The 576,716-nt window shown below is 42.9% G+C and overlaps 11 protein-coding genes and 5 long non-coding RNA genes across 33 annotated transcripts; 14 read left to right on the top strand and 2 right to left on the bottom strand.

Annotated features, from left to right (window-relative positions):
- Positions 1 to 3,479: 3,479 nt before the first annotated feature.
- LOC114910575 (uncharacterized) lies at positions 3,480 to 10,867 on the top strand. Its single transcript, XR_003797705.1, has 3 exons — positions 3,480 to 3,516; positions 10,590 to 10,690; positions 10,858 to 10,867. It is a non-coding gene; the product is annotated as an uncharacterized LOC114910575 (long non-coding RNA).
- A 36-nt stretch (positions 10,868 to 10,903) lies between these two features.
- Positions 10,904 to 73,976, top strand: LOC108942572 (coiled-coil domain-containing protein 91-like; the record flags this gene model as incomplete). The annotated part of the gene is made up of 9 exons (XM_018765993.2): positions 10,904 to 10,999; positions 11,733 to 11,837; positions 24,745 to 24,822; positions 39,994 to 40,101; positions 44,178 to 44,270; positions 45,153 to 45,221; positions 46,042 to 46,218; positions 53,775 to 53,888; positions 73,190 to 73,976. Coding segments are annotated over 9 exons (987 nt in total), but the record flags the coding sequence as incomplete, so codon positions are not given.
- Positions 73,977 to 103,739: 29,763 nt separating this feature from the next.
- On the top strand, positions 103,740 to 107,855 carry LOC114910571 (uncharacterized protein C11orf98 homolog). The gene is made up of 4 exons (XM_029252250.1): positions 103,740 to 103,801; positions 104,421 to 104,545; positions 104,957 to 105,054; positions 107,724 to 107,855. The coding sequence occupies exons 1-4, from the start codon at positions 103,766 to 103,768 to the stop codon at positions 107,828 to 107,830; spliced, it is 366 nt and encodes a 121-aa protein (XP_029108083.1). The 5' UTR covers positions 103,740 to 103,765; the 3' UTR covers positions 107,831 to 107,855.
- Positions 107,856 to 117,158: 9,303 nt separating this feature from the next.
- LOC114910567 (low-density lipoprotein receptor-related protein 6-like) lies at positions 117,159 to 157,050 on the top strand. The gene is made up of 23 exons (XM_029252228.1): positions 117,159 to 117,529; positions 121,949 to 122,342; positions 133,859 to 134,056; positions 134,485 to 134,681; positions 135,275 to 135,409; positions 138,042 to 138,438; positions 139,287 to 139,458; positions 142,994 to 143,210; positions 143,333 to 143,622; positions 144,739 to 144,965; positions 145,574 to 145,758; positions 146,229 to 146,555; positions 147,237 to 147,439; positions 147,650 to 147,864; positions 148,267 to 148,457; positions 151,072 to 151,281; positions 151,479 to 151,604; positions 153,429 to 153,665; positions 153,882 to 153,992; positions 154,192 to 154,422; positions 154,786 to 154,922; positions 155,346 to 155,443; positions 155,980 to 157,050. Exons 1-23 carry the CDS (start codon positions 117,451 to 117,453, stop codon positions 156,266 to 156,268), a joined length of 4,866 nt encoding a protein of 1,621 aa, XP_029108061.1. The 5' UTR covers positions 117,159 to 117,450; the 3' UTR covers positions 156,269 to 157,050.
- Positions 157,051 to 160,139: 3,089 nt separating this feature from the next.
- LOC114909061 (BLOC-1-related complex subunit 5) lies at positions 160,140 to 167,020 on the top strand. 3 transcript variants are annotated; one of them, XM_029252246.1, is made up of 6 exons: positions 160,140 to 160,150; positions 160,436 to 160,445; positions 162,861 to 162,942; positions 163,030 to 163,173; positions 164,273 to 164,430; positions 165,828 to 167,020. In XM_029252246.1, exons 3-6 carry the CDS (start codon positions 162,885 to 162,887, stop codon positions 166,053 to 166,055), a joined length of 588 nt encoding a protein of 195 aa, XP_029108079.1. In that variant the 5' UTR covers positions 160,140 to 160,150; positions 160,436 to 160,445; positions 162,861 to 162,884; the 3' UTR covers positions 166,056 to 167,020. The 3 variants fall into 3 exon arrangements, with proteins under 3 accessions (XP_029108079.1, XP_029108080.1, XP_029108078.1); XM_029252247.1 differs by lacking the exons at positions 160,140 to 160,150; positions 160,436 to 160,445 and adding an exon at positions 162,013 to 162,330 and having other exon boundaries at positions 162,861 to 162,950; XM_029252245.1 differs by lacking the exons at positions 160,140 to 160,150; positions 160,436 to 160,445 and adding an exon at positions 162,013 to 162,330.
- A 2,483-nt stretch (positions 167,021 to 169,503) lies between these two features.
- LOC108942566 (cAMP-responsive element-binding protein-like 2) lies at positions 169,504 to 171,713 on the top strand. Of its 2 annotated transcripts, none has more exons than XM_018765987.2 (3): positions 169,504 to 169,693; positions 170,504 to 170,701; positions 170,804 to 171,713. In XM_018765987.2, exons 1-3 carry the CDS (start codon positions 169,679 to 169,681, stop codon positions 170,960 to 170,962), a joined length of 372 nt encoding a protein of 123 aa, XP_018621503.1. In that variant the 5' UTR covers positions 169,504 to 169,678; the 3' UTR covers positions 170,963 to 171,713. The 2 variants fall into 2 exon arrangements, with proteins under 2 accessions (XP_018621503.1, XP_018621504.1); XM_018765988.2 differs by having other exon boundaries at positions 169,504 to 169,613.
- Positions 171,714 to 173,307: 1,594 nt separating this feature from the next.
- LOC108942565 (probable G-protein coupled receptor 19) lies at positions 173,308 to 180,428 on the bottom strand. The gene is made up of 2 exons (XM_029252244.1): positions 180,298 to 180,428; positions 173,308 to 175,877 (listed from the first exon to the last, which is right to left on the bottom strand). Exon 2 carries the CDS (start codon positions 175,853 to 175,855, stop codon positions 174,593 to 174,595), a length of 1,263 nt encoding a protein of 420 aa, XP_029108077.1. The 5' UTR covers positions 175,856 to 175,877; positions 180,298 to 180,428; the 3' UTR covers positions 173,308 to 174,592.
- Positions 180,429 to 180,511: 83 nt separating this feature from the next.
- Positions 180,512 to 181,652, top strand: LOC114910574 (uncharacterized). Its single transcript, XR_003797704.1, has 3 exons — positions 180,512 to 180,696; positions 181,051 to 181,199; positions 181,468 to 181,652. It is a non-coding gene; the product is annotated as an uncharacterized LOC114910574 (long non-coding RNA).
- Positions 181,653 to 186,748: 5,096 nt separating this feature from the next.
- Positions 186,749 to 228,973, top strand: LOC108942567 (epidermal growth factor receptor kinase substrate 8-like). Of its 12 annotated transcripts, none has more exons than XM_029252232.1 (21): positions 186,749 to 187,000; positions 210,148 to 210,241; positions 210,476 to 210,549; positions 212,540 to 212,607; positions 212,754 to 212,915; positions 213,531 to 213,680; positions 214,986 to 215,068; positions 215,886 to 216,025; positions 216,309 to 216,382; positions 216,519 to 216,645; positions 216,876 to 216,964; positions 217,287 to 217,361; positions 217,758 to 217,906; positions 218,957 to 219,098; positions 219,293 to 219,426; positions 220,665 to 220,776; positions 221,954 to 222,097; positions 223,995 to 224,232; positions 224,758 to 224,941; positions 226,341 to 226,473; positions 227,893 to 228,973. In XM_029252232.1, the coding sequence occupies exons 2-21, from the start codon at positions 210,177 to 210,179 to the stop codon at positions 228,001 to 228,003; spliced, it is 2,454 nt and encodes an 817-aa protein (XP_029108065.1). In that variant the 5' UTR covers positions 186,749 to 187,000; positions 210,148 to 210,176; the 3' UTR covers positions 228,004 to 228,973. The 12 variants fall into 12 exon arrangements, with proteins under 12 accessions (XP_029108065.1, XP_029108066.1, XP_029108064.1 ...); XM_029252233.1 differs by having other exon boundaries at positions 210,153 to 210,241; XM_029252231.1 differs by having other exon boundaries at positions 186,749 to 186,983.
- A 10,066-nt stretch (positions 228,974 to 239,039) lies between these two features.
- LOC108930430 (uncharacterized) lies at positions 239,040 to 396,934 on the top strand (the record flags this gene model as incomplete). Its single annotated transcript, XM_029251848.1, has 24 exons — positions 239,040 to 239,073; positions 239,581 to 239,592; positions 244,947 to 245,229; positions 245,377 to 245,522; positions 271,909 to 272,194; positions 272,334 to 272,479; positions 296,522 to 296,807; positions 296,955 to 297,100; positions 330,691 to 330,976; positions 331,116 to 331,261; positions 355,923 to 356,208; positions 356,356 to 356,501; positions 390,389 to 390,674; positions 390,814 to 390,959; positions 391,680 to 391,997; positions 392,592 to 392,621; positions 392,714 to 392,749; positions 392,856 to 392,981; positions 393,126 to 393,224; positions 394,338 to 394,409; positions 395,275 to 395,343; positions 395,517 to 395,579; positions 395,844 to 395,939; positions 396,615 to 396,934. Coding segments are annotated over 24 exons (3,663 nt in total), but the record flags the coding sequence as incomplete, so codon positions are not given.
- LOC114910579 (uncharacterized) lies at positions 338,638 to 339,753 on the top strand. The gene is made up of 3 exons (XR_003797709.1): positions 338,638 to 338,706; positions 338,863 to 338,972; positions 339,262 to 339,753. It is a non-coding gene; the product is annotated as an uncharacterized LOC114910579 (long non-coding RNA).
- Positions 364,412 to 366,287, top strand: LOC114910573 (uncharacterized). Its single transcript, XR_003797703.1, has 5 exons — positions 364,412 to 364,434; positions 364,733 to 364,801; positions 365,024 to 365,086; positions 365,346 to 365,429; positions 366,105 to 366,287. It is a non-coding gene; the product is annotated as an uncharacterized LOC114910573 (long non-coding RNA).
- Positions 396,935 to 408,066: 11,132 nt separating the features above from the next.
- Positions 408,067 to 412,485, top strand: LOC114910486 (deleted in malignant brain tumors 1 protein-like). Its single transcript, XM_029251849.1, has 4 exons — positions 408,067 to 408,162; positions 410,991 to 411,296; positions 412,164 to 412,291; positions 412,474 to 412,485. The coding sequence occupies exons 1-4, from the start codon at positions 408,099 to 408,101 to the stop codon at positions 412,483 to 412,485; spliced, it is 510 nt and encodes a 169-aa protein (XP_029107682.1). The 5' UTR covers positions 408,067 to 408,098.
- A 345-nt stretch (positions 412,486 to 412,830) lies between these two features.
- Positions 412,831 to 413,620, top strand: LOC114910578 (uncharacterized). Its single transcript, XR_003797708.1, has 4 exons — positions 412,831 to 413,004; positions 413,231 to 413,260; positions 413,357 to 413,392; positions 413,498 to 413,620. It is a non-coding gene; the product is annotated as an uncharacterized LOC114910578 (long non-coding RNA).
- Positions 413,621 to 430,446: 16,826 nt separating this feature from the next.
- LOC108926683 (ras association domain-containing protein 8-like) lies at positions 430,447 to 481,002 on the bottom strand. Of its 3 annotated transcripts, none has more exons than XM_018739547.2 (6): positions 480,752 to 481,002; positions 474,993 to 475,126; positions 444,809 to 444,983; positions 436,622 to 437,553; positions 434,095 to 434,221; positions 430,447 to 432,008 (listed from the first exon to the last, which is right to left on the bottom strand). In XM_018739547.2, the coding sequence occupies exons 3-6, from the start codon at positions 444,909 to 444,911 to the stop codon at positions 431,878 to 431,880; spliced, it is 1,293 nt and encodes a 430-aa protein (XP_018595063.1). In that variant the 5' UTR covers positions 444,912 to 444,983; positions 474,993 to 475,126; positions 480,752 to 481,002; the 3' UTR covers positions 430,447 to 431,877. The 3 variants fall into 3 exon arrangements, with proteins under 3 accessions (XP_018595063.1, XP_018595062.1, XP_018595064.1); XM_018739546.2 differs by having other exon boundaries at positions 480,735 to 481,002; XM_018739548.2 differs by lacking the exons at positions 474,993 to 475,126; positions 480,752 to 481,002 and adding an exon at positions 455,911 to 456,024.
- Positions 481,003 to 515,363: 34,361 nt separating this feature from the next.
- LOC108926679 (GTPase KRas) lies at positions 515,364 to 533,934 on the top strand. Of its 2 annotated transcripts, XM_018739533.2 has the most exons (6): positions 515,364 to 515,952; positions 523,187 to 523,304; positions 525,012 to 525,190; positions 525,795 to 525,954; positions 527,488 to 527,610; positions 532,019 to 533,934. In XM_018739533.2, exons 2-5 carry the CDS (start codon positions 523,194 to 523,196, stop codon positions 527,605 to 527,607), a joined length of 570 nt encoding a protein of 189 aa, XP_018595049.1. In that variant the 5' UTR covers positions 515,364 to 515,952; positions 523,187 to 523,193; the 3' UTR covers positions 527,608 to 527,610; positions 532,019 to 533,934. The 2 variants fall into 2 exon arrangements, with proteins under 2 accessions (XP_018595049.1, XP_018595051.1); XM_018739535.2 differs by lacking the exon at positions 527,488 to 527,610 and having other exon boundaries at positions 515,367 to 515,952.
- The last annotated feature ends 42,782 nt before the right edge of the window (positions 533,935 to 576,716 follow it).

Below are 576,716 nucleotides of genomic sequence, written 5' to 3' on the forward strand. Positions count from 1 at the left end.
TGATGTTCCACAACATAGCTGAAATTCCACACCCACGTATGCGGAGGAAGTATTCGCTGCAATCCATTTCCAGCATTGTGACGGTTTTCGCTTGCACCCCTGGCATTTACGTTCGTACGCGGCATCGTGGGCTGCCGTTTTAAGAACTGCGGCCGCCGTAGATAATGTTAACTCGTCTAAATACGTAGCGGTCATTTTGGTCACTCGGTCTGTTGTTCCCTTCCTTTTTGGCTCGACAAGTTCGTAATAAGTGACACGGAGCCGAACGCGTTGCTTCCCGGTGACTTTTAAAGACCGCACCGCGCATGCCATTTTATATTTACCCTGCGGAGGATCGATAAATAGAATGCGTGCCGAGTGGCCGGCCGGCCGGCCTGCCTGCCTGCCTACGGCTCGCGTGCGTCCTCTGGGACGAGTCAGCCGGAGCGGGTCGCGCAAGTGTCCCGTCGGCGGAGCGGGCTTCTGCCCACGGGGTGACGCACTGCTCTGTGCATGAGTCCTCTGGGCCCGTCCCGACTGCGGTGGTAGCTTAGACGTTTTGGCGCTTGGCCCTGCAGGGGTTTGGCTGCGGGTGGCACCGGGAGCGCCTTTAAAACCGACAAAACAAACAGAACGTATGTGCTGCTAGTGTCTTTTTTTCTTACAGTCATATAGTTTTATTCTCGGCTATTATGTGGTAACAATAATTTGCCAATACTTGGACCTTAGATTTTATTGTCACACTTTATTTTTCTGAGATACATCAGGCTCATACTTTCAAAAAACATGTTCTTCTGTTTTTGCTTACGCATCTAAAGAGAAATAGCAGAAATAGAGGGATTTAATATATTAAAAAAAAAAAAAAAAACTCCAGAACTTAAAGGAACTACTTAATCAGTGCCAGGTTTTCGTCTTTGTGTTTATAATCCTTGTTTTAATGCAGAAATACAGTGCAGTCCAGTCTAATACTTTCACAAAAACTGAGGAAAGCTGTGTTTTACCATGTTTTTCGAAGATACTGAACGGTCGGTCATTTGTGTATGATTTGTCATAACTGAAGGCAGAATAGTAAAACTTAAGGTCTCATGGGAAGGTCACTAAAATATATAGAAAAATTGAACAACACCTCAATTGGAATAATAGCCAGTGAAAATGTTGTGCATTAAGGGTTCCGTGGTGGGGTGCGGTGGCGCAGCGGGTTTGGCCGGGTCCTGCTCTCCGGTAGGTCTGGGGTTCAAGTCCCGCTCCGCGTGCCTTGTGACGGCGTCCGCTGGGTGTGTTCCCTCCAGCCTTGCGCCCTGTCTTGCTGGGTTAGGATCCGGCTCGCCGCGACCCTGCTTGGGACAAGCGGTTTCAATCAGTGTGTGTGTGGGTTCCATGGTTGCGCAACTGGTAGCGCCGGTGCCTAACAGCCCTTGTGCTGTTTCCATGTTTTGTCTGTGTTCACGTGGGTTTCCTCCTACGGTCCAAAGGCGTGTTTCAGGTGGACTGGCGACTCTAAATTGCCCACTCTGTGTGTACGTGGGAGTGAATGAGTGTGTGTGTGTGTGTGTGTGTGTGTGCGCGCGTGTGTGTGTGCGGTGTGGTGGACTGCAGCTGTCGGGGGTGTACCCTGCCTCACACCCTATGGTTTCTAGACCACTATGATCCTGCACTGGACAAATGGCTGGTAATAGTGGATGGATGGATATTTAAAAGCAGAACATCGCTAGCTTGGGGGGCGCAGTGGGCCAGTGGGTTGGACCGGGTCCTGCTCTCCAGTAGGTCTGGGGTTCGAGTCCCGCTTGGGTTGCCTTGCAACGGACTGGCGTCCCGTCCTGGGTGTGTCCCCTCCCCCTCTGGCCTTACGCCCTGTGTTGCCGGGTAGGCTCCGGTTCCCCGCGACCCCTTATGGGACATGTGGTTCAGAAAATGTGTGTGTGTGTGTGGATATTTAAAAATATTAAAATTTTAGTATATTACTAATAGGATCATTTAATGCTTGTTTATTGCCATCATACCTACTGACCACGTACTCATAATTTAAAATCACATTATTCTTTATTCATTTAACTTAGAATGTTATTTACCCAGGGGGTGCGGTGGCGCAGTGGGTTGGACCGCAGTCCTGCTCTGGTGGGTCTGGGGTTCAAGTCCCACTTGGGGTGCCTTGCGGTGGACTGGCGTCCCGTCCTGGGTGTGTCCCCTCCCCCTCCGGCCTTACGCCCTGTGTTGCCGGGTAGGCTCCGGTTCCCCGTGACCCCGTAAGGGACAAGCGGTTCTGAAAATGTGTGTGTGTGTGTGTGTGTGTGTGTGTGTGTGTGTATTTACCCATTGATACATCTGAGTAATTCTACTGGAGCTATTTCGGGTAAGTACCTTGCTCAAGGGTACTCACTTGGGTCCGAAGGAAGCAGCTCTAACTGCTACTCTACCATCTACCCCTGACTTAAAACGCTTTGTACAAAGTGAAAGGTGCTTAGAGGTTTGAATCCAAAAACATTAGGACACACACATTGTCTGAACCGCTTGTCCCACATGGGGTCGCGGGGAACCGGAGCCTACCCGGTAACACAGGGCGTAAGGCCGGAGGGGGAGGGGACACACCCAGGACAGGATGCCAGTCTGTCGCAAGGCACCCCAAGCGGGACTCGAACCCCGGACCCAATGGAAAGCAGGACCCGGTCCAACCCATTGCGCCACCGCACCGCCTTCCATTTGGACACCTGTATGTTCCTAATTATACTCCATAAAAATTTGTTGTCAACATTTCAACAAGCCTCTCAAAGATTAACTAAACGGTGTTTTGTGAGTTAGTATGCAAACCTGTGCGATACCCTAAGCGATGTGTGCATGAGGCTGAATCTCGGCATCTAGCTGTTCGTCTCGTTTCCCAGCCGCAGTTTCAGAGGGAATACGACGGTTCGGCACGTGTGCACCGATGTTTTATCATTCTTATAAGCTCAGTTTCACGATCCTTGAGCAATGTACATTCGCCTTTATCCACAAAGTGTCTACGGTACTTGGATGGCAGGGTGACCGTTAGCTGGGAGACGGGTTGGTGTAAATAATCCAGCTGTAGCTAAACAGTGCCATGTGAACAGTGCTCTGAAATAACACGGCCCGGGGCTCTTGTGGGGGGGAGGGGGGGCATTGTTGCGTTGTTGCTAAACAATTTCCTCCATACCAGAAATGCACTGTAACTCAATTGTTATAATAATCTGGGAAGAAGCAAAGCACTCTGGCTTAAATCACTACCATCAGATGTGCTTGGAGGCTCTGTAGTTTCTCTGGAACTTCAGATGGGGCTCATGTACAGGATCAGGAAGCTTTTCGGGGGCTAAAATACTGAAAAGGTAGAATGTCACTCAGGCTGGTGCAGAACTCCGTTTCCTCTTGTTGCGTGTCAGTCGTTAGTTTTCACAGTTCGCAGGCCTCGTGCACTATTGGTTGACCTCCAACCTTTGACCTTTCGCAGGCAGCCGAGACATTTGACTGCGGGAGGCAGCTGCGCAGGCCCCGTGTTCCCGGCCATCCCGTGGGTAGCCTTCTCCTCAGGTATGGGTCTACCTCAACTCTGACCTTTGACTTCTCTATGTTCTATTTGTATTGTATTTATATTGTACTGTATTGTATTATATCGTATTAAACCCAGCCGTGTAGTTGGCGACAGCGACACGCCGGTCCCAAGCCTGGATAAATGGGGAGTGGTGGAGAAATCAATGGCAAACTACTCCACTATCTTTGCCGAAATACTTTATGGATCACAACCAAACGTCTTCAATCATGGTCCTGGAAGGCACCCTCCGAGTAATTAAGACATGGTCAAAAATCGTAAAGCATGGACAATGACGATCCATAAAGTGACCGAAAGTCGGCCTCGACTGAACGGTTAAATCATCATCATCATTTCTACGCTACGTCATCAAGTTATGATCACAACAGGGACTGGAAGTCTGTAACCCGGCCCGTTCATAAATCCAATCACTGCCTTATCAACAGAAGCTTAATAATACAGACAGTTTATTCACGGGTTGGGTTCTGTAAAGAACCTCAGGCAAAGGTAGAGTTCTTTAAAAATTTCCCGGTGAGACCCTATGTATTCCATTTTTTTACCAACTGTAATATGCAGGGTGGCTGTGGTCCAGAGGCTATCTTGAAAATACAGGGTGTAAGTTAGTGAACATTGTATATGGCCACTAGTCTGTGGCCTTATTATCTTTTGGAAATTTGAAGCAACATGTGCAGCCTTCGTCACCATCTGGCCACTTTCAGCTCGCTTTATTATCTATACAATCAGTAGTGCAATAATACAGACGTAACCTTGATTTATTCTCTAGGTAGGCGCTCAGATATACCTTTAATAATTAAAAAGAGACTTTTATTTTTAAATTTTTAAAAACTTTGCTACATTACAATAAAAATTTTTAAAAGGCTGAAAATTGAAAGATTATCTCTAGAAAGTCCCATATTTATCCCATAAACATGTTCAACGTTACTCTTCTTTCTACTCATCACGGACACTCAGAAACACCAGACTGGGGCTGTAAACACTGAAAGGGGACTGAATTCTGTTTACTCCCAGTTTATTCCTATTTTACTACATGTGGCCGAGGAAATGACGTTGCATTCGCTCTAACGAGTTCTTTGAAACTAGACGACTGAAGAAAATACAATTAGCGAATAAATGCAGAAAAGTTTAAATCTGAAAATTCACGGCTTGAACGCGCGCGGCACGAGGGCGCGATACATAATATTCGTGTTTTATTTCTTCGTGACATGGGAACTCGTGATTTTGTGTCAAGTGCTTAAAAACATTTTATTTATAGGGAAAAAGGGTAACGGACACCATCGCAGACTGGTTCGCAAACACTCGGAGCCCGCAGGAGCCGGGCCCCCACATTGTTTCTGCTGGAGCCTTCACAGACTCTCTTTCACAGGCCCACGGTTTGTTATTGGGGTAATAGTTAGAGGGTAGCATCTGGTGCAGCGTGTGTCACCGGATATATATAGGGCTTGAAACACGACAATGCCGCCGAGATCAGACGTTCTCAAACTTTGCGAAATAAAATATCTGGCAGAGAACTAAACATTCCCGAGCCCACTAACTACAGATTACAATAAATAATGAATTATGGAATGATACTGCCCCCCTCCACAGAGATAAATATACAAATTTGCTCATTTACTTTCTAACAGCGAGCAAATTAGACGGGTTCCAGGGCGCTGGCTCGCGATCAGTCCGCGCAGACGATAACCCAAACACATGTGGGTGCCTCTAGACGTTTTCTCTGAGATTGTGGTTTTCCAATAGTCTAAACCCATCATGCAAATGTGTTAGCAACAACTGGCGTTTTTTCCCCTCTTACCCTGAGTTTTTATTCCCCTCGTAAAGCTGGGGCAGGAAGGAAAAGCGCGCGGTTGTTTATCGTGTGCCGTCCAGTGCCCTCGGCTGCTCTAACGCCACTTTAATGGGTTTCCGGCCGGGTTTTAGTTGTCTCCTCGCTAAAAAGTAAAGAAACCGCGTAGGAAAGTGAATCGGGTCTTAAAGTGGTGTTTTGACAGCACTAAACCTGGGGTCCATGGGCCCCTTGGGAGTCTCCGGACGAGCTTCACGAGGGCCATGTGATACGGGCTTGCTTTGAAAATACCGCACAGTAACTACATGAAAGTAAGTTGTTGCCATATTTATAACACTTTTCTCCAAAGCGACTTAGTTACTCGCACTGATTTACCGTACAGCGAGCTCATTTTCACTCCTTCGGTGCAGGGTAAGTACCTTCCTCGAGGGCACTTCGGCAGGAGTTGGCATTCAAACCGGGAAAGTGGAAGGCAGCAGTTCTGAGCACCACGCTTGCTGATCCAGAGTTAAAAATAGATAAATTTATTAGCGTGCTATTACGAACTATGACATAACCCCGCGTGAGGGTAATGCGGAATTTATGTCATTTTGCCAGGAGGGGTCCGTCCTTTCGTCCGGTGCTTAAAGGGGTCCGTGGCCCGGGCAAGGTTAAGACCCCCTGCGCTAAACCGAGGTCCCCTGGTGCGCGCACGCTGGTCGGGGGCGTTCGCCGAGCGGTGCGTGCGGGTCGAGGCCCGAGCGCGGACCCCACCCTCTACCGACTGGCCTGCGGTGCAGCTGGGTGTGGTGGGGAATTCCCGATGGCGGGTGGGGTTTTCCTCGATACGCCACGGCCGCCGTGTGTGTGTGTGTGTGTGTGTGTGTGTGTGTGTGTCTGTGTCTGGTGGTCCTCTGCTGCAGCACGTACCCCCGCGGAGCACGGCCCCGATCCGGAGGAGAGCGCTTGCCGTAGGGACACGTGGACGTCTTCTCCTCCTTCGGTCCAGAAATCCTCTTTCCTGAACACTTCCGCAGGTTGTGAAAGAGCTCGGCCGTCAGCTTTCGGAACAAATTTACTCGCGTCATTCTCGTTGTTTTTTTTTTGTCATCGCTAAAGAATTTCAAAAAAGAAACACGCTTGGTCCTCAGTTCACGAGTACAGCTGGCTCTGGAAGGCCTGTTCGCAGCTTAGTTTCTTCAGAAACCTAACTGCCGGGTCGCAGTTAATTAAAGGCTAATATTACAGACGTAACCTGAAAGATTAAGTTGATCAAAGATTTCAGATAAAGGTGTAATAAATTTTAAAAAAATTTGCTCTAAACCTTTATTAAACGCCATCCTTGGAAACACAGGGCGTGAGGCGGGAAACGCTGGATGCCAGTTTATCTAGGACTTTTGCTGCCTTTAATTAACCTGAAAAAACACGAAACTTAAGTCCTCTTTAGAATCACTGGAAATGAAAAGATATGTCATCTCTGTAAACTCCTGTTCGGTGCCGACTGTCAACCGATTCATCCCATAAACGTGCGCAGTGTGCATCCACATTTGGCCGCTGCTGTTTTACTTTATTATCCATGCAATCGACAAAAGCCTCATAATAGCAACCTAGATTTATTTACTGAGTAGGTTCCGTGTACCTCTTGCATAGGTACAGCAAATAAAGTAATACACTGTGAGGCTTCTAACATTTTTCTCGAATTCGAACGAGATTAAAATGAAAACTAATTTAAAATTGCTGCAAATAACAATACATTCTCTCCGCAAAAACCTGTTCGTTGTCGCTCGATGACTGACTCATCTCATAAATGTGTGACGTTCCTCACTGGGTTATTGATCGCCGGCACTCAGGTACGCCGGATACGAGTGACAATTTGCTTTGCGGCAAACTATTTAAAAAATAAAAAAAGGTAAGGGAAGAGACACGCGAAGCACAGCATTCTAGCTGATGCTGAAAGTAGACGAGAGGTGAAATGAGAACTTGAAAAATTAAATTTTGCTTTAAAACATTAATACACTAAAAATTAACTTAAAAAAATGCTTGTATCTCGTAACTTGACCCTTATCAACTTAAACACCCGCTATACTCCGAAGGTCATCGATATTCTTAACCTAAAGGACGCCAGTAAAAATGACCAGGTAAATACACGCACACACACATACAGAGGCTGAGCTTAACCCGGCAACACAGGGCCCAAGGCTGGAGGGAGAGGGGACGCGCCCAGGATGGGACGCGCCCAGGATGGGACGCCAGTCCATCACAAGGCACCCCAAGCGGGACTCGAACCCCAGCCCCGCCGGAGAGCAGGACCCGGCCGATCCCGCCGCACCTCCCTAAGCGAAGACAGTTTTTGAAAATTTGCTGATCATTTGTAACACCAAGGACTGCGTATAAATGTTAAACACTGGCTGTCCATCGCTATACGGACAGCAAGAGCGCATGTTCGTAAGTCAGAGCAAGCGCTGCGGGATGCCTAAATAGCGTGTCTTCTTGGCTAAAATCTGTACTCTGCTGTGCTGTAGTTTGACCATTTCCATGATGTTTTAGAATCTGCTTTTCATTTTTAGGTTATTACCATCAGTTGTATTTCTTGTGGTGCAGTTTACTTTGCTACTGTTGCAGTATTATTAGATGACAGTGTCATTCTAACAGGGTTTGGTCGAATCCACATTGCTGACTGCGGAGTTCTCTCATTGCAGTGGGAGGCACTCTCCTTTTGAGGGGAAAGTATGCTATTGAAAAAGAAATAAATATATAAAGTAAAACAAAATAAATCTGCTGCGTATCATCATTCAGTTCAGTGGAATGTTTTTTTTCCTGTGGTTATGAATTATCTCAGCCTCTTCACATTGTGTCTGATGATCCAGGAATGAAAAGTCCCACACCCACGTGTGTAGGGGGTATGTCTTTTCTTTGTTTCTTTTATGATTCAAAGTCATCCTGCACAACTGATATTTTGCCATTTTTTTTTCCAGCTTTTTAACGTCATGCTTTAAGTCTGCAGGATGTTAATACATTTGCATTTGTACAGATTGAAAGCATCTACCTCTCAGATTGCGGAGAAAATTGATGCATAGGCGTCCATGTTCAGAAACTTATTTATGCCTGATTCGGAGGCTGCTTATGTCCGCCGTGATACGTTTTCATATCTCGATGGGGTAGGCAGCCTAAGACGAGCTGCCTTTCGAGACGCTCGTGCTTTTGTGGCGAAAGCTGAAGAGTGATGTCACTGTTAAGGCTGTCACTCGGTGCTCACCCACAGCGCGTTCAGCCTTTTCTGCTGGGAAAATTTTTCCACACGGCAGTGTGACGGGAGCGTGTCCTGAGTGACAGAACACACACGTCGTAGGTGGGGTTTTCTATTGCGTTATGTGCCGACATTATATCGATATTAGGAGCGCGTGTTTTCGGCGGGGGATGAAGACCTCTGTCACCGAACGTCTCCGCGGCTACGCCTGCTGCCAGCTGCGACCCACCCCGTTCGCAGTTCGCCATCGCCGGGGCTTCGGAGGGACCCCGGGATTTATGGGCCCAGAATCCACTTCCCGTAAAATGCTGTTTTCAGCGACCGGCTCTGCCAAACCACGCCAAGCGGTGCTGTAATTAAAAAGGAATACTCCTAACAAAAATAAATGTGTTTTCCTCCCAGCCGGCTCGGTCCCGGGGATTAAAGATGGGCTGCGTTTCAGTGGGGAAAGAAAAGCACACTTTCCCTAGCCTGCTTTGCGGCCTTCCTGTTGCTCGGGGTGCCCCTGGTCCGTCGGAGAGGTCGGGGGGGGGGGACCGCCCCCCGGGTTCCGCCCACCGTGTTGTCAATCAAAATAGGCCACTCCCTCCAGTGACAGTCCCATCCATACAATAAGAACGATCCGCTGTCTTCTGGGTCACTAATACTGTTTATATCTCGTGGGCGGTTTCTCTTAAGTATCGCCGTAATCCGCTGTCGGCGGGGATTATTATTATTGTTGTTGTGGTTATTATTGTAATGGTTATTTTGCTACGCAGTTCACGCTTTTATCCAAAGCACTGTATAGTTTCTCCGATTTACACAGCTGCTTTAGTTATTCTAGTTAAGTACTTTTCACAAGGGTAGGACTTCACAAGCTCTTTATGAAAATACCCCTGGATGACCCCACCTGGAAAGCTTCAGGTGGTAGGCCCATGTTTTTCAGCGCCAAGCTTCCTGCTGCTTTTGAATCGCACTTTCTAACAGAAAGTCAAAGTAATGTTATGTATAGTGTACTTTGGGTCCTCAACTTACAAACACTGTTCAGACCAGGAAGTTTATTCATTGTTTGTGAACCCAGCCGCCCTGTCGCAGCCTCAGAAATCCTAACCGTTCAGACGTCCTTCAAGTTATTCAAGGGTCCGTTTGTGTGAAAACCTCACACGAAGCTATAATGAATTAAAAGTTAGATCGAGACGCTTTTTCTATTCTTTTTTTTAATCAACCGCTCATCCTGTGCCGGGTTCTCTGTGTTCCAGAGCCCATCCTGGACGCACTGGGTGTGAAGCAGGACATGCTGCGTATGTGACGCCAGTCCATCACAGGACTTTATTTTTTTTTATTTTTTTTTTTTACCTTTCATTCACTTGCAAACAGATGTTGCGCATATTGATGCATCTGGTTGCTCTTTTTGCTTTATTATCTATGTAGTCAATGAAAAGTAATAATACAGATGTGCCTTGATTTATTCACTGGGTTGGTTCAGTAAAAATCTATCTATAATAAATTTAAAAAAATACTGCAAAAAGTTAACATTTTATTAGCTTCAACATTACTATTAAAACATATTTAAACTATTGAAAAATATGCCTCCGCAAATTCCTACTTAATGCTCACTGTTTCTGATTTCTCGCACGAACATCTTATTGATCACCGGCACTCAGGAACACCAGATACAAGTTTTAAACACTGAGACAGCAACTTGAATGAATCAAGTCTTATATTCTGACTCTTTTGAGTACAATTTACTGCCAACTAACAAGTGGAAAAACAGACAAGTGGGGAAAAAAAAGCAATGAAAAGTAAATCCCTAAAGAGTAAAAGGTTTGTATCTGAGAATCTGAAGCTCAGATGTTTGTAACATGAGGACACTGTGTGTGTATCCAGAGCTCCAGCTTTAAGCGCTACAAGAAATGGAATCCCATACTGAAGTAGAGTAAGGGTGTGCAGGATGGTCCCACGTTCCTTATTTACTTGTGTTTAAACCAGGGATTATCAGACCTCCTGGTTAGCGGCCGCACTTGTCCTTCTGTGTGAGGTTCACTATGTCTGTGTTGCTGGTTCAGTTCCAGGTCTGAGTGCCCCCCCAGACATCCTGCTGGACCAGCGCCCTTCCAAGCAGGCTGACTGCCCCGACGCCGGACCCCCTCGCAGTCCCCCGGAGCAGGTGGGCCACCCTTCCTGCACCCTGGGCACCGAGAGAAAGAAAAACACGCTGGACCCTGGACGGCATGCTGCCTGGCTTTTGGCTTTCAAACCCCGTCCATATTTTAACTGCTCTCTTGTAAGCTTCTCCCACTTCCAGTGAGTAACCCTACTTCCCTGCGTGCACAGACCCACCACTGCGCGACGCCTCGGCCGCAGGCCAGGACTCGGGGCCGGGGGCCCAGAGGGCGGCGCCCAGCCGCCCCAGTCGCTGTCCAGCCTGATGGCCAAGTTGACGGCCAGCGAGGAGGAGAAAGCCTGCATCCAGAAGGTCAGCTTCGTTACAGCTCACAGCACTGCAGCAAGAACATAGCGCCGCATTGCGCTGATGCAGACCCTTTGTTATCGAATGAAATGTTATGAATTTTAAAAAAAAAATGCCAGATGGAATCGGTAGTGTTTTCACTGAGCAAGACTGTAGTTCCACTTTGCGGTTTTTTCATCAGGCCAGATAGAAACTTGTACAGCGTGATGATTTTTTTTTTCCGACAAGTTTTCAAACTTTATATTTCAGTTTTTTTTTTTTAAAAAAATGTCTGAACACAAAAGCGGTGGAATGTTCAGAACGGACGGCTCCTATACGTCATAATCAGCACTAATAAAACCTTACTTTAAAAAACAAAGGTAAATCAATGAGGAAAAAGAACAGGAGCGAACAAAGCTCGAATCACAAGCGCAGCCGAATTCCATACCCTCATAAAAATGACAGGTACTAATCATGCACTTGTCGAAGACCGATATAAAATTACACGGCATGCAGTGTAATTTGAAATGTAAAAGCCAAAAACTGTCGTATTTCATCAAACATAAAGCCAGAGGACTTTAAAATTGTTACGTGATGATATAATGAAATGTTTATTGTTGCTTATCCTTTCCTTCATCTGACAGTTGTGGCCGTGCCTTGCAACGCTCCGAGTGCGAGGCGTGCTGGGATGCTCGCGGTTGATGTCAACGCTGTTAGGTATTTGAGAGTGACGATGCAGGGCTCTGCTTGCCGTTGCCAGGAGCTGGAGCAGTTGATGGAGAAGCACTCGGCGTGGGAGTTGCAGCATCACGAGGAGAAGCAGGCGGACGCCGAAGTCCACAGGAAACGCTACGCGGAGCTGCAGGTACGACCGAGTGGGTGAGTGGGTTACAAAAACCCACTCTCGTGGCCAAACGATGGGTCTGCCGGTATAAGTCTTTCCTCGAGTTCAGATCTTGAACTCTAGAGCGATACGCAGCAGTGTAAATGTATGAGTTGAAAGCCGAATAAGTTGATTCGGGCTAAATTGACTTTATGAGCATGATCTGAATAATGTGATATTCTGGTAACATTCTGTAACCTGTAGCCTTCAGGTCGTTGCCCAAGGTGCACCTTCTGCGCACAACTGTCCGACGAAGGAAAAGCCACAAGCTCCCGCTGCTCTATAAGCCTTGATGTGGGCGGGCGTATGTGACATGGGAAATGATCAGCTCTCACCCCATTACTGGGGTCTTCTTTCTGCCTGCGGTGCCCCCGGCCAGTCAAGGAGCCTCAGGAGACATGGCATCATGTGAATTATGGTATTACCATTCAAGTGGAAGGCAGCAGGGGGTGTAGCGTTTAGTGCCGTTGCCTTGCATCCAAAGAACTCAGGTTTGAATCCCACCTCCTGCTGTAGTGCACTTAGTTAAGGCACTACATACTCTGAATTGATGCAGTAAACATGACCCACCGGTATAAATAGGTAAAACACCATAAGTGGCTTAATGAAAATCACTTTGGAGAAAATTATCTGCAGTATGAATAAATAATGAGAATGATTACTGTGTAGTGTTATTGCCAGTGTTGTGGCAGGTCTTTCTGCTGGTACGGGGTGCTGTGTAGAAGAAAGTACACCCAGATGACTTCCAGTCTTTGGGTCAACCGAGGTAAAGGGAAAAAAAAAATCCCCCCAAATCTGGTAACTAACTTTTTTACACAAGGGATGTTGTGTACCTTTTTAAAATGTAACCACCAGTATTTAAACAAATGTTTTCATGTTTTAAAACATGCAAGACTGACTGACACTTGTTATTTCAGATTTTGGTAATCAGCAAGGAATTTGCCTTCAATTTATTAAGTCTGACACAACTTTGGCTTCTCCTTAATGGATGTGTGGGAGCAAGGTGAAATTCCTTCTCTTCTCTGGAGCACGCCTTCTGAAGGAGTTCGAAAACATTTTACCCAAGCCTGTTTATTACAGAAATCAGTTTCTTAACTAGAAATGCAGCGTCTGACCTGAGAGTGTGTCAGGAGAAACTCAAATTGCGTGTGTGCACCTTTCACGTTCTGCCTACGTGCGGTGATTCAGAGTGTGTGGCGTGCTCATAGCTAAAGTAATTTGTTATTTTACTGAGTAGATAATCCGACGGCCTGTATTTTGAACGCCAAAAATAAACGTAGAAATCACCTTAGAAAAGCATTGCCAGTCAGTATATTTTAAAAACAATTAAAGGCATGGGTATCGTGGCCAAGGTTCGTGGGTGTGTTCTGAAAAGCTTTTGTGTTGTGATCTAAGCAATTTTACGGTTCCAAATGTAGCTGTCAGGCTATTATTTGTGTTTCCCTCACCTAAAAGCGCAAAGCAAAGTATTTAGTGCCATTGTATGTAATATTATTTTTCATCGCTTCACTGCTACGGCCAATTGGAATATCTGGTGCTATTGTAGGGTATGGTTTGCGGTTCTTTAAGCTCTTTTGATTAAGGAAAACAGAAGCCCTGTGAGCAAATGATGAAAGCAATGTTTTCTCATTCACCAAGCTCATACTAATCGCCTTGAGGAGTTTTCTAAGACAGGAATTAATGCGTCAAGGCTGCGACAACTGCATACAAATCCGGTTTAGCTACCCAAGGACTGACGTAGTAAAACTGACTGCGCTGACTTCTCATGTTGTGAATGTTCGAGTTACGAAATTTTAAAGGCAGAGGCATTTTTCGTATTTTTTTCTTTATTTTTATCAGACTTTTCTTCACATCGGCTAAAATTTCCGTCTGCGGAGGATTGAGAGTTACCTGCACTTCTTCCTCCAGCCATTAGTTGGCAGCGAAACACTCCAAAACAGTATAGTAATGTTATTTCGGCTCACTAAGTCAAAGGTATCGTTTTTTATTTATTTATTTATTTTTCCTCGTCAAAAGTGTCTCGGTCCACGGTGACGATGTTCTCCGTGTTTGTGTTGGGTTCACATGATGGGTGTGTAGACAGTCATTCTGTAACTGCAGCCTGCCCACATCAAACCTGCTGCTCTCCGTCACGCTCCTCATTCGTTAGTTCACGTCATCTGGTCGGTATGAAGGAATTTCGGTTTTCCCTGTCTTTAAACAAATCCTTGCTTCTGGAGCGTAAACACCCGTCTTCTTTGTCATTCCATGTGGTCGAGTTTCCAAATTTAGCCTTACCGTTCTCACTGAGGTCTTCATTGTCTCTCGTGCTTTTTGAGGATTAATTCACTTTCGAGGTCTTTTTGTCTATGCGTACATCACCCTTGTCCACAGCAATTGTCAAGATACACTGTGTGCTATGTGGGCCCACCATTTTTTGGAGGCAAAGAAGGTCTTAGTAGCTGTTTGTGTTTTCTGTAGTTTTTGAATGAAGGAAATTGTAAAATTGGGATTGTAAAAGCAGAATTGCACAGAAACCAAAATATAAAAATATTACAATGGAAAAGACCTAGTATTGCTTGAACGGCGCTGTGAGAACCTCTCCCTGGTGGCACCCATTCATACAGAGCCATGTGGAGGTTAGCCATCCAAGACACCCGTCTTCCAGGCAAAGCAGCGGGTGCCTCGTGTCCAATTTGCGCTCTCCCACAGAGCAATGGGCAATACTGGCCATGGCTTTTTCCACCTCTGCTTGACTAGATTTTAACAAAGCCTTTGCTTTTTTCAGCATTGAAACGTTCGAGATCATTTAAGTGCTCTCCTACTCAGGTGGGAGCGCAAGGCAACAGCCGGTTCTCCGCAGTGGCCGAAAGTACGGCCGCTGCTGGAGAGCTCCAGGGCTTTGACTTTCGTTAGGAAAGGGCAGCGAAAGGCCTTTCGATTGAAGACTGAAGCAGGTTTCTCCAGCTGGTTTTAAGGGTGGACCATCTGCACTTTGCCGAGCTGTCTGTTATCGGAGATCTAGAGCCTAACCCAGCAACACGGGGCGCAACCGCACCCAGGATAGGATGCTCGTTTGTCGCAAGGCACCCCAAACAGGACTCGAACCCCAGACCCACTAGAGAGCGGGCACAGGGCCAAACCCGCTACGCCACCAAGTTTCGAGTTTATTGTCATAGGTGCAAGTACCATGTGCAACTATCATGAAATTTTTCTTGAATGCTTCTCCACAGGCTATGAACAAAAGCAATAGATAATACTGCACAAAACAATAACAATGACAATGAGTAATGCTGATAACAATAAATAATGGTGACAATAATAACAATAAATAACAGTAGACAGCCAGGGAACTTAAGACTGAGGATGCTTAAAGTGACAGTGTAATGTTCCAGTGTGCTCTAGTTGCAAAAGGTGGTACATTGGTGAGTGTTGCACACTCTTACAACAGTGGGGTAAAAGCTGCCGTGCCCCCCATTTAATTTCCTCTTTTTTTTTTTTTTTTTTTATCTATTCACAGTAAAAGAAGACATACCTTAAACACAAAATATAATGAAATAAGTCATTCTTATTCAATTGTTGACTCAAAAGACACATAGAATGGTGGGAAAGGTTTCTTTACATCCAGACCCTGTTTGCTGCTTTAGCTCTGAGTGACTTAAAAAAAAGCTCAGTGGACAAGAAATCATTTTTTAAATTATTTTTGTGAAAGCGATCGGTGTAAACGTCCAGCTGTGTCAAAATTACGCAAACGTGAAGGGTTTCGTCAGCTGGCGGCATCGTGGTTGGAGCAGCTGCCTTTGGCTCCGAAGGTTGCTGGTTCGATCTCCGGCTGTAGTGTCCTTGAGCAAGGTGCTTGCCTTACAGTTGCTCCAGTACCTTCTCCTGGCTGTGTGACTGGGCACAGTGGTTGTAGCTCTGTGACGGATTAGGGTCCCGTCCAGCGTGTGCCCCCCGACCCCTACAGTCTTGCGCCCGGTGTTTCCGGGATAGGCTCCGGTCCGCCGCGACCCCGCTCGGGACAAGCGGTTCTTCACGTTGGTCGGTTGGTTGAAGGGTGTTCTGTTTAATTTTTAAAGGAGCTTGTTATTCCCAATGGTCTTACTGCTCCTGCACTTTGGATGGACGATGCGTTTTGTTTAAAGTTGGGGTCCCTTGAGTAGTCTCAATTTTTCCGCTGTGGGATTAGACTAGTAAACCGCTAGGAGATGCAGATGACGAACCAAAAAATAAGCAGTTTTAATGCTGATGTATCCAAAGTATGTGCAAAATATCCCTGTGCAATTAAAATTCTGCCAAGTTGAAGGACTTGGCTTGTAGCTAAAAACACCCACGAGGCATGTCTTGGGTGACATTGTGATCCTGGTTGTGTGCGTGTGTCTGCGTGTGTGTGTTTGGAGATGTGGCCGGCCTTCTGGGGAAGGGCCTTCTGTTGCATTCCAACGGCACAGAGCGCACGCAGCTTGGCAGGCGCCTAAAGCGCAGGCGCTCTTCGAAGTGCCGCCAGGAGGAAATGGCTGCAATATCAGTTTGACCGCGGCCTCTGTGTGGTCTGCCTACGCGGCTCGGTGTCAGCGGAGGACAGCGACCTGGCGCCCGGCGCACGGCACGTCGGGCCCGTGCGTCCGCTTCCCGTCTGATCCCTCCTCCGGTACGGCACCCGAGTCCGCCGAGGCCAGACATCACGCGAGGCCGAGTGCGCGCGTGCTCTCGGAGGAGATGGCCCGTGTTTGACATGGCAGCGCTCGGACGTCTCGCAGCGCCGCGCCAAGGTCTCGCGGCGGTCCGCAGCCTGGAAAGAGGGGGTCGCCGGGAAGTGTCCTGTCTACGTGTGTGGCTGTTCTGCCTTCTCTGGAGCTGTGTTTTCAGCCTGGCTGGGCTTGCCTCCAGCTGCACACACAACTCTTTGAGGGTCATCTGAAATTATGGTTCATTCGCTTTTCATTTGATTCAACTGACTCAGAATATTATAATAATAATAATAATAACAACACCAACATTGTCATTACTATTATTAGTAGTAGTATTAGTATTATTGTTATTGTTACAACAACAACAGCAACAGCCTCGCACGCAGTAAAGCGTCTCGAAGGAGCAGGACAAATGTTCCGGAAGGTTCCTGACAGTTGCTGTTGTTATGCCGTTGCTGGGAATCAATGGTGCTATTGAACCTTCTCTGCTGGGAGAGACCTGGCAGTTCACGTTTCAGCGTTTCTGTTAGTCTTCAACTTGAAGGGCAGGTTTTGGTTACGTCTCTGCGCCAAGACCGACTCCGCAGCGCAGCAGGCTCTTGGCATCATGGGAGAGGCTTGATGGAAGAGGCCGCGGTTCAGGGGCCGCTGTAAGGGCGCCCCCAGCTAAGCTCTCGGGCGGATGGCCGGAGGAATGTGGAACCTGTTAGGGTGCAGAGCAGAGGGTGGGCGAGACGAACACAAACTGAACCACCCTGGGAGGTCGCGGTCATTTCTGAGTCCGTAGCTGACGGTGACTTTGATTGGCAGCTTTCAGAACGGACCTCACCGACCTTTGTTTGTTTATTCATTCATTCATTTGTTAGATTTACTCTAAGAATCATATAACATGTAGCCCTTATAATCTGTTAGAATCTCTAGCGCTCTTAATTGGACAGTGAGGTTCCAGCGTTGGCAACCAGCCATAAACGAAGAGATTACAGTGAAAACTTTGCTCTTGTAACATAGTATATACCGTATATATCCTCAAATAATATAATTATTAAAATATCACCAGCTACACCTAATTATGTTTAGTACCTCTACTATTTCCACTTCTGTGCTCATATTACCTAGATATGCTCAGACTGCATACAGTTGCGATGTTTGTCTAGTATTTATTATACTTTCCTTAGGGTGGCACGGTAGTGCAGTGGGTTTGACCGAGTCCTGCCCTCCGGTGGGTCTGGGGGTCGAATCCCGCTTGGAGTGCCTTGCGACGGCCTGGTGTCCCGTCCTGGGTGTGTCCCCTCCCCCTCCGGCCTTACCCCCTGCGTTGCCGGGTTAGGCTCCGGCTCGCCGTGACCCCGTATGGGACAAGCGGTTTCAGATGATGTGTGTGTGTGTGTGTGTGTGTGTATATACTTTCCTTAGACTTTGTTGTGTTATTTCTACCTTGTATATTCATGCAGGAGAAAAGTGGGTTTGCCTTCCATCAGCAGGGATAATGCTTTTCACCGGAAACAGGTTTTACGGTGTTTATCAAGGACATGTAAGGTAAAATGCTGCAGGTTTGACTGAATCGTTGTCTGTGAGACATACACGTGTGGTCCAATATTTACAAACACAATCAGTAATGGACAGCATGTGGTGTGAGGCAGGACGCCAGTCCATTGTGGGAATTTAATGTGTTACTTATTAATTGAAACGTGCAGCATTTAGACACTTTGCTTTATGTTCTGTACAATAACAGTGGCCATGAATACACTTTAAGATGCATTAAAATTAAAGCGTTTTAAAATAACTGAAAATTAAAATGCATCGTCTCCTCAAATTCCCACTCGCTGCCAGTTGTTGATGCGAACCGTCTCGTTCCTGCTCGCTGACACCGAGGGACGCCGAACGTGAGATGTAAACATTGCGGTAGAGCGATGATCCGATCTGGCTCCTCGTTGCTACTCTTCTTGGTGGCTCTTTTCTTCCATTTAATGGCCGTGTGCAGACACGCGGATGACAGTCCCTCAACAACGAAGAGAAATTTTTGAAAAATAGACGAGTGAAGAAAACTAAATTAAAATAAAAGACAGTACCTTCAAAAATTAATAGCTCAAACATTTGCAACGTCGTTTCTGAGATTTTTTTCTTTATTCCATGTATTTCCATATATAGTTGTGTTTTATTCGCCTGCCGAAAATCTTTTTTCCTTTATTCAGCCACTACTCCGGCACTGTATTTGATTTTTTGTGTCTCTTATAATATTAAAAAAAAAATAATTGGTGGGAGGGTATCAGGATTTGTCCGTCCTGTCTTTTATGCACCTACTTGAACGATGAACCTCGGTGCAGCAAGTAGTAGGGAACAAACTAGGTTTACTTGAGTCACATGTCTGCAGCTATGTCTCTTTCTCTTAATGTAATGCGTACATTGTACTTTTGCTGAGACGTACATCGCTTTGGACAAAAGCGTCTGCTAAATGAATAAATGTAAATGCAGATGTAAATACTTTTTTGGATCATTTTTATTCCAGGCACCTTTTTGATCTCAAAGCCCAATACATTTCGTTTGTTCATTTGTAAACTACCTGTTTTTCTCCGGAGGGGTTAGTCCTATGGCCCTACCGTAGTGCCGTGGCCCATCCGCTACCCCCCCGGTCTATTGACAAGTGCGCGTGGAACCTCCTGGGGCCCCGTACAGCCGAATCAGATCGGCGACACGCTTCAGAAGTCACCGGTACTATTTCGCGCACAAAGGGCGGCTTTAATTTGCGGTAACTTTCTTATTACGCCCTTATCCAGAGATGGAGCGGCTGGCTGTAACCGCCGCTTTTCGCAAAAACACCGTCCAGGTAAATATGTTTACCACGAGGCTTCCTCAGTTATTCCACAGATGGCTAAATTAAGACCGTCCCTGAAAAGAAGCCAGGTCCTCCTCGGTTTTATGGCTGGGAACGTCAGACCGCAAACGCGTATTTGACGATGGATCGCGTGGATGCGAGCGTAGCCGGGCCGAGAGTGCCGGGCAGAAAGGGGCTCCTTTGATCGTTAATTCATTACTAACTGCTAAATGAAGAAAGTGGCTAAGGAAATTGAAATTTATTTCAGCGGTGAAGCTGGCTGTGTTTTTTGGAACGCGGCGCTGTTTTCTAAACAAGAATGCTGCGTGTCGGTCAGGGGAGAGCCGAACTGTGGGCTTCTGTGGCCCGACTTTGAGCTAACTGTGTTTGGCCTTGTGGTTTAGGAAAGCCTCTGGTCGGGCGCTCCGCGCATCGGCGCCGGAGATACGCACACAATGTAAAACACGTGTACGATAACAGTGTTCCGCAACGCTTGACGCAGTCGTGGCCTCGCGAATGTTTGCGCCAGATTATTCGTATATATGATAAACGTACGTCGGCAGCGCGGTGTGCAGTTTTTGCTCGGCAGCACCGTCACGCTCGGAATCGTGAATTTTGAAGAAGTGGCCAAAAATGACAGAAAACATTTGTTGCTGAATCGAGAAAGAAGTACAGACAGGTCGTAACCATATTGCAATGTTTTGTTGTATATGTTGGAGTTATTTTCCTCTAACGGCAAAATTTTAACGAATTTTTATAGCTGTTCTTCAGTGATGCTGTTGGTTCATTAATGATCCAGTGACCACATAATACATGCTTTTGCTTTTATATTAATTCATTGATCTGACACTTCTGAAACGTGAGAGCGTTAAGCTACTTACACCGATTTGTACATCAGGGTAATTTTTACTGTATCAGTACAGGGTAAGTACCTTGATCAAGGGTGCTAAAGCAGGAGGTGGAATTCAAGCCCAAGTCCTTCAAGGGGAATGTGGCAGCTCTTAACACTACGCCACTTGCTGTTTTAATGAACCTTACGTTGACTTTAGAGACACGGCATTAAAATATAGTTCATGTCAGCGAGCTGCCTAGCCGTGGTTCACAAGGGTGACCACGGTTCTCCGGAAGACAGCAGCCCCTCCTGCTGGGACGCGGAGTAGCAGACTCTGGACCTGCTGTCCTGTCCAGGCACCAAGTCAGAGCTTCAGACCAGAAGGCGTTCAGAGGCGCTAGAGGTGGCCAAGACCACCCCCTCATGGAAATTGGAAAGTTCACCCTGAGTCATAAATATTCCCCTGCTAGAACATAAAAAGAATAAAAAGACCCATGAAGGAGAAGAGATGGGATTTCAAAGTCTGCCGTCCTGTTTGAGGCTTCTACCCCAACCTTCAGGTGGCTGCAGGGATGTGTCGCTGTGTGTTTTTATGAGCGGAGTAAAGAACACGTATCCTGGCGGGTATCCTCCACCATGCGCTTCCTGGGTGCCTGTCACCCCCGGTCGCAATACTCATCCACGCGGCCCTTTCAGCGGCTCGGTTTTTCATCCCGGTGCAGTTTGATGACAGGCTCTGGCTTGCTGGGCACACAGGGAGCTCTTTAATGCAAGCCATATGGTTTCCGTGCTCGCAGAGGGGGTCATTTTGTACAGAACTCCAGTCCAGGGTCCCACATGATGAGAAGATCAAAATGAAAACTGAAGTGAGAGACATTACTTTTTTCTTCATAATTGAGAAGTGGCAGTGGAAGTAAACGTAACAACAGTCGGTATGAGCGGGATACTTCAAAGCATCTCATGCAGATCTGAAGACATCCATCTATCATTATTTGTAAGTGCTTGTCAGTGTCACAGTGGTCTGGAGCTTCACCTGGAAACCATGGGTATGAGGCAGGGTACACTTTGGATGGGGTATTGCAGTGTACCCACACATTCATTCCAGAATGCGGTTTTAAAGCCCTTCTTTTATCCATTCATCCAATTTTTATATCTGCTTGCCCTAAGCAGGGTCACTGTGAACGGGAGCCTATCCTGGAAGCTTTGGGCACAAGGCTGAAAGGGTCACACCCTGGACAGGACACCAGTCCATCACAGGGTTGCCAGACAGTAAGGGCAGTTCAGCTTCACCAGTCCATGTGAACTGCGCAAAGAAACCCACGCAGACATAGAGAGCGCACATAAACTCCACACTGTCACGCGGAACGCAGGGAGCCGGGACGGCTGAACCCAAGTGCGGCGTTGTTCGTCTGAAGTTGAGGGAAGAGGCGAGTTCTCAGAACCAGGGACAGGCGAAGGGTCGGTCGATCGGCGAACAGGACAGGAACGAGGATCCACGGACGTGGTCGGAAAACGAAGCGAGGAGTCAAAAAACGGGAATCGTGAACAGAGCGAGAGTGTGTGTGGTAACGCGAGGAAGGGCGGTTGTCCCAAACGAGATTCCGCAACGGTACGGGAGCTGAAGAGGGTCTTTGTAGGGTGAGCGGATTACTCAGAAGCTAGTGCAGAGTCAGGTGTTGTCGCTTGTGTCTTTTATTTATGATTCTATTTACTTAAGACCTAAAGAATTCTGCAAAGTGACTGTTCTGTGAGTACCGGCTAACAAATGTTAGTCTTGTTATCAGTTCTGGTCTGCAGTGTGATTCCTGGAATGACCTGTTTTCTTCAACGATGCTGGAAAAATGGGAGCATCTCCTCCTGGTTCCTTCTCATGGGATGTAAATCTTGTGTATTTCATTTCATTGTCCGAAGTATTGGCGTCCCGTCCTGGGTGTCCCCTCCCCCCCCAGCCTTACGCCCTTTGTTGGCGGGTTAGGCTCCGGCTCCCCGCAACCCCATATGGGACAAGCGGTTCAGACAATGTGTGTGTGTGTGTATGTGTGTGTGTGTGTCCTAAGTACTTATTTAGTTGATTTATTTTTCCAAAGTGACTTGCAATGTGTAAGCAAGCTACTTATTTATGAATTCATAAAATGCGATATTTACTGTATCAATTCAGGGTAAGTACAGTACTCTGATCAAGGCTGCTACAGCAGGAGGTGGGATTCAAACTGGGATCCTTCTGATTTCAGGATGACAGCCCTAACCACTGCACTCCTCACTGCCATCTTACGTACACTCATCGGCCACTTTATTAGGTACACCGGTTCAACTGCTCATTAACGCAACCATCTAATCAGCCAATCACATGGCAGCATCTCAGTGCATTTAGGCATGTAGACATGGTCAAGACGATCTGCTGAAGTTCAAACTGAGCATCAGAATCGGGAAGAAAGGTGATTTAAGTGACTTTGAACGTGACATGGTTGTTGGTGCCAGACGACCTGGTCTGAGTAGTTCAGAAACTGCTGATCTACTGGGATTTTCACGCACAACCATCTCTAGGGTTTACGGAGAACGGTCAGAAAAAGAGAAAATATTCAGTGAGCGGCAGTTCTGTGGGCGAAAATGCCTTGTTGATGCCAGAGGTCAGAGGAGAATGGCCAGACTGGTTTGAGTTGATAGAAAGGCAACAGTAGCTCAAATAACCACTCGTTACAATCAAGGTATACAGAAGAGCATCTATGAACGCACAACACATCAAACCTTGAAGCAGACGGACTACAGCAGCAGAAGACCACACCGGGTGCCACTCCTCACTCCTGTCAGCTAAGAACAGGAAACTGAGGCTAAAATTTGCACGGGCTCATCAAAATTGGACAATAGAAGATTGGAAAAACGTTGCTTGGTCTGTTGAGTCTCGATTTCTGCTGCAACATTCAGATGGTAGGGACAGAATTTGGCGTAAACAACATGAAAGCATGTATCCATCCTGCCTTGTATCAGTGGTTCAGGCTGGTGGTGGTGGTGTAATGGAGTGGGGGACATTTTCTTGGCATACTTTGGGCCCCTTAGTACCAATTGAACATCGTTTGAACGCCACAGCCTACCTGAGTATTGTTGCTACCATGTCCATCCCTTTATGACCACAGTGTACCCATCTTCTGATGGCTACTTCCAGTAGGATAACGTGCCATGTCACAAAGCTCAAATCATCTCAAACTGGTTTCTTGAACATGACAACAAGTTCACTATACTCAAATGGCCTCCACAGTCACCAGATCTCAATCCAATAGATCACCTTTGGGATGTGGTAGAACGGGAGATTCGCATCACGGATGTGCAGCCGACAAATTTGCAGCAACTGCATGTCAGTATGGACCGAACTCTCTGAGGAATGTTTCCAGCATCTTGTTGAATCTATGCTCATGGCAGTTCTGAAGGCGAAACGGGGTCCAACCTGGTACTGGCAAGGTGCACCTAATAAAATGGCTAGTGAGTGTATGTTGTACGTAGATACTGTAGACGTGTGTTTGTTGTTTTCTGTGAGCACCGCGGCACATGGAGCTGCTTGTTGTTAATAGCTGAAGGAGTTGGTGCCGGGGCCACGCTGCTGGGATCGGAAACGTGAGTCTCCGCCTTGTGCGGGTGGTCCGAACCCGAGGATAGACTGCTCAGGACCTGTGCTTCATTCTCATTTTTACTGTACTTTTATTTCAGTCTGTTTATTTGTCCGAAGCTTTTCTCCAAAGAGACTTAGATGCTTTACCTACCTATTCACCTGGGAATTTTTACTGGAGTCCTTTAGATTAAGAATATTGATGAGCTTTGGAGTACACTGGGTGTTTAAGTTGAGAAGGGTCAAGTTATAAGGTACAAGCATTTTTCTAAATTAATTTTTAGTGTATTAATGTTTTAAAGTAAAATAAAATTTTTAAAGTTCTCATTTCATCTCTTGTCTACTTTCAGCATCAGTTAGAATGCTGTGCTTACCAGTTCAGCAAATAGGAGGCGGTAAAAGGAACCCAAAGAGAAGAGCAGGGTGGGACACCCATAACTAAACTTGTTTCCTCAGTGTTTACAGCTGACGGCTGGTTATCGTAATCGTGCTCGTAAGAAGGTCTGGGCTGTTTCCATGCAGACTTCAGTAGAAATTATAAAGCAAACAGAAAGTGGCGAGAAAATTCCACATGCTGCACGTGCTTATGGGATGAGTCGATCTACAGTCGGCAATGAATAGGAGTTTCTGGAAGTAACGTAATTTTAATCAGTTCTGCCATACTTTAATATATCTGAGTTAAAAAAAAAAAAAAAAGTTTTGAGAGTGTTTTTTTTTTTTTTTTTTTTTTTTAAATGTATAGCTATGTTTGAAATTTTTGCTGAACTTAACCAGCAGAACGGACATTTGTATGAAGCTTCTATTTATCGTGACTTTTGAATTGACAACGAAACGACTTATGAATTGACTTGCTGTCTTCTGTTTCTAACGTGAGGTACCTTTGTCTTGACTTTTTAGTTGTGTGTATACCACACGCTTGCCTTTGCCCCCACTTTTTTCCTATCCTTTGCTCATTATACCATCTTTATTGCTTTCAGGAGAAGCACAACAAGGCCCTCGAGGACATGAGGAAAGCAGGACATGAATCATTAACCATAATTGTGGAGGAATTCAAGGTGAGTCTGCAGGTGGTCGAGGACAATTCCGCCGTTTTTGGACCTTCGACTTGAACCCGTTTCCTGAACGATGAGCTCACTCCGCTGCACTTATTACCATATGGCGTTTAGTAGGAACAGGGACCAGTGCCTTACTGGCCACCTCAAGGTACAGTATGAGTTAATGCCATGGGCAATAAAACATTGAAACAAGGAGCTGCAGTGCACTTACACCCCCTGCAATGACATAATTTGTCTTGCTGTAGAAAGGCAAGCGCAATAAGTGAGTGCAGACAGCTCCAAATTGCAGTTATAAATGGATGACCTCTTCTGCACCGGAAGCTATCTGTTACTCATTGAGCTGCTACATGGCCATTTTTCTAGACTTTTCCATTGGCTTGTAGTAGCTGCTGATATCTTCTGACAGTTTTATAATCAAAGCTGAGGACATATTGATTTTGGAAAAAGGCAGAGAAATGACTGTATAGACTTGCCGTTCTGACATACCCTCGTGGTCTTTATCAATACAGACAATGATTTATTACTTGGTTATGGAAAAGAACCTTACACTAATGATAATAATCATAGTTATTATGCAGAGTTCAGTTCAGGCTTTTTGACTGACAGCTTTTTCTTTTAAAAAAACATGTTAAGGAAATAAGTGATGTTGGGAAATTCCTAACCAGAGAAAATCTGAACATTTTGTGGCTTCTTTGGATATTTTATGCATATTGCCTGGGATACATATTTTCTAAATTTATTTTTACACAGGGTTTTATGTGGGCTGGAATTCCAGATTCAACCTGGATTTGTGTTCTTTTGGAGTCCATTGACTTGACACAGATGCATTTCTGGAGTGATTACTGAATAAAGGAGTTACTTGCTTAACTGAGACATCAGCTTTGTTCGTTTTAAACAGACATCTTCAGATCATTGTCCTCACCAATTCCACCGGCTCCTCCTGTTATCAACATTCGAGTTAGGAAATTTCGATGATGCAACCACTGTTCAGATTATTATTTTTAACAACATTTTTGTTCACTTATCCGTTTTCTAAAATTTCGGTCTGCCGTGGAGTGAAAGTGGTCTGTGTTACCTTATCCAGCCCATAGTAAAATAGTATAGGATTGTGAGAGCTCCTTCATTCAACTCCCTTCCATGGCATTTACAGCTCATGTCTGGTGTTCGTGAGTGTCGGTGATCAGTGACAAGATGAGGAATGTTGTTTATAGATTACCTATAGGATGAATCGGTCAACAACAGACTTTAAATAGGAGTTTCTGAGGAGTATGTACTTTGTCATACAAAAAAATACTTTATCTGAGAGTTTTGCAGAAACTAACCCATAAATAAATCAAATAAATAAAACAAATTTTAATGATTGTTGGATTGTTAATTGTTGTCGCCTTATCAGTGAATTAACTAGACATCTGTACAGCTAAACTTTTACTCATAGTGGGTTTGTGGTAAAAGTCAACAAACAAATGAAGTTACTGAAGGACTTCTGGTTGAGTTTGCGAGTTGAAGAACCCTTGTGTTGTCTCATGAGTTCACCTCAGCACTTCCTGTATGATATGTGTTTTTGGCGAAGGCTGCCATTCACACCGTGACTCTAAACTGGTACTTGATTTTTGGTAAAATCAGTGCTTGCGCAACAGAAAGTACTGTATATAGTACCGATAAACAGTGGTGTCCTAGTGCTGAGTGTTTGCGGGTTATATTAGTAAAACTGACAGACAGGTGTGTTTACCTTGATCCAAACTCACACACACACACAGAGGCTTGTCCCGACGATCCGGAGCCTAACTCGACAACACAGGGCGCAAGGCTGGAGGGGGAGGGGAGGACACCCAGGACGGGATGCCAGTCCGTCACAGGGCACCCCAGGCGGGACTCGAACCCCGGACCACCAGAGAGCGGACCCGGCCAAACCCGCTGCGCCACCGCACCCCCTCTGAGCCAAACTCTCCTTTTTTAAAATAAATTGTCCTTCAGCTGTACCTTTGTAATGTGCTGCTGTCTGCAGTCTCTTTAAAATAACAGAATAAGGTTATAGCAGCGCTGTAGTAATGGTGGAGGAGGATTTTGCCTCATTTTGTGGACTGTTATTCTTCATGCTTTTAGCTTTGATTCTCTTCGGTCTTTTAGCGGCTCTATTTTACAGGCTGAAATCAAGCAAATGGGAACTTCCTTTCACAGCTGTTTTATTTTCCTAGCCGTTGACGCTCTTGCCTGCAGGTGTGTAGTAATTTCGGGGTAACGTTGCCAGATCTGTGCATGTAATATTGCTGTTTAAGGTGTTCCCATGCTTCTCATTGAGCTTGATCCATTTAGAGTTATTCAGTTCCATGGTGTAAATGTAACCTTTAATTTGTGCTGAGAAAAAGAGTGGTACAATATTACAGTCCAATTATATTATTTATGCTTAGCTTATGGTTTTATCAAATTAAATTTACTCAGTTTACAACTGCGCACTTTAACTTATTTATACAGCTGGATATGCTTTGAAACTCTTCAGATTAAGGACATTGTCCGTTGTACAAAATCCATTTCTGTGCGGTGCAAACCTGCAGCCTTTGACTACAGATATAACTACTGTCTTTGTTGCAAATGCATCAGCTGCAAAAATAACATTCTTGTTTTCTTGCTTTTGCCGTGGCATTAAATTAGAGCTTAGAAATTCATATTTCATGAATATTAAAATATTACATTTACATTTATTCCTTTAGCACACGCTTTTGTCCAAAGCGACGTACATCTCAGCAAAAGTATATTAAATATTAAAATTGTAACATTCAGAAATACTTCATATCCCTAAATTTTCCTTCGTGTGTGTGTGTGTGTATGTGTGTGTGAGAGAGAGAGAGTGCATGAATGTGTGTTTGATTCCTCTGTGATGGACTTGTGTCTTGTCCAAAGTGAATCCTGGCCAGCGCTCTATCCTTCTGGGATAGGGTCCAGACCACCACAACCCTGCATCCGTGGATAATGGATGCATGGTTTTTTAAGTTATTATTCCAGCCCTAAATTAGGACATGAAGTTATACAATACTGGAATAATAATAATTACCACCAAGGCGAGAAACAATTGAAAATTTTATCTTGGCTCAATATTGCATCTTAATATGATGGCGTTAAGGAAATTATTTTTAAGACTGTATCCCCACATTCCTGACAGTCTGTGATAGTTTTGATCTGTCAGAGTTCGACTGAAGAGACATTTTTGGGCACCAGAAGTGGTTTTTCACTGTATTACCTGACAATTTCAATGCTTAGTAAGTCCATGTTTGCAACCTGCGCAAATCAAAATCATATTTTACTAAAAAGCCTAAGAAAACACATCTGGAAATGTTTATAGCAGAAATGATGTTGCTGCGACGCTATCTTGCGTTTTCAGGTACGATCATGACTATTTTAATTGAATTCTTTAGGGAATGGGGTTTTCAACAAATAAGTAGAGGAAACTGAGAAGCTTTAAAGGCTCTTGACCACAGGTGCTATGAAAGGGGTCTTTCTGTGTCTCCCTGCTCTCTGCAGTGCTGTGTCCTCTCCCTGGACATGCAGAGACACCACTGGACCGGTATAGACCTCCTCTGTGACCGCGCTCCAAGGGTGCACGGGGTGTGTGGGGCACCCCCCCCCCACACCCCCCTCACACCCCCACCGCCGACTCTTTGGGAAACTATTTCAGTTATGCTTTTGAACTGGTACAGGCATAGGTGGAATCGGCCTTCTGGAGCCCAGGAAGGAAGATGTGAGCAACGCACACGGTCTAATGGCCTTACCGGTGTAACGCCGGACACCCGAATTTGTGCTAGACGTTCACACCTTCTTCCCGACGCAGGTATACAGACTGTTTCCAACAAAGTTCAAAGAAAGCTGACGGACATCATAACTGCCATTCAGTTTTTTTTTCTTCCCCTCAACTGCCAGCTTTTTTCCATTCATCTTTGCTTAAGGTCTTTTGTGTGTGGTAATTGCCTTGGAATTTTTGGGAGGAACATTTCTCGTGCAAAGGTGAAAATGCATCGTTGTGTGCAGTATCTTAAGTATATTCCGACAAAAGTATGCAACAGCTAGGTAATGAATCTTCTCACTTTTTACGTTATTCCAGTCTCTTTTGTGACCGCTTGTTGTATAGGCCTCGTGTCATTTAATTTGTGATCAATAAAATCAATACATCTCTCTGGTAAAATTTCCAGCTGTATAACTGGGTAAAGTTTTAAGTCAGTAGTAATTATAATAATAGTAAAAATACTAGTAAAAAGCTGCTGTTAATAAATAATGAAATTCGAGAGATCCACAAAGAAATTGGTATCGGAAGATCTTGTGAGCGGGCCTCTGGTCAGTTATTCCAGCCATGCGCTTGCTTAGTCTTCAGTTTGATTTTACTCCCGCCAAACCTGTGCTTCCCTGTTATTCCAGTCCAGATGGTAAAATGTCGTAGCCTGGAGTTGGGAAAATGTTGTTGGATGAGCTTGGAACTGTCCCTGGGAAATGAAATCAATAAAAGCAGTTCAGCCGTTTTAGTTTGGAAAACAGACTCGAGCTGAAATAACTGAGCAGCTTCGTTCACTGCTTCAAGTATTGTGTATTGTCGTGAACTTAAATCATGACCCAGATGCATTTTGTACTGTTCAGAAATAAATCAGTCTTCATAGCTATAGATTTATGTGCTTATGTGGAAGAATTAGATGGCAAAAGGCGCTTTCTCACAGAGTATGTCTAATATGCAAATACCTTCCAGTTCAGATAATACTTTAACCTTTAATGGATATCAGGATGTCAGGCTGGCTTTGTTTTAACCTTGTGCTGTTGAATATGACAGTGCATTCATCTTAGAAATTTATACTAAAATGTTGTATCAAATTATATTATTGTGTTCTCTTTGTTGATTTATTTAATTTTACACACAGGGCCAGTTTATTAAGTACACCATGTAGTAAACAGTTGGAACCATCTTTTGCCTCCAACCTGGCCTGAATTCAGGTTCAAGGTACAACACACATTCCATAGAGTTTGTTGTCCACACTGGTCTAACAGCTTTACATGGATTCTTTCAATTTTTTTTGGCAGCGCATTCCTTCTGCTGACATCATGTTTCACATCATCGCAAAGATGCTCTGTTGGCTTAAGAGGTGAGAATTGTGTAGGCCGCTTGAGTAAAGTAAAAGTACTGTTTGAGGAACCATGCTGAGATTGTCTGTACTTTGTGAAATAGTACATTATCCTGTTGGGAGTATGTACTGGGGGAATAACCAAAAATAACACTCCCCACAGCATTACACCCACACCACCAGTCCTTACCATTGCCACCAGGAAGAATGGATCCCTGGCTTCATTGTTATTTTGCCAGTTTTTGACCTTGTCATCAGCAGGTCACAACAGAAATTGGGATTACTAGGCTAGGCGAAGATTTCCACTCTTCAGTCATCAGAATCTCTCTGGAACTACATCTTCTTCTTAGGAGTCACAGGAGACCAACCCAGCATGGCCTTCTGCTGCCTTAGCACATCTACTTCATGGTGTGAGAATTTGTGCTTTCCGAGATGCCTTTATACACACTGCTGTTGTACTAAGCAGTTATTTTTTCCATTTGTGGGCTTCCTTTAGTTTTAACAGGTCTGATTCTCTTATGACCTTCCATCAACATGGTGTTTTCACTCATAGAAGTGCTGCTTTGTGGGTTTTTTTGTTTATTAAATCATTTTCTCTAATCTTTAGACACAGGGAACTGCGTGCTACAGTTGTATGTGAAAATCTGTTTACGAGATGCTGCAACCGCCATGTCCAATGCCAATAGTAGCACTACGTTGAAAATCACCTTGCCTTTTTTAATTCCCTGTCCAGCAGTATTTGAACCCCTCAACCCTGTCTACCATAACTGGCCCCTCTCAATCCCGAGCTGCAGCCACATGAGCTAGTCTTTGGAGGAGCAGCTTGTTTTGTGTTAATGAGCTGGTATACCTGATAAACTACCCCCATGATGCTCCATGAGTGAGGTTAAAGTGCCATTCTTTTACTGTGCATGTTCACATCTTATCTCAGCTAATATTTCATCACATATAAACATATGAACCAGGATCTTGTTTCTGGGCCCTCTGCAATACAGTTTTATCACGTACACAGGACATGCTATCTTATTTATCGAGGAATCCTCAAACCTAAGGGCAGTAGCTTCTGCAGTGACAGGGTGTGAATCTGACCATTATGTTAGCACCTTGGACTAATCCGTGTATTACTTATTTGTATTTAGTCCAGCTGTTATAGAGCCATTGGGAAATAGTGTTGTTGATTTCCATCTACAGATTGTTGTCTGCTTCCTGGAGGGTTTTTTGGCTGCCCTGGCTCTGCGTTAGTTCATCCCAAATGAACTTGAGGTAGTCTGGCCAGTTGCCCATGCTCATGTGGGGAAATCGCTGCAATTATGGCTTCTGGATGACAGCAGGTCTCTTCCCCTCTAGCTAATGTCTGGAACTGTGTCTGTAAAGACAGGATCTGCACGCACTTGACTTCATTCCATGGCTAATTAACAACAGGCCTCTTATCTTTGGATTGATTTCAGGAAGCAAGAACGTTGGAAAACCTTTACTGTACTCAGATCATCGGTAATTACCAATCACCAGAACGGCAGGGATTGCTAGGGATTTCTAGTCACTTTTTTGGAAACTTCTGATTCTGTGAAAACCTCGCTAAACAAATCCTTTTGCCAGGCTTGGATGCCGTGATAGAATATAGATATCCAACTCTACACAACTATTTTTGTCTGTTTCCTTAAGACACTTGTAGCATAAATGGTAAGCTCTGTGCTTCCGGAGCAATAACTTACTGCAAAAACACTTTTTCATTTTGTGTTTACTAGCAAAATTTTTTTTAAAATTCAAATGCTACATGAAACAGTACAGATATTCTCAGTTCTGCATCGTCATTATCTCTCCTGTCAATCTTTCACTTAAATCTTACTTGCTTTCAATTACTTGCATTCAGTAGGATTGTGTGCAAAATGTAACTACTCTATTTTCCTCCTAAATCTCTTGCATGATATTCTGATTCGTTTAACGTTACAGCTGGTAGCGTAGTGGTTGGAGCGGCTGCCTTTAGACCCAGAGGTTGCAGGTTTGAGCCTCACCTCCAGCTGTAATACCCTTGAGCGAGGTACTTACCCTGAATTGCTCTAGTAAAGTTACCCAGCTGTATAAATGGGTAAATAATTGTAACCTTAACATTGTAAGTTGCTTTGGAGAAAAGCATCAGCTAAATATGTAAACGTAAAACCTTTCTGTAGACCTCTGTTGATTGATGATGTTAAAGTATGTTTAAAAAAGCCAGTCATGTTCATGTATCCATGACGTTCTTATGATGAGTAGTTAAAGCAAGGGTTCTTAACCTGGGGTTCCACAGGTAGGCTTCAGGGGGTCTATGAAGCACAGATTTGTTTTGAAAGTAACACAGTGTAACTAAAAAAAACAAATAAAACATAACTGTGGTATTAATATCTACAGCGTAATTCTCTGTGAAGGTAATTATCATTGAAACTGAGTGCAGTAATTTATTTATGGTTTTATTTTCTAGGAGGAGGGGTTTCTCACATTTTTTCTTCAGATTCTGACAGTGGTCCATGGCCAGTTAGAGCTTGTTTTCTGAGCATTCCCACATATGATGCTGGTGTTCTACTTCTGTAGGCAGTATGTTAAAATATATAATTTGTACCATAGACTCTACAGTTCAGAAGCTTATGTTAGACCTGAATTTTATGAAAAATAGCCAGTTGGCACCACCACAGCATAGTGTCATTTTATAGGTTTTGTGCTGTAAAGGATAAGTGCTGCATATGGGAAACTAAGGTTGGCTGGCTGTGCATCAGCGTCAGGGGTCAGGAAAACTTGTCTCCAGATCTTTAACTGCATTTTATCTGACACTTCTCTCCGTGCCATTTGATATAAACTTGGCTTGCATTGTGTGAAGTAGTGTAAATATTGTATTTGCTGGCATGTCTCCTTGGACATGTGGAATTGGGATTGATTTTATCATGGACCATATTTGCCAACCCCATCACCTGCTTTAACATACTGTGTACTTAGGCAAAGGTGTGGTAAACAGTGCAAGGATTCCTGTCTGCAGCTGCATACGTGGCATCTCGGTGTTACATCCAAAATGATTAAATGGATGTGCAAGAAGGGCCTGGGCAGAATCCTCCAGAATCCCCCCAGGACTGTTATGAAGCAGAGGGAATTTTTCAGTTCAGTTTCCTTCCGCTCGTTGTGGTGAGGGTGGTGGTTACAGCAGGCTGAGCAGCGGGGTCAGATCTTCCTTTCCACAGCCACAGTCTCTAGCACCTCTTGGGGGATCCCCAGGGATTTCCAGGTTAACTGAGAGATGTTATTAGTCCAGTATCTCCTAGGGCTGTCCCGAGGTCTCCTCCTAGGGCTGTCCCAAGGTCTCCTCCTAGTGGGACTTGCCTAACATAACTCCAATGGTACGCAACTATGGAATGCATTTTTACAGCATGCCCGAACCACTTCAGCAGACTCCTTTTAATCTGGAGCAGCAACTCAACTCCAAGGCTCTCATCAAGATCACCAAGCTCCTCAATCTGTCATGGAAAGTGAGGAGAGCAACAGTCAGCTGCTTGTATCCTCATTCTCATTCTTTTAGTCATTACCTAAAGTTCATGGCCGTAGTGGAGGATGGAGGTGTAAATGATTTGTAAACCAAAAGCTTTGTCCGATGACTCAGCTCCTGCTTAGCCATCACAGATCTGTAGAGGGCCCACAAAAGTGTTCAATCCTCTGTTTATGTTTTCCAGCACTTTCCAAAACACAGGTAAACTGGGTCAGCATATTTCCACGCTCTTCCATGCAAGCAGAAGAGCTTCTCCACTGTTCCGTGATCTGGACAACATTTGCATTGTTCCTCCTGAAGGTTCAGCTGTTGGGCAGAGTCATCACGTGTTTCAAATCTTATTCATCACCAAGGGCCGATCAGCTGACAGCTTCACCCGAATGTCCACAAAATACGGCCTCAAATTGGATGACATGACCACAGAGTCAATCACTGACATTCTTATTACAGAACCAGAACTTAAGATGCTGACTGGAAGAGTGAAGGAACATTAGCTGTTGACTTTCTTTTCAATACCAGACTTTCAGAGTAAGAAGGAATAATAATGCAGATCTGTGTGCCCCTTCTGTAATCCAAAAATATAGGGGTTCATCACGTGGTGCCTGGATTGGTAGATGCCAATGATACCAGGACCATTTTATCAATTTGGAAGCTTGGGGATCACTGAAAATGTATTTTTACATACTTTTACATTGAAAATGATTCCAGCTTTACGGCCTAGGCATGGACACAGAGTGGACAGGCAGTCTCCGTGTTTCTGCTCCTTCCTCATTTCTGATCTGCATGCCAAGGCCCCAGACTCTTCTGGTTGAGAGTCTACACAGACTCCAAGGTGTTCCTGCTGTGGAAAAGTGTCTTGATGACCTTATTCAAAGGGCCAGGGCTACAGCACGAAAATTTCCTTTTTTACTTGCTTCCTACTTTACAAGTGTTTTTCTGTACTTTGTAAAGTTTTATTACTTAAAGGAGATTTACATGGAATTTATTGACGTTCAGGCTGTATAAATGGACCTCTTGATGATCCAGCTGTGTGGCCTCTCCTTTGTAAGTAGGAAAACACGTTCTGGAGTTCCCCTCCAATGGTGACATGTCAAAACATTCATCACAATAGGGAAGTACATTTAATTTCTTAAATCTTTGTTTTGTTCGGCACCCTCTGATCCTTTCGGTTTTAAATAATTCTTTTAATTGAAAATGACTGTTTTGTTCAGTTTTTTTGTAACTTTGCCTTGTAATGTTGCCTTGTACTCATGCATAATAATTTTTACAAAAAATGTGAGGAAACAGGGGTGATGAGTTGGGATGCAGCTGGTCAGCAGTAGAGCGGGAGGCCATGCTGGCCGTGATGCCCGAGAGAACACCTGCACGGCTGTCAGCTGCTCCATGTGTGCGCCGTTGGCAGGTTCTCATCTGGACGTGTCCGCCGAGGGCGGCTTTCTGTTTGCTCAAACGGATCCTGTATAGTCTTCACTCTCATGCTGAATGACCATGAGAACACGTTTGGACAAATATCTTTGCGACAGACTTGGCTCTCGTTGCACGCCGATGTCTTCAGGCCGTTTGTCTTCTGATTCTTTTGAGTTTTTTTTTTTTTCCCCCCGTTGAAATGAACATTTCTGGTCATTTCTGGGTACATGACGCTGGTTTTGGACATTCTTATGGATCTAAAAGGCTCTCAGTGCTGGTCTTGATTTCCTTTCTGTGTCCTTGTTGACATGTACATTTACAGTTAAATGAAAGAAAATACTATCTACATTTATCATCATAAGGTTAAAGATTTTTCTCTATGTTTTTCTATTAAGGTTTTTTTCCAGTGGTTGTCATACCTACTTAGTGATGAATGTTTTCTGGGGGAAAAAACTTTGTTGGAATTTATAGTACTGTGGATTAATTTTTTTTTCCCTTTTGCTCTTCAAACTTCTACTTTTTTCTATTTTAATATTAAATTAATGGGCTTACTCTTTGAGGATTTTTACCTTTTCTACTGCTTGGTTTTGAAAACCTGATCATGCTTTACACCCCAACAAGAGCACTATTTTTGTCCACCTCCAGCCACTTAGTGATCCCACTCGCAAGGGGTTCAAACTCAAAAGCCTGTAGGTTTGCAGTTTTGGGTCCCTTTCTCCCTCAGAGCTACTGAATCCCTTTCAACATTGAAGAAGTGTCTCAAACCCATCTCTTTCAAAGTCACTTCTCTCCCGAGCTCCCAACTGGTTTACAAACTTGCATCACACCATCTGTCACCATCACCGTTGTATTTCCTATCAATTCTATATTCATCCATTCGTGTAACGTGTGCCAGCAAAAATTGCTATTGGACAAACTGTGCTTTTACAGTCAAACGTCTGAATCTAAAGCTCTCTGTCCGTTGTGAAATGCACTTCAGTTTACTCTGATTTGTGCATTGCTTTAAAAAAAAAAACTTGCCTGAATGAAAAAAACGATAATGTAAAACATGCTTTTGATGTTTTAAAATTTTTTGCAGTGTATTGACTCCTGTGTTTTACTATAAAAAAAAGTCAGGTACAGTAACATGATGCGACAGTGAGCTAAAAATGTGATCCTTCCTGATGTGTAACATTTGCTGTACTGATTTCAGACGCTACAGCTTGTATACGTTCTTTAGACGCTTACTGAAGCTCTGGTAATGGGGGCTGTGGTGGCACAGCGGGCTTGGCCGGGTCCTGCTCTCCGGTGGGTCTGGGCTTCAAGTCCCACTTGGGGTGCCTTGTGATGGACTGGCATCCTGCCCTGGGTGTGTCCCCTTTCCCCTCCACCCTTATGCCCTGTGTTGCCGGGATAGGCTCCGGTTTGCGATGGCCCCGCTCAGGGCAAGTGGATTCAGCAAGTGTGTGTGAAGCTCTGGTGATGACCGGCGCCCGAATGCTGGTTACGGAATGTATGGTCTTAGCCGATCCATGTCAGCTCATCACCAAGGCTCACTTGGGCTGTAAGATCCATAGGAAAAGTCTGGGACACCAGTCAGTCTCTGTGGCTTCTCAAGTCTCACCTTCTGTGATTCCCATTGATCTTCAGAACTTTTGGGTGAACCTCTGGTCTTTGTCAGCAATCAGGGAAATTGCTCATTAGTTACTGCAACCCTTGTTGTAAAAATTAAAAAATAAGATGTGTGGGTAAAATAAATATGTGAAGTTCTTTGATTACATGAGAAGCTTTTGGAAATGTACCAGCTAGCATTATTTGTAAAGTAAAAGGCTTTCTGCAATTTTTAGAGCTGGCAGGATTTTCCATTCTTTTCCTTACAAGCAAGAATTATATTTCATTTTATTTTTTGTATTCATTCATTATTGGTACAGTCTCCACTTCAAATGGGTTCTTGGCCTTAATGTAATAAAACTCCTGAGTGAGAAAAAGAAGTTCTGCCAGTTTTTTGGCAGCTATTGGGTTATATATTTTAAGAGCAGAAGGAAAAAGTTTATATATGGCCCAGCCTGCTTCTTTCTGTATTATGTACTCTGTCCCTAAAATTGTCAATGGATTTGAAGAGCACAGCGTTGGAACCTGTCCATGAATATTTGAAAAAATGACATGCATATCTTTGAGGCAAGCTAAACCATATTGAATTTTATCAGCCTATTACTGGAAACCATAAAATGAGCAGTATAGCAGTTTAACATTTTGTGTGAACTGTCCTGGGTAAAATTGACAGCAGGTCCAAATCCAACTTAAATTCTAAGTTACATCACATGAGTAATCTTGTCCAATCACTTCTGAACATGCTTTCTCCCCTCTGATGTGTCCTGCTTTGCAGCTGTTTTTCGAGAATGAAAGTTTCCATACCTCTGTCCAGAGCCACAGTCTTTGTTGCACAGCGTCCCTCATGTTCTGCCCACAAATCGCATGTATTATCCAGTCGTACAAACTACCCCTATTTTTGGTGAAAAGTCTGTTTGTACAGCTTTGTTTTTTTATGTTTTTCACCATTCTCTTTCCTGTTGTTGCTGCCAGTTCAAAACTGTCTGCAAAACGGGTTTCTGACCAACATGTTACTGAAAACTTCCTGCTCCTTCCTCTTGCTGATGGATATTTTTCGCAGTGTGGGTACGCGCGGAAGAATGAGCACTGTTTCAGCAGAAGATAGCATTTTGATACATGGATGGATGTATGGCTGAATGCACAAATAGTTACAGATGTTGATAAGTTGAAAACTAGGTATATAGGTAGATCAATGAATGGACCTGTGGATGGATACCTAAATGAAACAATGGATGATAGATCGATTGTAGGGTATCTAGAATAATTGATGGGTGGGTGGATAAATGGATGGATGGGTGAATGGATACTTGTTAGGTACATAGGTATCCGAGTATGTAGATAAGGTCAGTAGTTACATAGATGGATAGATAAAAAGACAGGTACATAGGTAGCTAAGTACATAGGTAAGTTGAGAAGTAGGAGGATAGATTGATCGATGGATGGTTGGATATGCAGAGGAACAGATGGGCTGATGGATAAAGGAATGGATACTTAGATGGATATTTACATAGGTAGCTAAGAATGTACATAAGTTGATAAGTAGGTGGATGGATGGATGGATGGATGGATAAGTATCTCTGTAGATTATGTAAATTAGTTGATGGGTAGGTATGTAGATATAGATAGCTATAGATGGAAAGTATGTAGATACAGATGTTTTATTGATCCCACAGGAAATTGCATGGGGTCACAGTATGGCACACCTGACAGGGCAATGACTGGAACAACTTTCCAGGATCCTGGAATAACACTGAAACTCCTGTAGCGCAGATGACCCCCTCATGCCGTTTCCACATTAGCAAGCAGAATGGCATGTGAAATTTGTTAAAGGAAAATGTGCGTTATGGATCTGTAGCACAGTTGTCTTCGCGTATATTGGACTGATAACTTTGTTTTGCTGAATGTTCCCCCCCGTTGCAGTTTCTGTCAGCAGGACAAGCATTTGACAGCATGCAGAGCCATGACTTGTTGCAGTGCTGGCTTTCTTAGACTAGAGCCCTCCTCCCCCAAGCACACGATTGCGCCCACCCCTCCCCTCCCCTCCCCTCCCCTCCCCTCCCCTCCCCTCCCCTCTCTCTTTCTGTCAGTGGAGAGGTGACCGACATTCCTCCCTGCCTCTTCACTTCTTCCCTCCCTGTGTGGTCCATCCCCGTGGGCCCGCTGACAGGCTCCGGGGTCCGAGCACTTTTTCATTTAGTATTACTTTTGCTCACCACCTGCAGTGTACGTTGTACAAATATCACTGACATTTTATGTCTGTTTTTATAATTACACGTATTGTAGGCCGTGCGTTTTGTGCCACCGGTTCGTGTCAGTTCCATACTGTCCAAAAGACAGTAACATACACAACTTGTGTCTCCGGTCATAGGTTCAGAGCAGTGAAATGAAATCAATGAAAATACACAATAAACAATTACGCAAGGATACTACAGCAGGAGTGGGATTTGAACCAGTGTCCTTCCAGTGCGAGGCAGCAGCAGTGTGCAGAATAAAAGCAATAAACATTAAACTAACTTTATGTCACAAACCCAATTTTGAGTCAAATTATGAAAATGTCCCTTTCCAGAGTGTTCCCTGCCTCTTGCCCTGTGTTTCCGAAAGAGAGTGTGGACCTTTGCGACGCTGCCTTGGACATCCGCTGTCAATGGATGAATGAATCAAAGTATATCATTAAAATAGACGTTATAAGTACATCACAAATAGTCACAAATATCAAATGTAGTCTTTACAGACCCACTCTCTCCAAACACTATTTCCTGGTGCACTGTCCCGGTGACCTTCCAAAAATGTATAATTACCGTGGGCACTGTCCTCAGGTGTAATATGTTCTGGTAGAGCAACATGGGGGTGGATGTGTGGAAGGTGGGCCCCACATGGTGGTCCGGGCTCCCTGAAGTGCCGCGTCCCAGCAGGGCAGTTAATTAGGAACCACACGGAAAAGGGCGGTAATGCGCCGAAGGTATGAATACATACTTTGAAAGGTGCCATAATGGGTGCAGTGATTTGTAGGAAGAGGGAGCAGAGAGAAATTTGCAGTATGCAAGCCAGGGAGGGGCCCGTATTCTCCCAAGCCTTATTATTCTGGGGATGATGTCAGCATCTTGGCCCACGGTGCAGCCTCCCGGGTGCAAGGTGACGCACAAGAACAGTGGACGCATTGATAAACAGATGTGCTGGGTTGTCGAGGGTATCGATCGCCAGCTTTTTCGCCACACTTAATTTGTATTTAAGTTGTTCTACTTGCGGTGCAGCTGATGCCTGTGAGATGAGAAAGAAATTAAAACCTGCAATAAAACTATTATCAAGTGCGTTCCTGGATAAGCCTTAGACTGACAGTGGGAATTGCTCATATTTTGCAGCAAAAATACGTTTAAAAGTTCCTCGGCAGCAGTTTTTAGGCTTCGTGGCTGTCGGGTGCTTTTCGTCGACTCTCCTGAAACCTCAGAGATGGTGTTTGGGGAGGTTAAAAGATCACAGTTCAAGGTTAGTACTAGTGTGGTGCAGCAAGCCTAGGTTTCTCTGCACTAACTGTGTGTTTGTGTTGCTCTGTTGGCCGCCCTTCCTCCACACCAGGCCCTGACCATGTCAGCAGTCCAGCAGCAGCTGGAAGTCAGGGAGAAGTGCCTCGAGGCCGCTATGGACAAACAGCGGGAGAAGTGTGAGGAACTTCTCAACACCCAGGTAACTTGGCTGAGAGCGCCTCCCTGGTGATGGCTGGAACTGCACACACTTTTTCTAATTTTATTTACATTTGTTAAGCTACCTGCTTTGTTCATTTACTTTTACGTTACATTTATTCAGTAAAGTAAGACTTTTTTCCTCCAAATGACTTAAATTTCCCTTTATTTATCTAGCAGATGCTTTTCTCCAAAGTGACTTCCAATGAACTCTGTGTAGTGTTACCAGCCCACACACTCTATTCACCGCGGCGACTTACACTGCTAGATACACTACTTACACTGGGTCAGTCATGCATACATGAGTGGATGAAACACACACACTCTCTCTGTCGTCACTCACACACTATGGGTGAACCTGAACAGCATGTCTTGGAGTGTGGGAGGAAACCAGAGCACCTGAAGGAAACCCACGCAGACAGAGGGAGAACATGCAAACTCCACACAGACTGAGTGGGGAGTGAACCCATGTCCTCTTGCACCACGCAGGTACTGTGAGGCAGCAGTGCTACTCGCTGTGCCACCATGCCACCTTGTGCTGGGTGGCATGGCAGGACAGTGAATGGCACTACTGACTTGCAGTATAATAATATAATGCAATGGGTGGGATTTGAACTTTGAAATTTGATCACATGGTGACCATCCTCACCAGTTTACTACCTGCTGCTCCTGTTTTCTCATATTAATGTAGAAAATTACAAGAACACATTGAAGGCATATGAAAAGTAAAACTATTTACATAATTTCATGTACTATAATATGTACAGTACCAACAGTAAATGGAATAAAATACAGGGGTTCCCCTACCTATGAGCTTTTTTGTCATTACAAACTCTTGAAAAGTGTTTACTATAATTTAGCATACAGTTGAAACTGCGCAGAAATTTCGTCCGATCCGCTGACGTACGGTGATTGTGGATGATAGGTGCTGCCATTTCAGTGCCCACGTTTTTCAACGCCCTGCTCTTGCTCTGGCCACAGTTCTGTATTGTGCTTTCTTATTTACAGCTGCTCATGAAAACTACTCACGGTGGACTCGGAACGCAGAGGTGTGTGCACGGGGCATCTCGCCTCACCAGAGGGAGGGGCTGTCTGCCAGCTTGGTCTCAGAAAGCTGCCTAGGGCAGGAGAGAGTCCTCTGCTTTCTTGTCCAAAATGTGGACCTGTCGTATTGCTGACATTTATATTGATATTTACATTTATTCATTTGGCAGATGCTTTTCCCCAAAGCGACGTACATCTCGTAGAGGAAACAAAAGTGTGACCAACAGACAGAGATAAAGTAACACACACACCATTGACAAAACACAGTTTGTCCAGTACAAGTTTTCCCTGGCGTGTGTTACACGAGTAGCTGCGTATCAAATTAGAATAGAACAGCCCAGAGGTATGGAAGGGGGTGCGATGGCACAGTGGTGCGGCAGGTTGGTACCGGGTTCTGCTCTCCGGTGGGTCTAGGGTTCGAGTCCCGCTTGGGGTGCCTTGCGACGGACTGGGGTCCCGTCCTGGGTGTGTCCCCTCCCCCTCCGGCCCTACGCCCTGTGTTGCCGGGTTAGGCTCCGGCTCACCGTGACCCCCCCCACATGGGACCAGCGGTTTCAGACAGTGTGTGTGTGTGTGTGAGGTATAGAAATGGAGAGGAGCCCCAGCCCACTCCACGTTGCGTTTGACTACAGAACTTTTTGAGTAAGAAACCAACTCTCAGCCCCAGTTAAGCTGACAAGTAGGGAATCCTTTGTAAGTGGAAGGGAACAACAAATACAATTCAGTACATGGAGAACATTGGTTGTTACCAGAAATTGTGCTCTTTTTCATTTTTTACCTTTTTAAATTTGACAAGCGAAACTATTCCAGATTATTTGACGTACAGTAAGACAAGAAATGAAATTACAATGACAAATCAAACTAAAACCGATCAAATAATGACAAGAAATCCGGTTTATATTTAAGTGTGCACTTGTGTATTTATTGCTTATATCCTCTACGTTTGACATGCAACAGAAGCGCAGCAGATGGTTAAAATAAACTGTAGAATTACTGAAAACTCGCAGCAAAAACACTACATATTATTGCCCATCATACGTTTTGTCCTTTGTTTCTGTAGTATTATAACAGTAAATTAACATACCCTCTTAGTTAACGATGGGTAAGGCAGTTAATGACTAATGTAGATGTGGCTTCAGTACGGCCTGGATGCTGAAAGGATTTTTCTGTCTTCCCTCAAACACTGTGGGGCAGCTAAAAACCACGTGGCCCTCATTTGCCATTACATAAAAATGGCAGTTGCTCTATTTTTCTCAAATTCTTTGCTTCCTTTGGGGAACACGCTGTGCTTTCAGTTGATTACCCAGAGATTAAATGGGATTATCCATGTCAGGTATAATACATTGGGCGTCTCGGAGCCAAGACGAAAGTACAGCGCCTTACTTGGTGAGGAATCTCTCTGCTTTGGAGGACAGTGGAACATGGCAGGGTATTCATTTGGGTAACATTTATCAACACGGAATGTGTCCAAGTAGCCCGAAAACAAAATGACGGCCGAAACATATCTTAGCACGTGTAACGGTGTTTTTTGCGCCGGGGGGTTGCGTATCTTTTGACGGAGAGCATCTTCTCTTACCGACACGTATTTTCACGGACTCAGAAGGAGCCCCCGGCACCCGTGCCTCCTGCGAGTTCAGGCTAAAATGCCGTCCAAGACCTTGTCAGTCCAGTGGACGTGGGCCAGAGGGCCAGGCTTCGGTCCACACTGCACTCACTACGCACTCCACACTGGGACTGGCTCTGGAACCCAATCGTAGGTACATAGGAACAGACCCCATTCCAGCTGCAAACACATGAAATTGCCATTGCACTCCAGCACACAGAATATCCATTGTGCTCCAAGGGCACCCCGCCTTTTGCTTCCTTCATAAACCTGAAAGGGATGATAGAAGACATGGGAAAGCAGCGGGGTGAGGGGAAAGCGGTTCCGTTTAGCGGATATCGTGAAGAGAAATAAACACGTCAGGCAAGCGGTTCAGAGGCGCGGCCCGCGTGGTGGTCCGCGGAAACACAAGCCGGGTGGGAGAGCGAACGTTGCCTTCATCGCGCGTTTTGGTCCGGTTCCCAGGTAGCCGGGGTGCTGCTCTCATGGAAGAAGGAGAAAGAAAAAGAAACAAAACAACAAACAGTGCCTTTCTTTGAGGAGCTGTCAGTCCCACACACAGTTCGCCTCCTTTTATTAGGTTCACGGCGTCTTTCGGGGAACCAGACGGCCGTTCATGTGTTTCACGTGTTGCTTTCGCTGTCTGGGCAATTAAGACAACATGTTCCTGGGTCTAAAACCAAAGGTAGTAAAGCCTGGAGTTCTTTCGCTTGCTCCACGTAGGTCGTTCCGGCATTTGGAATTACTCAGGTTGAAAAAATGCTGCAGATTTTTCAGATGATGCTTTGCGCGCGGATGACGGTCACGGCCGAGAGGCGGACCCTCGAGCGAAACGCGTGCGACGCTCGGTGATGCGAAAATAAAGGTCACGTCCACATCCATGTCTCGCTTGTGCTCATCGTGGGCTGTTGCTGAGTCTGTCCCCGAGTCTGTCCCCAGAGAACGATATGGACTCCTGTTTCCCGGTCTCTAAATCAAAGTTCGGTTTGTGGTTGAGATTTTCCTAAAGAAATCTAAGGACCATTTCAGTGATTTTGAGGTATTTGTTTTCGGGATTTCTTACGGGTAGGGTTACAGAGCGTTTCGCCGCCCGTTGACGCGACCCATCTCCGCGATGCCCGATGGCACTTGACAAGCCAAGGGAGTGTTCTCATACTGTCACACTGCCTTTGCCTGCCATCATTCATAGGCAGATATCAAAGGCATTTATTAATTGAACTGACACTTTTCTCCAAAGCAACTTACGGTGTTGAGGTTACAATTATTTACCCATTTATACAACTGTCTAATTTTACTGGAGCAATTTAGAGTAAGTACCTTGCTCAAGGGTACTAAAGCCAGAGGTGAGGCTTGAACCTGCAACCTTTGGGTCCAAGGGTAGTAGCTCTACTACTCATCACAGTGGGCTTTTTCTACATGTTCTTTCTCTCCAGCACCAAAGGCTTTTGGATATCCTAGATGCTGAGAGAGATGCCCTAGAAGAAAAACTCAAAGAAACCTTGAGCCAACAAGGACAGCATCAGAAGGTACTGCTTTCAATAACGGAAATGTTTGCATTGGCTTTGTTTAAAAAAGACTTAACGTTTAAGCCGACTCTTTCCGTCTGCCTCAGCGTCTTCGCGGGGAGCTCGCACAATCTAATTCCTAAAGCGCTGCATATGCAGACGCTGCTCAGTTCATAATACACCCGAAGTGTTTGTTCTCAAAAACTGGATCAGAGGCAGGAAGCAGGAAGAACTACTTGTGTGAAAAGAAGATCTTTCACGGCGTGTTTTGCATTACTTGTCAGGCATACGTACCAGTGCGGTGTACAGCGTGTAGAAAGTGAGTGAGACCAAGTATGTGTGTACTCAGGTGCTGGATACCTAAAAGGAAGCATCTTAACTCTGTATTGCAATTTTAAAACTGCCTGCTTGTCTTTCACACTAATATATTTAACATGATTCTTCAAATATACATTTGTGTCCTCCTAACTTCGAAAGAACATCTAAAATCACTTTTTCTTTCACTGGTAGCTTAATGGGAAGGCCTGGGGTACTGTGTTGTACCGCTGTTTGTACCATTCTTCAATGTATGGCTGTCTCAAATATTAACCTGAGTGCTCTTTTCACATATGGTAATTATTCTGGGTTCAAACCTCTGACATCTGTCTAATGAAAACTAATGAAATGAACACACGAGGCGCATCAAGTGCCAGACTTTGAGTAGTTCTCTGAGCAGTTTCACATCCTTTCTGCCAGGTGACTCCGCTCTCCATGTCAGTTCCTCTTTCCCTGTGTCATGTGTAAAAAGGCAATTTGCCACATGCGCTGAAGGTCAACGATTTGTGACGTGTTGAACGCGCGGAGAGACGCCCTTTCAGATCGATTATGCGCGCTCTTGTTCTCTCGTTTTCGTGTTGCTGTCAGGAGCTGCTGGAGAAATGTGTGGAGGAGGAGAAGCAGAGGGCCCAGGAGGCCGTCGAAGCTGCTGTCAAGGTAGGAGGAGCTCCGTCGACTCTCACGCGCTGTCTTTCGTCGCAATTTGTGCGTGCTGTGTACCGTTTATTTCTGTTTGTTTATACGCGTTTACGTCTGCCCATGTGTGTCCTGAAGGAAAAAACATTTACATTTATTCATTTAACAGACGCTTTTGTCCAAAGCAATGTACATCTCAACTAAAGTACAATTTATGCATTACATTAAGAGAAAGAGACACAGCTGCAGACATGTGACTCAAGTAAACCTAGTTTGTTACCTACCACTTGCTGCACCGAGGGTCATCGTTCAAGTAGGTGCATAAAAGACAGGATAGACAAATCCTGATTTATTTTTTTTAAATATTATAAGATACACAAGCAAGCAAAAACAATGCTGGAGTAGTGGCTGAATAAAGGCTTTATCTGGTGATGCTCATGAAATTACGGTGCATGAACATTTACACCGTACATGAGCTGGAGAGATCTTGGGCGAAATGAGTCTGGTGAGTTTTCAGACCCTTCTTGAATGTAGACAGAGTTTCCGCAGTTCTGAGTGACAGGGGAAGGCCGTTCCACCACAACGGACCGAGAACCTTTCGTGCACGGGACCACGAAGCGAGCAAAAGTAGACATGCGAAGGGGTCTATCTGGGGTGTAGCAGTTGATCAAGACTTAATTGCCTTTGCCTGAATCTAATCACTTTGGCAGTTGAGAGATATGCACTATATTCAAGTACAATACATGTTTTAAGGTGTTTAAACAAAGAACATCATCCTGTATTTTTTTCATCCCTCTGCTGCATGCGTAGTGTAGTGACCGTGGGCTTGATGTGGTTGTAGGCCCAGGAGGAACGCATGAAGGAGGCAGTGCTGGAAGCTGTGCAGGAAGAAAGGAGGCGGGCAGAGAAGCAGTGGGTGGACCAGCGATCAGAGTGGGAGGCGGAGCGTCGCAGAGACAGAGAGGAGTTGGCTAAGGCCATCCAGGAGGCACTGGTGGACCAAAGGAGAATTAGCAAGGTATGCATCTTAAATGTCTCTCCCCAGCTGTTGCATGCCACACAGAATAGGCACAGGTATAACTTTTTGGGGTAATATACTGTATTTTAGTAACCTTAGCTTACTTTGTGTTGCTTAGAGGCGGATGTAGACTTTTACAATCATGGGACAAGTCAAATAGGTCTTTTTAAAGGATTATGTGTGAATTATGTTGAATAGAAATACACTGTTATGAATACTGTACACTATGGGCCAAAGGCACAGTGGCCCTCAGTACAAACCATCTGCCCTGGAGAATCAGTGAGAATCATTCCTCATATATATAAATTGTGGTGCATCTAACACTTTGTCAGCTTAGATAGAGGTGTCACATAAATACTAGCTAATAATCATTCTGCTTTGCTTAGGAGAAAAGTGTCTGCGAAATGCATACATGTAAATGTGTATGTGGGATCCATGCTGATCTGGTTGATTATTTGGAATTATAGTCACTTCATATACATGTGAAATGAGCACCTTGGATACGTAGTCACACCTTTGACATATACTCACACTATGGATATCTACCATATATGTACTCATGATCCACACTCATGTTTACATACATATGCCTGTATTTATCTAAGTAGGGTAGTAATAAATTGTTCACATTTTTATCATTAAAAGAGAGCAACGCAAACTGGTAAAGTGTGAAGACTGTCATTATGTTATCCCACTTCTGACACCATGTTGTGGAGTTTTTCTGTGTTTGCCAGAAATAACACTCTAAATGAGGGGAATTACTATATTCAGCTGTTCGAGACTTCAGTATGTGTCGTGCAATGTAGCCATTTCACAAGTTCTCCCTATTACACACTGCCCATGCATCAACCTATATTTACATATGTAGTGTGAATCATGCATCTTTACACTGATCAGCCACAACATTAAAATCACTGACAGGTGAAGTGAATAACATTTATTATCTCGTTACAGTGGCACCTGTCAAGGGGTGGGATATAGAGGCAGCAAGTGCACAGTCAGTTCTTGAATTTTATGTGTTGGAAGCAGGAAAAATGGGCAAAGAGTAAAGATCTGAGTGATATTGACAAGGGCCGAATTGTGATGGCTAGACGACCGGGTCAGAGCATCTCCAAAACCGCAGGTCTTGCGGGGTGTTCCCGGTATGCAGCGGTTAGTACCTACCAAAAGCGGTCCAAGGAAGGACAACCGGTGATCCGGCGACAGGGTCGTGGGCGCCCAAGGCTCATTGATGCGCGTGGGGAGCGAACGCTAGCCCGTCTGGTCCGATCCCACGGAAGAGCTACAGTAGCACAAATTGCTGAAAACCTTAATGCTGGGCATGATAGAAAGGTGTCAGAACACACAGTGCATCGCAGCTTGCTGTGTAGCCGGAGACCGGTCAGAGTGCCCATGCTGACCCCTGTCCGCCGCCGAAAGCGCCTACAATGGGCACTTGAACGTCAGATCTGGACCATGGAACAATGGAAGAAGGTGACCTGGTTTGATGAAGCACGTTTTCTTTTAGATCGTGTGGACGGCCAGGTGCATGTGCCTTGTTTAACTGGGGTAGAGATGGCAGCAGGATGCACTATGGGAAGAGGGCAAGCTGGCGGGGGAAGCGTGATGCTCTGGGCAACGTTCTGCTTGGAAACCTTGGGTCCTGGCATTCATGTGGATGTTGCTTTGACACGTACCACCTACCTAAAGATTGTTGCGAACCACATACACCCCTTCATGGCAACAGTAGTCCCTGATGGCAGTGGCCTCTTTCTTCCTTGCCACACTTCAAAAATTGTTAAAAAGTTCAAGGTGTTGGCTTGGCCTCCAAACTCCCCAAATCTCAATCCAATCGAGCATCTGTGGGATGTGCTGGGAAAACAAGTCCGATCCATGGAGGCCCCACCTCCCAACTTACAGGACTTAAAGGATCTGCTGTTAACGTCTTGGTGCCAGATACCAAAAGACACCTTCAGAGGTCTTGTGGAGTCCATGCCTCGACGGGTCAGCTGTTTTGACAGTATTATTAGGACCTACATAATGTTAGGCGGGTGGTTTTAATGTTGTGGCTGATCAGTGTCTATATAACAAATAAACCATTTATTTATCTGTGCACAGAAGGGCTGGAGTACCGCCTTAAGGTTTTAGTTATGCCTACTGTTTTGCCTCAATTTTTTGCTCGCTGTTTCTAAGTAGACTTTGACTTGACTGGAGGAGCGTGTCTTCATGTGGGCCACCGCAGACCTGCAGCTTTCTGACGGGTCCCAAGGAGGGGCTCCTGTAGCGGTTAGCCGAGGCAGCTCGGACAGCGTATCCCCCCTCCCTGACAGAACAATTCTTGTCTCGGTCCGCCGCTACAGCGCTCAAGAGTCCCAGACGGCTGATGACAAGGAGTAATGTAGCTCCTGTTTCAGACACTGATTAAAAGAACATATAGCTAGCAGGTCCAGACACATTTCAGCGTGATGCTGGAATCTGAACGCCTGGCCTTGTGTCTGTCTGAAACTTGGCTCAAGAGAGCTCTGAAACGGTGGCTCCGACTTCAGGGGCCCCTTTTCTGTGGAGAATCAGAAATATAAATGGGTGCTCTTTCCATAATGTGCCTTCGGGTTAGGGTTTGCCTCTTTTCAACATCACTTCAAAGACTGGTGCAAAGGTTGGGTTTTAGAGTGTTTTGGAGTTGGGTTTGTAAGTGTTTTTCTTGTCAGTAACTTTTACTTTGCAAATACCTTCTTGCTTTGAGCTCTGAATAAATACAGGAATGTTATGATCATACCCTTGTACAGCAAACATCGGGAATCACACACACACACACACACATTGTCGGAAACCGCGGGTCTCAAACAGGGTCGCGGCGAGCCGGAGCCTAGCCCGGCAACACAGGGTGTAAGGCTGGAGGGGGAGGGGACACACCCAGGACAGGACGCCAGTCCATCACAGGGCACCCCAAGGAGGACTCAAACCCCAGACCCACTAAAGAGCAGGCACAGGCCAAACCCACTGCACCCCCACTCATACCCTTATATTGTTTTTTAAATTCTCGAATCAGCCATTCAGACTAAGTTAAGCTGAATCGGTTACTTTTTCTTTGCTTTTGTAAAACATCTATATTTTCTCTACATTATGTAATACTGAGAATGTGAATCGATACTTTGATGCCCAACTTACGGAAATTGTGGTCGAGATAAAAGGTTTCATGACAGAAGCTTTGCTGTTATCGGCCAGTGTTAATATTATTTTTAGCATCGCTAACGACATCAGCCACTTCTAATATCTAAATTATAAAGAGCAGTCAGTTTAAAGAAATCAGTGCATCAGAACTCGTTCGCAATTTTCGGCAGGGACTCGCATCTCTGGAAGCGCAGCACAACTGGAACTAGTGTCACTTGTATGTCAAGCAGAATAGCTGAGCAGAGCTGTGCGTTCATGCTTGTGGCGGTTGCTTATTTAGAGAGAGCGACTGCGGGGACTTCAGACGGAAAACATGCACACCCTTCATTATGTTGTCAAGTTTTACGAGTGGGGTAAACCAGCACTCTAGCGATAATTGCAGTGTAGGGTATTTTAACAAATTATTTTCATATTTGTTTGCACGCTGATGAAACCAGCAATGCCATTCTCTCTCCGAAATATTGTGAGGTCTGCTGCCTGCTGGACACGGACTTGGTGGGTGTCCATCTGAAATTTGCTTGCATTTCCGAAGAAATGTGTCATCTAGAGTAGTTTCAATACTTTTCATAATGTTTTTTCAAATAGTTTACTTAAAGGGGTGGCACAGTGAGTAGCGCTGCTGTCTCAGCGGCTGGGTGGTGCGAGAGGACGTGGGTTTGATCCCTGCTCAGTCTGTAGAGCTTTCACGTTCTCCCCGTGTCTGCGTGGGTTTCCTCTGGGTGCTCTGGTTTCCTCCCACAGTCCAAAGACATGCTGTTTAGGTTCCCCCATAGTGTGTGAGTGAGAGAGAGAGAGAGTGTGTGCTCGTGTGTGTGTGTTCGACTGATGTATGGATGAGTGACCCAGTGTAAGTAGTGTATCTAGCAGTGTAAGTCATCTTGGTGAATAAGGTGTGTGAGCTCATAACACTACATAGAGTTCATTGGAAGTCATTTTGGAGAAAAGTGTCTGCTAAATAGGTAAATGTAAAGATTGTGAAAGAAACAAATCTTCAGTGTTTTAGGACTCACATTTTTATAACATACATCGATGATAAATCCTTTATTGCCCATTATGCAGTGATGATTTGTAGCACGCGTACCTTGATTTGCTTTTTCATTTACACAGTCACATAAATGAAAGAATGAAAGAGGACGACGTTGCTCCCTTAACTAAGTGTCTTGTGTGTGCGATGCCTCCTCACTGTAGTGCTTCAACATCACAGTTTTAATCCTAGACAGCAGGTAGCACTAGTTCCTCCTGAGCTGTGGATTCAGCAGCGGGTTTGAATCCAGCTCAGGCTGTGTGGAGTTTCCTCCAGCAGTCGAAAGACATGCATTCTGGGTGACTTGGCAGCTCTAAATTATCCTTTGTTTGTGTGTGAGTGAAGGAGTCTGTGTGATTGCTTTGCCATGGGTTGGCTGTCCCCTGGCTGTACCCTGCTTCACACCCTGTGCTTCCAGGATAGACTCTCTTAGGGTAAGCAGATACTGATGATGGATGGATGGATGGATGGATGGACTTTTACTCTCATGGTTGCCAGTTCCACTGCAGCAAATTATCCAGCTGTATAAATAGATAAAAAAGGCACGAAACACTGAAATAATAGCAATGTATTAATACGATAGGCTTTTATTGTTCTGCAGCACTGCTCTTTTTCCTCAGGTGTTCTTGTGCTGTCCTTCGTCTCTGAAGCAGGTTGTTGATGGTGCATATTCTGCCTTTCTGTCTCACCGTACTTTCCTCCAACGCTTTGCCTTTTCAAAGCACTCTGCTCCTGGCGAAATGTGTGATTTCTCAACTCAGGCCTCCAGTCAGCCTCAAGGCCTCTTGTATTTACATACTTTGTGTGTGTGTCTGTATAGGTAAGAGGAAAATAAACTTGCAAGAGCATCTAGTGTTTCGTAACTCTCGTATCGACTCCCGCTACTGTACCTCTGTTTGCACGCTTCTTTCTTCACCTACTGTCTGTCTCGTTCGCACACACACCGTGTCTGTCAAGCGCGACCACATTTTGTGCGTCAAAGCGAACGGTAAAAGAGGCAAAGAAGCAACGGAAGCAGACACGACCAATGGTGGCACGCCGTACGTGATGCTGCCTTGGGGTGTACGCGCCTATGGACCGTCGTCACTCCCTCAGCTGTCGGAGCATCGAACACTGGGCCTCTATCTTGTCTGCGAACGCCTCCCTGGGGGGCACCAGTCTGGTCGAACCCCCCAGAATGCATTCTCACTGCGAAGGTATTAAAGCTGATACCCGCAGCAAGGCCAGTGTTTTCTTTTTGTTCTGCCACTAAATGTAGGAGATTTATCATTCAAACATCCTAGGGGTTTATGTAGGTACTTTTGGACCCGGGTGCATTGGGTTTGATGCCGGGCCAGGTACAATATCCCGACCTTGCCAAGAGTCTGCGCTGGGTTGAACGCCTGTCTCAGCACTCCAGCACATTCTCCTGCCTGCCCCATGAAGAGTCAGAGACGGCCACGGCGGCCCATAATCCCCTGCTGTCTGCCACCGGGCCCTTTCCACGTGGATGAGGAAGCAGCACAGACTGCTGAAGTCACCTCCTCTAGGGTGTAGCCCCTTCTTGCAGTCGAATGGTGGATTTTTGTAGCTTTAATAATTGGTTTGGCCAACAGGGCAAACAAGGCTGCTATTTCTAATGCTTAATGCAGTTGTATTGGAGTAAAGACAGCTGCAAATAAATTCTCCCGTACAGCTTTGGTCGTGAACACGCTGACTCTCAGTCTAAAAGCTCCCCTCCTCGTTACAGATTTGTTTTTTTGATCTGTTCCTAAATCTAGAGTTATGGATTTTCCAGGTATCCGTGGAGGAAGTAGCAGCTTTCCAAGCGCAGCAATAAAACGCCCGGTCTGCGTAAATGCGTTTCGAATCCTTGGCCTTCGTCTCCGCTCCTCGTCCTACTGCTCTTTACGTAGGTGGGAGCCAAACGCTCCGACGGGCGGCTGAGGTGGCCGAGTCCGACTCGGGTTGCGTCCTACACTGCGAAGCGCAGGCCCGCAGGCGCCTTTTTCATCCTGACCTCGTCACCATTTCCGTCACCGAAAAACACAGCCGTCTTGTGTTCTCCCCACCGCCATGCTCGCTTTAATCATTAGAGCTTTCCTATTGTGGATAGCTGATATATTTTACCTAAATAAATGTATACACATGCAATATTCTTACGGTTAACCAAAGATGTAAATTCTCTTTCTGTAAAAACCACCGAGTGTCTGAAAGAAATGAAGGGGCGGCTTTGAGCGATTCCAGAGCCCAGCTTGGATTTTTAGGGAAACAAATGAAACCTAACCATTAACATATAGAATGTATAATGGATCGTTGCTGTGAGGGAAACAGGTAATGTTGTGGTTAAGGTATAATAGTGTGGTGATTAAGACTTTTAACCTTATGGTCGCTCATAAAGTATATATACTCTCACTGTCCACTTTATTAGGAACTCATAGCCAGCACAGACTAGTGGTGGGGGTGTAATGATGTGGGAAATGTTATTTTGGAACATATTGGATTTCTTAATACCAACTGGGCATCTTTCGAGTGCCGCAAAGAACCGCAACATTATTGCTGACCAGGTGCATCCCTTCATAGCCAGTGTAGCCTTTCTCAAATGCATACTTTCCCAGCAGGATAATGTGCCGTGTTACAAAACGCACATCTTCTCAGGATGGTTCCACGAACATGACGGCGCCCTTACTTTAATCCAGTGATCCGCAGTAGAGTTTGGGATGAGGTGGAATGAGATGTTAGCAGAATGAATGTGCTGTAGGAACTGTGTCAAGCTGTCACACCGGCATGGACCAAGAAGCATGGGGTATATCTCCAGCACCGTGTTGTTGAATTCATGCTGTTGTGGATACAAACGAGACTCCCAGCAATGTCTAGCTAGCTGTATCCAATAACGTGGCCAACGGGTGTTTATTTTTAATTGCTTTGAAAGTGACTTTGGTGAAAACTGTCCATTGTACCCAAGAAATTGTCTGTCCAAAGAAGCATGATTTCATATAGATCATCAGGCATACAAACATGCTCAACTTCTGCGTATATAAATGAAACTTTTCAGCCATCTTCACTGAGCAATTTTGCAAGGCAGGGATCTGTGAGCGTCAACATTAAACCCCGGTATTTGCGATGGTGCTTAGTTCTGCTATCTGAAGTTACAGTGACACTAGATGATTCTCAGGCCTCTTCTTTCAGTATCGCCCACTGGAACGAGACAAGAAGGTGCTGCAGTGTATTCAAGATTGCACAGTTTATCTGACTCAGTGTGGGAAATAACACTAAAACAGTGCTGAGGGCCCTAGTCCAGCAGGTTTTCTAGTTCTTAAAAGGAGACAAAGAGCTCAGGATTGGAATCTGGTGGGTCCAGAAGACAGTAATTGTGTCACTTTTCTTTTCTTGTTTGAAATAGGAGTCAGTAAAGGAGGCCATAGCAGAGGAACGACAAGCTGGAGAGCGACGACTGGAAGAGGCCACATTGAAGGTTCAGAATGAACTTATGGACTTCATGAAGGAACAGAAAAGGGTGAGTTCTAATGGCAAGTCATTTAAAACCATTTTGTTACTTTGAAATATGAATATGGTTTCTTTAACATCGATAGATAAGAACTTATCAATCCCAGAAGAAATGGCACAAGACTACAGCAGTAGAGATAGAAAATTGGTGAATAAATAACATTTGTATATAAAAAGTACATAAAGTATACTTAAAGTAAATAAAAATGAATAAATAAGTGGTACCACAGACAGCTCACTGTCACTCGGACAATAAGAGGTCACCCTGACGTTGACAGGACTCATTATAGAGCCTAATGGTCATTGACAGGAATGACCTCAGGTGTCCCCTTGGATCAGCACATCTGGACCGGTGTGTTGCTGACGGTGCTCCATGGTTTAGCTGGGGTGGTGGGCAGTTGGCCAAATTGATAATTGTAAAGAAGCCTTTTTTCAAGGATTGAAACGTTCAGTTGATTTCCCTCCAGGTATGCAAACCTACAACCTTGGGTTTCTTGAGGTCTCTTCAAAGTTCCAGTTCACATTTCCTACTTAACCTACGCGCTGTACAGCTCACTCTTGGTGTTCTCCTTCGTCTGCATGAATATGAACCAGGCAGTAAGTCAGAAGGAATGATCAGGCATGCGTGATGAACTTCACTGAAGGACAAAGTTCGTAACTCTACCTTGGAGGGACGCTTTCCCAGCCATGGGGCATCTGATAAACCCTTAGTGTATTTTTACATCGTGGCAAAAGCCAAAGAAAGAGGCTTTTTTGTCAGATCAGATTGGAGAAGCACTTAAGCCCGTTTAGGTTTCTGTTATTTCAGTAAACTGGCTTTGATCCCTGGCCTTTTACACCTCTGTTGATTTTGCCCTCCACTGCTGGGTGGCTTGGGGGGGCTGAGAGAGCAGGTGCCCAGGCCAGGTAGCTGGCTCAGCGTCCCAGCATGCCGAGTATAACAGCTTCCCTTCCCATGGTGCCCCCGTGCCGACACAGCCCAGACCCCTGGAGGGCAGCGGTTTTCGTTCAAGTGGATACACACCGCTCTTTCTTTACACTGGCTTGCTGGCTTCTGTTGACCCACCACTTTGAGAAAAGTTACTTTTTTCTGTTCACTTGCAGAGATGTCATTCCGTAATTTCCCCTTTTTTTTTCTTTAATTTAAAAGGAGAGTTATTACATTTGGCTAATGAAGGCTGCTGCTCGTTAGTGTTATTACAGTTAGTTAACGAGGGGTGCTGTTCGTTAGTTTTATAACAGTTTACGAAGGATGCTGTTCGTTAGTTTTATAACAGTTTACGAAGGGTGCTGTTCGTTAGTTTTATAAGTTAGTTTACGAAGTGTGCTGTTCGTTAGTTTTATAACAGTTACGAAGTGTGCTGTTCGTTAGTTTTATAAGTTAGTTTACGAAGTGTGCTGTTCGTTAGTTTTATAACAGTTTACGAAGTGTGCTGTTCGTTAGTTTTATAACAGTTTACGAAGGGTGCCGTTCCTTACTTTTATAACAGTTAGTTTACGAAGGGTGCCGTTCGTTAGTTTTATAACAGTTAGTTTACGAAGGGTGCTGTTCGTTAGTTTTATAACAGTTAGTTTACGAAGGGTGCCGTTCCTTACTTTTGTAACAGTTAGTTTACGAAGGGTGCCGTTCGTTAGTTTTATAACAGTTTACGAAGGGTGCCGTTCGTTACTTTTATAACAGTTAATTTACGAAGGGTGCCGTTCGTTAGTTTTATTACAGTTAGTTAACAAAGGGTGCTGCTCGTTAGTTTTATAACAGTTTACGAAGGGTGCTGTTCGTTAGTTTTATAAGTTAGTTTACGAAGTGTGCTGTTCGTTAGTTTTATAACAGTTAGTTTACGAAGGGTGCTGTTCGTTAGTTTTATAACAGTTAGTTTACGAAGGGTGCCGTTCGTTAGTTTTATTACAGTTAGTTAACAAAGGGTGCTGCTCGTTAGTGTTAATACAGTTAGTTAACGAAGGCTGCTGTTCATTAGTGTTATTACAGTTAGTTAACGAAGGGTACTGTTCGTTAGTTTTATAACAGTTTACAAAGGGTGCTGTTCGTTAGTTTTACAACAGTTAGTTAACGACGGGTGCTGTTTGTTATTTTTATAACAGTTTACGAAGGGTGCTGTTCGTTAGTTTTATAACAGTTAGTTTACGAAGGGTGCTGTTCGTTAGTTTTATAACAGTTAGTTTACGAAGTGTGCTGTTTGTTAGTTTTATAACAGTTAGTTTACGAAGGGTGCCATTCGTTAGTTTTATAACAGTTAGTTTACGAAGGGTGCTGTTCGTTAGTGTTAACAGTTAGTTTACGAAGGGTGCCGTTCGTTAGTTTTATAACAGTTAGTTTACGAAGGGTGCCGTTCGTTAGTTTTATTACAGTTAGTTAACAAAGGGTGCTGCTCGTTAGTGTTAATACAGTTAGTTAACGAAGGGTACTGTTCGTTAGTTTTATAACAGTTTACAAAGGGTGCTGTTCGTTAGTTTTACAACAGTTAGTTAACGACGGGTGCTGTTTGTTATTTTTATAACAGTTTACGAAGGGTGCTGTTCCTTACTTTTGTAACAGTTTACGAAGGGTGCTGTTTGTTACTTTTATAACAGTTAATTTACGAAGGGTGCCGTTCGTTAGTTTTATTACAGTTAGTTAACAAAGGGTGCTGCTCGTTAGTTTTATAACAGTTTACGAAGGGTGCTGTTTGTTAGTTTTGTAAGTTAGTTTACGAAGTGTGCTGTTCGTTAGTTTTATAACAGTTTACGAAGTGTGCTGTTCGTTAGTTTTATAACAGTTTACGAAGGGTGCTGTTCCTTACTTTTATAACAGTTAGTTAACGAAGGGTGCCGTTCGTTAGTTTTATAACAGTTAGTTTACGAAGGGTGCTGTTCATTAGTGTTATTACAGTTAGTTTACGAAGGGTGCCGTTTGTTAGTTTTATTACAGTTAGTTAACAAAGGGTGCTGCTCGTTAGTGTTAATACAGTTAGCTACTAAAAGCTACTGTTTATTACAGTGTTATTACAGTTAGTTAACGAACGGCAGTTTGTTACATTGTTATTAGTTAATGAAGGCTGCTGTTCGTTACAGTGTTAGTGCAGTTAGCTAGTGAAGACTGCTGTTTGTTAGTGTTATTACAGTTAGCTAACAAATGCTCCTGTTTGTTACAGTGTTATTATAGTAATCTGTGGCGAGCTGCAGGTTATTATGGTGTTACTACGGTAGAAAAAAAAAGAGCTGTTCATTATGCTGTCTTTACATCACCTATAAACAGCTGTGCTCTCGAAAGGATGTCTGTCTTTTTCAGTAGTGCAGCCTTAAAATGTGCAGTTCTGCAGATGCTAAATGCAAGGTGTAAATAATGTCCAGCATTGAACTGTTAATTATTTCCGTGTAAGTGTGTAAATACGTAGGCAGTGCTCTTAGATTTAAATTGCAGCTGCAGTAACAAGTCTCAAACGAAAACTGGGCTGAGTATTAAATGCCTTGAAAACATGTAGTATTTCATGTCAGCCCTTCTAGATGGTGTATAAAGTTGGACAAAGTTATTATTTTACTACGTCTAATTTATACGTTTATTCAGTGTTACTAGTACTTTTAGTACTCAGTGTTTTTACTTAGTGTTTCTCTTATGTTTCAGCATCTGCTCCTGTGTTGCTCCCTCTGTCACTCAGGCTGAATTTGGTTAGGGCTTTATTAATAATAATCGTTTGAATCCCTTTGAATTTCAAAGGATGTCATTTTATACATTACAGGTCAGAGGTCTGGTGTGAATATTAAACGTGAACATTTAGAATACTGTTTATCATTGCAGATATACAGATAAATGTCTGATAGGTTCCATTCTATGTCCTGTGTCACTCCTCAGTTTTGGTTTTTAATTGTGCTAAAACATGCATTCATAGTATAATTTTACCATATCCTAAACTTATTACTTTCCTTTGAGCGCAGGAAGTCTATGTTGGGTTTGTGCCCACATGTTTTGCTGTTCCTTTATAGTAGGTCTCATAAATACAGGAAAGAATGTGTTCCCTCGTCTCATCTTTATTAAGCTAAATGTTTGGCTTTGAACACTCTGGTCTAAATTAATACAATTGAGTATGCCTTCAAGCTACTTAAGGGACACTTTGAACAAAATTTTAAACGCGTAAAAAATTTTAACGCGTAAACATTTCCGCACGTAAGACAAATCAAAGCTTATTAAATTACACGGAAACACATGTTTGAGAAGTTGCTGTGCATGTCTAACAGAAAACATTAAGGAAAGAACGTTGAGGTTGTGCTGTTCAGCTGAGGACTTCAAACATTTAACAAATCCTATCATGCTGGTTTACTGTTCTGCAGTTACACATTGAGTGTTGCTGATATTCCGACCACCTGAATGGATCGGCCGGTAAAGGGATCCTCACCTGCTCTACGGTCCCTACAGCTGGGATCACGGTTCCTCTAATTATAAGAGCAGAATGCGTCGGTGTGGGATGGAGAGTGTTAGCCACGGACAGAATGACGCCCTGCTGGGGACAGCGGACATGCCGTCCTCACGATGCAAGCACAGGTTTGTAAGAAAGGAAGAGACAATAGTTTTCCAGAGCGCAGTAGAAGACTAGCTCTGCCCTCCAGCTTTAGTGGTGTTGGAGACAGCTGAATCTGGAGCGCAATTCAAGTAGAAATAATTCACCGAAAAATGCGTAAAAATTTTCGGAGAAATAGAAAGTACTTCGTGTAAACTGCTCCTGGGAGAGATGTTGAATCAGAGGCCACGCTGAGCACCTGTTCTTCACTGAAGACTTCATTGAATTTCATACAAGCTAATAGTGCCTTTAAAGCAAATTTTATTCATCGGATAAACAAACACCGGTGTTATATTATGTAGCTAGCTAGTGACGGTTTCCGGAACACCGGCACAATGTTGAGTCAGGTTCTTCGCAAGGGCCTCCCACCCAACACATGCTGTAAATTAGCCCTCGCGTAGGACCCAGAGACGGGGGCCTGCGTTTCCATTCAAGGGTTATGCCCGTATCACACATTTCTGCTGAAGCTCCAGCAAAGAGTCCCTGGATTGCTCTGCGAATTCTTGGGTAAACACTGTCATTTCTGGAATAGAGTACAAGTCATATTTCAGGGTCCTGGAATTCAACCACACCGTGCGCCGGCTTTCATTCGACTAGAACATTTAAGCACTTAGTCAGTGTGATTATTTCCCCGATTTAGTGGTCGCTCTCAGTGCCCAGCTTGTTATGGATCGAGAGAGGCTGAAGATTGAGGTGTGGTGACATCGCTGGGGGCCGCTGGTCAGGGTGCCCTGCGAGTGACAACAGTGACCGCAAGGGATGTGAACGCACGAAACGCTGTGGTTGTCAGGGGGCGACAGAAGGTGGGAAGAAACAGCTGAAGCTCTGCATCCCGAACCCACTGGAACACATTTCAAAAGATTTCTTTGGAATCCGTCACAGGAAATTCCTTTTTGTTTTACAGTAAAACCTCTACGTTGCGAGTAGGCATCTGTATCATTTAACAGTTGACGGTAAAGCTTTGTGGTCCGTGATGACACACACCGTGGATGTGTATGTATAGTTGGAGCTAAATCCCAAGAATTGGACTTTACATAATAATCCAAGTCACTGGAATAATTATACTTTTCCAACCAGTTGTACTTGAAAAGCTAGGTTCTGTATTGTTGCTGACACAGTTTTTATGAGTGATGCAATTCAAATGCAGGGTATTGTTAGCATGTAACTCATCTTACAGAAGAACATGGGCATTATACGTATATGATCATTGCATCTGTTGGGGCAACACATTAAATATTTCATAAACTGCCTACGTTAATACTATTTTTTGCGGTAGGTGAAAATTTTGTCGCATGGGGATCTTATACAGGAAATAGTGAAAAGGACAATATTCACATTTTTTGCCTTCATTTGCAACACATTTTTCAGTACAGCACAGGGGCTTTTTCATTTTTTGAAATTATTCCTTTTATTTAAAAATTCTCTGCAAAAACATGAACAGTCTCTCGGAAATGAGCAGCAGCCTTAAGAAGTCGCAACGATGACTATTTATTTATTTTCAGTAGGACCCCTAAGTGTATATTTAAGGGTACATTATAGTGACCCACTCTACAGGGCTTTGCGCTTCCTCTTCTTTTTCATGCAAGTATGGTACATTACATTGTTTTCACTAATCGCTTGTCCTGACCAGGGTTGCAGTGATCAAGAGCCTATCCCGGAAGCATTTGGCATAAGACCGATGAGGGTACACCATTGAGGAGACGCTCACACACAAGCTTACTCTGTACACCCAGTCACACACCAGAGGCAGTGTAGCTCCACCAGTCCACCTGAACTGTGTGTCTTTGGACTGTGGGAGGAAACCAGAGCACCCGGAGGAAAACCACACAGACCTGGGGAAAACATGCAAACTCTGCGCAGACTGAGCGGGGATCAAACCCACATCCTCTCACGCCACCCAGGCACCGTGAGGCAGCATTGTTCCTGGTGCTGCCACACATTATTTAATTTTATTTATATTTACAAACGTAATTTTATTGCTGTTTAAAGGCATAAATACATACTAATTTAAGTGAATTAAAAACAAGCTGTTATATGCCTCGGTGAAGTTTCCACACCCCTCATCCACCCCTTACTCCTAATGAGACAGTTGGTTTTTAACACTGTAGCGCAGTTGAAGTTTTAAAGCAGCTATTTGGACTCAGTATTTACTGTCAGCTGTCCCTATGAACACACAGGCATGTGGTCGAGTTCACCTCAGTCATCTAAGTGCTGATGTGTGTGATCTCAAGGCGTTAATCGGAGCCTGACATCCTTTGTTGTCATCACCTTGGAGATAAGCAGCCCCCCCCCCCCCCCCGAACCTCCAGGCCACTTAGTGCTATGGGAGCAACAGGGGGCCAAGGTTCCCATCGCCGGCCACAATTCCACTCCCCCACCCCCTGAGTGCAGCTGACACATAACTGGGTGTCTTGTCCCAACATGCCAGTGCCCTAGATGCTCTTTGCAGCACGTTACGGTACGGTAAACACGGTAAATGGCTGTAATGTGACCAGTGAGGGAACAGAACTGGCCTTTACACAGAAGCACTGACACGGGATGGGCTACAGCCTCTTCCCTTCCTTGTCCGAATGGAGGTTTGCTCACGCGGCATGATGGGACCGGTGACATCCTTCCTTCTAGAGCATTAACTTATACTCATGCTGATTTCAGTCAGCTTAAATTTTCCATGTGGAATTCAGTGTAAATTCATGAGTATGCTTATTTGACACAGCGTTTTAACTTGTGTGGATAGAAGGAAAATTGTCAGCTCTTGTCACTCTTTGTCAAAATTCTTGCAAGCTAATCCTACATTCAGTGTGAAAAATATGGATACATATCCACTGAAAATAGCCCACGAGGGTAAGAATGGTTTTGCAGCCAGGCAAACAAGTAGGTTTTTATTAAAATACTTTAGATTAATTACTTTTGATAAAAGTGGACTTTTGATTCATGGTCCCAGTTAGTTGTTCTGAATAGTCCATTTAGAGTAGCTGTAAAAGTGTGAGCTCAGCTTAATTGAGTCGTACAATGAGCGGAGCGAGCGGCCGTGCTCCGGCGGGGCAGCGAACAAAGGCCCTACTGATGCAGCACCAGCTCAAATGGGGAACACGTCTCCGGAAATTTAGGGCCTGTTCTTCAGTTCTGCATGGCCGTCCTACGCTCCCCAGCGACTCCCCAAAAGCTTTTGGAATGAGGTACACCTTTGCAGCGAGTCACGTGTTTTGCATTAAGCATCTGGAGGGGGAGGGGCGGTTCAGTCTGGTGGCGTGTTGTGATTTCAGTGCTGCGGCTTACCGTTTCAATCGTTTCCCTCCCCCACACAGGTGAACGTGCTTTCGGCGAGAATCTGGCTATGCCTGGCCATCAGTGAGTGATTGCTGCCAACTGATGCCGTTTTACCTCTTTTTCACAGTTGTATATCATGTGGCAGTGAAATTAAGCCCCGCCCTCCCGGCATTGAATCCCCATCCTCTATCAGGAGGAGGCGTCCCCAGTAACTTCTTGACGGTGTAATGTGGGCTGTTCACATTGTTTGCATCTCCGAATGCAGAGATTTTGTTTTTCATTCATTTGTCATGTTACTTGAACTCCTGCAGTAACTGAAAACTAAACTGTCTTCGTGCTACATCTTAGAAAGACGCGCTTTCATGCATAATTGCATATATGTACGTCGCTGTATGTAATTCGCGCACACACACACACACACAAACACACACACACACACACACACACACACACACACATTTTCTGAACCGCTTGTCCCATACGGGGTCGCGGAGCCTAACCCGGCAACACAGGGCGTAAGGCCGGAGGGGGAGGGGACACACCCAGGACAGGACGCCAGTCCATCGCAAGGCACCCCAAGCAGGACTCAAACCCCAGACCCACTGGAGAGCAGGACCCGGTCAAACCCACCGTTCCACTGTGCCCCCCCCCAATATGTAATCGTATATAGTAATTAAATTTCGAAATCATATCTCCTTAAAGTGCTCAAGCTTGACAAGCTGCTGTTGGCAAAAATGCCTGACAAATGACAGTAAAAGTGGCGATCATAGTGTAAAGTCCCTTAGTATCCTTCTCTTTTAGTGTTCCTCAAAAGATTAATCCACTTTGCGAAAATTATACTTTACGGTTATTCTTCATGTTTCCGTTTCACAAGCTGCTGGTGGGGTGAAGGTACAGATGTGTTAAAATGTGACCGTGATGGGAGCAGTATATTTGTTTGGGCCATTATAGACCACTTAGTGGGTGCCGTTCGTAGTCACATGTGAGTACGAAGGAGATGAATTGGGTTCTCGTTTTAACGTGAGAGAAGCGTCCTCCGGTGAACCGTGAGTTTGCCCAGACATCCTGGGTGATCAATCACTAGCGTGGCTGTTCCTGCTCTGCGGCTGATTGCGCGAGGTATCGTTACCGCGGTTCGCAGGATGTAAAAGCACTGCGTTATGTAAAAGGCGAGTTCACCGCTAACACATGGGCCCTATTTAATTTAATGGGTTTGTGGACAAAGCAAAGCTCTAAATGTGCATTCGATTTGGGGGGGGGGAGGTCATTATGAGCGTGTCGGCGTGGGTCCCCAACGCACCTCGCTCCTACCGGTCCCGGGTTCCGCACTGCTACACCGGATCAGCGCTTCGTTGCCCGGTTGACTCATTCCCGCATTTCTAGAAACGTCGCCGCGGGAGAGTTTTCGCTTTATTAGCGAAAACGCAGAAGCCGCATCTCTGCATTCAACCAAGGCGCGAAACAGAAGACGATATCCGTGTCTGTTTTTTTTGAAAAAAGCACAATGCTGAAAAAGTGTGTGCAAAAGAATGACATCAGCCAGTTGTTAGGTTGCAGTGCAGTACAAACTCCTCACATGAAGCGTTTCCCTCCGTTTTTGTGTCCTTCGCGCTTCACGTGTCTTCGGATCGCTACCGCTAAAATCCCCTTGGTGGAAAAACTAAAGTAAATTTAAACAACATCGTTTTACTGTACTAACACCGGAGCCCTTCGGACACACGTGTGGCCGCATGACATTCCGTTGCGGGTCAGCGCGGTACGGGTCCTCGGACGCGAGGATGTCCGGCCGCGTGTCTCCGCGCCGCGGGAGACCTTCGCGGTGCCCTCTAACGGCGGGACTCTCGGCCGGGAATATTTACCCCGCTTCCTGCTGCAGGCTGTCGTTCCTCTTTTCCTGTCCAAATGCGCTTTGGGGTTGCGGCCTCCATGTAAAAAAATGGAATTTCAGAAGCGGTGTTTATATCTTCTCAGTGGTCACATTCGCTTTTGCCCAAACCCCAGGACCTGCTGAAACCGCTGTGGTGTTATTGTAGTCGGCCACACTCGCGCCCCATGCGGAGTTAATGCCTTTCGGTTACGTCCCTCCGTATTGACTCTGCGGGCCCGCACCGCGTGGGACGTCTTCATTTCTCATTAATACCTTGTTTTTCTTTATCGTCCACAGCTTTGAACTTGTACTACGCCGATGTGTCCTCCGAACTCGCTGTGTGCTTCTGCTGCATTCGCGTCCCTTTCGGAGACTTTCGTCGCGGTACGTAAATGAGGGATTAATAGCTCCATTTCTGGAGCAAGTGTGTTCGGGGGATGGGGACGCTCGTGCGGCGTGGAGCTCTCTGGCGCGGTGACGGTCAGACATCGGCGTCCCATGTCCGGCACTTCCCTCCGCGCGCGCGAAGAATTCGACGTCCGCGAGGACAGAACGAGGGCTCGGCGGGGCGTGTCGCCGGCCTGCCGGGGCCACTGCGGCGAGTAACTTGAGCGGCGCGGCTCGGCAGATGTGCCGGGAGTCCCCGCACCGCAGGAGAGCCTGTCGTCGGGGAGCTTGGAGAGAGCGCGCCGCTACGTGGAGAAGAAGGAGCGACACGTGGGGCCAGGCAACTTCAAAGATGAGCCCGTCCCCAGCAACACAGCATGCAAACCGTGCGGAGCGCCACGTGGTTCTAGGGCGCCGCCCCCGCTGGAGTCCCCCAGCCCCATTCTGCGGTCAGTTCAAAGGTCACGCTCTCAGCCTCGACCAGCGCGGTTTCTCTTGCCGTCAGTACGGCTGCTGCCCGTGCGTCAGGGTGCCGGGAGAGTGCGGGTACCACTTTCCGGTCAAGCGGGGATGCGGGTTGACCTCGCCTTATCGGACGGGAAGGACCCTGGAGCGCAGCTGGTGCTCGCGGGAGGTCGGCGCGGGCGGCCAGGTCCGCTCGGACGTGCGCGGGAGTTCGGCCGAACCGCAGGAGGCGATTAAAATAAATGAGTGATCCCAGCGGGGTGGTGTCAGCGTTGGAGTCGATGGCTCTGGAGCACCGAGCTTTAATAAATGTGTTACCCCCACACAGAGCTGTGTGTTTCCCAGCCTAGCTGGCGCCACGCTGTTCCTCTTAGGCTGGACGCTGCAAACAGAATTTAGCCAGTGGAACCACGGTGCGACGCTGCCAAATTAGCCGATTTTATACGTCCCGTTGGAAGGTTTCTTCTCGTAGAGCTCAGCGCTTCCAAAACACAGAGGCTGGGAGGTGCAGAAGTGGCTCGGTGTAAATAAGGTAAACTCATCAATTAGCGGATGAAGGACTAGGAAAACAGGTGTTGAGAATCAGGAGGGGGCTGGTGCACGCACACACGCGCACGCACACACGCACGTACGTCTCCAAACCATGAGATCCCCACAGAGCTGAAACCCCACGCTGGGCTCCGGCCTCAAGCCTAAGACTGAAATGAGAACTTACAAAGACCACACTTTTTTTGTCAGAAAGGGAAACGGATGCAGTTTTTTGCGGTAGAGAGTCCTCGCTGCAGGTTCGGAGGTCCGCCGGGAGTACGCTTGGAGGAGTCTCCTGCGGGAGGGGTCTCGGGAGCACACCGCACCACAGAGGAGCAGCCAGCGGGAGCGCCGCCACCCTCGGGGGGGAGATGTCCGTGCGGCCGCGTCACGAGACGGGAACAGGGCGATGGTCGCCGGCCTGCGGCGCTCTAGGCACCCCGGAGGATCACGGGAACGATTACCGCGGCCGGGCTGCCGACCCCCTATCCGGCTGCATCGCTTGCGTTCGGACGCGTAGCTGCACCTTCCGTGAACAACTCTGCTGACGGCTCCAGCAGCACGGAGGTGTGGTAGAAATTACCCAAGAATGAATGAGAGTTTTTGCAGTGGCAGTTGGTGAACAAACTAGTGAGTTAAAGTGCCCACTGGGCAGAAATGTCACAGACCAGGGTTCAGTAAAGAAGCCCAGTGGTTGAGTTCTTCCAGTTTTGTCTTTGAACTTTTTGTTTTCCTCTCCTCTGTCGCCTTCCGGCTACTTCCTCCTCATAAAGGACATCTTTAATGACACTCTTATGTGTTATATTTTCTGCATCATAGGTTAATTTGATTTTTAGCCTATTATTTCAGTTGTTCTTCTTACTGTATTGTGGAAGAATGTGCAAAATATGATACTGTGGCCCTGTGACAGTGCCCTGAGCGTCTGCAGCACAGCGCCCTGTCACAGAATATATCATCTACTGTAGCAGGACTACGTACAGATGCAGGAGCACTGAGCCTTTTCACCTGTTTTGGAAACTTCTCAATATTTCAGAATCGACTGTGATGTGTTTGATAGGCTTGAGAGCAGTTAGAGGAACAAAATAAAAAGAAAAAATCCCTGTCCGTGTGTGACCATTAATATGAATAATTAGTGCTGGTGAAGTACCTAACCCCAAACAAAATATATCAAATATTTATATTAATCTAATACTTTTTTTTATAAAGCAACTTAAAATTTTAAGCTGCTGACAGTGATTTATACAGTTGAATACCTTTACATTAATTTAGCAGATGCTTTTCTGCAAAGCAACTTCCAGCAAACTCTATGTAGTGTTATCAGCCCTTATTCACCATGGTGACTTACACTGCTAGATACACTGGTTACACTGGGTCACTCATCTCTACATCAGTGAAACACACTCTCTCGGTCAAACACTATGGGGGAACCTGAACAGCATGTCTTTGGACTGTGAGAGGAAACCAGAGCACCCTGAGAAAATCCACACAGACACAGGGAGAACATGCAAACTCCGCACAGACCGAGCGGGGATCGAACCCACATCCTCTCGTACCACCCAAGCGCTGCAAGACAGCAGCTGTACTCGCTGTGCCACCGTATCGTAGTTTGGTAGGTTTTACTCTATCGACTGAGAGTAAGTACTTTGATCAAAGCCACTACAACGGGAGGTCAGATTCAAACCAGTGTCTTCCCGCTGCAAGGTGGCAGCTCTAAGCACCGCACCACTCTAAAGACACAGTAAAGGCAGCTGTCCAGGACCAGGGCTGCAGCTGTGCCCTCCTGGCCCCTTCGGGGGCATTTAATCCAAGCCAGACCACGTGCAGGAAAAGGGATCTGACCGAATCCACCACGACGGGAGTCTCGTGTGTCGCCGACGGGTGGACCGAGCACCGAGACTGAAAAAAAGGCTCACGTGACACACGCCCACCGCGTGCCTCCCGGAGTGACGGTCTTAAGGCCTCGGCTCATCCAGCTGCGATCTTTCTTTATTTATACAGTATGTCTGCCTGAAGAACGGGGAGCAGCAGGTGATGCCACCGTTCAATGAACTGGACTCTATAAAGTTCCAGGTTCAAATACCGGGAGGTGAACTGGCATGCAGAAGGTACATAAACCAAACTGCCTGTACAAATAACTTAACTGTGTAAAGGAATAAAAGGTTGGAATGATAAAGCATGTAAGGAATTTGACATAAAAGTCAGATGAAGATGTAATGAATGAAATACTGATTTCATTATTATGTTGCTCAACTGCCTCTCTTGTCCAAAATATTAAAACCTTTGTACGGCTGGACGCCACCAACACGTTTCGCGTGAACCGAAGGAGCCGGGTTTGAATCCCGCCTCCTGCTGTAGTCCCTGTGATAAAGGCGCTTACCTTGAACTGACAGTACAAATGGGTAAATCGGTGTAAGCCACCTTGAATGTAAATAAAGACCACACGGCTGGCCTGGAGTTAAAACCCGACGTGAGAGTTTAATGAGGCTGCGTGGGTACAGCGGAGGGTACAGTCTATGTGCCCTTTGTGTCTGTGCCCACATTCCTCCTTCCAGATGTTTCGCAGACCGCTTGTGCTCCAGCGTGGCCTCCGGCAGCATCCCCAAGTGCGCGGAGCTCCTTGACCGCGGCGGACCGGGCCCGAATAGCAGAGGTAGCCCGGCTTAGGGCCGTGCTGCGCGGCTCCCGGGCCGCTGCGGCTGCGGTGAGCGTCGACCGATGACGTCCGTGCCCGATCGCCTCTCTCCTCTGCCCAGCCTTCCCCGTAGTCTTTATCTGCACTCCACGGCTGCCTGAGCTGCAGGTTCGAGCCTTTGCGCTTGTGACACACACCCACACACACAGGTTCTTGACGTGGCGGAGGTCACAGCTCCAGCGCGCAACCCCAGGCCAGCTGTGCTTCTCGCAGCTCCTCTTTACGAGGCCGACCATCTGCGCTGCATTCCTTCCCCGCTGTTGTTCCTCATGAGCTGTTCGGTTGCTTCGCATAGTTTGGTCTGCCGAGGCATTAGGCGTGGACGACGAAGCGGCTATTTGAGGCTCCCGTGTGCCGCTCTCGCAATGCGCCGCCCGCCACCGTTTATTTTCCTTCTTCTGGGGAAGCCCAGAGCAGCGCTCGACGCGCACGCCCGCCCCGCTTCCCCGGCGCCCATGGGAAAACGGACTATTTCGAACCACAGCAACAACGGCGTGACACCTGCGTTCTAAATTTAAATGTGCGGGCGAGCGGCGCGCTGAATGAAGTTTGTGTGTGTTTGCACGGAGCGCGGCGCACCGAGTTTTTCCGTCCGCATTCCTGGGGGCCGCTGCGGATCAGGAGGCGCGAGCGCAGCCCGCAGACTTGTTTTGCCGCCGCCGCCGTCCGGAAGGTGCGCGAGAGCCAGGGATGCGCGCCGGGCAGATGGGCCCTTGCTTATTTTCCGAAAGGCGGATTCCTTAGGGGCCTGGCCTGCGGGCGCCCGGCCCGCGACCTGCCGCTCCCCGCACGGGGTGGCCCCTCTCCTGCGATAGCTCATCAGTCAGCCCCGCGGAAGGTGTGCGACGACGGGGGGGGAATACCCATTTAAACCTCATTAATCAACCGCGCTCTAAAGTTAGCCGTCGGTGAGGTCACCTGCCGGCGCTTCCGTCCGCCGAGGGCTGGTGCAGCCGTGAATGGTGCTCATTTATGCGAACCGATGCGAAAAAAGTGGCGGGAAAAGGAGTCTTCTGTCAGTCACATGCTGCAGTCGAGCCCGTAAATGGGAAAAGAATTCAGTTCATTAGAGTTATTTTTCGATTTTTTTTCTGTTTTCCTCGCTGCTGTTGCCTGCTGGATTACTCTGTTCTCATTTATTTGAGTTATAGCTGACTTCTGGATTGTTTTCGTATCCTTCTTTAGCATGATGGTCTTGCGCAACGCTCTGTGTCACTTTGGTGAGAAGAGGGATCCATAGAATTAAATCAGTTGAATTATTAAATTGAATGGGGTAATATGGTGGCTTACAGAACAGGCGATTAATGCAGTGTGAAAAACTTACTGTCCTTTCTGCTACGTAGGAAAATTTTGAGCGAGATGTTCGTGTCGCGGTTGCTTTGTCCCGCGGTATCTAACAAACAAATTCCGCACGGTATCAGAGTTTCACGTTGAACCTTAACAAATGCGGAATCTCTCGGAAAGCATGAGGAAAATCCCTTTTTCCCAGTTTTGGACGTCCTTAAAAGGATTCCCGTAGTTGCTCCGATTCCCTCCACCTTTCTGACACCCCGAATGCGGCTCATTTACGCGAAAGAGGCCTTGCATTTTGAGCGCCTCTAAATGCGTTCATGTGTGTCTCAGACTAATTTACTTAAAATAAGGCATGTGTTTACAGTGGTCTCGGACCACCGCGTGGCTAATCTCCTCGCAGGATCTCTTGAAACCATTATGCACCGGATCGGAAAGCGGCCCCGCGGAGCTTCCGGGTAACCCCGTTTCGGGCTCGCCTCGCCTCGCCAGTTCCCCGGGTGCCGTCCTCGATCAATGGACGGAAAGTCGCCCCCCCATTATTACAGCTTCCTTTTTCTTTACATGTGTTTCTGATTTGGCCACGAAGCAAAGTGTTTTCCTTGGAAGCCCATCACGCCGGTCCCCAGCACTCCCAGTTACAGCCCTTTTTGTGTTGCCATCCATCAGCTTGACTCGTACACCTTGTCCACTCTCGTTTTATTTCCTCCTACATGTGGGATTTTTTAATATGCATTGTGACCTTTCTTTCGCCCCAGTTTCATGTACTGCACACCGAGCGTTGCTCTGTCCCACGCAGAGCACGGTACGCTACTCCGCTGTACCGTACTGTGTTTATGTCCCCTGAAACATTCAATCCGGACAGTATCTGAACCGTGTCTTAAATGTCCGTAAAAGAAATGGAAAGTTTTCAAGTTGACGTTATTTGATCGTTGTAGTAAGACATTTCAGCAAAAACGAAATTATTTCGGCTCTCTTAGCATAACGACCAGCGTTAGTGGCACACACACACACATTTTCAGAACCGCTTGTCCCATACAGGGTCGCGGAGCCTACCCAGTAACACAGGGCGTAAGGCCGGAGGGGGAGGGGACACACCCAGGACGGGATGCCAGTCCGTCACAAGGCACCCCAAGCGGGACTTGAACCCCAGACCCACCGGAGAGCAGGACCGTGGTCCAACCCACTGCGCCCCCGCGTTAGTGGCATTGAGCTGTTATTACTAGTTTTATTCATTCGCACAGTGTCTGTCTGTCCACTCTTTTATACCTGTTTAAGTCATATGTTTTAATTCCAGTGCTATCGGTCTGAAGGGTCTGAGAAGCTATATAAGTGTTATTTCAGGGTGGTATCTATCTATCTGTCTGTATACGCAGATACAAAGAGATCGATCAGTTCTTAGTTGCAGTCGTTCCAGCTAAAGGTGGCACTACGAGCTATTGACTGAGATTGCGGTTACTTTTCTCACACCTCAATCACGTCGACCTTACCTTCCACACCAAGGAAAAGACACGGAAACAATACCGGTGTAATTTTTTCTCTCTTAGGCGCACTCCCATATGCAGCGAATCTCCTGGTTGTGCATGACTGATGTGGGCGTCTGCCGACTCTCCCTTATTAGAGCTGGAGGGGTTTATAAAAGACGTGCGATTTCTCCATGCAGTAACCCCCCATCCCCAAAAACCCGCTGTGCTTTTGTGACTTTAAAGATGAATAACTGTTCTGTGCAGAGGAAGTGGATTCTGTTTCCTTGAACATGACTCATTTCTGGGGGCCTGAAGGCTAACACAGTATTAAAACTCGACAATCGTAACAGGGTAAATAGAAAACAATCAGCTCACTTCCCCGGTGCAGTTAGTGGCCGCGTTGGAACGCTCCCGAACCGTCCGCGTTTCAGACGGGTGATTGCTTTTCCATGCGCGGGAGATTAACTTCATTCGAAGTCGGGCTCCTATGAGAGTGAAGTCTTCAGCTGAGAGAGGTTTTCATTTCTCTGCTCAGGCGACCTGATCGGTATCGCTGCTACGAAAATAAATACTATACAATAATTGTCAGTTTGAGTTCCTGCGCCTGGTGGCTTGCCAGCAACAGGAGGAAGGAAAAAGTGAACGTAGGAGTAGGAATGAAAACGAAACCCTAACCGCAGCCCACCAAGGTAAGGGGTCGTGTCACCTTTAGGGTGTGGAGGGACAGGTGATGGGGGCCCTGTGAGGACTTCACTGTCTCCGCCACACTTCCATTTCCATCCACGGCCAGAGAGAAGGGAGGTCGGGAGCACAGGAAGGTGGTGCTCAAGTCAAGTTTGTAGTTCCATTTGTCTGCATGTTGAAATGGCTCTTGCTCATCGACAGCTCGCAACAAATCACTCTCACTCACTCACTCACCACTCATCCTAAGGCAGGGTTGCAGTGGTCCAGAGCTTGTCCCAGAGCTTGTCCCAGAGCTTGTCCCAGGGCCGTCCTAAGTAGGCGAGGCAGAATACACCGTGGATGGGCTGCCAGTCCATCGCAGTACTTTACGTGATCAGAAATGAACTGAGGCTGAACCTTGCAGTTTGCTTCTCGCTCATAAAAAAAGACTTAGTTTACACTTAACACACACAACTTTATTATTGCATTATATACGTAACTTTATAAAGGGACAATGAAATAGCGTACTATTGCACTATGGCTTTACCGAGTTGCCAGAGCACTGTTTTTGGGGGAATATCTCAGCTGCTAGCATTTCTGTAAAGCTAGTGATAGTAACCAGAGGCGAATGGACTGTATTTCTCTTGTTTTATTGGGCCTTTCGGTATAATTTACACTGTCTGTTGCTTTCTGTGTTTCACTGAGTTCTAACAACATACAGACACGGCACCTGACAACTGGCCCCAGCTCATCCTGTCGGACGTGCGAACGATTAACACTCAAAATGCCAACGGGGCGTCCAGCGGAAGGAAGCGCGCTGCGGACAGAGCCCCCGAGCCGGCCGAGGCAGCGCAGGGCTGACCTTTCGTGCCCTCAGTCTGTCCTTCGGTGTATTTTTTTCAGCGTGGCCGCTGGGCTGGAGGTCAGAGGTTCGAGGCACAGGACCGCTCGCGCCGGTGCGGCATGCCGAAAGAGAGCGCAAAGAGAGGAGAGCGCCTCCAGGGCCCATGCCAGAGAGCCTCACTTGTTTCAGATGCACTTGTCTGGCTGCTAAAGTGATCAGAGCAGATACTGTCCTGCGGGCTGCGAACACTTGGACAGCAGACATCGTCTAATTGCCAGAGAACATGTTCCACGTTTATTTAGAAAATGAGATCATGATTCTTCTGGGACTACTCGGTAAAAATAGACGGGAACCCAAAATAAAGTTTGTGCTCTTCCTTTTGGCGGGTGCACATACTGCGTGTGCTTTCTTACGGGGAACAGTGGGCAGCATGTTTCTAATGCAGTGCAGGCCACAGCGGGGCACCCCAGGCCTGCGAAAGGATCCAGAGCATCGCCTGCTTTTCTCGCTCTCTCTCTCTTTCTCTCTCTCTCTCGAACCTTCTGCTAAACGCAGCCACTTTTTTTCTGCTGGGAAAAGCTCACCTGTACACATGCAGTAATATAAAGAAGCATTCTGTACTTTTTGTACATAAGAACAAACTTGGTATGGGATGAATGAGATGATTTAGATTTTTTTCCAAGTTGTGTACGGTGTTACAGAAAAACGGAAGAGCGAAGTTGCTCTAAACGATTCCTGTAACAGTAGAAAAGAAGTGGTTGGTTGCGTGGAAGACATTGTCCCGACCCGGCAGGTCTCGTGTATCCTAGTTCCTCTGGGCGCCACTTGCCTGACAGCTTAAGGTTAGGGGGTCGTTGTCCGTTGTGTCCTAAGAGGCTGTGTTGAGTTCAGTCCAGTTGTGTTGAGTTCAGTCCAGTCCAGTCCAGTTGTATTGAGTTCAGTCCAGTTATGTTGAGTTCAGTCCAGTCCAGTTGTGTTGAGTTCAGTCCAGTCCAGTTGTGTTGAGTTCAGTCCAGTCCAGTCCAGTCCAGTTGTATTGAGTTCAGTCCAGTTATGTTGAGTTCAGTCCAGTCCAGTTGAGTTGAGTTGAGTTCAGTCCAGTTGAGTTGAGTTGAGTTGAGTTCAGTCCAGTTGTGTTGAGTTGAGTTCAGTCCAGTCCAGTTGTATTGAGTTCAGTCCAGTTATATTGAGTTCAGTCCAGTTGTGTTGAGTTGAGTTCAGTCCAGCTGAGTTGAGTTCAGTTGTGTTGTGTACAGCATCAGTGACCCTCTCCCCCCCTCTGTGTCCCACAGCTGGACCAAGCCCTTCGCCAGAGACACCTCTCCAGCCTGGAGCTCTTCCTGTCCTGTGCTCAGAGGCAGCTTTCGACGCTCATGGGGGACGGAGATGTGGATGCGTCCAAGAGCCTGGTCTCTGCTGCCGAGGAGCCTGCCCTCTGACCGCACGTCCCGCCGTGTGCAACGCCTAGTAAACCACTTTCTAAAGCAGCTGGGTGAGCCATTCGGCGGATCACCACCACGGACTGCGCGAGAGCAGCTCTCCGTCTTCCCGCCTCCGTGTCTTCAGTGTCTTCATGCCACCATACAGGCACCGCTTGCACATGTGTGTCCTGAGCTCCTCTATTTTTATGGTGCCCTGCGCTTTTCCCTGTTTCTGCTTTGCCTTCAACCACGTGCAGCTTTTCTTCTTGCTCCACTCGCCTTCCTGTCAGAACACTTCATCCATGGGGAAGCGAGACACCCCACGCTGGACCATTGGGATCACAGGACCAAAGGGCCGCCTCGGCTCTCTGTCAACAAACCTCTTCTTGCAGGGACTGTAGGGCTGCCTCTTCTACTGTGTTTTACCGTATTTTTGCTTGTAGTGTCTTGGGGCTGTAATGAATCTTTCTCATAAAAAACAGTTGTCTCCGGTGGTTGAGACTCAAGTGGGACTCAGTGAGGGATAGAAAGCACTTTGGTAATGCTGGTCCAGCTGACTGTTCTCCTCCCACTGCAGATCGCAACACCAGAGGTCTGTCTCGCTTTCACTGTGTGTATGGGGAACAAACACCGCAGTATGAAAACACAAATAAACTTCTGCCAGTAATGTTTTGCCCACCGTGTTTTCTGTTCAGATGTTCAAAACATTTTTCACATATGTGAGTATTCTGACGATAGATGTCGCGCATCGTTCGCCGAAAGACTTTTGTGTGCCCGTGCAGTTCATTTCCACGCTCAGGATTCCTTTATTGCAAGATGCAGGAACTGGCAAACATAAAGTGCCGAGCTCCTCACTGCAGTGTCCTGCCAGAGCGCTGTTCAAACACGGCTCTTTGCTTGAATAACGTCCTGCTTTGCTCGGAGGACCACCAGCACAGTATGTTTCTGTTCGTATCTACTGTAGCCTCCCCTAAACAGCTTTATGGTAAGTGTTTACCAGATTTTTTACACAGGCTACATGCAAATTTTGCCCATTCTTGTTGGAAAGAATCTATTGAAACTGTCTCAATTTGCTCAGAGGGGGTGCGGTGGCGCAGCGGGTTTGTCTGGGTCCTGTTCTCTGGTGGGTCTGGGGTTCGAGTCCTGCTTGGGCTGCCTTGTGATGGACTGGCGTCCCGCCCTGGGTGCGTCCCCTCCCCCTCCAGCCTTGTGCACTGTGTTCCTGGGTTAGGCTCTGACTCACCACGACCCTGCTTGTGGACTGCAGTCTTTCCACAGATTCTCAATTGAATTCAGATCAGGACTTTGTGTGTGTGCAGCACTCTTTTACCCTGCGGAGAGGCAGCACTCTGCTTTCGTCATCCAGCTTCACAGTGGGAGACACTTCCCTTGTCTCTCTCAGGACGACCGTCCACGTCACTGTCCAGACTCGCCCTTCTCTGCTTTTGAGTCCCATTGCGCATGTTATGATCGTATGTACCGAGGACACAAAATACGTGGATGATACAGACTGACAGTTATTCGACTTATACATAATAGAAACTTGAACTGAGGCTGCTCTGCTCAACCGCCCTGCTTGATTATAAGAGCGGCAGCGGACTTTAATTACCGATCCTCTTATCGTGCTCCTAAGTGTACGTTCGCTGTATTCACGTTTGTATCCTCATGTGTTTGTGCTGGTTTGAGAAACTCCACGTACAGCGTAGCTCCGTCCTACCGCATCAGCAGATACGGTTGTAAGGATGAATTATATATCCTTGGTGCCGATGAGAAATAGTGTTGTAATTAAAAGCAGCGTAAAGGGAACTCCCATGCAGCATATGTGCTTTCATCCGTTCCCCGGATTGTGGCTCATGTGCCGTTTGAATCATGTCTCCCCTGTGATTTTTCACCGCCTTCACTCTTGGCCTTCATCAGTTGCGGGCTTGGGGGGGTGGGGGTCCGCTAACGGATTCTTCCTACCGGGCCGCCGGTAACTGCCATACGATTCTGCAGGCAATTTCCCAAACCCCCCACCCCAAGCTCGGCCAGTTTGCTTTCGTGGTGAAGGAAGGGGGTGGGCGGGTGGGACATCCCGCACTTACGGAAAGTGTCGCTCTGTGTCTTGCTCTTCTCCTGGGCTGGGTCCCACTTAGCCGCCCAAGACACTCATTGTGCTTCTTCATGACATCACCACCGGAGAGCTGAAACTCCTGGATAGGGTGTGTGTGTGTGTGTGGGGGGGGGGGGGGGTGTTTTTCTTCCAACAGAAGGAGCATCCCATAATGCAGCTACAAACTGTTCTGCTACAGTTCTTCCTTCAGAGATGATGATGCTGGTGGAGAGATGATGTGGCGCAAAATCACTTCCAACCCTTGACTGACGGGCTGAAGGCTAGATGTCTGCACAGGCCTCCACGCTTTTTAGCACGGAACACAGAATTTTATTTGATTGATTGATTGATTGGTTTGTCTGTTCTGATGCTTTTCTCCAAAACAAATCACGCCAGTTCACACATTTATACAGCTGGGAAATTTGTACTCTGCCGGTTCAGGGTAAGTACGTTGGTCAAGGGTGCTGCACTGTGGGTGTGGGTCACACGTGGGTCATTGTGAATCCAAAGGCAGCAGCTCTAACCACTTTGCCACTTGCTGAGAAGTTGCGGAGGCTGCTGCTGATGCGTTACATGTCTACCGTTTACAGTGCTGCAAACACGCTTTCCTGCATGTCATTTGAACTACGGAAATACGGTTTTTCCCACCGACTCAGTCCGGTCGTTTGATGCGTTGGATGTTCCAGATCCGGAATTCGCAGGCCGAGCAGCCGCCAGCTCCGCAGCGCCGGTCCGTTTCCATGCTGGAGTGGATAGAATCCGGAATCCATACCAGATGGTTCCTCTTCCCTGATCTTCATCCAGGACCTCCAGCCTCCGGCAAGGAGCCGCGTTGTCCAGGCCAAGGAATCCGGTCACCTTTTCTCAGTTTTAATACCTCCTCGGGTCATGGGTACGGCTGCTTACCGTGGCGTTCCTGAGGAAACTCTCATACTAAGCACATTTTTTTCCAGAGCGTTTTTCTCGAAGGAATCTTCCAAACCATCTCGTGGTTCACGCTGACAAGGCTTATAATTACACTGAGTTTCAGTACAATGGGAATGACATGTTTTCCCACAACAGTGCATTTCATTGTGTCTCCGCGCGCGGGACACTCCCCGAGAAAAGTCCCCCCGAAGAAATGTTTGCAGGGACAGGATTCCAGACACTGGCTGCAGGGAACAGTTACAGCAGCAACAACAATCGGTGTTCATCAAATGACAGCAGCGCTGGATAAGATACTGAAGGTTGCCCTTTGTATCATCTGCTGTTCGACGCAATCTGTTTACTTTTGCTTGACGCTGGTCCCACGGTTGCTGTCGGCAGATGAAATTACAACGGCGCGTAATTTTTCCTAGTAAAATTAAATGCTAATTTATTCCGGCCCCCACGTGCTCAGTTACCGCAGTTAAAATAACCCGGAAGCCCTCGCTTCCGCCTCGCTGGTTTAATAAGATCTTTATGGTCAGGTGGGAACCCAGGGAGGAGGAACCGTACATCAACCTGACAGTTTCCTCCTCGCCGCCGTCAGCCTGCACGGCGCGTGCATTTGCCGACGCTCTTCTCGGAATCCGGGCAGCTGGTAGCGGAGTGGTCGGAGTTGCCGCTGCCTTTGGACCCGAAGGTTGCAGGTTTGAAGCTCACCTTCAGCTGTAGGAGCCTTGAGCAAGCCACTTACCCTAAATTGCTCCAGTAAAATTACCCAGCTGTATAAATGGGTAAATAATTATTTATAAGTTCCTTTGGGGAGTAGTCTGAGCTAAATGAATAAATGTAAACCAGAGGTTAGTATTGTGTAGATGCAGTAAGTCTGGCCCTTGTACAAATATGAGCTCCTTTGTTTATGCTTATAAGGATCATTTTTTTGTGTTGCGACGTAGTCGAAGAGAAACAGTCGTCGATTTCTACCTGCTGTTCCCGGTGAGGGTCTGGGGAAAAAAGAAAACGAATAGCAAACTACGCCCATTCCTCACATAATGGGGTTAATTCATTGCATGAAATGACCCCAATGGGCATAATTTTCGTTGTTAGGGGGTCAAATTACCATCATTGTTTTTGGAAAAAAATCAGTTCCTGGACAAAAATGTGCATTAAATTTATGTAACATATGTGCTACAGTATGATAATGAACAGGCATGTTCATACAGGACGGTAATAACCAGCAGGCATCCGACGTGTGTGGGGTTTGTGAGGTGCTTTATGAGTTTTTATTCTTTATTTCATAAATTTATTTCATATTTTTATTCTTTATTTCACAACTTTATTTCATAAACCCCAGTTTATGAGCAGTACAGGACAGGAAATACAAAAACACTGGCAGAAAGTCTCACCTGTTGTTAAAAAGCTGCTCTTTTAAAGTTTTAATTGTTTTTATTAAGTTGTCCTTTTACAAATTTGCAGACTGTTCTACTGGTTGAGATAAAGCAATACATACAACTGGCTGTCTCATTAATCATTTTTATGGTCTGCACTTTTTGTGATTGTTTCCCTCATTGAAGGCAGCCTGAATAATAAACCCATCGTATAAAAAAATGGCGTTTTCATAAGGTGTTGTGCTGGTTTTGTTTGTTTGTTTCATCGACAGGGCCCTGTTATATACCCTGTGATCGACCGGTGTCCCATCCGGCACGTACCCCACATAGCCCCGGACAAGCGGTTAAGGAAAGCTTGTGAGCAAGTGAGGGAGGACTCCATAATGTGAGTGTATATTTGAAAAAGCATCTATGAAAATGTGTCGCACAAGAAGACGCGTTGACCGACAGCTCCAGGGTCGCAGGTCAGAATCCAGCCTCGGCTCCGTGTCTATGGAGTGGCACGTTTCCTTTAAGTACCACGTTTTCCTCCCACAGTCCAAAGACGTGCTCTTGACTGCCCGGTGTCCCGTCCAGCGTGGACCTCACAGCCGCTATTACCCAGCACTGGTTACTGGTTCTGGATCAGCGTATCCCTCAGCGGGGACTGAGAGCGAGCGAAAGTCCCAAACACGTGTGTCGTTGCGGAACGCAACATGCGTTTCGCCGGAACTGTTCACGTGGGGCATTCGGTTACGAAGGGCCACCGGGAAAATATTCCCACGCAAGGAAGCGCCACGGCTTAGCCGACAGCCTGCGCGAGGAGGCGAGGAAGGAGCCGAGCCCCGGCTCTTCGGAGCCTGCCCCGCGAGCCCCTGCCCGGCATGCGCCCGGCGAGAACAGTAGCGTCCATTGATGGAGGATGAATAGCGACCGCACTCCAGCCCGTTCCAAAGCCCCGTCCTCCAGCAGGAGAAGTCCGCGGGACGGGAAGTGATTCGTCAAGTTCTTATTTCTCTGATGACAACTGTCGGGTCCGTTCTCCCAGGCTTTGAGTACGGGTCCAGAGGCAGAACTGGAACGGAGCGGCGCGTCGAGAGCAAACGAGGCGCGTTTCTGTCGAACGCGCGTCTTTCCAACGCCGTTATCGCCGCGCCGTTTAACCGACTTCCATTTCGAATATGCGCTTCGTCTAAAATTAGCTACCGTATTTTCCGAACGCGGCCACGGCGGCTTTCTTTAACGCTTAAACATTACGTTGAACTCACTTGAAAATGCCCCTTCTGCTATTTTCAGGAGTTTTGCAAATTGGGGAAAAAAAAAAAAGCGAGTGATGCGTGTGCCGTTTTTGCTACGAATTTTTGACTGGCGTATTTGTGCGTTAACGTTCGGGAACCTGAAATATCAGCGGAGTGTAAATCTGGGAACTCGCTTTGCAGAAATGTTCTGAAGCGTAGGCAGTTTTCCGTAATCACTATCATTACTAGGCCTACATAAATAACCAAGTGCCTCGGAGCTCTCGGGCCTATGAAGCGTCGGAGGCTGGACCTGAACGCGTTTGCAGATAACCGCGTGCGCGGCCAGCAACCGCAGCGTCCCACCAATATGCTCTAGTGCTCCAGGAATGTGCGCGCAGGCGTGGGCCCGCTCGGGGTGTCGTACGGCGAACGGCACGCGCTGCAACGTGTCTTCAAAGGACCGAGGGCCAGAACCGGGCGGAAAAAAGACACAATACCCCTCTGTGTCTCCGTTCATGGAACGTATTAATAAGGTGCGTGAAGACAGATTGAAAGGGTTTTTGAGGAGCTGGGCGTGTCTTCCCGTCGGAGGATGGCTGCTGGAGGTCAGCGGTTCCACGGGAGGGGGGTAGAAGGATGAGGGCAGGGAGCCCGTCTGGTCCGAGCACCTTTCTTGCTATCTGTCTCCCTACAGCATGTCTCTGCAATTCATGTGCAATAGAATAATAATAATATCACGCGCACACATTGGCTGAAGCTGCTTGCCCCATGCAGGGTTGCAGTGAACCGGAGCCTATGTGGGCAACACGGGGCGCAAGGCTGGAGGGGGAGGGGACGCACCCAGGACGGGACGCCAGTCCGTCGCAAGGCACCCCCAGCGGGGCTCGAACCCCGGCCCCACAAGAGAGCAGGATCCAGACAAACCCGCTGCGCCACCGCACCCCCCTCTATAATAAAAATAATAATAGAAATCACAATAATAATTTGTGAGCATTGTTTTCATAGGTGCACATGAAATAAATATGAAGGGTAATGCGGTGCCAGCTAAAGCATTAATATTGTTCTGCGGGTTAACCCTAACCCTAACCCTCTGTGATCCCACAAGTTTATACGACAACACAGTGGCTCTTTTGGACACTCATCACTTTCAGTCGCCTCCTGCTAATAATAACTTTGAAATACCCTCCGTCATCAGAAAAACAGATGACGTCCTTTTTCTTGATCGTTACGCAGTTATTGCTTCATATATTTATCTGATACACGTCGAGGTGCTGGAATATAAATTGCACTGTTGAAGAATTCTCTTAATAATACCTAAAACAAACCGGGCTCCAATGACGGCTCTTCTCATCAAATAATTCGTCTTTATTTGCCAAGAAAGAAGGGATGCCTGAGGAACATTTATGACACATTCCTAATTTGGACCAGTTTCAGTACACTGCTCGTCTCAGTCAATTAAACATCTGGATTTTTAGATGAACAACCGAAATTGGCAGTAAAATTGCAATTGCGTTTGATTTACTTGTAAAAGGCAGATCGCTGCGGTCTGAGCGCAGATTTTTGTAGCGCTTAACCCTTACCCTCGTGAACTGTTCCCGTCGTGAAAAATGCATGAAAACATGAATACTCAAAAATAAATGCATGGCGTACAACAGTGTGTATTTCTTTTTATGTTCATGATCAACAGGATGTAGAGCTACGCCCAGAAGTAGATAGTAAAGGGCATGAAAAGCTCCAGGTGGGGACAGTCGTCAATAAAGGAACGCTCCGAGAGAACGAGAGGGTTACGAGTTAAGAAGAAGGCTGTTCTGGGGAGCTGCTGACAATCTGTGGCGTGTCCTGAGTCTGAAACTGTGAGATTGTGGAGTTGTGTTGTCGGTTTTGCTGTTGCTTGTCTTGTGGAAGAAGGGGGAGAGAAGCAGGAAGAGCCACAGATTCTCGTGCGGTTGTTCCCACCTGGCCGCTCCCCGAACCCAGCACACGCCGGCATGGGTCGTTCTAGTAACTTTTGTTCAGTAGCATCAGTTGAGCCCTGTAGAGATTCCTGCTAAGGTGTTTTTTTTTTTTGGCCATGACACCACTGTGAAGAGAAGCCTTAAGACAGCTGTTACTGTAGGAAACACACACAACCTTAAACCCACTTGTCCCATGCAGGGTCGCAGCAAGCCGCAGCCTAACCCGGCAGCACAGGGCACAAGGCCGGAGGGGGAGGGGACACACCCAAGACAGGGCACCAGTCTGTCACAAGGCACCCCAAGCAGGATTCGAACTCCAGACCCACCGGAGAACAGGACCCGGCCAAACCCGCTGCACCACCGCGCCCTTGTAGGAAGTGGCTCTTGAATAAATCACTGGTGAGTGGAAACCAGAGCCCCCTCAATCCTGTGTCCGCGTTCAGTCACAGAGGAGCCCGGTGAAAAGGTCTCGCGCTCGACGTGCCGTGCGTAACTCAGGGGTACGGTTGCGTTTCGTTGGACGTGGGCTGTGGATGGGCCACCGAATCCCTAATGAACCGTGGTTTGAGCCTTTTAGCCAGAGGTTCCTGTATAAAGAACGTTTATGGTCCCTCCATGGCAAATGACTTTATGCTGCCATTAAAGTGTGTGTGTGACTGTGTGTGTACGTGGTAGCGGGCCTGTCTGCAGGGTGAGGGCCGCTTAACTATCTGCAGGAAGGAGCGAACTCAGAAGTCCTTGGAGGAAGAACTTCATGAAACAGACTTTGTAGTGCAGGGGCAGCCTAGAAAAATAAATTAATAATTTAGCGAGGCCACCACAAAGTGTACTCTAAGGCCCACATAGGAAGGGTAGGGTGGGGAGGCGGGGAGGCGGGGAGGTGGGAAGACAGGGGGCGAGCGGGGCAAGCTTCCAGCATGTAAAAACAGTGTGGATGTTGCTGACTGTAATTTTTTATTGCATTCGAAATACGCAGGAATATTCAAACAAAGCCGTGGTTGTCACGCTAAAGGGTCCTGCCGCTTAAGAGGTGTCGAATTATTGTACCTCAGCTGGATACATCGGTGCTGGGAGCCAAGCGGCAGGAAGAGGCCAAACCCAGATTACTTTGGCACTGGCACGCCTTCCCCCCGCTGGCACGGCCGCAGCACAGACGCACCGACCGCCCCGCTCCGCCAGGGTGGCATTACAGCACCGCCATCGCTGGAAAGCCGCTTTCGGGGTCGCCGCCCAAGCGCCGCGGGCTCGTCTCCGCCGGCCGCCGTCCCTCCTCCCAGCGCCGGCGGGTAGCGCTTCGCCGAGAACCGGGGTCCCCCGGGAGAGCGACGGACCGCGAGCGCTTGGCATTTGGCGGCTCTGCGCTAATGAAATAATAGCGGGCGAGTGTCGGGTTGCCGGCGCTCGTGCGCCCGTGGCCGAGACACCTCGAAGGGCGAGCGCGGCGCCGCGCCGCGTCTCAGGTTAGCCGTGGCATCAGATAGTCGAAGCCCCCTGCGCTGAGCGCGTTTCGTGTTCGGACAAACATCTGCTGCATGAAAAGGCCTCTGTGGCGAACGAAAGCGGGAGAGAGATAACCGGGCCTTTGCGGGATTCGTTTTTCCACTTTTCGCACTCTTCACTTTTTTGTCCCGCTCTATAAAGTACTTTTTCCCTACCTTCACTTTTTTTTTCACCAAACTTGTACTATTCAGTGTTTCCCTTTTGAAAGAGTTTATTTTTTTTCTCTCTGTCCAGCCTGAATGTAATGCTCGGGTCTTGACCGCCAAAAGAAAGTTGGAGTTAAACCCGATGTCAGACTTGACAGCATTTTTTCCCCTGAAAAGGAGTAACTAAAACTTTGAGAAGGTTTTTTTTTTTCTTTTTCAAATAAATGTAAAATGCAACCTCCTTTGGCCTGTTGAAGTACAACCCTGTCATTCTTTTCTTCTTACATATTACTATTCTTATTTATTCCAGTTGTTATTTATCCAAAGTCGCTTCCAACGTCTCGCACTGATTTACCTATTTGTAAAACTGGGCAATTTTTTTACCGTATCACTTCAGGGTAGGTGCCTTGATCAGGGGTACTACAGGAGGAGGTGGGATTTGGCCCTGGGTCCTTCGAGTACAAGACAGCAGCTCTAACTTCTGCTCTCCCGCTGACCTTCAACAGTTAAAGTGTGTCCACCCCAGACCCCTCCGTCTTCCATATCTACTTTTCAACAGTGTATAAAAATATGATCCTGCTCATCAGTGTTACACATTATAGTACTTTGGTCAAGTGCTGATGGCGAAGAAGTAGAAGGTACACACACACACACACACACTGGCTAAAGCCGCTTGTCCCAGGCGGGGTCATGGAGAGCCAGAGCCTAACCTGGCAACACAGGGCATAAGACTGGGGGGGGACAGACCCCGGGTGGGACGCCAGTCCATCACAGTGCACCCCAACCGGGACGCAAACCCCAGACCCGCCAGAGAGCAGGACCCGGCAAAATTCGCTGCGCCGCCACACCCCTCGAGTAGAAGGTGTTGAGGCTGAAACCTGACACCGTTTCAGTGAATGTTTTCTGAAACAGCTTTTCTCATACAAAACATTAATTTGTCAGCTTTAAAAATTCTTTTTAATTTATTTCCTATTATTGATTTTATGTTTGGAGGTGGTGCGGTGGCGCAGTGGGTTGGACCACAGTCCTGCTCTCCGGTGGGTCTGGGGTTCGAGTCCCGCTTGGGGTGCCTTGCGATGGACTGGCGTCCTGTCCTGGGTGTGTCCCCTCCAGCCTTACGCCCTGTGTTGCCGGGTTAGGCTCCGGTTCCCCGCGACCCCATCTGGGACAAGCGGTTCAGAAACTGTGTGTGTGTTTTCTTATAATTATTATTATTACGGATGCAGATGCATATTATGTATTACTGCATTAAGAAAGAGGATAAGGAACAGCACAAACGTAACTTTAACTGAAGCCATATTTTAAAATGTAACAGAAATAACTTTTGGAGGCATTAAACGATGACATTCCGTGTCGTCTGTATGAAACACAACTGTGCAGTTGCCACAGCAGCCTTGTTTGGGACACGACATGGTTTATAATACATGGGTTCCTTTCGCCTCTGTTATTTCAAAAATTTTAAGTCTTTTCATCCTTGAACACTTTATAAAATAACACACAGGAAAACGGTTCTTGATTATGGAAGCGGTGGCTCAGAGTGTAGATAATTTGACAGTTATCGTAGCGAATGCAAAGTCAAAAGTCCCCGAAAAACAGAAAAGAATCTTCTCTTTAGCATTTCCAGAGCTGTTGTGATAGTCTGGCATCAGCGAGGGCCGTAAGGGCGTGGACGGTCACGTTGTTTTTACGCACAAGGCTGGCTGCACATTGCTTGTACCCTGGGAATTAAAGTGTAATTGTTCCCGATTTCAGAGAAACTTGATTGACTGCGGTTACAGCTAAGTTTGCCGTTGCGACGTGAAGACAAATGGAGACGTGAACGCGGGACGCGCTAAAAGGACACGTCTCTCGTCACATTTTTGTCACCTGTAGCGCGCCTGTGCGAAAATATAAATACGGCGTTCGGAACAAGTCTCTTATTGTCAGCTGCCAGTGCTTTTTCACGTCGGTTAATTGAGAAATGGGGCGTGACCCCGGCCAAGAGCTACAGCGCGACGGTTAAGGCACCGAGGTGTTGGCGAGTCCCCCGCTCTGGCGCTCGTGCGACCGCGGCCGCTGCCGAGTTTCTGCTCGCTGTCCGCCTTGATTTATTAGGTAGGTGGGGACGAGGCGGCCCGTGGAAGAGTGACCCGTTTCCATGGAACCGGGATGAGCTCACAACCGGGCCATCCGACGGTCAGGGGTGTGCGTCCACATATCTCAAGTGTTGTTCAGAACAGAGCAAAGCTATTTCGAGGGTCTGCAAGAAGAGCCGCAGGGTGGGAAAACGGAGTAGGCCAAGTGCCAAGGAATTACTTAGTTTGAGAGTCTTTGAGGATGGGGAGGTGTTCGACGTCTGCTCTCCGTCCATGGGTGGTAGTGCCCTCATGCAGCGGCCCCGTTGTTCCCTTGGAAACCGTGCTGCTGAGCAGGTGCTGGTAAAGGTATGGAGCTCCAAGCTGAAGGTCGCTAGCTCAAGTCCTGGAGTTTATTGTACCTTTCAGGACGGTCATTATACCGAGTTGCTGAAAGCAGTAAAACAGTTCTTCGATAAAGCCTTTTGGTGAGTAATGAAATTCTGACATTTCAGTAGTCATTCAGGTCCAAACAGGCCCAACACTCACGATGTAAAAAGACCCAAATGGAATGGAATGGAATCGCTTCTTCATGCTGTGTGTATATGGAGCTGCCATCAAATTCGCCCCAACTCCTAATCGTTCTTCGTCTACGGTTTGTCTCCTCAGCGGCCCTCTATGACTGCTCGAATCACCGGGGGGGGGTCGCAACCTGCCCTGACCGTTCAGTGTGTCCACTGGCCTGGTGAGGCTTCAAAGTCACCTACAGTTACCTACCCTGTGGAAATGCTTTTCCAGTGAGAATACCTCCACATGCGAATAGGAGCCATTATTTCCCTGTGTAAAACAAGCACTCGACGGCCAGGAGAGACCCGCTGCGTGGCGTTCCGCCCATGAGCGCTCTGCCACCGACCTGTGGCTACAGGCAGCCCGAAGTTAGTGCCCATCAAGCTTGCAATCAGACGTTGAAAAATTGAACCCTGCAACAAGTGTGAATATTACAGGACTTCGTACCTTGTTGTACCTCGTTTTGAAAACTGTCTCCAGGAGATGAGTCTACTGCTCCAGACTCATCTTGATGACAGCAGGACTACAAATATGGTTGACTTAGCTAACATTTAAAGGGATGAGGGAGTTTCTCCAGGCTCGTCCCAATCTGGCCAAGAATTCAAACCGATTTCAGACAGAACTGATTAGTTTGCTTGACGTGTGCGATGCCCACTCAAACGTGGTACTTGTGACCTGAGCACTTCGGCACGAGCTTTCTTACAAGTAGCGGTGGGTTTTTGCCTGCATCTGAAAGCAGGTCCAGCAGCGGTGGTGCCAGCCGTTCTTCAAGAGTCAACAAGGCTTAAGCGGTCCTTATGGGAATACTTGCGCTGGATTCAAGCACACTAGATATACTTTCTAGGAAAATGTGAATTATGAAGTCCTGTCTGTAAGATACAGTGCTACTTGGAAAGCGCTGCCTATTAAGGCTAGAGAGGTTTTATTTATGGCGTACCTACAAAGGATTTCTGCTAATACCTGCTGAACACTCAGAGACAGAGGAGCTCTTGCACCTCACAATCCCCTCTAGAAGTACAGTGTAATGAATTTAAGTCACAGTAAAATATCTTCTTGGGTGTGTATTTTTATAACACTTATGTAGTGTTGTAACAATATACGTTACAGTGTTGACAGTGGGCTTTGCCGAACTAAAGTGCTCTTGATGGTGGAATTTTGAGGATGATGGAATTTCAAAGATCATTCTGTAATGTTTTGATTAATTTGCCACAGGTATTTCTGGCCGTTTAGCTCTTATAACAAATGCGCAGCTATGCGGACGAGGGGATATTTCCATTTTTTTCCAGGAAAAAAATAAATTTCGACCATGTCCGCCATGAATCCGTTACGAAAACATTATTTTTAAAGGACCCTAATTGAATAATTCTCTTTAATTCACAGTACAAACATACATTTTCACGCCAGTTAATAGGATGACCGATTTGCACTTAAGCGCCTGTTTATATTCCTGCAGACGCTGAGATTTCCAGCTCTGAGTCAACTTCCTTTACCATGCGGACATGTGCCAGGGTGACTGCCGCAGTCGTTAATTTACACTCATCAATAAGGGCTTGGATGCAGCTTAAACATCACAGCACAATCAAGCGGTTTGTTAACAAACCCACCGTGTTACACTATTAAATTTTGAAGCCTTTGCAGTAGAAGAGCTCAAATGGTCTCTCCTCCCACGTGCATTTTCCATTTACAGTCTTCCCTGACCTTACAAAGGTCATTTGTTCCTGAAAAACCCTTCGTGAGACAAAATATGATAAACTGAAGATTGTATTGAAATACATTTCATTTTTGTGGGAAGCATTATGTTCCCATGCCCCAAACTTGACAACCTGCTTTGGAAAAATACGACCAAATCCCGTTGAAATGGACACAATACTTCAATAGTTAACAGTAGTTATCATAATGTAACATAACAAGGCAGTTTCCCTGCTGTATATACAGTACCCTATATATAGTACGCTATAATGCTGTATGCCTGTCTATCTGCGCTCGTTCAGCTCTTTTATAGGATTTCCATAGCGTACACTTAGCAAACCTATGTACGTACTGTAACGACCCACGTTACTGTGTGTTTGGATGGGAAGATTTGTTTAATGGTAATAGTTGTATTGTGGGTAAATTGTAAATATAGGGTTCAACCACTAGGGCAATTTATGGGGAAACTAATGGGGTAACTGTGTTTGCCAATGTCTGAAGGGGAAGCATGGGGGGGGGGCTAGAAGTGCAGGTCCTTGAGAAAATAGGGTTCTTGGTCTGAGAGCATCATTTCAATTAAATGTTCAAGATGAACGCTGCCTGTGCGTCCTTCTTCGCCCCATCCAAACCCATGGCCCTGCGCGCCACAGTACTCACCGTACACACGGTACTCAGTGCTTCTGTATTAATTCAACCTTTAGTGGAAAAAAAAACCATAAAGACTAAAGAAATCAATGAAAATGAAGTCACACTCACCCAACAAGATAACCTGGTTCAGACGGAGTCCAAACAGGACATGATTACTAACATTACAGCAGGTGAAAGGGGCTCAGTCTGTAGAGTTTGCATGTTCTCCTGTGTTTGCTTGGGTTTCCATTTGGGTGCTCCTGTTTCCTCCCATAGTCCAACGATGTGGTCCAGGTGAATTTTAACTTTTAATGGCCTGTAATGTGTGTTGTGTTGTTCTGCTCTATAGATGAGTGAATGATTGCGGGGAGTTTGCTGCAGTGTGTTTCACACTGTAAGTCATCTTAGATAAAGGCAAGTATGTATCTCTAATCAAAACACGTGATACAGGGCATGGTATGTAATGAAATACCCAATTACTGCTTAATGGGCAAAAATATTGCTGAGCTGAGCCACGAGCCTGTTGTATGAACAAAGAGTTCAAAGATAAAACATTTTGGCTTATTTTTAATTGTATTTTCTTTTTTGTTGATTTTCATTTTTTTTTTTCCTGTTGCAGAGTGAACATCCCCTGTGTTTCTACATCCAGCCGTTAATGGGCTGTAAAACATACCCAAAAATAGAGTAGCAGCACAAACAATTATTTTTTATTTTCAGTTATTTGAAATTATTTTTAATTTTAATGTATCTCAAAGTTAATCATATTGAGTCTCAGTGTCCATTTATTCTTATAATAGTGACTTAAAAAACATTTATAAACTAACCAAATGATGAAATCAAGGTATGTCTGTATTATTGCACCTTAGACAGATAATATTGTAACGACCTGTGTTACCGAAGAGCGCCACATTTGAGCGGGAAAAGATGTTTATTGTAAATAGCTGTTTTAAATAATGGGAACTGTGGGGGAAAATGTAAAATAGTTATAGAACCACCGTGAGGGCTCACAGGGATTATGAGGAGGTGAGTGCCTGTTGGGAAATGCGGAAAGGCTGGCTTGAGGTGCAGGTCCTTGAGAAAAGGGGTCCTCGGACCAAGAGCATTACTCCCTTTGTTACTTGCTGGTACCTCTCACCGTGTGCCGGGGTTCTGATAAACGTTCGTGATGAGCGGAGTCTGTGCGTCCTTCTTTACCCCATCCGAACTCAGAGAGCTGAGCTACGGTATAGATGTTATGATACAGATAATACTGTTAAATAATAAAGCAATCCGAAAATGGCCAAGCGCTGATAAACGCTCTATATATGCTTATGTGATGAATAAGTCAGCGATCGGCAAATGTTTATTTTTTTGAAAGTGTAAAGTCGATTTAATTTTAATATTGTTTCAAGTTAACAAAAGATAATCGGCTGTCCAGGGTGAACTGTGCATTGAGTGTTACCTTAACAGGAAAGGCTCTGGAGCATCATCGCCCTCCAGCAGACATGTGCTGTGTAATGAATATGGAATAAATAAATAAGAATTTTTTAAAATCCACTACAGCTGGAGTTTTCATGAAACCTAACCTGTGAATAAATTATTCTGTATTACTAAGCTTTTATTGGCTGTGGTGTAGTAAAGTGACTTTGGATTTATGAACAAATCAAGTTGGGAACAGACTTCCAGTAACTGCTGTGTTCATAAGTTGAGGAGCCAGTGTATATATTTTCATAAGTCGTTGCTCTTTTTTGTTGAATGTGACCCCATTATAAGAGTGCTTTTACAAAAGTGTTGGCTTCCTATGTTAAAAGAGTTGCACAAAAGGTAAACTTTACCATATCCCTAACGTTTCCCATGCTCTTCCTTACATTTTTCTACGTGCACACTGTCAAACTTCACATGCACTCTTTAGCTCTCTCGTGCGCATGCTTCACTGTCTCACGCACTCATTTCGAACGATAAATTTTGTGACGGCATCTCTGTAGCGGAGCCATCAAACCTAGAATAGCATATGAACAATGGAAAAAAACTGCCTTCTGAAAAATGATCCGTGAGGTTCCATTGTCTCTACATCCGAACTGGGCTTCTCCTTGCAGGGTTCTCTACTGAGGCCAGAAAGTCCTGCTGCAACAAACCGCATATTACAGTATTTTAACATCTGCGTAAATCCTGTCAACCAAACAGAATGTCTAATGTAACCTCCAAATGACATTTAATGGAGGACACTGTAGAAGGAGCCCACGGAGTATTTTTTGGAGTATTTTTAGTTCCTCCCTGTGCGGTGGTGCATTGCTCATTTGCTGCCTCAACCTTCTGCTCTGAGGTCCTGCAGGTCAGTTCAGGTGGTCCAGAGTCTCCTTGGAGGTGGTGTCCTTCCTTGCTGTGCTTTTGTAACCAGAACCACTTTTTGCTGTGATAAATCAGTCACTTCTCTTGAGATGAAACCCATAGCATGCACTGTCTTGGCAGGGCTCAATGGAGCCAGGTGCCAAATTTGCGAAAGCAAGAGCGCGGTACATTGAAAGGTGACATCATTCCTGCGCTGGCAGTTGAAACGAGTCGTAATCCAACACCAGCATTTCTTCTCTTCTCTGTGCGGCGTACTGGCGTTTTGGGAGGAAAGTGATCATAACAATATGTCTTCTGCTGATGAAGCTTGAACTGCCTCGGGACTCTGGAACTACCACCCGTTGTTTTCAAACAAAGCAACAGTGTCATTTGTGTCCAGGGATATGCAAAAGCCCGATTTGCAAAGGGAAACCACATGTAGGACTTGGCCTAAAGCTTGACCCGGGAGGTCTTCGATTCCATCAGGGATAAAACTTGTCTGCAGGTCCTTCAAAAGATACTTATGGAGATTGATCACATTAATTCCTTTGAATTTCTAAGCTAGTGCTGCTTCTCTGTTTAGAATAAACGCCTAGACCCCATTCGAAAAGGACTCCTAGAGTGACTTACAAAGGCTAGTTTTTCACTCAAGTGAAGTGGGGGTCCCTCTCCCAGACTCATGGTTTAATATGATGCAGTCAATTTTGATTACCAACAGAACTGATTATTCGTTAAGTTTACGACATTTAAATTTATTACTTCAGGCCAGCATTACCTGATGAGCGTTGGACGTTTCTCCGGCGATAAATCACATAGAAGTCTGGATTGAATGAGAAATTGTAGACATTAGATTCTTCGGGGGGGGGGGGGGTCATTTTAAATCAGTTTTATTTTTAGTGTAGTTTGAAGTTAATAAAAGAAATGTGTTCCGCTGAGATGGATTTAAAACGGACTGTTATATGTCTAACGTTTAAAGGACCGTATTAAAATATTTCGTGCAACACAAACGCTGTCTGCGCTCGGAGGCTCCTGTGTCACTGCTCTCCTTCACCAGCTGCAGTGTCACTTGGGCATCGGTGGGCACAGAATTGCCCCCGACTCATTTCAGCCCTGAAGTTCATTCCCCGCTTCCCGGTGACCCTGCTCGGCACCTCGGCACTTTCTGGAGCAGGCGAGTGACGTCCTCGGTCACCGCTTTCTGAATCAAATGGACGGCCATATTTATGAGACCGGTTGTGCGGCTTCTTTTCGGAGGGAATCCCTTTTTCGGATGGGTTTCTTCCAGCCACCTGTCAGGTAGGTGCTGATCGATGATCCTTCTCATTTGCACGTGTAACGGGATCGCTGATGTGACAGGTGGGTCGCGGTTAAGAACCCAGATGTAACGGATACAGTTTTCGTTCAGGTCACAGAAGGCCCCGTTGTTGTACCCTTGAGCACTTATTCTAAATGACTTGAAAAAGTCGCCAGCTGTAAAAATTGGTCAGAAAGCGCAATCAGAAACTCTTTTAGTTGCCGTAGATATCGGTTCCTGCTGTATAGAGGTGTGAGGAGGTGCGCTGTAATGCATGCAGGTTTGTCCAGCATCACTCCATGGCTGCTCATCTAATGTGTTCAATATGGCCTGTGTACAGTACCAGTGAACAGTGTGGCTACACCTGTCTGAAACCAGAGTAGCCTGGGCCAAGAAACACAGAAACTGGAAGCTTGTGCTGTGGAAGCTGCTCTTTCGGATGGATGGAAGAGCCAAATTCCGAATTATTTTAATTCAATCCCTGCGGATTTGTAATATGCAAGGAGAGTGAGCGCATGAGTTGCGTGTGTGCACTTCGCGCCGTCCGACACGGAGGGGGCAGGATCGTGGTATAGACAGACGGACAGACGCAAACACTTCAGTTGCACACAGAAGGAATTTCACACGGTGAATACTTGTTCGGACACCTTCAACATACAGCACATTGAAAAAACAGAGCAAACACAAAGCTTGAAGAAAATACAATACGTCGTGTAGAAACAGTACAATTATTTGCAGGGATGTCTGAGTATATCTAAGAATCAGATATATGAGCGTATCTAAGTATTATGTGGAAATAACGTGATCAGAACGGCAATATATTGCAACTTTTACACCCTGAGCCCCTGCTCTATGTCTGTCAACAGATTTGCAGTTTCTTGGTGAAGTGTCTCGACCTGTATGTTGCTGTGACCCTGTGCTGTTCATAAAGTTAAAAAAAGAGGTGGAAGTGGCAGGGGGGCTAAATAGTAACACGTGTAATCAGTGACACTTCACTAAATATATTACTTTAGGATATATACTATGTTACCAGTGCAAAGTCTGGATGCTGACAGTGAATATTACTGACCATTCCAGAGATTCAGATTATGACGTGGACCTCGGAGGCTCATGAGGGACATTGCTGGAGGGAAAAGCCATTATTGTAAATTGTTGGTTCAGCCCTGATGACCATGTGTCGCTTCCCAGAACTTTTGACTAATGGTCTACCCAGGTTAGCTTCCTGCGTTTCTCCTCTTCAGCGCATGGAACGTACTGGATGAATGAGATGATGTTACACGTGAAGCTGTGAGTAGCTCTGTGTGCCTGTGTTGCCCAGGTCCTCACCAAGGAACTCAGGGTACTTTCCTGCACGCAATGTGCTGCTCATTTTGCTTGGCTTGGACCTTTGGCCCACACCGAAGTTAGTCTGAGGACTTTGCTCATTCACATTTACCTTCATCATGTACAGATCCTTTGGTAAGGAAACCCTGCAATGGCAGCATTCACAGGTGCCAGGAGACTTCCTTAACAGCAGCCAGTAAAAATGCTCAGGTGAGGCTTGTCGCTGCGGGCTCGGCCGTAACGTGCAGGCAGTCGCAGGTTCGGGGAGAGAGGTGAATTGATGCGAAATTTTCACAGAGTCAGGGAGGAAGTTCTACCCCGCATTCCTGTAGGTGTCCCGGATCGAGAGACGAGCAGATGCAGGCCAGCAGCGTTGGACAGGTGTGCCGCGATCCCACGCCAGGGTTCGTGACGAAGGCGGAGCAGCTCGGCTCTGCGGGGTCCGCGGTCCTCGTCCCGCTCGGACCTGCGGTCGCTCGACATTTTCCTAGTACTTCGCACAACGTGGAGAAAAATACCAGCAAAGCAAGTACGAGGGGCAGACACAGACCGGACGTCCATTTCTATGCTGAGGGGAGGCCGAAAGGAGAGGTCTCGAGGCCTTAGGAACACGGCGTCACGTTGAACCAGAACGAGGGGTCCGCAGAGATCTTTGTGCCGCTAAGAATAACGTCGTCAGAGGGTCTGGAGGCACTTTGGCAGGTGTGCACAAGGATAACAGCGTGGCCCCCTGTCGCCGCGGTCACTGTCACCTTGGCTGCTGTTGCCACTGCAAGGCTGGCTGGAATTACGCCTGGATCCCACTAGGAGGGTGCGTGTGCGCTTTCACGCCGACAAATTCTAGCGCAAATCGGTCGTTTATTAAAGCCCGGCTAATGAGGCTGCGGAGCAGCAGCACATCGCTGCACACATTTATAGCGTTGATTGTATCGCTCTGTCACCCTGGATGTGGCTTTGAATGACTCCACGTGGGTTCCAGAGCACATTTCAGAGTATAAATAGAAGGCGACACGTGAAAATTGACAGCAGCGCAGGTTGGAGGAGCTTTTAAGGAGCGTTACATGTGGAGTGTAAAACACACTTATGATTTCTAAATGAGGTGCACATGGAATCCCCACAGTGGCGTCCATAAATATTTTTTCACCTTTGTGTCACAGAGGGCTGGGGCAGCTTTCTCAGGACCGGCGTCTGCTCCCCACACCGCAGCTTGTGGTTTAAATGTGTTTTTTATAATGTGATATATAAAAATATCGAATAAAAATGATTCCTTCTCACTTTCATCTGCTCTGCGAGCCCTCTAGGGTTCTCCAGCATGTGACCACCAGCTGTGAGCCCCGAACTGGCTCAAAGATCCACCGCTGTGTAAGGGCCGCTCTGTATTTTTTATTGCGTTTACATGGGCGAGATGGAATCCAGTGTGCAGACGATCAAACTGTGTTGGAATTCAGAATGTAAGGAGAGCTCTTTTTTATTCCCCTTCAGTCTAGCGCACTATTAATTATACATATAGGAGGTTTCTGATTATGCGTTCTGAAAAAGTTGTTTCACATGAGCCGCATGTGCGATGTACCGTACGTAAAAATTCCCATATTAATGATACTGCTGATATTCAGCTTAAATACGGTTATCCAAACCTGAAGAGCTTTTACGTATGTGCTGTTTTAATCGTATACTTGGTATGTACCACATTTCTCAGGGGTAACGTGAGTAAAGATTAGCCAAAGCAAGAAGTTAAAGGAGAAAACTGGTTGCAATTCGAAAAGGTTCAAAACATCCTTGTCGCTGTTCTAGATTTATTTTATAAGTACACGACAGGCCAGTGTAGGATGTCTAAACTTTACCAAGATAACAAAATGAAAATATGTTAAATATCTGGTGTCTTATATAGTGGTAAAGGACACAGATTTGCAACCAGGAAGTTGTCAGTTGATCTGGCAGGAAGTCCATGAAACTGAACAATTGTTTTAAAAAACCCGGCCATGTAAACGCGGTAAAAAATTTAAACAAAGGAATAAATTGTTTGTTGATGTGTATGATTTGCGATGTGTACGAGTCTCTGGAATGTGTACTGTGCCATTGTTAAGAATTAGCTAATTCACAGGCTAGGCTAAGCTAGGCTAGGCTAGGCTAGCTCATTAAGGTACCAATGAGCTGTTATTTTATGAGCCTTTTATTTTCCTGACTCCATTGCCTGAGGTGACTTGCAATGTTAAACAATCAATGATTCCCCTAGTCACACAGCTGGGTATTCTGAGTAATTCAGGGTAAAGCCCTTGATCACACTGGCACTACAGCAGCAGTCAGATTCATCTCGGAGACCTGGACCAGTGGAACGCCGGGAAAGCATTAGCCTAACATATGTGTTGTATTTCTTACAGAATGTGGTGTTCAAACAAGGAACAAGTCATAGAAAAGTATTAATCGTAGAAATTGTTAAGCCTGGTAACTAGTAATATTTCTTTGTCATGTGTTTTAAGGCTGTGCGCTGTGTTATGAAAATGGAAAATCGCTGTTGAACAGGCTGTACCAGGCACCACGTTGAGGCGGCCTGATAGTGGTTCTGCTTGCGTACCAAGACCATGTTATCACAGGCAGATGTTCCTTTCCCTGTGAGTAAGGTCAGTTTAAGAAGAACAGGATGGTGGGGGTTGGATGTTTCTGCCTTCGGGCGAAAGGTTTCGAGAGCAAAGAAGATGGAGAATTTCTGAGACCAGAGAAGTGGACACACCTGTTGCGACGCCTACGAATGCGTTACGTATGAGCTTTGTAGAATAAAGAAGGGTGGCGGGGAACGATCGGGGGGGGGCGCCGGCGTCCAGCTTCCGGGGCTCTCCCTTCGGCCGATGTTGTTGTGAAAAATCTCTGTGCGTCCGAGTGTATTTCTTTCAAGGTCACCTACGACTGAATGGGAAAGGGAAAATTTCTTCCACCAGATTTTCATGGGGTTTTCAGGAGCTTGTGCTATTGTAACGTACCGGTGTTATGTTTGTTGTCTTCATTGCGTCCATCAAAGAAGTGCTATTATGTTGCAAAAGTGCTCAGTTTTAGCAAAATAGATCCACGTTGTGCGTTCTAATTTGACAACTGCAGTGAAACAGCTTGTATTCTTCACAACATGTAGCATGAGGTGGTTTTTCACTTTCCAGTTGTCAGTCCTTTTCTGAGATAAATTTGCAACACGCTAAATTGTATGCACTGATTTTTCCCACTGATATATCTTCTCTTACATGTCCACTCTCCAGCAGCGCCAGCGTAGCTGATAACAGAACATTTAATTCTTTCCAGTTTATTTCAGGGATATTTTTGTCTTCACAAAGGAGTGTTTGTATGACACTTGCAAGGCTGGGATAATCCCAAAATGTGATGAAGCGCTAATGAGTGTGAGGACTTGTACTGTTCCATGAGCAGCTTCCAAGGTTTGCTGATGCTCTGAAGGATCACTTGGATCATTTTCCATTGGTCTCTCTAGATTAGGAAACTATTTGCTTTTTTTCCCCTCTAAGTGTTGTTTTTTGGATGTGGCACCAGGGCAAATGTGTTGTGAAGCCAGGGGTTGGGTGGTACTTGTATTTTTTTGCTTGGAAATTTATTTTTCCCATGTTGTGCAATGGAATAAAAATATTAATTGTCTGAATTTTCAAGTGATGCAAACATTTCATGGATGCTCTGTAATGGAGAAGTGGATTGGGAGCAATGCACATTTATTTGATTTCACTTTAGTTTATTTCAGAAATGAATTATATTGAAATGAAATTATCTGGCAAAACTGTGTTTTATAGAATGGAATTACAATGTATTTTTCGTTTAGAACTGTGTCTATTTTAGTGACATTTCCTAATGGTCATTACAAATATTTTAACTTCTTCACTCTTGCCACTTTGTGTGAGGAGACACTTTAACATTTATTGATTGCTGTCTTCTAACAAATCATCATGCCTTATTGTTGTTCATTAACTTTTTTATTCCTTTTCAATTAGATTTTAATTTTGGCGTGTTTTTTAGGACAAACACATCTAAATGCTACAAAGAACTTCTTTGTTTTGGGAATGTGAACCAGCTGATTTGTGTATTTGTATTAGTTACATTTGGAGTCCACGTTTTCACCCTTCTTAACATTTATCATATGTTTTTTTTTTTTTTTGCAAGTGGAAATTGATCAGCCGACATATTTCTCTGGTTAGTAAACGTTAGTCTAAGGCTAAAGTTTTCCTCTGTTCCTTCTGTGGTTGTTGCAGTACAGATTCAGAAATTGCCCTGACTGTTTCTGCTGAGCTTTCTTTTCCAAGATCAACCTGACTGAGAAGACTGCCTTCAACGTTTTTTAATGGATCAAAAATCCCTTTCTGAAAGGATCTTGGACCGCTCCGAAATTGGACTTCACAAACATGACTACTGTATCCTGCTCCAGTCATCGCAGTCAAAGCCGAAGTTCCTGAAAACAGGAGCTTTATTTTCTGGTTTCTAGTGGGCTTTCTTGCCACGGACCCATGAACTTCTGTGGCCTTTTCTAAATGAAGTGCCGTGTAATTCATCTGGATTTTTTGCGGTGGTGCAGGAGTCAGCTGTAATGTTGGGAACCGGGAAAAGACAAGCGCGCTCAAAGTGCAATGTTTAATTTGCGAAGAGGGCTGGTTCTTTGTTCATGTCCATTTCATTTCCACATGATGTGTTGTGTCATTTGCCTTTTTAGACCTCGTCGGGTCAGGAGCAATCCGCTTATTCGGACAGAGATCCTTTCTGAAAAGAACAATAAAAGTTAATCTTGCTGATCCCTGTCAGCTGCAGTCATGTTGCCTCAACACTCTTCCTGCCTTTCGTTCGCAGGTATTTGTATTCAAGACAGGGTTCAGAACCCATAAAGAAAAACACATCAGGAGTCTCAAAACCCAAGTCTTTTGGAGCCATTTCTTTCCCGAGAGCTACATTAATGACTCCTATGAATATCTGTGTATTTGCTGTTTTACTCCCACTTTTACAGGCAGCTACTTGAGGGATGTGAACCAGCAACATGGTGGTATCAGACACACAAGCTGTGCATTGATAATCCTGTGTCTCTGTTCATGCACTTCAGTTTACCCTGATTTGTACTTCGCTTTGGAGAAAAGCCACATGAATAAATATTAGTCCCCCCCTCAGAGGACCTCTTCAGTGTCCCAGTCCTTTGGAGAATTAATGGAAAACACATCATTATATGGCTGGAATGTGTTGGTGCATAAGTGCACTGCTGTTGCCTGAAGGATCATACAGCACTGAAACTGGCTGGAGTACCATGATGATGGGGAAACACTGTGTTTTGATCTTCCTCCAGGCGTCCTGACATGCACCGACTGAATTCTCCCTCCTTTCTGTGATAATACTCTGCTGTACCTACATGGATTCCACGTCTTATATTATGCTTCTCAAGATCAGAGTTTATTTTTTGAGTACGGCACTGTGTGTATGTTTGTGTGTGAACTTTTCCCTCCAGTTTTTGCCAGATCACGGACTTCAGCCCTGTGAAGCGGAGTGCTGTAAGAGATACCAGTGGGCAGGCAGTTCAAAGGCAAAGCTTGGTTCCTCAGGAATTCATGATATCCTTCCCCGCTCTCCTCTCTGAATAATGGTTCCTCTGTGGAACCGGCCACTCTATCAGTCAGCCTTTAGGTGGGTGTTTACAGCTTGAGTGAAGCCTAACGTTGGAGATACAGGGAAGTGCTGGGTAAACACGGGTGTGGCACACACTCGATTAGAGACAGAGGAGGTCAGCGCCGTGCTCCAGGGAGTGGGTGCTGGACAGGAGCCATGTGTACATGCTGTTGCCTCCCTGTCACTGGCCTCTCGTTGGCTTCCTCTGGGAGTCTTCGGCTTCAGCCACTGTGAGATCATAATAGCATGCTGATGGATGACCTGAAAACTGGAGGTAGCCAGGGCAACAACAGCTAATATATCTGTTAAATCTCTCCTTGTTCCCCTAGGCTGTGTTCTTCAGCTTTTTCACAAGGATAAATAGTCACACTTGATCTCCAGGACCCGGTCTCAGTGATTTTTCTTCCCTGTAGTATAATGTGTTATAATTCGCTAGTGAATAGTGGCTAACTATAATGTATTACACATGCATAATAAGCAGGACGAGAAATACAAATTTCCGAAAACCTTGACCCTGAATGGCTCTGCAAAGAGATAATTTAAACAGACCATCAACTTATTCTTTCATTTCAACAGTATTGTCGTTTTCGAATTTATAAAGTCAAAATTTAATCAGCATCAAGTCTTGTACCGTCAACGGCGAAGAACATTCACCGGGGAATGGAAAGAAAATAGATTCCTCCAGTTCAAAAATGAAAAGATAAGTCAATCCATAAAATTCAAATTATAAGAAAAAATGTGAGTCAAATAACACTATGGAGATTTTTTGTGACAGTGTATCAATGTGTGTTTAGGCAGATGACTATAAGTCTCTAATATGCAGTTCCAACATTAGGTATACATTTAATCAAATAAATTAATGCACTAAAATGCATTTTTACAAATATGTTGGCAAAAACATTTGTAAGGTACACGAACAAATCACAAAAACAGAGAAACCCTACAAGAAAAGTAGAGGGAAAGTAATTTTTCGGCATTTACACCTCATACACTTCTTGAAACTTGTCCTGAACGAGAGTGCACTTTATATAATGAATAGTAAATACTCTTGCACTATATATACTACATATATTCATATCTTTGTATATATGACTGCAAAATATTGGTAATATAGTGTATTCTTAATGTTGTCTTAGGGTTAGTTCTAATCCTTCGCAATGAGAAGTCAAAAGGTTTGAATTCCACATCCTCCTGTATTACCCTTGATCAAGGTACTTACCCTGAATTGGTTCAATAAAAGTTACCTTGCTGTATAAATGGGCAAATCATTGTAAGAAGCTTTGGAGAAAAGTGTCAGATAAATAAATAACTGGAAATGATCACAAGGACCCGGACAAACGATGCCACATCCCTGGTTCAGACAAAGCGCCTTTCTGGTGTTTGGTGTCAAGCTAAACTTCCTAGATATTTTAAACCAGTCAGCTGTTTAAATGGATTAATATCTGTAACTGTAGACGGCCTTTCATACAAGCCTAATACAGTAAGTCACTTTGGAGGAAACTGCGAATTAATAAATATATAAATCTTCATAATAATTATTTGACTATTAAAACAGGATTAAATAAAATGACACAACCCAATGTTTCTAAATAAGATGTGAATTAATTTCCGTTAAACTCAAGACAAATGATGAAACAATACATAAAATTAAATTTATAAAATAATAAAACTATTTGAAATAAGATGTTTTGAAATAGGTACCAGATTAAAAAATGAAGGATATTATTTCATATTATTTAACTTCAGATTAAAGTACTTTGTACTAAAGTAAAACTGCTAAAAACTATCTTTGTCGAGCTCAACTAGCCATCCTTGTGAAGCCTATCAACTGAAATTACATAAAAAACCATATTTGTTAATTATTAAATATTTATTTCTTAAGCATATTATGTTCCGTATTTTTTTTGTCAACTTCATTAAATCATTAAAGTAATAAAGATTTTGTAATGAAACATATCAGTTTTCAGTCTTACTGTACATTGGAAAAATGAAGGTATGTTTTTAAATACATCACCACATATATTCTTCAACTAGAATATCCCTAACCACAAATATGCAATTTTAAAGAAATGCTATTTGTATGAGTTTTCTATTTATTTATAATGAACAGTAGCATCCACTCAATTTAGAAATTTGACGTAAATCATTTTCCACATGCATACAGTAATTTTCACGTTAACAGTTATTATGTTTTATATATTTTGATTTATCAAAACATCATACAATGAGCTTCTTGGTTAAAGTAAAATTGCCACACATTGAAGTTTTTGAATTATTGCTTATATCCCAGGGCTTTTGGATGTCAGTTTGAGCACCATTGTGTTCATTTTAGTCGTTATTGAAAAGGAAGTGCCTTACTCCAGAAACACTATGCCTGCTCAAAAGGCTTTTTTTCTGCAAAAGCACTTTTCTGTACGTGAGAAGTGCAGAGATACACAGGGAAGAACACCTGTAAGAACTAAAGTTATGATAGATCCGTATCAGGTGTGAAAGAGGCTGTAGGACTAACAAAACATTGATACGGGCAACTTTCCAAAGTTAGTCATTTCAGTTTTAATGGACAGGCCTAGCGCTAAACTGAAACAATTAAATTAACTCTGAGTGGTGTTTATCTGGAAATTCATAAAAAAGTAAACTCACACAATTTCCTTAATACTAGAGATTTTTCATTGTTCAGGTAGACCGCAGCAATCCTGTGGAGCTTGGAGTTAAACAACAATTAGGAGACTCAGAATGCCATCTTGTTCTAAAACATGTCTTTAATGAAAAATCTGTAATAACTATCACAATGTACAAAACTATGACACTGAACTAATATCTGGGCCAAATGAATTACATTTTACCTGCAGTTTTACTCACTGAATAGTTTTTACTTTTAGTTCATGTGTGGACATAGCGAGAGAACACTATAACAGAAGCTTCTGCTATTTAGAAGCGATATAATTTTTGCACTTTTTAACACAAGTGTTTGTATATTTTTCACTTCTAATACAAAATTCTGTGTAAAAAGAATGGTGTTCCTTGGTTTACTGTGTGTTTGATACATGGAGACGCTACTGCAAATATTTATTATATATGTACCCACAGTCCGTTCTGTTTAATGAACTCAAGGTTCTGTCCATTGTAATAAAAAAGTCGTTTTGGGGAATGCAGTTTTCCCTCATAATCCAAACACTTTAAAAAAGTAGTAATGTTTACAAATCCATCTGTTTTAAAGCCCCTGTATAAAATACATAATGGACACTTCTTTTGATTGCACTTTAGTTTTTCAAAAACCAAAATTTATTTCCTGAGAGCTTTACAATTCCTTGTACTTATCGAAAAATGTAGCCAACAAGTATCAGTTTACACCAGTTGGGAACACAGAGTTCACTCATTAGAATATATTTAACATATCTCCAGCACTTCTTATAGCCTGCCAGTTTTTTTTTTTTTTTTTTTTTTTTTATTATTTGGGCCCCATTTTTATTTCCCAAGATAAAAACATTAAACATTGTCAGACAGATACTCTTCTTTTTGAAAATGCAGTAAATCTTCTAGAATGCCATCTTTTCATAAAATTGTCCCTTCCTCTGTGCCCTCTATACAATATGTTCTTCAGCCGATCCTTCATAACTATCTCTCACGTTTATTGCACAAGAATTGTATTAATATTGCATTTTTGTTTTCTGTTGTCATATTTTAAAAATCACAGTTGCTCTGTTTCTGTCCCTCTGCAGGCTGCTTCTTTGTGCCTGCTTTGTGAATCCTTTCACTTTTTATGGATGTATGTTTACAGTTGGAGTAAAAAAAAAAAAACATTCAGCTTCACACTTACAAGGGCCCAGTTGAATTATTTTATTTAGTTATGGGTGGATATCATTAATCTGTAATATAATGTCTTATACAAAGTCTGCAGCTATTCGGAGATTGTGGCTACCAGCACACGTGCAAGTAAAATTCATAAAAACAGCGCAGTTATTTGCTTGTTTTCATTTTACATATTTTACCGGACAATACTGCCATCCCGTGAAGAAAATGTGTATTGCAGTTTGAACAAATTCAAAGGCTCCCTTATGGATGAGTCCAATTCTTTGAGCAACACTGACACCTTGTGGTCATCTTTGGAAATTGCCGTAACAGTACAATGGATCTTTTTTTAAATTGCTCAAAACAAGTTTTCCCGTTCAGGAACGTTAACTCATACATCAAGAAGCATTTCCATCTCCCGAAACAATTTGTTTTAGCTCCAAAGATACTCAGAAACATTCAAAACAGAGTACTGCATAACATTCTTAAATGTCTATAGAATACATTCTGACTTAATGAATATAACTCATATTTCAGGTACTTATAACCAAAAACAATGAATAATAGGATCACTATCACATATTCAACATAATTATAATCAGCTATGACTTTATGTTGCTCTGCTTGATAGCGTACTTCAGGGGTTAGTTTTCTTCCTTATAAATGACACTAAGCCCAGTGTTTAATTGATAATAAAGTGCTGGAATCGATCAAACATAATCATTCAATCCCTCTGATGGAATAAAAAGCAGTATGTTCGAAAGTGCAGGTTCTCCAGGACCAGTGCAATGCCTGAAAATATCAGTAAACTTTGATTGTTACTTTATGAAAACAGTAGTCCAGCTCAGGAAGATGTTTTTAATTCCAGTAAAATCTGCAGCACAGGGAATGCTATGATTAATGTTTTTTTTTCTTACAAAATGTATGCATCCAATGAGACAAAGAAAAGCAGAACGGTTGAGACTAAGGCGAAATAAAAAACATATAACTGGACTGCAAGTGGAAAATACGGAATTAAGTCTAACAATGTTGATTTGGGAACTACATTTACATTTATTCACTTAGCAGACGCTTTTCTCCAAAGCGACTTACAATGAACTCTGTGTAGTGTTACCAGCCCACACACCTCATTCACCGTGGTGACTTACACTGCTAGAGACACTACTTACAATGGGCGACTCACTCATCCATACATCAGTGAAACACACACTCTCTCAGTGTCACTCACACACTATGGGGGAAGCTGAACAGCATGTCTTTGGACTGTGGGAGGAAACCAGAGCACCTGGTGGAAAACCATGCAGACACGGGGAGAACATGCAAACTCCACACAGACTGAACGGGGATCGAACCCACGTTCTCTCATACCACCCAGGCGCTGTGAGGCAGCAGCACTATGGACGCATTATTAAAATATTGAACACAGTTCTGATTTTCAGAGTGTTTGCATACAGGTATGTACCTATGAAGAAATATAATGTTGAGTAACAAAATACTCATCGGGTTGTGAGGCAGTGTACTCTGGGAGGAAATCTGTCCTAATATTGGTAGAACATGGGGACTCCACAGAGACTAAGTAGGACTCAAATCCAAAGTCCAGACAGGACATACCAGGCCTACCTGCTGCGCCATTGTGCCGCCCAAAGTTTTGGTTGTTAAAAAATTAACTTTATTAACTGTAAAAAAATATAATGATCATTATTTTTTTAAATACTGGATTTTTCTTTCATTTTTATTTTCGTATTTGATTTTTCTATTCGGGCAAAATGGTAACGCATATGTAATTACTGATGAGTATAGTATTATACCCTCTCATGCACTTAAGTACGCCCCTCCGTCCAACACTCATATAAGTGGACGATCATTTGTGATTGGCAACCAAGACAGCCAATAGTAGTATAGGATCGCATAGCATGCTAACCACTGAAAAACAATGGATGAAAACCGGAAGAGGCGGCACGTGTAGCAAGCATGGCTCCAGGAGGCAAGATTAACAGACCGAAAACTGTAAGTTTAAAGGACTTTAAGTTAGTGTCTTCTGTATTGATGTTAATTTCAATATTGATTCTTTTAGTATGTGCCCTGAGAAATAAATTGGCGAAGTTATGATTGAATTATTTCAGTTTTTAACCGATCAGCGAGTGAGACTTTCATGATCTTCACAAATTTTCTGACATTAATTAAAAAACGTAAAGAAATTAGTCTGGCGGTTGTTTTAGGTGCATTTCCGCACATGCCTTTTGTTTTCTTATGAACTTCAATCACTACAGTGGTGCCTGCATTACCAAAGTCAGTGATATATGCGCAGCTGACTGTGCTAAATAACCCTACCTTGTATTTGACTTACAAGATTAATCAACTTTACAATGACACAACCATTTATGTAGTGGGGTATTTCTATAGTAGCAGTTCGGGGTAAGTACTTTAATCAAGTTGAATAGAGTATGGACTTCTTCTATTGCAAAGCAGCAGCAGCCCTAACCACTACACCACCTGCTGGCCGAGTACCTGCTCTGTTACCATGGGGTTTGGATAGTGCACTATTCACTCCTACTAGTCACATGAACCTGCTATTACTATCATTAATTGTGCACCTACATGTTTAATGTTTCTTTTATTCCTGTAGGAACTTGGAAAAAAACTTTTTAAACGCAGGCGAACGTTGTCAAAGGAAAAGCGGCATAAGCACAAAATTGTAGGAGCAGTAGTTGACAAAGGACTCATTACTGTTCATCACCTAAAGAAGAGAGTGTAAGTATTTCTTCCCTGGGAAACACAAAACATTACCAAACATGAGAGAACGGTGAATATCACTCAGAAACCAATAAAGGTAACGTTATACAGTTTGCAAACGGTACAGCTGAAGATATAGTTTACGTTTATGCTACTTCTTAGCCACACTACAACTTTTTCAGACCTTTTTATCTGTCATAAAGTAATGAAAAGTCAAAATATGTTGTTGACTACTGTTGGATTTAATTTAGTGCACAGAGAATTTACTAGCATTAAGGATTTTTTTTATTGTCAAAGTTCGTCATTTATCTTAAGCAATGAAACATGTGAACTATATTCTATCTACATTATTGCTGTAGGAAGTAATTATACTGTGAATATAAAAAATGCCCACATTCCATGAATCTTTAACTTTTTCTTTCCCCTTAGTTCCAGTCCGCGAGCAAATATCACTCTATCAGGAAAGAAGCGCCGCAAGCTGATCAAACAGTTACAACACATGGAGCGTGAGAAAGCATCTGTGGAAGGTGACTTGAGAGTTAGGCACATGTTGTCAAGCTCATTTTATACATATCATGAAACGTGTAAACTCGCCAAGCACTTATTAGGAACACCTGTACACCTGCTTATTCATGCAATAATTTAATCAACCAGTCATATGGCAGCAGCGCAAAGCATAAAATCATCCGGGTACAGGTCAGGAGCTTCAGTTAATGTTCACATCAAACACCAGAATGGGGGAAAAATGTGATTTGTGTGATTTTGACCGTGGCATGATTGTTGGTGCCAGACGGTCTGGTTTGAGTATTTCTCTAACTGCTGGGATCCTGGGATTTTGATGCACAACAGTCTCTAGAGTTTACTCATAATGGTGCGAGAAACAAAAACCATCCAGTGAGTGGCAGTTCTTCGTACCGAAACACCTTATTGATGGGAGAGGTCAGAGGAGAATGACCAGAATGGTTTGAGCTGACAGAAAGGCTATGGTAATTTAGATAATCACTCTTTACAACTGTGGTGAGCAGAAAAGCTTCTCAGAATACACAACATGTCGAACCTTGAAGCGGATGGGCTACAATAGCAGAGGGACGCCACACTCTATCTAAGTATTGTTGCTGACCATCCCTTTATGGCCACAATTTACCCATCTTCTAATGGCTACTTCCAGCATGATAATGCACCATGTGACAAAGCAAAAGTCATCTCAAACTGGTTTCATGAACATGACAATAAGTTCAGGGTTCTTCAGTGGCCTTGCCAGTCACCAGATGTGAGTCCAGTTGAACGCTTTGGGAAGTGGTAAAATGGGAGATTTGCTGTAAGAATGCACAGCTGACGAATCTGCAGAAATTGCATGATGCAATCATGTCAACATGGACCAGAATGCTTTCAAGGAAATGTATCCAACATCTTGTAGAATTCATTCCATGAAGAATTGAGGCTGTTCTGAGAGCAAAGGGAGGCCATACCCAGTACTGGTATCGTGCTCCCAGTAAAGTGCTCAGTGAGTGTATTTACCATGGGATTATTTCCAGTCAATGGAGCTCTTCATATCTCTCTCTGGATAGTACGCTTGCCGGCCACAATAGAACTTAGGAAATTTTTTAAAAAAAAAGAGAAGTTTATAGCTACATTTGTCACAATTTTGTTTTGAGATCTCCACTTGATGAAGTTGATCTGGTAAGCATTCTGGAAAAAGTATATTTGTAAAAACTGTGTATATTTTTTGTTTTTAAACACTTTCCACAGCTCCATAGCATGTCAGGAAAAGAGCCTACAATAGATTTCCTTGAGAAGGAAAAACGGTAATGACAGGGTGAAAAAGTATTGTCGGTGAAGTGATGGCAAAGCTGTGGGGCACCAGTTTAATAAAATCTTGATCTTGGTGGTGCGAAGAAGATGGAAAAATGTTTCACATAGAAAATTTCAGATGTAAAGGAGACTAGTCAGTAATAATTGCAGATTCTGTTCGTGTGTATGTGGTTTGGTTGTAGTACAGCTGATGAAGTGCCAAACTTCAAACTATGTTAAAATTAAATTTCAGTTGAAAATGCATGGTTATCACAAACTCCTCTTCAATCCTAATTGACTGATCTTCGCATAAGCATGTCCACCATTTGTAAACTTTTGACCACTTTCAGCTTTATCTACAAAACCATTAAGGTTTATAATACAGAGCTCCCTAGAATATTTAGAAGATGGGTTCTGTTAATACATTGTACAACTTTTACATTTTTACATGTTTTATTAACTTTGAGCTACAGTACATTAAAATTATAACTAATTTAAAGTGAAAATAGAAATGTCTCCATATGCGTTTTTTTTTTTTTTTTTTTTTATTTAAGGAACATACATTTAAGTCAATTAAAAAAATTAAAGAAATGGATAATGAGTGCTGTAAAACACATAGAAACAAGGGCCTGCTTTGCAAACTTTGCCAGAGGGGGAACTGAGTGGGTATGTGCAACGCTTCTTATGTCTGGCTGACGTATTATATGAGCTGAGATAGATCTATGTGCATATGTACATTCAGATGATTGTTTTGTGAGTTTTATTTTTAATTTTTTTTTCCATTAAGTTTTTATTTCTTTTTAATTAAGAAGTTTCCTGCTGTGTGCTGTTCCCAGAAACTGTTTTTCTGCAGATGGATTGTATCAAATTTCACTCAGCAGCAGTGAAGAAAATACATTTTGTAGTTTATTTATCTAGTTAATTAGGGGACAGTGGTTAGCGTGACTGCCTTTGGACCCAAAGGTTGTAGGTTCGAGTCTCACCTCGGGCTGTAGTACCTGGCTTGAACAAGGTACTTACCCTGAATTGCTCCAGTAAAATGACCCACCTGTATAACTGGGTAAATAATTGTAACCTTAACATTGTAAGTTGCTTTGGAAAAAAGCATCAGCTAAATTAATAAATGTAAATATCTGTGTATAGTTATTTCAGTGTTTGTCACAAAGGCAACCAGTGTACTTGTATGTATTTTACATGTAGAAATAGAAAGATAATGGATAATGGGTATCATTATGTAACGTTCTTTAAATATTACCCGTTTTAAACATGCTTTTGCTAGATCTCTTTGGCACTGCATAGGTGAATGACTTTAGTCACACAAATCGTATTATAATTTTTGTGCCTGTTATGTCGGGATTACGCGTGTCATTTAAAATAGCCCAACTTGATGTTTTTTCCATAATAGCGGAAGCGGCACCAGTGAAAAAAGCTCCTTCTTCTGCATCCAGGAAGAAAAAGAAGACCACAGCCGACCAAGATGTGGAAATGGAAGAGGTGCAAAGTGCTCAGTGAGACCTGCACTGACTCATGAGAGACACTAAACCACAAAATGGAACTGAGTACATTTAGCAGGAATTCAAGATATTCTGTACCCTGAAGCAAGAGTGGAATCCAACAATATGAAATGAAGAAGGCCTTGTTTTGAAATGACAAATCCTGTCTTTTTTCTATTTTAAATTTAAACCTGTTCTCCTCGTCCCCAATAAGACTTGTCTTGGATTTTGTGTCCTGATCCATTTGATACATCCATTGTACGTGCATGTTTGAGTATATAATGTACAGTATTTCTGTTACTGCGCACATTCACACACACAGTTTACACTGCTGTGTACAACACTCTTTCGTACGCGGTGTGTTTTCCACGCGACAGCACACGGCCCACAGACGGTGGAGCTTAACTTTACGGTTACGGTCAGCACTGTCGGAGAAACGGACTCATTCCTTGTATCCGCAGGGTCTGTTTTCACTTCATAAAACTAAAGTGCAAAAAATGAAGTGAAGGCGAAGGGCAGGTTTTGTACGGAAAAGCGGCCGCTCCTTTTCCTCCTCCTCCTCCTCCTCCGCGCGCTTCTCTTTGTTCTGCGCGGCGGGGGAACGAGCTCGGTGGCGGGAGCACGTGGCCGCGCGCCGCGCTCTCAGCCTCAGGTACCGGTCCGAACGGTGGGGTTCCGTTCGTGTCGCGCTTCGGGTGCTGGGCAGGGAGCACGTGCTCGAGGAAGGAGAGGTGGGACAGCCAGCGCGCGCGCTCGCTCACGCTCACGCTCACACACACGCGCGCGCTCCTCCGAAGCAACATCCGATCGCAGTCAAGAGTCAGTGGCCGCAGCAGCGTCTTTTTTGCCGTGTCGGTCCGTCCGTGTGCGCGCGGCGCGGCGCCCCCGCCTCGGCTGCCGGGTTATTCTTGTCGTGCTGCTGCTCGTCTTGTGTTTAGTCAGTTAGTGTCACTTTCGTGACGAGAAGAGAGAGGAGCAAAATGTGGAGAGGCTGCTGTTGCTGGAGATAAGAAGAAGATGGTGGAACCGTGGTGGGACGCGCGCTGCTGCTGTCAGTGTCACACTCCCCGACAAGGACAACAAGGTGCCCCTCCGCATTCATTTGTATATACTGTATATTCTATAATATTACATATTTTATATTACACACAGTATATCCGCTTGTATGAGTGTCAGTGAGTGTGTTAACGTCTCTGTAAGCGATTTTTTTTTGCCTCATTATAATCGTCGAGTGTGGGAAAGGGCTGTGGTACGGAATCCGTACCCTAACCGTCCCATGATTGACGTTGTTGTGTAACAGATTTATATCGTGTATAGAATATGTGTAGAGTGTAGATTTTTCTTTGTGTGCCGTGCACACATCAGCCTCGAGCCTATGTATAAATTATAATATCTGTACGTTGATACATAACACGAAGCGACCTACGATAAAGAAATCTATGGAACACAACACCATCCACGGAGATATTATTTCTGCTCCTCTTGCCAACTCGAGCCACATCTGGTATATTTTTTGATGTATATGGCTGCCTGCCTTCATCATCATCATCATGTGAAGCGTGTGCGCGCGACGAGCAACACTGCTTTGTGTTCGTACACATACTATGTAGTTATAATACAGTACATCATGAATAATGAAAAATGTTCATGTAATGACAGAAGGCCGGACAATGACAATAAGGATAATAAGCAGTAGCAAAAACTGGGTTTTTGGACCAGAAACATTAGCAATAATACTCAATGGAGTAACATATAAATGATGAAGGAACAAATTAAGCCACAATGAAGGTTGGGGGCACACCCCCCCCCCCCCCCCCCCCCAAATTGTTATGGCTTTAATAATAAGAATAACACTGTAACGATAGTGCTTATTGTCGCTGTTGTTTGTGTCGTTCTCGGCAGCGCTCTTGGTGTGTTAGCGAGGCAGGACGAAGTTTGATCCAGAGGTGTCGAGGTCAAGGTGCCGAGCTGCAGCACTGGGTGTGTGTTCATCCCAGCCCATGGAAGAGTGCTGACAAGAAGCTGCCCTTGGTGAGCGCACACACACACACACACACACACACACACACACACACACACACACACACACACACACACACACACACACACACACACACACGCTTCTCTCGCCAGCCTCCTGCCCGCAGCCATCTCTGTGGAAAGTGCTGCGACACTCTCCACCCGGTTTTTAACAGGTTAGGTTTGGTAAAATTTAAAAAAAACATCTGAAAAAGCTGTAATAGATTGAGAAAGTACTCTAACATTTCCCATCCATACATGATCGATATCCTGTTTTCCAGTGCAGGGTTGCAGTGTTCTGCTGTGTCCCAGAAGCATACGGCACGAGACGAGGTAAAACGCTACATTTGCAGTGTGACACTTTTGTTGAATTATTTTTTTATTAACTTCAGACTCAATTAAAATTAAACCTCGTTTAAAATCTCTGAAGATAACACGGAGTCATCTCCACGATGTCCAATTCCGTGCTGTCGAATCATCAATGATATAAACGCGTCTGACGTTTGTCAGCTTCTGGACGCTTTCAACTTTAATATTTACACTCACACCCTCATACTTTCATTAACCGCTTTTATTTTATTGTTGAGTCAGTAAGAACTTAATAAAACACGTCTTGATTTATTTACAGGTAAGATAATGTAAAAACCTTGTATATAACTACATTAAGACTTTTCATTTTAACATCTTTATTAACTTTAATGTACATTAACGTCCATGCATTGTCAACAACCGCTTGTCCTAAGTGGGGTCACAGCAAACCGGAGCCTAACCCAGCAACACAGGGCGCAAGGCCAATGGGGGAGGGAATACACCCAGGACGTGACGCTAGTCCATCGCAAGGCACCCCAAGCAGGGCTTGAACCCCAGACCTGCCACACAGCGGGCACTGGCTAAACCTGCCTCGCCACCACACCCCGCTCTACATTAACGTTAAAACCAATTTAAAAATGACTGAAAGTAAAAAAATAAAAACTCTCCGCATAACTCTGTCCAGTGAAGGCTGTTTATTGATCCATACCATCAATGGGTGCAGCATTCCTCATCTTGTTATTAATCACCGAAATCAGGAGCGCTCAAATAGCTACGAACACATAAAACAAGGAAACACATAGAATGAAGGTGGTCCTTTACCTTGATTTTGTTCCTATAACTTCTGAGATAATTTTGCTGCCAGCTAATGGGAAGAATGGGAAACACTGGTCACTTTTGCTGTGCATCAGACAAATGTTAGAAAATAAGACTGTGGGGAAAATGCTGTTAAAGATTATTAAACTGGACAACATTTTTATCATTGAAATGTTCATAACTCTATGTACCAGATTTTTTTTCCCCCTGATTTTTTGTATGAACTATGTTTCAGAAACTATTAAAGCAATAGAAGTATTTTTGTTTTGGAAATGCTAATGTGCACACTTTCTCAGGACCCGTCTGGATCTGCTTGCTGCTACCGCTTCCCCGCACGGCCTCTGAGAGCCGATCTTGTGGCCCTTGCTGTGTCCAGCTCCCAGGCTCGGGCGATGGCAGCGAGCCTGCTGCTCCACGCAGCTCTCCTGTGGGCCTCTGCCTCCTCCTCGGCAACCGCTGCCGAGCAGTGCTTCTCCAAAGTTCACCCTGATCTGATCGTCAATGCCAGCGCGGCCTTCCTGGCGAAGTCAACGGTGTTGGACGCGCACGCCAGTCCATCCCAGCAGGCTTGTCTCCTCGACTGCTGCTCCCAAGAAGGTGCCTGAATAGCTAAGACACATTTCACATACACAAAAACAGTTGAGTAATAGAGTCAGTGTAAGTACTAAACTATGAATACCGTAAACACTGCACACCAGTACTGTTATTTACAGGGAAGGCTTGGAAGGTGTGATGGAGTGAATTATCTACACATCCATCCAGTTCCGGTGACCACTTAAGCAGCCAAGACCATTGTGATGTGGAGTCTCTTGTAAGAAGTGAAGGGTGTGAAGCGAGTTACACCATCAGTGCAACTTAATGATTCCCTGCTAATGATTTCAACAAGGAGGACAAGGCTCAGCCAAACAAAGACCACCTACTTTAATTAATAACCTATAAATGTAAAAAAAAAAGAAAAAAAAAACAGTCCTCTCTGAGTGTCTTGATTTTCTCCAGGTTTTAAGTGCAACTGGGCTGTGTACAAACCAGACAAACCAGCTGGAAGTGAGAACTGCTATTTATTCCACTGTGAGAGACAAGACGACTGTCCTTTAATTCCGATGACTGGTGTGAACACCTATAACATTTTAAAAGGTAAAAACATTCATTTGCTTCTTGATTGGGCTACATTCACAGTCGGTTTATATTTTTCAGGCTGAATGTTGTGACACTTTTTAAAAATTTTGCTAGTATTACACAATGCTGTCGTGGTAGATTATCTGTTACAGATCTACGCTGTTGAGATGGTAAAAGATGTTGCCAGGTGACAGTTGGCAGTTTGAGTAACTATAAATATATCCAGAAAGCACAGTTGGTCCTAGAAGCCTCCTGTACTTATGCTACTCTTATTTATTTATTCAGTTTTAAATTTTTATTTAATAAAGAGCCATTATGAAATTAAACCATATGTTTGTTTGTAGGCAACATAATTTTTTGACCTTTTCCAAATGAGTCTAACTTCTGTGCTAGGATTATTGAAATATTTTACTGCGTATGCAGCTCTAAGCAGATTTTGCAATACATAGCTATAAAATGGAATATCTCTTTTTTTACCTATTGTGAAGTGCAGTGTAAATGTAAGTACTATGCAATTACAGTTAAGATTGCTGAACTGTGATACGAACATGCCTTATACAGAAATGTGGATTTTTAGATGTATTATTGTTTTTTATTGCACAATTGGTCTAAATATTAGACTGAACTTTCTGCAGTCACATTTTTTTTGTTTTTTTCTCCCTGCTTTAAGTATATCTCACTAAAGGCCAGTTTTAAGACATAAACATGTGAACATTTTGTTTATTATTTCTAATTTTTTTTTTTGCTCATTGAATGTACTGTACATGTTTTTCATTTTTCGTAGGTTTGGATTATCCATCCAAGAACCATCTAACAACTGCAACCATGACAACAACACAACCAACTACTACTATGACATCATTATCCACTAGTAACACTCAGCCAACCACTACTGTGACATCATTATCCACTACTAACATGCAACCAATCACTACTATGACATCATTATCCACTGGTAACATGCCACCAACCACTATAACATCATTATCTACTAGTAAAGTGCAGCCAACCACTATAATATCATTATCTACTAGTAAAGTGCAGCCAACCACAATGACATCATTATCTACTAGTAACACACAACCAACCACTCCTACAGTATCACTATCCACCAGTAACACTGAACAAATCACTATTATGAAATTATTACCCACTAGAAACACACAACCAACCACTACCATGACATCATTAACCCCTATTACTAAAAAACCAGCCACTACTACCACACTGCTAGCCACCATTATGATGTCATTATCCACTACAGTAAGACAAACAAGAACCACAGTGACATCATTATCCACTGCTACCTCACCACTGACCGCTACTACAACACAACCAGCCACTAATACCGCACGATCAACAAGTACTGCAGCAAGAGCTGTGACAAGTGCTACTCAACCAACTATTAGTAGTGCTATTACTGCTACTTCCATAACCACTACAACACAGCCAGGTGCGTTTGTTACCACAGCCCTGCAAACCACTATGACTACTACCCAGGCAACTAAAACTAGTACTGTTTTTAGAAAACCCTTTTCTTTGACCATAACACCATTGACGCCCACTACTTCTAGTACACAATCTACAACTACTGCTACTGCTAGGACTTTTCCTACAACTACTACTACAGCTACTCTAACCACTCTTCCTACAACAGCTACTACTAGTGAGAGAGCAACTACTATACAAGTAACCACGATTATCACAAAACCAACCAGGAGTTTCATTCCTATGCAAGTAACAAGTAAAATCATGGCATTAACTGAACATCCGGCCACCTCGACAGAAATGCAAATATTAAAAAGCGTAACAGCTAAAAAAGGTCATATTACAAACACGCAAACCTTAACAGCAGGAGCCACTTTGTCAAAATCAGGAGTACAGACAGCTGCAGCCATAACTGCGATAAAAGCAGTAAATGTAACTGGGAAAAACCGCAATAAAGCTGCAAGAAAAGAGGGCACAAAGACAGCTGAGCACAGTACAAGTCAAGGTTCAGCTACTGGAGGCACGGCGCTGCCAGTCAGACTTCTGCCCAATCCTGCGAAGCCCAGTAGTGCAGTGAGACCATCTGGTGGCCCACACAAAGCAGGGAGCAGGAAACCCAAGACACATATGAGGACCACAGCACGGCCGGTGACCTTGGCCCCAAAGGTCGTGACAGTGATGTCCTCTGCATCTACAGTGAAACTCACAGCAGTGAGCACAGCCACCCATACTGCCCCGAGAAACCCGGACAAAAAACCCGAGCACAAGGCAGCAGGCTATGTCCACCCAGTGCCGCCCAGCTCGAACCCAGCTCATGCAAACCCGCCCAGAAGACGCAGCGACCACCAAGGGAGGCTGAAGAGCAGCCTTGAGGTGACTGTGGTCGTTGGACTGGTGTTCCTGACTCTGGCCATTGCACTGGTGGGAAGGAAGGCGATGGAGTCGTTCAACCGACGGCAGTACACACGCCTGGAACTCAACGACCTGTACTATGATGTGTAAGAAGGCCCGCAGCAGAAGGAGCCACAGCGAGGGAGCACAACCGTCACATGCAAAAACCTTTTTTTTATGGAGAATCGCTCACTTGGATACCTTCTTGTCTGTTTTTTAAAATGACAGTAAAAGATCAGTGTGGTTCATTTAGACAAACCCACTAATAAAACAGAATAGGGAAGCTTCTTAGAAGGGCCAAAGAAAAAAGGAATAAAGACGCAGCAATACCTCTTTTCCTTACGCTCAGGTAACTTGAAATCTGGTAAAGGAATGGAAAATTGGGTGACTAGTGAAATATGCCATATTATTTGTTACAACTGCATAGAATACAATTAAATAATAACTGCTGTAGGATATGTCATATAGATCATCTGCAAGTGATCCAACAAGCCACATCATTTGTGGTTTTTTGTATTGTTTTTATTCATACCCTGCTATGTTCTGTGATGTTTTGACTGGAAACAGACAAACCAGTCATTATAAAACAACTGTCTTTTCTTTGTCTTTGTTAACATTTTGCTAAGTTATTCACAGATCTTTATCGGTGACTATCAGCTGAAAGGTATGAAGGAAAAAAAGGTTATTAAGATCTGACGCAATTCCCACACAATATATACTAAGTTTTGTGTACTGTCCACATAGGTAGCGTTCACTGATTGCACACTATTTTGCTAGTGATAATTTATTCATAAATATGTATGCGTGCATATGTGTGTTTGAGTGACAGCAGAGAAAGGAGGATGTAAAAATTGAACTGGTTAGACTAGAATCCTCTTGCACAGTGATGTAATATATAGTCTTTCACCACAGGATGGCAACAGTCACCAAGAAAACAAATCAGTGAGGAAGACGCACATTGTTTGCTTTCTGATTTGTTCCTCGATCAATGTCCGCACAATACTATGTGAACAATTTTTTTTAAAAAGAAATGCACAATCACTGTTTAGGATGTTTGATAAACTTGAGTCAGTTCTTTAAAGCATGTATAATTTGGTAGATGATGTCACAATGTAGGTGACCATGTACAAGTTTGGTGTAGTTTTCTTAAATTATTTATAGAATTTTGAGTATGAGATAGTAATTATTGTTAAGATGTGATTTTACAATAAACCTTTTCATTATTGTGTTTTGTTTGAGTTTTCAAACAACAAACTTTGAATGGAAAAGCAGGATATCTGATGATCGGGGAAGTGGACTGGTATCAAAAACAGCCTAGAAGGGTGCTGCTGTTTTACCCTTGAGAAGGGTAAATGTTACAGAGAGCTGTGTGTGTCACCTTTGCTCATACAACGAGTGATCGTAAATATTTTCATATGTAGTTTGGTAGTGTAAGGGGGGGCAGATAGCCGGAGTGTGAAATTCTGCACTGAATGAAGTGCCTTCCTTGGGGCGTGTTGTGAACATCGGTGATTCAGCAACATGGAACAGTAGAGGGAGGTTCTCTTTAGTGGAGGAGGGAGGACCCACACATGTTTCAGCCCCTTTCAGTTTGGAATCGCCTGGTAACTGAGCCCAAGGAAAGAGAATGCGTTGATTTAAACCAATCGTTTGGGCTACTTCACCGCAGTCAGGTTGTGGGCTTACACAGTGAATTAATATATGTGTGCAGTCATTAAGTTCTCAGACTGACCACCCTGTGGCGCCACCGATGTTGCAAGGCATCACTTTGTTTAGTCCAACAGTGTCAGGGGCAGCCAGTCTTAGAAGTTATTGACCATGCCACCTGAAGCATTAGGAGACTGGGCCTCTGTGAAGTTACCTCCACACATATCCCTTTTTAATATTTGTAACTTTTCCACAGAAAATTGTCCACTCTGTGATGTGATTTAAGTCGCTCTTGGCAACAAGCAGAAGCAAAAAAACAACACTTCTTCAAAACTGTTCTGGCCATGCACTGATAAAAAAAACAAATTATGATTTCTTTAGGTTGGGGGGGGGGGGGTCCTTTTCCAGCTGAAGCCTGAGGAAACACAATCTTTCACTCAGAAAAAATTGTTGCGTTTAAACTTTATGTTTTTACAGACTCATTGATTGGCAGCAAAATATACATTACTATCATGTTATGTGTTTAACATATACGTAAGTTTACACGTCTGTCTGAAGACCACCAATGGTGACGACAATGTTCGAGATACGTGGCCGGACAGCCAAAGCAGGATTCGGATTGCTTTTATGATGCTCTTTGTGAGGCGATATTAATATGAAGACATGTACCACATGTGTGGAGGCAGCGCTCTGTGTAAGACTTATTTCGCTTCAGAAACAGCGGCAGACTCCGCGCCATTCGCACCGCGCGGGGTCACGGGGCTCCTTTCCCGAGCCGAACCACCGACCACGTCCCGAGAAACTAGTCCCTTCGGAATGCATGCTTTTCCTTAACAATAATTGTTGTTGTGGTCTTAGTTTATCCCTTTCCGAAAACCTCTCCACCCGTTTCATCAGTCCCTACTTTATTCATTGTATTACGGAGTAAAACGCAAGCGACCCCGCGCAGAGGGGGAACGCGTGTGAGCGGCTGTAACAATAGCGCGCGGTCGGGTTCCGGAGCGACGCGGACTGAGGAGAATAGGGGGAGGGGAGGCCGAGAGTTCCCCCCCTCAGCTGGCGGAAGGAGATGGATCGAGAGGTTGCGCGTTGTCGCGCTCAGGCTGCGGAATGAGGGATTTGGAATAGTAGCGCCACCGAGCCTCGAGGACGACGAGTGAACGAGGAGCGCGCAATGGAGCCGACAGCCACTCCGGCCACTAAGTGACGAGCTCTGAACGGAGCGTTGCGATTGTGGGACACGCTGATTCTAGGGGAGGCGGAAAAAGGAGCCGGGCGCGCGTCGAGCGCGAGCGATGAGATCCCAGCGCTGAGCGGGAGGAGCGGCGGCGCGTGCGGAGAAAAGGCAGGAAGATGGGCGCCGTGGTGCGGAGCGGCGAGCTGCTGCGGCTCGCGCTCGTGCTGCTTGCAACGGTTTGTCCGCTGACACGAGGTGAGTTTCAGCGCGTGGCTGCGCGTTTCCCGCCCCCAGTCCCTTCGGGAAAGTTGGGAAGACGGTCAGCACGAGAAGTGGCCATTTTATTATTGTTTGGAGGAGGCGGCCTGTTGTGTGGGGCCCTGGGCGAGGAGGAAGAGGAGCTACCTGGTCGGCCGTGGGACGTGCTCTGGTGCCCCCTGCTCGGCTGGAGGCGCGCTCAGTCTGGCCGGTCGTTCTGCCGTCTCTCTCTCTCTCTCTCTGTCTGTCTTTCCGTCCATCTTCAACTTCGCAGAGCTCTACTTACACCGTACGGCTCTTGACGTTGTTTAACCGCGTTTGCAGCGACACCGCACCGCGACCCGGAGCCCAGGGACACTTTGCCCGTCCACTGGCAAACGACGGAGACGTTCACCGCGAAGTCCTGCACCGTACGCGTTGTTGTTTAGTGCATTTCCCATCATGTGTGCAGTCGGTCGTTTCTCCCACACGAACTCCTTGTTTCGGCTCCCCGGCCCGGGCCGTCGTCGTGTCGCTGGCTTTGTCTCCAACTTTTTTCTTTTTTTATGTAAATGATATGCTTATTGTAAAGAAGTAAGTAGAGCGATTTTATACTTAAATGAATGCTCGCGCCTCTACTCCAGCGTCACGCTCTACAGTTGGAAAATGTTTATTTCGAACTTTTTTTTTTGCTGTTTTATATATTATATATACCCCCCTCCGACAAATGGACCCCCTGGACCAGGGCCTGGTTCAACTTGTTTACATCGACATTTAGTCAGGTACTTAAAGTCGTCATGACGTCTTTGCTCGCATTGATTTGGTTAGTTCTTCTCCAGAACTTCCCTTTCAAAATTCTTGCTTCTTCTCAAGAAGACTTCTCCTTGTTCGAAACAGAGGGAATGGTGGATTCTCTTGTGACTTGTTTCTATCTAAGATGACAACATTAAGCTGGGTGTCAGAGGTCAGCCTGGTGGAGGAGAACAGCGCATTAGGTCTGTGCTGTGGTGAGGGCTTCTGTATTCTTGGGCTGAATTTGGGTTCTTTTCCTGGGACTGCAGGCCAGGTAATGTCCTGGTTCAGGACATTGCCATACAGTGAGTCTAAAAGATCTGAGGCCCCCACCTGCTTTAGCACTCTTGATCCAAGTAGGTACTCTAAACAACTCCGGAAAGATTACCATGCTGTTTAAATGAGTAAGCCAATGTTAATTTTGCTTATTTCACACTGTAAGTTGTCTTGGACGAAGGCATTCCATGCGCTGAAGAATAACTTACTGAAATGTAAGGCGCATTGGTTTGATAATCGGTTGGGTCACCAAGGTAATGCATCGAATGGAATTTCATTAGGTCTTTCTCTCTGTTCTTGATGCAGAGGATTTAGTCCAGAGCCTGTGCTAGAAGGACAGGGTGCAAGGTAGGGCAGTCACACTCTCAATCACACTAAGGGCAATTTAACAGAAAACTGACCGACCATACATTGCAAACAATTGGAACTAATTTATTGGCTGTTTTAAGTGACTGCAGAAGATTCTTTAATCAACATGTAGTTAAATTGGGAGTGAAGTTTTATAACGAATCAGTTGCATGGTTACTGTGCCTTCGCTTTTGTGGAAATTCATCTCTGTTTGGGTTATGTACACAGCAATTCTGCTTTGGGCAGTGCTAGGTTTGCTGGAAGAGAAGTGACGGCCTTTTTTATGGTTTACATACAAGGGGCAAAATACTGTTGGCAGATTTTATATAGAAGGTATTGGATTTTAAGATTGTGTTGTTTTACATAATGTATTAATCTTTGACAGCACAGTCATCTGATATGTCAGTATAGCTTTGCACACATGAAAATAGGCTTCTGAGACAAACCAGTTCAGTTGCTTCAGATTGTTGCTGAAGTCTGATATTGGGATTTAATGTCCAGAAGTACATGGAGGAAAAATTTAACAAAGTTTTTATACTCCTACAAGGCCTCTTAGATTTGCAGAAGTGATAAAATGATCATAAGTGTGAATGATTTACTGATACTGAGCAAGTTGCCATTGGGATATAAAAGGCAAATCAGTTTTGTGTGTTCTTTTAGACAATGTTAAGAAGTCAGCTGTGGCTGATCAAGGTGTTGTGGTAGACAAATTACTGTAAAATATTGCTGAAGTATCCATGTGGGTGGTGGTTGAGGGGGCAGATCTTGCTACAGCGATAAAGGTGAAACAAGACTCTGAACATGTCAGAGGCCAAACATTAAGTGTCATGAAATGTAATTTTTTCCTTCCATTTACACTTGGCAGGGAGAAGTGGTAGCTTTGGACTGACATCAATGAACTTTTGTGGTGTTCCCTAAATTCATAAATATTTACAGAAGGAAATTCCCCATGTTAAAAAACAGCCTGTCGGTCAGAAGTACGGAAACTTGAGGTTGACCGTGATAGCGATACGTTGGCACTCGCAGTCAATGTGTCAGGCTGAGGTTTGAATCTCTGCCAGCGTTTCTGAAATGAGGAGCCTATACCATACCCTGTGAACACATGCTATTTGACTGAGCTTTTTTCCAAAATGAGTACTTAAGGTGTGCAAACTTTGGACACACTTGCGTGATTTGGTGCAATATAATAAATGGAGTTCAAATGGAGATATAGGCTTTGTGAGTAATGAAATTACATGTTTTTTCATATGTAAATCCATTTTGCTCTTCATGTTTATAGAATTTATGAATCATCTCAAGTGCCTGTCTTTAGTGCTTTGTTACTGCTGGCCCTTTGCATTTCCTGCTGTCTTGGTGCCTTAGTGAAGTTCACACGTGCTTTGTTGTGATGCTGCTTTCGTGATTGAAAAAGAAAAGGATCTTGACAGGGTGAGGTAAAGGAGTGTCTCATCTTAAAGTGTTGATTTAGTTTCCCCCCCACTAGCGTTTAGTGTCTAGGCAAGGCTACCACTACGCATGGAGAAAAGTAGCATGAATACACATCAGTATAGGATCAATGTCTTCCCATGCTGTTGTATTATGCCTTCCTCAGCTGGCTTTTATGTCCAAACCAGTCATTTGGGTAGTATTGTCACCCTCTTCTGAGAAACTCCTGACCAATATCTATAAAGTGGTAGAGAGAGAGAATTTGTTCAGAACCAGAAAATTCCTCTCATTATCACATGAGTTCAACTAGGCCTCTATTTCATTCAGTCTTTGTTGGGCTCTAGTTGGGGGTTTTGGGGAACTTATCCAGATCAGTAAACAAAGCAAACTCTTGTGGCTGTGCTGCCACAGTGGAGGAGGGGAATTGGAATAATGAAAATTCATCCAAGCCACAAACCTGGAATGGACAATGGGTTAGTGCCTCGTCTCGGTTACCATTTTACTGTGGAAGAAAATTGACAACGTGTGCTTACAGTGGTCTACATATAGAGTTACTGTCAGCCGCTAAAATAAGAACTGCTCCACTGAATTGAGCTGGGACAGTTCATTAAACATACGTGTAAATGATTTGTATTACAGTATAAAGTTCATTTAATATAAAATGCTGTGAAGTGTGTGGTCAGCAGTCGTGGTAGACATTCCATTGGGACTTAATGAATGGGGGTGCTGTTTTTACCCCTCTGCAACGTACTGTATTGCAATAACTGCTTAGCTGCGGTCCTAAGCCTTGGAAGTTTTGGGATTAAATGCTTCATTCGTTTGTTGTAAGGGGATAGCTGGTAGCATAGTGGTTAGAGCTACTTCCTTTGAATCCACAGGTCACAGGTTTGATCCCCCTCTGGGTGTAGTACCCTTGAGCAAGGCACTTTCCCTAATATTGCTCCTGTAAAATTACCCAGCTGTAAAAATAGGTAAATAATTGTAACCTTAACAGTGTAAGTTGTTTTGAAGAAAAGCATCAGCTAAATGAATAAATGTAAATGCTTGAATGCCAAGGAAGCTGTTATTTGGGTCTAACACATGTTAAGTGGAATGATTTGAATTTTAAATTCCCTCCATCTGCATGACATTCTGATGTGAATCACCTTCCAGCTGTAGTGTGTACTGACACGAATCCCTGGTTTGGTCTTCTCCAGCACTTTTTTTTTTTTTTTTTTTTTAAAGAAAAAAAAAAAAAAAACATGTGTTGAGCTGCATTTTAGATCATTGTTCCCAGGGACTGCAGACACACAGTAATACTTTATGCATGGTGACTACTTCTGCCTAATCTAACCATGTGCTTAAAGTGAGGAGATGTTTCTACAGGTTTGAGGGCAACTAAGCATGAGTGAACAGCATTCTAGTGCTGGTGTGTAAATGGTGGCTTGTGTAGTGGGAGGAGTTACCCTGTAGGTAGCAGGCAATGAATCCTGTTTTTGCATATGAGTTTTATCTATTGAAGTGTTTTTCTATTTGTTTTAAGGCTACTTGCACTTTTGATCTGCACTATGTGTTTGTGATATGTTTATATTGCCATGTTTTTTCTCCATCCTCCAGGCACGCCACTGCTGCTGTATGCAAACCGGCGGGACTTACGGTTGGTGGATGCAGCGCAGAGCAAGGGCAATGCTACGGTGGTGGTGAGCGGCCTGGAGGATGCGGCAGCCGTGGACTTCGTCTTTGACCATGGTCTCATCTATTGGAGCGATGTCAGTGAGGAGGCCATCAAGTGCATCTCCCTGAACCAATCGGCTGGCCCCCCCATAACAGTGGTATCAGGCTTGGCCTCACCTGATGGTCTGGCCTGCGATTGGCTTGGAGCCAAGCTTTACTGGACCGACTCAGAGACCAACCGCATTGAGGTGGCAGAACTTGATGGGTCTTTACGCAAAGTGCTCTTCTGGCAGGACTTGGACCAGCCAAGGGCTATAGCCCTAGATCCAGCGAGAGGGTGAGTCAGTGTTTCTCTGATAGAATAGTCTGTCTTGTTTGGGTTGCGTGAGAAAAAATTCAACTTCTGTTGGCTCTGGCCAGATTGGGTTTCAAACTGCTCAGGGAGCTCTTTGGGGAAAGTGCCTAATCTCAGTCCTGAACAAAGACCTCTTTTCCCCCTCCCTAGGAAAGGGGCGGACATGTGAGTTGTTGTATTCGGTTCCATGTAAGGGGAGTCTGCAGTGCATTCGTGCAGCGGCACCTTCGGAATGCTTTATATCAGCGTGTGATTATAAAGGCATCTGCTCCCCAAGGAAGGGCAACAAACAGGTCATGGTGTGATCTCTCAGTGAGAGGCTAATCACTCTTCTGCTTGCTTTGTGGTTTACTTAAGGTCAGCGCACTTCAGTCTGTTGTATAAATTGGAGTCTTTGTTTAGCCTGGCTTTCTGATTGCAACTGCTGTTCTGTGTACCCAAGAACAAGGGATCAGTTTTTAAGTGCTATGATTTTTTTCTGGTTGACCATAAGACTTGAGTAGTAGAAATTTAAATGGCATTGTTTCACATTTATTTACTCCTCAAGCTGTTACTTGGAAAAAAAAAAAATTTTCCCCTCTCTTCCTTGGTTCAGTGTAATTCATGCTTTTCTTGTAAAGTCTGGATGTTACGGTAATATAATAAACATCTGCTGTCATCTGCATTTGGTGTCTCAGAAAATGTTGTCTATTGATCACTCAAGGGAACCATTACTGTCAGTCTCTTACACAGTTGATCTCTCTGCATAACATAGATTTTGACTTGCTTGTTGAAGTTGAATTTTGAATCTCATATTCCATTACCATTATGATTACAGTTGCACCTTTTTGTTGAACACCTTTTCCCTAAAGCTCCATTTTTCTCAACATGATAAAAATTGAAATGAGCACTCTTGGCCAAATGATACCACAAATGCTCTCTATAAAGACCTGAAAGGTTTTAATTGAGGGAGAAAATACCTGCAGGAAATGGGACAACCGAGGCAGTGAGACACTTATGGATATGAGGTACCCACAGCCTCTAATGCAAGCAATGCTGCTGTCCCTTGTTTAGTGGTTTTACTTTGCTCTAGTGTACAAAGGGATGGGGGTAGGAATCTGCTGGCATGCAGAGTATCACCTTTCAGAAGTCTGTTTTAGTGGCATTTACTGCAGGATGTAAATAACTTTCAGAATAGCATCTTATTTTCCTGAATGGTCAAGTTTAATCACTTGAACAAAATGCACTCATTTTCCTTTAAACTCAGCTGTCAAAGTGAAAAAATTTCACACAATTAAAATTTCCTGAAAGGTACATTGGTAGGGTCCTCAAGAATTGAGATCAATTATGTGGTGAACCCTTTCTTGTACTGTTGTTTTTCTGTCACGCAGTGGGAATTCCCTCTGTACCAATATGCCATTGCTATCCTTGATCACTTGTCACGATCGGATACTGTGTACCTGGAGAATTACTCAGGGTGATGGTATGTGTGCAAGTTAAATGGCTCACATTTCCTCTTTAGTGTGAATGATGGCAGAATGCTGTGGATAGAGGACCTTTACATCTTAACATCTTCATAGTACATGTCTCCCTAGCCATATATTTGGCAGCCATTCCTTACGTGCACCTGCCCAGGTTTAATCCGCTGTGGACCCCAGTATTTCTCTGAGTTTCATGGGTTTGCAGGCATTGATCCACATGTGAAGAGTAGCTCTTCTGGATAATATTATTGCCTGCTGAATTTAATTCATTAATACAACTGAGAATTGGCGTGAATCCAGAAATATAACCAAAATAATACGTACCTGACAAACTGAATAGTTTGATGTCCAAGGCTTAGCTTGGAGCTACTTATTCCTCTCAAAGAAACCAGTAATATTAATGCATTTACCTAGAATACCAAGCAAGAGCCCCCCTTCATAGACACAGTTGATATACCAGTAGGTTTACAGGATCATTGGTAGTGGTGTTACTTTGCAACACATATGAAATAGAAGACAAGCTGTCAAGTTTCTGTCCATTAAGAAATCTAAAACCTTTAGGACCCTTCCTTCAATTTGTGCTAGTGTGTATTGATTTTAAATCACTGCAAGTGTCCCACCAGTCACATTTATGATGGGAATATGATTACATATATTGATACCTTTCGCTATTCATCATGAAAGCCTTTAGGTTCTCCACCACTTTTTTTTGACATTTTTCACTTCCTCTACTTTTTTTTTTTTTTTCCTACTGCTACATATGTATTTTCCTGCACATTTTCATCAGTATCAATATTTATAGTCATCTCTCAAAGTACTTGTGGAATGTTTTTAGCAGTCATCTGCTTCCAGTCTGTGTCTTTCTTGCCTTCATTTGTGTGACAATTTGGAGGGCCAAAAGTGTGCCTGCTGCTGGACGAAGACAGAGTCTGTCTCTTGTCATTCCCTGGGAAACCGATGCGTTTCGCATGTATAATGAAGTGAAAAATGCACTCGTTTGCCGGATCACAGTTAAGCTGTGACGCTGCCATATGTGCTTGTGATGCCCAACCTGAGGTGTAAGTTTGCCTCCAACTGCTGTGCTAAGTGGGAGGAGCCTGGAAAGGATCTGGCTTCCCCTGCTGAATGTCTGTTGCTTTTACTGTCAGAACACAGCTCAGTAAGTGATACTTTATTTATGGAGCACTAACAATGGTGTGGCAGAAGTTCTTTTCATTGTGGTGGAAACTTTGTGTCTGCCTGTTTGTGGGGCACGTGTGTTTAGGAGTTTCCCCTCAGGTTAGTTATATCTGTTGTTGTTGTTTACATGGCAAAATAATGAACAGAGCTGTAGGTTGAAATGTCATATACAGCAAATAGGAGTATAAAGGTCCTGTGTCCTGTTTATGTGGTTCTGAATAAAGGAGCCTGTGTGCATGTGACTATGCAACCAAAATTTACCTTAATAGTGTGAACTTCAGAACAGGGTCCTGAAGTGAACATCCAAGTGTTTGTTTAATTTTGCTATCTGCTGACAAAAAATGCAATTTAGGTGCAGGTTTGTTGGGGACTGGGGAACCAGACACTACTGTGTGGAGGGTCTTACTGGCCTCCCATGTGTCATTGACTTTGTTGGAAGCATGGTCCCATCATGCCATGCGATAGCCCCTGGTGGCACAAGTGCCCTTTGTTTCTGTCAACAGCGTAATGTCAGGGTCCAGGGGTCTAGGACAGGTGGTCTTTACCATGGAGGAAATAATCCCCTCTTCTCTTTTGTTTGTATTCAAATGGAATAAAAGCACTGTATTGCTTTACAAAATGTTCAATTTCTTCCTGTACTTTTTTCCTTTTCTTTTTTTATCATTCTTGCATACAAATATTCATTTAGAATGTGCTCCCTAGAGATGAACTCAGTCCACCGGTAACAAGCATATTTCTTTTAACTTCTATTGGTTGTGTGTAAGGTCTTAGCTTTTTTTCACCCCAGGGAGCCCCTGGCTTCTATGCTATTTATAAACTTGGTCCAGCAGTTTTTGTGTCCCACCCATGTTGGCACAGGCCACCAGTCCTAATCCACTCATCCCAAGTTGAGACAACTGTCCAGTGTATTATGGTTGTGACTCTGCTTACACTGTTGCTACATTTTTTTTTTTTTTTAAGAAGCATGCAAATGAATCTCAGGGGTATTAGTTACTGCTTCCTTTGAGCAGATCTGAGAGGGTTCCCAGCTGCGCAAAACTTCAGCCTGTGTTTTTATTATTTTTTGGAATTTCATCTGAAACCTGAGGATGAGAACTTGATGCATTTCCATGACTTTATACCCCCCTCTTTCAGTCTTACGCTCACCACCTGCTGTGTACATGGAAGCCACCAATTAGCCCTCCATGTGAATTAAAAAAGCCAAACTTATTGTATAGCTTCACAGCATAAGTCATTTGCTGGTATTTTCAGAACTTATGCATTTTGACACCCAGTTGGGAGGAATGATGCTGGGTGGGCATTGTCTGAAGTGTCATTTTCTTCTCAGTGGTCCAGAGTATGCTGTAAATTTCCATGAGCAGCACTCCCCCTCCCCTTAGCCTGTATACTGTGCCCAGCAGTGCCTGGCCATGCTCAGGCTCAAGGTGATGTCTGTCCCATGCGAGTCTGCTCCCCTTTGAAGTCCTGCCACAGGCAAACAACTGCAAGAGATATGGGCCAGACTTGCGTGAACAGCTACCCCCTGGGCGAGTAACTTGTCTACCTGTGTGAAGGAGAGGAAAGAGGTGGGCATGGAACGTACCTTTAGCAGACAGCGCTTGTTACAAATGACACTTCTTGGCTATCAGTGATGACTTCTTTACAAAATTCTAAGGAATTAGTTGTACGCTTTATAAATATAAACTGATTATCTGCAGACCTCAGTCTGAGGAGTTGGAAAGCATGCTGCAAAAATGAGTTTACATGTACTGAGACAAATGATGCTATTACAAAGAACCTTGGTTGTAAAGCAATACTATATATGTTAGCCATTAGGAAACTCTAGAGGAAAAAGACTACAAAAGCATCTCTTTTGGTTAGCTTGTTCTAATCTCAATGTATGAAAAGCTGAAGATGAACACAAGTGGCCATTGCACACTTAACTGCCAGCTGTCCTATAGTGTATTTCCTACAAATCTGAACATTGACTGATAAAATGTAGTTGACTTATTTTTGGGGTTACTATTCAGCAAAAACCTGAATTCCGTAGGTTTGTCTTAAGGTATTCAGGATCTCGCTTAGTGCTGGTAGTAGTGGGGGTGGATGCTGCAGATTGGGACTGGTCCATGTCCTGCACTTCTTGTCACCCGTTGCCATCAAATTACGCATCTCGTCCATCACTAGAGAGATGTGGGAATTAGCATTTTAATTCTCTAGGGCTTTGATAAAAGCTGCTCATAATGTATTCATAGGTTTTATTTTAATTACACCCCATACTTTGGACCATGGCAGGTTGGGGGAGCGATTATGGTAGAGGGGGATGTCTCTGAACATTCTGCGCAGGCATCCGGACAGGTCTTGGTTCCTGGCAGAGCATAGAGGAGCCAGCGCTTGGCCTACAGCCCTGTAATTACTCCATTGTGTGAATGCATTAGGAAGCTTTTTAATTATCACCCCCCCCCACTTCTGTGTTACAAGTCTAATGCATGAACTCTGCATGAAAATTAGTGCTGGTGTAGACAAAATCGACAATTTCTCAGTGAAGATTGTTTTCTGTTATTACTGTGGACCTAGTTCCACATAAGTACAGAGTTCCAAGGCATTGATTCATCTGAAATGTATTTTTTTCTTTAACCTAAGTTGCCTTTTACTTTTATGGTTTTATAGTCAGATGAAAAATGTATGCGAGATGATCATGTTTTTGATTTTCTTACTCTGAAAACAAACCAGTCCCCTCCACCCCACAGCTATTTGTGTGGCTGTGTAAATAGCTGACTGATGGCTTGTTTAGTACTAGAACCTTAACAAACCACAAAGCCTTACATTTTTTCATCCCAATCCAAACATAACATGTCGTTTTTGTCATATCTGAGACAATGGAAAGAACTCGCAAGTAAATCTGAAACTTGTAGCCTTGGTGTTCATAAGCCCTGGTCAGGCCAAGTGAAACCAGCTGAGCTGTATGAGATGGATCACCAAGTGTTGTTGCATAGCTACTGCATTCCATTTTCCCTGCCTCTCTATAATAGAACATTGAGCATGTCTGTTTTGTCAGTTGGTCAAATGGTTACTTGAAGTTTTCGCTTTATTTCAAGTGAGCTTTGGTCATACAAATAAATGAATGCGGGGTTGAATTACTGGGTGCTATAGCATTACCACTATGAGAAATATGGAGCCAGTATCCTGGTGGTCACATCAACAGTGGAGGATGCTTGCAAAGCTGAAAGTGTATGTGAAGCACAGAGACTCATGGAAGCTTTAGTTTGTGTGGCTGGTCACGTCGGTTCTAATGGAAAGCCCCCAGATCATCCTGCAGGGGCCAAAAGATTACAACCTGTTTGATTCCCTAAGATTTAACAGTAAAATGTCCTCTTAAATTTAACAGCCTGTCTTAATAGCAGCGCATCCCTGACAGAAAGCACAGGGGTTCTTCACGGAAGTCTAAATCCCTTTGTCATCCCACCTCAGTAGCCTAATCTTCTGTGGTGATTTTTCTTGTTATTGCTGGTGATTGTCTGTACAGTTTTCTCTCCAAGAGAAAATCTCTCTAATGACCTAAATGCTGAACTTGTGTGGCACCAGAGAAGCTGATTAATGCCTTTGGCTTTGCTCTCCATAGAAGAGGGGCATAGGGCTGGAGGGGGCAATGGGTAGGCATTGCTGGAGGGGGCAATGGGTAGGCATTTGCAACGTCTCAGGCCATGGGTAGCTTAGCGTGGCACAGCAGGTGGGGGTTTACCTTATAGTACGGCAGTCTTTTGAAAGCCTGATCCACGACTCCTTTCCCCTTTATTTTGGTTCCAAGGCTTTCTAGAGGGAGATGCACATTGTATCTGATTGCTTCCTGTTTAAACAGTCCTGGAAGATATGTACATGGATTAAGAGCCAAGGCCTGTCAGTGGTGCCCTTTCCGTACTAATAGGACTTGATGGGAGTTCATAGTGCAAGTGTGCCATATCATTGCTATTCCCAGCTCTTACCTGGACAAGCTACATTGCATGCAGCAGGATGTACCTCCACTCTTACAAGGGTGTTTGTATGCACACCTGCCAACGGATGGCTCTGTGACTCCTTGAATTTGTACCATTATGATTTTGACATGTGCTTATTGGAACTGTGTGATATACTGGATCAAGGACTGGTAGCCTGTTTTACAGAAGGGTTTTGAAAAATGTTGGTATTGTAAAACTTTTGTAATGAGAGGTCACACTGCACAGATGGCTAAACTGTGTGCAACACCACTAGGTGATGGGCTCACCTGTTGCTATGTTCCCATTTACCTTGGATCTCTCCATTTTGGATTTATTTTATAGCAGTTCAATAAAACCCAGTTTTTCAACTGATTCTCACACACTGTAGTGTGTAAATTTGAGGGCAATGTTGAGATTTTAATCCCTGAATTAAGCACAAACATGGTTAAAGTGTAAATAATGAACATTGCTTGCTAGTAACATACAAAACTAAAGTGTTAAAATACTGCTCTGTAGGCCTTCTGACAAAAGCAGTTTATAAGGAAGGGCAAGATATTTTTAACTAAAGTATGTGGTACATAAATGATACATGAGGGCTCATGTGTTTTGTGATTGTGTTCCCGGAGAAATGAAATCAGTTTAACGAATGCCGTTATAACCCTAACGTGGCCTCTGGACACGCTGCAGCTTGTCTTATTCACAGTCAAAGGCCACAAAGGAGGGCATTTTCTGCCTTCATTTTGCTTTCACAATTTTCCTGGTTTATGCCGTCTTATTATGGCTTTGCACGTCGTGCATAATTCAACACTGCTGCAGAAAGGTGTTTTGTTGCTTATTCTAAGATATTTACTGTGTTCAACCAATGCCTGCATACCCCAATTGTAGCTTTACTGTGTTCATTCTGTAACACTTTTACTATCATAGTGAAGAGTAACTAACTAGCAACTTTCAGATTGCAACTTCATGTCCTTGCCAGCTTTCTTATTCTGAGTATCCATTTGTTGGATCCTTTAAATATATGGCAGTCATAAAAATAATGAAACCTTGGTTTCTTGGCCACGCCTATAGTGATACCCATGTGAATTGACCCTGGAACAAGCTTATGCCATGGTCTGATGCAAATGTAGGGCAGTGGGTTATCAGTACATTTTTATACTTTGTCAAAGCCAATTTTGAAATACTGCAAAAAGCCTGCAGTGATTGAGTATCTTTGAAAAGGAAATTTTTTGAAAGATTTGAGCTTGGTTTGTATAGCATGTGCTAAATTTACATGCACATGATGAGGACAGCTAAGTGCTCTTGTGCAGTTGCAGAGAAAGTTTTTGAGAACTGCAAAATTAGTCTCATTAACAGTCCCACCCCAGCTGGATGCAACCCCACCCTTGTCCTTCTGAACCCCCCAGTGTGATTCTGTTCAGAAGTCCTTCTCCAACACTGACCTCTCTTAACCTCTGGTAATGACAGCCTCTAGCATGCCCTTGTCTTAGCTGATGGAATACTTGTACAAGAGAGTGGGGCTGCGTGGCCGTGGCACTGTTCTGTGCTTGTTCCCCTCAGATTTCACCCTCTCACGTTCAACCAGTTTACACCCCTCTTGTCTCTGCACTGGCTCCACCACACTCCACTGCCTGGCTTGTGTAACCAAACCACTTTCCACTGCATTCCCAGACTCGCCGTGTCAGGCACACAGTGTTTACAGGCTCATCAGAACCCATGCCTTAAAAGTCCGTTGTTTGTTTATACTTTTGGTTTGTACTTCTCACCTTCTTGGCACACAGTCTCTGTTTGCATGGATCTCGCTCCCATTATCTGACCAGCTCTATGTGAATTTTAGCACAGAAGTTTAAAACAAAGTGGTATGAGTTTTATTGTGATGCATATCTTTTGTTGCTGTGATGTATGTAGCACAGCAGGGTTTATGTAACTGACCAGATCTGCAGAGGTGTATTTGTTTTTCCATTTTCTTTTGCATTTGTTGCACGTTTCTTCTAAGATGACTGGACCTGTTCTGTGAAAATTATAAAACAAGATGAGAGATAAGACCCACTGGTAGCTGTTTAACTGAAATGTTTTGTCTTTTATGGTGCTTATGGGGTCAGCAGACTCCACCTCAGTACAGCCAAATGTGCAGCTGTAACCATGTCTGTGCCCTGATAATTATAGCAAGGCTGTTATGCTAATTAGTGGTGTTCATACACTGTTATTTTCTGTCTGGAGGGCAGTTCCCTCTCTGTAAACACCTCTTCATTCATATTGTACATGTTCCTGGTTGCCACATAGAAGATACTGAGGATTAGCCAGACTAGGTAACCAGTATTTCTGGCTTTTAAACCTTCTGAGAAGTCTTGTATTTTTGTTTTTTATTTCAGTAAGTTCACTGGGTTATGGTTGAGACTCATATAAGGATATGTTGTTAGTATACTAACATCCTAAAGTATTAACAGTACACTCTGGTTTCCATCCAGTGTTGCCTTTGAACAAAGTGTTCAAAAATGTGCCAAATCACTTGTCAATGTAATCCAGTTCTACTTGTAAAGAAACCCACAATTGCCCAGAGGGAGGGAGACATGGAGCAGATCATTGTCTTTCATACAAATGTGTGAATGTCCTGTTTGACAAAACACCCACCCCCACCCCAGTGCCTGAGGACCAATCAGCACATGGGACTTACCCCTTCACCACCTCCCAGCGTGGGGGGGGGTCATTGCATATGTCCTGTCGTACTTGATGTATTTTGTCCATGGCGGTTGAGTAGGGGGTGGCTGTGTTGCTAGGGGAGGAGGCACTCCAGCTGTTTGGGGTGTCAGAGGCCAATTTTGGGAAACAAAAGCATCCATTAGCACAGGACTCCTGTGGCTGCTCTCTTCTTTTGTGTTCATGCAAAATCACAGGATATATCACCCTGACAAATCACTCCACTCCTTCTCTCTCCTTCCAAACAAATATTTTCCTTTGTAAAGGCACCTTCCTGTACAGTTTCACTTTCTCCAGAAAATCATCAGGGAATATCTCAGGGCTCTTACTTTAATAGTAGTTCATAAGTGTTCACCATGATTAGAAGATGAGTTCTGAGAGCTTCACAAATCTCATCAGTGGATGGGTGCCTCTTGCTTGCAGGAGAACCATGCAGTCAAGATGGGATGGAGTCTGGGTTTGTGCTACAGAAGGTGGTACAAGAACAGGTCAGCATTATAGATGTTCTTGATTTGGTCTTGCTATGAGACTAGTGTTCCGCCAATATATGTATTGTAAAATAATTCAGCAGAGCAGAAACTCTCTGTGACATACAGTGCTATTGGCTGTGTTTGGCATTGCCATTAGATTTGTGGAAATGTGGTGACACAGAGCAGGTAGAGAGAGAGACCCCTCCTCCACTACGTTTTACATTTTCTGTGTTATTGCTTTCCTGAGTCAGATTGAATACCGTATACTACGAATACAAAATAAGTTAAAAATACAAAAAAATGACAGAGAAAGAGGGAAAGCAGTCCACTGTGTTAATTGAAAGTGATTATTAACATGTGCCTTGTTCAGCCTGGATTTAAAGGTAGCCAGGAATGTAGTGTGGGTGATTTTGAGGGGCCTGTTAGAGACCACAGTGAGACGAAGGTTGTAAGGTAGGGAACAGAGTGACTTATAGAAAGAGCTTTATAGAAAAACACACGGGTTTCAAAGTCAAAGACCCAAGTCATGCTGCCACATATTGGCTGTTAACATGCTTTAAGCACAGTGTTGATTGCTTTTACAGTATAATGTATCAGGTTAATATATGTTTCATATTGAAAACATGTCTGTTTATAGTTTTGGTATTTTTCCCCTCAGTTGATTACACTATGAAAGACAAAATTTTTCTCATAAATTTGGATGAGTTAATTGTGCCATCATAAGGTAGGTAGTAGTTATCAATGGCCGCATGCCTACTACAAGGTCAAGGTGGTCTGGATTCTGTTTTAGTTTATGAAGCAGGAAAAGCCTTGCATGGGATACCAGTCCATCTCAGAGCAATCACACACATTCATTCACACACTAGGGGCAATTTGGAGTTACCAATTCACTTGAAACACGTTTGGTTTGTGGGGGGAAGCCAGACCACCTAGAGGAGACATGTAAACGCAATGAGTATTTAAACTTCACACGGATTGAGGTGTAATGAAACCACAGCCCAGGAATTGTTAGGTAGCGCTACTACCTGCTGTGTGACCATTTATGCTTATAAGACTATATATAATTTTTGTAAAATATATAGTATTATAAATTGGCTGGAATTAATGTATCAGATTAATATGAATAATATGCAACTTTACGCAGCAATATTTTCAAAATTGAAAAACCCCTTTTCAGTTAAAAAGCTGCAAACTTTTCAAGTATAAAAATCATGGCAGTTTGCATTTGTCTTATTCCTTTCCTCCTGTTCTAGATTTCCTTAAATGATATGGCTTTCCTTTCAATCACTGATCAAGGACATCGTTTCCACTGGTGACCCTTTGTATGCAAGAACAGAAAATGGCAGGGCAGGTCTTCATATTACTGCCGTAGCTCTAATGTCAATGAAAAGTGGATGAAGGAGGTTGTGATCACCTGTGGCTTGGCATTTGCAAAACAAGAGCCTGCTGGCTCCCTGTGCTGTGCTTCTAGTGCTACAATGTTGAATTGGTTGCATTGTGTCCCTTTTGTCCATAAGCTGTATCCACCCCATGCTGTGGGGAGCCAGCTGGTGATCAGAAGAAAGGGCAAAAGCCCTGTACTTTCTGTGGCTGAACTTTGGTGTCCTTGCAGCCCTGTGGGCAGCTCTACCACATAGTATGCCCCTTGGAGTTTTCCACTGTATTTATAACTAATAATACCAGTACTTCATTGTTTTCTGTTTTAAATTGATCTGATTTACATTCGTTTCCATTTCTTTCTGAAGGTACATGTACTGGACAGACTGGGGGGAAATTCCGAAAATTGAACGGGCGGGAATGGATGGGTCAAGTCGATCAATAATCGTGGACAGCGAAATCTACTGGCCAAACGGACTGACGCTGGACTACACCGAGCTTAAGCTTTACTGGGCAGATGCAAAGTATAATTTCATTCACCGATCCAGTCTGGATGGCAGCTTGCGGTATGCTTCCCCTCACCACTTTTCTGCTGCCTCTTAGTCTTGGAACATTCCGTGTAATTTTCGTCAGGTCTTATCTCAGGATACTATTGTCAATGCAAATTTATACATTCATAAAGACTAAAGTACTTTAACTGTCAATCGATTCATCTCTAATCTGCACTCAGTAAGGAAGCATGCTGTAACATTCTATCTTTCTGCACGTTTTGTGTGACTTGTTTCATTTTCAGTTTAAATGGCTCGCAATGGAAGTATAATAGCTTTGTCATCGGTCTGGTGAAATTCACATTAAGAGCCATTGATTGACAGATTGGTTTCATTCCCAGGTTCAAAAATGCTTTTGTAACATGTTGCCTTGTGTTCCAGTATTAATGCTCATAAACTGACCATTATAAAAGCAAAAGATAAAATGCCTTCTCTGTGTCTGTCAGGGAGGTGGTAGTGAAGGGCTCGCTCCCACACCCCTTCGCCCTCACTCTCTACCAGGACACACTCTTCTGGACAGATTGGAACACCCACTCAATCCATTCCTGCAACAAGAAGACAGGCGAGGACCGGCAGGAGGTCCACACCAACATCTTCTCCCCCATGGACCTCCATGTGTATAGCGAGGACCGGCAGCCGCTTGGTATGATCAAGGCCATGCTTATGTCCATGTTGGAGGAATATGCGTGGCACAGTGTGAAAATATCAGAGCTTTTCGAGATGAGCCTTTAAGGTTTCTCCTCCAAGACGTGTGTTTTTAATCCCCCCCCCCATTTCCCTTAATCGTTTCCTCTTTTTTCACGTCTCTAGAAACAATGCACAAGTGTTTCTGGGATTTGTTTTGTAATGGTATTATTCTTTAGAAGTGATTACTGCAAAATTGCCTTTTTTGGTTCTCTGGCACTGGAAACAATAGCTGCTCTGTTTCTTCCTCTGGTAGAATGCAGAAAATGTCTAATGCTTAAGTGAGAGCCCGGGAGTTGCTCTGACTGCCCAGGCTTAAATTATTGCATCAGGTTACACTGCACTTCCATCAGGTGACTGGATGGCCTTTTGTTGATGGTGTTGCTTCATACATGCTTTACTGCGTTAGATCCTTTAGTGCGGGCTTCTTGGGGTTCGTAGCAGGGTCAAATAACTTTTAAGAAACATCTTGTGTACCTGAGTGATTGAGCTCATAGTTTGTGTTCAGGGCTGTGCTATTGCTTTAACATCTCACCTGATTTGTGTCTGAAGCCCTGATGAACCCATGTACGTTGAAGAACGGCAACTGCTCCCACCTATGCCTGCTCTCACCCACAAAACCCTTTTACCAGTGTGCCTGCCCCACTGGCGTGCAGCTACTGGAAGATGGTCGGACCTGTCGGGAGGGTAAGTTTGAAAGACCACACTGCAGATTACCCTGCATGGAGACAGCACTTACTTTCTCAATGATACATATGGCTGCATGGTTTAAGTGCTTTATACTGTCTATTAGCTTAACAGGGCTGAATGGGGTTCCATTAGTTTTCACCCACGTATGCAATTTGATGTGCTAATGCAGGTAAAGGAACTTGTTCACAGTAAAGAAAAAAAAATCCTCAAGGGTTTTCCCCAGAATTTGAAGCAGTGGCTCTTTAAAAGACAGTCCTGATCCTCAGTACTTGTGCAGAGATCAGTCAACCTCTGACCTAATTGCTGTTATGAAATCCTAAAACACATGCATTTGGTAAGTGAGCTTTGTGGAGGAGGAAGACTTTGGGGTGACTTTTGAGAGTGATCAATTTTCAGCACAGTCTGTAATGGAACATCTCAGTATGTTCCCCTCCCCACTTTTTCTTCCTCTTTTGCTTTTTGTGCTTGTAATTTATCTATCAGATCTGTGGCATTGGATGTCCACTTTTAAGGACATGAACATTAGCAGCCTCTGTTGAAGGAAAAGTATTGAACGTTTGCCGTTTCGTCCTTGGTGGCATGGTGGTGCAGCGGGTTTGGCCTGTGCCTGCTCTCTGGTGGGTCTGGGGTTCGAGTCCCGCTTGGGGTGCTCTGCGATGGACTGGCGTCCTGTCCTGGGTGTGTCCCTTCCCCCTCTAGCCTTGCGCCCTGTATTGCCAGGTTAGGCTCCGGCTTGCCGCGACCCCACCTGGGATAAGCGGCTTCAGTTAGTATGTGTGTTTCATGCTTTATTGCAGGCACTGGATGATGCGTGGTGGATAGAATTACATAGCTGTCCACACGCATCATCTGTCATTTCTGAATGATAGCATCACAATTTACATTTACATACGTATTTTTTCAGTTTGCGGGTGCTTTTCAACAAAGTAACATACATCTCAGAAATTTCTGGGATAAAGTTCAATTACCTTTTTTTTTTTTTTGTTGCTGTAAAATTTAAGATGAAAGAAATTATGTCCAAGTAAATGTCATCAGAATATTGTAAAGGTGCTGTAACTATTAGCTTTCATTAATGTTAGAAAATTTAAGATCTCGATTATTCAAAGTATTCTTGTGGAAACCAACAGAAAACTGACTAGGTGTGCCACAGAATAGGATGTCCCACACTCCCATTTAGCCTTTTTTTCTAATATATTTTGCATACAGCTGGTTATTTTTACAGCATAAGATACGCAGTGTAACAGACAAATTTTAGCAAATACAGCTGTGGAGGATTTTTTTTTTGTTTTGTTTTTTGTAACCAAAATATTTGTAATGCAAGTAACCAGTGCATCAGTGTTTGCGGCCTTTTTCATTAACTGCCTTGTCTTTAAGAAACAATCTGAGACTCGGTTTTTTGGATGGATACCCCCTCCCCTTTTGTCTGTCTGGTGTTCATGACCGTTCCTGACACTCACTGACCTAGTAGTTGCCATGGAAACCTCCACTTCTTTCCACCTCTGATTTATGGCTTTGCTGTTTTTGTACTTTCTGGTTTGTTTCCTCAGACATGTAATGGATGTTGTGAGAAGGGCATTTGTTGAAGGCAATCAAACCACATTTGTTTTGGCCCCACTCCTTTCACTTGTTGAAATAAAACACTCCTACATAGCTCTGTGAAGCTGCTGCTGGGTATTACAGCTGGAGGTGAGAATTGAACCAGTGACCTTTAGGGCCAAAGGCAGCAGCTGTAACCACTGTACTACCAGCTGTCCAGTACAGTTTTGAATGAAGTATCTGGGGTTTAAGAGAATCATTGTTGAAGTACATAATACATAAGATATTGGGAGATGCCATTGCTCCTCTGATTGTAAACAGCAGGCACTATACAGTATAGCATTACTCTAAGCATTATTTCCCATAAAGCCCCATCCTGTACAGAAAAAGCTTTTAAAAAAAAAAAAAAAAAAAAACTTTCAGCTGTGCTCATAACACCATCAGAGAGAATAGTTTTGTCCTGGTTCACTGTGCTGGCTGGGCCATGGGATTGCAGCATACAGTGCCTGAACAAATGTGTACTAGTAATGCCTGATTGTCCAGAGTGGCCCTGTAGAGCTTGCCCCCAATACCCATTTTACACCACACAGAATGGGCGAGGGCTTTCAGGATTAATAGAAAATGAAAGATAGATACTGGTACAGTTTTACATTGGTTGTGAGGGGTTTGAGCTAGGAAAATACCACAGGCATGTATCAACAAGAAAACTTAACTGGCTGTTGCCCAGTCTTAAAGAGAATGTCCTTTAAATGGGAAATGTGCTACCATCTATAGTACTTACTATAAACCTTACAGTGGTTGGCTCAAAAAGATCTTTCCTTTTATAAGCTGTGAATTCAGTAAGGATGGTATTTCTCAGGGTTTTGTGAATGACTGTGCACTATTCAGTTTAGGTCCTGGATATATCTTTTCAGTATTTCTGGATAAATTAGCCCTTATTTGTGGTGGTGTTATATGGCTCTAAACAAAATTAGTACAGTGGTCATTATGTAGAAGTTGACACACAAGGTTTCCCTTAATTACAATAGCATTAACAGAATAGCTTAACCTTTGTGGCATGAATTTCTGATTGGTCCCCGTTGTGTCCGACCAGGTGCTACTCAGCTGTTGCTTCTAGCCCGACGCACAGATTTGCGACGCATCTCTCTGGATACAGCTGACTTCACTGACATTGTGCTGAACACTGAAGACATCCGGCATGCCATTGCCATCGATTACGACCCCGTGGAGGGCCACGTCTACTGGACAGATGATGATGTGCGGGCTATCCGGCGCTCCTACTTGGATGGTAGTGGGAGCCAGTTTTTGGTCACTTCACAGGTTCATCACCCGGATGGTATTGCGGTCGACTGGGTGGCCCGCAACCTGTACTGGACAGACACGGGCACTGACCGCATCGAGGTGACCCGACTTAATGGTACCATGCGCAAGATCCTCATCTCTGAAGACCTGGATGAGCCCAGGGCTATTGTTTTGGACCCTGTTGCAGGGTATGTATACCTGTGTACATCAAAAGTATTGCTACAGCATTGGGCAAAATTGTCAGCCCCTTTCCAAAGCCAATGCACAATGACGCCAGCTCATATAAATATTTCCTTGTAATGAGTTGACTGTCAAGACATTTTAGGCATGCTGTTTACTCTGGAGATTGTGTGATGTACAGTAGGTATTTGTGGATTTCTATTTTGTTCCCTGTCCTAAAGGATTTTACATTTAACTCTTTTAGAAAGCCTTCAACAATGTTATTTTAACTGGTGAAACCACTGCACACTCAGTATTCAGTCTTCACTGTGTTTCAGAGTGTTTACGCTTTTATGTGTACTTTCCATTGAGTGCCCCCACCCCAAAACTGTCTCGATATAACGAGACTGACCAAGATCGACTGTCAAAGTTGGCATCTTCTGGCATTATTCTTACTACCATCACCCCTCTAGACCATTTCCTCATTAACCGACTAGTGAAAACAAACAGTATTTGTCCTTCAATGTTAGGCTGCTACGTTGGAATCCAAAATATCATATGAGATAGTAGCATTCCAGCAGTATACTTCAGAACATCTAAAGTGAATTGTTATAAAAGGCTAGCTGTCATGCTGTTCACATAAACTGATAACCACTTATAATATGTTGCTAGTATTTTATAGGTTAATGACAATGAGTAATAAAATACAGTACATGTAACCTTTCTGCATTCTAAAGGAAGGTACATTTCAGGTAAATATCCATCTGAGAAAATCATTAGTTACTGGTTACACTATTGACTGCCCAAAAAGGATGTGAGTGATTTTCTTTATGGCTGACATGACTGTTGCACAGAGTGAGTTTATGTTAATCTCCAGGTACATGTACTGGACGGACTGGGGGGAGGTTCCGAAAATCGAGCGCGCTGCCCTGGATGGCACTGACCGTGTAATCATGGTCAATACCTCGCTGGGTTGGCCCAATGGTCTTGCACTGGACTACGGTGAGCGAAAGCTCTACTGGGGTGATGCCAAAACGGACAAAATTGAGGTGAGTTGTTGCATTTATCAAGCTGTTTCAGCGCTGCATATATGGAAGGCTTCTACTTTTGCTTTTACCCCAAAAATGGGCCTTAAGAGAATTTCTGCCATTCTGGTGGGGCTTTTGAAAAAGTGGAGGTGTTTACAGCAGAGTGCAGAGTTCTATGTGGAATATCTGATGGACTGGAGCTTCCAACCCTTCCCTCCCTGAAACCCTTCACTGGGCCAGAAATGTAAATGGTGTAGTGTGTGCATGCCTGTGTGTTATGAAGGGAATGTCCAAAACAGTAATGTGATGGATAATGGGGAGCAGAGGGAAGGGGCCCAGCAGGGGGCCTTTGTAGCTGGCTTTATCTGGCAGGTGGCCCCATGCTGCCTCTTTCATTGCTGTGGTGACAGTGGGAGGAGCCAACAGCTCCCATCCTCTCTCTGCACATGGGAGGTGCCAGCTCTTGCAAGAATGATGGGACACAGATTATGTGAGGCAAGAGCTGGGGTTCCATTCTGCATTCAAAGCAGATGGACACAAATTGGACTCAGTGGGTTCTCTATTTCAACTTTTAATCCTGTGTTACTATTGATCAGTATTACTTGCCTGTCTGAATCAGCTGTTTGCTGAGGGCTCCCTCCATTTTCTGTGCAGGGTTTTGTTCTGTTTTTGTCTTTGACCATCTCCTTTATCTGTCTCACTAAAATGCGTAGTTTTCCTGCAACTCTTCCTTCTTTCCACTAGTTTTTATCCTGCAGTACCTGAAACTGCTGCAGTATTTTCAGTTCAATGGGGCTGGAAGGAGTTGTTATATAGCTACATGATAATAGTCACAAAATAAAGGTTTGAAAATAAAGGGCTGCTTCAGTTTCTCAGGAGAAACCTTGTACATTTTCACACCATTGTTTCCATCTACAATTTCTGGTTTTGAAACTGCTTCAGTGGGGCCTCCAACTCGTTTGACATGTGGCGTAAACAGTGCAGGGCCAAAATCGCTGTGGACTTCTTGTTGGTCTCACAAATGTCAGCACAGTTTGATTTTACCAGAATGATGTCTTGGGTCTCTGCAAGGTGGGCCACCTACACATGTACTTTTCCTCTAGGAGTTGTATTTAAATGTGATTTATTTATTTATTTTTTTTCCCCTCTGCAAGTCCTTTATGGCTTTGTCTTCAAAGGGACTTTGAGTGCTTCAAGTTTGAATGTGGAGCAAATGTTTACAAGTGCCCAGCTGTGATGCCCCCAGATGAAAGCACTTGGGCTGACACTCAGGAGTGAGTTTCATGTCTGTGCCTGGGCCATGTCTTGTCCTGTACTGGAATGTGAACGTACAGTTGTGGTCACACCAAAATGCTCTAATCATGGAAAGTGCACCATTGCACAGCAGTTGGGGATCCTGACAATCAAGTAATAAACTACTGTTGCAGTTTTGTGCAGGAATAAGTGTTTTATGTAGAACCCCCTTTTTGAATTTGGAGTCTTCTCATTTGTTTTTGTTTGTCAAACAAAACCCCCCCCCCCCATTTCAGTTTGGCAGAAATTAACCAGAAACGTGCTGAATTTTATTCTCTTGAAAGACTTCATTGTGCTGTCCTGCCTCTTGTGAGGGGTGTTTCTCCGTTGTCTGCTTGTGGGATGTCCTTTATTCTGTTGACATAATCCTGTGCTCTGACTCAGCCTGCACCAGGGTCCTTTGGGGAGGAGATTTTTTGTGGGGGCGTGGTGGGCTGGGCCCCACTTCCCCGCCCACTGCTGCTCTCGGTGTAGAGAGGTGGCGTTTGTGGCCAGGCCCACATCTGCTTCCATTCGCAGCCTGTACTCCAGCTGTGGTCAGCAGTGTTTAGAATAGCCCCAGAATGTGAAACCAACACCACACTGTGGTCACATCTCTCTAACCATCACAGAGCTTCAGGCTCAAACCACTCAACTTAGGATGGAAACTTCACTTCTTATATGCCTATAGTCTTATGTGCATGTTTGCGTGCGTGTATATGTCTGAACAAGTAATGCCTATAGCCCTGGGATTGCTGCCTGAAATACATGTATTGGTGCAAAATTCCAATCCAGTACAGTGAAGATGAGTCTAAATTCTTTGCAAATAATGCATTTCTTATATTGAAAATGCTTGATATATTTTATATGTATTCTGGGTTGCATGGTAAAATATCAGGAGCTCTGTCTTCCACTAAAATGTAAAATATGGCTGAGAAAATTCAAGGAAAAATGGTTTCTGTTGATTTAAGACTGCTAAAGAGGCTACAGGGTTTTTTGCTGTATAGATGCATGAAAACTTTGTATGCAATGGCATCATTTTTCTGTACCACATTTTGTTTGTTTATGCATTCATCCCCTTGTTTATTCCTACTTTCTCAATGGAAAGGTCCATTTTAAGTTGCAAGGTTAATGTTAAGTACTGTGTCTGTAGGAGAAACATTTCAAATCCATGTTCAAAAACTCATTTCTGTACAGTATCATGGCGGTTCAATAATGGTGTGGATACGCCTTGATGCTGTGCAAATGGTTTAACTGACGTTTCAAATTGTACCTTAATGCCAAGTCTTATGACTTGCTGCTGTTGTAGTGTCTGGGTGTGAACCTGTGAGGTCCAAGCTCCCATCATGCACCTTCATTCCCTTCTCTGTCATTCACGTGCTTGCTCACTCGTGCTCACACAAGAGATTAAAGATGTCACTGCTGACTGTCTGAGGGAGAAATGTGGTGGCCATATGTGCGTTTGTTTGTTGCTCTGGCAGCTGCTTTTCATTATCACTGCTTGGATTGGCAGCCAGGTTCCCGGCCCTCTGCATTCCAAGCTCCTGCACCACCATTGAAATTCAATCAGTGTGATGCTGCTGCTGTTGTGATTCAAATGCCCTCCCTGCAATATGGAAACCCATTGAAAAGAACATGGCTGTGTGTGTCTCTCTGTGTGTGCGCGCGTGTGCTTTTGGACCTCAGCATCCTACTCTCATATTCGAAGAATCTCTTGAGATGCTTGGGTGCTGTGAAAATTGGTCTTTTTGAACCAGTGGGTGATGTTCTATGGGAGCTTGGCTTTAGATTTGTTAGCCAATAGCACTGTCTTATTAAACTACCAGTCTCATAGCCTGAAACTTAGTTTATATCAGAATTTTCATGCTGTCTTCTGCAGTAAGTGTAATGCATAACATATTTCCTGTTTTTGTTTGAAGTATGCTGGGGGTTATTCTCAGTCAGTTGTCTACTGGTGTACATTAAATATCAGATGGTATAAACTGCACAGAGTAGCGAAAACAGTATAACCCACAAGTGCCCTACATCTCTGGTACTGTATGTCTTGAAATTTGAAAGTCTGGAACAAGTTACACAAGATACAGAAAGAAATGCTGGGTTACTCTACCTACTCATTACTGTATTTGCTTGGCAGTGTGTCCCAAGTAAATTTACATTTATTGATTTGGTTTTTAATTTTCTCCAGAACGATGTAAATCTCAAAGACACAAAGAGATCCTTACATTTTGTTTATGAATCACCTCGCCCAGTTTCTTGAGCTCTGCCGTTTGAACTTTTGCTGCAGGTGATAAACATGGATGGCACCGAACGCAGGATTCTAGTGGAGGATAAGCTGCCCCACATCTTTGGTTTTACCCTGTTGGGAGACTTCATCTACTGGACGGACTGGCAGCGGAGAAGCATCGAACGTGTGCACAAGCACTCAGCTGAACGTGAAATCATTGTGGACCAGCTACCTGATCTCATGGGCCTCAAAGCCACCTATGTGCACCAGGTTTTTGGTAAGATACCATAAAACGGGTGCAAAATGGCTGTATGCTCATCCTTGCCTTGACAAGTTAGGTGTGGGCCCCTCGGTGCCTGACAAGGTAATTGTACATGAGAGAACTATTGTTGTTTGAAGGTACGAACCCCTGTGCGGAGAACAACGGGGGCTGCAGCCACCTGTGCCTGTATAAACCCCAGGGAGTACAGTGCGCCTGTCCCATTGGCCTGGAGCTCATCAGCGACATGAGCACCTGCATTGTGCCTGAGGCCTTCCTGCTCTTCTCCCGCCACACTGATATCCGCCGCATCTCCCTGGAGACCAACAACAACAATGTGGCAATCCCGCTCACTGGTGTCAAGGAGGCTTCTGCCCTGGACTTCGACGTCACTGACAACCGCATCTATTGGACGGACATCACACTAAAGGTATGAGTGGGGGACGGTAGCCCACTTCTCCTAGCTGGCTGTATGCCTGCAGCTGTCAGTATAATAGGCTCCTCGGGGACCCCAGCTTGGAAATAATTGATAGCAGATTTTTGTGTGTGTGTGCGCACAAGGTGTGTGCAGGTTGCTTTTTTTTTTGCCAGGTAACTGACTGACAGTTCTTAGTGTTTTAGCAAGAAAGTTCATTATTTTGGAGGTTTTTTTTTTTAAAAAAAAAATAAAGGTGCAAAATGCAGAGAGAGCATGCTATAAATGTACTCGTTTTTGCAATACACAGCAGTTTTTTTTTTTTTTTTTTTCTTTTGCATTGTTCTGTAGGGTGAAATGCAGAGTGCTGGAATAATGTTAACATCACTTATGTAAATTGGCAGTGAAGCATGTGTCAATCCCATCTAAACTGATTTGAATATAAAATGCTTTCATTTACTGCAGAAATCACAGTATTTCTGTATTTACATGGCACATGTAACTGTAGCAGGATCATGTTCAGAAATTCTTCATGTCCTCCAGTTTAGGTGAGACAGGATAAAGTGTGTGCTCAAATTTGAGGTTGTTTCATTGCAGTAGGGGAGACTGTACATGCCTTCACAGGTATAAATAATTCAGAGAGCTACATTTTTACCTTACCTCTCTGCAGGCTGTTCAGAATGAGCTGTGAGTTTTGGGATGGCTTGAAGAGCACAGTCTTTTTCCAAGATGTAGTCCTAGTCTAGTGATTTATGAACATTGCATAGGTTTTGTGGTTTCCGTAGGCATCTCCACTGACTCTTTGGTAACCCATTTGAAACTTTATTTTTAAATGTTCAGCTCAGTCTAGTATTTATTTAATTTATTAATTGCTTTAGGTATCTGGGTTTTGTAAATCCTAATCCTGGATGAGGATGAGGAAGTCCTGTTAGCCACATTGTTGATTGAGGAGTCTGCATGATGAATATCAGTCATTCTTGTGACATTCTGTTTTATGGTAAATTGAGCAGATCCACTGATAGGCCATGGATTTGAGCTTGGACACTGGGGAAAAATACACATTAGAATATCGCCTTGAGAGCTGGTTGTTGAGTGAACCTCTGAAAGCAGGCCCATGTCTTCTCCCTGCAGACAATCAGCCGGGCTTTCATGAATGGCAGTGCTTTGGAACATGTGGTGGAGTTTGGTCTGGACTACCCCGAGGGCATGGCTGTAGACTGGCTGGGGAAGAATCTCTACTGGGCTGATACCGGTACTAACCGTATTGAGGTGGCCAAGCTAGACGGTCAGCACCGCCAAGTCCTGGTGTGGAAGGACCTGGACAGCCCACGGGCCTTAGCCCTGGATCCAGCGGAGGGGTGAGAGGACAGGGCTCGGACACATGTAGTGATGTTTTCATGTTAACTGGGAGATGTTTGTTCCTGTTCAGAAATTACATTGTACTCCATACCTCAAACCAACGTGCATCCTTACTGATACACAATAAATCACAAACAATGCATTTCAATGTAATTTTAATCATAATATTGGACAGCTTTTTTAATTAGAACATTTGAAGTGCTTCATGTATTGAAAATTAAGTCACGTGAGTTTATTACTCTGGGATTTTCAAGGCATGTTTTTGTGTTTCTGCTGCAAAATATTTAATTTTGTGTGAAGCAGTAATTAACTTGAACAGTTTGCTTCGTGCAGTCACTATCACTTTGGGCTTTGAGTTGCAAAAAGCCCCGGGGGGGTTTGGTTTGTTTTGCATCTCAATTTCTTTTTATTTTGGTCCCCTTTGTCAGTGGCTCTGAGGTATATGAAACTTGGCTAATATCAAGGTGGTGTTTGCCAGGACTGCAGAAATGAGTCACGTAGCACTGTAATTTGACTATTAAGTGTAAGAGAGTTGGCTTTGTAAAGAAAAAAGTGGATATTATAGATTTTTATTATTATTATTCATTCTTCATGGTCTCATTGGCAGATTTATGTACTGGACGGAATGGGGTGGCAAGCCAAAAATTGATCGTGCAGCCATGGATGGCACAGGACGTACCACTCTGGTAGACAATGTGGGCCGTGCCAATGGTCTAACCATTGACTATGCTGCACGGAGGCTGTACTGGACTGACCTGGATACCACACTCATCGAATCCTCCAACATGCTTGGTGCCTGCTTCCTGTTTTTCCCCATTTTAGTCTTTTTTTCAAAGACTGTACTAAAGAATGATTCTTTAAAGTATAGTTTTTCTGCAAAACAAAGTTTCAGTTAATTATGCATGTAATATAGGAGTAATACAATTTTGGGATTTTTTTTCCCCGCTGTAATGGTTTCGGTTTACAAAATGGATTTCAGTGCAGTTGTCACACAGTTATGTGAGCTCTTTAGTGTCAGGCAAAAAATGTTAAATCAAGACAAAACCAAGTATAAAATGATGGGTAAAGTCTTTATTGCACTATATGTTGAAACCATTACATCTAACTAAAAGATTAAAATGTTGAACCTTTAGCTTTATGAGCTTGGACTAAACAAATAATGTTTCCAGTAAAGACTCTGGAGAGAACAATCTCTAAAAGTGACTGAAGCAATTGTTAAATATTTTCTGCCTTTGCCCCTTTCTCTGCATTTTACATGAAAGGCCTGGAGCGAGAAGTCATAGCAGATGATCTCCCCCACCCCTTCGGCTTGACCCAGTACCAGGACTACATCTACTGGACAGACTGGAGTCAGCGCAGCATCGAGCGTGCCAATAAGACAAGCGGGCAGAATCGCACCGTCATCCAGGGCCATTTAGACTACGTAATGGACATCCTGGTCTTCCACTCTTCACGCCAGGGGGGCTGGAATGCCTGTGCCTCCACAAATGGCCACTGTTCCCATCTCTGTTTGGCTGTGCCAGTCAGTGGCTTTGTCTGTGGCTGCCCAGCCCACTTTACCCTGAACTCTGACAACAAGACCTGCAGCGGTAAGGGAGGCATTCTCTGGGACTTGTAACTCCTACTCTGTTAGAGCAGTGCCATTCCATTCACATTTTTGCATTGCGTTTGGGGGCATAGAGCACGTCATTTCACAGCGGTGAAGTCATGCATGCAGGTGCTCTGTGAGCCTTTCTCATAAGTGGCAGAAAGGTAGAGCAGAAGTGCGACTCAGACCTTCACACCAAATGTTACACATTGCAGGCAAGTGGCCAACTGAGGGTAGTAGTTTAGAACGGGCTGCTCAGCTTTTTTTTTTGTGTGGAAAGAAATATTGAAAAACATTTTCCTTGTGCCTGAGAAATAGTAGCCATTTTTTTATTTTAATTTAAAGCCAGTGTGGTTTGTGCATTTGTTGCCAACTTGGCAGTAGTTAGAAAGCAGAGGCCCAGTTCACGCCTAACTACTTCCATCTGTGTTTGTCATAGTAAAAATACTTTTTCAACTCTGTGAAGCTTACAGATGGAAGTTTCAGTGTGCATAGGATATGCATTCCTATTTATTTTATTTGTTCAAATTTACTCATCTCTGATTATCCTAGTCTTAGTACATGTAAGATGGTGCAGCTATGAATACTTTAACAATATAAATTAACTTCAGAAGTTTATATATTTGACTATGAAGGTCGTTGGACTGAATGTTCTAATGTTCTTCTTCCTGCAACCTTGCAGCTCCTACTTCTTTCCTGCTCTTTAGCCAGAAGACTGCTATCAACCGCATGGTCATAGATGAACAGCAGAGTCCTGACATCGTCTTACCCATTCACAGTCTCCGCAATGTGCGTGCCATCGATTACGACCCACTCCATAAGCACCTTTACTGGATCGATGTAAAACAGAATGTCATCCGTCGGGCTCAGGAGGATGGAAATCAGGTATTGTGAAGCCCACTACTGTTATTGTACAGAAAGATAAAGATTATGATGCGATACTTTGTGTAACATGGTGATCAGATAGACTTTGTTCCTCTGAGCTAGGTGCTCAGATCTCAAGTACTCTAGGAAAGTTTAAAAGCTCCAAGTAATGGAAAACCACAGTTCTTGCTAGGAGAGATGAGTAACAGCCCTTGTCACCCTTGTTTCTAGAGCATGGCAGTGGTGAGCAGTACACCTGGAATGAATTCTGGCCTGGGCCTACAACCCTTTGACCTCAGCCTTGATATATATAGCCGCTACATCTACTGGACCAGCGAGGTCACCAATGTCATCAATGTTACAACAATGGATGGCCGACGAGTGGGTGTAGTCCTGCGCGGGGAGCAGGATAAGCCCCGTGGCATTGTAGTCAATCCAGAGAGAGGGTAGGTCCAATTAACCAGACGATTGCTGTTTTGCTCAAAACTCGCAATGTCAGAATGTCCTAAATCGAAACTAAATCCAGGGTCTAATATCTGCCCTACAGTGTGACTCACTGATCTTGGCAATAACTTCAGAGAAGTTGTAACGTATCTTTGTTCCAGTATATAAACATTACCAATAATACTAAGAACATAAATTTGAAATATTTTTCATCTACTATCTTTATGTAGCTTGGCATGCTCCCCTTCTGTGGAAAATCATTTTTAAATATGTCTGCATATAATTACTTTATTTCCAGAATCTAAGTCTTATGAGGCTGAAATTTTGTTTTTATAAGGCCAAAGAATTAGTCCATGCTGCTCCGATCTGCCTTTACACTGACCCTGTGCCCCACTCTCCCCCAGGTACATGTACTTCACCAACCTTCAGGAGCGGTCCCCCAAAATAGAGCGTGCAGCACTGGATGGCACAGAGAGGGAGGTGTTATTCTTCACTGGCCTGGGCCGGCCTGTGGCCCTGACTCTGGACAATGAGGCCGGCAAGCTGTTCTGGGCAGACACAGATCTGCGCCGCATCGAGAGCAGTGACCTCTCTGGTGAGCTGGATATGTTCACAGACACCTGCCCATCTTTCGGGATTCTGAGATTGGTTGCTGTAGAACTGTGAAATCATTCTTTTGATTTACATTTACAGTGGCAAAAAGTATATGAACCCTTTGGAATTAGTTGGTTTTTTTTTGGATTAATTGATCATAAAATGTAATCTAATCTTCATCAAAGTCATGAGTGTAGACAAACACGATGTGCTTAAACTTAACAGCACACCAACAATTATCTTTCATGGCTTTCTTGAACACATCCCATTAAACATTGACAGTGCTGTGGAAAAATTAAGTGAACACTTGGATTTAGTACTTGTTGATCCTCCTTTGGCAGCCATAATCACAACCAAGCGTTTTCGGTAGCTGCAGATTAGACCAGCACAACCTTCAGGAGGAATTTTGGATCACTCTTCCTTACAGAACTGCTTCAGCTCAGCCATATTCTTAGGGTGTCTGGTGTGAATAGCTCTCTTGAGGTCGTTCCACGGCATCCCTATGGGGTTAAGGTCCGGGGTTAAGCTCTGACTTTTTGGAAGCTATTCTGTAGTGGATTTACTTGGATGTTTAGCATCATTGTCTTGCTGCATTACCCAACTTCTACTGAGCTTCAGCTTTTCCCTCAATGATGGCAAGTGGTCCAGGCCCCAAAGCAGCCCTAAATCATGATGCTCCCTCCACCGTACTTAACCGTTCGGATGATGTTTTCAAGTTGGTATGCAGTGCCCTTTTTACACTATACATACGGTTGCGTGTTCTTCCCAGACAACTCAGCCTTAGTTTTATCAGTCCACAAAACATTTTCCCAGTAGCGTGACATGTCAAGGCGGTCTTTGGCAAAACGTTAGGCACACAGCAATGTTTTTTTTGGAAGGCAGCAGCTTTCTTCGTGGTCTCCTGCCATGGACACCAAGCCTGTTCAATGTTTTCCGTATAGTAGACTCAAAAGATGTTAACCAGTTCCAGTGATTTCTTGAAGTCTTTAGCTGTCACTCTAGGGTTCTTTTTTCTTATCTCATTGAGAATTGTGCAGTGTGCCCTTTGAGTCATTTTGGCTGGACAGCCACTTCTAGGGAGAGCAGCCACAGTACTAAATCATCTCCATTGATAGACAGTTTGTCTAACAGTGGACAGATAAATATCTAAGCTCTTTGTGATTACTTTGTAACCCTTTCCATCTTCATGCAACGCAACAATTCTTGATTGCAGGTCTTCTGAGAGCTCTTTTTTGCGAGGTATGGTTCACATCAACAGATTCTTTTTATGAACAGCAAACTCAACATGTCTGGAGTGCTTTTTATAAGTAGCTCTAAACAACATCTCCAATCTCATTTGACTAATTGGGCACAAGGTTTGCCAATTTCCAGTTCTAATTAGCTTTTGTTGACGTCATTAGCCTAGGGTTTCACATACTTTTTCCAACCTATACTAAATTTACTGTGAATATTTGAATGACATCTTCAATATTTACAAGAACAATACAATTATTTGTATTGTTGGTACTAGTGGTAGGGAACAAATTAGGTTTGCTTGAGACTCATGTCTGCAGCTATATCTTCTTCTCTCAATGTAATGCATAAGTTGTACTTTTGCTGAAATGTATGTCGCTTTGGAGAAAAGCATCTGCTAAATGAATAAATGTAAATGTATTAATTAAAACAGATTGTGTTTGATTACTGTAACTTAGATGAACATCAAACTAGGTTTTAAGACAAATTTATACATGAATGCAGAAATTTCCAAAGGGTTCACATACTGTTTTGCTACTGTAGCTATTTAGCAGACACTTTTCTCCAAAGTGACGTACATCACGGAGAAAAGTACAATAAGTGCATTACGTCAAGATTTCTGTACTATACAGGTATTGTAGTGATCTTAATGGAATGGTAGAGAAGTGGTTTACTATGGCTTCTTCCACGTCTTTTGACTATGGGAGGAAACGCACGCAAAGTCCGCACAGATGGAGCCAGATTCAAACCCACAGCCCAAGATATGTGAAACACTAGCACTGCCTCCTGCCTGAATTTGAATTATTTGAATTCTGTATTCTATGGTATAATGTACACTGTGCAATGGTATTTGCCTAAAATATATCCAAGTGTAAGTGCAATTGGTATTTAAATTTTTTTTGTCCAACATAACTTGCTTCATTCCATGTCAAATGTTATTTTCAACTAAAATATAAAGCCTACAGTCTAATACAAAGACACATTCACCCATACATTTAAAATTTGTGGAGGTTGGTGCTGCATTGCAAAGAAAACAGTTTCTTTTTTTTAGATAATAGGCACGAGGTCTTGCCTGCCATGTTGTCTGGCATTGAGCTGCCATTCCAGACAAGTCTTATGGATGTGTTAAAATCCTGTTCTCTAGCTTTGAAATATTCTCTGTTCTTGTGTATTTTCCAAATATTCTGATATTTTTCTCTCTTCTTTTAGTAGATCTTTCTCATATTCTTAACTTTATTCTTAAGTTTACTCCCTTAAAGAATCTGTCTGTCCTCTTAAACACTTCACTGTTTCCCTCTGACTGCCCACTTTATCCTCATCCAAGTTTGTGTCAGTCTTCCTCTTTGTCCTCAATGGTCCCCTTTCCTCAAACCCTCTTGTAGGGGCCAACCGGATCGTTATCGAGGACTCCAACATCCTCCAGCCAGTGGGGCTCACAGTCTTTGGGAACCACCTATACTGGATTGACCGGCAGCAGCAGATGATTGAGCGCATTGACAAGACAACACGTGAAGGCCGCACTAAGATCCAGGCACGCATATCATCGCTGAGTGACATCCACGCTGTCCATGAGCTTGACATGAAGGAGTACAGTAAGTAGTCGATGCCTCGATTCTTGACCTATTCTCGGCACATTTTACTTTTGTGGTTTAAAGCACATTTTACTGTTCTCGTATGAAGTTCATAGAAAATGTTAATGACTTCTTGACATGGTAAATCCAACCATTCTTGTAACGGAAGTGTTGCATTGTTACTGTAACAAAGTGTGCGTTTGCCCCATTCTCTCCAGGCAAGCACCCCTGCACATCGGACAATGGTGGCTGTTCTCACATCTGCATTGTGAAGGGTGATGGGACCACACGCTGCTCCTGCCCTGTACACCTGGTGCTGCTGCAGGATGAACTCTCCTGTGGAGGTAACCCTGTCTATTCACATTGTATCTTGTTGCAAGGTCAACTTTACTTTCCTCATTTCCTTTGTATGGTGAGCAGCTTAGACACCTGCTACTTAATTTTTAGTCATATGATTTCATATGGACCTCAAACATTTGTGGTATTACTGCCATCTCAGGCAATTAGTATGGTACGGTACATAAATTACCAGTGGTTTTCATACCAGTATGTTGGATTTAGCATTTAGCAGATGCCTTTTCCCTGAAGTGAAATACATGTGAAAATAAACAAAATTACATTACAAATAAGGGGGGTTTGACTGCAGAATTAGTCCATTTTGATTGTTTGGGGGGGGGACCCAGTTTTGTAATCGTAATATGCTACTTTGACCTGCTACAAAGCAATAAGCATAATAAACAGCTTGTGCTGTTTAATTACCATATATTGAAAAAATGTTGTTAGAATAGAACTTTGGAAACAGATAATTGCTCATTTTTGTTTTTTTGCAAAATGAGGAAGAAATTGCTGCTTGGTTTTTCGTCAAGACTTTACCCTTAGAAATTTTAAAATCTTTTGCCTTTTTGATTACTGACAAGACTGCAGATATAAAATCCTGTGCTGAATATTTATGGAATAGATATTATGTTTGTTTGCTTTAGAATCATTTAGATCTAATATTAGTTTCTTTAACATGTGATCCCATGTAATAAGCTTACTGATATCTCCTTGCCTTTACCAAGGTAGACCAACTGAAAGTGAAGCATAAATTGGAAAAAATCAAGTGCAAGTGATACAATGATGCAACAGACAAAATGATTAGGATTAGGAATTATGGTTATATCACCTACATTTATTCATTCAGCTGATGCTTTTCTCCAAAGCGAATTACAGTGTTAAGGTGCTTACAGTTATTTACCCATTTCTGCAGCTTTTTTTTTTTTTTTTTTTTTTCTTTTACTGAAGCAGTTCAGGGCAGATACCTTGCTCAGTGGTACTACAGCCAGAGGTGGGAATTGAATCTTTGGGTCCAAAGGCAGTAGCTTTTACCACTGCACTACCAGCTGTCCCCTACATATCTGTATTATGTATTGATAAAATAAATACAGTAGTAACTTTACAGGCTATTTCTTTGTTTGCTCTTTCCCATGTTTTTTGACACTCCAACACACAAGCACATGATTATCAAAAGTATAACGGCAAAAGTTCTCTTAAATCTATTATTCTTTGGTATTTAAAATTCTAAATTAAGGTAATATTTAAGAATATAAACCTACAGCTGATCGAGAGATTTACTTACCAAGGCTTTATGAATTAGCGAAGTCATGCCAAAGCCCGTTAGCGATTGGCTAAAATCATGATGTCATCCTCTGAGATTTGTCGTGGTTTGCCAAAATGGGTGGCTGGGGTTTATCGTGGTTTGCAGATAAGCTCAGTTCATAGGGATCATTTGATGTTGGAAATTTCACAATTTGTGAAATATTTTTACAGTTGAGGGAAGGAAGGAAACTTGATGCATATAACTTTGGCTATCTCCAAAGTTATAGAAATGGCACTTACTGTCTTTTTGCTGTCAAACCCCTCGTGTGTAATGTGTTACAGATGCAGACAAGCATTTCATTTTGATTTCTGTGTTTGTCATAATTTAAAGGTTTCAACTGAGTGCACTTGATTGGATTCCCTCCATTTTGTTAGGAGTAAGTTAGGAGGATTGTCTTGAGGACAGTAGTGCAGGTTTCTATATGACCTGTGATATAGTGAGCTATGTGGGCATTCACCATTGGCACAAATTTTCTAGTTTGTGTTTCAGCATCTGATTTTGTGTGCCTTGCCTTTTGTACTCCTTCCAGAGCCCCCAACATGTTCCCCAGAGCAGTTCTCCTGTGCCTCAGGCGAGGTGGACTGCATCCCACATGCCTGGCGATGCGATGGCTATGCCGAATGTGATGATGGCAGTGACGAGTATGATTGTCCTGTATGCTCCGAGATGGAGTTCCAGTGTGACAGCCGCCAGTGCGTAGCCCTGGCCCTGCGCTGCAATGGAGAGCCCAACTGCCAGGATGCCTCTGATGAGAGCAAGTGCTCAGGCAGGCCTCTACCAGCCAGCCTAGTAGCTGTGCATCATGTGTTTGCCTGTGTGCATGTGTAATGTTTTTCAGAGCACATTCACCTTATTGTACACTTTTTAACACATTGCTGTATAAAGTCTTTTTTAAAATGCCAGTACTATACATTACTTGTGGCGCTAGTCCATAGGAGTTCTGTAAAGTTTAGTCAACAATTGATTTCTTTTCCTCCTGTAGTCCGTTGCCCTCCTGATAAGTTCAGGTGTTCAAATGGGCAGTGCATTGGAAGGCACAAGAAGTGTGATCATAACATGGACTGCTCAGACAACTCTGATGAAATCGGCTGCTGTAAGTTCAGTGTATTTGTTTTTCTATGAATCCAGTATAATCAGCGCTCCAGTGTTTGCAGCATTTGATGGTGGCTTTAAGTGTCGGTATGTGGATATGGAGCTAAGTTAATTATCATATGAAACCCACTGGGGGAAATGCTTGAATGACCAGAGATGGGATGGGAATTGACTGCAGGTGGTTCTACTCCTGTTGCCAGACCCAACTGAAGATCCACCACCCCAGCCTGTCAGCGTCATTGGGTCCATTGTGGGCGTGATACTGGCGCTATTTGTCGTGGGAGCTGTATACTTTGTGTGCCAGCGTGTGCTCTGCCCGCACATGAAGGATGACGGTGCGACAATGGCCAACGACTTTGTCGTACACGGGCCCTCTTCAGTACCTCTGGGATATGTGCCACACCCAAATTCCCTGTCAGGATCTTTGCCAGGTAATTAGAAATTTGCATAGTTATTTCAACACAATATAATTCGGGTCATCCAATAAACTGACATGTTCTACCTTCAAAATCCTAAAACAGCAAGTACACAAGCCATGGTATATTTGGCCATTGTGGTGGAATCTTAATGTGTTCAGTGTATCATTGGAACCTTTTAAATCAAGACAGAAACCAAGAGCCTTTTGGCTGTTTATGGCAAGGGCCTTGTCACATTACTGTACTTTAGTGTGATTCAAAAATGAATTATAGAAGTGTGGTGAAGTGTCTTAAAATGGAAGTTGTAAGCAGTGAGGTGTGTGCCTTTCAATCAAAAATTGTTGCATGCTGATAAGAGCAGCTCCTTTGTCTCTGCAGGTATGTCTCGAGGAAAGTCTGTGATGAGCTCTCTGAGCATCATGGGAGGCAGCAGTGGGCCACCATACGACCGGGCCCACGTCACGGGGGCCTCCTCCAGCAGCTCCTCTAGCACCAAAGGCACATACTTCCCACCGGTAAGACCCCAAAATGAGTCCTGTTTGTAGGCTCTGCAATCGTCACCCAGTTGCTGGAGGCATGCTGTTGCATAAGGATGATTTCATAGTAATAGTGAGGACATAATTTTGGACAATAACTAAGCTTTTTGATTAGTATTGTAGTAAAAAAAAAAAAAAAAATCTTGAGAGAGAGCATGGGTTTTTTTTTTTTTTTTTTAAAGTGCTGAGGGTATACTGTGTTTATAATTGCTTGTTGACACATAGCACAGTGAAGTATAAACCTAAATTTTATAGAAGCTCCCTAAAAATGTCTGTTTCATAACCAGACGGCTGGTCTTGGTATGGGAGGTAACACAAGATGGTGCTAGAGTTGACTTACTGCTGTAGCCTTGGTGTACTCTCACACATGCACTTCATGTGCTTTCTCTGCTTCACTGTCAGATGCTGAACCCACCACCTTCCCCTGCCACAGAGCGTTCCCATTACACCATGGAATTTGGGTACTCCTCCAACAGCCCCTCAACCCACCGTTCTTACAGGTACCACCTATACAACCTCCCCTTGCATTCATGTTCCCATTGGGTCATTGTTCTTTTTTCTGTCAGACAGTAGTAATATTGTCATAGTTTTTTAGAAAGAGATACCGTCTATAGTGGGTCAGTCTCAGGACTACTAGCCAACAAGTGGTCACACAGCTCTCAATTTAGAAGTGTAGTAAAATGGCAGAATATTTTCCTTACATTGGCACAACTCAGTTTGGCTGTTTTGCATAATAATTCACTGCAAGGACACCATTGTGTGGCAAATTCTGTTTTTGCTGCCATGCAGTTTCCTAAGTGAATTTTTTTTAGTGTCTGAATTGCATTAGGAGACAAAAAAGCCTGTACTTCTGGGTTCTGAGACATTCCTAAGACACATGCAAGCATTTAAATACTATTTTTTTGTGTGTGTGTGAGAGAGAGAGAGAGGGGGGGGAATTCTTGTTCCTCTGGTTTCTGCAAATTTAACTTTGTGTATTAAGTGACATTCAGCTAGAACTAAGCACTCCACCCTTTTGTTTGGCATCACCCTGCAGCTATAGGCCGTATACCTATCGACACTTTGCACCGCCCACTACGCCCTGCAGCACGGATGTGTGCGACAGCGACTACACCCCCGGCCGTCGCATCATTCCAGTAGCCAAGGGATATGCCAGCGACTTCAACTATGACTCGGAGCCGTTCCCACCACCGCCCACACCGCGCAGCCAGTACCTGTCAGCTGAGGAGAACTACGAGAGCTGCCCCCCTTCGCCCTACACCGAACGCAGCTATTCCCACCACCTGTATCCTCCACCTCCCTCTCCCTGCACAGACTCATCCTGAGCTCTGCCCAGTGCCCCGCTCCTCCGTGTAAATACCAATTGTGTATACTTTGAGTTTTAAAAAGGACTTATGAACATGGGAAGGACATGGGAATTTTGTACAGTGTGAAAAAATTTGAGAGGTCTGGGGTACCATGGAGCTAGAGAATATTTGTACAGTACAGAGATATTTATATTTTCTATAAACCAACTACTGGTTGTGCCATTGAAGTTTTTATTAAAAAAAGAAATTTGTACATTTTAAGTTTTATTAAATCACCGCAAATGAAATACATTGCCTTAATCTGGGAGATTACAGTGTACTAGCTTCCTATGGGACTAAATTTGGAAAGGGATATTTTAAGATAGTCATCTGATGCCAAAAATAATTTTTAAAGAAAGTATGCTGTACATGACAAGGGAGAAATTGAGCCTGGGGACAAATGTGAATCAGGTCTGTCTGTCCCAACTTGTCTAATCTGAGGTGGCCATCTTGTTGAGGACATTCAACAGGTTCCTCTGTTGTAGCTGCTCATGCACAATAACCTGGAAGCAGAAATGAGAATCAGTCTTTATATCCTGTCTGGCTTGATTCCTTCATCTGGAACACAAAGGAGACTCAATTGCCAGCTTTGTTGCGCTCTGGAATATCATTGAAGGAGAAAGCGGAACCATCAAAGCAATAGTGGAAGATTAAATTTAGGTATTCTCTCTGCTCCATTTTCTACAAGACATTGTCATATCAGCATGGTCAGCCTGTGGGCCTCAGCAGTAGGCCATGTTTCATAGGACTGCTTACCTTGTGTGTGATACGACACTGATCTAGGGAATTTATGGTACGTGTCAAGAAGAAACTGTCAGGCGCCAGGGACTGCTCTGCCACCACCACCCCCCCACGAACAGAGAAAAGGCCTTTCCCAGGACGTCACTGCGCTGGTCACTGTGGCCAATCATGAGATTCAGGATGGACTACGTACATTACGATGCAATTAACCAAATCGTCTTATTTATTTATTTTTATCAGTATGTGCCAGAGTGCGATTGTGAACTGTTCTCTTTGGAATAACCAAGACCAAGCGCACCTGCAAGCGGTTTTCTCGACTGTCTGCTGTCCTTACAGTTCACCCCTTACCCCACATTTCTGCTCAACCAAGGACAAGCTTTTGTGCCTGACTAGTTTTAAACAAGGTTTTTAGTCTTAATTTTAAAAATCCAGTGCCCTCGAAATGTTTTCAATATTTTTGTACAACATTGTGTAGATATCATATTTATAAGCTACAAAATGTATTGTTAGTTTTCTGTAAATCAATTGACTATATCCTTGCGGTACTTTTCCTTGTACATTCTTACAGTTATATGAAGCCTCATTTTATTTTTCTATTGCATATGTATGGAGACAATCTGAGACAGACAATTAAAAGTATATATATATCCAGGTATCCTTGTGTTTATGTTGCAAAGTAACTCAACTTGAGTAATATTTTTTAATAGAACATTTTATTTTCTAATCAGATTTTAGTGCCAAATAATTTTTAAACTCTTTGGTTCATTTAGCTGATGCTTTTTTCCAAAACAATTTACAATGTTAATCTGCCTGCAATTATTTTACCCATTTATACAGCTGTTGGTAATGTTACTGGAGCAATTTTAGGGTAAGTACCTTGCTCAGGGGTACTGCAGCCCAAGGGGAGGATCAAACTTGCAACTTTAGGGCCCAAAGACAACAGCTCTAACCATTACACTACCAGCTGTCCTGCTGTGAAAGTGTGTGCCTGAACATCATCTAGTTAATCTGCAGATCTCCTGAAGGGGTGTTCTTCATAAGTTTGAAGACAAGATTGGAGTGAAGTGGTTACTCTTTTCAATTTGGTGCTCACTTGGTTATGTTTAGGAAATTGTAACATTTTCATCCTTAACAGCAATTTCTATCAAGATACTGACTTTTTATATTAGCAATCAATCTGTGCATCAGAACTTGTATAGGACTTTTGTGCTCTGTGTCAAATGGAATAACCAGTGCGTGTAACATGGTGCTGGGTGTTCGTAGCTGCCTGTTGGACTCCATGGTCAAATCTTGGGTTTTGCTGGCTTCTAAAGCTTATATTTTAGCTGGTTTCCACTTACAGTCCTGCTTCCAAAAATCTTGTTAAACTGTGGTATAGAATGTGACCAACTTTAATTTTTATAAACTCACTAAGGGTTTCATCATTGTCCCCACAAATATGGTGCATATATTTTTAGTTAAGTCAAATGGTTGGCAGTTCTGTGCTGCTAAATTGTAAAACATTTTTTTTTCCTGAAAGATGTATAGTTTTCAAGATTCTGCCACCCTTTCTCAAGCATGCAGATGTGCCTCAGTTTAATTACACCTTAAATGTCAATCACGAAGTTGCCAGAGAATCTTGAACTCAGTCCACGCACTCCCAGAATGTGCAGTTACTTATGTTAGGGAGCATTACCTGTGTACCTCTATGTATTGTCTTTTAACCTGTGAAGGGGGAGCACCTGGTAGATGGACAAGTAAGTTCAGAAAAACTTTTTCTTCCTCTTTGCTGGCCAGCTCTGTTAGTGACTTAAGGGCTGCAGGGTAATCCTCAGTCTTTGTGGTCATCCATATGTTACTGCAGTTAGACAATATGTGATGTATGTGTTTATGCTTGAACACAGCTGGTTATCATGGCTGTTATAAAGTAGTTTCATCACTTCAAAAGGTCTTGGTCCTAGGGTGGGGATTAGTGTTTATCATGTGCATATGCTTGTTCATGCATGTTTGAATTTTAAGATCCTCACCTTCTAAACATCTAGTTTATTCACACGTTTTCACTGAAAATGGAAACCCACTGTCTGGACTCAGTTAATTTGATAACATGATGGCGTTAAACTAAGACTAAAACTGCATATGAGACAGGCATGATATGTTAAGGAACAACTTCACCCCTTGCTTATGGCTGCTATGCTTCATATCATAGCTAAACTTGTAGCTGGAAATGAAGCACAGGCCGTGCCATCTCAAGCCAGTGGTTCAAGTCTAGTTTTTTCCTCAATCCGTATTTAAGGGAAGGCAACTGAAAAGTGTATTTGTAAACTTCACAAACCTGGATGGAAGCATAAGGTGCAGACGTGTCTGTGCTCTTGTTTTTCACATAATTTGGTTCAGCCACTTTACTTGCTGCATTGATTCCCCACAGTAACTGCAGCGGTTTGTACATTCGCTGCTTCACATACGGCCCGTGTATAGAAACACGTTTCCAATCATCCAGTCAGTTGGGTGTTTATAATCGCCAAGTTTGTTTCTGCATACTCAACTCTTCTCCGTTTCGGAGAAATTATATAGTCTTATGTTACCATTACTAGCAGGTAAAAACACAACCCGACCGTCAAAAAAAAAAGAGTAAGTGTTGTCTAAGAAAGATGTACTGTCTAACAACGGTATCTGTTTCTGTGTATTTCTTACTATCAGCCTTAAGAAAGGTGCAATCCCTTAGGGGGACTGCAAGCACTTAAACACCCCGATTCAGGAAATACTACGTGGCACAGCCATTTTTTTTCCGCACTCCGTTCCTTTGCGGACGCCGGTCGCCCGCTCATTCTCAGCTACGTATTAACCCACTTCCGCAAACGAACTTCCGTCGTGTGGCGTTGAACCGGAAGTTGTCATTCCAGACTTTAATTTTTTTTTCTCTTTTTTTTTTTTTTTTTTACGAATATTCTAAATATTTAGAATATGGAGAGAGCAGCATTCCGGCAACTGAGGATAAAACGGGTGTACGTAGAGGGGGGGAAATGAACAAATAAGAGCATGGTTGTAGGTTGTCCAGAAACATTTGAATAATTTGGGATGTTCTTATGGCTTTCTTATTGGAGGAGATTTTTTGGGAGAGGGGAAAGAACGTGTTGAAGATAGGTATCTTGCTTTGTACACGTGAAACTTTCCCAACATAACAGTATGAAAGAGAGCCATACAGTCAAATATTAATACGTCAGAAGATGAGGAAAAGACGTACAGCAGTTTGACCTCAGAAATACTTACATTGTGGACAGAAATTTAGATGAGGAATAGTTTAATCCGCAACCTTGCACTACTAATAGTAATTTTTGTAAATTTGTGATTTACGCCCCCTCTGTTCTCCTTGTTGTGTTTTTCTTATGTTTTTCTTTCCTTATAATTTATGTCATACGCTGCTGAGAGGATTCACAGGGTAAGAATCTCATTGGTACGGTGTAACAAACCGTTTACTGTACACATGACAAACTCTTGACAACCAAGAGATGTTTCCATTAAATTTAACTATTACGAAGATTATGATTAATGATTTTAAAGTGTAACTTTTATTTGGTACCAACCACATATTGGAATAAAGGCAGGATGTTGACTACTTACAACAGGTCTTGGGGCTCACTAATTAGCAATGACTGATTTAGGAAAGCAAATAAGCATGTAATATCTGAGATACTGACTCCATCTTAATGTTATAATGCATAGAGAAGTTTTACTAATAGAAACACTTTATTTACTAATTCTTTTTTTTAATCTAGACAGAGTAGTGCTGCTGTCTCACAGCGCCTACGTCGTGTGAGAGGACGTGGGTTCGATCACCACTCCGTCTTTGTGGAGTTTGCGTGTTCTCCCCGTGTCTGCGTGGGTTTCCTCCAGGTGCTCTGGTTTCCTCCCACAGTCCAAAAACATGCTGTTCAGGTTCCCCCATAGTGTGTGAGTGACAGAGGGAGTGTGTGTGTGTTTGTTCAACTGATGTAGGGGTGAGTGACCCATTGTTAAGTAGTGTAAGTCACCACGGTGAATAAGGTGTGTGGGCTGGTAACACTATAAAGTTCATTGGAAGTCGATTTGGAGAAAAGTGTCTGCTAAATAAACAAATGTAACGTAACGATGCTTAGCCACGTTTGCCTCGCAATTCCCCCACGAAATCAAGTGTCCCAACTGTCATTATCAGGTATGAAAATTAAAAAAAAAAAAATCCAAGTAAACCAATGTGACAAAAAAGATTTACAAAGTATAAACTGATTTTCTCCAAACAACGTGAAGTTATAAGTTGTTATGGTGAAGAAGCAGTTTATATAAATCAACATCAACCAAGGGCCTGTCTGTGGAAATCAGATAGTATACTTTAACAGGAAGCCTTGTACACCTAAAGTCACACGATAACTGCTTTTAAAAATAATGTAAAGAATCCAAAACCAAATTGCGGTGCTGCAAGCACACTTCTTAACGCATTGACTCCCCTCGACATACTTCGTCGTATTACATCAGACGACGCCTGTTACTTCTGAAGGCGGTGTGAACCGGAAGTTATCGTTACTTACTTGCTGGTTGTTAGTGAAAGTTATTAAAAACGTTTCACTTTAAGATTGGCACTTCGTTAAGACTTTACAACAATCTATTATAAAGAATAATAAATCAAGATGTACTGTTGAGTTGTTTCACTTCTTGTATAATTTGCGTGGAATATGCGTGTAAATCGTGACAAAAGAGGAATGTAATTAGAGATGTGTATATATATATATATATATATGTTTGTTTACAGTTTCGTTCATTCATTGGTGTTGTAATTGTGCATGGTTGGTTGGTTGTTTTGGTGCTGAAATGAGTAAAAATAAAAGAAGATAGGCGCTTTTATGCTACATGGCAGCTGTCGCTTTGTCGTTTGTGAACCGGAAATGCAAAGCAGCCGTTTTATTTGTTTTGTTTCACGATCGTGAGCCGGAAGTGATCTACCATAAATGCGGACGTGCTGCTGTATTGGTTTTGGTGCGGATTTTATGGTCTAACGATATGGAATAACATTCCCTGATTAAGGACTGAAAATAAAGTCGACTCGCAACATTGAAAGCTTTGTGGAACGTATAAATCTTAAGAAAAAGGAGCATTCTTGCTTTTAATTGCATTTTCACCTACAGAATGAAGTTAATTTAACTGCTTGCTGTCAATCTCACTGTTACAAAAGCATAGGAAAATGTCCACGTTTTAAAGGTTTGTTACCGTAGCACTTGACTGGTGGTGGACTCATTCTTGTGACAATCAACCTAACTGAAGAAACTGAGCGAGGTCGAGGAGACGAGTCACGGGTACGCTTTCTTATTCTTACTTTTTCCAGTACGTGTGTTTAGCTGCCATGGTGGCTGTTTGTCCCTTTAAATGTGTCCTCAGAATGTCTGATTTTTCCTCATCATAGCTGCAGTGTGTCCAGTGACTGGTCTACTGTTTATATGTTTATAGAGAAAACAAAGAGTGTCGTCAAGATTTTGGTTATTTCGTTTTTGCTGCTGTCTCACAGCGCCTGGGTGGTGCGAGAGAACGTGATTTCGATTCCCCGCTCAGTCTGTGTGGAGTTTGCATGTTCTCCCTGTGTCTGCGTGGGTTTCCTCCGGGTGCTCCGGTTTCCTCCCACAGTCCAAAGACATGCTTCAGGTTCCTTCATAGTGTGTGGGTGTGTTTCATGGATGAGTAACCCCTTGTAAGTAGTGTATCTTGCAATGTAGTCATCTTGGTGAATAAGGTGTGTCGGCTGATAACGCTACATAGAGTTCATTGGAGGTCGCGTTGGAGATCAACATCTGATAAATAAATGTAAATGCTGCAATTTGTGTTGTTCCAGGATCAGTTCTGAAAGGCCTCCCCCATGGGAGCGGAGCAGAGCGGTGATTCGGAGCACAAGCACTCCGATTACAACACTACAGGTACCAGGGTGTGTGTCTCGCCACTGCTGTGGTGTCTCGAGGTTAACATCTACTCACATAAGGGATGATTTCTCCTTGTCGTAACAGTCGTCCCCTCCCCTGCAAAGCAGAGGGCAAAAATGGATGACATCGTGGTGGTGGCCCCAGGGACACAGTCCTCTCGCAACATTCACAATGACCCCGATGTCATCAAGCTGCAGGAGATCCCCACCTTCCAGCCTCTGCTCAAAGGTATCTGCAAGCAAAGCGCTTCCTGAGATCTTTTCCATGATTCCTGCCCATTGCATTTCCAGGATCAACATCAGAAGTTACTACCTGGATGAAAACAGTAGCGCAAGCGCTGTAAGCATCATCTGACACTGCAAAGTTATTCTACAGACTGAGTGCACGCACTTAAATTGGTTTTTAAAAAATATGCACACATTAAGAAATATTCTTTCTTATTATGTTTCTCTAGTTCTCTAACTTTTCTTCAGGTTCTGTACCACAAGGGGGGAAAAAAAAAAAAAACCTCAAGGCCTGTAGCTGGTTGCTGCGGTTAGTTAAACATGCAGCCACAAGGTGGCAGTGTTCACCAGTGTTGAATGAATTGGTGAGCTTGTTTGAATTTCCTTGACCCCTCCATATGTTTACTTCATGTGATCTAAGAATTGTGGAAAAAGTTGCTTAACCATTGCAGAAGTAGCTAATTAGCATCAGCTGGAATTAAATAAATTGCCAAGGGAAAGCTGGTAGCATAGTGGTTAGAGCTATTGCCTTTGGACCCAAAGGTCGCAGGTTTGATCCCCACCGCTGGCTGTACTGCATTTGAACAAGACACCTAAATTGCTCTAGTAAAATTATCCAGCTCTATAAATAGGTAAATGATTGTAAGCATGTAATGATTTTGACCTTAACATTGTAAGTCGCCTTGGAGAAAAGTGTCAGCTAAATGAATAAATGTAAATGCTAATGCTAAATTATGTACAACTGGAGTAGCATTAATTTCACCCTGAGAGGGTTAAGGCAGCATTAAGAGGACAGCTAACTGTACAATTAATTTGTAAATAACCAAATCGGTAAAGTATTTATGTGCATCCTACATAATTTCTTCATATTGGTAATTCTTGTTCTAATATGAAGTTCTGGTCCAAGCTGTATTATAGAAGCATAGTGTGTGAGCCAGGCTAACCTCTGGATGGGACAACAGCCCGTTGCATGGCCATCACATCACTCACAATTTTCGCGCACTTTTGGCAATTTAGATATTTCCTGTTGTCATGTGTTTTATTTGGGACACAGCTTTTAAGTGCGTTTGCATTCACAATTCGGACCCATCTCTATTGTCCAGGGGTCCTGAGCGGCCAGACGTCCCCTAGCAGCGGGCGCCTGGAGAAGCTGGACTCGGTGCAGGTGTTGCAGCTTTGCCTGCGCTACCAGGACCACCTGCACCAGTGTGCGGAGGCTGTGAGCTTCGACCAGAATGCCTTGGTCAAGAGGATCAAAGAGGTACTTGCCATGTACATGAATCTCCTCCCATACTCTTTTATTATCTGACTCGGGTATCAGTGGAGAGGAATATGCAAAGACCTGGATTTAAGCTAGTGAAAAACTTTGATTCCCATCAGTCTTGGTGCTTTTTCTTCCTCTTGTTTTCAGATTCCTTCATTAAACCACTTGCAGGTGCACTCATACCTGATGCCCTTCTATGGAGCATGTGTAGTACTGCTGTGTTTTCTCCCTTGCTACGTTCTATCTGTGTTTGTAGTGTGGGATTCTCCAGCTACGTGGCCATCGGGGGATATTAATAATCTTGTACACAGTGTGTTTGCAGTGTGGTGCCTCTGTGGGCAAACAGGGAGTCTATGGATGATGTTGCGCGGGGAATCTTGGAGCCTCATCAAGCACATGCGACACAGCAAATTGAGCACTAGAGATGTCAAGTAGTTGATGTCACAGGAAGATACATTTATTCATATCAGAATTTCATTTGTACTTAAGCTTTCTGCAAATGTGTCTGCTTAGTGAATATTACTTGTATCTGTTTAGATGTTTGGCATGTTTTTCATGGCTAAATTTGACAAAATTCAAAGTTTACAAAATGTTAATGTTAACTGACAGGCACACAAGATAGTGAGTAAAGAAAATGAGTGACATGGAATGTTGTGATTTAGACTGGAGTTGCTGCTGTTCTTTCTCTGGGGTTATGAAGGTCATGTTTGTGTTGTCAAGGAGCAAAGATAGCGAGCAATAGTGTCTTATTGTGAGAGGCATGTTCTGAATTCCCCCCAGGTCCCAACTCTTCGTTACCAGGCAGCAGTATGTTATTGAGCCTATTTATGCTCTCTTTGTGGTTAGTTCAGGTGTACCTGCCTTACAGGGTAGATTTTTGTGGCTGTTGGTCAACTTCCAAACCTCTGAAGTGTATAAAATTTTATTCATGTTGTAGGTTGGAACAGAACGCAAACTGTGGTGGTATAATGGATCTTGTAATGGTGGTTGATTCTGACTTGCTTAAGAAAAACCCATCTAGCTAGAGGGACTTGTTTTGCAGTTTTACTTCCGGAAGCCATGTGTGTTTGTCAGCTGAACATATGATGGTTTAATAAAGATTTCAGTGAGGGAAGTTCAAGCAGGAAAGTGGTTCCCAAAGAAACATTTATGCTCAGCTGTGACTCATCCATGTTGCTTAAGATCATGTTAAATCACAAGAACACTATGACATAATGATACTGTGCTAAAATGTTAATATCAATATTATATAAAGGCATAAAAGTAAAGTGAACAGAGTCCAAAAGCTGTGTACTTAAGTACCTGAGCACACAGCAGTGGTCAGCTATATGTATTCTCTGGGTGTTGTGACTGTTCTAATGGAAGAGGGATTTCTCTGGGTTTGGGGGAAACAGATGGACCTCTCGGTGGAGACACTCTTCAGTATCATGCAGGAGAGGCAGAAGCGGTACGCCAAATACGCGGAGCAGATCCAGAAGGTCAACGAGATGTCCATGATCCTGCGTCGCATCCAGATGGGCATCGACCAGACGCTGCCACTAATGGAGAGACTGAACAACCTGCTGCCAGAGGGCGAGCGCCTGGAGCCCTTCAGCATGAAGCCTGAGGGTGAGGCCAAGTAGCCATGCCAGTCATTGGAGAAGCCCCACCCATTGCATGAGAAGCTCCGCCCAAAGACAGACTCTTGAGCTGCCCCTTGTTACAGAGCCCATGGGTCAACAAAAGGATACATGAAGGTGAATTGACTTCTTGGGTTGTGTGTGTCGACGGGTTGCGTTACTTATTGAATATCAGGGATGACTGTATGGGCAGTATTAGAACATCTCATGAGTTCTGTACTATACATACAGTATTAGACTTGAATAAGAAAGAGGGACAGAATGTGCTGTCCTGCAAGGAAATGACATCCTATGTAGATAGAGCTTGTAAGAACACTAACGGATCTTTCCCCAATCTGTCTTCTTATTAGGCATGTTAAAGTGTTTCTTACCATTTTTCACACAGTTGAATTTTGGTATAGCAAGCACACTCCTTGCCTGGTTTAGTGCTTGAGTCATGTGGTGGACATTGACAAAAATGCAAGTCCGTAAATGTTCGTCATGATGTGGCACAGTGCTGAATCTCAAGTCCAGTGTACATGAAGCTGATTGCTAAATAAAACCGTGTTTACTGTTAGAAATGTTAAACTAAAAAAAGCTTATCTTCTGTATTTCTGAAATTAAAATTCTTAATGTGTAAAATTCACCATTTTAGTTTGAGATCTATAATGTCATAATGACATATTGAGCCCACGTTATATTTTTCCTTGTAAAAACTTGCACAATTCTCAATGAGGATTAGAGAGTAAATGAGTGCCTTTTTAACATCACGCCAGCCAAATCCACTGGCCTTTCTTGCACTTTGAACTGTGCATCTTGATAATGTACCATTTTTTCACTGTTATAGAAATAGAATTGTTTAAATATGGTCAATGTACAGTTTTCTGGGAACATCTGATGTTGCTTTAGATCTATGTACACAAAATGCATGAAAACATGACTGTCAGTCCAGTGAGACTATTTAATAAAGCTCCAGACTTTGAGCTGTCTAATTATGGTGGATTTCGGTGTTCTATTTTAGTCCTACACCTGCTGGTAATAGTTTAATATTTTTCCCCAAGAGCACAGCAGCAGCCCACTCCCACTGGAATTTTCAGCTACAAGTTTGAATTCTTAAACACCACCCTACCTGCTGCCCTGGAAATCTCACAGAAAATTTGTTCTGCATCTCACAGGCAATATTTTATTTGATCAATACATATTTACAAATATTCAACTGGTAAGCTTCTGAAATAAAAGCAACAAATGTTCTAAAACAACTAAGACTTTTTTTTACTTTAGCAGTACTGCTTTGAATCCTTAGTTTTATGTACATTTATAACATTCTTAATGTGCTTTCTGAATGTATTGTTTTTATTCTTTGTACTTTATAGTCAGTACGAATATTGCAGTAGAGCAAACGGATGGAACAGAACTGTGTCTCAAATCCTGCCCATGACTAGGTATGAGACAATCATTGTCTGTCCCTACTGCTGCTGCAAGTCCCAGGTCTCCAAAGAAATCAGTTCATCTCTATTCAAAAAATCACAGAAGTCAACATTTAAGATTTTCAACTGATTTCCAACAGAAAAAAATAACATCTGCATCACCTTTTTTCTTTCTTTTTCTGGCTAGCCCACACATTACTCAAATTTGCACACATCAGTATTACAATATGCTGAAGCATGCAGAAATTAGACTTCTGGCCTTTCACCTGTAGGTCTCATTGAAACAGCCCTTCCTTCAGTCACAATTATTGAGGAGAAAAGTACCTATGCTCTTTTTATGAGCTCTTCAACTATACTCCTTCGGAATCCTGGAGAGGTACTGGATTTCTGCTATGGAGGCATGTCTAGGAGCCTGCTGAATGCAGACATAATGTACATGGGGTATACAGTGTGGAGGGACACTGTAAATGTGGTATTCTTAGGTAACCTGAGAAATGTTACAAAGGTATTAGTTTTTTGGTTATAGTAAATATGATAAAACAGTACAGAAAAGTATGCATTTTTGCAAAAGTCCCTAATTTTTTAATAGAAATTTTATGTTACTGTGTTGTCCAGGTTGACAGACTTGGAATGTGAGTTATTGAGTGACAGTGAGGCATGGATTGCTGGGAATTAGCAGTGCTGAGACTCTATTGCTGTTAAAATGATAAATATACTGGTTTCCAACCTGAGTGGCCAGATATTGGTTATGAAAAGATTTCACAAGAGTTTGTTCTAAATGTTGTCAAACCAAATGTATCTGAGAGCATTTTTCCTTTTAGTGATCCTTACTAAAGTAGGTTAAGACTAAGGTGCTGGAAAACATCAGTGCTGGTGTTGGACCACGTGTGACTATGAGGAGAAGCTCTTTTCGAACAAAGGATAGCAAACCCAGGAGATCATCAGGATGAGGATGGAGAGCCAGAGAAATCTGTACCAGTAATTCTTAACCACTGCTCTTCCTGTTGCCCAGTGACAGTGAACTGTGAGAATAGCTGGAGGACTTGTAACTTGACTCTTAAGTTCTGTGGACACACAATGTCCAGCACAGTACATACTGCCCGTGGCTGTGGTCAAACTGCTCTGCGCAGCCTAGCTGGCCTGATGTCTGCGTATCAGATGCGCAAGACCGGCCCCCATCACAGTGCACTACCCTGTTTACCACCAGCTTCTGTGAAAGGTCAGCTTCTCATGGAGCTCCAGCCCTAATATAGCAACAACTCGGCATTCGGCTACACAACTACGAAGCTGTAGCTGAAGGTAGGGTTCTAGTGGTCCAGAGCCTATCCCTGAAGCAGAGGGTGCTGAGCTAAGCAGAGTATGTCCGCCCTGGAGGGGATGACGGTCCATTGCAGGGTGTTCCAGAGGAGTAGGGTCTCTGTCCTGAGCTCACAGCACTTCTATCACATCGGCTCAGTGTCTGGAGGAAGCGGGACCATCTGCATCCTTCAACACGGACCAGGCCTCCTCCTCCTGCATTATTATGGTACATGTGACATTTTTACATGCACCCAATAGTTCATTCTTAGAACATTTCAATAAGTTTAGTGGGCAGCTGATAGTGTAGTGATTGGAGTTGCTGTCTTTGGACCCAAAGGTTGCAGGTTGAAGTCTAACCTCCAGCTGTTGAACCCTTGAACAAGGTACTTACCCTAAAATTGCTCCAGTAAGAATTAAATAACTGTATGGGTAATTAATTGTGTGTGTGTGTGTGTGTGTGTGTGTGTGTGTGTTATGGTCACTCTGGAGAAAAAACATCAGCTAAATGAAGTAATGTAATTTGTAACACTCTTCCATTTACATTTAGTTACTTTGCGAAAAAAGCCTTTCTACATTAATTTATATACAGTAAAAATTGATATGACTAAGTATTTGTTTAATACGACAGCCAACATCTGAGGTAAATTGTAAACACGCAAACCATTATGCCGCCATTATGGAGTAAAAAACTCCAGCTCCCAGAATGCCAGTAAGTTGACAGGAACCGGAAGTGACAGTACCGGAAAACCCCTGTTCAGAAGTGTTGTTTGTAACATGTGACGAAGAGTAGTTATGTAAACACCAAGAAACGGCAAACAGCGTGTGTTACTCATTATTTACGTTCCTTTTCTGACAAGTAAGTTATTTCATACATTTTGGTTCTGTTTGTCTATACACTCTGCATAGCCTGGATTGACCAAAATGGATGACAGCAAGGTAAGAGCCTGGCAGCGGATGTAAGTTGTAACGACATGATGATCATGATCATGATCATGGTCGTGATTGTGTTTTTAACTTCGTAACTCCGTAATAACGCGATCATAATGTAACATAAACTTCACTAAAAGCTCTTTTGATGTCCCTGCATGGGCTATCGATGTCGCAGTGAGTTAGGAGTCATAAATAGTTAAATTACTCTTGAAAATATATATGCCATATGGTTTACATTTCTTTACCACAACAACAAGGCACCCCGATACTGTATTCGTAAGATTTTTGTTTATTTACAAATTTATAGTTTTGATTTTATGGATTTTCACTAAATCTGCACGTTTTTGCAGTATATTTATTTCGCTTTCATACGATTTTTGCCAGTGCTGACAACGACAAGACTTTTAAATAAACAGTTTTTGTGATCAGAAAATTATTGGAATATATATTAGAGTTTTATCAAATGTTATGATTGGGAATGTCTTATTCTCTGTATTCTGCACCCATCTCTGTCATCCTGAATACGTTTAAAACCATGAAAATCACCAGGCCAGACCTAGTGACCAAGTTCTCCTGGGATTTGTTAGTGTCTTTTGTAAAAATTTAAAATATGTTGAAAATCTCTTTTCTAGATATGGAATTTCATGTTATTCCTTCTGATATCCTTTTACTTCCCCTTTAGATGTTAAAATGCAGGTCCTCCTGGGTTAGGACCTGTAGAGGAGCGGTGTCCCTGTGGACGTATGCGCAGCGATGACCCTTTCCATAAGTGAATGACTGTTTTTTTTAATAGTGAAGAACCCTTTCTGCTTTCAGATGGTGGGCGGAAAGGTGAAGAAGCCCGGAAAACGGGGCCGCAAACCGGCCAAGATTGACCTGAAGGCCAAGCTGGAGCGAAGTCGGCAGAGCGCACGGGAGTGCCGCGCCCGCAAGAAGCTGCGCTACCAGTACCTGGAGGAGCTCGTGTCCAGCAAGGAGAGGGCCATCTGCGCCCTGCGCGAGGAGCTTGAGATGGTCTGCCATGTCCCTTGGACCCCCCTTTTTTGCACATCGGGCACATCTTTTCTTGTTGTTCATTTTCATCTAACACTGTTCTGTTTCTTTCCTCTGCCCCAGTACAAGCAGTGGTGCTCTGCCATGGACCAGGGCAAGATTCCCTCTGAAATCAAGGCTCTGCTCACAGGGGATGATCAGAAAACATCTCACTGTGCAAACAAATCGCCAAAAAATGGGAAGAACCACACTGCCAGCAGTGAGCAGAGTAAGTCTGCCTGAGCGAGTTGGCTGCAGCGCATACTGAAAGAGCCACGGCATCAGACGATGGAGACAAAGTGAGAGTGAAGATATGATTCAGTATGATTCAAGTGTGACTAACAGCATCTTTAGATATGTTCAAACAATGTTATGGAGCACCTTAAAGGAAATGTCTTTTCACTGAATAATTATGATTAAGTCCACATTATTTATTCTTATCCACCTATCTGAGTTTGTGTGGTAGCTTATAAGGCTGTCTTTGTGGGTCTGAATATATAGATGATATTTGTGTATTAAACGGTGGCATTTTTAAGTAGCATGATTATAGCAGATGAAAATTTCTTAAGTTTATAAAATTTAATTTATTCCATATAATGGGCAGTAGAAATGTGCAGTGGAAATGTTTGTTGTTTAGAAAATTGTGAGGATGGTGTTTGTGTTTTATAAATGAACGTTTTCCAATTCATAGTTAATTTTTGAAAAATGCCAGTGTTTGTGTCAAACTACTTTAAAATGAGGCGAGACCCGAAGACTGAAATGAAGAACCTTATATTTTTGTTGATTTTTAATCGTAAAGCAAGTTATTGCACTTTCCGACTTTATATTCACGGGGGAGAAAAATATGTACAGTTCCAGCCGACAGTGTGAGTCCACAGGCTAGAAATGAGTTTTTTCACAAGGCGTTCAGTTGAGGTGATGAGGAAATGAGGCGCCGTGTCTTCTGCAGCTGTTCTGCAGGTATAGAACACGTGTGTCGCTTTTACTGTCCTGTCCGGTGTGTTCCATACAGGTGTAATCTAGGCGTAGTCACACTTCACGCTGGTGCTGTACATTTAATGGTATTGTGGTTAAAATAGCCCCTGTTGATTATGAAGTCCAGTGTGTGTGTGCCCTGCGGCTCATCATGTGTGAAGCTGTTGTGGTGTTCCCTGAGTTTACACTTGCAATTTGCTAAAACTACAGGAAGAACATTCTAGAGATGTGTACCCTATACGTAGCATTACGGTGCTTCTCAACAATATTTCTGTCCAGACAGGTTTTCGGTTATTTCACAGCAGTTCGCCACACGTGTTCAAGCCAAAAACTGTAATTCAGTTTTTGGGAGGAAAGCCGAGGACCTGGAACACGGGCAGAAATGAGTGGAATAAATTCCATTCAGTAACCTGTCTTATGGAGTGTGCAGCAATAACCAAACTTGGTTTGAATGCTGTCCTGGTTCCTGGTTTGCTGTCTGTTTTCAAGCCAATTTAGGGCAAGAACTGGAAGGCTTTTCAGTTAACTTCCACCAGCAGCGCAGCATTCGTGTGTGTGTGTGTGTGTGTGTGTGTGTGTGTGTGTGTGTGTGTGTGTATGTGTGTGTGTGTGAGAAAGCGAGAGAGAGAAGAGGGGTGTTTAAATAAAAAAATAAAGAAAATAATACAGGCACCTTACAAGGAATTATGCACTTTATCCTGCTTTTGACGGGACTAATCTTTTTTTGCCATTCACAAATTTGCAACATGACACCGAGGGCTGTGGGTTTTGTGCACAGGTGTATTTTAACATGCCATCATGTTCTTTTTGTCATGTGCTCAGTGTAGAAGAAGGACAAAGGTATCATGTATCCCAGTATGTTTTTGTAAATCTTTCACATCCAGTGCAAACTGTCCATTTAAAACATTAAAATGTTTTGCCATCATTGATAGTGCGAGGTGATATTTTTGACGATTTTCACCAGTGCCGGTACCATCTTTCTGTGTGTTTCAGCCCTTTTTCCCAGTGTTAGTTGTTGCCGCACACCTAGTTCATCTGTTTGCATCTCAAAACAGAGCAGTCATGGGAGCTGGGGACAGAAGCAGGGCTGTGAGCTCCTCCGGGACACACACACACACACACACACACACACACACACACGAGCTGTGAGCTGCCTGCTGTCTCTCGCTCTCCACACTGTAGAGTCGGCAAACTGTGTCAGCACTGAAGAAGATCGCTGTCCACCCACTTCTGCCCACTTCCATCTGCTGTCCTGTTGCCGCTTACTGCAGTGAAACACGGCCCGGTAGGACCAGCACGGTGCCACCTGCTGTCCCACTGTAACTATGGAGGAAGAAACAGCTGGTAGTATTATGTGCTTGTTCCAAGTTATCCTGCATATTAATGTGATGGGTCAATATCTGTTATGAATCACAAGGGTTTAATCCTTAATTTTAACGTAACTAATTATTTGAATACCAGCAACGGCATTCAAATGGGGTAGCAGGTGGCATAGTGGTTAAGGCTTCCATCTTTCCAGCTTCAAATCCCATCTCCTGCTGTAGTACCCTTGACCAAGAGAAGCATCAGATAAATGTTAAATTTCATGAATACTTGAGAATATCTATGGAAAACAGTTGGCGCAAATAATCTGTTAGTGTATAAAGTTCTTCCGGAAAGTTCTTTCATGTAGCATATGTTGAATGTGCTAACACTTTCTTTTTAAAGCTTTTTCGCAGTTGTTTGTGTACTTGGTGGATGGATGAAATTGAGTGAAGAGAGCTTCCAGCCCCTACCGTACATTAGAGGAGCCCAAGGTGGAGTTCAGTCCAGCTGCACTATGGTAAAGAGTGTCATTGTACGCCCCTCAATGTGCCCCAGCAGCACTTCACTGTCGCAGGAGTGCATTGTTTATTGTCCCAGAAATAGAGCAACTGGGTGGTGCCAGAATGGTGTAAAACAACATGAAGGACATCTCAAAAACCGTGTGGCGCAGTGTGTCGTGCCAAACAGCTGTTCAGTGGCAACAGACAGACGAACACAAAAACAGTGAACGCGGCCTTTCTACCGGTTCACCAGTTGCATCCCAGAAAATCAGTACAGCGAATCCACAGCAGCTTGTGATTCTGTGTTCTGACATGGTGGGAATATCGGCAAGGATTTAAACTGATATCCGATGGTAATGACCCCCGCAACATACTTCCAGGAACCAGAAGGTGCAGCTAATAGGAAAAGTTGATGAGCTTTCCACCAATATTTATGGCTCCCACCTCTAAAATGCACAGTAGTTTAATCAACTTTTTTTTCCTTTTGTTCTTATTCCAACATTACAATAAATATTACACTCCCTGCAGGACAGGGAGAATGAAGCCCAGTGGACATCTGTACTGTAAAACTTGGTGTACTGTGATCTAATGACTCACCAGGGTACATTCAGAAGAACACTGTACAGAGCTCCATTGCATTTTACATTCAAACGTTTACCATGTTTTACCGCTTCACTGGTCCGATGCCAAATTAAGGGTTTAATAACACTCTACCAGTTCAAGAACATTTTTCATAAAAGACAGAAAGAACAAGTAATACTGTGGTATTTTTAAAGCTGCAGTAGGAATTCACGGCCTTTATAATACCGTATAACAGATGACAATATGGACACCATAATCAGCTAGATGGGAGGTAAAGAACATATTACAGAGAAATTAAGGAATTTGGCCAGAACCCTCCCCCCTCCACCACCTCTCCATGGTTCTTTATGAGACTGAAGATGGTTCCTGGTTGTTATTTCCCTCACTGCAGTTTCTGCTTCCTGTCAGGCTGGCAGTGTTTGTGAGCGTCTGTTACAAACTGACATTTACAGTGTGACAGTATGGAGGCATGTAAAGATTTCGTTGTCACGGGTACTTGCAGTCCTCACGTTCACACAAATGTGTTGGGTGGGTTGCTGTTGATGGGCCACGCCAGTTTCTTCTCCTTGGCCTCACGGTCAAACGTCTCGTAGATGGAGTCTTTAGTGATGGTCTTTGCTGGCGCCGGCATCTCCAGGACCCCCACATAGTTCTTCTTGGCCATCCGAGAGCTGGTGGTGATGGTGTAAGCATTGCTGCGGTAGCATTTCATGGACGACATGCAGAAGGTCTCCTTCATGCCTCGGCGGAAGTTGGCGTTGTAGATGGAGTACAGAGTAGGTTTGGATGCGGCGCAACTGAATGAGACCCAGGTCACGGCCACGAAGACAAGCAGCCCTTCTCTGGAGAAGCTGTCCTTCGGGTGCCACAGCTGGGCCACATAGAAGGGCATCCAGGTGAGGAGGAACACGGAATTGAGCATCAGGAACATCTTGATGGTCTTCACTTTTGTCCTGGGAACGATGTTCATGGTCCTTCTGACCGTGCGGCCATCCGTGCCGATCCTCCAGATGTACTTTACCACCCTGTGGTAGAAGAGAAGGATGAGCACCATGGGGACGAGAAAGCCAGCGAGGAGGTGCATAGCTCCGTAGGCAATGCCCTCCCACGTGTCGGGCAGGAAGAAGTTGCAGAGGGCATCATGCGATGAGCTGTAGAAGAAGAAGCAGGGCGACACAAAAGCTGCATTGAAAGCCCAGGAAGCCAAGATCATCTTCTTGGCCTTCTCTCTAGACACCTTGAAGCTCAGCGGGTACACAATGGTGTAGAACCTGTCCACACAGATGGAGAGCAACACGTAGACCTGAACCCCTGGGGAGAGGTGCTGGATGTAGCGCACCACCTTGCACGTCATGTTGTTGAGCACCCACTGAGCGGACGTCACCTGGAGCAGGACGAAGGGGGCGCAGCCGGCACTCAGCAGCAGGTCTGCACACGCCATGGACACCACAAAGTAGTTGGTGGTGGACTGAGTCCTCCGGCTGCGGTGGATCACCAGGCACACGAGGGCGTTGCCCAGCACGGACACCATCCAGAGGATGGAGAAGACCAGGCTGAGGATAGCCACCTCCGCCGATGAGAGCGCGTGCGCCGGAAGGGAGCCATTGTGTCGCGGGGCCGAGAGCAAGGCGTCGCCGTCGCAGCGCGCTGGCGTGGGGAAGCCGCCCTGGAGGACAGCGCCCCCCGTCTCACTGGAGTTGGGGAACATGAGGTACGCGGGGGATGCCGAGTGCAGCAGCGGTCCGGCGTTGAGAGTCTGCTGGCCGAACACCATCGTCACTCTGGCACCATCAGATCTGTATTTTGAAAACCCACACCGAAATTAGCTCAATAATTTCAACGAATAGCACTGAAGATATTATATCTCATTTGAACAAAAGGCTGTGGAAAATCATAATTAAAATCATAATTAACCAATTTTAAAGATACTTTTGAAATTATGTAAGATTTCATATTTGGATTGAATCCATTTTGAACACGAGCAAGAAATGGAACAGAGTTGCGACAATCTGTGCTGTAGCAAAAAGCAGCGATGATACAGTGTTTATTAAATGTCCTTTTGTTCATTTCTTCAACAAATGCTTTACAACGTACTGCTGGGTTAAAGCGTGATGGCGGGAGTTCCTCTCATTAGGAGTCACTTGCTGTTAAATGAAAATTTCAGCTTCATGCGGAAACACCCTGTGTGCAGATTTAAAAAAAAAAAAAAAAAATGTACAAACACACATTGTGTTATAACTGATTATTTTAAATTTACACTCTGGTAGGGGACAGCCTGTAGCGTAGTGGTTAGAACAGCTGCCTTTGGGCCCCAAGGTCACAGTTTTGAGCCTCACCTCTGGTTGTAGTATCCTTGAGCAAGGTACTTACTCTCAATTACTCCAGTAAAATTACCCAGCTGGATAAATAATTGTAACCTTAACATCATAAGTTGCTTTGGAGAAAAGCATCAGCTAAATGTAATGTAAATGTTTCTGTAGCCTACGGAATAAAATGTCTCGTACAGCCTGTTTCATATATTCTCTTGTTTTCTGTGCCATGTTTTTCCAACTGCCATCAGTATCTTGTTTTCAAAAAAAAAAAACCCACAATAGAGTTATTAATTAATAATTAATTACCCAACTGAGGCCAAACAGCGGACCATTTCCGTTGGTGCCAAGGAGTCGCTTATGTTTGTCCTGAAATACAAAATAATCACGGCAGCCTCATTATTGAGCCACAGGAGAGCGTAAGCGCCTTCCGAGGGAACGTTTTAATTAAGAGAAGCCGTCTCTCGAGGGCGGTAACTCCGGTGCGGAAAGCGTATTTCTGATCCGCCAACCCTGACGTCTCCATTACCGTCAATCCCCGGACGGTGCCTCTCAGGAAGCCCAACCCTCCCACGTCCGAGTCTCACCTGCACGAGGTGCTAATATTATTAACACGTTACTTAGAATATTTTGTGTTTTTCTGCCTGTTTCTCTACGATGTGCTGGAAAAGAGCACAAGTAGCGCACAGCTGTTCACCAGGCTGCAGAAGACAGAATGACGACATTAAATAAAAAGAAATATTACAATAGATACGGTAGGCCATCGATTGATTGCTGAACGTAAGTGAAGTATCTTGAGGATGGTTTTTATTTAACACAACAGCACGGCAGTCCGCCCGATGCCTGGGAGCTCTTTTAAAGGTCTATCTGACACCAGGGCGATGAAGCACAGTGAATAAGCGCACGATCAGGATGTCCCCCCCGACCGGGTGGAGAACGGGGTGCGTTTCCACACGCCTGAAACACCGCTGAGCCACAGCTACGGTGTGCACTCTCTTTTCAGTTCTGCGTGTTTCCGAGTGCAGCACCGCCGCCGCACGTGCTCGCACGCACATCACACGCCGTACAAGGGCCGTGGTTTCCGTGTGTTTTTTTTTGCTTTAATTAATACACAGATGTGGTGTACCATAGGGAACCTGTGCGCTTATCTTAAATCTCATGTTTGCCTTCAGCAGTTTCCTCCCAGTTCTCCCTGGGCAACGTGGCCTGGCTGTTTCCCGAGGAACGGACACCACCGTGAGCACAGATACCGTGGTACGCTGGGGTTTTGCTTCTTCAGCCGCAGCGTGACACTTCATCACAAAGGTTCCTTCTTTAAATTGGAGACGCGGTATAATTTGTCCAGGTCCTCATGAACATCTACACATATTCGGCGAAAGACCTCGGCCATCCGAGCAACGGACTCTTCTCTCCGTTGCGGTCGGGGAAGCGCTTCCGCTCCCTCAAGGCCAATACAGAGAGGATGAAGAGGAGCTTCTTCCCTCAGGCTCTTCGGGCCCTCGACCAATACAACACCTAGGACTAAATACCAGTCACCTCCAGGAACCAGGAACCACTCCACCTCTGCTATTCCATTTCATATACAAACGCAAACTGAACTACCTGCACGATCTTGCACGTTACATGCACTGTTGCGCACCATATTGCACTACATCTTATGCCGCACAAATTTTCATAATTAGATATTTATATATTTTGGTCTCGCATATGCATGAATAGATTGTATATTTTTTTTTCCTTTAGATTTTAGTACCTGTTATTTGTCTTTCTAGATTGTTATGTCGGACAGCCGTATAAAGCGTTTCGCTGCACGTCGTACTGTGTATGGCTGTGTATGTGACAAATAAAATTTTAATTTGATTTGATTTGATATTCATTTATGCGCCGTTTTCTCCAAAGCTACAGTTGCAAGAAAACGTTTGCAAGCTGTAGGAATCCACAATTTAGGGTCACTTCAAGATCAATTGACAGACGATCAATTGATCTTAAAGTGGCCCTAAATTGGGGATTCTTATAGAGTCCTTTGGAATTACCTGCATTTCTGCATTAATTGCTCATAAAATGTGATCTAGTCATCAATAAAATTACAATAATTGACACCCAATCTGCTTAAATTAATAACAGTTGTACTACTTCTTGTCAATATTGAGTACCTCATTTATACATTTGTAGTCCAAGCTGGAAAAAGTAAGTGAATGCAAACATTTAGTAAGTAGGCAAACCTTTAGAACAGAAACTTCCATTGATATACCTGTTTACACAGCAGGGTAATTTTTACTGCATCAATGTAAATTTATTTAGCAGCCCCTTTTCTCCAAAGCAACTTACAGTGTTAAGGTTACAATTATTTACCCATTTATACAGCTGGGTAATTTTACTGGAGCAGTTTAGGGTAAGTACCTTGCTCAAGGGTACTACAGCTGGAGGTGGGGATCAAACCTGTGGATCCAAAGGCAGTAGCTCTAACCACTGCCCTACTAGCTGTCCCACAGTTCAGGGTAAGTACCTTGATCAAGGATTTTACAGCAGGAGGTGGGATTTTAGCCTGGGTCCTTTGAAAGGAAGGCAAAAGATCAAACTTTTAGGCCTCCTGCTGCCGGCATTTGCTTCCTTGTCTTCAGAATATTAGCATTTACTTGTAGCAACACTTTGCATATAGAGAAGACCTGTCTGCTTGGGAAAAATGATCATGATAATGCCAGTGGATATGTAAGAGGTGCTCAAATGATGCAAAACACGCCCCTCACACAGCACTTTGCCAGTATATACTTTCAAATCACCAAGGTATGTTCCGGTCATTTGCTGTGATGGCTCTCAAACACCTGTAAGCCACAGGTGCACACATTTACTGTCAGTGAGAGATGGAGCCACAGAAGGGCCTTTGGAGACACCACCACTGACATCCCCATTGACCCACACTGTCCCACCGGTAGCAATGGCCCAGCCCAGTGTGGGGTTCCTCTCCAGCTCTCCACTCCCATCCCCCCCTCCCCCTTAGGATAACTGAATGCTCTAGATACTATTATTATTATTTTCATGGTCTTGAACATGGACAGGTTGGTCTGGTGTAAATGGTGTAATGTGGTGAGGGACTATGCTGTGAATCACAGCGGCGGCTGAAGAGGCAGCCTACGGTGCAACACACCACACTTTTGAAGCACAAAATGAGGGCAGACAATCGTGTCGTGTGCTATGATGGAAAAAAATTAATATGGGCAGCAGGTGGCACAGTGGTTAGCGTCGGCACCCTGCCTTTGAAAGGCACAGGTCAAAATCCCACCTCCTGCTCTAGTACCCTTGAGACCAAGGTACTTTCCCTGAGCTGATAGAGTGAAAATCACTCTGCAGTGTAAATGGCTAAACTGCATGGCGAAGCGGCTTAGGAGGAAAGCGCCACATCGCTGGACACGAATGACTGCAATCGAGCGACCGAACGCAGCAGCAGCAGCAGCAGCCCGTCGCTTCGCACCGACTCCGACACAACAACACGCACACAGGACACCTGCGAATCACTGCTACAAAACGGCTCTCGCGGCGACAGTGTCATTTACCCTCGCTTATTTTCGACGCCGCGACGCGTTTCTCCTCATTTCGGCGCAATCAGTGCACGAGCGGCGCGCGCACAACGCTCCCCGACGCCCTTGTTTATCATCATCATCATCATCATCATCATCTTCTTCTCCTTCCTTCTGCCTACATTTCGCAGACGCCTTTTTCCCAGGGTGACTGACAGTGTTAAAATCGGCGATACACTGATTTGCCCATTTTTTACCATATCGACTGAGCTTAAGTAAGGTAAGTAAGGGCACTACAGCAGGAGTGGGATTCGAACCCGGGACTGGATGACAGCAGCCTAACGGACCTTCCCCTTCTCGTTCTCTTCCCCCCCCCCCCCTTCCCCACGTACCTGACCCCCCAGGTTGTGACACCATGGCGCCCCAGCCGCTCCTTGGGTCCAGCGCCCGTCCAGCTCAGACAAACACGTTCGATCTGCTTCTCGAGGAAATGCGTGTCCTCCTGAGAAGCAGCGTGTGTTTGTCTGTGTGCGTGTGTGGGGGGGGGGGTACCTCATGAGCTTCATGATCAGTTCCCCCCAGCAGAGTGTGTCACGTGAAGGTGTGATCACGTGCTGCTTTGCGGAGGACCCCGCGCGAGTAGCTGAACGGACCGAAAATGAACGTTTGACTTCCTGAGAAATTCGGAATTTACATCGTCGTAAGGGTGTCATTCTGTGCGCGTTTTGTATTTTCCGAAGGAGAAATCAATATTCAGCACCGCGGACAGCGAATAACTCCCCACCGCCGATGTATGTCTGAGTGATGAGGGACAACTGAAGGATATTATTTTCTGTTTCTGATTTAAAATACGCAGTGTAGCCATCTACAAAGCTACTAGGTTCCCCGCTGTCCTCCACCAAACGCGCTCACTCTTACCGCTAGTTGCAACATGATGCTGATCATTCCGAAGTAATGTTATTGTTATGAAACACCTTCTCCCCAGAGGAGTGTGTTTGTCGAGTATTTGCTATAACCACTGATTCTTCGTGTTACGATCACAAGTTACAACTTTTCAAAGATATGGACATTTCCCAGATGATGTATGCTTTGTTTATAGCATTTTCTTCACAGTTTTGTGTTCTAAAATTTTCCGTTTATTGCAGAGCGGAAATTACCTGCGCTTCCGCATGCCGCCGCTAGATGACAGCAAAACGCACCCAGAATAAAACCAGAGTCGGAGGAGTGTGGTGCTGCCTTCATTTCCAACGTTTCTAGCAGAGCTTTTCTCCGATGTTCCTAAATTCAGTGATGGGTAAGATAAAGTAAGGTCAACAGGTTACGAAATGGCACTGAATAAAAGTTTGTAAAGAAAAATTATTTATTATTTATTTAGAATTACTTGTAATTTTAATGTTCAAAATGAAGAAACATTAAAATAAACGTCTAAGAATTCCCTGTTTTGTAAATGAGCAATTGCTTAAAGGTAAACGTTTTTCATTCATTCATTCATTCATTCATTCATTCATTCAATCATAATGTTATTTTCTTCACTTGATTTTTTTATTTTTTTTATTTTGCAGTTTCAGAGTGAACATTTCCTCTGTTTCTTCACCCTGACATCATTTGATGGTAAAGAGCAGCCAGAATTGGAACTGGAGACCAGATTAGTTTAACCAGTGTTTACTGCTGGTGTCCAGTGTTTCTGAGTTTGATGAAAAACAACATAAACCCTGCAGAAATTGATTAAAAATAATAGAAATTTGAATTGTGCTTGAAGTTAATAAAAATATTACATTTATCTGTTTTTATGTTTTTGTGTTTAGTTCAGCCTTTGTTTACCACACAGCTTTTCTGTAGCTTTATCTAAGACTTTTTTTTACAAAACCTAACTTGTAAATAAATAAAGGGACATCTTTATTATTAAGCTCATATTGATTATACTACACATAGATAAGGAAGATAAAGGTGGCCAGAAGCTCATCAACATCGTACATGCTTGTGCAATGAATCATTCAACCATTGAGACTGATAAGAAAGTGAAAATAATGGTGTTTTACTCAGGAGCAGACCATGCTTCACTCCTACATTATTGGTCGCATCTGATTCAGAGTGAAAGCTCGGGGGTGGCAATAGCATTTAAATAAATTGGCCAGGCCAATCACCTGTGATTCTAGCATTCTTTGCTGATTAAAACTAAGGGTTTCTTGCCATGAAGGATGAGCAGTGCTGAGATGTGAACTGAGACATCAAGTTAACACTCATCTACCAAGTTATTAGTTGTAAATTAAATATTTTTAATCTAGAGTGTTCAGAAGGTGTGGGCAGCCATTGAGACTTTGACCCCCAGAGTTTTTTTTCCCTCTTTTGATGGCCAGTAGGCATACTTACAGCTTTAATAACTGCATGGATAATGTAATAGTTAGCTATATACTAAATTATCTAATCTGTCTTATCCCTTTCTTCAGCCTTCTGTGTCACTGTGTGACAAGAGTGCTCTATAAAAATAAAATCTGTTACTGAAATTTGTGTTTTAGTATGTTGTGAGTGCACTGTTTGATTAGTTTTTACAACAAATTGAATTAAGATGAAGTAATGTGTACTAGGGGCAGTAGCTGGCAGAGCACTGTATGTCCCTGAGCTTCCCAGAGGTCCTGTCTGTGTGGCTGGCTGACTGCCTGCGCTCAGTAATCTGATAATCTGCAATTATTCCTTATAACCACTTGCAGTCAAATTAATTTCAGTGCTGTGAAATCATATGAGAAGATGCTGATAGTTTCATTACACTTCTCAATGGAGAGAAATAAGTGGTTTGAGAGTGCTGGGACACCTTGGTTCCATATTGCTTGTAAAGAAATCAAAGGCTTCTCAGGGCCAGTGTGAAATTGCTATAATTGATTGAAACCTATAGAAACCAGTCATTAAAGAGCTGATGTCAAAATGTCTGCCAGTCATCCGTGTGAAAGATGAGTTCTTCGAACATTTTAGCCGCTCTGTGTGCTGAGAATTGAAGAGTCTGTCAGTGAGAAGATGTCCAGGCCTCTCTGTCTCCCCCTACTGGTAGGACAGGTATTTCTGGTTGTCTCAGGTCAGGGGTGTCACATCCGCGACTGAAGAGGAGCCATAAAGGATTGATGTGTCAAAGCAGCAATAATGCTCAATTTAGTCACACGCAAATTTTGGAGAGACAAATTGTGCTTGCTTGAGTACTGTCTCTGCTCACTTTTTTTGGACAATATTAATAATCTTAGTTTGTCCTCTACGTTCATCCGATGGCAGAAGTTACATCTCAGCGTACGTTCATATTGTCAATGTAGTTTAGTGGATTTGTATAATTGTAAATGTAAATGTAAAATGTTGTTTATACATTTTGTTTATACTGATTTATATTCCTCAGAACAGTTTCAAACCATGGTACAGGCCAGTGTGTGCAGATAATCCCACATTTGTGTCATGGACTACACTTAGTCTTTTTTTTTCTTTTTGTACTGACGTGTCGTGTTGTTATGGCAACCCGAACACCGAAGCGGATGGTTTTCCCCGCTGACTGTCGCCATGGGAGCCACACAGATGCACTGGAAGAGGAGACAGAGAAATGAGGGCAGCCTGGAGAGCATACATTGTTCACCTAAACAATATAGATAACGTGCATCAAGTGTTGGGTGTGCAGGTTTTTATTGATATCTTACATATATGCCTCTTCACATCACTAGCTGATACAGGCTGTGCAATAAGATCAAGGGACACAAGACTAGATAGGGAGAAAATCACACAAGATCAATGCTTCCCATAAAAACAGTCTTATTGGCTGTTGTTTCCAACACTATTACCCCACACTTTGTGCAGAGAAGAGCTGCACATCACTGTACACAGTAGCTGGTAGTAGCTTGTAAAGCCTGTCTGCACTTATCTCTCTATAAATATGAGCGAAGTCTCCAGTGACAAACATGAATCTTTCTGCGGTGGACAGGCAGCTTGTGGAATTCATCTTTACTAGTGTGTGGATGGATCGCTGAGCACCATTTTTGGCGCTGCTACAGCCACGTTCACAGCTGCTAATTCCCGTACTGCTCCGGGCCTGTGCACAGAAATTATACCCTGTCACAGAAATTATATTGCTGGGCTATATGAGGACATGTAGACTGTCATGTCAGGAATACCGTTTAAAGGGCTGGAAATACTCGATGGAAGTGGCTTCTTTGTACCAAATGTTATTAAAGCCCAGAATCATCTGGATAGCCAATAGTGGAGGAGCAGACAAACAGGATCACATCCCACAGGCTGTCTGATGTACGGTAAAAAACAGCTGTGAGAATATTGAACTGTATAATGGCTGCAATACTGTTGTTGGGGGAACATGTTGATCCACCTCGCACCCCTGCATGAGCCGCTTCTACAGTTACGTTCCAACAGCTTCCGTCATTCTGTAGAAGTCACGCGGCATCATCACCGAAGACCATCAAAAACTCGAAGAGAGTCATTAAGGCTCCCCGTTAATTCCAGCATTTCACTGATGCATGGTTTCCAAACTATATTTTATTTCCCTTGTGAATAAATGTTATGTTTATCATTTGCAGTATTTCTGTTCTGAATGAATCTGATACATATTGCTACGGGGGTATTCTGCCTTGACAGCTCTGTGCAAAGCTGCTGAAATAACAGGTGTTATGGACTGAGGTGACCTTGCAACAGCAGGTTCCGCAGTCAAAGTCACAGGTTCGACCACATCTCACTTTGTGCTACTGTCAGCCTTTTGAAGCTACGCCCTGCCACAGGTAAGGGTTCCATCAGAGATTCCATGATGAAGATGGTGTATTGTGTTGTGATAGGCTTATTTCCACCTGGCTCCACCCTTCCTCCATCTCTGCCACCCTCAGAAAATAGTTGAGGGTGTGTGGTTTGTCCTTGACTGACCTTTTCAGTGGTCTCTTGCGCATCTCCCCAAAGACCCTGGTGTGCAAACCGGAAAAATATCTTTAAGAGTCTATCTTGGAGTCACAAGAATTAAGAGCAGCAACAACAAAAAAGCCTACTGTATACAACAGTTCATAAGTGAATATTAGTTTTTTTGTCATGAATTTTATGCAAGAATGAAAATAATTAATACTGATCAGATTAACTCTGAGTGGTTGTGACCTGAGATTTTATCAAAAATATTGAAAAAGTAATATTCTTTTAAAATTTGCAACTTAAAGTATGAAAAAGCAAATTGCCAAGGATTGCCTTACATTATTGTAATCTATCTGACACCTTAGCGTGAATCAATTTTACACTGATATTGCTGGATAATTTTTCTCTGATAGTTCAGGGTACATAACTTGATCAAGTGGTGGGATTCAAATGCAAGACCTTTGAGGGCAAGACAATAGTCCTTAACAGGACTAACTGCTGCCACAAGTAGTGTAGTAGTTAAGGGCACTATCAACACCACAAATAAGGTAATAAAATAACATTATTTATCTATCTGCACAAATAAAGATAAACAAACTCACACATACAGAGGCCACTTATCCCAGGTGGGCTTGCAGCAACAGCGCAGGGTGTGGGGTAGAGGAACCCAACTGGGACTCAAACCCCAGACCCATGAGAGAGTCAGACCTGGTCAAGCCCGCTGCGCCAAAACACCCTCCAAGGAATAAACACACATTTATAAGTAATTTCATGAATAATGTAACAAATGAACACCATTTCAAAGAGGAGACCAGTTAATGTTTATTTAGACTTGGCAATATGTTAGCCTGAGCAAAACAAATACAAACTGAATTTAAAACTATGTTTGAATTATATTTGTTTGTAAAGCTCTGTATATCTCCCATCCAAAGTGTGTCCTCTCCCCCTTCAGCCTTGCGCTCCGTGTTTCCGGGTTAGGCTCCGGCTCACCGCGACCCTGCTTGGGACAAGCGGTTGTGTAGACATTGGTTGCCAATGTATATCAAAATTAATACAAAAACGTACCCCTTGTTCAGGTGGCAAGACAGATCAGTGTGTAAAAATGCATCACTTTAGGGATGCTTCACTTATGCTGAGGTCAAAACACATGCAGCAGCACCTGCCTCTCTAGGCTCAGCCAGCACATTAATACTACGGTTTACTGCAACAGGGACTTGGTTTTACCGCACAGACAGCACAGTACGGTGTCTTTCAGCATGCTCTACGCTGCCACCTGGTGTCCGCACCGCACATCACGAACGGGAATATGAAGGCCGTTCTTTCTTCACGTGCTCTCTGAATAAGGAGGGTACATTTACATTTATCCGACACTTTTCTCCAAAGTGACTTACGGTGTTCAGGTTACAATTATTTACCCATTTATACAGGTGGGTAGTTTTACTGGAGCAGATTAGGTACCTTGCTTAAGGGTACAACAGCTGGAGATGAGGCTTGAACCTGCAACCTTGGGGGCCAAAGGCAGCAGCTCTAACCAGTACCAGCTGTCTCTTTGAGTCTCTCCAGGAGCTCATTGTCTCTCGAATTGAGTCGTATTTCTTCCGATTGTCTCGCTGATTGTTTCTGTTATTGTTTCTACGGTCTCTCTCTCACACACACACACAGAGTACATATGTACTGTTCAGTGTCTCAGGGGTTATGCAGAGGAGCACCTTGCCAGAAATCATCATCATCATCATGTCCTTTCACTTGATGTGCTTCATTTTATTGCGCATCTCTCATAAAAAATGTTTATTAATATTGGTCGAACACATCATGTTCCTCCTTTCCTCCGTTACTGCGGTTCACACGATCCGTTAAAGCTGACGGTCACGGGCGCAGCCGGCTTTGCGCCGCAGTGTTTCGCTGCGGTGGGCGGAGTCTCTCTCTGTCGCGCTACTCCCCGCTGGAGGTAGGGGGCGCAGCGCGAGTGGCGGGGCGGACCGTCGGGAGAACCGCGGGCGTGGGAAACGCAGAGAGAGGAGAGAGAGAGGGCGTGTGACTGACTGAGAGAGAGAGAGAGAGAGAGAGAGAGAGAGAGACCCGCGGAGACAGACAGGTGTCCGGCCGCTCAGGTGCGCCTCGCCGTGTCCGCGCGTTGCCCGCTGGATGAGGGTCTGAACTCCTCCGACCGACGCCGGAGCGACCGTTCCGTTCGGCCCGCCGCGCGCAGGTACCGCAACCCGACAGGTAACAGTGTTACTTATTAACGATATATAGGTACATTGACAGTAACACAGAGTTGGAGAGAGGGTAAATTGCTTTTGTGTGTGAGAGGGAGAGGGAGCTGTATTTAAGTGGCCACCTCACCTGCCTGTTTTCTGCTGCTGGACCTGAATGAATTACTCACTGATCATTTGATGATTTGATTTTAATACACACAGCAGCTCGCTAATTCCCACACCGCGCGTATGAATGAGGACGTGTGTGTGAGAGCAATTCCTGTTTATTATACAGCCAGCAACAAGTGCTACCGGGCGATACACACACACAGCCAGGGATATACACCTCGGGAGTGAGTGAGTGAGTGAGTGAGAGAGAGAGAGAGAGTGTGTGTGTGCGCGCCCGCGCGTTAAAACCTTCCAGAAAACACCAGACACAGTTGTAAAATTGTACACACAACGTTTTTTAGAACTACTTTAACATAATTTCTGCGAGTCAGTAATATGATTTATCTTTAGGTTCAGTTCTGGTTGGAGGAGCCAAAATATTATGAATGGTACTAAGATACGCTTTTTATGTAATGTATAACCTTTTTTTTTTTTTTTTTTTGGGGGGGGTGCCTCGTGACCCTTGTTGTCCTTATACTGAGCTCATACACTCGATTAGTCATGTGTATTGATTTTTTCCCTTTATTGCTGACTTGGTGATCTCAGACACTTATTCACTGCTTCAGAACTGTTTAAATCTCATCAAACTATTATAACTGAGCATTATTAACATGGAGAAATCAGAGAGAAACTGACAGTAATTGTCACAATTTTTTTAAATTTTTTTTTGGTCCCAGAAGCACAGAGAGGAGCTCGAATGAGCCCTTTTTACGCAGCGCACTGTGACCGAGCTCAGCCAGTCCTACAGCAGCAGTGTTACGGAAAGGTTTTCTGGCGCGGGTTTTTATAATGCAGCATTGTGTTCTCCTTTTGAGGAAAAAGGTGTTTATACCGATGGAGCGCATGAAGAAACGGTACACAAAGTTTTGTGACGACCGGAAAGTCCACGTGAACTTCTACCCAACGGCCTGAGGTTGCCTACAGGAACTCGTACTGTGTCCCCTGTCCGTACTCTGCTTTTGCCTCTTATTGTATACTGATACTCAGCCTCCACAAGTTTCTCTGGCCTTCTTCACTCTCTAAGTGTTAGAAATGGATGGCGTCGCTCCTCCCTGAAACCGCATGGTCTCTAAGAGCTCCTGCAGCCTGACGGGCTCTGCTCAGAGTCTCTGGCTTCTTCTTGTGCGTTTTGCATGCCTTGCTGTTTGCTGATGTATGGACTATAATCCAGGTGAGAAACTTGAAATCACTAACTTTTCACTTCCCAAAACCTCGGACGCACCAGTAGAAACGCCTGTACGGTGACCTTTTCACGGAACACGCCGTCATGTTGGCCAGAAACTTTTATTTATACTGTAAGGCAGGAGTTGCACTTGTTGATGTACACAATACAAAGGCTTTTGTTCTGACCTTCATCGAGGAACCGGTTAAACAGTTATGTAGGCACAGTGTTTGCTCAGTTTTGCTTCTTTCGGTTCTCTTGCCTTTTGTTAATCCGATCTGCGTCCGTATCACATCCTCATGCCGATCGTTGGAATAAGGCGTGCTGTATGCAGCGCTCGTCGCCATTGAGGGTCCACGACCGCTGGTTTGTGCGGTTGTTTCTCCGAGCGGTTTGTCCCGCCGAAGACCCTGACTGCAATAGCAGGCAGCTTTCCACATGTCTTGGAGAGGTATGGTATCCCTGATGGGTTCGAGTAGGGATGCCGGGACTCCATAGGAGCGACCGCAAATGAGTCTCGGACTGTGTGAGTGAGGGGACATGGCTAGTGGTGTGATGGGAAGGTGGGCTCGACGTGCTGGTAAACCATGGGTGATGCAGCTCCGGACCACGTTGCGCCCGGCGAGCGGACCTGCAACCTGGATGCCGAGTTGGCGCCGGTCGGCGTGTGTCCGCGTGTTTGTATTCCCTGTTGGTTTTCACGCACTGTTTTGCTTGCTTTCAACAGTGGACCAGTCCGGCTGAGCCGTCCGCGCTGCTTTTTGTTTATCTCCGCATGCCCTGTTTGTACACTATTGTGCTTGTCTGGGTGTGGTGTTCACCGGTTCTAATGTTGTTCCAGCATCTTCTGTCACCACTGTGTGTGTGTGTGTGTGTGTGTGTGTGTGTGTGTGTGCGCGCGCGCGTGCGCGCGCTGTAATCCTGTGCAGTTTCATTTGGGACCAGTAAGTTAATGTGTGTGTGTGTGTGTGTGTCGATCTAAGTGTATCAACAACTAACGCTCTTGAGAGATAAGGTTAGTAAGGTTTAGCTCTTGTAAACATGCTGGTATCAAGTAATGCTTTTCTCTGTCCTCAGACCGCTTGAAAACATCACATGGAAATTTGATGGGCAGGAGGAGTAAACTGTTTTATTGTTGTATGTTTAAAAAAAAAAAAAGACACCATGCATATCTGTGTCCAGATGTTCCCACTGGGGGCTTTTGTTTGTAACCGCAGCTTCGATGTGAAAGTTAATCTGGCAGAGGTCCCTGCATTCTTGAAGGGTATTTTTGGTTGCTCCCAGCAGAGTTACGGAGAAGAGCTCCGAAGCTCAGCTGCCTCCCGTCATGTGAACCGCACAGCGCCACCAGGGTGAGGAATACAGAATCTGGGCAAAAAGTCACATCAAGAGTCATGTAATGAATTTGAGACTTGAATTTTATTGCACTGAGTACTGGGCAGCAGGGGGCAGAGTGGTTAGAGCTGCTGCCTTAAACTGAAATGACCTGGGTTTGAATCCCACCACCTGTGGTAGATCCCCTCATCAAGGTGTTTACTTGGAGCTGATACAGTAAAAAGTACTCTGCTTTATGAAAGGCTAAATTGCTGTAGGTAGCTTTGTAGGAAAGTGTCTGATAAGTGTAAACGGGCAGTTTTATGAAAGGGTATATTGTGTGGATGTTTGTGTTTGTTTCTTGCACTGATTGCTTTCGTTTTCCTGCCACTGACTGCAGATCTCGTGCTTCCTCTGTGTTTGTTTCTCACAGCTGTTATCAAAGCGATAATGGTGTGATCAGCGCTGAAACTTCAGGTTATTATCTCCACGTGAATCAGTTCAGCATCAGCTGTGTGTGTGTGTGTGTGAGAGCGCGCACTTGGATTCAGAGCCCTGCAGGCTGTGTGTGGAAGCACAAGAGGGGCTCTCATCTCACTTAACAGAGGACTAGATGTGTGTGACGGGTGCGAGCGCTGACAGGGCAGCTGCATCTCTAATCTGCAGTTTAAACCCCAGAGCAGATGGTGCCACGACAGCCCGACCGCTTTGAGAATAAACGCAGACGTGAGGGGAGAAGGCGTAAACAGACACAAACATTAAATACTTCCGTTTGTGAAGAAACGATTTCCATTCGTATTGCAGATGGAGTCCACGCGTTTTGATTTCCTGAGAAGTCACGTATATCTCTCAGCTTTGACAAATTATGCAGGGCAGCAGGTTGGCACGGGCTGGCACAGGTCACTGGTGCGGGAGTGATGTGGTCCAGTAGACCGAAGCTCTGAGCTCAAGCCTTTAGTAAAAAACGGGCCAGCTTGTGCAGGTTCAGCGGCAGGTCAAAAGAGGTCTTTATGTTAACACTTTGGGTCGCAATAACCTGTCCACACGAAGCTTCTTGCATGTTTACTTGGATGGGGACAGCGGGTTATACAGCGGTTAGAGTTCCTTCCTTTGGATCCAAAGGTCGCAGGTTTGGTCCCCACCTCCGGCTGTAGTACCCTTGAGCAAGGTACTTACCCTAAATTGCTCCAGTAAAAATTACCTATCCGTATTAAATGGGTAATTAATTGTAAGCTTTAAAGTGTAATAATTATAACCTTAACATGTAAGTGGCTTTGGAGAAAAGCATCATTTACATTTATTTATTTAGCTGACACTTCTCTCTTAAGTGACTTACAATGTTCAACTATCTACAACTATTCATCTATTTGTACAGCTGGGCAATTGTACTGGAGCAATTTAGGATAAGTACTTTGCTCTAGGATACTGATGCAGTACGTGAGATTTGAACCAGCAACCTTCGGATCCAAGGGCAGCGGCTCTGCGCCACATTATCAGCTCTACAATTGCCCTGCAATTTCATGAGAGAGGAATGTTTTCAGGCAAACCCAACGCTTGTACATATCCCGGCTGGGGAGATACCGAGTATTACTGGACCTTCCATGAAGTCCAGAATCGATCACTTCACCGGTACCACCATGCGGACGGGAGCTTTGATGCCGAAAGACCAGATGTACAGCAACATTTTAAATTTGGATCGCCGTCAGTTCAACATACGAACTTGTGTGTTACTGAAAGAAGTCGGTAGGAATGTATGCGTTCTTGAAACTCTGAAACAAAATAGAATAATTTGTAATGTTTGACAACACCTTCGTGCCATGTGGCCCCCGATGATGATGTTTCCTCGCGGTTGGTACGAGGCCTCTGCAGCCTCAGAGCAGTGAAACTTAAGCATGAAGGCTCCTTAATCCCACTGAGTGTGTTTGGCAAGCTGTTGTTCTGCTGGGGTGTTTCCTCCGCCCTTAATTCCCCTGCTGTAATGTGCTTTATTGTGTTCTATTCATAGCCCCATGGCTGCCGTATCTCATATCCCTGTTTGTTCTGTTTGTTCTCTTCCCTCTTGGTGGAGTCAGAGGAGGTTTTTATCTAAAGCAGCCTGCAATTTCACCTCTTTATGCAAGTAGATATTTTAGCTGAGCACTTCCGGCAAAGTGCCTTTCTCATGTAGCCGGGCCCCTCCTGCGACTTGAATCGTCAACCCTCGGGTTACAAGTTCACACCTTTAAACATGGTGCTACCTGGTGCCCTTTTCAGGAATATAAGGTTGGAATCTAGTGTTCGGCAGCCCGGTGCAGCTACCCTCAGCGTCTTAACAATGCCTTGTGCCAAGTACTATAACCAACACTCTATTCAGTCTCAGATCCCGCTGTTGGCTCATATTCCATCGCACCGTGAGTTTGGACCATTGCTGGAAGTCGCGTTAGTCTGTGAAATATGATCTGTAGGTGTGACTGTCAGAAATAATTATTTTGTGTATGGTGGCTCTCTGAAATGGTTAATGGTCTGTGTTTGCCTTCAATACGCTCCTAATCTGGTCATGGTTTGTGTGAGATGATTAGGAGGTTAAGGTTTAGCCTTACGGTATATCACGGTGCTTTTTATCCAACGTCCTTTCATTATGGGCAGCTTAAAAAAAACATGTATGGTGGGCTTGTGTTTCAGCGTTCTCAGCTCTGTGCTTCTGACGGATTGCACCTGCGCCTTGTCACAGTTTACTAGTTAATAATAGGAAATGATTCTTCATGCTGTTTGGATCGCGTAAAGAGTCCGAATGAACATCGCAGCAGAGCGAAGTCAGAACATGAAGTTCATATTCTGTTGCACACCCTGGATGGGACACCAGTGCCAGTGGAAAGATGTACCACTGAATAAAAGTTTGCTTCTGATAGAAGCTGTCACACCTGTGTTCAGCTGCTGGCCTGGATCCTGCAGGAGACAAAGGGTTAATATGGAACAGAAGAGCAACTATTGGATATTTCTGATGAAGTCTCATCTAAGTGGAGCAGAGCTGGTCACAGGGTTAAGGGCATGTGTTTCGTGCCTTTAGGAAAGGATGCTGCTGCTGTATAACTTACCTGTCTTGAGCTGCTCCAGTTAAATCTCTCAGCTGTAGAAATAATTTTTAGTTATAACAAGTTGGAATACACACGCACACATTGTCTGAAACCGCTTGTCCTGAGCGGGGTGGCGGTGAGCCGGAGCCTAACCTGGCAACAGAGGGCGTAAGGCTGGAGGGGGAGGGGACGCACTCAGGATGGGACGCCAGTCCGTCGCAAGGCACCCCAAGCGGGACTCGAACCCCAGACCCACTGGAGAGCAGGACCCGGTCCAACCCACTGCGCCACCGCGCCCCCCGCAAGTTGACGTTGAAATATTAAATATAAATATAGTAGTACACTTTGCTGTTTCTGTTATGGTGTGGTGGTGGTAGAAGCGCTGGTGTATCATGTCCGCATGAATGTCCTCCAGGTCCTCCGTTATCCTTCCGCAGTCCAAAGACACGTGTTTTAGGCATATTAATGACTCTGAATGGCCCTCACTTTGTATGTGTGTGTTAAACAATAATTAATAATCATTATTTGTTGCTTTGGAGAGAAGCGTCCGAACGAATAAATGTTTCACTTTGCCTTCCTGTTCGTTTTGTTCGTGGTGCCACTGCAGTTCCACTGTCCTTGGTCGCCCTTGGCTTCTCCTGTGCTGAACCCGTGTGCTGTGCCTGCAGGAGCCTCACCCGTACAGAGCCGGTGTTTTCCTCTTGCTCTGGAGGGGGGAGAGAGAGAGAGAGAGAGAGAGAGAGAGAGAGAGAAGCCTGTACTGGTGTTGGGGCAAACAGAGCAGCGGCAGGCGGGGGGGCCACAGTAATCCCACGGTAAAGTTCAGCGGCCAAGCTGTTGACTGAAGATAGTTGAGTGTCGAGAGTCTCAGCACTCCGACACGCAAAGATCTGGCTGCTGGATTCATGGAACTTGTCTTCGGTTTAGTCTCCACTCGTGGGTACCCTTAAAGGCCGTGCTCACCTGGAACGGCATGTGCTGACGGATAGCGGTGAGTAAGCGATTGCTGCTCCTACACTCGTTGTGCCCTCAAGTCAGAGACGTGAAGCAACTGTTTCGGTCTTCCCCTCGAACGGCTTATTCGCCCCGTGCGTAACATCTCGCCGTGACGCGGCGGAGAAACCTCGTTTCATCAGCAAAGAATTCGGTTCCGTGGGTGAAAAGACGCTGACGGGAAAGTTTGTGGCAGGAGTTTAAAACGTGAGGAAAGGAAGTGAAGCGGGTGGTCACTCGAGAATGGAGGGATTAGTGACTTGAAGGCCGGTATTTAAAGGGTGTCAGGATACATTAATAAAACGTAAGTGCTCGGGGCTTTGTGCGGACAACTCTGGAGCGCGTTCCCCGCCGTTCTCTTTGTCCGGCGTCCTTATTAGAGGAGACAAGCGGCAGCGTGAAGAGCTCGACAAGACCGAGCGAAGACAAATGTTCAAGTGGACTCTTGAAAAGCAAAGATGAATTTTTGCCTGCTGGCTGTGCTGGTGTATGGGCTCCTCAATCTAAGACACATTTGGGACTAGAAATCTTGTAAATCAAGTTTGTAAATGAAGTAAATTACAGTCAATAAAAGTTTAATAGCTCTGATTTATTCGCGGGTTACTTTCCGTAAAACGTATAAACCTATAATGAAATAAAAATTTACTGTTAGGCTTTTGTACTCCGTTGACATCAACTGCTTGTTCTCTGCTCGTCGGTGTGTTCTAGAGCCAGTCCTGGAAACGCAGCGGGTAAGATGAGAAACGGCGTATGGGACCGTAGACTTCGGGACTGCTTTTGTCTCTTATTAACTTAAAACAGACTTTGTCGGCATCTGGTCACTTTCACTTTACTGTACAACATGTGCAATCAATGAAATCATAATAGACATACTTCGACTTACCCCTCGAGGAGGATTTTTCTGGAATATTCTGAACCGCTTGTCCCATACAGGGTCGCGGGGAACCGGAGCCTAACGCAGCAACACAGGGCGTAAGGTCGGAGGGGGAGGGGACAGACCCAGGACGGGACGCCAGTCCGTCGCAAGGCACCCCAAGCGGGACTCGAACCCCAGACCCACTGGAAAGCAGGACCCGGTCCAACCCACTGCACCACCGCACCCCCCCCCCCCTTTCTGGAATATTACTAAAATTAAAAAATATGCTGCAAGACTTTTAACGTTTTGCTCCAGTAAAACTAAAATGACAGAGAAGGGAAAAAAGTAATCTCCACAAACTTCTATTTAATGCCAACTGTTGATTGATTATCCCATAAATATGCGTAACATTCATTATCATCTTATTAATAATCAACAGTGGACATGAACCGTAAACTTTGTGGAAGCGAGTTAATCAAGGTCGTCCCACGCTGTGTTTGGGTGCTCTTTACCGTCAACTGAGGGCTGGTCATTGAAGTACAGGTGATGTTTACTCCATAACTTTTTTTGAAAATAATGAAGAAAATACATACTTTTCAAAGATATGGCTTTTTTTAAATTTTTTTTAATATTTATAAAAATTTGTAACTCAAGTGTTCATAACCCAAGGATCCTGTTCTCTGGTGTCTGGTCAGACAATCCGAATACACCCAACGGTTTGGGCATTTATCAGTAAACCAAAAAATGCTGAAACATGCATGGAGGTGTTCTCTGCCAGGATAGTCTGTGGAAAGTATATTTTGTTGTGTGAGGTGCTTAGCAATGAGACTAAACATGTGTGATGTCACTTGCGGGAATTTGATTTCAGTCCTTATTGTTGTACTTTAAAGGGAAAGCGGTACACGGTTATGCGAGAAGATCTATTTGAAAAATACAAAAGCAATTATTAATGTGTTTAATACAACCATGCTCTGTATCGAATGGAATTTTTTTTTTTTTTTTTTTTTTTTTACAGTTAAGAATACTGTTGCGTTCAAGTCGAGCCATGAATTTTTATTTTTTATTTTTTAAACTCTCGCCTGGTGAAAGTGTGAGCCGGTTAAACCTGAGAGGAGTTTTCCTAAGTGAGGAAGAGTGCCTGCACATACTCGGTATCGCATTCCACCGGAGGTACTCAAGTGAGGACGGGGCTTATCTCGGCTTTCAACCTGTCCCCGAGTCGCACCTTAATTCATCCCTTCCTCATTAGAATCGTACCTGCCTCTGCTTCCTCTCTTAACGGAACTACCTGCTCAGGTGTGCTCTATCACCTTACGCTCTCTCATGTTTGATGGGACCATCTTACACCAGTACGTTACTCTGCTTTACTGCTTTTATTATGGGAATTAAAGCGTTCTCAGTACCGTTATGTTCCGCTTGTACAGTTGGGACCAAGTTTGTCCTCAGTCTGTCCTGCTGGCTAAATATTGCAGGAAGAAGGGCTGAAACATGACTGCAAAAGATCCCTCTGGAGGGTGACCTGTGTTACTAAATATACTGACCTTTTCTTCATACAAGATGAGATGATAATTTCCCAGAGGGGCATAAAGGATATAAATGTCCTCATTTTATGAAGAAATGTCCTCAGCATCTTCGTTGCTGCCGAACCCTGGCCTTCGAAATCACGAGGACTGAAAGTTCATGAGAAAAATTACTACAGCAGCCACAGATTTAAAAAAAAAAAAAAAAAAAAAAAAAAACACCGTAGACTTTTAGTCGGTTAATTTCTGGCACTGGTCAAAAATCAGATTTCTCTTAATGATCAGTGTTTTTCTGCTGTCCTATTTTAGGCTCTTTAATAAAATGCCCGCATTCTGAGATCTAGCAAAGGTAGCATTTATTGTGTTAGTAATAACACTACTAACAATGCGCTAGTAACAATATTATGAAGGTGTTATACACACAAGGATCAAAAGTGAGATCAGGGTCAAATTGTAGTGCTGGTCTGAAATTGAAATGTAGATCCAGCCTTTGCTTTGCATGAATGAAATCTAGTGCAGGAGGCAAGAAGCAGGAGCTCACTTTGATAGGGCTCAGACAACTCCTTCAATATAAGGTTTTTTTAAAATTCATGTAGATTTGAGCATTATCAATCAAAAAATCTCACGCATTGTGATACTAGTGTGTGGCCAGGTGGGCACTGGTGCACATTAGAGAGCACAGAGCGAAGTCCTGAGCCTTGAGAAACATCAGACTTTAGTTTTCTATGTTCCGAAATGTAATTATTGAGAGAAATGGGAACATAACTGTTAAACTTAGTGAGGAATCACTTATTATTCCTGTTGAACTGATTTTATAGCACTTAACTTTTTTTTTTTTTGCTTTGCATGAATTAATACATTTTTAATTAACTGGTGATTACTGAGTTCTGATCCTTTTAGGAATTAAGTAGGGTTTAAAATAGCTTTAAGCGGGCTAATCAATTAATCTAAACATCAAAGCATTTTTCTCTCCCAGGTTTCACAAAATAGAGTTAATGTAACTTAGATATATCTTTGTTGTCGAGGACAGGGGTTGTTCAGGTAAGGCGACTTTGACGAGGTAGGAGGTGAAGGTAGGAAAGGGGTTTACCATTTCGTTTCAACGCACATCTTCACATCGCAAACATGGGGAAGACCTGCAAACTCAGCCCACCCTAAGCTATATTCGACGCTGCAGTACTCCTGAGCAAGCGGCACTACCTGCTGCACCACTGTGCAACTCTAAGATTCCTGACAACTTGCAGTGGCTAATAATAAACTTTTAATTCTTAAGACAAGCTATTTTCAGCCGGTAGAGGGCACGGTGGCGCAGTGGGTTGGACCAGGTCCTGCTCTCCGGTGGGTCTGGGGTTCGAGTCTCGCTTGGGGTGCCTTGCGATGGACTGGCGTCCCGTCCTGGTGTGTCCCCTCCCCCTCCGGCCTTACGCCCTGTGTTGCTGGGTAGGCTCCGACTCCCCGCAACTCTGAATGGGACAAGCGGTTCAGGCGCGCGCGCGCGCGCGCGCGCGCGTGTGTGTGTGTGTGTGTGTGTGTGTGTGTGTGTGTGTGTGTGTATTTTCAGCTGGTATATAGTTCAGCGTAATGTCTGATGTGGCTTGTTCAACAGCAGTTGCAATGAAATCTAAATGTTTAATTCTTTTAAGAGCTGAGATAAGATGAGATTTAGCCCATTCTGTTGGGATGCACTTTAACCTCTGAATATGGCTTTAACAGACTTCAGTGGTGCCTAAGAAATGTAAGGGTTGCAGAATTACCTTATTTTTTCCTAAGTTAAATTTTAATTTCATTCATTTCATGTAAAATATTTAAACTACATTTGAATATTTAGCGATAAAGGTTGGTGATGTAACACAAGTTTCTGTCAACAATGATTCTGTATCTGATTTTGGGACGAACTTAAGACTTAACGATAAGCTTAACAAAGAAGCATTTGTATCATTCCAGTTGAAGCTGCCAAATATTCATATTTCATATAATACACACCTGTGTTCTGTGGAATTTTGGGGCTGCATGGTGGCACAGTGAGTAGCGCTGCTGTCTAACAGCACCTGGCTGGTGTGAGGGAACATGGGTTCGAACCCTGCTTAGTCTGTGTGGAGTTTCCGCGTTCTCCCCATTACATTTACATTCATTCACTTAGCAGATGCTTTTGTCCAAAGCGACTTACAACGGATACTATGTAGTGTTATCAGTCCACGCACCTTATTCACTGCGGTGACTTACACTGCTAGATACACTACTTACAATGGGTCACTCATCCATACATCAGTGAAACACACTCACACACTATGGGGAACCTGAACAGTATGTCTTTGGACTGTGGGAGGAAACCAGAGCACCCGGAGGAAACCCACAAAGACATGGGGACGGTACGGTGGCACAGTGAGTAGTGCTGCTGTCTAACAGCGCCTGACTGGTGTGAGGGAACATGGGTTCGATCCCTGCTCAGTGCGGTTCATCCCGTCTGCATGGAGTTTGTATGTTCTCCCTGTGTCTGCATGGGCTTCCTCTGGGTGCTCTGGTTTCCTCCCACAGTCCAAAGACATGTTGTTCAGGTTCCCCCATAGTGTGCGAGTCTCACAGAGAGTGCGTTTCACTGTTGTATGGATGAGTGACCCATTGTAAGTAGCGTATCTAGCAATGTAAGTCACTGCAGTGAATAAGGTGTGTGGGCTGATAACCCTACATAGAGTTCATTGGAAGTTGCTTTGGAGGAAAGCATCTGCTAAATAAATAATTGTAAATGACACACCTGTTGCTACTGGGTGTGGTTGGTTTCGCTTGAAATTGTATTAATGCTTATCTGACTTCCTTGCTCATAAAATAGGTTTTCGAATTAACCTGCAATTTTTCTTATACATTTAATTATATTTAACTGGCCCGCATCACCAACAACACTATTATTCACACCTAGTTGGTACTGATAGGTTCATTCCTCTTTGCTAGGCACAAAGGAGCTGCTGACCTATCATTGATCATTGTGATAACTTAGGCTTCAGTGAGTAATAAACACATCACTTCTGTTATATCAGCAGTATTTTTTTGGCACTATATGCTTTATGTTGGCCTGCTCTGAGTCAATAACAGTATGGTATTTCCTACATAAATAGTGTTATGTTGTAAATACAGATGGCATTGTGACATTGTTATAATTGCATCTTCACTTGGAGCTTTTAGATTATCAGTCTAATACATTTTGTCATTAATTGATTTTCAGAATGTGCTTAATGTGTACTGCTACATGTTTATAATTAAAAATATTGTAAGTATGAAGTACCTACTAGGACTTGTCGTTTGTGCTCTTCGCGGTAATATGAAACCACTTTTTCCCACCGTTTAATGAGAATTGCAGCCTTTTTGAAATTTTATAAAAGACTTACTCAAAGTTAGTGTCAAATGTCTACAGGTGGAGTTCAGCTATGTTGCAAATGTTGTGGATGCTTCGTTCTCCTTGTTTTATTCATACCCGAGATTCAACCCGGAAGAGAACTCTTTCACATATTTTGTTTGCGTTCTATGAAGACAGTCTCCCGCAACTAGAGTTTGAATGCCTCCACCACACTGCATGCCTCACTGTAACTCTATAGTATTTCCCAGATTTATTGCCAAAATCAAAAAAAAAAAAAATATTTGTAGAAGTTTTTGTTCTGCCCTCGTTCATTTCTCTCCACAATACTTAGATTTTGCCATGCAACCACAATTTTGTCAGTTACTAGATGATATTTGGATCATTTGGTATATTTGAAGGGATGAAAAGGAAATAAATACCTCTAATTTTACTCTTTATAAGGTTGGGTGAGTCAAAATGCAGCAGTTGGAATATTTGTAGTGTTAAAGAACATAGGAGCAATTACATACGTTTTTTTATAAATGCTATAATTTTAGTGCTGCCTTGGTAATATAGTCCTGCCAAATTAACTTTGTCTTCCCTCTTATTACCTTTTCAAAGCGGTTTTAAAGGGTTCAATAGCTTTAGGTGTCCAGAAGGTGTTTTTTTTTTTTTTTTTTTTTTTTTTCGTGTTTACAATGGGTGATCATGTGGCTGTCAGTCATTGTTTTGGTTGCCATGGTGAGGGGCCGCATGCGGAATGGCGAAACCCCCTGGAGGATGTTCGTGGAGGACTCTCTCCCGGTCACTCGCTCAGCGTTTATTTAACACCAGTGTTACCGCGTTTTGGTGTCCGCTGGCCTTCAGCCTCCTAATGAGCGCTTAATTAGTGGCGTAAGCATGCTGTTCTTAGAGTGACGCTGGAAACAAATCCTGATCACCACAGGTCACCTCCCCCCCCAACAGCCACGTGGCTGCGCTCATTCACAAAGCCAGCTGTGCATCGTGATGTCGGGGCAACATAGAAATTGGCAATGTCAGCTTTCTCTTGGACCTCTAACTGGTTAGGTTCACAGAGGTGGAAAGTGTGCAAGTGTCTTTTTGAAAGGTGATTTACTAGCGAGTGTTCTGTTTTCCACTTTTGTATCATAAGCACACTGATATTTAAAACTACCTTTTCTGTAGCAGGTGTGGAGTGCAATATGCTTTATTTGTGTTTTCTACATACTCCCTTTAACTCATTTTAAACAGTTTATACCAGTTTGCAGACACACTGGAAGCTACACAGCAACTGCATTGCCTTTAGAGTGACTTTTTTTTTTTTTTCTAAAAATAATATCTGTACAAGAGGCTTTCTTTTATTAATCACATTTTTGCCTGCACTTTTTCTGTTTTTCCCCTCATTAAACTCTTGTGTACCAGTGTAAAGGCGGCCCGAAAGCTGCACAGCAACTGCATTTCATCGGAACCGAACTTAAAAACCTGCAACAAGCTAAAATAACACAGCAGTGGTCACGGGGGTTCTTACATCAGCTCTTTTTACACCAGTTGTGGAAGTAAAATGACGATGTAACGGGAAAAATGCCCTCTTGTACTGAATCGTACGGCTGTTTAAAAACAGAGTAAATACTCGAGCAGTTGCAGTTGTCGTGTTTTTTTTTTGTATTGAACCCCCTTATATCGGAGTTGGGTGTACAAGGTGAATCATAAGATGAGTTGTTTGAATATTACTGAAACAGAAATTATAGTCACGGAAAGTTCTAGAAGCTCCTACAGAGGCTCCTTTGGAAGTAAGGCTAGTAACGGCTGCGGCGCTTTGTCCCTTTCCCTTTTCTCTTCCGATGTCTTTCAGGGGAGGTCGATAAGAAATGAGGAAAGGCGACTGCTGTGTTATTGCAAGGCCTTATTCTCCATCGTGTTGGTGCCGCTGCTGCTGCTGCTGTGTAAACCTAACCTTTTGTGGCAGCTTGAAGCCCACGCCTGCTGGCTCTCTTAAAACTTGTTTACTCTTCCGTATTGACTCCTTTCTAAGCTCTGCTTCCGGTTTTTGCCGCGTTGGGCCCCGGTGACCATTCGGTTTTGAATATATGGTTTTTAAGGCTTTTTTCGCTCGTTTTTTACTCCGGACATTTAGTCAGAAGACACGAAGGCTTTGGGTCCGTCTCCCGGATTCAGCACTCGCGTGGCTTCGCCTGCTGTGCTGAGCAGAAAGTTGTGCACAGGGTCAGATGACGGACCCCGCGCAGATTGATCATAAACCCTTTGACCAAGACAAGTTAACTGGGATCTGTGGAGCCTGTAGCCTGACCTTAACAAAGGTCACTGTGTGTGTGTGTGTGTGTGTGTGTGTGTGTGTGTGTCTCTCTCTCACTGCTCCGAGTGTTTCCACAAGTGACTTCAAAGCTAATGCAATCTCAAAATAAACCTGTACGGAAAGAGAAACTGACAAAACCAAGTGGCAGACGGAGCGCGCGATTTCTGTTTTCGGTGAGGTTTCGGTCGAAGAGATTACTAGGCTTCTTAAAAGCTCACTGAGAAAGCTCCTTTGCACACATAAAGAAAGGAATTAGCGAACATGTCTGAATGAATGAATGAGTGTGTGTGTGAGTAACTACCCTGCGATGGTCTGACATCCTGTCTGGGGTGTAGCCTCACTAGCCTAGTGCCCTGTGTTTCTGAGAAAGGCTCTGGATTGCCGCAACCCTGCTTTAGGGTGTGATTATTCATAGGGAGTTTCATTACGATAATGATTGAGAACTTAAAATGTAATTTTATTTATATATATATATATATATATATATATATATATATAATAAATTACACTCTCTCTCTCTCTCTCTCTCTATATATATATATATATATATATATATGTATATATATATATAGAGAGAGAGAGAGAGAGAGAGTGTCACAGTAATTACTTCTTGTATATCTTCTAATCTCAGCTGACAGACTAAGAATAGTCACGAAGGACATCTTGCAGTGTACAATTTTATTTTATTTTAGTGTTTAATTCACATAGTTTACCAGTACAATTTTTTTTTACAAAAAAAAAATGTAAAATTACTTTGCTTTTAGGAATTGTGGCTCTGGGTTCAAACCCAAACTGGGAAACGGTAGACCGATGTCAGTGAAGGGGAAACACGCATTATGTTAGGCACAGCAAGTAGTGCTGCTGTCTCCCAGCGCCTGGGTGGTGCAAGAGAACGTGGGTTTGATCACCTCTGTCTGTGTGGAGCTTGCATGTTCTCCCCGTGTCTGCGTGGGTTTCCTCTGGGTGCTCTGGTTTCCTCCCACAGTCTAAAGACATGCTGTTGATGTTCACCCATAGTGTGTGAGTGTCACAGAGAGAGTGTGTTCGACTGATATATGGATGAGTGACCCAGTGTAAGTAGTGTATCTAGCAGTGTAAGCCACCATGGTGAATAAGGTGTGTGGGCTCATAACACTACATAGAGCTCATTGGAAGTCATTTTGGAGAAAAGCGTCTGCTAAATAAATAAATGTAGATGTATATATGTAAAATGTTAGGCTTAAGTGAAACTGTCTCGGGAAAATCTGAATCTGCATCACTTCAGCACATCATTTATCTGCAGGTCTGATGGGCTTTCGCCTCCCTTGAGGTTCCTAATGAAGTCACTTATTAATGATGCACCCTGTTGTTCCTTAACCGCTCCCCCCCCCCTTGTAACAGAATGAGTTTTTCGACTGGAAACACGTGGACTCTGTTACTGGCGTGGTAAATAATCCATTCGCTGTGGCTCATTTTGCAATGCCTAGAGTCCAGATTTTTGGTTTCCACAGGTTCACAGGGACTAAAATAAATGTTACTGTTTTATTTATATAATAAATATGTAATGATTTTGGTTGAAATCAAGTGAAACTTTGTGTTACAGTCTTGAGGCCCAGTAGCCATATGAGTGTAGCGGATTGTTGTGGGTCATGGGTGGCTGTTCGGTGCCGTTGGTGCTGTCGGACCGCAGAAGCTCAGACTCTGGCACTTCCGCTTTTTTTTCCACCCAAGGGGAGCTTATGACAAACCCGTGCGGGCCTGCAGAAGCAAATCCCCTTGCAAATCCTCTTTCTTCTCCTGCAGGGGTAGGAGGGGTGAAAGCAGCCCTGCTCGGCTCTTACTCTCGGCGCAGACGAAATGCTGTCCTCGCTAATTAAGCTGCGGAGAAGGACGAGAAGAAAAGACTTCTTTAATCTCCGATGGGCCGTGGCAGTACCGCATGTTGTGGGATCCAGGGCAAACTGGCCTCTGCTCGCGGCTCTGCCTTTAAAGACTTTGCTGGTTTTCTTCTCTTACTGACGTGCTCTCTGGTTGCTATACAGTCTATAAGTTATTATTACTTAATTGTCAATCTTCTCCAATGGGACTATTAAGCTACCACTCAGTGATTTACCCATTTATAAAGCAGGGTAATTTTCACTGTTTCAATTCAGGGTAAGTGCCATGATCAAGGGTACTACAGCAGGAGGTGGAATCCAACCAGGGTCCAAGTTCAAGGCAGCAGGTCTAGCCACTACGCCACCTGCTGCCCCTAAATGCTTAAGGTCATTGCCTTTGTGCCACGTTGCCAGCTTGTATATTTTTTTGAATGACAAAATCGGACTTTGTGACCCGTTGACAAGAGGTCGGTAGAGTAGTTTAACAAAGTCCTCAAGTGAAAGTACTGTCACTTTAAAAAAAAAAAAAAAAAAAAAAAAAAAAATACTGAAGAAAAATTCCTAATCTGGAATTAACTTGAGTAAAAATAAAGGAGCATCTGGCCAAATAACTATTCAAGCACTTTGGTTCACAATGACAGTTAAATGCGTTTCTCTAGTCTCATGAGTCTCTCCTCCGTGTCCTGAACACAGAGAGTACCCGTGCCATGGTACCATAGTAATGCAGACGCATTAAATTGTTGGGGAAAAAAGGTTGGACTGATAAGAAATAAAATAACATAGCTGAGATAAGAAATTAATGTACTGTGTTTAATTTAAGAATATAAAAAATGTTAAAACAAGGTAATCATTGACTACCACATTGTGTTTGTGGCAGCGCACCTTACTCAGCCCTCCTTTTGACACTTCACTCGCTGCCTGTTGTATCAGTTCATAGTTTCTAGATGTAATACAGCTAATACATTTTGTGCGTAGACTAACTGCATTGTTTAAGTTGAAATATACAGTATGTATGTGTATGTATATACATATATATTTTAAGAAAATGACTGAGGAATATGTGGCCCGAATATGGAATATACGACTGCAAAGTAATTGATCTCATGACCGAATTACTAAACACGGAAAGTCTGGCCCTATGAATGGCGTAAAGAAGTGTGATCCAATAAGCTATGCAAGATGCGTAAGCTGCTTCTTATAAGTCTGCCTGCTAAGCAACGGAAAACTAACACACAACACAAGAATGAGAGCTTGCCAAGAGGAAATCATATTTCACAAGTTGTGCTATTTATGTCTTGGTGGAAATGAATAAACTACCAGGATTTCTGGCGAAGGTTCGGCGCTAGATGTGAGGATCTTCTTAATTACTGTGAAGTGATTTGTTTGTTTGATTATGTTTAGGAATTGTTTACTTTTTTCCACACAATATGTAATACAGTAGGAGTGCAGAAATTTCAAGAAACTATGTTTTGAGGTTACTGTTGAACGGTGTTGCTCGGTTTATAACTTAAATGTAAACTTTCACGTGATGATGATGATGATTTTAAAATCGTTCTTGGCAAACTTGTTTTTTTTGAGGTGCCGGTGGCAGTTTTAAAATCATTTACTGCGAGACGATGAACTATAATTTCACTTCGGAAGAGGCATGCGGAGGGCGCGCCATGGGACTGAGTCGAACCCTGGACAAACGTGGATAAAGGGCCCCTGGCTTCTCATTAACTTCTGACGGCACTTCTGAATCGCTGACTCTTCGTGTTACGACACCCCCAGCCTCCGACACCTGGAGGAGGTTCAGTTTCCTGGAGCGTGCCTGTTCCAGCCTGTGTCTGCGAGCGCGTGTGTGTTTCTCGCCACAGTTTGTACCCAGCCCTCTGTGTCCATTTACAGGGCAATGAGATGGGGAGAATGGGGCATTTCCCAGAATGCCCTCTTAAGGGTTTGCATGCCAGTCGGAGATGTTTGCAGTCCGTTGCCATGCAGACCTGAAGAGGCGAGCCGGACCGAATGGATGACTCGAGACAGAGTCCAAATGGACGCTCAATCAGGATCTGTTCTTGAATTCGACAGTGTAGGTGTGCCCTTACGGGGCTTAGGATCAGAAAGCCTTGGCTTGCTCTTTAGTTGCATTTTATCGTGGTTATAACAATGTGGCATCTGATAGATGTTTTAAAACATCGTTTTGCGATCGGAATAGTTATGTACAGCGTGAATGCCGTTGTCCGGTTGGACGTTATCGCCTAATGTGTCGTTGCCTGGTGAAGTCTAACGATAGCGACCCAAAGCTGGTTTTAATAACTCGGTTCAGAAAAGCTAATCCTCAGCGCTGAGTGTGTACACATGCTGTGCCCTTTGCTTCTGTCTTAATATATCTTTAATGAAGGGAAAATATGATCGTCTTCCTGCTGAGAGCTACTCTCATTTTCATAAACGCATGCATAGCCCAGGTGGTCCCCAGCTGATTTCTGGGAGTTAAATAGATGTTCATTTCAGGTGCCGTTTGCTTTAATTGTCAAGATGCAGAGGACGTTGCATGTATCGGGGCCTGGCCATAAGCATTACATACTGCGTCCCTGTGATAAGAACTATCAGACGAAATAATTAGTCTCTGATTACAGTTGATTACATGGTAGATGTTTGACAGCAAAGCTGCTAACAACTGTGCTGCACAGGATAGGGTGCGGTGTGTGTGTGTGTATCTGGCACACGGTAACTGGGCAGTGAGGTTTAGTTTTTTCCATACATGTAAATTACGTAATTGTTTGTTCTTATTCCAAGACACTAATTTAATCTTGGCTCATGAGTAGATGATTTAAAGCCAGTTGTGGTTGAATTTTGACAGGATCAGAATGGAAGCACGTTGTATAAGGTCGTCTTGTTGTCGATTCCTGAATCCAGGCTATAAATCATTCATGTGTGTCCATCAGCACACTGTCGGCTCACTTTATTGCGTTGTTGTCATTATATCTCCCCCGTTCACTGCTTTCTTTCGTGCGTCTCTATCTTATTGAAGAATGAAGCGGTTGCGTTTCTTTATTTAACTTGAACTACAGAAATTGGGTCGTTTGCATTTCAGAGAAGAAACGATCAAAATAAATACTTCACGCGGCTAAACCGGGAGTATATAAAATATTGCCTGGGACATGAGATAAAATAAGAAAAACAGGTTTCTGTTAGGTACGTCGTTTTATCTTGCGTAATGTTTAAGGAAGACAGTCATGACCAATGCTGTGTTGTCTGGCAAGGATCCAGTTTGTGTGCTTGACACAAGGTTGTTGGAGGAGAAGGAACTTTTTCACTCCGTTCACTTTATAACACCGTTATATAATTTGAACCAGGACTTAGTAGCTTAAGTTGTCGCAGTTAGGTCAGATGTACCAAAGTCCTTATTTACATTATATCCTACATCGGCCACGCGCTTCCTTGTCGGACTAACCCCTTGCAAATGTGCCCTCGGTGTCGGTTGGGCATCTCCGGCGCGAATTACTCATAAGCAAAGTTTTGTCATTTCGGTACCGTACCCTTGTAAATAATTGACTTTTGCACAATTGACGGTTTCTTCCTTTTAATTTCCATGGGGTTGCAGGCAGGACGCAGTCTGTGGAACCAGAGCCGTTCGTTGCAGAGGGCCTAGGCCTCGGAAAATTTCAGTCTCCATAGCGACTCGTGGACCGAAGCCAGGGCTTCCCCTCTAACCACACTGCTTCCTGGAAGGGGTCCAACTGGACTGCTGCCTTCCAGCTGGCCATTTCATCCCACATCCCATCTCATTTTATGCCAGACCCCACACAACATCCGCCGCATGGATGGCTCTGTCTTCTGCACACCTTTGTCCCTCATTCTCCAGGGAGATGTGCTCTCTTCATGTGCCAGATCGTTAAGTAAAACATGCCTTTGGGACATTACTAAAGGTACTAACTGTTGGTTTGTTATATTATTTAAGTGTATAGAGTATTGTGTTTTTTTTTTTTTTTTTTTTTTTTTTTTTTTTTAATTAGATCTGAAATATTAAATATCAACATTAGAAATGCTAAATTCTACCCTAGGTATGCCACCTTCTCGGCTTCAGATAGATTTTTCTTATAACAGTTTTAAAAAAGCATAAGAACTTTTTAAAAATCACAGCAGAATTTATTATATGAGTAACTTTTGAATGTAAAGCTATAGCTGCAGTGGTTTTTGTGATATTGAACAGCGCTAGATGTATTTTAAGGCAGTATGTTTCCCAAGAACATATACTGTATATGTAGACCTGTTGAATGTGTCTTTTTTTTTTTTGCTGTTCTACTTACTTTGGTTTTGTCGGTTTTTTGATTAGCATCACAAGGAAAACATCAGGCGATTGTATCTCTAATTTCATTTTGCATGTCCATTTTGCATGTGATGTGGTCACCGAACCTTGAGCAGTTATCTGAGGTGTGTGCCGTACATTTTGCTCTCATGATAACCATCATGGAGCACTATCCTTTCCACATATGCGAAACACATTTCCATTCCAGTTTCAACATAAATGGAGTCATTTGCTTTGCGCTGAGCTGAATGTCCTGCACTACAGCTGCATTACATGGCTGGTTGTATTTTATTTTCCGTTCCGTTCCTTTACAACGCTGAGTGTACCTGAATGAGATGGTGCGGGTGCTTCGTTTGCAGATCGTCAACGGTTTGGGTGGTCGCTTCCGCGCTGTCTGGGGGAACGTAGAGCTCCGCGTCCTCAGCCCGGCCGCAAAGCTTCAGATCAATGAAGAACTTCCTTTCAGTCCTCAGCGAGTGTCAAAGTGCACCAAGAACTACAATAAAACACGCTTAAACTTTAACTCCTGAAAACGTGCCCATATCGGTTGGTCTATTTTTGAATATGGAATTGAGAAAGGCTTTCAGAAACATTGCGTTACTACTACTAACAAAACATAATTTGTAAATGTAATTTAAATTGTAAATCTAACAACTTTCTGTCTCTTTCTCCTGTTGTCAATGATATAAGCAGTATTGCGTCAGCTGTTAAAATTTGGATAAAATGGTGACAGATGGGAGAAATCAGAACGTGTAAAGATACTTTGTGGCCTTGAGTGTGTTGAAGTATGCATAACCTTTAATAATGTAATTAAGATAAGACACAGGATATTGTTAAACTGAAGATGTAAAAATGCACTAATCTTTATTAAACTGGATTTGGGCTGCTGGAATGCGTTATTTCCTCGGATTTAGTTACCTGGTTATTTCTTTATCACTTACGAATCTCCATTAAATGTGTCGCCCACTCTTTGTAAATAGACCATTACTGTCCAGTTTTATTGGCTTTTCTTTTCTGGCATTCTCTTTGCAGCAAAGCATTGTGGGTAAATGAGGTTCTATAAGGCAAAAGTCTCTAGTGAAAAGGTTTACAGTACATAGGGTGATGCTTGTGACTCTGTCTCCAGGGAGAGCAACATTTCTGCAGAGATCCTTTTGTATGTTGTGCTTTTAAATCCAGGGTCTCCATCAGAGTCCTTTCAGGGCACATTTATTGGGGCGGGTTTAATGTTCTTGAAATGACTCGTATAACGTACAATTTCTTTGGTTAAGCATCTGGCTGTCCCCAAACCGTCTTGTCTTACTTCAGTGAGGGAAGTACTGGAATTCTTCTGTGCTCAGCTGCCATCTGAACACACTTTTTTGTTGTAGAAAAAAAAGAAAATCTCACCACCTACTTCAGAGACTGGCATTTAGACTGTCACACATCTTAATGTTATCTAGAGATTTTTTTCTCAAAGAAACATGACCAATCCATGTCAGATTAGGGTTGTTTCTGGCACCCAGAAAAATGTTTCTTGGTGTACCTTGGGCTGCTGTATGGGAAGGTGAAGTTCACATCCCCTCTGGGTCATTGCAATGTGGATCACACTTCATTAGGCAGCATCTAGGTGAGGGTGACCAGCCAAAACAAGCTCACCACACACCATTTCCACCAGCTTCCGCGGGCACTGAAACCCTGCTGCGCTTGTTTTGGAAAGGCTGGAATAAACAGAGAGGCTTGTGGTTTGTGAACCGTCTGACCGAAGAACCTGACTAGTGGCACGTGGCAAAGAGTGCTGTTGTATAATCCTGAGTTTTTCCACAGTGAAATCCTTGTACAAAATCCCACCTTTTCTAACAGAAGAATTCAGCTTTTGTTAATCCTCTAATATCTAAACATAAAATAGATATACATTTAACTGACACTTCTTCAAAGTGACTTAGAGTTATTACAGTCACAAACTTACAATTATTTACACAGCTGGATTATTTTAATGGAGTAATTTTTAGGGTAAGTACCTTGCTCAAGGATACTACAGCCATAGGTGGGGATCGAACCAGCGACACTTGGATCCAAAGGCAGCAACTGTAACCACTACGCTACCAGCTGTCCCCGTATATATTAACAAATAAAATGTATATGGGGACAGCTGGTAGTGTAGTGGTTAGACTTGCTGCCTTTGGACCCAAATGTCTCAGGTTTGATCCCCACCTCTGGCTGTAGCATAGTGGTAGCAGATATAAATTTGGACTTGTGTTTTTAGCAATGGTTGGAAACTTTTATGTCTCAGATGTTTAAACACTTTAACAATCTCATATTTAACTCAACATGTCCTTGTCAGTGCAGGAAGATAGTTCTCTGGGAAACGTCATGAATGGATATGCCCCTTCCACATACCCTGCTGGAGGATTTGGACCTACTCCAGCCCAGCTAAAGTGAGTGGTGGCTTTTTTTTTGTTTTTAGTAGCATCTTGTAACAGAATGCACATGCAAACTGTGTAATATTAGTTAATAGTTGATTTTATGATGACAATGTATAAGAAGATATTTGCTTATGTTCTCTTAGTTGTATTTTATGACATGTCTGTTATATGATTATGCTGTATAAATGTGTATTATATGCAGTGATTCATCATTTTTGTCCACTGAATGTGTGTCTCTTTGTACAGTGGACACAGTACACTGCCCTCCGATCTTATGGATGGGATTTCACCTTCAATGTCCAATGCCAAAGCTTTGTATGGTATGTTTCTTTTTATAACTGTTTTCATCATTTTGGCTTTGTCAGAGCAGAATCTTGCTAAAGGGCTCAAGAGCAGCTTACCAGTAAAGGTCCAAAACTCACCACCCATTCAGGTGTCACATCTACTTCTCCATTCAGCATCTAGACCCTGTACAGATCAGCTGATCATACTAGTTTACTGATGAACAAATAAAATATGATGGTCCACCTTTCTGCCTTTGACGACCTTGATGGGGTTAAGAGTTCACGGAATCCTTCCTTATCTTCAAAATGTCTGATGTATGAGCATTAGGACACCATAAAATAGGCCTTGTGTTATAGCTGCATTGTGAGATATAAAGCACTGAGCTAGATCCGCTTGTGTAACAATGTTGAGAATGCGTGTGGGTGTGGCCATTCTGGTGTACACCTCAATGGTATTTCTTATCTTTGTCTGACAGTCCAACCTCTGCCTCCCTGGGGCTACTGTCTGTTTTGTGTATCTTCTGTTCCGTGTGTGTGTGTGTGTGTGTGTGTGTGTGTGTGTGTGTGTGTGTGTGTGTCTTAGGGGTTTTTGTGGGTCCATGCTAAAAGATTTTCTCATGCTTGCATTTGGCCTAAGGTGTCAATGTGTGGAATTTATAGTTCTCCTATAAATGACTGAGATATCCTTTCTGTGTCAGTGGAAATGATGCTTTAGTATCAAGTGATCAACTAACTTTCATTGTTGAAGCAGATGTCAAAGACTGGCTTCCAAGTTGGTTAATGGCAATTAATAGGGATTTTGATATGCGGATAAAACTGTCCGAACACATACAGCAGTTGCACACGTGCTTTGATTGCTATGGAACAGCGGCTGTTTTTGGCATTTGGAAATGCAGATTTATTGATTGCTGTTGAAGTGTTTTGCTGCAACTTTCACTGCAAACTTTCTAGATGTTCTTACCTGGGAGGGCACCCATTGCCAAGGATAGGCTGTAGCCCCACTTCCATGACAACCAGATATCTCGGTGCTGTATCCGTTACTTGGAATGGTACAGAATTAGATTTTATATCTAGGGCTTTGCGATATATATTAATTGAATATGTATTTGGTATTTTGCAGTGTTTAAGTATACCCTTTGGGTTGTACAGTGCAGTCAGTCCTGAGGGCAAATGGTTAGACAGCTTGTCCTCCATGTGTGCTGCCTCGTTACGGTGTACTGAGTGAACAGAGTACTCGGTACGGTGTATGGTGCCTGTTTACCTGTCCTTTTTCCCCCTCAATGCACTCAGGGAGTGATGGCCTGTACTTCCTGCAAACCTCCGGCAAACAGAGAAAGAGAGGTAGAAACAAACAGAGGCCTGTTTGTTTGCACGATTCTGCTTTGTCTTGCCCATATGCAGTCTGCAAAACCAAAGAAACGAGTTTGGAAGTATGTGGGGTCAGTGGCTGAGATCAGATTTCAGCATCTCGACTTTTCTGAGCGTCGTCAGCTGAAGCGTGAATGCTATGTGGAAAGCAGGATAGAAGTTGTCTGTGTCAGTAGTAGCAGGGCAGGGGTGATCTCGGGCACCTTTCTTGGTTTTGCAGAATGGGTATTGTTTTTCCAGGAAATTGGGCCCTATGTCCCAGACAACCTTCCTGCATTTCCAAGGAGAATGAATGCTTGAAGCGTGTGAAAGTGTCTGCTTTAAAGACTAAAATGTTATTTTTCAGCATCTTTTGAAACCAACCAAAAATTTTAACAAAATTCTAAATTACTTTTGCTCCTTTACATTTTGCCTAATATTTATAGCTCTGCGTACAATAATGCAATAAAGTTCAATTCATTGTTTTGGCAGTTCAAGCAATTTATAGATGCTTTTATTTTGTGTGTTGTCAAACTTATGAAGATGCAATCTAAATGTTAACTTTGAAAGTATTACATTGCTGAATATTTTGTTCTGATTTAGTATCAAACATTTAGCTTTTTTGTTTATATTTGTTCATATGTACTAATTTGTTTATTTTTCCATGTGCTTCCATCAGAGAAAAGGAAGAGCTACACGAGAAACAGTATTAACAGCATTACGGACACATCGCAGTACCATGTGGAAGTAAGGCAACTTATACCAATTAAATTTTATCGTACAGCTATGTTACTTCGGACTCACTTTGTTTGTAGTGCTTGTCTGTCTGCTAGGGTTTTTTTTTTTTTAAAAAAAAATGCCAAGGCTGTAACTGTGTGCCTGTCCCCCCCCAGCACCTCACTACCTTTGCGATGGACCGCAAGGAGGCCGTAATCACCGTGGAAGACGGCCTGCGCAAGTTGAAACTGCTGGAAGCCAAGAGCAAGGTGTGGACTCAGGAGATGCTGATGCAGGTGGATGAAAAAGCTGTAAGCCTCATTGATGTGGAAACCAAGGTGAGCGCCGCCCTAGTGGGCATGGGTGGGACTCGTTTCCAAGGAAAATTATGTCAGCAGCTCTCACAGGAACTCTGCCGCAGGATGCTTTCCATTTGTCCTGAGAATGAGTCTGCTTACTCTTTCAAATGTGTTTTGGCTGAAATTAGCCTGTGGGTTTTTTTTTTTTTTTTTTTGGCATGCACCAAGCTGTAAAATAATTAAACCATCAAGAATTTACCTCCCTAAATACTTGATAGTGTTCAGCTACTGTTAAATCTGTTTTTTTTGATGTTTTCTCTGTACTTCGTTAAAATTCTTCTTTAGCTATTCATTACATTTTCGTGGAACTCTGCTAAAGTAATTAGCTGCTGGTGAAACTAGATCCCCCCCCCCCCCTCAGAACTTTGTCAGTTTATTATTACTAACACACTGTTGTGAAATTGAGAGAAACAGGGCTCCTAGACACTTAAATCCCTCTAGATGAAACAGATCTCTAATGAGCAATTTAGCTATGAGCACTGAAGATGTGGCATATTAGAATTTATTAGCTAAGAAAGGGCAGGGTGCATCGTTGGGAATGTTGCACAGTTCTTTATGTTCCGTGATGATCTCTCTGACCCCTGTGGGTTTCAGAATGAGCTGGAAAACTTCCCCCTAAGCCACATACTGCAGTGCCAGGCAGTGATGGATGCCTGCAGCTATGACTCCATCCTGGCACTGGTGTATAAGGAGCCCGGGCAGGGCAAACCCGACATGCACCTGTTCCAGTGTGATGACATCAAGGTGAGCCTCCCCTGGGCTGCAGCGGTGCCACCTACAGGGGTTCCCCACCAGCTACCAACAGAAACTATTGTTGTTACTGTGCAGTTAGGACTCTGACAGTTACTACACCCATTGCTTGCATAACGGGGAATTTTTCATGTTCATGAAATCGCAGCTTTTTGATGTTGTGGATACTTGGGTAGTAGATGCGAAACAAGGAGAACGGAATGTTGCCTCTGGGGAGAAATGCGGGTGTGGGAGGAGTAGTGGCTGGTGGAGAGGGTTGCAGGTGTGGATGTATTTTCTAGGGTGGTTCAAGTTTGTGTCAGAGCCAGGAGGTCCAGTAAGAGGTGGAAGTCATGGACGGGGATGAAGTCAGTCTTCCCCGTGGTAGACGGGCTGTTTGTGACTTGATAGACGAGGACGCACCAGGTTGCTGTTGCAGCAGGGGTGTCTGAGTCTCTGATGATGGTGATAGTTTGCTTACTGCAGGCAACTTTATCAAACACATTCAGTGCATGATACTTCACAGTGTGCAGTCTGGACAGCGGAACTCACGTAATAGTGGGGGTCTCCTTTGGTGAACTCCCACAGGTAGACTCCCTTTGCTTTTGCACCCCAAGTTGCACACTACAGGGCTGATGCTATGGGTCAGTTGCTGTAATGTGAGGCTGAAAAAACCAAAAATATTTCATAATTAGTGTACGGACAAAGGGCGGAGGGGTGCGATTGTTCTAAACCCCTGAGTGACATGGACTTTACAGCACACGACACGGTCAGATTTCAGAGCGGACTGGAAAAAAGTGTAAATAAAAAAGATGGATAGACGGGGAAATAAAATACTGCACAATACACAACAAGAGATTACCTACACTGATGTGCAGAGTTACATGGTAGAAATGCATGCCAGAATGCAGCTGCAACAAAAACAAAAATCAATGTACATGACCAGGGTGAACTGCAGAAGCGACTCTTCATACACGATATCATGCACGCTGAGCGTCGCACCTCTTCCTGCCTGACAGTTAACATTCTGCTGTTGTTTAAATGACAATAAAATCCCCAGTCAAAAAAGCATAAAGAGAATAGACGTGTGAATATAAAGATGAAAGCAGCACAGCCAATACAATGGATGCCGATACTTTCGCACACTGTTCTTATGATGGGTGTCTTTTTCCAGTGTCAATCTTTTAAAGTCAGAAATGTGATCAGGTGTGTAATATTTCGCAATGTTCCCTCCGTATTGCATTTCAGGCAAGGTGAAGTAATTTTCTAACTCACTTTGCGTTCAGTCATTTTTCAGACCGAATCGTTCTGTCCCCTCAGGCCAACCTCATCCACGCCGACATCGAGAGCGCCATCAGTGACTTCAAGGGTGGCAAGACCAAGAAGAGGCCCGACACACTCAAGTGAGATATACTATAGCAGTTTTCATGAGACGCTGTCATTCAGGCTGCAGCACTGATGGTGTCCTGTTTTGTTCTCTAATTTTTTTTGCATGTAAAATTGAAAACGCAAAGTTTTTCTGGAATTCACACTCACTGCTGTTTTCTTTTGCCTTTTGTCTGTTCATGGGTTGAAATATAATTATATAAGCACAGTTTCACCTCAATTACCGGACATTGGAATGACCAGACAATCCAGTGCATCACAGTATTTTTTTTTTTTTTTTTTTTTTTTTTTTTAAAAATATATTTCCAAGCACTCAATCACTTTTGCTAGCTGTTTGTCCAAGTCAGAGTTGTGCTGGTCCGGAGTGTACCCTGGATGCACGGTGTACAAGGCCAGTCAGTCATACCAGGGATGTACATTTTCCAGAACGAAAAAAACAGACAGGAATTGCCAAGTGGAAAACAAATGGTTAAATCAGTTCACTTGTGTAAAACTTGTAAGAGTAACATAAATACTTCATCAGTGCAGATTTGCTGCGGAAGTGTTATAAACACCATCTGCCAACATGAGGTGTATTTTGTCTTAATTTGTCAAATTATATTAACATTTTATTTATAAATAACAAGATGCATCTATTCTCGTGAAACAAACGTTAGAATGACTGGATCCCTTTCCGCAATTAGTGAGGTTGTGCGGAGATGAGCTGTAATAATGTGGTGAAAACAGGGTATGCTGTACATGGTGAAAGGTCCATCGTAGATCCTTACTCTTTGAGAGACTGGATTAATGTGCCTGGCATTCCATCTCCATCTAAGATCTCTTGTGTTCCTTCAGGATGATCTTGAGGAGCGATGGGGTGATCCCCCCGCCCCCGACCGCACCAGCTCCCGTCCCCCCAGCCAGCGTCCATCAGGTGGACGTCAAAGGCAGAGTGGCAGCGTGGAGCGCCTGGGCAGCCAATGAGCAGTTGGACCGTAAGTGTGGAGGCTCAAACACATGGGACCAAAAGGTTGCAGGTTCAAATCTCAGGGTGATGCGGTGGGATTTACAAACAATTTGAGTTACGGGCATGCTCCTGGTCCCAGCTGTGTTTGTAAGCTGAGCACCTGATGTTCATGTAAAAGCAGGATTCTTTGTTTTCCTGCCCTGGAGACACTCTGTGAAATGTGCTGTGTTACTGGAGACCGAGCTGTCCTCGCACCCTACGCGTCCTGAGCCGACTGCCCTGTGTTGTCCTCTTGCTGTGTCCTATGACAGAAGAGAAGCTCAGGGAGTACATGGATCAGGACGAGTCCCCGGAGACGACAGCAGCCCGAGTCGAACGTGACGTGGTCAGTGTCTCTGTCTCGCCAAGCGTGTGAACTAATGTGCTGTGTGGGGAAACCGGCTACAGCAGAGACTGTGCGACCTTGTCGACGGCATTGAGCTGTGGACGCTCTGCTAAAATGTGGACGTTTCTCCTTCCAGCAAATTCTGAACCATCTTTTGGATGACATTGAGTACTTTGTCACAAAGCTTCAGAGGGCAGCGGAGGCTTTCGGTGAGCTCTCGAAGAGAAAGAAAAACAAGAAGAGCAAGAAGAAAGGACCGGGAGGTGACGTTGACTTGCTTCCCTGGACTGGATAACACGCTACACGATCTCTTACACTCATCTTGAAAATAGATTCTAAAATGAAATTCTAAAATACATACTACTCTACCTGCATATTTCTTATTTATGGAGTACATGAAGAACTTTTAGGCTAAAATTAGGTCTATTAGGTCTTGTTGATTCCAAGTTCTTCTTGGACGATAAAGTTCTGCTTTGGCCATTTCCTCCATCAGAGGGAGTGCTGACACTGCGCGCAAAACCACCGACCCAAGAGGAGTTTGTCGACTGCTTCCAGAAATTCAAGCATGCGTTCAACTTACTGGTATGACCCGTTTCATACCCATGTTGTCTTTTAGGATGATTTTTCTTCTTGCTCATTTATAAGGGCAGGCAGTTATGTAGAGCCTGTGTGAGTATGTTCTTTCATTTTGGCTTGCAGAGAGTGTGGTTGTGGGTTCAAATCTCACCTACTGCTGTAGTATCCTTGATCATGGTACTTGTCCTGAATTAATACAGTAAAAAGTACCGTAATGTCATTGTGAAGGTTAAATTGTAACATTGTGTTTTGGCATGGACAAAGATGTCAATAAATGGTATAAATAAAAGCTAATAATAATGTGTTTGATCTACTCTTTTTTTTGCAGGCAAAACTAAGACCTTACATTCAAAACCCAAGTGCTGTGGACCTGGTCCACTTCCTGTTTATTCCTCTTAACATGGTAGGTAATGATGGAACAAGACTCTGTTCCTACATTTGTCTCGTTAGAAATAATTTCTCTTCGTGGTTATTTCACCTTCAAAAACTATAGATACTGTATGGAGAGTAACAGACACTCTCCATTTTACGTACTTGAACCATCACCACTAAATATTTCAGAGGTCAATGGAGACGCAGCTGTTTTTGGTGAACCTGAATTCTTTGTTACATACAGTATGTGTTACATAGCAGTTATGACCTGTCACTTTTGAGTGAATCCTTAGTCTCATTTTGTACTTTGACTTGCCGGTAGCAACAAATGACATGTGGCTGCTCAGATGAATGTGTACTGCGTGTAAGGGCCACCCTTTCAGCTCCAGCCACTCCCTCATGTGCTGCTCGCTACCGCCCCCTGCAGGTGGTTCAGGCTACTGGAGGAGTGGACTTGGCCAAAAGCATCGTCAGCCCCCTGCTGACCAGCGATGCCATCGACTTCCTGCACTCTGCCGGCACAGCCCAGGAGAGGCACCTTTGGGTGTCACTGGGAGACGGCTGGACCAAGTGCAGGTTGGAGCTCCTTTATTCGGAGTCTGCTCACTTAGTGGTTACTGATATTTAACCGAGAGCTCTTAACACTTTAAAATGTGGTAGACCTCAGATTTTATTCAGTCTATGAGTCATTTAACAATGTTGTTAAATCACGGTCGGATATTTTCACGTGTGGAAAGTGGGATATGTTTTGTAATTCATTATGTGAAATAACCCCTTTCAAGTGAATTTAAGTCACGAGGGCATCAGTGTAACAGCTAATTGTGAATGTTTCTTATGGGGTAATTAAGTATAATCAGTTTCCGGATGAAAAATGTATTACCTAAATTTAATTACAAAACCAGAATGAAAGTTATTTTCATGCATAACAGTGACAGCTCCATTGTATTTTATAATACTTGTAACAAAATTATTTCTAGCATGTTTTTAATATTACGCTTTGTCTCCATTCATTCATTCATTCATTATGAATACCCAAATAAACAATATGGGGTCAAATACAGTACATCCAGAGTCTGTCCAGGATGCATAGGGCATGAAAGAGAGTTCATCCTGGACAGACATTTGAATAATTTGCCTCATGAATGTTTATGATGCAAAGTTTACAAAATCACTGCTGAGTTAATCTCCTAACTGAACTGATACAGTAAAAAGACCCAGCTGTAAAAATGTGTAAATGAATGTATTTAACTAAACACTGTAAGTCGCTTTGATGAAAAGTGTCACATACATGAGTTAATGCTGACAATATAATGGGAATGTGGCATTTCAGTTGATATTATTATATTTACGATTGCCAGTGTGATAAGAAGCCCAAGTGTACTTTCTATGTTTTGGGTTTGAATAAATACTTAAAGTAACTATGTATGGAAAAAATTCCTTTAGCTTTCCAGCGTTCTGTAAATGCTGTCCTAAAAAATTATGATGACCGATCAGGTCATTTGTAGATTCCAGGTTTTTTCCCCGCGGACAAACTGCTGAAGTATGTGTCACTGCCTCTGGTGTTGTGTGCAGAAATCTTACTGGAGGTCATTGTCTGACTCTGTGCCGCTCCTCCTACCCCCACAGGCTGGAGTGGCCCAAGGACCATTATTTTCCCCCCTACGTGCCCCGCTTCAGGGATGGCTGGGAGCCACCAGCATTGGCCTCCATCGGCCGGCCCCAAGACCCGGAGGAACAGCAGCAGCACCTGGATCGGACACCCCTGGAAGTGAGTTTGGCTGTCCGGCAGGTCAGGGGAAGGATGATCTCCTTCCAGATTTGGTTCCGAGATTCTTTTTTGTAAATCTGACCTCCTTAAGGAGATCATTGTCAGAAAGTAAAGAACTGAAGCATCAGACTCAGTTTCCTGCTGCTGTGTTTTAGGCCGTTTGTCACTCATGTGCTGCGTGTGTTTTCTTTCAGCCACCCAGCATCCAGGAGTCTCTCTACAGTGATGGGTATGCTTTCGGTAACCAGGTTTGCAAACGCACACACCTCGTGGACCAGCAGATGGCTTTGGCGGCCATAAAGCAGGCGTTCAGCCGCCATTTAGATAGGTAACGGTGCCCACCTGCCTGAGTGACAGGCCATGGAGAACTGTCCAGCTTTACTTCGACATATCCGGGGTGCCTGGCAGGCCTGTTTGTCATTGGCGCTTGGGGTCACCCTCTCCTCTCTTGGTCCTTCTGGCACAGTGGGTCAGAGTCTTGTGCACTGGGTCCTCACCTTACAAGCATAACTGGGTCTGCAAATCTGTTTGTATCTCAATTTGCTCATAAGTAAAACCACTACATCACAATCTGTAAATAGCCTAATAAAACAGGATAGGTCATCAACATTGACTTCAGCTACATTAAAATTTTAAAATAATTTAATCTGTTTTAAAATTATTTTTCATTCAAAAATTTGATTTGATAAACAAGTGCCGTGTTAGTTAATGCTTCTGTTGAGTGCATTTTGACAGACTGAAATTTTAAGAATTGCGCTGATAGCACTACGTAGTATCCGTTGTAAGTCGCTTTGGAGAAAAGTGTCTGCTAAGGGAATAAATGTAAGAATTGGAACAATCAACAAAATGCTGTTAGAAACATTTTCCAGGTTACTTATTTTTGTCTTTAAAATTGTGTAACTAATGCTTGTGACATGAGGAACCAGTGTATGTTTTTTTTTTTTTTCCTTCAATGTTTGCTTCTGGTGGCTCTGAAAATATCTTCTCAATGGGAAAAATTTCCTCACTTTCAAATTCCTATCTTCTGATCATAAAATTATCACATTTCTCCATGGCTGTAACAGTTACTAGTTTTATTAGCAACATTTTCTTTTTTAAAGGCACAAACACAACCTTCAAAAACCAAACACTTGCATGAAGTCATTGTCTGTAACAGCAGAAATGGTATAACACTAGAAATTAATGTACAGAAACTGAAATGTGTTATGTTCTTGTCTCATCTCACCTGCCATAACTATTATAGAAATAGACGTGCAGATCAGAACTTCAACATTTCTGAAGCATCTTGCATAGTTGTATAAAAAGGTTATTTTTAATGAGGAGCATTTGATTATTTTAGTGTGAAGGTTGGTGTATAATTTGGATTCCAAATGGATTAACAGGAATAACAGTAAGACAATAATGAGTGAAAATTAAAAAAAAAAAAATTCTAAATTTTCCACGTACTGTATGCAGGTTCAAGTTATATTTTTATTTATTTTTTGTAAAAGTCTGTTCTGATCTTTAGACAATAGACCCAAATGAGATTACCTTCTTTAATTTGTGGTTGTGTTGGGGGCTGTCTAGGAACCATGATGGTCACAGCAGGACCCCTCTGAAGAACTATGCCAGGTCCAAGTATGATTTTGTTGCTAGGAACAACACGGAGCTGTCCATCGTGAAGGACGAGATTGTGGAGGTGAGAAGGAAACCTGAAATGAATACCATATGCAGCATCTTGACAAAGGAGGAGCCTGAACATTTTCTGCATGATTCCCCGCAACATATTTAAACTTTTTATAACAGGTCTGTCCCTGTGTGTGTAATGTTACTTTCCAAATTTTATTTGCAAATAATTACTTTAACAACGGATGATTGGCACTGGGTCCTTTGTAAATTCAAAGTCTCTTTTATCCACTGAGTCAGTAGAAACTTAATGATACAGGCAACACTTGGTTTATTCATTTGTTAGATTTTATAAAACTTCAGATCAAGACACACACACATTTTCTGAACCACTTGTGCTATTTGGGGACGCGGGGAGCCTGAGCCTAACCCGGCAACACAGGACGTAAGGCTGGAGGTGGAGGGGGGACACCCAGGACGGGACGCTAGTCCGTCGCAAGGCACCCCAAGTGGGACTCGAACCTGAGACCCACCAGAGAGCAGGACCTGGTCCAACCCACTGCACCACCGCACCCCCAATCAAGAAATATACTTAAAACTTAATATTTTTAACCAACTTCAGCATTGAAATTAATTTTAAATTACTTAAGAAAAAAATCTGTCATTTCCACAGCCTTGTAGTCATCATTCTATAAACGTATAATACTGTACATTCTTCGTCTGGGCATTTTCAACTTTCAATCAAAGCTTAATATTAGACATTGCTTTATTTTTAACAGGTCATTTCCTGTAAAACCCTGATAAAGCTATAACATATATTTAAAAACGTTGACCTTTAAACATACTTATTAACTTTAAAATACTTATTACTTTTATTTAAACAAAAAGTACATTGTCTCCAATAACTCTTACTTGAGGCAATGTATTACATTTACATTTATTTATTTATATACTTTTCTCCAAAGCGACTTCCAATGAACTCTATGTAGTGTTATGAGCCCACACACCGTATTCACCGCGGTGACTTACACTGCTAGATACACTACTTACACTGGGTCACTCATCCATAAATCAATGGAACACACACACACTCTCTCTGTGTCACTCGCACACTACAGGGGAACCTGAACAGCATGTCTTTGGACTGTGGGAGGAAACCAGAGCACCCAGAGGAAACCCACAAAGACATGGGGAGAACATGCAACATGTGAACCTCATGCTGGGGTACTTCTGCACAATTTCTCTCTCAGGTGCTGGATGACAGGAAGCAGTGGTGGAAGGTGCGTAATGGCAGCGGTGCATCGGGGTACGTACCCAACAACATTCTGGAGGCTGCGGGTGTCCTGGATATGAGTGCTGGAAGGAGCGATGCCGCATACAGCCACACCATCCAGGTGAGGGCACCTTTGCCACAGCCCAGGTACCACTCAGACTTGTCGTGAGCTCCATCAGTTCCACAGCCTTCTAAGATCTTTGTCTTTATTTCACTCTTTCTTAAATTCGAAAAGCTTATGATGCCAAAGAAGGAGTTTGAGTTATTTAAGGTAGGGGTGTTTGTCTCTGGCCTTCCTTTGTAACTGCAATTTAGTTAGGGTTAGTTGTAATTAGTTCTGCTTACACTAGAATGAGCCATAGTGTGCAAGTACACTTAACCCCTGGATTATGGCCATAATTCCTTCTTGAATATTGACTGAATATTGAAAAACTGGATAATGACATTACGTATTTATTCCATTATTACATTGTATTTTATGTTACCTTTTTTCTTTTATTCTAAAATATAAATAAATGTAGGAATTCATTAAAATTAATATTTTCAGTTTTTCAGAGTTTACTGGTAGTAATTTAATTCTCACAAAGTGTGAAGGATAAATGCAATTAACAAAAAAAATTGATTTTGTAAATTAAACTTACTGTGGAAGTGTGCGTAGGCTCTCTTGAATAACATGAAGGCTATTTGTCGCATTTAAATAAATGAATAATGAGAGAATTAAAGCAGAAGGTGCAAATCAGAGAATACAAACAAACACGTGAGCAAGTGAGATTGTAAAACCGCCAGAATGCAACTGAGCGTGTGGGTACGCAGCTCCCACAATGCAGTGCGTCTCACAGTCTCTCCTGCACAGATACTTGGAGCAATTTTTAATTTTTAATTTTTTGTTCAGTTTCTCACACTGAACCAAATGTTCCAGTCTGATTTTTGGTAAGAGTAGTAATCTCAAACTGGATATCTGAAAAACTGGGTGTCAGGAGACCAAATAACGGGGGTTGAGTGTATTACATAGAACCCAACAATGTAGTAAATCATGACTGAACTGCTTTCAAAGTAGCTTTTATGTTCTTTACCAAACACAACAGCTCAATTTGTATTCCTTATGCTCTTGAGTAAATACGGCACTATAAGAGGCTTTATGCTAGGTCCTCACTTACGAACACACTGCCATCTAACAACAGATGATTGACACTGGGTGACGTTCACTTGGAAACAAATTTTTGAAAATAAACAAGTGAAAATATGCTGAAGAATAAACAGACAAATGTTTGTGTCTTTTGAAATTTCGTAACTTCATTTGTAACATGAGGACGTAGCGTATCAGTTTTGAAAGTATACCTTCGTTCCAACAAATTTCAGTACTAAGGAAATAACATGCAGTTGTTTCAGTGGCATTAGTTCCTCCTTTCCCTTCCTGTCCTTTTGGTAGCGAGTTGGCAGTGCTATGGGCTGTTATGTTATATGGTCATGTTATATATGAATCTTCCCCCTTTTTCTCCTGCAAAGCAATTGCTGGGCGAGTTGAATGAGGTAATTTAGTAGGTGCTGTGCACAGTAGTGTGTATACTTCAAATAAGAGGTCATTTGCCCCATAAAATCACATAGTTATGCAAATTATCACTATATCTTATGGGAGGAAATAAACAGATCACAGATGAGAAATGCAAAATGAAAAAATGAATACATCAAACCTAAAATTTAAAATACTAGATATTTTTCATGCATGACAATGCCAACATATATAAAACAAGTCATTTCTTTTAAAGTTACGCTTTGGTTAATTTATTTCTCAACTGAGAAAACGACACATTATTTCACTGTTGTGGGAAGCTCCATACTGACATTAGAAACGGGTGTCTTCTTGAAGTCTCTTTATCTGCCCCATTCACTGTAAAACTCAAAGAAAACCCCTCATACAGTTATGATTTCTGATCCTGACAACAATGAAAGCAGAGTTGTGTTGTGTGAGGATGGCTGGTTTTAAAATAATACCTGGCTCCCTTCTCGCTGCCCCGCAGAAACAGAGGTCGGAGTCCGTCCCCAAACCAGCAGCGAACCCCATCCCTCTGGCCCCAACGCCACCACCAGCGGTCCCTGCCCCCACCCAGCTGCCAACCCCACCCCTGCCCCCTCCAGCTGCCCCTCCCTTGGTGGATCAGAGGTCCTCACCCAGCAGCAGCAGCAGCAGCAGCGGCGGCTCCAGTGACGGCAGCAACGTCGTCATGAGAGAACACCAAAGGCCCCCACCCACTGACCGTGAGTCCCGCCCTTGCTTTCAATACCGAGGGCTACAATTTGTCACTCACACCCGACACCGTACTACGATTAAACTCTTGAACTTAGACCTTCATTTACATCATTGGTGCATCACCAACCGACAGAAGCCTTAGGTACAAAGACATGATTGTTGATACAGTTTGTTTCTTTGGTACCACTTATCAGTGTACCTATTCCAGTAGCTACCTACAGAAGTGGCATATAAATATGAAAAAAAAGCTGATGAAAAGCAGCAGGTAGCTAGAGGTGCAGGAGCATGATGTTCTTGCTGGGGTGTAAGTTCTGTCCAGGATCTGTAGGTATCAGTTTAAATCCCTGTCAAAGGCAAGCTGATGCAACCTAAAACCTGGTTGCACATGGACTTAGACTCTACAAGAAGTTGTAGGTTTGTATACTTCTCGTGCGAGTAGCATTTTAATCTTTTCAATACGAATCAACATTTTGTGAAAACAAACACCTGCTGCTGCGTGGCCTTTAGAGACAGGGTATCGTTTGGATCCACAGGCAGGAAGTCCAATATGGAAGAGGTGCAGGACGAGCTACTGCAGAGGCTCACACTGGGTCGCAGTGCACAGAAGAAGATCCAGATCCCCCCGCGCAGCTCCAGCATGCCTACCGTCAGCATCACCTACAACTCCTCAGCCGATGAGGTCAAAGCCTGGCTGGAGGCCAAGGGCTTCAGCTCAGTGTGAGTGACTTGGCCGTTAATCACAGATGAGCTCCGCTTCAGAGTCTGAGTGCCAGTGGAGCCAGATGGGTATTCAGGCTTCTGGCTGTGGTGGTCAGGTAACACATAAATGTACAAGAAATAGCACAAAAACTGTTTACTGAACATGTGGAATGGCCAATTTAACTGAAAGGTAACGTTTGGGGAGTTTTTTTTTCCTAAATGAATCGTCAGGACGATTTCAGGCTTCCGAAAATGTCTGTGGAAATAAATGCCGGCGTGGAACACCTTGTTTGCTTCCTTGTGGAAGCAGTGTGTTCAGTATGTTTCAGAGATGCACTGGCTCCTCAACTTTCCAACACAGTTGAGACTGGAAGTCCATTAATAACTGGGTTTGTCTCTAAATCCAGAGTCACTTTTACTATAAATTCATAGTTAATAAAAACTGAATGATAGATATTCCCGAACTGATTGACGTTTTATATTCAGTAAAAGCATCAAATAAAGCTATAATCAAAGATTCACTGTAAAACTTTTTGACCAGTCCAGCTCAGGACTGTTTTTTAATTCTTTTATTAGCTTGAAACATGTGCAACATTTGACAGCATCTTTCAGTTTGTCTTATTATGTGTACAATCAATAAAAGTATAATATAAATGTGCCACCATTTGTTCATTGGGTAGGTTCTGTAAAAGTCTAAACTCTTTAACTGAGGTGAATAAATCCAGTCCCACACTCTTAGTCCATTTTAATGCCAACTAATGGCTGAATCCAGAAAGGCGTGCGATGTTGGTTCTTCAGAATTTTGATAAGACGGACTGTCCCCGGGTTACGAACATCCGACTTACATACAACCTGAAGTTATGAACCCCCCCCCCCCCCCCCCCCCGGTAAAGCCTAAAAATTCGAGTTACATACATATGCTTCTTAACAAACGGGTGCTACTTTGCGACGCGCATCAAAACATTGTGCATCTACAGCGGTTTATCGATTCGCGCGAGCCCGAGGTAAGACAAAGACTTCCTTCTCTTCAGTTGGACTACGTTACTGTTAACAGCATCTTGTGTTACTGTATTTGGCTTTAATTTTTTTTTTTCCCTCCTAACCGTGGCACCAAAGCGTAAATGTGATGCAAGTGAAGGCAATGCATCAAAAAAAAGGTGCAACAATCACGACGTCAGACACCCACTATACCCAACTGTTCTGACTTATGTCAAATGTGACTTAAAGAGAGACTGAGGAACAGAACTCGTTCGTAATCCGGGGACTGCCTGTAATAAGCTGACAACAGTACAGTTATAATAAGTAGAAAAATGTTTGTATCTTTAGAGTTTGTAACACAAGGAGCCAGTGTACCCAGGGGGTCAGTAGCCGGTCTTGCGACAGGATTGACGTTGCCCTGTCTGTCCGTGTTGCCCAGGACAATCAGCAGTCTGGGGGTGCTCACAGGTGCTCAGCTCTTCTCCCTCAACAAGGAGGAGCTGAAGACGGTGTGTCCAGAGGATGGCGCACGCGTCTACAGCCAGGTCACCGTGCAGAAGGCTGCTCTCGAGGTAACAATCGGTCGCCTCGCCCTTGTACTTCTCCAAACGCTCTAATTTCTTCTTTGCTTCTGGAATTGTTGCATTCCTAATGATAATTGGAGTGAGAAGGGCAAAGAGCGAGGTGCGCCCTTTGAAGAAGGGTCAGTATTGGGACATAAGGGTGTATAGTGGTTGGAGCTGCTACCTGTTTTCCCACCTTTTGCTGCATTACCCTTGATCAAGGTACTTACCCTGAATTGATAAAGTAAACATTACCCTGCTGAATAGATGGGTAAATCAAGGTTGGTTGCTTTGGAGAGAAGTGTCAGGTAGACTCATGCTGGTCAGTAGATGTAAGTAGTGTGTCCCACCATGTCCCAAGTTCAGCATTTAGCCAGGCAGGGGACAGCAGGTGTGATGTTACTTAACCGTGGCAAGGCTCTCTCTGCTCTCTTTCCTGTCCGCAGGTCTTCTTCTGACTCCTCTTGATCTCCATGCACTGATATTTGCACACACACTTCTACAGGTATCATGAGGCAGAGCAGCTCTGCTGGCCATATTTCATACATTTTGTAGCAATAATTTTCATGTTCAAATAAAGGCAGATGTGACCTTGTTTCATTTGCACAGTAGCAGTAGGAGCCTTGGTGCTGATGGTGAAGTGTTGCTGGAACAACTATTTGTTTATTATTTAATAAAATTGGGATCATGTGTCCCAGTTGTTTGGAGAGGAATTTCTGAAACTGCTCCAATACAATGTGTATAACAGAAAACTTCACAACATTTTGAATCGTATGAATTTTTCCTCAAATAATTTCTTTACCCAGTGTTGTGCGCAGCAGCACAAAGCTGGTTAAAGGTCATCATCATTGTCATCTTCAGCACCGCTCTGTGTGACAAGCATATTCACGGGCACTCATGTGTGTCACGTCTGTCTGAAAGACAATGGCCAGCAGAGACACTGCCCCCTGTGTGTTTTATAGTGTTTAGGTTGAATCCCATTTGATGGCTTTTCTCTTCCTCAGCTAAACCCCTTTCCATAATTAGTTAACCCTTTACTACGCAGTCTACCCCTCATTTTCACTCAGCCAAACACAATATCATAAACATTTAGTTATTTTAAGATTTAACTCGCATTTGGTCTGTTTGTCTAGTTGTTAATGTTTCTGATTGATTAATGATCAGTCAATCAATCAATCTGCTGAAAGTGGAGGGTCCATGTTAGATACCTAATGGTAATTAAGTCCAGTTGTGCCCTTTTTTCTGTATTGTTTGTCCAATTATCAACATTTGATTGATTGATCCCATTAATCAGTCAGTTAAGAGTGGAGGGTCTACTCTTCCAAAAATTCCAGGATTCCCCATTTTAGCTCCACACGCACCATTATTTCCAGTCTGTACCTCTGTTTCAAAGTCTCCATCTTAATCCTCCGTCTCTCTGTCCCACAGAAGAGCGGCGGCTCCGAGCTGCAGGAGATCATGCGGAGGAGGCAGGAGAAGATCAATGCGGCAGCCAGCGACTCGGGGGTGGAGTCTTTCGACGAGGGCAGCGGGCACTGATTGCTCGCCCTGGTTAACCCCGCCCCTTCCCCTGTTGCGCTCTCTCTCCAGGAGGCTCCTGAAAGATCCTGTGACTTCGCTGACATCATGCGACGGCGACACAAGCGCCTCAAGGAGTGACATCATGGCGAGATGGAGAGCGAATGATACTCCGATGTCGGACAGATGATGGATCGTGTTTTTCAGCAGCATATACCAGTGGAATGTACCTGAACAAACAGAGCTGCAGGGGTTGAACTACGCGTCCATACGTGTGCACACACACACATAGTACACACAGTACACACATTTGTACAGGCTGAAAGAATGGCATATGAACAAATGCTGGTTTTTTTCTTATATGGTACAAAATAGGTTGAATTTACCTGAGGACATTATACGTGGGAGGAAAAATGACACTGGCATGTTTGTCGGTAAAGAAAATGCACAATATGCTGTAGCTAATACATTATGTAATTAAATGCCAAATACCAAATAAAAAGCGTGGTTAATGGTAGAAATCAATGGGTTTTTGGCATCAATTTGTTCCAGGTCTTTTGAATCGATTTCAAACATGCCAAGTAGTGTATATTGTGTATTTGCTTCAGTGCCAGCATCCGCTGGCATTGTGACCCCAAATTCTGAGAAGTGGAAGTGGGAGGTAACAATCAATCCAATAAGTCCAGCTCAGATTCTGACAGTACTGATGAAATTAGTCTAGCACCATGCCTGGCTCCTGTGAAGATGGAAAGGATGAAAGCGAAGAGCGAGACTGCCTGAGGCCTTCAAGCTGTATATTGGTATGATGATGTGTTACTGCATGTCCCAGTGTAACCTAATGTTCGAGGAGCCACCACATCCAAAGAAAGATGATCTGAAAATTTGGGAGGAACTGCTTAGGCTTAAAAACATATCACCTACACCCGCTAGATGGTGTCTAGATCCTCACAGTGATTGCACTCGAGAGAAGACTCCTTGACTCATCGGTGCCTGGTTGACCAGAATTTAAATAAGGTAAACAAAAGAATAGATTTGTTTAAATTCACTGATTCTCTTCGTCCTTGTAAATGCTAATTAACAAAGAGCAATCTGAAGTCATCGGTCTCCCAGGAGGTAAATGGCATGGGGCATCAGTGATCCAGTGAATCCTATGAAGAGTGTGATAATGATGCAAACCAGATACCATTGCCATCTTGATCATCAGATGACCATTCAGCTAAACTGTTAACTACACCTCAGACAGCACTTTCCTTTGCCATCATGGGTGGTTGTTCCCATCTTTAAAAGGGGCAACCAGAGAATGTGATCTAAATACTAAGGGGTTGTGCTTCTCTGTCTGTGCCAGGGTGCTGAAGAAGGGGCTACAAGTGAGAATCAAGTGTCAGACTTAAGAGGAACAATGCAAATTTATTTCTAGCTGTGGAACATTACATTACTGCTTCATTGTGTCAAACATGCTGGACAGGTTGTGGAAGTTCGCAGATCGAATTTCCTTGAGCTTTACCAACTGGGTATGGCCTGAAGTAGTTTGTCTGGTGTGTTGTGTGGAGGGTGGTGAAGGAGTATGAGGTTCAAAGTCTTGGATATTTACCATGGTTTTCTGGCTTTTAATTGGAGCCTGGCTCTTCTGGAATGTACTGTCAGTGTCTTATTCCGATGGTCATTTAGACCCCTGCCATTTGTCAAGTGCCTCCTATTTAAAATGTGTGTGTATCTGTGGAGTTCTCTTTCATTTCTTTTACTTCTGAATAATTCTGTTGTCACTACTGCTCTCAACAAGGCCAGGAGGTGGTTGTTGCTTCCTCCATGGATGCTTGTAAAGGTGGTTAACAGGAGAACTGGGTAACTCAGGTGGAATGGGACAGCGCCTGGTGTTGATGGCAGTAGTGATCAATGAGCTCTTCCTGCTACCGAACCCTTCTGGTCACTCTTATTGTATAGTTGGACTTGATGTTTTTGCCACAAGGCAGCTGGGACAAAATAACATGTCACACATCATCTGAATTTATAACTGTGAATGAACATGGGGGAAAAAGCTGGGAATTTCTCTTTGAAGTGATTTACTACAAACAAACCTGTTTTCGTCTTCAGTACTGTAGTAAGCTACATCTGAAACTGCTTTTAATCTCTTTGAACAGAAACTATTTATGGCAAAATAGAGTGCCTTGTTACAACTATACAGTATATTCACTATAGAGAAAATATTTTTCTTAGTAGGAAGCATACAATCCAGTCAGGTCAGTTTCAATGGACCAATCAGAAACCATCCATCCATCCATCCATCTTCCTCCGCTTTTATCCGGGGCCGGGTCGCGGGGGCAGCAGTCCGAGCAGAGTACTCCAGACCTCCCTCTCCCCGCACACCTCCTCCAGTTCCTCTGGGGGAACCCCAAGGCGTTCCCAGGCCAGCCGGGAGACATAGTCTCTCCAACGTGTCCTGGGTCTGCCCCGAGGCCTCCTCCCAGTGGTACAAGCCCGGAGCACCTCCCCAGGGAGGCGTCCAGGAGGCATCCGGAACAGATGCCCGAGCCACCTCAACTGGCTCCTCTCGATGCGGAGGAGCAGCGGCTCTACTCCGAGCTCCTCCCGGGTGACTGAGCTCCTCACCCTATCCCTAAGGGTGCGCCCAGCCACTCTGCGGAGGAAACTCATTTCTGCCGCTTGTATCCGCGATCTCATTCTTTCGGTCATGATCCAGAGTTCATGACCATAGGTGAGGGTAGGAACGTAGATCGACCGGTAAATTGAGAGCTTCGCCTTACGACTCAGCTCCCTCTTCACCACAACAGACCGGTACAATGACCGCATTACTGCAGACGCCGCACCGATCCGTCTGTCGACCTGCCGCTCCATTTTTCCCTCACTCGTGAACAAGACCCCAAGATACTTAAACTCCTCCACTTGAGGGAGCAACTCCCCCCTAACCCGGAGGGGGCAATCCACCTTTTTCCGACTGAGAACCATGGCCTCGGATTTGGAGGTGCTGATTCTCATCCCCGCCGCTTCGCACTCGGCTGCAAACCTCCCCAGTGCATGCTGCAAGTCTTGACTTGATGAAGCCAACAGGACCACATTGTCCGCAAAAAGCAGAGACGAGATCTCGCGGCCACCAAAACAGACACCCTCCGTTCCCTGACTGCGCCTAGAAATTCTGTCCATAAAAATAATGAACAGAATCGGTGACAAAGGGCAGCCCTGGCGGAGTCCAACATGCACCGGGAACAGGTCTGACTTACTGCCGGCAATGCGAACCAAGCTCCTGCTCCGGTCATACAGGGAACGAACAGCCCGTAGCAACGAGCCCCGAACCCCATAATCCCGAAGCACCCCCCACAGGATGCCACGAGGGACACGGTCGAATGCCTTCTCCAGGTCCACAAAACACATATGGACTGGTTGGGCAAACTCCCACGAACCCTCCAACACCCTAGTGAGGGTATAGAGCTGGTCCAGTGTTCCACGGCCAGGGCGAAAACCGCATTGCTCCTCCTGAATCCGAGGTTCGACTATCGGTCGGATTCTCCTTTCCAGTACCCTGGCATAGACTTTCCCAGGGAGGCTAAGGAGTGTGATCCCCCTGTAGTTGGAACACAATCTCCGCTCCCCCTTCTTAAAAAGAGGGACCACCACCCCGGTCTGCCAGTCCAGAGGCACCGTTCCCGAACTCCACGCGATGCTGCAGAGGCGTGTCAGCCAAGACAGCCCCACAACATCCAGAGACTTGAGAAACTCGGGGCGGATCTCGTCCACCCCCGGAGCCTTGCCACCGAGGAGTTTTTTGACTACCTCAGCAACTTCAGCCAGGGTAATGGACGAGTCCCCCTCCGAGTCCCCAGCCTCAGCTTCCTCTACGGAAGGCGTGTCGGAGGGATTGAGGAGATCCTCAAAGTACTCCTTCCACCGCCCGAGAACATCCTCAGCTGAGGTCAGCAGCGCACCACTTCCACTGTAAACAGTGTTCGTGGAACACCGCTTCCCCCCTCTGAGTCGCCGGACGGTTTGCCAGAATCTCTTTGAGGCCGACCGAAAGTCTTTCTCCATGGCCTCACCGAACTCCTCCCAAGCCCGAGTTTTTGCCGCGGCGACTGCCAGAGCCGCGCTCCGTTTGGCCCGTCGGTACCTGTCAGCTGCTTCAGGAGTCCCATGAGCCAGCCAGGCCCGATAGAACTCCTTCTTCAGCTTGACGGCATCCCTTACTTCCGGTGTCCACCACCGTGTTCGGGGATTGCCGCCGCGACAGGCACCGGAGACCTTATGGCCGCAGCTCCGAACAGCCGCACCGACAATGGAGGAGCGGAACATAGTCCATTCAGACTCAATGTCCCCCACCTCCCTCGGGACCTGGTTGAAGCTCTGTCGGAGGTGGGAGTTGAAGACCTCTCTGACAGGGGCCTCCGCCAAACGTTCCCAACAGACCCTCACTATGCGTTTGGGCCTGCCAGGTCTGTCCAGCTTTTTCCCCCGCCATCGAATCCAACTCACCACCAGGTGGTGATCAGTTGACAGCTCAGCCCCTCTCTTCACCCGAGTGTCCAAGACATATGGCCGAAGGTCAGAAGAAACGACTACAAAGTCGATCATCGACCTCCGACCTAGGGTGTCCTGGTGCCAAGTGCACTGGTGGACACCCTTATGCATGAACATGGTGTTCGTTATGGATAAACCGCGACTAGCACAGAAATCCAATAACAACTCACCGCTCGGGTTCAGATCAGGGAGGCCGTTCCTCCCAATCACGCCCCTCCAGGTATCACTGTCGCTGCCCACGTGGGCGTTAAAGTCCCCCAGTAGAACGACAGAGTCCCCAGTGGGAGCGCTTTCCAGCACGCCCCCCAGGGACTCTAAAAAGGCCAGGTACTCTACACTGCCGCTAGGCGCATAAGCACAAACGACAGTGAGAGACCGTTCCCTGACCCGAAGGCGTAGGGAGATGACCCTCTCATTCACCGGGGTAGACTCCAACACATGGCGGCTGAACTGGGGGGCTATTAATAAGCCCACACCAGCCCGCCGCCTCTCACCTTGGGCAACGCCAGAATAGTGGAGAGTCCACCCTCGATCGAGTAGAGTGGTTCCAGAACCCAAGCTTTGAGTGGAAGTGAGCCCGACTATATCTAGACGGTATCTCTCAACTTCCCGCACCAGCTCAGGCTCCTTCCCCGCCAGTGAGGTGACATTCCAAGTCCCAAAAACCAGAGTTGGCGCCCGAGGTTTGGGTCGGCCGGGCACTCGGCCCCGACCACCGCCCAAATCACAACGCACCGATCAGAAACCTTGAAACCAAAACACTTTGACCTCTGACTTTGAACTTTGACCTTTGACCTCTGCCTACACCATATAAACTCATGCTTTCTTACTAACCTCACTTCTGTTGAGAGAGAAAAAAAAAAAAAAAAAAAAGCTTGGAGAACAGCAAACTACTACCAAAATAGTTAATTTACAAAAGAAAAAAAAAAGTGGTAAAATTTGCCCAGTCCTGTTGCTGATAGGGAGTGATTTTGAAAATGTTGTTGGATTCTGAAATCTAAAAAGAGAACAATAAATAGAACAAAGTGGACCAGAAGTGCATCAGTTTGGACCAGCACTGGGAAAACTGTAGGATGTAAGGAAGGTGAGGAATCAGAAATTATTTAAAATTGTTGCACGTGGAGTATTAATTTACCTAATATCTTGTTTAACAGTCAGTACACAACAGATGCAGTATTGGATGAATATGTTTGTCTTTACTGTTTTTATAGCAGTGTTAATTTCAAGCAGGCTGGTGACAGATAGCTAAACTACTGTGTTTAGGAAAAAGTAGAAGTCCTGGACAAGATGCTGTTGTGCTGTTTCTATAAAAGTACAGCAGTAAGAAACCTAGCAGCACACAAGAGTTGACAATTATACAACAAAGATGGAATAAATTTATCTATGTATAGTAACTCCTCTTCTGGTTTTGGTGGTGCTTCTCTGGAGTCTCTCCCAGAAGCAAAGCGCACAGTTCAGTTGGGACACCAGTCAGTCGCAGGACAGTCTCACTAAAACACACACACAGCAACTTGGCTTCACCAATTCCCCTGAAACATAAATTCTTTGTAAGACAACTATGAAGACAAGTAACTGGAGTAAACAGCAAGTAACTAACAGTGAATTCATTAAGTAGCAAGACTCTGCACACAGTGACTCAAGTCCATGACATTTTGGAGACTTGGCTGATTGGCAGATGTGTTGCAGATGTACCGAGTCCCTCCTGTAGAGGGCGCCCTCTGATGGGAACTGCTGTGCACGTGCTGGGGGTGTGTCGGTGGGAGGGAAACCACATGAATAGGAGAACAACACACGACCTCCTCACAGACACTTTCGAACCCAGGCTCAGATCAACAGAGCGGGTGGCAGGAGGTGTCAGAATTACCCACTGTGTCACATTTTGTACACAAATATTGAATTAGTTCTGAACAGCAATACCACCTATAGTTTTAGCTAAGCTGAGCGTGAGACCTGCTTTGCTATCAGTTTTATTTTTTATTCAAATAATTAAAAGCAAAATATACACCACCCTCAAACATAAATACGGTATGTATATATTTTTGATTACAGTACGTACCTGAAATTGGACTACAAGTGAAAGTGGAGTGCTGCAATAGCTGGTAGCATAGCAGTTAGGGCAATTGCCTTTGGACCCCAAGGGTGCAGGTTTGAGCCTCATCTCCAGCTGTAGTACCGTTGAGCAAGGTACTTATCCTGAATTGCTCCAGTGAAAAACTACCCAACTATATACATGGGTAAATAATTCTGACATTGTAAGTTGCTTTGGAGAAAAGCATCAGCTGAATGTAAGTTAATTTTGCATTATTGTTCAGTATTAGAAAAATATCTTATCTAACCGTTATGAAGAAGCAATGAGATGTCCACTGGGGAAAGTGCTGTTAATTTTGAGATAAATATTGTATTGTCCCCCTCTGGAGCTCCTGCACAAAGACTCGAGAGTCAGGTTTCTGGAAAAATGCCCTTCACACTACTTTGTGAACACCTGAGAGTTCCCCCAGGTCACTCTGAGCCCCACCAACTCCTTACAATAGTTAGGGGTCACCTGTTCAACACCCAGAATCCCCCAGTGGCAAACAGAGCATCAGTACCGTGACAATAATCAGAAGGGAACACAGCACTATGTACTAGAATGGACACTAATAGCAACTATTTACATTCATTTACATCAGCCCCCCCTCTCTTACTGCTCTTACACTATTGTAGCTTTCATTGGTTAAGAGCTCATGCAACATATCTCACCGTGAGATCATAGTTGCAAATGAAAAATAATAATGCTCCAGCTATGAATAACTTTCTTTCCGTTAAACGTGCAACGGGAGCTCAGAAACCACACGAGGGGCCCACAGCTGCAACGCTGCAAAGGCGTCAGGATGAGGACAGATAAACACGCTAATGTGACACGGAGCAAGAGGATGTTCGTGATAAGGTGCCACACAAAAGGCTGAACAGAGCTCCGTCACAGAGCTCACCTGCGCTGTAATGTGTAGGAACGGCTGATACTGTAGTGGTAAAAGCTACTGCCTTTGGATCCAGAGGCCATAGGTTTGATCCCCTCCTCTGGCTGTTGTACCCTTAAGCAAGGTACTTCCCCTAAATTGCTCCAGTAAAATTACCCAGCTGCATAAATGGGCAAATTATTATAACCTTAACATGGTAAGTCACTTTGGACAAAAACATCATGTAGATGTGTGCTGAGTTCTTCACTGATTTGCAGCTCTTCTGGAATCCCATCAAAGGACGTTAAGCAGCATCAGGCAGTGCACTGTTACCTGATCAACATGGTTCTGTGCACGTTATATGAAGCATAATGGATTCCTGCTGGTGGGAGGAACACACCATTTGTCCCCTCTCGCATGAAAACCCTCAAATACCACAAGTTTCTGCAACTTCTTACCTGCATATTAAAGTGGAACAGTATGTAATGTTTAGGCAGAAAGCATTATATATTGCAATGGTTTCATATGTACTGTAAATGATACTTCAGACACATTAAATATGCAGGAAGTAACATCTAGAATCAATTTCACAATTTATTTATTTTGATTTGGTGGGAGGCATGGAGATGCAGTGGTGCAGTGGGTTGGACCGGGTTCTGCTTTCCGGTGGGTCTAGGGTTCAAGTCCTGCTTGGGGTGCCTTGCGATGGACTGGCATCCCGTCCTGGCTGTCTTCCCTCCCCGTCCAGCCCCTTGCCCTGTGTTGCCGGGTTGGGCTCCAGCTCCCCGCGACCCTGTATGTAACAAATGGTTTCAGATGATCTGTGTGTGTATATTTTGATTCAATTTGTCATTTAGACCAGAGGATGATTGAAGTATCCAAAGATGCAGCTACAGCTCTCTAACCTCCTCTGTCACTGTTATTACTCCTTCCATTAACATACCGCTTTCTGTTGAGTCTTTTCCTCCTTGTTTGCAGGTGAGATCATCATGAAGAACTTTACAGTGGCCTCGACACTGTTGTTAGAATACACTTTCCCAGCTGAGCTCATTGTAGTTACAGTAAATCTCATTGTTCAGAATCCTATTTAATTTGCTACTTGGCGTTTCTTACAGCTCAGTGTCCTCAAACCTGAAATGAACTTGGACCCTCACGGATCTGGTGGTGAACTGGGCCTCTCAAGTAGCTACTTTGTTCTTCACAGAGTCACACTCTATGGTATTGATTAATAAATAAGAATAAACTTGTATTTTTCATAGATAAATATGTTTCAAGATAAATATATTTCCATTTCTTATTCTGGTTAAAATTGGTGTGGCAACAGACTGAGCAGGGACGACAATACTTCACTCTACTGCTATTTCACTTCAGTAAGTAAAATATCATTTATAGTCAGCAACATGGATCAACATTAATCAAGTGCAGGGTAAATTAAACTGGAAAATGTAGACAAGTTTAAGTTATTTGTTCAGTCTGATCAGCGTCTTCTTTCTGTATGTTTTAAAAGGGACTTGGGACACAGCTCAGTGCTGCCACCTACTGTAGGTTAAAGGTCAACAACATGAGCACATGGAAACAGGGCTGATAAAAGAAGTATCAATACAGTTGTGGTTCTGACTGCTGTCTGTATTGGTTCCTGGCACATGGGAGGATGACCACATTGCCCAGTTCCTTAACTGTCAGCTCTGAGTACAAGGTATGGGTATTTGAGCCCCAGTGGGGAGAAAGACTGTGAACTGGACTTTCAAATTTTCTGAGTAGGACTGTGGGACTTGATTTATGGCTTACAATTTGTGTGGTGGGCGACAGCTTTTTAAATCTATTGGTATGTTTTTGTTTCTCACAGTGGCAGTTTTGAATGTTAAAAAATCCATACATTTACTTGTTCCTGTGTCACACCTGGACACTCCTCAGGTCGGCGACTTATCAGTGTGCCATAGTGTTCGTTTTGACAGCGCAGTATCTTTCCCAGTTTTCTTGTAGTTTTTCCCCATTTAATGTCCCTTACTGAAGAGCTCACACTGTAACTGTGTGAGACTGTAAGTCTTTCTGAGTGGTTTACAGTGGAAGGTGGAGTCAAGACAGACTTCGGCGCTACAGTGTCTGTATATATGGAGGAAACACACAGAGATTCCTCTGATTGGTGTTTCCACACTTTTCATGTGTTCCTGTACTCCTCTCATAAGGCAATGCTGAGTGTGATTGGTGGCTGGGGGCGTGTTCTCCATGGGGGTCCAGGATGGTACAAAGGCACTCGCTCGCCCTGAGAGCTCACAGCTCAAGGTTGGGTTCTGAACTTTGCTCTGAGGACAGTTGGTTTGTGCTCATGGAGATGGAGAGCTGTCTGTTCATCCTCATGCTCTCATCCCTGCTCCTGTCCACCACAGCCGGTAAGTACCACGTTTTACTTCTGCTCCAGGGCTCCTCTCATAGGTCAGAGCTCAGTGGGTCAGGGGATGACATTCTGAAAAGTCACCAGTTTGTGGAGACTGTTTAAACAGTTAATATGAAATACAACTTTCAGCAACACTGATGACAGGTGATTGTGTGAATTTTACATGTGTGTTTATGTTACTGTCTGGGAGTAAAACACTGGTAAGAAGTAATTGAGTGACACTGCAAAGTTGTAACTATAACACCTGCAGGATACAGTGCAGTTCAGTTTTTATCTCATTTTAAAGTTTGATACTGTGCAGCACAGTGGTGTAACAAGTAGTACTGCTACCTCGCAACACCTGGGTTTTTCTGGGTGGAGGTTCAAATCCAGCTAAGTGTGTGTGGTTATTCTGCAATGGACTGGTGTCCCGTGCAGTGTGTATTCCTGTCCCATCATTATACGCAGTGATTCCGGAAAGGTTCTGGTGTTCTGTGACCATCACCAGGACAAGTAGTTAACGATTATTGATGGTTCAGCATTAATACTATGGTTCTGCCATTTATTTCTGTTTTTATGTATCTACATTTTGATGCCTGGGGGCGCAGTGGGTTGGACCGGGTCCTGCTCTTCAGTGGGTCTGCGGTTTGAGTCCCGCTTGGGGTGCCTTGCGACGGACTGGCGTCCCCTCCTGGGTGTGTCCCCCTCCCCTTCTGGCCTTACGCCCTGTGTTACCGGGTAGGCTCCGGTTCCCCGTGACCCCGTATGGGACAAGCGGTTCTGAAAATGTGTGTGTACGTGTGTACATTTTGATGTATGTGTTTGTTTTTACATTATTGGTTACATCTAATAATTTCTTGTAATTGGGGAAAAATGTGTTAGATGTGTTCATTCTGAGAATGTTTCTCTCTCTTGATTAACCCTATTTATATTTAATGAACAAACTCTTTATGTGTGCAGTAGTGTAAACAGGTAATGTGACAATTAAGGACATGAACTTGTTACTTGGAAGGTTGCTGGTTCAACCCTCACATTCCCCTGCTGCTGTAGAACTAATTCAACAAAATACTGTAGTTCATATGTACATAGGTCAAATATTGTCTGCTTTAGATAAAAGCGAAGCAATGAAGTAACAAATTTTTATTTTCAAATCACACATATTATCTTTAGTTTATTCATCATCATCATCATCATCATCATCGTCATCATCATTATTATTATTATTATTATTATTATTATTACCTGCTTGTTCAGGTCAGGTCTGCAGTAGTCTAGAGCCAAAAACAGACGCATAGCGTGTAGACAGCATGTTAATTTCCCTCAGGGCATGTAACGGAAATAAATTAATCGTTGTCATTCATTATCACCATAGTATGATTTCCATGAAATTGTGCAATATAAAATCACAAATCAGAGAAAATAATTTAAAAATATGAATCATGTAATGCAGATCAATATACAGAAAGAATAAGATAGAGAATTTCTGAAATTTAAAGTTTCGATGAACGCCAAAAATGTTGACTTCATGTCTTTATTCATTTCGCTGACACTTTTCTACAAAGCATCTTCCAATGTTAAGGTACTTGCTATTACTTACAAATTCATACAGATGAGTAATTTTACTGGTGCAATTTAGTGTAAGTATGTTGCTCAAGGGGACTATAGTTGGAGGAGGGAATAATACCTGCAACTTTTGGGTCCAAAGGCAACCACTACGCTGCCAGTTGTCCTTCTAGTTTGGTAGCAATAACAAAATTATAGCATTCAATTACAGTCAATTAATGCTTTAAAGATTGAAATATGGGAAACGTAATAAATCTGACAAGCCTTTTTCATTGACTTTTCAGTATACACTAAATTATTGCGCAAAGTTACATCGGTCTATGTGTTTCCACAGCATTTGAATGATCTGTTTATACTGACAAAGACTAAATTTTTTAAAAATGAAATATAACATTGAACTTTTATAACACATGTATCATTTAGTACTATTTTGTGTTTGCCATGTACCAGTATCATCTATTAGTTCTAAACAATGTGAAAATCTTTAGGCTCAGTTAAAAGAAAATTATTTTCTGGCTTTCTCAACAAATACATACTTTATATAATAATATGTAATAAGTCTATGTATATATAGTATATTAATATGTATTGCATACAATATTTTTCATCTTAATCAGGGTTATTGTTACTGATTTTTTTGACGATTGATTTGTAAATGAAAGTGGCATATTTTGTTTTCAAGTTCTCATTTTCATATTTACATTGAAATTCATTCACTGAATTCCATGAAAAAAAAGTATTACATATATATTTAAATGTGTACATCAGAATTTTATGTTTTCGGTTACAAAACTGTGACCTGCTGCACACTGGAATTTTCAGGTAAAACAAATAATGAGAAATGGCAGTAAAAGGCCAACAGGTATTAACATTACACTGATCTCTCATATGTTTCTTTCACACACTGTTACATCTGTTAGATTTCGAATCTCCTTGTAGCTCTTTATGCAGCACTGATCATATCAGAGCTTTTTGGAAACTTAGTTGAAGCTCGAGCTGAAACATGTAAAAGACTCCACTGGAGTGTTTCTGTGTCTCTTCTTCCAGACAGTGATGTGAGGCTGGTGAACGGAAACAGTCCCTGTGAGGGAAGAGTGGAGGTTCGTCATGAAGAACAGTGGGGAACTGTGTGTGGAGATGACTGGGATACAACGGATGCATCAGTGGTGTGTAGACAGATGTTCTGCGGAGATGCTGTAGCAGCACCTCAATACGGTCACTTCGGAGAAGGAGAAGGGACGATCTGGATGGATAATGTGCAATGCAGTGGGTCAGAATCTACACTGAAGGAGTGCGGACACGGAGGATGGGGTCAACATGATTGTAGACATGTTCATGATACTGGAGTCATTTGCTCAGGTAGGAGACTTTTCTATCTTGTTGAAGTTTATCATTTTTCTTGTTCCGTTCATTTCTCCTGTCCATTATTTTTACTTGACGTAATTTGCCCATTTCTTGACTTTTCTGAATTCTCATGAGGACGATAAGTTAGTTGTACATTCAGAGTCACAAAGAGGATTTACTGTGTTTCTGTCCTGCTGTAATTTGTCTCTTTTCTTTAATTCCTCAGTTTTCTGTCCAGGAAACACTGTCGGTGTGTAAAATGTCTTTGCGTTGTGTTCTCGATAACTTATCGATTACTGGTCAATAACTGGCTCGATAATTGTCGTTCAATCGTTTCGATTCGTCTGTGGCGTTTTCCTACAACTTTTTAGGTGTTCAAGTTAAATTAATTAATGTCGTACTGTGTGTTATATGTATGTATCTTGTATGTCGATTTTTGAGTGTTTGTGCTCAGTGTTGGATGGAATGTTAGTTTCACCAGTTGTTCTGTCCAGTTTCACTCTTTTCTCTTGAATAAATGGGACAAATTGTTACTGAGGGATGAGTTTAGCAGCCCCTCGAAGTGTACATGGAACATATTAATTTTTAATATCCGCCCCAGCAGTATTTGAATACAGTCAGTGTGTGTGTTTGTTAGGTTCAAGTGCAGGTTCCTCTACTGACTGAGCTCTTCATGTTCAGCTACTCGCTCAGTGTGATGAGAACAGGGATCTTTCAACGTCTCCACTTTTCTTTAACATGGAACAATGATAAAAAATACAAACAGGCTTCACCAAATACTACAAATTGTTTTTCAGGAAACATTACAATTCGGCTCACTAAAGGACCTCACCTGTGTTCTGGGAGACTGGAAATTCTTGCAGACTCATGGTACACAGTGTGTGACCCCGACTTTGACCTCCAGGACGCAAAGGTTGTGTGTCGACAGCTGGGCTGTGGGACACCTGTACAGGTGCAGGGAGCAGCAGTTTTTGGTAAAGGGGATGGCAAGGTGTGGAAGAACAAGATTGAGTGCAGAGGTGATGAACATAATTTTCGACAGTGTTTAATATCATCCACAGAGGACACAAAGTGCACTCATGACACTGACGTGGGACTGGAGTGTTTTTGTAAGTGTCTTTTTCAAGTGTCTTTGAAGTGAAAGTGACAACTTCACATTTTTTTACTTTCCAGTATAAACAGTAAGAGGAGGTAATGGTGTAAGATTAAATAGAAAATGCTTCTGAATATTAACAGTTTTGAAATATGTATCTTCTAAGAGTAATCAGTAATATGATGCCCTGGAATATTTCTGTTAATTGATATTTAAATGTCAGCTTCTAGAAAGTGTGTTGTCTTTTGATATTTCTTGTATTTTAATTTTCTCTAATCCCACTGCACTTTATCCAGGGTACACAAACTCCAGCCTGGTGGACGGTCCAGACTCCTGCTCCGGGAGGGTGGAGTTACAATACCTCACTGAACGGGGCACAGTGTGTGATGCATCCTGGGATCTGAGAGCAGCCAATGTCCTCTGTCAGCAGCTGGGCTGTGGGAGCGCTGTGGCAGTGCCAGGACAGGCCTGGTTTGGAAAGGGCAGCGGCCCCGTCTGGGCTGATGTGTTTGAGTGCCAGGGGAAGGAGACACACCTGTCCCAGTGTGCCGTTTCTTCATGGAACCGAGCTCCATGCTCTCATGAACATGATGCAGGAGTCATCTGTACCGGTGAGGAGTTCTGTGCTCATCACTGTACTATAGGAGAGGGGTCACAGTCACATGTCTGTATAGAAACAATCTTCTGTAGATCAGATCTGTTGACTGTAAAACTAATACGCTACACACAGAATGAACTGTTGGTGCTGTAAGACACCCTGTAAGAGGTTCTGATGTTTCTGCAGGATCAACTCTCTCCAGCCTCAATGTGACGGTCCGACTGTCTGGAGAGAGTGGCTGTGGGGGTCAGTTGGAGGTTCACTACCAACACACCTGGAGCAGAGTTCTCCTGGACTCCTGGAGCATCAGGGAGGCCTCTGTGGTCTGCAGACAGCTGGGCTGTGGTTCTGCAGTGAGGATCTACAGCTCCTCCATGTCTGGGACAGGGGACACTGATGTGTGTCTCACAGGGTACCAGTGCTCTGGGACTGAGTCTCACCTGGTCAACTGCAGTGCTCCACACACACTCAAGTGCAGTTCCAGCTCACATGTGTCCATATTGTGTTCCAGTAAGTACTAATCACTTATTATACAGTACATTCATAAATAATGTTGTTTGGATATGAATTGATTATACTGGATATTTTATTTTAAGTCTGTTTTACAAAAACATGGAACCTCCTTCCCTGTGTACCTTCTCCCAGAACACAGGTCCCTGAGGCTGGTGGGTGATGAGGGTGGCTGTGCAGGGAGGCTGGAGGTGTTCCACCAGAGCTCCTGGTGGACAGTGTGTGATGACTCCTGGGACCTGAATGATGCTCAGGTGGTGTGCAGACAGCTCCAGTGTGGGACGGCTCTCCGCTCCACCTCTTTTGGTCCAGGAACTGAATCCATCTGGCCGGGTGAAGTGCGCTGTGTTGGGAACGAGTCGTCCCTGCGGGACTGTCTGACTGTACAGCAGAGACAACATGACTGCGTTCACAAGGAGGATGTGGGAGTGGTTTGTTCAGGTTGGTACTTAGCTGTCTTCATGTTGCACTTTTAAATAAATTCAATTTTTTTGTAAAACGTTGCTCAAACCTTTGCTGGTCCTCTCGCAGCTGTATTGCCATTGAGAAAGGCCTTTATCTTAAACTTGAGTGTGAAGTGGTGGAATTGAATTGTCCCTGTAAATCACTTTGACTAAAAGTGTCAGCTAAATGAATAATGAATACATGAGCCATCAGTGCTATTCACATTGCTTTGCACTGGGTATTACGAGTACAAAATAAAATGTGGTTTTAATGGTCATGCTATCTTTTCTGGGGTATTATAAGTAAAAAATAGAATATGGTTTTAATGGTTGTGCCATTTTTTGTACTGGACCACTTTTCATTCTCAGATCGATGACATATTTTGCATACTTATTAATTTCAAGTGTTTGTCCATTTCCTTACAGAGTACAAAGAGATGAGACTGGCTGAAGGTTGTTCTGGGCAGTTGGAGGTTTACTATAATGGCACCTGGGGAAATGTGTGTTTCAATCAAATAGACACCTACACAACGAGTCTAATATGCCAACAACTCAACTGTGGAATGAGTGGAACTGTTTCTAATACGCGATCTCGATTGAAAGGAGCTCCAAACTGGCTGGATAATTTCAAATGTCGCCCACATGACTCCACACTGTGGCAGTGTCCATCTGCTTACTGGGGGGAGAAGAAATGTGACGAGGATGAAGTTGCCAGTATTACTTGTAAACGTATGAGTACAAAAATTATTAACATTGTAATATTTATCCCGTCCTGGGTGTGTCCCCTCCCCCTCTGGCCTTACGCCCTGTGTTGCCGGGTAGGCTCCGGTTCCCTGCGACCCTGTCTGGGACAAGCGGTTCTGAAAATGTGTATGTGTGTGTGTGTGTGTGTGTGTGTGTAATATTTATTTATATAACTATTTTGTTAAAATTTTGTACGATAAAGGCCACAGTAGTGTTAAAATCAGTTCTCTTTTTCTAAGATAAGATCACTTTAAAGGCCAAGGCTGTTTGCGCATATAAGGAAATTGAAATGATGTAAATTTGCTCAAGGAACAAACACACGTAAAAACAAAAGCAATAAAACAAGTAAAACAGAGTTTCACAGCATGACTGCTGGACCAGGTGTCATATTAATTGGCAAATTGTGGCATCTGTATCTGAAGATGTCTAGTTTTTATCATTACAGCAAACATCTGGTTATTAGTTCGTAATGTACGATGAGTTTTTTTTTGTTAAACCTGCTTTGTGTAGGAAAATAGCAGATGGTAGTTTAGTGGATACAGACATGGAAGGTTACAGTTTCAAGAGTCCCTCTTTATACCGGCTGTAGTATGTGTACGCTTAGAAAATACTCACCTCTCTGAATGTGTGTGATTTTGTGAGTCTTTCAATCTAAATGAATTGTTCAATAGTTATCAAATGTCACACGTTTTTTATCAGAAGAAAATCTTTGGCAAACTGGATGTAGTTCTGGAATTAAATGGAAAATATTTTGGCTGCAGTATTTTCTAGGATCTGTAGAATCACTCACATAATGTGAACTACTTTTCTCCACATCCTCTCTCTCCAGAAGAAAATGTGGCTTTGAAGGGAACAGCAACTCAGTCGTCCCAGTTCGACTCTAATGGTGCTGCTGGCAAAGCTATTGATGGGAACAGAAATACAAAGTATGCAGAGCGGTCCTGCACTCACACTAAGCAGGATTCCAAACCGTGGTGGAGAGTGGACCTGCACAATGTGTACACAGTGACCTCAGTGACCATCACCAACAGAGGGGATTGTTGTGCTGTGAGAATCAATGGGGCAGAGATTCGTGTTGGAAACTCCCTGGATGACAATGGCAACCAGAACCCCTTGTATGTAGTGTTACCAATATTAACGGCCAATATTTAAAAACACGTGAACCATTAAATGTGTTTAACATATGTAGAATGTTAAACATCTTTCAAAATCCAAAATACTTGCAATATAATGGCTTGTTTATGTTAAATGTTATATTTCAGATGTGCTGTGATCACCTGGATCCCAGCAGGGAACTCCAGTTCTTTCCAGTGTAATGGGATGACGGGTCGCTATGTCAACGTGGTCCTCCCAAGACCTGACTTCCTCACTCTGTGTGAAGTTCAAGTTTATGGATACACTAGTACTGGTTGGTATAAACTACAGAGTTGTTGTTTTCACATGGAAAAGGTTCTATCTATCTATCTATCTATCTATCTATCTATCTATCTATCTATCTATCTATCTATCTATCTATCTATCTATCTATCTAACATTTAATTTCTCCTGAATAATAACAGTATGTTCATAGCACTAAGGTTCAATAAGTCTGGCAGTCAAGTTTTATGTTCATATTTATGTTCTACCACAAAACTTTATCCAGTGTAGAATAGCCTGACCTGGTCATCCCACTGGGCAGGTGTGGAGTGATTTTTTTTTTCCTTCATAATCTTAGTATAGACTAATTGGTCTAACTATCTATTGGACTTTGTCAAAGTCATAGGATTCATCAGTTGCTCTAAACTGGTCATGTATTCTGTTGTACTATGTTCAGTTGAGACAATATTTCATGTTGTGCTGCTGTATCTCAGCACAGAGAAGATGATCTGTGATGTTTACTGAGCTCTTTTACCTTCACATATGTTCTCTACCTAATGCTCTGTGGTCAGTCAGTTTTTATTTACCTCCTTAGGCCAATTTCCCCTGAGACTTCAGGGAGGCAACAGAACATGTTCAGGAAGGGTGGAGCTGTGGTATATGGGCTCCTGGGGGACCATCTGTGATGACTTGTGGGACATGAGTGACGCCGAGGTGGTCTGCAGACAGCTAGGCTGCGGGGCAGCACAGGAGGCTCATGGAAATGCTGCGTTTGGGCGAGGAAATGGCCCCATTTGGCTGAATGAGGTGAAGTGCAGGGGTGATGAACTCCACCTGTTGGACTGTCCTCACTCTCTTCAGGACCACACGACCTCCTGCTCTCATAAAGAGGATGCTGGTGTCACCTGTGAAGGTGAGATTTGCCTGTCAGCTTCATTACAGTCAACAATATAGGGAGTTATTAACAGCAGAATAAATTAAAGAACAAATCTATAACAGAAGTATTAAATACAATGTGGTAAATTCTGACACTAATGGAATATTTGGTTGCTGTTGTGTCTGGGGGCTCTTGGTTTTATCCATAGTTCTTTATTTTGACTTGGAGGCTTTATTAGAGAGTACAGCTGTCATCTAGATCAGGGGTCCCCGACCCCCGGGCTGCGGACCGGTACCGGTCCGCGGCCTCATAGGGACCGGGCCGCACAGCAGGAGGTGAGCGGCGGGCGAGCGAGCGAAGCTTCATCTGTATTTACAGCCGCTCCCCATCGCACGCATTACCGCCTGAGGTCCGCCTCCTGTCAGATCAGCGGCGGCATTAGATTCTCATAGGAGCGCGAACCCTACTGTGGACTGCGCGTACGAGGGGTCTAGGTTGCGCTCTCCTTATGAGAGTCTAATGCCGCCGCTGATCTGAGGTGGAGCTGAGGGGGTGATGATGCTAGTGCTGGGGAGCGGCTGCAAATACAGATTAACATTGGCAGAGAGGTTTGACTGCAGAGAGACCATAATAAATCAATTGCTTGCAGACTCATATGAAAACCTGACCAGTGAGTGGCAAGTGACAATCAAGCTGCATCTGGTGGCAGGCTTTAAGTCAGAATCCGAGTCGTATAATTATTTCATTATATATTATAATGTAATAATAATAGTAATAAAGTGCACAATAAATGTAATGCGCTTGAATCATCCCGAAACCATCCCCCCGGTCCGTGGAAAAATTGTCTTCCATGAAACCGGTTCCTGGTGCCAAATAGGTTGGGACTGCCGATCTAGATTATTAATTAGAGATACAACTTAGACTGGTTTCATTAAAAACATAATGGGGAATTTCTCGTTTCTCTCATGTGTCTAATGAATTTTTGCTTCTATTTTTCAGTCATACCTTCCGAACGCACAACTACAACAGGTAAAGTATAAATAGTGTTCATGCCTTGTGTTTGTATAATTGATTGAAGTAATAATAAAAATTGTTGTAAATCACATGTAAATAATGTTTTTTCAGCAATTCCAGAAACAACCACAAGCACTCTAAAACCAGGTATTTTTGCTTCCTGTTTATTTGTGTACAGTGCAAAAGTAAATTACATGCCTTCTGTTTCCTGCAACAGGAACTTGTTCAGTTCTCTGTGTGTTTGTCTTTCAGTTGGACCCAGTCCACCGTCCCCACTGTCCATCCCTGCTGTGGTCTTCCTGGTACTGGGAGCTCTTCTCTTCCTACTGCTAGTGCTGCTCGCTGGTCAGTTGTACCAGAACAGGGTGCTGAAGAGAGGTACAGAGGAACACCGCTGATCACATGACTTTTCACGCACAAGCAGCATGAATATGGAATATTTTAAATTATTAGGATCTTTTGATAAAATGTAATGACTAATACTGTTTCATATCACTATGTCTTTTTGTCTTTGCCCCACAGCCCTGTACCAGGGGGGTCTCACGCCTCTACATGAGGCCATCTACGAGGAGATAGAATACAACCTGACCAGGGGAGAGACATACAAAGGTCTCAGAAAGGGTGAGAACATCTGACTGTCCTTTTTATATTCGGAAATGAGGAAATAGAGATAGAAGGACAAACAGCTAGAAATATTATGTATCCTAAAGTAAATTATACAACTGGACCTCCTCGTCAGTGCCGCGGATGGGAGACAGGAGGTAGAGTTTTGACCCAAGTGCGGGTGCTTTTATTTCCGTGCCATAACACAGGAGCAAACAGAGACTGAGGTCGGGAACAGGCGAGTGTCTTCCAAGGGGCGAAGCAAAACTCCGTAAACGGGTGAACAAGCCAAGTTCAAAAAGCCAGGAGAATCAGGAACTATAAGCAGGGATTATGGTACTGGGAAACAGAACGCTGAATGCACAAGCCAAGTAGGTGGGCGTTGTAGATTCCGCACCCTTTGCCATGCTAATCGGCAACAGGTGCTGTCGCCGAGCTTGTGGGTGTGGGCGTGACACTCCTGAAGTCCACTGCCATCTTTGTAGTCTTTCCAATGTTGAGCTGCAGGTGGTTCGGTTTGCATCACTCAACAAAATCCTTCTCTAGGCCTCTGTACTCATCCTCCTACCCATCTCTGATACTCCCAACTATTGCTGTATCACCTGAGAACTTCCCTGTGTTTTACCTGAAGTCCAAGCTGTACAGGATGAACAGGGAGGCAACCAGAACTATCCCTTGAGTGGTCGGTGTGCTGCTCTCAGCCATGTCTGATACCCAAGCTGCTGTGTAACTCTCAGCTAGTCCAGAATCCAGGACACCATGGATGTATCAACCTGCAGTGACTAAAGATTCTCCCCCAACTGCCCAGTCTGAGTTGTTTTAAATTCACTGGAGAAGTCAAAAAATATTGTCATGATAGATAATTTACATGCTGCTGTATTATGTACATGATAATGTAAGTACTACACTATTTAAAGGTATATAGAGTACATAAACACTGTATGCATGCTGTCAAGAAGGGATTAAACAGAAAAACTTAAATTCTGAATTATAAACCTGAATATCTGCAGGCAGCAACACTGTAAAAGCACACAGGATTATAGTCTCATATGTACAGTGTTCAAAATGTGAAACTTTGCTGAAAACCACAATTTTCCATCGGTTACTGTTGCATATTTTTAATCTCTGTGTATGAGATGATGCCACCTGCAGATAAAAATCAGTCTCGCAGGTATGAAACTTTCCTCTTGCTGGGCTTCCATCTGGAACCATGTGATCAGAGCTGAAAAACCACACGAGGACCTTGCAGATGCAGTGCTGTAAACCCTCCAGATGAGAGACAGCAGCCAATAGGGAGGAAGAGGATGTTGCTGATAAGAGTGTCAGTTAGCGTTCCTGGGTGTGTGCGTTAGCTGCTCGAACCTCACACATCCTGTCTTCTTTCAGTGTGTGAGGCATCAGCAGAGAGAACTTCATGTATCTTCTCTCTGAGGACAGGACTGAGTGTGTGTCTCCTTCACAGGAAGTGTCCTGTCTGAGGATGTGCCCTCTGGGTATGAAGACGTGGAGGACAGTGAGGGAGACCCCCTCTCAGGTAGGGGGCTTGTGGTCTGTGTACTGTCACTGAGTGTGTGTGTATGTGTGTGCGCTCTGATTAAACTGGGACTGTTGCTGATGCTCAAATGGGTACCATTTGACCATGACTGCTTTGTATATTTGTTGTGTTTTTGCTCCTTATTAATTTGGAATGTTTTCATCATAATAAAAAGACACATGCAATTTTTATTTTCTTATTACTCCTTACGTATATAAGAGTATGTATAGAAAAATGTGAATAAAGTCTGTGTATATCTTGAACATCTCTTCCTTGCAGGGAAAGATGAGAAGCCAGAGGACTATGACGATGCGTTTCCTGTAGAGAAGAGTGCAGGAGGTTTGTCAGGTAGGTTTGTGCTGGGAGCTTCACGTCATCCTAATATGTCAATTCATCGGTATCAGTGAAAGGTGTCCAATAATCCAATAGAGTACGTTCTGTGAACCATAGCAGGCAGTAGAGTGAGAGGAAATGACACTTGAGAAGTGCTTTTAGACACAAGTGGTTCTTCTCTGTTACAGGGAAGCTGTCTACAGAAGACACACCAGAGGACTATGATGATGTTACCATGGGACAGAATCCAGGTAGTTTGTCAAACAAATTAATGTGTTCATTGTGTTGGGAGGGAAATTTGAAATATAAATGTAATTTATGTGTAATTTATGGATTACGTTAAAGATCATTCCAGTCCAGTTTGTTAATTCTTGCTTTAGAATTTCTCTGCGGTCATTAGAAGAGTTTTGAAAAACTGAAGGTTCTTTTATGACAATAAAAGTATTTCACCACAGTATAAATTTGTGATGCCTAAAATCCCTACAGAACCAAGTGACTTCTCTGCTCCAGGTTCCAGACTGATGGGGACAGAAGAAACAGTGGAGGACTATGATGATGTTGTGAGTGTAGAACAGAGTCCACTTGTGTTACCAGGTGTGTTTCTCTTTGTAGACAAATGATGGTGCAGAACATGCTTTTCGTCCACCACCATGTTCTTGTCAACTCTGTCTTTTTAAATCTGGTTTTCTCAGGGTTCTGTACCACTGCTTTATTTTTACTTTGTCTTCAGTACATCCGTAAAGAAAAAAGTACTTATACACCATTATATTTCTGTCACTATTTTATATTCAAAAGTACATTACTGTAACTTGATTTGCACAAAGGTATCAGATCATATTCTGAATTTGAAAATTTCCCACAAAAACAGCCTATTGCAATAAGCAACTTGGTTATGTACCCATTTATGTAGCAGGGTGATTTTTAACGTAGCAGTTGAGGTTAGTACCATGCTGAAGGACACTGTAGCAGGAAATGGGATTGAAACCTAGAACCTGAGAGTCCAACAGCAGTAGTTCTTCACAACATTGTCTGCTTAACAGTGTCATTTTACTTGCACTAGAGATTTAATTTACTGAAAAGATTTTTGAAACTTAATATTGTTGCAGTTCATATTTCTGCTGTTTCAGACTATTAACAGCATAATTTTAATCAATGTGACTTCATTTTTTTTTAATCTGAAACTTAATAGTACTTTTACTTGAGTACTGTGTTTGGCTACTGTGCTCCCCTCTTGTGTGTACAAGGATGTGAGTCATTGTGTCTCCCTGTAGGAGAGAGAGCATTGACCACACTGCCCCCTGGGGAGGGACCCCCTGCTCCTGACCCCACTGACTATGATGATGTAGAGGATGGAGGATCCTCTGCAGTTCTGGAATCAATGTGTGACTGACAGTCCAGTCTGAAGGTCCTTGTGCCCAAAGCTTCAAACCAGCTCATTAAAATTATCCATATAAAGTGGCTGGTAACAAACTTTTACCTTTGTTTTTTATGAGAAGATAGATTCATACTTTAGAATAAAAAGGGCTTTTAAACTTGTTAAAATGTAAATTTGCACTTTAACACTTGACAATATGCATCAAAATTAAAACCAAACTGGACTAATGCTGTGTCCATTTTATTATTGATGTATATGTGTTTGAAGGTATTAAGCAAGAAATTAGTTATTTCTGACTTGATTGTCTTCTTCTTTGTGCTAAACTCACGACATTAATGTTTAGCCTCCTCTACATACCTATAGCACAGCAAGGTCTGGCAGCTCCAAAGAGTGACCAGGCGGGGAATTAATGTGGTCTTTTTATGTATTTTAATCATACTTAAACCAAAATATAACAACAAAATTCTATGAACAAGTGGGAGCCAGCAACACAATAGCAAGCACCCAAAATATGGTACAAATCATTATAGTCAACAACTTACAGCATGAAACTATGTCTTCCTCCCCTCTTCCTTCACCTCCCAGTCTGTGATTTTATTTAGTCCTTTGGATAGTCAGCTGCACCTGGGGCTCGCTGTGCCAATACAAGGCTGCACCCAGGTTCAGCTGTCAGTCTTACAGGTTTGGCATGGCCTAATTCTAGCTTGCCTTATTTACCCTTTGCGACTGTCTACAGTACCTCACCTCTATCTTCATCACGGTGAGGCCACTGTTTATTCTTGTTACTTAAAGGTTACTTAAACCTGCATCTTTGTTCTACTCCGCTTGGGTTCTTGGCCTGTCACATGGAGGTTCTGGGTGATGATGGTTGCCTCCTAGCCTTGTCCTTCCATCATCTCAGTAGGTGCAACTATTATTTTTTTTAATAACAATTATTAAGGTTTAACAATTAGCAATAAAGATAACCAGTAATAATTATTAACAATTGCTTGAAGCCACTGCATGACACATTGAAGCCATAACACTATCCTGTGCATACATCCTGTTTAAGAAAACTTCTGCAGATTCCAGCCATATCTCATGACATACTCTACACAGCTCCCAGTCCAGGTCATGGTAATATCCTACTTGGACAACTGCAACACCCTTCCTTCAGGCCTCTGTCATCAAGCCCCTCCTGCTGATACAAAATGTCATAACAAGACGTGTGATCTACCAGAGATTTCCCATGCATCTCCCGTCCTCGCCTCCGTCCATTGGCCTTCTGTAGCTGCTGGAATCAAGTGCAAGAGTGCTTGAAGCCTGCAACATAGTCAAAATATCTACACCATGATATCTTCAGGATCTGATGACTCCCAACACTGCAGAAACACTGCTACGCTCTGCCACCTCTGGCTGCTTGGTGGTCCTACATTGAAGACGTTGAAAACTGAATGACAGTAGGTTCTGGTTTTTTACTATATTTGGTAGAATGAGCTCCCTCTCTCCCTCAGAACTGCTCTCTCCCTTTTGTTGTAGTGTACTTACTTTTTCAAAATTTTCCTTCTGAAAACTTCTGAAATACCATTTTGCTTTGTGAATGATTGGTTTCATAGTTGAGGCAAGTAAAGAAAGGAGAGCTATAAAAAAAAGTGCAGAGGGAAAGTACAGACATGCCATGGAACTGCCACCTGACTGTGATGGTAATATCTGGTGACATCCAAGAGGTTGTTGCAGTCATATTTCTGCTGTTTCAGACCATTAACAGCATAATTTTAATCAATGTGACTTTTTTTTTTTTTTTTAAAAAATGCTCTATCGTATAATGCTATTTCCTCTATCATATAATGATTCCTTCCTTTTTACTATTCATTATGTGGACCTTATTTATGTCTTTTATTTTTATTCCATTATATTTTTACTTGTATGCCTAACTTTTCTTTTTTTGCAATGAAAACTTCTGAAATACCATTTTGCTTTGTGAATGATTTATTTCATAGTTGAGTCAACTAAAGAAAGGAGAGCTATAAAAAGAGTGCAGTGGGAAAGTACAGACATGGCATGGAACCACCACCTGACAGTAATGGTAATATCTGGTGACATCCAACAGGTTTGTAATAAACCAGTTTATTAAGCTTATTTGTTACCAATCACTGAAATTTCCATGAACCTGGAATTGTCTGAAAAGTTCTTTTTTACAACCTTATCAGCATTCAAGAGGAGTTTTAGGCTCATATTTTAACAACTGAAACTGGACTGAAAACTACACTTGTTTTTTAATTTTTAAACTTATTCAAGAGTCAAAATGTACAATTTTCAAACCCACTTCCCTCAAGATCAAAATGAGCAGGAAAGATACATGGAAATGCTTTGACAGGTGAAACATAGCTTGTACGCAGGCAGCATGTGCCGTATCGCAGTTCCAAGATTACCCAGCTGCTGAGGGACTCCCTGGGAGGAAACTCCCAGACCTTGATGATAACCCGCATTAGCCCGTCCTCCAGCAGCCTCCATGAGACGCTCAGGTCGCTCCAGTTTGCCAACTGCGCTCGGGCCATCCGCAACCAGCCAGTGGTGAACTGGGACAAAGGCATGGAGCAACTGGGAGAACCTGAGCCAGAGGAATGCACTCTGCAGGAACCTGTATGGAACCAAGGAGGTGGCAGCTGGGTCTCCCACAAAGAGTATGAACAAAGCCAAGCTCAGGCTCGAGCTCTTGTGGAAAAAATATCCAAGCAACAGAAGAATCTCAACCACTTCTGTAACTTTATGGAGGATGTCGCCAACCTACTGATGGAGCTCCTTGACTTCTTGGACCCTGCTTTAAGCCCCACCCAAAGCCGAGTACGGGAGCCGCAGGAGACAAACACGATGGAGATGCTGAAGCAGAAGTCCACCCATAAGCCAAGTGTCACACACTGAGATGTGACGGGCATGCTGGAGGCAAAGAATCAGTAAGATGCTGGCAAAAATACCACCGAAGTACTGAATCTTGTTGCTGCTGCCTGTTCACATGCATTTCACTTTGTGCTGTTACAGTTCGTTTTGATCCAGTAGGTCATTTAACATGTGTGTCCCCTCCCCCTCCAGCGGTTCTGAAAATGTGTGTGTGTGTCATTTGACATTTTCTGTTTGAACCAGGTTGGGTGCCGGGAAAGGCCTACCGGTATCTGTTTGCCCTTAACTATTAACATTTCTTTTATTGAAGTATGAGAAGAAAATGCAGTTGGTTGTTACAAGTAAATACATTTATTACACTTTTCAAAAATCACTTCTGTAATTTTTTTGCTTACCATTCAGCTATTTGGCATTTTCTTGTGCTGGGTAGCCTGTATTGCAAACCAGATAGACTCAACCACTCGGGGTATTTCTAGGTGGGAGTCCTTGGGCACGACCAACTTGACAGGGGTGTTTCACTGAGTAATGGGATAAATGTTTTTATATATTGTAAGATAGGGATATTTATAATAGACAAATGTTTTGTATGGCTTGTATGTTTTTGTATTTATACTGGCTGTTATTTTTGGGGAAATGTACTTTGGAATAGTTGTTGAGGCTGTTATGGTGTAGCCAGGAGGGTGGAGTTACTGCTATAAGGCAGGCTTGAGGCTCATATTCTTTTGTGACTTAATGCTTGTTTTTGTATTTGGCTGGGGTTAATGTGTTTTGAGGCGCATCTTTTAAAGTAAAGAAAAATAAACCTTTTTGGTACAACTATTTCAGTTCTCCACTGCTGCCTCCATCTGTCATCCATACCCCACATCACTGTCCTGTAGCTCAGACTAGAACTCAGAAAGTGCCAGGTATCTGTCCTTCTGTGTGTGTGAACTGACAGTCTGTGGGTTGATGATGGGGGGTAATTTTTTATTGCTGGCATTTCTGTTTTTTGTTTTACTGTAATGCCTAGGTAAAAAGGAGAATAAACTGACAATAATAGCGTTCTTGTACTAATCAAACTGTTGGTTCTTTGTTCAAGCCACACTGTTAGTGTAATGATTGGATGATGTCCTGCTTCTATGATGCCCTGGCTGTAAATGAACAGATTCCATCCCAGAAGGAAGCACAGCTGCAGCAGCTGCAGGATCAGGTGGACCGACTGGAGCTGGAGAAACATGTGTATCGCAGGGCTTTGCTGGAGAACAGGGACAGATGTCAGCTGCTGTTTCCAGACTTTAATTTAGTCTTTTTCAGTATCCATTTACTAAATATTCAGTATTTAAAATGTTTTCTGGCAGATTTGTTCCAGTATCTGTGTTCTCCAAAATTACAAGGTAGCATTAGTGTAAAATGTACACATTCATCTTGTTGAAGTTTCACTGAAAAAAAATAGTTTGTTGGGTATACTCAAGTGAATTATGGACATTGGTTCCACATAATTTGTTTGGGTTCACAGTATCCTACACATTCACATGGTTTCAGTATAATAATTTTATGTTAATCAGATGTATTTTAATAAAGTATACATGCTCTAATTTAGTCATCCTAACATAATTCAGTCATGTTGACTTAACATCATTCTTTTATATTCAGATACATGTTTGAATCATGTTTTTATGCAATGTGATCACATCATCTTTACATTATTATCTTTGTTCAGTTTTAATGGTTTACATTGTTACTCAATATGTTCCATTTATTTTTAATAACACAAATAGATTTACATTCAAAGGCTTTATTTCATTAAGTGATCCATCAGTCCTTTAATAGCAATATGAACAATACTCTTAAATGCACTGCAATGTGAAATACAGAGATTAGCTCTTAAGGATCATGCCTATTAAAACTTAGTTTAAATTACATCTCTTTAACAGGTCAATTGTCAAGTTTGACTTAAAAGCAACTTGTATCTGGAAATACGGAAAAAACGTGCTGATGTAGACATACACAACCATTTTACAGCTTGACATGTTAACTATTCCACCATGAAGGCCACAAACATCATAAGAAACATTTTGTTAACAAGACAATAAGCAACACAAGTTACACCTCACATTTCTGCATAAACATTAAACTGCATGTCTCTGTAAACAAACAGAACATAACAGCACTAATAATTTTACTTAATAAAATAACTTTGTCTTCTCAGACTCTTCTATACAACTTGGAACCTCAAAAGTGTAGCACAACTTTGTGGGGAACTTCAGGTTGAGAGCATAAATTAGACCAAACAACATGGTAGTTGCAAAAAGCCACATCCTTCTTGAGGTCCTGAACTTGAAGCACAATCACACCTTCAAAGAAAAGAGAGAAAGAGCAGCGACTAGTCAGGAATAACATGAACAACAATAAATAAATTTAACTATTACTAATAATTTGCATCGCAGTTACATCAACTTGTGTCAGTATTGACAGTGAAGCAAGTGAAGTCATCTAGTTATGGACAGGGTGGGTGTAACTAACTGTGCTCAACGGAAGCTCTTAGTCTCTAGGTCTTGTGCTCATTACTGTACCTGTGTAAGAGATTATGTGGATGTGCGCGCAATTATAAATGAGCTGTTTACCCATATCATGATTACCTACATATTCATAATAAAATGTATAAACCACTTGCTGGTTTGGTAGCGCATACAGGCCAATCAAAAAAAAAAAAAAAGTTTTGTGAAGAGCAGTGGTTTTCAAATATATATATCAAGAGTTTGTGACATTTCCAGAACACCTTAAAACCGCTCTCATAGAATCGCTTTGAATATTTGAACAAATCACGATTCGTACGACGTAATATTTATCTCAACAATATTCCCGCGCTCGCAACGAGGTATCACAGCTAGTAGCTAGCCTAGGCCCGAGATCAGGCGACGACACTCTGCGAAACTATAGGCCTAATCTGCTAACGGTCGACATGATTTTAAAAAGTGTAGTGTTTTAAGAAAACACAATATCTTGTATTTAACGTTAGGTGGACGGCTATTATCAGAATACTATTTTATTGCAATTTTTACGGACTTCTACCGAATTACCAGGTCCCCTTATGTGTCGCTCTGCAGACCAACGGTAGTGCTTTGCAAAGCGCACGCGCGTTCGCTCACTTTGAAGTTGCTCCCGTGCAAACGAAAAAAAAAAAAGAGACGAAAATATGTGAGGAATAAATTTGATATTTCTTGAATACAAGCTAAATATATTATATAAAAAATATATAAATATTTTTTTTTTTCCCCCATAGAAATGAAGCTGTGATAAACCTTAGTGGAAAGACGCATTCGCAAACAGCTCAGACTCGGAACATACTGAAGCCAACATTTTCTGTCTTGTTTTTATCATCTCGAAATGAAGCTTGAAGTTTTCTCCTTTTTTCGAGAAAACAAGACAGAAAAAACACGTATCCCTATGTCATCCGCATAACATTATTAATCATTATTAACTACATTTAATATTAATTACGTGTCATTCATATATATTTCGTAAAGTGACAGAATGTTAAACTATATAAGAAATTACAACTATATAGTATATAATACAATATATTAATAGATATATTTTTTTAATAGAGCCTCCCTTTTTCAGATCAGTTTCAGTAATACACTGATCCAACAAATATTATTCACATAGTCCCACATTCACATAGTGTTGAATGTGCAGATGAAAACGTGAAACCCCGCTCCTAGCAATTCATATCTGTACCTTTTGACACCTGAGATCGCTGCCGTGTGGATATAATCCGATAGGCGACGATGAAGTCGGGATGAAGTTGCTCATGTCATGGTGGCGCTGCAGATTAGCTCGCTTGAATACAGCAATTGTTTTCTGACAAATGAGACACATTGGATTGGTTTGCCACCTAGTCAGTATCTCCGCAAAGGCAAATTCCATTTGCCACGCAGGGTTGAAAACTCTGTTTTAATCGTCAATCTTCCTTTTCTTTGACGCCATCATTGCATTAGTTAATGTACAGTACGTACACACATTTTCACAAGGTTTATGACAGATGAAGAGTCGTGATGATTTGTCGCCGCCCGATCAGGTCATTTTAACTTTCGCGGTTTCAGTAGCCATCGCTTTAAAGGTGCACTACCGTTTTTTTCACACGACTTCCGATTAAATTCATGACCATTAAATATAGGCTAATATTATCTTTATATTTCATATTTTAATATTTAACAATTGACGCAATTTACACAATGTAAAGTGTCAGGAGTATCAACCGCATTTAAATGACGCAAACATAAAGTCACACCGCCTAATATTTGCGCTACTTTTGAGCGCAAATTCTAATAAAAATACATTAATCTTCAGCATGACGCGGGCCACAAAATTAATGCCGCGACGGCCCGCCTGTTGAGTATCCCGGTTGCAGATACACTGTTACTCTGAAATTGGTGAGGTGAATAAATACCCAGCAGGTCAGGAAATAGAAAAGTCAAAAGAAGTACTGTCTTCAGGAGAACAGTCTATGGGTCACTTGTGTATTGTTTAGAAACCAACCAAGAAAATGTCACATCACAAAAAGCTCAAACAACCATGCAGTCGCGGGTCACGGAACACAGGTACAGTATGGCGCCCACTGAAGGGGAACTTAATCTTCTCATTTTGCTGCCATCTGTTGGATTAGAAAAGTTACTACACTTCGTTGGAAAAGGTAATTTTTTTCAATTGAATATAACGGGGGGAGGGGCGCGGTGGCGCAGTGGGTTGGACCGCAGTCCTGCTCTCCGGTGGGTCTGGGGTTCAAGTCCCGCTTGGGGTGCCTTGCGATGGACTGGCGTCCCGTCCTGGGTGTGTCCCCTACCTCTCTCCAGCCTTACGCCTTGTGTTGCCGGGTAGGCTCCGGTTCCCCGTGACCCCGTATGGGACAAGCGGTTCTGAAAATGTGTGTGTGTGTGTGTGTGTGTGTGTGTGTGTGTGTGTGTGTGTGTGTGTGAATATAACTGCAGTACCTATTTGTGGCCACAAGAGGGTGGAAAGTAAACGCGAACCGATGAATTTCGTCAGCGCCATAGTGAGTGTATCTACAGTAGTGTAACGACCCGCGTTACTGTTTAAATGTAAATAGTTGCATTATGGGAAATAATGTTAAATGTGTGTAACCACTGGGGGCACTTTAGGGGAAAATGGTAGGGTGACCGTGTGTCGCATTATGTGAGGGAGTTAGGGAGCGCTAAGGCAGACTGGATGTAAGCGCAGGTCCTGGAGGAAAAGGGGTTCTCGGACCGAGAGCATTATTTCCTTTGTGCTGGTGTTGGAACGCTGTCTCCGCGTCCCTCTTCGCCCCATCCGAACCCACGGCGCTGTGCGCCACAGTAGTTTTCATAGCAGCGTTAATTTCAAGCAGGCTGATGACGAGTAGTTAAACTACCATGTATAGTAACTGCTCTCCCAGTTTTGGTGGTGGTTGTCTGGAGTCTCTCTCAGAAGCAAAGTGCACAGTTCGGTTGGGACACCAGTCAATCGCAGGACAATCTCACTAAAACACATACACACACACAAAGAGCAACTTGGCTTCACCAATTCCCCTGAAACATAAATTCTTTGTAAGACAACTATGAAGACAAGTAACTGGAGTAAACAGCAAGTAACTAACAGTGAATTCATTAAGTAGCAAGACTCTGCACACAGTGACTCAAGTCCATGACATTTTGGAGACTTGGCTGATTGGCAGATGTGTTGCAGATGTACCGAGTCCTAGTTGCGGGGTGCGGTGGCGCAGTGGGTTGGACCACAGTCCTGCTGTCCGGTGGGTCTGGAGTTCGAGTCCCGCGTGGGGTACCTTGCGACGGACTGGCGTCCCGTCCTGGGTGTGTCCCCTCCCCCTCCAGCCTTACGCCCTGAGTTGCCGGGTAGGCTCCGGTTCCCCGTGACCCCGTATGGGACAAGCGGCTCTGAAGGTGTGTGTGTGTGTGTGTGTGTGTGTGTGTGTGTGTGTGTGTGTGTGTGTGTGTGTGTGTGTGTGTGTGTGTGTGTGTGTGTGTGTGTGTGTGTGTGTGTGTGTGTACCGAGTCCCTCCTGTAGAGGGCGCCCTCTGATGGGAACTGCTGTGCACGTGCTGGGGGTGTGTCGGTGGGAGGGAAACCACATGAATAGGAGAACAACACACGACCTCCTCACAGACACTTTCGAACCCAGGCTCAGATCAACAGGCTGGGTGGCAGGAAGTGTCAGAATTACTCACTGTGTCACATTTTGTACATAAATATTGAATTAGTTCTGAACAGCAATACCACCTATAGTTTTAGCTAAAATGAATGTGAAACCTGCTTTGCTATCAGTTTTATTTTTATTCAAATAATTAAAAAGCAAAATATACACCACCCTCAAACATACACAAATACGGTATATATATATATATTCGATTACAGTACGTACCTGAAACTGGACTGCAAATTGTCCGTTATAAATTTGTCAAGTTTTTTTTTTTTTATTTTTCTTTAAGTTAGGTGCTTATATGCTTATGCCTTTTATGCGATTTATAAAAGTGCTGCAATAGGTAAGTTAATTTTGCATTATTGCTCAGTATTAGAAAAATATCTTGTTTTTAACCATATATTTTACCGTTATGAAGAAGCGATGAAATGTCCATTGGGAAAAGTGCTGTGAATTTTGAGATAAATATTGTATTGTCCCCCTCTGGAGCTCCTGCACACAGACTCGAGAGACAGGGTTCTGGAAAAATGCTCTTTATTGAAAATGTACATGTCTTTCAACGGCAGCCCTGACAAGGGTACAGCACACAGTACAAGACTACTTTGTGAACACCTGAGAGTTCCCCCGGTCACTCTGAGCTCCCCAACTCCTTACAATAGTTAGGGGTCACCTGTTCAACCCCCAGAATCCCCCAGTGGCAAACAGAGCATCAGTACCGTGACAATAATCAGAAGGGAACACAGCACTATGTACTAGAATGGACACTAATAGCAACTATTTACATTCATTTACATCATCCCCCCTCTGCTACCACTCTTACACTATTGTAGCTTTCATTGGTTAAGGGCTCATGCAACATATCTCACCGTGAGATCAGAGTTGCAAATGAAAAATAATAATGCTCCAGCTATAAATAACTTTCTTTCCGTTAAACGTGCAACGGGAGCTCAGAAACCACACGAGGGGCCCACAGCTGCAGCGCTGCAAAGGCATCAGGATGAGGACAGATAAACACGCTAATGTGACACGGAGCAAGAGGATGTTCATGATAAGGTGCCACACTAAAGGCTGAACAGAGCTCCGTCACAGAGCTCACCTGTGCTGTAATGTGTAGGAACGGCTGATACTGTAGTGGTGAAAGCTACTGCCTTTGGATCCAGAGGCCATAGGTTTGATCCCCTCCAGTAAAATTACCCAGCTGCATAAATGGGCAAATTATTATAACCTTAACATGGTAAGTCACTTTGGACAAAAACATCATGTAAATGTGTGCTGAGTTCTTCACTGATTTGCATCTCGTCTGGAGTCACATCAGAGGACACTAAGCAGAGACAGGCAGCACACTGATACATGATCAACATAGCTCTGTGCACGTTATATGAAGCATAACGGATTCCTGCTGGTGAGAGGAACACACCATTTTCCTCCTCTCCCATGAAAACCCTCAAATACCACAAGTTTCTGCAACTTCTTACCTGCATATTAAAGTGGAACAGTATGTAATGTTTAGGCAGAAAGTATTATATATTTCAATGGTTTCATATGTCCTGTAAATGATACTTCAGACACATTAAATATGCAGGAAGTAACGTCTAGAATCAATTTCACAATTTATTCATTTTGATTTGATTTATTTTGGGGCAGGGGCACAGTGGCACAGTGGGTTGGACCAGGTCCTGCTCTCCGGTCTGTCTGGGGTTCAAGTCCTGCTTGGGGTGCCTTGCGACGGACTGGCATCCCGTCCTGGGTGTTTTCCCCTCCCCATCCAACCCCTTGCCCTGTGTTGCCAGGTTGGGCTCCGGCTCGGGCTCCAGCTCCCCGCGACCCTGTATGTAACAAATGGTTTCAGATGATCTGGATCTGTGTGTGTATATTTTGATTCAATTTGTCATTTAGACCAGAGGATGATTGAAGTATCCAAAGATACAGCTACAGCTCTCTAACCTCCTCTGTCACTGTTATTACTCCTTCCATTAATATACCGCTTTCTGTTGAGTCTTTTCCTCCTTGTTTGCAGGTGAGATCATCATGAAGAATTTTACCGTGGTCTCGACACTGTTGTTAGAACACACTTTCCCAGCTGAGCTCATTGTAGTGACAGTAAATCTCATTGTTCAGAATCCTATTTAATTTGCTACTTGTCAGTTTTTACAGCTCACTGTCCTCAAACCTGAAATTGTAACCCTCAAACCTGAAATGAACTCGGACCCTCATGGTTCTGCTGTGAACTGGGCCTCTCAAGTAGCTACTGTCATGTCTGGTTCCGGAGGGAAGCGGCGGACCCAAGTGCGGAGCGGTATACGTGGTGTATTCGGGGAAATCCAAGAGAGGGGGCCAAAGAACAGGTGATGGGTCTTAGAGGTGCAAACGTCGTTACAGGGAGAATCCAAAAGGCGAGGTCGGTACACAGGCAAGAGGTCGATGATCATAAGAGGTACAGGATCGTGGGAACAAGGGACGGGATTGGGGAAGGGGTCAGGGAACAAGAACTAGAGCTAGACCTAGAGGGTCGCAAGCAACAAGGCTGAACAAGGTTCCGCATCAGCTGCTGGTCTGACGCAGCCTTTTATGCCCCAGTCTGCGCTGCGTCCCAGGTGTTCCGTGTCGGCTCGAAGGTTAGGGCGTGGCAGCTACTTTGTTCTTCAGAGAGTCACACTCTATGGTATTACTCAATAAATAAGAATAAACTTGTATTTTTCACAAAAAGGATAAATATATTTCCTTTTCTTATTCTGGTTAAAATTGGTGTGGCAACAGACTGAGCAGGGACGACAATACTTCACTCTACTGCTATTTCACTTCAGTAAGTAAAATATCATTTATAGTCAGCAACATGGATCAACATTAATCAAGTGCAGGGTAAATTAAACTGGAAAATGTAGACAAGTTTAAGTTATTTGTAAGGTCTGATGAGCATCTCCTTTCTATATGTTTCAACAGGGACTTGAGACACAGCTCAGTGCTGCCACCTACTGTAGGTTAAAGGTCAACAACATGAGCACATGGAAACAGGGCTGATAAAAAGAAGTATCAATACAGCTGTGGTTCTGACTGCTCTCTGTATTGGTTCCTGGCACATGGGAGGATGACCACACCGCCCAGTTCCTTAACTGTCAGCTCTGAATGCAAGGTGCGAGTATTATACTTCCCCAGTGTACAAAGGACATCTGTGGGAGAAAGACGATGAACTGGACTTTCGGACCAAGTGGGGCTGTGAGACTTGGTTTATGGCTTATGATTTGTGTCGGAGACTTTTTTTATACATTTGTTGGTATGTTTTTGTTTCTGTCAGTAGCAGTTTTGCTTTTAATTTTAAAAAAATCTCCATAAATTCTCCTGTTGCTGTGTCAAACCTGGTCACTCCTCAGGTCGGAGACACATCAGTGTGTCAACGTGTTCATTTTGACAGTGTAGTATTTTTCCACCACTGTAGTTCTTCTTCGTTTAATGTCCTTTACTGAAGAGCTCACACTGTAACTATGTAAGACTGTAGGTCTTTCTGAGTGGTTTACAGTGGTTTACAGTGTAAGGTGGAGTCAAGACAGACTTCGGCGCTACAGTATCTGTATATATGGAGGAAACACACAGAGATTCCTCTGATTGGTGTTTCCACACTTTTCATGTGTTCCTGTACTCCTCTGATAAGGCAATGCTGAGTGTGATTGGTGGCTGGGGGCGTGTTCTCCATGGGGGTCCAGGATGGTACAAAGGCACTCGCTCGCCCTGAGAGCTCACAGCTCAAGGTTGGGTTCTGAACTTTGCTCTGAGGACAGTTGGTTTGTGCTCATGGAGATGGAGAGCTGTCTGTTCATCCTCATGTTCTCATCCCTGCTCCTGTCCACCACAGCCGGTAAGTACCGTGTTTTACTTCTGCTCCAGGGCTCCTCTCATAGGTCAGAGCTCAGTGGGTCAGGGGATGACATTCTGAAAAGTCACCAGTTTGTGGAGACTGTCTAAACAGTTAATATGAAATACAACTTTCAGCAACACTGATGACAAGTGACTGTGTGAATTTTACATGTGTGTTTATGTTACATGGGGGGTGCAGTGGCACAGTGGGTTGGACCGGGTCCTGCTCTCCGGTGGGTCTGGGGTTCGAGTCGCGCTTGGGGTGCCTTGCGACGGACTGGCGTCCCGTCCTGGGTGTGTCCCCTCCCCCTCCAGCCTTACGCCCTGAGTTGCCGGGTTAGGCTCCGGTTCCCCGCGACCCCGTATGGGACGAGCGGTTCAGAAAATGTGTGTGTTTGTGTGTGTTTATGTTACTGCCTGGGAGTAAAACACTGGTAGGAAGTAATTGAGTGACACTGCAAAGTTGTAACTATAACACCTGCAGTTTAACAGTTTGTGACTCTAAACTATCCTGTAAAGTGTGTTTCAGTGTGTGAGACTCCCGTTATTGGTGCTGGATCACAGAACCCTGTGTGGATAAGCAATTTTTGACAGTGGGTGGGTGGCTGGATGGAGAGGATACAGTGCAGTTCAGTTTTTATCTCATTTTAAAGTTTGATACTGTGCAGCACAGTGGTGTAACAAGTAGTACTGCTACCTCGCAACACCTGGGTTTTTCTGGGTGGAGGTTCAAATCCAGCTAAATGTTTGTGGTTATTCTGCGATGGACTGGTGTCCCATGCAGGGTGTTCTCCTGCCCCATCCTTATACGCAGTGATTCCGGAAAGGTTCTGGTGTTCTGTGACCCTCACCAGGACAAGTAGTTAACGATTATTGATGGTTCAGAGTTGATACTATGGTTCTGCTGTTTATTTCTGTTTTTATTTATCTACATTTTGATGTATGTGTTTGTTTTTACATCATTGGTTACATCTAGTTACTTCTTGTAATTGGGGAAAAATGTGTTAGATGTGTTCATTCTGAGAATGTTTCTCTCTCTTGATAAACCCTATTTATATTTAATGAACAAACTCTTTATGTGTGCAGTAGTGTAAACAGGTAATGTGACAATTAAGGACATGAACTTGTTACTTGGAAGGTTGCTGGTTCAACCCTCACATTCCCCTGCTGCTGTAGAACTAATTCAACAAAATACTGTAGTTCATATGTACATAGGTCAAATATTGTCTGCTTTAGATAAAAGCTAAGCAATGACGTAACAAATTTTTATTTTCAAATCACACATATTATCTTTAGTTTATTCGTCATCATTATCCCCGTATGGGACAAGCGGTTCTGAAAATGTGTGTGTGTGTATTATTATTATTATTATTATTATTATTATTATTATTATTATTATTACCTGCTTGTTCAGGTCAGGTCTGCAGTAGTCTAGAGCCAAAAACAGACGCATAACGTGTAGATAGCATGTTAGTTTCCCGCAGGGCATGTAATGGAAATAAATTAATTGTTGTCATTCATTATTACCATAGTATGAATTCCATGAAGTTGTGCAATATAAAATCAGAAACCAGACAAAATAATTTAAATATATGAATCATGTAATGCAGATCAATATATAGAAAAAATAAGACAGAGAATTTCTGAAATTTAAAGTTTCGATGAACGCCAAAAATGTTGACTTTATGTCTTTATTCATTTCGCTGACACTTTTCTACAAAGCAGCTTCCAGTGTTAAGGTACTTGCTATTACTTTCAAATTCATAGAGGTGAGTAATTTTACTGGTGTAATTTAGGGTAAATATGTTGCTCAATGGGACTATAGTTGGAGGAGGGAATCAAACCTGCAACTTTTGGATCCAAAGGCAACCACTATGCTGCCAGTTGTTCTTCTAGTTTGGTAACAAGAACAAAATTATAGCATGTAATTATTGTGAATAATTTTTTTAAAGATTGAAACATGGGAAGAATAATAAATCTGACAAGCCGTTTTCATTGACTTTTCAGTATTCACAAAATTATTGTGCAAAGTTATATCTGTCTATGTGTTTTCACAACATTTGAATGATCTATTTATACTGACAAAGACTACATTTTAAAAAAATTAAATACAAAATTGAACTTGTAGAACACATGTATCATTTAGTCCTATTTTGTGTTTGCCATGTACCAGTATCATCAATTAGTTCTAAACAATGTGAAAATCTTTAGGCTCAGTTAAAAGAAAATTATTTTCTGGCTTCTTCAATAAATATGTACTTCATATATACACACACACACACACACACACATTTTCAGAACCGCTTGTCCCTTACGGGGTCACGGGGAACCGGAGCCTACCCGGCAACACAGGGCGTAAGGCCGGAGAGGGAAGGGGACACACCCAGGACGGGACGCCAGTCCGCCGCAAGGCACCCCAAGCAGGACTTGAACCCCAGACTCACCGGAGAGCAGGACTGCGGTCCAACCCACTGCGCCACCGCACCCCCTGTACTTCATATAATAATATGTAATATGTCTATGTATATATAGTATATTAATATGTATTGCATACAATATTTTTCATCTTAATCAGGGTTATTCTTACTGATTTTTTTGACAATTGATTTGTAAATGAAAATGACATGGGGGGTGCGGTGGCGCAGTGGGTTGGACCGGGTCCTGCTCTCGGGTGGGTCTGGGGTTCAAGTCCCGCTTGGGGTGCCTTGCGACGGACTGGCGTCCTGTCCTGGGTGTGTTCCCTCCCCCTCCGGCCTTATGCCCTGTGTTACTGGGTAGGCTCCGGTTCCCTGCAACCCTGTATGGGACAAGCGGGTCTGAGAGTGTGTGTGAAAATGACATATTTTGTTTTCAAGTCCTCATTTTCATATTTACATTGAAATTCATTCACTGAATTCCATGACAAGAAGTATTACATGTATATTTAAATGTGTACATCAGAATTTTATGTTTTCGGTTATAAAACTGTGACTTGCTGCACACTGGAATTTTCAGGTAAAACTCATCATGAGAAATGGCAGTAAAGGGCCAGCAGGTATAAAAATTTCACTGATCTCTCATGTGTTTCTTTCACACACTGTTACATCTGTTACATTTAACTGTGTGTTTCAAATCTCTTTGTATCTCTGATCAAATACAACTTTTTGGAAACTCAGTTGTAGCACAAGCTGAAACATGTAAAAGACTCCACTGGAGTCTCTGTTTCTGTGTCTCTTCTTCCAGACAGTGATGTGAGGCTCGTGAACGGAAACAGTCCTTGTGAGGGAAGAGTGGAGGTTTTTCATCAAGGACAGTGGGGAACTGTGTGTGATGATTACTGGGATATGAAGGATGCGGCAGTGGTGTGTAGACAGATGTTCTGTGGAGACGCTGTAGCAGCACTGGGAAACGGTCACTTTGGAGAAGGAGAAGGGCAGATCTGGGGGGATCTGGGATGTAGTGGGTCAGAATCTACACTGAAGGAGTGTGGACAACCAAGGGTTACTTCTGGCTGCAAACATTATGAAGACGCTGGAGTCATCTGCTCAGGTAGGAGACTTTTCCTCTGTCTTGTTGAAGTTTATTCTTGTTCCGTTCATTTCTCCTGTCCGTTCTAATTTGTTGTGATAATTAATCTATTTCATGAATTTCTGAATTCTCATGAGGACGATAAAGTTAGTTTTACATCAGTGACGAAGAGGATTTACAGTCAGTGTTTCTGTTCCATTGTAATTTGACAATTATAGTATAATTATATTACTTACTTGCCACTTTTCTTTTCCACAGTTTTCTGCCAGTAAAACTGTCGGTGTGTAAATCATGTCTCTGCTTTGTGTTCTCAATAATTTATCGATTATTGGTCAATAACTCGCTCGCTAATCGTCGCTCCGTTGTTTCGATTTGTCGGCGTTTTCCTACAACTTAGTAGGTGTTCAAGTTAAATTAATTAATGTAATACTGTGTGTTATGTGTGTATCTTCTATGTCGATTTTGTGTTTCTGCTCAGTGTTGGGTGCAATGTTAGTTTCACCAGTTGTTCTGGCTATTTTCACTCTTTTCTCTTGAATAAATAAAATTGGACGAATTGTTACTGGGACGAGTTTAGCGGCCTCTCAAAGTGTACATGGAACATATTAATTTTTAATATCAGCCCCCAGCAGTGTTTGAATACAGTGTGTGTGTGTTTGTTAGGTTCAAGTGCAGGTTCCTCTACTGACTGAGCTCTTCATGTTCAGCTACTCGCTCAGTGTGATGAGAACAGGGATCTTTCAATGTCTCCACTTTTCTTTAACACACAGAAAGATCCCTGTTTCCTATTAGATTCCAGTGTTTCCATACATTCATAACTGTCTCTTTATGTACAGGAAGGCGTTCATATTTGGAACAGAACCAGTGATGGTTTTGCTTTCCATATATCTGCTGTTTTTCTTCTCAGGTTTAGCTGTACGCCTGACAGGGGGACCTCACCCGTGTTCTGGGAGACTAGAATTCCATCATAACGGATCGTGGTACACAGTGTGTGACCCCAACTTTGACCTCCAGGACGCAAAGGTTGTGTGTCGACAGCTGGGCTGTGGGACACCTGTACAGGTGCAGGGAGCAGCAGTTTTTGGTAAAGGGGACGGCCAGGTGAGGAAGAACAAGGTTGAGTGCGGTGATGAACGTGACTTTGGTCAGTGTTTGCGATCATCCACAAAGGAGACAAAGTGCACTCATGACACTGACGTGGGACTGGAATGTTTTTGTAAGTGTCTTTTTCAAGTGTCTTTGAAGTGAAAGTGACAACTTCACATTTTTTTACTTCCCAGTATAAACAGTAAAAGGAGGTAATGGTGTAAGATTAAATAGAAAATGTTTATGAATATTAACAGTTATTCTGAAATATGTATCTTCTAAGAGTAATCAGTAATATGATGTCCTGGAATATTTGTGTTACTTGTCAGCTTCTAGAAAGTGTGTTGTCTTTTGATATTTCTTGTATTTTAATTTTCTCTAATCCCACTGCACTTCATCCAGGGTACACAAACTCCAGCCTGGTGGACGGTCCAGACCGCTGCTCCGGCAGAGTGCAGTTACAATACCTCACTGAGTGGGGCACAGTGTGTGATGCATCCTGGGATCTGAGAGCAGCCAATGTCCTCTGTCAGCAGCTGGGCTGTGGCAGCGCTGTGGCAGTGCCAGGACAGGCCTGGTTTGGAGAGGGCAGGGGTCGCATCTGGGCTGATGTGTTTGAGTGTCAGGGGAAGGAGACACACCTGTCCCGGTGTGCCGTTTCTTCATGGAACCGAGCTCCATGCTCTCATGAACATGATGCAGGAGTCATCTGTAATGGTGAGGAGTGCTGTGGTCATCATTGTACTGTTGGAGAGCAGTCACAGTCACATTTGTATATAGAAAAAATGTTCTGTAGATCAGCTTTGTTGACTGTAAAATTCATAAAAAGAAATATACTATACACAGAATGAATTGCTGTTACTGTAAGATACTCTATAAGAGATGCTGATGCTTCTGCAGGATCATCTCTCTCCAGCCTCAATGGGACGGTCCGACTGTCTGGAGAGAGTGGCTGTGAGGGTCAATTGGAGGTTCACTACCAGCACACCTGGAGCAGAGTTCTTCTGGACTCCTGGAGCATCAGGGAGACTTCCGTGGTCTGCAGACAGCTGGGCTGTGGTTCTGCAGTGAGGATCTACAGCTCCTCCATGTCTGGAACAAGGGACACTGATGTGTGTCTTACAGGGTATCAGTGCTCTGGGACTGAGTCTCACCTGGTCAACTGCAGTGCTCCACACACACTCAAGTGCAGTTCCAGTCCATGTGTGTCCATATTGTGTTCCAGTAAGTACTAATCACTTATTATACAGTACATTCATAAATAATGTTGTTTGGATATGAATTGATTATACTGGATATTTTATTTTAAGTCTGTTTTACAAAAACATGGAACCTCCTTCCCTGTGTACCTTCTCCCAGAACACAGGTCCCTGAGGCTGGTGGGTGATGAGGGTGGCTGTGCAGGGAGGCTGGAGGTGTTCCAACAGAGCTCCTGGTGGACAGTGTGTGATGACTCCTGGGACCTGAATTATGCTCAGGTGGTGTGCAGACAGCTCCAGTGTGGGACGGCTCTCCGCTCCACCTCTTTTGGTCCAGGAACTGAATCCATCTGGCCGGGTGAAGTGCGCTGTGTTGGGAACGAGTCGTCCCTGTGGGACTGTCTGACTGTACAGCAGGGACAACATGACTGCGTTCACAAGGAGGATGTGGGAGTGATTTGTTCAGGTTGGTACAGTATTTAGCTGTGTCTTATACTTGCACTTTTAAATGAATCCTTTTAGTAAAATGTTGATGAAACTTCCATTCTCACCTTCACTGTAAATATTCGAACATGCACTGGCTTTTTATATAACAATCTTTTCACTTACAAATTTTCAAACATTGATAGCAGAAATGAGTTGTAACTCTTAAACTCTGTAAAATATTTCATTACTTGTTCTCAAGTTGTAGTAAAGGAGCTGTATAATTTGTTTTCAAGCTAGTGCTTTCTACCATCAAATACTGATGTTCTAAGTGAAGCATTGCCAACCTATGTTGCCCGACTGACTAATGCAAGTTCAGGCAATCTGACAAAATGCTGTACAGTTTTACCATCCTTGGGATTTTGATCATGAGCGCTGACTTGCATTTTCTTTTGTTTACTGCGACAGTGTTACCTGATTGTTGTGTTTTCTTATGGGACAGTCAGAAGTGTAGCAGTCAGGGCTAATGACTTAAATGCTGGTCCTCTCGCAGCTGTATTGCCTTGGATAAAGGCCTGTATCTCCATCTTGAATGTGAAAGGGTGAAATTAAATTGCTAAACATACTGCTTTGCACTGGGTATTATGAGTACAAAATAAAATGTGGTTTTAATGGTCATGCTATCTTTTCTGCCGAACCACTTTTCATTCTCAGATTGATGACATATTTTGTGTACTTATTAATTTCAAGTTTTGTTCACTTCCTTGCAGAGTACAAAGAGATGAGACTGGCTGAAGGCTGTTCTGGGCAGTTGGAGGTTTACTATAAAGGCACCTGGGGAAATGTGTGTTTCAATCAAATAGACACCTACACAACGAGTCTAATATGTCAACAACTCAACTGCGGAACGAGTGGAACTGTTTCTAATACACGATCTCGACTGAAAGGAGCTCCAAACTGGCTGGATAATTTCAAATGTCGCCCGCATGACTCCACACTGTGGCAGTGTCCATCTGCTTACTGGGGGGAGAAGAAATGTGGCGAGGATGAAGTTGCCACTATTACTTGTAAACGTATGAGCACATAAAATATTTACATTGTAATATTTATTTTTATAATTGTTCTGTTAAAATTTTTCATGAGAAATGCCACAGTAGAAAAACAGAACTGATTTCAACGCTAAGATGTGATCACTTTAAAGGCCAACACTCTTTGCACATCTAGGAATGTGACATGGTGACAAAACAAGACATTTGACAAAACAGGAGTTATCAGCATGGCTACTGTACCAGGTGCCATATTAATTGTCAAATGAGTTTTCCACGTATATTTGAAGACTGTTTGTAATGTAAGATGGAGATTTTTTTGTGAAACCTACTTAGTGTAGAAAACATCGGATGGTAGTTTAATAGATACAGAGATGGAAGGTTTCAGGTTCAAGAGTAACTGCCTGTACCTGCTGCAGTACTTGTACTTTTAGAAAATACTCATTTATATGAGTTTGTGTGGTATTGTGAGTCCTTTGATCTAAACGAATACCCGTATAATTTACCCACTGATTTTCTTCACATCCTCTCTCTCCAGAAGAAAATTTGGCTTTGAAGGGAACAGCAACTCAGTCATCCCAGTACAACGCTGCTGGTGCTGCTGGCAAAGCTATTGATGGGAAGAGAAATGCAAAATTCTCTTATCATTCTTGCACTCACACCGAGCGGGACTCCAAACCGTGGTGGAAAGTGGACCTGCACAATGTGTACGCTGTGACCTCAGTGACCATCACCAACAGAGGGGATTGTTGTGCTGAGAGAATCAGTGGGGCAGAGATTCGTATTGGAAACTCCCTGGATGACAATGGCAACCAGAACCCCTTGTATGTAGTGTTACCAGTTTTAATGGCATGGATTTAGAAACATTTTAATCATTAAATATGTTTAATATGTATGATATTTCAAAATTCAAAATACTTAGAATGTAACAACTTATCCAGTGTATGATGAATGTCGTTTCAGATGTGCGGTGATCACTTCAATCCCAGCAGGGAACTCTAGGACTTTTCAGTGTAATGGGATGACGGGTCGGTATGTCAACGTGGTCCTCCCAAGACCTGACTTCTTGACTCTTTGTGAAGTTGAAGTTAATGGATACCTTAGTACTGGTTGGTATCACTGGCAAAGGTATTGCTGCCACAGTAATTATTATATTGGCTACACCACAGTTAGAAAAATGTTTGTTTTATTAGGGGACACAACTTTTGAGGTAAAAATTTCTTAAAATTCACATGGAAAGTTTTATTTCTGAGCAAAAACTGAACGGGAAAATCTTTTTCTCTCATTTAGACAGTTGATTACATTAATTTCTCTCTTGAATAACAGCAGTATTTTCATAGCACTAAGGTTCAATAAGTCTGACAGTAAAGCTTTATGTTTATGTTTATGTTCTACCACAAAACTTCATCAGTCATTCTTGTCCAGTCTACAGTGGCCTAACCTGGTCAGCCCACTGAGCAGGTGTGGAGAAACTCTGGAGTGATTTTTTTTCCCTCTGAGTCATAACCCAGGAGACACTTATTAGTCCAATTTCCAATTTAAGGAAAATAATTATTTGAGACTCATTTAAAAATTCATAAATACATGTGACAGTCAGTAGTTTACAAGAGAAGGTGATGGGTTTGGCAGATCTAACAAGGCTTTCCAGTTGCTCTAAAATAGTCATGTACTATGTTGTACTATGTTCAGTTCAAAAAGTATTTCATGTTGTGCTGCTGTATCTCAGCACAGGGAAGATGATCTGTGATGTTCACTGAGCTCTTTTACCTTCACATGTGTTCTCTGCCTGCTGCTCTATGGTTAATCACAGTCTTTATTTACCTCCATAGGCCAACTCTCCCTGAGACTGAAGGGGGGAAACAGAACATGCTCAGGGAGGGTGGAGCTGTGGTATAAGGGCTCCTGGGGGACCATCTGTGATGACTTGTGGGACATGAGTGATGCCGAGGTGGTCTGCAGACAGCTGGGCTGCGGGGCAGCACAGGAGGCTCATGGAAATGCTGCCTTTGGAAGAAGAAATGGCCCCATTTGGCTGAATGAGGTGAAGTGCAGGGGTGATGAACTCCACCTGTTGGACTGTCCTCACTCTCTTCAGGACCACACGACCTCCTGCTCTCATAAAGAGGATGCTGGTGTCACCTGTGAAGGTAAGATTTGCCTGTCAGCTTCATTACATTCAACAATATAGTGAGTTATTAACAGCAGAATAAATTAAACAACAAATCTATAACAGAAGTATTAAATACAATGTGGTAAATTCTGACACTACTGGAATACTTGGTTTAGACTCTTGGTTTTATCCATAGTTTTTTGTTTTGACTGTATTAGAGAGTACAGCTGTCATCTAGGTGCAAGGTTCAAGGTTTATTCTCATAAATGCAAGTACCATGAAATTCTTGTTTGAGTGCTTCTCCACAGACTATGAACAAAAAAATGTAGAGAGTACTGCACGAAAACAAAACAATAAATAATGCCAATAACAAGAAATAACAATAACAATAAATAATTGACAGCCAGAGTACTTAAAACTGAGCATACTTAAAGTGACAATGTAATGTGCCAATGTGCTTGGAGGGAACAGTCCAACTCTAGCTGTACTAGTTGCAATCTAGATTGTTATTAATTAGAGATCCAGCTAAGACTGGTTTCATTAAAAACTTAATGGTGAATTTCACATTTCTGTCATGTGTCAGTTGAATATTTTTACAGGACTGAGTACATCTCTGTTTCTATTTTTCAGTCATACCTTCTGAACGCACAGCTGCAACAGGTAAAGTATAGTGTTCGTGCCTTGTGTTTGTATAATTGATTGAGTTAATAATAAAATTCTGTCAAATTACATGTAAATAATGCTTTTTTCAGGAATTCCACAAAGAACCACAACCACTGTAAAACCAGGTATTTTTCCTTCCTGTTTGTTTGTGTAGAGTGCAAAAGTAAATTACATGCCTTCTGTTTCCTGCAACAGGAACGCGTTGTTCAGTTCTCTTTGTGTCTCCTTCAGTTGGACCCAGTCCACCGTCCCCACTGTCCATCCCTGCTGTGGTCTTCCTGGTACTGGGAGCTCTTCTCTTCCTACTGCTAGTGCTGCTCGCTGGTCAGTTGTACCAGAACAGGGTGCTGAAGAGAGGTACAGAGGAACACTGCTGATCACATGTCCTTTCACATGCAAACAGCATCAATATGGAATATTTTTAATTATTAAGACCTTTTGATAAAATGTAATGAGTGATATTGTTTCATCCCACTGTGTCTTTTGTCTTTGCCCCACAGCCCTGTACCAGGGGGGTCTCACGCCTCTACATGAGACCATCTACGAGGAGATAGAATACAACCTGACCAGGGGAGAGACATACAGAGGTCTCAGAAAGGGTGAGAAAAATCTGACTGTCCTTCTTATATTTGGAAATGAGGAAATAGAGATAGAAGGACAAATAGCTAGAAATTTTATTTATCCTGAAGTAAATTGTCATGATGGATACTGTACATGCTGGTGTATTATATACATGATAATGTAAGTACTACATTATTTAAAGGTATATAGAGTACATAAACATTGTATACATGCTGTCAAGAGGGATTAGACAGAAAAACTTAAATTCTGAATTATAAACCTGAATATCTGCAGGCAGCAACACTGTAAAAGCACACAGGATTATAGGCTCATATGTACAGTGTTCAAAATGTGAAACTTTGCTGAAAACCACAATTTTCCATCGGTTACTGTTGCATATTTCTAATCTCTGTGTATGAGATGATGCCACCTGCAGATAAAAATCAGTCTCGCAGGTATGAAACTTTCCTCTTGCTGGGCTTCCATCTGGAACCATGTGATCAGAGCTGAGACACCACACGAGGACCTCGCAGATGCGGTGCTGTAAACCCTCCAGACGAGAGACAGCAGCCAATAGGGAGGAAGAGGATGTTGGTGATAAGAGTGTCAGTTAGCGTTCCTGGGTGTGGGCATTAGCTGCTCGAACCTCACACATCCTGTCTTCTCTCAGTGTGTGAGGCATCAGCAGAGAGAACTTCATGTATCTTCTGTCTGAGGACAGGACTGAGTGTGTGTCTCCTTCACAGGAAGTGTCCTGTCTGAGGATGTGCCCTCTGGGTATGAAGATGTGGAGGACAGTGAGGGAGACCCCCTCTCAGGTAGGGGGCTTGTGGTCTGTGTACTGTCACTGAGTGTGTGTGTATGTGTGTGCGCTCTGATTAAACTGGGACTGTTGCTGATGCTCAAATGGGTACCATTTGACCATGACTGCTTTGTATGATCACTTAGTTTATTCATTTATTGTGTTTTTGTGCCTTATTAACTGAGAATATTTAGTCATAATAAAAGGGCATGACGTAAAATCCTTATTTAACGCCCCCACCCTAATTATGCCCCCACCCATTTTTGAAAATACCTGGTATATTTTTTTTGAGTAATCAGAAAAGAATGAAAAAAGAGCTTACTGGTAGTTTCAAATCCCATTCTCTTCCATAGTCTGTAACATGAAACAATCCACAAACACATTAATAACTATGTGAACACGTCAAACTTCCGAGAAAAACACTGACATTGACAACTGTTACACCGTATTAACACATTTACACACTGTAAACAACAAAGATAATCTACTGGTTTATTAATGTCCGGGACTGTCTTATTCCGACGCCTCCCCGACGTTTGTCACATACGAATGGATAGATTCATTAAAGTTCACACCCAGCAAGGCCAATACTACCCCTGGCAACATTCTCAAGCACACTTTCACTCAGGATGCTAGGGGGTAATACCGGATGTACTTGTGGCATTTGCATGAACTTTTTAGGGAGGGAAACAATGATCAGTTTCACTACCGTATCATGACTTCTAATACTCGTTCCCATTTTGGAAAATGCAACGCCCCCGGGGCGTTAAATGGGGATTTTACGATATACAATTTTTATTTCCTGGTTACTCTTTACATATATAACAGTACGTATAGAAAAATGTGAATAAAGTCTGAGTATATCTTGAACATCTCTTCCTTGCAGGGAAAGATGAGAAGCCAGAGGACTATGACGATGCGTTTCCTGTAGAGAAGAGTGCAGGAGGTTTGTCAGGTAGGTTTGTGCTGGGAGCTTCACGTCATCCTAATATGTCAATTCATCGGTATCAGTGAAAGGTGTCCAATAATCCAATAGAGTACGTTCTGTGAACCATAGCAGGCAGTAGAGTGAGAGGAAATGACACTTCAGAAGTGCTTTTAGACACAAGTGGTTCTTCTCTGTTACAGAGAAGCTGTCTACAGAAGACACACCAGAGGACTATGATGATGTTACCATGGGACAGAATCCAGGTAGTTTGTCAAACAAATTAATGTGTTCATTGTGTTGGGAGGGAAATTTGAAATATAAATGTAATTTATGTGTAATTTATGGATTACATTAAAGATCATTCCAGTCCAGTTTGTTAATTTTTGCTTTAGAATTTGTTTGCGGTCATTAGAAGAGTTCTGAAAAACTGAAGGTTCTTTTATGACAATAAAAGTATTTCACCACTGTATAAATTTGTGATGTGTAAAATCCCTACAGAACCAAATGACTTCTCTGCTCCAGGTTCCAGACTGATGGGGACAGAAGAAACAGTGGAGGACTATGATGATGTTGTGAGTCCACTTGTGTTACCAGGTGTGTTTCTCTTTGTAGACAAATGATGGTGCAGAACATGCTTTTCATCATGTCTTATTAACTCTGTCTTTCTAAATCTGGTTTTCTCAGGGTTCTGTACCACTGCTTTATTTTTACTTTGTCTTCAGTACATCCGTAAAGAAAAAAGCACTTATACACCATTATATTTCTGTCACTATTTTATATTCAAAAGTACATTACTGCAACTTGATTTGCACAAAGGTATCAGATCATATTCTGAATTTGAAAGTTTCCCACAAAAACAGCCTATTGCAATAAGCAATTTGGTTATGTACCCATTTATGTAGCAGGGTGATTTTTAACGTAGCAGTTGAGGTTAGTACCATGCTGAAGGACACTGTAGCAGGAAATGGGATTGAAACCTAGAACCTGAGAGTCCAACAGCAGTAGTTCTTCACAACATTGTCTGCTTAACAGTATCATTTTACTTGCACTAGAGATTTAATTTATTGAAAAGATCTGAAACTTAATATTGTTGCAGTTCATATTTTTGCTGTTTCAGACCATTAACGGCATAATTTGAGTCAATGTGACTTCAATTTTGTTCAGTCTGACACTTAATAGTACTTTCACTTGAGTACTGTGTTTGACTACTGTGCTCATCTCTTGTGTGTACAAGGATGTGAGTCATTGTGTCTCCCTGTAGGAAAGAGAGCATTGACCACACTGCCCCCTGGGGAGGGACCCCCTGCTCCTGACCCCACTGACTATGATGATGTAGAGGATGGAGGATCCTCTGCAGTTCTGGAATCAATGTGTGACTGACAGTCCAGTCTGAAGGTCCTTGTGCCCAAAGCTTCAAACCAACTCATTAAAATTATGCATATAAAGCGGCTGGTAACAAACTTTTACCTTTGTTTTTTATGAGAAGATAGATTCATACTTTAGAATAAAAAGTGCTTTTAAACTTGTAAAAATGTAAATTTGCACTTTAACACTTGACAATATGCATCAAAATTAAAACCAAACTGGACTAATGCTGTGTCTGTTTTATTATTGACTTATATGTGTTTGAAGGTATTAAGCAAGAAATTAGTTATTTCTGACTTGATTGTCTTCTTCTTTGTGCTAAACTCACGACATTAATGTTTAGCCTCCTCTACATACCTATAGCATAGCAAGGTCTGGCAGCTCCAAAGAGTGACCAGGCGGGGAATTAATGTGGTCTTTTTATTTATTTTAATCATACTTTAATCAAAATATAACAACACAATTCTATGAACAAGTGGGAGCCAGCAACACAATAGCAAGCACCCAAAATATGGTACAAATCATTATAGTCAACAACTTACAGCATGAAACTATGTCTTCCTCCCCTCTTCCTTCACCTCCCAGTCTGTGATTTTATTTAGTCCTTTGGATAGTCAGCTGCACCTGGGGCTCGCTGTGCCAATACAAGGCTGCACCCAGGTTCAGCTGTCAGTCTTACAGGTTTGGCATGGCCTAATTCTAGCTTGCCTTATTTACCCTTTGCGACTGTCTACAGTACCTCACCTCTATCTTCATCACGGTGAGGCCACTGTTTATTCTTGTTACTTAAAGGTTACTTAAACCTGCATCTTTGTTCTACTCCGCTTGGGTTCTTGGCCTGTCACATGGAGGTTCTGGGTGATGATGGTTGCCTCCTAGCCTTGTCCTTCCATCATCTCAGTAGGTGCAACTATTATTTTTTTTAATAACAATTATTAAGGTTTAACAATTAGCAATAAAGATAACCAGTAATAATTATTAACAATTGCTTGAAGCCACTGCATGACACATTGAAGCCATAACACTATCCTGTGCATACATCCTGTTTAAGAAAACTTCTGCAGATTCCAGCCATATCTCATGACATACTCTACACAGCTCCCAGTCCAGGTCATGGTAATATCCTACTTGGACAACTGCAACACCCTTCCTTCAGGCCTCTGTCATCAAGCCCCTCCTGCTGATACAAAATGTCATAACAAGACGTGTGATCTACCAGAGATTTCCCATGCATCTCCCGTCCTCGCCTCCGTCCATTGGCCTTCTGTAGCTGCTGGAATCAAGTGCAAGAGTGCTTGAAGCCTGCAACATAGTCAAAATATCTACACCATGATATCTTCAGGATCTGATGACTCCCAACACTGCAGAAACACTGCTACGCTCTGCCACCTCTGGCTGCTTGGTGGTCCTACATTGAAGACGTTGAAAACTGAATGACAGTAGGTTCTGGTTTTTTACTATATTTGGTAGAATGAGCTCCCTCTCTCCCTCAGAACTGCTCTCTCCCTTTTGTTGTAGTGTACTTACTTTTTCAAAATTTTCCTTCTGAAAACTTCTGAAATACCATTTTGCTTTGTGAATAATTTGTTTCATAGCTGAGGCAACTAAAGAAATGAGAGCTATAAAAAGAGTGCAGTGGGAAAGTACAGACATGGCATGGAACCACCACCTGACTGTGATGGTAATATCTGGTGACATCCAACAGGTTTGTAATAAACCAGTTTCTTAAGCTTATTTGTTACCAATCACTGAAATTTCCATGAACCTGGAATTGTCTGAAAAGTTCTTTTTTACAACCTTATCAGCATTCAAGAGGAGTTTTAGGCTCATATTTTAACAACTGAAACTGGACTGAAAACTACACTTGTTTTTTAATTTTTAAACTTATTCAAGAGTCAAAATGTATAATTTTCAAACCCACTTCCCTCCAGATCAAAATGAGCAGGAAAGATACATGGAAATGCTTTGACAGGTGAAACATAGCTTGTACGCAGGCAGCATGTGCCGTACGGCAGTTCCAAGATTACCCAGCTGCTGAGGGACTCCCTGGGAGGAAACTCCCAGACCTTGATGATAACCCGCATTAGCCCGTCCTCCAGCAGCCTCCATGAGACGCTCAGGTCGCTCCAGTTTGCCAACTGCGCTCGGGCCATCCGCAACCAGCCAGTGGTGAACTGGGACAAAGGCATGGAGCAACTGGGAGAACCTGAGCCAGAGGAATGCACTCTGCAGGAACCTGTATGGAACCAAGGAGGTGGCAGCTGGGTCTCCCACAAAGAGTATGAACAAAGCCAAGCTCAGGCTCGAGCTCTTGTGGAAAAAATATCCAAGCAACAGAAGAATCTCAACCAATTCTGTAATTTTATGGAGGATGTCGCCAACCTACTGATGGAGCTCCTTGACTTCTTGGACCCTGCTTTAAGCCCCACCAAAAGCCGAGTACGGGAGCCGCAGGAGACAAACACGATGGAGATGCTGAAGCAGAAGTCCACCCATTAGCCAAGTGTCACACACTGAGATGTGACGGGCATGCTGGAGGCAAAGAATCAGTAAGATGCTGGCAAAAATACCACCGAAGTACTGAATCTTGTTGCTGCTGCCTGTTCACATGCATTTCACTTTGTGCTGTTACAGTTCGTTTTGGTCCAGTAGGTCATTTAACGTGTGTGTCCCCTCCCCCTCCAGCGGTTCTGAAAATGTGTGTGTGTGTGTGTGTGTGTGTGTGTGTGTGTGTGTGTGTCATTTAACATTTTCTGTTTGAACCAGGTTGGGTGCCGGGAAAGGCCTACCGGTATCTGTTTGCCCTTAACTATTAACATTTCTTTTATTGAAGTATGACAAGAAAATGCAGTTGGTTGTTACAAGTAAATACATTTATTGCACTTTTCAAAAATCACTTCTGTAATTTTTTTGCTTACCATTCAGCTATTTGGCATTTTCTTGTGCTGGGTAGCCTGTATTGCAAACCAGATAGACTCAACCACTCGGGGTATTTCTAGGTGGGAGTCCTTGGGCACGACCAACTTGACAGGGGTGTTTCACTGAGTAATGGGATAAATGTTTTTATATATTGTAAGATAGGGATATTTATAACAGACAAATGTTTTGTATGGCTTGTATGTTTTTGTATTTATACTGGGTGTTATTTTTGGGGAAATGTACTTTGGAATAGTTGTTGAGGCTGTTATGGTGTAGCCAGGAGGGTGGAGTTACTGCTATAAGGCAGGCTTGAGGCTCATATTCTTTTGTGACTTAATGCTTGTTTTTGTATTTGGCTGGGGTTAATGTGTTTTGAGGCGCATCTTTTAAAGCAAAGAAAAATAAACCTTTTTGGTACAACTATTTCAGTTCTCCACTGCTGCCTCCATCTGTCATCCATACCCCACATCACTGTCCTGTAGCTCAGACTAGAACTCAGAAAGTGCCAGGTATCTGTCCTTCTGTGTGTGTGAACTGACAGTCTGTGGGTTGATGATGGGGGGGATAATTTTTTATTGCTGGCATTTCTGTTTTTTGTTTGACTGTAATGCCTAGGTAAGAAGGAGAATAAATTGATAATAATAGCGTTCTCATATTAATCAAACTGTTGGTTCTTTGTTCAAGCCACACTGTTAGTGTAATGATTGGATGATGTCCTGCTTCTATGATGCCCTGGCTGTAAATGAGCAGATTCCGTCCCAGAAGGAAGCACAGCTGCAGCAGCTGCAGGATCAGGTGGAACGACTGGAGCAGGAGAAACATGTGCATCGCAGGGCTTTGCTGGAGAACAGGGACAGATGTCAGCTGCTGTTTCCAGACTTTAATTTAGTCTTTTTCAGTATCCATTTACTAAATCTTCAGTATTTAAAATGTTTTCTGGCAGATTTGTTCCAGTATCTGTGTTCTCCAAAATCACAAGGTGGCATTAGTGTAAAATGTACGCATTCATCTTATCGAAGTGTGAACGTGCAGATACTCCATACTTCGGTTGAATCTGTTTTAGTTAGGTGTAGTCTTTTTTTCTTTTTTTTTTTTCAAGGAAAACAAGGGTAAAGAGAACTAGGAAGAACTAGGAAGGTGTGCGTAGAAGGGACTGTTCATGGTGAAGGTGCTTCTCTTCAGGATCCCCTTTGTTCCCCTCCTGAAAGTCACCACTGCAAATCCTGTTACACACCGTGACAAAGGAGCAATTGCACTGGGTCCTACTTGATCTGCCTCACAGAACAAGACAGATAGTGAAAGGAATATAAGAGAAGAAGCCTCAGAGAGCTGGTTTAGAATGAAAGAAAAGGTTTAGGATCAGAAAGACAGGCCGTCAGATTGTGAAACAGCATTTTTCAAGGCTGCTGCTGAAAGGCACCAACTGACTTCAGCCTGTTGTAGATCAGGGGTACTCAAGTTCAGAGGCCAAGCGGGCCACATTTAAATCGCATAAAATGCAAAGGGCCACAAATTACATTTTGCGTCATAAGACTTTATTTAAGAGAATATTTGCAGTTTTACTGATTTAGAAATGCGGTTTATTACTTATCTAAGTCTTGCTTGTCCTTGTCCTAGTGGGAAATCTGAGTCTGCATTCTTTTCACAAGCAGTTTCAAGTCTGGCTGTTGCTCACTGGTAGCTGCTCTTAGGCAGTCTGTCAAATGTCTGTCAGTTAGACGAGAACGTTGCTTTGACTTTATTATTCCCATTGCAGAAATGAGAGAAAGCGCTTTTAACAATGCCACGGATCATGATGGATCGCTGGGCGTGAAACCCCGCTACTAGCAATCATCATGTCTTTTACCTTTTGACACCTGAGATCGCTGCCGTGGGGATATAATCCGATAGGCGACGGTGAAGTGGGGATGAAGTTGCTCATGTCATGGTGGCGCTGCAGATTAGCTCGCTTGAATACAGCAATTGTTTTCTGACAAATGAGACACATTGGATTGGTTTGCCACCTAGTCAGTATCTCCGCAAAGGCAAATTCCATTTGCCACGCAGGGTTGAAAACTCTGTTTTCATCGTCAATCTTCCTTTTCTTTGACACCGTCATTAGTCAATGTACAGTACGTACACACATTTTCACAAGGTTTATGACAGATGAGGAGTCGTGATGATTTGTCGCCGCCCGATCAGGTTGTTTTAACTTTCGCGGTTTCCGTAGCCGTCGCTTTAAAGGTGCACTACCGTTTTTTTCACACGACTTCTGATTAAATTCATGACCATTAAATATAGGCTAATATTATCTTTATATTTCATATTTTAATATTTAACAATTGACGCAATTTACACAATGTAAAGTGTCAGGAGTATCAACCGCATTTAAATGACGCAAACATAAAGTCACACCGCCTAATATTTGCGCTACTTTTAAGCACAAATTATAATAAAAATACATTAATCTTCAGCATGACGCGGGTCACAAAATTAATGCCGCGACGGGCCGCCTGTTGAGTATCCCGGTTGCAGATACACTGTTACTCTGAAATTGGTGAGGTGAATAAATACCCAGCAGGTCAGGAAATAGAAAAGTCAAAAGAAGTACTGTCTTCAGGAGAACAGTCTATGGGTCACTTGTGTATTGTTTAGAAACCAACCAAGAAAATGTCACATCACAAAAAGCTCAAACAACCATGCAGAAGAAGGCGCGGGTCACGAAACGCAGGTACAATATGGCGCCCAGTGGAGGGGAACTTAACCTTCTTATTTTGCTGCCATCTGGTGGATTAGAAAAGTTACTACACTTCATTGGAAAGGGGTATTTTTTTCAATTGAATTTAACTGCAGTACCTGTTTGTGGCCACAAGAGGGTGGAAAGTAAACGCGAACCGCTGTCAATTTCGTCAGCGCTATAGTGAGTGTATCTACAGCAGTTTTTATAGCAGCGTTAATTTCAAGCAGGCTGATGACGAGTAGCTAAACTACTATGTATAGTAACTGCTCTTCCAGTTTTGGTGGTGGTTGTCTGGAGTCTCTCTCAGAAGCAACGTGCACAGTTCGGTTGGGACACCAGTCAGTCGCAGGACAATCTCACTAAAACACACACAGAGCAACTTGGCTTCACCAATTCCCCTGAAACATAAATTCTTTGTAAGACAACTATGAAGACAAGTAACTGGAGTAAACAGCAAGTAACTAACAGTGAATTCATTAAGTAGCAAGACTCTGCACACAGTGACTCAAGTCCATGACATTTTGGAGACTTGGCTGATTGGCAGATGTGTTGCAGATGTACCAAGTCCCTCCTGTAGAGGGCGCCCTCTGATGGGAACTGCTGTGCACGTGCTGGGGGTGTGTCGGTGGGAGGGAAACCACATGAATAGGAGAACAACACACGACCTCCTCACAGACACTTTCGAACCCAGGCTCAGATCAACAGAGCGGGTGGCAGGAGGTGTCAGAATTACCCACTGTGTCACATTTTGTACACAAATATTGAATTAGTTCTGAACAGCAATACCACCTATAGTTTTAGCTAAAATGAGTGTGAAACCTGCTTTGCTATCAGTTTTATTTTTATTCAAATAATTAAAAAGCAAAATATACACCACCCTCAAATATACACAAATACAGTATGTATATATTTTCGATTACAGTACGTACCTGAAATTGGACTGCCAGTGAAAGTAGAGTGCTGCAATAGGTGGTAGCGTAGCAGTTAGGGCAACTGCCTTTGGACCCCAAGGTTGCAGGTTTGAGCCTCATCTCCAGCTGTAGTACTGTTGAGCAAGGTACTTATCCTGAATTGCTCCAGTGAAAAACTACCCAACTATATACATGGGTAAATAATTCTGACATTATAAGTTGCTTTGGAGAAAAGCATCAGCTAAATGTAAGTTAATTTTGCATTATTGTTCAGTATTAGAAAAATATCTTATCTAACCTTTATGAATAAGCAATGAGATGTCCATTGGGGAAAGTGCTGTTAATTTTGAAATAAATATTGTATTGTCCCCCTGTGGAGCTCCTGCACAAAGACTCGAGAGACAGTTTTCTGGAAAAATGCCCTTCACACTACTTTGTGAACACCTAAGAGTTCCCCCCCGGTCACTCTGAGCCCCTCTACTCCTCACAATAGTTAGGGGTCACCTGTTCAATCCCCAGAATCCCCCAGTGGCAAACAGAGTATCAGTACCATGACAATAATCAGAAGGGAACACAGCACTATGTACTAGAATGGACACTAATTGCAATTATTTACATTCCTTTACATCATCCCCCCTCTGTTACCGCTCTTACACTATTGTAGCTTTCATTGGTTAAGGGCTCATGCAACATATCTCACCGTGAGATCGTAGTTGCAAATGAAAAATAATAATGCTCCAGCTATAAATAACTTTCTTTCCGTTAAACGTGCAACGGGAGCTCAGAAACCACACGAGGGGCCCACAGCTGCAGCGCTGCAAAGGCGTCAGGATGAGGACAGATAAACACGCTAATGTGACACGGAGCAAGAGGATGTTCATGATAAGGTGCCACACAAAAGGCTGAACAGAGCTCCGTCACAGAGCTCACCTGCGCTGTAATGTGTAGGAACGGCTGATACTGTAGTGGTGAAAGCTACTGCCTTTGGATCCATAGGTTTGATCCCCTCCTCTGGCTGTTGTACCCTTAAGCAAGGTACTTCCCCTAAATTGCTCCAGTAAAATTACCCAGCTGCATAAATAGGCAAATTATTATAACCTTAACATGGTAAGTCACTTTGGACAAAAACATCATATAAATGTGTGCTGAGTTCTTCACCGATTTGCAGCTCGTCTGGAGTCACATCAGAGGACATTAAGCAGAGACAGGCAGCACACTGATACATGATCAACATAGCTCTGTGCACGTTATATGAAGCATAACGGATTCCTGCTGGTGGGAGGAACACACCATTTTCCTCCTCTCGCATGAAAACCCTCAAATACCACAAGTTTCTGCAACTTCTTACCTGGATATTAAAGTGGAACAGTATGTAATGTTTAGGCAGAAAGTATTATATATTGCAGGGGGGCGCTGTGGCGCAGTGGGTTGGACTGGGTCCTGCTCTTGGGTGGGTCTGGGGTTCGAGTCCTGCTTGGGGTGCCTTGCGATGGACTGGCGTCGTGTCCTGGGTGTGTCCCCTCCCCCTCCGGTCTTACGCCCTGAGTTGCTGGGTAGGCTCTGGTTCCCCGCGACCCCGTATGGGACAAGTGGTTCAGACAATGTGTGTGTGTGTGTGTATATTATTTATTGCAATGGTTCCATATGTACTGTAAATGAAGCTTTAGACACATTAAATATACAGGAAGTAACATCTAGAATCAGTTTCACAATTTATTTTGATTTGATTTATTGTGATTTTAATTTGTCATTTAGCCTACAGGATGATTGAAGTACCCAAAGATGCAGCTACAGCCCTCTCACCTCCTCTGTTACTGTTATTACTGGTTCTATTAAGAAACAGCTTTCTCTTGAGTCTTTTCCTCCTTGTTTGCAGGTGTGATCATCATGAAGAACTCTACTGTGGTCTAGACACTGTTGTTAAAATACACTTTCCCAGCTGAGCTCATTGTAGTTACAGTAAATCTCATTGTTCAGATGGTATTTAATTTGCTACTTGGCATTTCTTACAGCTCAGTGTCCTCAAACATGAACTTAACTTGGTTCTGGTGGTGAACTGGGCCTCTCAAGTAGCTACTTTGTTCTTCAGAGATTCACACTCCATGGTATTACTTAATAAATAAGAATAAACTTGTATTTTTCATGTGAAAGAAAAATATATTTCCTTTTCTCATTCTGTCTGTGCTGTGGAAGTTTCTGTCACCGAGACAAATTCCTTGTATGTGTGAACATACTTGGCAATAAAGCTTGTTCTGATTCTGATTCTGATTCTGATTAGAGTTGGGGTGGCAACAGACTGAGCAGGGACGACAATACTTCACTCTACTGCTATTTCACCTGAGTAAGTAAAATATCATTTATAGTCAGCAGCATGGATGAACATTAATCAGCCGAAGCAGAAATTAGTTGTAGACAAGTTTATGCTATTTGTTCAGTCCGATCAGCGTCTCCTTTCTGTATGTTTTAAAAGGGACTTGGGACACAGCTCAGTGCTGCCACCTACTGTAGGTTAAAAGTCAACATCAGGATCACATGGAAACAGGGCTGATAAAAGAAGTATCAATACAGCTGTGGTTCTGACTGCTCTCTGTATTGGTTCCTGGCACATGGGAGGATGACCACACCGCCCAGTTCCTTAACTGTCAGCTCTGAGTGCAAGGTGCGAGTATTATACTGCCCCAGTGTACAAAGGACATCTGTGGGAGAAAGACGATGAACTGGACTTTCGGACCAAGTGGGGTTGTCGGACTTGGTTTATGGCTTATGATTTGTGTCGGAGACTTTTTTTATACATTTGTTGGTATGTTTTTGTTTCTGTCAGTAGCAGTTTTGCTTTTAATTTTAAAAAAATCTCCATAAATTCTCCTGTTGCTGTGTCAAACCTGGTCACTCCTCAGGTCGGAGACAAATCAGTTTGTCAACGTGTTCATTTTGACAGTGCAGTATTTTTCCACCACTGTAATTCTTCTTCATTTAATGTCCCTTACTGAAGAGCTCACACTGTAACTATGTGAGACTGTAGGTCTTTCTGAGTGGTTTACAGTGGTTTACAGTGTAAGGTGGAGTCAAGACAGACTTCGGTGCTACAGTATCTGTATATATGGAGGAAACACACAGAGATTCCTCTGATTGGTGTTTCCACACTTTTCATGTGTTCCTGTACTCCTCTGATAAGGCAATGCTGAGTGTGATTGGTGGCTGGGGGCGTGTTCTCCATGGGGGTCCAGGATGGTACAAAGGCACTCGCTCGCCCTGAGAGCTCACAGCTCAAGGTTGGGTTCTGAACTTTGCTCTGAGGACAGTTGGTTTGTGCTCATGGAGATGGAGAGCTGTCTGTTCATCCTCATGCTCTCATCCCTGCTCATGTCCACCACAGCCGGTAAGTACCACGTTTTACTTCTGCTCCAGGGCTCCTCTCATAGGTCAGAGCTCAGTGGGTCAGGGGATGACATTCTGAAAAGTCACCAGTTTGTGGAGACTGTTTAAACAGTTAACATGAAATACAACTTTCAGCAACACTGATGACAGGTGATTGTGTGAATTTTACATGTGTGTTTATGTTACTGTCTGGGAGTAAAACACTGGTAAGAAGTAATTGAGTGACACTGCAAAGTTGTAACTATAACACCTGCAGTTTAACAGTTTGTGACTCTAAACTATCCTGTAAAGTGTGTTTCAGTGTGTGTATCTGAGAGCTGTGAGACTCCCGTTATTGGTGCTGGAACACAGAATCATGTGTGGATAAGCAATTTTTGACAGTGGGAGGATGGATGGATGGAGAGGATACAGAAAATGCATTTTAGATGTGTCCATTCTGAGAACTTTTCTCCCTCTTGATAAACCCCATTTTATATTTACTCCTTTACTCTTTATGTGTGCAATAGTGTACACAGGTAGTGTGGTATTTGAAGACATGAACTTGTTACGTGGAATGTTGCTGGTTCAAACCCCACATTCCACTGTTGCTGTAGAACTTATTCAGCAAATCACACACACACACACACTTTCTGAACCACTTGTCCCCTATGGGGTCACAGGGAATCGGAACCTACCCAGCAACACAGGGCGTAGGGCTGGAGGGGAAGGGGACACACCCAGGAGGGGACACCAGTCCGTTGCAAGGCACCCCAAGCAGGACTCGAATCCCAGACCCACTAGAGAGCAGGACCTGCTCCAACCCACTGCGCCACCGCGTGCCCCCCCCTTCAGCAAACCACTGTAGTTCATATATACATAGGTCAAATACTGTATGCTTTAGAGAAAACCTAAACAATGAAGTAACATACATTTCTATTTTTAAGTTACAATTAATTAGTGTATTATTTATTATTATTCACTTCTTGTTCATACCAGGTCTGCAGTGGTCCAGAGCCAATAATGGACACATAACATGTAGATGGCATGCAAGTTTCTTGCAGGCCATGTAATGGAAGTAAATTTACATTTATTCATTTAGCAGACGCTTTTGTCCAAAGCGACGTAAATCTCAGCAAAAGTACAATTTATGCATTACATTGAGAGAAAGAGACATAGCTGCAGACATGAAAGTCTCAAGCAAACCTAGTTTGTTCCCTACCACTTGCTGGACCGAGGTTCATCCTTCGAATAGAGGCATAAGACACAGGATAGACAAATCCCGATACCCACACCAATTTTCAAAAAATTTTTTTTTTTTTTATTAAATATTGTAAGATACACAAATGAGCAGTACAATACCTGAGTAATGGCTGAATAAAGGTTGTATCGGGGATGCGTCTGGAGTTACGATACGTGAACAGTTACACCATAGATGAGCTGGAGAGATCTTGATTAAATGTAAATTAAATGTAATCAGTAATTTTTATTATTACATTAATGACATTGTGTCAAATAAAATCACAAACCAGATAAAATGATTGAATCAAGAGAGTCAGGAAAGACTTTATTGTCATTTCAACCATAGCTGGTACAGTACACAGTGAAACAAAACAACATTCCTCCAGGACTATGGTGCTACATAAAACAACAGAGTTTCCGACACAGACTACATAAAGTGCACGTTTAAGACTTGTGCAGACAGTGCTAGACATTACAGCAATTACTAAAACAGGACAATCGTCCCATTGTCAGTCCAGTCCCTGAGTACTGAGGAGTCCGATGGCTAGGTGGAAGAAACTGTTACGTGGTACCGAATGCTTCCGAATTATTTAAAAATATCAATTATGTAATCCACGTAAATGGAAATGTCATTACATAAATATCGTTATGTAATCCACATAAATACAAAGAAGGGGGAGACTTTCTGAATTTTAAAGTGTCAATGAACACCTCAGAAATGTTGAGTTCATGTCTTTTTCCTATTTTTAATAGTATTTTGATGACAAAATATACAAACATAGCTTCATATTAGCATGTAACTATAGTTCAAGTTGCTAGTCAACAAATGTTTAACACTGAAAATGGGGAGAAGCATTAGAAATCTGACAATAAGCCTTTGAGTTTTCATTTACTGTTCAGTCTTCACCAAATTATGGGACGTAGTTACATTCATCCACGTGTTTTCACAGCATTTGATGTATCTATTTAAACTGACAAGGACTGCTGTTTTGAATTAATAAAATATTGAACTTATAGAACGCATATAATTAAGTTCTGTTTATAATGTTCTTTTAGAACGTATGTAATTTAGTTCTGTTGTGCGTTTGCCATATACCAGTATCATTTATTTGTATTAAACAATGTGAAAATCTTTTGGATCAGTTAAAAATAAATTATTTTATGGCTTTGTCAATGAATATGTACTTTTTATAATATGTAAAAAACTAGATATATAACTGTATAATGCATGTTATTATGTATTCCATACAACAGTGAAATAACTTTTGATTTATGCTCATATTATTTATATTAGAGGTTTTCATTACATGAATTCAATAGTATACACACACACAGAGTCTGAAACCGCTTGTCCCAAGCGAGGTTGTGGCAAACTGTAGCCTACCCCTGCAACATAAGGCACAAGGCCAAGGGGGGAGGGGACACACCCAGGACAGGACAGGACACCAGTCCATCCGCCACAAGACACCCCAAGCAGGACTTGAGCCCCAGACCCACCACATAGGAGGCACCGGCCAAACCTGCCACACCAACATGCTCCGTGTTCAATGAAAATGAAAATGGCATATTTTGTTTTGAAATCAATCAATAACAAAGTCAATAACAACAACCCTGGTAAAACTGAAAAATGGGTCTCCTATTCTGCACCGCAACCCCGCTTGGGACAAGTGGTTGTTCCCCATGACATTTACACTGAAGAAATGTGTATAAAGCATACATCTAAATGTGTACATTATAAATTTACATTTTGTATTATTTAACAGTGACATGCTACACACTGGAATTTTCAGGTAAAACAAATAATGGGAATTGCAGTGGCGCAGTGGGTTGGACCTGGTCTTGCTTTCTGGTTGGGCTGGGGTTCAAGTCCTGCTGATGTGCCTTGCGGTTGACTGGTGTCCCATCCTAGGTGTGTCCCCTCCAGCCTTACTCCCTGTGTTGCCGAATTAGGCTCCGGCTCCCCGCGACCCTGTAGGGAATAAGCAGTTCAGACAGTGTGTGTGTGTAATTCTAAAAGGCCAACAACTATGAAAATTATACTGATCTCTCCTGTTTCAAATCTCCTTGTAGCTCTTTATGCAGCACTGATCAAATACAGCTTTTTGGAAACACAGTTGAAGCTCAAACTGAAACATGTAAAAGACTCCACTGGAGTGTTTCTGTGTCTCTTCTTCCAGACAGTGATGTGAGGCTGGTGAACGGAAACAGTCCCTGTGAGGGAAGAGTGGAGATTCTTCATGAAGGACAGTGGGGAACTGTGTGTGGAGGTGGCTGGGATATAAATGATGCGTCAGTGGTGTGTAGACAGGTGTTCTGTGGAGATGCTGTAGCAGCACCGCTAAACAGTTACTTTGGAGCAGGAACAGGGAAGATCTGGATAGTTGGGGTGAACTGTGGAGGTTCAGAATCAACACTGAAGGACTGTGGACATGGAGGATGGGGTAATGTTTATGGCTATGAACATGTTTATGATGCTGGAGTCATCTGCTCAGGTAGGAGACTGTTTGGTCTTATTGAATTTTATCATTTATTATAGTTCCAGTTCATTTCTTCTGTCCATTAATTAATTTCTTGTCGTAATTTGCCCATTTCTTGACTTTTCTGAATTCTCATGAGGATAATAAGTTAGTTGTGCATTCAGAGTCACAAAGAGGATTTACTGTATTTCTGTCCTATTGTCATTTGTCCCTTTTCTTGAATTACTTACTTTTCTGTCCAGGAAACAGTCGGTGTGTAAAATGTCTTTGCTTTGTGTTCTCGATAACTTATTGATAATTGGTCAATAACTTGCTCAGTAAAGTCATCGCTCCAGTATCGCCAGCATGATTGGTTCTTTTCAGTTTCACTCTTTTCTCTTGAAAAAATGCAATGAATCATTACTGAGGGACGAGTTTAGCAGCCTGTTGAAGTATACATGGAACATATTAATTTTTAATATCAGCCCCAGCACTGTTTGAATACAGTGTGTTTTTGTTAGGTTCAAGTGCAGGTTCCTCTACTGACTGAGCTCTTCATGTTCAGCTACTTGCTCACAGTGTGATGAGAACAGGGATCTTTCAACGTCTCCGCTTTTCTTTAAGATGGAAAAGTTATTTTGAAGAATTAAAAACAGACTTTGCCAAACACTACAAATTCTTTTTTAGGAACCTTTACAGTTCGACTGGCAGGCGGACCTCACCTGTGTTCTGGGAGACTAGAATTCCATCATAAAGGCTCATGGTACACAGTGTGTGACCCCGACTTTGACCTCCAGGACGCAAAGGTTGTGTGTCGACAGCTGGGCTGTGGGACAGCTGTACAGGTGCAGGGAGCAGCAGTTTTTGGTAAAGGGGATGGCAAGGTGTGGAAGAATAAGGTTGAGTGCAGAGGTGATGAACATCATTTTCGACAGTGTTTAATATCATCCACAAAGGACATAAAGTGCACTCATGACACTGACGTGGGACTGGAATGTTTTTGTAAGTGTCTTTTTCAAGTGTCTTGATTTTGAAGTGAAAGTGACAGCTTTACATCTTTTTACTTCCCAGTATGAACAGTAAAAGGAGGTAATCGTATAAGAACAGAAAATGCTTATGACTATCATAAAATCATCAAATATATATCTTCTAAGAATAATCAGTAATATTATGCCCTGGAATATTTATGTGAATTTATATTTAAATGTCAGCTTCAGGAAACAGTGTTGTTTTTTGATATTTCTTGTATTTAAATTCTCTCTTATCCCTCGTGCCCTTTATCCAGGGTACACAAACTCCAGCCTGGTGGACGGCCCAGACTCCTGCTCCGGGAGGGTGGAGTTACAGTACCTCACTGAGTGGGGCACAGTGTGTGATGCATCCTGGGATCTGAGAGCAGCCAATGTCCTCTGTCAGCAGCTGGGCTGTGGCAGTGCTGTAGCAGTGCCAGGACAGGCCTGGTTTGGAAATGGCAGGGGTCGCATCTCGGTTGATGTGTTTGAGTGCCAAGGGAAGGAGGCCCGCCTGTCCCAGTGTGCTGTTTCTTCATGGAACCGAACTCCATGCTCTCCTGGACACGATGCAGGAGTCATTTGTACCGGTGAGGAGCCCTTGGACCAAGAGCATTTTTCCTTCTGTACGTGCAGATACCTCTGGCTGTATGCCGGTGTTCCAATAAAAATTCGTAATGAATGGTGTCAGTGCGTCATTCTTTGCCCCAACTGACCCTAGAGCACAGTGCGCTACTGTCACGCCCCCCTCAGTGCAATGAGGATCACTGGCAGCGGATCAGGGAATGACCGCATAAAAGGGTGGTCCGGAGCACACTCGAACAAGGAACCTTGTTCAGCCTTTATCATAGCGAGTGTGCTTCCTGAGTTCTTACCTCTCCTGTTCCACCCATCCTTAGCCCTGTTCTCCCGTCTCCTTTCCCTTCTCTTGTTAAGATCCTATGGTTTTCATGATCTCCTGCTTGACTCACGGATTACAGAATTCGGTTCGTCATTTTGATAATGTTTGTGTGTCGGCGACCCTTGTTTTGTCTTGTGACACAGTTTTTGGATTCCCCTTTGAACCCCAACGCTCCGTGCTTGGGTCCAATGGCCTCCTTCTGAAGTGACACCATGACAGATACAATACTATACACAGAATGCTAGTGCTGTAAGACAACCTGTAAGAGATGCTAATGTTTCTGCAGGATCATCTCTCTCCAGCCTCAATGGGACGGTCCGACTGTCTGGAGAGAGTGGCTGTGAGGGTCAGTTGGAGGTTCACTACCAGCACACCTGGAGCAGAGTTCTCCTGGACCCCTGGAGCTTTAGGGAGGCCTCCGTGGTCTGCAGACAGCTGGGCTGTGGCTCCACAGTGAGGATTTACAGCTCCTCCATGTCTGGAACAAGGGACACTGATGTGTGTCTTACAGGGTATCAGTGCTCTGGGACTGAGTCTCACCTGGTCAACTGCAGTGCTCCACACACACTCAATTGCAGTTCCAGCCCACAAGTGTCCATTATGTGCTCCAGTGAGTAATAATCACTTATTATATAGTGCATTCATAATGAATATTATTTAGAGATGGATGTGTCAGATTGAGGGGGGTGTGGTAGTGCAGTGGTCTTGACTGGGGCCCATTGTGTGGTGGGTCTGGGGTTCGAGTCCTGCTTGGGGTGCCTTGCAGCATGACAGTCTTGTACCCTCTGTTGCCAGGTTAGGCTCCAGTTTGCTGCGATTCTGCTTTGGACAAGTGGTTGTGAACTGTGTGTGTCTGTATTATACTGGTTATTTAATGTTAATTCTATTTTACAAAACATGGTATCTCTTTCTCCCAGAACATAGGTCCCTGAGGTTGGTGGGTGATGAGGGTGGCTGTGCAGGGAGGCTGGAGGTATATCACCAGGGCACCTGGGGGACAGTGTGTGATGACTCCTGGGACCTGAATGATGCTCAGGTGGTGTGCAGACAGCTCCAGTGTGGCACGGCTCTCCATTCCACCTCTTTTGGTCCAGGAACTGGATCCATCTGGCTGAGTGAAGTGCACTGTGTTGGGAATGAGTCGTCTCTGCGGGACTGTCTGACTGCACAGCAGGGACAACATGACTGCGTTCACAAGGAGGATGTGGGAGTGGTATGTTCAGGTCAGTACTTAGCTGTGTCTTTGTCTTGCACTTTAAAATAAATTCAGTTTTTTAGCAAAATGTTGATCAAACTTCTGTTTTTACCTTCATGGTAAATATTAAAACATGCACTGGCTTTCGTTATAACAATCTTTTCAGTTACAAATTTTCAAACATTGATGTTACCAGAAATGAGTTGTAACTAGTTATTTTGTTACTTATTCTCAAGTTGTAGTGAAGGAGCTGTATACTTTGTTTTCATGCTAGTGTCTGCTACTCTCTAATATTGATGCTCTAAGTGAAGCATTGCTAACCTATATTGTCTGACTGAGTAAAACGAGTTCAAAGACTGTGACAAAACCCTGTACAGTTTTATCATCCTTGGGATTTTAATCATGAGAGCTGACTGGTCTTTTCTCTTGTTTACTGGGACAGTGTTACCTGATCACTCTGCTTTCTCATGGGACAGTCAGTAATGTAGCAGTCAAGGGTAATAACTTTTAGCCTTGGAGTTCAAATGCTGGTCGTGTTGCAACTGTACTGCCTTTGAAAAAGGTCTTTATCTCAAACTTGAGTGTGAATGTGTGGAATTAAATTTGTAAAAAGCTGTAAATTATTTTGGTTAAAGGTGTCAGCTAAATGAAAAATGAATACATGCACTATCTATGTTATTCATCCTACTTTGAACTGGAATATTATGAGTAGAAAATAATATATGGTTTTAATGATAGTGCCTTCCTTTCTAATGAACCACTTTTCATTCTCAAACTGATGACATATTTTGTGTACTTATTCATTTCATGCTTTGTCCATTTCCTTACAGAATACAAAGAGATGAGACTGGCTGAAGGTTGTTCTGGGCAGTTGGAGGTTTACTATAATGGCACCTGGGGAAATGTGTGTTTCAATCAAATAGACACAAACACAGCAAGTCTAATATGTCAGCAGCTCAACTGTGGGAAGAGTGGAACTGTTTCTAATACAGAATCTCGACTGAAAGGAGCTCCAAACTGGCTGGATAATTTCAAATGTCGCCCGCATGACTCCACACTGTGGCAGTGTCCATCTGCTTACTGGGGGGAGAGGAGATGTGACAAGGATGAAGTTGCCAATATTACTTGTAAACGTATGAGTATATAAAATATTAACATAATATATATTTTCATCATTGTTTTGTTAAAGTTTTACATGATAAATGCCACAGTAGAAAAACAACTGATTTCAGCGCAAAGATGAGATCACTAACGATCAAGACTCTGCACATACAAATAAAAACCTGGTGTAAATTCACGCAAAACACATACACACATGAAAAAAGAAATGAAACAAATAGGTGTATCAGCACGGCTGCTGTACCAGATGCCATATTAATTGTCAAACTGAGTTATCTATGTATATTTGAAGACTTTGTAATGTAAGATGAGATTTTTTGTGAAATCTACTTTGTGCAGGAAAATATCAGATAGTAGTTTAATAGATATAGACATGGACTATAGACTAGAAGGTTACATTTTCAATAGTCACTGCCTGTACCTGCTATAGTATGTGTACTCTCAGAAAATACTCACTTGTATGAATTTCTGTGATATTGTGAGCTAAATTAACTATTTAGTAGTTATCAAATACACACACACATCTTCAGAACTACTTGTCCCATACGGGGTCACCGGAGCCTAACCCGGCAACACAGGGCGTAAGGCCAGAGGGGGAGGGGACACACCCAGGACAGGACGCCAGTCCGTCACAAGACACCCCAAGCGGGACTTGAACCCCAGACCCACCGGAGAGCAGGACTGCGGTCCAACCCACTGCGCCACCGCACCCCCCTAGTTATCAAGTATACATTTTTTTTTTTTGTCAGAAGAAAATTTTTGTCAAACTTACTCAGACCAAAAACATAGAAGTAGTTCTGGAATTTAATGGAAATATTTTGGCTGCATGATCTTTCAGCATCTGTAGAATCACTCACATAATGTGAACTAATTTTCTCCACATCCTCTCTCTCCAGAAGAAAATTTTGCTTTGAAGGGAACAGCAACTCAGTCGTCCCAGTTCGACTCTAATGGTGCTGCTGGCAAAGCTATTGATGGGAAGAGAAATACAAAGTATGCAGATGGATCCTGCACTCACACTAAGCAGGATTCCAAACCGTGGTGGAGAATGGACCTGCACAATGTGTACACTGTGACCTCAGTGACCATCACCAACAGAGGAGATTGTTGTCCTGAGAGAATCGATGGGGCAGAGATTCGTGTTGGAAACTCCCTGGATGACAATGGCAATCAGAACCCCTTGTACGCAATGTTACAAATCTTACTGGCATGGGTTTTAAAACATTTGAATCATTTAATGTGTTTATCATATTTAGAATGTTAAATATCTTTCAAAATTCAAAATACTTGGAATATAACATCTTGTTTATATTGAATGTTATATTTCAGATGTGCTGTGATCACCTGGATCCCAGCAGGGAACTCCAGTTCTTTCCAGTGTAATGGGATGACAGGTCGCTATGTCAGTGTGGTCCTCCCAAGATCTGACTTCCTGACTCTGTGTGAAGTTGAAGTTAATGGATACATTAGTACTGGTTGGTATTAGCGGGAAAGGTATTGCTACCACAATAATTATAATGGCTACGTCACAGTTAGAGAAATGTTTGTCCTGCTGTGGAAACCACTTTTGAGGTAAAAATATCTCAAAATTCACATGGAAAAGGTTTTATTTCTGAGCAAAAATTGAGCGGAAAAATCTTTTTCTATCATTTAGACATTTGATTACATTAATTTCTCTTGAATAGCAGCAGTATGTAGCATTAAGGTTAAATAAGTCTGGCAGTAAAGTTTTATTTCATATTTATGTTCTACCACAAAACTTTCATCAGTCATTCTTGTCCAGTCGAAAATGGTCTGACCTGGTCAGCCCACTGGGTAGGTGTGGAGTGATTTTTTTTTTCCCTCATAGTCATAACGTAGGATATGTTTCATGATCCAATTTAAAGAAAATAATTATTTGGGACTCTTTGTAAAATTCGGAAACGCATCAGTCATCAGAAGTTCAGTAGAAAGTGACGGGTTTGGCAGTTTCGATAAAGTTTTCCAGTTACTCTAAACTGGTCATGTACTATGTTATATTATGTTCAGTTCAGACATTATTTCATGCTGTGCTGCTGTATCTCAGCACAGAGAAGATGATCTGTGATGTTCACTGAGCTCTTTTACCTTCACGTGTGTTTTCTGCCTCCTGCTCTATGGTCAGTCACAGTCTTTATTTACTTCCTTAGGCCAACTGCCCCTGAGACTTCAGGGAGGCAACAGGACATGCTCAGGGAGGGTAGAGCTGTGGTATAAGGGCTCCTGGGGGACCATCTGTGATGACTTGTGGGACATGAGTGATGCCGAGGTGGTCTGCAGACAGCTGGGCTGCGGGGCAGCACAGGAGGCTCATGGGAATGCTGCGTTTGGGAAAGGAGATGGTTCCATTTGGCTGAGTGAGGTGAAGTGCAAGGGTGATGAACTCCACCTGTTGGACTGTCCTCACTCTCTTCAGGACCACACGACCTCCTGCTCTCACAAAGAGGATGCTGGTGTCACCTGTGAAGGTGAGATTTGCCTGTCAGCTTCATTACATTCAATAATACAGTGAATTATTAACAGCAGGATAAATTAAACAACAAATCTGTAACAGATGTATTAAATGCATTGGAGGTGCGTCACTGCTGTTCGTGGTGTTTTGGGTAAGTGTAATTGTTTTGCTACCGCTTTTTCCTATCCCGCATTCGTGTCGTGTAGCTGTGCGGGTTGATAGATACAGTCGGTTGTGTGTTTGTGTAGCGTTGCGTGGCACTGTAATTATTTTGTTTGTTAAGTAGTATTTAGTGGTTTGTTAAGATGACCGTTCTCCGGATCATTTTTGTTTCCCGTAGCGGGAGTGGGCATGACTCCATGGTTCGATTAATTGCGTCTGGTTGGTTGTTTGTTTTGGTCGCCATTGTTGGTGTAGTTTTGGTTTCGATTAGGAAGTCAGCTAATAGGCGGTATCCCAGTTTAAATAGCAGCTGGTGATCCGTAGCGGCAGCAATTGCGGCAGCCTCTTGGTGCAAAGACTCGGGGTGCAAAGACAAGAGAGTCTACCCATGGGAGTCCACCGATGGAGGCCACTGTTACAGTTGTCCTCAAGGGAGCATGCGTCCAACATGTCGGCCATCAAAGTCTTCTACGGTAAGCGAGCCGTGCGATTTCGCCACCACCAGAGACCTGGGTGTTCGCGCTGCTACAGTAATCTGGTTTATCCTCACCTGTGAAACCTTCCATCTTGCTTTACTTTCTCCATGGGACTCTGGAACTGCCAGTCCACTGTGAGAAAAGCTGACTTCATACCAGCCTATGCCTCCCATCTCTCACTGAATCTCCTGGCCCTAACTGAAACCTGGATCACCCCAGACAACTCAGCCACACCTGCAGCACTCCCTACTAACTACTCCTTCTCTTACACCTCTCGTTCCTCTGGCAGACGTGGAGGCACAGGCCTGCTCATCTCTCCCCAGTGGGAATACTCTATTCTTCCTCTTCACTTGCATGATCTATCCTCTTTTGAATGGCATGCTGTCTCTATCACTGCCCCAATCACTTTTGTTGTGGTTGTCCTTTATCGCTCTCCTGGCCCTCTTGGCCGCTTCTTGGATGACCTTGACATCTTGTTGAGCTCTCTTCCAGAGGACAACTCTCCGCTAATTCTCCTGGGTGACTTCAACCTGCACGTCGATGACATTCATGCAAGCGGCCTTCTGTTGCTCCTACAGTCCTTTGATCTCTCCCTGTCCCAATCCCCTGCTACTCACAAAGCGGGCAACTGCCTTGACCTTGTATTTCCCGCAACTGTGGCTGTCTCGTCCTCTCTGTCACTTCGCTGTGTATCTCTGACCACTTCTTCATTTCCTTTCAACCCTCCCTCACCACTAACTCCTCGTCTCTTCCTGCACCCGTTGTCACCTTTCGCCGCAACTTAAATCTCTCTCACCTTCCTGCTTTGCCTCTGCTACTCTGGCCGCTTTCCCTTCTGCTCCACAATTCTCAGATCTATCTACAGATGATGCCACTAACACTTTCCTCTCTGCCTTATCTTCCTCTCTTGACTCTCTCTGTCCTCTGTCTTCTTGATCAGCATGCCTCATTGCTACCCCATGGCTGTCTGATACGTTACATGCTAACAGGACCAAACTGCGGGCTGCAGAACGAAGATGGCATAAATCCAAAACTCCATCAGATCTGGATGCTAACCAGTCACTCTTAGCTGCTTTTCAGTCTGCTGTCTCTTCAGCTAAAACCTCCTTCTTCCACAACAAAATACAGTCTACATGCAAAAAACCGTACAGACTCTTTGCCACCTTCTCATCCATTCTGTATCCCCCGCCACCTCCTCCTCCCTCTTCTCTCACTCCTGAAGACTTTGCTTTTTCTTTTCAGAGACAAAGTCAAAGCGATCACTGATAAATTCTCACCATCAACCTGCCTGGTTCACGCTGGACCTCCCTGCGAAGCTATCCTCTCTAACTTCAAGCCGCTCTCTGAATCTGAAGTCGGTGACTTCCTGATATTGCGCAGAGCCACCAACTGCTCGCTTGATCCAAACCCATTATCAATCCTTCAGAACATTTCCCTGCAACTCTCCTCCTTCATCTCTTCTATCATTAACTCCTCACTCTCCTCTGACTGTTTCGCAGCTGCCTTCAAAACTGCTCTAATTTCACCTCTGTTAAAAAAAAATCCTCCCTGGACCCAAATCTGGTTGAAAATTACAGACCGGTCTCTCTCCTCTCCTTCCTGTCCAAAACCTTAGAGCGGGCAGCCTGTGATCAACTGTCTGATTTCCTCACCCAGAACCATCTGCTCGATGGTTATCAGTCTGGTTTCAAAGTTGGTCACTCCACTGAGACTGCCCTTCTGGCGGTATCTGACACTCTCCAAGCTGCTAGAGTTGCCTCCCTCTCCTCGGTCCTCATCCTCCTCGATCTGTCTGCAGCGTTCCACACTGTCAATCACCGGATTCTACTCTCCTCTCTTAACCAGGATGGGATCAAAGGTGCGGCACTAAGATGGTCTGAGTCCTACCTCTCTGACAGATCCAATCAAGTGGTCTAGCGGCGCTCTCGTTCTTCTCCTCTGCCTTTCTCAACCGGTGTTCCGCAGGGCTCGGTATTGGGTCCTCTTCTTTTCTCCAGCTACACCTCCTCCTTCAGTCCGGTCATAGCCTCCCATGGATTCAAACACCACTGCTATGCTGATGATACCCAGCTCTTTCTTTCCTTTCCACCTGGTGCGTCAGACATCTCTGCACGCATTGCTGCCTGCCTGTCGGACATCTCTTCATGGATGTATGATCAGCACCTCTGGCTCAACCTCTCTAAAACAGAGATTCTTTACCTCCCAGCTGGCCTGTCCTCCTGTCACGACCTGTCGATCAAACTGGAAAACTCACTCATTTTGCCTAGCTCCTTCGCTAAGAGTCTGGGAGTAACGATTGATGCGAGTCTGTCATTCTCTCAACATATTGAATCCACAACCCGGTCCTGCAGATACATCCTGCATAATATTTGTAGGATCCGTCCCTACCTCACTACTGATTCCGCTCAACTACTTGTCCAGGCCATGATGACTTCTTGTCTGGATTACTGCAACTCTCTCCTGTGTGACCTTCCTGCTAATGCCATCAAACCTCTGCAGCTTCTACAGAATGCTGCTGCACGAGTTGTGTTTGATTTGCCAAAGGTCTCTCCCTCTACTCATTTCTCTGCACTGGCTTCCTATAGCTGCCCAAATCAAATTCAAAATCCTGGTTACTGTGTACAAATGCATCAATAGAGCTGCTCCTAGCTATTTACAAGACTTAATCAACCAGTACACCCCAGTCAGGCCCCTTTGCTTGTCTACTTCTGCTCGCTTGGTGGTCCCGCACACGAAAGGCAAAGCTCGGAGGTTCTCGGTTCTGGGTTCATTGTGGTGGATTGACCTTCCCCTGTCACTCAGAACTGCGGAAACTCTGTCTATTTTCAAGAAGGGTCTGAAAACTCACCTTTTCCAGATCCACTTTGCCCAAGATCTCTTTAGCTCATTTACGGTGTAACTGTTCACGCATTGTAACTCCATAAGCATCCTCACATACAACCTTTATTCAGCCATTACTCTGGCATTGTACTTGCTCATTTGTGTATTTTATAATATTTAAAAAAATAATAATAAAAATTGGTGGGAGGGTATTGGGATTTGTCTATCCTGTGTCTTATGCACCTATTTGAACGATGAACCTCGGTGCAGCAAGTGGTAGGGAACAAACTAGGTTTGCTCGAGACTTTCATGTCTGCAGCTATGTCTCCTTCTCTTAATGTAATGCATAAATTGTACTTTTGCTGAGATGTACGTCGCTTTGGACAAAAGCATCTGCTGAATGAATAAATGTAATGTGATAAATTTTGACCCTACTGGAATACTTGGGTGCTGGTGCACCTGGAGCCTTTTGGTTTTAACTTTAGTTTGATAGGAGCAGCTTAGGTTAAGTACCTTGCTCAAGGGTATTACAGGCTGAGGTACAGATTGAACCTCTGACCTTTGGATCTAAAGGAAGCCATTCTAACCCCTATGCTACCACCTTTCCCTGTTAAAGGGTTTGGGACCTTATTAGAGTGCAGCTATGATCCAAATGATGTTATTAATAAGACATCCAGCTAATACTGGTTTCATCAAAAACATAATGGCAAATTTCACATTTTTCTCAAGTGTTTATTGAATATTTTATAGGACTGAGTGCATTTTTGCTTCTGTTTTTCAGGCATACCTTCTGAACACACAACAACAACAGGTAAAGTATAGTCTTCATGCCTTGTATTTGTATAATTATTGAGTTAATAATAAAAATTCTGTAAAATTACATGTAAATAATGCTTTTTTTCAGGAATTCCAGAGACAAGCACAACCACAGTAAAACCAGGTATTTTTGTTTCCTGTTTATTTGTGTATAGTGAAAAGGTAAATTACATTCCTTCTGTTTCCTGCAAGGGGCGCAGTGGGTTGGACCGGGTCCTACTCTCTGGTGGGTCTGGGGTTTGAGTCCTGCTTGGGGTGCCTTGTGACCGACTGGCATCCTGTCCTGGGTGTGTCCCCTCCCCCTCCAGCCTTATGCCTTGAGTTGCTGGGTTAGGCTCTGGCTCCCTGTGACCCTGCATGGGACAAGTGCTTCAGAAAGTGTGTGTGTTTCCTGCAACAGGAACTTGTTCAATTTTATTTGTGTTTGTCTTTCAGTTGGGCCCAGACCACCATCCCCAATGTTCATCCCTGCTGTGGTCTTCCTGGTGCTGGGGGCTCTTCTCTTCCTACTGCTAGTGCTGCTCGCTGGTCAGTTGTACCAGAACAGGGTGCTGAAGAGAGGTACAGAGCAACACTCCTGATCACATGACTTTTCACATGCAAACAGCATCAATATGGACTATTTTTAATTATTAAGACCTTTTGATAAAATGTGTGTAATGAGTGATATTGTTTCATCCCACTGTGTTTTTTTGTCTTTGCCCCACAGCCCTATACCAGGGGGGTCTCACCCCTCTCCATGAGGCCATCTATGAGGAGATAGAGTACAACCTGACCAGAGGGGAGACATACGGAGGTCTCAGAAAGGGTGAGAAAAATCTGACTGTCCTTCTTATATTTGGAAATGAGGAAATAGAGATAGAAGGACAAAGAGCTAGAAATTTTATTTAGCCTGAAGTAAATTGTACAACTGGACCTCCTGAAGTCCACCGCCATCTTTTTAGTCTTTCCAGTGTTGAGCTACAGTTGGTTTGGTTTGCATCACTCAGCAAAATCCTTCTCTAAGCCTCTGTACTCATCCTCCTACCCATCTCTGATACTCCCAACTATTGCTGTATCACCTGAGAACTTCCCTGTGTTTTACCTGAAGTCCAAGCTGTACAGGATGAACAGGGAGGCAACCAGAACTATCCCTTGAGTGGTCGGTGTGCTGCTCCTAGCCATGTCTGATACACAAGCTGCTGTGTAACTCTCAGCTAGTCCACCATCCAGGACACCATGGATGTATCTATCTGCATAGACTAAAGATTCTCCCCCAACTGCCCAGTCTGAGTTGTTTTAAATTCACTGGAGAAGTCAAAAAATATTGTCATAATAGATAATGTACATGCTGGTACATTATGTACTGTACATAGTAATATACGTACTATGCTGTGTAAAGGTATATAGAATAGATGAATATAGTATACAAGGGGGGACAGCTAGTAGTGTAGTGATGTAGTGACTTTGTTCCAGTAAAGTTACCCAACTGTATAAATGGATAAATAATTGTAAGCTTGTAATAACTATAACCAGCATAACATTCATTGTAAATCACTTTGGAGAAAAGCCTCAGCTATAAATGAATAAATGCAAATACAGACACCCCTCTACTTACATAAATACAGATATATGTTAAAAAATTGCTGGAATCCACATTATTTATGGATTGTGCTTTTATTTTACGAAAACATCTAAAATATGTTTAGCGCAAGTCGGTGTAGCCAGACAAAGCAGGAAGTGCATCTTCCCAGTTCCTGCGTGTTTTGAGCCGTGAACGCGTCTCCCCTCATGTAGTGCTTTCTCCGTGTATTTTTTATCCATTTCATTACTGACAACGCCTGGTGATAAATGTGCACTGAAATGCAAATGAAAATGAGAACCGTCTCGCAAGTGTACAGCAATCGATTAGGTTTACGACAGTGAAGCATGCTGCACATGTAAAGGAGCACACGATGACAGCATTCGATGATTTTGAATGGTGGGGGAGGAGGGAAATCTAACAAGTTACTTTTGACTTAGATAAGGGGTGGAAAACTTATCTTTTTGCGTAAGTCGATTGGTGTCTGAACATTTAAGTATAATGGAAATACATGCTGTCAAGAAGGGGTTAAACATAAAAACTAATTCTGCATTACAAACCTGAATATCTGCAGACAGTAATGCTGTAAAAACATACAGGATTATAGTATCATATGTACAGTGAGTGTACAAAATGTGAAACTTTGCTGATAACCACAATTTTCCATCAGTTACTGTTGCATATTTTTAATCTCTGTGTATGAGATGATGCCACCCTGCAGATAAAAATCAGTCTCGCAGGTATGAAACTTTCCTCTTGCTGGGCTTCCATCTGGAACCATGTGATCAGAGCTGAAAAACCACACGAGGACCTTGCAGATGCAGTGCTGTAAACCCTCCAGATGAGAGACAGCAGCCAATAGGGAGGAAGAGGATGTTGGTGATAAGAGTGTCAGTTAGCGTTCCTGGGTGTGGGCGGTAGCTGCTCGAACCTCACACATCCTGTCTTCTCTCAGTGTGTGAGGCATCAGCAGAGAGAACTTCATGTATCTTCTCTCTGAGAACAGGACTGAGTGTGTCTCTCCTTCACAGGAAGTGTCCTGTCTGAGGATATGCCCTCTGGGTATGAAGACGTGGAGGACAGTGAGGGAGACCCCCTCTCAGGTAGGGGGCTTGTGGTCTGTGTACTGTCACTGAGTGTGTGTGTATGTGTGTGCGCTCTGATTAAACTGGGACTGTTGCTGATGCTCAAATGGGTACCATTTGACCATGACTGCTTTGTATATTTGTTGTGTTTTTGCTCCTTATTAATTTGGAATGTTTTCATCATAATAAAAAGACACATGCAATTTTTATTTTCTTATTACTCCTTACGTATATAAGAGTATGTATAGAAAAATGTGAATAAAGTCTGTGTATATCTTGAACATCTCTTCCTTGCAGGGAAAGATGAGAAGCCAGAGGACTATGACGATGCGTTTCCTGTAGAGAAGAGTGCAGGAGGTTTGTCAGGTAGGTTTGTGCTGGGAGCTTCACGTCATCCTAATATGTCAATTCATCGGTATCAGTGAAAGGTGTCCAATAATCCAATAGAGTACGTTCTGTGAACCATAGCAGGCAGTAGAGTGAGAGGAAATGACACTTGAGAAGTGCTTTTAGACACAAGTGGTTCTTCTCTGTTACAGGGAAGCTGTCTACAGAAGACACACCAGAGGACTATGATGATGTTACCATGGGACAGAATCCAGGTAGTTTGTCAAACAAATTAATGTGTTCATTGTGTTGGGAGGGAAATTTGAAATATAAATGTAATTTATGTGTAATTTATGGATTACGTTAAAGATCATTCCAGTCCAGTTTGTTAATTCTTGCTTTAGAATTTCTCTGCGGTCATTAGAAGAGTTTTGAAAAACTGAAGGTTCTTTTATGACAATAAAAGTATTTCACCACAGTATAAATTTGTGATGCCTAAAATCCCTACAGAACCAAGTGACTTCTCTGCTCCAGGTTCCAGACTGATGGGGACAGAAGAAACAGTGGAGGACTATGATGATGTTGTGAGTGTAGAACAGAGTCCACTTGTGTTACCAGGTGTGTTTCTCTTTGTAGACAAATGATGGTGCAGAACATGCTTTTCGTCCACCACCATGTTCTTGTCAACTCTGTCTTTTTAAATCTGGTTTTCTCAGGGTTCTGTACCACTGCTTTATTTTTACTTTGTCTTCAGTACATCCGTAAAGAAAAAAGTACTTATACACCATTATATTTCTGTCACTATTTTATATTCAAAAGTACATTACTGTAACTTGATTTGCACAAAGGTATCAGATCATGTTCTGAATCTGAAAATTTCCCACAAAAACAGCCTATTGCAATAACCAACTTGGTTATGTACCCATTTATGTAGCAGGGTGATTTTTAACGTAGCAGTTGAGGTTAGTACCATGCTGAAGGACACTGTAGCAGGAAATGGGATTGAAACCTAGAACCTGAGAGTCCAACAGCAGTAGTTCTTCACAACATTGTCTGCTTAACAGTGTCATTTTACTTGCACTAGAGATTTAATTTACTGAAAAGATTTTTGAAACTTAATATTGTTGCAGTTCATATTTCTGCTGTTTCAGACTATTAACAGCATAATTTTAATCAATGTGACTTCATTTTTTTTTAATCTGAAACTTAATAGTACTTTTACCTGAGTACTGTGTTTGGCTACTGTGCTCCCCTCTTGTGTGTACAAGGATGTGAGTCATTGTGTCTCCCTGTAGGAGAGAGAGCATTGACCACACTGCCCCCTGGGGAGGGACCCCCTGCTCCTGACCCCACTGACTATGATGATGTAGAGGATGGAGGATCCTCTGCAGTTCTGGAATCAATGTGTGACTGACAGTCCAGTCTGAAGGTCCTTGTGCCCAAAGCTTCAAACCAACTCATTAAAATTATCCATATAAAGTGGCTGGTAACAAACTTTTACCTTTGTTTTTTATGAGAAGATAGATTCATACTTTAGAATAAAAAGGGCTTTTAAACTTGTTAAAATGTAAATTTGCACTTTAACACTTGACAATATGCATCAAAATTAAAACCAAACTGGACTAATGCTGTGTCCATTTTATTATTGATGTATATGTGTTTGAAGGTATTAAGCAAGAAATTAGTTATTTCTGACTTGATTGTCTTCTTCTTGGTGCTAAACTCACGACATTAATGTTTCGCCTCCTCTACATACCTATAGCACAGCAAGGTCTGGCAGCTCCAAAGAGTGACCAGGCGGGGAATTAATGTGGTCTTTTTATTTATTTTAATCATACTTAAATCAAAATATAACAACACAATTCTATGAACAAGTGGGAGCCAGCAACACAATAGCAAGCACCCAAAATATGGTACAAATCATTCAAGTCAACAACTTACAGCATGAAACTATGTCTTCCTCCCCTCTTCCTTCACCTCCCAGTCTGTGATTTTATTTAGTCCTTTGGATAGTCAGCTGCACCTGGGGCTCGCTGTGCCAATACAAGGCTGCACCCAGGTTCAGCTGTCAGTCTTACAGGTTTGGCATGGCCTAATTCTAGCTTGCCTTATTTACCCTTTGCGACTGTCTACAGTACCTCACCTCTATCTTCATCACGGTGAGGCCACTGTTTATTCTTGTTACTTAAAGGTTACTTAAACCTGCATCTTTGTTCTACTCCGCTTGGGTTCTTGGCCTGTCACATGGAGGTTCTGGGTGATGATGGTTGCCTCCTAGCCTTGTCCTTCCATCATCTCAGTAGGTGCAACTATTATTTTTTTTAATAACAATTATTAAGGTTTAACAATTAGCAATAAAGATAACCAGTAATAATTATTAACAATTGCTTGAAGCCACTGCATGACACATTGAAGCCATAACACTATCCTGTGCATACATCCTGTTTAAGAAAACTTCTGCAGATTCCAGCCATATCTCATGACATACTCTACACAGCTCCCAGTCCAGGTCATGGTAATATCCTACTTGGACAACTGCAACACCCTTCCTTCAGGCCTCTGTCATCAAGCCCCTCCAGCTGATACAAAATGTCATAACAAGACGTGTGATCTACCAGAGATTTCCCATGCATCTCCCGTCCTCGCCTCCGTCCATTGGCCTTCTGTAGCTGCTGGGATCAAGTGCAAGAGTGCTTGTAGCCTGCAACATAGTCAAAATATCTACACCATGATATCTTCAGGACCTGATGACTGCCAACACTGCAGAAACACTGCTACGCTCTGCCACCTCTGGCTGCTTGGTGGTCCTACACTGAAGACGTTGAAAACTGAATGACAGTAGGTTCCGGTTTTTTACTGTATTTGGTAGAATGAGCTCCCTCTCTCCCTCAGAACTGCTCTCTCCCTTTTGTTGTAGTGTACTTACTTTTTCAAAATTTTCCTGCTATTTGCTCTATTGTATAACGATTCCTTCCTTTTACTATTCATTATGTGGAACTTATTTATGTCTTTTATTTTTATTCCATTATGTTTTCACTTGTATGGACCCTCAGTAGCACAACATGAAACATTGTCTCAACTGAACATAGTACAACAGAATACATGACCAGTTTAGAGCAACTGCTTGGTAGCCTCTATTGCAAACCGTATTTGGCTGGGGTTAATGTGTTTTGAGGTACATCTTTTTAAGTAAAGAAAAATAAACCTTTTTGGTACAACTATTTCAGTTTTCCACTGCTGCCTCCATCTGTCATCCATATCCTCACACCAAGTTTTTGCAAAAGTGCAGGGCAGGATTCCCACCACATCACTGTCCTGTAGCTCAGACTAGAACTCAGAAAGTGCCAGGTATCTATCCTTCTTCTCTGTGTGTTTGTGTGAACTGACAGCCTGTGGGTTGATGATAGGGGGATAATTTTTTATTGCTGGCATTTCTGTTTTTTGTTTTACTGTAATGCCTAGGTAAGAAGGAGAATAAAGTGACAATAATAGTGTTCTGGGGTGCGGTGGTGCAGTGGGTTGGACTGCAGTCCTGCTCTCCGGTGGGTCTGGGGTTTGAGTCCCGCTTGGGGTGCCTTGTGGTGGATTGGCGTCCTGTCTTGGGTGTGTCCCCTTACGCCCTGTGTTACTGGGTAGGCTCTGGTTCCCTGTGACCCTGTATGGGATAAGTGGTTCTAAAGGTGTGTGTGTGTGTGTGTGTGTGTGTGTGTGTAATAGTGTTCTTGTACTAATCAAACTGTTGGTTCTTTGTTCAAGCCACACTGTTAGTGTGATGATTTGATGATGTCCTGCTTCTATGATGCCCTGGCTGTAAATGAGCAGATTCTGTCCCAGAAGAAAGCACAGCTGCAGCAGCTGCAAGATCAGGTGGACCGACTGGAGCAGGAGAAACATGTGCATCACAGGGCTTTGCTGGAGAACAGGGACAGATGTCAGCTGCTGTTTCCAGACTTTAATTTAGTCTTTTTCAGTATCCATTTACTAAATCTTCAGTATTTAAAATGTTTTCTAGCAGATTTGTTCCAGTATCTGTGTTCTCCAAAATCACAAGGTGGCATTAGTGTAAAATGTACGCATTCATCTTATCAAAGTGTGAACGTGCAGATACTCCATACTTCAGTTGAATCTGTTTTATTTAGGTGTACTCTTTTTTTTTTTTTTTTTGTTCAAGGAAAACAAGGGTAAAGAGAACTAGGAAGAACTAGGAAGGTGTGCGTAGAAGGGACTGTTCATGGTGAAGGTGCTTCTCTTCAGGATCCCCTTTGTTCCCCTCCTGAAAGTCACCACTGCAAATCCTGCCACACACCGTGACAAAGGAGCAATTGCACTGGGTCCTACTTGATCTGCCTTGGTTCCAGTGGTGCCAGGAAGTCCAGAACTTGTCCAATGACTGTGACATGCTGTGGCTTTGTGTTTTTTTTTCTCTCATTTCTTAAGCTGCTCTATTTTGTCATTCGCAGTCAGTATTTCTTTGGTCTGCTTTTGAGTGGAGGTCGATGGATGATGAGGACTGCCTCATGAAAAGAAAACTAGTGATTCTATTCTGTCCTCAGTGCGCGTCTAACGCAAATCGACAGATGGCTAACAAGCTTCCAGAGAAAGTCAGAGGCTGGAGTAAAGTTGAATGCCTTTACTGTTGTCTTCCTTCTCATGAAAGTACAGTCTTTTTTTGTAAAACTAAAACAATACAAAGCGACACTAATTACTAAACATTATTTACATATCGTTACATACATATACCCGTAAATACACAATGTCTACACTATTAACATAACGTAAATACTACATTCACGCTACTACAATTTACAGTAAAAACGTAAATGCAACTTACAAGCAATGCTTTCCAAGGCACAAACAAGGAGGGAAGGCACTGGAGCCGCAAGCCGACCGCATGGCACACATCGACTGAAGACACTTCCCGATTCTTAAACCATATCCACGCCTGTGTCACGTGGCCCATCCATCCAATAATGTAACAGTACGAAATAACGTAAAAAATAACGTTATTCTCCTAAATGACCACTAGGTGGCAGAAACCCAAAACAAATCTAAAAATATCTCACAGAACAGTACACTCCCTGCCTGGTATTAAATAAATACCACTAACTAGAACAAGGGGAATAAAGATCAGTCTATTGCTTCAGCATTCCTGAGTAGGACTGTCTCAGAGACAGGCCTCAAAAAGGTCTTAGCTGACCCAGATCTTGCGACCTTGAGTTCCACCTTTCTGACCTTCCCATCCTGGTCAGGGAAGGTTCTTGTTACCAAGGCCATGGGCCACTCATTCCGCTACGCCTGGCTATCCTTAAGCAGGACCAAGTCACCGTCTTTAAGATTAGGCCGTGCATCCTGCCACTTGGCCCGGCTTTGCAGAGTCGGAAGGTACTTGCGCCTCCATCTGCTCCTAAAGGTGTTAGCTAAATGTTGCACCTGCCTCCACTGTTGACGGTGGAGATCTTTGGCGTCAAAGTACCCTGGAGGTGGAGGGTACGTACACAACTTTTGTGTTAGGGGAGAAGCAGGAGTCAAAAGAAAAGGCGACTCTGGATCTGAAGAGATGGGTCAGAGGGGCCTAGCATTAATGATTGCAGTGACCTCTGCCATCAAAGTAGACAATGCCTCATGCGTGAGGCGAGAAAGACTTGTCTGCTTGAGCATAGAGTCAAGTATGCGTCTGGTGATACCGATCATCCGTCCCCAGACTCCTCCCATGTGGGAGGAATGAGGGGGGTTAAAGACCCAGGAACAACCTTCTTCTCCCAAGTACCTCCTGATGTTGGGCTGATCAGGATCAGTAAGGAGTAATTGCAACTCCTTGCAGGCGCCTGTAAAGTTAGTTCCACAGTCAGAACGGATTTGTTTAGCAGGTCCCCGCAAGGCAAAGAATCGTCGCAAGGCGTTGATGAAACTTGAAGTATCCATCGCCTCAATGAGCTCTACGTGCACTGCACGGATGCTCATACAGGTAAAGAGTACTGCCCAGCGCTTGCTATTGGCCTGTCCTCCACGAGTTCGCCTTGTGGTAACAGTCTATGGGCCAAACACGTCAACACCCACATAGGTGAATGGTGGCTTTGTGCTCAGGCGATCAGGCGGTAAGTCTACCATCTTCTGTGCAGTCATTCTTCCACGAAGCTTGTTACACATGATACATTTATGTACGATATTGTTGATGCACTTCCTGGCTCCGATAATCCAAAATCCTGCTGCGCGCACAGACCCTTCTGTGAAGACACGACCTTGGTGCTTAACCTTCTCATGGTAATGCCTCGCAAGCAGTCTGGCAATGTGACTGTGGCCAGGAATGATGAGAGGGAATTTCTCTCTTCTGTCAAATGCTGATTGACTGAGCCTACTCCCTAGTCTTAGAAGACCTTCTTCATCCACACAAGGGTTCAACTTCCTCAGTGGGCTGTCTTTTGGGATGTTCTTTCCCTCAACCAGGCAGGTGAACTCGTTATTATACGTCTCTCTTTGCACACACCTGATGATCAGGGTTTCTGCCTTTGCCAGCTCTTCGGCTGTGGGAGGTCTTTTACACTGATGCCAACCACTGCATGTCTCATGCTTAGCTTCTCCCGCATTTCTTTTGGACTGAATGATATGTGACAAGAAAGCTATAGCTCTCACCAGAGACTTCCAGGAAGAAAACCGCTCAAAGCTGTGGGATCCTAGATCAGGTGGAGAAACAGTTGTGACATGAGAATGAACTTCAATCTCAGAATCTGGGTTAACTAGTTCATACGACTCCTCCTTTAAGGTGGATACTCTTGCAGGAAGAGAAAGGAATGGGGGTCCTGTGAGCCATGTTGAGGTAGCTATCTCAGCTGTGGACACAGATCGAGTTGCCTGGTCTGCTGGATTCTGAGTGCTACAGACGTAGCACCACTGATCGGGCTTGGTGAACCTCAGGATGCGTTGTACTCTGTTGCAAACATACACATAGAACCGTCTGGTCCTGTTATATATGTATCCCAAAACGACCTTGCTGTCTGTGTAGAACTGCAAGGTATCGAGGCTAATGTCCAACTCACTCTGAATCAGCTCTGCCATTTCCACTGCCAACACAGCAGCTCCAAGCTCCAGTCGTGGGATGGTGTGCACGGACAGAGGTGCAAGTTTCGTTTTCCCCAAAACGAATCCCACGTGGCACTTTCCATCACCGCCAATAACCTTGAGGTAAGCCACAGCGGCAATGGCCTTCACAGAGGCATCCGAAAAAACATGCAGCTCTTTTCTTTGAGCAGTGGCAAACGTTGCATTGGTGTAGCGTCTTGGTATCTTGAACTTACTCAGATCTTGCAAGGAGTCTGTCCATATTCTCCATTCTGCTTCCTTGTCCTCTGGCAGAGGACTATCCCAGTCAAGAGCTTCGCTGTTGGTGAGCTCTCGCAGCAGGAACTTCCCTCGGATGACGACTGGTGCGACAAATCTGAGAGGGTCAAACAGGCTGTTAACTGTGGCTAAGACACCCCTACGGGTGAAAGTTTCTCTGCTGGCACCACTCTGAAGGTGAAAACATCCTGTTTGAGATCCCAGCTTAACCCTAAGCTGCGTTGGATGAGAGATGAGTTGTCATCAAAGTCTACATTCTGCAGGTCCTTTGCATGGTCTTCTGGATGGAAGGCCTTCAGGACATCAGGGTGGTTTGATGCTATCTTATGAAGCTACAAATTGGAGATAGCAAGCATGTCCTGTGCTCTTTTCAGGAGGTCAATAGCTTCAGCCGCTGTTGGGAGTGACTTGAGACCATCGTCGACATAGAAGTTATGTTCCACAAAATCTTTGACATCCATACCATACTCATTTGCTCCATGCTGAGCTGCTCGACGAAGACCATAGATGGCTACGGCTGGAGATGGGCTGTTGCTGAATACATGAACTTTCATTCGGTACTCGACAATCTCTTTGTTGAGGTCATTGTCCTTGAACCACAAAAACCGAAGAAAGTCTCTGTGATCTTCCCTGACAATAAAACTGTGAAACATCTGCTCGATGTCCCCTATCACAGCCACTGCCTCTTTTCGGAAGCGCAGCAAGACTCCCAGTAGGCTGTTGTTGAGATCTAGCCCAGTAAGTAGCACGTCATTCAGACAGACGCCACAATGCCGTGCACTGGAGTCGAAGACAACTCTGATCTGACTTGGCTTGTGAGGATGGCACATGCCAAAGATGGGTAAGTACCACCGTTCCTCTCCCTCAAGCAATGGTGGAGCTAGCTCGGCTTGATCGTGATCGAAGATCTTGTGCATGAAGTTCACAAAGTGAGCTTTCATCTCAGGTTTTTTCTCTAAGATACGACAAAGGGATTTGAGGCGAGTAAGAGCTTGGTCCCGATTGTTTGGGAGCCACTGCCGAGGGGATCGAAAAGGAAGTGGTGCCACCCAGCTATTGGTATCGTCCATAAACATCTCTTTGGCCATGACCTGTAGAAAGAGTCTATCTTCAATGGAGAGACCAACTTTGTTATCGTCCTTGGTTCTCCTAAAGATCATACTGCCAAGGTTGCAGTCCTCAAGCATTGCAGTGTCATGTGCAATTCCATGCAAAGGGTTGCAATGCTGGGCCTCAACGTCAAACCTCTCCTTGACCTGGAGGTGATTGGGACATGGAGTAAAAAAAGATGGACGTCCGTTTTCCAGAATGTTGGTCCGGAAAGAAGTTACAGGTCCTGGCTTGTGTGCTGAGCCCAGGCAAACATTGCCTATAACTACCCAACCAAAGTCTAATCTCTGAGCATAGGGCGCGTTGTTTGGACCATTGCGTTGCTCTCTGACTTTGTGAACCTGCAGGATGTCACGCCCTAGAAGCAACAGTATCTGGGCTTCTGGATCTAGCTGTGGTATTCTGTGAGCAATGGGTTTAAGATGACTGTGGTGCTGTGCGACTTCTGGAGTCGGAATCTCTGACCGATCGTCTGGCATGTGATTGCACTTAATGAGTGTGGGGAGCACCACACTTGTCTTTCTATCCAATGATTCCGCCATGAATCCTGTGGCTCTCCTCCCAAATGTCTCGGTGATTCCTGAGCATGTGCGGAGAGTATATGGCGAGTGTGACCCACTGATGTGGAAGAGGTTAAAGAATTCAGATTTTGCCAATGATCTATTACTCTGGTCGTCCAGAATAACATAGACTTTAATGGCCTTTCCTTGGTATCCAATGGGATAGATCTTCACCAAACAGATTTTAGAGCAAGATCTAGGCCCTTCAGCTTCATCACAGACCTCTGTGCACGTCGAAGTGACCACAGACTGCAAAGACTCTTGTTCACCCTCCCCGCCATGCTCTGAGGAGGGGTCTGCTACATTCCACGGAGGCAGTCCAGGGTGAAGCGCAGAAATGTGAGCGTCACTCTCACATTCTTTACACTTTAAAGCTGCCTTACAGTTTTTAGCCAGGTGAGCAGTAGAAGAACAGCATCTGAAACAGATATTGTGTTCCTTAAGAAAGGTATTGCGCTCTTCAAGTGGTTTGCTCCGAAAACCTCTGCACTTTTTTAGAGGATGAGGTTTCTTGTGAATAGGACATTGTCTGTCGACGTCACTTAGCTTCCCACTTAAGCCATCCTGCTGAGAAGCCTGTTGATGTGATGCGACTTCAGTCTTGTGAGCAGAAACCTGAGTATTGAAATATCCCGATCTCCTCTCTCCTCGTTCGTGTTTTGGTGATCCTGATGAAAACCTGTAGGAACTATCTGGGGGAGTGGTAGAGACTGTTGAGAGAGTAAAGCTAGGGTCATTCCTTCTGCGTGCTTCACTACATACAAAGTTCGTGAAGAATAAAAATGGAGGAAATGAAACACCGTACTCTTCTTTGTATAACGAGCCTTGAACTAACCACCTCTCTCGAAGACCAGGTGACAACTTTTCCACTATGGGGTTGACGCCCTTGGCGGTATCTAGGTAAGAGAGCCCAGGCAAATAGCCTTCAGACTTAGCAGACTCTACCTCCCTAAGCAGGTCTCCTAATTCCCTGAGCTTTAAGGGATCCTTGTGACTGACTTTAGGAAAACTCTCTATTCTGTCAAAAAGAGCTCTTTCAATTACTTCGGGGGAACCATAGCACTCCTCTAGGCGTTCCCAGGCCATCTTCAATCCTGTAGAAGGGCTGGCAACATGCGCGGAACGGACTCGCATTACATGCTCTGAAGACTGTGGGCCTAACCATTTTCTTAAGAGGTTGAGCTCCTCGCTAACAGTTAAGTTTAGCCCTCCAATGGCGTTGCAGAATGAAGACCTCCATGCCCAATAATTTTCTGGTCGATCGTTGAACTTGATGAGACCAGAATTCACAAGCTCTTGGCGTACCAGGTAAGTTGCGATGTTGCTCATACCAGTCCTGTCGTCCTGCAGCTGGAATGAGGTTCTGTTGAAAGAGGGAGGCTGCAAATGAGCAGAAGGGTACTGACGATTGGGATGGTGATGAACTGCAGGCGTTGGTCCTTCAGGTAGCTGTACCCTGTGGTTGTTGTTGTCCCTCGTGATGTGTTGACAAGCCACTGGTGTTGACCTCTCAGGCTGCCTTGCTGCATGTTTAGGTAACGTGTGAGGAGCTCCGCTGTGATCGGGAGTCTGCTTCTGTGCACCTGATGTAGCTTCGGGTTTGGTGTTGGGCAAAAGAGATGGTGAAAACAGCTGAAGCGTTGGGGGTTCTGTATCACTATCAGATAGCTGGGAATGTTGTTTGGCATAGTCGCGGGTACACTGCATGGAAACACGAGCCGTTGCATGGTAACTCCCGCCGTCCTCTCGACCCTCCATCTCTGCTGCTGCCTCAAAGACTTCAGCTTCTGCTACAGCTACTGCAACTTCTTTCTCCTGCGCCAGTGCTGACAGCTCGGCAGCTATGCGTGCTTCTCGGACTTTCAACTCGGCCTCGCGCTGAATGAAAGCTGCACGAGCGCGTGCAGCTTCAACTTTGGCGCGAGCCCTCACTGCAGCTAAGCTGGCTGAGGAAGATTCAGATGAAGTAGAACGTTGTGATTTTGTTTCATACACGTTGTCCTGTCGTGAAATGCCCTCATCGGCAATGGACAATCGTTCCAGTTCGGCTACTGGGGTGTGCGACATCATGAGCTGCTTTTCCCTTGCTTTCCCGTTACTGTAGTGCCTGCCGTGAAGTCGCTTTTTTACTATTCTGTCCTCAGTGCGCGTCTAACGCAAATCGACAGATAGCTAACAAGCTTCCAGAGAAAGTCAGAGGCTGGAGTAAAGTTGAATGCCTTTACTGTTGTCTTCCTTCTCACGAAAGTACAGTCTTTTTTGTAAAACTAAAACAATACAAAGCAACACTAATTACTAAACGTTAGTTACATATCGTTAAATACAAATACCCATAAATACACAAATAATGTCTACACTATTAACATAACGTAAATATTACATTCACGCTACTATAATTTACTAAAAATGTAAATGCAACTTACAAGCGATGCTTTCCAAGGCACAAACAAGGAGGGAAGGCACTGGAGCCGCAAGCCGACCGCATGGCACACATCGACTGAAGACACTTCCCGATTCTAAAACCATATCCACGCCTGTGTCACGTGGCCCATCCATCCAATAATGTAACAGTACGAAATAACGTAAAAAATAACGTTATTCTCCTAAATGACCACTAGGTGGCAGAAACCCAAAACAAATCTAAAAATATCTCACAGAACAGTACAGATTCATTTACCATTAAACACACATAAAATGAAAAACATCTCAACCTAAGAATAAAACAATGTGGAGAAATTTCAGTTGACACAACAAATGAAATCACGCATTATGTAACCCAGAAACTGTACATGTGGACAGGTAATTATTATATTTAAAAACAGCTGCCTTGTTTGTGTACAACCATACATGAGTATCAGGATCCACAGAACAAGACAGATAGTGAAAAGAATATAAGAGAAGAAGCCTCAAAGAGCTGGTTTAGAATGAAAGAAAAGGTTTAAGATCAGAAAGACAGGCTGTCAGATTGTGAAACAGCATTTTTCAAGGCTGCTGCTGAAAGGCACCAACTGACTTCAGCCTGTTGTAGATCAGGGGTACTCAAGTTCAGAGGCCAAGCGGGCCACATTTAAATCGCATAAAATGCAAAGGGCCACAAATTACATTTTGTGTCATAAGACTTGAAGACAATATTTGCAGTTTTACTGATTTAGAAATGCGGTTTATTACTTATCTAAGTCTTGCTTATCCTTGTCCTATTTAAAATAATGCTGAACATGAAAATAAAAAAAAAAATCTGGAACAAAAAAGTGAATTAACAGTTTGTTTTGCTATATTAATGCATAAAAAATGCATTCATACTCAGAGTATTAAACAAACTCAGAATGTTCAAACTCAAAACATTCTTGAGCAAATATAGTTCGCAAGCCCTGATGAAAAGAAGTCCTTATTCCTAGTGGGAAATCTGAGTCTGCATTCTTTTCTTTTCACAAGCAGTTTCAAGTCTGGCTGTTGCTCACTGGTAGCTGCTCTTAGGCAGTCTGTCAAATGTCTGTCAGTTAGACGAGAACGTTGCTTTGACTTTATTATTCCCATTGCAGAAATGAGAGAAAGCGTTTTTAACAATGCCACGGATCATGATGGATCGCTGGGCGTGAAACCCCGCTACTAGCAATCATCATGTCTTTTACCTTTTGACACCTGAGATCGCTGCCGTGTGGATATAATCCGATAGGCGACGGTGAAGTGGGGATGAAGTTGCTCATGTCATGGTGGCGCTGCAGATTAGCTCGCTTGAATACAGCAATTGTTTTCTGACAAATGAGACACATTGGATTGGTTTGCCACCTAGTCAGTATCTCCGCAAAGGCAAATTCCATTTGCCACGCAGGGTTGAAAACTCTGTTTTCATCGTCTATCTTCCTTTAGTTAATGTACAGTACATACACACATTTTCACAAGGTTTATGACAGATGAGGAGTCGTGATGATTTGTCGCCGCCTGATCAGGTCCTTTTAACTTTCGCGGTTTCCGTTGACCGCCATTAAATATAAGCTAATATTATCTTTATATTTCATACTTCAATATTTAACAATTGACACAATGCAAAGTGTCAGGAGTATCAACCGCATTTAAATGACGCAAACATAAAGTCACACCGCCTAATATTTGCGCTACTTTTGAGCGCAAATTATAATAAAAATACATAATCTTCAGCATGACGCGGGCCACAAAATTAATGCCGCGACGGGCCGCCTGTTGAGTACCCCGGTTGTAGATACACTGTTAGTGTTACTCTGAAATTGGTGAGGTGAATAAATACCCAGCAGCTTAGGAAATAGAAAAGTCAAAAAAAGTACTGTCTTCAGGAGAACAGTCTACGGATCTCTTGTGTACTGTTTAGGAACCAACCAAGAAAATGTCGCATCACAAAAAGCTCAAACAACCATGCAGAAGAAGGCGCGAGTCACAGAACGCAGGTACAATATGGCGCCCAGTGGAAGGTAACTTAACCTTCTTATTTTGCTGCCATCTGGTGGATTAGAAAAGTTACTGCAGTTCGTTGGAAAAGGTAATTTTTCAATTGAATATAACTGCAGTATCTGTTTGTGGCCACAAGAGGGTGGAAAGTAAACGCGAAGCGATGAATTTCGTCAGCGCTATAGTGAGTGTATCTACAGTAGTTTTTATAGCAGCGTTAATTTCAAGCAGGCTGATGACGAGTAGCTAAACTACTATATATAGTAACTGCTCTTCCAGTTTTGGTGGTGGTTCTCTGGAGTCTCTCCCAGAAGCAAAGTGCACAGTTCGGTTGGGACACCAGTCAGTCGCAGGACAGTCTCACTAAACACACACACACACACACACACACACACACACAAAGAGCAACTTGGCTTCACCAATTCCCCTGAAACATAAATTGTAAGACAACTAACTAACAGTGAATTCATTAAGTAGCAAGACTCTGCACACAGTGACTCAAGTCCATGACATTTTGGAGACTTGGCTGATTGGCAGATGTGTTGCAGATGTACCGAGTCCCTCCTGTAGAGGGCGCCCTCTGATTGGAACTGCTGTGCACGTGCTGGGGGTGTGTCGGTGGGAGGGAAACCACATGAATAGGAGAACAACACACGACCTCCTCCAGACACTTTCGAACCCAGGCTCAGATCAACAGGCCAGGTGACGGGAGGTGTCAGAATTACCCACTGTGTCACATTTTGTACATAAATATTGAATTAGTTCTGAACAGCAATACCACCTATAGTTTTAGCTAAAATGAGTGTGAAACCTGCTTTGCTATCAGTTTTATTTTTATTCAGATAATTAAAAAGCAAAATATACACCACCCTCAAACATACACAAATATGGCATGTATATATTTTCGATTACAGTACGTACCTGAAACTGGACTGCAAATTGTCCGTTATAAATTTGTCATGTAAGATTACAATGATATAATATGAGCACTTATGGCTGCTTGTGAATTTTTTTTTTAAATTAGGTGTTTTTATGCTTATGCCTGGGGGCGCAGTGGCGCAGTGGATTGGACCACAGTCCTGCTCTCTGGTGGGTCTGGGGTTCGAGTCCTGCTTGGGGTGCCTTGCAATGGACTGGCGTCCCGTCCCGTCCTGGGTGTGTCCCCTCCCCCTCTGGCCTTACACCCTGAGTTTCCGGGTTAGGCTCCGGCTCCACGTGACCCCGTATGGGACAAATGGTTCTGAAGGTGTGTGTGTGTGTGTGTGTGTGCGTGCTTAAGCCTTTTATGTGATTTACAAAAGTGCTGCAATAGGTAAGTTAATTTTGCATTATTGTTCAGTATCACAAGGGGGTGCAGTGGCGTGGTGGATTGGCCCACAGTCCTGCTTTCCGGTGGGTCTGGGGTTCGAGTCCCGCTTGGGGTGCCTTGCAGCGGACGGGCATCCCGTCCTGGGTGTGTCCCCTCCCCCTCCGGCCTTACGCCCTGAGTTGCCGGGTTAGGCTCCGGTTCCCCGTGACCCTGTATGGGACAAGCGGTTCTGAAAATGTGTGTGTGTGTTCAGTATCAGAAAAATATCTTGCGTTTTTAACCATATATCTAATTATTAAGAAGAAACAATGAAATGTCCAATGGATAACATGCTTTTAATATTTAGATAAATATTGTATTGTTCCCCCTCATGGAGCTCCTGCACACAGACTTGAGAGGCAGAGTTCTGGAAAAATGCTCTTTATTGAAAATGTACATGTCTTTCAACGGCAGCCCTGACAAGGGTACCGCACACAGTACAAGACTACTTTGTGAACACCTGAGAGTTCCCCCGGTCGCTCTGAGCTCCCCTACTCCTCACAATAGTTAGGGGTCACCTGTTCAACCCCCAGAATCCCTCAGTGGCAAACAGAGCATCAGTACCGTGACAATAATCAGAAGGGAACACAGCACTATGTACTAGAATGCACACTAATAGCAACTCTTTACATTCATTTACATCAGCCCCCCCTCTCTTACTGCTCTTACACTATTGTAGCTTTCATTGGTTAAGGGCTCATGCAACATATCTCACCGTGAGATCATAGTTGCAAATGAAAAATAATAATGCTCCAACTATAAATAACTTTCTTTCCGTTAAACGTGCAACGGGAGCTCAGAAACCACACGAGGGGCCCGCAGCTGCAGCGCTGCAAAGGCGTCAGGATGAGGACAGATAAACACGCTAATGTGACACGGAGCAAGAGGATGTTCATGATAAGGTGCCACACAAAAGGCTGAACGTGCTGTAATGTGTGCTGAGTTCTTCACTGATTTGCATCTCGTCTGGAGTCACATCAAAGGGCATTAAGCAGTGCACTAATACATGAGCGACATGATGCACTACACGTTATATGAAGCATAAGAGATTACTGCTGGTTGGAGGAGCACACTATTTTTCCCCTCTCGCATGAAAACCCTCAAATACCACAAGTTTCTGCAACCTTTTAATTCCATATTAGAGTGGAACAGTATGTAATGTTTATGCAGAAAATATTACATATTGCAGGGGTTCCATATATACTATAAATGATACTTTGGACACAATAAACATGCAGGAAGGAACACCTAGAAGCTCACTGTAGTACAGTAAATCTCATTGTTCAGAATGGTATTTAATTTGCTACTTGGCATTTCTTACAGCTCAGTATCCTCAAACCTGAAATGAACTTGGTTCTGGTGGTGAACTGGGCCTCTCAAGTAGCTACTTTGTTCTTCACAGAGTCACACTCCACGATGTTACTTAAATACAAGTTTATTCTTACTTATTATCACAGAAAAGATAAATATATTTCCTTTTCATATTCTGGTTAAAATTGGTGTGGCAACAGACTGAGCAGGGACGACAATACTTCACTCTACTGCTATTTCACCTGAGTAAGTAAAATATCATTTATAGTCAGCAACATGGATCAACATTAATCAAGTGCAGGGTAAATTAAACTGGAAAATGTAGACAAGTTTAAGTTATTTGTAAGGTCTGATGAGCATCTCCTTTCTATATGTTTCAACAGGGACTTGAGACACAGCTCAGTGCTGCCACCTACTGTAGATTAAAGGTCAACAACATGAGCACATGGAAACAGGGCTGATAAAAGAAGTATCAATACAGCTGTGGTTCTGATTGCTGTCTGTATTTGTTCCCGGCACGTGGGAGGATGACCACACTGCCCAGTTCCTTTATTGTCAGCTCTGAGTACAAGGTGTGGGTATTTGAGCCCCAGTGGGGAGAAAGACTGTGAACTGGACTTTCAAATTTTCTGAGTAGGACTGTGGGACTTGATTTATGGCTTACAATTTGTGTGGCGGGCGACAGCTTTTTAAATCTATTGGTATGTTTTTGTTTCTCACAGTGGCAGTTTTGAGTGTTAAAAAATCCATACATTTACTTGTTCCTGTGTCACACCTGGACACTCCTCAGGTCGGCGACTTATCAGTGTGCCATAGTGTTCGTTTTGACAGCGCAGTATCTTTCCCAGTTTTCTTGTAGTTTTTCCCCATTTAATGTCCCTTACTGAAGAGCTCACACTGTAACTGTGTGAGACTGTAAGTCTTTCTGAGTGGTTTACAGTGGAAGGTGGAGTCAAGACAGACTTCGGTGCTACAGTATCTGTATATATGGAGGAAACACACAGAGATTCCTCTGATTGGTGTTTCCACACTTTTCATGTGTTCCTGTACTCCTCTGATAAGGCAATGCTGAGTGTGATTGGTGGCTGGGGGCGTGTTCTCCATGGGGGTCCAGGATGGTACAAAGGCACTCGCTCGCCCTGAGAGCTCACAGCTCAAGGTTGGGTTCTGAACTTTGCTCTGAGGACAGTTGGTTTGTGCTCATGAAGATGGAGAGCTGTCTGTTCATCCTCATGTTCTCATCCCTGCTCCTGTCCACCACAGTCAGTAAGTACCATGTTTTGCTTCTGCTCCAGGGCTCCTCTCATAGGTCAGAGCTCAGTGGGTCAGGGGATGACATTCTGAAAAGTCACCAGTTTGTGGAGACTGTCTAAACAGTTAATATGAAATACAACTTTCAGCAACACTGATGACAGGTGATTGTGTGATTCTTTCAGTTCAGCAGTTTTTGACTCTAAACTATCCTGTAAAGTATGTTTCTGAGTGTGTATCTGAGAGCTTTGAGACTCCCAGGATTGGCCCTGGATCACAGAACCCTGTGTAAATAAGAGCTTTATGACAGCGGGTGGGTGGATGGATGGTGAGGACACAGTATAGTTCTGTTATCTCATTTTAAAATTTGATATTAAGCAGCACAGTGGTGTAATGAGTAGTTTTTACATCATCAGTTACATCATGTTCATTCTTTTAATTGGGGGAAAAGATTTTGGAGTAGGGGGTTGTGGTGGCACAGCGGGTTTGACCAGGTCCTGCTTATTGGTGGGTCTGGGGTTCAAGCCCTGCTTGGGTTACCTTGCAACAGACTGGCATCCAGTCCTGCGTGTGTCTCCAGTCTTTCCAGCCTTACTCCCTGTGTTGCCGGGTTAGGCTCCTGCTCGGGACAAATGGTTTCAGACAGTGCGTGTGTGTGCTGGGTATGTTCATTCCAAAAACTTTTTTCCCTCCTGATAAACCCCATTTCATAGTTACTTAGTGAACTTCTTTACCCTTTTTGAGTGTAATAGTGTGAACAGGTAGTGTGGCAATTAAGGACATGAACTTGTTACTTGGAAGATTGTTGGTTCAAGCCCCATACCCCACTGTTGCTGTAGAACTCCAACTTCTGCAAATTACAAAAAATCTATACATAGTTCAAATACTGTAAGCTTTAGATAAAGCTTAGGAATGAAGTAACATACATTTTTATTGTTCAACTCACATTTGCAGTGGTCCAGACCCAATAATGACACATAGGGTGTAGATGGCAATTTGCCACAGGGCATGTAATGGAAGTAAGTTAAATCTAATCATTCATTTTTATTATAATATGAATTATAAGAGATTGTGTCAAATATAATCACAAACCAGATAAAATGATTGAAAAATATGAATTATGTAATGTAGAGAAGTATAAAGAAAATTAAATATGGACAATTTTTGAGTTTTGATAAACAGTTAAAAATGTTAAATTCATGTTGTTTTTCCATTTTTAATAGTGTTTTGATAACAATAAGAAAATATAGCTTTATATAAGCATGTCATTATAGTCAATAAATGGTTAAAAGATTGAAAATTTTGGAGCATTTTGTATTTCACAATAAGTCTTTGAGTTTTCATTGACTCTTCAGAATTCACTAATAGGACAAAGTTGCATCCATCCACATGTTTTCACTGTTTTTGATGAAGTGTCAGTTTAAACTGATGTTTTGAATTAAATACAAAATTGAATTTTTTAGAATGCATATATCATTTAGTTCTGTTATGTCTTTGCCATGAACCAGTACCATCTGTAAGTGCAAAACAACATGAAAATCTTAAGGATCAGTTAAAAGATTTTGTCTTTCTCAATAAATAAAAACTTTACATAATAATATTTAAAAACTGTATATATAATATATTAACATGTATTCAGCCTTGCTCGCTCTGTTGCCGGGTTAGGCTCCGGCTCACCGCCCTGCGCAGGACAAGTGGTTGTAGACTGTATGTGTAGGTGTGTGTGTGCATGTGAGACATGTATTGCATAGTTAAATAAATTTTGATTTAAGTCCACATTACATAATTATTTCTATTACAAGTTTGCATTATACAAATTCACACACACACACACACACACACACACACACACACACATTTTCTGAACCGCTTGTCCCATACGGGGTCGCGGGGAACCGGAGCCTACCCGGCAACACAGGGCATAAGGCCGGAGGGGGAGGGGACACACCCAGGACGGGACGCCAGTCCATCACAAGGTAACCCAAGCAGGACTCGAACCCCAGACCCACCGGAGAGCAGGACCCGGTCCAACCCACTGCGCCACCACGCCCCCCTTACAAATTCAATATTGATAATTTATGTATTTTAGTGTAATATGAGGATAATAAGACATGATTAGGGAAATTTTTGTGTACTCGCCTTCTGTCAATAATTAAAAGTTATGAAAAAATAAAACCCAAAACTTTATTGCTTTGCCAAAATTTGATATGTGGCACAAGAACTCAGATGAAGTAAAGGATGGGAGACCTATTTTTCAGCTTAATCAGGGTTATTGTTACAGATTTTTATATAGATTAATTTGAAAACAAATATGCCATTTTTATTTACAATTTTTACATGTAAATTGAAACTTATGGGGTGGCACAGCAAGTAGCACTGCTGTCACACAGTGCTTGCGTGGTGTGAGAGGATGGGGGTTCAATCCATGCTCAGTCTGTGGGGAGTTTCCATGTTCTCCTTGTGTTTCTGTGGATTTCTCCTGGTGCTCTGGTTACCTCCCATAGTCCAAAAACATGCTGTTCAGGTTCCCCCATAGTGTGTGAGTGACAGAGAAAGTGTGTTTCACTGATGTGTGGATGAGTGGCCCATAGTAGTGTATCTAGCAGTGTAAGTCACCACGGTGAATAAGGTGTGTGGGTTCCTAACACTACATAGAGTTCATTGGAAGTCATTCTGGAGAAAAGCATCTCCTAAATAAATGTTCTTAATAGCTTGAAGAAATTCTGAATAAAAATATGTATTAAACATACATCTATATGTGTAGATCACAATTTTACATTTTGGATTTGGAATCTCTGTGTAAAGCTAAGAAATGACAGTAAAAGGCCAACAGGTATAAAAATTACACTGATCTCTCATATGCTTCTTTCACAGGCTGTTAAATCCGTCACATTTAACTGTATGTTTCAAATCTCCTTGTATCGCTGATCAAATACAGCTTTTTGGAAACTCAGTTGAAGCTCAAGCTGAAACATGTAAAAGACTCCACTGGAGTCTCTGTCTGTGTCTCTTCTTCCAGACAGTGATGTGAGGCTGGTGAATGGAAACAGTCCTTGTGAGGGAAGAGTGGAGGTTTTTCATCAAGGACAGTGGGGAACTGTGTGTACTTGGGGCTGGGATATTGATGATGCGTCAGTGGTGTGTAGACAGATGTTCTGTGGAGACGCTGTAGCAGCACCACTATATGCTTACTTCGGACAAGGAAAAGGGAAGGTTTGGTTGGCTAATGTGCCATGTAGTGGTTCAGAATCTACACTGAAGGACTGTCCACATGCAGGATGGGGTAAATATCATTGTGAACATAAGGATGACGTTGGAGCCATCTGCTCAGGTAGGAGAATCTTCTGTCTTATTGAATTTCATCATTTCTTCTTTTTCTGGTTCATTTCTCCTGTCCGTTAATTAATTTCTTGCCGTAATTTGCCAATTTGTTGACTCTGAATTCTCGCGAGAACATAATGTAACGACCCCGCGTTACTGTTTTAGGAGGGAAACTCCTAAATGTAAATAGTTGCATTCTGGGAAATAATGTGAAATGTGGGTATGCAACCACTGGGGCACTTATGGGGAAAATGATAGGGTGACCGTGTCTAATGTATTGGCAGAGTCTTGGGTCTTGAAGCAGGCTAGAGAGGCTGATTGTAGGCGCAGGTACTGGAAGAAATGGGGTTCTTGGACTAAGAGCATTATTTCCCCAGTGTTGGTGTTCAAATAAATTGTTGATGAACGCTGTCTCTGCGTCCTTCTTTATTCCCTCCAGACCCATGGCGCTGCGTGCCCAATAAAGTTAGTTTTACATTCGGTCTTGTTTTATTTTATTTTTTGTTCTATTGTTTTATTCCTCAGTTTTATGTCCAGGAAACACTGCCGGTGTGTAAAATGCCTCTGTTTTCTCTTCTCGATAACTTATTGATTATTGACTTGCGGCTCTGTCTTTCTAGATGTTTCGATTCGTGTGGCGTTAATCAATTAATGATCATCATATCACACACGTGTTTTGTCAAGATTGTACCGGAATTATCGTTAGCCTTACAATTAAATGTAATACTGTGTATTATGTGCATGTATCTTGTATGTTGTTTTATGTCATAAATTGTGAGTGTTTGTGCTCAGTGTTGGATGGAATGTAAGTTTTGCCAGTTTAGTTCTTTCCAGTTTCACTCTTTTCTCTTGAATAAATTGGACGAATCGTTACTGAGGGACGAGTTTAGCGGCCTCTCGAAGTACATGGATGGAACATATTAATTTTTAATATCAGCCCCAGCAGTGTTTGAATACAGTCAGTGTGTGTGTTTGTTAGGTTCAAGTGCAGGTTCCTCTACTGACTGAGCTCTTCATGTTCAGCTACTCGCTCAGTGTGATGAGAACAGGGATCTTTCAACGTCTCCACTTTTCTTTAACATGGAACAACGATAAAAAATACAAACAGGCTTCACCAAATACTACAAATTGTTTTTCAGGAAACATTACAATTCGGCTCACTAAAGGACCTCACCTGTGTTCTGGGAGACTGGAAATTCTTGCAGACTCATGGTACACAGTGTGTGACCCCAACTTTGACCTCCAGGACGCAAAGATTGTGTGTCGACAGCTGGGCTGTGGGACACCTGTACAGGTGCAGGGAGCAGCAATTTTTGGTAAAGGGGATGGCAAGGTGTGGAAGAACAAGATTGAGTGCAGAGGTGATGAACATAATTTTCGACAGTGTTTAATATCATCCACAAAGGACACAAAGTGCACTCATGACACTGACGTGGGACTGGAGTGTTTTTGTAAGTGTCTTTTTCAAGTGTCTTGATTTTGAAGTGAAACTGACAACATTACATCTTTTTTGCTTCTCGGTATGAACAGTAAAAGAAATTAAACAGAAAATTATTATGAATATCACTAAATCATTTTGAAGTATATATCCTGTAAGAATAATCGGCAATACTATGTCCTGGAATATTTCTCTCTCGTTCCTCTGCACTTTATCCAGGGTACACAAACTCCAGCCTGGTGGACGGTCCAGACCGCTGCTCCGGCAGAGTGCAGTTACAATACCTCACTGAGTGGGGCACAGTGTGTGATGCATCCTGGGATCTGAGAGCAGCCAATGTCCTCTGTCAGCAGCTGGGCTGTGGCAGCGCTGTGGCAGTGCCAGGACACGCCTGGTTTGGAAAGGGCAGCGGCCCTGTCTGGGCTGATGTGTTTGAGTGCCAGGGGAAGGAGACACACCTGTCCCAGTGTGCCGTTTCTTCATGGAACCGAGCTCCATGCTCTCATGAACATGATGCAGGAGTCATCTGTACCGGTGAGGAGTTCTGTGCTCATCACTGTACTATAGGAGAGGGGTCACAGTCACATGTCTGTATAGAAACAATCTTCTGTAGATCAGATCCGTTGACTGTAAAACTAATACGCTACACACAGAATGAACTGTTGGTGCTGTAAGATACTCTATAAGAGATGCTGATGCTTCTGCAGGATCATCTCTCTCCAGCCTCAATGGGACGATCCGACTGTCTGGAGAAAGTGGCTGTGAGGGTCATTTGGAGGTTCGCTACCAGCACACCTGGAGCAGAGTTCTCCTGGACTCCTGGAGCATCAGGGAGGCCTCTGTGGTCTGCAGACAGCTGGGCTGTGGTTCTGCAGTGAGGATCTACAGCTCCTCCCTGTCTGGGACAGGGGACACTGATGTGTGTCTCACAGGGTACCAGTGCTCTGGGACTGAATCTCACCTGGTCAACTGCAGTGCTCCACACACACTCAGCTGCAGTTCCAGTCCATGTGTGTCCATAGAATGTTCCAGTGAGTATTAATCAGTTATTATATACACACACACACACACACACACACACACACATTTTCAGAAACGCTTGTCCCTTACGGGGTCACGGGGAACCGGAGCCTACCCGGCAACACAGGGCGTAAGGCCGGAGGGGGAGGGGACACACCCAGGACGGGACGCCAGTCCGTCACAAGGCACCCCAAGCAGGACTCGAACCCCAGACCCACCGGAAAGCAGGACTGTGGTTCAACCCACTGCGCCACCGCACCCCCCTACTTATTATACAGTACATTCATGAATAATGTTGTTTGTATATTGATTGATTATACTGGATATTTTATTTTAAGTCTGTTTTACAAAAACCTGGTACCTCCTTCCCTGTGTACCTTTTTCCAGAACACAAGTCCCTGAGGCTGGTGGGTGATGAGGGTGGTTGTGCAGGGAGGCTGGAGCTGTTCCACCAGAGCTCCTGGTGGACAGTGTGTGATGACTCCTGGGACCTGAATGATGCTCAGGTGGTGTGCAGACAGCTCCAGTGTGGGACGGCTCTCCGCTCCACCTCTTTTGGTCCAGGAACTGAATCCATCTGGCCGGGTGAAGTGCGCTGTGTTGGGAACGAGTCGTCCCTGTGGGACTGTCTGACTGTACAGCAGAGACAACATGACTGCGTTCACAAGGAGGATGTAGGAGTGATTTGTTCAGGTTGGTACAGTATTTAGCTGTGTCTTATACTTGCACTTTTAAATGAATCCTTTTAGTAAAATGTTGATGAAACTTCCATTCTCACCTTCACTGTAAATATTCGAACATGCACTGGCTTTTTATATAACAATCTTTTCACTTACAAATTTTCAAACATTGATAGCAGAAATGAGTTGTAACTCTTAAACTCTGTAAAATATTTCATTACTTGTTCTCAAGTTGTAGTAAAGGAGCTGTATAATTTGTTTTCAAGCTAGTGCTTTCTACCATCAAATACTGATGTTCTAAGTGAAGCATTGCCAACCTATGTTGCCCGACTGACTAATGCAAGTTCAGGCAATCTGACAAAATGCTGTACAGTTTTACCATCCTTGGGATTTTGATCACGAGCGCTGACTTGCATTTTCTTTTGTTTACTGCGACAGTGTTACCTGATTGTTGTGTTTTCTTATGGGACAGTCAGAAGTGTAGCAGTCAGGGCTAATGACTTAAATGCTGGTCCTCTCGCAGCTGTATTGCCTTGGATAAAGGCCTGTATCTCCATCTTGAATGTGAAAGGGTGAAATTAAATTGCTAAACATACTGCTTTGCACTGGGTATTACGAGTACAAAATAAAATGTGGTTTTAATGGTCATGCTATCTTTTCTGCCGAACCACTTTTCATTCTCAGATTGATGACATATTTTGTGTACTTATTAATTTCAAGTGTTTGTCCATTTCCTTACAGAGTACAAAGAGATGAGACTGGCTGAAGGCTGTTCTGGGCAGTTGGAGGTTTACTATAAAGGCACCTGGGGAAATGTGTGTTTCAATCAAATAGACACCTACACAACGAGTCTAATATGTCAACAACTCAACTGCGGAACGAGTGGAACTGTTTCTAGTACAGGATCTCGACTGAAAGGAGCTCCAAACTGGCTGGATAATTTCAAATGTCGCCCGCATGACTCCACACTGTGGCAGTGTCCATCTGCTTACTGGGGGGAGAAGAAATGTGACGAGGATGAAGTTGCCACTATTACTTGTAAACGTATGAGTACATAAAATATTAACATTGTAATATTTATTTTTATAATTGTTCTGTTAAAATATTTAATGAGAAATGCCACAGTAGAAAAACAGAACTGATTTCAACGCTAAGATGTGATCACTTTAAAGGCCAACACTCTTTGCACATCTAGGAATGTGACATGGTGACAAAACAAGACATTTGACAAAACAGGAGTTATCAGCATGGCTACTGTACCAGGTGCCATATTAATTGTCAAATGAGTTTTCCACGTATATTTGAAGACTGTTTGTAATGTAAGATGGAGATTTTTTTGTGAAACCTACTTAGTGTAGAAAACATCGGATGGTAGTTTAATAGATACAGAGATGGAAGGTTTCAGGTTCAAGAGTAACTGCCTGTACCTGCTGCAGTACTTGTATTTTTAGAAAATACTCATTTATATGAGTTTGTGTGGTATTGTGAGTCCTTTGATCTAAACGAATACCCGTATAATTTACCCACTGATTTTCTCCACATCCTCTCTCTCCAGAAGAAAATTTGGCTTTGAAGGGAACAGCAACTCAGTCATCCCAGTACAACGCTGCTGGTGCTGCTGGCAAAGCTATTGATGGGAAGAGAAATGCAAAATTCTCTGATCATTCTTGCACTCACACCGAGCGGGACTCCAAACCGTGGTGGAAAGTGGACCTGCACAATGTGTACGCTGTGACCTCAGTGACCATCACCAACAGAGGAGATTGTTGTGCTCAGAGAATCAATGGGGCAGAGATTCGTATTGGAAACTCCCTGGATGACAATGGCAACCAGAACCCCTTGTATGTAGTGTTACCAGTTTTAATGGCATGGATTTAGAAACATTTTAATCATTAAATATGTTTAATATGTATGATATTTCAAAATTCAAAATACTTAGAATATAACAACTTATCCAGTGTATGATGAATGTCGTTTCAGATGTGCGGTGATCACTTCAATCCCAGCAGGGAACTCTAGGACTTTTCAGTGTAATGGGATGACGGGTTGGTATGTCAACGTGGTCCTCCCAAGACCTGACTTCTTGACTCTTTGTGAAGTTGAAGTTAATGGATACCTTAGTACTGGTTGGTATCACTGGCAAAGGTATTGCTGCCACAGTAATTATTATATTGGCTACACCACAGTTAGAAAAATGTTTGTTTTATTAGGGGACACAACTTTTGAGGTAAAAATTTCTTAAAATTCACATGGAAAGTTTTATTTCTGAGCAAAAACTGAACGGGAAAATCTTTTTCTCTCATTTAGACAGTTGATTACATTAATTTCTCTCTTGAATAACAGCAGTATTTTCATAGCACTAAGGTTCAATAAGTCTGACAGTAAAGCTTTATGTTTATGTTTATGTTCTACCACAAAACTTCATCAGTCATTCTTGTCCAGTCTACAGTGGCCTAACCTGGTCAGCCCACTGAGCAGGTGTGGAGAAACTCTGGAGTGATTTTTTTTCCCTCTGAGTCATAACCCAGGAGACACTTATTAGTCCAATTTCCAATTTAAGGAAAATAATTATTTGAGAAGGGGGTGCGGTGGCGCAGTGGGTTGGACCACAGTCCTGCTCTCTGGTGGGTCTGGGGTTCGAGTCCCGCTTGGGGTGCCTTGCGACGGACTGGCGTCCCGTCCTGGGTGTGTCCCCTCCCCCTCCGGCCTTATGCCCTGAGTTGCCGGGTTAGGCTCCAGTTCCCCGTGACCCTGTATGGGACAAGCGGTTCTGAAAATGTGTGTGTGTGTGTAATTATTTGAGACTCATTTAAAAATTCATAAATACATGTGACAGTCAGTAGTTTACAAGAGAAGGTGATGCGTTTGGCAGATCTAACAAGGCTTTCCAGTTGCTCTAAAATAGTCATGTACTATGTTGTACTATGTTCAGTTCAAAAAGTATTTCATGTTGTGCTGCTGTATCTCAGCACAGGGAAGATGATCTGTGATGTTCACTGAGCTCTTTTACCTTCACATGTGTTCTCTGCCTGCTGCTCTATGGTTAATCACAGTCTTTATTTACCTCCATAGGCCAACTCTCCCTGAGACTGAAGGGGGGAAAACAGAACATGCTCAGGGAGGGTGGAGCTGTGGTATAAGGGCTCCTGGGGGACCATCTGTGATGACTTGTGGGACATGAGTGATGCCGAGGTGGTCTGCAGACAGCTGGGCTGCGGGGCAGCACAGGAGGCTCATGGAAATGCTGCCTTTGGGAGAGGAAATGGCCCCATTTGGCTGAATGAGGTGAAGTGCAGGGGTGATGAACTCCACCTGTTGGACTGTCCTCACCCTCTTCAGGACCACACGACCTCCTGCTCTCATAAAGAGGATGCTGGTGTCACCTGTGAAGGTAAGATTTGCCTGTCAGCTTCATTGCATTCAACAATATAGTGAGTTATTAACAGCAGAATAAATTAAACAACAAATCTATAACAGAAGTATTAAATATAATGTGGTAAATTCTGACACTACTGGAATACTTGGTTTAGACTCTTGGTTTTATCCATAGTTTTTTGTTTTGACTGTATTAGAGAGTACAGCTGTCATCTAGGTGCAAGGTTCAAGGTTTATTCTCATAAATGCAAGTACCATGAAATTCTTGTTTGAGTGCTTCTCCACAGACTATGAACAAAAAAAATGTAGAGAGTACTGCACGAAAACAAAACAATAAATAATGCCAATAACAAGAAATAACAATAACAATAAATAATTGACAGCCAGAGTACTTAAAACTGAGCATACTTAAAGTGACAATGTAATGTGCCAATGTGCTTGGAGGGAACAGTCCAACTCTAGTTGTACTAGTTGCAATCTAGATTGTTATTAATTAGAGATCCAGCTAAGACTGGTTTCATTAAAAACTTAATGGTGAATTTCACATTTCTGTCATGTGTCAGTTGAATATTTTTACAGGACTGAGTACATCTCTGTTTCTATTTTTCAGTCATACCTTCTGAACGCACAGCTGCAACAGGTAAAGTATAGTGTTCGTGCCTTGTGTTTGTATAATTGATTGAGTTAATAATAAAATTCTGTCAAATTACATGTAAATAATGGAATTCCACAAAGAACCACAACCACTGTAAAACCAGGTATTTTTCCTTCCTGTTTGTTTGTGTAGAGTGTAAAGTTAAATTACATGACTTCTGTTTCTTGCAACAGGAACGTGTTGTTCAGTTCTCTGTGTGTCTCCTTCAGTTGGACCCAGTCCACCGTCCCCACTGTCCATCCCTGCTGTGGTCTTCCTGGTACTGGGAGCTCTTCTCTTCCTACTGCTAGTGCTGCTCGCTGGTCGTCAGTTGTACCAGAACAGGGTGCTGAAGAGAGGTACAGAGGAACACCGCTGATCACATGACTTTTCACGCACAAGCAGCATGAATATGGAATATTTTTAATTATTAAGACCTTTTGATAAAATGTAATGAGTGATATTGTTTCATCCCACTGTGTCTTTTTGTCTTTGCCCCACAGCCCTGTACCAGGGGGGTCTCACGCCTCTACATGAGGCCATCTACGAGGAGATAGAATACAACCTGACCAGGGGAGAGACATACAGAGGTCTCAGAAAGGGTGAGAAAAATCTGACTGTCCTTCTTATATTTGGAAATGAGGAAATAGAGATAGAAGGACAAATAGCTAGAAATTTTATTTATCCTGAAGTAAATTGTACAACTGGACCTCCTGAAGTCCACCGCCATCTTTTTAGTCTTTCCAATGTTGAGCTACAGTTGGTTTGGTTTGCATCACTCAACAAAATCCTTCTCTAAGCCTCTGTACTCATCCTCCTACCCATCTCTGATACTCCCAACTATTGCTGTATCACCTGAGAACTTCCCTGTGTTTTACCTGAAGTCCAAGCTGTACAGGATGAACAGGGAGGCAACCAGAACTATCCCTTGAGTGGTCGGTGTGCTGCTCACAGCCATGTCTGATACACAAGCTGCTGTGTAACTCTCAGCTAGTCCACAATCCAGGAGACAACGGATGTATCTACCTGCATTTACTAAAGATTCTCCCCCAGCTTCCCAGTCTGAGTTGTGTTTTAAATTCATTGAAGACGTAAAAAATATTGTCATGATGGATACTGTACATGCTGGTGTATTATATACATGATAATGTAAGTACTACATTATTTAAAGGTATATAGAGTACATAAACATTGTATACATGCTGTCAAGAGGGATTAGACAGAAAAACTTAAATTCTGAATTATAAACCTGAATATCTGCAGACAGCAACACTGTGAAAGCACACAGGATTATAGGCTCATATGTACAGTGTTCAAAATGTGAAACTTTGCTGAAAACCACAATTTTCCATCGGTTACTGTTGCATATTTCTAATCTCTGTGTATGAGATGATGTCACCTGCAGATAAAAATCAGTCTCGCAGGTATGAAACTTTCCTCTTGCTGGGCTTCCATCTGGAACCATGTGATCAGAGCTGAGAAACCACACGAGGACCTTGCAGCTGCAATGCTGTAAACCCTCCAGACGAGAGACAGCAGCCAATAGGGAGGAAGAGGATGTTGGTGATAAGAGTGTCAGTTAGCGTTCCTGGGTGTGGGCGTTAGCTGCTCGAACCTCACACATCCTGTCTTCTCTCAGTGTGTGAGGCATCAGCAGAGAGAACTTCATGTATCTTCTCCCTGAGGACAGGACTGAGTGTGTCTCTCCTTCACAGGAAGTGTCCTGTCTGAGGATGTGCCCTCTGGGTATGAAGACGTGGAGGACAGTGAGGGAGACCCCCTCTCAGGTAGGGGGCTTGTTGTGTGTGTACTGTCACTGAGTGTGTGTGTGTGTATGTGTGTGCGCTCTAATTAAACTAGGACTGTTGCTGATGCTCAAATGGGTACCATTTGACCATGACTGCTTTGTATGATCACTTAGTTTATTCATTTATTGTGTTTTTGTGCCTTATTAACTGAGAATATTTAGTCATAATAAAAAGGCATGACGTAAAATCCTTATTTAACGCCCCCACCCTAATTATGCCCCCACCCATTTTTGAAAATACCTGGTATTTTTTTTTTGAGTAATCAGAAAAGAATGAAAAAAGAGTTTACTGGTACCAAGTTTCAAATCCCATTCTCTTCCATAGTCTGTAACATGAAACAATCCACAAACACATTAATAACTATGTGAACACGTCAAACTTCCGAGAAAAACACTGACATTGACAACTGTTACACCGTATTAACACATTTACACACTGTAAACAACAAAGATAATCTACTGGTTTATTAATGTCCGGGACTGTCTTATTCCGACGCCTCCCCGACGTTTGTCACATGCGAGTGGTTAGATTGACGAAAGTTCACACCCAGCAAGGCCAGTACTACCCCTGGCAACATTCTCAAGCACACTTTCACTCAGGATGCTAGGGGGTAATACCGGATGTACTTGTGGCATTTGCATGAACTTTTTAGGGAGGGAAACAATGATCAGTTTCACTACCGTATCATGACTTCTAATACTCGTTCCCATTTTGGAAAATGTAACGCCCCTGGGGCGTTAAATGGGGATTTTACGATATACAATTTTTATTTCCTGGTTACTCTTTACATATATAACAGTACGTATAGAAAAATGTGAATAAAGTCTGAGTATATCTTGAACATCTCTTCTTTCCAGGGAAAGATGAGAAGCCAGAGGACTATGACGATGCGTTTCCTGTAGAGAAGAGTGCAGGAGGTTTGTCAGGTAGGTTTGTGCTGGGAGCTTCATGTCATCCTAATATGTCAATTCATCGGTATCAGTGAAAGGTGTCCAATAATCCAATAGAGTACGTTCTGTGAACCATAGCAGGCAGTAGAGTGAGAGGAAATGACACTTCAGAAGTGCTTTTAGACACAAGTGGTTCTTCTCTGTTACAGAGAAGCTGTCTACAGAAGACACACCAGAGGACTATGATGATGTTACCATGGGACAGAATCCAGGTAGTTTGTCAAACAAATTAATGTGTTCATTGTGTTGGGAGGGAAATTTGAAATATAAAAACTGAATATGTATTGATCCTTTGGGTCTTTAACCGAGTGTGTAATTTATGGATTACATTAAAGATCATTCCAGTCCAGTTTCTTAATTCTTGCTTTAGAATTTCTCTGCGGTCATTAGAAGAGTTCTGAAAAACTGAAGGTTCTTGTATGAAAAATAAAGTATTTCACCACAGTTTAAATTTGTGATGCCTAAAATCCCTACAGAGCCAAATGACTTCTCTGCTCCAGGTTCCAGACTGATGGGGACAGAAGAAACAGTGGAGGACTATGATGATGTTGTGAGTGTAGAACAGAGTCCACTTGTGTTACCAGGTGTGTTTCTCTTTGTAGACAAATGATGGTGCAGAACATGCTTTTCGTCCACCACCATGTTCTTGTCAACTCTGTCTTTTTAAATCTGGTTTTCTCAGGGTTCTGTACCACTGCTTTATTTTTACTTTGTCTTCAGTACATCCGTAAAGAAAAAAGTACTTATACACCATTATATTTCTATCACTATTTTATATTCAAAAGTACATTACTGTAACTTGATTTGCACAAAGGTATCAGATCATATTCTGAATCTGAAAATTTCCCACAAAAACAGGCTGTTGCAATAAGCAATTTGGTTATGTACCCATTTATGTAGCAGGGTGATTTTTAACGTAGCAGTTGAGGTTAGTACCATGCTCAAGGACACTTTAGCAGAAAATGGGATTGAAACCTAGAACCTGAGAGTCCAAAAGCAGTAGTTCTTCACAACATTGTCTGCTTAACAGTGTCATTTTACTTGCACTAGAGATTTAATTTATTGAAAAGATCTGAAACTTAATATTGTTGCAGTTCATATTTCTGCTGTTTCAGACTATTAACAGCATAATTTTAATCAATGTGACTTCATTTTTTTTTAATCTGAAACTTAATAGTACTTTTACCTGAGTACTGTGTTTGGCTACTGTGCTCCCCTCTTGTGTGTACAAGGATGTGAGTCATTGTGTCTCCCTGTAGGAGAGAGAGCATTGACCACACTGCCCCCTGGGGAGGGACCCCCTGCTCCTGACCCCACTGACTATGATGATGTAGAGGATGGGGGATCCTCTGCAGTTCTGGAATCAATGTGTGACTGACAGTCCAGTCTGAAGGTCCTTGTGCCCAAAGCTTCAAACCAACTCATTAAAATTATCCATATAAAGTGGCTGGTAACATTAAACTTTTACCTTTGTTTTTTATGAGAAGATAGATTCATACTTTAGAATAAAAAGGGCTTTTAAACTTGTAAAAATGTAAATTTGCACTTTAACACTTGACAATATGCATCAAAATTAAAACCAAACTGGACTAATGCTGTGTCCATTTTATTATTGATGTATATGTGTTTGAAGGTATTAAGCAAGAAATTAGTTATTTCTGACTTGATTGTCTTCTTCTTTGTGCTAAACTCAGGACATTAATGTTTAGCCTCCTCTACATACCTATAGCACAGCAAGGTCTGGCAGCTCCAAAGAGTGACCAGGCGGGGAATTAATGTGGTCTTTTTATTTATTTTAATCATACTTAAACCAAAATATAACAACACAATTCTATGAACAAGTGGGAGCCAGCAACACAATAGCAAGCACCCAAAATATGGTACAAATCATTCAAGTCAACAACTTACAGCATGAAACTATGTCTTCCTCCCCTCTTCCTTCACCTCCCAGTCTGTGATTTTCTTTAGTCCTTTGGATATTCAGCTGCACCTGGGGCTCGCTGTGCCAATACAAGGCTGCACCCAGGTTCAGCTGTCAGTCTTACAGGTTTGGCATGGCCTAATTCTAGCTTGCCTTATTTACCCTTTGCGACTGTCTACAGTACCTCACCTCTATCTTCATCACGGTGAGGCCACTGTTTATTCTTGTTACTTAAAGGTTACTTAAACCTGCATCTTTGTTCTACTCCGCTTGGGTTCTTGGCCTGTCACATGGAGGTTCTGGGTGATGATGGTTGCCTCCTAGCCTTGTCCTTCCATCATCTCAGTAGGTGCAACTATTATTTTTTTAATAACAATTATTAAGGTTTAACAATTAGCAATAAAGATAACCAGTAATAATTATTAACAATTGCTTGAAGCCACTGCATGACACATTGAAGCCATAACACTATCCTGTGCATACATCCTGTTTAAGAAAACTTCTGCAGATTCCAGCCATATCTCATGACATACTCTACACAGCTCCCAGTCCAGGTCATGGTAATATCCTACTTGGACAACTGCAACACCCTTCCTTCAGGCCTCTGTCATCAAGCCCCTCCAGCTGATACAAAATGTCATAACAAGACGTGTGATCTACCAGAGATTTCCCATGCATCTCCCGTCCTCGCCTCCGTCCATTGGCCTTCTGTAGCTGCTGGAATCAAGTGCAAGAGTGCTTGTAGCCTGCAACATAGTCAAAATATCTACACCATGATATCTTCAGGATCTGATGACTCCCAACACTGCAGAAACACTGCTACGCTCTGCCACCTCTGGCTGCTTGGTGGTCCTACATTGAAGACGTTGAAAACTGAATGACAGTAGGTTCTGGTTTTTTACTATATTTGGTAGAATGAGCTCCCTCTCTCCCTCAGAACTGCTCTCTCCCTTTTGTTGTAGTGTACTTACTTTTTCAAAATTGTCCTTCTGAAAACTTCTGAAATACCATTTTGCTTTGTGAATAATTTGTTTCATAGTTGAGGCAACTAAAGAAATGAGAGCTATAAAAAGAGTGCAGTGGGAAAGTACAGACATGGCGTGGAACCACCACCTGACTGTGATGGTAATATCTGGTGACATCCAACAGGTTTGTAATAAACCAGTTTATTAAGCTTATTTGTTACCAATCACTGAAATTTCCATGAACCTGGAATTGTCTGAAAAGTTCTTTTTTACAACCTTATCAGCATTCAAGAGGAATTTTAGGCTCATATTTTAACAACTGAAACTGGACTGAAAACTACACTTGTTTTTTAATTTTTAAACTTATTCAAGAGTCAAAATGTATAATTTTCAAACCCACTTCCATCAAGATCAAAATGAGCAGGAAAGATACATGGAAATGCTTTGACAGGTGAAACATAGCTTGTACGCAGGCAGCATGTGCCGTATCGCAGTTCCAAGATCACCCAGCTGCTGAGGGACTCCCTGGGAGGAAACTCCCAGACCTTGATGATAACCCGCATTAGCCCGTCCTCCAGCAGCCTCCATGAGACGCTCAGGTCGCTCCAGTTTGCCAACTGCGCTCGGGCCATCCGCAACCAGCCAGTGGTGAACTGGGACAAAGGCATGGAGCAACTGGGAGAACCTGAGCCAGAGGAATGCACTCTGCAGGAACCTGTATGGAACCAAGGAGGTGGCAGCTGGGTCTCCCACAAAGAGTATGAACAAAGCCAAGCTCAGGCTCGAGCTCTTGTGGAAAAAATATCCAAGCAACAGAAGAATCTCAACCAATTCTGTAATTTTATGGAGGATGTCGCCAACCTACTGATGGAGCTCCTTGACTTCTTGGACCCTGCTTTAAGCCCCACCCAAAGCCGAGTACGGGAGCCGCAGGAGACAAACACGATGGAGATGCTGAAGCAGAAGTCCACCCATTAGCCAAGTGTCACACACTGAGATGTGACGGGTATGCTGGAGGCAAAGAATCAGTAAGATGCTGGCAAAAATACCACCGAAGTACTGAATCTTGTTGCTGCTGCCTGTTCACATGCATTTCACTTTGTGCTGTTACAGTTTGTTTTGGTCCAGTAGGTCATTTAACGTGTGTGTCCCCTCCCCCTCCAGTGGTTCTGAAAATGTGTGTGTGTGTGTGTCATTTAACATTTTCTGTTTGAACCAGGTTGGGTGCCGGGAAAGGCCTACCGGTATCTGTTTGCCCTTAACTATTAACATTTCTTTTATTGAAGTATGACAAGAAAATGCAGTTGGTTGTTACAAGTAAATACATTTATTGCACTTTTCAAAAATCACTTCTGTAATTTTTTTGCTTACCATTCAGCTATTTGGCATTTTCTTGTGCTGGGTAGCCTGTATTGCAAACCAGATAGACTCAACCACTCGGGGTATTTCTAGGTGGGAGTCCTTGGGCACGACCAACTTGACAGGGGTGTTTCACTGAGTAATGGGATAAATGTTTTTATATATTGTAAGATAGGGATATTTATAACAGACAAATGTTTTGTATGGCTTGTATGTTTTTGTATTTATACTGGGTGTTATTTTTGGGGAAATGTACTTTGGAATAGTTGTTGAGGCTGTTATGGTGTAGCCAGGAGGGTGGAGTTACTGCTATAAGGCAGGCCCGAGGCTCATGTTCTTTTGTGACTTAATGCTTGTTTTTGTATTTGGCTGGGGTTAATGTGTTTTGAGGCGCATCTTTTAAAGTAAAGAAAAATAAACCTTTTTGGTACAACTATTTCAGTTCTCCACTGCTGCCTCCATCTGTCATCCACACCCCACATCACTGTCCTGTAGCTCAGACTAGAACTCAGAAAGTGCCAGGTATCTGTCCTTCTGTGTGTGTGAACTGACAGTCTGTGGGTTGATGATGGGGGGTAATTTTTTATTGCTGGCATTTCTGTTTTTGTTTTACTGTAATGCCTAAGTAAGAAGGAGAATAAATTGATAATAATAGCGTTCTCATATTAATCAAACTGTTGGTTCTTTGTTCAAGCCACACTGTTAGTGTGATGATTAGATGATGTCCTGCTTCTATGATGCCCTGGCTGTAAATGAGCAGATTCCGTCCCAGTAGGAAGCACAGCTGCAGCAGCTGCAGGATCAGGTGGACCGACTGGAGCAGGAGAAACATGTGCAGGGCTCTGCTGGAGAACAGGGACAGGTGTCAGCTGCTGTTTCCAGACTTTAATTTAGTCTTTTTCAGTATCCATTTACTAAATATTCAGTATTTAAAATGTTTTCTGGCAGATTTGTTCCAGTATCTGTGTTCTCCAAAATCACAAGGTGGCATTAGTGTAAAATGTACGCATTCATCTTATCGAAGTGTGAACGTGCAGATACTCCATACTTCGGTTGAATCTGTTTTAGTTAGGTGTAGTCTTTTTTTCTTTTTTTTTTTTCAAGGAAAACAAGGGTAAAGAGAACTAGGAAGAACTAGGAAGGTGCGCGTAGAAGGGACTGTTCATGGTGAAGGTGCTTCTCTTCAGGATCCCCTTTGTTCCCCTCCTGAAAGTCACCACTGCAAATCCTGTTACACACCGTGACAAAGGAGCAATTGCACTGGGTCCTACTTGATCTGCCTCACAGAACAAGACAGATAGTGAAAGGAATATAAGAGAAGAAGCCTCAGAGAGCTGGTTTAGAATGAAAGAAAAGGTTTAGGATCAGAAAGACAGGCCGTCAGATTGTGAAACAGCATTTTTCAAGGCTGCTGCTGAAAGGCACCAACTGACTTCAGCCTGTTGTAGATCAGGGGTACTCAAGTTCAGAGGCCAAGCGGGCCACATTTAAACCACATAAAATGCAAAGGGCCACAAATTACATTTTGCGTCATAAGACTTTATTTAAGAGAATATTTGCAGTTTTACTGATTTAGAAATGCGGTTTATTACTTATCTAAGTCTTGCTTGTCCTTGTCCTAGTGGGAAATCTGAGTCTGCATTCTTTTCACAAGCAGTTTCAAGTCTGGCTGTTGCTCACTGGTAGCTGCTCTTAGGCAGTCTGTCAAATGTCTGTCAGTTAGACGAGAACGTTGCTTTGACTTTATTATTCCCATTGCAGAAATGAGAGAAAGCGCTTTTAACAATGCCACGGATCATGATGGATCGCTGGGCGTGAAACCCCGCTACTAGCAATCATCATGTCTTTTACCTTTTGACACCTGAGATCGCTGCCGTGGGGATATAATCCGATAGGCGACGGTGAAGTGGGGATGAAGTTGCTCATGTAATGGTGGCGCTGCAGATTAGCTCGCTTGAATACAGCAATTGTTTTCTGACAAATGAGACACATTGGATTGGTTTGCCACCTAGTATCTCCGCAAAGGCAAATTCCATTTGCCACGCAGGGATGAAAACTCATCGTCAATCTTCCTTTTCTTTCACGCCATCATTGCATTAGTTAATGTACAGTACGTACACACATTTTCACAAGGTTTATGACAGATGAGGAGTCGTGATGATTTGTCGCCGCCCGATCAGGTCATTTTAACTTCCGCGGTTTCAGTAGCCATCGCTTTAAAAGGTGCACTACCGTTTTTTTCACACGACTTCTGATTAAATTCATGACCATTAAATATAGGCTAATATTATCTTTATATTTCATATTTTAATATTTAACAATTGACGCAATTTACACAATGTAAAGTGTCAGGAGTATCAACCGCATTTAAATGACGCAAACATAAAGTCACACCGCCTAATATTTGCGCTACTTTTAAGCACAAATTATAATAAAAATACATTAATCTTCAGCATGACGCGGGTCACAAAATTAATGCCGCGACGGGCCGCCTGTTGAGTATCCCGGTTGCAGATACACTGTTACTCTGAAATTGGTGAGGTGAATAAATACCCAGCAGGTCAGGAAATAGAAAAGTCAAAAGAAGTACTGTCTTCAGGAGAACAGTCTATGGGTCACTTGTGTATTGTTTAGAAACCAACCAAGAAAATGTCACATCACAAAAAGCTCAAACAACCATGCAGTCGCGGGTCACGGAACACAGGTACAGTATGGCGCCCACTGAAGGGGAACTTAATCTTCTCATTTTGCTGCCATCTGTTGGATTAGAAAAGTTACTACACTTCATTGGAAAGGGGTATTTTTTTCAATTGAATTTAACTGCAGTACCTGTTTGTGGCCACAAGAGGGTGGAAAGTAAACGCGAACCGCTGTCAATTTCGTCAGCGCTATAGTGAGTGTATCTACAGCAGTTTTTATAGCAGCGTTAATTTCAAGCAGGCTGATGACGAGTAGCTAAACTACTATGTATAGTAACTGCTCTTCCAGTTTTGGTGGTGGTTGTCTGGAGTCTCTCTCAGAAGCAACGTGCACAGTTCGGTTGGGACACCAGTCAGTCGCAGGACAGTCTCACTAAAACACACACAGAGCAACTTGGCTTCACCAATTCCCCTGAAACATAAATTCTTTGTAAGACAACTATGAAGACAAGTAACTGGAGTAAACAGCAAGTAACTAACAGTGAATTCATTAAGTAGCAAGACTCTGCACACAGTGACTCAAGTCCATGACATTTTGGAGACTTGGCTGATGGGCAGATGTGTTGCAGATGTACCGAGTCCCTCCTGTAGAGGGCGCCCTCTGATGGGAACTGCTGTGCACGTGCTGGGGGTGTGTCGGTGGGAGGGAAACCACATGAATAGGAGAACAACACACGACCTCCTCACAGACACTTTCGAACCCAGGCTCAGATCAACAGAGCGGGTGGCAGGAGGTGTCAGAATTACCCACTGTGTCACATTTTGTACATAAATATTGAATCAGTTCTGAACAGCAATACCACCTATAGTTTTAGCTAAAATGAGTGTGAAACCTGCTTTGCTATCAGTTTTATTTTTATTCAAATAATTAAAAAGCAAAATATACACCACCCTCACATATACACAAATACAGTATGTATATATTTTCGATTACAGTACGTACCTGAAATTGGACTGCCAGTGAAAGTAGAGTGCTGCAATAGGTGGTAGCGTAGCAGTTAGGGCAACTGCCTTTGGACCCCAAGGTTGCAGGTTTGAGCCTCATCTCCAGCTGTAGTACTGTTGAGCAAGGTACTTATCCTGAATTGCTCCAGTGAAAAACTACCCAACTATATACATGGGTAAATAATTCTGACATTATAAGTTGCTTTGGAGAAAAGCATCAGCTAAATGTAAGTTAATTTTGCATTATTGTTCAGTATTAGAAAAATATCTTATCTAACCTTTATGAATAAGCAATGAGATGTCCATTGGGGAAAGTGCTGTTAATTTTGAAATAAATATTGTATTGTCCCCCTGTGGAGCTCCTGCACAAAGACTCGAGAGACAGTTTTCTGGAAAAATGCCCTTCACACTACTTTGTGAACACCTGAGAGTTACCCCCGGTCACTCTGAGCCCCTCTACTCCTCACAATAGTTAGGGGTCACCTGTTCAATCCCCAGAATCCCCCAGTGGCAAACAGAGTATCAGTACCGTGACAATAATCAGAAGGGAACACAGCACTATGTACTAGAATGGACACTAATTACAACTATTTACATTCATTTACATCATCCCCCCTCTGCTACCGCTCTTACACTATTGTAGCTTTCATTGGTTAAGGGCTCATGCAACATATCTCACCGTGAGATCGTAGTTGCAAATGAAAAATAATAATGCTCCAGCTATAAATAACTTTCTTTCCGTTAAACGTGCAACGGGAGCTCAGAAACCACACGAGGGGCCCACAGCTGCAGCGCTGCAAAGGCGTCAGGATGAGGACAGATAAACACGCTAATGTGACACGGAGCAAGAGGATGTTCATGATAAGGTGCCACACAAAAGGGTGAACAGAGCTCCGTCACAGAGCTCACCTGCGCTGTAATGTGTAGGAACGGCTGATACTGTAGTGGTGAAAGCTACTGCCTTTGGATCCAGAGGCCATAGGTTTGATCCCCTCCTCTGGCTGTTGTACCCTTAAGCAAGGTACTTCCCCTAAATTGCTCCAGTAAAATTACCCAGCTGCATAAATGGGCAAATTATTATAACGTTAACATGGTAAGTCACTTTAGACAAAAACATCATGTAGATGTGTGCTGAGTTCTTCACTGATTTGCAGCTCTTCTGGAATCCCATCAGAGGACATTAAGCAGCATCAGGCAGTGCACTGTTACCTGATCAACATGGCTCTGTGCACATTATATGAAGCATAATGGATTCCTGCTGGTGGGAGGAACACACCATTTGTCCCCTCTCGCATGAAAACCCTCAAATACCACAAGTTTCTGCAACTTCTTACCTGGATATTAAAGTGGAACAGTATGTAATGTTTAGGCAGAAAGTATTATATATTGCAGGGGGGCGCTGTGGCGCAGTGGGTTGGACTGGGTCCTGCTCTTGGGTGGGTCTGGGGTTCGAGTCCTGCTTGGGGTGCCTTGCAATGGACTGGCGTCGTGTCCTGGGTGTGTCCCCTCCCCCTCCGGTCTTACGCCCTGAGTTGCTGGGTAGGCTCTGGTTCCCCCGCGACCCCGTATGGGACAAGTGGTTCAGACAATGTGTGTGTGTGTGTGTGTGTGTGTATATTATTTATTGCAATGGTTCCATATGTACTGTAAATGAAGCTTTAGACACATTAAATATACAGGAAGTAACATCTAGAATCAGTTTCACAATTTATTTTGATTTGATTTATTGTGATTTTAATTTGTCATTTAGCCTACAGGATGATTGAAGTACTCAAAGATGCAGCTACAGCCCTCTAATCTCCTCTGTTACTGTTATTACTGGTTCTATTAAGAAACAGCTTTCTCTTGAGTCTTTTCCTCCTTGTTTGCAGGTGTGATCATCATGAAGAACTCTACTGTGGTCTAGACACTGTTGTTAAAATACACTTTCCCAGCTGAGCTCATTGTAGTTACAGTAAATCTCATTGTTCAGAATCCTATTTAATTTGCTACTTGGCATTTCTTACAGCTCAGTGTCCTCAAACATGAACTTAACTTGGTTCTGGTGGTGAACTGGGCCTCTCAAGTAGCTACTTTGTTCTTCAGAGATTCACACTCCATGGTATTACTTAATAAATAAGAATAAACTTGTATTTTTCATGTGAAAGAAAAATATATTTCCTTTTCTCATTCTGTCTGTGCTGTGCAAGTTTCTGTCACCGAGACGAATTACTTGTATGTGTGAACATACTTGGCAATAAAGCTTGTTCTGATTCTGATTCTGATTCTGATTAGAGTTGGGGTGGCAACAGACTGAGCAGGGACAACAATACTTCACTCTACTGCTATTTCACCTGAGTAAGTAAAATATCATTTATAGTCAGCAGCATGGATGAACATTAATCAGCCGAAGCAGAAATTAGTTGTAGACAAGTTTATGCTATTTGTTCAGTCCGATCAGCGTCTCCTTTCTGTATGTTTTAAAAGGGACTTGGGACACAGCTCAGTGCTGCCACCTACTGTAGGTTAAAAGTCAACATCAGGATCACATGGAAACAGGGCTGATAAAAGAAGTATCAATACAGCTGTGGTTCTGACTGCTCTCTGTATTGGTTCCTGGCACATGGGAGGATGACCACACCGCCCAGTTCCTTAACTGTCAGCTCTGAGTGCAAGGTGCGAGTATTATACTGCCCCAGTGTACAAAGGACATCTGTGGGAGAAAGACGATGAACTGGACTTTCGGACCAAGTGGGGTTGTCGGACTTGGTTTATGGCTTATGATTTGTGTTAGAGGAGACTTTTTTATACATTTGTTGGTATGTTTTTGTTTCTGTCAGTAGCAGTTTTGCTTTTAATTTTAAAAAAATCTCCATAAATTCTCCTGTTGCTGTGTCAAACCTGGTCACTCCTCAGGTCGGAGACAAATCAGTTTGTCAACGTGTTCATTTTGACAGTGCAGTATTTTTCCACCACTGTAATTCTTCTTCATTTAATGTCCCTTACTGAAGAGCTCACACTGTAACTATGTGAGACTGTAGGTCTTTCTGAGTGGTTTACAGTGGTTTACAGTGTAAGGTGGAGTCAAGACAGACTTCGGTGCTACAGTATCTGTATATATGGAGGAAACACAGAGAGATTCCTCTGATTGGTGTTTCCACACTTTTCATGTGTTCCTGTACTCCTCTGATAAGGCAATGCTGAGTGTGATTGGTGGCTGGGGGCGTGTTCTCCATGGGGGTCCAGGATGGTACAAAGGCACTCGCTCGCCCTGAGAGCTCACAGCTCAAGGTTGGGTTCTGAACTTTGCTCTGAGGACAGTTGGTTTGTGCTCATGGAGATGGAGAGCTGTCTGTTCATCCTCATGCTCTCATCCCTGCTCATGTCCACCACAGCCGGTAAGTACCGTGTTTTACTTCTGCTCCAGGGCTCCTCTCATAGGTCAGAGCTCAGTGGGTCAGGGGATGACATTCTGAAAAGTCACCAGTTTGTGGAGACTGTTTAAACAGTTAACATGAAATACAACTTTCAGCAACACTGATGACAGGTGATTGTGTGAATTTTACATGTGTGTTTATGTTACTGTCTGGGAGTAAAACACTGGTAAGAAGTAATTGAGTGACACTGCAAAGTTGTAACTATAACACCTGCAGTTTAACAGTTTGTGACTCTAAACTATCCTGTAAAGTGTGTTTCAGTGTGTGTATCTGAGATGGATAGACTGCAACTTGGTCTCACGGTGAGATATGGATGGATGGAGAGGATACAGAAAATGCATTTTAGATGTGTCCATTCTGAGAACTTTTCTCCCTCTTGATAAACCCCATTTTATATTTACTCCTTTACTCTTTATGTGTGCAATAGTGTACACAGGTAGTGTGGTATTTGAAGACATGAACTTGTTACGTGGAATGTTGCTGGTTCAAACCCCACATTCCACTGTTGCTGTAGAACTTATTCAGCAAATCACACACACACACACACTTTCTGAACCACTTGTCCCCTATGGGGTCACAGGGAATCGGAACCTACCCAGCAACACAGGGCGTAGGGCTGGAGGGGAAGGGGACACACCCAGGAGGGGACACCAGTCCGTTGCAAGGCACCCCAAGCAGGACTCGAATCCCAGACCCACTAGAGAGCAGGACCTGCTCCAACCCACTGCGCCACCGCGTGCCCCCCCCTTCAGCAAACCACTGTAGTTCATATATACATAGGTCAAATACTGTATGCTTTAGAGAAAACCTAAACAATGAAGTAACATACATTTCTATTTTTAAGTTACAATTAATTAGTGTATTATTTATTATTATTCACTTCTTGTTCATACCAGGTCTGCAGTGGTCCAGAGCCAATAATGGACACATAACATGTAGATGGCATGCAAGTTTCTTGCAGGCCATGTAATGGAAGTAAATTTACATTTATTCATTTAGCAGACGCTTTTGTCCAAAGCGACGTAAATCTCAGCAAAAGTACAATTTATGCATTACATTGAGAGAAAGAGACATAGCTGCAGACATGAAAGTCTCAAGCAAACCTAGTTTGTTCCCTACCACTTGCTGGACCGAGGTTCATCCTTCGAATAGAGGCATAAGACACAGGATAGACAAATCCCGATACCCACACCAATTTTCAAAAAATTTTTTTTTTTTTTATTAAATATTGTAAGATACACAAATGAGCAGTACAATACCTGAGTAATGGCTGAATAAAGGTTGTATCGGGGATGCGTCTGGAGTTACGATACGTGAACAGTTACACCATAGATGAGCTGGAGAGATCTTGATTAAATGTAAATTAAATGTAATCAGTAATTTTTATTATTACATTAATGACATTGTGTCAAATAAAATCACAAACCAGATAAAATGATTGAATCAAGAGAGTCAGGAAAGACTTTATTGTCATTTCAACCATAGCTGGTACAGTACACAGTGAAACAAAACAACATTCCTCCAGGACTATGGTGCTACATAAAACAACAGAGTTTCCGACACAGACTACATAAAGTGCACGTTTAAGACTTGTGCAGACAGTGCTAGACATTACAGCAATTACTAAAACAGGACAATCGTCCCATTGTCAGTCCAGTCCCTGAGTACTGAGGAGTCCGATGGCTAGGTGGAAGAAACTGTTACGTGGTACCGAATGCTTCCGAATTATTTAAAAATATCAATTATGTAATCCACGTAAATGGAAATGTCATTACATAAATATCGTTATGTAATCCACATAAATACAAAGAAGGGGGAGACTTTCTGAATTTTAAAGTGTCAATGAACACCTCAGAAATGTTGAGTTCATGTCTTTTTCCTATTTTTAATAGTATTTTGATGACAAAATATACAAACATAGCTTCATATTAGCATGTAACTATAGTTCAAGTTGCTAGTCAACAAATGTTTAACACTGAAAATGGGGAGAAGCATTAGAAATCTGACAATAAGCCTTTGAGTTTTCATTTACTGTTCAGTCTTCACCAAATTATGGGACGTAGTTACATTCATCCACGTGTTTTCACAGCATTTGATGTATCTATTTAAACTGACAAGGACTGCTGTTTTGAATTAATAAAATATTGAACTTATAGAACGCATATAATTAAGTTCTGTTTATAATGTTCTTTTAGAACGTATGTAATTTAGTTCTGTTGTGCGTTTGCCATATACCAGTATCATTTATTTGTATTAAACAATGTGAAAATCTTTTGGATCAGTTAAAAATAAATTATTTTATGGCTTTGTCAATGAATATGTACTTTTTATAATATGTAAAAAACTAGATATATAACTGTATAATGCATGTTATTATGTATTCCATACAACAGTGAAATAACTTTTGATTTATGCTCATATTATTTATATTAGAGGTTTTCATTACATGAATTCAATAGTATACACACACACAGAGTCTGAAACCGCTTGTCCCAAGCGAGGTTGTGGCAAACTGTAGCCTACCCCTGCAACATAAGGCACAAGGCCAAGGGGGGAGGGGACACACCCAGGACAGGACAGGACACCAGTCCATCCGCCACAAGACACCCCAAGCAGGACTTGAGCCCCAGACCCACCACATAGGAGGCACCGGCCAAACCTGCCACACCAACATGCTCCGTGTTCAATGAAAATGAAAATGGCATATTTTGTTTTGAAATCAATCAATAACAAAGTCAATAACAACAACCCTGGTAAAACTAAAAAATGGGTCTCCTATTCTGCACCGCAACCCCGCTTGGGACAAGTGGTTGTTCCCCATGACATTTACACTGAAGAAATGTGTATAAAGCATACATCTAAATGTGTACATTATAAATTTACATTTTGTATTATTTAACAGTGACATGCTACACACTGGAATTTTCAGGTAAAACAAATAATGGGAATTGCAGTGGCGCAGTGGGTTGGACCTGGTCTTGCTTTCTGGTTGGGCTGGGGTTCAAGTCCTGCTGGGGTGCCTTGCGGTGGACTGGTGTCCCATCCTAGGTGTGTCCCCTCCAGCCTTACTCCCTGTGTTGCCGAATTAGGCTCCGGCTCCCCGCGACCCTATAGGGAATAAGCAGTTCAGACAGTGTGTGTGTGTAATTCTAAAAGGCCAACAGCTATGAAAATTATACTGATCTCTCCTGTTTCAAATCTCCTTGTAGCTCTTTATGCAGCACTGATCAAATACAGCTTTTTGGAAACACAGTTGAAGCTCAAACTGAAACATGTAAAAGACTCCACTGGAGTGTTTCTGTGTCTCTTCTTCCAGACAGTGATGTGAGGCTGGTGAACGGAAACAGTCCTTGTGAGGGAAGAGTGGAGATTCTTCATGAAGGACAGTGGGGAACTGTGTGTGGAGGTGGCTGGGATATAAATGATGCGTCAGTGGTGTGTAGACAGGTGTTCTGTGGAGATGCTGTAGCAGCACCGCTAAACAGTTACTTTGGAGCAGGAACAGGGAAGATCTGGATAGTTGGGGTGAACTGTGGAGGTTCAGAATCAACACTGAAGGACTGTGGACATGGAGGATGGGGTAATGTTTATGGCTGTGAACATGTTTATGATGCTGGAGTCATCTGCTCAGGTAGGAGACTGTTTGGTCTTATTGAATTTTATCATTTATTATAGTTTCAGTTCATTTCTTCTGTCCATTAATTAATTTCTTGTCGTAATTTGCCCATTTCTTGACTTTTCTGAATTCTCATGAGGATAATAAGTTAGTTGTGCTTTCAGAGTCACAAAGAGGATTTACTGTATTTCTGTCCTATTGTCATTTGTCCCTTTTCTTGAATTACTTACTTTTCTGTCCAGGAAACAGTCGGTGTGTAAAATGTCTTTGCTTTGTGTTCTCGATAACTTATTGATAATTGGTCAATAACTTGCTCAGTAAAGTCATCGCTCCAGTATCGCCAGCATGATTGGTTCTTTTCAGTTTCACTCTTTTCTCTTGAAAAAATGCAATGAATCATTACTGAGGGACGAGTTTAGCAGCCTGTTGAAGTATACATGGAACATATTAATTTTTAATATCAGCCCCAGCACTGTTTGAATACAGTGTGTTTTTGTTAGGTTCAAGTGCAGGTTCCTCTACTGACTGAGCTCTTCATGTTCAGCTACTTGCTCACAGTGTGATGAGAACAGGGATCTTTCAACGTCTCCGCTTTTCTTTAAGATGGAAAAGTTATTTTGAAGAATTAAAAACAGACTTTGCCAAACACTACAAATTCTTTTTTAGGAACCTTTACAGTTCGACTGGCAGGCGGACCTCACCTGTGTTCTGGGAGACTAGAATTCCATCATAAAGGCTCATGGTACACAGTGTGTGACCCCGACTTTGACCTCCAGGACGCAAAGGTTGTGTGTCGACAGCTGGGCTGTGGGACAGCTGTACAGGTGCAGGGAGCAGCAGTTTTTGGTAAAGGGGATGGCAAGGTGTGGAAGAATAAGGTTGAGTGCAGAGGTGATGAACATCATTTTCGACAGTGTTTAATATCATCCACAAAGGACATAAAGTGCACTCATGACACTGACGTGGGACTGGAATGTTTTTGTAAGTGTCTTTTTCAAGTGTCTTGATTTTGAAGTGAAAGTGACAGCTTTACATCTTTTTACTTCCCAGTATGAACAGTAAAAGGAGGTAATCGTATAAGAACAGAAAATGCTTATGACTATCATAAAATCATCAAATATATATCTTCTAAGAATAATCAGTAATATTATGCCCTGGAATATTTATGTGAATTTATATTTAAATGTCAGCTTCAGGAAACAGTGTTGTTTTTTGATATTTCTTGTATTTAAATTCTCTCTTATCCCTCGTGCCCTTTATCCAGGGTACACAAACTCCAGCCTGGTGGACGGCCCAGACTCCTGCTCCGGGAGGGTGGAGTTACAGTACCTCACTGAGTGGGGCACAGTGTGTGATGCATCCTGGGATCTGAGAGCAGCCAATGTCCTCTGTCAGCAGCTGGGCTGTGGCAGTGCTGTAGCAGTGCCAGGACAGGCCTGGTTTGGAAATGGCAGGGGTCGCATCTCGGTTGATGTGTTTGAGTGCCAAGGGAAGGAGGCCCGCCTGTCCCAGTGTGCTGTTTCTTCATGGAACCGAACTCCATGCTCTCCTGGACACGATGCAGGAGTCATTTGTACCGGTGAGGAGCCCTTGGACCAAGAGCATTTTTCCTTCTGTACGTGCAGATACCTCTGGCTGTATGCCGGTGTTCCAATAAAAATTCGTAATGAATGGTGTCAGTGCGTCATTCTTTGCCCCAACTGACCCTAGAGCACAGTGCGCTACTGTCACGCCCCCCTCAGTGCAATGAGGATCACTGGCAGCGGATCAGGGAATGACCGCATAAAAGGGTGGTCCGGAGCACACTCGAACAAGGAACCTTGTTCAGCCTTTATCATAGCGAGTGTGCTTCCTGAGTTCTTACCTCTCCTGTTCCACCCATCCTTAGCCCTGTTCTCCCGTCTCCTTTCCCTTCTCTTGTTAAGATCCTATGGTTTTCATGATCTCCTGCTTGACTCACGGATTACAGAATTCGGTTCGTCATTTTGATAATGTTTGTGTGTCGGCGACCCTTGTTTTGTCTTGTGACACAGTTTTTGGATTCCCCTTTGAACCCCAACGCTCCGTGCTTGGGTCCAATGGCCTCCTTCTGAAGTGACACCATGACAGATACAATACTATACACAGAATGCTAGTGCTGTAAGACAACCTGTAAGAGATGCTAATGTTTCTGCAGGATCATCTCTCTCCAGCCTCAATGGGACGGTCCGACTGTCTGGAGAGAGTGGCTGTGAGGGTCAGTTGGAGGTTCACTACCAGCACACCTGGAGCAGAGTTCTCCTGGACCCCTGGAGCTTTAGGGAGGCCTCCGTGGTCTGCAGACAGCTGGGCTGTGGCTCCACAGTGAGGATTTACAGCTCCTCCATGTCTGGAACAAGGGACACTGATGTGTGTCTTACAGGGTATCAGTGCTCTGGGACTGAGTCTCACCTGGTCAACTGCAGTGCTCCACACACACTCAATTGCAGTTCCAGCCCACAAGTGTCCATTATGTGCTCCAGTGAGTAATAATCACTTATTATATAGTGCATTCATAATGAATATTATTTAGAGATGGATGTGTCAGATTGAGGGGGGTGTGGTAGTGCAGTGGTCTTGACTGGGGCCCATTGTGTGGTGGGTCTGGGGTTCGAGTCCTGCTTGGGGTGCCTTGCAGCATGACAGTCTTGTACCCTCTGTTGCCAGGTTAGGCTCCAGTTTGCTGCGATTCTGCTTTGGACAAGTGGTTGTGAACTGTGTGTGTCTGTATTATACTGGTTATTTAATGTTAATTCTATTTTACAAAACATGGTATCTCTTTCTCCCAGAACATAGGTCCCTGAGGTTGGTGGGTGATGAGGGTGGCTGTGCAGGGAGGCTGGAGGTATATCACCAGGGCACCTGGGGGACAGTGTGTGATGACTCCTGGGACCTGAATGATGCTCAGGTGGTGTGCAGACAGCTCCAGTGTGGCACGGCTCTCCATTCCACCTCTTTTGGTCCAGGAACTGGATCCATCTGGCTGAGTGAAGTGCACTGTGTTGGGAATGAGTCGTCTCTGCGGGACTGTCTGACTGCACAGCAGGGACAACATGACTGCGTTCACAAGGAGGATGTGGGAGTGGTATGTTCAGGTCAGTACTTAGCTGTGTCTTTGTCTTGCACTTTAAAATAAATTCAGTTTTTTAGCAAAATGTTGATCAAACTTCTGTTTTTACCTTCATGGTAAATATTAAAACATGCACTGGCTTTCTTTATAACAATCTTTTCAGTTACAAATTTTCAAACATTGATGTTACCAGAAATGAGTTGTAACTAGTTATTTTGTTACTTATTCTCAAGTTGTAGTGAAGGAGCTGTATACTTTGTTTTCATGCTAGTGTCTGCTACTCTCTAATATTGATGCTCTAAGTGAAGCATTGCTAACCTATATTGTCTGACTGAGTAAAACGAGTTCAAAGACTGTGACAAAACCCTGTACAGTTTTATCATCCTTGGGATTTTAATCATGAGAGCTGACTGGTCTTTTCTCTTGTTTACTGGGACAGTGTTACCTGATCACTCTGCTTTCTCATGGGACAGTCAGTAATGTAGCAGTCAAGGGTAATAACTTTTAGCCTTGGAGTTCAAATGCTGGTCGTGTTGCAACTGTACTGCCTTTGAAAAAGGTCTTTATCTCAAACTTGAGTGTGAATGTGTGGAATTAAATTTGTAAAAAGCTGTAAATTATTTTGGTTAAAGGTGTCAGCTAAATGAAAAATGAATACATGCACTATCTATGTTATTCATCCTACTTTGAACTGGAATATTATGAGTAGAAAATAATATATGGTTTTAATGATAGTGCCTTCCTTTCTAATGAACCACTTTTCATTCTCAAACTGATGACATATTTTGTGTACTTATTAATTTCAAGTGTTTGTCCATTTCCTTACAGAATACAAAGAGATGAGACTGGCTGAAGGTTGTTCTGGGCAGTTGGAGGTTTACTATAATGGCACCTGGGGAAATGTGTGTTTCAATCAAATAGACACCTACACAACGAGTCTAATTTGTCAACAACTCAACTGTGGAGCGAGTGGAACTGTTTCTAGTACAGGATCTCGACTGAAAGGAGCTCCAAACTGGCTGGATAATTTCAAATGTCGCCCGCATGACTCCACACTGTGGCAGTGTCCATCTGCTTACTGGGGGGAGAGGAGATGTGACAAGGATGAAGTTGCCAATATTACTTGTAAACGTATGAGTATATAAAATATTAACATAATTATATTTTCATCATTGTTTTGTTAAAGTTTTACATGATAAATGCCACAGTAGAAAAACAACTGATTTCAGCGCAAAGATGAGATCACTAACGATCAAGACTCTGCACATACAAATAAAAACCTGGTGTAAATTCACGCAAAACACATACACACATGAAAAAAGAAATGAAACAAATAGGTGTATCAGCACGGCTGCTGTACCAGATGCCATATTAATTGTCAAACTGAGTTATCTATGTATATTTGAAGACTTTGTAATGTAAGATGAGATTTTTTGTGAAATCTACTTTGTGCAGGAAAATATCAGATAGTAGTTTAATAGATATAGACATGGACTATAGACTAGAAGGTTACATTTTCAATAGTCACTGCCTGTACCTGCTATAGTATGTGTACTCTCAAAAAATACTCACTTGTATGAATTTCTGTGATATTGTGAGCTAAATTAACTATTTAGTAGTTATCAAATACACACACACATCTTCAGAACTACTTGTCCCATACGGGGTCACTGGAGCCTAACCCGGCAACACAGGGCGTAAGGCCAGAGGGGGAGGAGACACACCCAGGACAGGACGCCAGTCCGTCACAAGACACCCCAAGCGGGACTTGAACCCCAGACCCACCGGAGAGCAGGACTGCGGTCCAACCCACTGCGCCACCGCACCCCCCTAGTTATTAAGTATACATTTTTTTTTTTGTCAGAAGAAAATTTTTGTCAAACTTACTCAGACCAAAAACATAGAAGTAGTTCTGGAATTTAATGGAAATATTTTGGCTGCATGATCTTTCAGCATCTGTAGAATCACTCACATAATGTGAACTAATTTTCTCCACATCCTCTCTCTCCAGAAGAAAATTTTGCTTTGAAGGGAACAGCAACTCAGTCGTCCCAGTTCGACTCTAATGGTGCTGCTGGCAAAGCTATTGATGGGAAGAGAAATACAAAGTATGCAGATGGATCCTGCACTCACACTAAGCAGGATTCCAAACCGTGGTGGAGAATGGACCTGCACAATGTGTACACTGTGACCTCAGTGACCATCACCAACAGAGGAGATTGTTGTCCTGAGAGAATCGATGGGGCAGAGATTCGTGTTGGAAACTCCCTGGATGACAATGGCAATCAGAACCCCTTGTACGCAATGTTACAAATCTTACTGGCATGGGTTTTAAAACATTTGAATCATTTAATGTGTTTATCATATTTAGAATGTTAAATATCTTTCAAAATTCAAAATACTTGGAATATAACATCTTGTTTATATTGAATGTTATATTTCAGATGTGCTGTGATCACCTGGATCCCAGCAGGGAACTCCAGTTCTTTCCAGTGTAATGGGATGACAGGTCGCTATGTCAGTGTGGTCCTCCCAAGATCTGACTTCCTGACTCTGTGTGAAGTTGAAGTTAATGGATACATTAGTACTGGTTGGTATTAGCGGGAAAGGTATTGCTACCACAATAATTATAATGGCTACGTCACAGTTAGAGAAATGTTTGTCCTGCTGTGGAAACCACTTTTGAGGTAAAAATATCTCAAAATTCACATGGAAAAGGTTTTATTTCTGAGCAAAAATTGAGTGGAAAAATCTTTTTCTATCATTTAGACATTTGATTACATTAATTTCTCTTGAATAGCAGCAGTATGTAGCATTAAGGTTAAATAAGTCTGGCAGTAAAGTTTTATTTCATATTTATGTTCTACCACAAAACTTTCATCAGTCATTCTTGTCCAGTCGAAAATGGTCTGACCTGGTCAGCCCACTGGGTAGGTGTGGAGTGATTTTTTTTTTCCCTCATAGTCATAACGTAGGATATGTTTCATGATCCAATTTAAAGAAAATAATTATTTGGGACTCTTTGTAAAATTCGGAAATGCATCAGTCATCAGAAGTTCAGTAGAAAGTGACGGGTTTGGCAGTTTCGATAAAGTTTTCCAGTTACTCTAAACTGGTCATGTACTATGTTATATTATGTTCAGTTCAGACATTATTTCATGCTGTGCTGCTGTATCTCAGCACAGAGAAGATGATCTGTGATGTTCACTGAGCTCCTTTACCTTCACGTGTGTTTTCTGCCTCCTGCTCTATGGTCAGTCACAGTCTTTATTTACTTCCTTAGGCCAACTGCCCCTGAGACTTCAGGGAGGCAACAGGACATGCTCAGGGAGGGTAGAGCTGTGGTATAAGGGCTCCTGGGGGACCATCTGTGATGACTTGTGGGACATGAGTGATGCCGAGGTGGTCTGCAGACAGCTGGGCTGCGGGGCAGCACAGGAGGCTCATGGGAATGCTGCGTTTGGGAAAGGAGATGGTTCCATTTGGCTGAGTGAGGTGAAGTGCAAGGGTGATGAACTCCACCTGTTGGACTGTCCTCACTCTCTTCAGGACCACACGACCTCCTGCTCTCACAAAGAGGATGCTGGTGTCACCTGTGAAGGTGAGATTTGCCTGTCAGCTTCATTACATTCAATAATACAGTGAATTATTAACAGCAGGATAAATTAAACAACAAATCTGTAACAGATGTATTAAATGCATTGGAGGTGCGTCACTGCTGTTCGTGGTGTTTTGGGTAAGTGTAATTGTTTTGCTACCGCTTTTTCCTATCCCGCATTCGTGTCGTGTAGCTGTGCGGGTTGATAGATACAGTCGGTTGTGTGTTTGTGTAGCGTTGCGTGGCACTGTAATTATTTTGTTTGTTAAGTAGTATTTAGTGGTTTGTTAAGATGACCGTTCTCCGGATCATTTTTGTTTCCCGTAGCGGGAGTGGGCATGACTCCATGGTTCGATTAATTGCGTCTGGTTGGTTGTTTGTTTTGGTCGCCATTGTTGGTGTAGTTTTGGTTTCGATTAGGAAGTCAGCTAATAGGCGGTATCCCAGTTTAAATAGCAGCTGGTGATCCGTAGCGGCAGCAATTGCGGCAGCCTCTTGGTGCAAAGACTCGGGGTGCAAAGACAAGAGAGTCTACCCATGGGAGTCCACCGATGGAGGCCACTGTTACAGTTGTCCTCAAGGGAGCATGCGTCCAACATGTCGGCCATCAAAGTCTTCTACGGTAAGCGAGCCGTGCGATTTCGCCACCACCAGAGACCTGGGTGTTCGCGCTGCTACAGTAATCTGGTTTATCCTCACCTGTGAAACCTTCCATCTTGCTTTACTTTCTCCATGGGACTCTGGAACTGCCAGTCCACTGTGAGAAAAGCTGACTTCATACCAGCCTATGCCTCCCATCTCTCACTGAATCTCCTGGCCCTAACTGAAACCTGGATCACCCCAGACAACTCAGCCACACCTGCAGCACTCCCTACTAACTACTCCTTCTCTTACACCTCTCGTTCCTCTGGCAGACGTGGAGGCACAGGCCTGCTCATCTCTCCCCAGTGGGAATACTCTATTCTTCCTCTTCACTTGCATGATCTATCCTCTTTTGAATGGCATGCTGTCTCTATCACTGCCCCAATCACTTTTGTTGTGGTTGTCCTTTATCGCTCTCCTGGCCCTCTTGGCCGCTTCTTGGATGACCTTGACATCTTGTTGAGCTCTCTTCCAGAGGACAACTCTCCGCTAATTCTCCTGGGTGACTTCAACCTGCACGTCGATGACATTCATGCAAGCGGCCTTCTGTTGCTCCTACAGTCCTTTGATCTCTCCCTGTCCCAATCCCCTGCTACTCACAAAGCGGGCAACTGCCTTGACCTTGTATTTCCCGCAACTGTGGCTGTCTCGTCCTCTCTGTCACTTCGCTGTGTATCTCTGACCACTTCTTCATTTCCTTTCAACCCTCCCTCACCACTAACTCCTCGTCTCTTCCTGCACCCGTTGTCACCTTTCGCCGCAACTTAAATCTCTCTCACCTTCCTGCTTTGCCTCTGCTACTCTGGCCGCTTTCCCTTCTGCTCCACAATTCTCAGATCTATCTACAGATGATGCCACTAACACTTTCCTCTCTGCCTTATCTTCCTCTCTTGACTCTCTCTGTCCTCTGTCTTCTTGATCAGCATGCCTCATTGCTACCCCATGGCTGTCTGATACGTTACATGCTAACAGGACCAAACTGCGGGCTGCAGAACGAAGATGGCATAAATCCAAAACTCCATCAGATCTGGATGCTAACCAGTCACTCTTAGCTGCTTTTCAGTCTGCTGTCTCTTCAGCTAAAACCTCCTTCTTCCACAACAAAATACAGTCTACATGCAAAAAACCGTACAGACTCTTTGCCACCTTCTCATCCATTCTGTATCCCCCGCCACCTCCTCCTCCCTCTTCTCTCACTCCTGAAGACTTTGCTTTTTCTTTTCAGAGACAAAGTCAAAGCGATCACTGATAAATTCTCACCATCAACCTGCCTGGTTCACGCTGGACCTCCCTGCGAAGCTATCCTCTCTAACTTCAAGCCGCTCTCTGAATCTGAAGTCGGTGACTTCCTGATATTGCGCAGAGCCACCAACTGCTCGCTTGATCCAAACCCATTATCAATCCTTCAGAACATTTCCCTGCAACTCTCCTCCTTCATCTCTTCTATCATTAACTCCTCACTCTCCTCTGACTGTTTCGCAGCTGCCTTCAAAACTGCTCTAATTTCACCTCTGTTAAAAAAAAATCCTCCCTGGACCCAAATCTGGTTGAAAATTACAGACCGGTCTCTCTCCTCTCCTTCCTGTCCAAAACCTTAGAGCGGGCAGCCTGTGATCAACTGTCTGATTTCCTCACCCAGAACCATCTGCTCGATGGTTATCAGTCTGGTTTCAAAGTTGGTCACTCCACTGAGACTGCCCTTCTGGCGGTATCTGACACTCTCCAAGCTGCTAGAGTTGCCTCCCTCTCCTCGGTCCTCATCCTCCTCGATCTGTCTGCAGCGTTCCACACTGTCAATCACCGGATTCTACTCTCCTCTCTTAACCAGGATGGGATCAAAGGTGCGGCACTAAGATGGTCTGAGTCCTACCTCTCTGACAGATCCAATCAAGTGGTCTAGCGGCGCTCTCGTTCTTCTCCTCTGCCTTTCTCAACCGGTGTTCCGCAGGGCTCGGTATTGGGTCCTCTTCTTTTCTCCAGCTACACCTCCTCCTTCAGTCCGGTCATAGCCTCCCATGGATTCAAACACCACTGCTATGCTGATGATACCCAGCTCTTTCTTTCCTTTCCACCTGGTGCGTCAGACATCTCTGCACGCATTGCTGCCTGCCTGTCGGACATCTCTTCATGGATGTATGATCAGCACCTCTGGCTCAACCTCTCTAAAACAGAGATTCTTTACCTCCCAGCTGGCCTGTCCTCCTGTCACGACCTGTCGATCAAACTGGAAAACTCACTCATTTTGCCTAGCTCCTTCGCTAAGAGTCTGGGAGTAACGATTGATGCGAGTCTGTCATTCTCTCAACATATTGAATCCACAACCCGGTCCTGCAGATACATCCTGCATAATATTTGTAGGATCCGTCCCTACCTCACTACTGATTCCGCTCAACTACTTGTCCAGGCCATGATGACTTCTTGTCTGGATTACTGCAACTCTCTCCTGTGTGACCTTCCTGCTAATGCCATCAAACCTCTGCAGCTTCTACAGAATGCTGCTGCACGAGTTGTGTTTGATTTGCCAAAGGTCTCTCCCTCTACTCATTTCTCTGCACTGGCTTCCTATAGCTGCCCAAATCAAATTCAAAATCCTGGTTACTGTGTACAAATGCATCAATAGAGCTGCTCCTAGCTATTTACAAGACTTAATCAACCAGTACACCCCAGTCAGGCCCCTTTGCTTGTCTACTTCTGCTCGCTTGGTGGTCCCGCACACGAAAGGCAAAGCTCGGAGGTTCTCGGTTCTGGGTTCATTGTGGTGGATTGACCTTCCCCTGTCACTCAGAACTGCGGAAACTCTGTCTATTTTCAAGAAGGGTCTGAAAACTCACCTTTTCCAGATCCACTTTGCCCAAGATCTCTTTAGCTCATTTACGGTGTAACTGTTCACGCATTGTAACTCCATAAGCATCCTCACATACAACCTTTATTCAGCCATTACTCTGGCATTGTACTTGCTCATTTGTGTATTTTATAATATTTAAAAAAATAATAATAAAAATTGGTGGGAGGGTATTGGGATTTGTCTATCCTGTGTCTTATGCACCTATTTGAACGATGAACCTCGGTGCAGCAAGTGGTAGGGAACAAACTAGGTTTGCTCGAGACTTTCATGTCTGCAGCTATGTCTCCTTCTCTTAATGTAATGCATAAATTGTACTTTTGCTGAGATGTACGTCGCTTTGGACAAAAGCATCTGCTGAATGAATAAATGTAATGTGATAAATTTTGACCCTACTGGAATACTTGGGTGCTGGTGCACCTGGAGCCTTTTGGTTTTAACTTTAGTTTGATAGGAGCAGCTTAGGTTAAGTACCTTGCTCAAGGGTATTACAGGCTGAGGTACAGATTGAACCTCTGACCTTTGGATCTAAAGGAAGCCATTCTAACCCCTATGCTACCACCTTTCCCTGTTAAAGAGTTTGGGACCTTATTAGAGTGCAGCTATGATCCAAATGATGTTATTAATAAGACATCCAGCTAATACTGGTTTCATCAAAAACATAATGGCAAATTTCACATTTTTCTCAAGTGTTTATTGAATATTTTATAGGACTGAGTGCATTTTTGCTTCTGTTTTTCAGGCATACCTTCTGAACACACAACAACAACAGGTAAAGTATAGTCTTCATGCCTTGTATTTGTATAATTATTGAGTTAATAATAAAAATTCTGTAAAATTACATGTAAATAATGCTTTTTTTCAGGAATTCCAGAGACAAGCACAACCACAGTAAAACCAGGTATTTTTGTTTCCTGTTTATTTGTGTATAGTGAAAAGGTAAATTACATTCCTTCTGTTTCCTGCAAGGGGCGCAGTGGGTTGGACCGGGTCCTACTCTCTGGTGGGTCTGGGGTTTGAGTCCTGCTTGGGGTGCCTTGTGACCGACTGGCATCCTGTCCTGGGTGTGTCCCCTCCCCCTCCAGCCTTATGCCTTGAGTTGCTGGGTTAGGCTCTGGCTCCCTGTGACCCTGCATGGGACAAGTGCTTCAGAAAGTGTGTGTGTTTCCTGCAACAGGAACTTGTTCAATTTTATTTGTGTTTGTCTTTCAGTTGGGCCCAGACCACCATCCCCAATGTTCATCCCTGCTGTGGTCTTCCTGGTGCTGGGGGCTCTTCTCTTCCTACTGCTAGTGCTGCTCGCTGGTCAGTTGTACCAGAACAGGGTGCTGAAGAGAGGTACAGAGCAACACTCCTGATCACATGACTTTTCACATGCAAACAGCATCAATATGGACTATTTTTAATTATTAAGACCTTTTGATAAAATGTGTGTAATGAGTGATATTGTTTCATCCCACTGTGTTTTTTTGTCTTTGCCCCACAGCCCTATACCAGGGGGGTCTCACGCCTCTACATGAGGCCATCTACGAGGAGATAGAGTACAACCTGACCAGAGGGGAGACATACGGAGGTCTCAGAAAGGGTGAGAAAAATCTGACTGTCCTTCTTATATTTGGAAATGAGGAAATAGAGATAGAAGGACAAAGAGCTAGAAATTTTATTTAGCCTGAAGTAAATTGTACAACTGGACCTCCTGAAGTCCACCGCCATCTTTTTAGTCTTTCCAGTGTTGAGCTACAGTTGGTTTGGTTTGCATCACTCAGCAAAATCCTTCTCTAAGCCTCTGTACTCATCCTCCTACCCATCTCTGATACTCCCAACTATTGCTGTATCACCTGAGAACTTCCCTGTGTTTTACCTGAAGTCCAAGCTGTACAGGATGAACAGGGAGGCAACCAGAACTATCCCTTGAGTGGTCGGTGTGCTGCTCCTAGCCATGTCTGATACACAAGCTGCTGTGTAACTCTCAGCTAGTCCACCATCCAGGACACCATGGATGTATCTATCTGCATAGACTAAAGATTCTCCCCCAACTGCCCAGTCTGAGTTGTTTTAAATTCACTGGAGAAGTCAAAAAATATTGTCATAATAGATAATGTACATGCTGGTACATTATGTACTGTACATAGTAATATACGTACTATGCTGTGTAAAGGTATATAGAATAGATGAATATAGTATACAAGGGGGGACAGCTAGTAGTGTAGTGATGTAGTGACTTTGTTCCAGTAAAGTTACCCAACTGTATAAATGGATAAATAATTGTAAGCTTGTAATAACTATAACCGGCATAACATTCATTGTAAATCACTTTGGAGAAAAGCCTCAGCTATAAATGAATAAATGCAAATACAGACACCCCTCTACTTACATAAATACAGATATATGTTAAAAAATTGCTGGAATCCACATTATTTATGGATTGTGCTTTTATTTTACGAAAACATCTAAAATATGTTTAGCGCAAGTCGGTGTAGCCAGACAAAGCAGGAAGTGCATCTTCCCAGTTCCTGCGTGTTTTGAGCCGTGAACGCGTCTCCCCTCATGTAGTGCTTTCTCCGTGTATTTTTTATCCATTTCATTACTGACAACGCCTGGTGATAAATGTGCACTGAAATGCAAATGAAAATGAGAACCGTCTCGCAAGCGTACAGCAATCGATTAGGTTTACGACAGTGAAGCATGCTGCACATGTAAAGGAGCACACGATGACAGCACTCGATGATTTTGAATGGTGGGGGAGGAGGGAAATCTAACAAGTTACTTTTGACTTAGATAAGGGGTGGAAAACTTATCTTTTTGCATAAGTCGATTGGTGTCTGAACATTTAAGTATAATGGAAATACATGCTGTCAAGAAGGGGTTAAACATAAAAACTAATTCTGCATTACAAACCTGAATATCTGCAGACAGTAATGCTGTAAAAACATACAGGATTATAGTATCATATGTACAGTGAGTGTACAAAATGTGAAACTTTGCTGAAAACCACAATTTTCCATCAGTTACTGTTGCATATTTTTAATCTCTGTGTATGAGATAATGCCACCCTGCAGATAAAAATCAGTCTCGCAGGTATAAAACTTTCCTCTTGCTGGGCTTCCATCTGGAACCATGTGATCAGAGCTGAAAAGCCACACGAGGACCTTGCAGATGCAGTGCTGTAAACCCTCCAGATGAGAGACAGCAGTCAATAGGGAGGAAGAGGATGTTGGTGATAAGAGTGTCAGTTAGCGTTTCTGGGTGTGGGCGGTAGCTGCTCGAACCTCACACATCCTGTCTTCTCTCAGTGTGTGAGGCATCAGCAGAGAGAACTTCATGTATCTTCTCTCTGAGGACAGGACTGAGTGTGTGTCTCCTTCACAGGAAGTGTCCTGTCTGAGGATGTGCCCTCTGGGTATGAAGACGTGGAAGACAGTGAGGGAGACCCCCTCTCAGGTAGGGGGCTTGTGGTCTGTGTACTGTCACTGAGTGTGTGTGTGTATGTGTGTGCGCTCTAATTAAACTAGGACTGTTGCTGATGCTCAAATGGGTACCATTTGACCATGACTGCTTTGTATGATCATTTGGTTTGTATATTTGTTGTGTTTTTGCTCCTTATTAATTTAGAATGTTTTCATCATAATAAAAAGACACATGCAATTTTTATTTTCTTATTACTCCTTACGTATATAAGAGTATGTATAGAAAAATGTGAATAAAGTCTGTGTATATCTTGAACATCTCTTCCTTGCAGGGAAAGATGAGAAGCCAGAGGACTATGACGATGCGTTTCCTGTAGAGAAGAGTGCAGGAGGTTTGTCAGGTAGGTTTGTGCTGGGAGCTTCACGTCATCCTAATATATCAATTCATCGGTATCAGTGAAAGGTGTCCAATAATCAATCATTATAATGTATAGTTCCAGTGTACAGTAACAAAGCGTAAATGTATTCTAGAGTACATTCTGTGAACCATAGCAGGCAGTAGAGTGAGAGGAAATGACACTTGAGAAGTGCTTTTAGACACAAATGGTTCTTCTCCGTTACAGAGAAGCTGTCTACAGAAGACACACCAGAGGACTATGATGATGTTACCATGGGACAGAATCCAGGTAGTTTGTCAAACAAATTAATGTGTTCATTGTGTTGGTTGGGAAATTTTAAATATAAATGTAATTTATGTGTAATTTATGGATTACATTAAAGATCATTCCAGTCCAGTTTCTTAATTCTTGCTTTAGAATTTCTCTGCGGTCATTAGAAGAGTTCTGAAAAACTGAAGGTTCTTGTATGACAATAAAAGTATTTCACCACAGTATAAATTTGTGATGCCTAAAATCCCTACAGAGCCAAATGACTTCTCTATTCCAGGTTCCAGACTGATGGGGACAGAAGAAACAGTGGAGGACTATGATGATGTTGTGAGTGTAGAACAGAGTCCACTTGTGTTACCAGGTGTGTTTCTCTTTGTAGACAAATGATGGTGCAGAACATGCTTTTCGTCCACCACCATGTTCTTGTCAACTCTGTCTTTTTAAATCTGGTTTTCTCAGGGTTCTGTACCACTGCTTTATTTTTACTTTGTCTTCAGTACATCCGTAAAGAAAAAAGTACTTATACACCATTATATTTCTGTCACTATTTTATATTCAAAAGTACATTACTGTAACTTGATTTGCACAAAGGTATCAGATCATGTTCTGAATCTGAAAATTTCCCACAAAAACAGCCTATTGCAATAACCAACTTGGTTATGTACCCATTTATGTAGCAGGGTGATTTTTAACATAGCAGTTGAGGTTAGTACCATGCTCAAGGACACTTTAGCAGAAAATGGGATTGAAACCTAGAACCTGAGAGTCCAAAAGCAGTAGTTCTTCACAACATTGTCTGCTTAACAGTGTCATTTTACTTGCACTAGAGATTTAATTTATTGAAAAGATCTGAAACTTAATATTGTTGCAGTTCATATTTCTGCTGTTTCAGACCATTAACGGCATAATTTGAGTCAATGTGACTTCAATTTTGTTCAGTCTGACACTTAATAGTACTTTCACTTGAGTACTGTGTTTGACTACTGTGCTCATCTCTTGTGTGTACAAGGATGTGAGTCATTGTGTCTCCCTGTAGGAAAGAGAGCATTGACCACACTGCCCCCTGTGGAGGGACCCCCTGCTCCTGACCCCACTGACTATGATGATGTAGAGGATGGGGGATCCTCTGCAGTTCTGGAATCAATGTGTGACTGACAGTCCAGTCTGAAGGTCCTTGTGCCCAAAGCTTCAAACCAGCTCATTAAAATTATGCATATAAAGTGGCCGTTAAACTTTTACGTTTGTTTTTTTATGAGAAGATAGATTCATACTTTAGAATAAAAAGGGCTTTTAAACTTGTAAAAATGTAAATTTGCACTTTAACACTTGACAATATGCATCAAAATTAAAACCAAACTGGACTAATGCTGTGTCTGTTTTATTATTGACTTATATGTGTTTGAAGGTATTAAGCAAGAACTTAGTTATTTCTGACTTGATTGTCTTCTTCTTTGTGCTAAACTCACGACATTAATGTTTAGCCTCCTCTACATACCTATAGCACAGCAAGGTCTGGCAGCTCCAAAGAGTGACCAGGCGGGGAATTAATGTGGTCTTTTTATTTATTTTAATCATACTTTAATCAAAATATAACAACACAATTCTTTGAACAAGTGGGAGCCAGCAACACAATAGCAAGCACCCAAAATATGGTACAAATCATTATAGTCAACAACTTACAGCATGAAACTATGTCTTCCTCCCCTCTTCCTTCACCTCCCAGTCTGTGATTTTCTTTAGTCCTTTGGATATTCAGCTGCACCTGGGGCTCGCTGTGCCAATACAAGGCTGCACCCAGGTTCAGCTGTCAGTCTTACAGGTTTGGCATGGCCTAATTCTAGCTTGCCTTATTTACCCTTTGCGACTGTCTACAGTACCTCACCTCTATCTTCATCACGGTGAGGCCACTGTTTATTCTTGTTACTTAAAGGTTACTTAAACCTGCATCTTTGTTCTACTCCGCTTGGGTTCTTGGCCTGTCACATGGAGGTCCTGGGTGATGATGGTTGCCTCCTAGCCTTGTCCTTCCATCATCTCAGTAGGTGCAACTATTATTTTTTTTAATAACAATTATTAAGGTTTAACAATTAGCAATAAAGATAACCAGTAATAATTATTAACAATTGCTTGAAGCCACTGCATGACACATTGAAGCCATAACACTATCCTGTGCATACATCCTGTTTAAGAAAACTTCTGCAGATTCCAGCCATATCTCATGACATACTCTACACAGCTCCCAGTCCAGGTCATGGTAATATCCTACTTGGACAACTGCAACACCCTTCCTTCAGGCCTCTGTCATCAAGCCCCTCCAGCTGATACAAAATGTCATAACAAGACGTGTGATCTACCAGAGATTTCCCATGCATCTCCCGTCCTCGCCTCCGTCCATTGGCCTTCTGTAGCTGCTGGGATCAAGTGCAAGAGTGCTTGTAGCCTGCAACATAGTCAAAATATCTACACCATGATATCTTCAGGACCTGATGACTGCCAACACTGCAGAAACACTGCTATGCTCTGCCACCTCTGGCAGCTTGGTGGTCCTACATTGAAGACGTTGAAAACTGAATGACAGTAGGTTCTGGTTTTTTACTATATTTGGTAGAATGAGCTCCCTCTCTCCCTCAGAACTGCTCTCTCCCTTTTGTTGTAGTGTACTTACTTTTTCAAAATTTTCCTGCTATTTGCTCTATTGTATAACGATTCCTTCCTTTTACTATTCATTATGTGGACCTTATTTATGTCTTTTATTTTTATTCCATTATGTTTTCACTTGTATGGACCCTCAGCAGCAGAACATGAAACATTGTCTCAACTGAACATAGTACAACAGAATACATGACCAGTTTAGAGCAACTGCTTGGTAGCCTCTATTGCAAACCGTATTTGGCTGGGGTTAATGTGTTTTGAGGTACATCTTTTTAAGTAAAGAAAAATAAACCTTTTTGGTACAACTATTTCAGTTTTCCACTGCTGCCTCCATCTGTCATCCATATCCTCACACCAAGTTTTTGCAAAAGTGCAGGGCAGGATTCCCACCACATCACTGTCCTGTAGCTCAGACTAGAACTCAGAAAGTGCCAGGTATCTATCCTTCTTCTCTGTGTGTTTGTGTGAACTGACAGCCTGTGGGTTGATGATAGGGGGATAATTTTTTATTGCTGGCATTTCTGTTTTTTGTTTTACTGTAATGCCTAGGTAAGAAGGAGAATAAAGTGACAATAATAGTGTTCTGGGGTGCGGTGGTGCAGTGGGTTGGACTGCAGTCCTGCTCTCCGGTGGGTCTGGGGTTTGAGTCCCGCTTGGGGTGCCTTGTGGTGGATTGGCGTCCTGTCTTGGGTGTGTCCCCTTCCCCCTCCAGCCTTACGCCCTGTGTTACTGGGTAGGCTCTGGTTCCCTGTGACCCTGTATGGGATAAGTGGTTCTAAAGGTGTGTGTGTGTGTGTGTGTGTGTGTGTGTGTGTGTGTGTGTGTGTAATAGTGTTCTTGTACTAATCAAACTGTTGGTTCTTTGTTCAAGCCACACTGTTAGTGTGATGACTGGATGATGTCCTGCTTCTATGATGCCCTGGCTGTAAATGAGCAGATTCTGTCCCAGAAGAAAGCACAGCTGCAGCAGCTGCAAGATCAGGTGGACCGACTGGAGCAGGAGAAACATGTGCATCACAGGGCTTTGCTGGAGAACAGGGACAGATGTCAGCTGCTGTTTCCAGACTTTAATTTAGTCTTTTTCAGTATCCATTTACTAAATCTTCAGTATTTAAAATGTTTTCTAGCAGATTTGTTCCAGTATCTGTGTTCTCCAAAATCACAAGGTGGCATTAGTGTAAAATGTACGCATTCATCTTATCGAAGTGTGAACGTGCAGATACTCCATACTTCAGTTGAATCTGTTTTATTTAGGTGTACTCTTTTTTTTTTTTTTTTTGTTCAAGGAAAACAAGGGTAAAGAGAACTAGGAAGAACTAGGAAGGTGTGCGTAGAAGGGACTGTTCATGGTGAAGGTGCTTCTCTTCAGGATCCCCTTTGTTCCCCTCCTGAAAGTCACCACTGCAAATCCTGCCACACACCGTGACAAAGGAGCAATTGCACTGGGTCCTACTTGATCTGCCTTGGTTCCAGTGGTGCCAGGAAGTCCAGAACTTGTCCAATGACTGTGACATGCTGTGGCTTTGTGTTTTTTTTTCTCTCATTTCTTAAGCTGCTCTATTTTGTCATTCGCAGTCAGTATTTCTTTGGTCTGCTTTTGAGTGGAGGTCGATGGATGATGAGGACTGCCTCATGAAAAGAAAACTAGTGATTCTATTCTGTCCTCAGTGCGCGTCTAACGCAAATCGACAGATAGCTAACAAGCTTCCAGAGAAAGTCAGAGGCTGGAGTAAAGTTGAATGCCTTTACTGTTGTCTTCCTTCTCATGAAAGTACAGTCTTTTGTAAAACTAAAACAATACAAAGCAACACTAATTACTAAACGTTAGTTACATATCGTTAAATACAAATACCCATAAATACACAAATAATGTCTACACTATTAACATAACGTAAATATTACATTCACGCTGCTATAATTTACTAAAAACGTAAATGCAACTTACAAGCGATGCTTTCCAAGGCACAAACAAGGAGGGAAGGCACTGGAGCTGCAAGCCGACCGCATGGCACACATCGACTGAAGACACTTCCCGATTCTTAAACCATATCCACGCCTGTGTCACGTGGCCCATCCATCCAATAATGTAACAGTACGAAATAACGTAAAGAATAACGTTATTCTCCTAAATGACCACTAGGTGGCAGAAACCCAAAACAAATCTAAAAATATCTCACAGAACAGTACACTCCCTGCCTGGTATTAAATAAATACCACTATCTAGAACAAGGGGAATAAAGATCAGTCTATTGCTTCAGCATTCCTGAGTAGGACTGTCTCAGAGACAGGCCTCAAAAAGGTCTTAGCTGACCCAGATCTTGCGACCTTGAGTTCCACCTTTCTGACCTTCCCATCCTGGTCAGGGAAGGTTCTTGTTACCAAGGCCATGGGCCACTCATTCCGCTACGCCTGGCTATCCTTGAGCAGGACCAAGTCACCGTCTTTAAGATTAGGCCGTGCATCCTGCCACTTGGCCCGGCTTTGCAGAGTCGGAAGGTACTCGCGCCTCCATCTGCTCCAAAAGGTGTTAGCTAAATGTTGCACCTGCCTCCACTGTTGACGGTGGAGATCTTTGGCATCAAAGTACCCTGGAGGTGGAGGGTACGTACACAACTTTTGTGTTAGGGGAGAAGCAGGAGTCAAAAGAAAAGGCGACTCTGGATCTGAAGAGATAGGTCAGAGGGGCCTAGCATTAATGATTGCAGTGACCTCTGCCATCAAAGTAGACAATGCCTCATGCGTGAGGCGAGAAAGACTTGTCTGCTTGAGCATAGAGTCAAGTATGCGTCTGGTGATACCGATCATCCGTTCCCAGACTCCTCCCATGTGGGAGGAATGAGGGGGGTTAAAGACCCAGGAACAACCTTCTTCTCCCAAGTACCTCCTGATGTTGGGCTGATCAGGATCAGTAAGGAGTAATTGCAACTCCTTGCAGGCGCCTGTAAAGTTAGTTCCACAGTCAGAACGGATTTGTTTAGCAGGTCCCCGCAAGGCAAAGAATCGTCGCAAGGCGTTGATGAAACTTGAAGTATCCATTGCCTCAATGAGCTCTACGTGCACCGCACGGATGCTCATACAGGTAAAGAGTACTGCCCAGCGCTTGCTATTGGCCTGTCCTCCACGAGTTCGCCTTGTGGTAACAGTCTATGGGTCAAACACGTCAACACCCACATAGGTGAATGGTGGCTTTGTGCTCAGGCGATCAGGCGGTAAGTCTACCATCTTCTGTGCAGTCATTCTTCCATGAAGCTTGTTACACATGATACATTTATGTACGATATTGTTGATGCACTTCCTGGCTCCGATAATCCAAAATCCTGCTGCGCGCACAGACCCTTCTGTGAAGACACGACCTTGGTGCTTAACCTTCTCATGGTAATGCCTCGCAAGCAGTCTGGCAATGTGACTGTGGCCAGGAATGATGAGAGGGAATTTCTCTCTTCTGTCAAATGCTGATTGACTGAGCCTACTCCCTAGTCTTAGAAGACCTTCTTCATCCACACAAGGGTTCAACTTCCTCAGTGGGCTGTCTTTTGGGATGTTCTTTCCCTCAACCAGGCAGGTGAACTCGTTACTATACGTCTCTCTTTGCACACACCTGATGATCAGGGTTTCTGCCTTTGCCAGCTCTTCGGCTGTGGGAGGTCTTTTACACTGATGCCAACCATTGCATGTCTCATGCTTAGCTTCTCCCGCATTTCTTTTGGACTGAATGATATGTGACAAGAAAGCTATAGCTCTCACCAGAGACTTCCAGGAAGAAAACCGCTCAAAGCTGTGGGATCCTAGATCAGGTGGAGAAACAGTTGTGACATGAGAATGAACTTCAGTCTCAGAATCTGGGTTAACTAGTTCATATGACTCCTCCTTTAAGGTGGATACTCTTGCAGGAAGAGAAAGGAATGGGGGTCCTGTGAGCCATGTTGAGGTAGCTATCTCAGCTGTGGACACAGATCGAGTTGCCTGGTCTGCTGGATTCTGAGTGCTACAGACGTAGCACCACTGATCGGGCTTGGTGAACCTCAGGATGCGTTGTACTCTGTTGCAAACATACACACAGAACCGTCTGGTCCTGTTATATATGTATCCCAAAACGACCTTGCTGTCTGTGTAGAACTGCAAGGTATCGAGGCTAATGTCCAACTCACTCTGAATCAGCTCTGCCATTTCCACTGCCAACACAGCAGCTCCAAGCTCCAGTCGTGGGATGGTGTGCACGGACAGAGGTGCAAGTTTCGTTTTCCCCAAAACGAATCCCACGTGGCACTTTCCATCACCGCCAATAACCTTGAGGTAAGCCACAGCGGCAATGGCCTTCACAGAGGCATCTGAAAAAACATGCAGCTCTTTTCTTTGAGCAGTGGCAAACGTTGCATTGGTGTAGCGTCTTGGTATCTTGAACTTACTCAGATCTTGCAAGGAGTCTGTCCATATTCTCCATTCTGCTTCCTTGTCCTCTGGCAGAGGACTATCCCAGTCAAGAGCTTCGCTGTTGGTGAGCTCTCGCAGCAGGAACTTCCCTCGGATGACGACTGGTGCGACAAATCTGAGAGGGTCAAACAGGCTGTTAACCGTGGCTAAGACACCCCTACGGGTGAAAGTTTCTCTGCTGGCACCTCTCTGAAGGTGAAAACATCCTGTTTGAGATCCCAGCTTAACCCTAAGCTGCGTTGGATGAGAGATGAGTTGTCATCAAAGTCTACATTCTGCAGGTCCTTTGCATGGTCTTCTGGATGGAAGGCCTTCAGGACATCAGGGTGGTTTGATGCTATCTTATGAAGCTACAAATTGGAGATAGCAAGCATGTCCTGTGCTCTTTTCAGGAGGTCAATAGCTTCAGCTGCTGTTGGGAGTGACTTGAGACCATCGTCGACATAGAAGTTATGTTCCACAAAATCTTTGACATCCATACCATACTCATTTGCTCCATGCTGAGCTGCTCGACGAAGACCATAGATGGCTACGGCTGGAGATGGGCTGTTGCTGAATACATGAACTTTCATTCGGTACTCGACAATCTCTTTGTTGAGGTCATTGTCCTTGAACCACAAAAACCGAAGAAAGTCTCTGTGATCTTCCCTGACAATAAAACTGTGAAACATCTGCTCGATGTCCCCTATCACAGCCACTGCCTCTTTTCGGAAGCGCAGCAAGACTCCCAGTAGGCTGTTGTTGAGATCTAGCCCAGTAAGTAGCACGTCATTCAGACAGACGCCACAATGCCGTGCACTGGAGTCGAAGACAACTCTGATCTGACTTGGCTTGTGAGGATGGCACATGCCAAAGATGGGTAAGTACCACCGTTCCTCTCCCTCAAGCAATGGTGGAGCTAGCTCGGCTTGATCGTGATCGAAGATCTTGTGCATGAAGTTCACAGAGTGAGCTTTCATCTCAGGTTTTTTCTCTAAGATACGACAAAGGGATTTGAGGCGAGTAAGAGCTTGGTCCCGATTGTTTGGGAGCCACTGCCGAGGGGATCGAAAAGGAAGTGGTGCCACCCAGCTATTGGTATCGTCCATAAACATCTCTTTGGCCATGACCTGTAGAAAGAGTCTATCTTCAATGGAGAGACCAACTTTGTTATCGTCCTTGGTTCTCCTAAAGATCATACTGCCAAGGTTGCAGTCCTCAAGCATTGCAGTGTCGTGTGCAATTCCATGCAAAGGGTTGCAATGCTGGGCCTCAACGTCAAACCTCTCCTTGACCTGGAGGTGATTGGGACATGGAGTAAAAAAAGATGGACGTCCGTTTTCCAGAATGTTGGTCCGGAAAGAAGTTACAGGTCCTGGCTTGTGTGCTGAGCCCAGGCAAACATTGCCTATAACTACCCAACCAAAGTCTAATCTCTGAGCATAGGGCGCGTTGTTTGGACCATTGCATTGCTCTCTGACCTTGTGAACCTGCAGGATGTCACGCCCTAGAAGCAACAGTATCTGGGCTTCTGGATCTAGCTGTGGTATTCTGTGAGCAATGGGTTTAAGATGACTGTGGTGCTGTGTGACTTCTGGAGTCGGAATCTCTGACCGATCGTCTGGCATGTGATTGCACTTAATGAGTGTGGGGAGCACCACACTTGTCTTTCTATCCAATGATTCCGCCATGAATCCTGTGGCTCTCCTCCCAAATGTCTCGGTGATTCCTGAGCATGTGCGGAGAGTATATGGCGAGTGTGACCCACTGATGTGGAAGAGGTTAAAGAATTCAGATTTTGCCAATGATCTATTACTCTGGTCGTCCAGAATAACATAGACTTTAATGGCCTTTCCTTGGTATCCAATGGGATAGATCTTCACCAAACAGATTTTAGAGCAAGATCTAGGCCCTTCAGCTTCATCACAGACCTCTGTGCACGTCGAGGTGACCACAGACTGCAAAGACTCTTGTTCACCCTCCCCGCCATGCTCTGAGGAGGGGTCTGCTACATTCCACGGAGGCAGTCCAGGGTGAAGCGCAGAAATGTGAGCGTCACTCTCACATTCTTTACACTTTAAAGCTGCCTTACAGTTTTTAGCCAGGTGAGCAGTAGAAGAACAGCATCTGAAACAGATATTGTGTTCCTTAAGAAAGGTATTGCGCTCTTCAAGTGGTTTGCTCCGAAAACCTCTGCACTTTTTTAGAGGATGAGGTTTCTTGTGAATAGGACATTGTCTGTCGACGTCACTTAGCTTCCCACTTAAGCCATCCTGCTGAGAAGCCTGTTGATGTGATGCGACTTCAGTCTTGTGAGCAGAAACCTGAGTATTGAAATATCCCGATCTCCTCTCTCCTCGTTCGTGTTTTGGTGATCCTGATGAAAACCTGTAGGAACTATCTGGGGGAGTGGTAGAGACTGTTGAGAGAGTAAAGCTAGGGTCATTCCTTCTGCGTGCTTCACTACATACAAAGTTCGTGAAGAATAAAAATGGAGGAAATGAAACACCGTACTCTTCTTTGTATAACGAGCCTTGAACTAACCACCTCTCTCGAAGACCAGGTGACAACTTTTCCACTATGGGGTTGACGCCCTTGGCGGTATCTAGGTAAGAGAGCCCAGGCAAATAGCCTTCAGACTTAGCAGACTCTACCTCCCTAAGCAGGTCTCCTAATTCCCTGAGCTTTAAGGGATCCTTGTGACTGACTTTAGGAAAACTCTCTATCCTGTCAAAAAGAGCTCTTTCAATTACTTCGGGGGAACCATAGCACTCCTCTAGGCGTTCCCAGGCCATCTTCAATCCTGTAGAAGGGCTGGCAACATGCGCGGAACGGACTCGCATTACATGCTCTGAAGACTGTGGGCCTAACCATTTTGTTAAGAGGTTGAGCTCCTCGCTAGCAGTTAAGTTTAGCCCTCCAATGGCGTTGCAGAATGAAGACCTCCATGCCCAATAATTTTCTGGTCGATCGTTGAACTTGATGAGACCAGAATTCACAAGCTCTCGGCGTACCAGGTAAGTTGCGATGTTGCTCATACCAGTCCTGTCTTCCTGCAGCTGGAATGAGGTTCTGTTGAAAGAGGGAGGCTGCAAATGAGCAGAAGAGTACTGACGATTGGGATGGTGATGAACTGCAGGCGTTGGTCCTTCAGGTAGCTGTACCCTGTGGTTGTTGTTGTCCCTCGTGATGTGTTGACAAGCCACTGGTGTTGACCTCTCAGGCTGCCTTGCTGCATGTTTAGGTAATGTGTGAGGAGATCCGCTGTGATCGGGAGTCTGCTTCTGTGCACCTGATGTAGCTTCGGGTTTGGTGTTGGGCAAAAGAGATGGTGAAAACAGCTGAAGCGTTGGGGGTTCTGTATCACTATCAGATAGCTGGGAATGTTGTTTGACATAGTCGCGGGTACGTTGCATGGCAACACGAGCCGTTGCATGGTAACTTCCGCCGTCCTCTCGACCCTCCATCTCTGCTGCTGCCTCAAAGACTTCAGCTTCTGCTACAGCTACTGCAACTTCTTTCTCCTGCGCCAGTGCTGACAGCTCGGCAGCTATGCGTGCTTCTCGGACTTTCAACTCGGCCTCGCGCTGAATGAAAGCTGCACGAGCGCGTGCAGCTTCAACTTTGGCGCGAGCCCTCACTGCAGCTAAGCTGGCTGAGGAAGATTCAGATGAAGTAGAACGTTGTGATTTTGTTTCATACACGTTGTCCTGTCGTGAAATGCCCTCATCGGCAATGGACAATCGTTCCAGTTCGGATACTGGGGTGTGCGACATCATGAGCTGCTTTTCCCTTGCTTTCCCGTTACTGTAGTGCCTGCCGTGAAGTCGCTTTTTTACTATTCTGTCCTCAGTGCGCGTCTAACGCAAATCGACAGATAGCTAACAAGCTTCCAGAGAAAGTCAGAGGCTGGAGTAACACTGAATGCCTTTACTGTTGTCTTCCTTCTCACGAAAGTACAGTCTTTTTTGTAAAACTAAAACAATACAAAGCAACACTAATTACTAAACGTTAGTTACATATCGTTAAATACAAATACCCATAAATACACAAATAATGTCTACACTATTAACATAACGTAAATGTTACATTCACGCTACTATAATTTACTAAAAACGTAAATGCAACTTACAAGCGATGCTTTCCAAGGCACAAACAAGGAGGGAAGGCACTGGAGCCGCAAGCCGACCGCATGGCACACATCGACTGAAGACACTTCCCGATTCTAAAACCATATCCACGCCTGTGTCACGTGGCCCATCCATCCAATAATGTAACAGTACGAAATAACGTAAAAAATAACGTTATTCTCCTAAATGACCACTAGGTGGCAGAAACCCAAAACAAATCTAAAAATATCTCACAGAACAGTACAGATTCATTTACCATTAAACACACATAAAATGAAAAACATCTCAACCTAAGAATAAAACAATGTGGAGAAATTTCAGTTGACACAACAAATGAAATCACACATTATGTAACCCAGAAACTGTACATGTGGACAGGTAATTATTATATTTAAAAACAGCTGCCTTGTTTGTGTACAACCATACATGAGTATCAGGATCCACAGAACAAGACAGATAGTGAAAAGAATATAAGAGAAGAAGCCTCAAAGAGCTGGTTTAGAATGAAAGAAAAGGTTTAAGATCAGAAAGACAGGCCGTCAGATTGTGAAACAGCATTTTTCAAGGCTGCTGCTGAAAGGCACCAACTGACTTCAGCCTGTTGTAGATCAGGGGTACTCAAGTTCAGAGGCCAAGCGGGCCACATTTAAATCGCATAAAATGCAAAGGGCCACAAATTACATTTTGTGTCATAAGACTTGAAGACAATATTTGCAGTTTTACTGATTTAGAAATGCGGTTTATTACTTATCTAAGTCTTGCTTATCCTTGTCCTATTTAAAATAATGCTGAACATGAAAATAAAAAAAAAAATCTGGAACAAAAAAGTGAATTAACAGTTTGTTTTGCTATATTAATGCATAAAAAATGCATTCATACTCAGAGTATTAAACAAACTCAGAATGTTCAAACTCAAAACACACACACACATTCTCAGAACCACTTGTCCCTTATGGGGTCACGGGGAACCGGAGCCTACCTGGCAACACGGGGCGTAAGGCCGGAGGGGGAAGGGGACGCACCCAGGACGGGATGCCAGTCCGTCACAAGGCACCCCAAGCGGGACTCGAACCCCAGACCCACCGGAGAGTAGGACTGCGGTCCAACCCACTGCGCCACCGCACCCCCCTGGCAAACTCAAAACATTCTTGAGCAAATATAGTTCGCAAGCCCTGATGAAAAGAAGTCCTTATTCCTAGTGGGAAATCTGAGTCTGCATTCTTTTCTTTTCACAAGCAGTTTCAAGTCTGGCTGTTGCTCACTGGTAGCTGCTCTTAGGCAGTCTGTCAAATGTCTGTCAGTTAGACGAGAACGTTGCTTTGACTTTATTATTCCCATTGCAGAAATGAGAGAAAGCGTTTTTAACAATGCCACGGATCATGATGGATCGCTGGGCGTGAAACCCCGCTACTAGCAATCATCATGTCTTTTACCTTTTGACACCTGAGATCGCTGCCGTGTGGATATAATCCGATAGGCGACGGTGAAGTCGGGATGAAGTTGCTCATGTCATGGTGGCGCTGCAGATTAGCTCGCTTGAATACAGCAATTGTTTTCTGACAAATGAGACACATTGGATTGGTTTGCCACCTAGTCAGTATCTCTGCAAAGGCAAATTCCATTTGCCACGTAGGGTTGAAAACTCTGTTTTCATCGTCTATCTTCCTTTAGTTAATGTACAGTACATACACACATTTTCACAAGGTTTATGACAGATGAGGAGTCGTGATGATTTGTTGCCGCTTGATCAGGTCCTTTTAACTTTCGCGGTTTCCGTTGACCGCCATTAAATATAAGCTAATATTATCTTTATATTTCATACTTCAATATTTAACAATTGACACAATGCAAAGTGTCAGGAGTATCAACCGCATTTAAATGACGCAAACATAAAGTCACACCGCCTAATATTTGCGCTACTTTTGAGCGCAAATTATAATAAAAATACATCATCTTCAGCATGACGCGGGCCACAAAATTAATGCCGCGACAGGCCGCCTGTTGAGTACCTCGGTTGTAGATACACTGTTACTCTGAAATTGGTGAGGTGAATAAATACCCAGCAGGTCAGGAAATAGAAAAGTCAAAAGAAGTACTGTCTTCGGGAGAACAGTCTACGGGTCTCTTGTGTACTGTTTAGGAACCAACCAAGAAAATGTCGCATCACAAAAAGCTCAAACAACCATGCAGAAGAAGGCGCGGGTCACAGAACGCAGGTACAATATGGCGCCCAGTGGAGGGGAACGTAACCTTCTTATTTTGCTGCCATCTGGTGGATTAGAAAAGTTACTGCAGTTCGTTGGAAAAGGTAATTTTTCAATTGAATATAACTGCAGTATCTGTTTGTGGCCACAAGAGGGTGGAAAGTAAACGCGAAGCGATGAATTTCGTCAGCGCTATAGTGAGTGTATCTACAGTAGTTTTTATAGCAGCGTTAATTTCAAGCAGGCTGATGACGAGTAGCTAAACTACTATGTATAGTAACTGCTCTTCCAGTTTTGGTGGTGGTTGTCTGGAGTCTCTCTCAGAAGCAAAGTGCACAGTTCGGTTGGGACACCAGTCAGTCGCAGGACAGTCTCACTAAAACACACACACACACACACACACACACACACACACACACACACACACACACACACAAAGAGCAACTTGGCTTCACCAATTCCCCTGAAACATAAATTGTAAGACAACTAACTAACAGTGAATTCATTAAGTAGCAAGACTCTGCACACAGTGACTCAAGTCCATGACATTTTGGAGACTTGGCTGATTGGCAGATGTGTTGCAGATGTACCGAGTCCCTCCTGTAGAGGGCGTCCTCTGATGGGAACTGCTGTGCACGTGCTGGGGGTGTGTCGGTGGGAGGGAAACCACATGAATAGGAGAACAGCACAGGACCTCCTCACAGACACTTTCGAACCCAGGCTCAGATCAACAGGCCAGGTGACGGGAGGTGTCAGAATTACCCACTGTGTCACATTTTGTACATAAATATTGAATTAGTTCTGAACAGCAATACCACCTATAGTTTTAGCTAAAATGAGTGTGAAACCTGCTTTGCTATCAGTTTTATTTTTATTCAAATAATTAAAAAGCAAAATATACACCACCCTCAAACATACACAAATATGGCATGTATATATTTTCGATTACAGTACGTACCTGAAACTGGACTGCAAATTGTCCGTTATAAATTTGTCATGTAAGATTACAATGATATAATATGAGCACTTATGGCTGCTTGTGAATTTTTTTTTTAAATTATGTGTTTTTATGCTTATGCCTGGGGGCGCAGTGGCGCAGTGGATTGGACCACAGTCCTGCTCTCTGGTGGGTCTGGGGTTCGAGTCCTGCTTGGGGTGCCTTGCGGCGGACTGGCGTCCCGTCCTGGGTGTGTCCCCTCCCCCTCTGGCCTTACGTCCTGTGTTACCGGGTAGGCTCCGGTTCCCCGTGACCCCGTAAGGGACAAGCGGTTCTGAAAATGTGTGTGTGTGTGTGTGTTCAGTATCACAAGGGGGTGCAGTGGCGTGGTGGGTTGGCCCACAGTCCTGCTTTCCGGTGGGTCTGGGGTTCAAGTCCCGCTTGGGGTGCCTTGCAGCGGACGGGCATCCCGTCCTGGGTGTGTCCCGTCCCCCTCCGGCCTTACGCCCTGAGTTGCCGGGTTAGGCTCCGGTTCCCCGCGACCCTGTATGGGACAAGCGGTTCTGAAAATGTGTGTGTGTGTTCAGTATCAGAAAAATATCTTGCGTTTTTAACCATATATCTAATTATTAAGAAGAAACAATGAAATGTCCAATGGATAACATGCTTTTAATATTTAGATAAATATTGTATTGTTCCCCCCCATGGAGCTCCTGCACACAGACCTGATAGGCAGAGTTCTGGAAAAATGCTCTTTATTGAAAATGTACATGTCTTTCAACGGCAGCCCTGACAAGGGTACCGCACACAGTACAAGACTACTTTGTGAACACCTGAGAGTTCCCCCGGTCACTCTGAGCTCCCCTACTCCTCACAATAGTTAGGGGTCACCTGTTCAACCCCCAGAATCCCCCAGTGGCAAACAGAGCATCAGTACCGTGACAATAATCAGAAGGGAACACAGCACTATGTACTAGAATGGACACTAATAGCAACTATTTACATTCATTTACATCAGCCCCCCCTCTCTTACTGCTCTTACACTATTGTAGCTTTCATTGGTTAAGAGCTCATGCAACATATCTCACCGTGAGATCATAGTTGCAAATGAAAAATAATAATGCTCCAACTATAAATAACTTTCTTTCCGTTAAACGTGCAACGGGAGCTCAGAAACCACACGAGGGGCCCACAGCTGCAGCGCTGCAAAGGCGTCAGGATGAGGACAGATAAACACGCTAATGTGACACGGAGCAAGAGGATGTTCATGATAAGGTGCCACACAAAAGGGTGAACAGAGCTCCGTCACGGAGCTCACCTGTGCTGTAATGTGTGCTGAGTTCTTCACTGATTTGCATCTCGTCTGGAGTCACATCAAAGGGCATTAAGCAGTGCACTAATACATGAGCGACATGATGCACTACACGTTATATGAAGCATAAGAGATTACTGCTGGTTGGAGGAGCACACTATTTTTCCCCTCTCGCATGAAAACCCTCAAATACCACAAGTTTCTGCAACCTTTTAATTCCATATTAGAGTGGAACAGTATGTAATGTTTATGCAGAAAATATTACATATTGCAGGGGTTCCATATATACTATAAATGATACTTTGGACACAATAAACATGCAGGAAGGAACACCTAGAAGCTCACTGTAGTACAGTAAATCTCATTGTTCAGAATGGTATTTAATTTGCTACTTGGCATTTCTTACAGCTCAGTATCCTCAAACCTGAAATGAACTTGGTTCTGGTGGTGAACTGGGCCTCTCAAGTAGCTACTTTGTTCTTCACAGAGTCACACTCCACGATGTTACTTAAATACAAGTTTATTCTTACTTATTATCACAGAAAAGATAAATATATTTCCTTTTCATATTCTGGTTAAAATTGGTGTGGCAACAGACTGAGCAGGGACGACAATACTTCACTCTACTGCTATTTCACCTGAGTAAGTAAAATATCATTTATAGTCAGCAACATGGATCAACATTAATCAAGTGCAGGGTAAATTAAACTGGAAAATGTAGACAAGTTTAAGTTATTTGTAAGGTCTGATGAGCATCTCCTTTCTATATGTTTCAACAGGGACTTGAGACACAGCTCAGTGCTGCCACCTACTGTAGGTTAAAGGTCAACAACATGAGCACATGGAATCAGGGCTGATAAAAAGAAGTATCAATACAGCTGTGGTTCTGATTGCTGTCTGTATTTGTTCCCGGCACGTGGGAGGATGACCACACTGCCCAGTTCCTTTATTGTCAGCTCTGAGTACAAGGTGTGGGTATTTGAGCCCCAGTGGGGAGAAAGACTGTGAACTGGACTTTCAAATTTTCTGAGTAGGACTGTGGGACTTGATTTATGGCTTACAATTTGTGTGGTGGGCGACAGCTTTTTAAATCTATTGGTATGTTTTTGTTTCTCACAGTGGCAGTTTTGAGTGTTACAAAATCCATACATTTACTTGTTCCTGTGTCACACCTGGTCACTCCTCAGGTCGGCAACTTATCAGTGTGCCATAGTGTTCGTTTTGACAGCGCAGTATCTTTCCCAGTTTTCTTGTAGTTTTTCCCCATTTAATGTCCCTTACTGAAGAGCTCACACTGTAACTGTGTGAGACTGTAAGTCTTTCTGAGTGGTTTACAGTGTAAGGTGGAGTCAAGACAGACTTCGGCGCTACAGTATCTGTATATATGGAGGAAACACACAGAGATTCCTCTGATTGGTGTTTCCACACTTTTCATGTGTTCCTGTACTCCTCTGATAAGGCAATGCTGAGTGTGATTGGTGGCTGGGGGCGTGTTCTCCATGGGGGTCCAGGATGGTACAAAGGCACTCGCTCGCCCTGAGAGCTCACAGCTCAAGGTTGGGTTCTGAACTTTGCTCTGAGGGCAGTTGGTTTGTGCTCATGGAGATGGAGAGCTGTCTGTTCATCCTCATGTTCTCATCCCTGCTCCTGTCCACCACAGTCGGTAAGTACCGTGTTTTGCTTCTGCTCCAGGGCTCCTCTCACAGGTCAAAGCTCAGTGGGTCAGGGGATGACATTCTGAAAAGTCACCAGGTTGTGGAGACTGTCTAAATAGTAAATATGAAATACAATCTGCAGCAACACTGATGACAGGTGATTGTGTGATTCTTTCAGTTCAGCAGTTTTTGACTCTAAACTATCCTGTAAAGTATGTTTCTGAGTGTGTATCTGAGAGCTTTGAGACTCCCAGGATTGGCCCTGGATCACAGAACCCTGTGTAAATAAGAGCTTTATGACAGCGGGTGGGTGGATGGATGGTGAGGACACAGTATAGTTCTGTTATCTCATTTTAAAATTTGATACTAAGCAGCACAGCGGTGTAATGAGTAGTTTTTACATCATCAGTTACATCATGTTAATTCTTTTAATTGGGGGAAAAGATTTTGGAGTAGGGGGTTGTGGTGGCACAGCGGGTTTGACCAGGTCCTGCTTATTGGTGGGTCTGGGGTTCAAGCCCTGCTTGGGTTACCTTGCAACAGACTGGCATCCAGTCCTGCGTGTGTCTCCAGTCTTTCCAGCCTTACTCCCTGTGTTGCCGGGTTAGGCTCCTGCTCGGGACAAATGGTTTCAGACAGTGCGTGTGTGTGCTGGGTATGTTCATTCCAAAAACTTTTTTCCCTCCTGATAAACCCCATTTCATAGTTACTTAGTGAACTTCTTTACCCTTTTTGAGTGTAATAGTGTGAACAGGTAGTGTGGCAATTAAGGACATGAACTTGTTACTTGGAAGATTGTTGGTTCAAGCCCCATACCCCACTGTTGCTGTAGAACTCCAACTTCTGCAAATTACAAAAAATCTATACATAGTTCAAATACTGTAAGCTTTAGATAAAAGCTTAGGAATGAAGTAACATACATTTTTATTGTTCAACTCACATTTGCAGTGGTCCAGACCCAATAATGACACATAGGGTGTAGATGGCAATTTGCCACAGGGCATGTAATGGAAGTAAGTTAAATCTAATCATTCATTTTTATTATAGTATGAATTATAAGAAATTGTGTCAAATATAATCACAAACCAGATAAAATGATTGAAAAATATGAATTATGTAATGTAGAGAAGTATAAAGAAAATAAAATATGGACAATTTTTGAGTTTTGATAAACAGTTAAAAATGTTAAATTCATGTTGTTTTTCCATTTTTAATAGTGTTTTGATAACAATAAGAAAATATAGCCTTATATAAGCATGTCATTATAGTCAATAAATGGTTAAAAGATTGAAAATTTTGGAGCATTTTGTATTTCACAATAAGTCTTTGAGTTTTCATTGACTCTTCAGAATTCACTAATAGGACAAAGTTGCATCCATCCACATGTTTTCACTGTTTTTGATGAAGCGTCAGTTTAAACTGATGTTTTGAATTAAATACAAAATTGAATTTTTAGAATGCATATATCATTTAGTTCTGTTATGTCTTTGCCATGAACCAGTACCATCTGTAAGTGCAAAACAACATGAAAATCTTAAGGATCAGTTAAAAGCTTTTGTCTTTCTCAATAAATAAAAACTTTACATAATAATATTTAAAAACTGTATATATAATATATTAACATGTATTCAGCCTTGCTCGCTCTGTTGCCGGGTTAGGCTCCGGCTCACCGCCCTGCGCAGGACAAGTGGTTGTAGACTGTATGTGTAGGTGTGTGTGTGCATGTGAGACATGTATTGCATAGTTAAATAAATTTTGATTTAAGTCCACATTACATAATTATTTCTATTACAAGTTTGCATTATACAAATTCACACACACACACACACACACACACACACACACATTTTCTGAACCGCTTGTCCCATACGGGGTCGCGGGGAACCGGAGCCTACCCGGCAACACAGGGCATAAGGCCGGAGGGGGAGGGGACACACCCAGGACGGGACGCCAGTCCATCACAAGGCACCCCAAGCGCGACTCGAACCCCAGACCCACCGGAGAGCAGGACCCGGTCCAACCCACTGCGCCACCACGCCCCCCTTACAAATTCAATATTGATAATTTATGTATTTTAGTGTAATATGAGGATAATAAGACATGATTAGGGAAATTTTTGTGTACTCGCCTTCTGTCAATAATTAAAAGTTATGAAAAAATAAAACCCAAAACTTTATTGCTTTGCCAAAATTTGATATGTGGCACAAGAACTCAGATGAAGTAAAGGATGGGAGACCTATTTTTCAGCTTAATCAGGGTTATTGTTACAGATTTTTATATAGATTAATTTGAAAACAAATATGCCATTTTTATTTACAATTTTTACATGTAAATTGAAACTTATGGGGTGGCACAGCAAGTAGCACTGCTGTCACACAGTGCTTGTGTGGTGTGAGAGGATGGGGGTTCGATCCATGCTCAGTTTGTGGGGAGTTTCCATGTTCTCCTTGTGTTTCTGTGGATTTCTCCTGGTGCTCTGGTTGCCTCCCATAGTCCAAAAACATGCTGTTCAGGTTCCCCCATAGTGTGTGAGTGACAGAGAAAGTGTGTTTCACTGATGTGTGGATGAGTGGCCCATAGTAGTGTATCTAGCAGTGTAAGTCACCACGATGAATAAGGTGTGTGGGCTCATAACACTACATAGAGTTCATTGGAAGTCATTCTGGAGAAAAGCATCTCCTAAATAAATGTTCGTAATAGCTTGAAGAAATTCTGAATAAAAATATGTATTAAACATACATCTATATGTGTAGATCACAGTTTTACATTTTGGATTTGGAATCTCTGTGTAAAGCTAAGAAATGACAGTAAAAGGCCAACAGGTATAAAAATTACACTGATCTCTCATATGCTTCTTTCACAGGCTGTTAAATCCGTCACATTTAACTGTATGTTTCAAATCTCCTTGTATCGCTGATCAAATACAGCTTTTTGGAAACTCAGTTGAAGCTCAAGCTGAAACATGTAAAAGACTCCACTGGAGTCTCTGTCTGTGTCTCTTCTTCCAGACAGTGATGTGAGGCTGGTGAATGGAAACAGTCCTTGTGAGGGAAGAGTGGAGGTTTTTCATCAAGGACAGTGGGGAACTGTGTGTACTTGGGGCTGGGATATTGATGATGCGTCAGTGGTGTGTAGACAGATGTTCTGTGGAGACGCTGTAGCAGCACCACTATATGCTTACTTCGGACAAGGAAAAGGGCAGGTTTGGTTGGCTAATGTGCCATGTAGTGGTTCAGAATCTACACTGAAGGACTGTCCACATGCAGGATGGGGTAAATATCATTGTGAACATAAGGATGACGTTGGAGCCATCTGCTCAGGTAGGAGAATCTTCTGTCTTATTGAATTTCATCATTTCTTCTTTTTCTGGTTCATTTCTCCTGTCCGTTAATTAATTTCTTGCCGTAATTTGCCAATTTGTTGACTCTGAATTCTCGCGAGAACATAATGTAACGACCCCGCGTTACTGTTTTAGGAGGGAAACTCCTAAATGTAAATAGTTGCATTCTGGGAAATAATGTGAAATGTGGGTATGCAACCACTGGGGCACTTATGGGGAAAATGATAGGGTGACCGTGTCTAATGTATTGGCAGAGTCTTGGGTCTTGAAGCAGGCTAGAGAGGCTGATTGTAGGCGCAGGTACTGGAAGAAATGGGGTTCTTGGACTAAGAGCATTATTTCCCCAGTGTTGGTGTTCAAATAAATTGTTGATGAACGCTGTCTCTGCGTCCTTCTTTATTCCCTCCAGACCCATGGCGCTGCGTGCCCAATAAAGTTAGTTTTACATTCGGTCTTGTTTTATTTTATTTTTTGTTCTATTGTTTTATTCCTCAGTTTTATGTCCAGGAAACACTGCCGGTGTGTAAAATGCCTCTGTTTTCTCTTCTCGATAACTTATTGATTATTGACTTGCGGCTCTGTCTTTCTAGATGTTTCGATTCGTGTGGCGTTAATCAATTAATGATCATCATATCACACACGTGTTTTGTCAAGATTGTACCGGAATTATCGTTAGCCTTACAATTAAATGTAATACTGTGTATTATGTGCATGTATCTTGTATGTTGTTTTATGTCATAAATTGTGAGTGTTTGTGCTCAGTGTTGGATGGAATGTAAGTTTTGCCAGTTTAGTTCTTTCCAGTTTCACTCTTTTCTCTTGAATAAATTGGACGAATCGTTACTGAGGGACGAGTTTAGCGGCCTCTCGAAGTACATGGATGGAACATATTAATTTTTAATATCAGCCCCAGCAGTGTTTGAATACAGTCAGTGTGTGTGTTTGTTAGGTTCAAGTGCAGGTTCCTCTACTGACTGAGCTCTTCATGTTCAGCTACTCGCTCAGTGTGATGAGAACAGGGATCTTTCAACGTCTCCACTTTTCTTTAACATGGAACAACGATAAAAAATACAAACAGGCTTCACCAAATACTACAAATTGTTTTTCAGGAAACATTACAATTCGGCTCACTAAAGGACCTCACCTGTGTTCTGGGAGACTGGAAATTCTTGCAGACTCATGGTACACAGTGTGTGACCCCAACTTTGACCTCCAGGACGCAAAGATTGTGTGTCGACAGCTGGGCTGTGGGACACCTGTACAGGTGCAGGGAGCAGCAATTTTTGGTAAAGGGGATGGCAAGGTGTGGAAGAACAAGATTGAGTGCAGAGGTGATGAACATAATTTTCGACAGTGTTTAATATCATCCACAAAGGACACAAAGTGCACTCATGACACTGACGTGGGACTGGAGTGTTTTTGTAAGTGTCTTTTTCAAGTGTCTTGATTTTGAAGTGAAACTGACAACATTACATCTTTTTTGCTTCTCGGTATGAACAGTAAAAGAAATTAAACAGAAAATTATTATGAATATCACTAAATCATTTTGAAGTATATATCCTGTAAGAATAATCGGCAATACTATGTCCTGGAATATTTCTCTCTCGTTCCTCTGCACTTTATCCAGGGTACACAAACTCCAGCCTGGTGGACGGTCCAGACCGCTGCTCCGGCAGAGTGCAGTTAAAGTACCTCACTGAGTGGGGCACAGTGTGTGATGCACCCTGGGATCTGAGAGCAGCCAATGTCCTCTGTCAGCAGCTGGGCTGTGGGAGCGCTGTGGCAGTGCCAGGACAGGCCTGGTTTGGAGAGGGCAGCGGCCCTGTCTGGGCTGATGTGTTTGAGTGCCAGGGGAAGGAGACACATTTGTCCCAGTGTGCCTTTTCTTCATGGAACCGAGTTCCATGCTTTCATGAACATGATGCAGGAGTCATCTGTAATGGTGAGGAGTGCTGTGGTCATCATTGTACTGTTGGAGAGCAGTCACAGTCACATGTGTATATAGAAAAAATGTTCTGTAGATCAGCTTTGTTGACTGTAAAATTCATAAAAAGAAATATACTATACACAGAATGAATTGCTGTTACTGTAAGATACTCTATAAGAGATGCTGATGCTTCTGCAGGATCATCTCTCTCCAGCCTCAATGGGACGGTCCGACTGTCTGGAGAAAGTGGCTGTGAGGGTCAGTTGGAGGTTCGCTACCAGCACACCTGGAGCAGAGTTCTCCTGGACTCCTGGAGCTTCAAGGAGGCCTCTGTGGTCTGCAGACAGCTGGGTTGTGGTTCTGCAGTGAGGATCTACAGCTCCTCCATGTCTGGAACAAGGGACACTGATGTGTGTCTTACAGGGTACCAGTGCTCTGGGACTGAGTCTCACCTGGTCAACTGCAGTGCTCCACACACACTCAAGTGCAGTTCCAGTCCATGTGTGTCCATAGAATGTTCCACTGAGTATTAATCAGTTATTATATATATACACACACACACACACACACACACACACACACATTTTCAGAAACGCTTGTCCCTTACGGGGTCACGGGGAACCGGAGCCTACCCGGCAACACAGGGCGTAAGGCCGGAGGGGGAGGGGACACACCCAGGACGGGACGCCAGTCCGTCACAAGGCACCCCAAGCAGGACTCGAACCCCAGACCCACCGGAAAGCAGGACTGTGGTTCAACCCACTGCGCCACCGCACCCCCCTACTTATTATACAGTACATTCATGAATAATGTTGTTTGGATATTGATTGATTATACTGGATATTTTATTTTAAGTCTGTTTTACAAAAACCTGGTACCTCCTTCCCTGTGTACCTTTTTCCAGAACACAAGTCCCTGAGGCTGGTGGGTGATGAGGGTGGTTGTGCAGGGAGGCTGGAGCTGTTCCACCAGAGCTCCTGGTGGACAGTGTGTGATGACTCCTGGGACCTGAATGATGCTCAGGTGGTGTGCCGGCAGCTTCAGTGCGGGACGGCTCTCCGCTCCACCTCTTTTGGTCCAGGAACTGGATCCATCTGGCCGGGTGAAGTGCGCTGCGTTGGGAACGAGTCGTCCCTGCGGGACTGTCTGACTGTACAGCAGAGACAACATGACTGCGTTCACAAGGAGGATGTGGGAGTGATTTGTTCAGGTTGGTACAGTATTTAGCTGTGTCTTATACTTGCACTTTTAAATGAATCCTTTTAGTAAAATGTTGATGAAACTTCCATTCTCACCTTCACTGTAAATATTCGAACATGCACTGGCTTTTTATATAACAATCTTTTCACTTACAAATTTTCAAACATTGATAGCAGAAATGAGTTGTAACTCTTAAACTCTGTAAAATATTTCATTACTTGTTCTCAAGTTGTAGTAAAGGAGCTGTATAATTTGTTTTCAAGCTAGTGCTTTCTACCATCAAATACTGATGTTCTAAGTGAAGCATTGCCAACCTATGTTGCCCGACTGACTAATGCAAGTTCAGGCAATCTGACAAAATGCTGTACAGTTTTACCATCCTTGGGATTTTGATCACGAGCGCTGACTTGCATTTTCTTTTGTTTACTGCGACAGTGTTACCTGATTGTTGTGTTTTCTTATGGGACAGTCAGAAGTGTAGCAGTCAGGGCTAATGACTTAAATGCTGGTCCTCTCGCAGCTGTATTGCCTTGGATAAAGGCCTGTATCTCCATCTTGAATGTGAAAGGGTGAAATTAAATTGCTAAACATACTGCTTTGCACTGGGTATTACGAGTACAAAATAAAATGTGGTTTTAATGGTCATGCTATCTTTTCTGCCGAACCACTTTTCATTCTCAGATTGATGACATATTTTGTGTACTTATTAATTTCAAGTGTTTGTCCATTTCCTTACAGAGTACAAAGAGATGAGACTGGCTGAAGGCTGTTCTGGGCAGTTGGAGGTTTACTATAAAGGCACCTGGGGAAATGTGTGTTTCAATCAAATAGACACCTACACAACGAGTCTAATATGTCAACAACTCAACTGCGGAACGAGTGGAACTGTTTCTAGTACAGGATCTCGACTGAAAGGAGCTCCAAACTGGCTGGATAATTTCAAATGTCGCCCGCATGACTCCACACTGTGGCAGTGTCCATCTGCTTACTGGGGGGAGAAGAAATGTGACGAGGATGAAGTTGCCACTATTACTTGTAAACGTATGAGTACATAAAATATTAACATTGTAATATTTATTTTTATAATTGTTCTGTTAAAATATTTAATGAGAAATGCCACAGTAGAAAAACAGAACTGATTTCAACGCTAAGATGTGATCACTTTAAAGGCCAACACTCTTTGCACATACTAGGAATGTGACATGGTGACAAAACAAGACATTTGACAAAACAGGAGTTATCAGCATGGCTACTGTACCAGGTGCCATATTAATTGTCAAATGAGTTTTCCACGTATATTTGAAGACTGTTTGTAATGTAAGATGGAGATTTTTTTGTGAAACCTACTTAGTGTAGAAAACATCGGATGGTAGTTTAATAGATACAGAGATGGAAGGTTTCAGGTTCAAGAGTAACTGCCTGTACCTGCTGCAGTACTTGTATTTTTAGAAAATACTCATTTATATGAGTTTGTGTGGTATTGTGAGTCCTTTGATCTAAACGAATACCCGTATAATTTACCCACTGATTTTCTCCACATCCTCTCTCTCCAGAAGAAAATTTGGCTTTGAAGGGAACAGCAACTCAGTCATCCCAGTACAACGCTGCTGGTGCTGCTGGCAAAGCTATTGATGGGAAGAGAAATGCAAAATTCTCTGATCATTCTTGCACTCACACCGAGCGGGACTCCAAACCGTGGTGGAAAGTGGACCTGCACAATGTGTACACTGTGACCTCAGTGACCATCACCAACAGAGGAGATTGTTGTGCTCAGAGAATCAATGGGGCAGAGATTCGTATTGGAAACTCCCTGGATGACAATGGCAACCAGAACCCCTTGTATGTAGTGTTACCAGTTTTAATGGCATGGATTTAGAAACATTTTAATCATTAAATATGTTTAATATGTATGATATTTCAAAATTCAAAATACTTAGAATATAACAACTTATCCAGTGTATGATGAATGTCGTTTCAGATGTGCGGTGATCACTTCAATCCCAGCAGGGAACTCTAGGACTTTTCAGTGTAATGGGATGACGGGTCGGTATGTCAACGTGGTCCTCCCAAGACCTGACTTCTTGACTCTTTGTGAAGTTGAAGTTAATGGATACCTTAGTACTGGTTGGTATCACTGGCAAAGGTATTGCTGCCACAGTAATTATTATATTGGCCACACCACAGTTAGAAAAATGTTTGTTTTATTAGGGGACACAACTTTTGAGGTAAAAATTTCTTAAAATTCACATGGAAAGTTTTATTTCTGAGCAAAAACTGAACGGGAAAATCTTTTTCTCTCATTTAGACAGTTGATTACATTAATTTCTCTCTTGAATAACAGCAGTATTTTCATAGCACTAAGGTTCAATAAGTCTGACAGTAAAGCTTTATGTTTATGTTTATGTTCTACCACAAAACTTCATCAGTCATTCTTGTCCAGTCTACAGTGGCCTAACCTGGTCAGCCCACTGAGCAGGTGTGGAGAAACTCTGGAGTGATTTTTTTTCCCTCTGAGTCATAACCCAGGAGACACTTATTAGTCCAATTTCCAATTTAAGGAAAATAATTATTTGAGACTCATTTAAAAATTCATAAATACATGTGACAGTCAGTAGTTTACAAGAGAAGGTGATGGGTTTGGCAGATCTAACAAGGCTTTCCAGTTGCTCTAAAATAGTCATGTACTATGTTGTACTATGTTCAGTTCAAAAAGTATTTCATGTTGTGCTGCTGTATCTCAGCACAGGGAAGATGATCTGTGATGTTCACTGAGCTCTTTTACCTTCGCATGTGTTCTCTGCCTGCTGCTCTATGGTTAATCACAGTCTTTATTTACCTCCATAGGCCAACTCTCCCTGAGACTGAAGGGGGGAAACAGAACATGCTCAGGGAGGGTGGAGCTGTGGTATAAGGGCTCCTGGGGGACCATCTGTGATGACTTGTGGGACATGAGTGATGCCGAGGTGGTCTGCAGACAGCTGGGCTGCGGGGCAGCACAGGAGGCTCATGGAAATGCTGCCTTTGGAAGAAGAAATGGCCCCATTTGGCTGAATGAGGTGAAGTGCAGGGGTGATGAACTCCACCTGTTGGACTGTCCTCACTCTCTTCAGGACCACACGACCTCCTGCTCTCATAAAGAGGATGCTGCTGTCACCTGTGAAGGTAAGATTTGCCTGTCAGCTTCATTACATTCAACAATATAGTGAGTTATTAACAGCAGAATAAATTAAACAACAAATCTATAACAGAAGTATTAAATATAATGTGGTAAATTCTGACACTACTGGAATACTTGGTTTAGACTCTTGGTTTTATCCATAGTTTTTTGTTTTGACTGTATTAGAGAGTACAGCTGTCATCTAGGTGCAAGGTTCAAGGTTTATTCTCATAAATGCAAGTACCATGAAATTCTTGTTTGAGTGCTTCTCCACAGACTATGAACAAAAAAACTGTAGAGAGTACTGCACGAAAACAAAACAATAAATAATGCCAATAACAAGAAATAACAATAACAATAAATAATTGACAGCCAGAGTACTTAAAACTGAGCATACTTAAAGTGACAATGTAATGTGCCAATGTGCTTGGAGGGAACAGTCCAACTCTAGTTGTACTAGTTGCAATCTAGATTGTTATTAATTAGAGATCCAGCTAAGACTGGTTTCATTAAAAACTTAATGGTGAATTTCACATTTCTGTCATGTGTCAGTTGAATATTTTTACAGGACTGAGTACATCTCTGTTTCTATTTTTCAGTCATACCTTCTGAACGCACAGCTGCAACAGGTAAAGTATAGTGTTCGTGCCTTGTGTTTGTATAATTGATTGAGTTAATAATAAAATTCTGTCAAATTACATGTAAATAATGCTTTTTTCAGGAATTCCACAAAGAACCACAACCACTGTAAAACCAGGTATTTTTCCTTCCTGTTTGTTTGTGTAGAGTGCAAAAGTAAATTACATGCCTTCTGTTTCCTGCAACAGGAACGCGTTGTTCAGTTCTCTTTGTGTCTCCTTCAGTTGGACCCAGTCCACCGTCCCCACTGTCCATCCCTGCTGTGGTCTTCCTGGTACTGGGAGCTCTTCTCTTCCTACTGCTAGTGCTGCTCGCTGGTCAGTTGTACCAGAACAGGGTGCTGAAGAGAGGTACAGAGGAACACTGCTGATCACATGTCCTTTCACATGCAAGCAGCATGAATATGGAATATTTTTAATTATTAAGACCTTTTGATAAAATGTAATGAGTGATATTGTTTCATCCCACTGTGTCTTTTTGTCTTTGCCCCACAGCCCTGTACCAGGGGGGTCTCACGCCTCTACATGAGACCATCTACGAGGAGATAGAATACAACCTGACCAGGGGAGAGACATACAGAGGTCTCAGAAAGGGTGAGAAAAATCTGACTGTCCTTCTTATATTTGGAAATGAGGAAATAGAGATAGAAGGACAAATAGCTAGAAATTTTATTTATCCTGAAGTAAATTGTACAACTGGACCTCCTGAAGTCCACCGCCATCTTTTTAGTCTTTCCAATGTTGAGCTACAGTTGGTTTGGTTTGCATTACTCAACAAAATCCTTCTCTAAGCCTCTGTACTCATCCTCCTACCCATCTCTGATACTCCCAACTATTGCTGTATCACCTGAGAACTTCCCTCTGTTGTACCTGAAGTCCAAGCTGTACAGGATGAACAGGGAGGCAACCAGAACTATCCCTTGAGTGGTCGGTGTGCTGCTCACAGCCATGTCTGATACACAAGCTGCTGTGTAACTCTCAGCTAGTCAACAATCCAGGAGACAACGGATGTATCTACCTGCATTTACTAAAGATTCTCCCCCAGCTTCCCAGTCTGAGTTGTGTTTTAAATTCATTGAAGACGTAAAAAATATTGTCATGATGGATACTGTACATGCTGGTGTATTATATACATGATAATGTAAGTACTACATTATTTAAAGGTATATAGAGTACATAAACATTGTATACATGCTGTCAAGAGGGATTAGACAGAAAAACTTAAATTCTGAATTATAAACCTGAATATCTGCAGGCAGCAACACTGTAAAAGCACACAGGATTATAGGCTCATATGTACAGTGTTCAAAATGTGAAACTTTGCTGAAAACCACAATTTTCCATCGGTTACTGTTGCATATTTCTAATCTCTGTGTATGAGATGATGCCACCTGCAGATAAAAATCAGTCTCGCAGGTATGAAACTTTCCTCTTGCTGGGCTTCCATCTGGAACCATGTGATCAGAGCTGAAAAACCACACGAGGACCTCGCAGATGCAGTGCTGTAAACCCTCCAGATGAGAGACAGCAGCCAATAGGGAGGAAGAGGATGTTGGTGATAAGAGTGTCAGTTAGCGTTCCTGGGTGTGGGCGGTAGCTGCTCGAACCTCACACATCCTGTCTTCTCTCAGTGTGTGAGGCATCAGCAGAGAGAACTTCATGTATCTTCTGTCTGAGGACAGGACTGAGTGTGTGTCTCCTTCACAGGAAGTGTCCTGTCTGAGGATGTGCCCTCTGGGTATGAAGATGTGGAGGACAGTGAGAGAGACCCCCTCTCAGGTAGGGGGCTTGTGGTCTGTGTACTGTCACTGAGTGTGTGTGTATGTGTGTGCGCTCTGATTAAACTGGGACTGTTGCTGATGCTCGAATGGGTACCATTTGACCATGACTGCTTTGTATGATCACTTAGTTTATTCATTTATTGTGTTTTTGTGCCTTATTAACTGAGAATATTTAGTCATAATAAAAAGGCATGACGTAAAATCCTTATTTAACGCCCCCACCCTAATTATGCCCCCACCCATTTTTGAAAATACCTGGTATATTTTTTTTGAGTAATCAGAAAAGAATGAAAAAAGAGCTTACTGGTAGTTTCAAATCCCATTCTCTTCCCTGTAACATGAAACAATCCACAAACACATTAATAACTATGTGAACACGTCAAACTTCCGAGAAAAACACTGACATTGACAACTGTTACACCGTATTAACACATTTACACACTGTAAACAACAAAGATAATCTACTGGTTTATTAATGTCCGGGACTGTCTTATTCCGACGCCTCCCCGACGTTTGTCACATGCGAGTGGTTAGATTGACGAAAGTTCACACCCAGCAAGGCCAGTACTACCCCTGGCAACATTCTCAAGCACACTTTCACTCAGGATGCTAGGGGGTAATACCGGATGTACTTGTGGCATTTGCATGAACTTTTTAGGGAGGGAAACAATGATCAGTTTCACTACCATATCATGACTTCTAATACTCGTTCCCATTTTGGAAAATGCAACGCCCCCGGGGCGTTAAATGGGGATTTTACGATATACAATTTTTATTTCCTGGTTACTCTTTACATATATAACAGTACGTATAGAAAAATGTGAATAAAGTCTGAGTATATCTTGAACATCTCTTCCTTGCAGGGAAAGATGAGAAGCCAGAGGACTATGACGATGCGTTTCCTGTAGAGAAGAGTGCAGGAGGTTTGTCAGGTAGGTTTGTGCTGGGAGCTTCACGTCATCCTAATATATCAATTCATCGGTATCAGTGAAAGGTGTCCAATAATCCAATAGAGTACGTTCTGTGAACCATAGCAGGCAGTAGAGTGAGAGGAAATGACACTTCAGAAGTGCTTTTAGGCACAAGTGGTTCTTCTCTCTTACAGAGAAGCTGTCTACAGAAGACACACCAGAGGACTATGATGATGTTACAATGGGACAGAATCCAGGTAGTTTATCAAACTAATTAATGTTCTCATTGTGTTGGGAGGGAAATTTGAAATATAAAAACTGAGTATGTATTGATCCTTTGGGTCTTTAACCGAGTGTGTAATTTATGGATTACATTAAAGATCATTCCAGTCCAGTTTGTTAATTCTTGCTTTAGAATTTGTTTGCGGTCATTAGAAGAGTTCTGAAAAACTGAAGGTTCTTTTATGACAATAAAAGTATTTCACCACTGTATAAATTTGTGATGTGTAAAATCCCTACAGAGCCAAGTGACTTCTCTGCTCCATGTTCCAGACTGATGGGGACAGAAGAAACAGTGGAGGACTATGATGATGTTGTGAGTCCACTTGTGTTACCAGGTGTGTTTCTCTTTGTAGACAAATGATGGTGCAGAACATGCTTTTCGTCCACCACCATGTTCTTGTCAACTCTGTCTTTTTAAATCTGGTTTTCTCAGGGTTCTGTACCACTGCTTTATTTTTACTTTGTCTTCAGTACATCCGTAAAGAAAAAAGTACTTATACACCATTATATTTCTGTCACTATTTTATATTCAAAAGTACATTACTGCAACTTGATTTGCACAAAGGTATCAGATCATATTCTGAATTTGAAAGTTTCCCACAAAAACAGCCTATTGCAATAAGCAATTTGGTTATGTACCCATTTATGTAGCAGGGTGATTTTTAACGTAGCAGTTGAGGTTAGTACCATGCTGAAGGACACTGTAGCAGGAAATGGGATTGAAACCTAGAACCTGAGAGTCCAACAGCAGTAGTTCTTCACAACATTGTCTGCTTAACAGTGTCATTTTACTTGCACTAGAGATTTAATTTATTGAAAAGATCTGAAACTTAATATTGTTGCAGTTCATATTTCTGCTGTTTCAGACCATTAACGGCATAATTTGAGTCAATGTGACTTCAATTTTGTTCAGTCTGACACTTAATAGTACTTTCACTTGAGTACTGTGTTTGACTACTGTGCTCATCTCTTGTGTGTACAAGGATGTGAGTCATTGTGTCTCCCTGTAGGAGAGAGAGCATTGACCACACTGCCCCCTGGGGAGGGACCCCCTGCTCCTGACCCCACTGACTATGATGATGTAGAGGATGGAGGATCCTCTGCAGTTCTGGAATCAATGTGTGACTGACAGTCCAGTCTGAAGGTCCTTGTGCCCAAAGCTTCAAACCAACTCATTAAAATTATGCATATAAAGCGGCTGGTAACAAACTTTTACGTTTGTTTTTTATGAGAAGATAGATTCATACTTTAGAATAAAAAGTGCTTTTAAACTTGTAAAAATGTAAATTTGCACTTTAACACTTGACAATATGCATCAAAATTAAAACCAAACTGGACTAATGCTGTGTCTGTTTTATTATTGACTTATATGTGTTTGAAGGTATTAAGCAAGAAATTAGTTATTTCTGACTTGATTGTCTTCTTCTTGGTGCTAAACTCAGGACATTAATGTTTAGCCTCCTCTACATACCTATAGCACAGCAAGGTCTGGCAGCTCCAAAGAGTGACCAGGCGGGGAATTAATGTGGTCTTTTTATTTATTTTAATCATACTTTAATCAAAATATAACAACACAATTCTATGAACAAGTGGGAGCCAGCAACACAATAGCAAGCACCCAAAATATGGTACAAATCATTCAAGTCAACAACTTACAGCATGAAACTATGTCTTCCTCTCCTCTTCCTTCACCTCCCAGTCTGTGATTTTATTTAGTCCTTTGGATATTCAGCTGCACCTGGGGCTCGCTGTGCCAATACAAGGCTGCACCCAGGTTCAGCTGTCAGTCTTACAGGTTTGGCATGGCCTAATTCTAGCTTGCCTTATTTACCCTTTGCGACTGTCTACAGTACCTCACCTCTATCTTCATCACGGTGAGGCCACTGTTTATTCTTGTTACTTAAAGGTTACTTAAACCTGCATCTTTGTTCTACTCCGCTTGGGTTCTTGGCCTGTCACATGGAGGTTCTGGGTGATGATGGTTGCCTCCTAGCCTTGTCCTTCCATCATCTCAGTAGGTGCAACTATTATTTTTTTTAATAATTATTAAGGTTTAACAATTAGCAATAAAGATAACCAGTAATAATTATTAACAATTGCTTGAAGCCACTGCATGACACATTGAAGCCATAACACTATCCTGTGCATACATCCTGTTTAAGAAAACTTCTGCAGATTCCAGCCATATCTCATGACATACTCTACACAGCTCCCAGTCCAGGTCATGGTAATATCCTACTTGGACAACTGCAACACCCTTCCTTCAGGCCTCTGTCATCAAGCCCCTCCAGCTGATACAAAATGTCGTAACAAGACGTGTGATCTACCAGAGATTTCCCATGCATCTCCTGTCCTCGCCTCCATCCATTGGCCTTCTGTAGCTGCTGGGATCAAGTGCAAGAGTGCTTGTAGCCTGCAACATAGTCAAAATATCTACACCATGATATCTTCAGGACCTGATGACTGCCAACACTGCAGAAACACTGCTATGCTCTGCCACCTCTGGCAGCTTGGTGGTCCTACATTGAAGACGTTGAAAACTGAATGACAGTAGGTTCTGGTTTTTTACTATATTTGGTAGAATGAGCTCCCTCTCTCCCTCAGAACTGCTCTCTCCCTTTTGTTGTAGTGTACTTACTTTTTCAAAATTTTCCTTCTGAAAACTTCTGAAATACCATTTTGCTTTGTGAATAATTTGTTTCATAGCTGAGGCAACTAAAGAAATGAGAGCTATAAAAAGAGTGCAGTGGGAAAGTACAGACATGGCATGGAACCACCACCTGACAGTAATGGTAATATCTGGTGACATCCAACAGGTTTGTAATAAATCAGTTTATTAAGCTTATTTGTTACCAATCACTGAAATTTCCATGAACCTGGAATTGTCTGAAAAGTTATTTTTTACAACGTTATCAGCATTCAAGAGGAGTTTTAGGCTCATATTTTAACAACTGAAACTGGACTGAAAACTACACTTGTTTTTTAATTTTTAAACTTATTCAAGAGTCAAAATGTATAATTTTCAAACCCACTTCCCTCAAGATCAAAATGAGCAGGAAAGATACATGGAAATGCTTTGACAGGTGAAACATAGCTTGTACGCAGGCAGCATGTGCCGTATCGCAGTTCCAAGATTACCCAGCTGCTGAGGGACTCCCTGGGAGGAAACTCCCAGACCTTGATGATAACCCGCATTAGCCCGTCCTCCAGCAGCCTCCATGAGACGCTCAGGTCGCTCCAGTTTGCCAACTGCGCTCGGGCCATCCGCAACCAGCCAGTGGTGAACTGGGACAAAGGCATGGAGCAACTGGGAGAACCTGAGCCAGAGGAATGCACTCTGCAGGAACCTGTATGGAACCAAGGAGGTGGCAGCTGGGTCTCCCACAAAGAGTATGAACAAAGCCAAGCTCAGGCTCGAGCTCTTGTGGAAAAAATATCCAAGCAACAGAAGAATCTCAACCAATTCTGTAATTTTATGGAGGATGTCGCCAACCTACTGATGGAGCTCCTTGACTTCTTGGACCCTGCTTTAAGCCCCACCCAAAGCCGAGTACGGGAGCCGCAGGAGACAAACACGATGGAGATGCTGAAGCAGAAGTCCACCCATTAGCCAAGTGTCACACACTGAGATGTGACGGGTATGCTGGAGGCAAAGAATCAGTAAGATGCTGGCAAAAATACCACCGAAGTACTGAATCTTGTTGCTGCTGCCTGTTCACATGCATTTCACTTTGTGCTGTTACAGTTTGTTTTGGTCCAGTAGGTCATTTAACGTGTGTGTCCCCTCCCCCTCCAGCGGTTCTGAAAATGTGTGTGTGTGTGTGTGTGTGTGTGTGTGTGTGTGTGTGTGTGTGTGTGTGTGTGTGTGTGTGTCATTTAACATTTTCTGTTTGAACCAGGTTGGGTGCCGGGAAAGGCCTACCGGTATCTGTTTGCCCTTAACTATTAACATTTCTTTTATTGAAGTATGAGAAGAAAATGCAGTTGGTTGTTAAAAGTAAATACATTTATTGCACTTTTCAAAAATCACTTCTGTAATTTTTTTGCTTACCATTCAGCTATTTGGCATTTTCTTGTGCTGGGTAGCCTGTATTGCAAACCAGATAGACTCAACCACTCGGGGTATTTCTAGGTGGGAGTCCTTGGGCACGACCAACTTGACAGGGGTGTTTCACTGAGTAATGGGATAAATGTTTTTATATATTGTAAGATAGGGATATTTATAATAGACAAATGTTTTGTATGGCTTGTATGTTTTTGTATTTATACTGGCTGTTATTTTTGGGGAAATGTACTTTGGAATAGTTGTTGAGGCTGTTATGGTGTAGCCAGGAGGGTGGAGTTACTGCTATAAGGCAGGCCCGAGGCTCATGTTCTTTTGTGACTTAATGCTTGTTTTTGTATTTGGCTGGGGTTAATGTGTTTTGAGGCGCATCTTTTAAAGTAAAGAAAAATAAACCTTTTTGGTACAACTATTTCAGTTCTCCACTGCTGCCTCCATCTGTCATCCATACCCCACATCACTGTCCTGTAGCTCAGACTAGAACTCAGAAAGTGCCAGGTATCTGTCCTTCTGTGTGTGTGTGAACTCACAGTCTGTGGGTTGATGATGGGGGGTAATTTTTCATTGCTGGCATTTCTGTTTTTTGTTTTACTGTAATGCCTAGGTAAAAAGGAGAATAAACTGACAATAATAGCGTTCTTGTACTAATCAAACTGTTGGTTCTTTGTTCAAGCCACACTGTTAGTGTGATGACTGGATGATGTCCTGCTTCTATGATGCCCTGGCTGTAAATGAACAGATTCCATCCCAGAAGGAAGCACAGCTGCAGCAGCTGCAGGATCAGGTGGACCGACTGGAGCTGGAGAAACATGTGTATCGCAGGGCTTTGCTGGAGAACAGGGACAGATGTCAGCTGCTGTTTCCAGACTTTAATTTAGTCTTTTTCAGTATCCATTTACTAAATATTCAGTATTTAAAATGTTTTCTGGCAGATTTGTTCCAGTATCTGTGTTCTCCAAAATTACAAGGTAGCATTAGTGTAAAATGTACGCATTCATCTTGTTGAAGTTTCACTGAAAAAAATAGTTTGTTGGGTATACTCAAGTGAATTATGGACATTGGTTCCACATAATTTGTTTGGGTTCACAGTATCCTACACATTCAAATGGTTTCAGTATAATAATTTTATGTTAATCAGATGTATTTTAATAAAGTATACATGCTCTAATTTAGTCATCCTAACATAATTCAGTCATGTTGACTTAACATCATTCTTTTATATTCAGATACATGTTTGAATCATGTTTTTATGCAATCTGATCACATCATCTTTACAGTATTATCTTTGTTCAGTTTTAATGGTTTACATTGTTACTCAATATGTTCCATTTATTTTTAATAACACAAATAGATTTACATTCAAAGGCTTTATTTCATTAAGTGATCCATCAGTCCTTTAATAGCAATATGAACAATACTCTTAAATGCACTGCAATGTGAAATACAGAGATTAGCTCTTAAGGATCATGCCTATTAAAACTTAGTTTAAATTACATCTCTTTAACAGGTCAATTGGCAAGTTTGACTTAAAAGCAACTTGTATCTGGAAATACGGAAAAAATGTGCTGATGTAGACATACACAACCATTTTACAGCTTGACACATTAACTATTCCACCATGAAGGCCACAAACATCATAAGAAACATTTTGTTAACAAGACAATAAGCAACACAAGTTACACCTCACATTTCTGCATAAACATTAAACTGCATGTCTCTGTAAACAAACAGAACATAACAGCACTAATAATTTTACTTAATAAAATAACTTTGTCCTCTCAGACTCTTCTATACAACTTGGAACCTCAAAAGTGTAGCACAACTTTGTGGGGAACTTCAGGTTGAGAACATAAATTAGACCAAACAACATGGTAGTTGCAAAAAGCCACATCCTTCTTGAGGTCCTGAACTTGAAGCACAATCACACCTTCAAAGAAAAGAGAGAAAGAGCAGCGACTAGTCAGGAATAACATGAACAACAATAAATAAATTTAACTATTACTAATAATTTGCATCGCAGTTACATCAACTTGTGTCAGTATTGACAGTGAAGCAAGTGAAGTCATCTAGTTATGGACAAGGTGGGTGTAACTAACTGTGCTCAACGGAAGCTCTTAGTCTCTAGGTCTTGTGCTCATTACTGTAACTGTGTACGAGATTATGTGGAAATGTGCGCGCAATTATAAATGAGCTGTTTACCCATATCATGATTACCTACATATTCATAATAAAATGTATAAACCACTTGCTGGTTTGGTAGCGCATACAGACCAATCAAAAAAAAAAAAAAGTTTTGTGAAGAGCAGTGGTTTTCAAATATATAATATCAAGAGTTTGTGACATTTCCAGAACACCTTAAAACCGCTCTCATAGAATCGCTTTGAATATTTGAACAAATCACGATTCGTACGACGTAATATTTATCTCAACAATATTCCCGCGCTCGCAACGAGGTATCACAGCTAGTAGCTAGCCTAGGCCCGAGATCAGGCTACGACACTCTGCGAAACTATAGGCCTAATCTGCTAACGGTCGACATGATTTTAAAAAGTGTAGTGTTTTAAGAAAACACAATATCTTGTATTTAACGTTAGGTGGACGGCTATTATCAGAATACTATTTTATTGCAATTTTTACGGACTTCTACCGAATTACCAGGTCCCCTTATGTGTCGCTCTGCAGACCAACGGTAGTGCTTTGCAAAGCGCACGCGCGTTCGCTCACTTTGAAGTTGCTCCCGTGCAAACGAAAAAAAAAAAAGAGACGAAAATATGTGAGGAATAAATTTGATATTTCTTGAATACAAGCTAAATATATTATATAAAAAATATATAAATATTTTTTTTTTCCCCCATAGAAATGAAGCTGTGATAAACCTTAGTGGAAAGACGGATTCGCAAACAGCTCAGACTCGGAACATGATACTGAAGCCAACATTTTCTGTCTTGTTTTTATCATCTCGAAATGAAGCTTGAAGTTTTCTCCTTTTTTCGAGAAAACAAGACAGAAAAAACACGTATCCCTATGTCATCTGCATAACATTATTAACTACATTTAATATTAATTACGTGTCATTCATATATATTTCGTAAAGTGACAGAATGTTAAACTATATAAGAAATTACAACTATATAGTATATAATACAATATATTAATAGATATATTTTTTTAATAGAGCCTCCCTTTTTCAGATCAGTTTCAGTAATACACTGATCCAACAAATATTATTCACATACTAGTGTTGAATGTGCAGATGAAAACGTGAAACCCCGCTCCTAGCAATTCATATCTGTACCTTTTGACACCTGAGATCGCTGCCGTGTGGATATAATCCGTATCCGATAGGCGACGGTGAAGTGGGGATGAAGTTGCTCATGTCATGGTGGCGCTGCAGATTAGCTCGCTTGAATACAGCAATTGTTTTCTGACAAATGAGACACATTGGATTGGTTTGCCACCTAGTCAGTATCTCCGCAAAGGCAAATTCCATTTGCCACGCAGGGTTGAAAACTCTGTTTTCATCGTCAATCTTCCTTTTCTTTCACGCCATCATTGCATTAGTTAATGTATAGTACGTACACACACTTTCACAAGGTTTATGACAGATGAGGAGTCGTGATGATTTGTCGCCGCCCGATCAGGTTGTTTTAACTTTCGCGGTTTCCGTTGACCGCCATTAAATATAGGCTAATATTATCTTTATATTTCATACTTCAATATTTAACAATTGACACAATGCAAAGTGTCAGGAGTATCAACCGCATTTAAATGACGCAAACATAAAGTCACACCGCCTAATATTTGCGCTACTTTGAAGCGCAAATTCTAATAAAAATACATAATCTTCAGCATGACGCGGGCCACAAAATTAATGCCGCGACGGGCCGCCTGTTGAGTATCCCGGTTGTAGATACACTGTTACTCTGAAATTGGTGAGGTGAATAAATACCCAGCAGGTCAGGAAATAGAAAAGTCAAAAGAAGTACTGTCTTCAGGAGAACAGTCTATGGGTCTCTTGTGTACTATTTAGAAACCAACCAAGAAAATGTCGCATCACAAAAAGCTCAAACAACCATGCGGAAGAAGACGCGGGTCACAGAACGCAGGTACAATATGGCGCCCAGTGGAGGGTAACTTAACCTTCTTATTTTGCTGCCATCTGGTGGATTAGAAAAGTTACTGCAGTTCGTTGGAAAAGGTAATTTTTCAATTGAATATAACTGCAGTACCTATTTGTGGCCACAAGAGGGTGGAAAATAAACGCGAACCGATGAATTTCGTCAGCGCTATAGTGAGTGTATCTACAGTAGTTTTTATAGCACCGTTAATTTCAAGCAGGCTGATGACGAGTAACTAAACTACTATGTATAGTAACTGCTCTTCCAGTTTTGGTGGTGGTTGTTTGGAGTCTCTCTCAGAAGCAACGTGCACAGTTCGGTTGGGACACCAGTCAGTCGCAGGACAGTCTCACTAAAACACACACACACACACACACACACACACACACACACACACACACACACAAAGAGCAACCTGGCTTCACCAGTTCCCCTGAAACATAAATTCTTTGTAAGACAACTATGAAGACAAGTAACTGGAGTAAACAGCAAGTAACTAACAGTGAATTCATTAAGTAGCAAGACTCCGCACACAGTGACTCAAGTCCATATTTTGGAGACTTGGCAGATGTGTTGCAGATGTACCGAGTCCCTCCTGTAGAGGGCGCCCTCTGATTGGAACTGCTGTGCACGTGCTGGGGGTGTGTCGGTGGGAGGGAAACCACATGAATAGGAGAACAACACACGACCTCCTCACAGACACTTTCGAACCCAGGCTCAGATCAACAGGCCAGGTGACGGGAGGTGTCAGAATTACCCACTGTGTCACATTTTGTACATAAATATTGAATTAGTTCTGAACAGCAATACCACCTATAGTTTTAGCTAAGCTGAGCGTGAGACCTGCTTTGCTATCAGTTTTATTTTTATTCAAATAATTAAAAAGCAAAATATACACCACCCTCAAACATACACAAATACGGTATATATATATATATTCGATTACAGTACGTACCTGAAACTGGACTGCAAATTGTCCGTTATAAATTTGTCAAGTTTTTTTTTTTTTTATTTTTCTTTAAGTTAGGTGCTTTCATGCTTATGCCTTTTATGCGATTTATAAAAGTGCTGCAATAGGTAAGTTAATTTTGCATTATTGCTCAGTATTAGAAAAATATCTTGTTTTTAACCATATATTTTACCGTTGTGAAGAAGCGATGAAATGTCCATTGGGAAAAGTGCTGTGAATTTTGAGATAAATATTGTATTGTCCCCCTCTGGAGCTCCTGCACACAGACTCGAGAGACAGGGTTCTGGAAAAATGCTCTTTATTGAACATACATGTCTTTCAACGGCAGCCCTGACAAGGGTACCGCACATAGTACAAGACTACTTTGTGAACACCTGAGAGTTCCCCCGGTCACTCTGAGCTCCCCAACTCCTCACAATAGTTAGGGGTCACCTGTTCAACCCCCAGAATCCCCCAGTGGCAAACAGAGCATCAGTACCATGACAATAATCAGAAGGGAACACAGCACTATGTACTAGAATGGACACTAATAGCAACTATTTACATTCATTTACATCAGCCCCCCCTCTCTTACTGCTCTTACACTATTGTAGCTTTCATTGGTTAAGGGCTCATGCAACATATCTCACCGTGAGATCATAGTTGCAAATGAAAAATAATAATGCTCCAGCTATGAATAACTTTCTTTCCGTTAAACGTGCAACGGGAGCTCAGAAACCACACGAGGGGCCCACAGCTGCAGCGCTGCAAAGGCGTCAGGATGAGGACAGATAAACACGCTAATGTGACACGGAGCAAGAGGATGTTCGTGATAAGGTGCCACACAAAAGGCTGAACAGAGCTCCGTCACAGAGCTCACCTGTGCTGTAATGTGTAGGAACGGCTGATACTGTAGTGGTGAAAGCTACTGCCTTTGGATCCAGAGGCCATAGGTTTGATCCCCTCCAGTAAAATTACCCAGCTGCATAAATGGGCAAATTATTATAACCTTAACATGGTAAGTCACTTTGGACAAAAACATCATGTAAATGTGTGCTGAGTTCTTCACCGATTTGCATCTCGTCTGGAGTCACATCAGAGGACATTAAGCAGAGACAGGCAGCACACTGATACATGATCAACATAGCTCTGTGCACGTTATATGACGCATAAGGGATTCCTGCTGGTGAGAGGAACACACCATTTTCCTCCTCTCCCATGAAAACCCTCAAATACCACAAGTTTCTGCAACTTCTTACCTGGATATTAAAGTGGAACAGTATGTAATGTTTAGGCAGAAAGTATTATATATTGCAATGGTTTCATATGTCCTGTAAATGATACTTCAGACACATTAAATATGCAGGAAGTAACGTCTAGAATCAATTTCACAATTTATTCATTTTGATTTGATTTATTTTGGGGCGGGGGCGGGTGCACAGTGGCACAGTGGGTTGGACCAGGTCCTTCTCTCCGGTCTGTTTGGGGTTCAAGTCCTGCTTGGGGTGCCTTGCGACGGACTGGCATCCCGTCCTGGGTGTTTCCCTTGCCCTGTGTTGCCAGGTTGGGCTCCGGCTCCCCGCGACCCCGTATGTAACAAATGGTTTCAGATGATCTGTGTGTGTATATTTTGATTCAATTTGTCATTTAGACCAGAGGATGATTGAAGTATCCAAAGATGCAGCTACAGCTCTCTAACCTCCTCTGTCACTGTTATTACTCCTTCCATTAACATACCGCTTTCTGTTGAGTCTTTTCCTCCTTGTTTGCAGGTGAGATCATCATGAAGAATTTTACAATGGTCTCGACACTGTGGTTAGAACACACTTTCCCAGCTGAGCTCATTGTAGTTACAGTAAATCTCATTGTTCAGAATCCTATTTAATTTGCTACTTGGCGTTTCTTACAGCTCAGTGTCCTCAAACCTGAAATGAACTTGGACCCTCACGGATCTGGTGGTGAACTGGGCCTCTCAAGTAGCTACTTTGTTCTTCACAGAGTCACACTCTATGGTATTGATTAATAAATAAGAATAAACTTCTGTTTTTCATAGATAAATATATTTCAATATAAAATGTTTGTGTGTGAGAAGGGGCGCGGTGGCGCAGTGGATTGGACCGGGTCCTGCTCTCCGGTGGGTCTGGGGTTCAAGTCCTGCTTGGGGTGCCTTGTAGCAGACTGGCGTCCTGTCCTGGGTGTCTCCCCTCCCCTTTCGGCCTTACGCCCTGTGTTGCTGGGTTAGGCTCCGGTTCCCCACGATCCCGTATGGGACAAGCGGTTCTGAAAATGTGTTTGTATTTCCATTTCTTATTCTGGTAAAATTGGTGTGGCAACAGACTGAGCAGGGACGACAATACTTCACTCTACTGCTATTTCACTTCAGTAAGTAAAATATCATTTATAGTCAGCAACATGGATCAACATTAATCAAGTGCAGGGTAAATTAAACTGGAAAATGTAGACAAGTTTAAGTTATTTGTAAGGTCTGATGAGCATCTCCTTTCTATATGTTTCAACAGGGACTTGAGACACAGCTCAGTGCTGCCACCTACTGTAGATTAAAGGTCAACAACATGAGCACATGGGAACAGGGCTGATAAAAGAAGTATCAATATAGCTGTGGTTCTGACTGCTCTCTGTATTGGTTCCTGGCACATGGGAGGATGACCACACCGCCCAGTTCCTTAACTGTCAGCTCTGAGTGCAAGGTGCGAGTATTATACTTCCCCAGTGTACAAAGGACATCTGTGGGAGAAAGACGATGAACTGGACTTTCGGACCAAGTGGGGCTGTGAGACTTGGTTTATGGCTTATGATTTGTGTCGGAGACTTTTTTTATACATTTGTTGGTATGTTTTTGTTTCTGTCAGTAGCAGTTTTGCTTTTAATTTTAAAAAAATCTCCATAAATTCTCCTGTTGCTCTGTCACACCTGGTCACTCCTCAGGTCGGAGACACATCAGTGTGTCAACATGTTCATTTTGACAGTGCGGTATTTTTCCACCACTGTAATTCTTCTTCATTTAATGTCCCTTACTGAAGAGCTCACACTGTAACTATGTGAGACTGTAGGTCTTTCTGAGTGGTTTACAGTGGTTTACAGTGTAAGGTGGAGTCAAGACAGACTTCGGCGCTACAGTATCTGTATATATGGAGGAAACACACAGAGATTCCTCTGATTGGTGTTTCCACACTTTTCATGTGTTCCTGTACTCCTCTGATAAGGCAATGCTGAGTGTGATTGGTGGCTGGGGGCGTGTTCTCCATGGGGGTCCAGGATGGTACAAAGGCACTCGCTCGCCCTGAGAGCTCACAGCTCAAGGTTGGGTTCTGAACTTTGCTCTGAGGACAGTTGGTTTGTGCTCATGGAGATGGAGAGCTGTCTGTTCATCCTCATGCTCTCATCCCTGCTCATGTCCACCACAGCCGGTAAGTACCGTGTTTTACTTCTGCTCCAGGGCTCCTCTCATAGGTCAGAGCTCAGTGGGTCAGGGGATGACATTCTGAAAAGTCACCAGTTTGTGGAGACTGTTTAAACAGTTAACATGAAATACAACTTTCAGCAACACTGATGACAGGTGATTGTGTGAATTTTACATGTGTGTTTATGTTACTGCCTGGGAGTAAAACACTGGTAAGAAGTAATTGAGTGACACTGCAAAGTTGTAACTATAACACCTGCAGGATACAGTGCAGTTCAGTTTTTATCTCATTTTAAAGTTTGATACTGTGCAGCACAGTGGTGTAACAAGTAGTACTGCTACCTCGCAACACCTGGGTTTTTCTGGGTGGAGGTTCAAATCCAGCTAAATGTTTGTGGTTATTCTGCGATGGACTGGTGTCCCATGCAGGGTGTTCTCCTGCCCCATCCTTATACGCAGTGATTCCGGAAAGGTTCTGGTGTTCTGTGACCCTCACCAGGACAAGTAGTTAACGATTATTGATGGTTCAGAGTTGATACTATGGTTCTGCTGTTTATTTCTGTTTTTATTTATCTACATTTTGATGTATGTGTTTGTTTTTACATCATTGGTTACATCTAGTTACTTCTTGTAATTGGGGAAAAATGTGTTAGACGTGGGGTGCGGGGGCGCAGTGGGTTGGACCGCAGTCCCGCTCTCCGGTGGGTCTGGGGTTCGAGTCCCGCTTGGGGTGCCTTGCGACGGACTGGCGTCCCGTCCTGGGTGTGTCCCCTGTCCCTCCGGCCTTACGCCCTCTGTTACCGGGTAGGCTCCGGTTCCCCCGTGACCCCGTATGGGATGAGCGGTTCTGAAAATGTGTGTGTGTGTGTTAGATGTGTTCATTCTGAGAATGTTTCTCTCTCTTGATAAACCCTATTTATATTTAATGAACAAACTCTTTATGTGTGCAGTAGTGTGACAATTAAGGACATGAACTTGTTACTTGGAAGGTTGCTGGTTCAACCCTCACATTCTGCTGCTGTAGAACTAATTCAACAAAATACTGTAGTTCATATGTACATAGGTCAAATATTGTCTGCTTTAGATAAAAGGTAAGCAATGACGTAACAAATTTTCATTTTCAAATCACACATATTATCTTTAGTTTATTCATCATCATTATCCCCGTATGGGACAAGCGGTTCTGAAAATGTGTGTGTGTGTGTATATTATTATTATTATTATTATTATTATTATTATTATTATTATTACTACCTGCTTGTTCAGGTCAAGTCTGCAGTAGTCTAGAGCCAAAAACAGACGCATAACGTGTAGACAGCATGTTAGTTTCCCGCAGGGCATGTAATGGAAATAAATTAATTGTTGTCATTCATTATTACCATAGTATGAATTCCATGAAGTTGTGCAATATAAAATCAGAAACCAGACAAAATAATTTAAATATATGAATCATGTAATGCAGATCAATATATAGAAAAAATAAGACAGAGAATTTCTGAAATTTAAAGTTTCGATGAACGCCAAAAATGTTGACTTTATGTCTTTATTCATTTCGCTGACACTTTTCTACAAAGCAGCTTCCAGTGTTAAGGTACTTGCTATTACTTTCAAATTCATACAGGTGAGTAATTTTACTGGTGCAATTTAGGGTAAATATGTTGCTCAAGGGGACTATAGTTGGAGGAGGGAATAATACCTGCAACTTTTGGGTCCAAAGCCAACCACTACGCTGCCAGTTGTTCTTCTAGTTTGGTAGCAATAACAAAATTATAGCATTTAATTATTGTCAATAAATGCTTTAAAGATTGAAACATGGGAAGAATAATAAATCTGACAAGCCGTTTTCATTGACTTTTCAGTATTCACAAAATTATTGCCCAAAGTTACATCTGTCTATGTGTTTTCACAGCATTTGAATGATCTATTTATACTGACAAAGACTAAATTTTTAAAAAATTAAATACAAAATTGAACTTGTAGAACACATGTATCATTTAGTCCTATTTTGTGTTTGCCATGTACCAGTATCATCTATTAGTTCTAAACAATGTGAAAATCTTTAGGCTCAGTTAAAAGAAAATTATTTTCTGGCTTCTTCAATAAATATGTACTTCATATAATAATATGTAATAAGTCTATGTATATATAGTATATTAATATGTATTGCATACAATATTTTTCATCTTAATCAGGGTTATTCTTACTGATTTTTTTGACAATTGATTTGTAAATGAAAATGACATGGGGGGTGCGGTGGCACAGTGGGTTGGACCGGGTCCTGCTCTCGGGGGGGTCTGGGGTTCAAGTCCCGCTTGGGGTGCCTTGCGACGGACTGGCGTCCCGTCCTGGGTGTGTCCCCTCCCCCTCCGGCCTTACGCCCTGTGTTACTGGGTAGGCTCCGGTTCCCTGCAACCCTGTATGGGACAAGCGGGTCTGAGAGTGTGTGTGAAAATGACATATTTTGTTTTCAAGTTCTCATTTTCATATTTACATTGAAATTCATTCACTGAATTCCATGAAAAAAAGTATTACATATATATTTAAACGTGTACATCAGAATTTTATGTTTTCGGTTATAAAACTGTGACTTGCTGCACACTGGAATTTTCAGGTAAAACTCATCATGAGAAATGGCAGTAAAGGGCCAGCAGGTATAAAAATTTCACTGATCTCTCATGTGTTTCTTTCACACACTGTTACATCTGTTACATTTAACTGTGTGTTTCAAATCTCTTTGTATCTCTGATCAAATACAACTTTTTGGAAACTCAGTTGAAGCTCAAGCTGAAACATGTAAAAGACTCCACTGGAGTGTTTCTGTGTCTCTTCTTCCAGACAGTGATGTGAGGCTGGTGAATGGAAACAGTCCTTGTGAGGGAAGAGTGGAGGTTTTTCATCAAGGACAGTGGGGAACTGTGTGTGATGATTACTGGGATATGAAGGATGCGGCGGTGGTGTGTAGACAGATGTTCTGTGGAGACGCTGTAGCAGCACTGGGAAACGGTCACTTTGGAGAAGGAGAAGGGCAGATCTGGATGGATCTGGGATGTAGTGGGTCAGCATCTACACTGAAGGAGTGTGGACAACCAAGGGTTACTTCTGGCTGCAAACATTATGAAGACGCTGGAGTCATCTGCTCAGGTAGGAGACTTTTCCTCTGTCTTGTTGAAGTTTATTCTTGTTCCGTTCGTTTCTCCTGTCCGTTCTAATTTGTTGTGATAATTAATCTATTTCATGAATTTCTGAATTCTCATGAGGACGATAAAGTTAGTTTTACATCAGTGACGAAGAGGATTTACAGTCAGTGTTTCTGTTCCATTGTAATTTGACAATTATAGTATAATTATATTACTTACTTGCCCCTTTTCTTTTCCACAGTTTTCTGCCAGTAAAACTGTCGGTGTGTAAATCATGTCTCTGCTTTGTGTTCTCAATAATTTATCGATTATTGGTCAATAACTCGCTCGCTAATCGTCGCTCCGTTGTTTCGATTTGTCGGCGTTTTCCTACAACTTAGTAGGTGTTCAAGTTAAATTAATTAATGTAATACTGTGTGTTATGTGTGTATCTTCTATGTCGATTTTGTGTTTCTGCTCAGTGTTGGGTGCAATGTTAGTTTCACCAGTTGTTCTGGCTATTTTCACTCTTTTCTCTTGAATAAATAAAATTGGACGAATTGTTACCGGGACGAGATTAGCGGCCTCTCAAAGTGTACATGGAACATATTAATTTTTAATATCAGCCCCAGCAGTGTTTGAATATAGTCAGTGTGTGTGTTTGTTAGGTTCAAATGCAGGTTCCTCTACTGACTGAGCTCTTCATGTTCAGCTACTCGCTCAGTGTGATGAGAACAAGGATATTTCAACGTCTCCACTTTTCTTTAACATATTATTTTAAAAGAATTAAAACAGGCTTCACCAAATACTACAAATTGTTTTTTAGGAACCTTTACAGTTCGACTGGCAGGGGGACCTCACCTGTGTTCTGGGAGACTGGAATTCCTTGCAGACTCATGGTACACAGTGTGTGACCCCGACTTTGACCTCCAGGACGCAAAGGTTGTGTGTCGACAGCTGGGCTGTGGGACACCTGTACAGGTGCAGGGAGCAGCAGTTTTTGGTAAAGGGGATGGCAAGGTGTGGAAGAATAAGGTTGAGTGCAGAGGTGATGGACATAATTTTCGACAGTGTTTAATATCATCCACAAAGGAGACAAAGTGCACTCATGACACTGACGTGGGACTGGAATGTTTTTGTAAGTGTCTTTTTCAAGTGTCTTTGAAGTGAAAGTGACAACTTCACATTTTTTTACTTTCCAGTATAAACAGTAAGAGGAGGTAATGGTGTAAGATTAAATAGAAAATGCTTCTGAATATTAACAGTTTTGAAATATGTATCTTCTAAGAGTAATCAGTAATATGATGCCCTGGAATATTTCTGTTAATTGATATTTAAATGTCAGCTTCTAGAAAGTGTGTTCTCTTTTGATATTTCTTGTATTTTAATTTTCTCTAATCCCACTGCACTTCATCCAGGGTACTCAAACTCCAGCCTGGTGGACGGTCCAGACCGCTGCTCCGGCAGAGTGCAGTTACAATACCTCACTGAGTGGGGCACAGTGTGTGATGCATCCTGGGATCTGAGAGCAGCCAATGTCCTCTGTCAGCAGCTGGGCTGTGGCAGCGCTGTGGCAGTGCCAGGACAGGCCTGGTTTGGAGAGGGCAGCGGCCCTGTCTGGGCTGTTGTGTTTGAGTGTCAGGGGAAGGAGACACATTTGTCCCAGTGTGCCTTTTCTTCATGGAACCGAGTTCCATGCTCTCATGAACATGATGCAGGAGTCATCTGTAATGGTGAGGAGTGCTGTGGTCATCACTGTACTATAGGAGAGGGGTCACAGTCGCATGTTTGTATAGAAAAATTGTCTTCCACGAAAGCGGTTCCTGGTGCCAAAAAGGTTGGGACTGCCGATCTAGATTATTAATTAGAGATACAACTTAGACTGGTTTCATTAAAAACATAATGGGGAATTTCTCGTTTTTCTCATGTGTCTAATGAATTTTTGCTTCTATTTTTCAGTCATACCTTCCGAACGCACAACTACAACAGGTAAAGTATGAATAGTGTTCATGCCTTGTGTTTGTATAATTGATTGAAGTAATAATAAAAATTGTTGTAAATCACATGTAAATAATGTTTTTTCAGGAATTCTAGAAACAACCACAAGCACTCTAAAACCAGGTATTTTTGCTCCCTGTTTGTTTGTGTACAGTGCAAAAGTAAATTACATGCCTTCTGTTTCCTGCAACAGGAACTTGTTCAGTTCTCTGTGTGTTTGTCTTTCAGTTGGACCCAGTCCACCGTCCCCACTGTCCATCCCTGCTGTGGTCTTCCTGGTACTGGGAGCTCTTCTCTTCCTACTGCTAGTGCTGCTCGCTGGTCGTCAGTTGTACCAGAACAGGGTGCTGAAGAGAGGTACAGAGGAACACCGCTGATCACATGTCCTTTCGCACGCAAACAGCATCAATATGGAATATTTTTAATTATTAAGACCTTTTGATAAAATGTAATGAGTGTTATTGTTTCATCCCACTGTGTCTTTTTGTCTTTGTCCCACAGCCCTGTACCAGGGGGGTCTCACGCCTCTACATGAGACCATCTACGAGGAGATAGAATACAACCTGACCAGGAAAGAGACATACAGAGGTCTCAGAAAGGGTGAGAAAAATCTGACTGTCCTTTTTATATTCGGAAAAGAGGAAATAGAGATAGAAGGACAAACAGCTAGAAATATTATGTATCCTAAAGTAAATTATACAACTGGACCTCCTCGTCAGTGCCGAGGATGGGAGACAGGAGGTAGGGTTTGGACCCAAGTGCGGGTGCTTTTATTTCCGTGCCATAACACAGGAGCAAACAGAGACTGAGGTCGGGAACAGGCGAGTGTCTTCCAAGGGGCGAAGCAAAACTCCGTAAACGGGTGAACAAGCCAAGTTCAAAAAGCCAGGAGAATCAGGAACTATAAGCAGGGATTATGGTACTGGGAAACAGAACGCTGAATGCACAAGTCAAGTAGGTGGGCGTTGTAGATTCCGCACCCTTTGCCATGCTAATCGGCAACAGGTGCTGTCGCCAAGGTTGTGGGTGTGGGCGTGACACTCCTGAAGTCCACTGCCATCTTTGTAGTCTTTCCAATGTCGAGCTGCAGGTGGTTCAGTTTGCATCACTCAACAAAATCCTTCTCTAGGCCTCTGTACTCATCCTCCTACCCATCTCTGATACTCCCAACTATTGCTGTATCACCTGAGAACTTCCCTGTGTTTTACCTGAAGTCCAAGCTGTACAGGATGAACAGGGAGGCAACCAGAACTATCCCTTGAGTGGTCGGTGTGCTGCTCTCAGCCATGTCTGATACCCAAGCTGCTGTGTAACTCTCAGCTAGTCCACAATCCAGGACACCATGGATGTATCAACCTGCAGTGACTAAAGATTCTCCCCCAACTGCCCAGTCTGAGTTGTTTTAAATTCACTGGAGAAGTCAAAAAATATTGTCATGATAAATAATTTACATGCTGCTGTATTATGTACATGATAATGTAAGTACTACACTATTTAAAGGTATATAGAGTACATAAACATTGTAGACGTGCTGTCAAGAGGGATTAGACAAAAAAACTTAAATTCTGAATTATAAACCTGAATATCTGCAGACAGCAACACTGTAAAAGCCAACAGGATTATAGGCTCATATGTACAGTGTTCAAAATGTGAAACTTTGCTGAAAACCACAATTTTCCATCGGTTACTGTTGCATATTTCTAATCTCTGTGTATGAGATGATGCCACCTGCAGATAAAAATCAGTCTCGCAGGTATGAAACTTTCCTCTTGCTGGGCTTCCATCTGGAACCATGTGATCAGAGCTGAAAAACCACACGAGGACCTTGCAGATGCAGTGCTGTAAACCCTCCAGATGAGAGACAGCAGCCAATAGGGAGGAAGAGGATGTTGGTGATAAGAGTGTCAGTTAGCGTTCCTGGGTGTGGGCGGTAGCTGCTCGAACCTCAGACATCCTGTCTTCTCTCAGTGTGTGAGGCATCAGCAGAGAGAACTTCATGTATCTTCTCTCTGAGGACAGGACTGAGTGTGTCTCTCCTTCACAGGAAGTGTCCTGTCTGAGGATGTGCCCTCTGGGTATGAAGATGTGGAGGACAGTGAGGGAGACCCCCTCTCAGGTAGGGGGCTTGTGGTCTGTGTACTGTCACTGAGTGTGTGTGTATGTGTGTGCGCTCTGATTAAACTGGGACTGTTGCTGATGCTCAAATGGGTACCATTTGACCATGACTGCTTTGTATGATCATTTGGTTTGTATATTTGTTGTGTTTTTGCTCCTTATTAATTTAGAATGTTTTCATCATAATAAAAAGACACATGCAATTTTTATTTTCTTATTACTCCTTACGTATATAAGAGTATGTATAGAAAAATGTGAATAAAGTCTATGTATATCTTGAACATCTCTTCCTTGCAGGGAAAGATGAGAAGCCAGAGGACTATGACGATGCGTTTCCTGTAGAGAAGAGTGCAGGAGGTTTGTCAGGTAGGTTTGTGCTGGGAGCTTCACGTCATCCTAATATGTCAATTCATCGGTATCAGTGAAAGGTGTCCAATAATCCAATAGAGTACGTTCTGTGAACCATAGCAGGCAGTAGAGTGAGAGGAAATGACACTTCAGAAGTGCTTTTAGGCACAAGTGGTTCTTCTCTCTTACAGAGAAGCTGTCTACAGAAGACACACCAGAGGACTATGATGATGTTACCATGGGACAGAATCCAGGTAGTTTGTCAAACAAATTAATGTGTTCATTGTGTTGGGAGGGAAATTTTAAATATAAATGTAATTTATGTGTAATTTATGGATTACATTAAAGATCATTCCAGTCCAGTTTGTTAATTTTTGCTTTAGAATTTGTTTGCGGTCATTAGAAGAGTTCTGAAAAACTGAAGGTTCTTTTATGACAATAAAAGTATTTCACCACAGTATAAATTTGTGATGTGTAAAATCCCTACAGAGCCAAGTGACTTCTCTGCTCCAGGTTCCAGACTGATGGGGACAGAAGAAACAGTGGAGGACTATGATGATGTTGTGAGTCCACTTGTGTTACCAGGTGTGTTTCTCTTTGTAGACAAATGATGGTGCAGAACATGCTTTTCGTCCACCACCATGTTCTTGTCAACTCTATCTTTTTAAATCTGGTTTTCTCAGGGTTCTGTACCACTGCTTTATTTTTACTTTGTCTTCAGTACATCCGTAAAGAAAAAAGTACTTATACACCATTATATTTCTGTCACTGTTTTATATTCAAAAGTACATTACTGCAACTTGATTTGCACAAAGGTATCAGATCATATTCTGAATTTGAAAGTTTCCCACAAAAACAGCCTATTGCAATAAGCAATTTGGTTATGTACCCATTTATGTAGCAGGGTGATTTTTAACGTAGCAGTTGAGGTTAGTACCATGCTGAAGGACACTGTAGCAGGAAATGGGATTGAAACCTAGAACCTGAGAGTCCAACAGCAGTAGTTCTTCACAACATTGTCTGCTTAACAGTGTCATTTTACTTGCACTAGAGATTTAATTTATTGAAAAGATCTAAAACTTAATATTGTTGCAGTTCATATTTCTGCTGTTTCAGACCATTAACGGCATAATTTGAGTCAATGTGACTTCAGTTTTGTTCAGTCTGACACTTAATAGTACTTTCACTTGAGTACTGTGTTTGACTACTGTGCTCATCTCTTGTGTGTACAAGGATGTGAGTCATTGTGTCTCCCTGTAGGAGAGAGAGCATTGACCACACTGCCCCCTGAGGAGGGACCCCCTGCTCCTGACCCCACTGACTATGATGATGTAGAGGATGGGGGATCCTCTGCAGTTCTGGAATCAATGTGTGACTGACAGTCCAGTCTGAAGGTCCTTGTGCCCAAAGCGTCAAACCAACTCATTAAAATTATGCATATAAAGTGGCTGGTAACAAACTTTTACGTTTGTTTTTTATGAGAAAATAGATTCATACTTTAGAATAAAAAGGGCTTTTAAACTTGTAAAAATGTAAATTTGCACTTTAACACATTACAATATGCATCAAAATTAAAACCAAACTGGACTAATTCTGTGTCTGTTTTATTATTGACTTATATGTGTTTGAAGGTATTAAGCAAGAACTTAGTTATTTCTGACTTGATTGTCTTCTTCTTGGTGCTAAACTCAGGACATTAATGTTTAGCCTCCTCTACATACCTATAGCACAGCAAGGTCTGGCAGCTCCAAAGAGTGACCGGGCGGGGAATTAATGTGGTCTTTTTATTTATTTTAATCATACTTAAACCAAAATATAACAACACAATTCTATGAACAAGTGGGAGCCAGCAACACACACACACACACACACACACACACACACACACACACATTTTCAGAACCGCTTGTCCCATATGGGGTCGCGGGGGAATCGGAGCCTACCCGGCAACACAGGGCGTAAGGCCGGAGGGGGAGGGGACACACCCAGGACAGGACGCCAGTCCGTCACAAGGCACCCCAAGCAGGACTTGAACCCCAGACCCACCGGAGAGCAGGACTGTGGTCCAACCCACTGCGCCACCGCACCCCCAACACAATAGCAAGCACCCAAAATATGGTACAAATCATTATAGTGAACAACTTACAGCATGAAACCATGTCTTCCTCCCCTCTTCCTTCACCTCCCAGTCTGTGATTTTATTTAGTCCTTTGGATAGTCAGCTGCACCTGGGGCTCGCTGTGCCAATACAAGGCTGCACCCAGGTTCAGCTGTCAGTCTTACAGGTTTGGCATGGCCTAATTCTAGCTTGCCTTATTTACCCTTTGCGACTGTCTACAGTACCTCACCTCTATCTTCATCACGGTGAGGCCACTGTTTATTCTTGTTACTTAAAGGTTACTTAAACCTGCATCTTTGTTCTACTCCGCTTGGGTTCTTGGCCTGTCACATGGAGGTTCTGGGTGATGATGGTTGCCTCCTAGCCTTGTCCTTCCATCATCTCAGTAGGTGCAACTATTATTTTTTTAATAACAATTATTAAGATTTAACAATTAGGTAACATTCCACATACTAAGAGCCAGTTTTCGTCGCGAGGGGCCGTGACGCCATGTGCCACCCCGCCCCCTCCCGCAGCCAGGTATACATAGCACCTGACCCCCATGCTGGACCTTGCAGGTGGTGGGCCCACATGGGCCCCCAAGATGCCTTTTCGGGCTGAGCACGGCTGGGCTATGTGGGCTACCCTGCCACCAGGCACTCGCCTAGGAACGCTACCCCCAGGCCTGGCTCCAGGGGTAGGTCCCTGTGACCCTATTCTGGGCAGGGTAAACGTTCTCTTGTTTACATTTTTCATGGAGGTTTTTGGATCGTGTTAGTCTGGATCTTCACTCCAGACCTGTTCGCCTTTGGAGACCCTGCCAGGAGCATAATGCTCCCGACGACATAGCTCTGGAGATCCCTAGATCACGCAAGTCCTTCTGCCACTCCAAGGCCCCGATCCAGGTGTAAATCACAAATTTACGAAAATTACTATTAGTGCAAAAATCCAAGAGACTAAGTTATATACATATATAAAGTGTGCAGTGTGCAACGTAAACATGGAAGACTTATATGTGCAAAGTCCTGCAGAGGTAGATTGGGTCTTTTCACAGTTGAAAGGGGGCGTGTATTTGTGTGAGCAAGATATGTGGAGGTAGTCTGTGGTCTCTGATGTTACTGGCGTTGTGGGTGTGTATGTGTGTAGGAGGGATGGAGGTTGTTGATACCTCTCCGGCTCAGAGGGTGATCTGTGTCTGCTGTGATGGGTGTCGTTCACAAGCTTGATGGCCTGTGGGTAAAAACTTTCAGCCCTGATGTTCTGGCTTTAACAGTCCTGTAGCATCTGCCTGATAGTAAGGCTGTGCTGGGGATTACTATTGTTCTTGATGATGTTAATGGCTTTCCTGATGGTTCTGGCCTGCTATAGGCCATCACTCTCCAGTGATGGTAAGGACATTCCAGAGATGGTTTGAGCGGCTTTCATCACTTGCTGTGGCGCCTTACAATCCTGTATTGTGCAGCCTCCAAACCACACTGTGATAGAGCTGGTGAGGACACTCTTGATTGCACACCTATAGAAGCTTCTGAGGCTTCGGCTTGGCATGCCAAACTTCCTCAGCCTTATCAAGAAGTGCAGACGCTGACGTGATTTCTTCACCAGATGTGTTGCATTGTGAGACCAGGTGAGATCTTCAGTAATGTGAACACCCAGGACTCTGAAGCTGCTCACTCCTGTCTCACCAATATGCAGTGATGAGTGTTGCTCCCTCCTTCTCCATGGATCCATTATCAACTCTTTTGTTTTGTTGACATTGAGGGAGAGATTGTTGGTGTGGCACCACTTCACTAGGTCAGCCACTTCCCTTCTGTATGCCAACTCTCACACACACACACACACACACACACACACACACACACACACACACACACACACACACACACACACACACACACACACACACACACACACACATTTTCAGAACCGCTCATCCCATACGGGGTCACGGGGGAACCGGAGCCTACCCGGTAACAGAGGGCGTAAGGCCGGAGGGGCAGGGGACACACCCAGGACGGGACGCCAGTCCGTCGCAAGACACCCCAAGCGGGACTCGAACCCCAGACCCACCGGAGAGCGGGACTGCGGTCCAACCCACTGCGCCACCGCACCCCCCTGTATGCCAACTCATCGCCTCCCATTATCAGTCCAATGACTTTCGTGTCATCAACAAATTTGATGATGCTGCTGCTTTTCTGGGAGGCCACGCAATCATGGGTGAAGAGTGCGTAGAGTATGGGGCTCAGCACGCAGCCCTGCGGAATTCCTGTGTTTATGGTTATTATATTATGCAAATTATATAAAGACCGTATTATAATATGGTCTTTATTGAGATATGGAATAATGGTAAAGTAAAGAATAATGGCAAAGCCAGATTTAATTGTTCATGAGGTAGATGGCCTGAGGAAAGAAACTTTTCTTGTGCCTGGCTGTCCTGGTGCTCAGTGCTCTGTAGCGCCGGTCAGATGGCAAAGGTTCGAAGAGGAAGTGGCCTGGATGTGAGGGGTCTAGAATGATTTTGCTAGCCCTTTTACTGACTCTGGACGAGTACAGTTCTTGGAGAGCTGGGGGGGTGTGCTGATGATTCTTCCAGCAGTCTGAACTATCTGCTGTAATCTTCTGATGTCTGATTTCCCAGCTGAGCCGAACCAGACAGTTATAGAGGTGCAGAGGACAGACTGGATGACTGCGGAGTAGAATTGCATCAGTAGCTCCTGTGGCAGGTTGAACTTCCTCAGCTGGCGAAGGAAGTACAACCTCTGTTGGGCCTTCTTCACAATGGAGTCTATGTGGAGCTCCCACTTCAGGTCCTGTGAGATGGTGGTGCCCAGGAACCTGAATGACTTCTTTGTTGCCACAGTGCTGTTCATGATGGTGTTTGGGGATAATGCTGGGGTGTTTCTTCTAAAGTCCACAATCATCTCCACCATTTTGAGCGTGTTCAGCTCCAGGTTGTTGTGGCTGCACCAGACAGCCAGCTCTTTAACCTCGAGTCTGTAAGCAGACTCGTCACCATCCCGGATGAGGCCAATGAATGTGGTGTCATCTGCAAACTTCAGGAGCTTGACAGAGGGGTCTTTTGCGGTGCAGTCATTGGTGTACAGGGAGAAGAGTAGTGGGGAGAGCACACATCCCTGCGGGGCGCCAGTACTGATTGTGTGAGTATTGGATGAGAATTTTCCCAGCCTCACTAGCTGCTGCCTGTCTGTCAGGAAGTTGGTGATCCACCGACAGATGGAGGTGGGCACAGAGAGTTGGGTTAATTTGGACAGGAGGAGGTGTGGGATGATGGTGTTGAAGACCGAACTGAAGTCCACGAACAGGATCCTCACATAAGTCCCTGGTTTGTCCAGATGTCGCAGGATGTTGAGCAGTCCCATGTTGACTGCATCATCCACAGACCTGTTTGCTCGATAAGCAAACTGCAGGGGGTCCAGCAAGGGTCCAGTGATGTAGGCCAACACCAGTCTTTCAAATACCTTCATGACTACAGACGTTAGGGCAACAGGTCTGTAGTCGTTCAGTCCTGTGATTTTGGGTTTCTTCGGGATGGGGATGATGGTGGAGCGTTTGAAGCAGGAAGGAACTTCGCACAGCTTCAGTGATCTGTTGAAGATCTTTGTGAAGATAGGGGCCCAAATACAACCCAAACCCCAGCCTGAAAGTCACCATTGCAAATCCTGCCACACACCGTGACAAAGGAGCAATGGCACTGGGTCCTACTTGATCTGCCTTGGTTCCAGTGGTGCCAGGAAGTCCAGAACTTGTCCAATAACTGTGACATGCTGTGGCTTTGAGTGTTTTTTCTCTCATTTCTTAAGCTACTTTATTTTGTCATTCGCAGTCAGTATTTCTTTGGTCTGCTTTTGAGTGGAGGTCTATGGATGATGAGGACTGCCTCATGAAAAACAAACCAGTGATCCATTTAACATTAAACAAACATTAAATGAAAAACATCTCAACCTAAAAATAAAACAATGTGGAGAAATTTCAGTTGACACAACAAATGAAATCACACCGTACTGTTCTGTGAGATATTTTTAGATTTGTTTTGGGTTTCTGCCACCTAGCGGTCATTTGGGAGAGTAACGTTATTCTTTACGTTATTTCGTACTGTTACATTATTGGATGGATGGGCCACGTGACACAGGCGTGGATATGGTTTAAGAATCGGGAAGTGTCTTCAGTCGATGTGTGCCATGCGGTCGGTTTGCGGCTCCAGTGCCTTCCCTCCTTGTTTGTGCCTTGGAAAGCATTGCTTGTAAGTTGCATTTACGTTTTTACTGTAAATTGTAGTAGCGTGAATGTAGTATTTACGTTATGTTAATAGTGTAGACATTATTGTGTATTTACGGGTATATGTATGTAACGATATGTAAATAATGTTTAGTAATTAGTGTCGCTTTGTATTGTTTTAGTTTTACAAAAAAAGACTGTACTTTCATGAGAAGGAAGACAACAGTAAAGGCATTCAACTTTACTCCAGCCTCTGACTTTCTCTGGAAGCTTGTTAGCTATCGTATCTGTCGATTTGCGTTAGACACGCACTGAGAACAGAATACACACATTATGTAACCCAGAAACTACACATGTGGATTTTGGATCAAAGAAAATTTTGTATTTAAGGACAGCTAAATAATTATTATATTCAAAAACAACTGCCTTGTGTATTACTATACATGAGTATCAGGAGCCACAGAACAAGACATATACTGGAAGGTACAAAAGAGAAGGAGTCTCAGAGAGCCGGTTAAGTATGAAAGAAAAGGTTTAGGATCAGAAAGACAGGCGGTCAGATTGTGAAACAGCATTTGTCAAGGCTGCTGCTGAAAGGCACCAACTGACTTAAGCTTTTAGATACACTGTTACTCTGAAATTGGTGAGGTGAATAAATACTCAGCAAGTCAGGAAACAGAAAAGTCAGAAGAAGTGCTGTCTTTGGGAGAACAGTCTACGTGTCACTTGTGTACTGTTTAGAAACCAACCAAGAAAATGTCGCATCACAAAAGGTTCAAACAACCATGCAGAAGAAGGCGCAGGTCATGAAACGCAGGTACAATATGGCGCCCACTGGAGGGTAACTTATTTTACTGCCATCTGGTGGATTAAAAATGTTACTACACTTCATTGGAAAAGGTAATTTTTCAACTGAACATAACTGCAGTACCGATTTGTGGCCACAAGAGGGTGGAAAGTAAACGGAGACCGCTGCCAATCTCGTGAGCCAATCAGATTTTTTTCTTTTTCACTGTTGTAAGTAATTACAATGTATTCTTCATAAATGACTCTTTGGCTTTTTCAGTTGACTGCGATGTTCAGTTTTGGCCACAAAGTGGCAGAATCTCCCATAAACCTTTTGTAAGAAGTCATCGTTATGTCACTGTTAATTAAATAGTAGTTCTAGAGGTGCAGTGTTAATTTCGATGAAAAGCACTCCTCCCCATAGCTGTCTGATCCTTTTGCAACCCAGCATTGCTCTTGTTTGTCTATAAACAGCTCAGAACTTGGTGAAGCTGGACTGCTGGAAAGTCACAGTTTCTTCATTAGAATGACAGTTCAGTTATGAAGGCTGTTAGAGAAGCTGCTTGGTGGCCTTGTGCTTAAAGGATAAGTCTAGGATATGACAGGTGTTTGGTTCAAAGTTTTCCAAAGTGATGTTTTCTTTTAAGCCTCGGTTTATACAGGCATAAGAGACAGATCTGCGATGGTGCTGTAGGGCTGCGCACATGCGTGCGTGCGTGATTATGCTCGTAGCCAGAGAACCCTAAATACTTTTGTTTGGTAATGTGGCTCAGGCCCTTGACTGTATGTTTAAAAGTGAAAAAGCTGATGTTAAGAGGCCTTGTGGTGCTGTGTTTCAAGGCAGTTTTTGATGCTGTCAGCGTTGTGGGTTCAAGCCCGGTGTGGGTCTTTAATCCCCTATTAACTTATATTTCTGTGTGAGCCATCAAGATGAAAGGTATGACTATGATGTTTGAAGGGCATGTTCTTGAGCACTGGTGTGGCATAACAGGTAAGGAGCTGTGCTCCTGGTTGCAAGGTCACTGGTTCAGTTTGCAGGGAAGGTAAGTATAGACTGTATACTTGCCCCTACCACTTCCCATGGTGCCAGCACTTGGCTCTGTTGGTGTGCATGATGGGATGTGAGGATGTTTTGAGGTTTAAAAAGAAAACTGCCTGGTGAACGGCCTGTTGATAAATTTCTACAGAAGGAACAGAAAAGTTTTGTCGTTTTTCAACTTTTATTAGTCACTCAACACAGTACTTATCTCAAGGAACACTCTTACCATGCACTGTAAGTGTACTTCCACATGTCCCAGCCACCTTTTACATGGGTCATGTACCCAAGCACTGGGGTTGCGGGCAGTCGGGACATCCGGTCAACCTGTACCTATAAAGCTTCTCCATTACGGGTAATCTTTCATGGAGGCACTGCCAGTTTAAATCCTGCAGCCTATTATCAAGCCCCTTTGGCTGAATTTTTGGCCCAAATGTCTTCCACAAGGCCCAACATCACTTGCGTTCCCCTTCTCTCCAACAAAGCATTATATAACACTTTGTGCTTGAGGAGGGTACTTGCGTCAGTGTCTGCTGGAATAATCTTACTCCATTTCACCATCTGTTTATAGTGGTCTGGCAGAGACTTGGCCTTTGGTCCAACATTGGACCACGAATTCACCAAATGCCGCAATGGGAAAGACAGCCAGAGGTAAACAAAATGCTGGTGTGGGTGTTCCAGGTGAGCTGCCAGACGGAAGCAGTGCTGCATGAAAAAAGGCAATCAGATTTTAAGGAGAAGTCAGGGACCTCCCTCCCACCCCTGCCCTTCCCAAGGTACATCACCTCCCTCCTCCCAAACTCGTGCCTCCCACCCCATACAAAGCCAAACACGTCTTTAACAACCCTTTCCTTAAGTTACGAGGCATGGGGTAGTCATGAGCCAAATAGAGTAAGGTTGGGAGGACGTCGACTTTCAAAATCAATACCTTACCCAGGAAGGACAGGGACCTCGCCTTCCACAGCCCCATCTTCCCCCTAGCTATCGCAAGACACTCCTCCCAGTTGACCCGGGCTGCTCCTTCTGAAAGAAAATCCACACCCAGCACTCTGAGGGGACTGCTACAAAGCGAAAGACCACCGAAGGTGTCTTTTCGCGCTCCCCAGAATCCAAAATACTTTACCTCTGTCTTCCCGAGGTTGAGCGCCAAACCCGAGGCCCTACCGAACGTCTGAGTCAGGTGCGGTGCTTGGGGAAGTGAATGGTTGGAAGACGCGAACAGGACTGTGTCGTCTGTATACTGAGCCAACTTGACAGTCCTACCCCCACCTCCCGGGATGAGCAACCCATCTATTCCTGGGTGGGCCCGAATTGCCGCTGCCAGCGGCTCCACATACAAAACGTAGAGAAAGGGGGACAGCGGACACCTCTGTCTTACCCCACTCATCTGGAGCACCCACTCCCCAAAGGAACCGTTAATAGAAACTTGGCTGCCCACCTTGTTATAGAGAGTTCGAACCCACCCGAGAAAAATGGGACCCAATCCTAGTCTGCCCAAAACATTAAACATAAAGCTGTGGTCCACCTGATCGAACGTCTTCTCCTGGTCCAAGCTGATCAGCGCTAGGGGAATTCTTTGATCCTCCACCCAGGTGATCGCGTCTCTGATAAGATGTAAATTCCAGATCGCCGAGTGCCCGGGAACCCCAGACGTCTGGTCTTCATGGACTAGGTTGGCCATAACCTTCCTCAGACGCTCGGCAAGGATTTTAGCTATTAACTTTGCGTCAACACAGAGCATAGTCACGGGCCTCCAGTTGCTCAGATCAGCTCTGTCACCTTTCTTATGCAACAAGGACAGAACCCCCCGACCTCATGCTTTCCGTTAGCTTATCTTGGGTCAGTACTTCTTCCACAACCTCAAGGAAGACAGGACCCAAAACATCCCAGAATGTGGAATAAAATTCCACTGGCAGTAGGGGACGATGTGTCATATACTGTTCATATAAGAGAGAAATCCCGCATCCTGCTGGTCTCGAAGGTGGACTTCCTGTAAAAAGCATAACTGGAAGGCAGAAGATGCAAGCCTGTCAAACATCGCTGCTCTTTTCAAAACATTCTTCAGTCCTCTCACATTTAAAGTTAAAATTTTAAAATCAGCCATAAAAGGGAGCAAAATATAATAAATTAACCAACCATAAGAACAATAAAACCCTGTTAAAATTCATTAAAAACAAATTCATTCCCCTCCCGACATTTCTATCATATTCTCAAAATCTACAGCAACATCTGGCTGCTCATTAATATCCTCATTCTGGTCTGAATGAAGAGGGGAGCTCATCATACTGTAGGAGTGTGCAGCCACAAGCAACCAGTCCGTATGACTTCCATCCCTAACAGCAAACATCGGTCGCGGTCCTCCTCCATCTTTGCTGCCGGTTTTTCCTCTTTCCTGCTCACCTCTTTTCTTCTGCTCTTCTTGTACTCCTTTGGAGTGGGGCCTTCGCTCCTTTTCCTGTTTGTGTCCTTTGGGGTACCCTGGGCTTTGGTGGGCGAGGTCCTTGGCGTCACAAACATCAGGTGTTCCTTCTCTGCTCCTGGCTCTGTATGCACCTACTCCTCACCAACATTGGGTTGGAATGACATCCCTTCCTCCCTTCTGCCAGACACCCAGCTCCCTGACATGGCGTCGGCATAGGAAGGTTTCCTCTGAGAGCAGGTGCGGGCAAGATGATCTTCTGCCCCACAGATATTACACCTGCGCGGACCTTTACAGTTTTTAGCCATGTGTCCTCTCTCTAGACAGTTATTGCACCGAATATTGGTGCACTCAGCCCATGTATGTCCAAACCCCTGGCACACTCAACAGAAGGGTGGCTGGTTACAATAAAAAAGATAGCCCTTGCTTGTACCCAAATTGAAAGTAGCAGGTGGGTGGTGAAACCCATCAAAACCTTGTGGATCAGGGAGCAAACGGATCCAAAACTGTCTTTTCCCATTCCAGAACCCAAGTTCGTCCCTCATATCTTTATGGCCTGGCAATACTTCAACATACCTTTGTACAAATTCTCGTATCGACTCCGCTGAAATAAAAGGGTTAAAAACATGCAGAGTCACTATGCGCTGGTTATTAACCCAATGGTTCTTGACATCATAAAATTTCAATCCAGGATGATCAGCAAAGATTCTGCAATTCTCAGTCATCTTTTTAAAACAAAGTTCTGTGGTTAAAGTGACATCAAAGAATCTCAGCGGGTTGTTTCGTTGAATATAAATAACGTCCTCCACAGTAAGACCGAGGAGACCCAAAATTACCTCTTTTATAAAGGTAAGTTGGTCATGGAAGTCTTTGTCCTCCTCCTGGGGTCTCCAGTAAAATCGGGCTGTGTTTTTCAACGGTCCTCCATCCGCTGTCCGCATTCCATTTGGCGGAAAAGGAGTTCTGCTGGTGTCCATTGTTTTTGCCAGTGGTCGATCTGCATTCTTCAATGGGGTACCCATCAGAGGTTCCTTTCTCACAGATGGAGTTCTTCTCGGCAGAAGCTTCATGTATAAACTAATGTAAAACTAATGAAGGGTTCTAGAAAATAAAATCTCCAGTTCACCCCATGACAGTGGAAGTCTTGCCACCTACTGGACACGCATTAGGATCACCTCTATCCCCTCTAAGCTCTGTAGCAGCACCTCGGGGCAAGAAAGTAGAAAGAAGCGATTGTTTTCTGTTGTGTTAACGGAAAGAAAGACCAAAAACCAGACTCTTCTTCAGGCAGCATTTCACCAACACAGTGGAAGTGACACGCTCTCTGTGCTCATGGGAGGTTTCTTCCGTGTTGTTTCACCATTTGCTTCTCAAAATGTTTCCTTTTTATTAATTTCTAATCCTCTAGTGATGAATGTGGACGTAACAAAATAATTGTAACATATATTTTTGAAAATTACCTAGAAGTCTTTGGGAAATTCAAAGGTAAACAAACAGTTGTCACTGTGCGGCCTAATGGAATTCTGTAGTTAATTGAAATAGTTGCAGGCTAATTTCACTTTTTTGCAACAGCATCAGAAAATGTGCTGGCTTCTCATCATAGATTTTGGCTTACTTTCTGCCACCTTGTGGTGACAATGAGTACTGCAATTAAAAGAAAATTCTTGAGGGAGGGGAAATATGATATAACTATGAAGCAACCCTCCTTACCTAAGAAGGCGTCAGGGTTTTTTTCTGTTCAGTTATTTTCATCTCTTCCAGTTGAATTTTTTTCTTTAATAAAAAATATATGCAGTTTCTCATTTATATAAACATTTTATTTTCTTCATAGGCCATGATGTTTACCCTCTTGGACTTTTGCTGCAATGTTGACAAAGGAGCTAGTTTTCAAACTTAATAATAAAAACCTATTTGTTTCTAGTACTATTACACTGCCTGTTTTTTTTTTTTTTTTTTTTAAATCACGACAAAGAGTTAATAGAAATTTAAAAAACACCCTGTACGTTTACTGAAAAGTTACTTTTACTAGTGTGTAAATTGCTATAAAATGTGTAAGCATTTTTCACAACTAAAGCTACTCAGTCACCACTTGGCTGAACTATTACTTTTTAAAGGAAACATAAGTATTCCTAAAGAAAGAAAAAATTACAGAATTACTGACTGCAGACATTTTTTTCACAATTACAGAAGCTACTCAGTGTGAAGATTGCTGCTGTTGCTTGTGAATAATATGCTCAGTGTGTGCAGCAGCTTTTGAAAAGGCAACATGCATGTTATTCTCAAGGGTCAGTGTGGCGTTGTGTTTCACTGAGGGCTGTCATGGCTGAAAACACAGAGCACAGATTTATACCTTAACAACTGAAAACTTATTTTCAAGACTCATGTTCTTTAATGGAACAAATGGCTATATATATTATTGACTGACTGGTAGTTTGTTTCATAGAAAATGTCATGTACAGCACTGCAACATTATAAAGACTTAGGGGACGATGTATCATATAGTGTTCATATAATATTGTAATATATTCCATTTTCTAATGAATTTTTTAATAGCACATGTATTATTATAATTAAAATCTACATATCTGTATATCTATCAGCTACAGGTGCTGTTCATAGACTGTTTTTGTGGATTAGTTTATTTGTAAGTGTCTCCATATTTGTCACTTTGGTCCTGCAGAAGGATAAAGGATGTGCAGAGTTGCAGTCAACTGCAGAAGTTACAAAACTCAAGTTCTATGTTCGAGTCTATAATTACTGCATTTTACAATTAGGTTAGGTGTGTGAAAAAATGTCTTTATTTGGTCTTTAATGTCTGGATTTGTGAGGCAAGCAGTTTTTCCTCTAAAATCCTGTCACCCCGTGGCCAAAACTCAACACTGCAGCATCAATTCAATTCCTTTTACACTTACATTTATTCATTCAAATGATGCCTTTCCAAATCAACTGAAATTTCCAAAGGCAGCAGCTGTCTATGGTCTTTATTTATAGAGTGCTCGTCTCACACAGCGACACAGCACTGAACAAAGGATCTATTACATAGGAACTATTAAAAAGCGAATACTTTATACTGCTAATTTGTCAAGGTAATAGATGTTAACAGCTTTGCTATATTTACTTCCAACAAAATATATGCATAAGAGAAAGAGAAACATTCAGTGGTCAGTGGTTTAACTTTATTATATTTTATACTTCATCAGCACATTACATGCCGGGAAGAGAGCCATACAGTTTCTCAGCTGCAAATTAGAGGCAGAAGAAAATCAACAGTATCATCAATAATACATATATCCAGTGTTTATGCAAAACTGAAACAGCATTAGTGATTTTCCTTTTACAAAAACACCTGGTACCAGATGCGCTCAGGTATCGTTTCGTCCGCTATGTTTGCATTTGACAACGAGGAAACACTGAGTACATTAGGGAGACTGTCCCTGCGCCCATATGTGAGGGTCTGATAGGTGTGTTTTGCAGATAACAATATGAAGGTCACATGGTAAACACAGCCATGAAACTCATCTTTGGGCCACAGTCAGTTTTCTTTGGTGGAAGAGGCACACATGACAAGTAAATTAATATGAGACTACATGGGATGGGCACAATCTGAGAGAAAAGGGGGGAAAAAAATTAAACTGGAAAGTGTATATTTACATAATCATTTCACTGCTACGTACTTCATTTTGTACCATTTGTTGTTAGCGAGAGAAGCCAGGACATTTGAAAAAGCAGCATTCGTTTACTAAACTATACATTGTATATAAAGCACTTAGAACAGTGCAATGCAACACATCCATATGAACAAGTACAGTTCATATTTTTAGTATCATCTTATTCAAAAAAGACAGAACCACAAAATTTTCAGTCTCTGCTCCATATTGCTGTACTGATGGCAATCATAAGAAAGTTAAAATTTTACATTAGCTGTACAGAATTATGTTGTACTTTACATGTTTGCAAAAATAATTTGAATACTATATGGTCATTTATGTCCTTATTTACAAGTTTTATGGAGTAAAGACTTATATTGATTTTATTAACATATTGTTGTCCTTCATGTTCAAATGAAAACTGAAACAGAAGATGAACTTCATTAAAGGTCAGTGGGTGTTTGCTTTTGTGGGCTTTGCTCCTCAATAGTGTTTGAGTCCAAACTGTTTGAATACAATCAATCAGAACATTTAAAGACATCATGGTGCCATGTTTAGGGGTCAAAGTTCACTGCAAAGCTTATGTGGGCTCCTTCTAAAACATTCACAACAGAATAGCATGGAGATGATCCATCAGCACAGGGCTGCAGAAATATGACAAACATCCCCAAGTTCTGCCACTTTTCCATATTTACTGTTCACTTCCTGGGAAGTACAACCCCCTGAGTATAGAGCACATGCAGAGTTCAGTCTCTCATTCACAAAATTTTCTAATCATAAAATCCATTTAATGGGAAACTGGACCAGTTCTCTTGCTCTGTCTCTGTCGTGCTTTACATCTATTGATTTTAGGCTGGTATTACTGGTTACTGTCAAGTTTTTTTTTTCTCCCTGTTGTGTAGATGTTTATTATCACAGTAACAGAAAGCTCTCAATGTCTCTACATGCATTTAAGAAAAAACATCATACAAAATGTTTTAGTAGTAAAAATAATAGTAAAAATAAAGAGGCGTTCACCCTTCACAAAATCAGGAGTGCACTATCCTAAACTGGAGCTGCACACAAAGCTGAAATTGTGCATTTAAAAGAAAATCCATGAGTGGAAAAGCATCATCACGGCCAAAAAAAAAAAATAGCAAACATGGTACAAACACATTGCTCTTTCTATACTCCTCCATCGTAAACCACTAACTCGAGAGCTTCTACAGCAAATATCAGAGGTTAATCGCCTTATTAGTCCTCCAGTTTAAAAAGACACTAGTTGACTACAGTAAGAGTGTGATGGTGTCGGTCCTCAGTGATTCAGGTGTACAGGTGAAGAATCGATTCACCCAAGGTGAAAAGGACACACCTTGGACGCATATCCTCCACATGGATATGAACTGTGGCTTCTCCTGTGTTCCCACCTTCACTGTGGGGATTTTCCACAAAGCACACATACTGTGGCCACCAGGTGAGTATTTCAGTGCAAAATACCCTAATGGAGGAGCTGCTGCTTTCTCATGAGCAAAAACACACCACCTCTTCATGGCATTCATACACAATGCAAACGATGATTCCACCAAGAGTCGGCTGCGCTTGACACACCTGGTGATTTGGGAGTGACCAAACGACGTATCTGCTTTAGCAGTACTCATGGCACACAAACTGAACACATACTAAGGCTTTTAATGAAGGGTAACAAAAGTAATTCTGAAAATAATAACAGCCATTCAGTTCCATGGTTTTCAGAATCTGTGCATTCCAGATTGCAAAGCAATTTTCAGTGTGGAGTGTCAAACACCATGGTAAGGAGGAGGTGCCAACTGTAGGCCAGGTCATGGGAGGGTGTAAAACCAGCTCCGCCCACTCATGCAGACAATGATGAAACGTGACAAAGTGGTTGGGTTCAGGTGTCTGAGGCTGGTGGCTGGGAGCGCCTGCTGCTCACACATAGATGCCCTCAGGGTTGAAGCCGGAGGACAGCGAGCTCTGCAGGATCTGGAGGCTGCTGGGCAGTGGCCGGGTGGACGGAGGGCGTTTCAGAGAGCCTGACTGGAGGACCATGTCTGCGTGAGCTGATGGAGAGGGAGGGAAAATGGGAAAAACACATATTACAGCTATAACACTATTCTTGACTGTATAGGTAATAAAAGGAAAGTGGCCAGATGCTGATGACTGCAGCACGTTGTTCCAAAGTCAATAAAGCATAATAAAATAAACGTGCGATGGACTGGCATCTGTCCACAATATTCCATCTCACAACCTGTGTTTCCAGAATAGTCTCTGCACACCCAATATTTAATTGGGTAGATTATTCATAATTAAACGTAACTGAGATACACAGTCGTTAAACAGTGTATTACACTGAAATAACACACAAAACATTCTTCAGTTATTTCAGGTTGAATATGACTGGTTGACTTTGTACATTAACCATCAGAGATTGATATTCCATTGATATTTTTCCACATGACGCTGACCGTTCAAAGTATCGAGGAATGCCACACTTTTCACAGACAGTGTTAATGAGAAGTTGGAATGGAACTATGAAAATTATGAAAAAGCCCTTAAAAAAACATAGACATTAGTTCAGTAATGACACCTTTTTCTTATGTTTAAAAAGCACCAATTCATTAATAAGACTTTGCATCAAAAAGCTCTACGAAGAGGTACCTGCTACTATGACAGCATATGACAATGAACAAGCCAGTTATGCATTGAGGCACATCCTCCACAAATTGTGTATTCTCAAATACATCTTATTACTGTACAGTTTTAGAACTCCATAAAGAAGAAAAATGCATCTCAATTTGTGATTCAGTGCTGATTTTGGAATACTTTTAATGAAAGTACTCAAAGTGCTTTATAGTAAAAAAAAAAAATTAGCTACAATAACAGAAAAAAATTCATAATGGAAATCATAAAATGTTATAACGTTGAAAAAATACTAAATATAGCAAAAAATAAAATAATACTGAAGAGTAAGACAAAAAAAGGAAAAAATGCTCCAGCGTATTATTTGAAGGCAATTCTACATATATTTATACCCAGAAGTTTCAAGAGCCTTGAACTCGGATTAGACTAAAAGTAATATTTGAACGATGAATGAATACACGAAAACTTTATGTGCAGCGCCTGCAGCTCTTCCTCTGTCCGCTGGGTGTGAGCAGCCACCCGTTCATGGACGCTGAACGTGGCAGGTTACGGCGGGAATTTGGGACATCCAGCAGGAAGGGAAGTGTGTGTGTGGACAGGAAGCAACTGCATCGCATAACTGGTGTCACTGAGCTGGGATGTTCCGGCTCAGAGGACTGAAGTTTCCTCACTTTTGACAGCATCGCCGCATTTCCACATCTGAGCGTGTGTGAGAGAATGAAGGAGAGAGAGAGAGAAAGAGAGAGAGAGAGAGAGAGAGAGAGAGAGAGAGAGCGAGAGACTGCCCACCCCCACACCATGCATCTGTGTGACGTGTCTCTGCGGCTGGGGAGGCAGTCAGATGATGGAGCTCAGCGGCAGTGACAGCCCACAACCCTGCAGTCCCCAGGCAGCCGTTGCCTTGGAGACCGTGAGTGACGCTTCCGCAACGAACGGCAAGCTGCTCTTATCAACTGACGGGAAAGCGGCGCGTCACCAAGCTGCTCAGAAGGAGTCAGAAGGACGTGCTCTCCGAGTGTGATGCAGACCTGACGGCATTCCTGGGCCACTGGCGAACAGCACCCTTTATCCACAGAATATTTTACAGATACGTGTCATAAACACACTCTTTTTCTTTAACTGCCTAAACAGCTCAGCAGCCCTGTTACAAAGAAAAAAGGTAAATGGAAACGACACAATTATTTAGTCTCTAGCTTAGTTGCTTATTACTTTATCTGACACTTCTCCAAAGCAACTTACTACACTGATATTTACCCCGATGTGTAATTTTTATTGTATCAGTTCATGATGAATACATTGATTAAAGGTACAATAGCAATAGGCAGGATTTGAGCCTCGGTCCTTCGAGTGTAAAGTGGCAGCTCTGACCGCTGCGCCACCTACTGCCCATAATGTACAACTGTATGAAGCATCATGCATGCCCTTTTCCTCCAGCCACAGAGTGCAGCCACCAATTTACAGGTGACATTGATGTAAACGGAGGTGATATGTGAATGAGGCGTGCACCTGGAGCCTCCTCCTCCCCAGGCTCAGCTGGCAGCACGGTGACCTTGGTGCCCGTCTGCTGGATGAACTGCTGCAGATTCACTTGTCGCAGCTCCCTGGTCAGCTGCTCCAGCTCCTGCTCCTTCTCCTGCAGGCCAGTTAAGTCAAGAGATCAAATTACTGCTGTTTCTTAGAGAAAAAAATTAGTTCCTGGACAAAAAATGTGCCACGTAAAAAATATTTAAAATATTTTTTTTATACACAACAGGGATAACATTTTATATTTGCAACAATAAGATTAAAAGTCAAGCTACAAATAATTTATTTTTTCATTCATCTACTTATTATCAATAACTGCTTATCCAATGCAGACTGGCAGACATCAAGAGTCTTTCTTGGAAGCACAGGTTATGAGACGGGACGCAGCGGACGCGGACATTATGATCATTTGACACTGTCGGTGTGTGGCAGAGAAACTAGAAAGTATACAACTTGTTTCATTAAGAAAGACGTGTGACTGTACTAATAATCTGCTTGAAGGAATACAGTACGCCTCCATCCAGTGCCTGTATTAATAAGGGAAAAGTCCAACCACCACCATTTCAACCCTACTTAGAACATTAGTGCTCATTGTTACCATGGTATTGTACAGTTTAATACACTCAAGTTACCCAGAAAACAGCTAGGCTGATATCACTGAGGGAAAAAACCTTTTGGGTTTGAGACCCCAAGTGTGTATCTCCATCCAAACCTGTCTAATACAGGCTTTGGTACAAAATAAAATATGTGTTGCGGAGATAAAATGACCCCATATTGGGCAAAAATGCCCTTGTACTGTTGTACTAAAAAGGGATATATTTTCATTAGCCGATGTAGCTGTTCTTGAGCTTATGAAAAATTTGGATTCCTTTGAGATGAAGGCAGTAAAGTGTTAGGGCCTTTGACAAATTTTTCTTGTGTAATATTGCATCCATTGTTAACTGTCCAACTTTTCACAACGCCTTGTCACCTGGGTGGTCGGTCACACTGTAGACAAGTGATAGTCAAACACTTGGTATAACTGCACTGTGAGCTTGAACCGACTAAAACTGTAACACGAAGGCGGTGTAGAGGTATGGGGGTGGCACGGATTTTTTTGTGATGGTCGAAAGCCATGCTGAGCATCCAGGGGCCAAAAAGTGCTGACTCGTCAGGCTGCGGAGAGGCAGGTCACGTGACCCAGTGAGGGAGCCACCAAATGAACCATTATTACTATGTGCCATACCGGACCTCGACAGTCCCCCTTCACAGCCTCTCCGCTGGACATTTACCAAAAGGGCCACTCTCCGTATAACTTGTAAAACAACACAACATTTATAGATGCACACGGTTACAGGTGTACAGCTAAAAATTCTTCTCACAAACAAAGTGATTCCGATGAACAATGAGATACTACGTGGCCACGTTTCGATGTGGCGCAGCTCAACACGAACAATTTGCTGTGAGGTTATTAAGGGAAGAGCGAAAATTTCATGGTTTCCATCTCATTTGTCATTCTTCACAGTTCGCTTAAAATCTTCCTGGAAAATAAGGCAGCAGGAAAGAAAGACAAGCAAGATGTTAAGGGAAGGAGATATAAGGGCGAAGTGGAAGGAATGGGAAACTAGTAGCAGCATGGTGTGAACTGAGAACTGAGTGACTGAGATAGAGAGTGAACTGAGAACTGAAGTCTAATATAAGTCAGTAGTGATAAGTCAAAGAGACCTATAAGGCTAATTTTTTAATGATAGTGTACTGGCATTAAAACAGTGTTTGAGACCAAGTTTCAGTCTGTAAATTTTTATCGCTGTACTAGTACAAGACTTCGAATTATTACTCAGTTTTGCCCTGGAAATGGCACACTTCATTCCATCCTCTTATAATTACATTTATATTTATTTATTTAGCTCTCAGAGGGGGCGCGGTGGCGCAGTGGGTTGGACCGCAGTCCTGCTCTCCGCTGGGTCTGGGGTTCGAATCCCGCTTGGGGTGCCTTGCGACGGACTGGCGTCCCGTCCTGGGTGTGTCCCCTCCCCCTCCGGCCTTACGCCCTGTGTTGCCGGGTTAGGCTCCGGTTCCCCGTGACCCCGTCAGGGACAAGCGGTTCTGAAAATGTGTGTGTGTGTGTGTGTATTTAGCTCTCCAAATACTGGTTGAGACAGAAGTAGCTACAATCAGAACCCTTGATTTTGTTAACTAATACCACATCTGAAATAGTAGATTCAAAATTATCACTATTTGTTAACTAAGCTGACACTTTCCCCCCAAGTGACTTACAATGTTAAGGTACTTACACTGATTTACCCATTTATACAGCTGAGTAACTCTACTGCATCAATTCAGGGTAATTACCTTGATTGAGGGTAGTAAAGCAGGAGATGAGATTCCAATCTGAGTCTTTAAAACGCAAGGCAGTAGCTCTAACTACTATGCCACTTGCTGAACGTAGATATAATGCAATGCTCAACATTTTATTTCACTCTTCACCTACACTAAAGTGTGCTTTCTGGGTACAGCAGCAGTCTCTCACCTGTAGCCTCTTGCTGGACTGGCCGAGAGACCTCTCCACTGCCTTGCAGCTGCTCTCCAGCCTGCTCATCTGCTGGCTCTGCATGTCCAGCTCAGCCTTCACCTTCAGCAGCTTAGCTCGCACCTCCTCTTCATTCACCTGCTGCGTGTTCTCCATCTCCTGCTGCAGCCGCTCGGCCTCGATGCCGGCCTCCATGTCTTGGATCCTGCCCGCGTAGTCGCTTAACTTGGCCTCGCAATCCTGGATGCGTCTGCGCAGCTCCTGCAGCTGCTCCTGCAGCTGCTTTTCATTCTCCTGTTCAATCTGTAGCTCATTCTCCCAGAACTCCTCTTCCTCGATTTCAACAGCGTTCTTGCGCACGCGCTGCTCTAGCCGTAAGATCTCCTCCTCGAGGCTGCCATCCCCGCTGGCGCCGGCGTGCCGCTCGGCCCAGTCCTGCAGCTCCACCTCCCGGGCCTCCAGCTTCTCCTCCAGCATCTGCAGCTTCTCCTTCTGGAGTTGCACTAGCCGGGCCAGGTCCTCTGCCCGTGGGCCTGTAAGGGTCACACCACCGTTGACAGTGCTGCATAATGCACGCTGCTTGGACTCCACCTCTCTTCCCCGGCCAAAGATGTCCATCAATCCCTTGGCACCACCTGTGAAGGTAAGGGATTTACGCTTGGGCTCTTTGCGCTTGAGAGAGCGGTCCATGGTGGGCCGCAGCTTGGCCAGCGGTGGGAGGCTCTGGCGATACAGGCCACGCTCGGGGGCACGTGCCATTCCGTCGGAGGTAGGCCGCTCACTCAGAGAGGGTCCCGTGCGTTTCAGGATCAGCTGCACATCACTGGCATACTGCCCCCATTTGTTTAGCGACACAATAGGATTCTCATGGGGGGCAAGGTGCCTCTCTGTCTCTCGCCATTTCTCAATCAGTGTGTATCTTCCTGTGCGACCTGGGCAAAGAAAAAAAGACACACAAACCCTTAATGTGTGCAGCTGTATAATTGCCTCTGGGATCAATAAAGTACCTACCTGCTGACATACCTACATACCTACCCACCCACCCATCCATCCATCCATCTGTACCTAGCTAATGCATCTACTTATCTATTTATCTGTCTATGTATCGCTCTGTCTACCTAGGAAACACAGGGTTTTTATTTATGGAAAAGGGCTAAAACTAAAGCTTAATTCAGTCTTGATACCTCTTGGTAACATCAAACTAAAGTGAGTAAAACTAAGTGTCATCAAGTCAAAGTTGACTCTTGGCAACCACCTGTGTGTTTTTCACTGGATGAGAGAGATGGAAACTGTTTACCATTGCCTTCTTCCATGCATGCCTTTGGACGACGGGAGGAAACCCATGCATACATAGGAAGAACACAGAAACTCCAACAAGACTGAGCTGGATTCAAACCTAGTTTGGAAACTAAACACTGGAAGTTGTAAGCACCGCTGTGCTGCTTTGGAGTAATACTGGCAGATCGAAATCACCAGAAATTCCAAAACTGTCTTTGTTTTGTCTTAAGACTCACTCCAAACCAGATGAGACACCCATCAGACATCCTAAAAATTATAAATTTCATTTGATTTAAAGCTTCCAGCTGTAACACTTTGCTCCTCAGACTATGATTCCCTAGGAATCAAGGCTCACCAGCATCCCAGTGCATGTCCTGATATCACTTCAGCTTCACTAAATAAATAGTTTATTCTTTGCAGAAGATGGGGACAAACAACTGTTTCTTTTGCAACCTTGCAAAGGTCTGACATCATCAAAGTCCTACTGAAAATTTGTATTCAGTGTTTTTTCAAATAATGTTGACAGCGTGCTGAAATTAGTTATTCAATTACAAACATAAAAACATAAAAGTACACATTAGTCATGGTTCCCACAATTCCATCTCCTCAACAGTTGTTGTCGCAAACCCAAGGATTAGTTTCCATTAGAGTGAACTCATATAGAACGCGTGGCAGGAAGCAGGATGACCACTTGGTTCTCTAAACATCTGGTTTCCAGGTATTTGATTTGATTACTCCTTGTGGGTTGGATCATAACAGTGTAGAATCACTTGCATTTACATTTATAGATTTCACAGAAGCTCTTTTCCAACTTCCCAAATGATTCATATGGAGGACCTCAGTCTTAGAAAAAATTAGTTGTAGATAGTGGTCAATCATACACACAGAGAAGCAAGCAGTGACACATGAGCCAATGACAGAGGGATGGGAGGCTGTGTAGATGTAGAGGAGTAAGGGCACAAAGAGGGAGCCCTGAGGAACACCAGCTGAGAGATACTGAGGGGGAAGATAGGGCTTCACACCGAGCCACCTGGTATGATGTACTTGATAGGGAAGACTCAAAATATTTCAGTGCTGATTCTTTGATTTGGTGCATGTAAGCAATGGGTGACTAAATGCAAGGTTCTCATGGAAATTACTATGGTAACAGTGTATGTCAGCTTCACATAGTTGTCTCAGTGTGATCTCAGTGTCTCCAGAGATATTGGGCAGTAGTGAGGATCTTTCATGTTTTAAGTGAGATAATGGAGCAGAACACCAATAAGGCCACCAAATTTACTCCAGGAAAACAGACTGGGGGCTACTACAGTTTTACCATTAAACTGTGAGGAAAAAAAAAAAGGATGGAAATGAAATATCCAATCTTCCTGCTACCATGCCAGAAAATTAATACATATTAGTATTTATTTGGGAAAGACAATGTATGTGGAAGAACACCTGAGGTACAACAACGAACTAAATAAAATAAAAAGCTAAAGCATCCAAAGGGGATATCTTCAAGTGGATTTCAACGTGTAGAAAACTCGGCATGCACTCAAGACCATAACCACGCTTCAAGTAAAGTATTCTGGCCTCAGAGGCCCAGCAGATGGAAACTGTGCGTCAGCCTGTGGTTTACGGGGTTCATGCGGGCGCCTGTCCAGGGCAGGCATCCCCTTGGAGAGTGCCTGTGCCGCAGCGCACTGGTGATGTGGAGAAGGGGGCGGACAGCTTCACTGAACCTCCAAGCCCCTTCTCATTTTTATATGAGATGTGAGGGCAGGCTCACTCTGAGTCAAAACGCAGCACACGTCAAACTGCATCAGGCCAGCAACACTCACTCCTGCAGACAATGCCAGAAAACAGAACGGAAACTGGTTAACAATGAGTTTCTTCTAAGAAAATGGAATTCCAGGAAACTGAGAAGGATGTACGACAAGGACCACGGTTCCTTTCGCCATATTTTTAGATTCAGCAGAAAATAATGGAAGTAGAAGGCTGAATAATGGGAGTTTATTCAAATGAGGTTCCTGCAAAATGATACCCGGGGCAGCACGTGACAAAGTGGTTAGAGCTGCTGCTTCCCACTTGAAGGACCAAGGTTTCAATCCCACTTCCTTCTGTAACAACCCTGAGTTAAGTACTGTTCCTGAAAGGATACAGCGAAGATTCCCAGCAATAACGATATAAACCACAAAGCTGCTTTTGAGAGGGTACCGAATCTGCTATTTCAGCCGTGATATATTTACCTTAATTCAGGGTTCTGACTGATTAAAACTCCTAGCAACATGACAGGGAAGTTAACCATTTTAAGCTGCAGCTCAATGAATCATTGTAAATGATGTGTTTGGAATACCTGGCTCCCAACATGAATGGACAGCGCTCCATGTGGGCTTGGGCAACACTCTCTGTGTGTCTCATTTATGAGAATCAGTGGTACCAACAGCTTGGTTCATATTTAAAGAAAAAAGTGTCTTGTCATGATCAATGCTGCCTCTTTATGAGCAGCCTAGGTGGCACAATGCATAGCACTGCTGTCTCACAGCGCCTGAGTACTGTGGGTTCAATCCCTCCTTAGTCCATGTGGGGTTTGCATGGGTTTCCTCCAAGTTTGAACACCTGCTGTTCCAGTGGAGTGGTGACTAAAATTCCCCATAGTGTGAGTAATAAATAGAAAGAGAGCTGCACTGCTGCATGAGTGACTCATTGTAAGCGGTATCCGGCACTGTAGGTCACCTTTGATGAAGAAGGTGTGAACTGATGCTACTACAACTTGTTCACTGGAAATCACTTTGGTGGCAAAGCATCTGCTAATTGATGACATGTAAATCAGGCAACTGGACGCAGGTGAGTTTAAAAAAAAAAAAAGTTGGAACAGCTCTCATATGTCATTTTTGCCTCAAAATAAGAAGAAAAACTTTTTCATCTTTGGTTTCAGTTACAGTTAGAAGACCTTCTGGGGACAGTAGTTATAAAGGTATCATGTGGTACTATATAAAAGTAAGGACTGGCTCCTCATGTTGAAAAAGTGCAAGCTATGAATTTTCAACCATACAAACATTTTCCAGATTATTTAACTGCATTTTCTTTACTAATCCATTTTCTAAAATTACAGTGTGTTGACCGCCCTCATTCTCCCTTCCACAGTGTTTACAGCTCATTTCTGCTTTCCCTCAGTGTTGGTGGTCAGTAACAAGATGACAAACGGTGTACACATTTTTGGGAAGAAGAGATCAACTGGCATTAAATGAGAGTTTGTTTTATTTTCAGTCATTTTAGAATATTGTTAATTTTAATATAGTTCAGAATTAATAAAATGGGAAAAAACAAAGTCGATGTATTTCTTATATAACGATCAGACTGGATTGATTAGGAGGTTGTGGAAAAGGGATTTTATTACACTTTCAGACATTTAAAGCTGAACTGATATTAACAATAAAGAAATATGTCTTACAGATAACTCTTTATTCTAGCTTTATCTGAGGTTTTCACTGAGCTTAACCAGCGAATAAACTGAGGGAGGTCTGTATTATGAATCTTTTATTCACAGCAAATTAATGCTAAAAGTGATTTTGAATTTATGAACACAGGGAGTTACAAGCAGACTAAGTTGAGAAACAAGTATTACAGTCAAGATGCCAAAAATGAATCTTTGAAACAACACAACTGTCTCCTACAGGTCAGAGCAGTAAGCAGTGAGCGGTCAGAGAAGGCGCTCAGAATGAATGAGGTCACTGCAGAAAGGGAAGTACAGCCTGTTTCCTCCACGTAGATGCCAGTAATCTCGAGTTAAAGTTCACACTGACTGATGATCGAGCCCTGAGTCAGAGGATGCTACAACAAAACAAAACAAATCGGGAGAGCAGGAAACAGCCGTTATGGGCAAAAACAAGAGTGAAGTTTGTGAAAATTCAGCTGAAGTCAAAATAATTATAGTAATATGCACATGGCTGGTAATCCAGTTGTGCTGTACAACACAACATTCTCTGATTTTCAGATGAATTTCAGAAGCTGAAAAACCAGGGTTCCCTGGCTGACCACTATCAGCCATCTGCACAACTAAACAGAAAGCTGAGCTCATCAGAATCCAGATGCTCTTTATGAAAATTATTGATTTAGCCTTTTTATTTCACTAAAGATCCAGTATGTATAAATGGATAAAAGCATCAATAACCCAGTATGGTTATTCACTCTTGATAAGCCTTCCAGCTAAACAGGTATGATAATATTAGGTTCAGTTAAGTTCAGTTCAGCACTCCCTCAATCTCACTGAGTGTGAGGTTTCACACTGCTGATGGGCCCATGGGGCAACAGGTGGTGTAGTGGTTACAGCTGCCACCGTGCACTCAAAGGACCCAGGTCCAATTGCCACCTCCTGCTGCACCACTCTGGAATAAAATACTTACCCTGAACTGACACAGTATAGAAGATTTACCCAGCTGTATAAATGGGTAAATCAGTGAAAATAACTTTGCAGAAAAGTGTCAAACAACATGAATTAGGCATGGTGGATGATCATTCAGGTGGACCTGAGGTAACAAAGTAATATAAAACATAATTTTGAAGAAATTACAATAAATATGACACAAACAGTAAGATTGTTTACAGTGGTGTATACGTGCATATCTAAACATGAAAACAGAGGTGGAAACAGCAGCAGAACTAAAACAGGTGTAGCTGGCGACACTTCACTTAATGTATGACTTTAAAATATATGTGTAAGTAACACCATGTAGATGAAAGACAGCTTAACAATATAAACAGTGAGAAGTGCACTTGTCAAGGACATGGACCTCCCCTTCCTCGTGGGAGCGCTGCACCCTGTTGGTCGGTTGGCTGGACCGTGAACAGTGACCTTTCTAGCTGACAAACTTCTCAGAGGCTTAATCCGGTGTGACCCGGCCATCCTGAACATTGTAGGAAAGCAAAGCACAAACTGCCCATTTTCCTGTACTCTGCATGCGACACACATAATTACCATACTGCTGACTAAGGTCTTTGCTAAACTACCTGGAATTGAAAGCAGTTCTGCGTGGCGTACACACACACACACACACACACACACACACATGCACACACACACTGCATTACTCTGCATTATCAATAAAGATGAAAAGCACAGAGGTATTGTTCCATAACACTAGGAATGTGTGTGGATGTAATGAGCCAAAGGCACCCCCCTGCCTTTAAAATGAGCTGACGCACCCATGGGTGTGCTGAGGCCAGCGATTCCCTCCCCTGCAGCGTGCCCCACCACCTCCCTCGGTCAGAGCCATACAGGGCAGTCTCCGGGTCACAATCAGACTTGAGACTCGTTCCTGTCTGCTCCATTTGCGTCTTCCTCACAGAGCTAAGGGGCCCAGCAGGTTTTCATCACAGTCCCAAGGCCTCGAAGTCTCAGAACTTCTGCAGGTTAATTAATCTGACTTTTGCAATGTTCATAGATGATCTTTATTCAGCACATGGCTCAGAAAGAAGCTTTGGACATATCTGTACAACAAAAAAAGAGGGCAATGATATACTGACATTTATTCATTTATCTGACACTTTTCTCCAATGTACTGCAGACTGATGGAATGTAAACCTGAGTCCTTTGAGTCCAAGAACAGTAACTAACCACTGTTCCACCTGCTGCCCTAATGCCACTGCTCTCATTACAGGAAAGAGGCCAGAGCCAGTGAAGAAATACTGAACTGGGAGCACTAGTGCTCTGTGCTGGGCTGATGATGCAGGGAAGTAAAATGTGGGTCACACTACTATACCCCACCCTCCTTCCATGGCTTTACAGCCCCTCTCGCTCCTTGGAGGGGCCTCTTGAAGAAGCCAGGGCTGTGGCGGCAGTGGGCCAGCGAGGCACCGGCTCCATGCGGCCTCATTAAGAGCTGGAGGAAATCGAGCCCAAAGCCTGCAGTCTAGACACTGGAGAAGCTGCTCCTCTCCTGGAGAAACCAACAGTAAGCCAGAGCATTTCAACCATAAAATGGGTGCTAGCTACCGCTCGGTCCTCCCATGGCTTCTATGAGTTACAAGTGCCGAATCAGGCATCATGGTATTGATGTTGAGAGTCGTGTACACAAGCGCGCAGACAGTGATTGTGTTGATATATATATATATGTATGAACTATATATATCATCCCACTTATTCACAGGCTATGTTCAGGAAAAATGTTAGCCAAAGCCTTAAAAAATAAAAAGTACTCTGCACGACTGTGATCCATCCATCCATACTAACAGCTGGGGACAGCTGGTAGCATACCAGTCAAAGCTGCTGCGTTTAGACCCAAAAGTTGCAGGTTTGGATCTCACCTCTGGCTGTAGTACTCCTTAACAAGGTACTTACCCTAAAATTGCTCCAGTAAAAATTATCTAGCTGTATAAATGGGCAAATAATTGCAGGTAGATGAACATTCTAAGTTGCTCTGGAGAAAAATGTCAGCTACATGATGTAATGTCAATGTAGTAACTGCTAGTCCAGTAGTGGGTTGCAGTTTTTGTATGCCAGGATGACTGCAGTTATGAGCACAAGGGACCAAGCATGCAAATGGTCTTAACCACACTCTGGAGTTCCGCTATGACAAGGCTGAAATGCAGAGCCCTGGTTTGTGGGATCATGAGCATGTGTATCAAAGCACCGGAGTCCAGGTGGAGAAGCTCATATTTAAAAGAAATATTTGAAACCAGAAAGTCAGTGTTTTCACTGAAAAAGACAGCTGGAACTGCTACCACTAGTGATCCAAGTCATGCAGAAACCAAACTTTTACCCCTTTTTTTTAAAAAAAAAAAAAAAATAATAATAATAAAAAAAAAATTCAATCTTCATTTAAAATTTTACTTAAGTATATTTGCAAGCACGCTGTCAGAAACACAACCTCCTCCCAAACACGCCGTTACTGCACTCTGTTCTTGTACTGTCCCTCCTTAGTCACTCACCGATCGCCTGGGCCAGAGCAATGACCACTTCCTGGCAGGTGGTGACCTCAGTGACCCCGCAGACGATACGCTGAACACCATCTACCCACACTTTCAGCTCCATGCTGTGTCACCAGGAGTTTGCCGTCATTGCTCCATGTCAGCTCGAGGGGGCAGCTGCCCTCTGTCCATCATTCTGGGGGGGAAGGGCAAAAAAAGGGGAAGATCATGTCAGAAAGCTTTAAGATTCCAGAACATTCACCTGCTGATTTCACTGATGAACACTGATCTTCAGTGCTACGAGTCTTCTGCTGAATAGGCTGGAGTCTCAATCATCTACCAAAAAGCAGGCAAGGGGAGGAAGTGGCAGAAAGAGATGGAGTGAGTGTGAGGAAGAAACCCAGACCTTGAGTGAGAGGGTAATGGAGCCAGAGATGAGGGGGAAGCACTGTGGCAGAGGGTATTTTCCACTTCCCTTCCAGTTGTGGTCGCCCCCCTCCCCTTAGCCCCCTGGTGAGTTCAGTGCTGTGTGTCGCAGTGTACCTGCAGAAGAGCACAGCAACACAGCTGCCCTCCCACTGCAAACACACAAACGCGCCACCTCCATCATCCACAGCAAACCCATCACAGAAGCAGCTGAAAGCCCTGTGGGAGCATTGAACTAGGAGCTCTGAGAAGCTGAGACCAGCTCATAGTGCCTGTGACCATACCGCTGTAGTCAGAGCCCAAAACCCTACCAGCTGCATCAACATCTATCTGAAGGAGACACAGGAGAACCCATACAGTACAATTCATTATTATAAAGTGCTCTGTCCTGAAGACATACCCATTTACAATATATATAAGCATGTGTCCAAAGGTCACTAACTAAATATACTAAATCTTCAACTTACTAACAAAACTGGGACCAGAAATCTATTCCTAACTAAATTTATTTGAAACTCCCAAGTCATATTAACGTTTAAGACGCAATCAATAAAATTTGAATAATCCATACCTCCCTCCACTTACTAGTGGGTTATGTTCTGAAGAAACCTCAGACAAGGCCATTAAGAAATTAAGAATTTAAGAAATGAACTGGGAAATCTTCATGTCTTCCAAAATGTGTAGCTAAAATGCTCATTTCATGAAGAACAAGTGCAGATGCAATTCTGTACCTAACGTTTGTGTGTAGATTATTATAATAGGGTCAACAAAGTAATTAGGGATCTAACTGTCTAATGATAAATAATTAGGCACTATGCTAATTTGGACAAATACTGGATTGGACCAATTCCAGGGTTTCCTGAACAAAAAACATCCCTCCCGGGTTGGAAAGAAAGGTTCGGTTCTGCGCTGTGCTAATATGATGCCACCGCCTCCCCCCAAACAAAACGAATAATTAAGGTGTGTGTGCCACAAGCCTCTAGGGTCTTCTTCAATGCTCAGTTCCTAGCGGCCCTCAGCTATAATATGCATGAATATTAATTTATACTCTAGAATCCCCAGCACAAATTATGACTGTTCAGTTGGCTCCGTCCTTCAAATGACAGCGATGCATGAACACCCCATTTCACACAGAACTGCAAGGACACACCCTATACACACACTAGTTGGAGAGAGGAAAGCCATAAATGATTACTGTTTTTCGTTGCATAGCTGATGCACTTATTCAAACTAGAACTTTGTGCCCTTAATTACTCTACTGCTTAAGCAAATTAACTTAATTTGTTATGTTCTGTAGTATTAACTCTAAGTGTTACAGCTTACATTTATTCATTTATCTGATGCCTTTATTCAAAATGACTTACAGTGTTAAGCCATTTACAGTGATCTACCTGTTCATATCACAGGATAATTTTTACTCTATCAATTCAGGGTAAGTACCTTGACCAAGGGTACTACAGCAGGAAATAGGATTTGAATCCAAGACCTTTGAGTGCAAGTCATCAGCTCTAACCAGTACTTCCAACTTAACTACAGTTAGTTCACCAGCCACAGACCACAATGCAGTGTTCAGTCCTACCAAAGTGACCCATGACACTGAGGTCATGACCCCAAAACCTTGTGTACTGTGCCCCCTTCAAGTGAAAAACCAGGAGCATCCAGATGGAATTTCATTAGTCCTCCCCCTGCTGCCAGTGGCTCGACTCCGGCTGTCCCTCAAACGTCAACTGCGCTCCGCAGCCTGGAAGGGCCTTCGAGGGCAGACCTCCTGTTAACAGGGCTTCACTGAATGTTTATCAGCTTGAAATAATAAGAAAAATTTAAATTACCTTTCACACAAACTCAAGACAATTTTCTAATTACAAATTACAAGAAAAATAGTGGAAAAAATCCAGCAGCTTTCTTTGGCAGACACCACTCAACGGAGAGACAACATGTTGATGTCTCTTGCATCTGTTTTCGGTCCATGGAGACAATCGCAATCCTTCCTTAATTTGCCGGAGGTTCACTGCCAGGTTTGACGCACATAAGAAAAGATCCAGTGAGACGTCTGTCCAGCTTCAACTAAAGAGAACTTGCCGCAAGTCCCTGACATTCAGTTTACTCTTTCAGGAGGAAGAAAGCTCTGTTACTTGGTGAGGGAGATGTCAGCTGTATGGATTCACAAAACAGACAGCTTTGGTGTTCACCAAGTCGCTGCGTATTTTATGAATGTTTCCACCATCCTAAAGAACAAGTTAATCCTGAGCTCCTCCTATATAAACAAACACACACTGTCTGAACCACTTGTCCCATATGGGGTCACAGGAAGCCAGAGCCTAACCCAGCAACACAGGACAAAGGGGGAGGGGACACACCCAAGACAGGACGCCAGTCTGTCACAAGGCACCTCAAGCGGGACTCAAACCCCAGACCCACTGGAGAGCAGGACCTGGTCCAACCCACTGCACCACCATGTCACCATGCCCCCCCCCATAGTATATGATACAAATGTTTTTACACACTACTGTCTTTAGTACTGGGTCCTCAAGCTATGAGTTTTCGAAGATATAAACATTTTTCCATTTACTTATTATGTCCATTACCTTGTCTATTTTCAAAAACTGGCTGAGAAGAGAGTCACCTTGCATTTCCACACACATTAGTTCATTAATTTAACTCACTTCCTGTTGTTTACAGCTCGGACCTAGTGTTCCTGCGCGTTCGTGATCAATAAGATGACAAACATAACATGTTTATGGCATTAATTTCACATTCTAAATGAACTTAGAATGTGGAATTAATTCCATTGCTGTTTCACGGAGCCTGGGTGGTATGAGAGGACATGGGTTTGATCCCTGCTCAGTCTGTGTTGAGCTTGCATTTTCTCCCCATGTCTGCATGGGCTTCCTCCGGGTGCTCCAGTTTCCTCCCACAGTCCAAAGACATGCTGTTCAGGTTCCCCCGTAGTGTGTGAGTGACAGAGAGTGTGTTCCACTGATGTATGGATGAGTGACCCAGTGTAAGTAGTGTATCTAGCAGTGCACTGAGTCACCTTGGTGAATAAGATGTGTGTGCTGACAACACCACATAACATCCATTGGAAGTTGCTTTGGAGAAAAGCGTGTGCTAAATAAAGAAATGAATGTAATGTAGGGGCGCGGTGGCGCAGTGGGTTGGACCAGGTCTTGCTCTCTGGTGGGTCTCGGGTTCAAGTCCTGCTTGGGATGCCTTGCGGCGGACTGGCGTCCCGTCCTGGGTGTGTCCCCTCCCCCTCTGGCCTTACGCCCTCTGTTGCCGGGTAGGCTCCGGTTCCCCCGCGACCCTGTATGGGACAAGTGGCTCAGAAAATGTGTGTGTGTGAATGTAATGTAAACGTAAATAAATAAATGAATGGGACACATATCTTCACAAAATTTGCAACTCAAATATTCATTAAAAGAGGACCTGGTATAATTTGATCAGTTTCTTTTAGTCTACTAAATAAACAAAACGTCGTAAGACCTACATAAGACAATTGCAAATGTTGCCTTGGCAATGTGCACATGCTGTTATTTTTTTTCCTTTATTTTGAAGCCAGGAAAAGAGGATGAGAGGAGGGAAGAGTGCTTGTACTCTGGGGGGTGATGAATGGGGGGGTTTGTAGAGAAGAGCTAGAGAGCCACGCATTGCCTAGGAACAGTAGCAATGAGGGGGCTGGGGGGTGCCTAGCAGGGACACAGTGCTTGAAACCATGTGAAGAGGCCCTATGAAGTCGCATAAGCACAAAGACCTCTTCATAGCACCCAAATGTCAAAGGTTCAGCTTGAGCTTAAAGGCCATTATGGGGGCACTTGAATGTGAAGTGCTGCTTGTTCCTCACACATGCAAAACATGTCACCCCACCAACAATAAAAAAATTTTTAAAAACATCTTACTGGTGCTTGACATCCTTTTGGAGTTCTTTTTGGGGTTCTTAACCATTAGTAAAATGACTTATGTCCAAGAATTTGTGCTTCTGTTTCACGTGAGCAGCAGAAGTTGATGACCCTGCTGTTATCAGGCTTGTCCAGTATATCAGACTTGACTGCAGTGACTTTACTAGGTAAGAAAACACTGACCTGACCAAAAGAAGGTAGGAAGTTGTCTCACTTGATTGATAAATTATATCAAATTGGACCCCCCCCTCCACAAGAAGTTTCTCTTCCCATTTCCTTGACCTGGGAGTTATGTCGTTTTCCTCTCCTCAGCTGCCAGAGAGTTTATTTCAGTGTAATCCATCAATGACTACCTTTAGACTCTGCTACTTATATGCTGTAACAACAATGCTATGTAGAACACTAATTTGAATAATTAGTGCTGTTAGAAATTTTGGTAAAGGGCTTTCAAACATTCAACCCAACAGTCTTCAGGACCTTGCCAGGCAGAGGCAAGTGACATGTAGGGCTATCAGTTGACCACTCCTGGGAGCACAAGGGCAAAACTACATCCTGCATATCGTGATGTGTCTTCCTCCATTTGTCCCTGGCTTCCTCACACTGTTGCCCGGTAAACCAGTGACAGCCTTTGGCACATGCTGACACTCTTCACAGGGCTCGAGACCCCATTTACCCTGCGCCTAAATCCTGCAGCCACTCAGGATCTGAATCTTTGCTCTGCACTTCTTGTACACAAACCTTTCATTTCTATCAGTGTCATTTGTGCTGGAAGACAATTCCTAGAGTCCGTGTGTCAATCATGGTCTTATGTCATGTAAATGTGCCCATTTCCATGCCAGCCGAGGCACAGAGGGTTGTGGGAACGAGAGGAGCTTTGTGACAGGTAATAAGTCTTGGCGTGGAAAAGGCAGCAGAAAGAAGGTAAAGTACAAGCCATACATCTACTTCAGTGACAACACTGCCCCCACCAAGCCTCCACTAACTGTCTACTGCCTTTCCTTGGCTGCCCTGTTGTCATGGTTCCCCTCTAAACAGGTTTTGGCAATTGCATGCCTGCAGAGGTAAGACCAGGCACCTTGAGGATCGCATCTGATGAGCTCGATCATCTGTAGGTTCAGAGGGCATGACTGCTCTCCGTGGGCAGCAGGTGCCACAGATTGAGTGTGTACCACAGCCTGTAAGACAAGGGCGAACCAGTACATGAGTTCAGGAACCCCGATCTCTGATCCTAGGTAAACCCACGAAGAGAGTCAGGCCACTAAGGCTCTAATGAGCTCTTCCACCAATGGGGTGGTATTGGGCTTTTTACTGACATGCACATTGTACATTTCTCAACTCTTTTATAGCAGTGTGATTATGTATTTGCTTAGAGGTGATCCCCAGGAATGATGTGCTTCAACGAAACGTACTGTGTTCTGTGCAGGTACATGATGCAGGGTGGTGGACATCTTCCACTGAGGACAGGAGATGCTAGCACTAATATAACTGCAATGCAGTATTCCAAACTAAACATACCAACATTCAGCCATTCAGGTGTCCCAAGGAGAGTGACAGTGGGAGGACAGTGGACACTTTCATTGATTTACCAATTTAGGGTGATTTCTACTGTATCAATTCAGGGCAAGTACCTTGATCAAAGGTACTGCAGCAAGAAGTGTTATTTGAACCGGGGTCCTTTGAGTGTAAGGTGGTGGTTCTAACCAGTACAGCACACCCCATCAACAATGCTAACACTCACATCAAGTGAGACTAAGGGAGTGCTGAGCTGAAACAGACGGGCTGCAGTCCTGGGCACATTTAAGATCGCTAATAAAACTCTGTATTAATTCAGTCCAATTATCACGGTGGAACAATTAACCGCTTTGAAGCTTTCTGTGCCAGAAAAAGAACAAAAAGGGGCCTGTGGAAACGTCTGTGCTCCGTGAATAGGAGTTGCAAAACTGCTTTTGGCCAGTAACCTTTGTGAGCTCTGCCTACTGTGGGTAGTTACCCAAGAACAATGTGCTCTCTATCCCAACAACACGATACAGCTTAGAGAAAAAGTCGAATCTTATTACATAACAAGATAAAATTAGCACATTCACAAAAATCAATCTGTATTGTTCTGCTGCTCGACAACTTCCTGCACAAGTTTGACCATTTTTGGTCAAATCTGATACGTGTAACTTCACATACACGCAGTACGGTGCAACAAATAATCTTGTGCTACAGTCAGTCTCCCATTCAACCTTGGTAGATCAGTCTCCCAACCACATTAAAAGTGTTCCTACGTTCCATTCAGGGATTTTGGGTGCTCATTTCTCTCAAAGGCAGCAGTTTGCAGAGATCTAAAAAGCCACATTTATCATCTTCAACTGAACACGCACCAACAGTTACTAAAAATCATAAAGCAATGTGCTAATTGAAAAAGATCAGGTATTTTACCACTTAACTTGCAGACTGACACCATTTCTGAAGCCCTGAACTGTGACGAACCCTGTGATGTACAAGTGCATCATTAAGCTCATAAAACAGCAGGTTCATCCTTAAGCTACACTTCGCACAGCACTTTGGTCTCCTCTCTTAACAACTGGCTAAATACACACACTGGCCACTTTATTAGGTACAGCCACACAGTGGTACCCTGATGTGAGCAGCAACATGGTGGACACATTCCATAAGATTCATGGTCCATCGCTTGACAGCTTACCACAGTTTGTACACACCTTTTGAGAGCCTAGTCATAATGCTAACATTAAAATCCTAATCCAAGAGATGTTCTGTTCTGTTGGTTTGAGAAGAGGGGACTGCCCACTGGAGTAAAGGCACTGTCATTTGTGCAAAAACCCCAGCACGACAGTAGTTTCTGAAAGTTGGCACACATGCAGCTGGCTCTAATGATCATGCAACACTGAAAGTCACTCAGATCGGGTTTTGTCCATTCAAACGTTAATTCGAACTGTACCTCTCACCTTGTCTGTATGCTGTGACTAACTAACTGTGGGGGCTGAACTGCATGCATAAAGAGGCAGCTGTACCTAATTAAGTGGCCAGTAAAAGCAGGTTATCATTATTAAACTCCTGCAAAGACTTTAAAGTTTTTGACACCCTGGTAAAAAGGCATTTCCTGTAAACTATCCAACTCTGATTCTAAGAGCTAGTGCTGCTGGTGTAATCCAAGTACTACAGTTGTTCAATTTGATGTGTGTTTATTGCAAGAAAACATCTGGAGAAAAGAAACAAAAACAAACAACAAGAAAAACAAAGTCTGATGGTAGATCAAATTACACCAGCACTCTCACAGGAAGGTTATTTTACTTTGATCACATCATAATGAAAATGGACTATATTAAGAAGATGGGTATCACTTGAAAAAAACATGCAGGAAGAAGAGGATGAGCAGCAATCAGATAGATGGACCAACTCACAGCGACAATGGACGCAGCCCTTTCAACACTGAGAGCATGAGCACAACTTTCTGGAGATGCTCTATTTATGTGGACACCAAAAGTCAACATCAACTCAGTACTATAGAGGAAAAACTAATGAAAAGTCTTGCCACACTGAAATGGCCGAGGCTGTAAGATCGGGACCTTGGACACGAGTCCCTGGAAACCCACTCAGTCTCTGTCGGCACCGTGGCCGGTCCCATTGTCCGGCGGCTCAGCTACTGGGGACAAGCAGGCGACAGAGGCGCAGCACGCCACCAAAACACACTGTGGACGCCAGGGGCAGGAGAGAAAATAAGTGTGCAGGGAACAAAATGGAACCTCTGTCCACCCTGAACTCCTCTATCAAAGCTCCTCCATTCAGAGGCAACCTCGTCAACAGGCGCTTCCCTCAGCTCGGCAGGCGCTCCCATTTCTCGGCTCCTCGGAGACACGTTATTTGGCAGAAATACATCCCTGACAAGCCTTGTAACTCACTTCTCGTTCTATGCCGAGAACAGTTCCTGCCGCGCGTTCAGGCGCAGAGCTGCTAACTGGCCTTTGTATACCACTGAGTATTTGTCGCAATGTGTTTGGGCGACAAAGTATTCAAAGCGCCCCTGCTGAAGGGAAAACCGGTTGAAAAAAACACTTCAGAGCACATGCATTTTTTGCAAACAGGTTTTTCATTTTATTCAGGATTCAGCAGTAAGGAACGCTTTTCCCCCCTATGAGCAGCAAGCGGTGTAGTGGTTAGAGCTACACTGTCTGCTCAAATGATCCGAGTTTGAATCCCACCTCCTGCTGTAGTACTTTAAGATGATACAGTAAAAATCACCTTGCTGCATAAATGGGTAAATCAGTGTAAGTAGCTTTACGTCATAAGTTGCTTTTGGCAAAAAGCTTCAGTCAAATAAATAAATGCAATGTGAATATTATGGGTGCTTATAGGAGGTTCCAGATAAACTTTGGAGACTCTGATGGTGCAAAGGAAAATGCAGTTGAAAGCAAAGGCTTTGAAAGATCCCTCAGAACAGCAGCCTCACCTCCACTATCTAATCAGCAGCAAACCCCCCAGGCTGGGAAGATACCTTCTGCCCATGATTGACATTCCTTTGGATTCAACATGATGACTTAGGAGGACAGACAGATAAAGTGCAGACCCTGCTTTATTTCAACATCCCTCCAGCTGAGCCGTAATGATTTCCATGAAAAGGGCACACAGCAAAGAATCTTAGAGTAACACTCTTTTACTGAATCAGAAATGGCACGCTGAAATTCCATTCTCCGTGATGTTTTATTACAAAACACAGTGTGTCAAGAACAGCCCCTCTACCAACACAGAGAGAATATGGAATAAAACAAGACATGTGAAGTACACACTCTCAGTGTAGAAGAGCAACAGGTTGAGTTGTTCCGCACACAATGGTACCTAAACTGAAAATGCTGGTTCTTCACTTAGAAACACAACCAGGGCTAGAAGTCTGTTTGCAACTCAACTGGTTTGTTACGCCAAAGTTCCTTTTCATCACGAAGTCACAATCAATACAAACTTAGTAAGACAAAAGATGCTCATTTTTTAGGTGCCTGCTTAATTAAAAATGTCAGATAATGCAATAAAGAAAAAAAAAAAAAAAAAACTTCACAACTTTTTAAAACTTCAAACAGCATTAAAATTAATCAAAAGAAAAATTTCCAGCACCAATCAATATCATGACAGTTCACCAAATTTTTCCGATTTTACACAATCAGAAGGTTAGTAATGCAAATGCAAACACCCTTTCATTTTTTCACAGATTAGATACTGTTAAAGTCCCAGATAAAGCTATTCTATATATACATATAATTAGAAAAAATACTAAAGTAAAATCTAATTTAAAATAATTGAAAATAAAAATGTCTACTCAAACTCATATTTACTGCTGATTGTTGTTTGACTTTTCCCATAAACGTGGAGTATTCTTCATTTTTCACTTATCACTAACACTCAGGAACAGACACAGGTGTAAACACTGTGGAAGGGAGTTGAATGAAGGCGGTCTAACATTCATGAGAGAGGAAAGTTTAGAAAACGTATAGCTTAAAATACAACTAAAAACAAATAATCTGTAAAATATTTCTGTCTGACAATTTGCAAAAAAAAAAAAGCTTTAAAATGAGGAGCCAGTACTGAAGTCTGGCCCTAAGACTCATGCACACTAATTCTAGACAGGCCTCTGGCACAATATTTATACAGCGTAAGTGTTTCTGAGCAAAGGAATGAGCATAATCATCTAATAAAACAGAGACAGGAGACAGACAAGGATATGCTGAATTTAGCAAAGGAACTTATTTAATATTAAAAAAAAAGAAAAACTGCCTCAAGACAAATGCTTCATGGATGCAGCCCAAAACACCATGTTTGTTATTGTTGCTAAGTTGACAAATGGGAGGGAGAGCTTGCTAAACCCTGGTTCTGCAGGCCCTGGATTACTTGTCCATGTTTCATTAGACGCACATAAATACCTTTTATTATTTTCATCTAATGTGACCTTTGCCCCGTGTTCTGGAGGTGTCCGTGGGTGTTGGTAGTTCAGTGGTTGGCGAGCCCAGCGTGTGCTTCCTGTCTCCATGTTCTTTAAGTTAGCTTTCAGGAATATTTTTAAGGGTCCCCAATGCGTGGACAACTAATATCTCCTAGACGCTGATGTGCGGCAGAGGAGTACAGGCCATGAGCTCATCGCTCTGAATCAATCCAAGCAGAGCAAACACGAGAACTCAGCTTGGTATGAATGCAGAAAAAAAAACCTCTTCATTAAAAAGAAATTTAAAACACATGTAGGAAAACATTTCTGTACTCCTACAGGGAAACACACTGTCACACAGAGTATTTACATTAACAGCACTTGACATACTGCTTACATTTTACTATATTCATACATGCACCTTTGTAGGTGGCAAGAGTCATCATGATTTGGGCTACTGCTTTCAGATCCAAAAGTCACAGGTTTACATCCCACCTCCTGCTCTAGTACCCTTGATCAAGGTACTTAGCCTGAACTGATACAGTAAAAGTACAAGACTTCCAGTCATTACAAAAAATTACGTACATGCATTGTGCATGCACTGTGTTTGCTGTGTGCTGTGGAACCAGGATGATATATGCAGCACTTTAACCATATTTTGTTTCTGCTGTACACCTATGTATGGTGAAACGACAACAAACAGAAGTAAATTACATGTACGAAATATCCAAATGCAGCAGTTTTAATGCTGTACTTATAATCTTGGAATAATGTCTGTACAAAATTCAAATACATTGCACATACCACTTAACAGAGCAGATACTTTGGATGCATTTTCCCCACCGAGCATGGCATGACCATCCAGAGAGACAAATTAAAATGAATCTCACCAGCTTTAGGAGATGCTGATGAGGGACTCACTACTGTCCCAGTCCTGTCTGTCCTTCGGCGAGTGGCTACTAGCAGTGTGGCTCCCACTCACACTTCTGCTTCTCTGCACAGCTGGCTGCTGCCCACAGATGGAGGTCCCTGCTGTTGTTTTTAAATGTTAGTATGAGAATTAGCCAAGTGCCGCCCCTTTCCCCTCCAGCCAATGCTGTCCACTCTCACCCGTCCCACTGCCTCAACACACCTCCCACCTTACAGTCCACTCCTCCTTCCATTGTTGTCTATGGAACAGCCCTCGGCCACTATCCTGCTCAGACCTGGTGATGCACAGCAAGAAAAGGCTAACCAAGATACATGCATAAACACAGCCTGTTTGCTGGAAGAGGAATAAGGTTGAGAGGATCAAGGGCAGAATGCATCTTGATTTTTTGTTGCATGAGACTCTATTTTACATTGGCTAAATGTGTATTTCTCTAGTTTTATTAAGGCCTTCCTTTACTGATATACATGTTGACTGAAAGCAATAACCTACGTTTTCCTCATAATCCTCTCATGTTATAAAACGTGAACACTTTAAAAAAAAAAAAAAAAAACAAGGGTAGGAAAGCTCTAAATATCCAAATAACAAGCGCAGAGATGCATTGAAATATTGCCACTGCCCAAACTTGCTCTTCCGTTTCAATTTCAGCGAGTTGGAACGGTCCTGTTCATGCCATTTTCATAAAGGCAAACGGAAGAAGAAGCAATAAAGCATAGTGGAAGAGGAGTGTCTCTTCCAGTTTCACACTCCTTCCCTTGGTGCATTGTTGGTGGCTTTTTCTTTTTTATATGATCTGTGGCAGTGGTTGTGGTTCCTTTGGGAATAATCAGGATGACAGGGTGGGGTGACAGTTACACATCACTGCCAGTCATTCCCTACAATACTTCATATTACTTTATTAGTATTAAATTACTAACTGCAGACTTTTGTTACCTTATATTTTCACAAATGATTAGTAATTTGTTTACAAGCTTATCTCTACAGGACTTGAGCCTTTCATGTCAGATTATATGAACAGTACTGCAAACAGTTCATATGTTGTTTAAGATGATAACATGCGATATATTATAACGTTCAGCTCGTCTTTCATGTCTATGACCGCTCACTGGATGCTGCCGGTGCCTCGTAGCCCCTGGGTTGAGTGATCAGTAGTAGTGAACATAGCATTTTCAGTTTTCATGTACTCCTTGGACTAGCCTGGATTCCCTGAACCCTGCCTCGTGGCCTATGTCTCCAGGATATGTTCCAGGCCACCACAACCCTGCATTAGACAAGTGGTTAAAAATCAGTGGTGGGATGTAGTTTGTCTAGTTTATCTAAGCTGTAAATAAAACAAATATATTATTTAGCATAGTTAGATATTTAGTAAGTAATGTTAAGTACTATGCCCTGAGTTGCTGGGTAGGCTCCAGTTCCCCGCAACCCCATATGGGACAAGCGGTTCAGAAAATGTGTGTGTGTGTGTGTGTGTGTTAAGTACATTTTGTTAGTAACTAATAAGAAAAATTCTGGTAGCTTCTGAATACAATAGGGACTGGCAGTCTATAAATTTGGTTTGCTCGCAAGTCTAAAACACCTTTCACCATTTAACAATAAAAAGCTTGATACAAATGTCTCTTGATTTATTCGCCTGGATAAAGCAGTAATTAAATTAGAATTTAAATTGACTGAAGGTAAAAAAAAATATGCCATTTCAACAACATCTCAATCAATACACACACACACACACACACACACACACACACACACACACACAGAGTCTGAAACTGCTTGTCCCAAGCGGGGTCATGGCGAGCCAGAGCCTAACCCAGCAACACATAGGGCGTAAGGCTGGAAGGGGAGGGGACGCACCCAGGACGGGACGCCAGTCTGTCACAAGGCACCCCAAGCGTGACTCGAACCACAGACCCACCGGAGAGCAGGACTCAATCAAACCCGCTGCGCCACTGCACCCCCCTTATCTCAATCACTAACAGCGGTTAAACGATTCATCCAATATGCGTGTTAAGCATTCTGCTTCTGGCCACTTTCAAGTGTCATCAATATTTACACGATAAAAACTTAATATAGAAATCCTGTTTTATTTGCTCAGTAAGTTCTGTAAAAGTCTCAGATACTCTGTAAAAAGTTAACATTTCTATTATTTCTCTTTATTGAACTAGGTTCAAATTAAAACCAATTTAAAATGATGACCAGAAATTAAAATACCTTCTCCTCTCAAACTCCTATTCAATGTCAATTTCTGACCGATTTACCCCATAAACATGTCAGGTGTTCGACGTCTTACTGATTAGGGAGACTCCCAAACACTAGCGTTTTTCACTGCCAACAGCAGAAACGCAGCTTTCACTCGGCAATTTAGAAATGTTGCAAAATGGATTAAACAAACCAAGTGCAATTAGAAATAAATAAATCATTTAGGAAAACAGTATCTTCAAAAACCTGGAAGCCACAGGGAGCCAGACTACATGTGGAAACTCACACATGAGACTAGTTAATACAACAAAGCTAACACAGTAATACTGTCTGTGGAACTTCTACACCTCCACACACACACACACACACACACACACACACACACACACACACAAAAAACAACACTACAGCAGTGATGGTGCAGCACCAGATTTCAGAAAAGTAAAGAGGTTTGTTAAATATCCACTATGTGTTTTGTTTTTTGTGACATCCTAGAGGAAAGTGTGCCACCCCCTCAACCCAAACAAGTTCTCAATCTCCAGTTACACTTGGAAAGGGTGTGGTAAATACTGCTGAGGAAACGTCAATATTCTGACGGGTTTCCACCATGCAGCCAGTGGATCTGATTTCATGCTTTTCCCAGAAGTGTGGTACACCCAACTTTACTTTGGCCTCCTCTTTTTGCCATAGGGCTGCGCCATAACCCATGCTGTCTATGACTCGCATTCCAGCAGTGGGCTGGGTCACCCATGATCCGATATAAACCGGTACACATTTCATCGTGCAAACATCTCGCTCAGTATGTGAGGAATCCCACCTCCTTCCAAACGATTCCAGTGGAGCCGAGCCCTCTGTGCAAGGTGAATTCTTCTATTGCCACGACAGAGTGGCAGGCCTGACAAACAGAACAGAGTCGATGCTGCACATTTCTGAGAATAACATGAGCGAAGTTTGCATGTCCAGTAAAGGTACAGTCAGGTGTAGAGATGTACATCTAAATGTACAGGGCAGTAGGTGACGCAGGAGATTGCCGCCTTCCACTCGAAGGTCCCAGGTTTGAATCCTACCTCTTGCTGTAGTATTTTTTCCAAGTACTTACCCTGAACTGAAACAGTAAAAATTATACAGCTATATAAATGGGTAAATCACTGTAACTTAATAAGGTGCTTTGGAGAAAAGCATCAGCAAAATATAAAAATGTAATCTAAATGTGTGTTTATGTTAAATTCTGACCACTGAAACCTTAAAGTCAGCCCTGGGAAGACCTGACACTAAATACCAGTTGAGCACTTCTGGTCCTTTTGCAGTCCATCTCAGAAGCTGGACTCCTGAGCTCCTTCATTGGTGCAAAATAGCCAGTTACATACATACAGGGTGTCATCTTTGAAACTTTGGATGTTTATTTAAAAAAAAAAAAAAAAGAAGGGGAAAAAGTCCAAAAGCCTCTGGTGCACTCTACGCTGCGTTACAGCCCTGTGCAGACAGAATTTATGGCCCCGAGGAAGACCAGGGAAATTAATGAAGAGAGAGCCGGCTGCTTTGCGCTACCACATCCCTTGTCCGGTTGTGGGTTTGCTTGCAAATAAACCTTCAGCATTATGTAGGGAATAGTTGGGAAACAACACAGGTCCAATCCCCTTTGAAATCTAAAACAAAAGTGCAAAGGGTCTTACCTCCTAAAGCAGTACAAATTCCCCTGGGTATTGTCTCCAGGGCTCCTCACTTGACCCTTTCTTCCCAATTCCTCTAAAGGTTGACTGCTTAGCCCTGCTGCCCCTGCATCTGCAGAGGTTTCATTTGCTTTGGATCACCGGTCAGGGAACAGAGGACAGAACAATGTGGGTGGCAAGGCAGGAACTATGTGACGAAAGGGCCAAAGAATGAGGGGACATAGAAGTGTCCCCATCAGCTGATGGACTGCCAGTGGACAGAGGAACACACTAGTCTACACTACCACATAAACCGATTCATAATAGTCCTGCTGCTATTTCCATGTCTATGCTCAGAAAATTCTGATCTGCTCAATACCATCCTGTTAAATAATTTTACTGTTTGTGTTGCATTTTTTTAATTTTCTTTCTCTCTTAATGTAGTTCTGCTATGTTAAATCTGCTTCAATGAGCATCCAGCACATCAAATTCTTTGAACATTTTTGGCCAATAAAATGCTATCTTCAAAATTTTTGGAGTGATTATACCACCAAGTTGTGTCTGACAAAAGCCCAGTACTTAGAAATTATTATTCATTTAGTGCGATTCCAAGCATAAACATTAACTGGACAGTATTTATTCAGTTCCACTGTTTTACTACAAAAACTTAACCCTGTAACTGTGAATTATGTTTCACAATAAAAAAAAAAATTCTTATACTTTAGACATTGTCACATAATGAAATTATTATTTATTAATGTCATGTAATGAAAAATACCACTTTCAGGCAGGCTGTCTCCAGGGCTGTATTGGTCTGGGTCTATACAGTCTACTACATTATGGTATCACAGTAAGTCATAAAGAGGAAATAGTCTGAGACTGTGCATTTATATCTCAGCAAAATATAGACATGGGTTTGACTGACAGTAAGCTGAGAAGTGGGTGGTATCTCCATCTCCACCGGCTCATCACTCTCCAGGAGAAAGATGCTCCTGTCATGACTCCAGAGGGAAAGCATGCGAATCCAATTGAAGGGGACCGCCTGCTGCCCCCGAGTCCAAGAGCTCACCATGACTCGGGACCCCTACTTCAATGGGCTCATTTTCATGGTGAAAACATAAGCGTGGTACAGGGTGGTGAAGAAGAACATCCCTCACCCATTCTGAAACAAATGGCCATGGAAAGACTGTCCTCTGGCTAATGAGAATGAAACAAACAAAAAGATTGAAGTCAAAAGCAAAGAATACCATCAAAAGACTTTTGGTTTATGATACGAGGAATAACAGGCTGGGAGTGCAAGCACAATGAACATTATTTATTCCTGAAGATCTGCAGTTCGGAGAACTGAATTCTTCATTACCATAAATGTAAATGGGAAAACAAGGCATTCCTGAACCACAAAGGGTTCACCAAATTTTTCATCAAATATGAAAAATGCCTACCCAACTCATATTTTTACAGAATATACATTTACATTTATTCATTTAGCAGACACTTTTGTCCAAAGCAACGTACATCTCAGCAAAAGTACAATGTATGCATTACATTAAGAGAAAGAGACATAACTGCAGACATGTGACTCAAGTAAACCTAGTTTCTAGTTTGTTACCTACCACTTGCTGCACCGAAGGTCATCGTTCAAGGAGGTGCATAAAACACAGCACAGACAAATCCTGATACCCTCCTACCTTTCTTTTTTTTTAAATAATATTAAGATACACAAGCACGCAGATGCAATGCCAAAGTAGTGGCTGATAAAAGGCTTTATCTGGTGATGCTCATGAAGTTATGGTGCATGAACATTTACATCACACATGAGCTGGAGAGATCTTGGGTGAAATGGGTCTGGAAAAGGTTAGTTTTCAGACCCTTCTTGAATGTAGATATAACCAGCGAATAGATCAAGGAACAATATTAGTATGAGCGATTGTGATTTAGTGTTAATGGTGACTTTGAGGTCATTAACAAAAAGAGTTACAAACAGTCTTTTGGTCCTACTTGTGTCTGTAAGTTGAGAGGCCAGTGTAAACACTGTGTACAGTGTGGTACACACTACTGTGCATCTTGCAAATGTTGCTTTCTTCAAAACATGACTTAATCCAACCATTTAATAAATTTAATCCATAATTTGACAGTTTTCTCCAATGCAGATCTGAAGTACCCTTGTAACCACAGAGAGCAGGATGTCAGAGTGAATTTAGGTGAATGTCTTTCTGCAACTGGTGTAAAGCTATAAAGCTATGCAAAGAATAAAGAAAAGCATTTAGAAAGTGCTGCAGTTTATTGAGACAAAAGCAATTGTGACCTTTGTGGTTCCCTCAGGACAGTGTTTCCACCACAGCAGGGCACCACTGGGGCATTATGGGTAATAAATTGGACAGCAGAGAAGAGTGTGCCAGAAACACAGGTTTCCTTCAGAAAGGGAATAAGATCACATGGTGGCTGTTAGTTTCAGACATGCTGGCCACAGTTAAACCCACGGGCTTATGTCTAAGCGCATATGGTGGGTCACCTGTGCAAAGCTGAATTAGTAAAAGAATTAGTGCGTGTCAAATGCCAGACATCCAGCTACCTCAGCAAATGCAAAAACCGCAGGGATAGAGCCACTATCTTTGGACTGAGAGGACGTAGGTTTGAATCCCACCTCCTGCTGTAGTACCCTTGAGCAGGGTACCTCCCCTGAACAGATACAGTAAAAATTACCCAGCTGTATAGATGAGCAAATATTTATAAATGTGACCTTAAGTTGTTCCGAAGGAAAGAATCAACAAATAAATTTAAATAAGAAATTTTCTGTGTTTCAGCTGTTAATGAGTCTCAAGATCCTTCTCCTTTTGTAGCCTGTCATAGGGACACCTTTACAGATAAACAATGCTGCCAGAAAGGTTTTTGTTCTTGTGCAGTAAAAATGTTGTGCAATAGGTGGCAGATCCCACATGCTCCCACAGAGCAGTTAGGGGAGGAGGGGGTTGGGGTGAAGTCAGAATTCCTTAAAGCACACCATGCTGTCGCCATAAGAACAGAGTGCAGCATTTGGACATAAAAGCCCCTGGGAGGCAGCCGCTTCTCAGCTGAACCCCTTAAAGTGAAAAACGCCCTTGACTCTTTGCGCGGAAAGGTCAGGAAACGGGCCTCAACACCGGGGCTTCAAACAGCCGAGAAATACCATGTTTACACAAGGATGTCTGGTTTTCGATGCTAGATGAGCCACACTCCATTGGGGGTTAAATTTAGGCGCCCTGACCCAACCCCTGACCCCAGCACTCTCAACCTCCAGGCTGTATACAGGTATGAGATGGAGAAAGACTCAGTGTGCGGACTGGTGGCCTCATCAATGACCCAGGAATGACATTATGTAATAAAACAAGGTGAAACAGGCAGTGCACTAGGAAGGCCTTATCTTGAGAGGCCACAGCCCCCCCAGCTTTTATACACGTTTTACTTAATGCCGGTTACACAGAGGAAATAGTCAGAAAGCAGACATTAAGAGTGAATGCACAATGAGGGATGCAAATCTTTCAACTGCATGCATCCGCCTAGTCAACAAAGGCACAATTTGCCATGTTGTGTATAAACTCTTTTTCATGCCACCAAATTGCGAAGTGTGCAAAAAGTGAGGTCATACTGAGCTTCTCTAAATCTTTGACATGCTCCTGCTTTCTCTAAAGCCAGCATGCACACCTCATCACTATGATATGAGAACCTGAAGTTTAAACCTCTGATGTAAAGCTGTAAAATCTAAAAATTTCAGTCAGCTGTTGAGTAAAGCTCGGAATACACATTTAACATTTTTAAAAATATCAAAATTGCCATCTGAAATAATCATGACAAACAATGGTCTTTTTTATAACTCTTTCCAGTTCATGTCATGTTCATATTAAGTAGTTCCGATTGTCTTTTAAGTACATTTTCATGATATAGAGCTTCAGTTTTATATTTCTTCTTACTGTAATGCACTTTGAGAAGGTCCTTTTAAAGGTGCCATATAAAGTTTATATGTCACAAAATAATTACTACAATGAGATTAACTTGTAAACTGTACTTATACTATTAACTGGTATATTTTATGTAGCACAGCTGAAAGGTTAAGATTACCTTTAATATAAGTCCATTTTAGATTATATAACAGAACAGCAAAGTGATCCTCTGCGTTACTACGCAGTGCTGCACAAGCGGTGTGTAGTTGCCATTTAATTCACTATGCCTGTATTATGATTTTTGCTGATTTAACAGTCATGGTGAGAGTTAATGGCTGGAAACTAATGCAATCTTCCAGTGCGGTGTTACTGAAACGAGGTGCTTGCAGAATTCTATCAATGTAAAACTACTCTGGTAGAAAGAGCAGCAGCTCGGCTGCAGACAGTCTGAAAGCAACAGGTTTCAAGCAAGCAAGCTAGAAACAAAGGTCACTGAGGCTGTTTTTCTACGTAAAATGTTGCGACATATTTAACAAATTTACAGTATTTGCACTGTTGTGTTCAAAAACAGCAACAAAATGCATTTCAGTCCATTCACCATCAGGAACAGTTAAGATTACATCTTGGTATATTTACTTTATCAATTCATCCTAAGTATCTTGATCAACGATACTACAACAGGACATGCGATTTGAAGCTGGGTCCTTTGCATGGAAGGCAACAGCTGTAACCACTACACCACCTGCTGGCAGCAGTACCAGGGTGTAACACAAAAGAGAACCATTTCCATTTTTTTAAGATTAAGAGATTTTAAGTTAAAGAACAAAGACTGGGGCCTGGACTAGAGGGAGACAGATGGAAGAGATGTTTTACCTTTCTCTGTCCTGCAGGTTCAACTCAAAGAGCCGAGCACGTGATGGTCAGCAGTGGAATAGTGGAGCCGTCCAGCATGGTCAGAACTGGCGTGACTTGGCACAGTAGCCATGGCAACCGAGCACAGGCCACTGCACAGCTTTTCTGTCAGTCCTTTCGCTTGCAATTAGGGAGGAATTCAGGATCGTCCCCGATGCTGTGTTACATTTATGCCAAGCATAGCCACTTAGACAAAAACCAACAAGCAGTCCACTATTATATACAGTCAGTCAGGCTGACATTTTCCGGAATAATGTATTACAGTGGTGTCAGCAGCCAGAGGATAGGAAAAGGTCAACCTGTGCAGCTATGAAATGGTAAACTGTTTTCATTTGGAATAAAAGCATCTACTAAGTGTTTCCATTATGTAGATCAAATAAATATTACATTATGCTTGTTAGGTTTACAAGGAACTGTAGTAGTGAAGCACTGAGATTGAAATCTCGTAATCCCTCAGTTTCTGTGCAGACATTTCTTTTATACAGTATCTAAAGGCAACTCAGTGAGCACTGTAACCAAGTGTAAAAATTAGTCTTCAGGAACTGACCAACAACACCAATGGAACCCACACTGTGAAAAGCAGTGTAGAGGCTTCCGTTGAATAGCGAAGGCTGCTTTTCACAAGAATTGTGAGTTACAAGCCAATGTAATTTGCATGCCAAGATATGTATAATGAGCTTTGAGCTCTCACAAGGAATACCTTACAGAAACAACTTTCTGACTTACCGCTAATAATACTTCACAGCTCTGCACAGAGGGGCTTCGAGCAAGTACAAAAACTGCCTTGTTAGGTATTGTCAGACACTGTAATAATTTATTTGACATAATGCATTCAAAAGCTTCAAACACAAATATTAGTTACAATCCAAAAGCACACACACACACACACACACACACACACCTTCAGAGCCGCTTGTCCCATATGGGGTCACGGGGAACCGGAGCCTACCCGGCAACACAGGGCGTAAGGCCGGAGGGGGAGGGGACACACCCAGGACGGGACGCCAGTCCGTCGCAAGGTACCCCAAGCGGGACTCGAACCCCAGACCCACTGGATAGCAGGACTGTGGGCCAACCCACTGCGCCACCGCACCCCCCCAATCCAAAAGCAATTTATAATAAATATCAGCCCTTTAAAAAATACAAAAATAATCCAGAATTCATCCATTATCAACAACTGCGAAAGGCGATATGAAAAAAGTAGCATGCAAACACGTCAAAGCAATTTTGAACTTGTCAGTTTTAAGCCTGGATTTAAAGGTGCCCAGAGCAGTTCTGATATTCCGGACTTGGTTTAGCATTAGATATTCTCCGCATGTGTAAATGGTACAGCAAGAATTTTGTGGAAAAAAGTAGGTGAAAATTTTATAACTCAGAAGAACATTTTTATCATTTAAAATTAGTGGCAATTAGTTATTTTCATGAGAATTCACTTTATAAGCAGATCTTTAGGAAAAAATTACGCTCGCTATGTGAGGCAAGCCTGGATTGGACTTTGTAGACGGTTTAATGCAATAGACTTAATGCAGCAGTAACTTTCACATTATAGCCACAAAGCAAAAAAAAATCCTTAGGGTTTATCCTTCCTAAATGGCCATAATGAGCCTTAATGGGCAATCACTCTGATAGTCTGACATTTCAATTTGACTTGAATAAGATTTTTTAAATGAATGTGTATATTTAGTCCAAAATGTCATCTTCCATCAAACTACCCTATGGAAATGTGGCCACTAACCCAAGCTACTCCTTTCCCGTTTAAATGCAAACTAGTTTGGGAACAACCACAATAAGAAGCGAGGAAACAGGAAGGAAATACCCTTTGAAGCCCAAGACCCTCCACAAGAAGAAAACATTGAATCTGTGAAGTGATTAAACCAAACACACATATGTTGACAATACACATTCTATTAGTAAGAAACAATATTTTCACTGCTATGTTAGAAAGCAGAACAAAACACTTCAGTTACATTCTTTGTTGTTATAGGAGGGAAAAAAAACTCCAAACATCACCAAGAGGAGGAGAAATATTTCAAATTCTTGTTCCTATTTATTTAACCAGATTTTACCTTTGTAAGACACCGCAGGCTACGTGGTCACCATCAAATATTATTTTCTCTACATTCCCGACCTCCTTTAGAAGGGTGAACCAAGAATATTTAGGATTCCATCTTTTACACTAAATCTTTGTATGCACTAATGGATTGCAAAGGAATATTCACATTTATTTCTTATTTGAAGGTGTTTTACTCAGGAAGTTTTGGGCATAAGAAAAGGCTAAAGAGATTTTGCAGCTTCAGTCTTCCATGAGATCTGCTAACTGAAGCCACGGGTTCCTTGGCCTGTTGCTGGACATCTTATTAATTTGAGACACTGGGTGGGTTCTTTGCGGGCTTTGTGAGGAAGAGACAAAATTCTCTCTGTTGGATAAAACAAACACACTGACGGGAACAGGGGAACAGGGTAACATCTCCAACTTTCCAAAGACACGAAAGAGCAGCTGGAGGCTGGTGACATCTCAAACACATCGACTTTCAAGGGGAATGCTGGGGCTCTGATAAGTTCTGGCCTCGGTGTGCTCCAAAGTATACACCTTCAAATTTTTACTCCTCAAAGAGTGTTAAAATGTTAATCTACTTTCAGTTTTTTACCCATTTAAATACTTGAGTAATTTTCATTTCATGAAACTGGATAAGGGGGGCGCGGTGTATGCAGCGGGTTTGGCCGAGTCCTGTTCTCTGGCAGGTCTGAGGTTTGAGTCCTGCTTGGGGTGCCTTGCGGCGGACTGGCGTCCCATCCTGGGTGTGTCCCCTCACCCTCCAACCTTGTGCTCTTTGTTGCCAATGTAGGCTCTGGTTCGCCGCAACCCTGCTTGGGATAAGTGGTTTCAGACAGTGTGTGTGTGTGTGAGAAACTGGAAAAGTACCTTAGCCAAAGGACTACAGCAGGAAGAGTTTTGAACGTGGGATCTTTAAGTTCAAGGTAATAAATGTATCTTCTATGTCACCAGCTGGCCCTATTTAATGTTGCTTTAGTTTTTTCTGGGAAAAAGAGGTAGAAGATACCAGAAGGAGCTGGAATATCATTTTCGGATTTGACCCAATCGCACACCATCTCCTCTCTTGAGGATGTGGCACCACACAAGGAGGATGCCATCTGAGTGGATCGTGCTAAGGAATGGCTCTGGAAGGCTGCCAGAGCTACATGGGTCCCTGGCCGAGGCACTCTGTCAGCATGCTGTTAGGCTTGCAGCCTCCTGAGGGACACACTATTCCCAGCCCTGCTCGCCCCCTTAAAGAACCCAGTATCACCCACGAGGCACAGCTGAGCACAGACACCACTGGCCTCCATCAGAGATTTTAGTTATTACATTGTATGTACAGTGAAGTGCGGATACAGTGTGCTGTTTAAAAAAAAATTACAAACTTCCTCTCTGTATGGTACACTCAGCAGGTCCCATACAATAGCTAATGAAAATATACAGTATTGTTCATACAAAAGGCTTCTTATGCAGTGAAATGGCATTCTCTGCTGTCTCCCAGCGCCTGGGTGGTGTGAGATGACATGGGTTCAATCAGTGGCGGATTTAGGCATGGGCGACATGGGCAGCTGCCCAGGTGGCATCTTACCGGGGGCGGCACGGGGTGCCCACGCAAAAAAAAAAATTGCGATCAGGTTTTTACCGCTTATTTGCACGTCACGTCTGCGCAGGCCGTTTGGCGTATGACATCAAAGTACTGTGGGAGTGCCTCGCGTGCAGACTGCACCTCCATATGCTTTCGAATCGCTCTTGCGGTACTTTGATGTCATACGCGGCTCTGACTGCGCAGCACAGGAACTCTGTGAAGTCGAACACACACCTGTACTCTTACTAAGAAATACGAGAAGGAGGGGCGGGGTTAGTTGACATCATCTCAGGGCATCTGCAAGGAGAGCAGGGGGGGGGGGGGGGGGAGCGAGAGAGGTTTTTTTGGGGGGGGGCGCTGAGTCGGGGGTTCGTCCAGGGCACAATACAAGGTAGAACCGCCACTGGGTTCGATCCCTGCTCAGTCTGTGTGGAATCTGCATGTTCTCCCTGTCTCTGCGTGAGTATTTCTCTGATTTTATCCCAATTATTTGGCTGTAAAAAAAGACATGACATTCTTCTCTGCATCAAATAAATCTGGCAAAATACTTCAATGAAACTGTGCAAGCATCCTGCTGCAAGTAAAACCACTTTCACGTGAACACAGGTGGACTAAGTGGAGCTTGGTGTGTACCTGTGCTGACATAGCATTTATTTTTATTTAGTCAGTAAGTCATTCATTCTGTCAAATGAAAATCTGCAACAGATATTTCATGATGCGCAGCCTTCACTCACGACATTCTGCACTATCCAGTCTGTTTCAGGAGTAATTAAAAATTAGGATCTGTTCCAAATGTGGCACAAAATAAGTTTATACAAATGTATCACTGGTGCTATTAAAGAGTAGCCATTGGTTCTACACATTTTCGCTCAAAAAGCATTTGACCATCTTTAGCTGAAGATACCCATTTCAAAAATGTATGTGACAACCATGCTGCAAGGTAACAACGTAGCTGTCTCATGTGAATGTTCAAATGAATCTTAACTTTGATTCATTTCCTAATGCTGAAAGGTGCGTTCATAAGGATATGTGTGGAAACGTACTGCACAAACACTACTGTAACTGTATGAGAAAAGGGAACACAGGCAGAGAATACAGAGGAGGGCACAAGTACTTCACATTTCCACTGCACTGTGCCAGAGACACCGTCATAATGTCTCTACAGTCAGCAGTGAAATGGTCAGAAAGAAGCTGGATTAGAGACACACGAGGTCAAAGTTCAAGTTAAATCAGTGCTTGCCCACTTTTCACCCAGTATTAATCAAATCTGACTTAAAGGTGTTTCATATTTTTACTTTCTTATTCCGAGCAGCTTAACTGAATTCCAGGCACTGTTTCATGAGCTCAGAGGTGCTCGTATGTTTCCTGTGGCCCTATTATTCAAAGTACCCCTCAAACCCTTCTCTGTAAACCTGCTTGATATTTCATTCTAAACTAAAAAAGATGCAGGTCCAGTTGGATAGCCAAGTGAATATCCCAGTTAAGTGTTAGCAGAAAAATATAGACTCTAGTGAAGGAATCAATTTATATTCATATTTAAAGGGAGGGGAGAAATAAGAGAAAGACTAAGGAGGTTCTTGTTACTGAGCCACTCACAAGTACAGTTCACTTTCAAAGCTGGGCCATGTGCGTTCGTGTGCGCGCGTGTGTGTCAACCGGCAGAGTAGGACATCCTGCATGAGCGCTGTCCTTCAGGCATGTCCAAGCCAAGAAACTCAGCTCTGGATAATCAGCTGCGAAGATGGGATTAAAGTAAATAGCTGAAAATCTGCAGGTGGCCAAGAAGCCACCAGGGAGCCATCTATCTGGCGCAGTGTAAATTCCCAACTGGAACTCAACACGGTCCATGGCACCCTTTCCAGCTCTTCTTGCACACACTCCAGCTGGGCACAAGGCCTCACAACTCTAATCTGGTGGAAAACAAGATGACCTCCTTAGCGTTCACTCGGAGTCATGTTTCCTATGATTAATACATAACCTCTCTTCTTGCCAGATCGCAATGTTCAGGCCAACTGGACATCCTTACACGCGCTACACGTTCAACTCATCTTACCAGACCAAATATTTGTATTTGCACTTATTCACTTGACAGATGCTTTTCTGCAAAGTCCAGTTTGACAGTTTTTTGTCAGCAAACATCACACAAGTAGCTGCATATAGGACTGATAGGAAGTATAAAGGTGATGGCAGCAGATGGTGTGATGCAAGTTTACAGAAGAGTTAAGAAGTTAGCAGAGAAGTGGGTCTAAAAGAGATTACTTCTGAAACCTTTCTTCAATGTTGAAAGGGATTCAGCAGCTCTGAGACAGAGGGAACAGATTCCATCACATAGGAACAAAAACTGAGAACCTACAGACTTTATATTTATTTCCACTCGAGCACGGGATACAGAAGCAGCTGTGTTTAACACACTCAAGGTGCAGACAGACATAAAGAATGGGTGTGTTCAGTGCAAAAGCAACATCCCCAGATAGCTGACAGTGCGACTGAGTGTTTGAGGGGAAACTGCTCTGGCTCAGGGGTTAGTAAGCACACTCATACCTCTTCCTCCATGCAGTTAGAGTTTCTCACATGTCCCTTGAAACCCGCCCCACCATCACACCCCAAGGGTGCTGCAGATGGATATCCAAAACTTCTGGTTAATGAGAATGGGAGAGCTCAACTATGCCTTCTTGGCAGGAAATGAGGACCTGGAGAAGGGGGAAGGGTAAGTACTGGCAGAGTAAAGCTCTTCCCATTCACAATGACCGGGCGGATTCGAGATACCGTTGCACGGTGTGAAGAGAAACACGGTAGTGCTGATATGATGAGGTCAGCCTTGAAACATCCATTTCTCCTGATCAGCACACCATCAGCTACCACACATTTTAAATGAAACTCAGGACACAGGGTATAGCCATCTAAAATATATATTTTTTTTTTAGCCAATGCTTTTACCAAAAGGGCATAAAATCGTGTTCATTTTCACAGCAGGGTAATTCACCGCTCCAATTCAGGTCGAGTATGTTGGTGAAAGGTATGACAGCAGGGGCCTCCAATAAGCAATCTTCTCGTCACATGTCCTTAAGGGGTACACTACCTAAGCAATTTAATTCACTAGCTAGCGAATGTACTACAAAGAAAACCAAATCGATATTTTGCTGTCCATTTTACAATTGCTTAAGAAAAACCTGTGAGTTATGATTACCTGTCACATCAGTGGACCATCTGCTTCTGCATCTCTTTAGACTGTACAAATGTCGGCGGTAAAAAAAACAAACAATACAGCTCTATATGGATCAATACAAAGAGCTTTAACAAAGAAAATCATTTTTTTTTTACAGTGGCTTTGCAGTAAATTACTTCTCTGTTCCAAGTATGCTGAATCCTGCTGTGTGAATTAAGCCCCCCCCGTCACCCCCACTAATGACAGGCTTCAAATCAGAGAACAACACAAGCATTTTGGGGAGAGGCATAAACACTACACTGGCACACTACCACTGTATGCATCCTCACAGGATTCGGATCACATTCTTCACATTTTGTTTCCCCATTATCAGCACATAAATGCTGCTGTCTGGCACAAATGTGACAGGAAGCCTATCATAATAGTTTAACAAATGTACTGAAATTAATATATCTAAGAACTTACAATAAGCATATTTGTTTAATTAACCCTAAATCCAATATTTTTTTCAAAACATTTACCTGCAAACTATATATCCGCTATGACATTGAATTCTTCATCCGCAAGAGGTTTGTATTTGAATTTAGCCAAACTGAGTATAGACCTAAGGTGCTTCGATGACTGATGGTACTAGCATTGCCTCTCTGACATTCAGCTGTCTGAGAAGTTACCTTTGTGTCCACACTTTACTTTGACATCTCCTGCTATCAGTATTGTTGTCCAGGATCCACAGCATACGCCTGAACCAATGCACTGAACCTTGAAGCAGATGAGCTACAGCAGCAGAGGACCACAAAGTATCCTGCTAGTTTCAGCAAAGAGCCACGAGTCATACAGCTGGACATTTAACGGTTCATTTAAATTGTTTAGTTTCTCTTCCAGAATCCCAGCCTTCACAGCAATATGTATCAGCATCTTTGTGTTGACCCAACAAATCCATTCCCATCTTCACATTCTTCTCCCCATGTGCTCTATTATTTCCTAAGGTATTCATAAAAGGGCCTCTGCAGTGCTACCTGGTAAGGTTAGCAACATGTGCAAATGCTGCTCAGTGGATTAAGAATTCAGAGTTGATTTAGAAAGCTCTCTCTGACCTTGAGCCACTGGATGTTTGAGTGACACTGCGGTATTCAACCACACTGAAAACCTATATCCAGCTCATGCCTTGGAGCTTAACCCTGGGAATGTATCATGGATACCTCCAAATTACTGGTTATTTATTGTAAAAGAACAAGAAAATTAGACTCTCTTTCACATTTGAAATCAAGTACTTTCTCCTACATTTAGTAAAAAACATAACATTTGTTAAATATTTTCCCCCAATTTTACATATGCAGACTCCTGTATCTACTGTGAAAAAAACATTGTGTTGAAATTATCTTTATTTCTCTAGTAGAGTGGTTCTTAACCTAAGGTCCACAGTACACTTGGGGGTTCATGGATAGGCTTTACAAAGGCTTGCTTTGAAAGTAACACTAACTAAATAAAAGTTAAACATAAGGTAAAAAAATACCAACCCACTACTCTCTGTAACATAATTCTTTGTGCAGGTACTCAAGTTTCAGTACAATAAATTGAGTCTACTATTTTCTCTGAATTTATTTATGAACATTTTTTGAGGAGAGGTCGCTTAGCTTTTACCAGATTACTGAAGGAGTTTGTAGACTAGAAAACGATCAAGAACCTCTCATCTAACGGTTTGATGGTTTTAACTAATGAGTCGGTAGCCGTGACTTGCTTGAGAGATATTATAATGAAGCATCAGATATGAAGAGGGTTTAATGTCGCTCATCTCCAGTGTCCACAACACAAAAAAGAGGCAAACGTCCATCAAAGAGCATTCTCTGCGAAAACGAATCAGTGCAAGAAGTCACACCTTCTGGTTTAAGTCAGGTTATATGGGTCATATGGATGGGGCTCCCCCATCTACACAGATATTTGGCACTACAGCTAATGCAGCACTTTATATCCTTCAAATGGGAGGGTACACAACTCACAGCAACTGCAGCAAAAGTCCAAGAAGGAGAACCAGCTCCATGAAAAATGACAACTAACCCTAGACAGATGATAGCCAAAGCCTGAGAACTTATAAACTTACAACACTTAAAGGCTCCAAAAATACCCATGTCTATATGACACCCTAAAAGCAGAGGAGAGGGGGATGTGACCGTGTGTGTCGCACATCCCTGGATTACCCTTCTGCAATGCCGAGCAATAACATTTATTTACTTCTTCCTCTTCTTATCTGGGTCAAACAACAGGCCATTTGTGATAGGTATCAGGCAGTCAAACCACCATTCAGTGCCATGGTGCTGACCGGGCCTTGTCACTACCACGTTCCAGGGACAATCAGCACAGCCCATTGTCCATTTTGAGTCAAAACAATGGCTCCTTGTAGCGCAAGAGGAAAACGCAGACACCACCATCCGCAACCCAAGGAAACGACTCCCCACAACTCAAACTCCCCTGCGACAACGGGAGGGAGTCTTCGATGAACCAATACAGGCTTCTAAGCCAAAACCACAGAGGAGGAGGAGGAGGAGGAGGATTACCAGCAGAGATGCAACAGTTGCACTTCTGAAGCCAAGACATAGATGGGATTTTTTCATTTTCTCTTCCAGGCTGAATCCAAAATTGGACTACACTTCCTGTTGGGCTGTGTGTCATTACAAGCAGTTTATGTACTCAAGCGTAATTGGTAACAGAGCTTTGGTGAAACACACTCCACCTATGCAGTTCATTTTATAATCCATGTCCACACCTGAATGTACTTTTAAGACTCCACTGTTGGCATCCACCTCCTGAACGAACAGAATACAGTTTAGACATTACACTGGTAACACGGTACGTATATAGTATATCTCAAAGTAAAACACTTATTAAATTGTCACCAGTTAAACTTTATGTTTAATGTTACTTTTACTTCCATGGCTGTACTCATACTAATTATATATTCATATACACACACACACACACACATTTTCAGAACCGCTTGTCCCATACGGGGTCACGGGAAACCGGAGCCTATTCATATACATATTCCTCTAAAAATAACTGTATACAAATTATTGTGTCTCCTTCAGATGTTGTTACTTTATTCTTCATCACTTTACTGTTGTTCTGTTACATTAAATGTGTCTGAATGACCATCCATCATGTCAAATTTCTTAGATGTGCAAATCTACTTGGCCAAGGAAGTGTTATTCAGTCATACAAAGCAAAAGAGCCGGACCATGCTATGTGTGATGGCCCCCCCTTCCACATAATAATACGCAATGATACACTTCATCACAAGTCATTCAGGAGGTATGCAGCAACACACATCATCAATGGCTTAACGACTTTTACCAAAATTAATAACCTGGGGAAAAAAATCTGATATTTAAGAAGCTTGAATTTGCTCTGTCTGTTTTCATTTTCTTCTTATCCCCCCCAGGTACCTGTTTATGTGTATGTTCAGCTGCTGATTATTTGCACAATTAGATACTGATCCATCTATGCTGCCATATGCCAGTGCACATGACACAACCATACAAATCTGCGTCAAAATCTTCCTCTACAGAAAGACCATGGTTACTTACTGTTGACTTCAGATACTCCACAAGAAAGAGATAGGAGACTTGCTGTGTGAAGGGTGAATGCAGCAGGGATGATGCGACCAGGAGAGTGTTGGATTTTTGAGATGCCGGAGGAGGACCCCAAGATGGCTTTCTGTCTGTCAGAGACAAGAAGATAAATCAGTGGTTTTGCCAAGTTCTGTTTTGCCTGAAAAATGTCAAAGGGAACATTTTATTTCTACAGCATTTGCAAAAGCTACAAAATCTCAAGCTATCTGATGTGTCATGGAACAAGTTTGTTTCCGACTGTCACCACTAGCATTTGCTCTCTGCTCCAAAGCTCCACGCACTGCCTACACGAAAAGTGAATGTGACCTGCATTTTCACATTCAGCCATTAGTTGGCAGTAAAATGCACACAAAGAAAATATGAGTGTGGAACCAGATTAATTCAGATTCATAGTGTTTACAGTTTATCTCTGGGGTCTGAGGCAATATGTAGAACAATGTTCCCCCAGCTTAAGGCAAAAAGTGGCACCAAAAGTATTCTTGGTTATGGTGTGGACATTCTGCTGGGCATACTACCCTCAGGACTGTCCACCAGCTGGTTTCCATGGGAAGTGATAGCATCAAGAATGTGCATTCCACTCCAGCCAGGTTGCTGGAGGCAAGAAGTGATATAAAAGGCCCTCTTGTCTTTGCTCGTGTTCTACAGCTGTGATCTCCGATGGCTCCCATACTTCAAGTTCCTGGAAACACTAGCCTGAAAACTGTGCAAGAGGGAATGCTGCCTTCCTCTTTATAGTGGTCTGTTTCACCTCCAAAGTTTCCACAAGGAGCCTTAAAAAAAAAAAAAAAATCACAGTGGAGGATTATCAAAATCGACATTCTCAAAACAAAAATGAATAATGTCCCGAGTTGCAGAACTCTAACCGTTCCAAGGAAATATGTTCTGCTGAAAGCTATAAAATTCAAAATGAGACTGCAAGTTGTTTACGCAGCCACTTCTGGCCACAACACCCACATGCATTCGATTTTTCCACACCTACTCTCTTCTAGGCTCTGAAACGTGCAAGGATATGGGTGCACATCTATCCTGAGTCATCTCTGACCAAAACACATGCTGGACTCAGATCAGCTGACTGACACACAGCACTGCACTGTGATGAGGTTCACAGGCTCAGAAGGGCACACTAATAGGAGCCAACAGAGATATGGAATGGAAACAGATTACAGGTGGTTCAACCTGCAGATCTTCATACCACTTCTAATAGTGTAAGATGGAAACAATGAACAACTACCACCAAGGCTGTGAGTCACTTTCATTGAAATGCAGTATGTTCTGGTTCTATATTCATGCTACGTTTGAGTTAAACTAAACTCTGTGTATTAAAAAAATAATTTTTATACAAAACACTAAAGTTTCAACCTTTTTTCTCTTTCTTTTTTTTACTGAAAAATCAGAATAAAGCCATGGAAAATAGAAAAGCGGTACTTCTGTCCAGTTTCCGCTCTGTCTACACTATGTCTACAGTCAGCTTTACGATTCTTGAATCAGCATTAGACTGAAACACTAGAAAGAAACCACAACTGTTTGTGCGAAGACTAAACCTCAGTGGTGGTACCACCAACACCACAAAAAACACGTTCCCCAAAGCAAGGGAGTGAAATAAATCACTATGGTTAACAACATTTAAAATATACAAAAGGCAACACAGCCTCATGGCTATGCTCATTTTCAGTTCAATTCGACTAACATATTACGAAGCAAATCTGACAAATTATTTTTTACTGTTCATTAACTTCTGGAGCAATTTGCAAAACAAGAACTTATTTGGAAAAGAATATTTATTAGTGGTGACAGACCAGCAAACAGCCACATGCTTCTTATGGCACATGATATACCTCTTATGGCGGATACTCCAAGTCCTCAACTTATGAATATAAATGGAACAGGAAGACTGCAACTCAATCTGTTTATAAATCCAAACATTAATTTGCAATCAATAAAAGCTTAATAATAGACATTACTTGATTTATTATTAGAGCCATAATAAATTAAAATTTTGCTGTAGGACTTATTTATATATTTAGTTTTCATCAACTGCTCATCCTGTGCAGGGTCACTGAGTTCCAGAGTTTGTTTATGGGGAAAACTGTGGACATGACGCCAGTCTGTCGCAGGACTTATATTACCTTTTATTAATGTAAAACCAAATTTGCAACACTGGTCAGCATCTGGCCACATTCAATCTGGTTTATTATCTGTACAATCAATAAAAGTGCAATAATAGAGATGTACAGTAATACAGAAATGAAGAAAAAGATTCTTTAAGTCATAAACTTTTTTTTTTGCTTCCAGCTAAACCGTGACTATAAAACGGACAAAATTAAAATGACTGAAAATGAAAGCAGTCTTTCCACAAATTCCTATTTAATGCTGACTGCTGGCTGATTTATCCCATAAACATGAAACATTCTTTGTTTTGTTATTGATCACAAACACCACACATGAGCTGTAAAGACTGGGGAAGTAAAATGAATTACAGTAGTCCAACCTCACAATGCTATACTGTTTGGGTGCTCTTCACTGCTAACTATTGGGTAGGCTCAAATCAAGGTGACATTTGCTTCACAACATTTTTTTGAAAATAGACAAGTGTAGAAAATACAATTAACAATACACAACCCTAAAATATTTGCATCTTCTGCAATTTGTCACTTGAATGCAACACGAGGAACCAGTGTACACAATATCAGGCCAGGATTAAATATGCAGTTGAACAAAACAATTCATTATAAGCTATGGAGGGGAAACATAGCGGGTCCCCCGATTCTAGACTGAGAAACTGTACTGCGGCAAATGAAACCACATTACTGAATCCCCTTTGAGGAAAGACAGGGTATGGGCCCCTTCTGAGCAGTCTTTAGCCCTTACTGTGGGTGTGGGGCTGGGGTCGGAGTTGATGGAATCCCAGATCCAGTGCCAGCGCAGAGGCTCACATCTGGCTGGCGAACTGCCTCATGAATACAGCCGCCTCTGTTCTCCTACCACAGCCATCATTTACGGGCCGCTTTGAGGTGCCGCTGTGCAGAGGCGACGCAGCAGCTGAGCTGCACGTGCTGCTGCCTGAGAGTGAAGTGGCGCAGGAACAGGGCATGAGCAGGTCTCAGCCACTGCACACCTAATGCCACTGAGGACAGAAACACCTACGCGGAATGTTCTCTTAAAATCTGTCTTGTTTGCATTTATTTATCTGCTTGATGCTTTTTGTCAAAGCCACTTACAATGACTTAACCATTTAAACAGCTGAGTAATTTTTACTGTATCAATTCCACGTAAGGCGCCTTAATCAAGCACACTCCAAAAGCAGGCAGGATTCAAACCTGGAACCTTTCCAGTGCCACAGAGAAGAGCAGAAGAATCCTTGATGATAATTTTACAGGACAAATGATTCTCCTTGTATGCAATATAACAGTGAAAGTGCAGTTGAATTTGCTATCTGGTGAACGGTATTACCACATCCGGTAGTGTGGTGGTTAGAGCTGCTGCCTTTGGATCCAAATTTCAGAGGTTCAATCCCCACTTCCAGCTGTAGTACCCTTGAGCAAGGTACTTACCCTAAATTGCTCCAATAAAATTATTCAGCTGTATACATGGGTAAATAATTATAATGTTAACATTGTAAGTTGCTTTGGAGAAAAGCATCAGCTAAATGAATTAATGTATTATTTACTACAATTTGCGAGAAATATTTGCATAAATTACCACATTTTGTTACAATACATTAACATGAACTGTATTACCCTATTAATTCTCTGCTACTGTTAACTGAGTCAAGGCTTAACTAAGATGTCTAGTGTAAAAAGGGTGGAAACACCTTGCTACATTTGACGTTATGACATAAAATTGCTTTTTGAAAGTGTTTAACAGCCATATTTCTATTTTTTCCAGAACTATATTCTTAATGAAAGAAATTGTTTCACAGGAGACACCTTCCAGTCACTTAATTTAGATGTTCACAGTTCCAAGTCATTACAAAGTTCACTGAAAAAACAGCAGATATGAAATGTCAGTTCAGGCTAGAAATTTTCACTGTTGTCTTCTGAAATGTGAATTGTCAATGTTTGCATAAAGTTTTATGCAGCTACTCGTGTGATGAACATTGGTTCATAACTAACTGCGCTTTAGTATCACACGTCTGCATCTAAGTTTCTCTTTCTACTGGGGTGATGCACACATTGTATTTTCTATGATGTATGTCGCTGGAGAAAAGTGTCAGCTAAATGAATAAATGTAATGTGATTTACAGTTATTATTATTTTATTTCCCATGCATCTCCTCTACTCATTTCTCTGCACTGGCTTCCTATAGCTGCCCAGATCAAATTCAAGACTCTTGTTATTGCCCACAAATGCATCAATAGAACTACTGCCAGCTATTTACAAGACTCGATCAACCGCTACACCCCAACCAGACCCCTTCGCTCATCTACTTCTGCTCGCTTGGTGGTCCCGCGCACGAAAGGTAAAGCTCGGAGGTTCTCGGTTCTCGGTCCATTGCGGTGGAACGACTTCCCCCTGTCACTCAGAACTGCTGAAACTCTGTCCACATTCAAGAAGGGTCTGAAAACTCACCTTTTCCGGACTCACTTCGCCCATGATCTCTCCAGCTCATGTAAGGTGTAAATGTTCATGCACCGTAACTTATGATCATCCCCCGATGACCCTACACAGCTGCTACTCCTGTTTTATGTAAATTTTTGTGTACCTTATAGAAATAAAAAAAATAAAAAAACTGTAGGAAGGTTATCAGGATTCATCTATCCTGCGTTATGCACCTACTCGAGGGGAGCGATGAACATCGCCGGTGCATCAAGTGGAAAGTATCAAACTACTAGGCTTACTTAAAATCACACATCACATGTCTGCAGGTATGTGTCTCTTTCTCTTAATGTAATGCACACATTTGTATTTTCGCTCAGATGTACGTCGCTTTGGATGTGAATAAATGTAAATGTAAAATAAATGATTTCGTCCTTGCCTTTCGTCCCTACCACCGCGTCCGTCTCCTGGGGGAACACCGACTACACTGCTCAGCTGGCAGCAACAGCCAGGGCAGAAACACAGGGCAGGTACAAGAAAAGAATGGGGCAGGTTAGAGCGGAGAGGGCAGAGAAAGAGGTAAAACACGGGGGGGGGCTGATGAAGTGCACGTATGGCGCCGTTTCTCTGGACAGTCAGCAGCGATGGGATGAGCTGAAGGCTCAAGCGGCAGCCCCGCAGGAGGATGCGCACTCAGCCGCGGTGCGGTGGCCTGGCTGGCTGCTCCCGCTGCGGGTCCGTACTCGCGCCAGTGCTGTTTGAGGAGAACAGGCGCGCGCGCACACACACACACACACGCGCGCGCCGCCGCGGTCCGTTATTTCGCCTCGTAACGGGACGGAGAAGTGAGCGCGCGCCCCCCAAACACCCCGAAAGTGGCCGGAAGGAACGGAACTTAGAAAGAAACGCCGCATATATCTAAGAACTACTTCAACTACTTCTGAAAGACTTCTTGTTTCAGCTGTTTTTTTATTTAAATACAAATTCCACCACAAGAGAGAGAGCCTCTCTGCGCGTCCCACCACTGACTGACTGTGTGTGACACTGTGTGCCCACTCCTCTGAAACTCTAGTTTTACTTTTGTGTACGAAAATTCGTGCGGTCCACCGTCGCCCGGGCGCCTCGGCTCGGCATCTCTGTACTCGGGAAATGCGCGTGGTACCTCTGCGAGGGGCGCACCTCCGCCTCAGCCGTCCTGTCCGCTCGCTCGCTCGCTCGCTCGCTCCGGCTCAGCTCGCCTCGGACCGGGACACAGGCTCGGGCATCGCGTACACGCCTCACAGTCGTCCACTTCTCAGACGCCGACGCACACAGTGCCACCAGCGAAGCGCAGCGCTGCAGTTCTCTCAGTGACCCCCAGGCGACAGGGCGGCGCTGCAGCGCTGGCCCGACAAAGTTGCGCTCACACACAGTGTCCGCGCGCCAGGATCTGCCGCAGCTCTCTAATGCTGAAAATTCCCACCACCGCCTGTACATGCAGCGCAACGGCACGCGGCCCGCGAGGCATTGTGGGGCATTTTAAAGACACAGCGCACAACGGAACAGCTGTATAATTAGTAAAGTACTGTACGCTACTGTAGATGTGGCGGTGCGGCGCGCTTCTCGCGCGCTCTCGCTACTACCTGCCGTTTCTGCGTGTCGACTCTTTGCTGTCTTTATTTACACGTAGAAGTTTTACTGCATACTGCAAAAAACTTTTTTGATGCCCTGCAAACTTGTTAAGTTTAATTTTAGTATAACAATTACTTCATCCATTATTAATAACCACTTGACTTGTCCAGTGCAGGGCTGCAGTGATGTGGAGTCAGTCATGGCCGCATAGAGCATGAGGCATGGTACACCTGGAACTCCAGTCCATCACAGAGTAATCACACACCAGGTAGGAAACCAATGAAACACTGAGAACCTGCAAATCCCACACTGACTGAGCTGGGATTCAAACCCACATCCAAACTCAAAGCCCATGAATTCTTAGGCCCCAGCACTACCTGGTGTGAATATTGAAAGGGATCTAGCAGCTCCGAGGCACAGAGGGGGCCCATTCAACAACATCAGAACCAAAAGTGATAACCCTGGGACTTTAGATTTTGAATTTTTTTTGGAGTCACCGAGTGTCCAGAGGTGGAGGAGCACTGTGGTCTTACTGGATAGGAGGGAGTGATCAGGTCCTTTAGGTGTCAGGGAGCAGATCCTGTAATCGTGTGGTGAGCCGTAATCAGAGTGCTAAACTTAATATGGGCAACTGAAGGAAGCCAGTGCAGAGAAATGAGGAGGAGAGACACATGGTGAAGTCAAACAAAACTCCTACTGCAGTATATCAGCTGGACTGGTTTGACAAAGGAGGCTGGAAGACCAGACAGGAGGGAATTGTAGGGTATTATCAGCATAACAGTGATAGGAGCATCCGTGGAAGGTGATGACAGTCTGCACACAAACACACACAAACACACACACACAAACACACACACACACTCCACTCACACACAATGACTACAACCACTTGTCACAAGCGGAATTGCGGGGAACCGGAGTCTAACCAGGCAGCACAGGGTGCATGGCTGAGGGGGGAGGGTACACACCCCAGACGGGATGCCAGTTGGCCACAAGGCACCCCGAGCAGGACTCAAACCCCAGACCCACCACTCAGTGCCAAACCCGCTACAGCACCGCATCCCTCAGTATTAATAACAACAATAAGAATAATAATACTGATAAAAGAATAAGAAGAAATTTTTACCAACTCCTTTGAAGTGTTAATTATTTACTATGCTGGTTCCTTGGACTCAACCGTCTCTCAGAATTCCTGGCAAATTAATGAGGTTGGGACATTTATTTAATGTCTTAAAAGCTCTCTATCACACACACACACACACACACACACACACACACACACACACACACACACACACACACACTGACTGAAGCTGCTTGTCCTGAGCAGGGTCATGGCAAGCCAGAGCCTAACCCAGCAACACAGGGTGCAAGGCTGGAGGGGAGGGGACACACCCAGGACAGGACGCCAGTCCATTGCAAGGCACCCCAAGCAGCAGTCGAACCCCAGACCCACCAGAGAGAAGGACCCGGCCAAACCTGCTGCACCCCCACGCCCCCCTACAATGCTTAATAGTGGAGTTCAAAAATAGCAAGTAGCCAGCAGTATTTAAGTAGTGTCTGATATTCATAGCACATTTTATGATCAATTGGATTATGGCTCATACAACTTCACAATTTGACAAATGGCATCATTACTAACAGACAGTGAAAGAGCAATATACACACACACACACACACACACACACACACACACACTTTCAGAACCGCTTGTCCCATACGGGGTCACGGGGAACCGGAGCCTACCCGGCAACACAGGGCGTAAGGCCAGAGGGGGAGGGAACGCACCCAGGACGGGACGCCAGTCCGTCGCAAGGTACCCCAAGCGGGACTCGAACCCCAGACCCACCGGACAGCAGGACTGCGGCCCAACCCACTGCGCCACCGCACCCCCCTAAGAGCAATATATTTTTTTCTAAATTGATTTTTGAAAGTCTAAACAAATTTATTTGCATAACTTGCATAAATATATGAATATTATTTCTGTCTGCACTACAATCTGATAAGCCATGGTGAGACATAGGCTTACCATCACTATCATTTACCACTTGTTCACTTCGTGGTCAGTGCACTAGAGGGTACATCTCAGAAAAACTGGCTGCTAGGCTAAGCAGGGTACACCTTGTAAACAATAACTGCTGAATGATGCTCTTTTGTTCACATCTTTATCATATTACTTGACAGGATTGGGCCCCAATAGTCTACAGCAGGATTAGAGTTTCAAGTAAGCATATGTGTCCTGCATAAAATGAGTTACTGTCATAATCATATTTCCCAGCAAAGGCCCTTTGGGAAACGATTCAAGCACCGTTTCTTTAGAAGGTGAAGAGGTTCTAGTCTGTCTGTGCAGACCCAAAGACCCCCGTGAAGAAAAAACCCATTATAAGAGACATGGGGGTCTTGCTCCAGTAAGCAGGGTCTGCAGCTGACAGTGGATGTCTGCTGGACGTGGACATTGTTCTCCATCAGAGACAAATGATGCAGCTGGACAGCATGTGGCTGGAAGCAATGTTAAAAAGATCTGATTCCACACATTCAAATGTATAAAATTATTATTAATGCCCTTGGTATTTCCTGGACTATTTCATTATGCAAACTGTCATAGGTCCAGCAGATAGTTATTTGCATATGTCCATTACTGTTTAAAATCAAACTCATTTGCATGTTTATGTATGACATTGATTAATTTATGCTTGCTTAATGTGAACCATGAATTTTGATAGTATGGCACATTGCCTGTATTTTGAAATGTTTGAATTTACATCAAATCTAATGAAGAGGGAAATATTCAAATTAAGCAATCTATATGACAACATTTTTGGATAAAAAAATTATAAGGGAGGGAATGTGTGAATGTTTAAAATAACTCCAAAAACAATGTTATACTATATAGGAGACATTTTACTCTATATAATGATTTAATAGATCATAGAAGTTTATAACTTTTCTGATTACAATTTCAATTTAACATCTCTGTTTTGAAAGGGGTGGTTAGTAAAATTCACTTCTTTACATGACAAAGGCACATTTTGTTTTTACATTTTTTTGTAATACATAATAATAATGCATAAATAAACAGTAAAATATAACTGTGCATTTGTATGATTTACTGTTACAGTTAAAGTCTGTAAAAAATGAGCTTCTTTGTGTTTATTTGCCATTTCAAATGGACTCCTGCCAAAGAGGAATTGTTAATTATTTAAAAAATCAAAAATCAAACAATAATTAGCATAATACTTAGAAAATCTATAATTTTAGAGAAAGATGTTGATCCAATGTTTTTAACAAATGAACAGTTTTAATACACCTATTTCTGTAATATTTTCCATAAGAAATTTCGTTTGCATTAGCATTACAATTAGTGTATTTAAATAGTGAAAATGTTTTAACACATATGCAGGCCATCTGAAGGACAGCCATGTCCTTGTATGCGAAGCACGAGGAAGGGATTAGAAGTCTGTGATGTAATAGAGCGGAAGGAATGCATAATGAGCTTGAGATCTGTACAGAAAAGGCTATCAGAACTGCGTCTGTTTGTCTTCTGTTTGTTTGAGAACTTTTCTAATTAACATTGGGTCCCTGTGGGGAGGGGTAGGAGTGTAGGTCCATTAGGATGCCCTCACCTTCATTGCTCCTCTACAAAGGGCAAAGCAGTACTATAATAAATAGAATACATGACAAAAACAGTACAATATACTTAAGTGTGTACTGCACATATGCCTTAAATATATTCTCAAGCAGTGGGTTGGACCGGGTCCTGCTCTCCAGTGGGTCTGCGGTTCAAGTCCTGCTTGGGGTGCCTTGTGATGGACTGGTGTCCCCTCCTGGGTGTGTCCCCTCCCCCCCGGCCTTACGCCCTATGTTGCCGGGTAGGCTCTGGTTCCCTGCGACCCAGTATGGGATGAGCGGTTCAGGAAGTGTGTGTGTGTGTGTGTATTCTCAAGCAAATTGCCGTCATTATATTTTAATAATTTTGAAATACACAAGATAGAATTTTATGAAATAGGACTACTTAGGCTACAACACATATGCTCATCATTTTACTCAACTCCAAAATCTTGCTGCTTTTTCATAAGAGATGGACACTGTCCCAAGGGTAAATGCAGAAACGCACCAAATTTTAAAGCCCGCATCTTTGGTGAACAGGCAGTCCAGCTGGTGGCTCACCTGTATAACAGGTGTGTATACACTGAGGTGCCACTGCGGAGCCAAAAGAATGAATGGTGCTGGGAATCCCAGAGCACCAGGTCAGCTGTGAGTGATGACATTGCAGCGGAGGGCTGAACAGATGTGTGAGAAGGTGCTGTGCCATGCATGAAAAACTGATGAACACTCCAACCTGGGACAGATACTCCTTATTTGCTCTCCATTTTACATCTTGTATGCATTCATTTCAGCCATGCATGCTCATTCAGCATAATTCAACTACTATGTCAACAATCACTTATCCCAAGCAGGGTTGCAGCAATCCAGAGCCTTTTGGGCAACACAGGATACAGGGCCAAGGTGAGGGGGGCACCCCCAGAAGGGGGTACCAGTCCCTCACAAGTCACCCCAACAAGGGCTTGAACCCCAGACCCCACACACTAGGTACCAGCTAAACCCACCATGCCACCATACTCCCCTCAGCTATATTCACACACACACACACACACACACATTTTCTGAACCGCTTGTCCCAGACCTTTTCTAACACAGGCAGGTGAGCTATTAGTTGAGTGAGGTGTTGTGTGTGACTGGAAGAGGATCATGGTAGAGGTGCTTGGAGAAAGAGTGGAGGGCTTAGCGGGCTCCTCTGCACACTGCCTGGGAATCACTGTGAGAGAGCCTGTTTGGGATGGGATGTCTCCCAGAATGAGCGACAGGGAATGATATGAATTCAAAGAGAGAATTAAGATCACTTATCTAAATAAAGAGGATACAGTGGGACTTGGGTGCTTAGACGTTTTCTGCTTGAGGTCCTTCAAGACATGCATATGCCCATGTCTTTACATGGAAAAACCCTTGATATATCATTTCAGGGCTCAGATTGAATCAGTTGCTTCCATGGTTTGGCTGTTTCTGTATCTGAGATGGTTTCATGTCAAAGTGATGGGTACCATTCACACTCACACTTTCACTGCTCCATACATATATTCTATATCAACAAACACTCTTGAAAAGACTGGAAATTTATGGCATTTTTTTTTTGCACAAAAGAAATCTGAAATTTCACTTGGAAATGAAACAATTCAGTTAAATTCTACCTTGTTTGGTTTAATTCTAAAGGATTCATTTAATTGGGATAAAAAGGATAATGAATTTGACCACTTTGTCAAAATGTCCATACGTTTTCTTTAAAGTGGTCATTTAGAATAGCAAATATACTTGTTTCACACATATGGGAGATATGGTGATATAAGACCTCAGGATTCAAAGCCTGAAGCTGCACGGTGCTGAGTGCTGGAGAATAAATTGACAATGCAATGCAGATACTCAAATACCTTCCTATCATCTTCTGCATGGCTCTTGTGACATGAAACAGTCCTTGGGAAAAAAAGGTGTTTCATCTAGTCAGTGAATGGAATTCAAATGTTGGGGTGTAAATGGAACACTTGCTGTGCTGGTAGAGGGTGTAAATCCGTGCTGCTGTCAAACGGCAGGGTGGGACAGGACGGAGCGCTGATTGATAGTGTGATCGATAACAGCCTCCTTCATCCTCCCTTAATTGTCTTGTGTTTTAGAGTCGTGTTGTTTGGAAAAGTTTACAACAAGGAGGAATGTGGGGGCTATAGAAAAGAAAAGACACAAAAATAGGAAACAATGACCTCAACAGGAAATTGTTTCATTAAGTCACCCGCTAAATTTGCTATATCTATGAAGCTGCTCTTTGTTGCTCATTGGAGCACAATTGTTTCATGGCTCTACTCATACAGGCAACGAAAGTCATGTAGGTACGAATGGTAATTGATATGGACTTGAGTGGGACACTCAGTGCTATTGAATTCTTCCCGATCTGTGTGTGTGTGTGTGTGTGTCTTCTAGTCTTCTTCCTTTATTCTTGTCCTTATTATTTAATAAGCATTATGATGCACTGATTTATGATTAATGGTGTTCTCCTCACATATGTTTTGCATGCCAGCCTGGATAATGATCTGTTAAATATCTTTTGTCACATCGCTCCAACTCCTCCACCTGGGGAAATACGTGCAACCAAGAAAATGCACTGTAGGATTATTGCAATAATCAAGAAATCAGCTGTAGAGAAGGGGCAGTGAAAGTCAGTACTGTATGTTCTTTATGAGTATAATAAATTCTATTGGTGAGGCTGAATGATTTGCTGTTGACGATATGAGCCACTAATCTCTACATTAAGTTGTTCAGATTCATAATGTAGTTGATTATTTTTATGTTCTGATGTTCAGTTCCTTTCTGTTTCACAGCTCCATCCTCTCCTGGGCCACATCTACACGACAATTCTCAGAGAGCATTTGAGCACAATGATGAAATTACAATGGTGCTTACTCAAAAACCAAGACACATAATTGCATTTTTTATTGTAATGCTCACTTGGAAATAAAGAAGGACAAAAGTTTTGACCTTTTCCTTCCTCAGTTTGTGACTCCAGATTCACTCACTCCTTCTAATACTTAAAGCACACATTTCAGCAAAATACTCCACGAGTAGGCTGCTCAAAAGGATGTAAAGGCAACTGCCTTCAGTATACAGTATGTAATTCAATTCAACAGGGTCCTGATCAAATCTCCTTAAGGTAATCCCACAATTTTATAGAATTGCGTTATAATTGTGTTTCATGAAAAAAGTGGTTATTGTTCATGAAAATGCACATTAAGTGCAATATGGGAAACTGCTAAAAGAGAAGAAAAGGCAATTGAGCTTCTGCATTTATACAAAAACAATAAAAATGATAAATTGACGACCATCGCAATAGTCTTTAAATACCTCTATGTCTGGAATTACAGGCAGATATTAAAAAAATATAAAGATGATGCACTCAAATGATTTATGTTCATTTAAAAGTTACTGAGCATAATGGAATAAAATCTAGTTTTGTCTTTATCACACAGCTGATGCAGGATCTTAGTTTCTTCATGTGGGGCAACAGGACGTCTGATTAAAATATTACAGTAAAATCCCTACAAGTAAAGACATTGTTTTCAGTAACCACATTAGAACAAGAGATACTGACAGATTTATGTTTAGAGAAGAAAGAACATACTGTTTAAATAACCCCCCCTCTGAGGTCACTTAATGTTTGTTTACTTTCTCATTTCAGCCACAAGTCAAACCACTTGAGTTTATTCATTTATCTTTCCTCCAAAGCATCTAAAATTATTTTGCCATTTATACAGCAGGGTAAAGTTTACTGTCTTAGTTCAGGGTAAGTACCTTTATCCAAGGTACTACAGCAAGAGGTGGGATTTCAATCTGAGTCCTCTGAGTCCAAGGGCAGCAGCTCTAGTCAGTGCACCACCAGTTGGCTCTCCATAAATATAAAATATGTATAGAAAACAGACAAAATTCTGCGTTTAAATCAAACAATATGGCTAAATGAATATGCAGAAATACTTGACGATGAAGGATGTATTTTATGGTATCTTGTTTTATTTAGTTAGTTAACTCTACCAGCAGTAACTGTACACTTTTCATGTTCTTCAAATGTATTTACTTTTATTACTGAGATGCAGGGAAAAGCCTGTTACAACTGGAGAGGTTTTTAATGACTGCAAATAGCGAGTTTTCTCTTAAAGACAGTCCCTTTCCAAGCAGTTTGCAGGCGCACTCTTGGGGGACCTTGCTCTAAGACAATGATCTCTGATTCAGAAGGATTGGATGGTGGAGGTGACAATCGGGGCTGCTGGAACAATAAGTAGCTAAAGACACGGGCACAAGACAAGTGACTGTATGTAATTAAAGTGCAGCATCACCCGCCCGGGACCTCTCGGAATAGAAAATAATGCCGTTGTCTTCTATAATTTTCACCTCCATCTATCTTAATCCCCATCCGATCCTCAATTTGCATGACTATCTGCTGGATCCAGAAACAAACTTAATACATTGCCTCTGGGGAAGCCTTGAGAAACGGAGCATGATGAGTGGTACGCATGTACGCGTGAATATTTTAATGACAAATTTTAAAAACCCTTGTTTTGCAGAGTCTTCTATTTTTGTCTTAGCCTGAGGTTAGAATGGCTGAAGCGCAAAGCGAAAAGTCATTCCCTGAGAAGGTTATCGGCTACATCCATAATTCATTTATCCTCACCACTTACTTAACTCCGGTGAGCTCACTATTTCAGTGTAATTGACTGTGTTCATCCCTTTAAGATGTTACCTGAAGGTCAGGTCCCGTAGGGATTGCAGACCTGCTCTCTGCTTTGGCCCCACGCCAGTTTGGGGTACAGATACAGCCGAGTTCCACAGTGCAGTGACCTTGTGTCGGCCTTGAAGACCGTCTCAATGTCTGGCCTAACCTAGTCTACCACGGTTGTGAATGCATTCAGGACCATCATCATTAATGCTGAAGGGGGAAACCCGATTTGCATTTTCACTGATGCCACTCGTACATTCCTCTATCAGCCTAAAGAACTTACACTTCCAATAGATAAAGGCCCTTTTTTGCAGTACTTCTGATCACCTGTGCTTCACAGACCCCCAAGAGCTTATTGGACCACAGGCTGAAGACCCCTGATTTACATCATCATCGGGGGTCTTTAAACTGAGGTCCAAGAAGCTATTGGGGGGTCTGTGGATGGGTGTCAGGGGGGGTCTGTGGAGCGCAGCCTTGTTTTGAAAATAACACAGCTCAACTAAAAGTTAAAATTAAAATAAAAATATTGCTATAGATAATTCTGTGTGAAGGTTAGATGCAGTACAATAACCTCTAAGTGCAATATTTTCTCTGCATTTTTTTATAGTAATTTTTCTTGCAGGGTCCTTTGCTCTCATCAGATGCTTAAATGAGTCTGAAGAACCCCTACTTTAGGTTTATTCCTTAATTTAATATAGTGTGCTTAATTTAAGTAAAAATAACCATACATTCCAATGCAGTTTTCATTTCTGTAACGCCAGATATAATGTGGTGCACTATTTTTTGGTGAAAAACTAAAAAACTACCTTAGATGTGTACCTGCCTAAATAGTAAAAATTGAGCAAAGTAAACCCTTTGCTTTTCGCAAAAAAACACCTGTGTATCACTGTGGCACTTTTTACATTTATGATTTTGTGAAACCATATGGTGTGCTGTAGCGTAACACAAACGTTTGTTGCGCCTGGAAATGAACACGCCTGGTGTGAAAACTGGAAATTTCTTTAAATTTTCTGAACGGACCATATTTTGATTTCTTACGCCATTAAAATTTTTCTTTATCAGTTTCGGTCTTGTGTTTACAGCGAAAAATAACTTGTTGCTCGTCTCCCATCCTAAGCATCTTCATTCTGAGTTCCCAGAAACCACAAGCCTTTCCTAACATCTGTTTTTATTGTCAGCCTCCACATAATGTCGACGGTCTGCACAAGAACTCCTTTGACTGCTGTCCAGAAAGGCTGTTTCTGCAGATTATTGCCCCGGCTTTGTCAGCTATTTAGAGTCAGCTCGTTTTGGTTAAACCGTTTAAGTCGTCTATAATTCTGGAAGTCATAGAAGAGCAAAAGTCGTGCAGTGCAGAAACACCCATCTTTAGGAGTACTTTACGTTAAACCATATTATTGAACTGACTTTGATTAATAAAAACAGCAAACCTGTAGAGACTTCAAGCTTGGGGCCGACTGCTTGACATCTCCATCTGTCCAAGTCAAACTTCTTGTTTATCGTTTCATAATGAGAGTGGAGGTTCATCACAGCTTCCTTCCTTGGCTGCTCTTTTCCCAGGAGGGGCATGGCTATGTTTGTTCATCGCAACAGAAAAGTCACACCCCATTTCCACTCCCTACACTGCTTCAGTGTGGACTTAGCACCATACGAGAGGCTAATTTTCAGTCTTGCTTCCATTATTTGTGACTTTCAGCTTGAAGTGGGAATTGTTCGTGCCTCACGGTGAATAGATGGTTCAATGGTTTGATGGTGAATGTGTCTCCTTCCTCTTTTGGCCTAATGTAGAAATGTATTAGTTGCCACTATATTGTATTTACGTTAATTTATTTATCTGACACATTTCCTCAATATGACTTACAGTATCATACTACTTACAATTATGAACCTATTAATACAAACAATGTAATTTTTACTGTATCAGTTCAGAGAAAGTAGCTTGTCATGGGTACTAGAGCAGGAGGTGGGACTTGAACCTGGGTCCTTCATCTGAGATGTGACAACTCTAACCAGTATATGCAAAGTTTTCCCATCACAACATTTCAAACTGTATAGTTATGTAAAAGTAAAAATAGGATTTGCAGGTCATTGCAGCTTCTTCAAAACATCTATACATAAAGTCAACTGTCTTCACTAGCATGAATGAAATTCTAAGCTGACTGAATGATTTGAAATGCCAGGATGGGTACAAGGATCACCAGCTGTAAAAGCAGGGCTAATGAGTTATTATAAAGAGCCGCTCCCAAAACGGGAGTTCCGCGGAATCATAATGAATAGAAGTTGTAAAAAAGCAGAGTGACCATTCGATACCAAAGTTTAACCACTCTTAATGCATGACTGATCATACCCTAAATGGGTTTCCTTTCAGTCTGAATCAAATATTTTACACTGTTTGCAAGGAGGGAGATGCCATTCCACTGTAATATTACCTCTAGACTCACAATCCAGCTTCATTGCTGGAGTCTGAAGTCAGCATTCAAAACTGACATAAAGAATGCATTGTGGTTATTCTTCTAAATCTGAGACTTATTTTTCATTATTCATAATGTCAGCCCAGTTTTAATCCATTCTGAGTTGCAACAATATAATGGTACAAACAACAAAGCCAAACTCCATGAATGTCCCCATTTTGTTTAAAAAATTCTTCTGTAAAATATAAATCACAAGTCCTGTGCTGGCAGAAGGGATGAAGGAATATGTGTATTAATACAAAGCAGGAATACGTGATGATCTGTGATTGTTTGGAGTTTTCTGAAATCCACAGTTTTAAACATCTGAGGTGTTTAATGTCATGTAAATTTACGTTGCCTTTCTCTCTTGAAGTAGTTTTCGGGCACAAAAGGTCAGCCGGGCCCAGGGGACTTTCAATCTTAGCTACACATACTAACACATGACTTGTGTTCTTATGCATTCACTTCCCTTTAAACAACTCACAATAAGTGCATTTTAAAAACTTGCTGGTGCTTTAGTATTTTTTTTCTCTCTCCGTGAACTTAGCCTTCTATGTGTGATTGCTTGTTGTGCTTGAACTTGGCGTGTTGTAACAGACACCATGAAGGGTGGAACAACAGATTTTTCAGCCGCCCTCCCATTGGAAAAACACTTACATAAGACAAGATCTGAATGAATTAGGAATTACATAGCTAAGGCTGTGACGGGCTCTTTATGAAACTGATACTGGAAAAAAACCCTTGGTGGTTCTATCCACATTCCATTTAAGTGAAGCTGGTAAGTTGTGGCAAATTTACATGAGAGTTTCAACATTATCAAACAGACAACATGTGGTGTAAAGTGAGAATCAGCATCGCAGCAGAACCCAATCAGAACTGATAGATCTTCAGAGTAGAAATTAATAGTGAACATGTGTCCATACATTATTTAAAGAGTGTCTTAAAAACACCATACTGTTGGAAACTGAACCGGAATATCACCAGCTGGTATCTGAAAACACTATGTGAACATCTGCAAAAATTATTAAATATATTTTGGACACTTATCCAGAAATTTCGACAGACTGCATAAATAAAGAATGACTGTTTAAAAAAAACTGCTGAATATTAAATAATCTTTCATCGGCACACGATTTTAAATGTCAGGTGCCTCTGAACCTACCCTTCAACACTTCCAAATCCTGAAATACTAGCAGGATCTGCAGGTGGTGTGGTGATTTGGATGACTGAATGTGGGACCAAGAGGTTACTGCTTTTAATACCTGTGCACATCCTACTTTGAGCATTTAGAACCAGTAGTAAAATAAATGAAGAAAGTGATAAGACCTATGGATGAAAGTTAGCATGTCATACCTACCATCACCAGTTCTTACTGAGGGAAGACCTTCTGCTAGTGCACTCAGAATAAGTATTGAGAAACACTTGGGTGTGATGATCATCTGATGTTTTTCATTTTTGGTTTCACAAAAATATCCAGTGATTAAAATAAAATGATGCAATGATTAAAAATGTTTGCCCTACATCTCTTCAATGTAAAGATTAAAGACCAACCAAACAATGTCAACAACCGCTTGTCCCGAGTGGGGTCGTGGCAAGCCGGGGCCTTACTTGGAAGCACAGGGCACAGGGCCTAGGAGGGAGGCGACACACCCAGGACGGGACTCCAGTCCATTGCAAGGCACCCCGAGCAGGACTTGAACCTCAGACCCACCACACAGCGGGCACTGGCTGAACCCGCCACATCATACCCCTCAAAAGATTAAATATTAATTGATTATTCCTGATTAGACTGATCGATCGCTAAGAGGTGCAATCACAGGTGCGTTCTACACCCAGGGTCGCCATGGGTGACACCTGTCAGAGTGCATCAGTTCTTCCTTTTTAGGGAAACTGCTGCATCCATGACATTAAATGGTCAATACCCTTTTACATTGCTTCAATATGTTAGCAAATCCATTCAGAGTGAACTTAAAAGGCTTTCACTGTTCTGCTATGTTTCATAATTGCATCACTGTGGCAGTGATCTGTTTCCTTATCAAACATGGCCAGAGAAAACTTTGTTTTCCTTTGCAAAATATCTTCCACATGACATGATGTAGAAAAGTACTTCGGAAGTAAATTGGCTCTTATAGACTATGCCTCCTCTGCAGAAAATATGGGCTGTGACACTGATGAGAACTGTCAGATGGCTTAGTGGAGATCATGTATGTATGGCTGCACAGCGAAGCTCAGCTGCAAAGATGGGCAGTTCCACAGCCCTGGTGTAGGTTTCCTGACCACTTTTTTGCCCCAATTTTACCTTTCCTCCATTGCTCGAAACAATGCCCAGAGGGGGTCTGTTCAGCAAGAGAGCCCAATTTTGTGAATAATTCATTTGTATTAAGTAATGATATGTGTGTGATACACATGGACCAGCCTGGCAGAGACTATAATTTAAACAACACAAGGCCTTCACATTCTTTTTTTTGCATTGTTTCCACTTAGAGAAAGGATAAAATGGCCTAGTTTGAAAAAAAGTAGCTTCAGGAAACTTCTCTGTTTACTTGGACATTTACATACGCTCTAGACATTTCATCAAAAGATCCCGCCTCTGCTGCCTTGAGCTCTCCAGCACTGCCCGTACTTTTCATTAACAAGCCTTTGGACCAGACTGTTTATACACAACAGTGTCGTCCCCTCAAAGCCACAGAGCCCCACGTAGTCTGACTTATTGGTCTTAACCACCTGAAGAGGTTGCTTTGCTCTCTTCTGCACATGACCCATATTCTGCAAGAGCATCTCCCTTCTTTTACACCGATACCCTTCTAGACAGCATTTGAAGTTTTCCGGCTGTAGGTTGCTGGCCCATTATGATTACCTTGCCTCAGACAGCTTTTTATTTTTTTTTTCTTCTCATATGTTTGCCCTTAATACAGTGAAAGCTCTCACAAACCTATGGCAGTTAGATATTTTTAGAATAGAGCAATTTGCCATGAAGGTAATTTTCCAGATAAAGTTTGTATTGTACTGTATTGTATTGTAAGTAAAAAAATTAGTATTTTCACTGAGATGTATGTCGCTTTGGAGAAAAGCGTCTGCTAAATGAATAAATGTAATGTAAATGTAAGTTCAGTACTGGAAACACTGAAAATTAATTTCTAGCCCCTTCAATGAGTTGCATTTGTAATGTGCTCCCAGTCCCCTGAGGGGCTGAATGATATTTTGTGGCTACATGTGCGGCACTTGGTTTTAGCATCATAGTGCAGGAATAGGCTTGATTACCAGAGCGCCTGAGGTGAACAGAGGGTGGAACTTCATCACTTTGCAGAGACATTTGTGCTGGCCCAGTGCAGACATGTTGTTGGCCTACAAATGGCCACACTCTCAAGGACATTGTCAGCCTCTGCAGAAGAGTTATTATTATTATGCTTCAATTCATCCATGCATATGACCAATTGTTTTTCCTGCATTTGAAGAGAGGAGATACAGAAAGTCAGAATCTAGTGACAGAATGAAGGATTCAAGAAGGACTACCCTGAGAGATAATGGACCGCTAGACCACAAATCATTGGCATCCATCAGTCTAGAAAGACCATGGAATTGCGCCTTGGTTTTGTCCACTTCACGGTGGTTTGCATCGCCGGCCATGACTGTGAAGGCCCAAACGAGAATGACAATCCTTGCCGCAGTTGCAACAGATGTGCTGGGTGCTGTTCATATGTTCCACTTGAAGCCTGACCTTCCTGCGTCTTCGCCTCTCCTCAGCCTGTAGTCGCAGCTTTTGTTCGCTAGACCACAATGGTTGTCTTAAAGTAAAACCAGAGGTAATAGGAAGCCGATGAAGAGATGGGAGGAAAGCGTCAGTATACCAAGGAAAGGAATCAACCAGAGGAGTCGTAACATTCTGGATGAGTTTTTGAAACTGACAGTATAAGAGGAATGTGTAAAGCATCTGCCTCTGGGTGTTTGCATTAGCTGGAGTGTCCAGAGTCAAATGTGATACAACAGTGGGCTTTCCTGAAGTTCATTTGAACATTCGCCCAAGATCTCTCCAGCTCATGTACGGTGTAAATGTTCATGCACTGTAACTTCATGAGTATCCCCAGATAAAGCCTTTATTCAGCCACTACTTCAGTATTGTATTTGCTTGTTTGTGTATCTTCTAACACTGAAAAAAAAAATGGTAGGAGGGTATCAGGATTTGTTTCTCCAGTGTTTTATGCATGTTTCTTGAATGATGAACCTCGGTGCAGCAAGCGGTAGGTAACAAACTAGGTTTACTTGAGTCACATGTCTGCAGCTATGTCTCTTTCTCCTAATGTAATGCATAAATTGTACTTTTGCTGAGATGTACCCCGCTTTGGACAAAAGCGTCTGCTAAATGAATACATGTAAATGTAAATGAACATCAGTTTCTTAAGGCCCATGGAATTAGGAGCTCCAGGGAAATGGCTAAGAGTCGGGTCCGTGTAAAAGATCCCATGGTGACGGTAACACTTGGCTGAAAGGAATTCAAACTTGCTTAATTACACCCCAGCACCTCAGTGCCAGCATTACCACAAGACCCACTCAAAGAGTAGGCAAAAGTTCAAATGAAGAGAACTACAGGACTACAGATGACAATTTCATTGATAAGTATTCCAAAAAGCACAAGTATATCTGTATTATTCATTATGGCAAACTGTTAGTAGTATATAGACCCATGGCAGTATGTGACACAATGGTTGATTAAGGTCCTCAATCTGAGGTAGTAATGTTTCATAGATTTAAATCTAAAGAGACCCCAGGTGTTTCATTAAAAACTGGGACCTACAAATATGTGATATGATTTATCAGTGCCTTTTCTGCTTCCGGAAGGGGTGCAGTGGCGCAGCGGGTTTGGCCTGTGCCTCCTCTCTGGTGGGTCTGGGGTTTGAGCCCTGCTTGGGGTGCCTTACTACAGCCTGTTGTCTTGTCCTAGGTGTGTCCCCTCTCCCTCCAGCCTTGCACTCCGTGTTGTTGGGTTAGGCTCCAGTTCTCTGTGACCCCCCTTGGGAGAAGTGGTTTCAGACTGTGTGTGTGTTTTTCTGTTTCATATCAGAAAAACATTGTGAATGGGAGTATGTAAAAGCACTGTTTTTGATTTATTTCTTCGGTCGTTGAAATAAGTCATCCTGGAGCAAACTCGGCGCAGGCTCTATCATGCAATAGGGCCCTTTACTAGTACTTGACAATCCAGCCCAGTCCACTGCCAATTCAGAGGAGACAGTGCGACTGTAAACATGAGTCACTGTTTCCTACGGAAAATGACAGACACAAGTGTACAATGAGCCAGAGGACCGTATCGCTGTAGAAAGGAGCTGCCACCGCTTTAGAGGTGCATGGCTATGGAAAACTAAAATGCAGCTGTAAAATATGCGCTGTTTAAATGCTTTATTGCTTTTAAAAACTGAACGTACAAATACAAGTATTTGTACAAGTTGTACAAATATCAAGCACAATTATGAAACGACTGGAAACTTTTTGCAAAGGTTGTTATTCGACTGTTGTACTTCTTAAAAGCATACTTTTTAAAGTTTAAATGACACTCGGAAATTGGGCGTCCATTAAAACAAGGTTAATTTCATACAGATTTAAAACATGCGTGCAATCATTTTTACAGTTGACAGTTTTTCTCGTGATTTTCAGTTTGGCTCTGCCGCAAATCAGAATGAGGTCCAGAAGGGCCAGGTGGATACTTTTATAATGTTAAATTCAGCTCGGGGAAGATGTTGATCATGTTAGACAACTTCTGTCCGTGCCGCGATTTGTCATCTCAAATGATACAGTGGTGTTAGCAGCTAAAAATAAAGTTAGCTTTTCTATATTCAAAATAATGTATGCCTTGAATAATGTAACACAGGAAATATATGGCATTAAAAATGTAGCTATCTAAATATTTTACAGTTCAGAATTCAGAAAACAGAACCCCTATGGCAATGGAGGGCATATAAGGATAAGGAGCTGGAATATTCTCACATTTCATGAGGACTGGCATAAGAGCTCTAACATGACACAGAAAAGAAAGGAAATTTTGTCACAGAACTAAAATATTCAAAATCCACCTAGTTATGGATAACATTGCCACCTCACGCCTAGTTTGCCATAAGTTAAAAAAATATCTGGACTGAAAATGGCCACAACATCACTCTCCACCTGTGACTCCAACTGGTTACCAGTAAATGTAAATGTGTTAATATAACTCCATGCTGCCATCAACATAATTTCAATAAAGTACACAAACAAATGTCACCAAGCTGTCAGAACTCATTTTACTCTTTTTACTTATTTTTATTCACGGTCCATTTTTGTGCTATTCACTGTATATTTGTGCACAGCCTATCTATCTATCTATCTATCTATCTATCTATCTATCTATCTATCTATCTTTGTTTTATATTAAGTATCAGAAAGCAGTAAGAGATATTCCATAAATACCATTAAATATTCCATAATATTAGGTCAGAAATTCACTTAAACACACATACATTGGCTGAAGCCACTTGACCCAAGCAGGGGCATGGTGAACCAGAGCCTAACCCAGCAACACAGGGCACAAAGCTGGAGAGGAAGGAGACACACCCACAACAGGACACCAGTCCATCACAAGGCACCCCAAGCAGGACTTGAACCCCAGGCCCGCCAGAGAGGAGGACCCGGCCAAGCCCACTGCACCACCGCATCCCCACGCCACCCACTCAAAAACAGTAGGATATAATATTAAAATTAATGCACCAATTTTTTGTTTTTAGTTATCTTTCAGAGGGGGGTGTGGTGGCGCAGTGGGTTGGTCTGGGGTTCGAGTCCCGCTTGGGGTGCCTTGTGATGGACTGGTGTCCCATCCTGGGTGTGTCCCCTCGCCCTCCAGCCTTACACCCTGTGTTTCCAGGTTAGGCTCTGGCTCCCCGTGACCCCATATGGGACAAGTGGTTTCAGATGGTGTGTGTGTGTGTGTATATATATATATAGTTATCTTTCAGTCATCTTCCTGACCCTTAAAGGCCTATGGTCACACTTTACCAAAGGACTTATGTTTCTATGTCCCCTGTGGTGAGTGCGTCCACTCTGCAGGTGGAGAAAATGAAATAGATATTTTGTGTGCCTAATCATCCAAAGCCCTCACTGCAGGGTTAAATACTCCGCTGGTTGCGGTGTGTGGTGTCATATCCAAAACAGTTCGGTGGTGTAAACACCGAGCAAGCCCAAACAGTAACTTTTCATATCCCATCACTGTCTATAGAGTTAGGAGCTCCACTGTCCCCTGAGGAGTTATTACTATTTTGTATTATTTCGCAATTATTTTAGAACTTGGCAAAGAAGCAGGTCTTATCGAGCGCCTCCTGCGTTTTCCAATTTAGTTTAGAATTAGTTTCCGTTCGTGTATTTAAATCATCTGCGCACCGCTTGTGGACCCTTAGCACCCCGCCTTATTATTTTATGAAGCGCAGTGTTAAACCTTAATGATGTGACTTCAGTGAACGCTCCCCGAGAGCTGCACTGGCGTCTTAAATATCCTAGATAAGAGATTAAACAAATCTCATACACTTATTCTGAATATTTTGTTCCAAATGGAACAGCTAGGGAAGCAGGATTGGGACAACTTGGCTTTCCTGCTGCGTGCATGCGTGCGTGCGTGTGTGTGCGTGTGTGTGTGTGCGCATGTGTGGATGTCCTTCAACAATCAGCCAGATCCTCAAACCACAGCAGCGCAGCAGATGTCAGCTGTGTACTAACTACTCTTTGAAGAACAAACAGTTTATTTCACTAGATTCATTTGCACAGGACTTTCCAATCCATCCACATCCATGGCATGACCTGTGTGTCTACGTTAATGGGTTGTGTCTGCTTCTGGAAAATGCATCAGCTGCGTGCAGTGCGGTGGTGCAGTGGGTTTGACTGGGTCCTGCTGTCCCATGGGTCTAGGGTTTGAGTCCCACTTGGGGAGCCTTGTGATGGACTGGTGTCCCATCCTGGGTGTGTCCCCTCCCCTTCCAGCCTTACACCCTGTGTTGCCAGGTTAGGCTCTGGCTTGCTGTGACCCCACTTGGGTCAAGTTGTTTCAGACTGTGTGTGTGTGCATGCAGTACTGTCTACAGCAGGGGTACCCTACCTCTTGATGCCAGTCATTGCTGTAAACCGATTCCATATCCATACCTGTAAAGAAATCACACTAGGTGACAAATTGAATCTTACATTGGAAATGTATTATTCTATTCTGTAAAAAAAAACAACATTAATTACTATAACTCCTCGGTGCTCTATAAACCACTATAACAAAGATATATCATTACTGAAAGTCATTTATCATTACAAAGTATATAGAACCACACACACACATTCTCAGAACCGCTTGTCTCATATGGGGTCGCGGGGAACCGGAGCCTACCCGGTAACACAGGGCATAAGGCCGGAGGGGGAAGGGAACACACCCAGGACGGGACGCCAGGCCGTCGCAAGGCACCCCAAGCGGGACTCGAACCCCAGACCCACCGGAGAGTGGGACTGGGGTCCAACCCACTGCGCCACCGCACCCCCCTATATAGAATCATTGCCAGTGAAAACTGACTTTGTTGCATTTTTTGGTAGGTATAGTGAATGAAAAGTAATTTTCAGGTGTTCTTGAGGGCCGTGCACTGGACACCTGATTGTGACAAGTTTGAAAATAGTAATATTACCCCCCATGAGTCAGTGGTTCACAATATATATCAACAAGATGGATGCAGCGAGTAAAGCTGGCTTTCTGGAATATTCCACACAGCGAGTGAGTGAGTCAGCAACGTTGCTCAGTTTAGGAGCTTTTAAATGCATCCAAGTCTGATGTTACAATTCTAGTATTTCCTCTGTTTTGTCTGCACAGCAATTTTTAACAGTGACACGCGGTAATTCCAGTAATAACAAGGCCCAGCGCAGACAGGGACAGCTCGCTAGCCGCCACCCCGTAGTTATCCATGCCTTGTCCTTCACCAAGATCCCCTCTCGGTCTACCAGGCGTGCCGCAAAATAAACCCGCTGCACTTTAACAAATGAGAGCATCTTTTTTTTTTCATTCCAACGACTGGAAATACCACAGACACACAAGAAACAACTGGATCCTACAACAGTTCGTAGAAAGACGTCAACAAACTGACTGCGCTTCAACCTTTCAAAGAGGACAATTTCACAGGAGAGACACACCATTTCACATGAGAGTCATGTTGTGTAACCTCTGAGGAAATAAATTACTTTTCTAGAACCCTGCACTTTTTACTGCGTGTTATAATTATTAGTGGACTTATCTGGAGTGCGAACCCAAACCACGCTCATAACAGCTATAATTAATCACGGGTGTTGCAGTCCTTAGTGGAAATCATCCGCATGCCCATTGAACAGTGAGAGATCTGAGTCCTGACTGAACCTGAACTTGATTAAGGGTTTAGGACATATCTCAGCAATTAGCCATCTGTAATGAAACAGCATCACACTCATCCATGCATCCATCCATCTGCTTGTCCAGTGCTGATATTGTGATGGTTCAGAACCTATCTTGGAAAGATAAGGAGAGGTAGGGTACACCCTGGATGGGATGGCAACCCATCAAAGGGCAATCTCACACACATAAACACACACACACACACACAAAGGGCAGTTTAGAGTCACCAGTTCACATGAAAAACATACTTTTGGACTATGGGAGGAAACCAGAGCAATTAGAAGAAACCCACATGAACACAGGGAGAACATGTAAACTACCCACAGACTGAGCTGGATTTAAACCCACATCCAAACCCTGTGAGGCACCAGTGCTACCCACTTTGCCCAAATGCTGCCCTGTGGCACTAGGCAGTAACCAAAAAGAAAATGTGATCTGAGATCAGGCCAGAGGTAGAGCTTATGAGAACGTCAAGATCTGATTAATGTTGCTGCTCAGTGGAGCAACAGGTCTTGGAGAAAGACTTGCAGGAAAGCCATGCTGGGCTGGGTTATGGAATCCTGCTGTGAGTCTTATTTTCATATCCCACCCTCACTGGCTTTGCAAAAGTACACTACGTTTCTGCACACTATTTTGCTTTTGATTCATTATTCTGACAGCATTTTCTTTTCATGTCTTTCCAGCGGCGCTTCTGAGGAACTCTGCTCCAGCATGAAGAGAACGGCAGCAATGCCAGGGGCCCGCCCACTCTTGCTCCCTCTCGCCGTCCTGGGATTCCTTCTAGGGACTCATCGGAGAAAGGGGTCCCCTCCTCCCTCGCCTCCAGGAGAGGAGCCACTCCAGCTGAAGAGGATCCCAGCAGATGGAAGACTTCACGGCACACGAGGCCTTGAGGAGGGTGCAGCCACATGGAAGAGTCAGGATGTGGAGGAGGAGGGAGGCGGCCTGTCTGGGACACCCAGCAGAGTGTGGAGAGCCCTGGTCAGCAAAGTCCAGAGCCCTGTTTCCATCCACCTATCACTGTTCTGTAGGCCATGTAAGGATGGGTAGAAAATGCAGGCAATGATCTGCTCTAGCTCATCCTCTTAATGCATAAAAGCTCATCTTCAGAATGCTGTAACATTTATCTACTGGGGAAGCAGGGGGTGTAGCGGTCAGAGCTGCCACCTTTGGACTTGATGCTGCTGCAGCACCTTTGATCGATGTACTTGCCCTAAATTGAGGCAGTAAAAAAATGATTCAGCTGGATAAATGTGTAAAGTTGTTTTGGAGAAGCTGGCACAGAAATAAATGTTAATGATAAATGTTGATGTAATGTGTTTAAAAAGTACATTTGGAATAAGTGGAGCTCTATCTATTGTCAGTGAAAGCTCAGCGAGTCAGAAAAGTAGAGATGGAGATCAGTTGCATTCATCAAAGATGTGTCTGGTACTCTCCATATGTTCCTGTCCACATTGACTGACACCTTGAAACAAGAAGTTTCAGTAACTCCTGCTTGGTGAAACCTTTTAAGGAATATTTGATGTGGCTGTGGTACGATTCTACGCAGGTTAGTTTTTTCCTTGAGCCCATAATGCTGCCTTTTGTAAGTCTAGATTAAGAGTTAAAGATGTTATTTTATTCAGAAACGTGGTATGGATATGGAGTGGGGGGGGGGGTGACTATCCTGTCCAGAACCTGCAGCTGTTTTGGGCCGGAGGCGAGGAGTGACCCAGAAAACAGGATGCGGCCCATCTGTTGGTAAGAAGTAATGCAAAGAAGTAATGCTGCTGTAAAAATTTTTCTTATAGCTACACTGTATTTCACTGTGATTAATAAAATGAAGTGGTGTATAAGGGAGGGACGCCTTGCTGGGTGGGGTGGGGCGATTCCTACCCCTGGCTGCTGTCTGGGGCCGTCTGGGCGGGCAGCTGGGGCGAGGCGGGGGTCTCATGGAGGACACTGAATTGAAAACATCTGGAGCTGGAAGGAACGTGCAGCCCTAGGAGGGCCGAAATTGAAACCAGATGTTCCAGGACTTTCCGCAACGCTCGATGTGCATCATTTCAGGGGTGTTACTTACGCAGAAGCCATCGATTCATTTGAGAACATGTAACAGGGCTCTAACGATGAGGTACGCTTTATCACGTACTTTGTACAGTTTTGAAAGATGGGCGTTTAATGCGGGTATGTATGGCAGAACAGGTGTCAAAAAATTCTCATTCATCTCAAACTTCAGTGGTGCATCAAGGACCACTTGGAAGCCTTTGCTTGTCGACGCTTTACTTGGGAGCATCCAGGGTGAGAGCAGGCTCGGCTATGGATACTCACCAACCTACCCTGCAAATCTGGGGTGTATAGGAGGGGACAGCTAATAATAATCATAATAATATTAATAATAATAATAATAAGAAGAAGAAGAAGAAAAACAACAACAGTAATAATTCAATAAGATGATGCTTCTCTCAAAAGCAATGAAACATCTACACACACACACATATTGAAACTGCTTGTCTGATACAGGGTTGCTGGGAACCAGAGCCTAACCCAGCAACACAGGGTGTAAGGCTGGAGAGCGGGACACCAGTCCGTCACAAGGCTCCCCAAGCAGGACTCGAACCCCAAACCCACTAGAGAGCAGGACCTGGTCTAATCCACTGCACCACCACACCCCCAGATAAAACAACTAAATCCTGAATAAATGACTGGCAGTTTAATTAATCCAGAGTGATAATAGTCTAAGTCAGATAATAGAGACTTTACTGTAAATAAAGTCTCTATTATCAGACTTAAAGGGACCTTCACTAGGTTGGGCAGCTGAGAATGTTGGATAATATGGAATGTTTTATGCGGGATAAAAGAAACACAAAAAGAGACATGGAAGTCCAGTATAAGCTTGAAAACTTGTTTGCTATTAATCCAGTTCTTAATATACAATTCCATACCACCAGAAGCTTAAGTCATAGGAACTTCCTTTTTTGATACTGTATATAATTATTAAATTAAACAGCACTCTTTACAATTCCTATGTAAACTCTGCATAAAATGCGTGATAATTTAACTGAAATAATGTATACTGTTGTCACTGTACAGCAGGTACTGTAAATTCTATGAACAAAATTATAAACATGACTCCAAATTAAATATTATATTAATTATATTTAAATTAAATATTTAAAGAATATCCCAGAAGAAATGTAGACAATCTTATTGAAAGTGATATTATTTATATGGTAATACATATAGGAAACACTTCTCACACAATTACAGGAAGATATGAGTGAGGAACAGAGTGAAGTGTTTGAAGTGGGTCTGTGCCATGACATGGAAATAGAGCAATGTAGGAAATGTTATGAAAACAATTTAATTTCGGTAGAACTGTGGTTAAGCACTCAGAGCCTGGGCTGCTGATTCAAATCCCAGGATGATTCCTGCTGTAGTACCCTTGAGCATGGTACTTAACCTGGGTTGCACCATTGGAGAATACTCCTGTAAAATGGGTAAAAATTTTAAGTTACTTTTGAAAAAACTTTGAATAAGCTTTTATTATTATTATTATTATTATTATTATTATTATTATTATTGTTTTTGTTGTTGTTGTTGTTGTTGTTGTTGTTGATGGTGTTAAAACAATGAAAATACAAATAGGAAAGTATATCTGGGTGAAACAAGTAATAAACACATGGACAACATAAATTAATTTGGATTTATTGTGAGGGTTTGCCAGCCCTGTATCTCATGTGGTACCCGGTATAGAACACGCCCTCTTATGGGATCTGGTTTTTACCTCCTGAAACTCCAGGACAAACAAGGGCCCATTTAATTGCCTTGTGGCTAAAAAAGGCACAGTGGGCCCTAATAGGATCCAGAAAGAAAGTAGGACGCCCATGACAGACAGCCTGCCCCCTAATCTCATCTCACAAGAGAAGCTGTCACACACGAAGAATGGAGTTCTGTACTAGTGAAGTGCTACCCATTGCTATACCTGTTCAACAAGAGATTACAAACGTTGGTTCATATTGCAGCCTCCTTAATCAGTTGCGAGTGCTGTACCCATTATCAATATGGTATATATATATAATTATATATATATATACACACACACACAATGGACATCAGAAGTCTACACAGCCTTACTGAAATTTCTGATTAATCCATTGATGTAAAGACTGAAATCAAGACAAATCTTGCCAGACCATTCTTCACCTTTAAAACGATCTTCCAAATAAAATGTGAGTGCTCCAGTCAGAAAAGAGTTCTAAAGGGTGTGCACACTTATGCAACCATACCATTTTTCACTTAAATATTTTTCAGTTTTAAGATCTTATTAAAGGTGGGGAAAGGTCTGGCATGATTTCATTGTAGTTTTTACATCAACAAAATAATCAGAAATTTCAATAGCAGTGTGTAGACTTTTGATATCCACTGTTTGTATATGTATACATACAGTTAATCATGAACCTTAGCATTCAGTCAGGAAAATACGTACACCTTGTGCCAAATCACACCCTTTACTAAAGCTGCTATCTCATGCTTAATGCTCTCAATGGATAGTGCAGTAGGTCAGGATACTAAGCAATACTTAACCAACTGATATCTGTCTTGTGTTTCCCATCTAGTCTGAGTACATTGCACTCCTTTCTGCACACACTTTTAGATTTGGAAATTTAGAAAAGGTTTCTACTGTCAAATATTGTGATTAGATGCAAATGATATGCAAATGCTATTTAAATTATATATATATACCACTGGATTACCAGGGCATACAGAAAACACCCTTAGAGAAATGTCAGTTCCAAAAATGTTTTATATAATGTGATATATTATACAAGAAAGACAGGCATTCAGTTTGTCAGAAAGCAGAATGGTGACTGGAATTGTTAACGTATGAATTTACATTTATTTATTCAGCAGACGCTTTTCTTGAAAGCGACTTCCAATGACCTCTATGTAGTGTTACCTGCCCACACACCTTATTCACCAAGGTGACTTAAACTGCTAGATACATTACATACAATCGGTCACTCATCCATACATCAGTGGAACACACTCTCTCTGTGACTCAGACACTATGGGTGAACCTGAACAGCATGTCTTTGGGCTGTGGGAGGAAACCAGAGCACCCAGAGGAAACCCACACAGACACGGGGAGAACATGCAGACTCCACACAGACTGAGTAAGGATCAAACCCACATCCTCTCACAGGTGCTGTGAGATAGCAGCGCTACTCGCTGTTCCACATACCACCCGTTTAAATAAGGCTGTGTCAAGAACATCACATGAGACCCCTGGGGGGTATTGTGGGGGTCCTGGTAAGTATTGAAGTGTTGCAGAGTAGGGTTTTGCTTCAATTTAAACTGCACACTCAGCTCATCTTACAGTAGACTCAAGTGCTTTGTAGGTACAGCCCAATGTTCAGATGTGTCCATGTGATGAATTCCAAATTACATGTTCACAAGATAAACATGAGGAGTGATGAAGTTGCAGGATTAATTGTGTGGAATGAAAAGGAAGAACAATTTGCATAATTAAACTTTTGCCTGCATGAACACGGAAAGACCAGTGCTTGATTCCGTCTGATTTCACCCTGAAGGTTATTGTTTGCTTTTCCAGAATCAAGGTGTATTAAGGGAAACATACTGTAAATCTGGCTAATAGTTACCAACAACAAAAAAAAAACTCTTACACCATGTCCTTGTGCTATGAACATTTGAAATGAGTTTACCTAATATAGAAACATTTCGAATATCTTTTTAATTACATTGTCTTATGTCTTCTAAAACATTCCTTTTGCAGAGCAAAGCAATATTGGCGATATGTAGTTCTGGATGCAGCCATTAGTTGGCAGTAAAATGCATTCAAACAAAACAACCAACCAGTTTCAATAACCGCTTGTCCCAAGAGGGCAAGAGGGGCGCAGTGAGCCAGAGCCTATCCCAGAGACATCGGGCAATGCTGAATGCACACCCTGGATGGGATGTCAGTCCACCGCAGAGCCACAATTGTTATCCAGTTACTGATCTGGAGGTTGTGAAAATTATGATTTTTAATTTTCACTCATTTTAAAATTAGTTTTATTTTTAATGTTATGAATGGACTTATGGTCTCAGTTCTATTTGCTGAGGAGCTGATGATGTATTAAGGCAACTGCCAAAATCTGACAAGTAAATGTGCATTCCACATTCTATACTTCATATTTAAAGGTATAATGTGAAGTTTCTGGGAGCGGAACCAAAAATCTTAGCTGCCTGTTAGCTGCATTGTAATTACTCAAATGCCCACACAATAAGGTGGCAATCCCATGAAGGGATCAATTGAAATGAACTAAGCAAAGAATTTTCTGTTCACAGTAGTATTTTTGTGCCATATTTTGTCTAAAAAGGGGTAGGAATGGGTCAGAAGAAAAAGTCACACGCACTCTCAGTCAGCAGGCTGAGGGCTGGCGACTGCTGGTTAATTGATGTATGAAAGGTAAATGAGGGGCGCACAGTGGTGCAGTGGGTTTGGCCCGTTCCTGCTGTATAGCAGGTCTGGGGTTCGAGCCCTGCTTGGGGTGCCTTGGGGTGCCTTGGGGTGGATTTGCATCCTGTCCAGGGTGTGTCCCCTCCCCCTTGGCCCTACGCGCTGTGTTGCCGGGTAAGGCTCTGGCTTGCCGTGACCCCTCTTGGGACAAACGGTTGTAGACAATGCAAAGGTAAAGGAGACATTGTGAGATAATAGCTGTAAACACAGCTAACGCTCAATGAATTCGGTTGTGTGCGTACACCGTTGATATTATTTTGACTGGTGAAATTCATCTTTGATTATATTTTCAAGCATTTGCAGAATTTCCCAGGATCCAACAGGATCTTGAGAAATAGCGCAATGTGTACGTTTCGAAAACAAGGAGACTAATGCAACTGACTCAGATTAGCTGTCTGATCATCTCCTGGACAGGATTTGCTGCTTTCCATCTCCTCAACGTGGAGCTTTGATGCCACAGATTTTAAATAAATAAGCAAAACACACATAGCATACACATTCTGAGATGCGTTCCCTTAATCATGAATATTTATGATAGATTAGTCATCATTCTGATATTTTCTTTAGGGCAGAACTGATTGTGCATTTCAGGGCAATATAAACATTTCTCAAAGTCATATGCAAATTTGCAGAATGTTTGCAGAACAGTACCGTCACTATTTAAGTGTTAATATCACACTCTACACACTGGAACCGAAAGCAACAAAAATGACATCTTTTGAAGTAATGGAGGAAATAATACAGAGGGGGACCCTAAACAAACTTGATGTCCATTTATACAGCATGGTAAATTTTACTGTATGAGTTCAGGGTAAGTACCTTGACCAAGGCTACTACAACAGGAGGTGGTATTCAAACCTGGGTCCTTTGTAATAAAGGTAGCAGCTCTAACCACTACTCTACCTGCTGGTCCAACTTCTACTTTTTACTTTTTTATCTGTCTATCTGCTGTATCTGTTTTGAGATGGGAGTGAGTTCAGCCACAGCTCTTGAGATCTAGAGACGATGTTACAAGTGAAGGTGATCTGTCAGATGAAGCCAAATACAGAAATACTGCTCCATGCTACAAATCCTAGAAGATTCGATGAGGGATATAAGGCATGATAATCTATAGGCTCTAGTGCTGCCTGAAGTCCTATCAGTCAACACTTGACAGATCTAAAAGAAGCAGTGAAGTAAATACAGCTATACATATGTGTGTACATAGGTGTGTATTTTGTGTTCCTACCAAGAAGTTGGACACCGTTTTACTGTTACATTAACTGGTCCACATTCTTCACACCCCTTTTGAACCAAGAAACTATTGTCACCTTGGCAACACAGAAAATATATATGTATGACCTCAGGGCAGCACATGTATGACTATTTAACTAGATTGCTTTAATGTTGCATAATGGTCTTTCCTTCATTCAGGCTTACATGGAAACTTACCTTTTGCTGTATTATTTTAACAATGTTTTTTATGATTTTACAACTAGTCTTTCTAGAACAAAATGCATAATTGAGTATGAATGTTTTATTTTATTCATTAACCTGACACTTCTTCAAATGATTTACAGTGGTCAGTAACTTGCAGTGATTTACCCATTTATGCAGCTAGATATTCAGAGAAAGTACCTTAATCAAGAGTTCTACAGCAGGAGTGGGATTCAATCCTGAGACTCTCTAGTGTAAGGTGGCAGCGCTCACCACTGGGCAACTTTCTGTCATGCACATTTACTCCAGTTTTCATGTCATAAGTGCTGCAGAACTCTCTGTTTGTTTGTGCAGAGCAGGAGGAAGTTGAGAGCTGAAGCTGTAATGGTGTATGAAGTGTGTGTTACTGCAGCCCTCTGCCGCTTCTGTTATTTTCTGCCACGTTCTTTATGTCCTGTGCAGAGACATAGAGAAACAAAGATATAAAAAAGGTGCCAGGAAATTAATAAAGTAGCCGTCTCCTGCCATGAAGCTGTCATTTGTCAGGAAATATGAAATTCACAGCAGCTCCAAAATGAATCGGGTATGTGTGTGTGTCTTTATTTAAAGGCTTGATGTGAGATTTTTTTGATATGCTGTTAGGTTACTTTATTGAAATGCTCACCTGTTCTTTTTTTTTAACAAAATCGAGGTAGTTAACCTTTCCACCACACCAACACACCTAAAGTAGGAATTGAACCTGGGACATGTCCTTATTGTTGGACCCTACAATAATTTTGTCACATCTCCAATGTAGATGTTGCTTATTAGAGTCCTGGAGCTGCAGTTTTTTTAATAGTGCAAAACCATGATTTTTTTCTACTACTCCAAGTTTACCCTGGTTCACCCTAGTTAACCCTGGATGACCCCAGTTTATGTTGATTTCTATTCCCGCTGTGAGTGTTATTTACTTGCTGATTCAGGTGATGATTAAAGGATTCACACAAATTCATGTTTTACTTGAGGTGTTTGTCAACAAGATGCTTAATTTATTGCTTTATGCTTAATTTATTTAATCATCCCTGACGTTTAAGCATATTTTAATAAATTAGCACTGAACCACATTTAGATAGATAGATAACTTTACTGATGTAAAATAAAATTGCACGAGGAGACAGAAGGACATATATAACAAAATAGTGACAGAAGACATGAATAACACTGGAATGAATAAATACTGCAAGAAAAGAAGGTGAATGGTGTAAAAATAGACAGTGGATAGAAATAAGTCAAAAGGACAAAGTAGCACAGATAGTTCAGCACCACCTCAGTTGCAAGGACCCATAAATCAGTTATAAACACAAGTTAAAAAAGCTAAATATGTAACTGTTGAAAGGCCGAACTATTAGGTAACCTATGAAATCAAAACCATAACTGAAACAATAATTCATTTTAAGTCTTAAAATTAATCAAGATCTTTGCTAACATATATTTTACACACTGTCATTGAAAATATTATTAGAACTATGCAGTTAATAAAAAAATGTTAATCAGTCCTGTTTAAGGTCAGTGAGTCCTCATCCAATGCCTTCTGCTCATCATGTATTCAATCAAGAGCCTAAAAAAGCATAATTAGCTGAGAGCTCACCTTGAACCAAAGGAGACCAGGGAAGGTCACCCAAGGCCACAGCTGGACGCACATGGCCCACATGTTGCTCTATAAAATGACATTCCCATGTACATGATCAGATGCAGGACAAATGTTCCCTTTAGAGACCCAACCCTCAAATTCTGCATCATACTGTTAATTCTGAATGAATGGTTTCTATTTCAGTTTTTACTTAGTTTTAAAACTATTGAATATTTTCAAAAATTAGACACTTTATCTTGATCAAATGAAAACAAGCTTAATTTCCAGTAAACACAACAAATCCTGTGATTAATTACTTTATTCATATTATCTGATGACAAGACTAATAAATGTTCCTCTGTGAAGGTGAATGCAGGGTAATCTTTACTGGGGGGAAAAAACCAGGGCTATACTGCCTCCTGCAGAATAATCTTGGAATTACACCACTGGTGGCTCCTCACCCAGGAATGCAGAGCCTTTGAAAAGACAAGGTTGGTTTTGATATGACTATATTCCTTCACGCTGATGCGGATGCCACTGTGAAGAACTCAAGGATCTACATTGTTTTTTCTGGGAAACCTCTGGTGAAGTTTTCGGACATCCTGGGTAGTCCTCTTCTCTGCCAGCACAGCAGCTGTTTCCTACACAATGTAATAGTAATGGTACTTATTTCTCAGTCTTAACAGAAGTGCTGTACCTCTGTATGAGACACCCACCCCAATGCAAAACCTCAGCTACTACACTATGTGTTATGCAGAATACATAAGTAACTGGTAACACCCTAATATGATAGATAGATAGATAGATAGATAGATAGATAGATAGATAGATAGATAGATCCCACAAGGGAAATTATTATGTTACAGCAGCAAAATACAGGTCTTAAAATACTTGCAATACAAAAAATATAAAACAAGTGGAAAAATACAAGATAAAAATATGTACAATTATATATACAGTTTACGCCCTGTGTTGCCGGGTAGGCTCCGGTTCCCCGCGACCCCGTATGGGACAAGCAGTTCTGAAAACGTGTGTGTGTGTGTGTGTATATATACAGTTGGAGGAATAGTAAATAAGTGTATTTAAATAAATAAATCAAAACAGTATGTAATGCAAGTAGTACAACAGTATATAGTGCAAGTTGTGCAGAATGGTAATATAATCATTATGAAGTAGTAACAAAATGAACTAACAATAGTGCTGAATAGTTCATCTGTCACACAGAGGTGAGCTGTTGAACAATGTTATTGCGAACGGTGGGAATGATTTCCTGAACCGTTCTTTACGACAGCAGAGCTGAATGAGTCTACATCAACAAGCTGCCACTCAGCTGGTGCCATATTGGAAGATCAAGAACAATATATACACATATATATATATATATATATATATATATATATAATATATATATATATATATAATTAATATAATAATATGCATTTTACACCTTTACCAGTTGAAATGATGACTCTTATTTTGTTGAGTATTAAAGAGTAGTCTTGGATGTTTTATAATGGAGAGGAGGAACCCAGTAATGATTTCAAGGGTTGATTCAGGATTATAACTAAAATAAACTGATGACCTCTGCTACCATGTCTGAGACTAGGTGGTATTAATTAATTGCACTGGGAAATAGTTTGTCATCTGCTTTAATTGAAGTATACCAAGAAAATATTGCTGAGGTACTAATTACAAAGGCAAATGATAATAAATAACTGTAGAACAAATATCTTAATGGTTCAAGTCCACTGTACTATCAATCAATTAATCCCCATTTGCACAGTGATGCATAATGGCATTTTTAAAAATGTTAAACGTGCACATACATACAGTATTTGAATTAATTTTTGAAAGTTTAATGTGCTCAATGTGACCTTATGTAACCTACAACCAATATTTTCATTATATTATTTTTTGCACTTTTGCTTTATGTGAAATTGCAGCTTGTACTCCATAGAGGGTTGTTCTGGAGAGGTAGGGTGCCTTCTTGTGGTCATGAAGAGGAGAGCAAGACATGCAAAGCAAAAGATTATTTTGTTTCACTGCATACTCAGCAATAAAAAAAATGAATTTCAAAATATGATCAGAACATTGAGAACAATGCAAATTATGCTATTGTACTGGCTTTTAATATTACGCTCTGCGATGTTAATGTTGAGTGTTGGAGATAAAGTAATAGTACAAATACCACAGATAATTAACTACCAAATTGACCAGAGAGGCCTGGTCACTTGGGTGGAAAAACACAGGAGAGCAGGTTGCTCCCGTCTGGAAAAAATTTGAAAAAAAACATATGATGTGCTGCAGTGAATTATACATTCTTTGCTTGCTAACTACAGGAAATGGACCACATGCATAGTTTAATAGTCATTTTACATTAATAGAACATATATGTGTGGTGGGGGTGTCCTGCCCACAGTGTCCAAACAAACGTAATGAACCCGACATTTGTATATATCTGCATTGAATAAAGTTGCTAATAATTCTTCGCTCCCCCACCCCCCCCATACTGGACAAGTTGCTGCAATGCTGATGAGTATATTGTAATTATACATTAACATCTACGTATTTGCTCATGGGGGCGTAGTGGGTTGGACCGGCTCCTGCTCTCCAGTGGGTCTGGGGTTCGAGCCCCGCTTGGGGTGCCTTGCGACGGACTGGCGTCCCGTCCTGGGTGTGTCCCCTCCCCCTCCGGCCTTACGCCCTGTGTTGCCGGGTAGGCCCCGGTTCCCCACGACCCCTTATGGGACAAGCGGTTCAGAAAATGTGTGTGTGTGTGTGTATTTGCTCATCAGAAAAAGTGAATTTACTAATTTTCATATGTTTCATATGTTTTGGCATATGAAAATTAGTAAATTCAAAGTCATTTCATATTGATCATTCATTATCAATAACCCCAGGTCCCTGCAGAATTCTTGGATCCAGAGTCTATCTAGGAGGCACAGTGTGTGAGAGGCCAGGCCATGCATCAGTTTCACTCTCTGTCACACTACAGACAATTTAGAGTCACTATTGATTTTGATTTTAGCACGGACAGACTGGAAACTAACATGGGACTGCATGTGGCTCGACCTAACATTTCTCAGGGGGAAGGCTGGTAGGATTTTATTTTATATTTATTTATTTAGCAACTGCTTTTCTCCGAAGTGACTTCCAATGAACTCTATGTAATGTTATCAGCCCACACACCTTCTTCACCGTGGTGATTTAAACTGCTAGATACAGTATTTACAATGGGTCACTCATCCGTACATCATTGGAAGACACTCTCTCTGTGACTCAGACACTATGGGTGAACCTGAACAGCACATCTTTGGACTATGGGAGGAAACCCATAGACAGGGGGAGAACAAGTAAACTCCACACAGATTGAGTGGGGATTGAACCCATGTCCTCTCACACCACCCAGGCACTGAGACAGCAGCGCTACTTGCTGTGCCACCCAGCCTAAGCTTCAGGGTTTTGAAGGTAGCCTGACCACTGTCCCTGCAGGGTGAAGCTTAAATTTTATTAGTTGTTTTTATTAGGTAGGCCAGCTCTCCCCAAGATGCCGACGGCACCAAGGATGCCGAACTCAAACCCTAGCCCTAACCCCAACCCAGTGGATGAACCGGGTAGGACGACGCCAGCTTTCCGGTGTGACTCCTGGGCCTCATCGTTGAAGATGTGGTCTGCATCCATCCAGTACAAGACCTTCGTTGTTCTATGACCTCATGCCGCTGACTGAGGGGGGAGTACTGGAGGATTCTGAAGACGCGTAAGGAGAGTGCCAACTATGCCAGCTTGTGCCTCTTCTCCATTAAGTTATAAATGGAAGAATGACCGCGATGGTCCACGTCTTCAACTCCTTTGCTTTGGCAGCCGCAATTGAAGCCATTCTGACAGAACTGTACACCAGTTTGTCCACACTGGAGGACACAAAGATGTGATTCTTAGCCTGACCCGAGCTTAGAAGATTACCTTCCCTCCTCACCTCAGGCGTGAGCAGGATTCGAAACCACATTCTAACAGAGTCTGTCCAGGAGGTAGATAAAATTGTTCATATCCAATAACTAACTAGATACAACATCCAAACTTGCAACTTCACAGGATGAAGCAGAATATATATATTTTTAAACCAAATTTCTTACAATAGGGGACAAGACCAGCAGTAACATCACAAACTCCTCAACAATCGTATAACTTCTCGTGGCGCCAACATTCGCTCTGTGAACCTCGGAAGCCTTGGCGGATTTCACCCCCAACGTCTCTCGGTTACATAAAGTCCGCCTTTAACCCCCCCGGCCAATCAGGCTACAGTTTAAACATCTTGAAACGCACGCATCCGCCCCGTTGGCTGTTTTCGCCCTGCTTGATGACTGACATCACTTCTGTCCATTCAGAACTCTGTTTTTCAATGACGTTAACGTAATCACATTCCGGGTGTATTTATAGAGCCTATTTAAACGCTGTGTTAGTCCCAGTGCTGAACTGCTCTTTCACTCCCTGAAGTAATGTGTTTGCGAGAACGCAAGTTCATTGGTTTCCTATCTTAACACTTTCGAAATTTCATTCATTAATACATCGCCGTTAAGCATAATTTTGTGTAAATGTAAAAGATTTACAATAATAGTAGCAATGAACACCTAAGTGAAACCTGGAAGTTCCCCAACTTAAATGGTACACAATTGTCAATTGAATTTTTTTGAACGTCAGTCACGACATAATATTGTTAGAATGCGACAAAGAAAGTGAAATTTCGATCGGACAGGGACAGCTGGGGGGCAAAGACAATGTTTTTCTGCGTGTCGCTCCCGTAACGCCCTCCTGTCAGCGCGGCGGCGAGCGTGCCGGGCGGTGTGCGCGCGAGTGAGTGAGTGAGTGAGTGCGTGCGCGCGCGCATCGCTGTCATGCGCTCCTTTCGGGCCATTTAAAAACTAAAGGGGGGAAAAAAAAAACACAAGCTAAAACAAAACCCACATTGCATCCAAAATGATGGTGAAATAAAGAACCGAGCGCGAGGGAGAAGAGCGAGAAGAAACAGAACAGGACGAGAAGAGTTCGGAGGAACTGATCGCACGCGCTCGGCAGTTGGGTTGGTGAGTTGCCGCCGTTTCCGCCCAGTTGTCGCGCAGCGGGCCGTGGAAGGGAGCGCGCCTCTTTAATTCACATTTTCAACCTAATTCCGCCAATACCTGTGTTCCTCGAACGGTGCGAGCGACAGCACAGCGTTTCTTTTCCGGCCGGTGCTGTCGCAAGCGCGCTGTCACACTTAACGCTGTGCATTTGCACACCCGGGATGTGGAATTCCACGGCGAAAACGGGCGGTTCGTGGCTTTCCGTGTTTGCTCCTAATGTTATTTACATAGAAATTTACGAGAGAGCACTGAACGTTTGATTTTTGCCCGTTTCAGTATCAGTTGATAATGTCGCCTTTTTCCCCCACAATGCAGCGCGCCAACGGGCTACGATCTATAAATGTATCGATGGCGGAGCGCGGCGTTCAGCGACCCTCCGTGCAAAGAACATTTCGAGGGAGTCTGTCTCATGTTTGAAAAGAGCATTTTGCACTGTAAAAACTCTATTTAGAGTCACAGAGTGTCTTCGAGAGCGACACAGATCCGTGTCGACCTTGTTCTGCTGCATTAATTCATTGTCCAGGGGGCCAAAAAGGCCGCAGTACAGGAGGTGAAAGACTTGTTTGCAAATCTTTTCCATAAGTGTCTTTCTGTCAATAGTGTCACGGTGTTTTTAACTGCATTTCAGTGTGGCGCTTGAATAATGAGGGAACGTGTATTATTTATTTTTATTTTTATTTTTGGTTTTATTTCTCTCAACGCGTCTGAAGTAGAACTAACACGGTATTTTTCGTGTAGTTGTGCACTTACAGCTTTCTCTGCAGTGTTCGTGTTCACTATCGCAACATTGTGACAACGTTTCCCCGTCATGATCTCAAATCGAAATGCATCTGCATTACATTAAACAAATTATTATTATTATTATTATTATTATTATTATGCGTTTTACGGCCTTGTCTTAAATCCCGAATCTACAATTAGTTCATGCAAGTTTGTACTCGTTCTTGCAATACGACCACGTCGTTACTTTGTCATTTTAACTGAATTATCACTTAATAAATTTTAAAGTTTCTGCTGTAGGCGTTTAATTTTATGCGGTCAGGCTAGAGGTATCCTAGTTTATTTTGTCCAAGTTGAAGCGTCTAGTTGTATTAATTTTTGCTGCAAGTAAGACATAAATATGCTGGTTTGTTTGAATGCATTTTTTTTTTTTCCTGCAAAGTTTTTATTTTTCGTTTAAATGGCTCTTATGGGGGAAAAACCATTAAATCTTGTTTTGTGGGTTCATTTGAAATTGTACAAAAAAATACTGATGCAACACACTTTCTAGTATAATTTGCACTTCCTCTGCAAGTCAATCTTTTACTGATTTTTGCCCAAAATTGTAATTGTTCTAAAATCGCCCCCAAGTGCTAATTTTCTCTTGATTTGTGAGCTAAAAGGCATAGAATTGACATCCTTGGGTACTGTGTGTGCATAGTGTGTATTTTTGTAGTCTTTTACATGGTCTGTCACTTTCTGCAGTTTTTAATATTTTTATTAGCTCAATGTAAAATGGCCATTCAGGTAAAATATAGGCTACCTAAAATACAATAAAGGTGGTTCATCTAAATCAAGTAGCAAGTGAGAGTGAGAATTCCACATGTTTACAAAAGCTCTTAAAGCCTGTGCTAATACAAGCAGCTGCAAGTACGTCTGTGGTTTTGTCACTGGGGAGGGTTGCATTTTTCCTCTTATTGTTTATTTGTGGAAGGATGAATGTAATATTTCCTTAATTTCTTTTTTTTTTTAAATTTCCTCTTCCTCTTATAAATGTGTGTTAATGCAAACAGTCTCTAGACATTGTGCTGCCAGCTCTCTTTACCCCAAATCCAGCAATGACTTGATAGTAAAAGTGGTTCAGGTTGGTGTTTTATAACTGAATTTCATGGGTCAGTGTTGGGGTGAAATTGTCAAGTGAGTTTAAAGATTCTGTCCTGCCTAGAGCAGGCAGGTCTGCATCTGTGTAGACTGTCGTCTATAGAATGTTATGGTGAATTATGGAAGGCTTAGGTGGCAAATGTTATGTTAAGTTTTACTTTGCCGATGCCTTTATCTAAGGCAACTTGAAACCTTAGATGATTAGTGATTTACCCATTTATACAGCAGATTATTTTTATCTTGGTAATTTTAAGGCAACACCCGCAGACACACTTAAATGTTTTCAGGATTCCTGACTTAAGTAACTTTGTGTGAAGCCACACAGCTTAATGATACATTTTTGCATCCGCTGGCACTCCCAAGTGAAGCACAACTCATTTAACAAAAGTATGCCATGAGCAGACAAAGACCCAGAGAAACAAACGCATGATTATTAAAGCTCAGCCTGTTGACCTGATAGCTTAGAAGAGAAGTGGTACATTTTTTGATTTGACAGCTTTGGGGTGTTCACAAGGAGGGTGTGGTGTCGCGGCGGGTTCAGCCGATGCCCGCTGTGTGGCAGGTCTGGGGTTCGAACCGTGCTTGAGGTGCCTTGCAATGAACTGGCGTCTCGTCCTGGGTCAGTCCCACCCCCCTTCTGCCTTGCGCCCTGTGTTGCCGAGTTAAGCTCCGTCGCCACGACCCCGTTCGGGACAAGTGGTTATAGAGGGCTGGATGAATGGATGAGATGTTCAGTTTGTTGCTCAGCATAGTGAAAACCCTGTTTTGGCTTCCTTGTGATTTAATGAGCATGTCTTGCAATTAAGTGATCACATGTTCATAACGTTATTTCTAAAGTGACATGCACCACACCTGTGTTTTGCAGTAGGGTGACTACTCTTTTGTGTTGAACATTTTAGGCACCAGCTAGGGTGGAATTTCTCCTGCTCCCTTCTAATGGGATTCTAAGACATTCAAAAAAAAAAAAAAAAAAATTCCTGCATCAATTTTTTTTCTTTTTCTTTTGTCATTTCACTTTCTGTCAATTATAAGTATTGTCAGATTTTTTTTTTTTTTATGTCCGCTTAAGGTCTGATTTTATAAGTTTTTTTTTTTGCTTAGTTCACTGTATACTCAAATTACAGGATTGTATAAAGGCTTATTTTCTTGTTGCTTTAAATATTTAGGGAATCTGGGTAAACATTGTTGAACAAATTTGCAATATATTTTCACAATATGTAATCATATTAGGTTAAAATGTTAGGCCAGTCACCTGTATGTATACTTTTAATGGGCCTGGGCCAATTTAATGAATTGAAGGCAAAGGGAGCCTTTGTCCTGTGTATTTTTTTTTTTTGGTCCTCCTTCTAAGGGCGTTTAAGCCCTTACCTGGGAAGCACAAAAATCCTTAATAGTTGAATTTAGAAACTGGAAAATAAGACACTTTTGAGAAGTGCCCACAGGCTGTGACTATTTTTGTGGAAGACACCAGCCCAGTTGGGCGAGTTCCTCTTCTGTTGCTTTTGGAAGTAGACGGCCTTGCGCTGATGCCGTGCCCGAGTGTATGGCTGACGCGAGCAGGCGGATTTCACTGTGGTGGAAATTTAATTTGGTTTCACAAGAAAGCTGTAGATGACACCCTGGCAGTGCTTCCATTTGAGATACGATGATCTTATTGCACCCAGGATTGAAATGCCCTTTCTTTTTTTGTCAGGTGTGTCAGCAATTTGGGGAGTGTAAATGCCACCCAGCTTTGTTGTAGAATAACGTCATGTGTCTCTTGTCAAGTGGCAGGTAGTGAAAGCAGGACAGTTCTTGTAGATGCAGAGGAGCATTTTTCTTTATTTATTTATTTTATTTTTTTTTTGGTTGCACATCAAAGCGGTGAAGTGTGGCTAGTTTGTAAGTGAAGTGTGGTTTGAAACATTGCAAAATATATTTTCAGAAGGTAGGGGAGAAATGCTTGTGTTGGCTGTACTTGCGCCCCCCATTTCACTGTTCTGGACAATTTTTCCATAGTATTTAATAATAGTAATTTAGTTTCATATTTAATAGTTCTCTATTTCCATACACAGAAATTATTTGTGTTTTTCACCAAAGGTAGTTTTTAGAGACTTATCGGACTGTGCAAAGGTACGTCCGGTCTCAGCTAGACTGCCATGCTGAGCAATTTGCATATTGTGTTGATGAACTGATAGCAACTTTGAGAAGGAGGTGGCGTCTGTCCAGGCGTTATATGATGAACGTGTCGGCACTGGTCTCAGTTATGTCATCAGGCAAGCCTGGGGTTTCATTTCAGGCTTTTGACCTTTTCATAAAGATTAATGCAAATTGTTAACATTAGCATAAAAGGAATCATTTACAAAACCATTCATTGGACTGGAAAAATAAGTCGTTGAGAATGATTCCAATTTCTTACTGACTTAGTGTGATAACGTCTTCGTGAGACGCCCCTGGATGTTAGAGTAAATGCTGAAATCAGCTGCCTGGTTTCACGGAACCCGAGCAACAAAAAGAATTACTAGAAATACGTAGTCCTTACCCTTCTCAATGGATTCGCAATAAAAGAAATCATGTGGGAAGAGTAAGATTATGATCAGTATATGGTTATAAAAAGATGCTTCCTGTTACCAGGAAATTTAAATTGATAAAGTGGTTAAATTTACGCCTTTCGGTCACCAAGAGTTGGATGTTGAATCAATTGCGTCGATACTTAACCTCTGACTTCCTTTGGTTACAGTATTATTAAAGGGTTGCACATTGAAACTTTTAGGAAATTCATCTGTTTAAAAAAAGTTAATAGCGGTTCAAAACTTCAATTACTCTTTAAATTTCATAGCTGTAAGCATGTGGACCAAAAAAGCAAAAGGAGCGTGAAAGTGATGAGGCAATTCTGTCTTGGGGTAAACTATGGCAGAATATTAAAGCATGTTGGGGAGCATCGTGGTTAAAGGGCACCCACTTGCAGCCTGAAGGCTGTGGTTTCAAGTTCCAGCGTGTCTCTGTTTTATAACCTGAACTGCGCCAGTAAAATGTGCACAGTCAAAAATTAGTAAAGCTTTGAACTGTTTCCTAGAGACTCGAACCCGAGTGCTGTCGATGCAAGGAGGCATCCAAGTCTGAACCCCGCAACCTGTTGAAATACTCTTGATGAAGATACTCATCCTGAATTGATACTGTAAACATGATCCTGCTGTATAAATGGGTAAATAGTTGTGTGTAGCTTATCATTATAAGTCATTTTGGAGGTAAGTGTCATATAAATAAATGGACATGAATATAAATGGCTGCTGACGGCATTTTGCAAGGAAGTGTTGAAACAGTGCCAGATAGAACGTATTGAATGAGGTTATTTGTTGTTGCTGTTTGTTTGCGGCACACTTTGCTTTGGGTCCTAGGAGTCCTGCGTGCCAGATGGTCCCGTGCACATTTTTAACCGCCCATTATGCACGGTGCAGCGAGACGGTAAGATTCGAGCACCATGGCTCAGAGAGGGACACGAGCCGAGCTCAAGGGTAACCCGATTCATTAGCGGAGGTGCGCACGGGCATCTGGCAGATAGTGCTCCAATAAGGGTGGCTGCGGGTCCCAGGTAATTATTCACTGCCCTATGGCACATATTGACCGCTCCGCTCCAGCAGCAAAATGTGAACGATGGGTACAAACACCATGACCTCTTCCGTGTGTCCTCATTTAAGAGTGAGATGCTGTGATGCAGTTGGGCCTAATCTGTTCCTGCTTCTTACTGCGTTTTGACTGCCACTGCATCACTCGTTGGGCCCGAAAGGAGGCAAGTGGGTGCAGTTCAACATTCATTTTAATATAACATTTTTATCAGATCCTGGATTCTGACCTTCAATCTCCAGGACAAATAGAAACCCCAGATTTTTATGCTGCTTTATATAGCAAAATCCATAATGGTATGGAGCCTTACTGTCTTTCAGTCTGTGCCAATTCAGGGTACATACCCTGATCCACTGTATAATGACTGAAACAGCAGATTTGGTACCATTGTTATAAATTCTTTTTATTTATCCTGAAAGGGTAAGGGTGGATGTGTAGTTGGTATACCTTTTAAGGCAGCTGAGTAGTCAGTATTATTGTTCATCATGTATTTGACACTTTCTTCAGTGACAGAGTATTAATTTATTTTTATTCAACTCGTACTTTGTTCTAAAGTCCTTAAATTAAGCTCTGTACAGTTATTTATCCATTTATACAGCACAGTAATTTTTACTGTGTCAATTCAGGGTAAATATCTTGGTCAAGGGCACTGCAGCAGGAGGTGGGATTAGAAGTGTTCCGGGTTAGTCTTATATGATCTAAAGTATGTGTGTAAACAGACATTCATTTCTTTTATTGATTTTTTTTTTTTTTTTTTTATTATTATTTAAAATTTTCTTTAAATTATGTTCTCTTGGTAGGTTTGTGGTATTTCTGTAGTAGCGCCCCATCAGATGTTGTTACGGCAACATGTACTTGCAGTGCGCGGCTGTTGCAAAAACCATGGTTGTGCTTTGACCGGGGTGCATCACAGATGCCCTTTCTGAGATGCGACGGAGGGTAATGAGACGCGGCAGTGGAAAGAGAAATAGTTAACGAACAGCATCACCCGCCAAGTGCAGTGCTGCTCTGCGATGAACCCCATTTAGCCATTTGTGAGGCTGCGTTCGATATTATTGATCGGGTGTCCGCACGTGCTTGTTGTTGCTGTGGCTCGATGGGGTCGCGCATACGTTCCTGCACATCCCGGTCGGGATTTGTCCTACGCTGGCGGTGTGAAAGATCGACGGGACACGTTCAGACAGCCTGGTCTATTGCCTCTATGTCCGATTAGTCTGTTTGGCTTTTCAAAGTCACCTCAGCTGAGGGTCTCGAAAGAAAGGCCCAGAGCCTTGCAGTGACTGGGTTGACCAGGCTGTGGTCTTCACACAGTCCTCTCACACCGGACCTTTTGTAGTCCCTGTTTTGCCTCATTGTTCCAGGCGCTCTGGTTTCGGTTGTTCTGCTTGAAGTCATGCTTGCTGAAAGTGGTCGTGGGTTTGAATCTAGCTTAGTATGCATGTTCTTCCTTATGCTTTGAGTTTCCACTGGCTGCTCTCATTTCCTCCCATGGTCCAAAGACATGTTTCATATGAGTTGGTGACTCTAAATTGCCCTTTGTGCGTGTGTGTTACACTGCTCTGTTGTATAAATGGTGACTAAGTAGTTTACTATAGTGTATGTAGCACTACAAGTTACCCGTAAGTGTGAGCTAAATGCGTTATAATCATTGTACGTTGCTTTGGAGACCAGTGTCTGCTGAATGAATAAATGAAAAAGTGTACATCAGTGTTTGTGTTGTTTCTGCCCATAGGTGAACAATGACCGAATACAAGCTGGTGGTGGTCGGAGCTGGTGGCGTGGGCAAGAGCGCCTTGACCATCCAGCTCATCCAGAACCACTTTGTTGATGAGTACGACCCCACTATAGAGGTAAGGGCTTTGAGCAGCGTCCGCTCACTCCTGGGGGTGCCTCGGGTCCTGTCCCCATCTCAGTGACATCAGTGACATTCTGAAGCTTTCAGATGGACGTAAAAACAGTAGTGAGATGCCAGATGCAAACAGGCTTTCACCTCATTGTGGTGGCACAGCGAGTAGCGCTGCTGTCTCACAGCGTCTAGACAGTGCGAGAGGATGTGGGTTTGATCCCCGCTCAGTCTATGTGAAGTTTGCATGTTCTCCCCATCTATGTGGGTTTCCTCCAGGTGCTCTGGTTTCCTCCCACACTCCAAAGACATCCCGTTCAGGTTCGCCCATAGTGTGTGAGTGACAGTGTGTGTTCCACTGATGTATGGATGAGTGACCCATTGTAAGTAGTGTATCTAGCAGTGTAAGTCACCTGAGTGAATAAGGTGTGTGGGCTGATAACACTACATAGAGTTCATTGGAAGTCATCTTGGAGAAAAGCATCTGCTAACCAAATAAATGTCAATGTCACTGCCCCATTTGCATGTGGAGAAGAATCCCATGTCAGTAGCTGGTTTTTGTGGGTCCCAGGTTGGGGAAGCACCGGAGTGCTTTGTGCAAAGTGCATGGAAGTTCCTTGTGTGCGCTGAGAATACTGCTGCGATACTGTTATTACTACAGTAACACTCTTTTGGCTAGTCAAACTATTTGAATAAGCTCCCGCATGCTTCCATCTTAAATCTTGTCTTTGATAGATTTTTATTAATTAGTTTCAGCTGAAGAGGAAAAATTAGCTCCTTCTTGGACAGAGCAGGAAGCTTCCAAGGATGGGAAGAAAAGGTTCTGGAGAGTGAAGATCCAGTAATTTCTTTTAAGCCACAGTTCTTTGGACTATATAAGTAGACATTTGTAATGAATAGTGTGAACTTGAAGTTTGGGTCATCCTTAGGACAGCAGGTGGCCTAGAGCTTAGAGCTGCCTCCTTGCACTTGAAGGACCCAGGTTCAAATCCCACCTCCTGCTACAGTACCCTTGAGGAAGGCAGTTACCACAAGGTGATACAGTAAAAATTACCCTGCTGTTTAAGTGCTGAAATCAGTGTAAGCCACTTTGGAGAAAAGAATCAGCTAAACATATAAATGTAAATTAAATAAATACTACTGTAATTCACAGCGAGGAAAGCGTCAGGTAAAAGAAAAAATAACGGTATATTGACTTCACAGCAACCATACAAGGTACACTAACTACACATCCCTCTGGACCATTTTGTGATTAATAAAATTAATGAATAATATTATTGATTCTGTTTCAGTTGTGATGTTGTGTGAGCATGCCGTTTATTATGTATATGGAGTATGCCGGGGCAGGGCAGCAGGTGGTGTAGTGGCTAGTGCTGTCAGTCAAAAGTTCCAGGTTTGAATCCTATGTCCTGCTGCAGTACCCTTAAGAAAGTACTTACCCTGAATGTTAAAGCAGTCCTTTGGAGAAAAGTGTCAGCTCATATATATTTTGAGGAAGCCCCCAACTCTGCTGCATCTTCTGTCTTTCCCTTTACCATACCTCACATTGCTGAAATACCCTCTGGGATCCGGATCATATAGTCCCAGGCTTACCTGTTGTTTGCAGCGTGTGTGTGTGGGGGACATGTTCTAACGGGAGGAGTGTGTGGAAATCATTGTGGTGGCCTCGAGACCACGCATGCACCTCATGGCAGTGCTATCATCTCCCCCGTAGGACTCGTACAGAAAGCAAGTAGTAATTGATGGCGAGACGTGTCTTTTGGACATCCTCGACACAGCGGGTCAAGAGGAATACAGTGCAATGAGGGACCAGTACATGAGGACAGGGGAAGGGTTTCTTTGTGTGTTTGCCATTAACAATACTAAGTCCTTTGAAGATATTCACAACTACAGGTATGTACAGTCCTTGTGGTGGTTATTGCTTGTTTAATGTTATGGCGAGGTTAAGTCTAAAAGGATCCGCAGTAATTTGGCTTTGACCAGAACTGTACTATTTGGATACTTTTGACTTAAGTATTTTTACATTTTGTTGAGTAAATATGAAATGCATGCTAAAATCCACAGTCCGCCCCTCTTGGTTCCTTATTCCGGGGCAAATTCTAACGTAATGCAGGGTTGTACTCTGAAACATATTCATGACTGCAGACTGAAGCCTTCAGATGGGGCTGCTGATAATGCTGCTTCTTGCAGAATGAGCCCTTTGTGTCCCAGACAAGCACTTTGCTGCTGTTCCCTTTTTAAAATCAGAATTTAAATAGAAAATTCAGTCCAGTGTCAGCATCAGATTGCCTGTTCTTTTTACATCGTTGTATTTCTTTTTCACCTTTGGCACTTTTTCTGTTTTTTTTTTATTTTTTTTTAAATTTTTTTTATTATTCTGTAGTCGGTCATCCTTGTTGTCAGTGACTGATGTGTCCCAGAAGTTTACTGCAGCTACTAGTACACATGTGAAGCACGCTAGTTTGTTTTTTCCTGACCCATTTTATCCTGACTGCAGAGAGCAGATCAAGCGAGTGAAGGACTCTGAGGATGTCCCCATGGTGCTGGTGGGAAATAAATGTGACCTGCCCTCCCGAACGGTCGACACCAAGCAAGCTCAGGACTTGGCGAGAAGTTACGGCATCCCCTTCATAGAGACTTCGGCCAAAACGAGACAGGTAAAGGCGTGTTGTTAGTAATAAGTTCTGATCAAGAACTTCAGACATGTCCTCTGTGAAGGATGTGAGTTCAGAATACCGTTCAGCTTAGGATGAGCATCAAGGCCCTTTTGAAGTAAGTTGTTTGACCCAGATGCCCCAACCACACATCATACACACAGTGTCGCACAAGGAGTTTGTCCTGTTTATGGGCTTTGCCAGGTGTTCCTTTCAGATAAAATCCATGAGATTTCCCACAACTGAAATATGCATCTTGCAGGGTTTTGAACATTCTAGAAAGGTTACATGGAAATCTCTAAGTGGCTCTACTGTTTGCTGAACTTCTGGTTTTTTTTTTTTTTTGGACTGGCCTCATTCCTCCAAATTTTTTTTTAACTAAAGTTTTATTTTGTGGTGATGTGCACCTTTACTGAAGGCTGATGGGATGTTCTTGGTCATCAGGTCAAGCAGTCCTTGCTGTACTACTTTTGCCAGTGCGAGACTGAGCTTGGCTGCAGGGAGACCTTTGCCGTGCACATTTTTTTGTATTTGCTTTGTCAGTTTCCGCTCTGTCTGGTTACTGCGGTTGCCTGAAGTCTCACACCATCCATGTAGCTTGAATCACATCTTCTCGGTGCGAGGGTTCGTGGTTCGCTGCTCTGCTGCAGATGTGCTCTGTACGGTGTTCTGCATGCTGTGGAACAGTGATGGACCGCCTTGAGCGCGTTGACATCCTCCCTCCTTGCTTAAAGCTTGTTTAAGATCAACTGTGGCTCTCATTTTGAACCTTTAACATCTGATTTGCTGTTGCTTTGCATATGTCCCCATTAAACATTACATTCCAATAGCTGCAGAAAATCTTAAATTATACCTTGAGTCTTGAATAATTGTCAAATTACCACTTCTTGCAAATTTTTTTATGAAAAAGTAACCTTTATTACCAAAGAAAATACTCAATAGCATTTGCATTACGCTTAAACATGGACAATACACGTTTCAAATTTCAGTGTAAAACTGACTGTCATGCATGGCTGTTTCAAGGGTTTACATTCCATGAGAATTACAGTATGTAAGAACTATAAAAGTTGAAAAATAAGACAACACTGCAGTCTAATGAACCTTCTATTTAGCACATAAGGCTGGAAAACTGTACAGTATATCTGAGTGGTCTATTGAGGTTACAATAAGTATACTTGTACTTCCTGCTTGTTACTCCTTGGTCTTCTGTACACTTTAAGCAGCAGATGGTGCAGTGGTTAAATTTGCCACCTTGGTATGTGAAGGTGCAGGTTTGAATCGCACCTCTTTCTGAAGAACGCTTGATTAAGGTACTTGCCTTGAATTGGAACAGTCAAACATTAGCCTGCTATATAAATGGGTAAATCTGTCTAAGTAACTAAATTTAAGTTGCTTTGGCGGAATGTCTCAGATAAATGAATAAATGTACGGTAATGGGGAGTCACAAACTATGTGTCCCCTTGTCACTAGTGTGGGGGGCCCGGCTGCTCTGACAAGCCTCCGCTAACCTGGAGGGAGTTGTGTTTCGCACTGCAGAGAGTGGAAGATGCCTTTTATACCCTGGTACGGGAGATCAGGCAGTACCGACTGAAAAAGCTCAGCAAGGAAGAAGAGACGCCCAGCTGTGTCAAGCTTAAAAAATGTGTTGTAATGTGAAGGGTAAGTGTTGGGGAAAGGGCTGCTCCCTTATTTGGGACCCGTGGATGATGGGAGCCCCTTTTTTGTTTTCCCTCAATGGGTAATCAAATGTGGGACTTTGCAATGAAATTTCTACAAATTATTCAATCAGTTCTCTTTACATTCATTCACACTGAGTTATTTGTATGTTTATGACATTTCAGGCGACAAAAGCATGAACAACCAGTAGGATCCTTTGCAGGGCTCGACATTAGTAGTTGTCCGACTGTCCAGGGACAGGTAATCTGCTTAAATTTTCATAAACGGGTAGAAGTGTTACAATGCCTTTTCTATGGACAGGTGCACTATAAATTAAGGTAAAATATTGGATTTCATGCAGAACTTTGTAAAGAAGAAGCTGTCTGTGACATTGTTACAAAGTTTTCTCACTAGAAGGAGCCTAAATTTCTTAAAAATAAAGCGAAACAGCCCTAATATGTTCCTATTTTGAGCCTTTTCATTATTTTGGAGCCATTTTGTAGGTAATGCTCCTTTCCGAGTGCTGCCCTGATAGCGGTGTTTTGATTAGTTTACAGTAATAGTTCTACAAAGTAAATTCCATACAGATTTTACATCTGAAAGCTGCTTTATAAAGTTAATACAGGTTGTTTTATAGGGGTTTTTAAAACGTAGACATTTGCTGTACTTGCTGTCTGTGAAATACGTTCCAAAATTGGACCGGAATAAAATGTACATTCTACCCATCCCAGCAAAATCTACCTGCGCTGTGGACAGCCAGACAACGAAACATGACAGTTGAATGTGGAGCCCTGCTTTGTTGTTCATACACAAATAAATCAGAATTAATCGCACATTAATTCGAGTTCTGCTCTCGTTTTCAGGTCTCACAGTGCAAAAATCGTGCAGGTCGTTCCCTTTGGCGCTCTGGATGTTGGTTGTATTGACCATAAGGAAGGCACCGCAGCGCCTCCTGCAAAACGTTGCTGCTCAGCAGATACTCATGGTCACCAGGCATGGCTAGCCGCCGCAGTGCTGGCTGCACTAATGAGCTGGCCAGTTTTGACAGCTTGTCTAGACACCAAAGCAGTTTTTAAAAGCTCTTCGGCCCATCCAGAGAGTTATTAAAGAACAAAAGGTTTACTGACCCTGGAGTAAATCAGGAAGAGCTTAACACACTTGTTGCCAGCAGTTCTGTGTAATGTTAAGTGCTCCCTTCTTTTGGAATTTTATACTTTTTTTTTTTTTTGCCTTTTTAAACTCTGTTATATAAAACAAAAGTGCAATTATGCAAGTCAAGTCAGAGATCATTCTTGGCTTAGGGACAAATGACACTTTCACAAATTATAGGCCAGGTATTAGTGACACCCAGAAGTAAATAGAACTGTGTGACTTGTATGTGTGACAAACACAAATATTATGTGACATCATGTGTCACGTGAACATTGGGGAAGAAGTTTTTGCAGGCATTGCAGATACCGAGGAACACTCTGGAAGACCTTGTCAGTAGGGAGCAGAAGCATATGCATCATATCTCTGATGCCACTAATGTGGGCAGCAAGGGAATGTAGGGGCTACACTGGGACCAGAAGCCTGTTTGTAACTTGTGATTTCCATGTCAGAGTCAACAGAAGCTACAAACATCCCTCTCCCCTCCCAGGTTAGGTTTGTGTGAAACCTCAGACAAAACTATGATGAATTAAGAATTTTCTCTAAGACTTATTTATTCCATTTTCAACAAACTGCCTGTCCTATGGAGGGTTTCTGTGTCCCAGAGCCTATCCTTGAAACATAGAGTGCAAAGCAGGGTCCGCTGTGCATGGAATTCCAGGCCATCACAGAACTTTTTTTATTAGCCTTTGTTTTGAAAGAACCCATGGAGCATTCATCAGTATCTGGTCACATAAGTTTGCCACACACACACACACACACACACACACACACACACACACACACACACACACACCCCGCTCATCCCAAGCGGGGTCACGGAGAGCCGGAGCCTAACACGGCACAAGGCTGGAGGGGGACACCCAGGACGGGACACCAGTCCGTCGCAAGGCACCCCAAGCAGGACTCGAACCCCAGACCCACCAGAGAGCAGGACCCGGCCAAGGCCGCTGCGCTATCACGCCCCCCAAAGTCTGCTCTATTATGTATACAATCAGTGAAAGCACAATAGTTGATGAATCTTGAATATTCACTGGATAGGTCCTGTCATCATCTTTGGTGCAGCTAAATTAAATAACAAAGATTTTTTTTTTTTTTAAAATTCAGAGCTAGATTAAAAGCAATTTAAATTTGGACACATGCAGTGTTCCTCGTCTTGTTATTGGTCGCCTGCACTCAGGAACACCAGGCATGAGTTGTAAATATTTTGTGGAAGTGAGTTGAACTAATACAAGTCACCTACTGAGGGCTCGTTAGTGCCAAATAATGGCTGGCTGCACAAAAGCAGGTGATGCTTGTTTGCATCAGTTTTTCTGAAACAGTGCAATTGAAAAGAACATCATTAAAAAGTGTATATACACACACACACACACACACACACACACACACAAAAACAATTATCATTGAAAATTCTTAACTGAACATTTGTAACATGCTGGTTTGGTGTAATGGGAGATAAACTGCAGAATTGTTTTCTGTGGCTTGAGCCCTTAGACTAGATTTGAAAAACACTCGGTTCTATTTATTTACTTTATTTTTTTAGATTTCCTTGTGCTCATGAGGCATAACACAATGTGGTCAGTCAATACAGCTAGCAGTTTTTGTTTTGGACATTTTTTTTTGAAGCTGGAACAATTGAATGGTGTTAATTGTTTATTTTCCATGAATAATAAATACCAAACACAAAGGAGCAAAGATCAGTTGAAGAGACCTGATTGCTTTTATCCTTGTAGGCGGGGTGCGCTTTTATCCACAGGCGCCTGACGTATCGGTTACATAAAGCGAGCAGAAAAAAGGCGCCTGTCTCTGCAGGTCCCGTCAGGCGCAGCGGCCGCTTGATGTTTCGCTCACACGCACCTATTAGTCACTCCACAACCTAAAATAATTACTCCCCTCACCATGAACACACCAAGTCCTTACAGGTATGATGCATAAAGCCGGTTTACTTTCCCCGTGGGCCCCTGTTCTTGCCCGAGTCTTGTATCCTCCCTGATGTTCTACGTACAAGTAAATGAGTGATGTTTAAGAAACGGTGTGCGAGCCGCATCTACCAAAACAATACAACTGCACAGTGTCGGATCCTGGGGAGATGACAGAAATAAATATACATCGGTCAACTCTCGTCGTGTATGGAATTTAAATGTATGAAAGTTAAACAGCTATGTTTTGGCCTCAGGCCTTCCTCCATGTTCCATGTTTAGACATTACTGGAACAGGCAAATACATAGTCAAGTGACTGTGTTTTCTCTGACAATTCCAAGTAATAAGGAAACGGCATTGGATGGAGAGCAGCATACATTGAATCATGTATTACATTTTTGTCCCCATCACTGATATTGTGCTCATTTTATATTAAAAAATAAGTTTATTGTAATGGAAAAAGAATCTCCATCAGCTGGTTTGACATTGCTCACCCTTTGTCCAGTCTTGTCTTAATGCATACAGTTCTGTCCAGTGATATTCCTCTGCGTGCGCTCGCTGCGGTGCGTATGCTTTTCCTCAGACGCACACATGGAAATACCCGACCACACATTATCTGGTGATGAGCGGTGGCGTACGTCCGGCCTCTCCGCTCGAACCAGTGTGGTCTTTCTCTTCTCGTCAAGCCTGCTTCCTTCCCACCCCTTTCTGAAGCTTTCTTAGTTGCTTCATGTAATAGGTGACTGAACTTTCTTTAAGATGTCAAAGCTTCTGAAGTCCTTAAATGGTCCAATTTGCGAACCTTTGAAATGCCGTTCATGAAAATTTGCATGGTGGTGTAATAATCTGTTAAATACTAGTGTTAGATTCATATTTTTTAATTTGAAGCTAGTGCTTTTTTTGGTAACTGTGATTAATCCAGTTTCTTTATAGTCCACCTTGTTCACCACAGTGTGCAGGATGTGTGTTTTCCAGCGGCCACTAGGGGGCTCTAGAGCCACGTAGTACAAAACTTGACAGCTCGGTGCAAAGGAATTCAACCTTGTCCTGGTCCAACTTTTATATTTAATGGAAAATTTTAATTGAATGTAAAAGTGAAATTAATTCCAGAACTAGGCTTGATTAATCTTTGTGGGGTAACATAGCATTTAGCAATCACGTTATAAATTACATCCTGCTGCTGTTTGCTGAACACCTGATGAATGCGGTGCTTTTTTTGAGCTTTGAGCAAGACTTCTTTATTTCTGAAATGTGATTTTGGGTTTGTTGATTTGGGCCTCAAGGGCAGACCAGGATGATCTGTCTTATGCAAATTACCCTACCCCTTTTTCTCTCCCTCCAGGGTGTGGATGACGCCTTCTACACGTTAGTCCGGGAAATCCGAAAGCACAAAGAAAAGATGAGCAAGGAGGGAAAGAAGAAGAAAAAGAAGTCCAAGACAAAGTGTATAGTTATGTGAATAGGTCTTCCCCTTTTGAAGAAAAGAAATTCTCAGTTGTGCTTAACCGGAAGTCATACACTTTTGTACATTACACTAAATTATTAGCCTTTTTTCCCCCCCATTAGTTGTGTTGGCTAATGTGAGCGCAACGGTTCTTCGTAGATAGCTCACTGACAAGAAAGTCACATAGGGTCACCCCCCCTTTTTTTTTTCTTTTCTAAATTCAGTTCCAGCCACCTCCAAAGTGTTGGTCCTTTGTCTTGCTTTAATAGCTGTCGGAACACGTGTTATTTATAACTGGTTTGTGCACACAATTGATTTTTGTGTGGGGTTGAAAATGTAGCCCAACAACCATTTTAGGGCTTTACATGTGGATGTACGAGATTTAAAGTTGTCTGGTTGTAAATTACCAGTCTTGTATTTTAACAAGGAACTTTAATTCCAGAACATTCTCTTGATCCGTGGTGCGGTGTAGTGCTGTTTGCAACTGGGGCCCTGTGCCTCAGAGGGGACCAACACTTTGTAGCTGAAGGGATGCGATCTAATAACCCATCACGCCCGTCACTTAGGCCCCGCCAAGTTTAGTTGTTTTAAGACATGTCTGTGTACTTGAACCACATTGTACACGAAAAGAGCCTCTTCTGTTACCTTTCTGTTTACACATACATTTAAGATTTTGGGTTTTATGAGTGATCAAGTAGTTAGTATTAATTTTTAACAGTAGAGAGAACTTTAATCCATTTTTATCTTCATCATTTTTAGAGATCAATGTTCTCCCGAGATATACGTGATTCTGATCAAAGGAACTGATCTACTGACTTCAGGAATGGGTATTTTCGCTATACTTTCTGCTGTAAGTAAAACCAGTGGCTTTCCCTGCTTACACCGACTACCCCCGCAAATTGGGGTGTGTTCTTCCTCGGAAAACTCTTACTCTCCTCATGGCTGTTGTCTTCCCATTGTCCTCCTCCTCCAACTTTCCTTTGTGTCGTTGACTGCTGCCCTCTGTTTCTTCGTAGTGCATGTTGGGTCTCCAAGGACATGGCCCTCTGTCCACACAGCCCTTGTACTTCATTTTGCTCGACTTTTACACTGTAAACAAAGCCGACGTGTTCACTGTGTGACTTCCAGGAGATGAGACCAGCCCCGGTCATTCCTGGTGGCTGTACCTCAGATTGCCTGTCATCAGTTTTTGTTTCTTATTCTAGTTGAACTTCATGGCTCTCAGCAGCTGCTTTTTTTTTGCATTTGAACTGAATTTCAAACTGCTGAATTCAAAAGGAGCACCAGGCCAATGTAACTGTAAGGTGAAATTAGGGAAATACTCTTTGGGAAATGTGCACCACTTAGTGTATTTAGCGGTGCGCAGGGTTTTTAAGATGTATATCAACCTTGGTAATAAAAGAGCTCGCTATTATGGCTGTTTCATTTTGACTTGTTTTTCACCCCCATGGCAGCCTTCACATTAAGAATCATGTTGAGCCAATGAAATGTGCATTAGGAGAGTGAGCATGAAAATTAAAACTCTGAAGGCATTTTCTAAAGTTTCTTTACAGCTTATGTGCCAACCACCAATTAGACTTAAATTTGTAGTTTTTACCTGGAATGTATTTAAACATTTCAATAGCTGTAATACTGGAAGGTGCATATTTTGTAAATCATGCTTAATTTTTATTTTTTTGTTGTTGTTGAAATGAATTGTTAATCCTGTTGAAGCCCTTTGTAATGTTTTCTAGGAGGATGTGCTTTGTGGTGAACTCAGATCAGTCACTACATTTTTGCCATGAATTTCACCACTCCTATTTAATGTATAATAAAAATTCCAAAAACGAGGCCTTTTTTTCAGTTCTTATGCAATCAAGGAAGATCATGGGGAAAAAAAACAGAAGTGTGTGTGAAAATGAATAGGTTCCTTTGCTGAAAGGTCTCATTTAAGAAAAAATTATTTCCAATTCGGGATAGACTGACAAACACAGCATTCTTACCACCATAAATTGGAGGAATTTCTCAGGTGGGAAATGGTTTGTGTATTATGGGTTGGCAGTACGGTATTTACAAATGCAGTTATTGCTCTTGATTAGTTGTAGCCGGTATGTTTACATGGGTTCAATCACTTGCTTTAAGACATTGGGCTTATTTTTGTAATGACTCATCTGAAGAGGCGCAGGGGCTGTTGGCTCCCGCTCAGTGCCCCTCTGCTGCAGTCCTGCTACTGAGCGGCAGGGGTCGCTGTTCAGCCAGTTCTGCTCGGCGCTGCAGCGCGAGAACTGCAGGCCACACTGGAGAGAAACTCCACTGTGGAGATGAACTTCGGAGGAGACGCGACTATACTTTTTTTTTTTTTTTTTTTTAAAAAAAGTAACACATACCTGTGTATTGTGTGCACAGCATACCATCCCATGTGTCTAATCAGACGTCTATCATCTTTACACCAGGAAAAACCAAAAGCTGGAGCTCGGAATACACAATTGATAAAGGGAATATGGGAATTTGGTATCTGCTGGGTTATTATAGTCACTAGCTGCAAAAATAATTTGAGTTTCTAAATATGTGTATCGTGTCAGTTTCAATATTGGCAATATTTAGTGTTTTCTACAACTGGCTAGTTATGGTGGCAGGTAACTTTTGATCGGCTGGTAAATATATATATATATATATATATTTTTTAGCAAAGTGCTTGTTTTCAGCTCAGGTTTCTCAGATGCCTGTAGTGAAGTTTTTTTGCAAGGTACAAGTGCGATCGGGCTGGAGCTGCAAGTCGCCTGCGCGGCTGTTTCTCTCCGCCGGTGTCCAGCTGTGTGGATGGGACTCTGGTATGATGCAGGAACACTGCGTGTGGGCGCTGGGTTGAAGAATCCATGTGGGTAGACAGCGCCCCCAATTAGAGTGACCGTGTGCTTTGGTCACACAATCTCAGAAGAGGCAGCTGACACTGTCTGCAACTGGAACATTAATTGCGAGCTGTGACCCTGGGCTCAGACCCTGACGGTCCCCGGTGGGCTGCTCCTGGGTCAAAGGTCACCCTCGCAAGCGAGTGCTGGATGGGCTTCAGAAGCTGCACTGGTGCCTCTCACCTGGTTCGGTCAGTAGCAACGCTTGTCTCTTCTGCGATGCCAGCATCCCACTGGTTGCTTCATTTTGTCTGCTCTAGTACCCTTGCTCAAGGTACTTGCTCTGAATTGGCACAGTAAAAGTTACCCTGCTGTTTAAATGGGTGAATCACTAAGTTAATTAACGCCGAAAGTCTTTTTAGGGAAAGCGCCAGTGACAATGCACAGTTTTACCATTTGAAAAAGCAAGATACTTTACTGGGGTGTTTCACTCCGAATACCCTGCTCAAAGCTACATCAGCAGGGCCTCCTCTGAGACACAAAGCTCGGCACTACACGTCTCCGCACTCAGCAGCAGCAGCAGCACCGCGATGTGTTGTCACGTCTCCCTCCCCTCTGCCAGCTCTCTCGCAGCCGGGAAAAGATGGATTCGAACCCTGCTCCCCCCAGAGCTTCTCCAGACCGCATAGCTTTTCTGAAGCTGAAGCGCGAACCCGCTGTGGACGCAGCACCGCTGACCCCGACCTCGAGCTCCTCCATGGCGAAGAAGAACAACTCCGAGTTATTTCCCAGCGTGGAGCCCCAGAAACAGATGAAGTAATAAATAAATAACCAGGCACCCTCTAAAATGGTTATTGATGCTCCTGATGACATAAAAAACGAGCCGGAGCTTCACGCGGGTGCAATATTGAGCACATTAGGAGAGATTACAAGCATTAAGGTGCCCACCGCCGCTGCCAACCAAACAAATCTCTGAGGCAATTAGCAGGCCGGGGAGATGAAGCTGTCTGGGGTTGCCGCGGAGACGGATAAAGCAGGAGACGATGACAGGTGGGATCTTCGCCCCCCACAAGGGAAAAAAAGATACAGAAGACGGGGGAAAAAAAACTTAACAGGAGGAGGAAACTTAACTGTTTCGGCGTTTGCGTGCGGTTTGGCGGCTGGAGACGTGTCTCCTGGCACAGATGGTGGAGGTCAGACATCATAAACGCGTTTTCTGACCCGTGAAGTGGCAGGGGGTGGAAAAATGAGGGGGTTCTTCGCAGCGGGGGTGTCACGCTGCGTTTAGACCGCGGCCGGTGGAGAACACGTACGGGTGACCGCAGCGACGGTGCCTCTTATTCATAATTCATCTGCTCAGCTGGACCCCCGTCCACAGCGGCAGGGCGGGCGCTCAGGTTGCCGCACAGCTTTGACTCTAGGGGTGTGACTATCAGGAAATGTACTGCGGTTAAAAACCGGTGACCTTCAAGAACTAAATGTGCCTCCAAAGTAAAGAGTGACTTGCTGAGAAAGAAGGAGAAACCGTTCCGCTCTCGAGTGCCGACACACACTAACAAGTGTTATAACAGCAGCACGGCAGAGAGTGTTATTTCCCCGGAAATCAGAATGTCACATTAATGCGTTTGTACGTATACACACATTAACCCCAGACAGAGGTTAATATATGATGCGGAGGTGAAGTCGGTTTACCTCGTCTGTGCGAAGGCTGCTCTGCTTGCGTTCGTAACCCTTTTTTGAGGTCTGTGCTTTAAGGAAGCAATACAGTGTTTTACTCTTTCATCATATCATATTGGTATTATTATAACTGATAATACGGCATCCTGGTTTGTACCTTTCAAAATCTAATACTGTTTCATCCGTAAATCTGTCGTGGCAGCAGGCTTTTCAGCGGAGTTTAGGCTCTTATTATTAAAATTATTTACTTATTTCGATGGCCCTTTTAAAGCAGGCCTCAGATCAGCACGATCGGAACCGATCGAAAACCACGAGATGAAGCTGAAAGAAACATCTCGCTCTGTGTACCAGCTTATGGAGCTCATCTCTCATGTGCTGCTCTTTCTGTCTACCTGTCTCACTGCATGCTGGGAGCGGTGGGTTTCGCTTAGACAGGACACCTGCATTGCATTTGTTATCACTTCATTTCTTAACCTATCCTTTTATCCAAAGGTTTCTGCAATTTTCCCTTTCTTACAGGTCAATATTGAACTGGAGCTGTTTGGGATAAATGCCATGCGCTATTTAAACCAACAACCATCAGAATTGCCCTTAACCCCCACGCTACCTGCTGTCCCTTCTTTATGTGCACATTTTTCTTTTAGATGAGATATCTAAAAGAAAGAGACGGGAAAAGGTGAAAATTCCCCCCATGTTCTGGGAATGTGCACCGACGCAAAACAGCTGTGTTGTTGAACAATGTGTAATGTAGAAGTTACCATAATTTATCACCAGTCATATTTACAATGTGTCGTGAGTTGTCTTCTGGTTGGGATCCAAACCCACGCAAGACCGTGTCTGAATAGAAAGCACGTAAGGCACATTTTGGTTCGATTTCTTCGTTGTTCAGTATCTGATGGGAAAAGACTAGCGATAGACTTATCTAGCTGTGTCCTGATAGCATCTTTCAGAGCGGTATGAGTTGGAAACCAGAATAGTGTTTGTTTGGATCTCAAATGCTTCATGATTATGAACAAGAATAAGTAGATCTGTGTCTAGGAGGAGAGCTGTGTGTTTAGCTGAAAGAGGTTTACAGATCTGATCTTCATACCCAGAAGGCCTGGCTCATGGGAGAAGAGCATACTGCATATTGAAGATATGATTCATTTTACAACATATATTAACATGCTGTATATAAATATATATGTATATTATGTGACGGGTCTCGTGTGTGTGTGTGTGCGGTCTTCTGTATGACACCATCTGGATTCCACTTAATTCAGTGCTCAGCATTTAACACCAGCTGCAGTGTTCCATCATTTCTGCTGGGGTGCGGTAAGTAAGAGGGACAAACAGGGTAAACGGCAGCTGTGTCCTTCATCTGGCAGGATGCTGGAGGGTAAATTTATACCTGTGATGGACTGGTATCCCATCCAGGTTTTACCCCCTCTGGGTCTTGCGCCCAATGCTTCCGGGATAGGCTCCGGTCCACCAAGACCCTGCTCAGGACAAGTGGTTATTGAAATTGTGTAGATATATCAGACACCTTTAACTTATCACTATACATCATATTTCTTGAGAATTTTCATTTCCAGCACTGTTATGTGTAGATAATTTGCAGTGGCAGAAATGCAGTCTTTTACTGAGAGTGGTGGTTGATTGTTGGCGTGTGTTTCGGGGGCCCTCGCCATGCCGACGTGTTTGACAGACGTCCTCCATCCGGGTGACGGTGATGCCACCTCAACTCACATGGCGAGATGGAGGCAAATGTAGAGGAGAGGAGGGCTCTGCTGTGGGCGCCACGGCTGAATTCAATTTCAATTTTTCCATCCCAGTTAATTTCGTGTGGAACGGGGCCCGTCTACATCGGCAATTTATTTTGGGACAATGGGGCGCCATCCCCGCGATCTCGGAGGAGCCGGTCTGTAATAGCGACGAGGCGACACTGGCGACCAAGGCGCGCAGCCCAAATGAAAGTGTGGTGGCGGAGTCACCGGGCAATAAGGGGGGCTGTCATTTACGGCGCTCTGCAGCCGGCCTGATGAAGAAATGTAACGCAACCTGTCGCAACGGCCCTCTGGGGAGCCGGCGGCGCCCTGCGATCGGCCTCTCAAATGCGCAGCGGTGACGGACGGTTATGTGGCACTCGGCGAAGGACTTTGCTTTCCGGGCATAACCGCGTGAAATGTAAGCTGACGTCAAGAAAACACCCAAAAAAAAATCCTCTTGCTATTGGTCCACTTAACCTGGTGTGGTTTCTTTTAAAAGAAAAACAGAAATGATGTGCTCTTGGTCTACCATCAATAACAGAGATTTTAGCCATAACTGCTGTAACAAGTAAACTGAGTTTCTTTTATTCCAAACTTCTCTCCAAAGAGATATTAGCATGCCTACCTCATTTATACAGCAGGGTAGTTTTTACTCTATCAGTTAAGGGTTAGTACTTTTATCAAAGGTACTACAGCTATAGGTGGGATTCAAACCTGCAACCTCCCAGCTCAAAGCCCCATTCAAAGCAAAGTTAATGATTAATTCTGCAAATGGTTATTTTTAGGTTAGTTATGTACCTTTCTTTACTGTTATTTAATAAAAATTCTGCTCATGAGACCTCAGTTTGGGTTCATCTTTAGGAATCAAGTTTGATGGTATTAATAGCAATAAAGTGCCGTAAACAGGATACGGAGAGAAAAAAGGTGAATTACAGATACCTGGGGTTTTACCCGAGTGTGTCGAGGAGGTATGACAATGACATGTATAGTATGTAACTATTGATCATCCCTTCTTCTATGAATTCATGAAGACTGACACCTCTTGCTGATGGCTTTGTCATCAGATTATATGTCCTTGCATTTGGACATTCGCACCTCCTGCTGTTGTGCCCTTGCTCATGGTATTTACCCTGAATCGATACAGTAAAAATTACCAAGCTGAGTAAATCACTGTAAATAGCTTTGGAGAAAAATGTCAGCTAAATGAGTAAATATAAAACTCAGTGCTCCTCTCCGTATCCATTAACCCCTCAAAAATGCACACAAATATCCAGTTTTCTCATACAATCATCATTTCACCTTTCCCTTTCTACTTTACAACTGAAATGACATTTTCTTATTAATTTTCTTTTCCAAACTCGTCTCCCTTATGCTTTCCACTTAAAGGCTAAAAGGAGAGATGAACAATGAAATATTACACACTCTTTGCTATTATGTGTTATTATACTTTCATCATTATTATATGTTCATTTGCTGATTCCTGTGGACTTTTTCCCTCCTCTTCGTGCCATCGCTCCTTTTTTGCTTCCTGATGAGCCGAGATGTGATCCTGCCAGCGAGGGCCGCCGCACGTCATCAGTATGATTACGGCTCCCTCTCGGATGAGGACTGATGATGCTCTCTGGCCCTGGCGTGCTGTCCACCGACATTCTCCAGCAGGACTAATGTGCGGTGGGGTATGGAAATCACGGTGCGGGAAGTGAAACCCCCCACCTCCTACCTCCCTGGGACTGGCCCGACACACCCGAACCCTGTTGCGACAGGCCTGTCTCCATCTTGCCCGAATAAACGCGGACATGGCAGTAAAAAGGAATCGAGAGCGACTTCATTTTAATAGGAAAGTGTCACCGGAGTGGCGGTCACACTCTCTGAAGTGTGTGCTTTGTGTGTGAATGATGAAATCTTTCACCAACTCACCTGAAAATAGCAGCCTGTAATTTGCATAATTTGTACCCTAAGGAAAGTGGTCAGAGAGGAGAAGTTGAGGAAAATTACCTAATATATCCATACACAGCTGTATGAGGAAGTTATAGAATGGGATCACTAAATGCTACACTTTTCAAACAGCCTACTGTACTTAATCTCTTTTTATGGAAAAAAGCATAATAGGCCTGTAGAATGTCTGCAACAGGTAGAAAAGTAGTTGAGGCTACAAGCATGTAGCCTGAAGAGTGAAGTCCTATTTTGGGCCTTGCTGAAATACCCTTTTTCCATATATTTAAGTTATAGTTATCAATATTTAAGTTGCTTTTGATTGAATTTTTATTATTCATATTACGTTGAGACTCTTAAGTCGGAAGCACGGTGGCGCACTCCGGGCTGAGCACTTGAACATGCGTTCGAATCCGGCTCGCTCTGTGTGGAGTCTGTCTGTTTGCCCCTTGTTCACATGGGTTTCCTCCAGGTGCTCTGGTTTCCTCCCACAGTCCAAAGACTCATGTGTCAGGGCACCTGGTGACTTTACATTGCCCATAATTTGTATGCGTGTGTGTTTGCTGTGGTGCATAAAAGAATGGCTGTAGATAATTTATTGTACTGTATCTAACACTGTAGGTCATCTATGATAAAGCTGTCAGACAAATGAAAGTTAGCAATAATAAATAGTGTAGTGGTTCGAGCTGCTGCCTTTGGACCCAATGGTTGCAGGTTCAATTTCTACCTCTAGCTATAGTACCCTTGAGCAAGGTACTTACCCTAAATTACAGGAATTTATGTATGTAACACATTAAGTTAAATAACAATAAGCACATGTCCGAAAATAAGTGAGCCCCACAATTCATTACCATATTAATGAAGTGGTTATTATATATGAGGTAAATAAAAACCATCCGAAGTTAGTCAGTCAACGTTCCAGTTTCCAGGACAACATCTAGGAGGTTCTGTCATGTACTACAGTAAAAAAAACTCAGAGTAAAGAGCCCATCAGTCCTGACATTGATGTGAAATCACAGACACACACATTTTCAGAACCGCTTGTCCCATACGGGGTTGCGGGGAATCGGAGCCTACCTGGTAACACAGGACGTAAGGCCAGAGGGGGAGGGGACACACCCAGGACAGGACACCAGTCCATCACAAGGCACCCCAAGCAGGACTCGAACCCCAGACCCACTAGAGAGCAGGACTGTGGTCCAACCCACTGCACCACCACACCCCCGAGTCACAGACATGCAATGTGATATTCATCAACCATATCAACAGCTATGTTCTGCACAACTTCAACTCAAGAAGACGAGGCTTCGTGGAAATATATTGGCATAATTCTCAATTCATGAATCTCTCACCAATGACCTGTTATCCAGGTGCACACTCATTGCACCCCCATCCCCGCCCTTCATATTTATCATGGTTTTAATTATTGGGCAGTCTTAGGATTTTGTTAATGGTAATACCACTGTGAGTGGCCAAAAATGTAACATGTACCGTTAACTGTTATCTTCTTGTTGTGCGGAACGTTGTTACTGTTGTCTTTGAGAACAAAGATTTCTTCCCAGCTATGCAGATTATTTCTTTTTACGGATGCGTGAACATGCATTTGAGCTGCAGCAGCGCAGGCCTGCTGATCCCTTGTCATGATCTTGTTGCTTTGTGAGGCTCATGAATACCAAAAACTCTTTTGTTGTGGTTTTACAAGCATATAGATGAAAAAATAGTTAGAAATAAAGGGTAATGTATGTAAAGACACTTCTTTTCCAGATATCCTCCCAAGACTCTTTATACCATGGCATGGTGTACAACACTAATATATAACAGGTAAACACAACTGATGATGACTCTCCTAACAAATGGAAGGCAGCCCAAGCGGGACTCGAACCCCAAACCCACCAGGGAGCAGGGCCCAGTCAAACCCACTGTGCCACTGTGCCCTTCTTGCGAAAACAAATGATTTCAAAATTATAAATGTGACGTTAATAAAACTAACCTGGGGCTTCACGTGGTTTTCAGCAGTGATGTAGGTGCTGCTGCGGGCTGGTATCTGGAAAGGATGCAGTAAGGGTACCAAAGATGCCCGCAGCCCCGCCTCCCACAGAGCTATTGACCAATCACAATCAAGAGCAGGAGGGTAACTGATGGATGAGGGCAGGGGAGGGGCAGGGCCACAAAACCTTATACTGTACGTAAATTCGGACATGAGGAATGGGTGTGCTGGCTGGGGGTGGGGTGCTTGGGGGCTACGGTGAGATAACTAGCAGCAGACCAGTTAGGTGCTGTCAAACTTAATGAGCGCTGGGTATGGGCTGTTGCATCCTGGGAGCCTGGTCCTGGTTCATCTGAGCTGGGGGACCAGAGAGGGAAGGAGGCCGACGCAAACAGGGGTGAAATTTGCTCCCGTGCACACGTCCCGTCTCTTGCAGACTGCGGAGGAATATATATTCGCCGGAACTAATCCTTATAAATAGGAAACAAAATTGGCTTTTCCTCGGCACGCAGCCAGGGCCGACCCACGGCTCCGGTGGAGGCAATAACAGCCCTGACGGAAGTGCTTGATGTTAAGGGTAATTGCAGACTCGCTCTCTCCATCCCCGACTCCCTTCCATTTGGTCTGTCTCGGCGGTGATGGCAGGGGTCATTGTCTCAGCAAAATGTCACTGGCGCGCAGAGCGCATCGTCCACCACTCCTGCGCACCGCTGTTTGCTCAGACACTTGGGCACAGTCTGGTGTCAGCCGGGTTCACTCTGCTCAGTTAATGGGAGAAACGGAGAAAAGCCGCTGTATAACACATACATGCCACTATTTTTTTGAATGTCTATTGTTCCCTATCATAACCCCCTCAGACATCTGTTCGCTACTGTATATTTCAGCTTTACATTACTTTTACAAGGTACCTACCCTGAATTGATACTGTAAAAACTACCCAGCTGTATAAATAGGTAAATCAGTGCAAGTACCTTACCACCGTACGTTGCTTTGGAGAAAAGTGTTGGATAAATAAATACATATGCCGAATGTGAATATAATTTGCATTGTTGTTGCGTCGGCCAAACCTATAATAATAGTCAGCAACAAAAGCCTTGCGTACAAAACTGTGATCGGCGACATGATCCACAAGTGAAATCGAAATTCTGTCCCTTCCGCAAGACAGAGGCCTGACGTTAAATTCCAAGGCGCCAGCTTCAGTTTCTCTGTTAAAATATCTACACCGTGTGAGTATTTACATCTGAAAAGCTCAGGAGAATCCAGGAAATTGTGCTATTTTAGGTGTATGCTGGTCGTGAACATTTCACATTTTCCCTGTGGAGAGGAACCTTGAAATTACACATGCAATGAATTATTTATAAAACGAAAGCTCTCAAAAGACTTAATGGCATATATTATACTATGAGCAATAAACAATTTTGTAGAAGTATTATGGCGGAGGAATACTATGGAGAGGGTTCTTTTTTCTTGGTGCTGAAGGAAACTGAAAGGAGTACGCTGATCGTAAGAGTTTAACCCTTTAGTTTCCAGGAGTATCTCCATGAAAACAAGAGCATGTCAATCAACGTTTTATGGATTTATTGACGTTTGTCGCAGCATATTCTCCTAAATTCAAGTAGATTTATTAATTGCACATAAGAAGTTAGTAGACTCAGACAATTTGGAAGCTGTCTGACTTTACAAGCTCACTATTCCACATCTCAGACAACAACAACAGCAACCCAGCATATTTAATATAATAATTGCGTAAATTGCATTTCCATTGAGGCGGACCACCTGGAAATCAGTGCTGAAACGGATGAGAATAGACTTGCTTATGATTTTCCTTTCAGTCAAATTCATTTGCATATCCTTTTATTGAATACATGATAAACAGACATCCTAATCATTACCATGGAAATTAAAGACTTGCATTTTTATAATAATCTTTATAATTATATTTGTTTGTTTTTTTTCTGCCGGCACTAGCTTTGTGTTGGATGCTGAACTGACTTTACTTCAGTATTTTAATAATGCTCCAATTATTCTGATGGAGTGCTTTACCGGGGAGAGGATGTGAGTTTTATCATCTATGATTCAATACAAATAAGATTTTATTTTTACAAAGCTACAGGTTCAGGGAGGCTCACCATTCAATAAACAAACAGCCTTGACTGAAGAGCTGTAATATAAACCATCTGGGAGAATAACATGTCAAAGGATGATGACTTTACTTACATTATTCTTCCTTTAATAAATGTATTAACAGTCCTTTTGCTTTGCATTAAGATAAATTTAGAATGTAATAATAGAAATATTTGTAATTTTATATTGTGATTTACAAGCAAAGGCAGGACGTTTTTTTCTAATATGTATTTTCAGTATTGTTAAATGTAAAATTGTGCTATGAATGTGATTTGATTTATTGCTAATTGGCAGTTTGTTGCAATCACAACAAAGCCATGTACCAGTACTCAGCTCTTAGGAATTAGAAGTGCTCCAGCCTACGTTGTAATTACCAACCTCATTTGCATTCTCGCCTTGGCTCCCCCAGTGGTGTACCTGCATACACCAGTTAATTTTCCCATTACAATGGACGAGATGCTTGAATGAATGAATGAATGAATGAATGAATGCAAGCATCTTCAGCTGGCTGATGTTCCTTTCTCCTTTTCCATGTCAGTTACTGCTGGGATTTTCAATAAAGATTTTTTGTTAAAATAGCATTCCATCTCTTTTACCCAGAACTACTCAGTTTTACCCATTTACATGAATTCATTTAGCTGGTGCTTTTCTCCAAAGCGACGTGCATCTGAGAAAATATAATGTGCGCATTACATTAGCAGAAAGAGAGACTTAGATGCAAACGCGTGATTCTTAAGTAAAGTTAGTTTGTTACTTTCCACCATATGAGCTACTGTACATCACACAAACAGCAGCATAAATCTTTACCCGAATATTGACGATTGCTTCCTAGTAATTTTTTTGATATATATAAAAATATATATATAAACATTTACGTTGCATACGTTACATTACACTTTACATTTACATAAGTAAGTGATTTATCATTAAAATACAGCGTGCTATATTTAAGGACATCACGCCACTAGATGTACAGCAAACTGAATCAGCAACTTTTGTGTGTTAACGCTAAGGTCCTAAAAATACAGGTCCAAAGATAAAAATATGCTATTTTGTCCCTTGTTTACAGACTTGTTGCTTGTTCCTTCCACTAGAGTTGTCAAAATTCATGTTACACTACAGTCCATGTGTTGACTGAAATTAATATTTTTTCATGCCATGGTACACTTTAATAAAATTCATACAATTCTGTCACTTACTTGCGTTTTCAATTTTTTTATCCATGTTTTCAAATAATTGGATATATATACAGTACACTGCTTGATCTCAGCCTGGGTTAAAAACTAAGTGCATGTGATTGATTTAAACAAGGTCTAAATGAAAAGATCCAACTGGAAGCACTGAATTTAAAAATTATTGGTTATACAGAAGTATTTAAAAATTCTGTCACTTTACATGAATAATTAAGTAAGAGTATGCTTTTTATGTGATACCTTGGTAATGCAGAACTTTGTCATCTAATATTGTGAATCTCACCATGTTTTCAAACCTTTCTTCTGAAATGTGAGGCTGGGTAATTTATTCATAATCTTTAATTTTTGATGTTTTGATTAATCCCGTTTTCTCATGCCACCTCTTTTCATCATTGTAGTTGTCCTGTGTCATTTTATTTTTTGTTTTTAATTAATTGTTATATTCATAGGACTATTCAATGGTTCTGATGGTGGGGACATACAGATAGCTAAAGTGTTGTGTCCTTTGAAAAATAAACATCCTAATGGTAGCATAGAGACTTTAGAGTGCAAAGGGTATAGCTGTAATTGTTTTTGACCAAGATGAATAAATGAATGAATCAAATATTATACAATACTGTACTTCCATAATTAGAAAAAAATGCTGTTAAAATGCTTATAGATATATTTATTATTTAGATGAATTTAGTAATTTCAGATTTGTCAGATTTTTCTGTAAGAATTTTTATGAAAAAATAATTGTTCATCTCGAAATGTCAAGAACCTTCAAAAACGTATAGAATTAGCTAACATTATTTGAGTATTAAACCCTTTGCTGTCCTCAAAGGAGCTATGAACCTACAGAAGTCTTGTATTTTCTGGCTTGGTTGGTGTTAGCTGATCTCTTGATGAATAATTCTGATTTTCAAGAGGTCTGTTCAAAACATCTGTATCCCTGCTGCCGTTTGTGGCTGTCGTGCCTATGTCCTTTCGAACTGTATATGACATTTACATTTATTCATTTAGCAGACTATGTTTTCCAAATTATTATTAACAGGTGTTTAGTTCACATCTTTATCCAAGGTGACTTAGCCTTAGATTCTCTTCTCTAAACTCCCTACAGTCATTCACACATCTGCACAGCGGAGCACAGTAATGCACACATGCACTGTGCTCATACACAGTGTATGAGCCCAGTTACACGATGTGCCAGAAATTCAGCGTATTAACTTAAAACTCATTAAACATACAGGGCACATTTCAGTGGTATATCGGAATTTTAATTTACCCATCTTCAGGGAGAACAGCGCTGTGTGTCTGCTTGCTTTAAAGAGGTGAAAGGATCATGCCCAGATACACACCAATTAAATCCGTTCTGATTGCACATTCACATCAGGGTTCTGCTTGTGTGTTTGTGTGTCTGACTATCTGTGTGTGTGTGTGTGTGTGTGTGTGTGTGCTTCATTTAAAACAAATGAATCATTTGCCATTTTAAAACCAGTGTTGCTACCCACTTATTTATTCATCGGCTCATTTTACTCCGTTATTTATTTATATGTTAACTCATTTTCCACTGCGGACATAATTACAAGCTCCGCACTCTGGGATTGTGGTGCTTTGTATCTGTATGTGAATGCATACAAGAAATACAGTGGTGTGTAGCTGCGAGGGGACTCACGATCACCCCCTGCACCATTAGCCAGCAAACGAAACAAGGCGATTATCGGTTCGACTATGTAATGAGGACTTGGATGAAAGGTGATTTTCCGTCAAAGGTTAAAGGTTGTTCTCTGTTTCAGCCCATTAAAAGAACTGCAATGACCAGTGTAAAAGTCAGCCATAAAATTAGATATAAAAATATGGATCGTTTAACAGAATATCATTTTTTTTTTTTTTTTTTTTACTTTTTTGCCTCCATATTCTGCTAATATTCCCTGACAATGTGTGGAGTTAAAACATGTCTGGAACTGAAACTTAAGAGTTCATCATCCAGAAAGCTGTTTTTCAGTACGATGGTCCTCAGGTAGCTCACCTGTGTCTTATGATAGTAGTTCCTGCGCAGACACGGAAGGCAACCAAATTACTTGTATGTTTTATTTGTTGTTGTTGCAGCTTTCCCCTGCTTAATGGCCCAAATTCATTTAGTGAAATCAACCTTTTGAGTCGTAGATTGTTTAAATTAATACTATTTCTTACTGGAAAAAATAAGGCATTCACAAAGTTGCACCTGAAACTTTTTCAAAGACCAAAACAAGACATTGGAAATAAAATTATCACACCAGTTTATTTGATCGTGTTTTGAAAATAATCATTACACAACACTGACCTATTTGGTTTTCTAAAAGGAGGACATTAATAATGTACAATAAAATAAGGACTAAATACAGTTTGTAAAGTGCAAAAGCACTAAACTCTTGCCATTTCTCAGTTTTGGCCTGGGTGTAGTGGTATGAACTCCCTGTGTCCCTCATAGCTGCCGAATCCCTTCCAGGATTCAAGAAGGGTCTCAACACCCATCTGTTTTGAACTCACTCCCAATCCCCTGACAGCTCCATTAATGAGTCCGGCACCATCTGCTATGATTATCTATGTATTTGCTGTTTGAATGTCACTTCTATAGGCAGCTACTTGAGTGATGTGTTCCAGCTAAATGCTGATATTAAGCAAACAAGCTGTGCTTTGATATCCATGTGTCTGTGTCCAAGACTCTTGGTTTGTTGTTGCTGTTCAGCTCTCTACGGACCTGAAAAGATTTTTTGTCCTTACAACATGACTTCATTATAAGTTACCCTTCAACTGCACCCTTTGGAAAGGTACTGTATTTAATCATTCAATTTCTGGTCAATATTAAGTTGTATAAATGGTAAAAAGTCTAGAAGTGCAACAAGTAGAGATAAAAAATGTATATAGATGTACAAGAACTTAAGCCTTCAAAGCAACTTCATTATTCCCTTTTTAGCCTTGTTCTTGCTAAAGACTTGAAGCATATCTGTATTCAGCTTTTTAAAACCTTAATTTTACTGTTTTGTGGGATAAGTAGATCTATATAAAAATGATAAACCATTAATTAGGCCAAATCATTCAATGCAATGGGCTTGAATAAAAAAACAGTATAAATTAATATGGTCTCACAGTCCCATTCTGTTTGGTTGCTCTTTACTGCCAGCTTAAGGCTGGATGTGGAAATGCAGGTGACATTTGCTCTGGAACAAGCAAATTTTTGAAATTGTGACAAAATACAATTAACAGTAATAAATAAAATGCTTGTATCTCTAAAAATTCATAACACAACATTTTTAAAACAACAACGCAATGTATATCAGTTGTTCTTTTGGAGGGAACCATTCTTTATCACTCCTCCCCTATGAATCCTATTACTAAAGAAGCTTTGTTTCCATCCCTTTTTAATCTGTTTTAGCCATACAGGCATAAGCACTGTAGATGTCTGTTAATCACAGCAAAATTGTATTATTACTTTTTAACTGGCCATTATAATTGTATTATTGTATTATGTTTAATCGGGTATGCAATCTACTTCTTAATAAGAAACCAAATGATTTAACTAACAATGAACCATTGTCAATCTGAAAGATCTATCAGTACAAGGTAAAATGTGATCATGATTATCATTTTGTCATTTAGCTTATGCAAAGCTGCTTAGAATTTCACCCATTTATACAGCTGGGTACAGCACTATTTTCCTGGTAGGTAATGTCCACACAGGGGGCTGGATGTTTTATTACAGCAATTCAGGTTAAGTACCTTTCTCAAGGGTAATGCAGCTGGACCCCTCCAGAGAAATGAATCAAAAACTCTCTGATTATGAGTGTGTCATTAACCACTACATTGCCTGATATTCTAATATTACTTGTTTTAATGAAATAGAAGAATTCCTCATTGCCCTTTAGACACTGTGGTCCACAAAATGCAAGCAGTGTAGGTCTCAACATCTCTACCCTGGGGCAACAGGTAATGTAGTGTTGAAGGTTATCACTTTGCAAGTGTCGGCCCCTGATTTGAACACCCTCTTGCTGCAGTACCCTTGAGAAAGATACTTTTTCTGAGCTTATATGGTAAAAACACCTTGCTTTATAAATGAGTATATAATTGTGAGCAGCTTATTGTTGTAAACACCTGACATTGTAAGTTACCTTGGGCAAAAGTGTCAATAACAACAACCAAGACAACAAACAAACAAAGCCCTTAACACCCATACAGATTCTATACATGAAGCACTGGTTGCACACAGCTAAAAGGCCCAATAACCAATGCAGGAAAAAAGCTTGAACTTTATTGCCTGAACTTTTCTGCCACCAATGCTGGATTTTATCTACAGTCTACTATAATTTTTCCAAATGTCAGTATAATAAAGGCTGATTACGGGGCTTGCTCAGAGGAATTGACTGAATAATCACCACAGCACAAACAGTGGTAATGCGCTTCCCATTTTAATGTACAAATTACCCGCTTCAGTGAAAACAATGCATCTTTTCCATGCGACATCTTAAAAGCCCTCTGCGGGTTGAGTGAGTCATTAGTTTAGCCACTTCAAAATGTGGTGAACATTATGTCCTAACAGCAACACTAACCAAATAACATGACAGTGATAGTGTAATTCTTCGCCTAGTTCTTTCTATATCCAGCATAACACCATGAACATGTCATATGTTCAGTTCAGTCAGTATACGTTCTCATAAATTGCAAAGTTCCACTAAGGTTCTACTACGCATTCAGTGACATGAAAATTTACAGGTCTGCAGGATATTATTTCCATAGCAGATGCCATCATGAAGTTCACCTAATTTGCGTCAACAGAATGAATAGCTATGGTTCAAAAGGTAGTGTCATGTTTAAGGACATTGACACGCTATCCAAGGATTACACATTCAAATTTAAAGAGGGGCCCTGCTTAAGTACCTTTGCATAAGATACTTAACCTCCACTGCTGTAAAATATCCTGCTCCATAAGTGGGAAGTCACTTTGGATAAAAGTGCGATCTGGGTAGCAATATAATAATAATAATGAATCCTACAATTTGAAGCTATCTGATAGCAGGTTCCTGAGAGCTGCAGGGTTTAATCTCAGTGCTCAGCAGTGTGACTGTAGCTGCTAATTTGGCTATAGGTCATCCCAGCTGGTGTTTTGAGTGTAAGTTAGCCGCTAATTAGCACTAAAAACTTCTGGACTGCACTCCTCAGAAATGAGAACGGACTACCCGATCTATGGTTTTACATGTCAGACTATTCACAATGCTCAAACACAGATTTCATAGTATTTCAAATGTGTATGTTTAAGCTAGAAAATACCGTCTTAAATTGCTGTCATTTCCTGCCTTGTGAGGTGTTACTCTATAACAGCGTATGCCTGAGTACCTGCGCTCGTTCAGCTCTTTCGTAGCTATCACGTACAGTACACTTAGCTAACGCTCACCAATGAAACATAAAAACGTACGATACTCAATATTCATGTATTCCTTCAACCTTTAATGCAGTAAACCTGAAACAGAACAGGACAAAAGAAAGCAAAGAAAACAATGCTACTGAACTGACGCTCTCCAAACATGAGACGCTTCGGACAGTCCGGATGGGCCTGTGATCACTGAGATTATAACAGGTGAAAGTAGCAAAGAAAGGATAACCCAAAGGTGTGTATCTTGGGGGATGAGTGAGGCTTCATATCTCATTGAAAAAGATGCTGCTGGGTTTGGGGATAGAGAACGAAAGTAACGTTTCCAGACGTGGGCACTGAAGCGATAATCTAATTCGTGTGTTTCACCCTGGGGTCCAAGTGTTGGCTGTGAGGCTGAAGCTCCTGTTTCCCTTCAGGTGTGTCAAGTGTTTGATGTCTTTCAACAGACTCTCCCAGGGTGTCAGGAGTGATGTGTGTCCTGCTTGGTAGCTACGCTACAGCCCTTCTGAGTTACACAAAGACTGATTTTTGCTAAACTGGCTACACTCTGGATGGTCTATATATGGCTGAATTTCAAGATAACAGTTGTGGTATTTTGACTAAATTGTACAGTTTGTTTTATTGCTTTCCAGCTGGTCTGCAAACTAGTTTTACTTAGCCGTCCCAAGGTACTCTACAGGCTTCAATAAACTAACAAAAAGGTTTTATTGTGTTGCACTATTTATCCTGACTGCCTTCTCCTGTAGAAAACGGTGTGTTAAATCAATACTCTACAAAACTGTACACCTCAACTAAATGTACTTCTTTCAAGATTCCTTGCCGTTATCTCTATTTATCACACCGCCTAGGGCTTCCTCCTTATTTAGTCTGGAACCCCCATTATCAGCACCGAAGCATGAAACCCATGAACAGAGCTTTTTGTGACATCTGCTGAAATTCATGAGAAATACTCTGAGTTAAAAACGGCATTTAACTTATTGGGTTAATTTTATGGATAAATGCCATGATGGTGTGATTAAATCAAGGACTCGGTTTCAGACTGAGATAAGGTTGGAATAATGTAATTCTATTTAGCCACGGGCATTATAGCATCAGCTGCGGATGCAACTGTATAAATTAATGAAGTGAGTTGAGTCAAGATGTTAGGATGGGAGATGAAGTAGAGAGTGGACTTGTGATACTGCAGAATGGACAGTAGGTTGCCTGATCTTGTCCCAGGAGGGAAATTTGCCATTAAGCCATTAGAACAACAGCCTAGCCTGAATGTGGGTCAACAGATAGCATAATAGCTGTTGCCTTGTTCTCTGAACATGTGGGTTTCAATACCATTTGCTTCTGTATTATCCTTGATCAAGCTACTTACCCTGAGTCAACTCGATAAACTCAGCAGTGTAAATGGGTAAGTCAATGCAAGTTGCTTTGCAGAAAGGGGTTAGGTAAAGTGTTAATACAGTATTGTTTAGAAAAGTATTAATGGGCAAAAAAATCTTTTTTTATGTTGAAGGTCACATCCTAGTCAGTGTTGTGCATTTACTCTGAATCCATCTTAACCTCTTTAACACTCTTGAGCATCAGAGTTAAATTGGCACAGTCGCAATTATATCAAATGGTTAAAGCAAAAATAAAAGCAAGTTAAAACTACAACTCAGTCTCCCAGTGAGGACTGTCAAAGTCCATTTTCTACGTTCAATCGGAACCAGGCCAAACTGGATCACACACATTTATATAACCAAATGATTATGTATTCGCATTAATCATATGTGAGACAAACCAGACTCAGTTCCCATGGGTGCCTTGCTCTTCTTCGTAGTATTCTTGTAATCCACAAGGTAGTCCAACAAAATTGCTCAAGGACCCCCACGGGGAGAACCCTGACTGCTGGTGCGTCAGTGCTTTAAAGGGCAGCTCACTGGTACAGTCAGAATAAGATACTCATACTGTGACCAATATGACTTATACCAGAGCTGGCTAGCAACTCATATTCACAAATTTTGTGGCCACATTCAATACTGTAATAAGCAAGGGGAACATAAGAGCAGGTGTATGTGCAGCTAGTAGTGTAGCAGTTGTACTTACTGCCTTTGGATCCAAAGGTTGCAGGTTTGATCCCCCACCTCTGGCTGTAGTATCCTTGAGTAAGGTACTTACCCTAAATTGCTCCAGTAAAATTACCCACCTGTATAAATATGTAAATAATCATAACCTTAATATCAAAAGTTGTTTTTGAGAAAAGTGTCAGCTAAATTAATAAATGAGTATGGGGCAGTTGGACATGTAGTGGTTAGTGCTCCAACCTTTGGATGCAAAGGCTGCAGAGACAAACCTAACCTCCAGCTGTATTACCCTTGAGCGACGTATGTACCCTGACTTGCTCCAGTGAAAGTTACCCAGCTGTCTAAATGGGTAAATAGTTATAAGTCGCTTTAGAAAGAAGCAATGGCTCAGTCAATAAACGTGTATTTATCTTTCCTAATATTTTTATCAGTAAAAACAAATCAGAAATCTAGTCCTTTCAGCTATGAAACTGCAAGGAAAAAGGACAATTACAAAACTCTGAAGTTTACATATGCATACATATACATACAAACTATAAAATTACATAAGCAATAAAAAACAAATACATTTCCTATAAAGCTCTTGCTGCCTAAATAGTTATTTTCTAAACAAACAATAACTTACTGTTGTTTCTCAGTTTTTGTTGCTCTTGTTAGGAAGCTGAAGGTAATGGTGAATCCTTGATGGTCAACACTGATTGCTTCCCTGCCCCAGACTCACAAAGACTTCAGTGAGCCGCACTGAGCCACTATGCCATCACCCACATTAGGGAAGACGGAAGCCCACCAGATACAGAGACTGTCAGGTCTGAACCGAAGACAACTGAGCCCTCATCAAGGAGACCTGGCATTACAGCCAGTCAGGGACATCGCCGCCAAATTAAAGCTGACCTTCATCTTGAGGGTGAACTTTCTTTTTCTCTTCTCCAGTCTGCAGTTACTTAGAAGAGTTGCTTATAAGAAAGATTTCTTGAGCAGCGAAACCAAGTTCAGTGTTCAGAAAAGTTTTTACCCCCAAGATGCAATGCAGACATTAATTATATATTTCCACATTCTTTCAACCAATTGGCACTGAAAGGAAACAGTTACCTTAGAGTAAACAGCCACTTGTTTTTGATTTGATTCATTTTAGGCTCCAGATACAGAAGCGAAAAGTCATTGGAGCAAGCTTTCGACAAAGTCTACCATGTCCCTCCCGATACGGTCTTTCAGTGACGGAAAACAAAGCTGCACCATGCGCATAATGGCGGAGAAAAGGTATGCGTTTTGAAAGGTATGCAAATGCGCCCAAGAAGTTTGGGGAGCTCCAGCAAACAGCCCGCCGCTCATTTGTTCTCCGGGTCTCCAGCTGCTCCGGATCCGGTTGGCAGGGGATCTTAGACAAAAGATGGTGCCTTGGAGATGACGACGCGTGACAGGAACCGGCCACCAGCTGGAGGGTTGTTGGGGGATGGGGGGTGGTGGTGGGGGGGGTCAGGGGGACGTGGGGAACGGGGAAGGGGGGCATTGCACAGCCTTTTGAAGGGGGCCAGGTGTGGTGGAAAGGTGCCAGGCCCTCTGGTCTCCTCTCTCCCGTCTCTTGCTTCCCCACAGGTGAGTCTCCATCTGTCTCTGGAGCTGGCCCGAACCCGCATCCATGCTCGGCTGCCGTAATTAAACCCCTGCGCCGTCTCGATTTGAGGGCCGCCACCGCCAGCTCTCTCCCCCCGCCCCCTGGCTGTCCCCTCTTATCACCCCCTCGAAAACTAGAGGTGCAAGCAAATTAGATTCATCTATTCCGGTCTCTTCCTGTCGCCAGCCGCCTGTTAGTCCGCCGTGGCGGCTGCTGAGACTTCATTGCCTCCGCCAGCTGTCTCGTCTGTCCTGATGGCAGCCGCGCCTTTGAAACCGAACCCGCCACTCTCCGTCCAGGCCCCCAGGCACATGCGGTCCGTTGAAATTCTCAAAATCCGCCATCGTGACATATTGATAGCGATTGCTCATCCTCTGCACTGTCACTCCTCCCCTCAATTAAAGGGAAGCCCGCATACCACCATGGCTGTGCAGTGCCGCCGAGGACCTTTCTGGACGTGCGTGGAATTCCGCTCCCTGTATTTTCTCATGTTACAGGTTGTGAGGATTGTGAGACCTGTTGGAGGTAGAGCTGTGTGGCCTGCTGCCTTTCTCCTGTCAGGAGGCAAAGGAACCTGAGGCTCAATGACACCTTTGGCGAGGATGTCGTTGTGACGCCGTGGCACAACCAGGGGCTGCTTGCAGGTCGTGTGCGTTCCTGACAAGTGACAAGTACCGACGGAGGGCTTGTGCGATATCTCTCTCTGTGTCCTTCTCTCTTGTCTGATCTTGGAATCCCCAGAAGCCCTCAGAACTTCTCCAAACCCCTGCGAAGCCTGTGGCACCAACACACCAAGACTCGGGAATGTGTAACAAAGGTGTAAAGCCACTGCTCCTTGAGAGTTCAGACTGTGCGACCTGGTTCCCTTAAAGTGTGTGCCTTTGTACTTTATGGAGGGGTGACTGTCTAGAGGGAAAGGAATAAAATATCCAGTTGTCGTGGAAGCAAACTGTGGAGCCCATATTTCTTGATTAACCAGCTAAAGCAAAATGCATTTTAGATGTTCCAGTTAGCGTGGACTTGCTGAAAAAATAACCAATAACAAAAATAATATGATGTAATATTTGAGGGTGCTGGTTCTATATTGCGTAATTGTCAAGAAGGATAAAGGCACGATGGGTGACATTAGAGACATTTGGTGTGCAAATAATCTTCACCTTAAAGTGCATTTTTTAGATGTGGGAATTCAATTTATACAGGTGTAGAAACTGACGAAATCTTAAAATCTAAACTGTAATTTGTAAAAAAAAGAGAAAAAGATTAAATTAGCATCAGAGAAATAGAAAAAACTGGATCCACAAGCCAGCCATCACATTGCACTCAGCGGCAAATGGTGTTCATCAAGTGGTGCTATTGCAGCGCAGTTGCCACCAATATAAGGGTTTCATGTTTCTTTGTTTCACCATGTTTTCCAATAGCTTTTCCATCATGGATGCTCAACTTTTTATAGCCTGCGAGTGAAAGTCTAAAAATTGTCACTCTAAAAAAACTATAGCATGTTGTTACAGTTTTAGAAGAATATCTCTTACTAGACTTTCACATTTCATAATACATACAATATAAAAGAATGCACAGTGTGTATTTTTAGTACAAATTACTGACAATATCAGTGTTATGTTTTTCTCTCTGTAGCGGAAAAAAGCTGCTAAAATGTACAAATTAAGCAGGAGTTTAATGAGTTCTCCATAAGAAGAATAACAAGATGTAAGTTCGTATTATGTTTAGTCAGTGAGGTGAATGCCTTCTCGCTCTGAGACTGTCGCCATGGCAACATGCTTTCCTGCATTCATTTTAGGGTAGAGAAATATGGTCTCGAACACCAAGTTTACTTCATGGGCTTGATTAGACCCTTCAGGTTCCAGTTTTTGTTTTACTCTCTGAAACACTGTACTATCTGACTAATCAATAACACAGTAATATTGGCTTTGCAGTTTACGCCATGTGAGAATTAACATTAAATGATAAGTTGAATTGATTTGTCCCTAACTAACAATAACAGTCAGTCATACAACAAACAAATTTTCTGTTTGGGTGTTGTGATGAAGAAATATACAATAGCTGTACAATATTGTATTGTAGCACTGCCATGTGGGAAATATAATGGATTTTCTGAAAGGGGATGTTTCCTTATGGTGTTTTAAATATTTGCACTTGTCTTCCCTTATGGTAGACTCTTAAACTAGTCCGAACCTCTCACAGTAGATATTCTATATTGTGAATATATAGCCATACTATATTATTCATTATAAAGATTTGCAATATTTTTCTAACACATAAATCACCTAAAACTGCAATAATCTAACTTGTGGGCACTACCATTAATTTAAAATAATAAAATCTGCTTTCTCATTTCTCTTGCATTAGACTCTCCTCTTCATCCACCACATGCTTGGACCGTGTCTTAGGACCACAGACATGCTTGACTCATAAATTCTAACACTGCTGGAATAAATTCCTTATATTCATCAGGAATTCAGTGCTGCAGTTAGAATCCAAGTCTGTCGTTCAGTTAGTGGTCCGCTAGAGAGTACCCAGTCCCAGCTGACGGGCCAATGGACTGTAATGTGAAAAAAGAATGAAGGTGAGAAGGACAGGTTGAAGGCCCTGGGTCTGAATAGACTTTAATGAATAGCATCCACAAGTCCAAGCAGAGAACAGTATTTTAAAGGATAGTAGACAAATCTCTCACAGGTACAGATCTGTGTTAGCATTGGGTAGTTGTTTTATATAAACTCTGACAATTTCCTTCATCATGCAGTGCCTTGCAAAAATATATAGTCCCAAGCCCAATCCTATGATTTTACCAAATCATGAATGGGACACTGACATTTCATTCTTTGCAGTTGTTTTTGCAAAATACGTAAAATCAGAATTAATTGCTGCGAGATTTGTTCAGGTGGGTTTGATAGTGTCTGTGGATTGCAGGGTTCAACCAATGCTTCAGATTCTCAGTGTGACTGAGATCAAAACGTTTCCTAGTCCACTGTAGGACATTCACCTTTTTGCTCTTAGGTCATTTAAACATTGTTTTGGCCTTGTGCTTGAGATCATTGTCTTGGAGAAAGGTAAACTTTCTTTCAAGCTTCAATTTCTTAGCTGAACAAAGCAGGTTCTCTTGCAGTGCTTCCCCATATTTTGAATCATCCATTTTCCAGCTATTTTAACAAGATGCCCGGTCCTTGTTGTTGAAAAGCAGCCCCGCAGCATGATGCTGCCAGCACTATATAATGAAGTATTAATGTGTGAGGTTTGAATACTTATGCAAATGACACATGTACATTTTTTAGTTTTCTTAAAATAACTCCCAACATAACAGTGGCACCTTAATTGAGTTTCGGATACAGTGTTTTGAAATAAAATATTACAGTATGATGTGTGATCCATTAAAATGAGAAAACCTGGCCAAGGGTCTGAATACTTTGGCAAAGCAATCCAGTAGCCACGGATAACTGTCCTCGCAAAGCAAACCCTACTCACACCAAGAGTCTACAATAACATAAAAAAAAAAGCAAAAATAACCGCACCAGTCACCAATCAAGTGCCACAATATTATTATATTTTATGAGCAGGATGGACTTGCTATGTATGATTGTGTGGCATGGTTTTGCACCATGTAATACTGGTGCCTCACGGCTCCTGGCCTGTAGTTCTGGATCTGGGTTTGAATCTGGCTGTGTTTGTGGATTTGGCATGTTCTCCCTGTGTTTATGGTAAACCCTCCCATCCAGTGAAAACCACACCAGTGGTCACTAAGAGTCAACATCGCGTCAACATTACTTACACTTCTAAGTAAGTCTGTAGAAATGTATGTGTAACTCATATAATGTTATGGCATCTCAGTGCACCATTAATGTTTAAATGTAATGGAACTGAATTCCTTTTTCTAACTTCTAACTGGTAAATAAAAAAAAAAAAATACACAAAATATAGATAGAACCTGTCAACATTCTAGTTGGGTTAGAAATGCAGAGACAAGAAAGATTCTGACCCCTTGTTAAGCTTATTTTCACCGTGCTGAATGTAAGATTTACTCATTGTTATTCAGCGTAATGTGTGTGTTACGCAGGAGTGCTGTCCTTGTGTTGAATGACACTTTTAGCTTAAAAGCTCTTTTTGTGCCTTTGACTAGGGGACAGGGAGCATCAGGTTACGGATGAGGACTGAAACAAGTTTTCCAGTCCAGGTCTGTTCCACTCCTTCATTCAGTTCCTTCCAGATGTCAGCCTGTAGTCTCTTCACAGCCGTACAACATGAGCGGTCACGTGGAGTTCCTTCAGAAGAAGGCTCTAAAGGGCGATACACCTTGATCTTCAAAATATATTCTCCTCCAGGTACTGTCTCAATCTAAACATTAAATCAAAAGACTTGGATCCGCAACCATTTTTTTGGTCTGAACTCCACGTGTGCTTCACCACTGTGGTAATTTTTGTGTATCTGTTCACCGCTGCGGTAATTGTGTATCTGTCAGCAGATTTATTCATCAGAGACCTACCCGCTAAAATTTGATCTTTTCAGCGGCACAAAACAGATGATGGAAAAACATGCAGACAAGCATTATTCTTTACTTCCTTAGCAGGAAAAGGACACTCAGCTCCAGAAATGGAACTGAGCTCTCAATCATGCATGCGCATATTTCATCCGAGGAATCGAAAATAGATTTTGGGCAGAGGTTTCCTTCGAAGTTACGAACCCTCCCAAAAGAATGTTACCCTGCAGCAATACTAAATATAAAATATAAATAGAGGCCCTATAGGCAGAATACATTCTAGAAATTTGCAGGGTAAAAACTGCAGCTCTGTGTAGAATGGCCTGGTGTAAATGTAATGTTTCTAGTAAATGATGCTGCTACTTGCTTTTCCTCTGCCCAAATATCCAACATGATTTGTAATGTATTGCAACTATCAAGATAAATAATTCAATATATTTTATTTTTAACATAGCACAATCAAACTGAGACATTTAAATTGACTTGAGTCTAACCATTTCCCACCGTCTGCTTTTTGCTAAAATGCACTGTGATGCTCCTTTTCGTGTCAACAAAAGACCATTTAGTAGCATGGTAGCAGCAAATGAGTCATGATGCTTTGTTACCAAAGATGTGATTGCTTCAGTACCAATTTCACCAAATTCCTAATATCAACTACAAGAACACTAGTAATACTTTGCAGCAATTATAATACCAGAATAAAAGATCAGGCCACGTACAGAAGCTATTTTTATACAATTCTATCAATATAACTGAGAGTAAAAAAATTAGATGAAAGTACATGCACTATGTAATTACGGTGATATTAATGGTTATAACTAGGAAAGTTACCTTCTGCATGACTATCTTTATACATCCAGTCTAACTGTCCTCTTATCTAATTAATTCTCCAACACAACCCACGTCCCCCGTTTCCTCTCCTGTAGGTCACCTCTGTCGGCTAGAAACGCTCTGCGTTGGTTTAATAAAGGATGTAATTGCCAGAGTTCAGTGTCACTCTCGTTTTCATCCAGTTAAATAAGTTTTAATAATTAAGCGACTCCTTGAAGGATGAAAATGCCTGCTGATGAGATGGTGAGAGAACCCAGAGGTGGAGTGGGGCTACTGATCTCCAATAACTGACAGCTCATGGCTGCCCCCCATTTTTTTAGTTAAATTATGTCTCCTCAGTGTGGATTTGAAGAGGAGGAGAAATGAAGACAATGAGGATGGCAAGACCAGATATATCTTAGATAGCCTTTGTAGATTCCTTTGAGCTCCATGAAACAAGGAATTTCAGTATCCATGGAAACTAGGGCTGACCCTCCCCACTGCAGACATTCTCAATGATGCTAGAGACAGCTTAAGCTTCAACTTGATCTGCAATCTTGATCTTAATGTTTCTTATTAAAGTTTGTCTCTGGCTGGTGATACCCCAGCACACTTGGTGTTGATCCTTGGCCTTTGTGTAAGTCCTCGCGTTTAATCACTACCGTGCATAAGTTGACAATTGGCAGCGTATCCAGGTCACTTCCAGATAAAACTACAGCAGACACATATATTGGAGTATTTTGCAACTCTTTTGGCATTCATTTTCAGATATATTTCCATTGTCCAGATTATATATTTCAATAAGCATCAGCATAGAACCATCAACATTAGCCCCTTTCAGCTTCCATTAATGGCACTTTAATTCAGCTGGAATTGCTTGTGATGGGCTCCACTGTTTAATGGAACTAAACAGCAACTGAATGGTGAAAGCCTGCCAAATGGCTCGTACACAGTTTCTATATAAAACAGGCATAACATTCCAATGATTTACGATATTACACTCTATTACTATTATATATTGTATCTCATCTTTGCTAATTGCTGTGACCAAAGCAGTTAGAAGGAATATCAAAATGATTTCAGCCAGCATTTGTCTGGTGAGAAAAGGTTTGCATATGATAATAGCTTTTCCTTTAACCCAGCCAACACACAAAAAAAAATGCATAGCCCTTAACACCAGTGTATGACCCTTGTATTTGCAGTGAAAAAGTAGTGTTTTATATGTACTTCACCAAGGGCACGTGCTGTCACTGTCGAACCCAGAACAGCCCTTGGTGAAAAACGTACTAGACATGATGTTCTGGGTCATCTGAGTTGAATTTTATAGAAAGAAGATCACACATCACACTGCAGCTTACACAAGGGAGCATACAGAGAGAGCCAGATATTATGCTTATGACACTGGCTACTTCCATGTGACAACAAATACAATAATTATCATTACTGATACAACTCATTCAGGGAAGTAGCTGAAGTGTACAGCTGTAGGATGTCTCCTGGATCTGGAATCAGCAATACTTCCTTACATTGGGAATAAAGATGTCTATAAAACCAGCATCGAACCAACATTCCTCAGTGAGAGTAGTGTTGTCAGATAGAGAGAGCATTGGGGCCTCTCATTTCTTGGATGGCAGTGTCACAGATGTAGAAATGTAGTGCCAGTGAAAGAGTTTAATGTTCTTTTGAAGAGTGAAGGGTTATTTACAGAGACAAGTAACATAAACACAGGACTAAACACAATGTACAAGAGCTGGATAAGTACTTCCCATCACCATCAAGACCTTGTACATCTCACCTCCTTTAGGGCTTCTATATACCACAAGGCCCATCCACTTTAGAACGTACTATATTTATAACTTCCAACATTAAATACCATGGCCTAAGCAAAGAACCCCTAAACACAGAATACCTGAAGACGTTCATTAGACACATACAGCATAATCAGACATCAAAACAGATTCAAAAATATACATTCCACGCCACAATTGTGAACACATATTGAACACCCCCTGCCATAGCTGTACCTTCCCAATGAAAGGGTGGGCACTTCCAATGATGCTCTATAAAGTCAGTTCAAATGGGTTCCTTCTGTTTGGCAGTGAGGGAACAGTGAATAATACCCCCGAGGGGCACTTTGGAAAAACAGCAGAGGTTAGTACTGCATATGTACATGGTTACAGAAACAGAAGGTGAATTTTCCCCCAAAACACTGACTAATAGTAACTGTAAGCTGGAGCAACATGATCTAACGCTGCATTAGCGTATGAACCCATAAACACCATGTTGTGACATGAGAATATATCAAGGGATGAAGGATTTATTTTTTAGTAAAATCTGAGGAATATGTGAAGGATGTTGAAGTGTTCCCTTGTCCTTGCAGGCTCACTTTGAACAAAATGAATTAAAATAATTCAAAAACAGGAGCACTCAGAACACTTTCTATGGCTTCCCAGACTCTGAGTGTCTCTGCCATTGAGTTGCTCTGTGTCCATCACAGCTGGGTGAAGGCCCCTGTCCATCATCTGCTGTTACTGAGTCTTTTAGAGGTAAGTAAGTTATCCAAAGTGAGCAGCAGGGTGAGTCACTGCTTCATACTGCCATAGTTAAACTATGTGTTGTGCACTCAAAAGAGAATGAAAAAGTGTTATAGATTGGTAAGTGTTATATATTGCAATTTGTTAATGCTATTAAGGTATGGATGGATTGCCTATCTGACATTAAAATTATATTGTTTTCAAATATAGGTTTTATGTGATTCAAATCGACTTGTTGAAGGACATTTGGATTTCATTATGAGAAGCCCTTTGATTTTTGTCCAAAGAATTGTTTCTATGGAAACCGTTGTAGCGGCATTGAAGATTTGGTTTCGGGGAGCTCCTCATTCTATTAACTTGACATTTTGATTATGCGTATAGTGTTTATTTTTTTGTTGTTGATGATGCTGAGCTTCTGTATCTGGTCTTATTATATGAATCAACTTTTCTTTTCCTTTTTCATATCTAGTTTAATTGAGTCTTTAGATCCCTGCTGTCCTGCGAAGTGTATTGTTACTGATGGTTTCATTTGAAAATATCAGTGCAAGTCTATTTTACTTCATATACTTGTGGTGAAACAAGTCCATACTGGCAAGAAAAAGAAAAATCCCAGCATCTTTGTTGGTGGTGCTTGTTCAAAATGTTTCAGCATGTAGATTTTAACTTAATTATTGCGTTATATATTCTGTAACAATCAGGTTTTTTTCTGTTTTTCAGTCTTGCATGAATTTAATCTGAAACACCAAAATACTGTCATATTGGGCACTACATGCAATCACATTTTTTATGTACCATTTTAATTTAACTGGACAATACAGGCAAATCATAACCAGAAATGTTACTTAATTAAGAAAACACATTATCAGGATAACTTGTGATTTGGGCATTAATACCCAAAAATTCATCATAATCAAACTCAACACACCAAATTATTTTGAAGTAGGTTTACTCTGATTAGATAATATAGCAAGATGCATAATGTAAGAAAAAAATTAATTCACTCTAAAAATACCTCAGCAGATCTTTAAATGAGAAGTGTGAATATCCAGGACTTAATAATCTCAAAAATCTAATTTATATGTAGGCCATGTAGAACTGATTGATGTTTAGAGTTAATGGGAGAAAAATATATGAAAGGATAATTTATTCTGAACACCCCAAAAAGTATTACTCCGATTATTAAAAAAAAAAAAGTACCATTACCAAAACCCGACAAAGTAACACAGGCTGTAGGTGCACTTGCAGAGTGATCATGCTGCTATTTACAATTCCTCCATCTTTCACCCGGTGCTTCACAGAAATATGTGTGGCATGCTACAATGATCTGTCAAAAGTTTTTAAACGGCTGCAAGTCTTGGTTTCTGGGACATTGTGTGCATGAATCTCTTCGCTAGGTCTGCACTGGGAAATCTGCATCAGCGAAGGTGTCCAGGCAAGGAAAAAATAAAAAAGGCATGGAGCTATCATCCGCTAAGTGAGATAAATTTGCCAAAGCCTTCCCCGTGATCACAGCAAATGGGTTCCATCCACTCAAACCTTGGCAGCTCTTCGTTTTACTTTGGGATCTGGTGCCAAAATGATTAAAACCTTCCCCACAGGGTGCATCCTCTTTACTGTCCAATTATTCTGGAAATTTTGATAGGCTGTTAATTTATTTGGACGCATGCTTTCAATATCTTTGTGTGGCATTCCCCTGTTTTAAGACCGCACCACAGGCTAATCATCTGCGGACCTGACTGACCTGGTTGTTGTAATAATGCACTCAAAAAAGCTGTAGTATAAATAAGATCTTAGTTTTCCTTCATCCTACTCTGACTAGTATTCATTGTTCTGGAATTTTAGTAGATAATCATCTGGACATATTAGGAACATTTTACATTTTTTTTTCTGTAAAAATTTTGCTACATTAGTATTTAAAAAGTTTGCAAATAAACTGTAATATCAACACACAAGGAATCTAGTGGCAAGTGCTTCTAGTGATGGGAGTGATGTTTGAATCCAGCCACAAACTGACAAAATTACAAATTAATTACATTGGAGTAAATATATTTTGGCCACAAGAGGCCTGTTTTGTCTCCCCATTTGGTGCCTCGTGGCAGATTTACACTGAGACCCGCTGTGGAAAGAGATAGTGTCAACGGCTGCAGTCGTATGGGTTTTAATAACTTTTTTCCATGACCGTTTCTGGAAAGAGATTAATTGAGCATGGTTTCATACTGCCTCTTTTTCATAATGGAGAAAAATGAGGGAATTAATATGGTATTGCCAACACTCACCTTGTCATCTGTACCAGTGATTTACAGTTTTCATGTTGGGTCATTTTTTTCTCTTTTGCTATGGCTGTACTAAGTGTGTGTGTGTGTCTGTGTGTGAGAGAGAGAGAGCGAGAGAGAGAAATTTATGCTTGGAATCCAGACAGTTTTTGGATGCACTGGAATCAAAAATCATCCACTCCAGTCTAATCCACTCTTGGATTGAGATCCATCAATAATCCCAAACACTCTTGAAAGCTGTGAAAGTACTCTGAACGGGGTAACTACGCTGGCGTGACATCTTTGGCAAAACAAGCTATAATGTCCTCAATTTAGTGCAAAAACAAGTACAGTAGATGGATTTAGTTGTCTACAGGCAATCTTGTGGTGGGAAAATGTGAGGGAACCAGCTCTATTAAAGCAGCACATGTATGGGGGATGTGAAATATTGTCAATTACTAGTATTGACCCACTAATGTGCTGTTATAGTGAGACACGAGTTTCTGATTTGTGTAACAGTAATAGATGTGTAATTATATCCGAGATGGAAATGATTATAGATGCATGTTTATAACAGTGAAACATCAGAATGGGTGTGGTGTAAAAGGACGAGGAGATGACTCCGTCCCTGTGTCTTCGTAATGTACGGCAAATCAATGTGTAAGTGTAATGTTTCCCTGGGAAGTAACATGATCCATGGAATCTCGGATTCAGTGGGGTACTAAAGACAAAGCCTGAAGAATCTTCCTGATGGATGTTTCTGTTAATGGGGGATATAGTATGAGCAGTATAGAGGCATAATCCACAGTACTATTATTTTGTCCACATTGTTTATTTTGTTACTATTCTAAAGTCTTAACTCTTAGCTGTTAGTGTAGTAGCTCTACCAACCACGTTAATGTCCATTCGGGTGTGAATATAAATTCTTATGACTTCAGAGATTGATAAGGGACACTGCTGGAGGGGAAAAAGCTGTCTTTCTATTTGCTGTCTGAGTCTTGATGGTCCTGTAGCACTTCCCAGAATAGAGGGACTGGAACATGTGATGAACCAGGTGTGTAGTTCTACAGTTTTCATATTCTTCTGAGATGATTTTTTGTATTAGACATATCCACACAGGTAGAATGCCCAGGAGGGGTGTGCATCTACTGGTACTTGGACCCCTAGGAGATTATTATTATTATTATTATTATTATTATTATTATTATTATTATTATTATTATTATTATTATTATTGATGTGATTGGGAGTTTTTTTTTTCCTCTCCACTGTTGCCAGCTAGCTTACTATTATTATTATTATTATTTATTTGTGGTATAACCACACACACACACAATTTTGGAAAATTTTCGCAAACCTTATTCAGTGCTCTGTTTTACCGGTGAGAAAAGCACTTTGTAATAACAAGTTGAATGAATTGAAAAACTGGGTGTTTTTACAGGTCCAAATCTCAACAAAATATATGGTGCTTTTTGCAGTTGAAATGAGAAAATTTAGTAAACCTGTTAATTTAAGTGTGCAGCAGTGGGAGTGGGGGTTCTGAGTTGTAATACTGGACTCATCCCTTTGCAGCGTATAAATGGCTGCCTGTGATCACATGGCCACAAGTGAGATGAGAATGATTTTAATGCGGGCAATAAACGGCATCGTTTCCACCAGCACCTGAGCAATCATTGCAGAATCTTTAATCAGAATCTTTAATCCTCTAATGAGGACAACGGCCCAATTAATGCCTCCGTTATCATGATTAATGCAAAGCTCGGATGGAACTGAAAAGTGGTCGGTGGAGGGATGGGGAATCAAGACGGGAGCAGAAAACCAAAGTGGATCATCTGGAGATGACAGGCGAGGTTTTCACACCACTGAGTCACCTGCACTTTAAAAACCTTAAATTGACAAAATGCAGTTTACTTTCAGGTTCATGATGTTATAGGAATCCACGACACCCAAGGCTCTCTCAATGTAACCTCGAAAAATAAGTGGTTTGCAGAGATTTTTTTTTTGTAATACAGGTTAAAATCCATACTGAATTTCTGCGTACACATGAAAGGCATTGCTAAGGTTCATGGACAATAAAATAGATTGCTCGTGTAATTAATTGATTTTTCTTTGTTCATTTGTTTGTCCTGTATGACATCTGACAGTCAAAGAGAACAAATAAAATTACAGCTTTAATTATAATTCATGATGGTTTGTCAGTTTTGACAGTTTCACCACCTATTCTGTAAATTCAAGAGCCAAAGGTCAATCATTAATGAACATACTCATAAGGGTTTAAAAAACTGCATTTATAAAGGTGTGAAATTGCTTACAAAAGGCTTTATATTAAGCCTAAATTTTAGTGTGGCATGTGTAATTCCCAAGACTTCAAATCCCTTAAAGAAGAATTTATGAATCCTAAACCAAAGCAAGCGGCAGTTTATTACTTTGGCATCACGAGACTGATGTGTGGTTAATCCTGTTTTACAGCAGATCTTGCACCCTTGTCTGTTCTTGATGAGCTTTGTGGTTCAAATAAACCTTCATTTATAATTTACCGTTTAATTATAATGCACCCATGGATGCATCTATATTCCCAGTGTGAAAGAGAGAGATTTTGTGTGTGGATTTCTGTTTGTTGAGATGCTGCTGTCAGTATTGATAAGGCCACCATCTAGAGACTCATGTGACAATTGCGGTGGCTTCTACTAAGAACCTGAAATACTTCCTCGATTTAGATGCAAATTGTTAAAAGCAAAAAGAGGCCTGTGCATTGGCTGCTTTCCATTTGCAAGTGCATACACCTAGCAGGCTTCTGCAACAGCGAGCAGCGGTAGTAAATCCTAAGCTAGTGAGATATACCTCTTAAATTTTATGTTAGCGAGGACAATGCATATTCAATTTCCAATGTGCACTGTCACTTTGTATACATCAGCCTGCATTCCACACACCTTGTAAATCCACTAAAAGTGCTTTTCTCTTGGAGTATTATTGTCGTTCCCGCAATTGAATACATGGTGGGTAATAAACGAGACAAGGGGGAAGGGATAATTGGCTGAATTCTGCCTAAAACATTGCCAGCCTTGTGAGATAATAGAGGAGAATGAGTGAGCAGGCGAGCCGGATTACGACTGTATCGGAATGGACCTCTCGTTCTCTTCTGCTGTCACCTGTCGTTGAGCGCAGCTGATGGCCGACCAGCTTTGAAGCCTGGCGAAGAGCTGTTTCGCTTTCGAAGCACGTTGGCTCCTCCGGAGCACCCTTCTGGGCGTATGTCCCAGGTGCTGTGAAACCAGTGAGACAAAGGCGAGGAGGAGGGTTGTCGGAGGCTGTGTGAAACCACTGGTGATCGCGATGGTTTGGGGGAAGCATTGCCGATCTGCCCTACGTTTCAGTGTCTTTGAGCTGCTTGAATTGAATAGCCAAGACTTGGGCCCACTGTGGCTCTTTGGTGGGATGCCTCACTCCATCTTTTGGCTGAATAAGCAAATGGTCAGCTAATTAAGGGAACAGACTGATAATTGAGGGACTCGTTGGAAATTCCTAATGGAGTAGCCAGCAGTCAAAACATTGTATTGTTTTCATGCAGCAATGTACCAAACACATAGTTAAACTAGAACCTATAATGTAATCAGCAAAGAACCATGGGCTGTGAGCTGCCTGAAGTCCAGTACTTCTACAGTTCCAGGACCCGAACCCATGCAGGAAAGATCATTGCAGATCCTTCCCACTCAGGCCTTCACATGTTCTCATCCTCTTCTTGTCAAAACCAATACAGGACCATCAAGACTCAACAAGAAACAGAAAATAGCTTTTTCCCTCCAGCAGTGTTCCTTATCAACCTTTGAGGTGCACATTTTAATCCATATCCACACTTGAATTGGCATTATCATTTTGTTGATTGGTCCAGCTCAAACAGTTGTACTGTTTGTATAGTATTTGTTGAATACTCTTCAAACTTTCTCATATTATACTTATTCTATTACTTTAATGTAAGAGTCAGCAGGTAGCGTAATGGTTGTACCTGCTGCCTTTGGTCTCAGAGGGCTTGGATTTAAATCCCCTTAAGCCTGGTACTTACTGTGAATTGCCCCTTGCTTTGGTAAATAGCTGTAGGTGGCTTAACAGTGGAAGTTGCTTTGGGGAAAATCATCAGCTAAATAAATAAACGTTATGTCTTATGTTCTGATGTGTTGAATTTCCTGAATGAGCACCAGCAAGTCAAATTCCTTGTATGTGCAAGTATACTTGTCCAACAACGTTTATCTTATCTTCACTCATTGAATTTTTAAGTGTGAAAACGATGACTTGGGAAGTGAGCAGGTGCACCTGAGCCCGCTGAGAGCACATTTTGGGAAAAGCTGTACAATGTTCCACACAGTGAAATTGCTCTAGGTAGAAACTGCCCAGCTTTTTATAGAATGATGAAATACGTCGGGTTTAGGGCCTGGCAGAGTCTACGTGCTGATTCCTCACGGGGTTGTGCCGCACAACCAGTTTGGTCTTCCGAATACCGACAGCCAAGCATACCGCGTGGTATGTTCTCCTCACTGAAGCAGATTGATGGCCGTTGGCTAAGACCCCCCAGGGGGCTGCCCCCCAGGCTCTGCTATTGGAGGATGCCCCACAAGATAGAGCTGTCACTCTGTACATTTGAGTGATCCTAGGGGGGGCAGGTGGACAAAGGCAGGCTGAAGTTGACCTCTAGCTGCTCACTGGGAGACACTTCACTGTAAGGATGTCATCTTACAGAGTAGTTCGTTTTGGAAGGAAGTGCTGTCATCATCAGTGCCAAAATGAGTTACATTTCTTCATTTAGCAGATGCTTTGATCCAAAGGAAAATACAAGGATTATTAACTAGTATTTACCCGACACCTTTCCATCCAAAGTGACTCAGTGTTTGATACATTAAACTACTTACAATCCTTCAACCATCTATACAGCAGTGCAAAGTAATACGCACACTAAAGACATTGTAGAGTCCCCAATTCACCAGAAACACTTCTTTGGAGCATGGGAGGAAACACGAGCACCCTGACAAACACGGGGAGAACACTGAACAGGGATTGAACTCACATCCAACTCCGTCGTCCGGTTACTGTGAGACATCACTCCAGTGTGCTGCACGACCCTCGCACCTGCTAGTGAAAAACACCGTACCTTAAGCTGTCTGGGGAAAGGCAGTGACATTGCAGAGTCACTCTCGAGGTAACGTGATATTTCTGAAATTTCAAAGGCGTTCTCAGTACTTTTCTTGTTAGGGTCTATTGAATGTACACGGAGAGTATGAAATATTAGTCTGAAATGCAAAAAAAGAATAACTTTTATTTTACTTTTCTGTTTCAACCAAATCAAATTATTAAAACAAGCAATTGTATGTTGACTCACCTTTGGCCTTAATGATTGCTTCGGCTCATGGACAAAGACTAACTCTAATTACTCATGATTTCCTTCAAAAACTGCTGTTTACGCTTTGCTCCCACTTGAATGCAGCGGTGTGCATGAAAACCAATGGGGGTCCCCTTTTTCTGCAGTATGATGCATGCCGTACTAGTGCTATTGAACTGACGTCATGCCTGTGTGTTAACCGTCTACATTTACAGGGGTGAGAAGTGAACGTACCTTCACGAGCAGTAATTTCACGTGGCAAATGAATTCCGAGAGATTGCGGGCAGAGTAACTGCATATTTTATGACAAGAAAACATCTGTGGAGTCCTGCACAGCAGCGTTCTGGATGGGATATCATAAAGTATATTGCAAACAGGCCAAGATCAAGAGAAAACACACTTGTTTTTGTGTAATTTTTTGGCCGATATTGTGCTCATCCGTGGTGAAGGTATGGAACGTAAAAGCTTGTGACGATTAAAATCAAAGTGCCACCCCAGCAGAAGAGCGGAGCTCAGGGGTCACCAAGAGCAGGATTAAGAGAACAACATGTAATTCCCTGTAGTGAACCCTCTGTGGTATCTGAGGAGCTTCCTGGTGAAGAGCATTATCATCACATGGTGGTCGAGGTAAATCCACGCCGCCAATTACCGCACATTTTCTGTCTTGTCGAGACCCTGCATCTGTTTACACAAAATGGTGCAACTGCAAGAAATAATAGACAATCTTTTCATTTTCAGCTGTTAAATGAGTTTTCCATCCAGCGGAACATTATTAAAGTTTTAATACTTCAGTACAGGAGTATGTAGAATTTTAACAATATGTACAAAGGCATGTCACAACAGAAGCTGAGGTTCCTTTTCATCCAGCAGCAAATTAAAGATTATAATATTTATTCAAAATGTGATTTCATTCATACATTCATACGTTTTCTGTATGTAACATTTCTTTTGGATTTAAAAAAATATATATATATTTCTATCGCTCTTATTACTTATTTATTTTTTTGGCACGTTATTCTGTTTTCCAATAATGTCTGGTCTGTATGAAAATGAAAAGAAATTTAATATGGCACTTCCATCGCCATACTTTTGTAGCAGTTGCGTGAATATATGTGTTCATATAAAAGGGATGCATGTGTGAAAAATGAGAAAGACAAGAAAAAAGTCCAGCTCAGTGCTTCTATGTACGATGTTATAACACAAATAATATATTTCAGTTCAGTTCTGTGGGAACACAGGGCTCACTAGCAGAAGTGCATTGGCTGTATTTCATTTACTGTGCTGAAATTTGGTGACATTAGTGAATACGGAACTTAAAAGCTTGACTGGAACATGAAGAAGACAAAGAAGTAACTGTGCTCTGTGATTAACACAGCGAATAACCGTGTGTTTGCGTGTGTGTGTTCAGAGGAAGCCTGTTGTCGGGATGAGCTGTCGGGATGACAATGGCTCCGTCGCCTTATCAGTTTTGAACACTCCCTTTCTCTTCTCGCCGTCCCTCTCGGCGAGGATGGCTTTCTGCCGCGTCTTTGTGCCTTATCACAATTACAAGGCTCGGAGTGCTGGCCCCAGATTATGTGTGGGGCGGCTGGGGTGCAGCCTGACTGACGGAGCTGGCCCCCCCTGGAGAAAACGGTGCGGTACGAGCGGTCGGTGCGAGCGGCCCCCACCACAGCTGTGTTTCTGCTGCCATTTGGATCCTTCATCAAAATGAAAATTCTCCTTTGGATAATTGAATTGATCGCACTCACCTCGTCGCTCCCCGATGCAATGCGACTCTATTGTTTAGGAGGAAACCTTGCGGTAGCAAACGGGGGGCCATGGTCGCAGGGGTTATTCAAAACCACCTCATTTATATGGTAATCTCAGATAATTATAGGCTCACTATTCAGTGTTTTGAGTGTCCCATCTCCGGCGTGATGGAAATAAAAGCTGGGGATGGGGTGGGGTGGGGGGGATCAGGATTTCGCCCTATTACAGTTACCTGCTCCGATGACGACACAGGAAAGGGATATATTCCACGTATTAATCACAAGGCGACAGGTTCAGGGTACTCCGGCAGGAAGGCCACTTCATCTCATTACCGTCCATTTAAGCCCTAATGAAACGTCACTTACCGTATCGAGCCAGTGCTTTAATTGACAAAGCTCGGTGCGGGTGGGGGTGGGGCCGGCGCGTCCCCTGTGGGCTTCCAGGATTTGGCCTTCCTCCAACACCACAGATCGAGTTGGCCCGTGTTCAAGAGATGCACTCTTTCCACATTGTCCGTCTCACCGGCCCATCACCACCACCCTGATTTTCGCCGTAGCCGTCCCTGTCAGGACGCGACGTGGATACAGCGTCTAACCCCGTCTCCACCACTGTCTTCGGTAGGAGGAGGGCACCGGGGTCATCGGTGGATTAAGTCCAGCCTTTATCTCTCAGAATTGACTTTCCTACGTCAACCTTTTTTTTTTATCAGACCAGATTTGTGAGGTGAGATATGAATCTGGACAAACTCCTGCTGGATGACATTGAATGGAGATAAGAGAAAATATGCCGCAGAAATATCTTATGTGCGATGATTAGTATTCTCAGTTGCTACGGCCACAAATGCACAAAAACGCGGGGCTTGGATCTCTTTAAAGAGAATGGTTTAGCAGAATATTTCAGCACATTTACCTAGCTCATGGTTTTCTCAGAAAGGGACTTACAGTGTTGAACTACCTACAATTATTTACCTATTTATCCAGCAGGGTAATTTCTTTTTGAATTCAAAATAAATTATTTGGCCATTTGCATGTTTGCATTCATTTATTATTCATTTACTCATATTTTTAAATGCTGAAAGCCTGTTAGGAAGGTCCTTGTCATACCTTGGCTGTCGCTACACTTTTCGAGTGTCTGTCTGCAGTGGCAAAGGCTTGGGTTTGTCGTAAATAAAGCCGGTACTTAGTGCTTCATTATTGTTTTTGAAGCACAGACATCCATTGTTTTTGGTCTTGTTTTATCAGAACACAACATTGTGCAGAAGATGCCATAATGGTTATTGCTGCCCCCTCTTATCTTGGAGGTCACAGGTTTGAATACCAACTCCTGCTGTCGTACCCTTCAAGGTTCATGCAGTAAAGCGCTCGAGCAAAAATTCCCCGTTGTATAAATGAGTATGTCACTGTGGGTAGTTTAACATTGTAAGTCTCTTAGAACTGAATAACTGGCTAACTAAATAAACGTAAATAAATTTTAAACTGTACCCCAGAAAAACACATGGTCTAACAGAAGTATAGATGAAACGAGAAAATGCCATATTTGCTGCTCCCTCTGTATTTGCAAGTGGATATGTTCCTGTAGACATACCTGAAAAACATTTTTACTAATAGCCTTCAGAGATGGCCATTACTGATAGTCAGTATAATGTCATCTCTACTGTGCTCATGTACTCAGCCAAAACTACAAAATACCTTATGGTGGCAAGTTACTCGTTTTAGATTTAAGGATTTTAATCCAGCCCACCTCCCAAATCTGAACAGCAAATATAAACAGAATACAGGTCTAGGATGTGAACCTTTCATGTCGAGATGTGTTTATCTGCAAGGTTTTTCACTGTTTGGGGAAACTGGCAGCAGTCCTTCCCATGGGAATTTTAAGTGCTTCCTGTTAGTATCCCCATAGGTGTTTGCTGTTGCTGATCCATCCCAGTCCCCAGGTAGATCGCCGCAGGAAACGCGGTAGAGCATCCACACGTTCCGCTAATGTCCACCGTCGGCACTTAATTAAGCCCGTCTCTTTGCGCCACCGCTAATTGGCTGCAGCTGTGGTTGCTAATAACGGCGCGTGTGTTTCTGCAGCGTGCGAGGGCACGACGATGTGACGTGTGCTCTCCGGAGCTGCTGCTTGGGGATGAGGCTTTGAGTGCATTACGCTGTTTACTGGTTTACTCCTCCTGTGGACCGTGAGCGCCTTTCTCCGATGTTGATTTTATTGAAAACGTGCAGAGTTTGTCGGAAAAACGATCCTCAGTCTGTTTAATTTTTAAATTAAATATGCGGCCCTGATTCTGCGTATGCTTTTTTTTAATGCCTGTGTGTCCTTTTGTCATGTAATCTTACATGCGAATGGGCCAGCAGGTGGCGTAGTGATTAGCTGCCACTTTTGCACCCAAGCTTGAATCCCACCTCCCGCTGTAGCACCCGTGGTTAAGGTACTTTCTCTGAATTGATACAGTAAAAATTACCCTGCTGTATAAATACGTAAATAATTGTAAGTAGCTTTATATTGTCACTTCGGAGAAAAGTGTCAGATAAATGAATAAATATTTACTTCTCTGAGTCACCTAGGCAGCTTAACCCATTTCTCTTCGCTGAAAAGAGGAAGCTGTTTCTGTCAATGCTCCTCAGTTTTTGGCATAGGACTCCGTGACTGAAATAAAACAACCAAATTCATACAGAAACAGAAACTTTCTTTAGATAATAAACAGTAGATTGTTTTGTTTTCATTTATTTCTAATTTCATTCTGCTATAACACATTCATTGGAACTTGTCTGGGGTTCAGTCTGCAGCCCATTCAGCAGTGCCCCCCCCCCCCCCCCCCTTCATTTTATTGCATTCATAAGGTCTGTTTTTATGCAAAAACTCCGTTGTGATGATTTTTGCATCTGATGAATTTGTCATTACAAATGCCAGAGGTGCTAGAGGGATGATTAAAGCTGGATCTCATTGAATTAGAGAGGTATTGTAACATCAAAGTCATCAGTTGTGAGAATGGAAAAAACAGGTAATAAAAGCCTCGGCTTGAAACTGATATCTTGCATCGGCTGTGTAGGCGTTACACTAAGACCTCGGTGTGGATCGCAGGCGACGTCGATTGGAGCGAATGGAGAAAGTTGAGCTGAATGGCTCAAAAGTCGGTATTTTAAATAACATCAAAAACTTTGTTGCTCAAGTTCACATTGTTTACAGACAAAAAGTAGAACGCTGCATCATTTTTTAGACTGATGCAATGTATAATTGCAGTATAGCTTTAATTACAGTTAATAACTCCAGTTAACATTAGTATACTTCAGCGGAAACAATGGTATGATTTAAAAGAGACTAAGTACACTGCAATATTGTATTTTGTTGGTGAAAACCTTTCCAGAGGGGCAGTCCTTCCTTCTAACTTCGAACCTGGGCCACCTTCCTATCTGTGGGACTTGAGCTAATATCTGCCTGTTTGAAATGAAATTCTGTTGAACTGCCATGTTTGGTTTCCTTCCGAAACAAGGCACTTTGAATAATCACATAATAATAATAGCAATAATGAGGAACAATGGAAACTTATTTTAATACATGGGATACCGTAATGTGGTACTTTATATACAGTAGCTGTACCATACTAGATAATATGATACTGAAACCTCATCTACATACCCATCCAGATACCCAGATACAATCTGAAATGTGGCTGCTGCTGAATATGACAAATGTACAGAATCCAACTTCTGTACCTGTGAGAGGTGTATATGGAAAGAAAGGGAGCACATAACTGACCCTCCTGAACCTCGGTGTACAGTACTGCACTGTATAGGCCCTTATTTTTCTTTACAATGAATTCATTCCTATTTGGCCGTCTGAATATTTTCCTTTTTTACATCCTGCGTTACACTTATAATGTTATTTGGATATATTATTTCCAACTGAGTCTGTACTTTCTGGTGTGGTTCATGTATAGTTGCTAAAGTTTTAATTAGGAAAATCTGTAAATAATGATTAGGGGTGCGCGGTGGCGCAGTGGGTTGGACCGGGTCCTGCTCTTCAGTGGGTCTGGGGTTCAAGTCCCACTTGGGGTGCCTTGCGGCGGACTGGCGTCCCGTCCTGGGTGTGTCCCCTCCCCCTCCGGCCTTACGCCCTGTGTTGCCGGGTAGGCTCTGGTTCCCTGTGACCCCGTATGGGACAAGCGGTTCTGAAAATGTGTGTGTGTGTGTGTGTGTGTGTGTGTGTGTGTGTGTGTGTGTGTGTGTAAATAATGATTGCAATGCGGTGTTACTTGATGTCAGATGTATGTGTCTGAGTAACATCCTCACCTTTGGGTAATCAGGCCATCCAACCGCAGCGCTGAGGGACATGTGTCAGGACAGACCAAAATGCTCGGCATCTGCACATCATATTCCGAAATACTGAGTTTAAACTAAGCCAAAGGTTGTACAATAATTTTTGGATTCAGATTGCTAACATTTGGTCGTCTCTTATGTCTCAGGCTCAAGTGGATGACATTTAATCCTCCCATGGTTTTCTATTCAACACTTTTATGTATTTCTTAATGTTCTCTTATTTTATATTTTAATCGGTTATGGTTATGGAAAACTTATGTCAATGACTTCATACACAGCTTGAAACTGGGGTTAGGAGTAAGCTGCTTGTAATCAGTTATAAAGGTGTTACAATCCTTTTTGCCTTAAGATGCCTTAAGATAACTTACGATAACATAAAAGTTGAAAATTGTTTAGGAAAAAAGTCTGCCAACTACAGAAATATGATAATAGAACACTATACATAAGCAGAATCTTGCTTTCCGGTTCTCTATAACATGATTACACTGGGTCCTCAATTTATGAACGCAAGCAGGGCCTCAAATGCTTTTCATA

This window comes from Scleropages formosus, chromosome 5 (genome assembly GCF_900964775.1).
Source record: "Scleropages formosus chromosome 5, fSclFor1.1, whole genome shotgun sequence".
In the NCBI taxonomy this organism is placed as follows: domain Eukaryota; kingdom Metazoa; phylum Chordata; class Actinopteri; order Osteoglossiformes; family Osteoglossidae; genus Scleropages; species Scleropages formosus.

Excerpts from the sequence above, each read along its gene's own strand:
- LOC114910571 (XM_029252250.1), top strand. The coding sequence starts at position 103,766 with ATGGCTCCAGGAGGCAAGATTAACAGACCGAAAACT. Across the intron at positions 104,546-104,956 it reads CATCACCTAAAGAAGAGAGT|TTCCAGTCCGCGAGCAAATA; the intron begins GTAAGTATTTCT and ends CTTTCCCCTTAG. Across the intron at positions 105,055-107,723 it reads TGAGAAAGCATCTGTGGAAG|CGGAAGCGGCACCAGTGAAA; the intron begins GTGACTTGAGAG and ends TTTCCATAATAG.
- LOC114910567 (XM_029252228.1), top strand. The coding sequence starts at position 117,451 with ATGGGCGCCGTGGTGCGGAGCGGCGAGCTGCTGCGGCTCGCGCTCGTG. Across the intron at positions 151,282-151,478 it reads GCTTGACATGAAGGAGTACA|GCAAGCACCCCTGCACATCG; the intron begins GTAAGTAGTCGA and ends CATTCTCTCCAG. Across the intron at positions 153,666-153,881 it reads TGATGAGAGCAAGTGCTCAG|TCCGTTGCCCTCCTGATAAG; the intron begins GCAGGCCTCTAC and ends TTCCTCCTGTAG.
- LOC114909061 (XM_029252246.1), top strand. The coding sequence starts at position 162,885 with ATGGGAGCGGAGCAGAGCGGTGATTCGGAGCACAAGCACTCCGATTAC. Across the intron at positions 163,174-164,272 it reads CTTCCAGCCTCTGCTCAAAG|GGGTCCTGAGCGGCCAGACG; the intron begins GTATCTGCAAGC and ends TCTATTGTCCAG. Across the intron at positions 164,431-165,827 it reads TGGTCAAGAGGATCAAAGAG|ATGGACCTCTCGGTGGAGAC; the intron begins GTACTTGCCATG and ends TGGGGGAAACAG.
- LOC108942566 (XM_018765987.2), top strand. Across the intron at positions 170,702-170,803 it reads TGCGCGAGGAGCTTGAGATG|TACAAGCAGTGGTGCTCTGC; the intron begins GTCTGCCATGTC and ends CCTCTGCCCCAG.
- LOC108942565 (XM_029252244.1), bottom strand. The coding sequence starts at position 175,855 with ATGGTGTTCGGCCAGCAGACTCTCAACGCCGGACCGCTGCTGCACTCG.
- LOC108942567 (XM_018765989.2), top strand. Across the intron at positions 220,777-221,953 it reads TGAAGGACGAGATTGTGGAG|GTGCTGGATGACAGGAAGCA; the intron begins GTGAGAAGGAAA and ends TTTCTCTCTCAG. Across the intron at positions 224,233-224,757 it reads AAGGCCCCCACCCACTGACC|GCAGGAAGTCCAATATGGAA; the intron begins GTGAGTCCCGCC and ends TTGGATCCACAG.
- LOC114910486 (XM_029251849.1), top strand. The coding sequence starts at position 408,099 with ATGGAGATGGAGAGCTGTCTGTTCATCCTCATGCTCTCATCCCTGCTC. Across the intron at positions 408,163-410,990 it reads GCTCATGTCCACCACAGCCG|ACAGTGATGTGAGGCTGGTG; the intron begins GTAAGTACCGTG and ends CTCTTCTTCCAG. Across the intron at positions 411,297-412,163 it reads CGCTGGAGTCATCTGCTCAG|ACTCATGGTACACAGTGTGT; the intron begins GTAGGAGACTTT and ends AATTCCTTGCAG.
- LOC108926683 (XM_018739547.2), bottom strand. The coding sequence starts at position 444,911 with ATGGAGCTGAAAGTGTGGGTAGATGGTGTTCAGCGTATCGTCTGCGGG. Across the intron at positions 434,222-436,621 it reads AGTCCAGCAAGAGGCTACAG|GAGAAGGAGCAGGAGCTGGA; the intron begins GTGAGAGACTGC and ends ACTGGCCTGCAG. Across the intron at positions 432,009-434,094 it reads TGGGGAGGAGGAGGCTCCAG|CTCACGCAGACATGGTCCTC; the intron begins GTGCACGCCTCA and ends CCTCTCCATCAG.
- LOC108926679 (XM_018739533.2), top strand. The coding sequence starts at position 523,194 with ATGACCGAATACAAGCTGGTGGTGGTCGGAGCTGGTGGCGTGGGCAAG. Across the intron at positions 523,305-525,011 it reads AGTACGACCCCACTATAGAG|GACTCGTACAGAAAGCAAGT; the intron begins GTAAGGGCTTTG and ends TCTCCCCCGTAG. Across the intron at positions 525,955-527,487 it reads CTTCGGCCAAAACGAGACAG|AGAGTGGAAGATGCCTTTTA; the intron begins GTAAAGGCGTGT and ends TTCGCACTGCAG.